The following is a 576,716-nucleotide window of genomic DNA, read 5'->3' on the forward strand; positions in this document are numbered from 1 at the left end:
CCCCCAGGGCATCTTTTCCAGTCCAGGGATTGAACCCATGTCTGTTGCATCTCCTGCATTGGCAGGCAGGTTCTTTACCACTAGCGTCACCTGGGGAGCCCCAACTATAGTATTTCTCTCATCGGTAGCAATTCATTGCATGTATAATCTGCTTTATTACTTCTATTAGATTCTACATTTGATCTTCTCAACAATTCTATGAAAGACTAGGGCAGAAACTATGAATCCTATTTTTATATAAGGAAACTGGGTCTCAGTAAGCTTAAGTGACTTGCAGAAGACCACACAACTCCTAAGTGGATGTGCTGGGACTTCTGACTCCAGACTGAGCGTACTGTTCTCTGCTTCTGTTGATTTGGGTCCCGATGGGAAGAGTGTCACCTGGTGCGGTCATAGAGGGAAGGTGACATTTTAGTGTGGGCAGAGGGGATCTGTGCAAAGAGCCTGTGGTCTGTAGAAAAGTCATTCCTCCAGCATTCCTCACTCCTGCTGTGCTAATCTGTCAGGAGGACAGAACAAAGTCCCATAGAGCCGGGGCTTCAACAACAGAAGTTCATGTTCTCCGAGCTCTGGAGGCTGGATGTCCGAGGTCAAGGTGTCAGCAGGTTAGGTTTCTCCTGAGGCCTCTCTCCTTGGCGTGCAGACAACTAGCTTCTCCCTGGGTCCTCACAGGGTTGTCTCTCTGTGTCTGTGTCCCCATCCTCTCTTCTCACAAGGACACCAGTCACAGCAGATCAGGGTCCGCTCCAGTGACCTCCTGTGACCTTAATCACCTCTCGAAAGGCTCTGTCTCTTACTACAGTCACATTCTGATGTCCTGGGGGCTAGAACCTCAGCATACGAATGTTGGGGGACACAGTTCAGCTCCCATCCTTGCCCCCTAGCAGGCACTCGTCGGCTTCTTTCTCCATGGGCTTGTGTTCTCCTTAGAGACACTCTGGATGCTATTCTGCCTCTTCAGATTTGCCAGAGATAAGGCTGCCTCCTGGAAGGGCAAGGTCTCAGGCTGTCAGTGACTAAGAGGGCAGAAAACCCCCAGAGACCCCTACAGACCTCTGCAGGCAGAGTAGCTCCATATACCATAACCACTTTGGCAACAAACTGAAAGCCCCTAGCAAGTAGCAGAGGACTTCCTGTCTGAGAGGAATGGCTTCAAACCAACACCTGTGAGAATTTTCTGGGCACATGGATGGAGCAGACCAGCACCCAGAGATCAATTTCAGACACTTAGAGACTCTCCAAATTTGCCCAAATTAACCTGCCACCTGAAATGCGTTCAGCTCATTTTGGGGTAAGTCTCTTCATGGCCCTGGTGCCCGAGTTTCTTAACCTGGAAAATGAAGCACAGGGACTAGATTCAATCATAAGACTTGAAAGGAGAGTTTGGGAGCCACGACTCACACCTACCAGTTGTGTGACCACGCTCAAGTTGCTTTAACCTCTCTGCAACTTTGTCCTCTTCTCATAAATACAATGGAGGATCAGGGAAGCTCTAATTCAGTGCCAGTTCTGAAATCATCTACTTAAAAAAAATCAAGCAATTATAAAATTACAGAAAAATAGAAAGTACAATTATATAAGAAAGCCTTTTCCTTCCTGCTCATTGGAGTGTAAGTTGCTGACCTGATTTTCTATCCATGTGTATGTGTCTACAAACAAGGACACTCTCCTCGACAACCAGGAGATGCATGCTGATATATCCATCCTTGGAATCCTCAGACCTCACTGAGGCTTTACCAACTGGCCTGATAATGTCTTTCAGAGCCAAAGGATCCATTTAGAATGACGCGCTATCCTGAATTGTCACTTCCTTTTGGTCTTCTTTTCCTGGGACAATTCCTCCATTTTTCTTTGATTTCCACAGCCTCAGTACTTCTGTAGATTTTGTTCCAGCTATTCTGTAGAATGTTCCTGGATGCCAGGCCCCCTGGCCAGGGACCCCTGGCTTGGACCCTGACTTCCTGTGTCACCTGTCCTGCCATACGGACATGCTGCCACCCCAGCCAGGCTCGGACCACCCTCCGCACCCCATGTGGGCTCCTACACCCCTCACCCAGCCCCCTTTCCCATGGGCCCTGCTGTCCCCACGCAGTCCTGAGACCCTCCTGTCCTTGAACTGAAGGCACAGCAGCGCTCTGCGCCACATCAGGGGTTTGGGGCTGAATTGCTCAGAACGAAACGGAAGAGAGGGGAAGTGCGGAGCTTGAGGCTTTAGTTGTGAGTCCATCCCAGAGTGGGGGTCGGTAGGAGCAACAGAAGGACCAACAGGGCCCGGGACTGAGGGAGGGACAGTCATGTGTCAAGAAAAGAAAAAGAAGGCAGTTGAGGACACTGAAGTCGGCTTTGCACACACATTCTATGGTTCTGGAAGAGCTGGTGGGGCCCCCCTTGGGGTCCACAAAGAGGCCCCACAGCAGCAGGAGGGGGATGGCTCTCACCCTGGAAGGCATCTCTCCTGGGAATGTGTTCTGCGTGACAAGATGTTGCCGATTGTAGAAGTATACTTAGGAGATGTGACAGGGAGCTAGGATATGCAGCTTACAGAAGCCAGGACTCCCTAAAGTCAGAAGAGTGGTCTTTGAGGGTGCCCACAACAGTCTGGGTGGCCCCCCAGGAGCCGCACCCAGTGCTGGGGTGAGACCCATGGGGAGTCAATGCAGCTCAGCCTGAGACCTTGTTCTCCAGGTCAAAGCTGTACATAGCTGAGGAGGCCTTCCTGTGGGGGGTGAATTCCCCGTCATGGGTGGCATTCAAGTTGAACAATACAGAGAACTTCAAGGAAACTCAAGTCCAGGCCAGGGAGGGGTGGGAGAAGGAGTGAGCACTCACCAAGCCCCCCCCAGCCCAGCCTGAGGTCTTGGCACTTAGCTTTGCCCCGTACAGGAGTTGGGTTTTCCTGAGTGTTGCCCACACCTGGCTTTGCATCACTCCCTCTGCGTCATCATGGCCTCGCATTGGCCTTGGCAGTGCTCGTGACAATCCCCCTGTCTCACAGACCAGGAACCTGGGGCAGAGGTGCTCATGTTCCTGGGGCTAAGCCCTGAGTCTCGGTCAGGGTAATTCTGGACCTGACCCTCCACGGCCATCAAGGCCAGCTCAGGACAGAGAACCCAGGCCTGCCTGCCTCCCTGGTGTGGGTGACACCAATCGGACTCTTCTCTTCCCACCCCAGAGGACCTTTCCCCTCCTCGACTGTGCCGGCAGCTGCTCACCCAGCACCTGAGTCCCTGGGTGATCCGGGGACAGCACTTTGGAAGGATGCTGCATACTTCCTGCACTTGAGCAGAGGCGCCAGGGACCAAAGACGGAAAACGGCCTCTTCCTGGGCCTGTTCTGATGTAAAACTGCAGAACTCAGAATTAAATAGCGGCTTTGCAGCACAGAGCAATGGTGCCCAATTAAGCTATTCTGGGGCCTGAGGGCACTTTGGCATTTTGTGAGTTTTTATTGCTCAAGACAATGAATAATACATAAGTCTGTAGAGTCTCAATTCAAATGATGACTCATGCATCACATTTCAATCTAACCCATATTTTAATGTGATCCTCCTAGACTTTAGAAAGTCAGAGGCCCCCTACTTCTTTTCTTTAAATTGTTTAAAATTTTATGTATTTATTTTTGGCTGCACTGGGTCTTCGTTGCTTTGCGTGGGCTTTCTCTAGTTGTGGCCAGTGGGCTTCTCATTGCAGTGGCCCTTTGAATTGAATTGAATTGAAAGTTGCTCAGCTGTGTCTGGAGAAGGCAATGGCACTCCACTCCAGTACTCTTGCCTGGAAAATCCCATGGACGGAGGAGCCTGGTAGGCTGCAGTCCATGAGGTCGCTAAGAGTCAGACATGACTGAGCGACTTCCCTTTCACTTTTCACTTTCATGCATTAGAGAAGGAAATGGCAACCCACTCCAGTGTTCTTGCCTGGAGAATGCCAGGGACAGAGGAGCCTGGTAGGAGGCCGTCTATGGGGTTGCACAGAGTCGGACACGACTGAAGTGACTTAGCAGCAGCAGCAGCAGCTGTGTCCAATTCTTTGCAACCCCATGGACTATGCAGTCTATGGAATTCTCCAGGCCAGAATACTGGAGTGGATTGCCATTTCCTTCTCCAAGGGATTTTCCCAACCCAGGGATTGAATCCGGGTCTCTTGCATTGCAGGCAGATTCTTTACCAGCTGAGCCACAAGGGAAGCCCTTTACCTCTCAGTAATTCAAGTCTGGATCTTTCGGGGAAATACTTCTCCAAGAGTGGAACACGGACCACCGTTGGTCAGCAAACAACTCGTTCCTGACCCAGGACAAGGTCAGAAATGGAGAGGAAATGTTTAGAAACCTTCAGAACTGTTTAACAGGGTGATTTTATGTGAGTTGCATCTAATACGAATAATACAAGTTTGAACTTGTATACGTTCATTTTGTGGTTCATTTTTCTAGTGATCAAATTGTCTTATATTGTATGTAAGTATTGGTTTGCAAGAAGTTAGAAATTTAAAACAAGAGCCCACAAGCTCTGTCCTTCCCCACAGATGGTCTGAGACTTGTATGTAGGTCCAAGGCCACAGCCCTTCCTGCTCCTCACTGCAGCCGTGTCTACCGAGCACAGAGATTAAGTCCACACAGGGCGCTTCATTCACTGCAGGGCTCTCCGTGCCTGCTGGGCTTCGGCTGTGTGACCCTTAGTGGGTGACCACGGCTGACCTCTGGGCCCATGGTGTCCCTCCCCGAGACTTGAGTGCCAGCGACCCAATCAGGCTGTCGGAACTCAAAACCTGACTTTGCCATGAAGCTGTTGGGGGACCTTGGGCAACTCACCTTCCTCTGTGGGTGTCAGGTTTTCCATCTTTTTAACAGCCCTTCCGGTTCTCTCATTATGGGACGTCAACCCTGGGAATCACTGAGATACTCATTTCACAGCAGTGAAGTCAAAGACAGATTTCTAATTTAGCTTTCATAGCATGTGGAAGGCAATTGTTTTTTCAAATTTTCACTGGCGTAGAGTTGCTTTACAATCTTGCGTTAGTTTCTGCTGTACAGCAGAGTGAATCAGCTCCACATACATTCCCTTCTCTTCTGGACTTCCTTCCCATTTAGGTCACCACAGAGCACTGAGTGGAGTTCCCTGTGCTTTACAGTAGGTTCTCATTAGTAATTTATTTTATGTGTAGTATCGAAAGTGTGCCGATGTCAGTCCCAATCTCCCAGTTCCTCCCACTTCCCCTTCCCCTGTTGCTATCCACACGCTTGTTTTCTATGCCTGTGTTGCTATGTTCATCTGTACTGTTTTTCTTTTTTTTCTCTTTTTATTTTTTAAATTATGAAAGTATGCTAATACATTTTACAGGAAGCTTGAAAAATGTAGAACAAAGTTACATGTAGTTTAGTTGCTTGTTACATGTAATTTGGTTGCTCAGTCGTGTCCAACGCTTTGTGACCCCATGGACTGTAGCCCGCCAGGCTCCTCTGTCCATGGGGATTCTTCAGGGAAGAGTACTGGAGTGGGTTGCCATGCCCTCCAGGGGATCTTCCCAACCCAGGTCTCCCACGTTGCAGGCAGATTCTTTACCATCTGAGCCACCAGGGAAGCGCAAGAATACTGGAGAGGGTAGCCTATCCCTTCTCCAGTGGGTCTTCCCAACCCAGGAATTGAACCGGGGTCTCCTGCATTGCAGGCAGATCCTTTACCAGCTGAGCAACCAGGGAAAGCCAGTTTCACTATATATTACAATCATTTTTTAAGAAGATAAATTAAGATTTTTAGTTGAAATTTCAATATTAAATTCTCAAAAATTAATAGAATGAATATTTAGAAAAGTAGAAGGACATAGTAGACCTGAAAAGCACCATGAACCAATTCAACATAATTAAGATTTGTTGTACCGTTTTCTAGATTCCACATTTATGTTCTTACCAGCACTATTTACAATAGGCAGGGAAGAGAAGAAGGTGGGGAAGGGCTTTTGCCCTTGGGAGAGGCAGGAGGGGGATAGGGAGGAAGACCAGGCAGGGTGGGAATTGGAAGATCAAGAGAGATGAAGCTGAGCAGCTGCTGTGAAATGTGCATTTGGGGAAAGAGGGCTGCTACCAGATAATTTGTGTCAAGTGTGGCTGTGAATCCAGTGTTCTCTCTTCTCCCCTTCAAGAAAACTTCCAGTGAAGACCTCCGACGTACCTCAAAGTTTCTGGAGTGAAATCTGTATTTATTCTGAATGCAGCAGTGGCTGAGGCTGGCCCCAAGACCGCCCTGTTTTGTCGGGCTGCACAAAGCTTTGATGGTCAGTCGCTCAGAAAGCTTGTCGGTCTTATTCTTTGTTTAGCAAGGGCCAGCCCTTCCTGTGTTCTCACCATCTCACGATCGTTGAATGTCATTGTTAAAAGCCTGTCGTCCTGTATCGTGTAGTGGGCTTGGGATGGGTGGAGGGGACCAGGTACCTCTAAAGGCGGCATGAGGCAACGGTCCCCAGGTCAGACCCCTGCCGTCTCCATCGTCATCTTTTCCGCGGGACCACACGCCCTTTCTTAGGTAGATCATCCTGTCCTCTCATGGTCTGCAGGTTCGTGTCCATCCCCAGTACTCTACGCACCCCAGCCACGCAAGCGGAGCATATCCATTGCTAGTCTTGCTCTCAGAGATGACTGCAGACTGCAAACAACGTTAAGCACAGGGCCTCCCTGAATCCCGGAGGAACTGTAGAATGTTGCAGACTCAGAGAACGGACTGAACTTGCGGACGCAGTGAGGGGAAGGAGAAGGTGGGATGAACTGAGAGAGCAGCATTGACAGACGCAGTGAGGGGAAGGAGAAGGTGGGATGAACTGAGAGAGCAGCATTGACAGACGCAGTGAGGGGAAGGAGAAGGTGGGATGAACTGAGAGAGCAGCATTGACAGACGCAGTGAGGGGAAGGAGAAGGTGGGATGAACTGAGAGAGCAGCATTGACAGATGCAGTGAGGGGAAGGAGAAGGTGGGATGAACTGAGAGAGCAGCACTGACATCCATACATTGCCTCTTGTAAAGTGAAAGTGAAAGTTGCTCAGTGGTGTCCAACTCTTTGCGACCCCATTGACTACACTGTCCAGTATAATCAATGGAGTGGGTGTTGCCTTCTCTAGGGGATCTTCCCAACCCAGGGATCGAACCCAGGTCTCCTGCATTGCAGGTGGGTTCTTTACCAGCTGAGCCCCCCCGGAAGCCCTGCCATGTGTAAAATATTTAGATAATGGGAAGCTGCTGTATAGTACAGGGAGCTCAGTTCGGTGCTTTGTGATGACCTAGAGGGGTGAGAGGGAGGCTGGAGAGGGAGAGGACACATGTATACACATAGCTGATTCAGGTTATTGTACACCAGAAACCAACACACCACTGTAAAGCAACTATACACCGACTAAATAAAAAGAAGGTTAGCAACATGGAACACTGGGCTTCCCTTTAGTGAGATTTGCCCCTCTGTCATTTCCTGTCCATTGCTGGCTTCCCTACCCCAGTGCAAGCTCCAAAGAGGCATTCACCATGTCTACCTTGATCAGAGTGATATGCCTGGACCTAGGGGCATGTGGGTGCCTAACACTGTGTGTTGACTGAGTGGTTTATTGACTGATGGCTTCCATGTTCCCGGTGGAAGAACCACAATCTGGAGAGGAAGCAGGAGCCTCCTTCACTGCCCTATTGCTCTTTCAGGATCCAGGATAAAGAGCTGACATACTGCCTTGACATTCTTTGCAAACGTGAAATCATGGGTTTTTACTCTCTAACCTTCTCTAGAAATCCCTTTGACCAAGGAGGACACAGGATTTGAACCAGCTGGATCCAATTCCTCAAAGAGTGAGGGATACCTGAACCCAGGTATCAGACCCATGGGTCCGTGTCCTTGTCTTGGACAGTGTCCAGAGGCAGGGTGGATCTTAGTTCTGCAACCAGGGATGGAACCCACACTCTCTGCATTGGAAGTGCAGAGTCTTGGCCACTGGATCACTAGGGAAGTCCCCTGAGGGGGATCTTAATACATGCTGCTGTTAAGTCACTTCAGTCGTGTCCGACTCTGTGCGACCCCAGAGACGGCAGCCCACCAGACTCCCCCGTCCCTGGGATTCTCCAGGCAAGAACACTGGAGTGGGTTGCAATTTCCTTCTCCAATGCATGAAAGTGAAAAGTGAAAGTGAAGTCGCTCAGTCGTGTCCGACCCTCAGCAACCCCATGGACTGCAACCTACCAGGCTTCTCCATCCATGGGATTTTCCAGGCAAGAGTACTGGAGTGGGGTGCCATTGCCTTCTCCTCTTAATACATAGAAGAGTATTTAAAAGTGTGGTTGGCATATAGGAGTTATTCTGCACACGGCAGACTTTAGTAACAAGCAGAGCTGCACAGTGTGTTTTCTGCCTGCTCAGAGTTGCTCAGCTGGGAGCCAGAAGGCTGTGGACTCTGAGCATTCCTGACTTCTGCAGCAAGGGAGCAGTGGAATTAGAACTCATGCCATGGTGGAGTGAGGGGCTCCTGGGGTGCCCTGGGGGCTCTAGCACGCCTCCCCCTAATGCTGGCTCTTAGCCCTCTTCACTTTCAGTGAACACCTTTTCTTCACTGAGCCTCAACTTCCTCATCTGAGCAGTGGAAGTGGTCCTCTCTCCCCTTTCACGTCAACAGGCAAAAGGGTTGGGGGAGAAGGTGCTTTTCAACAGGAAGAATAAAAGGTTCAGGCTTCCCAGGTGGCTCAGTGTTAAAGAATCTACCTGCCAATGCAGGAGACACAGGTTCGATCCCTGGGTGGGGAAGATCCCCTGGAGAAGGAAATGGCAACCCACTCCAGTATTCTTGCCTGGAGAATCACATGGACAGAGGAGCCTGGTGGGCTACAGTCCATGGGGTTGCAAAGGGTCGAACATGACACTGAGTGGACACTTTCCAAACAAGTGAGTTGTGTGTGTGTGTGTGTGTGGCAGGGAGGGGTGTGGGAGGTGGGAGAGGAGGCCAGAAGAGTTTTGAGTTGGAAATGCTCCTCCTGCAAGAAACTGCAGAGAATCTGTTTCTCAGGAAACCAGGCGACCTCGAGGGGAGGCCAGCCGTCCAGTTCGTGGGCTCCATCTGCGCTCACAGCGGGCGATGCCAGGGGCGGTGGCAGAGTGCCCGGGCCAGCGACACCAACACCCGGGCAGCCAGGAAGAGAGGCTGACATCTGTGTGGGGGCGGAAGCGGATGTGGCATTTTTAGTTGGAAAACAATATGCATTTGTCAGGGTTTGCTCTTTCTTTTCTAAATACAGAACATTTGGGGAGAGGACCAGAGGGAGGAATACTGATTTCCCCTCCAGGAGGGGATGATGGACAGCAGAGATGGCAGGAAACATGGCTCCTTCGCCCCCCACAGCCCTGCCATCCCACCCCTCACCACCCCACCTCCTTCTCCACCCACCTGCCCTGCTCTGCCTGTCACTCTCTCCCTCTCCTCCCTCGCGTCCAAAATGAAGTTGTTGCCCAGGTTAGGGTGAAAAGGGCTTTCCAGGTGGCTCAGTTGGTAAAGAATCCACCTGCTGAGGGTGAGGGTTCGATCCCTGAGTCTGGACGATCCCCCAGAAGAGGAAATCAGCAACCCACTCCGGTATTTTGCCTCTCAAGATAAGACTGAACAGCTCGGTGCTGCCTTTTGTGCCTCTTCCCTCTGGCTTTGGGCCCTATTGGGTGCCCTGGGCTCCGACTCAAGATACAATAGAAAAGCTTTGAAGGGAATCTTGGGCTTTTCCCGGACATACAGCATGGCTGATACTTCTGCAGAAAGAGGCTGCGAGAGAAAACACTTGCCAGATCTCCCTTGTCCCACTCTAACCCTGCTCCTCCAGTGGTCTGAAGGCAACGGTCTCTGGACGTCATTCCTTCAGGCGCTCCTGAGCGCCTGAGATTCGACTGTCCAAGAGGTAGGTCAGCCAGAAGGTCCAGTATCAAGGGCCATCTCCAGTACCCAGTCCCACTGATGTGTCCCCAGCACCCTGATTTCTGTGTGTCGGGGGGCACCACCCGTACTCACTATCAGGGCACACTGTTTTAGGTGGCTGGCCCTTTGCCGGCTCCTGTGGGCACGTGACTCAGGCCTAGCCTAGGAATGTGCCACAGCAATTGGAGCGGCAATGGGCATGGCCTCTGTATCAAGTAAGGGAGGCCAGGAGTTCTGCTGGAATTTTCAGGAACGTGGCTCTCTCTTTGGGAGCTGCTAAGCTGGTGGGATGCAAACCGAAGGTACTAGAGGCCATTGCAGCCATTTCTTGGAAGCCCTTTTGGAGAAACAGCCCCAGTCACATCTGCTGAGCTCCTGGGTCCAGCCATAAACCTGAAGGCAACACTCTTGTTCTTCGATTTTGTTTTTGTTTTTTTTTCTGTTATATACACCTATAAGCAACACTCTCTGGCTTTAGATGGTTTGAGCTTGGTAACTCATCTGCAATGAAAAGAGTCATGACTACTACAGGGACTCAAAGACCAGTCCCTAAACTCTCCAGCCCACCTGACTTCCGGTTTGCTGTCCGCAGCCTCAGTTCTAAGCCCTTAGCCTCTAACCTGTAGCCAGTCCCCCTGCTGGTGGCTCACATTCACACGTCCTCCTCGATTAAAGAATAGCATCTGTTTTATTATTAGTAGAAAAATAGCTTAGAACGTCACATAGGGCAGAAGGCAGAGGAGCAGCCAGAGTGTGGGGCTGCCTGGCTTCGGGAATTCTGAGGCACGAGAGACCTTTGCTTTTTGTTTGGAAGTCCCTACCATTTGCTCGGCTCTAAAGGGCCTTCCCTCTAACTCAGTCACCTTCTTAATCCAGGAGTGGTAGTTTTCTAACAAGGTGTATATTCCTGGAGTGTTCTTCAGGCCACAGGACCTTCCCCAGCTGATGATGCCCACATGGTACCACTTCTTGCCAGATTCTTGGGTACAGGCTAGAGGCCCCCCGCTGTCGCCCTGCGGACAGAGAACACAAATCAGCAGTGAGCCCCACTCTCCGCTGTCCGTCTGAGGCACAGCGCGGCTCACTCATGGAAGAGGGCTCATGAGCCTCCCAACTCCGAGCCACCAAGCGAAATCAAGTCACTGCCAGTCAGTGCCCCCCCCCCCCGCCCCCATCCCGGCTTCACAGCTGCGGCCGGTGGGGGTGGGGCGGGCGCCCTGCTCGGCCCACCTCCACGAATTGTGGTCTGCAGAGTTCAGGCGGTGACCAGACGGGACTCGGGAGGGAGGCAGAGAGGGAGGGCTGGCGAGAGACTAGCTCCATTCCACGTGCGACACCGAGACGGGGATCCGGAACACGGAGGATGTGTCGCCCAGGCTGAGGACGAGTAGGGACCTGTTTTGCGGGTCTTAAATCAGAAACGCTGGACAGAAGGGAAGGAAGGAAAACAGGCTGCGGTTGGGGCTGTGGATAGGAACTGGGTCTCCTTTGATGTTCTTCCAGAGGCCTGCGGGTGAAGTATGTCTCTTTTTAATCCTGTGGTGTGGGTGTTTGCAGGGGCCATGTGAGCTAAGCTTTTTTGAATGCGTGGCTCCTCCAGGGTGGAATCACATGGGTCTATGACTCAGAGAATTATCTATTTATATAGAAAATATGTATGCAGTCCGCACCATGTCCCGCACATGGATATGGCTTCCTTTTGTCCATATTAATACAGGGAAAATGAAGCTTAAGAAGGATGAAGGGCTTACTCAGGGTTACGTGGTGTTGGGGCCAAAGTTGGAACCAAACCTTCTTGATGCCAAGCACATGTTCTTTCCCTCCAGCGAGGGTGGTGGGTTGGTGGCTACAGTCACTCAAACCATCTTCCTTTCTTACCAGAGGGATGGCCTCCCATTCCATGATCATAAATGGGACTGGAATGAATGAGATCTTATATGAACTCTTAACGAGGAGGAAGAGGATAAGCACTTCCTGGACGTGATGTAAAAGGCCCTTGCCTACTGCAGTGGAAGTGCAGAGTCGTAACCACTGGACCCCCAGGGAAGTTCCAGCGTGCTTTTCTTTGTGTGAGTTCTAGTTCAAGGTCAAGGGACGAGAACCAAATCAATAGGATTTCCACTCAAACAGCTCCTTCCATAAGTGCTGTTTTTAATCATTTTTCTTCATGTTATGATGGTATCAATGATATTTAAAGACCTATTTAATATGCTGATTATTTCCTTACATAGCTGGGAGAGAACTATGCTTGGAAACGTAACTTCTAAGCCTGTTTCTGCATCGTTATAATGGAGATAGTACCAAGTATTTCCCAAAAGTGCTGGCAGTGAAATTTTAAAAATCTATAAATCACTCGGCATAGGGTAAATTCTACGTAGTAAATGCCCTAGAAATATGTTAGTATTTATTATTTTGGCCTCATGTATTACAAATACAGGCCCTTTACCACTAGGGCTCCCAGGTGGCCTTAGTGGTAATGAACCTGCCTGCCAGTGCAGGAGACGTAAGAGACTTGGGTTCAGTCCCTGGGTTGGAAAGATCCCCTGGAGGAGGCCATGGCAACCCACTCCAGTATTCTTGCCTGGAGAATCCCACGGACAGAGAAGCCTGGAGGGCTAGAGTTCACAGGGTCGCACAGAGTTGGACGTGACTCAAGTGACTTCCCATGCACACGTTACACATACTACTTGTGTATTTAGGAAGCAGAGAGTCCTTCTTCAGTTCAGTTCAGTCACTCAGTCGTGTCCGACTCTTTGTGACCCCATGAATCGCAGCACACCAGGCCTCCCTGTCCGTCACCAACTCCCGGAGTTCACTCAGACTCACGTCCATCGAGTCAGTGATGCCATCCAGCCATCTCATCCTCTGTCATCCCCTTCTCCTCCTGCCCCCAATCCCTCCCAGCATCAGAGTCTTTTCCAATGAGTCAACTCTTAGCATGAGGTGGCCAAAGTACTGGAGTTTCAGCTTTAGCATCATTCCTTCCAAAGAACATCCAGGGCTGATCTCCTTTAGAATGGACTGGTTGGATCTCCTTGCAGTCCAAGGGACTCTCAGGAGTCTTCTCCAACACCACAGTTCAAAAGCATCAATTCTCCGGCGCTCAGCTTTCTTCAGAGTCCAACTCTCACATCCATACATGACCACAGGAAAAACCATAGCCTTGACTAGATGGACCTTTGTTGGCAAAGTAATGTCTCTGCTTTTGAATATGCTATCTAGGTTGGACATAACTTTCCTTCCAAGGAGTAAGCGTCTTTTAATTTCATGGCTGCAGTCACCATCTGCAGTGATTTTGGAGCCCAAAAAAATAAAGTCTGACACTGTTTCCACTGTTTCCTCATCTCTTTTCCATGAAGTGATGGGACCAGATGCCATGATCTTAGTTTTCTGAATGTTGAGCTTTAAGCCAACTTTTTCACTCTCCACTTTCACTTTCATCAAGAGGCTTTTGAGTTCCTCTTCACTTTCTGCCATAAGGGTGGTGTCATCTGCATATCTGAGGTTAGTGATATTTCTCCCAGCAGTCTTGATCCCAGCTTGTGCTTCTTCCAGCCCAGCGTTTCTCATGATGTACTCTGCATAGAAGTTAAATAAGCAGGGTGACAATATACAGCCTTGACGTACTCCTTTCCTGTTTGGAACCAGTCTGTTGTTCCATGTCCAGTTCTAACTGTTGCTTCCTGACCTGCATACAGATTTCTCAAGAGGCAGGTCAGGTGGTCTCGTATTGCCATCTCTTTCAGAATTTTCCACAGTTTATTGTGATCCACACAGTCAAAGGCTTTGGCATAGTCAAGAAAGCAGAAATAGATGTTTTTCTGGAACTCTCTTGCTTTTTCCATGATCCAGCAGATGTTGGCCATTTGATCTCTGGTTCCTCTGCCCTTTCTAAAACCAGCTTGAACCTCTGGAAGTTCACAGTTCACATCTTGCTGAAGCCTGGCTTGGAGAATTTTGAGCATTACTTTACTAGCATGTGAGATGAGTGCAATTGTGTGGGAGTTTGAACATTCTTTGGCATTGCCTTTCTTTGGGATTAGAATGAAAACTGACCTTTTCCAGTCCTGTGGCCACTGCTGTGTTTTCAAAATCTGTTGGCATATTGAGTGCAGCACTTTCACAGCATCATCTTTCAGGATTTGAAATAGCTCCACTGGAATGCCATCACCTCCACTAGCTTTGTTCATAGTGATGCTTTCTAAGGCCCACTTGACTTCACGTTCCAGGATGTCTGGCTGTAGGTGAGTGATCACACCATCGTGATTATCTGGGTCGTGAAGATCTTTTTTGTACAGTTCTTCTGTGTATTCTTGCCACCTCTTCTTAATATCTTCTGCTTCTGTTAGGTCCATACCATTTCTGTCCTTTATCAAGCCCATGTTTGCATGAAATTTTCTCTTGGTATCTCTAACTTTCTTGAAGAGATCTCTAGTCTTTCCCATTCTGTTGTTTTCCTCTATTTCTTTGCATATGCTATCTAGGTTGGTCATAACTTTCCTTCCAAGGAGTAAGTGTCTTTTAATTTCATGGCTGCAATTACCATTTGCAGTGATTTTGGAGCCCAAAAAGTAAGGTCTAACACTGTTTCCCCATCTATTTCCCATGAAGTGATGGGACCAGATGCCATGATCTTAGTTTTCTGAATGTTGAGTTTTAAGCCAACTTTTACACTCTCCTCTTTCACTTTCATCAAGAGGCTTTTTAGTTCCTCTTCACTTTCTGCCATAAGGGTGGTGTCATCTTCATATCTGAGGTTATTGATATTTCTCCCGGCAGTCTTGATTCCAGCTTGTGCTTCTTCCAGCCCAGCATTTCTCATGATGTACTCTGCATGCTGGAATTTCAGAGGGACATCTGTAAATTCATGTTCTTTCATGCATAGAGCCTTCAATCTTTTTCTCTTTCTCTAGCAAAGGCAGGAAGGATTATCTCAGAGGAGGATCTGGCCTCAGCCAGCAAGGACCCAGGACTAATGACAGTCCACATTAATAGGAACTTTGTTTCGAGACTAAGGCTGGAAGCCAGAGACTGGTCTGGTTAGAAACATACTGACCACAGAACCTCCTAAGTTCATTGCCATGTTAATTACATCACATGATCACTCCTGTCTGTTTTGGGCGAGAAGCACATGACCTGGCTTCCAGCCTGGCCCCACTACCTCAGGCAAATCACTTAAATTCTGAAATTTCTATTTTCTCAGAGAGAGTGAGACTTTCCCACACCCATTTTACAGGGTAGTTGGAGAGAATGAAATTATTGAATACGTGTGAAAGAGCTGTGAAATTATCACACGGCTTCGGATCCATTCAGATAGTGAAGAGGATGATTGATGATTACAATAACCACGTTTTCTCATCTGTGAAACAGATCCAATTAAACATTTTTTTTTTACATGTCTTTCTGGCTCTAAAAGTCTAAAGCTCTATGGAGTGAAATAAGACTTTTATGCAAGTATCATGGGTGATGATGGGCTCATAACACCCTGACAAGTAGCCCAGGATGGTGAAAATACTCTGTGTGGTGCCATCCATTGTGGTGCATGTCATTATATGTTTAATCACAGACTGGGCAATACCAAGAATGAATGCTAATACAAACCACGGGCTTTGGGTGATTGTGATGTGTCAGTGTGGGTTCATCAGTTATAACACAGATACCTCTCTGATGGGGATGCTGATAACAGGGGAGATGATGCATGTGGGGAGGGGCAGGGGGTTAATGGAAAATCTCTATACCTTCCTCTCAATTTTGCTATGACCCTCAAACTGCTCAAAAAAAAATTTTTTTTTTAAAAAGATCTTTAAAGAGAGTTTTGGGTTGGTTCGTTCATAATAGCTTATAGGAAAAGCTGAACAAATTCTTTGGCCAACCCAATAGCTGAGGTTGACCTCCAACTCAGCTTGGCAGCCCCGTGACCACATTGCCTGACAGCCCAGTTGGCTGCCAGCTCTTAACCACTGTCCACCACGGTCTCTCTCTTGAATGTCCCCTCTGCTAAGATTACCATTATATTACAGGCAGTTTTCAGCTTCTTAGGAAGGTTCATCTCTTTGGCAGACATTTTCGTTGAGTATTTTCCATGCCAGGCACTGTTTGAGACACTGGCCAGCCATGAGTAAGACGCCATTTCCGCCGGGATTGAGGAGACGGACGAGAAAGCTACGCAGCACGGTGATGCCTGTTTCTCAGACGGCTGCTGGTCCTTCACAAAAACTACAGCGTAGCTAGCTGGGGACCTATTTGATTTTATATTTTGTGGCATTTTGCCACTCACTGATTTTTTTTTAAGTTGAATATTTTTAAATAGTGTAATTAATAGGGGATTACAAAGAGGAAACGTGCTGGAAAAGTAAACCACAAAATTCAGTTGATTCAATTTTAATTTGTATTTTAAGGATAGCATAATCTTGCTTGTTACTTTGGACATATTTCAATGTTTTCATAATCCAATTATAATTTCCCTTCATTATGTGATTACATTTTTTTTCAACTTTGCCAAGTTAAAAAGTGTGATTTTATTTTTAAGGGCAATTATTTTTAAACCCTAAGGGATTTTCTTTGGAGGGAATGATGCTGAAGCTGAAACTCCAGTACTTTGGCCACCTCATGCAAAGAGCTGACTCATTGGAAAAGACTGATGCTGGGAGGGATTGGGGGCAGGAGAAGAAGGGGACGACAGAGGATGAGATGGCTGGATGGCATCACTGACTCGATGGACGTGAGTCTGGGTGAACTCCGGGAGTTGGTGATGGACAGGGAGGCCTGGTGTGCTGCAATTCATGGGGTCGCAAAGAGTCAGACACGACTGAGCGACTGAACTGAACTGAAGGGATTTTCTTGTCTGGCTTATCTGGTTTTAAGTGATGATAATATTATATAATTTCAGAAAACTTTCCTTGCCCAGATCACTGTCAGCTGATTATCAGCAATAGAAAGCTTTCTAAACAGAGAACAAAACTTTTCACATCATGATTTTTTTTTAAAAAAAGGCTTAAAATGATAATAGCACATTTATTTATAGCACTCAAGTTATAGAAGTTTAATTTTAGAAGCTTTCATTAAAGTACATTTTGATAAGGGATGGATTTAAGCAAAAAATCCTCGACTCCAGATGGTAGGCACAGAAAACACCATCTTAACGCTTGTGTTGCCATTGTTGGCTTTGGCCATTTGAATATTGGATGGTGATAAATCAAAGAGATTGAAAAGATAGGTGTGCATACTGATGGGACTTGAGTCTTATATTCTTGGGTGAACAGCAGGGGCAAAAGCCTGGGTCAACCCCTAGTCTCCCCGCATGGCCGCCCAGCCCTGGTGACCTTGCTCTGCTTACCTCTCCACACTCACCCCGTAACCTCTGGCTTCTGAAATATTGAAAGTTCCCTGAACACACGATGCTGTTTCAAGCCTCTGTGACTTTCTCCCAGTTCTACTAAATGTTGTTTTCCTCCTTTTCTATTACTATTGGAATCCTTTATCTCTTACTGCAACATGAACTGGCTGCTCCCTAGGTCTGTGGCATGGCTAGGATCCAAGATTTTCTTTTAATCCTTGTTGCTGAGATGCAAGAGATGCAGGTTTGATCCCTGAGTCAAGAAGATCCCCTGGAGAAGGAAATGGCAATCTCTTCCAGTATTCCTACTGGGAAAATCCCATGGACAGAGGAGCCTGGTGGACTATAGTCCATGGGGTCAAAAAGAATTGGACATGACTGAGCATAGCACAGCACAGCAAACTGGGAAGAGTTGTCTTCTCTTTGTTATCTTATGTATAACTGTAGATTCACGTGCAGTTGAAAGAAACAATTTAGAGGGATCCGACATACCCTTTACAAGTTTCTCCCAATGAGACCATCTTGCAGAAATATGTATAATACAATAGCACCATCAGGGGTATTAACACTGATACAGTCAATATATAGAACTTGTCCATCAAGCAAAGGATCCCCCATGCTGCCCTTTTAAGGCCATCTCCACTTCCACTTCCTTCCAGCCCTAAACTCTCCTTAAATCCTGGCAACCACTAACCCATCTCCCTTTCTTTAGTTTTATCGTTTCAGGAGTGTTACGTAAACGGAGTCACACCGTGTGGGACCTTTGGGGTCAGCTTGTTGCACACAGCACAAATCTCTGGGCACATCCATGTCATTACTGTGTCACTAGTTTGATAGATTGCTTCTGTCGCAGCTGAGTGGTATTGCATGGCACAGACGCACCACGGCATATTCAGTTATCCATGTCTTGTAGGGTGTTTGCTTCCAATTTCAGGCTCTGATGAGTGGATCTGCTATAAGCACCCCTGCATGTTTTTTTATGTGAACACAAGCCTTCATTTCTCTGGAGTAAATGCCCAGGAATGGCATTTGCTGGGTTATAAGGCAAGAACACCTTCAGTTTTTTAAAAACTACAAAATTGGTTTTCAGAGTGATTAAATTATTTTAAACCTCACCCCATCCCCCACTCCCACCCCAGCAATGTATTCATGATCCAGTTTCTCTGCGTTCTTGTCAGCATCTGGTGTTACTTTTTTTTTTTTTTTTTTTAATTTTAACCATTCTGAGGTGTGTAGTAGTTTTAATTTGCATTTTCTTGATGACGAATGCCATTGAACATCTATTTTGTTTGCCATCTGTATATCCTCATCAACAAAATGTCTGTCCTTTTCTTTTGCCCATTTTTGCACTGGGCAGTTTGTCTTTCTGCTTTTGAGTTTGAGAGTGCTTTATATTTCTAAGCATAGTTCCTTTGTTGGATACTACCTCCCAATCAATTGCTTGTAATTTCATCCTCTTAATTTTAATTTATTATACATATATATTATTTGAGTATAATTGCTTTATGATGTTGTGTTAGTCTCTGCTGTACAATGAAGTGAATCAGCTATAGGTATATATATATATATATATATATATATATATATATATCCCCTCTCTCATTCCCTTTTTTAAAAATTATTTTTATTTGACTTCACCGGGTCTTAGTTGAAGCATGTGGGATCTAATTCCCCAACCAGGGATTGAACCCAGGCTACTGGCATTGGGAGCATGGAGTCTTAGCCACTGGACCGCCAGGGAAGTTCCTTCCTCATCCTCTTAATATGGTCTTTTCAAATTTTGATGAGGTCCAGTTGATCAATTTTTCTTCTTATGAGTTATGTTTTGGTGTTATGCTATGTCCCAAAGATTTATTTTGTCCTAAAAAATTTGTATAGTTTTATATTTAAGTGCATGATTCATTTCATGTTTTAATTGAATTTACTCCAGGAATTCATAGTTCTCAATTTTTCAAAAAAAATACTATTTTAGAGCAAGCTGCTTGGCTTTGTTTTTAATTTTTAGACATTTATTTGCTTAGATCTTAATTGCCCCATGAGGGATCTTTTGTTGGGCACGAAAACTCTTAGCTGTTGTGGCATGTGGGATCTAGTTCCCTGACCGGGGACTGAACCCAGGCTCCCTGCATTGGGAGTACAGAGTCTTAGCCGCTGGACTACCAGGGAAGTCCTCCCAAAAGGTTCTTTACTCAGATTTTTAGTTTTATTTTTCCTTATCTTGTGTGCTTTAATAAATGGAATCCACGTGTATTAATGAAACTCTCTATTCTATTACAGATAACGTCTTGAGCATTAGGTTATGGGATTCTGGTTCTCATATGAATCACCTGTTTTAACAGGCTTCTTATGAAACTGGAGTGTGGGAAGCCAACTCCTTTCCATTAACTTGGGGTAGAAGTCAAGACCCCCCACTCAGGCCAGCAACAACACTAAGGGAAGGAACAGGAGTGTGACTGCTGCTGGGTGGGAGCCCAAGTTCCTCAGGTGGCTTCCACGGACACTGAGGGGGACCGAGGATGGTTCGTTATGACTAGATAGTAAAGTCCTGCCTTTCCATTCAGCCTCCTCTGACACCACCATGGTGGGCAGAAGTGGGGAGGGCGAGGATGTCTGCTAGACCTTGCTTGCTGGGGTAGGAGTGCTATGGGGGTTTTTCCTGGTATATTGCTGGAATAGAAGGATTATTGTTAAATAGTTTCTGCCTTGCTAGATTGTCCTTTCTTTTTCTCCAAAGAGAGGAAGTTTTTCTTGTTTTGTTTTGTTAGTTTGTATCTATGACGATTGGCATTTTTCCCCCCAGGTAGTCCATGGGGTCGCTAAGAGTCAGACATGACTGAGTGACTTCACTTTGACTTTTCACTTTTATGCATTGGAGAAGGAAATGGCAACCCACTCCAGTGTTCTTGCCTGGAGAATCCCAGGGATGGGGCAGCCTGGTGGGCTGCCATCTATGGGGTCGCACAAAGTCGCACATGACTGAAGAGACTTACAGCAGCAGCAGCAGCAGCAGTCCTAGGAAATACAGTGCCCTTAAGTACTGTGATCCAGGCTGGGAGGTAAGAGGCGTAAAGAAAATCCAGGGAATTCACTGCTGTATCATGCCTTAAGTAGTAGGATATTTGTTTCCAATTTCATCTTCTCTCTCCCTTTCAGAGCCTTTACTTTTGTTTCACAGTGTAATGTCCAGGGCTTTCAGCTGTATTTAGAGAGAGGGATCAAGAGAAAGGTGTCTACTTCATCTTGTCCAGAACTAGAAGTTGCAATTATCTTGTTTTGTTTTGAAATGTTTTAAATTGTCCAGGATATGGGAAAAACACAAGGCTTGTGTGACACTGGTTCCGTCTCTCTCTGTGGTCCCCACAATGTTCACCACAGAGGGGGCACCTTCTGAGATGCCATTGCTGCTGGAGTCCACTCTTTGCTTCCTCACAGCCTTTGCACGAGACAGCCTTTTCGTCACTCGTAGAGCATCTAACATCCACACTTACAGTTTCACACCAGTGACCAGATCTGCTGCCCAGCTGATGAGCAGGACTAAGGGGGCTCCTCAAGTGAGCACTCCCAAGATGAATCTCTCCCATCCTTACAACCAGAGGAAGTTAGTTTATGAGGGTTTTCCCTCTATTTCTTTTCTAGTACCAATCAAAACTGTTTTTAAATGTTGTGTCCATTTTATTAAAGAGAAACTAAGGCACCAGACTTTTGTTCAGTGGAAGCTGCATACATTATCCGATATGTTATGGTAGTTTACCCAACTGCCTGCCCAGGACACAGTGGGCTCAGGAACCCGTGTCTCACCAGTGGTTTAGAACCTGGGACTTCCCTGGTGGTACAGTGGTTGAGAATCCACCTTCCAATGCAAAGGATGTGGGTTCCATCCCTGGTTGGGTAACTAAGATCCGGAGTCTCGAGTACTGAGCTTGCATGCCACAACTAGAGAGAAGCCCAAGTGTCAGAACCAAGATCTGACCCAGACAAAAAAAAAAAAGGAAAGAAAAAAAGTTTGGATCTCAGGGCTCAGTGCACTCAACAGAGGTAGCTAAAATTAATGAAGGAAAAGAATTTCTTGTATGGATTTCAAATCTTCTTCACCTTTTTTTTTTTAAACAAGTCTGAGATGGAAAAAGTCTTGAGGCCCTACCTGGAGAAGGCCAGAAATATTTATTCAGGGTTGCTGCTTACTGACTCACAGGACCTGACACCAAGTATTCCTGAATCCAGGTCCCCCTTCTCACAACTAAGCCCGATTCCTGCACTTTCCCCAAACTCTTACTGTCTGCTTCCCATGGACAGAGGGTGCCTTTGCACTGTACCACCCCAGGTACCCCCAAGTTACCTGGCAAGAATCGTAGCTCTCATTCTCATATCCAGCACACAGCATGTTTTTGGTAAGTTTGGGAAATTCCTTAAAACACTTATCCCAGTTCATTATGGTCATGGGTGCTTTCAGCAGCTCAGTTTCCATAGGCTGGTTGAGACCTGAACCATGGAGAAGGCCCATTACAATGGTCACTGGACTCCAGCCCCAGTGCTGCTAATGCAACCGAGTGGGCCCCAGGCCATCCTGCCCAGCATCCCACCAGCCACCCATCCACCCTTTTTTCACATTTTCACAGAACCTCATGCTCCACATCCTTCTAGTAATCCCTTGCAATTTACTCATTCCACCGGCCCAGGCTCTTCTAAACAAGTCCCCATCTATTTAAATTTTTCATTCCTCCCATTCAAAATCCTATTCCTGCCTCCAGGAAGACTTCCACCTTGGCTCCAGCAACCCCACCGATTTGACTTCTTAGAACTGGCTGTTGATCAGTTCTTACATAATCCTACCTCTTCAAGCCATGTTTGCCTATTGCCCCTCTATTATGTGAGTACGGCACTTCTGACGCAGTGCCACTGAAACTGGGTTTGTGCTTTCAGTGAGAAACTCTCAGGTCCCCCAGACAAAGGTAGGGTAGGTTGGTTGAGAGTCTTTTTTGTTTTCTAATTTAATGACTTTTCTATTGAAGGATAATTGCTTTACAAAATTTTGTTGTTTTCTGTCAGTGGTTGACAGGCTGGACAAGGGGTTTGCCAAGGCCCTTCCTGGACTGCCAGCTTCCAGGAATTTGTCTGGATTTGTCTCCATCTCATTAACTCTAACCACAAGGAGATTTCAAAGGTCTTATTCTTATTGCATATTCTTAATTTTGCAGGAACCCACCTGCCTCTTCCTCACTTCTAAATTTTGAGTCATGTCTGAAGCCCTCAATCAGTGTTAACACCAATTACCCTCCAGTCACTAAATTCCTGAAATACCTACCGTGTTTCAGACCCCAACTTGTTGCAAAGCGTCCCCCAAGGACCTGTAGTCTTGTTCAGGCCTGAGCTAGTGCTGTGCCGTTCCCACCCCTCCCACACCTATGTTATTGAGTTTTCTTTGGGGACAGTTCAGTGGGGGCTTTCATGATCCCTTTGTACCCTGGTCCAGCTCCTCCAGGAGGAGAGGCCAAGTGACAATGTATTGACAAGTAGCAAGAACAGATTCATTTCTAAGAATGGATGGGCAACCCTCCAGGACCATCTAAAGTCTAGGCCAGGGCAGGTGTCTTGAACGCCTGAAGGAATCAGGTGGAAAGCATACACGCATGAATCAGGGAGATGAGAGAGGACAGAGCAGGGAGCCCCTGGCAAGCTGGAGGTTTGCATTCAGTGAAGCCAACAGGATGGTTGTGCGCTGGCTCGCAAGGGAGGACCACACCCAGGGATGGCCCACACCTGGCATCCGAGCGCTGGGCCTTGGCGGGGGTTGGGGGGGCTGTTTCCTTGGTAACTTGGAAGAGGCTGAGATCAGGCCTCCCTGGGTTTCTAGTGTTCAGGGATTAGCTCTGAGGCAAGCCCTCCCCGCCCCCGCTTCCTCAGCTCGCTGTCTCTTTCGCCTTCTCCTCTAGGTTTACTGGCCCGTCCTCAGATGCCAGTGATGCGGCTCTTACCCTGGCTGCACCCAGGAGATGCTGAGCTGTGACGTACCGGATTTGACCTGCCCCCATCCTGCCACCCAGCATTTGTGCCACTGGGAGAGGCCGGGCTGCATGGGCAGGCAGATGGGTTCTTTGAGCTCGTTGAACGTGATGGGATTGTCCAGCATCAGCAGAGCGATGTCATTGTCCATGCTGACTCTTTGAAAGTCCTTGTGACGAATGATGGTTGTGACTCCCTTTATCTCCAGGGATGGGCTGGTTAGGCTATTGGTTCCCAGCACGACTCTCAGATCTGTGGGCCTGGTGGAGGTGGAGAACCAGAGAGGAAGGAAAGTCACAGGGGGCCCAGAATCTGCTACGGCTAAGACTTAAACCCCACATGGTCCTACTAGCCTTCTGGACTTGTCCTACTGGGGCTGTTGCTCAGAGGGTGTGAGCATTTGTAAAAGGTAGAGAAGGAAAGTGAAACAGCCCGTGTGGGACCACAGCCGCCTTGGTGCTCCAGCATCATCCCAGAGACCCGAATGAGACAGTCCTGCCTCACTGGGCAAAGGCAGGACTTAGCTTTGCCCCTCAAGCACCTGCCCAAAGAGCCCACAAAAGACCACTTAGCACAGATCGACACTGGCACACACAAACCAGCCCTCAGATAGGTAAAGGGTTATCATATCAACCTGTCTACCAGCAATTTAGAGACTCGGATTTTGTTTGTTTGCAGCATACACAACTGACCAAAGTTAAATATTCAGAATATATAAAGAGATTCTACAAATAAAAAACTGTCAAACTCAAAGAGTCATTATAGGAGAGAAAATATACCAATCAACTTGAAAATATCAATGTAGCAGTAGTAAGAAAAATACAAATTATGACCACAAAGATAATAGTCTTTCACACCCATCAGAAAAGCAAAAATTAAAAGTTCTGAAAAAGTAGCAAGTATCGGTGATGAATTTAACACTTATATACCACTGGGGGAAATTTAAATTGGTGCAACCACTTTGAAAAATCATTTGGTGTCTTCTAATAAACTTGAAGATGTACAGCCCTATGATTCTACAACTTATCTCTTAGAAATAAACTCTTGTACACATATATAGAAGGCCCATGCAAGAATCAAGAATGGAATTTAATCTAGACCTGCCATTGATGGGGCTTCCCAGGTGGCCTAGTGGTAAAGAACTCACCTGCCAATGCAAGAGACATAAGAGACTCACGTTTGATACCTGGGTTGAGATGACCTCCTGGAGGAGGGCATGGCAACCCACTTCAGTATTCTTGCCTGGAGAATCCCATGGACAGAGGAGCCTGGTGGCTACTGTCCTTAGGGCCACAAAGAGTCAGATATGACTGAAGCAACTTAGCATGCAAGACGCACTGCCACTGATGAAGCAGAAAGACTCTTCAGGAATTTCCTTCCAGGCAGAATGGCCAGGAATTTTCCAATCCCTAAGCATCCCATGAGAGCAGATGCAGCCAGTTTCCTTGGTTACCCCAGGGTGAAACTTGGCCTGTGGTTTTGATTAACCTTTTAAAGGTCATCTTTCGATGTATCTTCAATCTTTCATGAGATGGTGGAGCAGAAAAGTACAAGTGCTAGAAGTGGATTTAAATGCTATTTCTTGTCTGCTAGATGTGTACCTTGGGTGAATCACCCAGCCTTACTGGGCTTCAGCTTCCTGCTCTATAAGATAAAGATGTTCATTTTAGCTGCCCTAGGGTTGTTGTAAGATCGAAGGAGTGAAAAGGGAGCAATTCATTCTGCCTTCCTTGGGGTTGGTGTATATGGTTAAATCAGTTAATGCACATGGTTTCTTAGAACATGATTTGTAATCACTAAATCCTCTGTTTTCCACCAGTCTCCTGGAATGCAGAGAAAACTCTACACAGGGCAGGGAAGTCAGGTGTCAGATGGCCCAGGAACCGAGACCTCCAGAATTTGGAGAACTTCCACCTAAAAGGACTTGAATGTCACAGGAGAGGTGGACAGACCAATCCCCAGGGTGGAAGGCAGTAGGTGGTGGCCATTCATTTCTGATTCGGGATGCAGCAACTCCAGAACTCCCCTCAGCAATCAGGCTTGGCTGAGTGTGGGGTGCCCTGGGGGCGCGCACTGTCAGAAGAAATGGGATGAACTTGGTACTTACGGTAACTGCTCAGGGTAAAAGCAGTGAGCCGCCGTGATAATCCACCACTCGTTGAGGATGGCGCCACCACAGAAATGTTCATTTCTTGCCTGAATACTCACCTGCCATGGAAACTCACCCACCCCAGCCTCTATCCCTCCTGTGATTCTGGAATACTGAGCTCCTCTTGCAAACATGGGTCTTTCACCACATTCTGGTAGAATGAGAGAAAGGAAGGCAAAAGATGCAACACTTAGTCAATACCTATAGGAGAGCCATAAGTAGCTATCATACCCATTCTAGAGATGGGGAAACTGAGGCTGGCCCAGTGAAGCACCTTAGAAACACAAGTAAGCCAACAGAGGCTTCACATTTGTTTCCCAGAGCCTGGGACATGGTCAAAAGTGTTGGCTCTGTCTCCCTTCCAAATAAGCAACTCACTTTACTGTGCTAGTTTCTGCTTTCATCCAGGAGAAATCAGAGAGAATACCTGCCCAGACCAACCTGTAGTGCTTGGCAGAATAATGCCTCCCTCTAAAAAGATGTCCATGTCCTAATGGACCATGATTTGGAACTCGTGAATATGTTGCCTTATGAAGCAAAGGGGACTTTGAAGGTGGAATGAAAATTGCTAATCATCTGATCTTAAAATGGGGAGATTGTCTTGGATAATCTGAGTAAGCCCACTGTAGTCACACTGGCCCCTAAGGGTGGTGGAGGACAGCAGAAGGAGAGAGATGTGACTATAGGAGAAAGGCATGGAGAGGTGCAATATCACTGGCTTTGAAGATGAAGGAAGGGGCCACAAGCCAAGGGATACTGATGACCTCCAGAAGTCAGAAAACCCCAGTTAATACACTCCCTCTAAAGCTTCCAGTAGAAACACAGTCCTGCTGACACCCTGATCTTAGACCAGTGAGGCCCACGTAGAAGTCCTACAGAACTGTAAGATAAAGCATTTGTGGGACTTCCCAGGCATTCCCAATGCAGGGGGATTGGGGTTCAATCCCTGGTCGGGAAACTAGCTCCCACATACCACAACTAAGAGTTCTCAAGCTACAACTTGGGGCTGGCACAAGACAAGGAGCAAGGGAAGTGTTTTCCAGGAAGAGTGTGTGGGATATCAGAAGCCACTGCTCTTGTGAGCTGGCCTCTTAGTGGCCATTAACTTATTTGAGAGCTGCTCCTTGGGCTTCCCAGGTGGCTCAGTGGTAAAGAATCTGCCTGCAATGCAGGAGACTCAGGATTGATCCCTGTATAGGGAAGATCCCCTAGAGAAGGAAATGGCAACCCACTCCAGTATTCTTGCCTGGAGAATCCCATGGACAGAGGAGCCTGGTGGGCTACAGTCCAGGGGATCGCAGAGTCAGACACGACTGAGGGACCAAAGAACAATAAGAGCTGTCCCTTTGTCCCCTGGGCTCCTGGCAGGATGGAAGGGAGGGATCCAACCCCACTTGCAGAGTCATTCAGGCCCCCAGGCAGGTGTCCACATACCAAGGTGTGCATCCCTGGCCTGGGACATGAGCAGCAAAAGGGACCACAGGAACATGGCCCAGGGCGTGGCAGTTGGCCTGGAGGTGACGGAGGCCAGGGCTGAGGGAAATGACGCTGTCAAGGCCTCCCGGTCAGAGCCACCCCTCCAGTGATGTCACAATGGGCAGCGGGTCAGAGAACTCAGGCCAAGTCACGTGGGCTTCTCTTCTGGCCACTCTGCTTCTGAGATGAGCCTCATTCTAGATGCCTCCTTGCCTGAGCTTCCCTTCCTGACGTGGGCACAGCTCTCTCTTCACGCGTCCTTGGAGGGGGGTGGTGGGTGGCCCGTCACACCCAGCATTTTTTAAGGCACAGCAGCCTCCCCTTCCACAGTGACTGTGAGCAGAAGGCCTGCACCAGGGGCTGCCAGGCTGCACCCTTGGAAACAGGAGTCATTCAGGAAGGTGCCCAGGGAGACCCTGAGGTCTGTGTCGCCCAAACCCTGGGCAGTCCAGGTGCCCACGGAGTTCTCCACTCAGGCCCCTTGACCTGGGCCACCAGCATGGACCACGGGCTGGGTTCAGAGGCCCCAGCCTGCCCCACACTCAGCCCAGCAGGCAGCAGTCCCCCTTCCCACTCTCTCTGGCTTTATTCCATGTGGCCCCCAAACCTCCAGACAGGCCCCTATCCATTTCCAAGGATGGAAAGGTCAGACTCACAGGTGGAAGTGCCCAGCCCAAGCCTTTGCTCATGTTATTGGCTCAGCTGTATGATCTGGACCTTACTTTATTTTTTTTGACACTTTCAGTACACGGACTTGGATGGACTCTACCCAGGCACCCTCAGTAGCACTTTCCTGACCACTGGCCAGGCCTGATGTTTAGACGTGAATCATGTGCTAATTCAGGTCCCAAAGTGACCTCTGGTCATTTTCTAGACTTGCTGTGTCTACCCTGGGTTTTCCTCTCTGAAGAAGAGGAATACTGATGCTCAGACAGTAAAGTTGCTGTGAAGCTGTATAAACTATTATGTGTGCGTGTGTGCTAAGTATTTCAATTGTGTGTGATTCTTTGCGACGCTATAGACCATAGCCTGCTGGGCTCTTCTGTCCATGGGATTCTCCAGGCAAGAATATTGGAGTCGGTTGCCATTCCCTTCTCCAGGGGATCGAACTCGCGTCTTTTATGTTTCCTGCATCGGCAGGCAGTTTCTTTACCACTAGTGCCATATAAACTATGATCACTTGTCAAAAATAAGTAAATAAATAAATAAATTGTAACTAGAAGGTAAAATCATCATGTTGTCGTTAAATAGAAGAAACATTTTAATAAATGAAAACTCATTAAAAAAGTTGTTGTGAATCTTCAGATGAAATCATACGCCTTGGGTGGGGCACCTCTTTACTACACCAAGGCTGTGGCCCCAGCTACTCTGGGAGGAGAAATACCAGGACATGGGGCTTGCTCCTCCTCCACTATCAGGGCCCTCTGTGAGCAGCTGCTCTACAGAATCCAGGAGTCCATGCTGAAGGGAGGGCGGGGCCTGTAATATGGCTCTTTCCCCACCTGTGCTGAATAACACGTGCTAACTCGTCTACCTTGGCCTTGAACGAGGGCTAAGCCTTTGTTTCCTGGCACATGGATAAAGATTCCCAAAGCACACTGGGTCACTGGCTTGGGTCTGGCTCTGCGTCTTCCATCTGCTCTTCTTTTGGACTCAGAGCTCCCCCTCTGCAACCCCCGACCTGCCGGGGTCCAGCCCCGGTGGATCCAGGGAATTCGAAGCGGGGACGGCGTCGGCGAGGATCAGGAAACAATTGCTTAATTGAAGAAAGCCTGGCTTACTGCACCGACCCTGTACCCGCTACCCGCCTCCTGATTGCTCTGGTCCTGGAGGAAGGTGTGGAGGGAGGTGGAGCCTGGGCCCTCCCATCTGCTGGGAGACTGGAGGACCATGGCCGTCTCTGTCCTGGGAGGCCGGATGGGCACACCTGCCCTAAACTGAGCCCTATCTATTGCGAAACCCTCAATCGCTGCCCAGCAGTTTTTGGCCAAGCTTCTTCACAACACCAATGGCTCCCACCACATCTGAGTGAGTGGAGAGAGTGACCAGTGGGGCCAGAGATGCCGTGCACAGCTGCTACCCCAGAAGCCATCATTCCTGTAGACTCTGATGAGAATGTCTCCCCCCCTGGAATTGGGCAAACATGGCCTGCCCCATTGCGTATGGAGAGAAACTTAGGAATGTAAGGGATCTGTAGAAATCCCAAGAGGAAAGCAGGTACTTGCTGACATGGGCTGCCTGGTGGCCGCTCCAGAGTTGGTGCAAAGGCCTCACCAACATCCAGTAAAGACAACGGTCAGATGCCTTGGGGGATGTATTTGGTCTCCTCTTGTGTTCACGCAGAGCTTTCCTGGTGGCTCAATGGTAAGGAACCTGCCTGCCAATGCAAGAGACAAGAGTTCAATCTCCAGGTCAGGAAGATCCCCTGGAGAAGGAAATGGCAACCCACTCCAGAATTCTTGCCTGGAGAACCCCATGGACAGAGGAGTCTAGTGAGTCACAGTCCATGGGGTCACGAAGAGTCGGACACGACTGCGCACACACACCACACACGTTCATGAAGGGACGGGCTGCTCCTGGAAGGTGTCCTCCTGCTTATATTATGCTGCATTATTTAGGAAGCGGTCTGTGTGTGGATTCCAGAGTCAGATCAGATCAGTCGCTCAGTCGTGTCCGACTCTTTGCGACCCCATGAATCGAAGCACGCCAGGCCTCCCTGTCCATCACCAGCTCCCAGAGTTCACCCAGACTTACGTCCGTCGAGTCAGTGATGCCATCCAGCCATCTCATCCTCTGTCATCCCCTTCTCCTCCTGCCCCCAACCCCTCCCAGCATCAGAGTCTTTTCCAATGAAAAGACTAACCTCAAATCCTGTTTCCAACATCACACATCAATATTTTTTAAAAAATAGTGATGGCATTCATGCTTTAAGTCAACCTTGTGCAAGTTGCATTTTTATTTTTATTTATTTGTTGTGGCTGTGCGGGCTCTTCGTTGCTGCTCGAGGACTTTCTCTAGTTGTGGTACGTGGGGCAACTCTCTAGTTGTGGTGAGAGGATTTATTTGACCCATGGCATGTGGGATCTTAGTTTCCTGACTAGGGGTTGAACCTCCATCCCCTGCCTTGAAAAGCGGATTTTTAACCACTGGATCACCAGGAAAGTCCCTGATGTCACACTTCTCTAAAGGGCCTTGTGCTGTGCTTAAGTTGCTCAGTTGTGTCCGACTCTGTGGTCCCATGGACTGTAGCCCGCCAGGCTCCTCTGTCCATGGGATTCTCCAGGCAAGAACACGGGAGTGGGTTGCCATTTCCTTCTCCAAGGGATCTTCCCGACCCAAGGATGGAACCCAGGTCCCCCACATTGCAGGCAGATTCTTTGCCATCTGAGCCAGCAGGGAAGCCCCTAAAGGGCCCTAGACAAGCTGCTATCCTCTCAGAGTTTCCCTTGTCTCTACACAGGGGACATTACAACTATCGGAGTCGATATGAGGATTGGCTGGGGTGACAGTGTATCCTCGCTTTGGCTGCTACAACAGCATTGCTCAAGAACTGGGATATTGGAGTACATGAAGAAAAAAAAACTCTTGTTCTCACGAATGTTATAGTCTAGTAGAAGAGACTACCTCAGATGATCATAAGTGCTATGGAAAAAATTAAAGCAGGGAGAGGGCATAGGAAGTATGGTTGGAGAAAATCGCAGGTGTTTTTTTATATTTTTATTTTTAATTTACTTGGCTGCATCAGGACTTAGTTGTAGCTTGCAGGATCTTAGTTAAGGCATGTGGGATCTCATTCCCTGACCAGGGATCGAACCTGGCCCCCTGCACTGGAAACGTGCAGGCTTAGCCATTGCACCATCATGGAAGTTCCACAGGGGCTGTTTTCAGTAGAGTGAGAGGGAAGTCTCCTGGACAGGGTGACAGAAGAGACCAGAAGGAAAGAGGGAGCAAGGTTTGTAGATAACTGGGGACCCTCGAAGGTAACAAGGAAACTTGTGATATTTTGATATAAGAAGAAATATACGTTCTGATCTTTATTCAGACTTTTGACCAGAGCTCCTAAACCCTTTTTAATTTCCTAAGTGATCAGAACAATAGGAACATCTTTGTTTTAGTATTTACTCTATTTTTTTCCCCTGGCTTCTAAAACAGCTCTAAAGTGATAAAGGTGAAAAGACCATCCTTTGTTATTCATAATAGGCCCCTTTCAGCCCTACCTGAGTTTGCCTTAATGAGGTGATTATTTTTCTGTAATTTTGTTTTACTCATTGATCTATCATCATTAACCAATAATTTCTCAATAAATATTTAAGTCAGATCAGATCAGTCGCTCAGTCGTGTCCGACTCTTTGCGACCCCATGAATCGCAGCACGCAGGGCCTCCCTGTCCATTACCAACTCCTGGAGTTCACTCAGACTCACATCTATCGAGTCAGTGATGCCATCCAGCCATCTCATCCTCTGTTGTCCCCTTCTCCTCCTGCCCCGAATCCCTCCCAGCATCAGAGTCTTTTCCAATGAGTCAACTCTTCGCATGAGGTGGCCAAAGTACTGGAGTTTCAGCTTTAGCATCAGTCCTTCCAAAGAACATCCAGGGCTGATCTCCTTCTGAATGGACTGGTTGGATCTCCTTGCAGTCCAAGGGACTCTCAAGAGTCTTCTCCAACACCACAGTTCAAAAGCATCAATTCTTCGGCGCTCAGCCTTCTTCACAGTCCAACTCTCATATCCATACATAACCACTGGAAAAACCATAGCCTTGACTAGAAGGACCTTTGTTGGCAAAGTAATGTCTCTGCTTTTGAATATGCTATCTAGCTTGGTCATAACTTTCCTTCCAAGGAGTAAGCGTCTTTTGATTTCATGGCTGCAGTCACCATCTGCAGTGATTTTGGAGCCCAGAAATATAAAGTCTGACACTATTTCCACTGTTTCCCCATCTATTTCCCATGAAGTGGTGGGACCGGATGCCATGATCTTCGTTTTCTGAATGTTGAGCTTTCAGCCAACTTTTTCACTCTCCACTTTCACTTTCATCAAGAGGCTTTTGAGTTCCTCTTCACTTTCTGCCATAAGGGTGGTGTCATCTGCATATCTGAGGTTATTGATATTTCTCCCGGCAATCTTGATTCCAGTTTGTGTTTCTTCCAGTCCAGCGTTTCTCATGATGTACTCTGCATAGAAGTTAAATAAGCAGGGTGACAATATACAGCCTTGATGTACTCCTTTCCTATTTGGAACCAGTCTGTTGTTCCATGTCCAGTTCTAACTGTTGCTTCCTGACCTGCATACAGATTTCTCAAGAGGCAGGTCAGGTGGTCTGGTATTCCCATCTCTTTCAGAATTTCCCACAGTTTATTGTGATCCACACAGTCAAAGGCTTTGGCATAGTCAAGAAAGCAGAAATAGATGTTTTTCTGGAACTCTCTTGCTTTTTTCCATGATCCAGCGGATGTTGGCAATTTGATCTCTGGTTCCTCTGCCTTTTCTAAAACCAGCTTGAACATCAGGAAGTTCACAGTTCACATATTGCTGAAGCCTGGCTTGGAGAATTTTGAGCATTACTTTACTAGCGTGTGAGATGAGTGCAATTGTGTGGGAGTTTGAACATTCTTTGGCATTGCCTTTCTTTGGGATTAGAATGAAAACTGACCTTTTCCAGTCCTGTGGCCACTGCTGAGTTTTCCAAATTTGCTGGCATATTGAGTGCAGCACTTTCACAGCATCATCTTTCAGGATTTGGAATAGCTCCACTGGAATTCTATCACCTCCACTAGCTTTGTTCGTAGTGATGCTTTCTAAGGCCCACTTGACTTCACATTCCAGGATGTCTGGCTCTAGGTCAGTGATCACACCATCGTGATTATCTGGGTCGTGAAGATCTTTTTTGTACAGTTCTTCTGTGTATTCTTGCCATCTCTTCTTAATATCTTATGCTTCTGTTAGGTCCATACCATTTCTGTCCTTTATTGAGCTCATCTTTGCATGAAATGTTCCTTTGGTATCTCTGATTTTCTTGAAGAGATCCCTAGTCTTTCCCATTCTGTTGTTTTCCTCTATTTCTTTGCATTGATCGCTGAGGAAGGCTTTCTTATCTCTTGCTATTCTTTGGAACTCTGCATTCAGATGTTTATATCTTTCCTTTTCTCCTTTTCGCTTCTCTTCTTTTCACAGCTATTAGTAAGGCCTCCCCAGACAGCCATTTTGCTTTTTTGCATTTCTTTTCCATGGGAATGGTCTTGATCCCTGTCTCCTGTACAATGTCATGAACCTCATTCCATAGTTCATCAGGCACTCTATCTATCAGATCTAAGCCCTTAAATCTATTTCTCACTTCCACTGTATAATCATAAGGGATTTGATTTAGGTCATACCTGAATGGTCTAGTGGTTTTCCCTACTTTCTTCAATTTAAGTCTGAATTTGGCAATAAGGAGTTCATGGTCTGAGCCACAGTCAGCTCCTGGTCTTGTTTTTGCTGACTGTATAGAGCTTCTCCATCTTTGGCTGCAAAGAATATAATCAATCTGATTTTGGTGTTGACCATCTGGTGTGTCCATGTATAGAGTCTTCTCTTGTGTTGTTGGAAGAGGGTGTTTGTTATGACCAGTGCATTTTCTTGGCAAAACTCTATTAGTCTTTGCCCTGCTTCATTCCGTATTCCAAGGCCAAATTTGCCTGTTACTCCAGGTGTTTCTTGACTTCCTACTTTTGCATTCCAGTCCCCTATAATGAAAAGGACATCTTTTGGGGGTGTTAGTTCTAAAAGGTCTTGTAGGTCTTCATAGAACCGTTCAACTTCAGCTTCTTCAGCGTTACTCGTTGGGGCATAGACTTGGATTATTGTGATATTGAATGGTTTGCCTTGGAAACGAACAGACATCATTCTTTCGTTTTTGAGATTGCATCCAAGTACTGCATTTCAGACTCTTTTGTTGACCATGATGGCCACTCCATTTCTTCTAAGGGATTCCTGCTCGCAGTAGTAGATATAATGGTCATCTGAGTTGAATTCACCCATTCCAGTCCATTTCAGTTCGCTGATTCCTAGAATGTGGACATTCACTCTTGCCATTTCTTGTTTGACCACTTCCAATTTGCCTTGATTCATGGACCTGACATTCCAGGTTCCTATGCAGTATTGCTCTTTACAGCATTGGACCTAGCTTCTATCACCAGTCACATCCACAGCTGGGTATTGTTTTTGCTTTGGCTCCATCCCTTCATTCTTTCTGGAGTTATTTCTCCACTCTTCTCCAGTAGCATATTGGGCACCTACTCACCTGGGGAGTTTCTCTTTCAGTATCCTATCATTTTGCCTTTTCATACTGTTCATGGGGTTCTCAAGGCAAGAATATTGAAGTGGTTTGCCATTCCCTTCTCCAGTGGGCCACATTCTGTCAAATCTCTCCACCGTGACCCGCCCGTCTTGGGTTGCCCCACGGACATGGCTTAGTTTCATTGAGTTAGACAAGGCTGTGGTCCTAGTGTGATTAGATTGACTAGTTTTCTGTGAGTATGGTTTCAGTGTGTTTGCCCTCTGATGCCCTCTTGCAACACTTACCGTCTTACTTGGGTTTCTCTTACCTTGGGCATGGGAGACTAGCTTATATTACTCAGCCATTAAAAAGAATACATTTGAATCAGTTCTAATGAGGTGGATGAAACTGGAGCCTATTATACAGAGTGAAGTAAGCCAGAACGAAAAACACCGGTATAGTATACTAATGCATATATATGGAATTTAGAAAGATGGTAAAGATAACCCTGTATACGAGACAGCAAAAGAGACACAGATGTATAGAACAGTCTTATGGACTCTGTGGGAGAGGGAGAGGGTGGGATGATTTGGGAGAATGGCATTGAAACATGTATATTATTATACGTGAAATGAATCACCAGTCCAGGTTCGATGCATGAGACAGGGTGCTCGGGGCTGGTGCACTGGGATGACCCAGAGGGATAGGATGGAGAGGGAGGTGGGAGGGGGGTTCAGGATGGGGAACACGTGTACACCCGTGGTGGATTCATGTTGATGTATGGCAAAACCAATACAATATTGTAAAGTAATTAGCCTCCAATTAAAATAAATACATTTATATTAAAAAAAAAAGAGAGACTGGCTTACTAAAATGAGCATCAAACTCTTGTAATAGTGGTTACAACTCGGTATGAACCAATGATGTGCTGTGCTTAGTCGCTCAGTCGTGTCCGACTTTGTGACCAGGCTCCTCTGTTCATGGGGATTCTCCAGGCAAAAATACTGGAGAGGGTTGCCATGCCCTCCTGCAGAGGATCTTCCCAACCCAGGGATCGAACCCAAGTCTCCCGCACTGTAGGCGGATTCTTTACTCTCTGCACCAGCAGGGAAGCCCATGAACCGATGATACACGGTACATGTTGCATTTAGTATCTACTTTCACTGCTTACATGTCACAGCTTACGCTGAGGTATTTAAAAAGAAATTTCAAACTATGTTTACATTTCCCCTAAAGCCATAAAGTGGGTTCAAATGCACTTTTATTGCATCAGTTAGGTGACTTTTCAAAAGCCCCCAAGGATGGGGGCTGGTTGCCAGGCAGACCAGCCCCCTGGTTAGAGGTTTGGAACTTTCAACCCCAGCCCCGGACTTTTAGGGAGGGGAGAGGGGCTGGGGGTTGAGTTAATAACCAATAGCCAATGATGTAACCAATCATGCCTGTGTCAGGAAGCCACCATGAAAACCGTAACTGAAGGGATTCAAACAGTGTCTGGATTGTGAGCATATGGAGGTGCTGGGAGGGCATGGCAGCTCTTCACCCCTCTCCAGCACTGACTCAGGCATCTCTCCCATGTGGCTGTTCCTGAGTTGTACCTTTTAATAAGTTGATAATCATAAGTAAAGCACTTTCTTGAATTCTGTGAGCAATTCTAGCAAATTATCAAACCTGAGGAGGGGGTCATGGGAATCTGATTTGTAGCCAGTCGGTTGGAAGTAGAGGTGACAAGAGGTGAACCTGAAAAAAAAATTCAGAACCCAGAAGTTGAGAGCTACATTTTATTCCGTGGGGATTTTTAGTACTTCAAGCCCAGGAGGCAGCATCTCAAGTAACCTGAGAGAACTGCTCTGAGGAGATGAGGGGGGAGCCAGGATATAATAGTTTTGTAACAAAGGGTGGTAGTCTGAACATCAAAAGGTGGATGCTAATTAAAGATAAAGGACAGAAATGGTATGGACCTAACAGAAGCAGAGGATATTAAGAAGAGGTGGCAAGAATACACAGAAGAACTGTACAAAAAAGATCTTCATGACCCAGATAATCATGATGATGTGATCACTCACCTAGAGCCAGATATCCTGGAATGTGAAGTCAAGTGGGCCTTAGAAAGCATCACTACGAACAAAGCTAGTGGAGGTGATGGAATTCCAGTTGAGCTATTTCAAATCCTGAAAGATGATGCTGTGAAAGTGCTGCACTCAGTATGCCAGCAAATTTGGAAAACTCAGCAGTGGCCACAGGACTGGAAAAGGTCAGTTTTCATTCCAATCCCAAAGAAAGACAGTGCCAAAGAATGCTCAAACTACAGCACAATTACACTTATCTCACATGCTAGTCGGAGAAGGCAATGGCAACCCACTCTAGTACTCTTGCCTGGAAAATCCCATGGATGGAGGAGCCTGGTGGGCTGCAGTCCATAGGGTCACTTAGAGTCGGACACGACTGAGCAACTTCCCTTTCACTTTTCACTTTCATGCATTGGAGAAGGAAATGGCGGCCCACTCCAGTGTTCTTGCCTGGAGAATCCCAGGGACGGGGGAGCCTGGTGGGCTCGTCTATGGGGTCGCACAGAGTCGGACACTACTGAAGCGACTTAGCAGCAGCAGCAGCAGCAGCAGCACGTGCTAATAAAGTAATGCTCAAAATTCTCTAAGCCAGGCTTCAGCAATATGTGAACTGTGAACTTCCAGAGGTTCAAGCTGGTTTTAGAAAAGGAAGAGGAACCAGAGATCAAATTGCCAACATCTGCTGGATCATGGAAAAAAGCAAGAGAGTTCCAGAAAAACATCTATTTCTGCTTTCTTGACTATGCCAAAGCCTTTGACTGTGTGGATCACAATAAACTGTGGAAAATTCTGAAAGAGATGAGAATACCAGACCACCTGATCTGCTTCTTGAGAAACCTATATGCATGTCAGGAAGCAACAGTTAGAACTGGACATGGAACAACAGACTGGTTCCAAATAGGAAAAGGAGTACGTCAAGGCTGTATACTGTCACCCTGCTTATTTAACTTCTATGCAGAGTACATCATGAGAAACGCTGGGCTGGAAGAAGCACAAGCTGGAATCAAGATTGCCGGGAGAAATATTAATAACCTCAGATATGCAGATGACACCACCCTTACGGCAGAAAGTGAAGAGGAACTCAAAAGCCTCTTGATGAAAGTGAAAGTGGAGAGTGAAAAAGTTGGCTTAAAGCTCAACATTCAGAAAACGAAGATCATGGCATCCGGTCCCCTCACTTCATGGCAAATAGATGGGGAAACAGTGGAAACAGTGTCAGACTTTATTTTTTTGAGCTCCAAAATCACTACAGATGGTGACTGCAGCCATGAAATTAAAAGACACTTGCTCCTTGGAAGGAAAGTTATGACCAACCTAGACAGCATATTCAAAAGCAGAGACATTACTTTGCCAATAAAGGTCCATCTAGTCAAGGCTATGGTTTTTCCAGTGGTCATGTATGAATGTGAGAGTTGGACTGTAAAGAAAGCTGAGCGCAGGAGAACTGATGTTTTTGAACTGTGGTGTTGGAGAAGACTCTTGAGAGTCCCTTGGATTGCAAGGAGATCCAACCAGTCCATTCAGAAGGAGATCAGCCCTGGGTGTTCTTTGGAAGGAATGATGCTAAAGCTGAAACTCCAGTACTTTGGCCACCTCATGCGAAGACCTGACTCATTGGAAAAGGCTCTGATGCTGGGAGGGATTGGGCGCAGGAGGAGAAAGGGACAACAGAGGATGAGATGGCTGGACGGCATCACCAACTTGATGGATGTGAGTTTGAGTGAACTTTGGGAGTTGGTGATGGACAGGGAGGCCTGGCGTGCTGCACTTCATGGGGTTGCAAAGAGTCAGACACGACTGAGTAACTGAACTGAACTGAACTGAATTAAAGATAACCAGGTATCTCAAATTAAAGAATTTGGCACTTTTCTATATGGAAGATGCAAGAGTCTGGGCTCACTGTAATCACTCATTTCATATGCATCTCACCTACCGGGGGCTAGTATCCTGTGTTTTCTTATCCTAGATTTCCTCAGGGCTCAGTGTAGAGAGTGGCTGCAGCCTAATGGTTACTAGATGGCCAATATTCTTTTCCTTCCTGAGTTACCTCAAGGCTCACCAGCTCACCTTAGTCGGCTGTGGTTGCAGTCACTAATAACTGTGACATCCTTTGCTTACTGGTATGGCCGGGAAAATTCCATTTCTCACAACTTAGACTTGCAATTGGCATCTGAAGCGGGGGTGGTCTTGTGGGGTTGAGTCTCGCACCTGTGGGGTCTGCACTGACTCCAAGTACTGTCTGAATTGAGATAAACTGTATAGAATTTGTCCCTCATGCCTGGCTTTTTTTTTCTGTGGAAAAACTTTAGCCAAAGAATAAGTTTAATCAGCAAAGTGAGAACTTGCGGAAACAAAGGAAAATAGTCAAAGGAGATAAAATAATAATAATGTAGCAATTAAGCAAAGTCAAGGACCTCTCGTTCCCCCTCAAGGACTATGGTTGATATGCTGAACCATCTCCTGTGAGCTGTTGTATAGAAATTGAAACCCCTACCATGGGGAGAAGTTAACTACTGATGACCAGACTGTAGCCATGACAGAAGCTGCCACAGTTCTGAGAACTGGCCTTAGGGAAATGGGAGCAAACTGACCCCAGGACTAAAGAGTAACTGTGCGTAAAAACAGTCAAGATAATGCTGGTCAGACCTCTGATGGCCAATTTCAAGATGACTATCAGAGTTGACTGTGCTGTTTCTGCATGTAGCCCCCTCCGTCTGACTATAAAATCTCTTGCCCCCAGTGGTCTTGTGTGCATGTGTAGGGTAGGGGGAAGGTCAGCCTTTGGACAGATGTCTGCCCTCTCCCCAGGTTGCCAGCCTCCAAAATAAAGCAAACTTTCCTTTCCACCTACCTGGCCCCTTTATTGGCTTTTGAGTGGTGAGCAGCTAGACCTGGGTTTGGTCACAATAGCAGGCTTTGGGATCCGCTTCCAGAGAATATGAAAACTCACCCAAAGACCCAGAGCCTTTTAATGCTCAAGCAGACACTAGAACACACGCCTCCTCAAGAGACTCACAGTCGTGGGTGGGGGAGTGGGTGCAGACAAGTGTGCCTGATATGGTGTCCCCCTAGTCCCTGCTGCAGAGAGAAGGCAGACGGGCAGGGAGCGGGCTGTGTGGATGCTCCTGAGCCTGGCTGCCCCGTGGCCCCTGCTTCCTCCTGACCCCGGGCTTACTGTGACGTCACCCAGGACCAGCCCTGCCATGCGTTTGTGATGGCTGCCACTGAAGCAGCCACGGCTGGCATTTTGTCAGCTTTGGCTCGGGGCCCAGGTTGGGAAATTCTGGACTGGAATGAAAAGACGATGCTCCAGCTTCTAATTCCACTGCTCATGGCACTCAAGGGACGTGCCCAGAAAACTTCAGGTTTGTGCCAGGCTGAGCCAGAGCAAAGGGTGGGCGGATGCCTGCACCCTCTTACCTGGCTCCTGTAGAGCTGATTTAGAGGCCAGAGGGGGTGCAGAGCTGGAGCAATTGGCTCAGGAAATGAGATTACAGCGGATGAATCAAAGTAGATGGATTGGCCTCAGTGAATACACCAGTTAAAATGATCCTGCAGGGTCTGGACCCAGAGATCTGGAAGAATAGAGCCATTAAGAAGCTATGTCAAAGGGTGGGGGTGGCGGTGGGGGTGGAGAAGTTTCACAGGCTGGTTGACTCCAGCCTGTTCCAGCAGAGGTCAAGTGGCTCAAAAGAAGCAGCCCCCGTCTTCCCCTTCTCCTGCCTGGGCCACGGGCTTTTGTCCTTTGAGCTGTGGCTAGTGTGGGACTCCATAGGCTTTTTTTGTTTCCACTTTGTTTACAATGGTTTGCACTGTGAGGAACTCCAGAACAGGCTGTGTCTGTCATTTCTCAGTGTCTTCTTACACTCTGATACAACTATAACGCCATCGTCTGAAAATCCTCAAAGTTTGCTGCATGAGTTTCAGCTCTTCTCATTTAAGCATAACGATTTTTTTTTTCCTTTAAAAAATGTAGTTTGGCCAATGTCAGTGTACATCAGGGATGGGAGTGTATGTGCAGAGTGAGAGTGTGTGTGTAAGTGTATTTACAAGCCATCTTTCCTCCAACTCATTTTAAAGTTATTTGACGATTCCAACAAAGCAACAGGAATATCACATCTTAAAACTTAAACCACAAACCCAGTTTTATTTGGAACTGCTGTGTTTTATTGAAAATATCTAAATATATTAAGAAGAGTCTGAGTCATCTGGCAGAACGGTGGGGTAGCTGTGATAAATGAGTGTCTGTATAAGGGAACTGGAATATAGAGCATTCATCCAGGGCTTGAAAACAATTAGGGATGGGTTTCAGGCTGAAGTATCACAGGAGATGAACAGCCAATGGAAATCCTTGATGGCAAAGTCTCTGAGGATTGCATGCTCGTAAGGTAGTAGAGTACCAGTGAGTTCCCATGGAGTCTAGCCTAAGGAAGATATACAAAGTGTATATTAGAACAGAGCCTGCATCTTTTGGCACAAAGGGCTGTGTCCTGAGAAGCAACTCCGAAGGCCAGTTTCACTGCTTTCGGTGATTCTAGAATCAGAATGCCTGGTCCTAGCCCTTACTAGCTGTATGGCACTAGCACAGGGGTGTGGGTTTGATTCCTGGTCAGGGAGCCAAAATCCCACATGCCTTGTAACAACAAACTGAAATATAAAATGGAAGCAATCCTGTAATAAATTCAATAAAAACTTTAAAAAAGGTCCATGTCAATGAGAAATAATAATTTAAAAAAAGAACAAGAACAACTGACTTGAAGGGAAGTGTGATATTCTGACAGTGGCTGCTGCTGCTAAGTCGCTTCAGTTGTGTCTGACTCTGTGCCACCCCGTAGACGGCAGCCCACCAGGCTCCTCCGTCCATGGGATTCTCCAGGCAAGAAGAGTGGAGTGGGTTGCCATTGTCTTCTCCTCTGACAGTGGAGGAGGAGTTAAAAAAAAAAAAAGCGCCAGTTTCTGGAAAGTAACATCTCCAAAAATAAATATCTACTAGTTTATTGTCATAAACTCAGTTTACTCAGCAAACTATATTCATTTAGTTTTGAACACTTTGATAGCATTCAACATGAAGTGAATGATGATCATTTGTTCAAGTGCTCCTAGTTGTAGAGTTCTCATTAGTCTTTGACCGAAATATTAAATTAATTCAACCATTGCAACCACTGACCTGATCTGTTCTTAAACATGGTGGCAACAAACCAAGAAGATTTCATAGGTAAAATCTGAATGAAGGATTCAAGAAGTGGACTCTGGTTTAGTTTAAATCTCTTAAGAACAAACATTTGTCTCAAATGCTATATCTGAGGCAGCCAGAGTATCTAGAAGGATGCCTACTACTGAGTATCAACTTTAAGAAGCAAAACTGAAATAAGCATGGGGCATTGGCGAGAGCTGTGCTGAGATATTGCCACATATTCATGCTAAATGCCCTTTAGAGCACAAGGGGAGTATGCATCCAAATGTGTGTGCTCACCTGAGAGTTTAAGAAGTTCTCAGGAGGTTGAGGAGATGGTGGGAGGAGAAAAATGAGACCAAGAGCAGAGGTGAGAGGAAGGGACCCTTCACTCTCTGATTATTTTTATTTTTTGCAGTTTTTTAAAAAATTTATTGAAGTATAATTAATTTACAATGTGTTAGTTTCAGAAAGTGAAGAACTAAAGAGCCTCTTGATGAAAGTGAAAGAGGAGAGTGAAAAAGTTGGCTTAAAGCTCAACATTCAGAGAACGAAGATCATGGCATCCGGTCCCATCACTTCATGGGAAATAGATGGGGAAACAGTGGAAACAGTGTCAGACTTTATTTTTCTGGGCTCCAAAATCACTACAGATGGTGACTGCAGCCATGAAATTAAAAGATGCTTGCTCCTTGGAAGGAAAGTTATGACCAACCTAGATAGCATATTAGAAAGCAGAGACATTACTTTATCAACAAAGGTCCGTCTAGTCAAGGCTATGGTTTTTCCAGTAGTCATGTATGGATGTGAGAGTTGGACTGTAAAGAAAGCTGAGTGCTGAAGAATTGATGCTTTTGAACTGTGGTGTTGGAGAAGACTCTTGTGAGTCCCTTGGACTGCAAGGAGATCCAACCAGTCCATTCTGAAGGAAATCAGTCCTGGGTGTTCATTGGAAGGACTGATGTTGAAGCTGACACTTCAATATTTTGGCCACCTGATGTGAAGAGCTGACTCTTTTGAAAAGACCCTGATGTTGGGAAAGATTGAAGGTGGGAGGAAAAGGGGACGACAGAGGATGAGATGGTTAGATGGCATCACCAACTCATTGGACATGAGTTTGGGTAAACTCTGGGAGCTGGTGATGGACAGGGAGGCCTGGTGTGCTGCGGTTCATGGGGTCACAAAGAGTCGGACACAACTGAGCAACTGAACTGAACTGAGTTTCAGGTGTACAGAAAAGTCGATCAGTTACACATATACAAACATCCACTTTTTAAAAAAGATTCTATTGGTGGTAATTTCTGAGAAAGTTTCCCTGGTGGTTCAGATGGCAAAGGGTCTGCCTCCTGCAACGCAGGAGACCTGGGTTCAATCCCTGGGTCGGGAAGATCCTCTGAAGAAGGAAATGTCTACCCAGTCCAGTATTCTTGCCTGGAGAATCCCATGGACAGAAGAACCTGGCAGGCTACAGTCCATGGGGTCACAAGGAGTTGGACACAACTGAGCAACTAACACTCTTCCTATATAGGTCATTACAAAGTATTGAGCAGAGTTCCCTGTGCTATATACAATAGGTTCTTACTAGTCATCTATTTTGTATATAGTAGTGTGTGTATGTCAATCCCAGTCTCTCAATTTAGCCCTCTCTCCTCCTCTCCCCTGGTAATCATAAGTTTGCTTTCTACATCTGTGATTCTGTTTATTTTTTTTTGTAAATAAGTTCATTTTTACCCATTTTTAAAGATTTCACATATAAGCGATACTATATGATATTTGTCTCTCTGTGTCTGACTTACTTCACTCAGTATGCCAGTCTCTAGGACCATCTATGTTGCTGCATATGGCAATGATTTGTTCTTTTTTATGGCTGAGTAATAGTTCATGTCTGGATTCCAAAATTTGGGGGCAATATGAAAACTAGGGGCAAGAGATAAGAAATATTTGTCCTGAACCAACCAAAGATGACTCCTGGGTATTGATGAGAAGGATTAGAGCAAACGATACAGCTAAATTGGCTGAGGAGGGACTCCAGAGATTACTGTTCTTATGCCATGTAAAGGCAATCATGACAGATGGACATGGACAGACTCCTTAGAGAAAAGCTCCTTGATGCTGGGAAGGATTGAAGGCAAGAGGAGAAGTGGACGACAGAGGAAGGGATGGTTGGATGGCATCACCAACTCAACGGACATGAGTTTGAATAAACGCCGGAGTTTGTTGGACAGGGAGGCCTGGTGTGCTGCAGTCCATGGGGTCACAAAGAGTCAGACACAACTGAGTGACTGAACTGAGTAACTTTTTAGCAAAAGGAATGAATTTATAAGCACATAAGGGAAAAATCATACAGGAATAGTTTTGACTCAGCAACAAATTTTAATTTCCTGAACATCAAAGACAAAAGAAATGACAAATTGGGTTAAGTCCTTATAGTATTTTTTTCAGCTAAAGAATTATCATCTTTAATGTCTAAATAGCTTTTTTACAAAACGATATGTACATATCATACCTAAGCTCCTTCCACTTACCTGCCCCCCAACCAGCACTCCACCTGTACCCAGGAAGGGTGCCGTAGCCCAGCTGCTCTCTGGAGAGGTGTTTCCTGCGTGGAGAGCAATCAGTTCAGTGCTAAGCTTCATGTCTGACTCTTTGCAATCCCATGGACTGTAGGCTGCCAGGCTCCTCTGTCCATGGGATTCTCCAGGCAAGAATACTGGAGTGGGTAGCCATTTCCTACTCCAGGGGATCTTCCCGACCCAGGGATCGGACCTATGTCTCTTTCATCTCTGGCATTGGCAGGCAGATTCTTTACCTCTAGCACCACCTGGAAAGCATCTCTGGGTAGCAATGCAGACTGGCAAACCTCTCTCTTCCCTTGTGCGGCAAACCTATGTTCTCCAGTGAATTCTGAATCCCAGCCTGGGGGAGGGACTCCCTTGCCAAGTTTGGTCCTTCTTTTCTTCCCTAACCCTGGGGTATTCTTGGAGTCCTCTAGACTCTTTGTATTAAATAGTTACTCCTCTGTTATCCTTTATAACTCTTTTTTAAAAAGATTTTTTTTAATGTGGAACATTTTTAAAATCTTTATTGAATTTGTTACAGGAGTGTTTCTGTTTCATGTTTTGGTTTTTTGGCCATGAGATATGTGGGACCTTAGCTTCCCGATCAGGGGTCAAACCTGCTCCTTCCTGCGTTGGAAAATGGAGTCTTAACCAGGGGACTGCCAGGGAAGTCCCTCATCTATAATTCTTTCTTTTTAATTAATTAATTAATTTTAATTGGGGGCTAATTACTTACAATATTGTGGTGGTTTTTGCCACACACTGACATCAATCAGTCATGGGTGTACATGTGTCCCCCCATCCCAAAACCCCTCCCACCTCCCTCCCCATCCCATCCCTCAGGGTCGTTCCAGTGCACCAGCCCTGAGCGCCCTGTTTCATGCATCAAACTTGGACTGATCATCTATTTCACATATGGTAGTATACATGTTTCAATGCTATTCTCTCAAATCATCCCACCCTCACCTTCTCCCACAGAGTCCAAAAGTCTGTTCTTTACATCTGTGTCTCTTTTGCTGTCTTGCATATAGGATCGTCATTACCATCTTTCTAAATTCCATATATATGCATTAATATGCTGTATTCGTGTTTTTTCTTTCTAACTTACTTCACTCTGTGTAATAGGCTCCAGTTTCATCCACCTCATTAGAACTGACTCAAATGTAGTATTTTTAATAGCTGAGTAATATTCCATTGTGCATATGTACCACAACTTCCTTATCCATTCATCTGCAGATAGACATCTAAGTTGCTTCCATGTCCTGGCTATTATAAACAGTGCTGTGATGAACATTGGGGTACACGTGTCTCTTTCAATTCTGGTTTCCTCAGTATGTATGCCCAGAAATGAGATTGCTGGATCATAAGGCAGTTCTGTTTCCAGCTTTTTAAGGAATCTCCACACTGTTCTCCATAGTGGCTGTACTAGTTTGCATTCCCACCAACAGTGTAAGAGGGTTCTCTTTTGTCCACACCCTCTCTAGCGTTTATTGCTTGTAGACTTTTTGATGGCAGCCATTCTGACTGGCATGAGATGGTGCCTCATTGTGGCTCTGATTTGCGTTTCTCTGATCATGAGCGATGTAATTCTTGATAGTAAGCTTTTCCTGTCCCAGCCCTGCATAGTCTCTGTTTCCTGAATGGACCCTGCACATCTTTGCACTTCTCTGCTGCCATTCCAACAACTTGACAGCTCCTGCTGTATCGCCGCCCTGACCTTCCCAGATCTCACAGCTCCTCTTGAATGTGAGGGACAAAGAGTACAGGGGGTGTGTTTGACTGGAGTGGTCTGAGGTCTGTCCTCTCTGCACCAGCCCACTCCACTCAGTTCTATCCCAGCGGTCTCTGCTGGGAGCGTGTGATAAGGATTTCTTAGCGCTTCTCCTGGACCAAGCGTTCTTTCTTTTCCCTTTCAGATGAAGTTCACTGTGGCTACAGACCCAAGTTTTCAAACTCAACCGTGCTACAAGCTCACGAACTGTTGAACGTCCAGGATGGCGAGTTCCCATGGCAAGTGAGTATCCAGATCTCACAGAAACACCTCTGTGGAGGCTCAATCATACATCGGTGGTGGGTTCTGACCGCTGCACACTGCTTCCCAAGAACCTTGTAAGTTTCTGAGGCGTTGTCTTACCTTACGTCAGGTTTCCTCGATGTATTGCCTGGGCTGGGTAGCTTAGTGGGTTACTACATGACACATGTGAAGCCATGGGCTCTACCCCAAGTGTGTGTCCACTGGATTTGTACCGAAAGGTATCTGCTCTATACTTACTCTCTCAAGCTAACCAGATCCAGACATTGGCTGCTAGTTGTGACTATGCGCCCAGTATAGGAAAATCAGTACAAAGCTTCCCCTCCCCTGCCTGCCCTCTGTGTAGACAACCACTGTATTCACTCACTGTACACATACAGGCTACCACATGCTGTTTTAAGTGATGACAATACGGTAGTCCGCAAGACAGTCAAGTCTCCAGCTGTCAAGGAGTTCACAGTCCAGTTTCTTGGGTGGATTCACCCCACTGTCTTCTGTGGGAAAGTCTCCTTGAGCTGACTGTTCACTAGCCCAGAGTTTTGCCTGAGTTTAGACCCCTGACTTCTGCCACTCTGATCTCTAGCCTCTCTTCGGCCACTGTACACCCAATGCTTTGGACTTCTCAGTATTCAACTCTAAACTCTACTGTTTACAAAGTGTTAAAGTGTTAGTCACTCAGTTGTGTTCGACTCTTTGTGACCCCATGGACTGTAGCCCACCAGGCTCCTCCATCCATGGAATTCTCCAGGCAAGAATACTGGAGTGGATAGACATTTCCTTCTCCAGGGGAATCTTCCTGACCCAGAGGGATGGAACCTGGGTCTCCTGCATTGCAGGCAGATTCTTTACCGTCAGAGCAACCAGGTGTTAATAAATGTGCCTGTAAGTGAGAAATGCAATATGACTATTATTATATTGTAGTTTGTAGTTATTATATTCATTCTTTAGGTTAGAAATGACCTTGGAAAACATCACTGTGGTCATGGGATCCAGAACACTCAAGGACTCCCGCCTGGAGAGAAAGCAAGTGCAGAAGATAATTATTCACAAAGATTATGAACCACCTCACCTGGACAGCGACCTCTCCCTGTTGCTGCTTGCCACACCAGTACAATTCAATAACTTCAAAATGCCCATCTGCCTGCAGAAGAAGGAGAAGATCTGGGGCCGCTGCTGGATGACAGAGTGGGTGATGGCTCCTTCATATGGTATGTACCTTCCCTTCTGAACCCAGAAAATTTATGCCTAAATGTCTAGCCCCAGGCTAGACAGCATGATGCTTTGGAAGACTCAGGTCGGAATTTTGGCCTCACCACTGTCGCTTTGTGATTCCGACCTAGCTCCCCCAGATTATTTTCTTTCATGTTTTCTCATCTGTAGAATGACAAGACTGCAGCCTTCAAATACCCTGTGTGGATTAAATTAAGTGAGATTATACATGTAAGGGCCTTACCATCGATACAAGCCTGGAACATCAGTTCAGTTCAGTTCAGTCGTGTCCGACTTTTTGCGACCCCATGAATCACAGCACGCCAGGCCTCCCTGTCCATCACCAACTCCTGGAGTTTACTTAAACTCATGTCCATCGAGTCAGTGATGCCATCCAGCCATCTCATCCTCTGTCGTCCCCTTCTCCTCCTGCCCCCAATCCCTCCCAGCATCAGGGTCTTTTCCAATGAGTCAACTCTTCGCATGAGGTGGCCAAAGTACTGGAGTTTCAGCTTCAGCATCAGTCCCTCCAATGGAACATAGACGAACCTAAATGCACGGGAGTGATGGTGATTTCTTTCGGAGCCCAGAAGCACTGTAGAAAGAAAGCTTGGATTCTTCCCTCCTAGGTGGTTTTACAAGCACATCTCCCCAAATGTTTATCATCAGATGAAGCTCATGTAGACTTCCCTGGTGGCTCAGATGGTAAAGAACCCACCTGCCAATGCAGGGGACAAAGGAGATGCGGGTTTGGTCCCTGGGTAGGGAAGATCCCCTGGAGGAGGGCATGGCAACCCACTCCAGTATTCTTGCCTGAAGAATCCCATGCACAGAGGAGCCTGGTGGGCTCCACGCGGTTGCAAATAGTTGGACACGACGGAGTGGCAACACTTTCACTAGACCACCATCCTGAGACGACTCTGAGACAGTGATTCCCCAAGCAAGCACAGTCCTCCGCTACCTCCAGGCTGACTAGACAGGGATGCCGGAAGGCGATGAGCAGGATCCTCTTGGATCCGGGTTGTTTCTTTCCTTCGAGATGGCACCTTTAGGTATGCCATCCTCCTGGCCTCTCCACTGGCCTGGCAGAGGTGGGTACAGAAGTTAGGCTGTTATGAACCTCTGCACAAGGCAAACCTGGCTGTGAAGAGATGGTGGGGTCACTGAGAAAGCTCTTTCCATACTCACCTGGCAGAGGCTGGGGTGAGGGTTTGGTAGGCTGCTTCCAGAGGGAGTGAGCTTCCCAATGGGAAGCAGAGAAATAAGCAGAGATGGAGAAACCACTCCTGGGAGATGGTGGAGAGGAGATTGAGTGGGCATTGGGTTAGGTCACTCTAAGTCTGTGATGGTCTGAGTGTCTACATGCTTGCCAGGGCCTCCACCCTCGTCACTTGTGGGTCCATCCCTCTCCGTGGTGGAGCAGTGCTCATCCTTACTCTGCTGCTGCTGCTGCTAAGTCGCTTCAGTTGTCTGACTCTGTGCAACCCCAGAAACGGCAGCCCACCAGGCTCCCCCGTCCCTGGGATTCTCCAGGCAAGAACACTGGAGTGGGTTGCCATTTCCTTCAATGCAGGAAAGTGAAAAGTGAAAGTGAAGTCGCTCAGTCGTGTCTGACTCTTAGCAACCCCATGGACTGCAGCCTGCCAGGCTCCTCCGCCCATGGGATTTTCCAGGCAAGAGGACTGGAGTGGGGTGCCACTGCCTTCTCCGCATCCTCACTCTAGCTTCCTCATTTTGCTAGACCGAAAGGACAACTTCAACATGTACCTGCAGAAGCTGAGAGTGGTGCAGATTACCTGGAGAGACTGCAGCCAGAGGGTAGACCACCTCTCCAGGAACATGCTTTGCGCCTGGCAAGAACTGGGCACCAAAGGCAACTGCCAGGTACTCAGCCCCCATCTCAGCTCCAACCTCCACATGCCCCACCACGTTCTGGGTTCCCAGGAGGGAGACAAGGAGGGAAGCCCTAGCCCAGGGGTCCCCAACCTCTGGGCCATAGACAGGAGGTGAGCTGTGGGTGAGTGAGCCAAGCCCCATGTGTATTTACAGCTGCTCCCCATCACTCTTATTACTGCCTGAGCTCCGCCTCCTATCAGATCAGTGGCAGCATGATAAATGTAATGTGCTTGAATTATCACCAAACCACCCTCCAACTGGGTCCAGGGAAAAACTGTCTTCCACAAAACAGCTCCCTGGTGCCAAAAAGGTTGGATACCACTTCCCTGACCCATGCCACTAGGACCCTCTCACTCTGCACTCTAGTTAGAGGTGCTGTTGATTGCTCTAGACTGTTCCTTCTCTCTTTTCTCATTCTTAGGGAGACAGTGGGGCACCTATGGTCTGTACTATCCATGGAAGCCGGAGGCTCTTCCAAGTGGGTGTGTTCAGTTGGGGCATACGATCTGGCTTCAGGGGGAGGCCTGGTATGTTTGTGTCTGTGGCTCAATTTCTTCCATGGATCCAGGAAGAAACAGAAAAGGAGGGGAAAGCCTACACCTTCTCAGGAACTCAGAGAAGCAGCTCCCTGCATCGTGTTCTGTGGTACCCCATATGGTTTGGCTTGGGGGTCTCAAGTACAGCTTACCAGCATGTTTACTGGTGATAAATCAGGTCACTAAGCTTCAGATCCATATTATCTTCTCCTCCTTTCTCCCCACCCATCCTTACACAAGTACCTTTGAAGCATTCCAGGGTTTCTCTGTTAGACCCTGGAAGATAGACATGGAGTCTGTGATCCCAAATCTCACAGGAGCTATTGCTTGTGCTGCTTTGAGTTGGGATGTCAAGATCAGTGAATCCCACGGACATCAACACGTTGCCTTACTTCTGTTCTACTATAACCAATTGATCAGAAGTTGTGCCAAGTGGAAAACCATGTGAGGAATAACTAGTCATTTAGTGAGTTATGGGTGGTTAGGTGGCAGAAGCTTTGTGGGCAAGGCAGACACATCCATATACAGATTAATGTCTATTTCTATGATGAAAAATTACTGCCTACTCCAAAAGGGAAGAAGTCAAGTATGACTGACCTTCCACAAGATGGGTTACACGTCTGACCATCCTCAGCCTATGGATGATGGCCATAACAGGGTACCCTGAGGGTGCTGAGCCTCCGAATGGAGTTGTACTTTTCAATGCCTAATTTAACACCGTATCCTCGTGACTCAATTAAGGGATGGAGTTAGAGGATCAGTGAGCAGGTCACATTTAATAAATTCATCCTGACATTCCTACCCAAGATTTTGTACTCCTTCTTTTATATTTTACAAAGAATTCCATTTAATGTAGGCCATCTCTTATCCAGGGTTTTAGTCTGTCAACTAAACAAACAGAGCTACTTCTAGCTGTGCCAGGTTACTCATTAGAATACAGATTTTCTCTAAAGTGCTCTCAGACTGATACATTTGGTCCAATCATTTATTACTTTATCCTCTGCCTAATTCTTTTAGAGGGCTTTCCCGATGGCTCAGTGGTAAAGAATCCACCTGCTAATGCAAGAGACATGGGTTTGATTCCTGGGCAGGAAGATCCCCTAGGTAAGGAAACGGCAACCCATTCCAGTATTCTTGTCTGGAAAATCCCAAGGACAGAGGAGCCTGATGGACAGTCTGGGGTCACAAAAGAATTGGACATGACTGAGCATTTTAACAACTCCTTTAGAGTCTCTTCTCACACATAATCCTCAAGTGTCTACAAATATGCATCAGCGGAAGGTTGCAGGTCTGTTATTGTGGATAATATCTTCTCCTGGGTCAGATTTACCTGATCCCATATGAAGGATATTGGGATGACTTCACTTATGGTTCTGGCTGCCATAGGAGGTCGTAAGGATGGGTCTTGGGGGAGAACCCAGTATCGTGTATGTATATATGCTTAGTTGATCAGTTGTGTCCAGTTTTCTGCAGCCCCAAGGACTGTAGCCTGCCAGTCTCCTCTGCCCAGGAAATTTTCCAGGCAAGAATACTGGAGTGGGTTGCTGTTTGCTACTCCAGGGGATCTTCCCAACCCAGGGATGGTGAACCCATGTCTCCTGCATTGGCAGGAGCATTCTTTACCACCAGAGCCACCTGGGAAGTCCCCAGCATCTTCTGGGAAAGTAATTTCAGTTAAGTCATTACAAAGTCTTCATGGAGAGGAGACTAGCCTCCCAAGAATGGGGTAGAAGGACTGCTTCTAACAGGAATGGAAGTTCAGTGAGATTTTGAAGTATTTTATTTTTATTTTATTCTTTTTTGGCTGCACCACACAGCATTCAGGATCTTAGTTCCCCAACCAGAGATTGAGTCTGTACCCTCTGCCTTGGCATCAAGGAGTCTTTACCACTGGATAGCCAGGGAATTCCCAGATTTGAGGTTTTAAAGTACACTAACTCATTTTAATCCATCCAAACATTCCACTGTAATTTTCTTGGTCACCTTCTTCTCCAATTAATCACCATTTATGTATGGACCTAATGAAATTGTGAATTCAAGTTATGTTGTCATTCTGCCACCTGCAGGACCAACCCTGGGTCTAATTTTTGATGCAATAGATAAAGAGATTCCTTTAGGGCAGTTGTAGAAACTTCTCTGGTTGTTGGATAATGCCTTTGAGTTGACAATGTAAAACTCCAATATTATTGTTCTTTCTTTCCCTGTAAACTTGCCACCGTATTTGGTAATAGTAGCTCTTGTACTTATCTCTTCCACCAGAAAATTCTATTGCAAATGTCACTTGTTCTCCTCTAACAGGATTCTAAGAATGACAGGTAATAATTTGAGAAACTGTTTTGACATTGCATACCCTGGTCTCCCAGAATCCCATTTTCCATCAGCAAAGAGGTCATTATTCCCTTCAAATCAAATTAGGCCTGACAAGAAATCTTAGATTCCCATCTGTGCAGTTGTATTTCCTGAAACCACATTCAATACCAAATAACTATATCAGTCAGGATTCTATCAGGAAAATAGAAAATAACCTACATATCTCAAGCCGAAAGGGATTTAGTACATAGAGATGGATGCTTACAGAACCATTAAAAGGGCTTGAGTGCAAAGGCCAAGAAAAACAGTTGCTTGCTTTGTGAAGCTCAGTAGGCCTCAGGAATGATAACTCACTGCTAATCATCTTATGATTCTCTTCAGCATTAATGTAACAATTTGCGGAAGGACACCCAAACTTAAAGGCCAAACCTCCCAACTGTCTTCTGCTGAAATCTTCATGCCTGTGTACAGCTGCTAAGGAAAACTGTTTCTCCTGGTCTCCTGCCTTCTAAAACTCGCCTGAGGATCTAAATCTGAAGCCTGCTGGGACTCTGAGCAATGTGAGCAGCTTTCAGCATCTAAAATTCTTAGGAGAGTTTAGAAAGGCAGAGATGGAGCTGAGCATCAAGACACAATAGCTGGCACACTGATAAACTAAATGTGGAAAGTAGAAGAACAATTCCCTCCAGTGATTGCTATGAGGATTAAATGAGCGAACACCTGCAAAGTCCTAAGCACAGTATATTATACGTGCGTTAAGTGCTTGACATTTTAAGTTTTTGATTGCTGAATCATCCAGTTCAAAAGACATTCATCCTGAATACACATAATGTCAGCTGGACGGCTCAGCCATCAGCCAACCAACCAGATCAGGAATCAGGCTCGTGAAGGTCCCCATCTATGAAGGTCCTTTTTCCAGAAAGCCCTGGATAACCTATATAACTGCCTGAGTGACCTGCTTCTCCCTTCCTGCACCCCAATTCCTGGTCATATGCTTTAAGTTAGTCAATAAAGAATGAATCTGCGAGACCCTAGACACCCTACCCTCAATGCTAATGAAAGCGAGATCCCCAGGTCTGTTATATCTTTCTCTCTCTCCCTGCAACCTCAGGTGTGCTGTGTACACTCCAGGACTTGGAGTAATAAATCTTATTCCTCAAAGTTCCCTGTTGGGGTTCCCTGGTGGCTCATTGGTAAAGAATCTGCCTGCCAATGCAGAGACACGGGTTCAATCCCTGGTCTGGGAAGATGCCACATGCCTCAGAGCAACTAAGCCCACATGCCACAACGATTGAGCCTGTGCTCTAGAGCCCAGGAACCACAACGATGAGCCCATGTGCCACAACTACTGAAGCCCGTGTGCCTAGAGCCCGTGCTTCACAATGAGAGAAGCCATCATAATAAGAAGCCCTTGCATCACAACCAGAGATTAGCCCCTGCTTGCTGCAACTAGAGAAAAGCCCACGCCGCAATGAAGACCCAGCACAGCCACAAAAAAATAATTTTTTTTAAGTTCTCTGATGGTTTTTGCTGAAGCATATCCTGCCATCCTAATGAGAACCACAAAGGCTGATCCAGCCACTCACTGGAGGAGATGTCCATGGGGGCTGGCTGCAAGTAACACGGTCTGGACGAGTGCCACCCATATTCCTAGCTGACGGCATGGCTATCAATAGGCTGAGACCAACACAAAGCCATGAAAAGCCTTACTGGGTAGTTGGCTATCTTTATCCTCTCTGAAATAAGGATGGCTCACAGCTTTCAGTTCTGTTCTTTGGGAGGGAACACTGGGATGATACTGCAGTTATTTTCCATCTGTCCCCATTTCACCAGTACAAATCCACTGGCTGTCCTTCCCTGAGTCCCAGGAGGCTGACGCCTCCAGACTGGTCACCTGGGGAGGCGGGGGCGGTGTCCCTGAATGTCACATGGTTCGTCCTTGGCAGTGGGAGGCATGCACAGAGGCAGGAGGCAGGTAGGAGGAGATTGGGGGACTTCCTCGCTATCCCTTTCTGTTGGGGCCACTTGCTCCCAGGGGCAGGGTCCCTCCTTGACCTGGTTCCTGCCGGAATCTCCCCTCCACACCTGCCCTCCTCACTGGACTCCAACAACAAGGCTTCCTGTTCTTGTCCCGTGGCTGACGGCTACAGCTGGTCTCTGAAATGCCCTCCTTCATCAGGACACTTTATGATGCCCACAGCCTTCCACCCCGCCATGAAAGTAGCCTCACTTCAATTTTCTGAGTGGAATTTCCTTCTGGGACCTTCTTGAATTTTTCTGCTCAAGGTTATCTTCCTAAACACCCGGGCCTGAGGTTTTGGAGCCATCCCTTTGCTTACCCCTCAGCGGGCTAAAAGGAAATTCAGAAAGTCACAGCAGGGTTCATCAGATGGTCAGGCCATGGGTTCACACTGAATTCAAAGACTAGACCCACCGCCCTTCCTGGCGGACGTGAGGAATTCATCCCCAGGAGCCCAGAGGCTATCAGTAACAGCAGGTCCCTTAAGGAGACAAGAGTCCCAGGTCCCGCCTCCCACCATTGTCTAAAACGGAATGCATAAACCCAGGTCGCATCTCTGTGGCCTTGAGCTCAGAGACCCCGAGCAGCCTGTACCAAGAAAGAACTAGGGCACAGCTGAAATCCAGAAGGGAGAGGAAACAGGCGGAGATCCACGGGGAACAATGTCTATTTCTTAATCCGTCTCCTGCCCCAAATAGCTGGGCTCTCCTCCCCCACTGGTGTTTACTGTGTTCCTCTCCCTGGCAGCAGGTGCCACCAGGCCTTAAACTGGGTCACAGAGGGCGGCGAGGAGCCGACCAGGCCCTCAGGCCACATCCTCCCCTGACTTCACTCCCCAGGCTCCAGACTGCAGGGGCAGAGCCCAGACTCCAGGTGGCCCCTGCCCTCCAGGGCGTCCAGGCAGGGTCCCTGCTGCCCAGAGCCACAACCAGCGAGGGGGCCATGCTCTGCCCATCCCGTGCTGGGGCAGAGGGGCCACACTGCCCCCCCTCTCACTGCAGCCGCAGTGAGTCCCCTCAGGAACCCCTCCTCCCCAGGGCAGCCAGAACCCACACAAGGGCTCCCAACACCCTGGGGGCAGAGCTAGTGTAGAGCGTAGAGTATAAATTTCAGAATCAGAAAACAAACAAATTAAACCCCAGATTTGAAACCCCAGACCCCTGAGACACAGGGAGGGAGATGCTTGCTCAGGATAACGCAGCGGGGAAGTGGCCCAGCGCAGGCCCCAAGCACCACTGCTCACCCTCTCCACCTCTGCGGCCACGTGTCTGCCCCTTCTGTCCCGACCCCGCCCCTCCCGTCCCGACTCCGCCCCTCCCGTCCGACCCCACCCCTCCTCCTTCTCAGGATCCCCGGCATCTGGTCCTGATGGCCCCTTTCTCTTCACAGGTTCTGTCGGAGCATGGTTTTGGCCTGTTCACCACGGACATCCGGGAGGGATAGACCTTTAACTACGTGGAGGATTACCACGAGCAGTACCTAGACAAGAACCCCAATGGGTTCTGTGACCTCGGGGGCACCGGAGTGTCCTGTGCCCTGGGTATTTATTTTGGACCCAGAATTCACATGTTGGAACCCTCGGCCCCAGCATGGCCATGTTTTCTGATGGTGACATTGAGGAAAGAATGAGCTTCCCAAGTGGTGATAATGGTAAAGAAGTCACCTGCCAATGCAGGAGACATAAGAGACCTGGTTCCATCCCTGGGTCCGGAAGAGCCCCTGGAGGAGGGCATGGCAACCCACTCCAGTATTCTTGCCTGGAGACTCCCAGGGACAGAGGAGCCTGTGGGCTACAGTCCATACAGTTGCAGAGAGTCGATCACGACTGAAGCGAGTTAGCATGGTTAGCATGCATGCCAGGAAAGAATTATGGCTAAATGAGGTCACAAGGCAGGGTTGGGGGTGGGGGGTGGGGTCTCACTCACTACCTGAATCCACAGGGAGGCCATGTGGGTCAGGAGGAACTGGGTCGGCTGCCACCTGGATCTTGGACTTCCAGCCTCTAGCACTGTGAGAAGATAAATTTCTGTTGTGTAAGCCAGCAGTCTATGGCATTTCATTAGGGCAGCTCGGTTTGACCAAGCCAGAATGAAAAAGGAATCACTCCCTATGTGGTCGGCTCTTGAGGTCACAACAAAAACACTTGAAAGGAAGCAGGCAGTTGTTTTGTGGTTCACAGTGGCTTTTTGAAATGCACGAAAGCATTTTTTAAGTCTGGTCTTTGAGATATAATTTAGGAAATTACCTTTTTAAGACATATGGTTCCATGAATTCTGACAACTGCCATATGGTTGTGTAACCACCACCACAGTCAAGGCATAGCACTTTCCACCACCCCAGAAAGTTCTCTGGTGCCCCTGGGAACCCGCCCCTGCCCCAAATCGCAGCCTCTGGTGACAGTTGGTGTGCTCTCTCTGCCTGTCTGTGCAGCATATGGAAGGCAGTAGCTAGCCAGCCTCTTCAACTTAGCAGAAGGCCTTGGAGGTTTCTGTGGTCAGTGGCCTGTTCCTTTTCATTATTCATGGCTATTACTGTTGTCTGGACGGACCACTGATAGACAGGTAGGGTGCTGTTTTTAAGTCAGTCGTGTCCGATTGTTTTGTGACTGTATGGACTGTTGCCCACCAGGCTCCTCTGTCCATGGGATTCTCCAGGCAAGTATACTGGAGTGGGTTGCCATTTCCTTCTCCAGGGGATCTTCCCGACCCAGGGATCAAACCAGCATCTCCTGCATTTACAGGTGGATTCTTAACTGCTAAGCCACCAGGGAAACCCATGTAGGGTGCTAGTTTTTAGTAATTATTTATAAAAACACCATAAGCATTACGTACCACACCACACATATCTTAGTGTGGACATGTGTCTTCCTGCAATGGTGTTTTGATAAAAATGTGAATTCGTGCATACATGTGCTGGGATATTGGGAATTCTTGGGGATCTGAATGACAGTTGTGCACATGCTGTGTTCACCTGTTCAGAAGTTCAGGGCCAGCCATGGAAGCTATGTATATAAGCCAGGTGACCTTGGGAATCCTTTATTTATGCCCTGTTCCACCGTGTATGAACACATGCCCTCCAGGGCCCCCAAGTTTGCAAACACTTAAAGCTGCAATGAAATATTTCTCTCTGCTGAGCCCAAATTCATGTTGTTTTCCAAAGAACAGAGATAAGAGGCTGTGTCTCCCATTTCAGGCCCCCTCCTGGCAGAGAAAAGATTTGAGTTAGGTTGATGAATTCTAATGTAGGACTCTGAGCCTGTGCTCGCTCCACTGTGTCACCTGATTTGTTAGGATCAGCAGTCTTGGGTCCCTTCTGAAGAATACCTTCAGCTCTCTTTTTTCCTGCTGCATCAGTGAATCTGAGACGCCTTGATTTACAGGAGACCAGCTGGTGTGGAATCCTTCCACTCTGCTACCCGCCACCTCGCCAGTTCCACACTGACCTCTGCATCCCAGAGGACTGGCTCGTGGAATCATCAGCTTCCGGGCCAGGATGCCTCCTGGCTGTCTTGTCTGGACTGTGCTGGCTCCACCCAGTGCCCTATTGTGACCTGGGCAGCAGGCTGGGCTGTAAGACTGCAGGCACAGACAGCGAGGCCCTGAGGGGTCCCTCTGAAACTGCACGTGAGCAGTCCTACCTGAAGCCTCTCCATGGGCTTGAGTCAACGCCAGGGCCAATGACAAGATGGAGGGATGGAAGAGCCATGCTCCTGCTGCCGGTTGCCCTGCTGCTGCGCTGGCCACACAGCAGCCTGGAACGTAGGTCTCTGCCGGTGTTCGTAGTCTGCGCCTCTCCAGGGCTCTCGCTCCTTTGCCATCAGGTGTATCACCTGGGAGCTTGTTCAAAGGGTCAGGTTCTAGGATGCAGATTCTGTAGTTCTCGGTGGGATCCGTGGAACTGCCTCTCCAGTGAATCTGATGCCAGGGCCCCTGGACCAGACTTTCAGATCATTGCTCCCCACATACCCCCAACTGTGGAGAAGCCTGGTGTGTGTAACATCTATGTTAGGTACCAGTTTTCCAGAGTGAATGGCCAATGTTAGTAAATCCCTTGAGAAGGGTAACCAGCTGTCCATCTGAAGATGCTAACTAGCCCTGTCCTGCAGCTTTAAGGCCCCGTGTGATCCTTGAAAAGGAATTTCTCTGCTGTTTTCTCTTTGAAAACATTCTGAAGGATCATGTGGAGCCTAATTGGTCTAATGCAAAACATAAGTAATATAAGCTATAATGAAGGCAGTGTCTTAATACCTACTATGGATTCATCTCCCTGGGTCTGGAGAGCTTAGGGAGACTCGTGTTATATTTTCAATTTGTTGGTTGACAGTTAGCAAACCTCTATTACATGCTGGGAGCTGTTTATTTTTTTAAATTGGAGGATAATTGCTTTACAATGTTGTGTTGGTTTCTGGCATACAACAAATTGAATCCGCCTTAAGTGTACAACGTGCCCTCTCTGTTGAACCTCCCTCCCACCCCCATCCCACCCCTCTAGGTGGTCACAGAGCACCAGGCTGAGCTCCCCGTGTTATATAGCAACTTGGGAGCTGTTTTAGGAGAGAGATGTCTTTTGGTTTTGTCTTTGTTTTGGGTGTGTTGTGTGATCTTAGTTCCCTGACCAGGGATCAAACCCATGTTCCCTGTGGTGGAAGCGCAGAGGCTTAACCACTGGGCAAGCAGGGAAGTCCAGGAGAGAGATGTTTTATAGCAGAGAATGACATATTCAATTCCTACCCTTAAGGAGTTTTACTATCTAGTGTCTGGAGGGAAGTATTAATCTTAGAAATGAATAAATATAAGTTAATTCTGGTTCCTGTTAAATGGTATGAAACATATAAAACAGGCTAATGTGATGGGAGATCTGCAGGGGAGTGCTGAGACTGTCCTAGTAGGCAGTCATGGAAAGCTTTCCTGGGACGACAAGACTTGGGTGGAGACCCATCCTATGAGAAGGAAACCTATTTCCAAGCAGAAGTGACAGCAAGTGCAAAGGTCCTGAGCTGTGAATGAGTCCAGTGTGTTTTGGAGGCAGACAGGCCGGTTTAGTTGGAGCAGAGTGAATGGGGAGGGGTTGCTGGAGAAAGATGGGCTCATATAGGCACAGTGAGGACTTGGGGATTTTATTCCGGTGACAATGGGAAGCCATCAGAGAGTCTAACTGGGAGAGTGAAAAATGAGATGTGCTTGAGAAAGACATTCTGGCTGCTCCAGAGGATAGACTGTGGGGGTGCAAGAGTGGAAGTGGGGAGAAGCATTAGTGAGCAGGACAGGATAATAGCCAGGCTGGGTTTATAGCCACAGGGATGCAGAGGAGTGTCTGGCTTCTGTTTCAACATTGTTTGGTAATGTTGATGGAACTGGTTGCTGGGGAGTGAGAGAAAGAGAACTCAGGGATAACTCGAGCCTGATCTTCTTGCCTAAGCAAATAGATGGGTGTGGTACCATCCGTAGAACTGTGCCAGGCTCATGAGAAAGACATAGAAGTGAGGTTAGGCAAGTAGACGGTTCAGTTTGGGCTGCTTTAATTTGAGGCTCCTCTTAGATGTTCTTAGGAACTATGGAATAGGGCAGTTGTTAAAGAGGGGATGGAGAAGGCAATGGTACCCCACTCCAGTACTCTTGCCTGGAAAATCCCATGGATGGAGGAGCCTGGTGGGCTGCAGTCCATGGGGTCGCTAAGAGTCAGACATGACTGAGTGACTTCACTTTTACTTTTCACTTTCATGCATTGGAGGAGGAAATGGCAACCCACTCCAGTGTTCTTGCCTGGAGAATCCCAGAGACGGGGGAGCCTGGTGGGCTGCTGTCTGTGGGGTCACACAGAGTTGGACACGACTGAAGCGACTTAGCAGTAAAGAGGGGGAGCTCAGCGGAGAGGCCTGAGGGTAAGCATGAGAGCTTTGAGTCTGTATAATGGTGATACTTGAACTTGGGCTGGGCTGGGCATTTGGCATTTCAGCCAAAATGCATAGGGAATAAAGTGGTCTGAGGATTCAGCCTTGAGTTTTGGAAGAGGAGGTGGATTCAGGGAAGCAGTATGAGAAGGAATGGCCACTGATGTCGGAAGATGACCAGCAAGGACATCCTCCCAAGGAAACACTGCACAGAGATAACCCCAGGTTGAACCAAGAGTCTTGGGCTCAACTGAGACTCCCTGATCCAGACTTGAATGAAACCAAATGTCATCCCTTTAAATTGATGTGACATGAAAAAATAGGCAGCAGACTGTGTTAATACTTATCTTTGTATTGAAGACGAGAGGACAGAGGCTCAGAGAGGTTAAATCAGTGGCTGTAAGATACACAGCTAGCAAACAGTGGGGCCAACTCAGAACTTCTGACTTCAAACCCTACTTCTTTCCCTCTTCACAGGTTCCCTGCCAGGTAGGAACTTTCCACGCTAAAATCCAGTCATGTTTCTCTTTCTCATGGTGACATATACTGAAAGGGTCTTTTTGGGGAAAAAAGATTTTCTGGGACATCCTGATGGTGCAGGCAAAGAAAAAATAAGTAAAAACCTAAGATGAGACCTCCCTATCTTAATCTGTTTGGTCACATCTCTGGATCTGGATCAATTAGTCACCTGGGAAAAAATCTAGAGTCTGCAGTAATTTCATTTCAGTGGGATTTGCAAGGGAAGATCTCCAAATTCCCCCACCAGGAGTTTTGCTCTGTGGTGCTGGCAGACGCAAGGCTTCATTCAGTTTTCTATCTGTAGATTATAGAAACCCCTCAGGATCCCAGCATGTATGTGTATGTGTTAGTCACTCAGTCATGTCTGACCCTTTGTGACCGCATGGACTATAGCCTGCCAGGCTTCTCTGTCCATGGAATTCTCCAGGCAAGAATACTGGAGTGAGTTGCCATCTCATTCTCCAAGGGACTCTCTTAAAATTCACAACCATGTGTCTCCTATTTTCCAAGCCAGTCCCAACTCTCATTTTCCACAAAGTTGAGCCATTGAGCATGCAAAAATATAGAAGAACTTTTGTACTTGCACAAAATTTTTTGTGTAAATACATTCACATTTCAATTTGCATGACCACTGATGGTCGCACTTAAACTGCGGTACTTAAAATCACATACCTCTTAAACAAAAATTCAGAATAGGGAAGCTAAAGTTTGCTGCAGTGTTTACATATAAGACTCAGAATTTAAAAAGTTATGTTTTATATTAAATATAAAATAAATAACATAATATTTAATATATATAGAATATGATATAAAATAAGAGGATGGACCTTCAGATTTCTGCATGGTTTTCCTAAAGATGTGGCATCAGACTTGCTCAGCTCCAGTATCGAGGGGCGAAGACCATATGGCGGCATGAAGCCTTACACAAGTATACAAATTCTGCCATTTGTTGTACTCTGCTGTGTGATGCCCTGGGTCTCTCCTCCCTCTTCCTGCTTCCTGCTCTTAGTGCAATGTGGCCAAAAAATGAACACTTCTGAGAAGTCTGAAGTTTTGGAAATCATAGGTGGGGTGCCTGCAAACATCAGAGATTTCCCCTGGCAGATACGTATCCTTGAAAACGGGAGTCATCTCTGTGGAGGATCGATCCTCAGTGAGTGGTGGATTCTGACCGCAGCCCATTGCTTCAAAAGCAAAAATGCGTAAGTGTTGCAGATAGAATTTTTTTTTAAGCAATGTAGTAGAATATTTGCCCTGTGCTGTTGTTTAGTCTCTCGGTTGTGTCTGACTCTTTGTGTGTCTACCCCATGGACTGTAGCCCGCCAGGCTCCTCTGTCCTTGGGATTTCCCAGGCAAGAATACTAGAATGGGTTTCCACTTCCTTCTCCAGGGGATCTTCCTCACCCATGGATCAAACCCGAATCTCCTGCATTGGCAGGTGGATTCTTTACCACTGGGCCACCAGAGAAACCCATATTTGCCTCTGTGCTGTGTGCTGTGCTTAGTCTCTCAGTCATGTCCAACTCTTTGCGACTCCATGGACTGTAGCCCACCAGGCTCCTCTGTCCATGGGATTCTCCAGGCAGGAATACTGGAGTGGGTTGCCATGCCCTCCTCCAGGGTATCATCCCAACCCAGTGATCGAACCCAGGTCTCCGGCATTGCAGGCAGATTCTTTACCGTCTGAGGAAGGGAAGCCCAAGAATACTGGAGTGGGTAGCCTATCCCTTCTCTATGGGGAATCTTCCCAACCAAGGAATCAAACCAGGGTCTCCTGCATTGCAGGATTCTTTACCATATGAGCTACCGGGGAAGCCTTTTGACCCTACATGCCTATTATCTTTTTGTATTATTTATATATTTTACATTATTTAACTTTAAATTTTAAATTACATTAATTATATTTTATTTGTATATCTACATATTTAATCATTTTATTTTTATAATTATAATTTATTTTAATGATATTAAAATTTAATTTATATTTAATTTATTTTAGTATTTATATTATTTTATACTTTATATTATTTATATTTTTAACATTATTTTGCCCCTACGTGCCTATTATTCATTCATCAGGCATAAAATAAAATACAAGGAGGTAGATACTTGTGTGGTTAAATATGATGCTTTGCAGGTAGAAGGAAGCTGTTCTCCTAGGACGCTGCACAGCTTGTTGTGTGGGTTCTACACTGCGGAGCAAATGTTCCTTTGCTAAGGAAAGGAACAGCAGTTTGCTAAGTGCATGTAGTCCTGTGGAGGGTCCTTTCCTAAGGATTGGGCTGACCGTGACAGTGACCATGGAACTGGGGAATCCTAGAAGCAGTAGGCCCCGAGGGTAGGACACAGGCCTGGCTGCATGGCAGAAGGCATTGTCTGAGCGCCAGTCCACAAAATAGTATTTTTGCAAAACTTCTCATTTGTCTGTAATACAGCCAGTCCAGCTTTTCTTGCAAGTCAAGGTCAAGCCCCTCAATCACTTATGCCAGCAGTCTCCAACTTTTTGGCACCAGGGATGAAGTTTCATAAAAGACAATTTTTCCATGGACGGGGAGAGGGGATGGTTTGGGGATGATTCAAGTGCATCACATTTATTGTGCACTTTATTTCTATTATTATTACATCAGCTCCATCTCAGATCATCAGGCATTAGATTCCAGAGGTTGGAAACCCCTGACTTATGCATAGTATGGCTTCCTAGACATTTGTTGATGAAATCTACAGGTGAATTTTGCCCAAGTCTTGCCATTAGGTCAAGAGCTGGTTGGCTAGAAAGCAGGGCAGAGGAGTCAGGTCTGGCTCCTCCTCCTTGGCTATGAGCCAAGTGCAGAGCCCTAGCTGCCCGACCCCTCCTCCCCCCACCTCCATCCCCAGGATCACAGTCTCAGATAGGGGAGGTGGGGCAGTTATTTTCTCCTACGGTTCAGTTTTCATCTTCCCACCACTTACCTTTCTCCTCTTTCTTTTATTTTGGAATAAGATCTACCTTGGAGGTCACACATGGTGAAGAAAATCTTGACACCCAGAACTTGACGAAGATAAAAGTGGACAAGCTAATTATTCACAATTATTTTGACAGTTGGTTCTACCTTAATGACATCGCTTTGCTGTTGCTCAAATCCCCTCTGAGCTTGGGTGTCAGGAAGGTACCCATTTGCCTTTCAGAGGTCACTGCCATAGAGAGATGGAGGAACTGCTGGGTGAGCGGGTGGGGCACTACCGGTGAGTGATTGTGGCCCACCCCGGGGTGAGGGCTGGCACCCTGGCTGAGGATTGCAATGAGAAGCAGACTCTGGGGGCTCTGCTGGCCCTTGGAGGTCTACTTGGTGGACCTGGGCACTTCTGATTCTCAGTTAAGGTCCCACCATGAACCTTCTTGGTCTGCATGCCCATCCTTTCTGAGCACCCGTAGCAAGTTTCAGGTCCATATTGTGAGGTAGGAATCCCAAACAGGGCCTCAGGGAAAACCCAGGCAAACATATTCAGTGTCCTAAGGATGATCTGGAGGAATCTGGAGGGACATCCCAATAGGCAAAGGGGCTGGGCTCTGGGAAAAACACGCTGATGTCAGCCAGGGCAACTCTTACACAGTTGATGGAACCAGTTCTTCTCCCCTGTGGCTAAAATCTCAAACCACAGATCCAGGCCAAGATAGAGGAGATTCATTGAATATAAAATCATCCTTCTAGAGTCAACTCCTGCTGCTCGGTTCAGCCGACCCACACAGTGGTGTCCTCTTGTTTTCCTTCTTGGTTAATGCGACTTACCCCATAATCATCAGGGAAAGGAAAAACAGATTCCACTTGGTGCTGTTCTTGCAAGGGGGCACCCGAATGACTCTACATGGATCCCCACATGGTCCCAGAGCTCAGAGCTAGGTTAGATTCCTTCTTGGGAATTGCCCTTAGAAGCCTTTCAGTAGCTTCAAAAAAAAAAAAAAAAAAAGGCCACCTTCTTCATGTAGGGTTCCTCATGCTTCATTTACCTCATTTTCATTGAAACTCCTCTAGGATCCAGGCAGTGCTGTAGGCTCCAGGAGCTCAGCAACATACAAAGAGGAAAACATGCCCGTCTTTGAGAGTGGACATTCTAGGAGTTGGGCTCAGCTTGAGTGCATAGGCAGTGAACTCAGGGGCCCTGGCATGAAGTCCATCTTTTTGGGCCATGGGTCCCAGGACAGAATTTGTCACTGTGGGTTCTCTTTACATCCTCATGGATTTGAATCAAACACCTTTTTCGGATCCTAGCTGGAACCTGGCACCCTTGGCAGGACCAGAAGATGGCTCGCTGAGGCTGAAATCAATAGAAACCCAGTCCTTGGAGCTCTTGATTCACAGAGAGTGGGTTCAAGAGTCTCCTGGATAACCCACCTACTCCCTCCTTAGCCAATCCAAATTTGGGTTGTTCCCTGGGCCACGGAGCGGTTCCATGTTGTGGAGGTGAAAAGACATGATGTGGGTGGGCCCACCAAGGGGACCATGCAGTGCTCAGGGTCCTTTCCCCATCTGCTTCTTCTATGGGTCAGTTCCTCAGCGGAGTACGGAGACAGGGCTCCAGAAAGTCAACATCCAGCTGATCAAGTGGGAAACCTGCTTTGAGCTGATGCCGCTACTCACCAAGAGCATGCTGTGTGCCGGGGACCTTGAAGGTGGGAAGGATGCCTGCCAGGTAAAGCTGGGAGAGAGGCTGCCCCAGAAAGCTGGCTGAGAGGGTGGGATACCTGGCTTCCCTCTCTCTCCTCTGAATAGGAGGTGGATTAAAACAACAGAAACGTGTTGCTCTCACAGATACCAGAAGTCCCAAATCAGGGCATTGGCGGGGCTCTGCTCCCTCTCGAGGGTCTAGGGGAGGACCCTTCTTTGCCTTTTCTGGTTTCAGGTGGTTGCAGGCATCCCTGGGTTTTGCTTAGCCTGCAGGTGTATCCTTCTGCTCTCCGCATCCATCTTCAATAATGTAGGTGCATTATTCCAGTCTCTGCCTCTGTCTTAAAATGCCTTCTCTTCTGTGTCACTCTTTTCTTTTTTCTTATAAGGACACCACTCGTTGGATTTAGAACTCACCCTGAATCCAGAGTAATCATCCCCAAAGATCCTCAATTAGACCTGTAAAGACTCTCTTTCCAAACAAGGTCACAGTGATGGATACAAGGGGTTAGAACATATCTTTTGGGTGGACACTGTCAACCTGCTACAGATAAGAACGCGGGTCAGATGGCCTTCTCCCCGTGTGTCTCCTCTGATTCCTCTTCTTATAGGGTTGCCTAATAGTGTGGATTAGGGTCCACACTAATCCAGTGGGACTTCATCTTAAAGGAACTAATTACATCCACACAGATTCTATTTCCAAATAAGGTCAAATCCTGAGGTTCCAGGTGGACAAGAATTTGGGAGGGCTGCTCCGTGACCAAATGGGGGCTGTGCGGGGTAGTGGTTAGGTCCGCAGGCTGCCTAAGCTTCCCTTCTGGCTCCTCTACTCCCTGCCTGGGCTCCCCTCTGTGCCTTTTCAGATTTCCCTGTCTATAAAATGGGACAACTAAGGGTCTTTTGAGGACTTTCCAGGTGGTGCTAGTGGTAAAGAACTTGCCTGCCAGTGCAGGGGATGTAAGAGACACGGGTTTGATCTCTGGGTGGGGAAGATCCCCTGGAGGAGGGCACGGCAACCAACTCCAGTATTCTTGCCTGGAGAATCCTATTGGCAGAGGAGTCTGGCGGTCTATGGTCCATAGAATCACAAAGAGTCAGACAGGACTGAAGTGACTTAGCATGCACAAGAGTCTTCTTAGGATTGCTGTGAAGATAAAGTGAGTCATGTACGAAAGCATTTAGAAATGCACAGAGCAGAGGAGGGTCATGGTAGACAATACAAATACCGTCTTCTCCATCACCCTGTCTTACATCTGCTCAGTGCTCAACAACACACAGAGTACTTCCACAAATACACCTAAGGGTTGTGAACTAGCCCTGGGAAGCAGGCCTATTTCAGATGGGAAAAGGAAGACCAGGAAAGCTGACAGCCTTGCAGAGGACACACCAGGGAGATGTGGTGACAGACTCTGAGTTCTAACCAAGGCATGATGACCTCAGGGGGAAGAGCCATCTTTGGGGTTCCAATAGAAATGGGGCTCCAAAATGCAGCAGCTCCACAAAGATTCAACTGCTACAAAGATGCTGGGAGCTACTAGTGAGTGAGGCTTGCCATACATCACAGGGTGTGTTTTACAGGGGTCACTTCCTTCCCTTTACACAGCGGTCCTATGGGAGAGGTGCGATGATCACCAGCAAAAAAAATGAGCCTCAAAACATTGAAGGAAAAGTTCACATTCTCTCAACTAAGTATTCATCCTGGGGTATGAATCCAGGTCTGGCTCCAGAAATTTAAGTTCTTAACTACATCATTCAGCTTCCCAGGTGGCGCTGGTGGTAAAGAACTCACCTGCCAATGCAGGAAACCTAAGAGACATGGCTTTGATCCCTGGGTCAGGAAGATCCCCTGGAGAAGGAAATGGCAACCCACTCCAGTATTCTTGCTTGGAGAATCCCATGGACAGAGGAGCCTGGCGGGCTTCAGTTCATGGGGTTGCACAGAGTCAGACATGAATGAAGTGACTTCCCACACATACATCTTTCACATAGATGCCCTTCATCCCTAGAGAAGCGAGTATTATTCTTCATTTTAAAGAGAGATTATGGGAATTTCCAATGACGTCAAAGAATTAGGTAAAGAACAGTTTAGTTCAAATTAAGTTGATGGGCACAGCAATTTGTCCACAAAAACAATTTGGTTTTAAAAACTCCAACCCATATACTACTGGGGAGGTGGGGTTGTTTGTTTTGTATTTGGATTTTTGGCATGTCGTTTAAATGGTAATTCTTCTTGACTTTCCTGCGTGTCACTTAGTATTCTCAACAATAAATCTTTGTAAGCTGGGAGACGCTATGTGCTGCTGGATCCTCTTTCTGTAAAATAATAATGACGTGTCTGTGTATTTGCAAACAGGAGGATGCAGAAAGTTACACTGGACTAAGGAGCTGCCTCTTCGTGGCTGGAATTAGCAGTGTTGTTTATTTCACTTATTTATTTGAGCACACGTAAAGAAAATGCCAGGGGTAGAGGAAGGTGCGCAGTGAACAGGAAGTTTGCCTTTTATAATTGTTTTCCTTTTCACTCCCCAGAGAAATCACTGTCAACGTATTAACTATATCTTACCTTTCATACACAACTGTGTCCATTCTTATACATAAATTTACTTACTAATGTTATTATGAGTATTCTTTATGTTCTTTTTCCATATCTCAGTTTTCTGATTTTTTATCAAGATGCATGATTCTTTAATAGAAATTGTAAAATGGTGCAAAAGCTTTGGGGGCATGAAAGTTTGTGTGTTCCTTTGTTTTCATGTCAATGATGTCTGCTCCACCTGGGCTTTTGGGGGCAATCTCTTTCATGATGATTTGCTGCTGCTGCTGCTGCTAAGTCGCTTCAGTCGTGTCCAACTCTATGCAACCCCATAGACGGCAGCCCACCAGGCTCCCCCGTCCCTGGGATTCTCCAGGCAAGAACACTGGAGTGGGTTGCCATTTCCTTCTCCAATGCGTGACAGTGAAAAGTGAAAGTGAAGTCGCTCAGTCATGTATGACTCCTAGCGACCCCATGGACTGCAGCCCACCAGGCTCCTCCATCCATGGGATTTTCCAGGCAAGCGTACTGGAGTGGGGTGCCATTGCCTTCTCCATGATGCTTTAAGATTGGTAAATTGTTGAAAATTTGATGTCTTAAACCACAGTCTAACATTTTGACATGATTTTTGTACTTTCTGCCTTCTGAATATATAGTCTGTATGCCTGTTGTCTTAAACCAATGACCTATTGTAAAGCATAATGGGTTTTTGGTTTGGGTTTTTCCATTTTGCTATTGTGAACAACTCAGAGCAAAATGAAGCTTTTCCTGGGGAAACTGGAAGAATTCTGAAAAACAAAAAAGTGCTTAGAGGCAAAACAAATTTGGAAACCACTCCTTGGTACATCAAAATGAACGCATGTGACTGGACGATGATGCTGGATATTTACTTTTTTGACCAAATTGTCATTCATCGTCATTGCTTTTGACTAAATTGCTTGCTCCCTTTTCTGAGAGTTGAAGAGCTGGGAGCATAGTCATGGTTGGAGAGCCAAATCAAGATTAAAAACATCCACCCATCCAATGACACCGTGTGCTTTGTGCCAGATGCCACCCCTCAGTAGGCTGTAAGAGCAACCTGCTGCCACACCTTCCACATCCAAACAACTTTTCTCTCCTAGGGTGACAGTGGGGGGCCTCTGGTTTGCCAGAAAAAAACCAGGAAAAGCAAATGGTACCAACTGGGCATTGTCAGCTGGGGAGTGGGCTGTGGCCAGAAGAAACAGCCTGGAGTGTACACACAGGTGTCTAGTTACCTGTCATGGATTGAGACGAAGACCAAGCTGTCAAAAAGGCCCTACAAGCATGAGCCAGACTCTGGGTACAGTTTGCTTCTATCGCCCTGGGCCATCTTGGTACTGTATTTTCTGATGTTTCTATTGTCCCCGTGATTAAACATGCATTGGCTCAAAACCAAGTGTCCTTCTCAGCCTTTGAAGCAAGTTCAAGGGTGGGTTGTAGGTTGCCAGGATTCTGATACAATTAGCTGTGCCTGAAATAATCAGATACCTATCCGTGTGTGTTCATGCTCGGACACTCAGTCGTGTCTGGCTCTTTGTGACCCCGTGGACTGTAGCCCACCAGGCTCCTCTCTCCGTGGAATTTTCCAGGCAAGAATACGGGAGCCGGCTGCCATTTCCTCCTCCAGGGGATCTTCCTGACCCAGGGATCAAACTCGTGTCCCCTGCGCCTCCTGCATTGGCAGGGGGATTCTTTGCACCACCTGGGAAGCCCCGGTCATCTACCTATAGCAGTGCTTAAAATACAACCGGGGTGGGAGCTGGAGGCAGATTCCCGACTTGACCCTGAGGCCTCTCCAAGAGTTTGGATGGAGCATCTTTCCACGGGGAGTGGTCCGAGGATCTCTGAAATAGAAAGCCTGTTCTCTTTCTCTCTCACAATCAGGTCTCTTCTACAGCTTCTTTCATTTTCCATTTCTTTTGCTCCTGTGTGGAGAAATATTTCAACTCTGTGCTTCCTTCACTCATAGCTCATCCCTGAGACCTACGGACTTGGTCTCCAGAAAGGTCCCTGCCCTTTACCTTCCTTTGTCTCCACTTGGTTCGGAGCCCCAGTAAATGCTGCTGCTGGCTCTCAGAGACCACGAGTAACAACGCTGAGATTCAGGATCAGTGTGTCACTGACGCAGAAATGTCCTAGAGATGAGGTGGGAGAGAAACACACAGCTCATTGGGTTGTTTGCTTTTTTGTTATTGAGTTTCATGAGCTGTTTGGAAATTAAGCCCTTGTCGGTCCAATCATGGGTAGAAGACCTAAATAGATATTTCTTCAAAGATGACATACAGACGGCCAACAGGCACATGAAAAGATGTTTGACATCACTCATTAGTAGAGAAATGCAAATCAAAACTACGGTGAGGAATTGGTTTTAACCAGTCAGAATGGCCATTATTAAAATGTCTACAAATAGACATGCTGGAGAGGGTGTGGAGAAAAGGGAACTCTCCCACATTGTTGGTGGGAATTAAATTGGTGAAGCCACTATGGAGAATATTATGGAAGTTCCTGAAAAAAATTAAAAATAGAGTTACCATATGACCCAGTAATCCCACTCCTGGGCACATATCTGGAGAAATCTCTAAATTCAAAAAGATATATGCACCTGTATGTCTAGAACAGCACTATTTACAATAGCCAAGACATGGAAGCAACCTAAATGTCCCTGACAGAGGAATGGACACAGAAGATGTGGTGCATACATATACAACAGAATATCACTCAGCCACAAAAGAGAATGAAATAATGTTATTTGCAGCAACATGGATGGACCTGGGGATTATCGTACTAAGTAAAGTAAATCAGAGAGAGAAAGACAAATACCATATGATATCACTGCTATGTGGAATCTAAATGAACTTATTTACAAAATAGAAACGGACTCGCAGACATAGAAAACAAGTTTATGGTTACCAAAGGGGAAAGCGGGTAGGGGAAGGACGAATTAGAATACAATTTTTTAGTCTTCTTAACATGTCTTTAGAAGACTCAGCATGGTCTGGCTTTTCCTATTTCACTGGGATACTTCTCCCTAATATCGTCCCCATTCACAACCATTGCAGCCCCACTGGCTTCTTTGTTCTCAAACACCACAAATTTTCCCCCGCCTTGGGCCATGTATACTTCCTGGTCTTCCGGGTTCTATCCAAGGGGAACCGTGTTCTATTTCTTCATCCACCTCCTGACCCCAGAATGCCGTTCTCTGCCCCAACCTGTGAGTTCATTTCTCCTTTGCACCATTCAGAGTACTCAGTCCTCAACTTACATGGCACCACCTCCCCTGACCCGCCTAGCTAAAACAGTTCTAAACCCAGCTCAGCAGCCCCCAGGCCCAACTTACTAGCTTATCTGATTTGCCATCTCCCTATCATTTGTGAGGACCAGAAATTATCTTACTTTTTCATGGGTTTACCTGTTTATTGCATGTGTCCTCTGCCCCTTGTCCTCAATACAGACTCTTAAGGGCAGGGATTCCATGTGTCTATTCTCTGCCTGGACTAGCCCCTGATGTGATGACTATAATAGGCAGATGGAAAACAGCTATTATTACTAAAGTTGCAAGGAGCTAGAGCTATACATGTTTTCTAAAGATTGCAATCAGATTTCCCATCTGGGGGAAAATGATACTTAGCCTTTGAGAGCTCTAAAATTTACAACACTTACAAGTATCCTACCTAAACAAGCAAAAGACAGATGAGACATCAGTTCGTATTAGCAGACCTTTATTAGAATAAGCATATGCCATAGCTGTGAGCAAAGCGTTAAAATTTATCAAGCTAACTCACAGCTTCTCCCTGCCATGAGGAGGGCGAAAAAGAGAGAGAAAGCCCCTTATACATGTATAGGATCAGTTAAGCAAAGTATTTCAGTGAACGATTCATTGAGGCTATAAACATCTGCAAATTTTAAGGCACTGAAGGGCAGGAGGGCTTTTGAGGAGGGCCGGCTGTGGTGAAGGAAGCCCTGACCTCTCCCCTCCCAACACATATTCTCCCAGCTTGGTTCCCTGAAGTCCAGGGCAGGCACCCAAGCACAAAAAAGGTGAACACTAATTATTCATTAACCTCAGACATCAAATGATCCAAAAAATTTCACCGCGGGCTCCTCCCACCATAACTTATTAGAAGATAAATCACACGTTATCAACTTGCCATGGCACTTTATGTAAATTACCCCTTAATAAACCAGATTTTTATGAATGCCTTTGTGCACTTCAAAAAATCCCTGGCGTGAACCACAAAAGAATTCTCCGATTTGTTGGAAGCATTTTTGCTGTGACCTCGAGGGCTGACCACATGGGGAGAAATTACTTTTTAATACCCAGGGGACAAGACACTCCGGTGCCCCCGAGGCCGCAGTACCCGTCGGGGTCCTTGCTCAGGTACTGCTGGTGGTAATCTTCCGCATAGTAAAAGGTTTGTCCCTCCCGGATGTCCGTGGTGATCAGGCCGAAACCATGCTCCGACAGAACCTGTGGAGAAAAAAGAGCCATCAGGACCAGATGCCGGGGATCCTGGGAATGAGGAGGGGCGGGGTCGGACGGGAGGGGCAGACACGTGGCCACAGAGGGGAGGGGGTGAGCAGTGGTGCTTGGGGCATGCGCTGGACCACTTCCCGCTGCGTTATCCTGAGCAAGCATCTCCCTCCCTGTGTCTCAGGGGTCTGGGGTTTCAAATCTGGGGTTTAATTTGTTTGTTTTCTGATTCTGAAATTTATACTCTACGCTCTACACTAGCTCTGCCCTCAGGGTGTTGGGAGCCCTTGTGTGGGTTCTGGCTGCCCTGGGGAGGAGGGGTTCCTGAGGGGACTCACTGCGGCTGCAGTGGGGGGGGGGCAGTGTGGCCCCTCTGCCCCAGCACGGGATGGACAGAGCATGGCCCCCTCGCTGGTTGTGGCTCTGGGCAGCAGGGACCCCGCCAGGACGCCCTGGAGGGCAGGGGCCACCTGGAGTCTGGGCTCTGCCCCTGCAGTCTGGAGCCTGGGGAGTGAAGTCAGGGGAGGATGTGGCCAGAGGGCCTGGTCGGCTCCTCGCCGCCCTCTGTGACCCAGTTTAAGGCCTGGTGGCACCTGCTGCCAGGGAGAGGAACACAGTAAACACCAGTGGGGGAGGAGAGCCCAGCTATTTGGGGCAGGAGACGGATTAAGAAATAGACATTGTTCCCCGTGGATCTCTGCCTGTTTCCTCTCCCTTCTGGATTTCAGCTGTGCCCTAGTTCTTTCTTGGTACAGGCTGCTTGGGGTCTCTGAGCTCAAGGCCACAGTGACGCGACCTGGGTTCACACATTCCATTTTGGACAGGGGTGCAAGGCAGAATTCCAGCTTTTGTCTTTAAGAGGAGAGATCAGGATTTGACTGTTGTTGGTCCATTTAAGATGAAGTTGTCGAATTGGCCCAGCATGGGAAATCCAATTTAATTTTTGGCATGAGTCACTGAAGGGCTTCCCTGGTGGCTCAGACGGTAAAGAATCCTCCTGCAATGTAGGAGATGCAGGTTCGGCCCCTGGGTTGGGAAGATCCCCTGGAGGAGGGTATGGCAACACACTCGAGTATTCTTGCCTGGAGAATCCCATGGACAGAGGAGCCTGGTGGGTTATAGGCCATAGGGTCACCCAGAGTTGGACACAACTGAAGCGATGGTCAATACCGAAATCAGATTGATCATATTCTTTGCAACCAAAGATGGAGAAGCTCTATACAGTCAGCAAAAACAAGACCGGGAGCTGACTGTGGCTCAGATCATGAACTACTTATTGCCAAATTCAGACATAAATTGAAGAAAGTAGGGAAAACCACTAGACCATTCAGGTATGACCTAAATCAAATCCCTTATGATTATACAGTGGAAGTGAGAAATAGATTTAAGGGACTAGATCTGATAGAGTGCCTGATGAACTATGGATGGAGGTTCATGACATTGTACCGGAGACAGGGATCAAGACCATCCCCATGGAAAAGAAATGCAAAAAAGCAAAATGGCTGTCTGATGAGGCCTTACAAATAGCTGTGAAAAGAAGAGAAGCGAAAAGCAAAGGAGAAAAGGAAAGATATGAGCATCTGAATGCAGAGTTCCAAAGAATAGCCAGGAGTGATTTATAAAAAGCCTTCCTCAGCGATCAATAGAGGAAAACAACAGAATGGGAAAGACTAGAGATCTCTTCAAGAAAATTAGAGATACCAAGGGAACATTTCATGCAAAGATGGGCACAATTAAGGACAGAAATGGTATGGACCTAACAGAAGCAGAAGATATTAAGAAGAGGTGGCAAGAATACACAGAAGAACTGTATAAAAAAGATCTTTATGATCCAGAAATCATGATAGTGTGATCACTCACCTAGAGCCAGACATCCTGGAATGTGAAGTCAAGTGGGCCTTAGAAAGCATCACTACAAACAAAGCTAGTGCAGGTGATGGAATTCCAGTTGAGTTATTTCAGATCCTTAAAGATGATGCTGTGAAAGTGCTGCACTCAATATGCCAGCAAATTTGGAAAACTCAGCAGTGGTCACAGAACTGGAAAAGGTCAGTTTTCATCCCAATCCCTAAGAAAGGTAATGCCCAAGAATGCTCAAACTACCGCACAATTGCACTCATCTCACACACTAGTAAAGTAAGCTCAAAATTCTCTAAGCCAGGCTTCAGCAATACGTGAACCGTGAACTTCCTGATGTTCAAGTTGATTTTAGAAAAGGCAGAGGAACCAGAGATCAAATTGCCAACATCCGCTGGATCATCGAAAAAGCAAGAGAGTTCCAGAAACACATCTATTTCTGCTTTCTTGACTATGCCAAAGCCTTTGACTGTGTGGATCACAATAAACTGTGGAAAATTCTGAAAGAGATGGGAATACCAGACTCCCTGATCTGCCTCTTGAGAAACCTGTATGCAGGTCAGGAAGCAACAGTTAGAACTGGACGTGGAACAACAGACTGGTTCCAAATAGGAAAAGGAGTACATCAAGGCTGTATATTGTCACCCTGCTTATTTAACTTCTATGCAGAGTACATCATGAGAAACGCTGGGCTGGAAGAAGCACAAGCTGGGATCAAGATTGCCGGGAGAAATATCAATAACCTCATATACGCAGATGACACCACCCTTATGGTAGAAAGTGAAGAGGAACTAAAAAGCCTCTTGATGAAAGTGAAAGAGGAGAGTGAAAAAGTTGGCTTAAAGCTCAACATTCAGAAAACGAAGATCATGGCATCTGGTCCCCTCACTTCATGGCAAATAGATGGGGAAACAGTGGAAACAGTGTCAGACTTTATTTTGGGGGGCTCCAAAATCACTGCAGATGGTGACTGCAGCCATGAAATTAAAAGACGCTTACTCCTTGGAAGGAAAGTTATGTCCAACCTAGATAGCATATTCAAAAGCAGAGACATCACTTTGCCAACAAAGGTCTGTCTAGTCAAGGCTATGGTTTTTCCAGTAGTCATGTATGGATGTGGGAGTTGGACTGTGAAGAAAGCTGAGCACCAAAGAATTGATGCTTTTGCACTGTGGTGTTGGAGAAGACTCTTGAGAGTCCCGTGGACTGCAAGGAGATCCAACCAGTCCATCCTAAAGGATACCAGTTCTGGGTGTTCATTGGAAGGACAGATGCTGAGGCTGAAACTCCAATACTTTGACCACCTCATGGGAAGAGCTGACTCATTGTAAAAGACCCTGATGCTGGGAGGGATTAGGGGCAGGAGGAGAAGGGGACGACAGAGGATGAGATGGTTGGATGGCATCACCGACTTGATGCACATGAATTTGGGTGAACTCCAGGAGTTGGTGATGGACAGGGAGGCCTGGTGTGCTGCAATTCATGGGGTCGCAAAGAGTTGGACATGACCGAGCGCCTGAACTGAACTGAAGCAACTTAGCAAGGATGCATGAGTCACTGATCCATTCTTCCCTGAGAGCCTTCACCTTTCTGCTGGATCTCCTGCCAGTCCTCTGAGCCAGAATGAGGCCAACAGAGAATCTGATGCCGGGCAGGTGCAGGATTAATGAAAGGGGCCTCACCAAGGCTTGCGGTTTGGACACCACAGCTCAGACACAGGCAGTTTCCTTATAAGCATTAGAAAGGAAAATGGGGAGCCATTCTGACTTTGGGACAATCTTTTATAAACAAGCAATTATCAACGGTTTACCACGTGCCACACTCTGTGTTAATTTCAGCTTCACAATAGCATCTGAAGTAACAATAGTAACTATTACTATTGTCGGTATTTAAGTGTGTGTCCAGCACTGCGCTTTGGCCCCTGATGTCCTCAGCTTGCCCTGCTATTGCACAGGCTGCAAGCTGAAAGTGTTAGTTGCTCAGTCGTGTCTGACTCTTTGTGACCCTACGGACTGTACCCTGCCAGCCTCCTCTGTCCATGGGATCCTCCAGGCAAGAATACTGGAGTGGGTTGCCATTCCCTCCTCCAGGGATCTTCCCAACCCAGGAACTGAACTCAGGCCTCCTGTATTAGCATACAGATTCTTTACCGCCTGCGCCACCAGGGAAGCCATGGCTGCAAGTTGGGGAACTGCATTTCCCAGATCCTACCGCCAGCGCCCCAGTCTAGATCCCACCAGTGGCAGATGTGCACGCAACCCCTGGCAGGCAAATCCAAGGAGAAGCCGCCACCCGCCAGGTGTAGCTGTGAGCATGGGCACAGGAGCCGGCACAGAGCAGACCTGGGGCTCCGTCAGCTCCTCCTGAGAACCATGGGCTCTTGTGCTGAGGACAATCGCAGTCATCACAGTGATTCTAGCAATTTCTGTCACTTTTTGGTATCCCCAGATCCAGAGGTGCTGTTCCCTGACCTTCACTCCAACAGCCTTTCAGATCATTCTGGAGGCACCAAATTCTCTTTGTAAAACTACCCCCCCTTAAAATATCTCAAACATGTTCTGTTTCTGTGATGAACCTCAGCCAGTGAACATGGCCTTTGGTGCCAGAACTGTTTGCAGGAACCAAAACCTCCCTGCGCATCAAGACCAGGGTACTGGCTAACCATCCTGGTCAGACTTCAAGTCAAGAGTGGCCTCGTCATGAGTGCAGAGCACAGTGGCGCCCCGCCCTCCATGTGTGCTGCCAGGCATTCACTTCCAGGTCAGTAAGGTTTGCCTGTGAAGAAGGACCACTGACGGGCGGCTGGCTCTGCAACATGAGGTGGCTGTGGCCAGGGAACACTCTGGGGTGCGTGCTGTGCTCCGGGCACTACTTAAGAGCTTGTGAAAGAGGAAGATGTGGGGCTGGGACCTGACAAGCCTGGCCCAAGTTCAGAGAACCAGAGAGCTTCTCAGACTGACTTCAAATAGTGATACTAACGTCCTGTCTCTTGTAGCCAGAGCCAAGTACCAAATCAAAGGTTGGACTCTGAGGGTCTCAGACTTATGAGCAGAGTTCACACTCTCGCCAGTCTGCTGCTCAGCCACAATGGCCGGATTTTGACGCAGGGACCCTGGTCCCCACTCAGGAGACCCTAAGCTTTGACACGAGTCCCCATGTGCCAAGGTGACCTTAAATTCTGACCTGGCACCTTTCCCCGCCGAGGCCACGATGGAGCGCTCTGGATGAGAGTCAGCTTGCTCTGAGATTTGAGGATCTCAGACCAGGGCTGTCCCTGCTCACTCCCCACCCTGGCTCATCCTCTCTGTGGGTCACCTCCTCACTCAACACCCGCTCGGCATGGACCCCTCTCCCTCACAAACGGCCACCCTCCTGGGTCAAACAAGGACAACCTTCATAAGGCCCCGGAGCTCACAGCCGCCTTCTCCAGAAGCTTCTTTTCCCAGAGGCAGGGACCCGGCGGCAATGAGCGCTATTGCCCAGGCTCGGAGTGACCCTTACCCAGCACCACCCAAAGAGCAGAGGCCTTCAGGAGCTGCAGGGAGGAGGTATGGGGCGGGGGCCAGCACTACCAAGCTCTGCCACAAGATGGCAGACACCACACTCTCATTTGAGAGATGAGAGCCTGAGAATAAATGGCGATGAAAACCCACCGGAGACAGAACCGCATGCTGCCCTCCTGCACTTCCTGTTAGAGTAGGACATCCTGGACATGTCTGCTCTAGGGTGCAGGCCACCCCCGTGCACTGGGCCAGCGGCCTCTGGGCTGAAGCCTCGCTTAGCACAGGGCTATCCTCAACCTCCATCTGAAACTGAGGAGTGAGGACAAAATTGCACAAAAGATACTGGATGGAAAGACAGAGGAAGTAGGAAAACGAGAAACCCTGCCTCGTCCCTGGTTTCCCTCCTTCCCAGAGCCCTGGCCCTCTGCTTCCTCAGTTTCATCCTTAACAAGAGCAAGTCACTGCCCCCAGCCCCTCCCAGGGCCTGCCTCCTCTGGAGGGGTACACACACACAGAGACACGGGCACACACAGACACGGGCACACACACACCAGGGCCTGCCTCCTCTGCGGGGTACACACACACACACGTGTCATTGTCCCCTGCCCCTCCCAGGGGCTACCCTCCTCCAAGGGGTACACACTCACATGTACACACACACAGACACACACACACGTGCACACAGAGACACACACTGGAGAGGCATGCACACACACACACACACATACTGGAGGGGTGCACACACACGGACACATACACACACACAGACGCACACACAGATACACAAACGCACACAGGCACACACCAACACACAGACACACACACAGACACACACACACGCACGCACCCTAGAGCACTGTAGGTGTGCTCTGATGAGCATCCAAGGTCAGGCACAGACGGCACCTGGCACCCTGGCGCGTGCTGACTTCGTGGCAGGCCTGGCCCACTTTCCTGGGGAAAAGGAGCCCACCGTCTTGCCCGCGGTAGGCAGGCCTCCACCTCCACTCCCTCCCACGCACGCCCTACTTCTATGGCTGTGCCGCCGTCTCTGGGGGGCAGGAAAAAGAGGTTGTTGGGGGGTGTTCACAGAGCTGGGCAGAGCTCCCTGCCCCCAGCGGCTCTGGGGCGGCTCTGGCCCCAGCCTGCAGAGGAGGTGGCCGGGCGTTCCCTTACAGATGTTCTGCCTGTGGGAGTGTCCTGGGCCTGACCTATCTTTCCAGGGCTGCCGGCAGGAAGCCTTTAACAAAATGAGTGAACACAAGACCACTCTGCTTCTGCAACCTGCTAACGAGCTCACTGTCAGCTTTGATTCTCCCAGCGTCTGGGGCTACTCGGCCTACTGTGAGGGAAAAACAGACTCTGACGCCACCCTGAATGCCTGCCTGGAGGATCCACAGGCGGGGCCTGACGAGGACAGATACCGAGGCAGAGAAGCAGCCTCAGTCCCAAGTCTCTGTACTCAGTGTCTCCAAAGGGCTTCTCCACACACTCTAGCCCATGAAGAGGAAACAATTATTTCTATTATTTCTCAGTGGAGGATAGTGAAGCCCAGGGAGAGAGGAGGCTTGTCCACAGCCACTTACAGCTGAGCTCTGATGAGAACCTGTTGTTGTTCAGTCCGGAAGTTGGGTCTGACTCTTTGCGAGTCCGTGGACCACAGCACGCCAGGCTTCCCTGTCCCTCGCCATCTCTCGGAGTTTGCCCAAGTTCATATCCATTGAATCAGTGATGCCATCCAACCATCTCATTTTCTGTCTACCCCCTCTCCTCAAGCTTTTCCAGCATCAGGGTATTTTCCAGTGAGCCAGCTGTTTGAATCAGGTGGCCAAAGTATTGTAGCTTCAGCTTCAGCCGAAGTATTGCAGCTTCAGCTTCAGTATTTTGGAATATTCCTTCCAAAGAGTATTCATGGTTGATTCAGATGAGAACAGATTCAGATGAGAACCTGTCCCCTGACTATTTCCAGCACTGCTGCAAGAACACCTCAGCCAGATGAAGGTGCTACCCACAACCCCTTAGGAGTTATTTTAAAATCTCCAAAAGAGACCTAGGCGCCCATACTTCGATCACATCCCCCTACCCTGCTCACATCCCTGTGACTCAAAAACATGCAACATATTTCTTGGTCATCTCACTTATTTTTTTTTTAATTGTGGTAAAATCCACATAACTTCAAGTTCTCCAATGGAGAACTTAACCATTTTTAGGTGAATCTTAATTTCAATCACAGTTTAAAGACCCAGTGAAAAATGGCTCTGTTGCCAGTGAGAAAGTCACCAGGAAGCGAAGAAGGTGCCTGCAGTTCAAACCTCATCAGATGCATATGTTTAAAGCTGCCTGATCCAAGCAAACTCCACCTCCTCCACCCACCAAAGGAATTCAGCCATGTGTTCGGTTTTGATGTAATTATTTGGAACATGTAAGTGTGTTTCATGTTATGATCACTTTCAAAAGATATTTTCATGGGAAGAAATTAGTGTCCTAGAAGTGAAATCCAGTTTTTGATACAGAGCTCACAGGAAATGAGGGGCTGACTTTTAACAAATCAACCAGAGACTGCTGACTAAGGCCAGTCAGCTCTGCCTTAGAGAGAAAGGCTCCGGGCAGGAGAGGAGGAGGCCGGCCTGAATGCCGCCCTCTAGTGGCGGCAGGGAGCATGTAAAGGCACAGCCCCTCCTCAGTTCCTACTTTCCTTTTCTGAACGGAGAGCCCTTCAGTTTCTTCCAGATCTCATTCCATCGAATCCTGTGCTATGTTTTCATCGTGCACACACGTGCGCGCACACACACCATGCACGTTTAATAAGCTCAGTCAAAGCCAATGCCCAAGTCAGCAGTTTTATTCCACCGGCAGCTTCGGGCTGGCCAGATTGCCATCAATAAAAAACTTTGGGGGAAAGGATATAAAGTGACTGGCACGGCTTTTAAATAAAACTACTATGAAGAAAAACACCGTCTCTTCTGGGCTGAGCAGAGGCACGCGTGTTTGTGGTTCAGCACCGCACAAGCGCAGGTACACGTGGGGAGAAGTTGTGCCATTACCCACAGAGGTTCAGCTTCATCCACCAGGAGGAGGGGACAGGCTCACTGCCTCCAGCATCAGAGAGGACCCCGGAGTGACAGGGGCTCTAGGTCCTGGAACCACGGACACCCCCATCCACCAGTGACCGTCACCACTTGCAAGGGCAAGTGGAAGATCCTGGGACAGCAACGACGCGCCATGGACAAGTAGGATGCTCCAGGGCTGAAGCCTTCGTGAGACCTGGTCAGAGCTGCCCTGACCCTTCCGGGCTCCGAGAAACTAAGGGAGTCACAGGAGACCACGAAGTGACACAATTAGATCTAATTCGGCCCCTGAGCCAAACCTGCTTATGCAGATGGTGGCCTCTGGATGGAAGGACTCTGGCTTCTTAGAAGAGCTGCCCCACCCTCGTGCTCTCTCCTTCTCCAGACTTTGCGGTTGGGTCGCACCGTCTGTGGTTTCGTTATCTAGTCCTCTCTGCCCGCCTTGCCCTCGAGGTGAACCACGAGTGTCTTCTGTCTGGCAAGGAGGTTTTTCTTGGTTTGTGACACAAGCCGAGAGCGCTATGAGCTGAGTTCAGTCTCTGCAGAGGTGGGTGAGGGGAAGGAGTTCAGTTTCGCCAGGAAGGATTCAACGCTTTCCCCTTGGCCCTCAGAGTGTCGACAACGGTGAGACGTGCAGAATCCGGCCGCCTCCCCAGACCTACTGAATCAGGATCTGTCTTAAAATCCTCTCCAGGTGATCCACGCGCATAGACTTGAAAACGTCAACTCTAGAGGACAGGCTTGCAGACTGTGCTCATGCTCACCAATGTCACTTCTGATGTCAACTTGCCCACGTGACTTGCTCGGATCACTAGGGTGCAAGTGGAAGGGACCCTTGTCATTTGTGGGCACAAGCCCTCCAGCACTGGCGTGAGCTAGCGGGCATGGCAACCCACTCCAGTACTCTTGCCTGGAGAATCCCTTGGATGGTGGAGCCTGGCGGGCTACAGTCCATTGTGGTCCCAAAGAGTCGGACGCGAATGAGCGACTAACAGCTTCACTTTCACTCTGCCACAGCAGCCAGCACCGCTGCAGCTGGCCCTGCTGTGAGGGCAGTGACCACCTGGGGCAGAGTCCCCACAGAATATCTCATTTCCTCTATCACGGACCCTGCTCTTCCCTGGTCTGGGGGTGTGAGGCTGAGAGATCCAGGAAGACAGACACGCAAGCCCATCGTGTGACTTTCCCGCAAATAAAGTTTTTGAAACTCTCCAATTTCATTTAATAAACGAATTTCAGCGATCGTGGTGTGGTGGACTGTGCTAGACATTGGGAACAGAGAGGTGAAGAAGACAGTCTCTAGAGTGGGAATCATGACAGGCATGAGCGCAATTACACTCTTAAGTGCCCTGTATGTACGTAGTAGATGCTGGCGAGGCAGGACTGAGGAGGAAAAGGCTCCTGAGTTCAAGGAGCTTATGGTCTAAAGACAGGGACGAGGATGGGATGGCCTCGGGGGGTGGAGCAATGGTTAACGCCCCTCACAGTGACAAGGTGGGAGCCCCGCCCACAGGCTCCGGAGTGCGGAGCACCACCATCCACCATCGAGAGGGCAGGGTTCTGCTAGAGGGGACGGGTCATACACGCGTGTGAAGACAGAGGGAAGAACGTGCTGGAATACTAGAGGTGCAGAGTCTACTGTGGTCATGGAGGAGGGCAAAACCAACCCACTGTGAAAGGGTTCCTGAAGGAGTGGAGGCTGACGTGGGAATCTTATGACCACTGTTGAGACCACAGTGATGCGTCTGCTCCAAGTGCGTGGAGGAAGGGGTCATGAAGCCTATGTGAAGGGTGCTGGAGGGCCTGGCTGGGGTGGGAGGAATCTGAACGGGACTCAGCTGAACAGCAGGAAGAGACAAAAGCAGATTGGGGGGTGGTGGGGGAGGGATGTCCCCGGTGGCCCAGTGGCTAAGACTCTGCTCTTCCAATGCAGGGGCCTAGGTTCAATCCCTGGTCAGGGAACTAGATCTTGTATGTGACAATTAAAGATCCCACATGCGGCAACTGAGACCCCACACAGTCAAAAATCAATAAATATTTTCTAAAACTGTCTTTTAAAAAAGCAGACAGAGAAAGAGACCTTCAGAGCCATCGAGTTTATGGTCTACTTTTTTCCATTCACTCCCATTTAAGGTAACTCAGCCACATAATCTCTGTCCATCCACTGCCCTGTGATCACAGAGACATGCAGGAACACTCTGCAGGATGAAGGGATTCACGTGAACCCAGGCAAAGCTTCCAGATGCCTCTCAGGTTCACCTGCCTGGCTGCAGCCATGGCTTCAAAGGCAAAATGAGCCAAGGTGGGGAAGGAAGTGGCTATTCATTTTTCCATAACTCCATTGTCATCCTTCACCTCCCTGCACCTTGCAAACTCCAAGCACCATTTCCTGGCTCCTTCCTTCTTCTTTACTTTGTGCATTGAAAGGAGGAGCCACATAGCAGATTGGACTGGTAACAGCCCTGTCATGGAAAGGGAAGGCTGAGTTGAGCAGTCAGGCTGCAACCCCAGGGAGGAGCCCAGAGCTGTGTAGCTGAAATCTGCCCCCGCCCACTGGCTCTGCTTTCTGCAGTGCCTCCTCCACCCATGAGGTTGCTGTTCACTCGCTCAGTCGTGTCCGACTCTTTGCAACCCCAAGGACTGCAGCACATCAGGCTTCCCTGTCCTTCACCAACTCCCAGAGTCTGCTCAAACTCATGTCCATTGAGTCAGTGATGCCATCCAACCGTCTCATCCTCTGTCACCCTCTTCTCTTGCCTTCAATCTTTCCCAGCATCAGGGTGTTTTCTGATGAGTAGGCTCTTCGCATCAGGTGGCCAAAGGATTGGAGCTTCAGCTTCAACATCAGTCCTTTCAATGAATATTCAGGGTTGATTTCCTTTAGGATGGAGTGGTTTGATCTCCTTGCAGTCCAAGGGACTGTCAAGAGTCTTCTGCAGCACCACAGCTCGAAAGCATCAATTCTTTGGTGCTCAGCCTTCTTTATGGTCCAACTCTCACATCAGTACATGACTACTGGAAAAACCACAGCTTTGATTATATAAACCTTTGTCAGCAAAGTGATGTCTCTGCTTTTTAATATGCTGTCTAGGTTTGTCATAGTTTTTCTTCCAAGCAGCAAGCGTCTCTTAATTTCATGGCTGCAGTCACCGTCTGCAGTGATTTTGGAGCCCAAGAAAATAAAGTCTGTCACTGTTTCCATTGTTTCCCCCCCCGCTGCTTGCCATGAAGTGATGGGACCAGATGCCATGTTCTTAGTTTTTTGAATATTGAGTTTTAAGCCAGCTTTTTCACTCTCCTCTTTCACCTGTGAGGTCACTGACATCAATCACACATTCAAGGACTGCTGGTTTCTCTTTCCTTTTGAATCTGCTGGGTTCAAAAAGGAATTCAAGTGACTTTTCCTATATGAGTTTTCCTTTCATGGCTTTTCATTTTACAGGAAATGGATCTCTCTCCCTCTCCTTTCTGTCTCTCCTCTGAATCTCTCTCTCTCCCGAATATATCTTTAAGGGTTTTCATCTACTTTTTCATATCTGAACTCAATTAACGGCAACCTCTGTTTTTGTTATATCCTTAGTGTTTGGTTTACAAAAGCATCCACTTGTCACTTTTCAGGGAAGTCAAGGACACTGGCTTTTACCTTGTGGATGAAATGCAAATTTCATTAAAAGGAAAGATCCTTCATTCTGAAAGGTTGAATAGAAAAGAACTTAAAGCAAAATGCCAGCTGCTTAAGTTTAGAACATTGAGTTCAGCAAAGCAGAGGACTTTTCTGCATACCACCATTTCTCGTTTATGTATGAGCTTCAGGGGTTCAGAGTCACAGGAAAGAATATTCATCCCAGTTTGCACTGCAGACAGTGTAGCCAACCACCCTGATTTGCCCAGGACCAGGGGTGTCTGGGCTTCCCCGACGGCTCAGTGGTAAAGAAGCCACCTGTTAATGCAGGAGACGTGGGTTCCATCCCTGGGTCGGGAAGATCCCCAGGAGAAGGAAATGGCAACCCACTCCAGTATTCTTGTCTGGAGAATTCCATGGACAGAGGAGCCTGGCGGGCTACAGTCCATGGGGTTGCAAAGAGTCGGATACAACTTAGCAACTAACCAACCAACCAACCAACCAACCAGGGGCTCCTCAGACTGTGGGGTTGTTGGTGTTAAAACTAGAAAAGTCTAGGGTCAGCTGGGCTGGCTGGTCACTAGAATTGTAAAATGTGTAAAGAAATTTGTGTCGATTACACCGCAGGCACTGGGCAGCTTGTTTCATCCACCTGGGCCCCTGTTTCCCCAATTGTAAAGCAAGAGGATTTAACTAGGAGATTGTCCTCCAGTCACCGCCAGTCTGTCTTTGAATCGTGTGTTCCTGAGCCTTTTCTAAACTGTGCTTCCTGTTATTCATGTTGAAGTTGACATCTTAGTGGTTTTTAGCATAGTCTCAGAGCTGTGCAGCTATGACCAATATTTTTCAATTCTGTTCTTCAGACTGGACAATTCCAATTAACTTAGCTTCATTTGTTCATTCTCTCTTCTGCCAACTCAACCCCTTTAGTGATTTCTTCTTCTGCTTAAGTTATCATACCTCTGAATTTCTATTTAGTTCTTTTTTCAGTATAATTTCTATCTCCTTGTTAATATTCTTTATTTGATGAGCACTGGTCATATATTTTCCTTTCATCTTTTTTTTTTTCAAATTATATTTCTTTAGCTGTGGCTGTGCTGGGTCTTCATTGCCGTGTGGACTTTTCTCGTTGCAGTGAGCAGGGGGGCTAGTCTCTGGTAGTGATGTGCAGGCTTCTCACTGTGGTGGCTTCTCCTGAGCACAGGCTCAGTAGCCATGGCACCCAGGCTTAGTGGCTCCAAGGTATGTGGGATCTTCCTGGGTCAGGAACTGAACCCATGTCTTCTGCATTGGCAGGTGGATTCTTTACCACTGAGCCACCAGGGAGGTCCTCCTTTCATTCTTTAGTCACGGTCTCCTCAGGCCTTTGAGCATATTTATAATAGCTAATTTAAAGTATTCATCTAGTGAGTCTTACTTCCGTGTTACTTTGTCCCATAATTTTTTCCTGAAAACTAGCCATTTACATCAATATAGTGGTCACTGAAGATCAGATGACCCTCACTCTGGGTTTGTTGCTGCTGCTGCTGTTCATTTATTCACTGACTTCTTAGACTTAATGATTGGGCACAGGGTTCCTTACCTGTTGGGAAGCGACAAGACGTCTACCCTTCGGGCCTGCATGTGAGTTGGAGCAAACACAGCTTCAACATGACGGTGGTTTTAAGTTCTGCCTTTTTTCTCTCTCTCTCTCTCTCCTCTTGTAGGGCTTTGAGGTCAGCCAGAGGCGAGTGAGCAGGGAATTCTCAGATGTATACATACCACGATCTGGCCATCTATTCAACACTGAAGGACATCTGGGTTATTTTCAGTTCGGGGCTATCATAAATAATGCTGCTCCAAACATTCGAGCATAGTTTTTGTATTAACATAAGTCTGCATTCTCTTCAGTTCAGTTCAGTTCAGTTGCTCAGTCGTGTCCGACTCTTTGTGACCCCATGAATCACAGCATGCCAGGCCTCCCTGTCCATCACCAACTCCTGGAGTTCACTCAGACTCACATCCATCGAGTCAGTGATGCCATCCAGCCATCTCATCCTCTGTCGTCCCCTTCTCCTCCTGCCCCCAATCCCTCCCAGCATCAGAGTCTTTTCCAATGAGTCAACTCTTCGCATGAGGTGGCCAAAGTACTGAAGTTTCAGCTTTAGCATCATTCCTTCCAAAGAACACCCAGGGCTGATCTCCTTCAGAATGGACTGGTTGGATCTCCTTGCAGTCCAAGGGACTCTCAAGAGTCTTCTCCAACACCACAGTTCAAAAGCATCAATTCTTCGGTGCTCAGTTTTCTTCACACTCCAACTCTCGCATCCATACATGACCACAGGAAAAACCATAGCCTTGACTAAATGGACCTTTGTTGGCAAAGCAACGTCTCTGCTTTTGAATATGCTATCTAGGCTGGTCATAACTTTCCTTCCAAGGAGCGAGTGTCTTTTAATTTCATGGCTGCGGTGGGTGGGACTGCTGGGTCATGTGGCAAGTGCACAGTGAACTTGATGAGAAAGTCCCAAAGGGTTTTCCAGACTGGTCGTACCATTCCGCATTCCCACCAGCAATGTTTGAGAGGCCCTACTGTTCTGCATCTTGTCAGCACCTGGTACGGCCATTATTTTTTAATTTACCCATCCTGACTGGTGGGTAGCAGTCTTCCAGTGCAGTTGTAATTGGCATTTCCCTAATGACCAATAACATTAAGCATATTTTAATGATCTTATCTGCCTTCTGTATATCTTCTGTGGTGAAGTGTCTGTTCCAATCTTTTATCCATTTTTTAAACTGATTTATTTGTTCCTATTGTTGAGCTTTGAGGATTCTTTATATATTCCAAAGTTAAGTTTTGATTTCAAGTGCACAACCTCTGCCCTGAAACTCTGCTGTGCTCCCACTGAGCATCTTGGCTCTCTAGCTGTAAGGTGCTGTTTCATATTTTATTTGCATATGGTATCTATATCTCTATATAAATACATATCCACATATACACACACAGCTCCTCAGGCAATTTTCTTTTTCAATTTAGTGCAAGAAACATCCATTCTGTCCTTCTGAAGGCACTGTACAAGGTACCAGGGAACCACAACTGGCTCACATATGGTCCCAGCAACTGGTGAACCTTCATTTTTAAGAAATTTTTCTTAGGTTGGATTAAATTAAGAAATGCATAAAAATGACTGCATGTAATAAATCAGCTTTGTTTGTATAAAATTATTTGTTCAGACAAACAGTTGAAACATATTCATTATGACTTTATAAAAGCTACTAATTACCATCAGAAAATCTTTTCTTTATTCATAGTCAGAAATATTCCTCTATGGAGCCCCTTGCTAAAAGTAGCATATATTCTGAAAGGATGCAGTTCGCATTAAAAGATTTCTGCTGCAATTTTAAATGGATAGTCCTGGATCCTCAGCTCATGAAACGTGATGAAAGCCAAGTCATGTTCTCCTCAAAGACAAGTACACTCACTCTGCACACCTTAGCACACACCTTTTCCCTACTGAGGAGTGGCACCCATGCAAAAGCTTGGAAGAATGTTTCATATCACTGTGGTACAACTATCTATCTGCAGAACGACTGGTAGAATCTTCTCAAACACAGAGAAAATTAACTTTGCAACAGTAATTTAAAAAGCAATTGCAATTTCTTAAAATCCTCTTACATTGAGTTAAAAAAAAAATGAGACTTAGCAATTTTATTGTTTTTTTATTCACTGATTAAGACAATAAAAGTTGTGCTCATTTCAATATTAAGAAATTAAAACCTCCCTTGAGACTTTCTCTGCCCTGGAGTAGGTTACATCTGTCAACTGCAAACAGGCTGGCCAGCTTGCAAGCAGAAATTCTCCCCAGGGCTGCAATATGTATAACCTCGCACTGTATTGTCTAGGGCTAAGAATGAAATGATTGGGCTTTTTCTTTTTTATTATCAAAGGAAACTAAAAATAGGACTATGAAGTAAAATAAAAGCTCTAAGAGGAAATGCATTGAAGATATATTTTACTTTAATGCTTTTGCTTCCAGCCTCGCATGGCAGAGAATATATGATGATGCTAAAGAAAGAAAGAAAAGAAGCTTTTGTTGGTTTCCTCTAAGGCTTAAAGCTGACACAGTGCAAGTAAATGGGAAGATGGCCAACAAAAGGCTGTTCCCTGTGACACTGTCAGTGTGCAGTCCAGAAGCTGGAGGTGATGAGCCTGTGCGTCTCCTAGTTTCCGGCAACTGCATCTCAACCTCTAAGCTGCCATCATGGGAGGACCCTTGCCTCCGCAATGCTCCTAATTGCTAACACAATCACAAAGGAACAAATGACACCTGAGTGGAGATAAGATGGAGGGGTCTGGATTAATGAAGACTCTATTCAGGCTGTTTAAGCTTCTTAGCAATGAAGTACAGTCAGGGTTGTTTTTCTTTTTCTTTCTTTTTTTTTCAAAAGAAGAAAGGAAGGGAGAGAAGGAGAGAGAAAAGAAACAGAAACATAAAAAAAGAAGGAGTCCAAAATAGGCTATGGGTGTTCTTTGCCGAAGCATAATTTTAATTTTCTTTAAGGCTTAGAACCAGTGGGAGAACTGGAACTCCCTTGAGAGAAGATGGCAGGAACATAAGCTGGTTATACAACTTCAGTGCGGTAACGCCACCACAGATCACCTCTCACGCTTTCTGGTGAAGGTGATCTGAGCCCATGTTACCCAGAGGTGAGACGACAGGCTGCGTGTTTAAAGCAGCACTCTGTATCCCCGAGTATCAAAACATCTTGATAATATCTCAGGGGTTCTCAAGTAGATCACTTTATAGAGATGAGACAGACAAGAGGGGTCTGAATTCTATTCTTGGCTCAACCAAACCACGTGACCTTGAGGCCTGGCTGTCTCTTCTGCAAAATGGGGATGAAGTGATCTCCCTTTGAGGAATGGATAAGGTTACACATTCCATCCCAGCAGCACTGCTCATGTGCTGTGGGCTACTTTGAAGATGTTATGATCTTTTGAGGAGTGTGCTGCTGTCCATGGGGTTGCAAAGAGTCGGACACAACTTAGCGACTGAACAACAACCACATAATATTTTTTTGAGCCCTCAATATGTCCCACTGTGGAAAGTGGTAGGATTATGCCCAGAGAAGGTGGGAAAACCGGAGCCTACTAACTGAAGTCTCGTTTCACCCTTTCCTCGTCAGACACATCTGACGCGTGACTTCACATTTTACATGTCACACAGGTTTTTGGTACTTGGGAGGCAGCCCAGGAACCAGACTTCCTGCACCAGAGTGCTGGGGCTCCGCTGATGCACAAGCATTGAGCATTGCCGTGGGACAATGGCAGTGCCCCCTGGGGAGAACCTGGACACAGGTCTCGGGGGATAATCTCTTTCCCTTTGATTTTCTCGAAGAATAAGTATCTTGATGAAAGTCTATGAAGACTGTGTTTCTGGCAGGCAAGGAAGGGAATGTGGATGTAAGGAGCAGGGCAGAGATGACAAGGAGCTGAGAGCTGACATGCCTGGAGCCCTCACCCTGTGCAAGGCACCATCCTGCATGGATTACACACGCCATCCTCATAACAGCCTCTCAGACTCAGCACAGAGAAGAGGGAGGGACCAGGATTCAAACCCAGACAGTCCCACTCCCGAGTCCCTGCTCTTAACCACTCACTGTGGCTGCCCTCTTATGAACTAAAACGTATTTCAGGTCCATTGACAATATACCATGGTAGAATATGCATATTGTCTGTTCTCAACATGATGGAAGAAATCAACTTCATCTAAAAACCTGGTGCTGGAGAAGACTCTTGAGAGTCCCCTGGATAACAAGGAGACCAGTCAATCCTGAAGGAAATCAGTTCCAAAATTCATTGGAAAGACTGATGCTGAAGCTCTAATACTTTTGCCACCTGATGGGAAGAGCCGACTCATCTGAGAAAAGACCCTGATGCTGGGAAAGACTGAAGGCAAAAGAAGGGGGTGACAGAGGATGAGATGGTTGAATGGTATCACTGACTCAATGAACATGAGTTTGAGCAAACTCCAGGAGATGGTGAAGGACAGGGAAACCTGGTGTGCTGTAGTTCATGGAGTTGCAAAGAGTCAGACATGACTTACTGACTGAACAACAACAGCAGCAAAAAAAAGACACTTGGATTTTTAAAAATACATTCCCCTTTGAATATCAACATAAAGATGTAAGTTAGGGACTGGTCCAATGTATGTTGGATCTTCATGATCCTGAGAACCTTGGTTTTGATACTTTTCCTCCCAGAGATGTGCCCATTTATCTCTGGCTTTTGAGTCCTGTCATTAAACTAGTTCCCTGCCTGTGATAACACAGACTGTCTGCCACACTGCTCCTCTCATGATCACCCCTGAAACAGAGCTTGTCAGTATGTCCACTGCTTTGGAGAAAGAATTTTTGTTACCTATTGGCTCTTTTTTTTTTTACAATCATTAATCCACTCAAAGAACCTCTGCATGGCCAGAGTAGCTTAAAGATTTAAGGGATCCTTGGCAAAACTGCCAGAATCAATATCGGATCTGGATTCGGAAGGCAGTCACCACAGGAGACAGAAAAGGCATAAAATAGAAGTGCAAGGAGCATGCAAGAATTCTGACAGAAATGCAAAACCATCCTACACTCCAGGTGCTGTGCTGTGTAGACTGAGGACGACTCACTTGCCATACTTCGGGGGAGCCAGACCCTTCTTTTGCTTACTGAATTCTGCCACACACCCTCCCAGGGCTTCAGACAAACCACACCCCAAACTGGAGTCTTTCTTTTCTGTCTCCCAAGGTCGTTCGTCTTCTCCTGGTCGCTGTCTCTGAATTCCCGACAGAAGCAGCCACCTAGTCCCCAAACTACCTCTCACTGCCATTGCCAACTGTCTCCTTGCTGACGTCTCCCAGCAAGTCACACTCATCAAGCAAACCCCGACGGTCTGTCCTGAACGCAGCACGAGCCCACCCTGTCGTCATCAACGCTTCCCAGGCGGTGCCAGCGCCAACCTCTGCCTGGACTGTCACCATAGCACGCCCTCTGCCCCGCTTCCCCCGCCGCCCCAGGCCTGCTGACTCAGGCCATGATCCTCGACTCTATCCCCCACCCTGATCTGGAGCTGAGGGGAGCTGGTGAAAGGCTGGGGATGGCATGTCAACATTCACAGTGTGAAATACATGGCTCCGCTGCATTCACCAACCACACGAAGAAAATGTCACGTGTGGCAAGGTAGGACCCAAGGCAGGACTCAGCATGAATCCCACCTTGGTTCCTTGAACTGGATGTGTTTCAAGTTCTCAGCTGGCCATAAAAGTAGGTCCAAACAAGATGTTTCTAAGGGATAAAGAAAGCCCCTTTATGCTGCAAAAAAATCAAAGGAACGAGCGCAGAGCAGGGGAGACACGGCTCACATGAGGAAAAGAAATAACACATTCTTGTGTCTGGGAGTATGATATCAGCTTAACTGACGCCAAGAGGGAAAAGCGGGCGCCTTGAATATAAGTAAGCAACGTCTAGTGGCCAGTGTGGGGAGAGAGGGCCAACACACCCTGGGTTGTGCTGTCGGATCTGCTGTCTGGCCTTCCTGAGGTAAGTCCCAGCTTGCCTGCTCCTGGGCATCCCCACGCCACCTCTCCCCTTTCGGTCCTTTTACTTCCTATCAGGCTACCCTCACTTACCTGCACGACCTGGCCAGGTCCCTTATCCTGTCTGTGCCTCAATGTCCTCATCTCTAAGAATACAAAGGAGAATATCACCTCATAGAGGTGTCTGCTGGACATTCACAAATGTCTCTTTTCCAGATGGATGACAGAGGCTCAGAGAGGCTAAGGAACTTGCCCAAGGTCACATAGCTGACAAGCTACCATGACTGTTCGGTACCGTACTTGGCCTGCCAGCTGGACTTTCTCCAGCCACCCTGCCCGCCACAAATGGATGAATCTGGTTTCCAGGTTCAGCCTGGCCCACAGGCACCAGGCTGTTCCTGTCACTCCACAAAGAAGGGGATAGACTGAAAATTGTTAACGTTTCTCCTCCATACCGTGAAAAGGCAGGGAACAGGGCCCTCCATTCCATGGCAAACACTGTGGACGGCTGCCCTCTGTCACCCTCTGTCCCTTACGAGCCATCATGCATACGTGTGTGCTCACGTGTGTGTGCACATGTGCACTCAGTCGTATCCGACTCTGTGTGACCCCATGGACTGTGGCCTGCGGGGCTCCTCTGTCCATGGGATTCTCCAGGCAAGAATACTGCAGTGGGTTGCCATTTCCTCCTCCGGGGGATCTTTCTGACCCAGGGATTGAACCCACATCTCCTGTGTCTCCTTCACTGGCAGGCAGATTCTTTACCTTGCATTTCCCTCAGAATTCACCTTTAAATCTCCCCATGCCAGCCCCATTCACATCATTTACTCCAGCACTTTGATCCCCATCAGGTGGTAAGAATCTGCTCTAAATAGTTAATAGATATTGGGTCCTTGGCGCCCAAGTACCAGGGAAAGAAAAAGTGACAGCCGAGGTGTCAGGGTATAAAAAGAAGAAAAAATGTGGGGCATGGAACACACAGTTTTATTCTCTCTCTCTCTCTTTAAGAATCTGGCACAAAGAGCTCACCTCCTTCCTGCCAGGGATGGAACGGCAGTGACTTGGCAGCGGTCTCAAGCCAGATGTCACCTCATCTGGTTGCCTTGGCTGCTTAGCTGTTTAGAAAGAGCAGCCCAAACACAGTGCGGGGGGCTCCTGGAGGCCATGGGCAGGAACGCTGCGGGCTGGGGGTGGCCCTGCTCCTCTGGGGGGTGGCAGGACACGTTGTCAGCAGGCGGCTCTCCACTCAGGTGCAGAGGGGGCCTGGGAAGCGCCCGCCGCTCACTGCCCCGGCTCCCTCCTGACGGTGAGCTGTGTGTCTTGTTCCCAGCATCAGGGCACAGACGCGTCCTGCTATTTCACAAGGATGACACTCTGAGTGCATCTGGGGGTGTCCCCAGCCTATGTCCACAGGACTGCACTCTGGGATACAGACGGCAGGAGCATCTGGGGGCGAGGCCTCCGCTCTGAAGTCCTGTGATGCGGGCGCTGCAGTCTGGCCTCAATGGGTCTCATCAGGCTGGGCCCGAAACCTCGTGGGGCACCCTGGGGAGCACGCTGGGCAAACGCACCAGCAAGGACTCACTTGGCCGCCGAGTGTGGGAGGGAGAGTGGCGTCTGGGGGTGGTCCCGGGCCATTTCCAGTCTGGTGGCCAAACACCAAAGGTCTCAGGTGGAGGGGAAGGGCCCAGGGACCAAGGGTGTCCTCTGGAATGAGCCCTCTGGCGCCACCTGGACCCCCAGGCGGTCCTTTAGGATAAAGCCGCGCTCGGACATGTGTCTGTACACACATCAGCGTGTGGCGGAGGGCGGCGTGTGGTAGGCCCTGCCAAGCGGCCCATTTTGGTCACCATCTGCCGCGGAGAGCCCAAGCACCTGTCGGAAACAGCTGCAGACGGCAGATCAGAGGTGAGGAGGGGGAGCGGCCCCACCCCCGCGGCTGATCGCAGGGAGCATGGCCTGTCCCCGCAGAAGCGCCAGCTGCTCACTTTGAAGCCCATCCCAGTTCGGAGGGGATGTGATGGCACCCCACGCTGTCCATCGCTTCCTTGCGCGGGCAGGACAGAGGGAACACACGTGTCTTTCCTCCCCGGCACTGGCTGTGACTGTCGCTTGTCACGGGGGCCGGGGGAAAAACGCAATCAGGATTCCTGTTGGGAAGACAGAACTTCTGGGGGTGACTCTCCCCTGGGGCTGTGAGTGTGAGACTCCCACGCGAGGGTCTCTGCCTCTCTGCCTGCGAGGGAGAGCAGTGACACTCACTCTCCCGGCCCCGCTGTCAGGGAGACGTCCCCTCTATGTCAGGGGGGCTGCAGTGAGCCAAGAGCTGGGATGAGGACCATCAGACGGGGACACGGTCGGGGGCTGAGTCCTCTGAAGCATCTTCTTTCAGGTACAACAAGTGAACTTCAATAAGATGAAATGAAAACCTTTACTATGATCGCTTTTCACCAAAAAGCTTTCCAAAGTGAGCTATGCACTCCCCTGCCGACCATGCCTTTAAGTCTGTTGTGTCTTAGCTGATTCATTGCAAAAGAGGATGAGATGGTTGGATGGCATCACTGACTCAATGGACATGAACTTGGGCAAACTCTGGGAGATGGTGAAGGACAGAGGAGTCTGGTGTGCTACAGTCCATGGGGTTGCAAAGAGTCAGACATGACTGAACAACAACATGTCTTGGGTGCTGGTCACTTGCAGCTGCTGCTCAGTTGGTCTGCTGAACCCTGTGAGGCGCCGTCCCACTCTCTCATGGCAGGACTTGTTATTGGCCGGTCCACGTCCTTCTCCTGGGACGTCACACAGTGAGGAACCTTGCTTCTGGAATCATCACACCTGCTTGCCCTGGTCTTCCCCTGGTGTTGTTTTCCACTCAGGCTGCTTTCTTTCCACTCAAACTTCCAGAAACTTCACTGATGCCTTCAGAGGGCCATCCTCAATCCAATCCTGAGATGTCTGAGTCCGTGGCTTCTAACTTGTGGGGGTTGGTAAACAAGATTCTCCAGATTTCTGTGTACGGAGAACAAACCCCGGAGCCCTGCGGGATTGGGGGGCCCTGGCTCGAGTGCAAGGATTTGGTGACTTGTGGTCACTCAGAAGCTGTTTTCTCTTGTGGTTTTCAGATATTTGAACCCACTTCGTTACTTGGAAGGTACATGCTTCAGCCGTGGGCTCAGGGGCCAAGGACATGAAAGGTGTGGTCAGCTCTCTGCTTCTCAGAAACAAAGGGAGGAGGAACACACTCACCCCCCACCTCCCACCCTGCACCCCACCATTGTCAGGGCCAGGCAGGGCAGGGAAAACATAGCTCTGGGCTTAAACTCAAGTCTGGAAAATTCCCTACTGACTTTTCTTGCAAAGCAAAGTAACAAATTCCACCCCAAGGTAACACTGTGTTATCCGTTGTAAAACAGCTTGGCAATCCACCACGAGACCCTCTGTGGCAGGGTCTCCTTCCCGTTCTGCCCTTTGGCTTTTCACTTCGCTGATTGTGTCTTTGGAAGCATGAAAGGTTTAAATCTTGGTGAAGTCCAATTTATTTTTCTTTTGTTGCCTGTGTTTTTGTTGTGCCAGCCAAGAGATTATTGCCCAATCCAATGCAGATCTGCACTAAATCTACTGAAAAAGTTCCAATGAAGATTTTCCTCTCTGTTTTCTTCAAAGAGTTTATAGCTTTAGCTCTGAATACTAGGTCTTTAATCCATGTTGAGTTAATTTTTATATGCACTGTAAGGGAACTTCATTCTTTTGCCCTTACATTCAGCCACAGAACCGGATATCCGGTTTTCCCAGTGCCCTTTGTTGAAAAGACTGTCCTTTCCCCGTGGAATGGTCTTGACACTCTTTGTCAAAAATCAATTGACCAAACGTGTGACGGTCCAGCCTTCCTTTTCAATACCGTCGCATACCCTTTTCATTCTGCTGCCACAGCAGTATCGTGGCTGCCCCCAAAGGCTGACAACGGCCCATCCCCAACATCTTCCAACCAAATCACTTTTGCCTCCGGGCCACAGCCCCCCAGAAGCAGGTGCACTATTCAAAGTCAGCACAGGCACCCTCATTCTCTCTCTGTTCTCCCACATCTGTTCCCACTCCTGGCTTCCCTTTCTCAGTTCCAATGCCAGCCACACAAGGGAAAACCTTCCTGTCAGCCCCGGCTCCAGCTCTCATGCCCTCATCGTTTATCATCACTGCCCTCCACCCTCCACAGACAGAACAGGTCATGATTCTTCCCATCTTATCCCTGGTTTTTCCCCTTCAATCTATCCCCTCCTTTCTCTTCTCTGTACGGCTGCCTTAACCCAGGCTCTCTCTCATCACTTTTCACCCACCACCATCTCCTGCTCCCAGACCCCCGCAACCAGCCTAGCCCCGACACTTCCTCTGAAGGGATCGTGGAACAGGTCAGTCTGATGTGGTCTCTGCTGCTCAGAGTTCCTCAAAGATGCCCCATCTAGGAAGGCAGTCTATCACCTCTCCACCCGACACACACACACACACACACACACACACACACACACAGCCTCGGATACACCAGAACCCTAGTTCAGTTCAGTCACTCAGTTGTGTCCAGCTCTTTGCGACGCCAGGCCTCCCTGTCACACCGGAACCCCTGCTGTCCATAAATACCTTGTTTTCAGTTGAAATATTTATTTATCTGCCCCGGGTCTTAGTAGCAGCACACAGGCTCTCTGATCTTTAGTTGCGGTATGTGAGATCTAGTTCTCCGCCCAGAGATCAAGCCTAAGCCCACCCCCCGTCCCCTGCCCCCCACTGCATTGGGAGCGTGGAGTCTTAGCCACTGGACCACCAGGGAAGTCTCAAAATATCCTGTTTTATCCCTCCTGTCTTTGCATGTTACTCTCCTTTGGTCAGGAGAGTCTGTGCTCCCCACTGTCCGTCCACCTTATTGTTCCAAAACAGCTCAAATATCACCTCCTTTGTGACAAGTTCTGGATCATCCCCCCAAACCATCTGGGTGAAGCAGAAATCTCACCTTCATGCATAGGTGATTTATCAGCATGGTTTATTAGCTGCAACCACGATGATGATAACAATCTATGTTCCTCCACCACTACCAGCCCCATCTCCGCAGGGACATACTGCAGTCCTGCCTGTTCCAACACCAGGGGGATGCCTGTACACCACCTGTCCCAGGAAGGCCTTGCTGGCTTCTCTTGTCCCTTTCTTTCCTGGACAGTGAGAGACGTGAGCATGGGGACTGCCTTGTCTTCATCTCTGAAGTTACGGCACAGGGTCTGACACCCAGCAGATGCTAAGACTCATTTGCTTAAAAAAAAAAAAAGGGTTTTGCAGCCCGTGGAGAATTCCACTGTTGGGGCAGCGGCGTTCGTCCTCCGTGCAAACGGGCAGCTCACTAGTCCTGAGGCTGGCAGCGGGTCTGCTGAGCCGAGCTCAGTTCCCGGGCTTTCTCCCAGAGCCGGCTCTTCACTCGAGCGGGAGCCCGCCATGTCCTATGCCCTGTGCAGGGCTCCTGCCCCAGGATGTGGAGACGGTCCTGCAGCCCTACCCTTTCGAGGGCTATTTTAAAAGCAAATTCAGAAGCGGCGGCGGTGGTATTCTTTCCCCTGAAGAACAAGACAACTGCCTTGACATAATAAGGTTTAAAAAAAAAAAAGAGGAAAAAACCCATCCTGCCTTTCCTTTCAGTTGAACTAAAAAAAAAAAAAAAATTCCCAGTCTCCCCAGTCTCCAGCTGGCAGGCTGCTGGACTCTCAGCTTCTGAGAAGAAGGGGAGCGGAAAGATGAACCCTTGGCAGCTGAGAACTTATTTTTGGCAGAACAGCTGGTGGAGGACTTGGCAGCGGGTGGCATCTCCCCACCACAGAGGCAGAGGTGCCAGGGCCATCTTTCCAGCCTGGGCATCTGGCTCTGATCTTCCCAGGGACAGGTCAGACCTTCTGGGGGACCCTTAATGGAGATAAGGGTAGAGGCTCCAGGGGAACTTCACTGGTGCCCTCCAAGGAAGTTCCCTTTTAGAACAGGGGAGAAGACCAGCTCTGTCTGGTCTAAACCTGGGACCAGGATGGGCCGGTGGGACCCCATGAAGGCAGGATGCAGCCACTTCATTATAAGCAAGAAACCCCTCAGACAGAGGTCCCCGGTGGTGGAACGAGCTGTCTTAGACCTGATTAAATGGTGGCTGGTGGGCTTACCACTTGCCAGAAATTTTATAAGCAGGATCCTTGGATGGAGTAAAAGGGAGTTCATTTTTTAAAGCTGGGAAGGGCAGTGGAGACCACTTAGGGGTTGATGAAAATAATCACTGTGGACAGACCACTGGACACAGGACACCAAAATTTTAAGAGACTCCAGAGAGGATTTTTAGGCAAAACTAAACATTTGTTGATTTTTCTCTGATGAAAGCCACTGAGTAATAGCCAGACTTCTTGACTTTGTGCTGAATCCAGACTGCCTTTTGTCGTGTGGATGTGACAGCCCAAGTTCAAGGCTTTCCACATCGACGTGCAAGAGAACAGAGGGCCAGTGCCCACTTCTAGTCTTCGCCAAGTTGTCACAATGGGCTCACTTTACTTCTGCTTTTTTTTTTTTTTTCCCCACTTGTGATAATTTAGAACAACGGGAACAAAAAGTCCTGAAGACTGTGAGAAAACAAAATGTTCTTCAAAGAAAGATTCTGCATTGCTATTCAATCCAGCTATCTGGCACTCCAGAAACATCTTCACATTCAGTGTGGAATAACAGAAGTCTGAAGCAAGAGAACGTGAAGTCGCTAGAAGAAAAAATAATTCTCACTGGCAGAGAGCTCTCCAATTCAAACTGAGAGGTTACCTGTTACCTGCCAGCCCCTATATGAGCTACCACCAAAGGTGGGACCCTGCCCTTTGGGGATGTGGCATGTGCCCTCCAGGCTGTTCACCCCAGGGCACTGCCCACCTGGGCAGTTCTTACCTCTCCACACACCCTCCACCTAGCCCCATGGACTGTGCATGTCGACAGCTTTGTCCTCTTGTAGCTTGTATTTCAAAGAGAGCTCAGTTCAAGCAAAATTTGTTAACCCCCCACAAAAAGCGCTGAGGTCAATGTAATGGCCTTGGAGGAGGAGGTAAGTAGCTTCTAAACACGTGTCTCTTATTTGTTTGTATCTCCACTTGATTCCCCAAGCATTAGAGGTGGCTTGGGCTTCCCAGGTGGCCCAGTGGTGAAGAACTGGCCTGGCAATGCAGGAGACACAGGAGACGAGGGTTCGATCCCTGAGTTGGGAAGATCCTCTGGCAAAGGCAATGGAAACCCCAGCTCCAGTATTCTTGCCTGGAGAATCCCATGGACAGAGGAGCCTGGCAGGCTACCTTCCATGGAGTTGCAAAGAGTAGGACTGAACTAAGTGACTGAGCACACACACACACACACACATGCACAAATAAAACAGGAGCAGGGGAGGTCAGGGGCTTCCTTCATGGCTCAGATGGTAAAGAATCTGCCTGCAATGCAGGAGACACAGGTTCCACCCCTGGATTGGAAAGATCGCCTGGAGAAGGGAATGGCAACCCACTCCAGTGTTCTCGCCTGGAGAATTCCATAGATAGAGGAGCCTGGCGGGCTACAGTCTGTAGGATTACAAAGAGTTGGACACAACTGAGTGACTACACAGAGGGAAGGTCAAGCCAAGAGACAAAGGTAGATCCTGAATACCCCACACGGACATCATAGAGTCCTAGGTAGTCGGTAAGGTTTTGATAGAACCACAGATGTGACTCCATAGATGAACAGAACATAGTCTCCAAGCTGTCTGGGGATGGAAGAGCAGCCCTTGTATCAATTTCCTGGCACAAAAGCATAGAAGTGGATGCTCTAGACGGGTTCACAGTTTGGATGCCCACTGGGGCATCAGAACACAAGGTCATGCCTCAGAGCCTGACATCTGGCTGAATTACTTGGGCTGGGAGGGTCGGGGAAGGCTTTGCCCAGGGTTTCATCTCCGTTGGACGACTTTGATGGAAAGACTGCCCAAGTTTGCCAAGCCAGTCATTACTGTCGCCATTATGCTAGAATGGAAGTGGTACGATGAAGAAAAATGCCACACAGGTCCTCAAGTAATTGTGGCCCCACTGAACAGGGCGTGTTGGCAACAAGGTGTGCTGGAACCTCAGTTTCAGGGTCACACCTCAGATCTGCAATTCCCTAGGCTTGGGCGATTCTATTCACTTAACAACCTCAAAGTTCTACCTGGAGCTACCAGTCTTGGGACACTTCTAATGGTGGCTCCTTTGGGTAAAGAGACAAGGTCATTCAACAGTCAAAAACACACGTTATCATCTAGAAAGTTATAATCCCTAAATTATCTTCAACCCACACCTGAAGTCCTTCACTCCCGGCAATCTGAAATGACCAACAGTCATTCCCCAAAGGTTTAACAGCCAGGACACTCTTTCAGGGGATCACAACCTGAGTCCTCAATGCATAATCTTCAAAAACTAATCCCATTTTCGCTAGAACGCTTATCTGCTTTTCCTCCAAATAGTATTTTCCTTTAATGATACAGCCTCTTATCACACGGAAGCTCCAAATACAGGAACGTGAGAAGTTACTGAAATGTTGCATCTTCCCCCTCTGAAGCCAACCATCTTATTTCAGAGCCCTTGGCACTCAATGTGGAGAGAGAAAAGCAGGGAGGGGACTTCCCAGGTGGAGAACAGATGATTCTGAAGAACAGCAGCCCCAGCTGAGCGCATGCGTGCTCTCCCCAGGGAGGTCGGTCCTACCAAGGATGGAGACCCTCCATAAGAACACCCCCTACTTGTCCCCATAATCCAACTGGCCAAAGGTCCCAGTTGGCGAGCCGTAAAAGAGATTTCAGAGAAGCTGAAAAACACTCTCAGAATTAGGCAAGAATTGCCCTCTGCCCAAAGGTTACTTCTGTAGCCAGGCTGGACCCAGGGTTAGCTGATAGGCTTTGCAGCATTTTGTTACAAGTGGAGGGGTGGCGGCAAGGATGCCTCTCACCCCAGGCTGAGACGCTCGCCCTGCTAGGCCAGGACCTGCCAGACCCTTCACTCTGGCCTCAGCACCAACCTCTAGCGTCTGCCTCCTCTGCTCCCCTCCTCTCACCACTGTCAGAGCAGTTTTTCTCAAATACACCCTGGCCATGTCCTCCCCCTGCTCAAGAGTATGGCTAAATGTGTTTTCTGAATTTTGGCCTCAATCAAACTTTCCAATTTTGATCCCTCTACCTTCCATGGTCATTCTATGTGCATCACACTGCCCCAGTGAACACACTGCTGCCCAGAATCACACCCATGTAGGTTACTCTTCCTTGAAATGCATTGTCTCTCCCCATGGGTACATCATAGCCCTTTGAGAACATGTGTGTGTGTGCACACAGGTGCACGCATGCACGTGCACGTGTGCGCACACACACACGCACACACGCACACACACACACACTCTTCCATGTCTGGTTAAAAATCTCACTCATCTTTTGAGGCATATTCCTCTGGAGCATCCTCTGGACAGCCTTCCTATTTCCCAGGTTGGAATTCGACACTCCTTAGGCATGAGCACCCTGAAGTTCCTAGAGCATCAAGATAACCCGGATGACTCACTGATCACACTGCTCTAGGAGCCTCTGTGTGTGTGTGTGTGAGTTTCTGCCACCTGAATTAAGTCAGCTAGATGGCAGAGATGGAGCTGAAACCGTTCTTACCGGTCTCACCACCCTCCCTCCTATCCCAGGCCTAAAGGCAGTGTCTTCATGGTAGACACTCAGTTAGTGGCTAGACTGAATTGAGTCTGTAACTGCAAGTCATTGACTTACAGTCAGTAAGTATGGACAATATTGAAAGGACTCTGGATTCAATTCTGAACAAACAACCTCTCTAGTATTGGACAGAAATTTGGCAAGCCAATTCACATTTGTACTTCAGTACACATTATTTAGGTGGCACTAATCATAAAGAACCCACCTGTCAATGCAGGAGATGTAAGGGAGGCAAGTCTGATCCCTGGGTTGGGAAGATCCCCTGGATGAGGAAATGGCAACCCATTCCAGTATTCTTGCCTGGAGAATCCCCATGGACAGAGGAGCCTGGCAGGCTACAGTCCATGGGGTCATAAAGAGTCGGGCACGACCGAAGCAGCTGAGCATGCACACATGCACACACATGATTTAGAAAGTAACTGATGCCATTTGAAAGGAAGAGGTCCTGGTTCATTACTGAGAGCAGTGGGAGGTATGGAACATGAGCTGGCTGAGGAATCGGTCTGTCCCCCAGCAGCTGTGACTTTGGGTAAGTCCCACTGACCTTCTGAGCCTTGGTTCCCCCATCCCTAAAACGGATGCATGAATTCTGCCACTCAAGCAAGGCTGCTCAGAGAAGCGATGAGACGTTATTTATAAAAGGGATTTAAGAACTAAAAATATGCTATGCAAATAAGAAAACTTACATAATCATTCTGTGAATCCTACTATGATAAGCACATTTTTTTGTAATTAATATAACGCTAATCCCCTTTTCTGGCCTGAGTGAAGAAAGGATGGGCTAGGAAGAGTGGGGAGCTCTATTTATGGTTAATAGCCCTGCGTTGACTTCCCCTGATGCTGGGAAAGACTGGAGGCAGAAGAAGAGGGTGACTGAGGATGAGATGGTTGGATGGCATCACCGATTCGGTGGACATGAACTTGGCAAACTCTGGGAGACGGTGAGGGACAGGAGGCCTGGCATGCTGCAGTCCATGGGGTTACAAAGAGTTGGACATGACTTAGCGACTAAACAACAACAACCCCTGAGCTGGTATAGGGTCTGATACTCTGGGATAACTTCTCTGAAAATATAGACTATTATATTTGGGGACCACAGGTCCTCCTGGCTGCCAAAAATACAGATACCTAGTGTTAACATGTTTTTCTACAACACAAACACTGAGCAGTCTCCTTTGGGTTCGGAAAGGTCAATGAGAAAAACTCATTGTTACAAGGAAGATGAAGAAACTGGTAAAATATTTTTTGACCAAATTTTTATTGGAGCATAGTTGCTTTTCAATATTCTACCATACAGCAAAGTGACTCAGCTATATGTATACAAATATCTCCTCTCTTTCGGATTTCCTTCCCATTGAGGTCACTGCAGGGCACTGGGTGGTGTTTCCTGCTCTATACTGTAGGTTCCCATTATTTATTCTATATGTTGTATCAATAGTGTATATATGGGACAGATTGGTGTTGTTCTGTTGCTCAGTTGTGTCTGACTCTTTTTCGACCCCATGGGCTATCGCCCCCAGGCTCCTCTGTCCATGGGATCATCCAGGCAAGAACACTGGAGTGGGTTGCCATTTCCCCCTCCAGGGAATCCTCCTGACCCAGGGATCACACGTGAGTCTCCTGCACTGGCAAGTGGATTCTTTATCACTGAGCCATCAGGGAAGTCCATTAAGACTGGTGAAATATTTAAATGCTATTATAAATACACAAGACACAGATGCCATCTAGCTAACAGTTCACAGCAACTCCTTAGAAACCCAAAGCCAACCCTGTGCATGCAATCTTGGGGGTCTCTCCCATCTACTCTTGACCTCACCACTGATGGCAGGAAGCTTACAGCACACCAGAGCCCGGGGCCAGCCGTGTGGCCATGCGTACAGCACTCTGCCTGCAGACCACAAAACCAGCCAGGGGCCATCTTCATGCCTGCCCGATATATGTACACGCCTGAAGCCTCCATGGTGACCTGCAGAAAAGCACACCTGATACCCAGCGGCCAGTCCCCAAAGCGTCACAATTTGATACCAGCGTGCTCACCTGCCGGCCACATCACCGCATGTGCGTGAGAGCCACGGGTTTACCAGACACCTGGAGATTCACGCTGCCTGACGCAGGTCACCAGCCGTCCAGGAGGGCTGCATGCTAGCTGGTCCCAAACGCTATCATTCCCGTGCTGTAATCTACTGCACGGAGCATTTCCATATACGGTCTGTGCATGTATAACCATGCATCCCGTCTGGTCACAGCACTGTTCACACAGCACCCAGGAAGGCAGCATGTGCCACTCACAAAATTACTGTGCCTAGACCTTCTGCCAGACCACAAAGCCCATTTCACCAAAAGCCAAGAAATGCCTCTCATCTCTACAGCAGGATTTGCTGTCATGACTTTGGATTCAAGTCTGAAAACTCCATTATGGCAAGTTTGATGGAAAAATCAGGTAAAAACGTGCCCGACCAATGGGAAGGACATAAACCTCAGGCTGCTGTCGCACTGGCTCTAAAAGCAGGAGAGACTCCAATGCCTCCTCACATCTTAGATGGAAACCCTGGCAGGGGAGGGGGTAGGCTCTGCTTTCTGTCCCCCAGCCCCTCCTCCCGGGACTCGGGGGTAGCTACGGGCCTCTGAGGTCCGCTCGGTTCTCACAGTGTAACTCTGCTCAGCACCACGCTTCCTCAGCAGGGGAGCGTTCCCCTGAGGTTGGCTGACTGAGCCTCCTCACATCACAGATGAGCCGCTGGGGCTGGGGGCACAGTGATGGCTGCGGGCTGCACCCCCGATGGAAGGCTGACGTCTCTTCACAGTGACACACACAGCCAGCAGGTGAACTTTTAATTGTAACGTTTGCTTGGCTACTGAGCACATCTAAGAATAACAAAAAGAGCATCATGGCCAGCCCCAGAAGGAGGGAAGGCGTGGGAGATGAGGGCGGGACATGGGGCTCAGGACAGAGAGCAGGTTGGAGGTGTGAGGGTCCAGCTGGGAGGGACGCTGGGCTGGACTCGGTGGCCGGCACTGACCCCCTGACCAGCCGCGTGGTCTCAGGGAAGCCTCCTTCCCTCTCTGGCCGGCCACTTCTCGAGCTGTACATGGAAGAAGCCAGCCTCTGCGATCCCTTCATGCTTAAATTCAGAAGGATTCAGGAGGTATGAGCATCACTCATGGTGGAAGGAAGCCCTGGCGGGCAGACAGCTGAAACTCACGAGGGCCGGGGACACATGTTTGCCCACTCAGCTTGGGCCAGCCTAGGCAGGGTCCCTCAGCCTCTCCTTCATCATGAGGGACTTGAGCAACTGTGACCATCGTCCAGGAAGACCACCCTTGACCACTTTACCTGCACAGAGGTGAACCTTCTGCTGCAAAGCCAACGGGCAAGGTTGTGTCTTGTTGTCTGAACAATCTGCGTTCATGCAGTGTAAAGACAAAAGTCTGAAAACTGAGATTAAGGCACCAACCTTTAGAAATGTAGGGAAATGTTTCAGATGTTTCTATAGATCAGGACGTTTTCACGGCATGACCAGCAGCCCTGCGGCAAAACTAGGCCACCGACCCAAGGCCCTCGCAAGGGGAACACAGTATTTTAAAGCTGTTACCATCTGCCCGCTCACTGCTTCATCTGCTTCTTTGACGTGGGATAAATGAAGCCATGGACAAATGAGGCCATGAATTCCTCTTCCTGGACTCAAGGGCAGGGCAGGCTGGGACAGCGGGTGTCTGGCGTGGCGAGTGGAAGGAGAATGGGCTGCTGAGCCTGGCTCACCAGGACTCAGACTGCAGTGGTGCGACCCTGGGGATTGCCCACCTCTTCTGGCCCCAGCATCGTCAATCTCTGTCACGGCACTGCTGGCTTTATGGGACCTCGAGCATAAATCCCGAGTAAATCCTCTGGATTTACTGCTAATAAAATGTCCATAGAAGCCCAATGAGTGATGAAAGATATTTTTCTAGAGTTTTCATTAAAGATATGACTTTGGTTTAATCACCCAGAAAGTCATAGACACCTACCACCATCTGCTGGGTCCCAGGCTGTGCTCAAGACAGGCTAGAGTTTTCCCCCAGACAGGGCCAGTTTAAGGAACAATCCCCATTTTCAGATGAACACATGGGAACAGAAGATGCCGGAGCATCAAGCCTGCTCCGTGTCAGAGCAGGACTGGAACCCAGGGTCCCTGCTGCCACAGTGATGATGAATAAAGCTCTTTTCTAACTGGGTTAGGTTGGGTTGGGTTACAGATAGTGTAAAGGTTGGAGGGGGAAATAAAAAGGGGGAAATATTAATGTAAAATTAGGTTAATGTCTTTATAAACATTGACCCCTATGGAGTCAGAATATTGATAAGTAAGTTTGAGAACTATTTCCCTCTGTTTTTGTGTTTTGAAGGAGCTCCATTTAAGACTAGGTAGAATTCACTTTTAAAAACAGCCCCTCGCATTGTTTTTAAAACGTAATTTTGTATCCTTCATTTCTTCATCTTTAAAATGGAGTTGATATCCACACCTCTTGGGAATCTCAAGAAAGATAAATATACAAAAACAGTATGACAACCATAACTCACTACACAAGTGGAAGGTGGCATTTTATTGTTGTAATTATTACTTTGCCTAAATAAATATCTAAGAGGTTTCTCAAATCATCATGCCACCATGATCAGACGAATAAGGATGCAGTTTAACCACAAGTTTTCCTTTTGCCCTCTGTCTCATCACTAGTGCCCACTTGGATGCCCCTGGCCCCAGGGGTGGGTAGGGGAAGGATCCAGAGCTGTGCTGAGACACCCACAGGGCGAGGAGCCCTGACAGATGAGCCTGGTCAGAGCTGACAGCTCACCAGACTAGTTAGAGGCTCATCTGTCCTTGATGGACCATTAACCCGATAACTGCCCGGCCCCTGCCTTTGCACAAGGAAACACCAGGCTGCCAACGCACGACCACCCGAGGACCCCCTGCACTCAGTCTGGACATGCGCCCTCCCCACTGATCCCTCACGGCAAAACCCCAACTGGGCTAGACGCCCAACCCGGACGCAGAGCTTTAAGTCAGAAGGACTCTGGGAAAATCTGAAAGTGGTCCAGCTGGGAACCAAGGGACTACAAAAGCGAGAGGGACTGGGGTCTAAGCAGGGGACGCAGCAGATGTGGCAGGCCAGTTCAGCTGTGGGGGAGGACAAGGTGAGTAGAGCGTGGGAGGCCTGGGAGAGTCAGACACCCAGGCTGTTGTACGTGCACGGGTTCTGTAGTGAATTGCCTTGAACTTCGGGAAGAAGTTCAGTCTGGTTGTGGGCAACGGAAACACATCATCCTATAAAACCCTTTTCTTTCCTCCTTTGGTTATTAACATATGTTTCTTCTCTACCACCACCCTTCCCCATCCCAATTCCTTAGCTGCCTTCCCAAAGTCTAATCAGAGAAAAGTAACTGGTGCAAAAATCATGTGAGACGTTGGAACAGCCTGGAATCAGACAGATCTCGATTGCCTCTTTCACTTTGGGGAGTTATTTCACCTCTCTGAGCTCTGGCTTCTCCATCTGTAAACTGCAGATGATAATACTTATCTCACAGAAGACATGAGAATTAAAGGAAACTCAATATGTATTAGTTTCATAATTATTTTTAATAAATAGGCAGCGATACAGACAACGTACCCTTGAATGATACCTATGTTCTGAAATTTTAAGAACTGACGTGAGACAGCCCATCTCTCTCACCCTCATGAAATTCCCACAGGCGGGGCCCACTGAGGGAGGGGTGATGCCGAAGGGAGGGGCAGCATCCCTAAAATCGCCCCCAAGCCCTGGCTTCCATGATATCCCCTCTTTCTCCGCTGTCACTGCTCACTCTGGGTCTCCTCTGCAAATGCCTCTGCCTCTGCCGCCTCTGCAACTGCCCATGTTCAGCCCTTGACCTGATTTTACAGGACACCTCCCGCTGGGTGGGGGAGAAAATTCACAATTGACTCCTGCGGCTGCAGAACCCATCAACCATTCTTGACACGCTGACAACTCCTACTTTTGTATCTCCTCCGCCTGCACCTTTATTTCAGTGCCTCCTAGATGGTCCCATGAGGACCTCAGATAATCACATGCCCCACACTGAACAGGGTCCCTTGCTCTGAGAATCAGCACCCGTCCCCACCGATCTCCTGACCAGAGTATAATCATTTAGAATCACAGACCTGATCATCTCACTCCCCTGTCCCCACCCAACCCTAATCGTAAAGGTCAAACCCACCCATGTTGACTCACCCACCCTTCCCTCTGCCCTACACCCTAGGCACAGCCTCTGTGGCAACATTCCAACAAATTCCCTCCTAGACCAAGCTCCATTCAGGCTCCTTGGAACTCTCGCGGCCAAGTCTGACTTCAGGGACTCTGTGTTTGTCTCTGTAGTGTCCAGACGCAGCAAGAATCCTGCAAGGTCAGTTTAACCGGAACCCCCACCTCCACGTCCAATCGCCCTCACTAAGATGGGTCCCCCCGGTGATGTTTGATCACCCTGGCATTCAGCAAGAACCCTGTGAGGCTGGTTTACCCATGACGTACTTCTCCAACCCTCATCCCACCCTGCTCCGTGGCAAGAAGTCCCCACTCCTCCTGTTGTCTGCGGAGTTGAGCCCCGACTCTCTTCCCTACTGCAAAGCCCTACGGTAGTAAGCCCCTTGAATCATGTCTTTCTTCTAGTCTTTAACAAGCAACACACGGGTTTTTAACAGTTCCCCCCAAAAGACTGGGCTTCCCTGGTGGTTCAGATGGTAAAGAATCTGCCTGCAATGCAGGAGACCTGAGTTCGATCCCTGGGTGGGGAAGATCCCTTGGAGAAGGGAATGGCAACCTACTCGAGTATTCTTGCCTGGAGAACCCCATGGACAGAGGAGCCTGGCAGGCTACAGTCCATGGGATGGCAGAGAGTTGGAAATGGCTGAGTGACTAACATTTTCACTTTCTTTCACTTCGAGTAAGACTCAAATGTAAGTCCTTTTACCTGGTGGTGGTGGAACCCACTCTAGTATTCCTGTCTGGAGAACCCCATGGACAGAGTCCTTCTACATAGCATCTCTCAATCCTGGATGCATCCTGGAAACATCTGGAAGGTTCTTAAAAAAAAAACAAAAAACCTCCTCATGCTTGCCTCAAACATCAGAATGGGGCTGGGGGTTGGGTAGGTGGAGTTTTTAACTGCACAGGTGGCCCCAATGAGCAGCCAAGGTTGAGAATACTCTCTCCATTCCCACCTAGATGGAGAAAGCAGTTCCGCCCGGGCTGTCTGGAGGGACTCCATACTGACTGGCGTTAGGGTGATTCCCACACTGTACTGTCATCATTTGGAGGGGAGGAATTCTGGAGTTTTCGCTCTCTGGATGCCCAGCACTGGCAGCGTGCCCGTCAATGCTTCTGAACTGATTGGAAGGAGTCAGAGCAACCAGGTGGGGCAGAGGGAGAGACTTCAAGTTCAAGGCAGGCTCCCGCTACCTCGTCCCATCCATAAGGGCACAGTGTTCCCCTGGAGACACAGCCCTGTGTGTCAGGCATATTCCAACTTAAGGCACAAGCTCTGGACATGTTGCTGTCCTAAAACTGGCACGTAAAGGTCACAGCATTTTAATGTGTTGCCGCACAGTCAGAGATCTGGGGGTGAATCTCAGCTCTGCGAGCGTCAGTCACATGAATGTGGTCACATCTCCTGCCCTCCCTTGGGAGAAAAGTGGAGGTGAGCAGGTGAAGAAGGTCCCCAAAGTACTTTCCATCTCTAATATCCTACAGCACTCAGGCCGACACAATAGGAGTGCTTTGTCCTTAGCTGTGCGCCAGTGAAGCAGAAGTCACTAACATGAGGGTGACAGGAAGCCGGAAGGAAATTCATAAAGACGGCAAGGCTCACACGCAGTCTGCAATTTCACAACCCATCACTGGGCTCTGTCTGCAAAGACTGTTGAAAGAAGAGAGACAGGACTTGGAGTGGCCAGAAGAATAATTCCAATTGCGCTTCCCGGAATAATGTGTTTTATATTCCTTTTGACTTCAAGGCGTCTGTCATGCTTTCCAAAACATTTTTACAAATGTCAAGCTCACTGTCAACCCTAAACCACCTGGAAAAAAAAAAAAGTAACTGACAGGCAGCTAAATTAAGGAGCTATAATTTCACTGAAGTGTTTCAGGGACCTTTTAAGCCACAAGAACCAAATTGAAATGGCTTCACTTGAGCCCAGAAACTGCCTGAGTAAGAATAGACCACAAAACACGCCCCCCCACCCCCTCGCGTCCCCTCCTTCTTCCTTTCTCACAACGCGCACACACACACACTCACAGACTTTAAGACTGAGCCAAGTTGCTAAGAGGGTAGAACTTAAGGTTTTCCCCTATAAAGAAAAGTCGTAACCATCAGAAGAGAGAGATCGATTAGATTCAATATGGTGATTGTCTCACAGTGTATATCAAATCATCAAAGTATACAACTTAAATATGTACAATTCTTAATTATCTTAATATACTTCAATTTTTTTTTAATGGAACCAGTTGAGATGCACTGGAGCCTCTTCTTGTCACAGGACCTCCATCCCCCCACATGCCATCCTGAGCGCCCCGTGACCCATGGCTCACACGGGCAATCCCACTAAAGCCTGAACCCCTCCCCTCCGCCTCAGCCTTCCTGCCATCCAGATGGCAATGCCCTTCCCTGGACAGTCCTGAAGGTGCCGACAGCCAGTCCCACGTGTGCCTGCGTGCTAAGTCGCTTCAGTCGTGTCCAACTCTGTGCGACCCTACGGACTGTAGCCTGCCAGGCTCCTCTGTCCATGGGACTCTCCAGACAAGAATACTGGAGTGGGTTGCCATGGCCTCCTCCAGGGGATCTTCCCGACCCAGGGATCGAGCCCGAGTCTCTTACATCTCCTGCACTGGCAGGTAGATTCTTTACCACTAGCACCACCTGGGAAGCCCAGCCAGTCCCCTGAAAGTGAAAGTCGCTCAGTCGTGCCCGACTCTTTGCGACCCCATGGACTATACAGTCCATGGAATTCTCCAGGCCAGAATACTGGGGTGGGTAGCCTTTCCCTTTTCCAGGGCATCTTCCCAACCCAGGGATTGAACCCAGGTCTCCTGCATTGCAGGCAGGTTCTTTACCAGCTGAGCCACAGGGAAACCCCACCAGTCCCTGGACCTGAGCAAATCATCACCCTCGAATGTTCTGCTTTGAAGGTCAGGAGGCTGAACTGGTGTTTTTCTTTCATGGGCACTGTCCCAGCTCTAGGGAAAAGCGGTGAAGGTCCAGGAATTCTCTGGTCCCACCAGAACCCAGGAGAAGACGGGAGTTCTAAGGAGAAAATCACCCGTGGGAAGCTGATAGCCACGAGGGCGCAGCGTGTGAGGGAGGTGGTGCTCTAAGGTAGGTCAAGAGGGGCCGGCAATGGGCTGGAGCTGCCTGGGTGGCTCCGGTCTCATTGTCAGCTACTCGGAGGCAGAGCTGGGGCTCTTCCAATGGCCTTGTCCTTCCACAAGTGGGCTGGTATATCCCCTTGAAGGAAAGATGCCGTTCTGGCCGTTGAATGACCTTCAGCCCCACTGAGACCTCTGCCACCTGCCACGTCTGAAAGCAGAGCTGAGGTGTCTGCTACATGAAGCTGTAGCCAGTGGACCCTGAAGGCCTGCTGGCCAGATCTTCGTGAGATGCTCTGGCCAAGGCTTGTCCTGGCACCACCTTTACAGCTCTAGCTCAGGTCTCCAAAAGAGAGGCAGGTGTAGAATGACAGCCGCTGGTCATTTTGCAAATAGGGCACTCAAGGTGTGCCTCCCTCCCGGGGTGAGCTGAGCCTGTCCGCCAGCTGCTACCGACAGGGCTTGGCACAAAAAGCCATTCAAGGGCGACTCTGGTGTCAGGTGTCTCCTCAAAACCAGTGTGGGTTGAGGGATAACGATTAACCAGGTTCTGACCCTGGTCTGTCTTCCTAGAGACCGCAGTGAGAGGACCACAGTGAGAGGACCACAGTGGAGGGGGGAGGAGATGCCCACAGGCGCAGCCTCTCCAAGGTCAAAGGCTTCTGAGTGGCTGGAGAAGCCCCTGGAGGAGGGGAAGGAGGTGGCCCCACCTGCTGAGGTGAAGCTAAAGACCCACCACCAGGTAACACATGACAGTCCTGGCCCCAGTCCGGTGGGCACTGCAGGCCTCCTAACCCCACTTGGCCTGTCTCCTGGCTGAGATGGTAAAAACTCCGCTTGCCAATGCAGGAGACCTGGGTTCAATCCCTGAGTCACGAAGATCCCCTGGAGGAGGAAATGGCAATCCACTCCAGTAGTCTTGCTGGAGAATTCCATGGACAGAGAAGCCTGGTGGGCTACAGTCCATGAGGTTGCAAAGAGTCAGACATGACTGAGCAACTAAACACAGAGTGGACAGGAGGACCCCCCCCTGCACACACACACACAACACATAACACCTCGGCATCACTATTCTCCGGCCACATTCAACCTCTCCAGGTGCCTACTCTTGGTTTGTCCCCTGCAGATTGGCCCGTGGGGCACCTCTGGTCCTAGGATCACAACAGCGATGGTGCTGGAGGTAAGGCAGGGAGCAGACAAGGCTGGGGTGATTTTTCCAGCCACCAGGGATGGTTCTGACTTCAAGGGTCCCTGCCACAGTTCCTAGATCTCTAAGGAGAGGCAAGAGTCTCATCAGCTCCCTGAGAGGCTGCCCTGCCTCTGCTTTGACACTACGGCTGGGACGGAATCTAGCACCCCCACCATCACAGCAATCCAAGTCTATGCCCCGAGCAGTAATGCTGAAGAAGCTGAAGACCTACAAGACCTTCTAGAACTAACATCCAAAAAAGATGTTCTTTTCATTATAGGGGACTGGAACGCAAAAGTAGGAAGTCAAGAAACACCTGGAGTAACAGGCAAATTTGGCCTTGGGGAACAGAATGAAGCAGGGCAAAGGATAATGGAGTTTTGCCAAGAGAATGCCCTCGTCATAGCAAACACCCTCCTCCAATGACACAAGAGAAGACTCTACACATGGACATCACCAGATGGTCAATACTGAAATCAGACTGATTATATTCTTCGCATCCAAAGATGGAGAATTTCTATACAGTCAGTAAAAACAAGACCAGGAGCTGACTGTGGCTCAGATCATGAACTCCTTATTGCCAAATTCAGACTTATATTGAAGAAAGTAGGGAAAACCACTCGACCATTCAGGTATGACCTAAATCAAATCCCTTATGATTATACAGTGGGAGTGACAAATAGATTCAAGGGATTAGATCTGATAGACAGAGTGCCTGAAGAACTATGGATGGAGGTTTGTGACATTGTACAGAAGACCACGATCAAGACCATCCCCAAGAAAAAGAAATGCAAAAAAGCAAAATGGCTGTCTGAGGAGGCCTTACAAATAGCTGTGAAAAGCAGAGAAGAGAAAAGCAAAGGAGAAAAGGAAAGATATACCCATCTGAATGCAGAGTTCCAAAGAATAGCAAGGAGAGATGAGAAAGCCTTCCTCAGTGATCAGTGGAAAGAAATAGAGGAAAAAAATAGAATGGGAAAGACTAGAGCTCTCTTCAAGAAAATTAGAGATATCAAGGGAACACTTCATGTAAAGATGGGCACAATAAAGGACAGAAATGGTATGACCTTAACAGAAGCAGAAGATATTAAGAAGAGGTGGCAAGAATACACAGAAGAACTGTACAAAAAAGATCTTCACGATCCAGATAATCACGATGGTATGATCACTCACCTAGAGCCAGACATCCTGGAATGTGAAGTCAAGTGGGCCTTTGAAAGCATCACTATGAACAAAGCTAGTGGAGGTGATGGAATTCCAGTTCCAATTCAAATCCTAAAAGATGATGCTGTGAAAGTGCTGCACTCAATATGCCAGCAAATTTGGAAAACTCAGCAGTGGCCACAGGACTGGAAAGGGTAAATTTCAAAAAAAGGCAAAGCCAAAGAATGCTCAAACTACTGCACAATTACACTCATCTCACATGCTAGTAAAGTAATGCTCAAAATTCTCCAAGCCAGGCTTCAACAGTACGTGAACCGTGAACTTCCAGATGTTCAAGCTGGATTTAGAAAAGGCAGAGGAACCACAGATCAAATTTCCAACATCCATTGGGTCATCAGAAAAGCAAGAGAGTTCCAGAAAAACATCTATTTCTGCTTTATTGACTATGCCAAAGCCTTTGACTGTGTGGATCACAGCAAACTGTGGAAAATTCTTAAACAGATGGGAATACCAGACCACCTGACCTGGCTCTTGAGAAATCTATGCAGGTCAGGAAGCAACAGTTAGAACTGGACATGGAACAACAGACTGGTTCCAAATTGGGAAAGGAGTACGTCAAGGCTGTATACTGTCACCCTGCTTATTTAACTTTTACATCATGAGAAATGCTTGGCTGGAAGAAGCACCAGCTGGAATCGAGATTGCTGGGAGAAATATCAGTAACCTCAGATATGCAGATGACACCACCATGGCAGAAGGCAAAGAACTAAAGAGCCTCTTGATGAAAGTGAAAGAAGAGAGTGAAAAAGTTGGCTTAAAGCTCAACATTCAGAAAACTAAGATCATGGCATCTGGTCCCATCACTTCATGGCAAATAGATGGGGAAACAGTGGCTGACTTTATTTTTTTGGGCTCCAAAATCACTGCAGATGATGACTGCAGCCATGAAATTAAAAGACGCTTGCTCCTTGGAAGGAAAGTTATGACCAATCTAGACAGCATATTAAAAAGCAGAGACATTACTTGGCTAACAAAGGTCTGTCTAGTCAAAGCTATGGTTTTTCCAGTGGTTATGTATGGATGTGAGATTTGGCCTATAAAGAAAGCTAAGCACCGAAGAATTGATGCTTCTGAACTGTGATGTTGGAGAAGACTCTTGAGAGTCCCTTGGACTGCAAGGAGATCCAACCAGTCCATGCTAAAGGAGATCAGTCCTGGGTGTTCATTAAAAGGACTAATGCTGAAGCTTAAATTCCAATACTTTCGCCACCTGATGCGAAGAACTGACTCACTGGAAAAGACCCTGATGCTGGGAAAGATTGAAGGAGGGAGAAGGGGAGAATAGAGGATGAGATGGCTGGATGGCATCACCGACTCGATGGACATGAGTTTGAGTAAACTCTGGGAGTTGGTGATGGACAGGGAGGCCTCTCCATGGGATTGCAAACAGTCAGACACGACTGAGCGACTGAACTGAACTGCACCATCACAGGGCAGGTGTGGCACGTGGGCCCCTTGGTGGTTCAATCTAGAAACTTCAGAGAGATGACAGGAACCTAGAGTCTCCACCACAGGGGCTGGGTGCGTGCATGTTCCCCTCCCCACAGCCAGGCCCAGGAGAGGACCGAGGCCAAAGCGAAAGATGGTGGAAACTTCCCAGGAAGGGGCTAGCACAGGTGAGTAGAAGCTGAGAAGGAAGGAAGGAAGAGAGAGATCGGGAGGCTGAGAGGGAGAGGCTTGGCGGAGACCCACTGGAGAAGACAATGCTTAAGTGTTCTTTCAGGGGCCACAGGGCATTCAGATATAGAACATTCATCCATCCATCCTTCCATCCATTTATCCATCCATCCATCCATCTACCCACCCATCCATTCATCTACCCATACATCCAAAAAAAAAAAAAATTACCAAATACCTATTGTGTGCCAAGCAGCTTACTGATTTCTGAAGACAAAGAGATGAAAAAACAAAGTCCTTAGTCTAGAAAGGGGAAAGGAATGTAGCTGATGGTAACTGGATTTTCCTAAGGGCTTGTCACTAGTTCTGACCTACCCAGGAAAGGTGCAAAAGACAGATGCCCACACCATCCGTGTCCTTCACAGGTCCTTTGGGATATTCTTAAAGCAACTTCAAAACTGAATTGCAGAGATGCTCTCAAAGGGAAGTAAGAGCCAGCACCCCGTGGTCATCCCCTCAAGCAAAGTACAGGGAGCGCCCTCTCTGGCTCCCCACCCAGAGGCCAAGCCTCCTCCTAAGCCAGTAACCACTGGTCTGGGAAAGCTTCCTGTAGGAGGAGACCATTCTGACTGAGTCTTCAAGGGAAGAGACTTTCTAGCCAAGGAAACAGCTTGTGAAAAGGCCACAAGGCCCAACCAAACCCCGAGCAGGCAAGAGTGAGCTAGGTCCACTTGGGTGTGGCGGGAAAAGGCAGGAGACATGGGGTAGGTGACGCTAGAGAGAGGATGACAGCTGAGGTTGAAACGCACATCCTCTATCTTTTCTAGTTCCCTGGAGCTCTCTCCCCACTGCACAGGAGCGTGTCTCAGTTGGGAGTCCTTTGCACACAGCCCCTCTCCTTTCTGACTGTCTGCCCCAATCAACCGGCCTGCCTCCTCCAGGCATCTGAGCTCTTTTGTGATCCAAGAGCCAAATAAGGAAAAGCCTAGTTTGCCAGGCTGTGAAGAGCAACAAGGAGCCACGGACAGGGCATAAACACACGTCATCACTAACAGAAGGGACAGTGGATACAAGATGCCCTATGGATTACCCTCAGCCTGTATCTAGGGGGTTACCTTAACCAAATCATTTCAAAAGATACAGCATTGTGTATATGATCCAAGAATGGTCAGTGGTCTTGTCAAAACAAAGGGGCTACCACTAGGGGCCGTGCTGGTCAAGCTGTGTGTCTCGGGCTCCCCTCCCGCCCCCCCGCCAGGGTTGAGCCAGGCTGGGAGAAGGAAGGAGACAAGAGGCGCACAGGTGTGGGGGCGGGGAGGTGAGGGCGGTATGAGAAAGAAGGGGGGCCCTTCCTGCTGGGGACCAGGATGCTCAGGAAATGACCGACAGCAGGCCTGGCACAGGGCGAGGCCCCGGGCACCCAGCCCATCGGGGCGGGGGTGGGGGCGCTGCCCCCACGCCATGCCCCCCTCTGCCGACGCCACCTGTGAGCCAAATGAGAAGATGCTCGGTTAACAAAACTCGGCAGACGGGGGCATTTCAGTCACAGTGCATCACCGCGGATTCAGGGGTATTTTGGGTTTGTTTACTCTCTGCACTAAATAATCTATTTCAGACAGCCTCGGGTCATAGACTTACAGGAAGGTCAGACGTGGGGCTGACAGTGGGTCATATGGAACATCCCGGAAGCTGACCTCACCCTGGACGGACAGCGACTTCTCCAACAGTGGATAGCAGCAAGTCGCCAAATGTCTAGGGACAGGGCGGCCAAGCGTGTAAAGCCAGTCACGAGAGGGAAGTGTTTCACAGTCACTGAAAACGGTAAGTATGAAGGTGATGAGGCAACAGGGGAAATGCACTAATCATGCTTCAGTGCAAAAAAGTACAACGAAAGGAAGTCTCTATCCAATGGTGTCCTGTGTAAAAACCACGTGTCCAGGTGGACAAAGCCCAGAAGAGAGCCAGAAAGATGAAATCAGCGACTGGGATGGGGCAGAAGGGCTCTGGTAATTTTTTAAAAAGTATTGCTGTAACCTTGCTTTAATAACTAAAAATAGTTTTACACAAAAGAGAGAGAGAGAGACAATGGTTCTCAAACTACAGGCTTGGGCTGGTGCAGTGATTCTTAGACCTCCGTCTGCCTGGGACCACAGGCAGGGCTCGTTAAACAGATGGCTAAGCCCACCCCCAGGGTTTCTGAGTCAGTAGGTCTGGTGTGGGGGGGCGCCCAGGACTTTGCATTTTCAACCATTTCCCAGATGATGCTGGGGCCACTGGGCCCACACTTTGAGAACCACTGCACTGGTGCGTGGTCGCTACGAAGGTGGAGGTGGTGAGGAGGCTGTCAGGAACCTGTGCAGCGAGGCTCCAGCTGGCCCAGGAGATGACGCCAGACTACGTGCTGACGGATGCAGTGGGCCTGCTTGCCTTGGTTCATGGGCAGGGTCACCAAGTCAGCAAGGTCCCTGGTGTCAACATCCTCACTGGAAAGCTCCTCCTGGCTCACAAGAGACGAAGGGACTATTACTGCACCCAGATATTACAGCTACCAGGCCCCCTAGTCTTCAGAAGCTCTCACTGGGCCCTTGCTCTTCCATATCTGCCCATCCCTGTGGTCCCCTGGAATCCAGAACACAGTGGGAGGGCATCCCAGAGCCCCCTGAGTGACCTAACCCCACTCGCAGCTTTCAAATGTGAAGAAACAAAGCCTGGGGAGGGGGAGGGGGAGAGAAGCCACGCAACCAGCTCCTGGCAGAGTGGAGACCAGAACCCGGGGCTCACGGCTCCCAGCCCGTCCTCTCCCTCGACACTGTGCTCCCAAGCACAGCCCCTCTGCCAGCACGCAGTCACTGATAAAGACATCTGCCCCAGACACCCGGAGTCTCCCCCGGCCCCAAACGGGTGTTGCTGATGGAAGCGGCTGTTCCCTGGGCCAGCACCCCCAGCCTGGGGGTCACCCGCTCTCCGCCACCACCCAGGCTCACACGGAGACCCTCCTGGACTATGAGTGCCAGCACCACCAGGAAGCTTCACCCAGGAGGGGCGGGTGGGGGTGGGGTCTGTGCAAAGCAGGTGCCATCCGGCTGGTCCTGGGAGACCTAGGGCCCCTGGACACCCAGCACCTCCGAGTTCGTGACCCTCTTCTGAAAAGAATGTTTTGCCAGCAGGAGTTGGCCCTGTGAGCCTACCATAATTAAAGCCGTCCAGAGAGACCCAGCAGAGGGTCAGATCTGATTTCAGAGCCTGGAATCAGTCAGCTCAGTGTTCTGAAAGAAACACACGGCCTGCTGTCCCCGGCTCTGGTTCACAGGCTCCCAGCCGCCTCCGTGAGACGGTCTGGAGCTGCCGTCTTGCTGGGCAGATACAAAACCCAACGGTTGGAGGCACACAATGCATTTCCGGGTGAAAATACCGACACTCCTTGCCTCAGATGTCCCTTCTCACCCACCCTAAGGACATCGCTACAGAGAAGCTATGCCCTCTAACACAGCCTGTTGCTGCTCCGGTAAGAGACAAAGAATCGATATCTGCTAATGGGAAAAGATGGCCACCAGTAACACGAAAGGATCTGGCTCCTCACAGGTCAAACTGTGCTTCAAACCAGCGGCCCCACTGTGATACTGGCGGAGATCTCCGTAAGGGGCGTGCAGGCCGCCTTCAGGTTTGGGGTTTTTCCAGCCGAGAACGTCATATGTGATTAATGTAAAAGCAAGCAGGCAAACAGGCTTGGTTTTTACCCTCTGGCTGGGTCCACCTGTGACTCAGTCCCCCAGAAATCCTTGGGAACATCACTTTCAGTAGCATGGATTGCCATGGTCCTTCCACATAGCTGCATAACATAAGTTACCAGGAGCAGTTAGGATGTAACTTTGCAGCCCATTTTACAGATGAGTGGCTCACCCAAGGCCCATGATGAATGTATCTGGGTTTAGATTCAGTCCTCTTGAGCCTCAACACCCCTCCGCTTCTTTAAAAACAGTGTTTCCTTGGGGTTTGAGGAGCTTAATAACAGCTAATGTTTACTGACCACTTACTATGTATGAGGAGCTATTCTATGAGTCACATGGAATAACTTCTTACTATTTACCAAACCCTAGGAAGCAGGTTTGAGAATACATTGGCCACCTGATACAAACAGGTGACTCACTGGAAAAGACCCTGCTGCTGAGGAAGATTGAAGGCAGAAAGAGAAGCAGGTGACAGAGAATGAGATGGTTGGACAGCACCACTGATTCAATGGACATGAACTCGGCAAACTCTGAGAGATAGTGAGGGGCAGGGAGGTCTGGTGTGACGCAGTCAGTGGGGTCACAAACAGTCCCAAACTGGGACAACCATAGTTACAAAAATGGGAGTGACTATGACCCGGCATTTGTACCAAGTCCTGCAACTTGACTTTGCCCCCTCCCCCTCCCCCCAGATCTGTACTGGTCTTTGCAGGGTGCAGGCACCTGCAGAGAGTATGTACCTTGTGCGTCCCCCCGTTCCCATTAGTGATGTGGCCACCTGCAAGCAAAGGGACAGTCACGGGCTTGGTGCCTCATTTACCAATCGGGTGCCACTTTGGAAAGCCCACAGTGCAGGGACCCCTCTCCCATGAATCCTCGACTCCCTGCTGGTGCTTGGCCCATGAAGTCTTGCACCTGCCCTAGGTCCCTGCTTCTTCAGACACAGCCTGTTTCCACTGACACACCCACAGCACCACGGGCTCCACTGACGATCAGCCCCCTGCGGCATTCAGACAGAACCACCAGCATATGAATTCAGTTTTGCAGACACATGTGTTGTGGCAGCGCCCTGGCCGTGACTCTCTCCTCCACTTCAAAGGCCAACGAGCCACTCTGGGCATCCATCTGTGGTACCCAGTGCCGATAACTCCTGGGCAGCTTAAGTCGAACAGTAAGTCATGTTTCGATAGAGCGAGGGCTGACCTTAATTTTTCTAAGTGTATTGGGGATGGAGAAGAGGGAAGATGCCAGAAAAAGAGGAAAAAGGCAGGCAGAGGAGGAGCAGATAAAGTCTCTCATCTATTCAAAGGTTCGAGAGATTGCAAAAGCAAAATTGAGGGGAGACTGGACTCTAACTGGTTAACCTCACTGAATGTTTCCAAGCAAAGACCCAGCCGGCTCCGTGTGCGAGAGTGTTCTCCTCCGACATGCAGTGGGAAGGACGCAGAGCGACCCATACTGCACTTTCACTTGTCATTTGCTAGCTGGAAGCCCTGGGCAGATGAGACACGATTTCTGGGACTTAAATTTACTGATCTGTAAACGGGATTCAGGGCTTCCCAGGTGGCTCAGCGGTAAAGAGTCCACCTGCCAACGCAGGAGAAGCGGGTTCTATTATTGGGTCAAGAAGATTCCCCTGGAGAAGGGAATGACAACCCACTCCGGTATTCTTGCCTGGAGAATCCCATCGACAGAGGAGCCTGGAGGGCTACAGTCCATGGGGTTGCAAAGAGTCGGACACGACTGAGAGACTAAACAAAAGCAACAACAAATTGGACTCGGAACACCTTCCTCAGAGTTCTGTAAGACACACTTGTAGGCACCCAGCCTGGAGCCCGACACACAGGATCTGCATCATTGCTCATCTCTGACACAGCTCAGGGCCATGCAGGATCTGCCCACTCTCACTCAGGCAGCCAATGGACCCCAGCGCACAAGGCCCTGGATTTAGGAGAATCACCATTTCCCCCGATAGGATCTCTCCCTGTAATCCCCAAACTATATTGTGAGTTCATTTCTGTACTTTCTTATTCTAAACTCCACAGGCAAAGCATTCTGAGACCAGAAGGATCCTAGGAATTTGGCCTGGAGAACAAAAGCCCATCAGCTCAGCGCACTGAGCAGAAGGAGGCTTGACTCCTCCATCAATCAGCCTGATGGCAGGGGAACGAGTCTCTACGCGTGTCCCTGAGTTTGCATGTAAGCCAGGAATGGGGCTGTGCGGTGGCCAGGCGAGGGCAAGCCCCCACGAGGATGCTCACATAGCAGTGACTCAGGCACCTGCTTTCAGGCCAGGCCCATGGACTTCTCCTTGGTTCTGAAACCAGTGGCCGTGACATGGACCCTCACAGCCAAGGCTTTGCTTCAGAGGTCTTTACATACACACCCTTCTCGGGCCCTGCACCTGCTCAAAACCCTCCAGGCACTGCACGGCCTGCCCTGAGCCATGTCCAAGAGCCCCGATTGACTCTGAGGTCTCATCATAACCTGGCCCATCCTTACCACTTCCCACTCGATCCCCACTGCCCCCCACCCCTCCTGGCATCCCCAGAGTTTCAGAGACCTCATCTGTCCTGCCCCTGTGACTCAATAATAGCAATAATCTCCTGGGCTGGACGGAGAACGAAATAAGATCACGCTTGCAGACACTCAGCACAGGGCTTGGAATGGAGTTAAACCTTTATAGGAAATCCCATTTTTAACTTTATGGGAGTTTCTAAACCAGTTAGTTTAGTTATTGCTCCCTAAGTATACCAACCTTTTCTTGCCAATCCCTGTAGAGCCTGTGGTCTGATCCCCATCGTTCAGCTTTATTCACTGTGGTTTTCCTATCTTGTGCTATGTGTTCAAATGCTCAGTCGTGTCTGACTCTTCATGACCCCATGGACTGTAGCCCCCCAGGTCACTCTGTCCATGGGATTTTCTCAGCAAGAATACGAGAGCAGGTTGCCATTTCCTCCTCCAGGGGATCTTCCCAACTGAGGGAATGAACTTGAGTCTCTCACATCTCCTGCTTTGGCAGATGGTACCGCTAGTGCCACATAAGAAGCCCCTTTCCTATCTTGGCTTTGTCTAAGTGTGGACTTCCTGCCTTTGTTGACATCCCAGAGAGAGATTGAGGGAGAAGATGATCCATGTCACCTGGAACAGAGTGGCAGTATAAGTCAGATTCTCTGGGATTCAGTTGAGTTATCCAGAAACAGGGAAGAAAATACGTGCCCTACCTACCTCATAACATTCCTGTGGGGAGCAAAGGAGAAGAAAGTGTATGAAGAGGCCTCTTCTAAGGACAGAGCACTACAGAGGCATGAGGAATCTGTTGATCTGATTTGCAAGCATAGTGAAAACAGTCTCCATGGAATTCACTTGGAAAATTACTCTCAACACTTTCGGCTCAATGAAGCCTGTGATTGTAATAGTCTAGTTCTTAATTCTTAATTGGACCCCTCTGGCTCAGATGGCAGCCGCTGCCCAGCAGGGCCAGTGACACCTGGTGAGAGGACCCAGAGCAGAACTGGAGGTGAAGGGTGATGGGGCAAGAAGCTGAGAAACAACTCTGCCATTCCCAAAGTGCAGGGACCATCTGAGAAAGGCCCGTGTGAATCCTGAATTCACCACAGGAGGGTCAGGGAAACTGGGGAATGGGCGTGGGCCAGCTGAGGTGTGGGGGCTGGTGTCCAGCATGAAGAAGAGCCATGGAAGAGGCCTTCTTCTGTAACATACGCACTTCCCCATCTTCAATCTGCACCAGCTCTAATGGCTTGGATGGCAAATGACCTTTCTGACGCTGAAGCACCTCCTGGTATTTATCTCCTTCCTGGTCTTGTCCCCAAATAATACACCCCAAAATAAGCAATGAATTCAGTTGCTTATGACCTCTCATGACACAGAGAGCTCTGTGTTAAAACAGGGGTTGTAGAGAGGGTGCAGTAGGTAAGCATGGCTTGGCAATATCCCTAGGGGACTATGATATGCCCACGAGGATATGACCACACGGGATGGTGCAAAAGAAATCTTCATTTGTAGGAAGGACCAAAGTCAGGAAAGGAGTAGAATTACGGAGAGGAGACTTGGACCATACTTAAGACACATGTTTTAAGGACTAGCTGGTGTGTGCGCCCATGCATATGTGACAACATGCCTCAGAACAAAACACAGGTGCCTTTTTGCCTCCATGGCAACCCCGGTCCATCTGGCAGAACAGATCCAAGCACCAAACCACACAGGCTTGGTGACCTACAAGATTTGGCGAGTCTTAGGCATTTTTAATATGTTTTCCTCCTTGCTGCTGATCATGACAAGCAAGGACATTCCCCTGATAGTCCAGGGATGCAACACGGACAGGAGATGGCAGGTGAAGAGAAAGAGGGTTTGGGACAAAGGGGAGGTATTTACAGGTCACCATAATGTGGGACCCTCCAGGCCACGGGCCAGGCTGCCTGTCTCTCTGCTGACAGCGCAGGCGATACGGTTGCGACTCTTACAGTAATTACTGTTGAGTGAATACATGAGTTGATGAGAACTGACGTTTCATTAAAAGTATATTTAACTGGTCTAGTTCCAGGATCGGGGATCAAGACCAGACATTCTGCATTGAGAGCGTGGAATCTTAGCCACTGGACCACCAGGGAAGTCCCTGTAATTTAGTTTTGAAATTAGTGTCTGCTCATTTCTTTAGGCAGGCTTCCCTGGTGGCTCAGTGGTAAAGAATCCACCTGCAACACAGGAGACTCAAGTTTTATCCCTGGGTCGGTGGAGAAGGAAATGGTAACCCTCTCCAGTATTCTTGCCTGGGAAATCCCACAAACAGAGGAGTCTGGTGGACTACAGTCCATGGGGTCACGAAGAATCAGACAGGACTTGGCAACTAAACATTTTTTTAGGCACTCGGTCTGCAATTAAGGCAATCTACCATTAGGTGGCAGTAGTGTCATAATCATGCTGTGTTCAAGCAAGACTGTCTACAATAGAGTCTTAGCTGAGAGAATCTAATTTTCTCAAAAAAAAAAAAAATTACAAAAATACCTACATTTCAACAGCATTGAAAATACCACTATAGTTTTTAATATTTAAGATAAAAGGAGTATCAAACTACTCCTTCCCCAAGGAATCTTGAATTGGGTGGCAAAGAGTCAGACATGACTTGGTGACTGGACAAGTATTAAAACTATTACCATCTTTACATTAACTGTGCTGTGCTGTGCTGAGTCACTCAGCCGTGTCCATCTCTTTGTGACCCCCTGGACTGTAGCCCGCCAGGCTCCTCTGTCCATGGGATTCTCCAGGCGAGAATACTGGAGTGGATTGTCATTTCTTCCTCCAGGGGATCTTCCCAACCCAGGGACTGAAGCCAGGTCTCCCACATTGCAGGTCGATTCTTCACTGTCTGAGCCACCATGGCAGCCCAATTGTGTAGTCATTATTTAATATACCTGCTTCTCCTCCAGAACTGAATTCAGAGTTCATTTCAAACTCACTGAGAGTCCTGAATGTGGATTCTGACACTCGGCCTTTTCACTTTGAACTTCACGCCCATTGTCCCCACACACCTGTGGGATGAGATCCCTTGCATAGGGTTGGCATAGCTGTGTCCTATAACCACAAGAACTCTACTGTCTTACTGAGCTGCTCAGAGACAACTAGACGGGAAGCCACGCTCTGCTTTCCTGGCTGTCAGATCAGCGAGAAGACTCCATCTCCCAGACAGAGGAGAAAAGCAGCGACAGACAGGTACAAGCACCTGTGGGCAGCAAACACCATGAGTCCTTCCGCTACATGGGAGGAAGTCATGTTCTGTTCTTTCTTAGGGGAGAAACATGCTTCCTGCCCAAGGGAATCTTGAGATGTCGGCTCATTTAAATATAGGCTCTCTCTCTTTGTGGTTCCCTTAGTAACGACTCTAACTCGGGGTCAGATACAAACTGCCTCACAACTGCTTTAGAGAAGATCTCTTTTATCTTTTATCACAAAACAGTACGTCCTGCAAACAGCATTTGTGCAGACAGCTAGGCAGAGTTTTAAGCTCTAGTCCAGAAGCTTTCATGCCCAGAAGCCATTGCAGGCGAGGCCCTGTTTAGTGGCTTTGGCCTGAATCAGAACCCCTTCCCCACCCCCCAGCTCACACCCCAGCCCTGCTGAGCGGGACCTGCAGCCTTCTCCCCAGGACCCCTGCACACCAACACCTCCAGGGCCTGGAGGGGTCACTCCTTCACCTTCCGATTTTGGAAAGGAAAAACGCCTTTTTAGGAAATCAAATGACAGTGTTGCATTTAGGTTTTGTTTTTTACATTTCTAGTTTTTAAAAACTCGGGCTTCTGATTAGACTCTCAAAGCGAGGAACGGGGAGGAGGTCTTAAAATGACTCATTCTGGGAAAAGGAGTGACGACTATTTTAAGCTTTAGAAATGTGTCATCATGAGCACCATTGTTTTATGTACTAAACTAAGAACACAGAGCTGAGGGGCTTCGGAGTCGGAATGGACATTTTCAGGGAGCACTTGCACCAAGCTCCGGATCACGAGCTGACCTTTCTATGACATCCTGACAAAGGGTCATTCTGCAGCTGCCTGATCTTCCTGGGCAGGCTGTTCACCCCTTTGTGAGCAGGGAATTCCACTGATGGGCGGCTCCACTTGCCTGGGAATCCTTCCTGATGGGCTAACATCTGCCTCATTGCTCCCGAGCCCTGGAGCAAGTGCGCACACCCTTCCCCTCCAAGGACAGTCCGTCGTGGGAATCTTGCATGCAGCCTTCATATTTCTCACTTCAGTGTTTTCTTCCCAGGCTAAACGCTAAATGGAGCCACTTTCTCGAACTTTCCTCATGGGGACCCTCCCATCTTAGTTCTCCTCCCCAGGTGTGCAGCGGGTGTCAGGCGCTTCTGGCTGTCACCCGTATTGAACACTGGCCCTGACCAGGGCCAGATTCCGAGCAATGGGCTCACCTCACAGGAGCTCTTGGGCCCCTGGGTTAAAATCTGCCTCTGACACCTGCCTAAGGGGCATCTCATGGAAAACTAACACCTATTCAGCCTTGGTTGGCTGATCTCTGTAATGACCACAGGGGCTTCACAACGTATTGTTAATAAACTGAATTAAGTCAAAGTAGATAAGAATGGCTTCCCCTATGGCTCAGCGGTAAAAGAATCTGCCTGCAATGCAGGGCACTCAGGTTCAATCTCCAGGTCAGGAAGATCCCCTGGAGGAGGAAATGGCAACCCACTCCAGTATTCTTGCCTGGGAAATCCCATGGACAGAGGAGCCTGGTGGGCTACAATCCATGGGATCGCAAAGAGGCATCCATGCATGAGAGATAAGAACGTATGCAAGGTACCTTGGGCAGTGGCCCCTGAGCACTCTCAGTATCAACAGTGCTAACTGGAACACAACAAAATTGGAAGATTTTGGGTAAATCAAAAGTAGCTTTCATAGGAGAAATATTGTGTTAGCCAAAAACTTGGTTTGGATTTTTTCTGTTCCATCTTAAGGAAAAACCTGAAGGAACTTACTGGCCAGTTCAGTACTGTGGGACTGAGTCTTGTGATCAACACAACCAGTTAGGTTCTGCATTATCCCAGCAAAGTGCTGACTCACTCGCTAAATGAGCACGAGAGGCACATACCACTGGTGCATGTGCTGTGTGTGCTCAGTCGCTTCAGTCGTTCTGACTCTTTGCGACCTACGGACTGTAACCTTCATGGCTCCTCTGTCCATGGGATTTCCCAGGCAAGAATACTGGAGTGGGTTGTCATGCCCTCCTCCAGGGGATCTTCCCCACCCAGGGATTGAACCTGAGTGTCCTGCGTTGTAGGCGAATTCTTTAACCACTCACCAAAGGTGTTTGGAGAAGGAAATGGATTGGAGAAGGAAATGGCAACCCCCTCCAGTATCCTTGCCTGGAGAATCCCCATGGACAGAGAAGCCTGGCGGGCTACAGTCCATGCGGTCTCAAAAGAGTCAGACATGACTGAGCAACTCAACAACAATGGTGTTCGGGACCCCAAAGATGGGGGAGTTGGCCCCGCCTCACAGGAAGTAGAGCTTGTTCCAGCTACAGAGACAGCTTGCAGGGTGGGTAGGTCAGAGCCACAGGCAGGGGCCAGGGGAACACACAAGATGGGCCTTGGGTCTGGTCTGGGTTGGCATATGGCTTCCAGGAGGAGAACCAGCTGGCCCAGAAGCAAACCTACGCACAGCAGTTACCACAGTACCCACTCCTGACACCCACATCAGGACTGGACTGAGCTGGCAGCTCGCCTGGACCTACAATGCCCAAGGCTGGCCCCCGGAGATTTCCACGGGGTGCATCAGGCTGACTCGGGGTTCTTGCCCAGCCCAGGCTCAGGGACTAGCGCTCCTCGTCTGCAGGCCTGTGGCCTGGGGCGCCACGCTGTAGGCAGGTGGCTTTGGAATAAATTTAGAGCCCTCTGCTTCCTCTGCCCACTCATAACTTCACACTTTTCCCCAAGCTGCCTTCGCCTGGAACAGCTTCCCTAAAGGAAACATGAAACCTCTTTCATTTTTCTCTTGAGAAAAAAAAAAACTCCTTCAGGCCCATCTGCTCTGGAAAGTCACCCAGATTTCATGGCAGCTCTGCCGCAAGGCCACCATCACAGGTCACCAGGGGCTCCTGACCCTGCAGAAACCCCTTCTTTCCTGGGTTTCCTTGGTGACTCAGAGGTAAAGAATTTGCCTGCAATGCAGAAGACCTGGGTTCGATCCCTGGATTTGGAAGATCCCCTGGAGAAGGGAACAGCAATCCACTCCAGTACTCTTGCCTGGAGAATTCCATGGATAGAGAAGCCTGGCGGGCTACAGTCCATAGGGATGCAAAGAGTCTGACTCAACTTAGCAACTAAACAACTGTCCTGGAGCAGCAGGGGAATAAGGCACAGAAGGGTTGCTACAGTCGGGTAAGGGGAAATAAAGGCAGGGGTGGAGGGACTCCCACATCTGCATGGACACATCCAGGGGTGGGAAGACTGGCCTGGCAGTCCTGGGTTCACCATTAACTAGCGTATGGTAGTCCACCTTCACGCATCTTACCTGTGTCATCTGAGCAACCAGGAAGTCCTATTGAGAAGAGGCTACGGCAGCTCTTCCTCCCCTGCATCTGGGGAGGTTATAAAGACATCGCCCCTCCCTGAGATGCGGACAACAGCTCCAGCCTCAGGCGAGTAAAAAGTTAAGCCTCTCAGTCTATAAGTAGTTCCTGCTGTTGCAGATAAAATTAAATGGCATGGCTATTTTGGTGGAAAATCAGGTAAAAATGCTGAAAAATAAACTCTCTGTCAAATGCCAGCCACCCCCTCCCCAACCCCAACTCCCCACTATGTTCTTTTTTTATGCCCATTTGGTATTTGTTTTTAATTCTGGCTGATTGTCAACTTTAAAACCTGATGCACAGAGTGGCTTGCTATTCCGGAGGCGTTATTTTAAGATGAAACAATGTAAATTCTGACTTTGGATGGCAGATGGCTGGCAGTTCACTGTTTGGCAAACCAACTGGTATGGTATGTTGGAAATTCAGAGCAGCAGGTATGCAGTTCAATTTGAAACCACCACAGATGCTCGGAGGGAGCGGGGGAGGGGCGCAAGCTGGTCAGGAAATTAAGAACAGTACTCTGAGCTCAGAGGGGAAAAAAAGATGGTAATTAGCCGAAAGTTTGCTTCTTCCAGTCTCTACTTTTTCTTTTTTTTTCTTTCTTTCTTCTTTTTATGGTTGCTTCTTAGAAAACTAGGCGGGCCCTTAGAAGCTGGCCCAGCGAAAATCTTCTAATTTTGCTCCGTAACTGTCTGTTTGGCAAAGCTTAGCCCCCATGAGGAATCCCAGGGTGAGGGAAAAGCAGATAAAGAGAAGCTCAAACATATTCTTCAACAGAGAGACGCCAGGAACAATGTCACATAAGGAGCCTGTCTCCAAGACGGTTTTTAAGACAGGAACAATTAATGACATTTCAAGAAGGAGGGACTAGAATTCACGGTTAAGGAAAGACCTCCACACGTGAAATGGACAACCAGGTGTTTCTACATCCGGGGAACGTCCCCAAACAGAGTCAGAGGGAGGCACGCGCTCGATTAGATTCTGGGTGGTGTGTGACTCGTGGTGTGCCGGTCAGCAGGGCATCTGGACTCTGCCCAGATTTAGCCATCAGGAAGGTCTATTTAAAGCCAGGGAAGACACAGGGTCCTTTTACTGATGTATAGATCAGTCTTATGGACTCTGTGGGAGAGGGAGAGGGTGGGAAGATTTGGGAGAATGGCATTGAAACATGTATAATATCATGTATGAAACGAGTCACCAGTCCAGGTTCGATGCACGATACTGGATGCTTGGGGCTGGTGCACTGGGACGACCCAGAGGGATGGTATGGGGAGGGAGGAGGGAGGAGGGTTCAGGATGGGGAACACATGTATACCTGTGGCGGATTCATTTCGATATTTGGCAAAACTAACACAATATTGTAAAGTTTAAAAATAAAATAAAATTTAAAAAAAAAAAAAAGAAGGTTGCTCAGGCTGCAAACCTCAAATTTCAGATACTCGTCAAGTAGAATGTCCAAACAAGTCATTAGGACAAGAATTTTTGGTGTGTGTGTGTGTGGTGTGAAAACTGAACTTTCTCTGATTTCCTCTAAATTCATGTCATGGCTAGAAGGCAAGTAGAGGAGCACCTGTTAGGTGACCGGCGGTTCTCTCCAAGGTGCCCCACGTGTGCAGGAGGCCCAGGAAAGGAGCTGGGATGGAGATGTGCCAGGTGAGACTTGGAGATTAACAGTAGCCCTCAAACCACTCTTGTATGAGGGTCCTCTAGCTGAGGCAAGGCTTGAGGGCTGGCTCTGATGATCCCGAGACACAGCAGACCTCCCACTCTGGGTGTCTGTGGATGACAACCACTGAACCCAGAGCAAGATGGTCTGAGTGACTGTGAGAAACGCAGACGGGTGGGGATAATCTAGTCACTGTACTGCAATTAGGTATTTGGGGCCAGAACATCAGCTCATTACAATTCCAATTCATAACTTAATTGCTCATCTGGACCTTTAGTAATGAGTAGAGGGTCTCTGGGTTTTAAAATGATGCTCCGAGCCAGTGTGAGCCCTTTCTCCAGCAGAGTGTGGCAGTGAAGAAGCCTACGGAAGATGAGTCCCACTCCCCGTGTCCTCCTCACACAGGACGACGCTGCAGCCATGGGGCCACCTGCAAGGCCCCGTTCCAGGGCTGAGGGACAAGAACAGGAGACACATGGATCCTGCCCTCAGGACCTTTCCATCTAATGGGAATAATAAGGTGTGAATATACATCATCACGGATGGAGCATGGCGGGGCCTGGAAGACAGACAGATGAAGGACAAAGGGAACTCGAGTTTCCAGTTTCCTGCAGAAACGCACCGTTCCCTTCTGGAATTGAGGGCCTGACACAGGAGCCTGGCGGATTCCCCATGGGTCAAGGGGTGGGGCGGGGGGTGGTGGTGCAGTGTCTCATGCCTTCCCCTCCAGAGATGTAAGCCAGGCTTGACTGTGTTGGGAAACCCAGGTTTCCCAAGAGCCTGGTTCAAACCCCCGAGACGGGATCAGAATGGATCCCCGGCTTGAAAATAAATCGGGAACTGCAGTGCTTCAAGTACAGAATTAGCCGAGAGACAAAGAAATCTAAAGGAAGCAGGGTGAGGATGAGAGGAGCATGGACATTTCTGGGGGGAAAATGCTATGTGTGTTGTGTATCATCAGCCACCAAATGTGAACCACAGCAGTGAGAGAGGCTGGCGAGGGTCCCTGAATACATTTCTTGTGAGTTCTCTCAACACCAAATGGATTAAAAAAAAATTTTTTTTTCCTCCTGAGATGCCACAAAAATCAGCATGTCCTTCTGTTGTTTCAAAAATGACATTTAAGCAGCAGTGAGGCTGACTGTACTGGGGTGGGGGGAGGGGGCAGTGGCAGGGATGGATGAACAACAGAACTGGGGGTCAGGAGGGGTGGGGTGGATCAGGGACAGCTTAGCTTGGTGGAGGGACCTGAACAGGAGGGGAAGAGAAGGGCCAGGAGGCCGGGAGGGAAATCAGGACTGGCACGCATGAGTCTGATTTTCCAGCCTCTGAAGCAACTTTTTGCAAAAGGGCCCCCATCAGAGACCACCCTCCCCTTGGAACACAATGTGGGGGCAAGCTAGAGAGGGGGCTTCTCAGAGTCTATGGGGACTGCTTGGCTAGGAGTTGCGTCTATAAAAAGAGCCCATCACGTGTATGCAGAGAGAATAGTTGAGGCAAGAAAAACTCAGATGTGGGTATGGAGGTGAGAAATGGCAGGGTGACCCCTCCTCTCATATCCCACCCCCCACATTGTTAAAGATCCATACCCATGGGCTCGGTTTGGATTTCTTTGCTTATGAATCACTGTGAATGGTATCTCTGATTTGTTTTAGTGGCTGTAGATGTATTCGTATGGAGCAATACATCCTCAACAGCACAGAAGGAAAACAGGGATGAAGCCCCACCCAAGGGGGTCAGGGGGAGTGAGAACAGATATCACTAACTATTTTTCATAGGCAAGTGGTAACATTTTCATTGGCAGGTTGCTGTTATTCAGTCACTAAGTCTTGTCCAACTCTTTGTGACCCCACTGACTCCAGCAAGCCAGGCTTCCCGGTCCTTCACTATCTCGTGAAGTTTGCTCAAACTCATGTCCTTTGAGTCAATGATGCCAAGAGTTCCCAAGTAAGGATGATTATTTGTGCCAGATACCAAGTGCTTTACATATATTATTATAATTAATCCTGCAGCAATAAAGTGATGAAGGGATTTTCATACCCACTTTATTGGTGAATAAACTAAGACTCAAAGAGCTTAACTAGCTTGTTCAAGTCTCATAGCTGCTTAGGACAAAGCCAGATGGGAATGCTAGGCTCTCTCACTCCAAGTCCAAGATTTTTCCTTGTTTCCTCATAAACAAAAGATTTGAGAGCAGTGAAACAATGACATAGGAGGTGAGAGAAAGAGAAATCACCTATCTCACCTGAAGGAAACTACTTCCCTTCCCAGGGAGGCAATGGGAAGGGGAAAAAAAGAATAAAACACAGCTTTGCTTTGATAGATGACAGTGTGATATTAATAAGTTGTAAGTTTAAGACAGATAAATTAGGGAGACATTTTTCACATTGCCAAAGTTGCATTTACTTCACAAAGTGATTTTCTTAAGAGTTACTTTAGGTAAATGGCATCCAATGTACATTGTACATTTAAACTAAGTGACAAATAAAACTCTTTCACATGTAACTTTGGACAAAGACAGGCAGACTTCTGAGAAGACAGAAAAAAAATAAGTCCTTAAATGTGTCTCTCAGCAGTTTTGTTTGCATTCAGAGCTTCCAGTCTTCTAAGAATCCTGAAAGAAAGTGAAAGTGAAGTTGCTCAGTCGTGTCCGACTCTTTGCGACCCCATGGACTGTAGCCCTTTGTCCATGAGATTTTCCAGGCAAGAGTACTGGAGTGGGTTGCCATTTCCTTCTCCAGGGGATCTTCCCAACCCAGGGATCAAACCCGGGTCTCCAGAACTGCAGTCAGACGCTTTACTGTCTAAGCCACTACGGGCACAGCTGTGAAATAGCTAACTTTGCCTTTGAATCATCCATTAGGCTAACCAAATGCAAAAATAGGCTTATGTGCTCCCCATATCTAGAACATAATGTTCTTAAAAGTAATGGATGATTCAAAGGCGAAGTTAGCCATTTCACAGTTGTGCTCATAGCCACAACCACCAAACTGTAGTTACAGCTTGAAAAGCTGTAAGAAAAGACATAGAACCATAAGTTCCAAGTATAAGTCCCTCAGACAAAAGGTTAACGAACTTTAGATACCAACCCCAGAGCCTTTCAGCCAAGCAGAAGCACAGCATTATTAATAGGAGTCCTAACAGCTAAGGCAGTCACTGACCTGGGCTGGATCTTCCCCCAGCACGTTGCATTTCAAAAGGCCTGTTATCTCAGAGAAGGCTGCATTGTCTCTGTAATTATGTCTCCAAGAAACAATACTCTTCTCCTTGCATTTCAGAGAGTGGCCCTGCTAAAGGTATAGGAACTTAACCCTAAACCACAGAGCCTAAGCGGATGAAGGCAGAGGCCACAGGGGAGCTGTCCAACTCTCTTGGCTGGATGAGGGATGGGGATGTTTATTGGGTTGAAAATAGCTTTAATTAGGGACCTAAGCAAAGAAGCAGATAAGTCATAAATTGCTTCAATAGACAAAGGAACTGGGAGTCACAAGCTTGCCCAACTGATTCCCATCCTGGTTGTGGTTCAAAGTGGCAGGCTGTGAACTCCAAAAGCCAATTCAACATTTGCAACTCATTATCTCCATGTAACAGGCAGTAAAGAGACACTGTCCTCCCACCAGATGATGAACTCCTCTAGCACCAGACACAGACCCTGTGTTCCTGCTGTCCCAGTGAACACAAGTGTGTTTGGAAATAGGATGAGTTACCAAAAGCACCTCTGGATTAGAATCCCAAGGCAAAGGAATAAAAAAAAATATTAAAATGTATGATTCAAACAATTTTCCTGAATTAAAAAAAAAAAGATTTGAAAATACACATTGAAAGAGCTCACCTCATACTTGAAACTCTCAACCCAGAACTATCAACATCAAGACATGATGTGATAAAATTATAGGTCTTTGGGGTCGAAAAGAGTCAGACACAACTGAGTGACTGAACTGAACTGAACTGAAAGATAAAAATGTCTTTACAATACTTGTAAGGGAAACAAAATTAGACTATCATATGATTTTTGATAACAATATTTGTGCTAAAAGAAACTAGACTATTTTATTTTTAATACCTATATTTATGATATTTAAAGAAAAAAGTTGGTTACAGATTTTATACCCAGCAAAACTGACTTCACGTAGGAAGAGCACAAACTGTTATCAACACTTATGAACTCAGAGAATGTTGTTTCCATGAAATGAACACTGACTAAGGAATCTACCAAAGAATTAGTTTCAGACAAACAAAATTACTAAACTGGCATCAATAAGGGCACTGAATGTTAAGTAGAGATCTACCTATAGAACTAAAGCTAAATGAGGGTTAAAAGGAATAGACTGTAGTATATATTGACTATATGATTAATAATAAAAATATAACTAGAAAAACTGGGGGGATGGAAGAGAATTTGGAGCTTTACAAATTTAGCTATTTTCAGTAATCAAAGTTGATGGTGGTAGTATTGTTATTATTATTATTGTGAGAGTTTTGCAATAATTATGAGATGTTCTAATTCTAGTTCTGTGTTTTTAAGAATCAGGACTCTTGGTTCAAAATAAAGGAGATTCAAATGCAATATAAAAGTTAAGTAAAACATCTATAGTTTTGAATCTGAATCTGAAATGGTTTGAACTTATAGAATATTTGATCTCACTCATATTACACCAGAGAAGGCAATGGCACCCTACTCCAGTACTCTTGCCTGGAAAATCCCATGGATGGAGGAGCCTGGTAGGCTGCAGTCCATGGGGTCGCTAAGAGTTGGACACGACTGAGCGACTTCACTTTCACTTTTCTCTATTATGCATCGGAGAAGGAAATGGCAACCCACTCCAGTGTTCTTGCCTGGAGAATCCCAGGGACGGGGGAGCCTGGTGGGCTGCTGTCTATGGGATCGCACAGAGTTGGACATGACTGAATCGACTTAGCAGCAGCAGCAGCAGCATATTACACATGTGTAAGCTATGTCTGCTGAAAAGCTAGAAACAAGGACCAGCCCAGTTAGGAATGAGCATACAGAGTAACCAGATTGTGGTCTTGAAATACCTTTTCCTATTAACAGAAACCAGGCTTCTTGCAGAAAAGGTTGATTCCAAACTTGCGGCAGGAGATACACAACATGAGTCTGGAGCATATTCATATATCAGAGCATATTCATATATTCATATATATATCATATATCAGATAGTTAGAAAGATCAGAAACTTAGAAAGATCACAAACTTCCTGAGGTCATGTCAAAGGGGACCCAGGAACCAACTGAAGAAGCTCCAAATGCGAATGGACTGAAATCCATCACAAATGTATAAATCCGTAAGTTCACAATAGTATTTTAAAAGAACTAATTGGTTACATTTCAAGGTGTGTGCATGTGTGTGCATGCTCAGTTGCTTCAGTCACATCCAACCCTTCGCAACTCTATGGACTGTAGCCCACTAGGCTCCCTTGTCCATAGCATTCTCTGAGCAAGATACTGCAGTGAGTTGTCATTTCCTTCTCTAGGGGATCTTCCCAATCCACGGATCAAACCTGAATCTCCTGTGTTGCAAGTGGATTCTATACCCACTGAGGCACCTGGAAAGTCCCATTTTAAGCATGACAGGAAGCCAATGTGTTAGCTTGAAAACTGGATATATAAATGAACTGGATATTTATCCTGCCTTTCCTGTAAGAACTGTACTGTTGGGTGGCCAAGTGATAGAAAAATGGAAGCTTCTCCATTTGGAAGCATTAAAAAATTATCACAGCCAGTAAATGAAAACAAAATTATAGAGTGAGAATTACATCATTTTTCAGCCTTCAGGGAAGCGGTGGATCTAGACATTAAGCACCACTGAGTGCTAACATGAAAAAAGTAGAAACCACATGTTACACGCTTCCTGATGAAAAACATCATCACCGTGCTGAAGAGGCTGAAACTGAGTCTGGTCAAGTCTCTGGAAGCAGCTGCCAGGGTGCAGGAAACACAAAGGACAGGACACATTGAACCGTGCCACAAATATAGAAGCTTGTGTAACTCTAGAGATTGAAGATGCCTGAGTCCTTCCGCAGAAAAAGTATAAGGAAAGAAAGGGATGGAGGGGATGCCGCAGCTTTTAAGAGAAATTTCAAATACAATTTTTTTTTTTTTTAAACTGGCATACCTAAAAAACAGCAGTGAAATGCGGAAAACAGTGTGGAGGTTTCTCAAAACACTAAAAATAAGACTACCATGTGACTCAGCTGGGTGTATATCTGAAAAAAAAAAACCACTAATTTTTAAAGATACATGCACCCAATGTTCACAGCAGCATTATTTACAATAGCCAAGACGTGGAGGTAACCTAACGGTCCATCAACAGGTGAACGGATGAAGACGATGCGGCATATATGTGGGTATATTATATATGTACATACATATGTATATTTGTTGTTCAGTCGCTCAGTTGTGCCTGACTCTTTGTGACCCCATGGACTGCAGCACGCCACACTTAAACACATACATACATACCAAGGAATTCAGTTGTAAGAAAGAATGAAATTTTGTCATTTGCAACAACATGAATGGACCTGGAGGGTATTATGACACGAAATAAGTCAGACAGATAAAGACAAATACTGCATGACATCACTTATATGTGGAATCTAAAAGGTATAACAAACTAGTGAATGTAACGAAAAAGAAAGACACTCACAGATATAGAGAAGAAACTAGTGGTGACCAGTAGGTAGAGGAATCGGGGAAGGGTGATATAGGAGTAGGGGATTAAAGGTATAAACTATTATGTATAAAATAAGTTACAAGGATATATTATACTGTACAACAGAGGGAATATATATGTAATTTTATATGTAATATTATATTTATATATTTTATAATATATTTATATACTTTATACATTTTATAATAACTATAAAGGGAATATAATATTTAAAATTGTGAATCACTATACTATACATCTTAAAATTATATTGTATATCAACTATATTTCAATAAAAAAATATATATATACAGTAAAAAAATAGTGGGGAAGGCACACTAAAGTGAAAAATCTACAGATAAATGAAAGAGAGTGATTACCATGAAAGTTGAGAAGGGTAGAGAGGACTATAATTGTAATGGACAACGGAGGAGCTTCCAGGGTAGCTGGCCAAGTGTCATGGAACAAACATGTTTGCCTTACAAAAATTCACTAAGCTATGGATTTGTTTAGTATTGCCTTCTGTATCGGTTTTATTTCACAACATGAAGGTGAAAACAAATCTTGAAACATTCCAACAGCAATCAATTTTAAAGAATGTTCAGGATGCTTTAAACTCTTTATGGGAAAAAAAAACAAACAAGCGATCAGGTTGTCAACTAAAGAGTTAACAGTAGGGAATGTCCAGATTTCATGGCTGTAGCCACTCAACCTGCTGCGGCTGGGACCACTTAATTTTTTAGCTCATCAGATAAGGTAAGGGGCTTCTGGTCAACAGCTTGGCAGACTAGGCTGCTGGCCCCACCCTGACCATTGTGAACAAGCCTTTTTAAAATACCCAGTTCTAGCCTGGCTTACAAGATTTCTTGTTGCCACGAACCCAGTTTCAGTGAGAAAAGGACAGACTTTATCATCTCCAAATCTCTAAGAAATTGGTTTCCTGGGATTTCCCTGGTGGTCCAGTGGCTAAGACTCTAGGCTCCCAATGCACGGGGCCCAGGTTCAATCCTTGGTCAGGGAACTAGTATCCACATGCAGCCATGAAGACCCGGCACAGCCAAATAAATACATAAATAAATATAAAAAGAAAGAAATTGGGTTTCTGTGACTGTTGGGTCACCCTGATGCAGGTCATCTGCCTGGCTGAACCTCTATTACCCGCTTATGGAAGTCCTCCCCCAGGAACCAATCATCTACGTCCTGAAGGAGCCCGTCAGGAGTCTGAAGCTGGCCTCTATGTTGCCTCTTTCCAAGCCACCTTGAGAGCCCAGGGTATGACTGTCCTGCTGCAGCTCAGGCCCTTCTGCTGTCACTTATGCTCTGAGGACTTCATCCAGTAGATAAACCCCCCAGCTTCACTGCAGTATCTTCCTCACCCGAATCATGTCAGCTTTTTTCCAGCCCTCACACACGACTCACGGTCAAAGACTCATAAATCTGCAGATGTGAAATGCCATCGGACAGATCATCTTTTAAAAATTACCTCATTCACTTTTGTTAGGAAACTGAGCATCAAAGAACAGACGTCAGATTTGGCAGACCCCACATTTAATTGATAAGACTTGAACTAGGCCCAGGATTCTCTGACAATGACTTTCTCACCCCTCCATCTCTACCCATCCTTGGCCATGGCCTCTTTTTAAATGTGCATTAATACTCGGCGCTTCCATGCGAGTTGACATTACCTCCGTGCCAGGAATGATGCTGGGTGGGCAGAGGTGGCGCTGGGGGCCGGGAGGGTCTCTTGGTGCTACAGGAACACACAGCCCTGCCCTACCACTAATAAAGATTTACAGGAAGAGCAATAAACAAGAAGTTTATTACCAAACAGCATGCTAAATGCGGACACAGACTCTCTCATTGACCAGACTCTGAGCAGACTCCCCTGAACACTTGTCCAACCAGACCTGACTCTTGGATATCTGTGTTCATCTCTGCATCATCCAATTTTATTGAGACAGAATCCTGCTAAATCAGTTGAATAGACCCTCCCAACCCCACTATGTGATCACCCTTGACATCTGATCAGGCTCCTCATTACCCCCCATCCCACAGGTGATGCCTGAGCATCTGTCCTGCCTTCAGCAAGAATCTTGATAGCTTGGTTTAGGCAGAACCACCCCATTCACCCCTGATGTATCCTCTCAGTAATTTTCTATGCACTGATCCCCACGCTGTTCCCTGACTATAAATTCCCATTTGCTCATGCTGTATTTGGAATTGAGTCCAATCTCTACCCCACTGCAAGACCCCCACTGCAGTGGTCTCTATATCTCCACCATGGCCCCCTTGAATAAAGTTTTCCTTACCACCTTCAACAAATGCCATGGATAGACAGCTAGTGGGAAGTTGCTATATAACACAAGGAGCCCAGCTTGGTGCCCTGTGATGATCTAAAGGATGGGGGGAGGGGTGGAAGCGAGACTCAAGAGGGAGGGAATATATATGTAGTTATGACTGATTTGAGTGGTTGCATGGCAGAAACCAACACAACATTGTAACTCACTTATCCTTCAATTAAAAAATAATTTTAAAATGTCATGAATACTTCCTTCTGTAACAATACCAAGGCATAGAAACGACATGGTGTTGTGGGCATACACATATCAAAAGCTATGAAAGTATGTATGCCCATAGATGCAGCAATGCTTCTTCTAGGAACTTGTCCCAGTTAAATAATCATGGATGCATGAAAAGATTTCACTACAAGTATGCACACCACAGCAGTGTTTACAACTGTGAAATGTCCAACATACTGGATTGTTTAAATTAATTGTGGTATATCCATTCAGTGCAAACGATGTAGTCAGAAAATAATATAGGAAAATAACATGAAATGATATGAAAAGATACTCATGAAATACTGATCAGTGAAAACACATAAAATAGAATGCATACTAAGATTCAATCATTTGAGGTACTCACTCCCACAGAGAAAGGAACAGAACATATATACCAAATGCTTAAAAATATTATTATTAAAGGTAATTTTTATTCTCTTTGTGTTTTCCACAATAAACATACATCAGTGTGTAATAAACGATTAAAACAAAACTTTCTTCCTCTAGAAAACTTAGAAACTTGTCTGATTCTCTCACTCATTCTCACTTGTGCATCCTCAAATTTGTGCTCTATACTTGAATCTTGCAAACAGCGTGGATTTCACCAACTTCGAGATCAAGTCCAAAGCAAACACATTAGAATTCATGTCTTAACAGGACCTTGAGCTAGCTCTTCTGTGCAACTTAGAAGATAAGCTTTCCTAAGTACAAAAAAAAACTTTATTCAGGGTTTAAAAAAAAAAAAACAATAAATTTAAACTCAGGTGGCACCCCACTCCAGTACTCTTGCCTGGAAAATCCCATGGACGGAGGAGCCTGGTAGGCTGCAGTCCATGGGGTCACTAAGAGTCAGACACGACTGAGCGACTTCACTTTCACTTTTCACTTTCATGTATTGGAGAAGGAAATGGCAACCCACTCCAGTGCTCTTGCCTGGAGAATCCCAGGGACGGGGGAGTCTGGTGGGCTGCTGTCTATGGGGTCGCACAGAGTCGGACACGACTGAAGCGACTTAGCAGCAGCAGCAGCAGCAGCTAACCAAAGATATGCAAAACAAAATAAAATGCTGTTTTATGCTTCCCATATCAGCAAACATTAGAAACAATGATAACACTTGGGGCTGATAAGACTGTAATAAGAAGTATTGCAATGCACCACACTGAATAATACACACTTCTGAAAGTTAACCCATTTAAAAAAAGAAAAAGAATTAGTTTTAACATTCCTTATAGCACTTAGGGAAATTTTCTTAGACATAGGTTTCCTGCTTTCCATTAATAATAAAGTTGTCTGCATCCATCTTTAAAGTCCTTTGTCTCATCATTTTTCTTTATGATTTTTGAAATGCAGTTTGCTAAGACATGTCACAAGACAAGGGAAGATAGCTGCTTATTTATCTCTCATTACTCTCCTGCGTGGCACTCCAAAAATTTTCCAAATGGAACTGCCACCTGCTTGGCATCTTATAATGCAGAAGGGTTCTGACAGATGCAAAGACCTAGAGAGGAATAGTCACTAGTTCAGATCTTCAGTAGAGGGCAGCCCCTCGAAGTCTTAAAGAGAGTTGCAGAGCTGGAAAGGTTGTAATTAGGAAAGCATTAAAGAACAGACGTTACCCAGAAGATTGTCTCTGATCAAGGCAAAGTCATCCATGCGGCTCTGCAGGAGACACTGACCATTCGTTTTAATACACCGACCCACTGACCATTCGTTTTAATACACTGACCCTCTTCCAATATTGGGACCCTTCCATTCGTTTTAATACACTGACCTTTCCAATATTGGGAAACACGGTGGGGAGGAAAGGGTTCTCCAAATAACTCCATTCAGGGGTCTGGTGGCATCAGTAACAAATCAGCGAAGCGATTTATTTCCTTTATTGATATTTTGGTGAGCACGCCTAAACAGAAAGCTATCAGCAAGGGTACAGGAAGCACAGGGTCTCTCCTCCAGGAACGGGCTATTCGCAGACTACCTTGAGTACTGCTCTACTTCCGCATTCTTTGTCTGGTGGAGAGAGGCAGTGTGCCTGTGTGCGCATGCGCAGGCCCTGGTTCCGGCCCCACGTGGAGGGAGGGAGGCTAAGGCTCCTGCACACCCACGCAAAGGGAGGTGGGGACCATAACGACTTCAACTGCGGAAGCACCCCCCCCCCAAAGACAGCTCAGATGGGCAATGAAGAGGAGGCGATGTGGCTCTGATATTCTGCAGGGCGGAGCTGATTTTTAAAGTGAAAGAAAAAGAGAGTCGAATCCCTCTTCTCCCTCTAGTTGTTGACTCTCCAAAACACTGGGTCTGGCGCGGGTTCTGATCCCTGGAGTTTGATGCACGTTTGATTCACAGACTGCTGCGTGTCTGCACCAGATGGCCTCGAGTTAATGAACACAAACTCATCCCTTTTGCTCACCAGGGAAATGTGCAGCTCAATCTGATTTGTACTCTCCAACTAAAAATATTTGAGTATTTTTAGGGAGCATTTTACTGAGACAAAATGGCACTTCAGGAAAGCATTAAAAGAACAGAGACTAACCAGCAAATTGCAACTGCAGTCTCCTATACGTTGATAACCCAGCTCTCAGATCAGCCTTTAACCAAAATTAAAGTAATACACTATGAACTGCCCAGGAATGATAGCTCCATCCTGCCTTCCCACCCCATTTCTCTTTACCAACCCCCTGTGCTGCCCCAAGCTGAACTCGTGGTCCCAAAGCACAAGGTAGAATTCATTCCAAACACAAGATTTTCTTATTTGCATACTAGCAAAAACATTTGTCACAGGGTACACATAAACACACACACACAATCTTTTCACATGTTCTTTTAATCTATATGTTCTTACCTATAACAATAATTTTAGGATTTAGAAAAAAATTCATTAACTCTACAAGATCTCCATCTTGCCCAACTGGGATAGAACTTGGTTCAACTAAGTATTTTCCTGGTCGTCATCACCAGCAAACAAAATGGTGGGCTCCTAATAAAGAATCAGGGAACAGGAAGCTGTTCAGTATAGATCCCTTGCTCCCTTCTCTAAACTCCCCCACTTCCTGCTATCTGACTAAATCTTGGCAATTCAGCATACAAACATTAAAGTCATAGCTTCTAAAGTCAGCTTTATTCTGGTCTCTCTCCCAACAAAGCTGACAGCCACAAACCGAGTTCTTTTCTCTTGAACTGTGACCGTTGGTTCATCCAAGGTCCAGACAAACTCCTTATATCCTTGAAACTTGGGTCTCACGTGAGAGCTGGTTTAAAAATGCTCAATCTCAGGCCCCATCCCAAACCTTCTGAATCCACGTCTACATTCATTTTAACAAGATCCTCCAGTGATTCCTACATAGATGTAAGCTTGAAAAGCACAGCCTTATTGTCATCTAATCATGAATGTAAAAGTGAAAGTGTCAGTTGCTCAGTCGTGTCTGACTTTTTGCAACCCCATGGACTGTAGTTCACCAGGCTCCTCTGTCCATGGGATTTTCCAGGCAAGAATACTGCAGTGGGTTGCCATTCCCTTCTCCAGGGGATCTTCCTGACCCAGGAATTGAACCTAGGTCTCCTGCATTGCAGGCAGATTCTTTACCAGCTGAACTACCAAGGAAGCCCCTAATCATGTATAACAATGTTTGAATCCAGATCACAAGTGTTCTTATAGGTTGCACTGTCTTCGTGGGGAAGTAGTTTAGTTATCTAGAACTGTTCCTTCTAAAGATATTTTACAAGTACCAGGCTTGAACAAAAACCTTTGACTTTTTCAATAGTGATCATCTTTACAAAGTCTCCCTGCTGGTAAGAAGAAGAAGAAAAAAAAAATCATCGTTCATCACGAAGTATTCTTGGTATGGAGGGAGGAAAAGCATACTGGTTTTCACTTGAACGGATGAGCTTGAAAACAGGGTGTCACTACCAAGAGATAAACTTCCAGGGAAGGATCTCCGGCTTCCTTTGGCAAGATGTCTTCTGACTCACAGCCTTCTCCTGCTTGGGCAGCTTAAACGAGGTTCTCTTTGCAGCCAATTTCTGAAGCAGGTGCACAGAACTTACAGGAAATAACAGTTCTGTGAGCTGGTTTAAAAAACATACTCTTTGCCATCTTAGTTGGGAGCCACCGGCAGGAGGGGTTAGGGAGAAGGCCTCAGTGGACTTCAGAAGCTCCCACTTAACCCTTCCCTGCCCAGTTGACTGTAGCAAAGGGTTGAGAGAGTCTGAAATGACAGATCCAGAGGAGACGCACAAGAAGGAAGCTTGTTGCTGTGAAGGCAGGGGCCTCTGCAGGCACTGCTATGAGGAGTGAGCTTCCAGGGCTTGGTCTCCATGCTACTCAGCTTGGGGAGGGGGGCTGCCTGCTGCGTCACAGACCATCATGCCTGGGTCAGAACAAAGGAGGAACTAGTTACAAGCCCACTCAGCTCTGGGGCCAAAAACTCCAACCCTGCAAATATGAGAGGTGCTTTCTGGATCCCATTTCAACACTAGCTGCTGCTAAGGTCTAATTTGGTGAAACAACTTTGGGAGTTCTGGACTAATGTAACTCCGAAATTCACCCTGACCATAGAATGACAGGATGTCACAGCAGAAAGAACCTCGTATGAACCTCTCATCCAGGGGGTTCAGGTTCAAATGCCTCTAGAGGGCACCAAGAGCAGTAAATATGAGTTCCGTGAGGAGGATCTAGAAACTGGACGGCCCAGTTCTAAACCACTGGACACAGGTGGCAATTGAACACCTTGTATGTGGCTAGTTCAAAAGGACACGTGCTGTAAGTAGAAAATACAATGCTATTCCAAAGCACAGAAGAAGAAAGTAAGTAAATAGCTCGTTAATAAGTTTTATATTAATTTAATGAAAGTATATTGATATATTGGGTTAAAGAAATGATTAATTTCTCTGGTTTCTTTCTAATGTTTTTAATGTGGATGCTAGAAAACTTTAAATGATGTATGTGACTCGGTTTGTGATTCATATCATGTTTCTACGGGACAGTGCTGGTCTGGAGCAACGGGGAAGCATGGAGACTACAGCCAACCACAAAGCAGATGCCTTCTGAAAAGCATCAAAACTCAAGATTAAAGAAAACAAGAAAAAAAGAAGACTACACATCAAATTCCACTCACAAGTCACTGGTTTGTGACTTAAGGATTTTTTTTTAAAAGAGAGGAAGTGCCCCAATAGTTCTTTGGTTAACATAAAGTCTAAAATGAAAAGCCAGGTCTCCAATTTTCCTGTAGAGGCTTGTTTGCTGCTGCTGCTGCTAAGTCGCTTCAGTTGTGTCTGATTCTGTGCGACCCCACAGACGCCAGCCCACCAGGCTCCCCCGTCCCTGGGATTCTCCAGGCAAGAACACTGGAGTGGGTTGCCATTTCCTTCTCCATAGAGGCTTGTTTAACAAAGTCAAAAGTTTAAATAGCAACTTGAAGGGAACTTGTGACCTTCCATTAGTCCCTTCACCAGTCTGGTAGTTTGTGCCTGTAGACTGAGGCGTGCTTTGATCTGAATGTGCCCCGTCCCCAAAATCGTGTATTAGAAACCTAATCTTGAAGGCGATGGTGTTAGGAGGTGGGACTCTGGGAGTGATTAGGATGGTGATTGATTCTGTGTGTGTGTGTGTGCGTGCTGTCGCGTCTGACTATTTGAGACCCCATGGACAGTAGCCCACCAGGCTCCTCTGTCCATGGGATTTCCCAGGCAAGAAAATAGGAGTGGGTTACCATTTCCTTCTCCAGAGGATCTTCCTGACCCAGCGCTCAAACCCATGTCTCCCGCCCCTGCATTGCTGGCAGACTCTTTACCACTGAGACGCTGGGAAACCCAGGAGTAGCGTAATAGGAGTTTACAAAGGGAACAAGGTAAGGCCTCCTTATGGTCAAGAGTTTCAGGGAGAGAGACATGCATTCTCAAGGTATATCACCAAGGTCACGGGTGCAAATGTGCAAATGTTAGCAGATGAGCAGGAGGCAGTGTGGTTGCAGAGGAGAAGGCAACACCACAGGGAGTTAGGGGTGGCATCGCCGAAGAGTTGGGTTTTAAATAAATCTTGAAGAATGAAAAAAAATGGAGAAGGGATAAAGATATTCTAGGCAGTGGGAACAGTACGTATAAAAGCATATGACGGTGCAACCAAGGAGAATGGGGAGGAGCAGAGTGGATCAGGGAGACGTTTTATTGCATAAACTGTGCACGTTATTAAAAACCATTAGAAATAACTGCCTTGCAACTCGTGACAGCAAAGGTGAATTTGCCAGCGGTGTAAATGTTGATGCCACCAAAAGCATTATCTAAATATAAACTTTTGCAATTTAAGCAATAAATGCATTCTGGTTTACTGTAATTGTTTTTGTTGATGATGATCATGTACAATTTTCATTATCTAATCATGTTTTAAAATGAATAGATGTATTGCGTGTGATTGTTCAGATTGGGTAGGCATTCTTTTCTTTTTTTTTTGGCAGGCATTCTTTTCATTCCATTTTCTTAGGCCAGCATTCTACACTGTGCCGTTACTCTCTATGTTAGATACAGAAATCCAAGAACTAAAATACCAGGTAGGCAAGTTCTTTCAGATAGTACAAGCCACAGCTGGAAAACCTGGCTTAAAACTCAACATTCAAAAAATGAAGATCATGGCATCTGGTCCCATCACTTCATGGCAAATAGATGGGGAAACAATGGAAATAGTGAGAAACTTTATTTTCTTGGGCTCCAAAATCACTGCAGATGGTGACTGCAGCCATGAAATTAAAAGACACTTGCTCCTTGGAAGAAAAGCTATGACCAACCTAGGCAGCATATTAAAAAGCAGAGACATTACTTTGCTGACAAACATCCGTATAGTCAAAGCGATGGTTTTTCCAGTAGTCATGTATGGATGTGAGAGTTGGACTATAAAGAAAGTTGAGCACTGAAGAATTGATGCTTTTGAGCTGTGATGTTGTAGAAAACTCCTGAGAGTCCCTTGGATTGCAAGGAGATCAAACCAGTCAATCCTAAAGAGAATCAATCCTGAATATTCATTGGAAGGACTGATGCTGAAGCTCCGATACTTTGGCCACCTGATGTGAAGAGCTAACTCATTAGAAAAGACCTTGATGCTGGGAAAGACTGAAGGCAGGAGGAGAAGGGGACGACAGAGGACGAGATGGTTGGATGGCATCCCTGACTCGATGGACATGAGTTTGAGCAAGCTCTAGAAGTTGCTGGTGGACAGGGAAGCCTGGCATGCTGCAGTCCATGGGGTCACAAAGAGTCAGACATGACTGAGCAACTGAACTGAACTGAACAAGCCACAGCACCACCGTCTCCTTCTTTTCCACCACGCTGGCCTTTTGTCACGTGTTCCTCTGCTTCAGCAAACCTACTCTACCCTACTGCCTCCCAGATCCCAGCTATCTGCTGGTCCCAAATTCTAGCAGCCTTTCCCCCTTTCCAGGATAACATACAAGTGCCAACTGTTAATGAATAAGGAAATCACTCAGTCTTTGCCCGCCATATGAGAAATGCAGGGTCCATGGATGCCCTGGTCCCCTTAGGGACCTCTACAAGCTTGGGATGCTGAATGATGCTGGAGCTGCCCTAACACACACACATACACACGCATGAACACATAGAACCAAACACAACACCACAAAGCAAGCAAATAAACAAAACACGAGGAAGACAAGAAAAAAAGGCTGAATTATGATGCTGTGTCAGAGCAGCCTGTTAAATGGCTAGAATAAACCAAAACTTGAATTAGCTAAACACCTCCATTTTGAACAAAGGCTCCAGCCCAATGGTGGATTTAACCTTTTAGTCCCCGGCCCCCATTAAATTTAACTTCATACAAACATGCCTTGACTGGCCAAACTTCCATAGTGCGAACTTAAAACACCAGAAGAGTGTTTCAATGGACTCTGAATAAGGTGTTGCTTTTAATTCTGCTGTATTTTCATAGATAGGTTTATAATCTCATCACGCTATTTTTGAAAATACATTTACCAAATTCTCTACAAATAGTATCTGTAATAACAAATTACATTTGTATAGCTATCACTTTCAAGACAGTTCCAAGCACATTTGATTTCCACATTTTATGGAAGATGGAAAAGGGAGTGTGTGTATGTGTTCATTGGTGAGCCCCGGGATCATTTGGTCCAAGACTTTCCCTTTACTCTTGAGGAAAATGGAGCCTGTAATCATACACATACTTAGAAACAGACTGGATGTAAAAAGTATGTCTCTTGACTCCCAGGCTGGTCCTCTATGCAACACATTCCCATCCCACTGATCAAAAGACTGAGGCCAAGAGTAAAGGAGAGACTGTATACTAATAGCCTCAATGCCTCACACCTACTAATACACACATTCTTGGGCAAGCCCCTCCCATACCAACTTTGAGCTTGAACACGTGGTGCGCTTCAGCCAAAGGAGCATCAGCAAAGTCAGCAGAGGTGTGGTTAGCATTTGCACACCAGGGCATAGCATGCTGCCACCACCATCCCGTGAGGCAATCCAGCCTGCTCTAACCTTATGGAGGAGGAAAGTCCTTGTGAAGAGAAAGAGGTCCAGACCTCCCAGCTGCCCAGCTGAGCCCAGCCACCATCTAAATATAGTCACATGGACAAGAAACAGAAAATCATTTTTGCTTGCAACTAGTAAGCTTTGGTTGGAGAAGGAAATGGCAACCCACTCCAGTGTTCTTGCCTGGAGAATCCCAGGGATGGTAGAGCCTGGTGGGCTGCCGTCTATGGGGTCGCACAGAGTCGGATATGACTGAAGCGACTTAGCAACAGCAGCAGCAGTAAGCTTTGGGGTGGTTTGTTATGCAGTGACAGATAATTGATACACTAAGGAAAAAGAAATATGTCCACGCCAGTCATTCACAGACCCAAGACTGGATGCGAGGTCTTCGAAATCCACCACCTCACCCAGGAATAGAGAATATTTTGTTCAACTGAGCTTCCCTGTCTTGGAAACTTGAGAATCCAAGTTCCAGGTTCACTCAAAATCACTGAGATCAGCTCGTCCAGCAGCTTGATGCTTTCTGATTCTCATTTTTTGCAACTTCCTCCTCCCCTCAAGGGCATAGGGTGTGGCTGGTTTTGCATGCCCAAGGATGGAGGGAACCAGCCACCACTCTCTAGACCAGCATTAGAGGGGACAGCTGCTGAGACACCTTTGTACCCATGGGAAGAAGGACAACCAGAGAAACAGAGGCCCTGTCCTCCCTCCTGCAGCTGCGGGTACAAGGGACAGGGTGAGGACCCAGGTCTGTTCATCCAAAGCCAACATCTTTTAGAGGACACATGCTAAATCCTTAGTGAGAGGGAGAAGAAGCTCCAATCCCACTGCTCAGAGCTGATGATCCCATGTCAGTTCTGGGCATGATGCTGCCAGCTGGGGCTACAGGGTGTTATAGCTTCAAAGACCTTTGGGTGACCCACAGCCACAAGAGGTGGCTCCCAGAGAGACACTCAGCAAGAATGAGGATGAGTTAATTTCTTCATTCCTTACTGATACCCCCGTATATGCTGGACAGGGTCTGAGATGGCTTGTAGATTATCTCACGTGGTTGGATATGTCAAACTAGTTATTTACAGGACATCACTTTAAAACCCCAGTCTTTTGTTGTCTGTGTGTTAGTAAAGTCTTTAAATTCACCCATAGGGTTTAAAAACAATATTAACATTTTTTGCAACAGAAATCTGTTGACTTACATGTGAGGGCCACCAGGGGCTTCCCCACCACCCCCTGCAAGGAATGAGGCATTACATTTACATTTGTCAAATAAGGAAAACTGGGTCACCTACCATCGCTGAATTCTCCCATGACTTGATTAATAGACAATTAAAAAGAGGTTTGGGAATGCAATTTGCAACATGGAAGGTGCTACAGAAACACACATTCCACTTGGGGGGGAAGAAAAGTAAAAGACAAACATATGCTACAAACAAACTTTAATCATTATAAATCATGCTTCTGTTTATTCGAGTGTAATAATACTATGAGCTGGAGCATTAGGGGTTTCATACCACCTTGAAAACACCGATCAAGCCAGCATGATGTACAGCATGATTGTTGGGTCTGATGTGTAAACTCATCGCATCTGATTTTAGCTCTGCCTTCAGTCTGGTGGGAAGGCGGAGAGAGATGGCACTCGCCGTGCAGCCTGGAAACCCTGTGCTCTGCTCACTTGCTCAGCCAACCTGGGGGTTGGCAGAAAGAGGAGCAATGGTGACCAGGGCTGTGGAAAGCGGCAGTAATTTCCAGGAGTGATGGCGGCTACCTGTTATTAATACAAACATACACCTCTAAGAGGGCATGGCAACCCACTCCAGTATTCTTGCCTGGAGAATCCCATAGGCTGAGGAGCTGAGTGGGCTACAGTACATGGGGTCACAAAGAGTGGACACGACTGAAACGACTGAGCGTGCACACACACCTCCAAGATGTTTTTGAAGCTAACAGAGGAATATAAAAGGATTAACAAGCCAGGGGGTTCCATCAGAACGTAGTTATGGCTAATATTTACTGGATACTTCTGCAAGATCCTTGTTCCTTTCTAAACATTCTTATTTAATTTTCCTAGCAAGCCCACCAGGTGAGTATTTTTATGATCCACATTTCATATGTGAGGACACAGAGGCCAGAGAAGCTAAGAAACTTGCCCAGAGTCACCAGAAGCACAGCTGGGTTGGAACCCAGCTATCTTTCACTTGAGCCTGGGCCCTAAGCCATTAACCTGAGTGAACTCAGTTTGGCAACCAAGCTCTGAGGCCTTCTGGAAGAGATGCTCCCAGCTGTATGGGTGAATGGTTCAATGACCTCTGCTTTGATCTCTGTGCTTCTCTGGGACAGATCAACAGGGCAGGACATACTCTGAGGGATCATCAGCAATTCAGAGTGAAAAAGGGACCCCTGAGTGTCCCCAACACTTTTTCTAGGGTCCACAAGGCCAAAACTATTGTCAAAGTACTAAGACCTATTTCCTTCTTTCACTCTCATTTTCTCACCAGTGAAGGTGGGATTTTCCACCTTCAGGAAGCTACAGGAAGCCTGATGACATCATCACTCTGATGGCTAATGGAATGTGTGCTTGTGTCTTCAAAATCTCAGCCTTCATTCCTAATATGGTACTATCTATAGACACAGCCCCCCCAAAACAGATCACTGGGGTCCTCAATTATTTTTTGGAGATTTTAGAGGTCCAGGGATCAAAAAGTCAGAGAATTGCTGCTCAAGTCATGCCTAGAAGACCAATGGAAATGAAATCGCCTAAAATCTCAAAGCCTGGAGAGCAGAATTTAAGAACAAAAAGGACCATTAGCTTTGACACAGCTGATTACGAACGAGCCATTTTAACTCCTGGAGTGGAGCCGACCCAGCTGATTCACAGGCACAGAAGGAGAGTGGGACGGACAGCTGTGATGAACACCTCGTGGGGCAGAGAGCGCCTCGGGGGCGCAGCTGACGTCAGGGGAGGAAATGTACTGGTGCAAAGTGAGTTATCAACACACCTCAGTGAGCAAGTGCTCCAACCCAGCCCTTCCTCATCAACAGCTGAGTGTTCAGTGTCTCATTTGTCGAGCACATCATTTGCCGGGAAATGCCAACTGCTGATGTGACTCAAGATTTCAGTTTCTGCTGAGGACAAGGTGCCAAGATGCACCAAAGGGGGGAAGATGATTTCTACTGATCAAAGCTCTTCTGCAAACCAGGGGCTTGGAATATGCCATCTCATTTATTCTATACAGTACTCTCCCCAGGAACACATGATTAGATTAGATCCATGTTGGAGATTAGGAAATTGAAGTTAACTGGTTCAGGGAGTCATCCAGGCTCAAACCCCCAAGACTGAGTCCTAGGTCTGAGGACTAAGGACTAGGGACACCCAAGACTAAGGGCTCAGCCACTATGCTGAGCTTCCCAAACCTAGCTATGCATCAGAATCACTTGGAAAGTTTAAACCATTTCACGATTCTTGGCTCCACCCGTGAAGATTCTAATTCGGTAGGTCTGGGTGGGATTCCAGAATATAGAACCCTATAAACAAGTGAGCTTCTGGCTTGGCTTTTAAATAACTAGATCATTAGAGGGATAAGTCATTTCACATTTGAAAGTCTTTTCCACACCAGCACTATACTAGTTGGCTTTCTTCTCTGCCTTTTTTTACTGGAAGAAATGTTGTTTATTACCTCATGAGCATTGCTCTCTACCTGAAACGAACTGGAGGCTCAGCCAATAAACACAGGGAAATTGATGCAGAGTGTTCTTCCAAATGCTGAGCAGTCACGCTTTTTTTTTTTTTTTAATAATTTTTTTTTTTTTTAGTTTCTGTTTTTTCCATTTTTTGGCCGCACTCGTCATGGGGGATCTTAGTTCCCCGACCAGGGATCGACCCATGTCCACTACAGTGGAAGCATAGTGTCTTAACCACTGGACCCCCAGGGAAGTCCCAAGACAGGATTTTGTGTGTGTGTGTGTGTGTGTGTGTGAGGCCTGGGTGGGACAGGGCCTGAGGACACAATAAAAGGAGAGGCCACAAAAGTCCCCGCTTCTCCTAAGTTGTCAATCTGCAGTGAAAACCCCATTACTTATGGGAGAAAAAACCCCGCACAGATAGGTGTGGAGTTTATTTTGCTTGTGTTAAATATGCTGACCTCTAAACAGATCCCAATTTAAAAGTGGCCAGTTTAGAATCTGATTATAAATTACGGCAATTCATGATACACACTCAACTCTGATTTAAAGGATGGGTTGCCTTCTCAAGAAGCTATCTAGCCAATAAGTTACAGAAAAGCGCCTGCCTCCAAATTCAAAGAATGGGACAGCAATGAAAGAATTTCACAAAATCCGCTGGGATGGACATGTACACACTGCTATATTTAAAATGGATAACCAGTAAGGACCCTGTACAGCACAGGGAACTCTGCTCAATGTCATGTGGATGGGAGGGCCATTTGGGGGAGAATGGATACATGTATATGTATGTCCAAGTCCCTGAACAGTCCGCGGTTCATATGAAACTATCACAAAATTGTTAATTGCCTATGCTCTGATATAAAATAAAAATTAAAAAAAAAAAAAAGGATTTCACAAACACCAACTGAAACATGGGCCAGGAGTGTGGATCCATGAGCTATGGTGTTTCAAGCTAAAGCAAAGGGTGATAGCTGGTGATGCAGAGAAGATAAAACTTTTATATGGAAGCCACCCTCCACTTTCTCTTGGCAATCATGTCATCACTCTGCATAAGAACCAGTTAAGAACCCCGGTGAGTGAAAAAAAAATCAGAAAGAACAAAATGTCAGCTCTGCCATCAGATGGAAAATGCGGCCTGGCTTCCAGGACTGGGAACTGGGTTCTCTTCTGCCACAGCAACCGCAATCCAGCTCAGACCGGGCATCTACATTTTGAGTTGACAATGGTCTTCATGCCTGCATCTCCCTAGATCTTCCAGCCCCACAGTGTGAGCAAGTGGGCTGAGGATTATTAGCTCCACTGTGCAGAGGAGCAAATTACTTTTAAAAAGTCACATGCGTGGCTGCTGTTGTTCTTTAGTCGTGTCCGACTCTTTGCCACCCCATGGACTGTAGCCCACCAGGCTCCTCTCTCCATGGGGTTTCCCAAGCAAGAATACTGGAGCGGGTTGCCATTTCCTTCTCCAGGGGCTCTTCCCGACCCAGGCATCGAATCCACGTCTCCTGCATTGGCAGGCGGATTCTTTACCACTGAGCCACCTGGGAACCCATGAGTGGCTGAAGCACCACAAAAACCCATCAGGTGGTGGTAGAAACTTTCAGCACAGAGGCAGCGCTTCACACACATTTTTTGGTCTGTGTGATCTTTCCAGTGTTCTCTCAGTCTTAAAACACGCGTTTTTGTTTTTTTTTTCCTACCAAGAAAGCCTGATTCTGGCCCGGCTTTCATTTCCTGCTCTGCTTCTCTCCCCAGGTCTATGTTCCCAGGTGCCTTTTCCATAATGTACATACAGTGGCCTGCATTTTCTTCTTAGTCCCACCTGACCCCTCAACACACCCTCCTTGCCTTTACCTCCTACATAAGGATACTTTCTCTTCCACGACTCTTTGAGGATCCCTACTGTTCATTTGGGCGTCCCCGGTGGCTCAGTGGTAAAGAATCTGCCTGCAATGCAGGAGACACGGGTTTGATCCCTGGGTCGGGAAGACCCCCTGGAGGACGGCATGGCAACCCACTCCAGTATTCTTGCCTGGAGAATCCCATGGACAGAGGAGCCTGGTGGGCTCCTCGGGGTTGCAAAAGAGTCGGACGTGACTGAAGCGACTAGGTATGCCAAGCAGTGCTCATTTACTGCTTATCAACCCGCAGTCCTCAATATTCTAGGCTCCTAATTTACCCCTGCTTTCAAGTCCTGTTAGTCTTACATCAGAAACACAAAGCCGTGCTGTCATAACAAAGAACGTGTGTGTTTTTAGGACCACTTTACAAACTGATGTAGCAGAAAGAAGAGCACTTTGCTGAATACCATTTTCCTATCACAAGTGCTTGGGTGTTGTGCTCTGTGAATTCCTGAAACCATACCACACCCTTTGGGTGAATAAGTGTATAAACAATAAATTAGTGTTCATGGCACAAATAATGATATTCCTGAAACCAGGTTCCTTTTTCCTTCCACAAGGATTTTTCTTTCCTACTGAATCTTTCTATTTCGTAATAAAGTATCTACACTGGTAAATGTGTTTCTAAGCTTGGAAAGGAATCCTTGTGGCATGAGGGGTCTGATGCTTTCCTTAAGGAAATGAGAATGCCTAAATAAAACAAACATTCAAGCTATATTTGAAAGATACTGTACATTGTGTTTATTGCCCTGTAAGAAACTGATGCAAACAACACACGGTGTCAAGAGTTTAGTGTTTAGATCAAAAACAAGTGCTGTCATGTAGTCTCCTGGTATACAGTAGGTGCCCAATAAATCTACTGAGAGGATATCAAGCTCTAACCCAGTCCATATATATATATATATATATATATATGTATATATATATATATATACATATATATTTAAATCATCATTATGTTATCAGTTCCGTTCAGTTCAGTTGCTCAGTCGTGTCCAACTCTTTGTGACCCCGTGAACCGCAGCACGCCAGGCCTCCCTGTCCATTACCAACTCCGGGAGTTTACCCAAACCCATGTCCATTGAGTTGACAATGCCATCCAACCATCTCATCCTCTGTCGACCCCTTCTCCTCCTACCCTCGATCTTTCTCAGCATCAAGGTATTTTCCAATTAGTCAACTCTTCGCATCAGGTGGCCAAAGTATTGGAATTTCAGCTTCAGCATCAGTCCTTCCTATGAACACCCAGGACTGATCTTTAGGATGGACTGGTTGGATCTCCTTGCAGTCCAAGGGACTCTCAAGAGTCTTCTCCAACACCACAGTTCAAAAGCATCCATTCTTTGGTGCTCGGCTTTCTTTATAGTCCAATTCTCACATCCATTCATGACTACTGGAAAAACCATAGCCTTGACTAGACAGATCTTTGTTGACAAAGTGATATCTCTGCTTTTTAATATGCTGTCTAGGTTGGTCATAACTTTCAAGAAGTAAGCGTCTTTTAATTTCATGGCTGCAATCACCATCTGCAGTGATTTTGGAGCCCAAAAAATAAAGTCAGCCACTGTTTCCACTGTTTCCCCATCTATTTGCCATGAAGTGATGGGACCGGATGCCATGATCTTAGTTTTCTGAATGTTGAGCTTTAAGCCAACTTTTTCACTCTCCTCTTTCACTTTCATCAAGAGGCTCTTTAGTTCTTCTTCACTTCTGCCGTAAGGGTGGTGTCTTCTGCATATCTGAGGTTATTGATATTTCTCCAGGCAATCTTGATTCCAGCTTGTGCTTCTTCCAGCCCAGCGTTTCTCATGATGTACTCTGCATAGAAGTTAAATAAGCAGGGTGACAATATACAGCCTTGACGTGCTCCTTTTCCTATTTGGAACCAGTCTGTTGTTCCATGTCCAGTTCTAACTGCTGCTTCCTGACCTGCATACATAGGTTTCTCAAGAGGCAGGTCAGGTGGTTTGGTATTCCTATCTCTTTCAGAATTTTCCACAGTTTATTGTGATCTACACAGTCAAAGGCTTTGGCATAGTCAAGAAAGCAGAAATAGATGTTTTTCTGGAACTCTCTTGCTTTTTCCATGATCCAGCGGATGTTGGCAATTTGATCTCTGGTTCCTCTGCCTTTTCTAAAACCAGCTTGAACATCTGGAAGTTCACGGTTCATGTATTGCTGAAGCCTGGTTTGGAGAATTTTGAGTATTACTTTACTAGCGTGTGAGATGAGTGCAATTGTGCAGTAGTTTGAGCATTCTTTGGCACTGTCTTTCTTTGGGATTGGAATGAAAACCGACCTTTTCCAGTCCTGTGGCCACTGCTGAGTTTTCCAAATTTGCTGGCATATTGAGTGCAGCACTTTCACAGCATCATCTTTCAGGATTTGAAAGAGTTCAACTGGAATTCCAACACCTCCACTAGCTTTGTTTGTAGTGATGCTTCCTAAGGCCCACTTGACTTCACATTCCAGGATGTCTGGCTCTAGGTGAGTGATTATACCATCGTGATTATCTGGGTTGTGAAGATCTTTTTTGTATAGTTCTTCTGTGTATTCTTGCCACCTCTTCTTAATATCTTATGCTTCTGTTAGGTCCATACCATTTCTGTCCTTTATTGAGGCCATCTTTGCATGAAATGTTCCCTTGGTATCTCTAATTTTTGTTGAAGAGATCTCTAGTCTTTCCCATTCTATTGCTTTCCTCTATTTCTTTGCATTGATCACTGAGGAAGGCTTTCTTATCTCTCCTTGCTATTCTTTGGAACTCTGCATTCAAATGGGTATATCTTTCCTTTTCTCCTTTGCTTTTCACTTCTCTTCTTTTCACAGCGATTTGTAAGGCCTCCTCAGACAGCCATTTTGTTTTTTTGCTTTTCTTTTCCATGGGGATGGTCTTGCTCCCTGTCTCCTGTACAACGTCACGAACCTCTGTCCATAGTTCATCAGGCACTTTGTCTATCAGATCTAGTCCCTTAAATCTGTTTCTCACTTCCACTGTATAATTGTAAGTGATTTGATTTAGGTCATTCCTGAGTAGTCTATTGGTTTTCCCCACTTTCTTCAATTTAAGTCATTATGTTACACAATCTGAGAATTAGTGAGGACATCAAAGGTCATTTTGCTGCTGTGCTATGCTCAGTCGTGGCCAACTCTTTGTGACCCCCATGGACTGTAGCCCACCAGGCTCCTCTGTCCACGGGATTTCCCAGGACAGAATGCTGGAGTGGGTTGCCATTTCCTCCTCTAGGGATCTTCCTGACCCAGGAGTCAAACCTCCATTTATTGTGTCTCCTGCATTGGCAGGCGGATTCTTTACCACTGAGCCACCTTGGAAGCCCTAAAAGTCATGTTATACAACCATTAATCCACATCATGTGGCTAAATAATGTTGCATTAAATATCTTAGAGAAATTTCTCCAGATAGATGAGTCTAAACTTACAGATAAGAAAATGGGTTGTGGGGAGGAAAGAAACCTGGTTGTGCTTTCAGTGTGGAGTGGGCAGCAGGAGGAGTGACATCAGTGGTCTTAGCCCTGCGTCTCCAGGGAATCATGATGGCAGGCGGTGGAGGATTTCTTAGCAGTTCAGGGCGTTGACTGACTTCTCTTCCACGTGTTTAAACGGACACCAGGAACTTCCCTGGCTTTTGCTTGTTTAATTTTCTTTCTGGAAAACTCACTGTTAACCTGTTTCTCACTACATTTTTTTCTTATGGCCTCATAAAGACGGATCAAGGACAATAAAAAGAGCATTAGCAGTGAATGCTGGGGTGAGTGGAAAGTGTAATTAGAAGAACAGTTGTCTGTAGGTTTTTTAAGTGAAAACCTACTTTCTTATATCTTTACTGTACAGACTTGATCCTATCTTTTCGGGCAAAATGTGACTCATGGTAACTTCACCACTCGAGTTTTGATAAAAAGCATCATATGAGTTGCACTGTGAAATATTCTAGCATTCTTGCCACTGAAGCACATTCTTCTGAATGCTTGTTAAGGTCCTATTTCTAGAAATGCAAAGGCTCTCAATTTTGCTTAATTTTCCCTAAGTGGGTACTGTTCTCAGTGTAAGAGGGAGGAGAGGAACGCGATCAGTTTTGCTGGTAGGTTTAATAACCTCTAGTGACTCAGGATACTGGATTTGACAGCAAGCTTGTGGGGACTGCCTGCCTCCTTTCCAACCCATCCCACTGTTTGTCAACTTTCCTGACTGATCAGCACGTGGATACAAAGACTAGTACCTGGATCACTGGCAACTGTCTTGGTCCTGGTTTGGCCGAACTGCAGAAGCAGTCACTCTCTTATAATCATACAAAGACAGTAAGTGACATGACTTCTTTTTCTGTTCCTTAGTTCTTTCAAAGATTCAGGAGTAAACCCTCAAACTTCTAGATTCAGGCCAAAGGAATGAGCAAAGATGGCAGACAGGCAGACATTAATAACACAGACCTTCTCCAACATTCTTTTGTGGCACATTTCTTTTTTGGCGACTCCATGCTGCTTGCAGGATCTTAGTTCTCTGATCAGGACTCGAATCCCTGCTCCCTACAGTGGAAGTGCTGAGTGCTAACCACTGGACCATCAGGGAATCCCCCCACATTTCTATTCTGATACAGCCCAAACTATATGAACATAAATAAGGGGCCAAAATAAATAAGTCTGAGAGGATGAAGCAAAGGGGATGGTAATTTTCAACTTGGTCTCACTGGTTCTGACACAAATCCCCTCCTTGTCATCAGCCAGGAGCTATAAGCCAAGCAGCTGCCATAAGGAGCAAGAAAAATTCCTCAAGCCATTAGTCTCTGATCTCGACAAATTAAACACCAACGATACCTTCTCATCAAGTGTGAAACAGGCATGACAAAGCACGAGTAGAGCTGGGAGGAATGGTCTTCATCATAGGCTACCTTCCCCATAGATAAATCTGCGGGGGCCTTAGACATCCAGGGGCCCACTGCGGCTTCAGTGACGAATGCGAATAGAGTTTGGAAGCAAAGAACTGCAGTGTGCATTCCGAGCTCACCCATCTACAAGTGTGTGACCTTGGAGACCACCAGGTTCAGCCTCCTGTGAAGCAGGGACCACACACGGGAGGAACAGATGAGGAAATGTTCATGAACCTTCCTTCTCCAGCCTCAATTATGCTGAACTGGTGGTGTCAGTGTTTGCCCAAGGAGCCACCCAGCCAAATCCCAACCGGTGCCATGCTCTGGAGACTGAAGGCCCCGGGTGTGGCTGGTGCCAGGACACCCCATCACTCATCAGTGGGGACCTAAAACCCACCTGGAGAAGGGAGCCAAGAGAGGCAGCTGGGGTTCAGCAAATGAGGATTTCAAGGCTGCTCCTCCCTCTACCTGTCCATGTGCGCTATCAGGCCCTGGCGACAGAGATTCACTTGGCCAGGAGGTAAGAATGTGAGTGACCTATAGCTCTGACGCCATGACTACAAGACCCTAAAGCTATGATTCCAATCACATCATGAAATTCAGCGACGACTCCAACAAGAGGAAAACGATTTTAAAAACAATCAGGTTTTGGGTGTAGATTTTGAAATGGAACGCTGTCCTCTTTTGGTGTTAGAGTGACAGGGCAATGGTCAAGGTAAATGGAATCTGAGACAGGCTTTGATTTCGACAGCTTAACTGGAGCCCAGGGCCTCTCTCACTATGGGGAAGGCTGGGAGTAGGAAGGGTCATCCTAGGAATTTCAATCCAAACGCTACAGAAGAAAAGAGAGCTCAGAGTAGTTCAAGGTGAAGGAAAAGGCAGCCCACTCTTCTCCACAGGCTCTGCTTTTGTCCTTCACGCACTTCACACTTGAGGGAGAAACTAATGACATTGACCTCGGGGGCCCCCATCCCGCCCGGCGGTGCCCACAGCTGTGGCGGGTGGTCCCTGTGGGCCTCTGCCCGTTGTCTCGCGCTCCGCTAATGTGGCCCCGCCAGTAGCTGACTGAAAACAGTGGCAGGCGGGCCCTAGGCACACGACCTCTGACACTGTGGGCCTTTTTTCCTCCTCTCTGCTAGCAGCCAATGGGCGGGCTCTCTCCACTGGCTGCCATGGCAACGAGAAGACTTGCTCCGCAGTGCCCAGAACAGATGTCACATGAGCCAAGATGAATGTGGTGGGGGCGGGGAGCGTGTGCGGGGAGTGGTGGGGGATGGGGGAGGGGGACGCATTTGGAGTTAAACGGTCCCACCAGAGGGAGTCAGGCATATTTTGAAGTAAGTGCAAAGCGGTAACATCTATTTTCTTTTTCTCCTTGTCCTTTAAGTTCCAAACACACACACATGTCCTTTCATCTCCGCCACTGAGGTGCTTGCGGCTCTCTGGCTTTCACGGCCAACATGAAAGCTCTGACTTCTCGAAGCCTTAAATGAACATCGTCTCCATAGCAGACATGTAAGCGGGCGTTCTGCAGCCATTTAGGAAGAGAGTGGGAAGCTCCATGGAGGGCAAGCGGAGAAACTTCGAATCACACAGAGCTGAGACAAAATCCACAAGGATTTTAAAGGCAGACAACAACCCTGCTTCACTCCGTTTATCCCTGAACTACCAGGGCTCCTCCCCCCGCCCCGCCGCCAATCCCCACCCCGGGGTAGTTTCTCCCATCAGACCACTCCTAAGAAGACGGGAGTGTGTTTTTTACACAGATTAAGCTAGGGCAACGCTTATAAATCTACCTGCATGAGCAACAAAGGCTCCTCTGTCATCTCTAGAATAGACCCTATCCTACTGCAAAATACTGTTATTTAAAATGTTCCCATTGCCTTTCCTTTCTCTTCCGCTGAAATTAACAAGTAGAGCATGTGCACGCAGGCGCAGACCATAAACCTATATGTATATCAGTTGGTAAGATAAGAGAGAGATTAGCTCAGGCGGGCTCTAGACACTGCAGACCTTTCCTCCTCCCTGCCTGCAGCCCATGGGTAGGAACCTAACCCTATCAGACCACATGAATCAGGGAGACAGGAGGGACAATGGATAGGTCCTGTCCTCATCTGATAGATGCAAGACACTGACTGTCAAAGGACTGGCAAACGTCACTTAGAATTATTTTGCTCCTGTGCTTAACTCCTGCCACAAGCACGAGAAAAGAGCCTGCTTTGTGCAGGGTGCCAAGTGGAGTGCACTCCACAGGAGAGAGCCCACCTGTATTCAAGAGGGAGAAGAACATGGAAGCTTACAGTGGGCCTGATGAAGAACAGAATGAGCGTGGCAAGCACAGCAGGATTCAATCAGGGAGGAAAGCAGGCTCAGAGAAGTGTCTGAGTGTGGGGAGACAGGGGACCCTATTCTGAGACAGACACCTGACATGTGCACCGCACCTTTAAAAAGCTACAGCACCCTAAGAAAGAGCCATTACGATCCTATTCAACAAATCAGGACACCCAGGCTTATCGAGGTGAACACTCCAAGGTCACACCACACGCAAGAAGCTGAGCTGCTGCTGCTCCCAGTCATCCCCCCACCTCCATGTGCGCCTTGCCCCATCAACCAACAGCTCACCAACCCAGTGCTGCGTCGCTGCAGAGAGAGCCGCTGTGCGTGGGCACCATCTCCTGGTCAGCACCTACCTCCAGGAGGCCATGGGTATCAAACACTCCCTGCATTGTGCCTAAAACATGGTAAAATATTAACACATAACTATTAACATTGAAAACACTCATCTGGAGACATCCAAAGTCACTCTGGATACCACAGGGGTTACATATGTCGCACAAGGGGAGCCATTGCATCTTCTCACGCTGATCTGGAAAGATGAGAAAGAGTGTGGTCCGTGGAGAATCTGAATTCACTGGAATGTCACCCTACGTTGGTCAGAGTTATTTTGTGTGGATACGGGCTTTTTGATCATTATTCTGGCCACTGAGCAGAATCCTAGGGTGCTTGCAGTGCACCTGGATGAAGAGCAGTAAATGTGAAGCAAAGACTGATGGCCCGCAAAGCCCGGGGGTCTGCATGGCTCTCAGCCACCGCAGGCAGAGCTCCACCCGAGGGACCCGCTTACTTCCCTGCCACTGCAGCAACACACTGCAACCACCAGAGGGCAGTAACACAAACCAGATTTTTTTTTCCACTTGGACCCTAATGTGAACGCACACAGTTTAATAATATGTAAAGCCCATTATTACAAGCTTTTTCTCTCCCCACCTCCTATTAATGAACAAATACCCAAGGGTAATGCGGATATTTCTAAATACAGTCAAGAAAGAGCAATTCGTACTCATACACGAGGAGTCTAACACACAGTAATAAGTAGAAATGAAAATAATCACTCGGTGCAACTAAACCATTAAGGCCAAAGATTTATCTGTCTATATGGCTGCACACACAGAGATATAGACGCCTGCCTCCCAGAAATGGGCATTTTAAAAACATTCATTTCACACGTTCTTGTTTAGGGTTCATAATAATACCTGTGTAAGAGGAATTTCATCTTTATTGCTGGGCAGACAAAGGGATTTTTCTCTTGGACTAAGGTAAGTGAATGAATTATTCAGGGCTTTTCCATGGACATTTAAAAATCATAACTCCATGTGTGCTTTAAACAATAGCACAAGTTAAAAAAAAAAAAAAAGAGGAAGAGCTGGCTAATCCCCAAAACCATAAAATATCAACTGACATTTACCTATGTCTACTCAGGGTGCTTAGATGCAAATATTCATAAATGATTTTTGGTGTTGATGAAAGCAGAGTCTTTTAGTGCTGTTGCTGGTTTTCACATCAGAGCATAGAGAATGCAAGGGATCGAGAAGGGATATATCTAGAACACAACCTATCCATTTCTTTGTGAACAAAGAAACAGGAATCAGCCTGCCATTTTCTCTGTTCATGACAGGAAGGTTCTCTGATCCTAAATTTCTTCAATGGTTTGAAATCTGAGGGCCCCTGGAAAAACAGGATGAAGTTGTTGCCAATAGCCTTGTCTCTGGAGTCACCCCATTAAACCGTGATATTCATGAAATGCTTGACAGATTACCCAGTACAGTGTGTGAGGAAATCATATGGAATGCAGAGTCAGATGGCTTTCACTGACTATATGTATTCCCTGGGTCATCTTGGAAAGGTGAATGAAGCCATTTAAGCTTCCCTTTCTTTCTAAGGCAGGTAGGAGTGCAGATCCTGAATGACCTCCCTGTGTGGGGTGGGGTTACCACTCATATGACGTGGGACAAAGCACAAGAAACTGTTATGATTTATAAAAACTTTTGCTGTTCTTATCTTCCCACTTTATACACAAGGAAGTAGAGCTGTAAGGGCTCATCCAAGGTCAGAGTCAGTAAGGCAGAGCAGGACCCCAGCCAGGTGCCCTCACCCATCGCCGAGGTTCTCCCCGCCCTTTCCTGGCATCTCAGTAAGCTCTGGCTGCCACAACACATACTACAGACTGGGTGGGTTTAAAAAAAAAAAAAAAACAGTTATTTCTCCCAGTTCTGGAGGAAGGGAGGTGCCAGCAGGATAGGTTTCATTGTGAATATTATTTCAGGAGAAGGCAATGGCACCCCACTCCAGTACTCTTGCCTGGAAAATCCCATGGACAGAGGAGCCTGGTGGGCTGCAGTCCATGGGGTCGTGAAGAGTCGGACACGACTGAGCGACTTCACTTTCACTTTTCACTTTCATGCATTGGAGAAGGAAATGGCAACCCACTCCAGTGTTCTTGCCTGGAGAATCCCAGGGACAGCGGAGCCTGGTGGGCTGCCATCTGTGGGGTCGCACAGAGTCGGACACGACTGAAGTGACTTAGTAGTAGTAGTAGTAGAGATGACTACCGTCTCACTGTGTGCTCAGGTAACCTCTTCTCTGTGTGCTTGAGGGGAGAGAGAAAAAGAGGGAGAGGGTGCTCTCTGGTGTCTCTTTTTACAAGGACACTAATCCCACCATGAGGGCCCCACCCTCATGACCTCATCTAACTCTAATCATTCAAAGACCCCAGATCCTAATACTATCACATTGAGAGTTAGGGCTTCAAAATACAAATTTTTGGAGGACTCAACTATTCAGTCTGTAACAAGGAGTAAAGATGGTTCCTGACTCTGCTACATCTTTTCGGTTCAGGTCAACAAATATTTGCTGACAATCTGCTAGATTCGAAGAACAGAACCAGGTCTTGGGGGAAACAAGGATGAACCAGGAGCCCCCAGACAGCCCACTTAAAGTTAGGACAGTTCCCAGAGAATGGTCTACAGGGAAGAGCATTTGTGACACATGGGCTTCTGTGCTGCTGCGTAGCACAGTTTATTGAAAAGAAACCTTACGAGATCCTTCTTCTGATAGCTGTGTTTGAAACAACTGTAATGTGAGTCTGGCAACTAATCAGTATATAATTAATAGCTGATAAGGTAATTAATGTATTATTTACTGGGGAAGGTACAGAAGGAAAGACATTTTCAAATTTTCAGGCTATCGATGCATATAAGGAAACACAAAGGATCTGAACCTTCTGGTAGGGAATTATCAGGTCCAGTTATATTATTATGATTATAGCATAACTGGATATTTATTGAGTATATTTAGTTTCTCTCAATTGACTATTTCTTGACTGGAAGACTGAAGGGGCTTAGCTTCATTGAATGAATATTGGGTGGGTACAACATGCTAGCTATATTATAGTATGTGCGTGTGTGTGTGTATACATACATACATACATACACATATATGTCCATAACAAGAGGTATTTTTACATATATAGAATTTTTAATGTATTTTTACATATATAGAAAATATTATTTAATTCTTATAACAAATCTATGAGGAAATTATGCTATCCACACTCAGATAATTTTAAAATGAAGACAAGAAATAGAAGTCAGGGATCCACAGGTAGTAAGTGACTAAGACAGCACTAGCACATCCTCTCCAATCATTCAAACATTATTTTGATTATACACACACATGCACACACGCGTGCATGTGTGCACACACACACACACACACACACACATAGTTTTCTCCTCCAAATCTAGTTCTCAGGATTTTTTCCCTGTTGTTATTTTTAGTATGCTACTTTATTTTGGTAAGCAGGATGGGGATAAAGCTGGATCTTTTTTGAAGGTAGAGATGTTTGAAAGAGGATAAGCTGATACAAATTTGTATCTCTGTTCAAAACTAGACAAGGTTCCCTAGAGAAAGGAGAGCAAGCTCCATCCTCTCTGGGGTACCAAGTGTGATCTGTGTGGCCCTGGGGCTCAGAAGAAGCCAGATGTGTGCCCACTGGGTGAGCAGCCCAGGAAAAAAGAACTCCCAGTTTCAGCCTCCAAAGGCTACCACTGTCACATGAGTCATGGCATGCGACAATTGCAGGATGGAATCCAGGCCTGAGGACTGTAGTAGGCTCAATACTGCTGCCGGCCAAACGTCCGTGCCCTAATCCCCAGAACGTGTAAAAGTTACTTTATACGGCAAAGACATCCCAGCTGTGATTAAATTAAGGATCTCGTGATGGGGAGATTATTCTGGCTTATCCAGTGGGCCCTACATGTGATCACATGTGTCCTTTAAGAGAGAAGGAGGGGGAGACTGGACACACAGGAGTGGAGAAGGCCACTTGGCCACCTACTTAGAGACTGGGAGGATGTGGCCACATGCCAAGGACCATTGGCAGCCACTGATCAAACTAAATAATCAAAGTGAAAGTGAAAAACACTCAGTCATGTCTGACTCTGTGACCCCATGGACTATACAATCCATGGAATTCTCCAGGCCAGAATACTGGAGTGGGTAGCCTTTCCCTTCTCCAGAGGATCTTCCCAACCCAGAGATCAAACCCCAGTCTCTCACATCGCAGGCAGATTCTTTACCAGCTAAGCCACAAGGGAAGCCCAAGAATATTGAATGGGTAGCCTATCCCTTCTCCAGTGGATCTTCCCAACCCAGAAACTGGACTGGGGTCTCCTGCATTGCAGGCAGATTCTTTATCAACTGAGCCATCAGGGAAGTTGAAGCAATGCCGAGAAATACTTGTTGCTTTTTACCTTTCATTTTGGGTACTTTGCTTTATAATGACACTGTGTACGGTACAGTAACAGATTGCTAGATAATTGAAATTAAAGATAAAACATGATAAACACTTGGAGACTATAGCTATGCTGAAGATATGGATGGATGGATGGATAGGTGGGTGGGTGGATAAACAAACATGCTGGGAGACAGAGACATTAAGGCCCTGTTTCATATTTGACACATGGTGAGTAATTTAACATTCATCCAAAAAGACTGTCCAGAGGAAAGCTTGTGCTTACTGTTCATGAAGCTCTGAGGCATTGGGAAGGAAGTAGGTCATGTGGCCAGAACAGTCTTTTGATTTATTAATTCTTCAGCAAATTTCAGGGAACATAATCTATTACTGATCAAAAGATCCAGTTCCTAAATGAGGAAGAGTTGGATTTTCAGGACATAAAAATCACATGTGAACAACCCCCCTCCCTGCCAGAAGCTATGAGTCAGTTTAGAATATTAGAAAACATCATCACGGGCTCACTTGAGAGGGAAACTGTCTACATCTGGTGATCCAAAAACAAGATACATCCAATTATCTCCTCCAATGAATACCATAAGCAGATGATTCCACTATGAAACTCTGGCAAAAAAAAAAATATGAAAATGCTATTAATGAAAGATTATGAAGTCTTTGGCTTCCCTGGTGGCTCAGTGGTAAAGAATCCACCTGCAGTGCAGGAGACCTGGGTTTGATCTCTGGGTGGGGAAGATCCCCTGGAGAAGGGAATGACAACCCCCTCCAGTACTCTTGCCTGGGAAATCCCATGGACAGAGGAGCCTGGAGGGCTACAGTCCATGGGGTCACAAAAGTCTGATACAACTTACTGACTACACCACCACCACCATGAAGACTTTGTCCAAAGGCAAGAAGATCCCACATTTGTGCCAAGGCTGCAGCTCACCGAAGATATGAAGCAGCTGTCAAATTCTGTAGACAGAAACCTGCCCTTTCAAGGTCAAGGAACTCGGTGTGAAGTTGAGGTTCCTCTCAGTCCTCTCCTGTGAGATTCTCCAGCCTGCCCTCATCTGAATGGAAATTAGCAAATGTCTTCAGCCTTTCTTCCTCTTCAAGGATTGTTGGTGCGCCTGGTGTCTACAACCCAGTCAACTCTGCAGAAAACCATGGCTTAGATGGAAAAATCACTTTGGGTTTCTGGCTCATCAGCAGTACTGCACATCTAATTAGCTCAACAATTGGTCCCTGTGATAAAATCAGCTAGTTTTATGTTCAAATGGCTGCTGGGTGGTAAGCAGTACTGTCACTCTCAACTTTGCACGGCATAAAGAAGTAGCTGAAGAAGCTGGTTATTAGGGGGTCACTGGGGGCAAACTAGTGAAGACTATTAAATTAGTAATCTGAGTCAACAATGTTATAATTAGTGCAGAGGGGTCCCGCCAGGGTTCAGATAAGATGATCCCCCCTAGATGCGGTGACAGAGCCACCAGCAATGCCAACTCTTACAGGAGAAAACAGTACATGTAAAATGACGGAAATCCATCTTCAGAACCTCCCCATTCTCAGAAGTAAACCCCAAAGTTCGTGATGAGATAGATTACAGACTCCTAGACCCTCATCCAGTATTGTTAAGGATAACTCTCCCAGATTAAAGACCCCTACTGCTTCAGGGATCTGTCCAAGGGTTACCCTGGAGAGGAAACCCTGGAAGCCAAGCCTCTGCTCCTTCACTGACCTGTGAGGAGGCAACTCGTGGTATCTGAGTCTCTCTCCCTACTTAGTGGACCTAATAAAAACCACATTATTCTTTAAGGTAAACATAAAAGCACAGATCAACCTCTTTACGGTGTAAAAGCTAATTACACCCGCCTCTCACTGCACTGTGATTACTGATTTTTCTTTTCTCTTTTTCTGTGTGTCTTTATCAATTATATCAATTAAATGGACAGTTGGAAAATGATACAAGTCTTCAAAATTAGAAACAAGAGTCATGGGTGCATACAATTTTATATAAAGATACAGAGAGATATATTCATACCTATATCTAAACATGTCCATTAGATCCATTATATCTATACATCCATTATATCTATGTATGTTTATAGATAGAGTCACAGATATAGAAATGGTTCCCTTTATACAAAATGCTTAAAACAGTAATTATCATGTAGTAAGTAGTCAGTACTATGGTTGCTGTTCTATTATCAATATCATATATACACATAGACATATCAACCATCAGTTCACTTGCGTTGCTCAGCTGTGTCCAACTCTTTGCGACCCCATGAATCGAAGCACACCAGGCCTCCCTGTCCATCACCAACTCCCAGAGTTTACCCAAACTCATGTGCATCAAGTCGGTGATGCCATCCAACCATCTCATCCTCTGTTGTCCCCTTCTCCTCCCGCCTTCAATCTTTCCCAGCATCAGGGTCTTTTCCAATGAGTCAGCTCTTCACATGAGGTGGCCAAAGTACTGGAGTTTCAATTTCAACATCAGTCCTTCCAATGAACACCCAGGACTGATCTCCTTTAGAATGGACTGGCTGGATCTCCTTGAAATCCAAGGGACTCTCAAGAGACTTCTCCAACACCACAGTGCAAAAGCATCAATTCTTCAGCACTCAGCCTTCTTCACAGTCCAACTCTCACATCCATATATGACCATAGGAAAAACCATAGCCTTGACTAGACGGACCTTTGTTGGCAAAGTAATGTCTCTGCTTTTGAATATGCTATCTAGGTTGGTCATAACTTTCCTTCCAAGGAGCAAGCGTCTTTTAATTTCATGGCTGCAATGACCATCTGCAGTGATTGTGGAGCCCTCCAAAATAAAGTCTGACACTGTTTCCACTGTTTCCCCATCTATTTCCCATGAAGTGATGGGACCAGATGCCATGATCTTACTTTTCTGAATGTTGAGCCTTAAGCCAACTTTTTCACTCTCCTCTTTCACTTTCTTCAAGAGGCTTTTTAGTTTCTCTTCATTTTCTGCCATAGGGTGGTGTCATCTGCATATCTGAGGTTATTGATATTTCTCCTGGCAATCTTGATTCCAGCTTGTGCTTTTTCCAGCCCAGCAATTCTCATGATGTTCTCTGCATATAAGTTAAATAAGCAGGGTTGACTTATATGACTTAAATAAACAGCCTTTGCGAACTCCTTTTCCTATTTGGAACCAGTCTGTTGTTCCATGTCCAGTTCTAACTGTTGCTTCCTGACCTGCATATAGGGTTCTCAAGAGGTCAGGTGGTCTGGTATTGCCATCTCTTTCAGAATTTTCCACAGTTTATTGTGATCCACACAGTCAAAGGCTTTGGCATAGTCAATAAAGCAGAAATAGATGTTTTTCTGGACCTCTCTTGCTTTTCCCATGATCCAGCGGATGTTGGCCATTTGATCTCTGGTTCCTCTGCCTTTTCTAAAACCAGCTTGAACATCTGGAAGTTCACAGTTCAAGTATTGCTGAAGCCTGGCTTGGAGAATTTTGAGCATTACTTTACAGGCGTGTGAGATGAGTGCAATTATGCGGTAGTTTGAGCATTCTTTGGCATTGCCTTTCTTCAGGATTGAAATGAAAACTGACCTTTTCCAGTCCTGTGGCCACTGGTGAGTTGTCCAAATTTGCTGGCATATTGAGTGCAGCACTTTCACAGCATCATCTTTCAGGATTTGAAATAGCTCAACTGAAATTCCATCACCTCCACTAGCTTTGTTTGTAGTGATGCTTCCTAAGGCCCACTTGACTTCACATTCCAGGATGTCTGGCTCTAGGTGAGTGATCACACCATCGTGATTATCTTGGTCATGAAGATCTTTTTTGTACAGTTCTTCTGTGTATTCCTGCCATCTCTTCTTAATATCTTATGCTTCTGGTTATTGATATTTCTCCCGGCAATCTTGATTACAGCTTGTGCTTCTTCCAGCCCAGCGTTTCTCATGATGTAGTCTGCTCTCTATATCTCTGCACATTACATAACTCAACAATGGTACCAGGATGCCTGCTAAAACTAGACTTGTTTGCTCTAACAGAGGAGCCAAAAAGCCACTAAGTCATAGAAAATCATCCTGGAGACTGCAGTCAGCTGCCTGGCGTGGACCAGGCGGGGGCAGGTGAAGGACCCTTTGCATATTGTCACACCAGCCACCTCTCGTGCACCAACTCAGATGCCCTTGGCCTCACCTCTCTCTTCCCCACAGTATCCGGACACTGCAGGGCAGACCACTGCTGTTGGGCAGAGGGTTGTACGGCGGCACTGGTCTAGAGTCACGACTCTCTGGAGTTAGTTTGCCAGGAGAAAAGTACTGGACTTTCTACTCATCTGTCAGTATAATTCAGAGCCAGTTTTTATTTATGTATAAAACTAAAAGAGACATGACATTATTTGTTCTCTGAGTTGGTGATCAAGCAATTCTACGTGGGTACATGAACCACAATGGATATCTGGATGTTGGGGGCACAGAAGAGCCCAATTTTTATTTTTGAAATAGACCTTACTTTTAAAAGCCAAGGCTGTGATCCATGAAGGGGATATACGTATATATAGGAATGTATTTAATTCCCATGTCCCTAGGTACAGAACATCCAAAGAGCACTAGGTTAGAACAACTGTCAAGATTATTCATTGATTAACACTGAACAAGATTGTTTAAGATTAACATTCCCCCAATCTACAAAAGTAACGGAGAAATTATTGAAACAAGTAACACTTAATATCTAAATTTTACTTCATATGTCTATCAGTTATCTAAGGTCAATGGTCAATGTGGGTTCTACTCAAAGCTAAAGATAGAAACTATACTGGGGTAGAAACCAGACTATTAGGTGTAAGTTAGCCTCTTCGTCCTCATGTGGGAGGCACTAACCTTTTGACCTTAACCTCTTCAAGGTGAACACAAGAAGATCAACTCATTTTGAGATGGTCTGGAGGGAAATTAATATTCTTCTGGAGTTTTTAAGAGAGACTGTGAATCATTACATTAGGAAATCAATATATAGCACTAATTATATGTTACTTTTAGTATTAATAACATAACCTTTATAATTAAATATAGTGAGATTAAACCAAACAGAATGAACTGTGAAGTTTTTGCTTGGCGCTGGTCCTCTGTTGAACCTGCCACCATGTCTCGTCTGCCCTAGGCACTTCTCTAACCCATCTCTCAAGTGCTACTGTTCTTCCGGCCCTAAGCCTCCTCTCTCGTCATGCATTACTTTTCTCAAGTGATGGTATCAGCAACCAAGGCTTCATCTCCCAAACTGAAGCTGAAATCCCAACAGTGATATGGGCTACCATCTGTTGAGCACTTTGCTACGCTCTATGCTTCACAAACATCAACCCAGTTAACAGTCATAATTATGTGTCCCCCAAAAAGATACGCGGAAATCCCAACTACCAGGACCTCAGCATGTGACATCCCCTGGAGACATTAACAGAGGTGATGGAGTTAAATATAGTCATTAGCTAAGGCCTTGACCTAACGTGACTGGAGTTGTCATAAATGGTATTAATTTGGACCCAGAAACAGACGCACAAAGAGCCGATGATGAGAAGACAGGGAGAAGACAGTCAGCTACAAGCCCAGGAGAGAGTCCCCAAGCAGATTCAGTCCTGCCAACACCATGACTTTAAACACCCTGTGATTCAACAGGGCTGTGAGACCACAGATTTCTGCTGCTTAAGCATCCCATCTGTAGTGCTTTGTCATGGCAGCCCAAGCAGATTAATACAGAAAGAAGAAAAAAAAGAGACTCAGAGAGAGAGAGAGAAATTTGATGTTAAGTTGTATGTTCATCTGGATGAGCTGAGTTTAGGAGACATTCATAAGAGCACGTTCTTCTATGGAGCAAAAGGGCTCTATTCCACGAGGCTGACAGAAATTTCCCAGAACATGCAAACGGAACGCAGGGCCAGGTGCCAAGAACCAGACTCTTCCTCCACAGGTGGCCTGGGAGGGAGATGGGACCTACCTTCTGGTAGTCCTCCTTGGACTTCAGGGCTGCCCCCACGTGCTCGGCAGAGGTCGGGTAGATGGCTGAGCGGTACTGAGAGCCGTGGTCATTGCCTTGGCGCATGCCTGGGGAAGTGGAAAGCGTAGGGTTACTGGGGTGGCCTGGGCCATGAGGCCAGTGTCACACGTCCTTCAGGACTCACGTCCTGCTAAGTGCTCGTTTCAGTTTCATCCTGACACAACTCTCCTTGAACAAGCAGGCAATGTATCTGTTTTGCTTTGCCTGTTTTAATTATAACGTATCTGCGTTTTAGGAAAATTTATCTCAAGTCTCGCATCATAGTAGATGCTCTACAAACATGCATTCTTCCATGCAGATATTGAAGTCATAACCATTTTTTGATTGTGAAGCTCTGTGATAACACACTGTTTCTATGGATTCTGATGAGAGACTGTGTGGCAGGTGGTACCATCCCTTGCTTGGCAGATAAGGAAATGGAATAATATGCGGAGAAGTGCCTGGCGTGGTGCCCTACACAGAGGAGACGCCTAATAAATGACAAAGTGACTGATGCTCAACGGGTTTAAAGAGTTTGCCTAAGGTCACACACCCAGTCAAAGGAAAACCTGGCATTTTCAAGTCAGCCCAGGGCACTTTCCCAGTCACAGCAGCTCGAGTGTAGAGCTAACAGTAGCTCAAGGTCAACTTCTAACTGAATGGTGGGGTCCCCATCATACACTGCCACCGGCCTGTCAGAGATCCCCTACAGATCCCCATGCTGCTGAGGAAAGAACTTCACACACATTTACTGCGTCACTAAAGCATCGGTTTCAGTTTAACAAGTACCCGCAAACTCCCCCCATAAAAGATGCAACCTTCCTAAAGCAACAGATCCAAGTTCCCCAGCCCGCAGTGTAGGTGCTGCTGCTGTTGCTGTTGGGTTGCTCGGTCCTGTCCAACTCTGTGACCCCGTGGAGAAAAGCCCCCAGGATCCTCTGTCTCTGCCCATGGGATTCTCCAGGCAAGAACACTGGAACGATTGCCATGCCCTCCTCCAGCCAGCTTAGGTGACTTCTAGAAATCCCATTCTCTCACCTGTGGAACCCCCTCCTCTCCTCCATATACAAAGGTCCAAGGGGGATCAGGAACTCATTATTAAAAAGCCAATATCAATAATGACATTGAAATATTAATATTGTATCCTAAAGATTAACCATCCCATACCTCCAATAAGCACTGAGTAATATCAAATTGGGATATCTATTTCATTTCTTTGTAAGTTATATATTCATTTAAGTATTATAGTGGTGGTACTATAGTGTAGATACATATTAGTAGGAGCTTCCAAGGTGGTGTTAATGGTAAAGAATCCACCAGCTAATAGGAGACAGACACTGCTTTGATCCCTGGGTCGGGAAGATCCCTTGGAGGAGGGCATGGCAACCCACTCAAGTATTCTTGCCTGGAGAATCCCACGGACAGAGGAGCCTGGCAGGCTACAGTCCATAGGGTCGCAGAGTCAGACACGACTGAAGCGACTTAGCACGCACCAATGCATATATTATATTAAGTATTATTTATAGTATATGATATGTATGTATTCTTGTAAATGTTACTTAAGAGACTGTGTAAGAGAGTGGATAAATATACATTCCAGACTGTTCTCTGTCTTCTTCAGTTTTCCCTCCTTCTCTTACAAGTAGGGCTCCTCCGGTGTGACTATATCCCACCCTTTTGTCCTAACATCTATTTGCATAAGGGCAGGAGGGTAGCATCACAGTTCCTTCTGAAATATTCCTGTGAAGAAAAAGCACTGCCAGATCACTGATCTTTACATCAAGTCGCATCCCTCTCCATTTGGCACAAGATGCAGAAAACCAGGTTCTCCACGTGGCAGTCAGTCAGTTCAGTCACTCAGTCGTGTCTGACTCTTTGCAACCCATTGACTGCAGCACACCAGGCCTCTGTCCACCACCAACTCCCAGAGATTGCCCAAACTCATGTCCATCGAGTCGATGATAGCATCCAATCATCTCTTCCTCTGTCGTCCCCTTCTTTTCCCACCTTCAATCTTTCCCAGCATCAGGGTCTTTTTAAATGACTCAGTTCTTTGCATCAGGTGGCCAAAGTGCTGGAGTTTCAGCTTCAGCATCAGTCCTTCCAATGAATATTCAGGACTGATTTTCTTTAGGATTGACTGGTTTGATCTTCTTGCAGTCTAAGGGACTCTCAAGAGTATTCTCCGACATCACAGTTCAAAAGCATCAATTCTTTGGTGCTCAGCTTTCTTTATAGTCCAACTCTCACATCCATACATGACTACTGGAAAAACTATAGCTTTGACTAGACAGACTTTTGTTGGCAAAGTAATGTATCTGCTTTTTAATATGCCGTCTAGGTTGGTCATAGCTTTTCTTCCAAGGAGCAAGCATCTCTTAATTTCATGGCTGCAGTCACCATCTGCAGTGATTTTGGAGCCCCCAAAAATAAAGTCTGACACTGTTTCCATTGTTTTGATCTTTATTTTTTTTTGAATGTTGAGTTTTAAGCCAGCTTTTTCACTCTCCTCTTTCATTTTTATCAAGAGGCTCTTCAGTTCCTCTTCACTTTCTGCCATAAGGGTGGCAGAGTCATCTGAGGTTATTGTGTATCTGAGGTTATTGATATTCCTCTCAGCAATCTTGATTCCAGCTTGTGCTTCATCCAGCCTGGCATTTCACATGATGTGCTCTGCATAGAAGTTAAATAAGCAAGGTGACAACATGCAGCCTTGACGTATTCCTTCCCCAATTTGGAACCAGTTTGTTGTTCCATGTCCAGTTCTAACTGCTGCTTCTTGACCTGCATAAGATTTCTCAGGAGGCAGGCAAGGTGGTCTGCTATTACCATCTCTTGAAGAATTTTCCACAGTTTGTTGTGACCAACACAGTCAAAAGCTTTGGTGTAATCAATAAAGCAGAAGTAGATGTTTTTCTGGAATCCTCTTGCTTTTTCTATGATCCAACAGATGTTGGCAATTTGATCTCTGGTTCCTCTGCCTTTTCTAAATCCAGCTTGAACATCTGGAAGTTCACCGATCACATACTGCTGAAACCTCACTTGGAGAATTTTGAGCATTACTTTGCTAGTATATGAGATAAGTCCAATTGTGCAGTAGTTTGAACAGTCTTTGGCATTGCCCTTCTTTGGGATTGGAATGAAAACTGACCTTTTCCAGTCCTGTGGCCACTGCTGAGTTTTCCAAATTTGCTGGCATATTGAGTGCAGCACTTTCACAGCATCACCTATTAGGATTTGAAATAGCTCAGCTAGAATTCCATCGCCTCTACTAGTTTTGTGCATAGTGATGCTTCCTAAAGCTCACTTGACTTCACATTCCAGGATGTCTGGCTCTAGGTGAGTGACCACACCATTATGTTTATCAGGGTCATGAAGATCTTTTTTGTATAGTTCTTCTCTGTATTCTTGCTACCTCTTCTTAATATCCTCTGCTTCTGTTAGGTCCATACCATTTCTGTTCTTTATTGTGCCCATTTTTGCATGAAATGTTCCCTTGGTATCTCTAATTTTCTTGAAGAGATATCTAGTCTTTCCCATTCTATTGTTTTCCTCTATTTCTTTGCATTGATCACTGAGGAAGGCTTTCTTATCTCTCCTTGGTATTCTTTGGAACTCTGCATTCAAATGGGTATATCTTTCCTTTTCTCCTTTGCCTTTTGCTTCTCTTCTTTTCACAGCTATTTTGTAAGGCCTCCCCAGGCAGCCATTTTGCTTTTTTGCATTTCTTTTCCATGGGGATGGTCTTGATCCCTGCCTCCTTACAGTGTCACGAACCTCCGTCCATAGTTCGTCAGGCACTGTGTCTAGCAGATCTGATCCCTTGTCGTAAGGGATTTGATTAGGTCATGCCTGAATGGGCTAGTGGTTTTCCCTACTTTCTTCAATATAAGTCTGAATTTGGCAATAAGGAGTTCATGATCTGAGCCACAGTCAGCTCCCGGTCTTGTTTTTGCTGACTGTATAGAGCTTCTCCATCTTTGGCTGCAAAGAACATAATCAATCTGATTTCGGTGTTGACCATCTGGTAATGTCCATGGGTAGAGTCTTCTGTTGTGTTGTTGGAAGAGGGTGTTTGCTATGACGAGTGCATTCTCTTGGCAAAACTCTGTTAGCCTTTGCCTTGCTTCATTTTGGCCAAATTTGCCTGTTACTCCAGGTATCCTGACTACTTACTTTTGCAACTCCATGTGCAGTTGTTTAAATCTTTTTTTTTTTTTAAGAGAAATAGCATGTGAGGAAAAGAGAGCCTGCAGATGGTTATATTATTTAACAAGTTTGAGTAAGATTACATACATCTTGTACACAGAAGACAATAATTATCTGTGTGTGTATCTGGAGGTCTCTAAATTATCATAAGATTATGGAAAATTGTGGCTTATGGATAAAGACCTGCTTTTGAGAAAACAGAGTGAGAATAATGAAGAATCCCTCCCAGGATATGGTTTACAGTGGACTCTTGCACTGGTGATATTTTCACAGATTATCTGGCAGAAGGATGACACAGTGAAACCCTTAAGTCTACCTCCATGTCTAGAGCTCCTCTTGTAGTGACATGACAACCTAAGGGGTAGAAACACCTGGGAGATTTCACAACATTGTGTGGCTGGGCGGAAAAGAGGCACACGGCTGTCATCCTGGGCAAGCATGAAAGGTAACTGTTGCTGTCTAGTCACTCAGTTGTGTCCGACTCCTTCTGACCCCGTGGACTGTAGCCCACCAGGTTCCTCTCTCCACGGGATTTCCCAGGCAAGAATACTGGAGTGGGTTGCTATTTCCTCCTCCAGGGGATCTTCCCGACCCAAGGGTGAAACTGGCGGCTCCTACATTGGCAGGTGGATTCTTTACTGCCAATCCACCAGACAAGCCCATGTATGGGGATGGATTTTTATAAAAAATAATTCATGGATTTATTTATACAATGAAGAGTTCATACTACTACTGCACTCTGGGACAGGAATTTCTGGACTCTTCCTTGAATCATGACCCCTTGACTCTACATTCTAACTTGATCATTGTAACATTGATCACTGTAACACTGTCATACTGATATGGCTCCTGCCACTGCTGTCCCTGTCTTCCTGTGCAGATTTGGGCTGTCCCCAACACACTGTGCACAGAGGCGTAACTTTAAAGAGGGTTGACTTGAGGACCTCCCTGGTGGTCCAGTGGGTAAGAATCTGCCTTCCAATGCAGAGGCTGCTGGTTCAATCCCTGGTCAGGGAGCTAAGATCCCATAAGCCTCGTGGCCAAAAAGCAAAACATAAAACAGAAACAATATTGTAACAAATTCAACAAAGACTTTAAAAATGGTCCACATTTTTAAAAAAAAATCTTTTTTTTTTTTTTTTTACAAAGAGAGGAATAATTTTATGGGCATTACCCATAGCTCTACATCAGACTCACTGAACCTGTTACCTTTTGTACAAACCCAGACTACACATCAGTTGGACAGATGGAAGTTATTCACACAGTTACAGCCACATCTGTGGGCAGAAATCTTTCCAATTTTAATTTACAGCCTGGACCTCCTGATCACGTCCGTTATTGGATGTTCTAATAAAACTAAAAGCTCCTCCTGTCAGAAACAATACACTCTCTTCCTGGTCACTCTGGCTAAACCCCTGACTGACCAGAAAGCATGACAAGAGAGTGTTAAAGAGATGTAGTAGTGGATGGAGAGAAAACATCAAAACCTTTGTTCAGATTTCTGTAAGTCTTGAGTGATACTAGACTAGGAGTTAACTCTCCATTGTACTCAAGGATAAGGTTATTTTGATTATATTTTCCCATCAGAGTTCATCCTCAGGAAGAGGTGTAATATCTTAAACTCAAACCATACATCCATATCCACACACACGTGTGTGTATTTGGTCACCTGCAATCCATGTACTTTCCTTTAACTAATGAAGGCACTTATTAAATGGATGTGTGTGTGTGTGTGTGTGTGTGTGTGTGTGTGTGTGTGTGTGTGTTCCGTCATGTCTGATGCTTTGAGACCCCATGGACTGAAGATTGCCAGGCTCCCCTATACATAGAGTTTTCCAGACAAGAATACTGGAGTGGGTTGTCATTTCCTACTCCAGTATTAAATGGGTAGAAGCTTCAAATCTGAAAGCAGATGGTTCACTAGGATATATGATCTGATGCTCAACAGATTGAGAAACATATAGAACTCTGGCTTTTCTGTTCTTATTACTTTTAATACATTGCATTTGTAGATGTTTAGCATCATTAAACTTTCCACCATTTCTTTCAGCCTCCATTGGTTTATATAATGAATGCAAAACAGTAATTCAGATGTGAGGAAAACCTGTTTACTAAATCTCGTGTAAGAAGTCTAAGACTTAGAGCTGCAAGAGATTGTTTTCAAGTTTGTCTCTACCACTGACACATTTTACATTTTATGCAAATTTCCTAATCTTTCTGAGTTTCAAACCTCTTCTGTAGAACAAGGATTATAAGGGCCTAACCTATCGATTTGTTTGAGAAGTAAATGAGAGGAAATTTAAAACAGATCGTCAAATACAAAAAAATTGTTAAATCATTTTATTTTTAAAAATTTTCTTAATCTTAGAAAAGCTCCTAATAACTAGTTTGAAATAAAAATAACAAATGACATCACACAAGATACTCTAGTGCTTAGTCGCTCAGTTGTGTCTGACTCTTTGTGACCCCATGGACTGTAGCCCATCAGGCTCCTCTGTCCATGGGATTTCCCAGGCAAAAATACTGGGGTGGGTACTCAAGGAGTAATCCTTTTTCCCCAGAAAAGCATTATTTAAATTAATACCTCAGATACTCAAACAGCAGGGGTCACACAGGTAAATGATCATGATTCATTTTACATGTGTAGAAATGTATTATTCTGTTTTTTTTTTAATTTATTTTTTAACATTTTATTTTATTTTTTACCTTTACAATATTGTATTGGTTTTGCCATATATCGAAATGAATTCGCCACTGGTATACACGTGTTCCCCATCCTGAACCCTCCTCCCTCCTAACTCCCCATACCCTCCCTCTGGGTCGTCCCAGTGCACCAGCCCCAAGCATCCTGTATCGTGCATCGAACCTGGACTGGCAATTCGTTTCATATATGATATTATACATATTTCAATGCCATTCTCCCAAGTAAGCCAGAAAGAAAAACACCAATACAGTATACTAACGCATATATATGGAATTTAGAAAGATGGTAACAAAAACCCTGTATTATTCTGTTTTTAACTAGTTTATTACTTTTTTAAAAACTAGAATTACCTTCCCAGTTATATTTTAACTTTGTTAATCTCCATCCCAGCTCCTCATTTCAACAGATCCAAACCTAAGAAAAGGGAAAAACTCTTTGAGTGAATTCTCCCTCCCCTGCTCCTACCCATGAAGAGCTTTCAAATGCAGTGTCCTCACTCTTGGTCTCTAATTTGAAATTAGGAAAAATCTGGCCTGTTAATATTATCTTGTCTCTCTCAAGCTCACACCCACTGGGTTACCAAAAAGGGAGAAAGAAAGACTTGCAGAGTGGGTGGTAGGAAGAAACAAAACAATTAAAAATTATTTTTAAAAAACGCAATTTTGAAAGGCCTTCTTTCTGATTTCCTGGCTTCTTTACTTCCTTCCACTCATTCATCCATTTTCCCCTGAATCAGGCAAGGTACTAGGTCCTGGGATTCAGAAATAAGACAGTCTCATTTTCCAATGAGGTCCCCCTCCTAGTACAGGGAATGCCATCCGAGGATTTAAACCTACATGTCCCTGACGCGCTTTCTCTTTCCAAGACTGATACACAAGAAGTGGGAGCAAACCGACGGAAGACAGCAGGACAAAGTGTGTGTGCATGGTGCAACTGGTGGCGGGCGGAGAATCCCAGCCCGAGACCCAGGAACAAGGACGAGCTTGGTCTACGCTGAGGGCTGTGAGGAGACAAGACTGGGTTCCGCCAAGTGTCCTGCAAGGAAGTGAAGTCAGTCGCTTGTGTGTGAGACCACACAGGTATTTTGAAAGGACACACAGGAGACCAGAGATGCATGGAAAGATCCATTTCGAGGGAGCCACAGATTCCGGTGGGACCCTGAGTGAGCATAATCATCAAAAATCCAGAGCTCTCTTTCACACTGATTCAATGAGTGTTGCAAAGTTCATTGTGCCTTCCACTTGGCTTTGGGAAAACAAAGATAAATTATTGACATTAGCTGGCTGTCTTCACATCCCAGGAAAGTAAACAATGGACTTGCTGCAGGGAGTGAGGAGAGAATAACTGGCTCAGAAACAACATTCTGTACTTAAAATTCTTCCAGAACCCTCTCTGCACTGACTAATGGGGACTGGGCTTTGGGGCATTCTTGGAAAGAACTCACCTCTTGGCATCCACAACTGTTTGAGGTTTCGCCATCTACCTTCTCCAAATAAGATCTGAAAGGACAAGCTATCCTGAGACTGCTCTTAGATTTCCCTCTCTCTCAGCAGGGTCAGAGAAAGTGCTGGAAAAAAGAGAAATGCTTAGTCTATAATGAAGCAAAAAGACTGAGCAGATGACTTCTCATCTACCCAGTAGCCCTCTAAACTTTAGCTCCTCATTGGGTGCTAGCCCTTTTTTACATATTCAGACTTGAGAGATGAGAAATGTGTGTGAACGTGGGAATTTTAAAGGGAAGTTCACACTATGAGTTGTTGAGAGGTAATTATTTTAAGAAATTTTAGGAGTCACCAGCTGATAGTGAACAACAGGGCAAGGAAGGACACATTCCTAAGGGTCTGGGGTTACTGACTGTGTTGAGAACTTAAAAGGGGCAACTTCACTAGAGGACTACCCATGTTGGATGCAGAAACAGGGTGACACCCACCAGGATAAATCTGTATTCTCTTCTACAGACTGTTGCTAGGGAGAAAAACAGATCTCGAGCCACGTCTGCTGAATGAAGCAGAGAAACTGGCATGAGTTTTGTCAAGAGATGGTTCTGTTTCTAATTCCACCTCTGTGCAATTATTAACTGGGCAACCTCAGGCAAGGGACTAGACCCATCTAAGCTTCAGTGACTTTATTTGGGAAGATGGGGATGGTGACGTGTACTTCACAGGGTTGTAAGGTGTCTTACATAGAAGCTCAATAAACACATCTCCCCTGTCCCCTTGTGACTTCTAATGCAGAAATTCAAGGAGGAGAAGTTTTCAACCTAGTACTTAACAAATTTTAAAATTCTGTCAAGAAAAAGAGTCACTGGGCATCTAGCTGAGTCCAGTAAACTTGTAAGAGCTTTAGCTATAACAGACCATTGAGCCTGATCTCAGTTTCCAGAAATGTATGTAATGTATCAACAGAGAACTGTCTACAATGTAACAACAAACAGATACAAATGAAGAGAAGCAAGCTGTGATCACTAGGATGAACATGGATCCACCTAGAATCCACACACTTTAACCTCTCTGGCCTCAATTCATCATTTACAGTAAGGATTTCGGTTCAGTTCAGTTCAGTTCAGTCCCTCAGTTGTGTCCAGCTCTTTGCGACCCCATGAATCGCAGCACGCCAGGCCTCCCTGTCCATCACCAACTCCCGGAGTTCACTCAAACTCACGTCCATCGAGTCAGTGATGCCATTCAGCCATCTCATCCTCTGTCATCCCCTTCTCCTCCTGCCCCCAATCCCTTCCAGCATCAGAGTCTTTTCCAATGAGTCAACTCTTTACGTGAGGTGGCCAAAGTACTGGAGTTTCCGCTTTAGCATCATTCCTTCCAAAGAACACCCAGGGCTGATCTCCTTCAGAATGGACTGGGTGGATCTCCTTGCAGTCCAAGGGACTCTCAAGAGTCTCCTCCAACACCACAGTGCAAAAGCATCAATTCTTAGGTGCTCAGTCTTCTTCACAGTCCAACTCTCACATGCATACATGACCACTGGAAAAACCAAAGCCTTGACTAGACGGACCTTTGTTGGCAAAGTAATGTCTCTGCTTTTCAATATGCTATCTAGGTTGGTCATAACTTTCCTTCCAAGGAGTAAGCGTCTTTTAATTTCATGGCTGCAGTCACCATCTGCTCTGATTTTGGAGCCCAGAAAAATAAATTCTGACACTGTTTCCACTGTTTGCCCATCTATTTCCCATGAAGTGATGGGACCAGATGCCATGATCTTAGTTTTCTGAATGTTGAGGGTTAAGCCAACTTTTTCACCGTCCACTTTCACTTTCATCAAGAGGCTCTTTAGTTCCTCTTCACTTTCTGCCATAAGGGGGGTGTCATCTGCATACCTAAAGTTATTGATATTTCTCCTGGCAACCTTGATTCCAGCTTGTGCTTCTTCCAGCCCAGCATTTCTCATGATGTACTCTGCATATAAGTTAAATAAGCAGGGTGACAATATACAGCCTTGACATACTCCTTTTCCTATTTGGAACCAGTCTGCTGTTCCATGTGCAGTTCTAACTGTTGCTTCCTGACCTGCATATAGGTTTCTCAAGAGGCAGGTCAGGTGGTCTGGTATTCCCATCTCTTTCAGAATTTTCCACAGTTTATTGTGATCCACACAGTCAAAGGCTTTGGCATAGTCAATAAAGCAGAAATAGATGTTTTTCTGCAATCTCTTGCTTTTTCCATGATCCAGCAGATGTTGGCAATTTGATCTCTGGTTCTTCTGCCGTTTCTAAAACCAGCTTGAACATCTCAAAGTTCATGGTTCATGTATTGCTGAAGCCTGGCTTAGAGAATTTTGAGCATTATTTTACTAGTGTGTGAGATGAGTGCAATTGTGTGGTAGTTTGAGCATTCTTTGGCATTGCCTTATCTTAAGATTGAAATGAAAACTGACCTTTTCCAGTCCTGTGGCCACTGCTGAGTTTTCCAAATTTGCTGGCCCATTGAGTGCAGCACTTTCACAGCATCATCTTTCAGGATTTGAAATAGCTCCACTGGAATTCCATCACCTCCACTAGCTTTGTTCGTAGTGATGCTTTCTAAGGCCCACTTGACTTCACATTCCAGGATGTCTGGCTCTAGGTGAGTGATCACACCGTCGTGATTATCTGGGTCATGAAGATCTTTTTTGTACTGTTCTTCTGTGTATTCTTGCCACCTCTTCTTAATATCTTATGCTTCTTTTAGGTCCATACCATATCTGTCCTTTATCGAGCCCATCTTTGCATGAAATGTTCCCTTGGTATCTCTAATTTTCTTGAAGAGATCTCTAGTCTTTCCCATTCTGTTGTTTTCTTTCTTTTTTTTTTGTTTCTTATATGATATTATACATGTTTTAATGCCATTCTCTCAAGTCGTCCCCCCTCTTCCATCTCCCACAGAGTCCAAAAGACTGTTCTATACATCTGTGTCTCTTTTGCTGTCTCACATACAGGGTTGTCATTACCATCTTTCTAAATTCCATATATATGCATTAGTATACTGTATTGGTGTTTTTCTTTCTGGCTTACTTCACTCTGTATAATAGGCTCCATTTTCATCCACCTCATTAGAACTGATTCAAATGTATTCTTTTTAATGGCTGAGTAATACTCCATTGTGTATATGTACCACAGCTGTCTTATCCATTCATCTGCTGATGGACATCTAGGTTTCTTCCATGTCCTGGCTATTATAAACAGTGCTGCGATGAACATTGGGGTACACGTGCCTCTTTCAATTCTGGTTTCCTTGGTGTGTATGCCCAGCAGTGGGATCGCTGGGTTGTATGGGCAAATCAATCAATGTAATACACCACATTAACAAATTGAAAAATAAAAGCCATATGATTATCTCAATAGATGCAGAGAAAGCCTTTGACAAAATTCAACATCCATTTATGATAAAAACTCTCCAGAAAGCAGGAATAGAAGGAACATACCTCAACATAATAAAAGCTACATATGACAGACCCACAGCAAACATTATCCTCAATGGTGAAAAATTGAAAGCATTTCCCCTAAAGTCAGGAACAAGACAAGGGTGCCCACTCCCACCACTACTATTCAACATAGTTTTGGAAGTTTTGGCCACAGCAATCAGAGCAGAAAAAGAAATAAAAGGAATCCAGATTGGAAAAGAAGAAGTAAAATTCTCACTGTTTGCAGATGACATGATCCTCTACACAGAAAACCCTAAAGACTCCACCATAAGATTATTAGAGCTAATCAATGAATATAGTAAAGTTGCAGGATATAAAATCAACACACAGAAATCCCTTGCATTCCTATACACTAATATTGAGAAAATAGAAAGAGAAATTAAGGAAACAATTCCATTCACCATTGCAATGAAAAGAATAAAATACTTAGCAATATATCTACCTAAAGAAACTAAAGATCTATATATAGAAAACTATAAAACACTGGTGAAAGAAATCAAAGAAGACACTAACAGATGGAGAAATATACCATGTTCATGGATCAAAAGAATCAGTATAGTGAAAATGAGTATACTACCCAAAGCAATCTATAGATTCAATGCAATCCCTATCAAGCTACTAACGGTATTTTTCACAGAGCTATAACAAATAATTTCACAATTTGTATGGAAATACAAAAAAACGTCGAATAGCCAAAGCAATCTTGAGAAAAAAGAATGGAACTGGAGGAATCAACCTGCCTGACTTCAGGCTCTACTACAAAGCCACAGTCATCAAGACAGTATGGTACTGGCACAAAGACAGAAATATAGATAAATGTTGTTTTCCTCTATTTCTTTGCATTGATTACTGAGGAAGGCTTTCTTATCTCTTCTTGCTATTCTTTGGAATTCGGCATTCAGATGCTCATATCTTTCCTTTTCTCCTTTGCTTTTCGCTTCTCTTCTTTTCACAGCTATTTGTAAGGCCTCCTCAGACAGCCATTTTACTTTTTTGCATTTCTTTTCCATGGGGATGGTCTTGATCCCTGTCTCCTGTACAATGTCACGAACCTCCGTCCATAGTTCATCAGGCACTCTATCAGATCTAGTTCCTTAAATCTATTTCTCACTTCTATTGTATAATCATAAGGGATTTGATTTAGGTCATACCTGAATAGTCTAGTGGTTTTCCCTACTTTCTTCAATTTAAATCTGAATTTGGCAATAAGGAGTTCATGATCCAAGTCACAGTCAGCTCCTGGTCTTGGACTGGAATGGGTGAATTTAACTCCAATGACCATTATATCTACTACTGCAGGCAGGAATCTCTTAGAAGAAATGGAGTAGCCTTCATGGTCAACAAAAGAGTCCGAAATGCAGTACTTGGATGCAGTCTCAAAAACAACAGAATGATCTCTGTTCGTTTCCAAGGCAAACCATTCAATATCACAGTAATCCAAGTCTATGCCCCCAACCAGTAACACTGAAGAAGCTGAAGTTGAACGGTTCTATGAAGACTTACAAGACCTTTTAGAACTAACACCCAAAAAAGATATCCTTTTCATTATAGGGGACTGGAATGCAAAAGTAGGAAGTCAAGAAACACCTGGAGTAACAGGCAAATTTGGCCCTGGAATATGGAATGAAGCAGGGCAAAGACTAATAGAGTTTTGCCAAGAAAATGCACTGGTCATAGCAAACACCCTCTTCCAGCAACAAAAGAGAAGACTCTACACATGGACATCACCAGATGGTCAACACTGAAATCAGATTGATTATATTCTTTGCAGCCAAAGATGGATTTAGGTTAGATCCTTTAAAACCAGCTTTATTGAGGTATAATCAACATATCGTAAATCGTATATATTTAAACTGTACAATTTGATCAATTTTGACATATGCATAAGCCATGAAATCACCCTCACCACAGTCAAGATAATGAACACTTCTAAAAGTTTCCTCATATCTCCTTTCCTTTGTTTTTTGGCTGCAGGTGGGACTTTAGTTCCCCAACCAGGGATGGAAGCCATGTACCCTGCATTGGAAGTGTGGAATCTTAGCCACTGTATGAGTATGTACCCACTGTATGAGTATGAGTCAAGTGCCCCTCATACCCCTTTCAGATCTCCCCTTCTCACCACTCCCAGCCCCCACCCTAAAGCCCAAGGCAAACACTGATCTAAATTCTGTCATTATAGACTCATCTGTATTTTTTTAGAATTTTATACAATTGGAATCATATATAATATGTACACTTTTTTTTCTCTAACTCAACTATGTTGTTGTATCGGAGAAGGCAATGGCACCCCACTCCAGTACTCTTGCCTGGAAAATCCCATGGATGGAGGAGCCTGGTGGGCCGCAGTCCAAGGGGTCGATAAGAGTCGGACAAGACTCAGCAACTTCACTTTCACTTTTCACTTTCCTACATTGGAGAAGGCAATGGCACCCACTCCGGTGTTCTTGCCTGGAGAATCCCAGGGATGGGGGAGCCTCGTGGGCTGCCGTCTATGGGGTCGCACAGAGTCGGACACGACTGAAGCAACTTAGCAGCAGCAGCATGTTGTTGCCTGTTGCTTTCTTTTATTGCTGAGCAGTGTTCCATTGATTAAATGTAAGTCACTCAGTTGTGTCCGACTCTATGAGATCCCATGGATTGTAACCCACCAGACTCCTCTGTCCATAGGATTCTCCAGGCAAGAATACTGGAGTGGGTAGCCATTCCCTTCTCCAGAGGATCTTCCCGACCCAGGGACTGAACCCAGGTCCCCCGCATTGTGGGCAGATTCTTCACCATCTGAGCCACAGGGAATTTCCATTGATTGGCTATGCCAAATATGTCCATTAGTCATTGACATACTAATGGACATTTGGGTTCTCTGCAGCCTTTGGCTATAAAAATATAGCTACTGTGATCATTCATGTACTGGTTTTGTATATATGCTTTCATTTTGTATATATGCTTTCACTTCTCCTGGATAAATACCTGGGAGTGGAATGGCTGGTACATTTGTATTTTTTTTTTTAAGAAACCGAAAAAGTTTTCCCCGAGTGGTTATAACATTTTCTGTTACCTACCAGCAATGTATGAAGGCTCCAGTCATCTTATATCTACTTAAATACTTGGCATGATCAGTCATTTTTAATTTTAGCCAGTGTCAAATATGTATAATAGTATCTCACTGTGGTTTCAAAATAATCTGGAGACAAGTTCTCACTGGGCCCTAAAGTCTCCCAGCAGGTAGATGAAGTAGCATCCCCCACAGCAAGAGATGGCACCTCTTATTATCACCCATGTGACCATTCCTGACACACCTGGACGTTAATTCAGGTGTTTGAGACAAGTCTTATTCATGTGGAATTATCTCACTTTACCTGACTGAAAATTAATTCTGTCCATTTTAAATGACATCTCATTTTATTTATTTTTTTTCTTTAATAGAAAATTATTTAATTAGTATACATGTGTTCCCCATCCTGAAGACATCTCATTTTAAAGTTAAAATACTAAGTTAACACTCAGAGAAAGGTTGAGGGCCTGCCCAACGCCAGTGCTGATCGGAAACTAGCTAACTACAAAATCATGCTCTTAATCAGTACTGTCTCACTCTGGGATATAGTGAGAGGCAAGGAGCCCTGGCGTGCTGCAGTCCATGGGGTCGCAGTGACTCGGACATGACTTAGCAACTGAACAAACACACCAACCTCAACTTGTACATTATGTATCACTTAAGTAAAAAAAAAATGAAGTAGCACATAGTGGACTATGAAAGATATCACGTGGCTCCCTTCTAAAAGGAAATACTCCGTGTTCCCTATCATTTCCCAATATTCTATTTTTTTAACGCAACGTATCTCAAGAGATAAAAGAAAATTGCTATGTAACAGAGGTGTCAAATATTCACTCTGTGCCTAAAAAGAAGGATTTGATTTTCAGTAATGAAAAAACACTACTTCCGTAACCATAAATAAATTAGTTTGAAAAGATGTGGTGATTTCTTCCTAAAAAGCAAAAAAAAAAGAAATCATTTTAATATAGCTTTGCTTTTATGAAAGGGAAATTCTATTTGTGATGGCAAGGGAACTATTTTAAACTATTATATCTTTTTAAAGAATGTCTGGGACTCCATATCCACTTGTACTACAAACTCCCAATTTTGACCAATGATTGAATCTTGAAATATTCAGACTATCATCAAAATGTATGAAAATTTCCAGAATGTTAAAACTTCTATGTCACTGTTTCTTATCCAAATCTTAAAGTTTTGTAGCAATAAGTCAGCCAAAGTATTTCCTTACAGAACATTAGGCATGAAATTAGATTTATAAGATGTTTACATTTGAGTCAATACCAAGAACGTATGTGCACATACATTCACAAAGCTAGTCTTTCATCATGGGCATTGTTCATATTATTCACAAAAGTAGCAATCGACAAGTTACTCAGGTGGCTCAGTGGTAGAGAATCCACCTTCCAATGCAGGAGACACAGGAGACCCCGGTTCGATCTCTGGGTCAGGAAGATCCCCTGGAGATGGAAATGGCAACTCCAGTATTCTTGCCTGGAGAATTCCATGGACAGGGGGGCCTGGTGGGCTACAGTCCACGGGGTCGCAAAGAGTCGGACACAACTGAGCACAAGCACCAGGAATCAATATTGCAATGCTTTATAATTTCTAGATCTGAATACAGAAAGGTACATACATGTACAAAACTACATAAAACATAAATGCAGTTTATTAAAGTATTCACATTAATATTCTCATACTATATATGGCAAGATATATTACTATACATTTTTATGATAAAGTGAAAACATAACCACCACTTATGTCAAAAAACAGAGCATTATCAGCAACCTGACAACCCACCATGTGTCCCTACTGATGACAGTCCCTTCCCTTTTTCAGTACTAACCATACCTGATTTTTATAACAGTCATCACCTTTTTTAAAAAAAATTTACATCAGTGAAGTTATACTGTGGTTTTAATATTTCACTAACTGTTATGTTCATGAGATTGTTTTATTTTCTTCATTTTCACTGCTTTGAAATATCCCTTTGTATGAATAGATCATAATTTGTTTATCCATTCTACTGCTGATTAACATTACCAGCTTGGGGCTGCTAAGACCTGCATTGTTATATATGTATGAATTTCACTTGAGTACATACCTAGAAATAAAATTCTTGGCTTGTTGGATTTGCATGTTCTCATCTTAACTAGATGTTGAACCATTTTCCAGAGTAGGTGTACCAATTAATAAACCTACATCAATGCATGAGAGTGCTCAGAGCTCTAAATGTTTACCAATTCATTCAAGTCTGTTAATGTCAGACTTTTTACTTTTTGTCAGTATGCTTGCTGTGGAAAATTCTGAAAGATATGGAAAACCAGACCACCTGACCTGCATCTTGAGAAATCTGTATGCAGGTCAGGAAGCATTAGAACTGGACATGGAAAAACAGACTGGTTCCAAATAGGAAAAGGAGTACGTCAAGGCTGTATATTGTCACCCTGCTTATTTAACTTATATGCAGAGTACATCATGAGAAACACTGGGCTGGAGGAAGCACAAGCTGGAATCAAGATTGCCAGGAGAAATATCAATAACCTCAGATATGCAGATGACACCACCCTTATGGCAGAAAGTGAAGAAGAACTAAAGAGCCTCTTGATGAAAGTGAAAGAGGAGACTGAAAAAGTTGGTCAAAGCTAAACATTCAGAAAACTAAGATCATGGCATCTGGTCCCATCACTTCATGGAAAATAGATGGGGAAACAGTGGAAACAGTGGCTGACTTTATTTGGGGGGGCTCCAAAATCACTGCAGATGGTGACTGCAGCCATGAAATTAAAAGACGCTTACTCCTTGGAAGGAAAGTTATGACCAACCTAGATAGCATATTGAAAAGCAGAGACATTACTTTGCCCACAAAGGTCCGTCTAGTCAAGGCTATGATTTTTCCAGTAATCATGTATGGATGTGATTGTTGGACTATAAAAAAAGCTGAGTGCAGAAGAATTGATGCTTTTGTCTTTTTTTTTTAAATTTTATTTTATTTTTAAACTTTACATAATTGTATTAGTTTTGCCAAATATCAAAATGAATCCACCACAGGTATACATGTGTTTTTGAACTGTGGTGTTGGAGAAGATTCTTGAGAGTCCCTTGGACTGCAAGGAGATTCAATCAGTCCATCTTAAAGGAGATTAGTCCTGGGTGTTCATTGAAAGGACTGATGTTGAAGGTGAAACTCCAATACTTTGGCCACCTGATGCGACGAGGTGATTCATTTGAAAAGCCCTGGATGCTAGGGAAGATTGAGGGCAGGAGGAGAAGGGGACGACAGAGGATGAGATGGTTGGATGGCATCACCGACTCAATGGACATGAGTTTGAGTAAACTCCGGGAGTTGGTGATGGACAGGGAGGCCTGGTGTGCTGCAGTCCCTGGGGTTAAAAAGAGTTGGACATGACTGAGGGACTGAACTGAACTGAACTCGCTGTCTAATGAAATCTCACTTGATCTTAATTTGCATTTCCTTGGTTAATAATGGCATAGATTATCATTTCATGTTTCCTCACCACTACAAGTCCTTTGCCGATTTTTCTAGTCAGTGGCCTGCATTTTAAAAAATCTATTGCAGATATTTTTAAAATCTACTTTTTATATGTCTTGGATATTAATATGTTGGCAAATATAATCTACTCTTACATCTTTTTATGATGTTTTTTGATGAACCGAAGTTCTGATTTTAATATTGTTAAATTTATCAAATAGCTTCCCTTATGGCTAGTGCTTTTTATATCTTGTTTAAGAAACACTTCTCAAACCAAAGATCATAATAATACTATCTATGTGAAGTTTTGTAGTTTTGTTTTCACATTTAGGTCTGTAAAATATTTAGAATTTATTTTTTCACTCCTCTTACAGTATTTTAGATTTTCTTTTTAACTTATTTTTATTGAAGAATAATTTATTTGTATTATATTCATTTCAGGTGTACCACATGGTGAGTCCATATTTTTATGGATTATACTTCGTTTTTAGACTATACTTCATTTAAACCACTGTATACAAAATGGATAACTAATAAGGACCTACTCGATAGCACAAGAAGTCTACTCAGTACTCTGCAACGACCTATATAGGAAAAGCCTCTGAAAAAGAGTGGACATGTGTACAGAATAGCTGAATCAGCTTGCTGTACACCTGAAACTAACCCAGCCTACATGTTTACTCAGTCGTGTCCGACTCTTTGCAATCCCATGGACTGTGGCCCTCCATACTCCTCTGCCCAAATGAATTTTCCAAGCAAGAATACTGAAGTGGGTTGCCATTTCCTACTCCAGGGGATCTTACTAACCCAAGGATAGAACTCGCATCTCCTGCGTTGGTAGGCGATTCTTTCCCACTGAGCCACCTGCGAAGCCCACACCTGAGCTAAGACAACGTTGTAAATCAACTAGACTCGAATAAAAATTTTAAAAGTGAAATACCAACTTTCTAAAGTAAAAAATAAAGTTATTACAAAATAATGATCATATTTCCTTGTGTTGTACAACATATCCTTAATGCTTAAAACTATGTATTTTTTATTGAAGGATAATTGCTTTACAGAATTCTGTTTTTTTCTGTCAAAGCTCAACATTAATCAGCCATAGGTATACATATATCCCCTCCCTTTTGAAACTCCCTCCCCATCCCACCCCTTTAGGTTGATACAAAGCCCCTGTTTGAGTTTCCTGAGCCATATAGCAAATTCCCACTGGCTATCTATTTTACATATGGTAATGTAAGTTTCCATGTTACTCTCTCCATACATCTCACCCTCTCCTCCCCTCTCCCCAGGTCCATAAGTCTATTCTCTCTATCTGTTTCTCCATTGTGGCCCTGTAAATAAATTCTTCAGTACCATTTTTCTAGATTCCATATATATGCATTAGAATACAATATGTATCTTTCTCTTTCTGACTTACTTCACTCTGTATAATAGGTTCTAGGTTCATCTACCTCATCAGAACTGACTCCAAGGCATTCCTTTTTATGGCTGAGTAATATTCCATTGTGTATATGTACCACAACTTCTTTATCTATTCATCTGTCAATGGACATCTTCCATGTTCTAGCTTGCTAAAACATCTACGTTGCTTCCGTATCTAGCTATTGTAAATAGTGCCATAATGAACAACAGGATACTTGTGTCTTTTTCAATTTTGGTTTCCTCAAGGTATATGCCTAGGAGTGGGATTTCTGAGTAATATGGTGACCTTATTCCTAGTTTTTAAAGGAATTTCCTTACCATCTTCCATAGTGGCTGTACCAATTTACAATCCCACCAACAGTGCATGAGCTTTCCCTTATCTCCACACCCTCTCTGGTGTTTATTGTTTGTAGACTTTTTGATGATGGCTATTCTGACCAGTGTGAGGTGATATCTCATTGTGGTATTGATTTGGATTTCTCCAAACCTATAAACAGTAGAAGGCAATGTCATCCCACTGCAGTACTCTTGCCTGGAAAATCCCATGGACGGACGAGCCTGGTAGGCTGCAGTCCATGGGGTTGCTGGGAGTCAGACACGACTGAGTGACTTCACTTTCACTTTTCACTTTCATGCATTGGAGAAGGAAATGGCAACCCATGCCAGTATTCTTGCCTGGAGAATCCCAGGGACAGGGGAGCCTGGTGGGCTGCCATCTCTGGGGTTGCACAGAGTCGGACACGACTGAAGCGACTTAGCAGCAGCAGCAAACCTATAAACAAGACGAGGAGCTGACTGTGGCTCTGATCATGAACTCCTTATTGCCAAATTCAGACTTTTTGAAGAAAGTAGGGAAAACCACTAGACCATTCAGGTATGACCTAAATCAAATCCCTTATGATTATACAGTGGAAGTGAGAAATAGATTTAAGGGACTACCTCTAATAGATAGAGTGCTTGATGAACTATGGAATGAGGTTCGTGACATTGTATAGGAGACAGGGATCCAGACCATCCCCATGGAAAAGAAATGCAAAAAAGCAAAATGACTGTCTGAGGAGGCCTTACAAATAGCTGTGAAAAGAAGAGAAGCGAAAAGCAAAGGAGAAAAGGAAAGATATAAGCATCTGAATGCAGAATTCCAAAGAATAGCAAGAAGAGATAAGAAAGCCTTCCTCAGTGATCAGTGCAAAGAAATAGAGGAAAACAACAGAATGGGAAAGACTAGAGATCTCTTCAAGAAAATTAGAGATACCAAGGGAATATTTCATCCAAAGATGGGCTCGATAAAGGACAGAAATGGTATGGACCTAACAGAAGCAGAAGATATTAAGAAGAGGTGGCAGGAATACACAGAAGAACTATACAAAAAAGATCTTCATGACCCAGATAATCACAATGGTGTGATAATCACCTAGAGCCAGACATCCTAGAATGTGAAGTCAAGTGGGCCTTAGAAAGCATCACTACGAACAAAGCTAGTGGAGGTGATGGAATTCCAGTGGAGCTATTTCAAATCCTGAAAGATGATGCTGTGAAAGTGCTGCACTCAGTATGCCAGCAAATTTGGAAAACTCAGCAGTGGCCACAGGACTGGAAAAGGTCAGTTTTCATTTCAATCCCAAAGAAAGGCAATGCCAAAGAATGCTCAAACTACTGCACAGTTGCACTCATCTCACACGCTAGTAAAGTAATGCTCAAAATTCTCCAAGCCAGGCTTCAGCAATACATGAACCGTGAACTTCCAGATGTTCAAGCTGGTTTTAGAAAAGGCAGAGGAACCAGAGACCAAATTGCCAACATCCGCTGGATCATGGAAAAAGCAAGAGAGTTCCAGAAAAACATCTATTTCTGCTTTATTGACTATGCCAAAGCCTTTGACTGTGTGGATCACAGCAAACTGTGGAAAATTCTGAAAGAGATGGGAATACCAGAACACCTGACCTGCCTCTTGAGAAACCTATGTATGCAGGTCAGGAAGCAACAGTTAGAACTGGACATGGAACAACAGACTGGTTCCAAATAGGAAAAGGAGTACGTCAAGGCTGTATATTGTCACCCTGCTTATTTAACTTATATGCAGAGTACATCATGAAAAACGCTGGGTTGGAAGAAGCACAAGCTGGAATCAAGAATTCTGGGAGAAATATCAATAACCTCAGATATGCAGATGACACCACCCTTATGGCAGAAAGTGAAAAGGAACTAAAAAGCCTGTTGATAAAAGTGAAAGAGGAGAGTGAAAAAGTTGGCTTAAAGCTCAACATTCAGAAAACTAAGATCATGGCATCTGGTCCCCTCAGTTCAGTTCAGTTCAGTTCAGTCGCTCATTCATGTCCGACTCTTTGGGACCCCATGAATCGCAGCACCCCAGGCCTCCCTGTCCATCACCAACTCCCGAAGTTCACTCAGACTCACATCCATCAGTCAGTGATGCCATCCAGCCATCTCATCCTCTGTCATCCCCTTCTCCTCCTGCCCCCGATCCCTCCCAGCATCAGAGTCTTTTCCAATGAGTCAACTCTTAGCATGAGGTGGCCAAAGTACTGCAGTTTCAGCTTTAGCATCAGTCCTTCCAAAGAAATCCCAGGGCTGATCTCCTTCAGAATGGACTAGTTGGATCTCCTTGCAGTCCAAGGGACTCTAAAGGGTCTTCTCCAACATCACAGTTCAAAAGCATCAATTCTTTGGCGCTCAGCTTTCTACACAGTCCAACTCTCACATCCATACATGACCACTGGAAAAATCATAGCCTTGACTAGACGGACCTTTGTTGGCAAAGTAATGTCTCTGCTTTTCAATATGCTATCTAGGTTGGTCATAACTTTCCTTCCAAGGAGTAAGCGTCCTTTAATTTCATGGCTGCAGTCACCATCTGCAGTGATTTTGGAGCCCCAAAAAATAAAGTCTGACACTGTTTCCACTATTTCCTCATCTATTTCCCATGAAGTGATGGGACCAGATGCCATGATCTTTGTTTTCTGAATGTTGAGTTTTAAGCCAACTTCTTCACTCTCCCTCTTTCACCTTCATCAAGAGGCTTTTTAGTTCCTCTTCACTTTCTGCCATAAGGGTTGTGTCATCTCATATCTGAGGTTATTGATATTTCTCCCAGAATTCTTGATTCCAGCTTGTGCTTCTTCCAGCCCAGTGTTTCTCATGATGTACTCTGCATATAAGTTAAATAAGCAGGGTGACAATATACAGCCTTGACATACTCCATTTCCTATTTGGAACCAGTCTGTTATTCCATGTCCAGTTCTAACTGTTGCTTCCTGACCTGCATACATAGGTTTCTCAAGAGGCAGGTCAGGTGGTCTGGTATTCCCATCTCTTTCAGAATTTTCCACAGTTTGCTGTGATCCACACAGTCAAAGGCTTTGGCATAGTCAATAAAGCAGAAATAGATGTTTTTCTGGAACTCTCTTGCTTTTTCCATGATCCAGCGGATGGTGGCAATTTGGTCTCTGGTTCCTCTGCTTTTTCTAAAACCAGCTTGAACATCTGGAAGTTCACGGTTCATGTATTGCTGAAGCCTGGCTTGGAGAATTTTGAGCACTACTTTACTAGCGTGTGAGATGAGTGCAATTGTGTAGTAGTTTGAGCATTCTTTGGCATTGCCTTTCTTTGGGATTGAAATGAAAACTGACCTTTTCCAGTCCTGTGGCCACTGCTGAGTTTTCCAAATTTGCTGGCATACTGAGTGCAGCACTTTCACAGCATCATCTTTCAGGATTTGAAATAGCTCAACTGGAATTCCATCACCTCCACTAGCTTTGTTCGTAGTGATGCTTTCTAAGGCCCACTTGACTTCACATTCCAGGATGTCTGGCTCTAGGTGATTATCACACCATCTTGATTATCTGGGTCTTGAAGATCTTTTTTGTACAGTTCTTCTGTGTATTCTTGCCACGTCTTCTTAGTATCTTCTGCTTCTGTGGCAAATAGATGGGGAAACAGTGGAAACAGTGTCACACTTTATTTTTGGGGGTTCCAAAATCACTGCAGATGATGATTGTAGCCATGAAATTAAAAGACGCTTACTCTTTGGAAGGAAAGTTATGACCAACCTAGATAGCATATTCAAAAGCAGAGACAATACTTTGCTAACAAAGGTCCATCTAGTCAAGGCTATGGTTTTTCCAGTGGTCATGTATGGATGTGACAATTGGACTGTGAAGAAAGCTGAGCCCCAAAGCACTGATGCTTTTGAACTGTGGTGTTGGAGAAGACTCTTGAGAGTCCCTTGGACTGCAAGGAGATCCAACCAGTCCATTCTAAAGTAGATCAGTCCTGGGTGTTCTTTGGAAGGAATGATGCTAAAGCTGAAACTCCAGTACTTTGGCCACCTCATACGAAGAGTTGACTCATTGGAAAAGACTCTGTTGCTGGAAGGGATTGGGGGCAGGAGAAGAAGGGGACGACAGAGGTGAGATGGCTGGATGGCATCACCGACTGGATGGACATGAGTTTGAGTGAACTCCGGGAGTTGGTGATGGACAGGGAGGCCTGGCATGCTGTAATTCATGGGGTGGAAAAGAGCTGGACACGACTGATCGACTGAACTGAACTGAACTGAATAATGAGCGATGTTAAGCATCTTTTCATGTGTTTGTTAGCCATGTGTATGTATTCTTTGGAGAAATGTCTGTTTAGTTCTTTGGCCCATTTTTTGATTGGGTCGTTTATTTTTCTGGAATTGAGCTGCAGGAGTTGCTTGTATTTTTTTGAGATTAGTTCTTTGTCAGTTGCTTCATTTGCTATTATTTTCTCCCATTCTGAAGGCTGTCTTTTCACCTTGCTTATAGTTTCCTTTGTTGTGCAGAAGATTTTAATTTAATTAGGTCCCATTTTTTTTTTTTCCTTTTATTTCCAATATTCTGGGAGGCGGGTCATAGAGGATGCTGCTGTGATTTATGTCGGAGAGAGTTTTGTCTATGTTCTCCTCTAGGAGTTTTATAGTTTCTGGTCTTACGTTTAGATCTTTAATCCATTTGAGTTTATTTTTGTGTATGTTGTTAGAAAGTGTCCTAGTTTCATTCTTTTACAAGTGGTTGACCAGTTTTCCCAGCACCACTTGTTAAAGAGATTGTCTTTTCTCCATTGCATATTCTTGCCTCCTTTGTCAAAGATAAGGTGTCCATAGGTGCATGCATTTATCTCTAGGCTTTCTATTTTGTTCCATTGATCTATATTTCTGTCTTTGTACCAGTACCATACTGTCTTGATGACTATGGCTTTGTAGTACAGCCTGAAGTCAGGCAAGTTGGTACCTCCAGTTCCATTCTTCTTTTTCAAGACTGCTTTGGCTATTCAGGGTTTTTTGTATTTCCATACAAATTGTGAAATTATTTGTTCTAGCTCTGTGAAAAATACCGTTAGTAGCTTGATAGGGATTGCATTGAAAATATAGATTGCTTTGGATAGTATACTCATTTTCACTATATTGATTCTTCTGATCCATGAACACAGTATATCTCTCCATGTATTAGTGTCCTCTTTCATTTCTTTCACCAGTGTTTTATAGTTTTCTATATATAGGTCTTTTGTTTCTTTAGGTAGATATATTGCTAAGTATTTTATTCTTTTCGTTGCAATGGTGAATGGAATTGTTTCCTTAATTTCTCTTTCTATTTTCTCATTATTAGTGTATAGGAATGCAAGGGATTTCTGTGTGTTGATTTTATATCCTGCAACTTTACTATATTCATTGATTAGCTCTAGTAATTTTATGGTGGAGTCTTTAGGGTTTTCTATGTAGAGGATCATGTCATCTGCAAACAGTGAGAGTTTTACTTCTTCTTTTCCAATCTAGATTCCTTTTATTTCTTTTTCTGCTCTGATTGCTGTGGCCAAAACTTCCAAAACTATGTTGAATAGTAGTGGTGAAAGTGGGCACCCTTGTCTTGTTCCTGACTTTAGGGGAAATGCTTTCCATTGTTCACCATTGAGGATAATGATCATCAGTGTCTTACAATTTTCTGTGTACAGTTCTTTTGTCTCCTTAGGTAAGTTTATTCCTATATATTTAATTGCTTTTGTTGCAATGGTGAATGGGATTGATTCCTTAATTTCTCTTTCTGATTTTTCATTGTTAGTATATAGAAATGTTCTTTTTTTTTTCCCCAGTTGTTTTAGGTGTAAAGTTGGTTTGTCTATTTGACATTTTTCTTGTTTCTTGAGGTAGGATTGTATGGCTATAAACTTCCCTCTTAGAACTGATTTTGCTGCATCTCATAGGTTTTGAGTTGTTGTGTTTTCACTGCTATTTGTTTCTAGAAAATTTTTTATTTCCCTTTTGATTTCTTCAGTAACCTATTGGTTATTTAGAAACATGTTGTTTAATCTCCATGTGTTTGTGTTTCTTCCAGTTTTTTTTCTTGTAATTGATATCTAGTCTCATAGCATTGTGGTTGGAGAAGATGCTTGATACAATTTCAATTTTCTTAAATTTACTGAGGTTTGATTTGTGACCTTAGATGTGGTCTAGCCTGGAGAATGTTCCATGTGCACTTGAGAAGAAGGTGTATTCTTTTGCATTTGGATGGAATGTCCTGAAGATATCAATGAGGTCCATCTCATCTAATGTGTCAGTTAAGACTTGTGTTTCCTTATTAATTTTCTGCTCTGATGTTCTGTCCATTGGTGTGAGTGGGGTGTTAAAGTCTCCTACTATTATTGTGTTCCTGTCAATTTCTCCTTTTATGTCTGTTAGTGTTTGTCTTGTGTATTGAGGTGCTCCTATGTTGGGTGCATTGATATTTACAGTTGTTATGTCTTCCTCTTGGATTGACCCCTTGATCATTATGTAGTATCCTTCCTTATCTATTATAATCTTCTTTAAGATCTATTTTGTCTGATATGAAGATTTCTACGCTAGCTTTCTTTAGCTTCCCATTTGCATGGAATATATTTTTCCGGCCTCTCACTTTCAATCTGTATGTGTCTTGAGGTCTGAAGTGGGTTTCTTGTAGACAGCATATATATGTGTCTTGTTTTGGTATCCATTCAGCCAGTCTGTGTCTTTTGGTTGGAGTATTTAATCCATTTACATTTAAAGTAATTATTGATATATATGTTCCTATTGCCATTTTCTTAATTGGTTGGGGTTGATTTTGTAGATCTTTTTTCTTCTCCTGTATTTCTTGACTATATAAATCCCTTTAACATTTGTTGTAAAGCTGGTTTGATGGTACTGAATTCTCTTAACTTTTGCTTGTCTGAAAAGCTTTTTATTTCTCCATCAATTTTAAATGGGATCCTTGCCAGGTACAGTAATCTTGGTTGTAGATTTTTCCCTTTCAATATTTTAAATATATCCTGCCATTCCCTTCTGGCCTGCAGAGTTTCTGCTGAAAGATCAGCTGTTAAGCATACAGGGTTTCCCTTGTATGTTACTTGTTGCTTCTCCTTGGTGTTTTTAATATTCTTTCTTTGTGTTTAGTGTTTGTTAGTTTGATTAGTATGTGTCTTGGTGTGTTTCTCCTTTGGCTTATCCTGTATGGGACTCTTTGTGCCTCTTGGACTTGATTGACTATTTCCTTTTCCATGTTGGGGAAATTTTCAACTATAATCTCTTCAAAATTTTTTTCATACGCTTTCTTTTTCTTTTCTTCTTCTGGGACCCCTATAATTCGAATTTTGGTGCATTTGATATGGTCCCAGAGGTCTCTGAGACTATCCTCAGTCTTTTCACTCTTTTTACTTTATTCTGCTCTTCAGAAATTATTTCCACCATTTTATCTTCCAGCTCACTGATTCATTCTTCTGCTTCAGATATTCTGCTATTGATTCCTTCTAGAGTATTTTTAATTTCAGTAATTGTGTTGTTTGTTTGTTTATTCTTTAATTCTTCTAGGTCTTTGTTAATTGATTCTTGCATTTTCTCCATTTTGTTTTCAAGGTTTTTGATTATCTTTACTATCATTATTCTGAATTCTTTTTCAGGTAGTTTGCCTATTTCTTCTTCATTTATTTGGACTTCTGTGTTTCTAGTTTGTTCCTTCACCTGTGTAGTATTTCTCTGCCTTTTTGCTATTTTTTTAACTTATTGTGTTTGAGGTCTCCTTTTCCCAGGCTTCAAGGAAAGTTGACTTATTTCCTTGCAGAAGGTTGAATTCTTTTTTCCTTTCTGTTTTGTGTAAGCTTTATATAGTGTGAGATTTCTGCTGAGTTTTTGTTTGTTTGTTTTTCCTCTGATGGGCAAGAGTGAGTGAGATGGTAATCCTGTCTGCTGATGATTGGGTTTGCATTTTTGTTTTGATTTTTGCTTAGATGAGACATTCTGCCCAGGGTGCTACTGATGGTTGGGTGATGCTGGGTCTTGTATTCAAGTGGTTTCGTTTGTGTGAGTTCTCACTATTTGATACTCCCTAGGGTTATGGCACCCCACTCCAGTACTTTTGCCTGGAAAATCCCATGGATGGAAGAGCCTGGTGGGCTGCAGTCCATGGGGTCGCGAAGAGTCAGACACGACTGAGCGACTTCCTTTCACTTTTCACTTTCATGCATTGGAGAAGGAAATGGCAGCCCACTCCAGTGTTCTTGCCTGGAGAATCCCAGGAACAGGGGAGCCTGGTGGGCTGCCATCTATAGGGTCGCACAGAGTTGGACACAACTGAAGCAACTTAACAGTAGCAGCAGCAGGGTTACTTCTCTGGTAGTCTAGGGTCTTGGAGTCAGTGCTCCTACTTCAAAGGCTCAGGGCTTGATCTTAAGCTGAGCAAAAGTATTTCTCTTCAAGAGGGCACCAACCAAGCAGAAGCCATTCCCATCTTTACCTCCTAGATAAGCCACACGCTACTTTAGTTCTTTGCATAACTTCAAGGATGTTGCAACCTTTTAGGACTCAGTTCTCCATCTGAAGACAATTGATTATAGACAGGCAGGGGTCCAGATATGGAAAGAACTTGTTAAGTGTATAATTGCAGTCGCTTCTGCTCTCAAACTCAGTAACGAGGCTTACTGTGGTTTTTCAGTTCCCTGTGTTTGCGTACTGAGGTTCACTCTTATTTTTCTGAAAGTACTTCTGGAAGCTCCCGTCGTGGCTTCTACACTGCCACCTGTGTGCAGGGTCGCCGTTGGTGGCCAGTGCACCCACCGGCTGCCCGATCTCTATGGTGTCTGCTGCTGGAGGAGATAGTGGTGGCCTGACCCTTGGCCTCCAGGTGTCTCCTCACTCCTTGGCAGCAGCGGTCCCCACTTCCCTTCTTCATGGAGGGTGAGCTTCCCACCTAGCCCACAGGTTCTGCCACCATCCCTCTGCCAGCCCTGGTGTTTACTTCTTAACACAAGGAAGTTGTCCTGCAGTCATACATTATTATCCATGGACATTGTATTTAAAAGACTCTGATACTGGGGAAGACTGAAGGAGAAGAGGGCAGCAGAGGATGAGATGGTTAAATAGCACCACAGACTCAATGGACATGAATTTGAGCAAACTCCAGGAAGTAGTGGAGGACAGAGGAGCCTCCACTCCTCCACTTGTAGTGCAGTCCATAGGATCACAGAATCAGACACAACTTAGCTACTTAGGGTGTTTGTACTTGCTCTTGCTTCTGCAAAAGTTAGCTGACTCTTTCTCACTGTGTTTCAACTACTGACCTTGAGTCAAAGCCAGAGCACGGGGGTGAGTGACCTGGACAGTGTGGTGGGGACTAGGAGGTAGAAAATACATTCATTTCACACGGAATTTCAGGACAAATTTGCCTGTAGTTCTTGGCAAGGAAGCTGGCAGGTTTTATTATTTACAGCCTACATGTTAAGCTCACCTTGGGGCTTTGCTTGGTTTTCAGAAACTTCATTCAAAGGCCAGGCTAGGTGGCCCACGAAGTTGAGATTGGGGGTTTTAGATGACCTGCACTTATTTATTTTATACCTAGTAGTTTGTACTTATTGGAGAAGGAAATGGCAGCCCACTCCAGTGTTCTTGCCTGGAGAATCCCAGGGATGGCGGAGCCTGGTGGGTTGCCGGAGCCTGGTGGGTTGCCGTCTATGGGGTCGCACACGACTGTAGCAACTTAGCAGCAGCAGCAGCAGCAGTTTGTACTTTAATTTTCTACGTTGCCCCTCTCCTCCGTCTCCCCACTAGTAAGCACTAATTTGTTCTCTACATTAGCATGTCTGTTTCTGTTTCGTTACACACATTTGTTTGTGTTATTTCTTAGATTCTACATATAAATGACAACATAGAGCATTTGTCTTTCTCTGATTTATTTGACTAAACATAATACGCTCTAGGTCCATCCACACTGTTGCAAATGGTAGCATGTAATTTTTATGACTGAGTAATATTCCATCATACACCCACACACCCCACAACTTCTCTTTCCATTCATCTGTTAATGAACACTTGGGTTACTTCCATATCTTGGCTACTGTAAATAATGCTGCTATGGAAACTGGGTGCATGTATCTTTTCAAGTTAATGTTTTCAATTTTCTTTTTGGAGGGGATATATATACAGGAGTGGAATTGCTAGATCATATGGCAGGTCTATTTTTAGTTTTTTGAGGAACTTGCATACTGTTTTCCTGAGTGACTGCCCCAATTTACATTCCTACCAAGAGTGAACAAGGGTTTCCTTTTCTCCAAATCCTAGCCAACATTTGTTATTTGTAGACTTTCTGATGTTAGCTATTCTGACAGGTGTGAGGGGGCATCTCATTGTACTTTGATTAATAAGGCCTTCAAGACTCAACTCTTCTGGAACTGGCAAACTTCCTAGAGCAAAAGGGTTTTAGCCCCCTGTTTACCTTTCTAGATTCCTGTGTTCCCTTCAATTTTAACATGGTAATTCATAATCATTTCATCAGTATTTTGATGTGATGCTTTTAATATGTTTTTTATATCTTATCCAACATGTTGAGTGGCTTTTCATGAGATAGCTGATACAAGTAGCTAGTCTGCCATTTAAGAACCTGGAAATTCTAGTTTCTGCCAATGTTATCATTTCTAATTTTTCCTCTTATCTAATTTAATATTCTTTTATGTGAATTAATTCTTCTGACTTCATTTCTTCTTACTGATTTTACATGATTTCAGGAACTCATCAGCAAAGTTTAAATGACCTAACCACTCCAATCTAAGATATGTGGAATTCTTCCTGGCTGAAAGTCTGCAAAAGTCTATTTGAATTCACTGATCCAATCACATCTTTCAAGGGAAATTCTCAGATACGTGCCCTTTGTATAGGCTGACAAAAGATAGTAGCATTCCTAAACTCTTCTGGGGCTTCCCCAGTGGTGTCAGTGGTAAAGAACCCACTGCCAATGCAGGAGACTCAAGAGACATGGGTTTGATTCCTGGGTCAGGAAGATCCTCTGGAGAAGAAAATGGCAACCCACTCCACTCCAGTATTCTTGCCTGGGAAATCCCATGGACAGAGGAGCTGGAGGGCTACAGTCCATGGGGCTACAAAGAATCAGACATGACTGAGCGAGTGTGCACACACACACACACACACTGCTACCACACTATCCCTTACAAACAAATTTTGATTTATAGTATAAAAAAAGTCTACTTGAACTTTTTCACACTGAAAATCCTTAAAAGGATTACAAAATTGTAACAGCTATTACAAGGTGCTCATGAGGACAGATACTCTTCATTGGATACTTTGCTGCTGTTGTAGGTTAGGGTGCAGCTGTGTATTCTGTCAGTCCATAGCATCTTGTGTCAATGCAGGACCACATACCATACAATGGAAGTAACACAAGGTTTGAAATTGAACTGGTAGGTCCAAATCCCAGCTCTGACAATAACGTACCAACTGGCTCATAGCAAATCATTTCACCTCCCTGGGCCCATCTGTTCATCTGTAAAATGGGTCTAAGACTGCCTACTCTTGCGTTGCTTTAAGGATCAGATGGGATCACATGCTCATTAAGAACCTAGCACTACGCCCAGCCCAGAGTAAACACCCAGGAGGAGTCTGTCATTGAGTCTGTAGGCACCAAACCCTTAAAGCACTAGAAAGGCACAGGAAAAATGTTAAATATAAGCTTTATAGTATTATATGAGAGAGGGATTTGAAAGTGCAAATAGCACATTTGCAAGTAGCAAAGATGCTATGTCCATGTGTGATAATGTTATGCAAGGAAAAGTACGACTGAAAGAACAATTAATAAAAGTATCAGTTAAATTCTTTTTTTTTTCCTGTTTCTGAAATTCTTAAAAGAATGCAATCCCTTTCAGAATTCATAATGCTGGGTTTGGGTCGTTTTTGCATTTTGTATGTGTGCAGCTGTTCCTCCACTATAAGTATGCACATCTGCTCATTAGCAATACAATATAATTCCCACTGTCTAATTATTTGCAGATGATAGATTCCTTGTACGTGGGCTAAAAAAGGGATAGTCCTTCAAAACCGGAGACTTATTTTGAAAAAACTAACTTAAAAGGGTCAGCACAATGAAGTTCAGATATTAATTTGGCAAGTTCAAATATATAAGCACCAGCACTTAAATGGCAACTTATTGAGAAAACACAAGAGGATTTTTTTTTTCCTCTCCAATTAACATTGTTCAGTAGACAGCACAGGGCACTGGCTTCTCTACGATGCACCTGGAGAGAGGCTATGAAGCAAATCTGCTAAAGATGGAGTGGACCAGTCCCACTCCTGACCTTCTGGGGACCTCCTGGGAACCATGCACCTTGAACAATGCTGCACAGGGAGTGTGGGAGTAGGCTGGGAGCGGGGAACGTGTGGTCCATGGGCACCGAGTAGAGAAGAGTCCTTGGGGTCTCTAGTTCCAACCACAAGCTAAGAAACCACATTAATCCCCTACTGTTGGCTCTGAGGGGAAGGGAGCAAGCTAGGGTATGTGGTCCTAGGGCTCCATGAAACCAACACCAGAGACATGAGGGCAGACAGATGAAGCTACTGAGCACAACTGGGAGCTCCCTGTGGGAGGGTGGAGGGTGGGCATGGGAGGAAAAGGAATGTTGATTGAGGATAAAGGGTATAAACCAAATGTAAGGGATGATCAAGGGTATTCAGAACATGAGATGGGGGAAATGAGAAAGAAAAAAATCGAGAAGTACTGGGGTACAAGAGAAAGCAAGGCAGATGGATGGGAGCCGGTGAAATGGCTCTTTAGGACATGGGCAGGATGAGGATGGCGGCTATTATATACAATGTCGTTATTCTGTACCCAGCGCTGGGCTCTGCATAACAGACTATATTCCTTAGTACATCCTGACACCACTGAAGGGAGAACAACCATTGTACAGATGGGAAAACTGAGGTTCATTCATCCAGTTGTTCAGTGAAAAATTATTTAATATGAAGCTTACTTTCCAAAAGGGTTAGTTGCTCAGTCGTGTCAAACTCTTTGGGAGCCCATGGACTGTAGCCCACCAGGCTCCCCTGTCTATGGGATTCTCCAGGCAAGAATACTGGTGTGGGTTGCCATGTTCTCTTCCATGGGATCTTCCAGACCGAGGGATCAAACCTGCAGCTTCTGCATTACAGGCGGATTCTTTGCCACTGAGGTACCAGGGAAGTCTGAAGAGTGTGTATATCATCACAAAGAAAAGTCAGGAGAGGGATGTAGTTCCCTTTTGTGCTTCTGACAGGTCACTATGGGTACTAGATCAGGAAAGGTTAAGGCCAGGTGGAGGCTGGCGTGGCAGCCAGATGAGAGCAATTAGAGCTGGGACCTGGTGGTCAGGCACAGAGAAAAGAGGCGGTGAGTGACTGTTAACTTGCCCGGGCCACACAGACAGCACGTGGCAGGACTGGTTAAAGCCATATCCTCTAACCCTAGAGTCCATACTCTTAAGAGATTTGATTAAAGACGTTTTAATTAAGAAACATTTTAATTAAGATCTTCAGAGGAGTGACTGGGAGTTCATCACCAGCTTATATTGAAAGCTATTTTAGTAAGGATTAGCACAACTGTTGTAGGAGAAGAAAAAGAAGAAAAAAAAAAAAGGCCTAAAATGAACCAAAATAACAGTAGCTTAGAGAAGACAGTTCTTACATAAAGAGTCCAGCCTGGGGTACTGACTCTAGAAACTTCTATCTTGTAGGTCCTCAATTACAAGGGTGAGGCCCCCATCCCTGTAGTCCAAGACAGTCATCACTGCAACCGCAGGCAGTATGTGAGAGGGGAGAAAGAAGAAGAGAACGGCCTTTCCTCTGTGTGCACTGGACCCAGAAGCTGACGTCATCTGCCCTTCCTCTAAGCACACCAGACTGGGAAGCGGACGTCATCTGCCCTCCCCCTAAGTGCACTTAACCCGGAAGTTCACACTGTCACTTGCACTCATGCTCTTCTAGTCTGGTTTTGGACACGTGGCTATACTTAGTCACTCAGAGTCTGGGAAATTTCATTTTTATTGGTGGCTGCACATCCAGCTGAAATTCCAATCCTTTAGAAATGGGGAAACTGATATTGGGTTCAGTTCAGTCTCATCCAGAAGGCCTCTGCAGAAAGGCCACTGCTCCCTTGGTAGTACACTGGAGAAATTCCCCATCTGTGCCCTAGTCCCTGGGAAGGTCCAGAGCTACTACCAGAGGTCCATACATCCAACTGGGCAGCAGGTGTGGCCTAGTGACTGTTGAGCACATTATGCATGGGAGCATCTCCATTTTGCAGAGTTAAGTGACATGGTGCTGGTTAATAAAAGGGGCATTCAATTTACAGCATGATTAAATTTGTAGTAGCATCCTCATATATTTGCTTTAAAAAGGTTGTTAGGGGCACAGCTATATTACATTGGGGATCCTGAACAATGCTATCCTTAGAAGAGGTCTTCCTCATCAGGAAGCATGGGTCCTTCCAGTGTAGAGGAAAGAAAATAGATTTGGGCTTTGGTCAGAGCTGTGTTCAACTACTGCCAACACCATCAAGCAAGACTGTCAGTATTCTGGAATCTCATTTCTCCTCTTCTGTTAAGTGAAGACAGTAAACCCCAGTTCATCAGGTTATGGTAGGGGTTAAATGAAATTATAGGTATAACACATCTACCACTGAGACTGGGCCATAAGGGGTACTTCATAAATGTGTTGTCCTTTCCCTCAGGATCGAGGAGAGTGTAACGGGTTGGAATAGAAAAGTCAGGTTTATGCAATCAAGTAAGGCAAAGCTGAGTCTCCACATTGTACACTTGTGTGTTTGTGGTTTGGCCCAAGGTTCAGGGTCTGGGACCTGCATTCCTATGCAGAAACAGGAGGACCAAAATGATGGAATTCATGCACAGAGCATACGAGGTACAGGGATGCAGAGCACGCATGAGAGGCTGGGACTTTATCTGGTTCTTCTGAGGACTGTATCAGAAGTAAAGATAAGGAGCTTTCTGTCTATCAACCTCATGACTATCACCGCCAGCAGTTACATCACCAAATGAGAACACAAGCAATGCGGAAATCTTTCCAACTAGCAGGAAGTACAGAAGAGCTTTCGCGGCAGAAAACCCACACTGTAGTAGGCAGACGGTAAATAGTTCCCCACAGAAATCAAGGAAACAAAAATAACTAAATAACTCTGGTGACCCTGTATTGTGCTGAGAAGGACACAGCTATAATGCCACCACCTGCAGGGTTCTTGACCCTGGTTTTTGACCATGGTTCTTTCAAGTGATTTTCACATGGCTTCATTTCATTCCTATGACAACCCAAGAAGTGGGCAGGATAGACATTATTATCCCCTCTCTGTAGATGAGAAAACAGAGTTTCAGATTAAGTGTCTTGGCCAAGGTTTCGAGGTTGGGAAGAGGCCCAACTGGGGCCAGAACCCAGATCTAAATGTCAGGCTCTGCTATGGTATCTGGAGACTGGGGAATTTGGGGGACCACATGGTCAGGTGCTCTGTGTGGGTTATTCCCCTGGCACCCATAGCCAAGTGACAACATACAATACCCCCAGGGAAAGACTCTAGTTGGTTCTGCTGGAGTCACACGCCTGTTGTTTGGATTGAACATTGATAACAACAGGAAAAGATACTGTGACTGATCAGGCCTAGATCATTCCACTGGCCCTATTTCCAGAAGGGTCATAGGTAACCCTACAAGGTAGAAAAAGATTCTTACCATGACCCATTACACTGAACTATCTAAAAAATAATTCTAATAATAATGTGGGAAGATCAGATACCTTGGGATTTAATGCATGACTGTGTATATTGCATGAAGCACTACTCTAAGCAGAAACAAGTATACACAAGGGTAGAAAAACTCTCCTCCTACATGTATAATTTGCCCAAAATATTAGTGTAAGAATAGGTCACTCAATACTCCAATCCCATTGTCTGTGACCCCCACCATGAGCAATTTCATCTTCTGACTCATAGAATTGAAGCTGAGGTTGGAACAGATGATCAGTCTCTTTCAGTCTATAAGCCTATGAACACCCTGTCAGAAAAAAGGTACCTCTGAAAAACCAGCACATCAACCTATTAAATATTACATTATCAGACAGTGCTGTGGGCTAAAGTGCATCCCACCTCCTCTCATAGTTTACATGTTGAAGCTCTAATCTCCAGTCCTGAGTGTAACTGAATCTGGAGACAGAGTCTTTAATGATTAAGATTAAATGAGGCCATCTGGGTGGGCCCTAATCCAATCTGACTCATGATCTTATACAAAGAGATTAGGACACAGACACACACAGAGGGAAGGCTACATGAGAAGACAGCCATGGGCAAGCCAACATGAAGCCAACCCTGCCAATGCCTTCAACTTTGGCCCCTCGCCTCCAGGACTGTAAGAAAATTCATTTCTGTTGGTTAAGCCACCCAGTCTGTGATACTTTATGATGGCAGCCCTAGCAAATTCATATCGATAGCCAACCAAGAATTTCCAAAGTTGAGACCAATCTGATCCATGAGATGGGGAGAACAAGAGATTCTAATAAAATGCTTTTGCAGGTGGAATTCCCCTGAGAATCAGGGTCAAGAACTAGTGACCTGAGGCGCACTAGTAAAGATATGATAAAATGGGTGGGGACTTCCTTGGCGGTCCAGTGGTTAAGACTTCACCTTCCAATTCAGGGGGTGCGGGTTCAATCCCTGGTCTGGGAGCCAAGATCCCACATGCCTCGGGGCCAAAAAACCCAAACATATAATGGACACAATATAGTAACAAATTCAATAAAGACCATTAAAAATGGTTCACATTCCCGTCCCCTGAAAATGATAAAATGGGTAAGACATTAAGAGGAGTAAGGAGAGAGAAGTAGATGGCAGACTTCACCTTCTTTAAAATGTTGCGGAGGCCAAGAACAAGGTGGTTCTATCAGGACATGGGTGGCCAGGCCAAGGCCACATACCCAGCCTTGTGGGCCCGAATAGAGCCTGTCTGCTCCATGACTTCAGGCTCACCTGGGCTCCTGATAGGTGTCTCCACTTAGAACTCTGGAGCCCCCAGCATCCTGCCTTGACCCTCGGCTCTGAGCAAGAGGCTGCTGCCTCTGAATCAAAGGCTCTTCAGAATGACCCTGGCCATCACCCCCTTCTTTATGGAGCTCACCAATCAGTTTCTCGTTGAGGCACGGATGTCTAAGCCATCAGGCCTGCCATGCTTATATGACATGGCAGTGCGGCAGTCCAAGCCAGGGTGGCATCTGAACCTTCTGATGACAGTACTCTTGCCCTTAACAGTCCTATACCTCCCCTGCACCCCATCTCACTGCTTCCCCGCCAGGGACTCATGCCCCCACGTCAACCAGACTTGACGGTCATGGAGAACCTGCTCCTGGCTTCATTCCCACCTTCAGTCACCCTGCTGGATCAGCCTGCATCCTGGACCTGCCTGACCCTGGCTCCTCTGCTGACCATGTTGCTGTTCTTGCCTTAGCTCTGACCGCTGCCTTCTGGGAAATCACCCTAGACTCAGGTGTAACCAGGACTCAGGACTGACCAACTGGCGCTGGGGTTGCTGGGATCTTGGAAAGGTTCCACCCCAAAACACAATGCATGTTTGGAAGAACACATCCATTCATCAGGAAAGAGCCAACACCACTCACCCACTCCCACAAGACCTGACACCAAAGGGAAAAAGATTTTTATTAAATAGACCAATTGCTATCTTTTGCAACCCCATGGATGGTAGCCTGCCAGGTTCCTCTGTCCATGGGATTTTCTAGGCAAGAATACTGGAGTGACTCACCATTTCCTTCTCCAGGGTATTTTCCTAACCAGGAACTGAACCTACGTCTCTTGCATCTCTTGCATTGGCAGTCAAGTTCTTTCACCTCTGTGCCAGCTGGGAAGCCCAAATATTTTGTTAAAGCCAACAGAATTCTCAGCCTAGTTAGATGTAGGTTATGAATCCTCCAGGCAAGAATACTGGAGTGGATAGCCATTTCCGACCCAGGGATCGAACCCCAGTCTCCTGCATTGCAGGCAGATTCATTACCGTCGGAGCCGCCAGGGAAGCCTGCTAAATGAACAGGGTTTGTGAAAATCATATCGTACATATAGGACTTTTCAGTTCATAAGACTCATAATACCAGATCATCACACTGGCAAAGCAGTGCTTGTAAGGCTGTTAAGTTGAAATCTGGAAACTGCTCCTTTATTGGATATTACAATGATATTTGCCAGCATGAGATATTCACTTGTGTGTGCATTCAAATAAAATTCCTGACCACCATTGTTTACAGCCCAAATATATTAATATCTCCATACAATAAATTCCAAAGAAGACAAAATAAATATTTAAATAACCCAAACATTGTGAACCCACTGCATACTGCATTTTACCTTTATTTTTTTTTTATCACCCTCAGACATTTAAAGGGGGAAAAAAAAAAAGGCTGATAACATCAAAAGATGAGAAAGGCTAAATTCAGGGAAATAAAGGAACCATAAATCAGGAAAACTTTGGAGCTGCTAGAAAGACACTTTAATTTTGTAGACAAAAGACTGCATTAAGGAGGAATAATGCAATAATCAAAGGTGAACGAAACTCTATTGTCTGGCGTCTTTCTCTGTGGGAATTTTCCCACCCGTGACAGCTGTAAAGGAGGGAGGGGCGCAGATGGGGGGCTGTGCCTTTATTCTCTCGCCCTCTTTTCCCCAGCCCCTCCCCTTCTCCGTCAATAAATGTCTGCAATCATATTCTTGAGCTCCTGTGTGATTTCAAGGTTCATCTCTTCCGTGCAGCTCAAACACTAATTATCCCAGCTGTAATTAGTAAGATAATTAAATACTGGCTCACTCATCTACCTTGGGTCGGGTCATGATTCTCCCAGAAGACCTTGAGCAGTTCCTCAAAGCTGATGTGTTCTGGCTGGAACACCACCCGGACTACTTCTGCGTGGCCAGTTTTTCCTTGAAAGAGACAGAACATACAACGCCAATTTACTGACAACACCGATTTACGACAAGTTATCTGTTTCCCCAAAACCACCAGACAAAGGCTGAAATTCTTCCCTCTGAAGGCAATTGTGCCTGAACACTTTCATTCTGAGTCTCTGTCGCTGGTCCTTTTCCCATAAAAGCATGCGGTTGTCCTCGAGCAAGTTTTCTGAGGAGGATCTTTCTCTTCATTGTGCTCTAATTTTTTTTTTTTTTTAAATTTCATGAGAAAATAAACTTGGGCTTTCCTTCTTCTAATCTCATTCTTATGAAACCTTATGGATCCAACCTGACATGGTGCTAGAGATTTGAATCTCTGCAAAGGGAAAGGAGCCAGCTTATTTTTATCATCTCCCCCTCCCTGTATGTAGCAAGCTTAGCTGCACTACAGAGGGAGATGGTGCCAGATAAAGGAACCTGTGAAAAAACAGGCTTATAACTGGCTCACATTAGATACATTTGGTAACAGAGAGACATATTTGCTGTGCTGCTAACACTGAGAAGAGGGTCAGGTTCCTATACCCGGTGGACCGGTAAGTGGTTCCCCAGCCTAATTCATCTCTGCGGTAAATAAGGACCATAGCAAATGTCTCTCTGCAGCACCCGTTAGCACATTCCCTTCTCAAAGGTGGTCCCCAAGGTTCTGTGGGTCAGCGGAGAATGTATTTGCATTGCCACTTGTACCTGTGGAAATCCTATCCTCTCTTACTTCAGTGTTATAACCTAGTAAATAATAGCGTGCTAAGTTGCTTCAGTCCTTTGTGACCCCATGGACTGTAGCCCGCCAGGCTCCTCTGTCCATTGGATTCTCTAGGCAAGAACACTGGAGTGGGTTGTCATGTCCTCCTCCAGGGGATCTTCCTGACCCAGGGATCGAACCTGCGTCTCTTACGTCTCCTGCCTTGGCAGAGGGGTTCTCTACCACTAGCACCACCTGGGAAGCCAGTAAATAATAGAGCCCTCCACAAATTTGTTTTCCATCTCTTTTTGGTCACATACTGAAGTGGGTTGCCATTTCCTACTCCAGGAGATCTTCCCAACCCAGGGACGGAACCCTCAACTCTTGTATCTCCTGCACTGGCAAGTGGATTCTTTACTACTTGCACCGCTGGGAAGTCCTAGTAAGGACTTTAGCCCGGTCCAAAATGAAATTAAAAGACGCTTACTCCTTGGAAGGAAAGTTATGACCAACCTAGATAGCATATTCAAAAGCAGAGACATTACTTTGTCAACAAAGGTCTGTCTAGTCAAGGCTGTGGTTTTTCCAGTAGTCATGTATGGATATGAGAGTTCGACTATAAAGAAAGCTGAGCTCTGAACAATTTATGCTTTTGAACTGTGGTGTTGGAGAAGACTCTTGAGAGTTCCTTGGACTGCAAGGAGATCCAATCAGTCCATCCTAAAGGAGATCAGTTCTGGGTGTTCATTGGAAGAACTGATGGTGAAGCTGAAACTCTAATACTTTGGCCACCTGACGCGAAGAGCTAACTCATTTGAAAAGACCCTGATGCTGGGAAAGATTGAGGGCAGGAGGAGAAGGGGATGACAGAGGATGAGATGGTTGGATGGCATCACTGACTCAATGGACATGAGTTTGGGTAAACTCCAGGAGTTGGTGATGGACAGGGAGGCCTGGTGTGCTGCGGTTCATGGGGTCACAAAGAGTCAGACACTACTGAGCAACTGAACTGAACTGAAAACAGGTAGCTGGTCTTTGCCTTGACTCTTGTAGGTAATCTAGGTCATACCTGATAGGAGTGTCTTTATTTACAGAGGGGCCGCCACACTGGTGCTCTTAGGGTGGAGATTTGCCACACTAAATCTTAGGGTAGGGTTAGGGTAGGGGCTGCTATGCTAACAGTCTTAGGGTAGGGGCTGTCATGCCAGAAAGGCCAACCATGTGACTGAGGGAGGGGACTTTGGGTAACATGGTATCGGTTGACCTAGAACCTGAGTTCAACCATGCAGGCAATCGATCAATCATACCTATGTACTGAAGCCCCAGTAAAAACTCTGGACACCAAAGTTTGGGACACCACCAGGTTCCTGGGTGGCAATGCTCTGCATAGTGTCACACACAGAGGCCAAGAAGGAGATGACACAGGGGCTCTGCCCTGAGCCCTTCCAGACTCTGCCCTGTGTGACTTTTCCTTTAGCTGACTTTGATCTCTATCCTTTTCCTGTAACCAACTGTAACTGTGGGGATAACAGCTTTTGAGTTCTAAGAAATTATCAAACCTCACAGCGGTTTCAGGAATCCTTTGCATCTTGGTTTGCAAAGTTTTTTCATCTATGTTGGTATTTTCACCTGAATTCTTACAATCCTCCAATGGTACACACAGGGAAGGTAGAAATCCCCATTTTACAAGTTAAGGTGCCTCAGTGATAAAGAATCTGCCTGCCAATGTAGGAGACACAGGAAATGTGGGTTTGATTCCTGGGTCAGGAAGATCCTCCAGAGAAGGAAACGGCAACCCACTGCAGTATTCTTGCTGGAAAATCCCACGGACAGAGGAACCTGGCAGGCTACAGCCCATGGGGTCTCAAAGAGTCAGAAACAACTTAGCAACTAAACAACATCAACAGCACATACAAGTCAGATTTGCCCAATGTCATATACCTAGTAAATTTCTGGACCATAACCTGAAAAAACACCTTCTGACTCCTTGTCCAGGATTCTGTTCAATGCATTAAAGCAATGAGAGCAAAGCGAACACGAATCCAGTAAAGGAGAGAGATTTACTCATCATCTTTAGTCTTCCTTAACAGTAAAATATATTTCTGATTGTAGAAACAATGATTTGTAGATAAAATGAAGCTCAGAACATGTGCAGAAATATAAAAAAGAAAATAAAAATCATCCATACTCCTACCAGATAAGCACTTTCAGTATTTTTTATGCATTTCTTTCTAGATATGCATGAGACACACACACACAAAACATACACACATGCACAGCAGGACACACAGCTTATTTTACTATAATCACTGCATCATGCTTCTTCCACTTAAAAGCACATTGTGAGTGTTTTCCCCACCACTGAAATTTTTAGTAAACACCATTTATACATACATAATAAATACTTAACACTCCAAAGATGACTGTGTTATTACTTATTCAATTATTCTCTGTCATTGGGCATTTGTACGGAATCCTCTTTTTATCTATGAATGTAAATATTTTTTCTCCATTTTTGAGGCTGCCTCTAGCCTCAGCTATATAAGTGAATTTTCTAAATCAGTGTTTATAAACATTTTTAAGTTTCTTGCTAATCATTAAAGTTGAGCCAATCTTCTCTCCCCTTTGGCAGCATATCTGAGGGTCAGTCTCAGTTACCTTCAGAGTGTTTTTTATCCCTACTAATTTATGGATGGAAGATATTAATAGTAGCCTGTGATTTTATTTTAATGAATTTTATTATTAGTGAGGTAAAATGTCATGCTTATTAATAATTTTAATCATTTATTTTCTCTAATTTTGTTATGTCTTCTTTATGTTGGGTTATTAATATTTTATTCTTAATTGGTCAGTCTACATAATTTTAATTCAAATACTATAGTCATGTAAATTAACATCTAAACAGATGTTATGCTAATAGACAAGAAAAGTATGACAGGGGGATTATGTGAAGAAGATTCATTAAGTATAATAACCATGTTATTGTAAAGCCATTTTAAATCTACTTTAAAAATCGTACTATTTTGTGTTTTGAAATGTTTGAATGATGATTTAACTACATAACTAGTAAAACTGAATATTAAAAATGACATGTTACAAACGTGGCAAAATATACTAGATGAGAAAAACATTGAAATAGATAACTGACAAGAACCTACTGCACAGCACAGGGAACTCTACTCAATGCTCCGTAGTGACCTAAAAGAGAAGGAACTCCAGAAAGAGGGGATATATGTAAACTTAAGGGGCTTTCCTGGTGGCTCAGATGGTAAAGAGTCTGCCTGCAAAATGCAGTAGATCTGGGTTCTCTCTCTGGGTCGAGAAGATCCCCTGGCGAAGGGAATGGCTACCCACTGCAGCGCTCTTACCTGGAGAATTCCATGGACAGAGGAGACTGGCAGGCTACAGTCCAAGTCCATGGGGTCACAAGGAGTCGGACACGACTGAGCAACTAACCAAACACATGTAAACATATAGCTCTACAGAGCAGAAATGAACACAACATTGTAAAACAACTATAATCCAATAAAATTTAAAAATAAATTAAAATTATTTTAAAAAAGAAAAGCACTGAAACCACACTAGAAATACAGGCAAAAGATGTAAACAGGCAATACACATTGAAAAAAATAAATGCAGATCAAGACATGAAAAGTTCTCAACAGTTTCAGTGATCAGATAAAAGCAAATGAATGCATCTTAAACATTAAAATACCATCTCCTACTCATGTCACTTTGTAAAACTGCTTAAAATCACGCCTAGTGCTGATGAGGACACTGTGAGGCGTCCGGTGTCCTTGGGTGGAGACAGTGAAGATGACAGGACCCTTCTGAAACCCCATGGGCATAGGAAGCAAGAGCCTCAAAGATGAATTCACCCTGATTAACAGTGACCCGGGAAATTAACCTCAGAGATATAAACCCAAAGAAAAGAAAAGGCAGACACAAACACAAAAGCTCGTTCCGTCATTGCTATTAATACAGTGGTGAAGTACCATAAGAAATCCAGAAGTCAAACAGAAAGAAACCAACCATGGCACGGCCACATGAGGCGATATCACGGAATCATGCATTACAACTCTGAATCCTACTAAAAGCTGTTACTATTTACTGAACCCTGATAATATGGGAGGCACCTTACCTACTGGATGTTGTTCAATGCTCATACTTTTTTCCCCCAGTTTTTCTCTATTGAGATAAAAACACACACACACACACACACTTTCCAAAATTTACTATCTTAACTATTTTTAAGTATACAATTCAGTGGCATTAAGTAGAGTCATATCGTTGAGCTACCATCACCATCATTTATCTCCAGAATTTTTTTAATCCTGCAAAACTGAAACTTTATATCCATTAAACACTAACTTCCCAATTTCCTCTTCTCCCAGTCCCAGGTGACTGCCATTCTACTTCTGTCTCGGTCCTCTAAACCCCATGTCAGTGGAATCATATTTTATTTTCCCTCTCGTGATTGGCTTATTTCACTCAGCAGAATGTCCTCAAGATTCATCCAGGTTGAAGCCTGTGTCAGAATGTCCTTTTTAAAGGCTGAATAAGATCTCATTGCACAGACGTGCCACATTTGTTTATCCATCTATCTGTCAATGGACGCTTGGGCTGCTTCCACTTTTAGGCTTTCGTGAATAGTGCTTCTATGAATACGGGTGCACAGATGTTGCTCCCAACAATTTCACAACAGGGATGTCGTCCCCATTTTACAGATGAGGAAACCAAGGCCTCACCACAAGTTTTCTCACATAACATCCTGCAGCCAGTAAACGGCAGGATCCAGTGAGGAGCCAATCACGTTTCAACTGAAGGTAGAAAATCTGGCTCATTCTATGACTCCAAGCCGGCTCCTGAATGTCACCGGAAGTCATCAATGACAGCAAATGTCACACAGCAAGTGGCCCACAGCTGTGGGGATAACTGACACCCAGGTGGTCAAGACTATTTTCCAGGATAGGGTCTTCTTTCGTGGTTGCAATACAGGGTCAGGAAAGATTTCCCCTCACCAGCAAACACTTTCAGACATAATCTGAGCACTGACACTATTTGTAGAGAGGTTTAAAGAGCCTTGGTTGTTTAAAAGAAGGTACTGCTATTAAAATTCAGGATCTATCTGCATTGACAAACAGTGTGGAGAAGCCCTTGTCAAACTCACCTTTAAGTTTCTTTATTTTATTTCTCCAAAGTACAAGAGCTTGTATAAAAATACACAGTGCAAATGATCAAAAGGATTAAGGGGGCCAGCAACCACTTACAGAAATGCCCATGCCTCTAAGAACTCACCGATGTGCTAGGCTAATTTGATTCCCAAGACCAATCTGCAAATAGTTTCTGGTGCTTCCAAAGATGAAAGGCTATATCTTTAAAATACTTTGAGTCATTTCTTCACATAACATCGTGCAAATAGCATGACAGATGTGATGTGCAAATGTGCTTGTTAACAATTCACAGTAGTATTATAGGTGCTTTAATGTTGTCGTTCAAAGTACCTTGAGAGGAAACATGCAAAGGACAAATGTCTTTCTGAGCGTGTCCCCTTGCTGCTTTACCTCGTGACTCCAAAGGGAGGTGAAGGAACACCAAGGGGTAGACTACGGACAGTTATTCCTTACGAGACAAAAAACATCGCAGAAGATACACGCGGGAGTGCTCCAGGAGCAGAAAAACCACACACCTGGAGTCAGCCAGAGCTCTGTGGAAGCCAAGTCATGCACAGAACCAGGTGTGTTTAAAGAGAACCCCAAGACAAATCAGCCAGTTCTGAAAGTCTTCTGTGACTGCTTTCCACCCCACAGGGAAAACACTGTCTTCAGCTCTTCCAGGTCTGCCCCATGAACTGTCACTACTGGTGGCTGGTGAGGAGAGAGAAAGCAGCGAGGTGGCCTCTCCAGAAGACGAGACCGGAAAAGAGGCGGGAAGCTGGTGAGACACAGAGGAGGCAGGGGTGGTAGCAAGGGGACAGCATTGTGCTCTGCTGACAGGCACACTGCTCCCTGGCCACTGTGTGCCCCGGGAGGGAGGAGAAAGGGGGCTCCAACCCCAGTCCCCACCACACCCACTATCGAAGGCCCTTTATCTACTTCGCCACTCACTGCCTCAGTTTCTCATCTGCAAAATGGGGAGTCAGAATAGCACCTGGCACACAAGACTCTAAGTCTCTATGTCTTACTAGAAGCTGAACTCTTAAACTGAAAATCAAAGCCACAAGCAGTAACTTAAACCACAGTTTTCACAAGCAGTTCAACACTCAGGACTGTGATCCCGGGTCTCTTAGCATTTTCAGTTCAGTTCAATTCAGTTGCTCAGTCGTGTCCGACTCTTTGCGACGCCATGAATCGTAGCACGCCAGGCCTCCATGTCCATCACCAACTCCCGGAGTTCACTCAGACTCACGTCCATCCAGGCAGTGATGCCATCCAGCCATCTCATCCTCTGTCGTCCCCTTCTCCTCCTGCCCCCAATCCCTCCCAGCATCAGAGTCTTTTCCAATGAGTCAACTCTTCGCACGAGGTGGCCAAAGTACTGGAGTTTCAGCTTTAGTATCATTCCGTCCAAAGAAATCCCAGGGCTGATCTCCTTTAGAATGGACTAGTTGGATCTCCTTGCCCAAGGGACTCTCAGGAGTCTTCTCCAACACCACAGTTCAAAAGCATCAATTCTCCGGCGCTCAGCTTTCTTCAGAGTCCAACTCTCACATCCATACATGACCACAGGAAAAACCATAGCCTTGACTAGATGGACCTTTGTTGGCAAAGTAATATCTCTGCTTTTGAATATGTTATCTAGGTTGGTCATAATTTTCCTTCCAAGGAGTAAGCGTCTTTTAATTTCATGGCTGCAATCACCATCTGCAGTGATTTTGGAGCCCAAAAAATAAAGTCTGACACTGTTTCCACTGTTTCCCCATCTATTTCCCATGAAGTGATGGGACCGGATGCCATGATCTTTGTTTTCTGAATGTTCAGCTTTAAGCCAACTTTTTCACTCTCCACTTTCACTTTCATCAAGAGGCTCTTTAGTTCTTCTTCACTTTCTGCCATAAGGGTGGTGTCATCTGCATATCTGTGGTTATTGATATTTCTCCGGGCAATCTTGATTCCAGCTTGTGCTTCTTCCAGCCCAGAGTTTCTCCTGATGTACTCTGCATAGAAGTTAAATGGGAAGGGTGACAATATACAGCCTTGACGTGCTCCTTTTCCTATTTGGAACCAGTCTGTTGTTTCATGTCCAGTTCTATTGCTTCCTGACCTGCATATATAGATTTCTCAAGAGGCAGATCAGGTGGTCTGGTATTGCCATCTCTTTCAGAATTTTCCACAGTTTATTGTGATCCACACAGTCAAAGGCTTTGGCATAGTCAAGAAAGCAGAAATAGATGTTTTTCTGGAACTCTCTTGCTTTTTCCATGATCCGGTGGATGTTGGCAATTTGATCTCTGGTTCCTTTGCCTTTTCTAAAGCCAGCTTGAACATCTGGAAGTTCATGGTTCACATATTGCCGAAGCCTGGCTTGGAGAATTTTGAGCATTACTTTACTAGCGTGTGAGACGAGTGCAATTGTGCGGTAGTTTGAGCATTCTTTGGCATTGCCTTTCTTTGAGATTCTCTGGTAGCTCAGCGGTTAAAGCATCTGCCTGCAATGCTGGAGACCCGGGTTTGATCCCTGGGTTGGGAAGATCCCCTGGAGAAGGAAATGGCACCCCACTTCAGTATTCTTGCCTGGAGAATCCCGTGGATGGAGGAGCCTGGTGGGCTCCAGTCCACAGGGTTGCAAAGAGTCGGACATGACTGAGAGACTTCACTCACTTCTTTGGGATTGGAATGAAAACTGTCCTTTTCCAGTCCTGTGGCCACTGGTGAGTTGTCCAAAGTTGCTGGCATACTGAGTGCAGCATTTTCACAGCATCATCTTTCACGATTTGAAATAGCTCAACTGAAATTCCATCACCTCCACTAGCTTTGTTTGTAGTGATGCTTCCTAAGGCCCACTTGACTTCACATCCCAGGATGTCTGGCTCTAGGTGAGTGATCACACCATCATGATTATCTTGGTCGTGAAGATCTTTTTTGTACAGTTCTTCTGTGTATTCCTGCCACCTCTTCTTAATATCTTCTGCTTCTGTTAGGTCCATACCATTTCGGTCCTTTATGGAGCCAATCTTTGCATGAAATGTTCCCTTGGTATCTCTAATTTTCTTGAAGAGATCTCTAGTGTTTCCCATTCTGTTGTTTTCCTCTATTTCTTTGCATTGATCACTGAGGAAGGCTTTCTTATCTCTTGTTATTCTTTGGAACTCTGCATTCAGATGCTTATATCTTTCCTTTTCTCCTTTGCTTTTTGCTTCTCTTCTTTTCACAGCTATTTGTAAGGCTTCCTCAGGTTTTAGATGAGAATAAATATAGTCTCTGTGACAGAAGAGTCATAAAGACTGAACGAGGTCAGATGTAGGGACGTTCTGGGGAAGAGGCCAGCTCTCTATACATAGACAGGAGGCATCTCTGCAGGTGGATAATTCTTATTTTATTTATCCATTAAACTAACAGAAACATCGGTCAAGTGTCTACAACCAGGTGTTGAGATGCAGTCCCAGCTGGCACATTCTGGCCCTGATGGGGATGGAGATCCGGCGTTTTTCTACACTATGAAGAACCCAGATGCTCACTCTTTTGATCGTGTGTAGGGTGGTGGAGGAAGACTGTGATTTTCAAGTTTGATTCCCCACTTTAGAATCAGGAATAAAATGACAGTAAAAGAGTGGTCAATTTGGGTAAAAAGAAACCTCTCGAAGCAGGGCTCTAGGAGCACAAGCTGAGGCTGTGATCTCGTCTTCCTGGAGGAGCTGTGTCCTACCATACTGCCAACTGTGGCACTGGAGAAGACTCTTGAGAGTCTCTTGGACAGCAAGGAGATCAAACCAGTCAATCCTAAAGGAAATCAACCCTCAATATTCATCGGAAGGACTGATGCTGAAGCTCCAATACTTTGGCCACTTGATACAAAGAGCCGACTCATTGGAAAATACTGATGATGGGAAAGATTGAAGGCAGAAGGACAAGGGGATGACAGAGGATGAGATGGTTGCATGGCATCACCAACTCAATGGACATGGGTTTGAGAAGATTTGGGGAGATGACGAAGAACAGGGAAGCCTGGTGTGCTGCAGTCCATGGGGCTGCAAAGAGTAGGACACGACTTAGCAACTGAACAACAACAACACAGCCATGCTACGGTTGTGACAATTTCCTTCCTATAAGAGCCTCTGTCCATCACAGTTGGTGCAGGCAGGAGACAGCACAGAGCTGCCTGAACAGAGATGAGCAGAAGCCCCTTGGACCCTGGGCTGGGAGCATGGGAGGCCCCTCTCTCTGGCCAGAGCCATGTGCCTGCAGGTTGGTGGGCAGCAGTGATGAGTGGTCACACAGTTAGCACTGGGCTTGCCTCCAGGCCACTGACCAGAATGTGGCCAGGGCACAAGGCACCCCCTTCCTGCTGCCTCCCCCACAGCTGTCCTCTGCCCTCCCGAGCCCCACCTGGTCACCAGGTCTCTTTCTCCATAGCTGGGGGTATGCTAACTTCATTTCCCCATGCCATTTTCCTGACCCAGGCATTCCACACCCCACCTCCACCCCCAGATCCTGCTGCCCCCATGTGAAGCCCACAGTGCACTCCCTCCAGTTATCTGCAATCCAAGTCCTCTCCTATTCTCAAGGTCCTCTTAGGTGCTGCTTCCTCCATAAAGCCCTCCCTGAGTATGAGACCTTGAGAAGAGGCATGATGCCCAGGACAAAGCATAGTAGGTAAGATGAGTTTGAGCAAACTCTGGGAAATGGTGATGGACAGGGGAGCCTGGCGTGCTGCAGTCCTTGGGGCTGCAAAGACTCGGACAAGACTGAGTGGCTGAATAACAACACTTCCTGGAGAAAGTGATCAGACACCATGAATGCAAGTGAATACCTTGCTGTTTGGGTCAACACAGTGCTTCGTTTACTCATTAATTAATAAATATTTCCTGAATACTAAGTTCCAGTACTGTACCAAGCACTAGGGATTCAATAGTGGCAAATGTTAATTCAGTGACAACTAAAGACTCTTGCAGTACCGGTACTGCTTATCGTCTGAGTCCAGGTAAAGAATTGCTATTTGGAGGAAAAAGACTCGATCCGTTCTATTTATCCTACAGGCAAGATGGAGGGGAGAAGTGAGCTACAGTCATTTTTTCATTAAATAATAACGGTTCTTCAATTCCCCTCATCTTTCCCAGCCAACAAGACCAATCCAAACCGTCAAACCAAATCAAAGAGCACAGAAAAAGATCCAGGTGGTTGAAGGGGAAAGGGGAGCAGTGGATGACTAATACCTCCCTTTACCATACAAGATTCAAACCACTACTTTCCTCTTGCTAATTAACTACAAAAGAGGTAAGATGTCAGCTCAGTTTCATCTCTAGCTCCTGCAGATACAAAATGTGATTTCCAACAATGTACTCATTATATAAAAAAATCCCTAATACATCAAAATTGGATGCCCTGTGGAGTTCATTACAGGACTTGAGGAGTGTCTCTACTGTCATTTTATCTTGGCTTTTTTTTTCCTTTTGTCTCATCAGTCACTTAAAGTGTCCAAAGAGAAATGTAAGCTTTAAAAAGCATCCTATTGATTGAAAAGTAGAAAAAAAATACTGTTAGAGCAATTGTAATTTTTTCCTGGCCCACCATGGGGAGACATGGTGGGAGGTGTGTAATCCTTCAGCAATCATTCTCTCAGAGCACTGCTCTAAACACTGTTGAGTACTTTATCAGGAAAATTCCTCAGGAAGACAATAAGCTATAACCATTAGTTTTTCATGCTACGTAAGGTTTCTTAATGCTACAAAGCTAACTAGGAGGTAACGAGTCTAGGAGTGAGTGGCTCACTAGTTTCCGTATCCAACCTGCTGATCATAGGAGCTTCCCTGGTGGCTCAGGTGGTAAAGAATCTGCTTGCAATGCAGGAGACCACGGTTCGATGCCTGGATTGGGAAGAGCCCCTGGAGAAAGGAATGACTACCCATTCCAGTATTCTTGCCTGGAGAATTCCATGGACAGAGGATCCTGGTGGGCTACAGTCCTTGGGATCACAAACAGTCAAACACAACTGAGTGATAAACACTTTTGCTGATTGTAGAGGCTGGCCTTCACCCTCTTTGAACTGTTTGTTTTTGTTTTTGTTTTTTTTTCCCCATAACAGGAAGCTTATGGAAAGCCCTATGTGATTGAGTTGATCAATGTCTATTTCCTAGACTGGTACCAACTCCCACCCACCCCGGAGACAAGCAGGCATTATGAGATGTCAGCAAAGCTAACCTGACAAGTGGAGATCACGGTATCCTTGCAGCCAAGAGAAAACACAGTGCTATTCAATGGCTTGATTAATACTAAAAATGGTATTGAATGCTGAGAAACTGATTCCTTGAAGCTGCTAAATTCCACCCAAAAGTACAAAGTGAGGCCTTCCTGTATCTTGTTATTAGTGGGCTACTCAGAAGAGTGGTTCACAGCCCTATACCTTAGAATCACATAGAACTTTTGGAAAAATACTCTTACACCCCACACTCCACATTTCACCCACGCTGGAATTCTGATACAGGAGGTCTGGGGTCAGGCCTGGGCATATGTATGTACCCTCACACAGCCTGACAGGTACTTTTGATGGAAAGCTGGGAAAGGGAACCATGAAATTGAGCGTTTGATATATGTGGCTACAACAAGGGAGAGGAAACCAGACAGGTGATTTTAACAAAGTCTTAGAATTGCAAGGTACACAAAAGGTCACCTAGCCTAATGCAATATTGTGTTCTACCCCATTGCAACATCCAAATGACTGTTTCAAGAGATAGGGTATATGCAATTTCACAAAATAATCCGTGCCATTGCTGGAATATCCTGTCGTTATTGAGTCAGACCTACCTCCCTCTACTCACAGGTCCAGGCTGTGCCTTTTGGGGTCTACTCATTCCTCCACAACGACTGTTGAGAAGGCTTAAGGTTTAGGATATTGCGGAGTAGTGAACTGGGCACTGATTCTGAAATCAGAAGACCTGAATTTGAAGGCATCGCCTGCCAGAGAAGCTGGTTAATCTCTTCTAGTCACAAGTTTCTCATCGTAAAATGGGGGAAATAACACCTGTCCCATCAATCTGGGAGTGTGGCTGAAAGCACTAAATAACAGACATAAAAGGGGGAAGCACTCTGGGAACTGACTGTAGTAATCAAATCTATGGTATCATTACTAGTCTTTCCGTATCCATATACTACGGTAATAGGGACGAAAAAATGTGACACCATATTAGCTCTGTTTCTTTCATTTTAATCTTTGTATTCTATTGCTTTTGCTGCAAGCTAAGATGGTTGCCTATAGCCTGAAATATACAGCTCATTCTCAAGGCTCTGACCTTTAAAGGTGTAACCCGTTTCTGTTCATATAGAGACAAAAAGTTGCAGATAATGTCTTCTTAGAAGTTTGCAGGAACATTGCAACCTGACCTATATGGTCAGCTGCAAGAAAAAGGATTCCAACACCAAGAAGTTTGTTTGCAACAACTAGTCATGTCTCCCACTACTTTGCCTTTAAAAATGCTTTGCTGAAACCCTTTGGGGAGTTCAGGGTTTGGGAGGCATGAGCTACCCATTCTCCTTGCATGGCTCTGCAATAAATCTTTCTCTGCTCCAAACTTTGATGTTTCAGTTTTTTGGCCTTACTATGTGTCAGGCTCATTGACTCATTGGAAAAGACCCTGATGCTGGGAGGGACTGGGGGCAGGAGGAGAAGGGGATGACAGAGGATGAGATGGCTGGATGGCATCACCTACTCGATGGACACGAGTTTGGGTAAACTCCGGGAGTTGGTGATGGACAGGGAGGCCTGGCGTGCTGCGATTCATGGGGTCACAAAGAGTTGGACACGATTCAGCGATTGAACTGAGCTGAACTGAATGTGTCAGGCACACAAACTCACGTTGGGTAGCACTAAGAATGAGACATGTCAAAATAGAACTTCACTACGCAGAAAACTAAGATCATGGCATCCGGTCCCATCACTTCATGGGAAACAGATGGGGAAACAGTGGGGACAGTGTCAGACTTTATTTTTGGGGCTCCAAAATCACTGCAGATAGTGATTGCAGCCATGAAATTAAAAGACGCTTACTCCTTGGAAGAAAAGTTATGACCAACCTAGATAGCATATTCAAAAGCAGAGACATTACTTTGCCAACAAAGGTCCATCTAGTCAAGGCTATGGTTTTTCCTGTGGTCATGTATGGATGTGAGAGTTGGACTGTGAGGAAGGCTGAGCGCCGAAGAATTGATGCTTTTGAAATGTGGTGTTGGAGAAGACTCTTGAGAGTCCCTTGGACTGCAAGGAGATCCAACCAGTGCATTCTGAAGGAGATCAGCCCTGAGATTTCTTTGGAGGGAATGATGCTGAAGCTGAAACTCCAGTACTTTGGCCACCTCACGCGAAGAATTGACTCATTGGAAAAGACTCTGATGCTGGGAGAGATTGGGGGCAGGAGGAGAAGGGGACGACAGAGGATGAGATGGCTGGATGGCATCACTGCCTGGATGGACGTGAGTCTAAGTGAACTCCGGGAGTTTGTGATGGACAAGGAGGCCTGGCATGCTGCGATTCATGGGGTTGCAAAGAGTCGGACACGACTGAGCAACTGAACTGAACTGAATGCAAAGCCAGAAGCTTTCAAACATTCAGGATCTGAGTTAATACAAACAGAACAATATGGACTACTCTCCAAGAAAAGATAGGCTTCTTTGGATAAACTGCCTAGGGCAGATTTAAATCAGAGTGAAAAGACAGCTAGAGAACCTCTGAAATCATGATAACAGAAGGGGTCGTTAAAATCAAGTCAGGTATTTTTTTCATATTCTAAAACTGCTCTCACTCATAATAACATGGATGAGAAAAGGCACCCTTATTTGAAGCTCAACATTGCTAGCTCCCACCATATATGCAGAATTTCCAGAAGAGGTACTTTAAATCATCCAAAGATAATAACTGCCTATTCATTTTGCATACAAACCACATTATAGTTGCTTTTTTTCCTCAGACTGAAGGGCATGAGACATACACTTTGGTATTTATATTGAAACTGATTATATTGAAACCTGCCTGAAAGTACTGCTTTCCCTGAGCACTCACTCTCCTGCTTTTCTTCACTTTCTCACCAAGCACTAGATCTGTACTGCATAACGTTCTCCTTTAGAATGAACAAACATAAAAATACTTTCAATAAATTGTCAATCATGTTCAATGATTTTTCCTTCAATTGCTTTAAATATTGTCTCATGTCTCTCTTCATTTGGTATCACTATTAGAAAGCATCATAATTGGTTACTAGAACGTTTTAGAAATGTTGTTGTTTAGTTGCTAAGTTGTGTCTGACTCTTTGCAACCTCATGAACTGTAGCCCGCCAGGCTCCTCTGTCCATGGGATTTTCCAGGCAAGAATACTGAAGTGTGTTGCTCTTTCCTACTCCAGAGGATCTTCCTGCCCTAGGGATCGAACCCACATCTCCTGCATCTCCTGCACTGGAGGCAGACTCTTAACCATTGAGCCACCAGGTTTTTTTCTTTTTCTTGCCTTCACTCATTTCTCTCACATCCCACCCCCGCCTCAGGCAGCCACTACCATTCTATTCTCTATATCTATGAGCTTATTTTGTTTTGTTTTGGTTTTTTTTTCGTGGCTTTAAGATTCCACATATAAGTGAGATCATGTGGCATTTGTCTTTCTGACTTACTTCACTTAGCATAATGCCCTCAAGGTCTATCCAAGGTAGAAGTGTTGTAAATAGCAAGACTTCATTCTTTTTAAAAACAGAATAATATTCTACTGTATATTATACCACATTTTCTTTATCCATTCATCCATCAATGGACACTGAGGTTGTTCCTACTGAAAATAATGCTGCAACAAATATGAGGGTGCATGTTTCTTTCTGAACTCGTATTTTCATTTTCTTCAGATAACAGACAGGAGTGGAATTCTGAACCATATGGTAGGGCTACCTTTAATTTTTTGAGGAAACTTCATACTGCTTTTCATAGTAGATGCACAATTTACATCCCCACCAACAGCCTCATTTCCATTTCTGGATGGGACTTGAAATAGGACCACCAGAGATGGAATTCATTCAACAAGTATTTATGGAGAGTTAGCATGGGCTTGCCAATCTGATCACACGGACCACAGCCTTGTCTAACTCAATGAAACTAAGCCATGCCATGTGGGGCCACCCAAGACAGGAGGGTCATGGTGGAGAGGTCTGACAGCAAAATTGGAAAACTCAGCAGTGACCACAGGACTGGAAAAGGTCAGTTTTCATTCCAATCCCAAAGAAAGGCAATGCCAAAGAATGTTCAAACTACCGCACAATTGCACTCATCTCACACGCTAGTAAAGTAATGCTCAAAATTCCCCAAGCCAGGCTTCAGCAATATGTGAATCGTGAACTTCCAGATGTTCAAGCTGGTTTTAGAAAAGGCAGAGGAACCAGAGATCAAATTGCCAACATCCGCTGGATCATGGAAAAGCAAGAGAGTCCCAGAAAAACATCTATTTCTGCTTTCTTGACTATGCCAAAGCCTTTGACTGTGTGGATCACAATAAACTGTGGAAAATTCTAAAAGAGATGGGAATACCAGACCACCTGACCTGCCTCTTGAGACATCTGTATGCAGGTCAGGAAGCAACAGTTAGAACTGGACATGGAACAACAGACTGGTTCCAAATAGGAAAAGGAGTACGTCAAGGCTATATATTGTCACCCTTCTTATTTAACTTATATGCAGAGTACATCATGAGAAACGCTGGGCTGGAAGAAGCACAAGCTGGAATCAAGATTGCCAGGAGAAATATCAATAACCACAGATATGCATATGACAGCTCCTTTATGGCAGAAAGTGAAGAAGAACTAAAGAGCCTCTTGATGAAAGTGAAAGTGGAGAGTGAAAAAGTTGGCTTAAAGCTGAACATTCAGAAAACAAAGATCATGGCATCTGGTCCCATCACTTCATGGCAAATAGATGGGGAAACAGTGGAAACAGTGTCAGACTTTATTTTTTGGGCTCCAAAATCATTGCAGATGGTGACTGCAGCCATGAAATTAAAAGACGCTTACTCCTTGAAAGGAAAGTTATGACCAACCTAGACAGCATATTGAAAAGCAGAGATATTACTTTGCCAACAAAGGTCCATCTAGTCAAGGCTATGGTTTTTCCAGTGGTCATGTATGGATGTGAGAGTTGGACTGTGAAGAAGGCTGAGCGCCGAAGAATTGATGCTTTTGAACTGTGGTGTTGGAGAAGACTCTTGAGAGTCCCTTGGACTGCAAGGACATCCAACTAGTCCATCCTAAAGGAGATCAGTCCTGGGTGTTCATTGGAAGGACTAATGCTGAAGCTGAAACTCCAATACTTTGGCCACCTCATGCGAAGAGTTGACTCAGTGGAAAAGACTCTGACACTGGGAGGGATTGGGGGCAGGAGGCGAAGGGGACGACAGAGGATGAGATGGCTGGATGGCATCACCAACTCGATGGACATGAGTCTGAGTGAACTCCGGGATTTGGTGATGGACAGGGAGGCCTGGTGTGCTGCGACTCATGGGGTTGCAAAGAGTCGGACACGACTGAGTGACTGAACTGAACTGAACTTGCATGGGCTCTGGGCGCTCTTTGGGGTGCAGCTGAAATAACAACGAATAACACGGGTCCTGGCCTAGAGGAGTACACAGTCCAGGAGGGCAGAGGAACATGTAAATGGGAGTGTACAGGGTGAAGCCACTACCGCTAGGATCAGGCTGTGCTCAGGTCTACAGGAGCACACGGGAGGAGCACCAAAGCCAGCCTCAAAGACTCAGGGAAGACGCCAGTACTCTTAACACTAAGCTCTAACACAGCCTCCCAGGACCTTGAGGCCTCTCTCATTCTTGGCAACTTCACGTGTCAGCCATCCTGGTGACACAAAACAAACATGGGGAGCATTTATCTAGACTACCTTTGCCTCAAGTTATTTTAACCTATTATGGGAAACAAGGCCTTGGGAAAAAAATTCATGAATCCTGTACACTAATACCAAACATATCACATTAAAAGGGTGTATGTCCCACAGGGATTCCTATGGTGACTAACACCAGAGGCCCAATCTGGGACTTGAGGGAGCTTGTTCCACATTAACCCAAACTCTGCCCTGGACTTTTTATACCTTCAGGTGAATGGTTCCTCAGAAAGTGCGGGAGATGATGGCAATAGTTTTATAGATCATGAAACACTAGGAAGTCTCCACAGTAACTCCATGTTTCATTCCGTCCACTTTACAAATGAGAAAACTGAGACTCTGTGAGGTCAAATTATGTGCTGAATGAAGGTCACCCAGCAGGTGGCAGAGCACAGTAGGTTTGAGTCCAGGATCCCTGACCTCACGCTCTTTCCCATAAACACGGGGCTCATGGTAACCCCTACATGACAGCTGCCAATGGCTACCTATACATTCAGATTCAGCTGGAATCTGATTGATGCTGGGAATCTTTTAGTCTTGATTAGCAGGTCTTTGGTGACAGCCAGTAATTAACTTAGGAGCCCAGAAACATGCCTCAAGGGAAAAAAGAGTCTCAGCAGTGAAGCACCGAGACACTGCCGACGGCACGGACAGTGCAGTCAGACTATCTGATTGGAATGAATCACACAACTTCTCTGAGTCGCAGCTTCCTTGCCTTAAAAATAGTTCAGTTGGTAAATTTTACGTATATTTTATCGTAATTAAAGAGAAAAAGAAGATTGAGGAGGAAAGCATTAAAATCCAGGTAAATGCTGTGCTCAGATGGCTCCCACTTGTCCTTAAGTTCTCATTTGATTTGAAAGAAGGCAACATCAGAAATCACTAATAATAATAATAATAATGGTGGACACTTAGAGCTTACTCGGTATGAGGCATGGTTCACATACATTAACTTATCTAACCCTCCCGGAAGCCCATAAAGGAGGTACTATTAATATACCCATTTTAAAGATGAGAACAATGAGGCACAGAGCAGTTAAAGGGCACAACCAAGATCACAAACCAGTAATGGGCAGAGTCACAATACAGAGTAAGGAGTTTAGCCCCAGTCTAGTGTGCACTCTTTCCCACCCCCACTGTCCTAGGAAAAGGAGACAGGCAGGCAGTTCTGGGAGAGGACCCACGACTGAAGGGAAGACAGGGACCCCAACTCTAAAGGCTGGCACAAGATACATTTAGCTAAGAAAAAATGTAAGGTTTCTGTAAACCTTTTTGGAAAAAAAAAAAAAATGATTCACCCTCTCTTTAACCAATTTTCCTTAATAAGTAATCATCATCCAAGAAAAGCAGTGGATAAGACACTTCTACTATATTAATTCTAACTGGAACCTAGGGTCCTACTGCAACCTGGGAAACATGCTGTCCGCCCACTCGGGTGGTCCACACGAAGGGGCGGCTTCAGCAGTCCAAGCACCACAGCATCCTAGGAATCCTGACAAACACGGAGCGGGGCTCTCTAGTCAGCAGTGCTGATGTGCGTCTTTATATGACGGAATGTAAGATGCCCTGTGTGGCACTGGACCCTAAGAGAATGCCTGGATGCATCTCACATGGTACATGATTGGAACAGAAACTCCCATAAGAAGCCTTTACCGAGCAAAGAGAAAGCAGTGTTTGTGTGTGTGTGCATGCGAGCATAAGCTTTTGTGCAGTACATAAGGTGAACATACATGCATACCAGCTGTCTGCATCTGCCATTTGAATTGACTGAGCTTTCAAGGAAGTCCTCTGGGCTAGCTTTAAGGAAGTTCCTGGGACTGAGCACGGAACTTTCCCTCATTTTGTCTACAAAAGCAGCACACAAGTTCTATGAGGTCAGCTCTGACCTCAGTTTTGCATGTGGGGGGTCAGCAGGGGTGGGACGTTAATCAAATTATATCCAAGTCTTCTCCTCAACAAACGATAGAGAGGAGGTGAGAGAGATGGCAGCAAGGTGCTTTTGTATATTTTTTAATGGAGAGGTCTGAATTCAAGGACCACGAGTACAAATTTTGTGACAAGACAAAGTGAGTTGCTAAGGCTGTGTTATTTTAAGATTAACTTTACAGCCCTGTGTGGCGTGTTTTGGTGGTAATATAGTCTGGAGGCAGAGACAGTGATTAAAAGGACTCTTCTGGGCTTACCCTCATCTGCCTTCCCCATCACTCAGTGATCAGAGAACAGATTAGAAGGCTTTGCATCAGGTGATGCCACCACGACTGCCTCAGGACATGAAGACACACACCTGGGCTCCAGAGACGATTGAGCTGGATGCCAGTGGGGCACAGAGTGGACACTCGTCTCCCAAGTGGCTGCAAAGTACGAGCTCCTCTACGTTTTTTAATATGAAAAACATCTGGATACATGAACTTTATAAGTTTTCAGCTTGGTAGATACCCATTATGTAGCTCAGGATAAATTATATTCCCTGAGCACTGAAATAACAAATGAAAATAAGTTCAAAGTGACTTTCAAAATATAAATTTTGAGCTGAAGATACATCAATAACTATTTCTGCACTATGTTCTCTATCCTGGCCCTTCTGCAAATTAGGGATAATTGTACTTGCAAGACACTTACTTCAGAGGTTGGTGAGAGGATAATGTTTGCAAAGCTTGTTGGTTTTTTGTGGATGAAAGGTTTTTGATTAGTACAAATTATAAATTATGACTATTCATTAGAAAGAACAAATGAATTACTTCATCCCCTAATGCATCTCTGACATCGACGTGCTATTGTACACAAGAGGACAGTCTTGGAGGACACACCCCGTTCGCAGCACTGCTGTTAAACAAAACTACATCCCTCTACTTTAAAAAGGAACACTTCAGAGCAGCCTGAAAACCCTGAAAAGTCAGTCTCAGATTTCTTTGTCCCTTTATCTAAAAGCAGGAAAGAATATAATTAGAAACGTGGATAAGAAGCCTTGGCCATTGTACTCGGTTATAAGCTTCAGATGTTTGGCTCCCAGCTCGATAATGGCCACCTTCTTGATCAGTGCCCCTTTACAAAGCAAGTTCCTACTTCACAGGCAGGGTGGGGTCAGGGTTTCTGGAACACAGAATAAAGTGAAATCCTCCCCAAAGGAGCCACTCCATGCAATCCATCATTGTGGAGATCTGATACCATTCTCCCCTGTGGCACATGCCAGACATCATCTCTTAAGGATCATTTCTCATCTATGGCATTTTTCTAATGTGTTACATACAGCCTACTTGCTCCTATGGTTACTGTGCTTGTATTGTTTTAAGATTCTGCTTACTCAGAATCATACAGTCTACGCTCTTTGTGCTAAGTGGTCAATACCATCAGATTCTCAAGGTTGCACCGTCTCTGTCTCTCAGTATACGATTATCTATAGGGGTCACAAGAGAAGACTCTATACATGGACATCACCAGATGGTCAACACCGAAATCAGATTGACTATATTTTTTGCAGCCAAAGATGGAGAAGCTCTATACAGTCAGCAAAAACAAGACCAGGAGCTGACTGTGGCTCAGACCATGAATTCCTTATTGCCAAATTCAGACTTAAATTGAAGAAAGTAGGGAAAACCACTAGACCATTCAGGTATGACCTAAATCAAATCCCTTATGATTATACAGTGGAAGTGAGAAATAGATTTAAGGGACTAGATCTGATAGATAGAGTGCCTGATGAACTATGGACAGAGGTTCGTGACATTGTACAGTAGACAGGGATCAAGACCATCCCACGGAAAAGAAATGCAAAAAAGCAAAATGGCTGTCTGGGAAGGCCTTACAAATAGCTGTGAAAAGAATAGAAATGAAAAGCAAAGGAGAAAAGGAAAGATATAAGCATCTGAATGCAGAGTTCCAAAGAATAGCAAGAAGAGATAAGAAAGCCTTCTTCAGCGATCAATGCAAAGAAATAGAGGAAAACAACAGAATGGGAAACACTAGAGATCTCTTCAATAAAATCAGAGATACAAAAGGAACATTTCATGCAAAGATGAGCTCGATAAAGGACAGAAATGGTATGGACCTAACAGAAGCAGGAGATATTAAGAACAGATGGAAAGAATACACAGAAGAACTGTACAAAAAAGATCTTCACAACCCAGATAATCACGATGGTGTGATCACTCACCTAGAGCCAGACATCCTGGAATGTGAAGTCAAGTGGGCCTTAGAAAGCATCACTACGAACAAAGCTAGTGGAGGTGATGGAATTCCAGTTGAGCTATTCCAAATCCTGAAAGATGATGCTGTGAAAGTGCTGCACTCAATATGCCAGCAAATTTGGAAAACTCAGCAGTGGCCACAGGACTGGAAGAGGTCAGTTTTCATTCCAATCCCAAATAAAGGCAATGCCAAAGAGTGCTCAAACTACTGCACAATTGCACTCATCTCACACGCTAGTAAAGTAATGCTCAAAATTCTCCAAGCCAGGCTTCAGCAATACGTGAACCATGAACTTCCTGATGTTCAAGCTGGTTTTAGAAAAGGCAGAGGAACCAGAGATCAAATTGCCACCATCCGCTGGATCATGGAAAAAGCAAGAGAGTTCCAGAAAAACATCTATTTCTGCTTTATTGACTATGCCAAAGCCTTTGACTGTGTGGATCACAATAAACTGTGGAAAATTCTAAAAGAGATGGGAATACCAGACCACCTGACCTGCCTCTTGAGACATCTGTATGCAGGTCAGGAAGCAACAGTTAGAACTGGACATGGAACAACAGACTGGTTCCAAATAGGAAAAGGAGTTCGTCAAGGCTGTATATTGTCACCCTGCTCATTTAACTTATATGCAGAGTATATCATGAGAAACACTGGACTGGAAGAAACACAAGCTGGAATCAAGATTGCTGGGAGAAATATCAATCACCTCAGATATGCAGATGACACCACCCTTATGGCAGAAAGTGAAGAGGAACTCAAAAGCCTCTTGATGAAAGTGAAAGTGGAGAGTGAAAAAGTTGGCTTAAACTCAACATTCAGAAAACGAAGATCATGGCATCCGGTCCCACCACTTCATGGGAAATAGATGGGGAAACAGTGTTAGACTTTATTTTCTGGGCTCCAAAATCAGAGCAGATGGTGACTGCAGCCATGAAATTAAAAGACGCTTACTTCTTGGAAGGAAAGTTATGACCAACCTAGATAGCATATTCAAAAGCAGAGACATTACTTTGCCAACAAAGGTTCATCTAGTCAAGGCTATGGTTTTTCCAGTGGTCATGTATGGATGTGACAATTGGACTGTGAAGAAAGCTGAGCACCAAAGAATTGATGCTTTTGAACTGTGGTGTTGGAGAAGACTCTTGAGAGTCCCTTGGACTGCAAGGACATCCAACCAGTCCATCCTGAAGGAGATCAGCCCGGGATTTCTTTGGAAGGACTGATGCTAAAGCTGAAACTCCAGTACTTTGGCCACTTGATGCAAAGAGTTGACTCACTGGAAAAGACTCTGATGCTGGGAGGGATTGGGGGCAGGAGGAGAAGGGAACAACAGAGGATGAGATGGCTGGATGGCATCACTGCCTGGATGGACGTGAGTCTGAGTGAACTCCGGGATTTGGTGATGGACAGGGAGGCCTGGCGTGCTGCGATTCATGGGGTCTCAAAGAGTCGGACACGACTGAGCGACTGATCTGATCTGATCTGGTCTGATAGGGGTGTAAACTGGAAAATTGTGTTCATATCAGTGTTCCCCATTAATTTTCACTAAGTTGATCCTTTTTGATAAATAAGTCAACATTTCCAATGAGAGAAAGGAAGAGGAGGAAGAAAAAGAAGGGGGAGAGAGGGAGGGAGAGGAGAGAGAATGAGAACTGACATATACAAATGTAAACTAAGTGAAAAGTGGAAATCGCTCAGGCATTCTCACTCTTTGTGACCCCGTGGACTATACAGTCCATGGAATTCTCCAGGCCAGAATACTGGAGTGGGTAACCTTTCCCTTCTCCAGGGGATCTTCCTAACCCAGGGATTGAACCTAGGTCTCCCACATTGCAGGGGGATTCTTTACCAGCTGAGCCACCAGAGAAGCCCTTTAGGACTATTATAATTTATTGGTGATTTCAGTAGAAAGTGCTGTTTTCTTTGGTAGCAGTTTTATTGAGATGAAAATCCACATACTACACAATTCAGCTAGGTAAAGTGTACAGTTCAATGTGTTTTAGTAAATTCACAGAGTTGGGCATCCATCACCACAATCAATTTGAAAGCATCTTCATGACTCCAAACAGAAACTCCACATCTTCTAACTCTTATCCTCCCAAACCTCCATCCCCTCCAGTCCTAGGCAACCAATGATCTGTCTATTTCTGCCTCTCTAGATTTCTATATTCTGGACATTTCAAATACATGGAGCCATACACTATGTTTTCTTCTGAGACTAGTTTCTTTCACTTGGAATAACATTTCCAAAGTCAGTCATGTTGTTAAATGTATCAGTATTGTATTCTTTTTTATTGCCAAATAATATTCCATTATATGTATGGATCACATTTTATTTATGCCTTCACTGACTGATGGGCATTTGAGCTGTTTCCAGGTTTTTGCTACTATAAATAGCCAAATATTGCTTCCATGAGCATTCATGCATAAACTTTTGTGGGAACATACATTGGCATTTCTCTTGAGTATAGATCCAGGGGCAAGACTGCTAGATTATATAGTAACTCTATGTTTAATCTTTTGAGAAACTGCCAGACTGTATTCAAAAGGGACTGTACCTTCCCTCCAGCAATGTATGAGGGTTACAAAGGCTTTTCTGACTCAATACTAACAGAAATCAGTATCAAAAAGTAATTTTAAAAATACATAATCCACAATTAAAAATTTTAAATACTTAAAACCAAAGTACAAAGAAAACACTACTATCAGAACTATTAGGAGGCATCAAAAGTGGTTCTTTGATGGATATTTATAACTTTAACTCAATTATATTATGCTGCTGCTGCTAAGTCGCTTCAGTCGTGTCCGACTCTGTGCGACCCCATAGACGGCAGCCCACCAGGCTCTGCCATCCCTGGGATTCTGAGGAAGGAGCAAAAGGTAAAACTATCAATTAACAAAGGAACAAGTCAGAAAAAGAACTACAGAATAACACAGATATTTGAAGAAAGGAGGTCAAAGAGAGAAGCATAAGCTAATGAAACATGAAAAAAAAAAGAAAGCACATATAAATTCTATTACAAATAAAATGAGACCCTATCTACTGATGAAGCAAACACTTAAAAGACGAGAAAAACATTGTAATAACCTCATATTCATAAATTTCTTAGAAAATGTAACTTTCCAAAACTGACCCCCAAAGAAAGAGAAAGACTGAATTCTCTTCTGTAACGGTTTAAAAACAGGATTGTTAGTTTAAAAAAAAAAATCTTATCAAAAGGGAAACATAAGGCCTGAAAGAGCTTTAAAGGCAAATGCTATCGAACAGTCAAGAAACAGATTATCCAAATCTTTTACAAATTCTTAATAGAAAAAAGGTGAACACTTCCTAACACATATTGTGAGGCGGGTATAACTTGATACTAAAATTAGACAAAGACAACAGAAAATTATAGGCTAATCTCATGCATGAATCAAGATACAAACTCCAAACCAAAATTAACATCAAGGTGAACCTAGCAATATATTTAAAAACTAAAACGTCATGGCTAACTTGGGTTTTTCACAAAATGTAATCAAAAACATGACCAGGAATTTTTCATGAAAATTCAGCAAAGGGCTAAGAATAGTGAAACTCTACTCGAAATCTAGCTGAAAAGATTGGTCTTATCAATTTTGTAATTAATAATTAAGATAGTTCATTGGTACAATGATAGGTAAATACAGCTAAGGAATGAAGCAATGAGCCTAGAAAGAGACCTTCGCGAGGATGAAAACCTACTATATGACAGAGGTTACACTATATCACTAGATCCCTGGAACGCTGGATTATTTATAAAAACAAAAATAAAGTCAGATGCTTATGTAACAAACAAAAACCAATTCTATTTACATTAAAGCTTTTAATGTAAAAGGCAAAACTCCTTTATTGTTTTTATTGCCAACAGAGAGGAAGATAATTAGTGATCCTGGATTAATCTACATAAGATACAAAATGAACAAACCATAAAGAAAAAGTTTAATAAATTCAACCATATTAAAACTTAAAACTTCTCACCAAAAGAAACAATAAAGAATTTTTTAAAAGCCATCAAAGGCAAGAAAAACATTTGTTATACATATAACTGTCAAAGGATTAGCATCCAAAATATATCAAGAATTCCTTAAAATCAGGAAGGAAAAAAACAAAAGTCTCAATAGGATAATTAGCAAAAGATCTAAATAGGCATTTCACAGATGAGAAATACAAACAGTCAACAAACATATGAAAATTACTCCTATCGCATTAGTAATCAAGAAAATGCAAATTAAAATCACAAGATGCCATTTCATACTTACAGAATTGGCAAAAAATGTATACCTTGAAATAGGCCCATACTGCTTTGAAATCAAAAACTACAGTTCTCTTCAAAATTCCAGAAGGCGCCTAGAGAGGCTCTTACACACAGGTATCCAGAGACATGCAAGGATGTGCAAAGCAGCACTGTTTACGACAGGAAAATAATGTCAACAATCCAATGCTCAGCTACAGAAAAATGAAAAAAAAATACATGGCCACACAATGCCATACCACTGGCAGAACAGCAGTGCTGACCTACAGCTGTGTGGCTCAACACAGATGAATCTCAGGAACACACTGTTGACTGAGAAAAATAATTCCTGCAAGAATCCATACAGTATGAAACCACTTATAAAATGGTCTAAACAGGACCTATTGCTTCAGGACACACAAGCATGTGGCAAAACTACCCCAAAAAGCAAAGGAATAATAAACACCATTGTTCACATAGTACACAATGCTGAAAAGAAGGCCTAGGAATGCAATGGGGGAGAGGGGAAGCATGCCAAGGGCACCCACATAATTGGTAAAGCTCTAGTTCTTAAACTGAGTGGTGGGCTCCTTTTATTCTTAGGTTTTATAATTTAAATTTATTTTATATAACCCCTTTCATGGGTCATATATTTCTTTTAAAAAAAGAACATTTATAATGTCTCTAGAACATCAGTGTTATACCTGGTTTTATTAAAAGAGACTATGGGTGTTCTTTGGAAGGACTGATGCTAAAGCTGAAACTCCAGTACTTTGGCCACCTCATGCGAAGAGTTGACTCATTGGAAAAGACCCTGATGCTGGGAGGAGGAGAGAGGATGAGATCGCTGGATGGCATCACCAACTCAATGGACATGGGTTTGGGTGAACTCCGGGAGTTCGTGATGGACAGGGAGGCCTGGCGTGCTGTGATTCATGGGGTCACAAAGAGTCGGACACGACTGAGCGACTGAACTGACTGACTGATGGATACTAACTTTTATTTTTCATTTAAGACCAAGTTATTCCAAACACCTCTCCTAGGCATTTAATTATACATACATATATACAAGTTAATCACCAGTCTACTACATTTTTTTAAGTTATACTGTGTCAATCTAGAACTGAAAATAATCATTTTCATTACAGAGGCCATGATTCAAACCTCTTTCTCCCTATTCTGTTAAAAGCTACTCTTCAGAAGCCTTGCTAATAATAAAACCCAAAGGTTGTTCAACGAGTCCTAGAGGGTCTCTGCTAGGAAGTTAAACATGATAGCCTTTTGTTGTTTATACCACACAGATAACGGATTTTATTATGGTGGCCCTAGGAAATTAATGTGTCTGCTACAAGAGTTACCTCTGTATGTGGTTCAGTTCAGTTCAGTCGCTCAGTCGTGTCAGACTCTTTGCAACCCCATGAATCGCAGCACACCAGGCCTCCCTGTCCATTACCAACTCCCGAAGTTCACTCAGACTCACGTCCATCGAGTCAGTGATGCCATCCAGCCATCTCATCCTCTGGCGTCCCCTTCTCCTCCTGCCCCCAATCCCTCCCAGCATCAGAGTCTTTTCCAATGAGTCAACTCTTCGCATGAGGTGGCCAAAGTACTGGAGTTTCAGCTTTAGCATCATTCCTTCCAAAGAAATCCCAGGGCTGATCTCCTTCAGAATGGACTGGTTGGATCTCCTTGCAGTCCGAGGGACTCTCAAGAGTCTTCTCCAACACCACAGTTCAAAAGCATCAATTCTTCGGCACTCAGCCTTCTTCACAGTCCAACTCTCACATCCATATGTGACCACAGGAAAAACCATAGCCTTGACTAGACAGACTTTGTTGGCAAAGTCTCTGCTTTTGAATATGCTATCTAGGTTGGTCATAACTTTCCTTCCAAGGAGTAAGTGTCTTTTAATTTCATGGCTGTAGTCACCATCTGCAGTGATTTGGGAGCCCAGAAAAATAAAGTCTGACACTGTTTCCACTGTTTCCCCATCTATTTCCCATGAAGTGGTGGGACCGGATGCCATGATCTTTGTTTTCTGAATGTTGAGCTTTAAGCCAACTTTTTCACTCTCCACTTTCACTTTCATCAAGAGGCTTTTGAGTTCCTCTTCACTTTCTGCCATAAGGGTGGTGTCATCTGCATATCTGAGGTTATTGATATTTCTCCGGGCAATCTTGATTCCAGCTTGTGTTTCTTCGAGTCCAGTGTTTCTCATGATATACTCTGCATATAAGTTAAATGAGCAGGGTGACAATATACAGCCTTGACGAACTCCTTTTCCTATTTGGAACCAGTCTGTTGTTCCATGTCCAGTTCTAACTGCTGCTTCCTGACCTGCATACAGATGTCTCAAGAGGCAGGTCAGGTGGTCTGGTATTCCCATCTCTTTTAGAATTTTCCACAGTTTATTGTGATCCACACAGTCAAAGGCTTTGGCATAGTCAATAAAGCAGAAATAGATGTTTTTCTGGAACTCTCTTGCTTTTTCCATGATCCAGCGGATGTTGGCAATTTGATCTCTGGTTCCTCTGCCTTTTCTAAAACCAGCTTGAACATCAGGAAGTTCATGGTTCACGTATTGCTGAAGCCTGGCTTGGAGAATTTTGAGCATTACTTTACTAGCATGTGAGATGAGTGCAATTGTGCGGTAATTTGAACATTCTTTGGCATTGCCTTTCTTTGGGATTGGAATGAAAACTGACCTTTTCCAGTCCTGTGGCCACTGCTGAGTTTTCCAAATTTGCTGGCATGTTGAGTGCAGCACTTTCACAGCATCATCTTTCAGGATTTGAAATAGCTCCACTGGAATTCCATCGCCTCCACTAGCTTTGTTCGTCGTGATGCTTTCTAAGGCCCACTTGACTTCACATTCCCGGATGTCTGGCTCTAGGTGAGTGACCACACCATTGTGATTATCTGGGTCGTGATCTTTTTTGTACAGTTCTTCCGTGCATTCTTGCCACCTCTTCTTAATATCTTCTGCTTCTGTTAGGTCCATACCATTTCTGTCCTTTATCAAGCCCATCTTTGCATGAAATGTTCCCTTGGTATCTCTAATTTTCTTGAAGAGAGCTCTAGTCTTTCCCATTCTGTTGTATTCCTCTATTTCTTTGCACTGATCACTGAGGAAGGCTTTCTTATCTCTTCTTGCTATTCTTTGGAACTCTGCATTCAGATGCTTATATCTTTCCTTTTCTCCTTTGCTTTCGCTTCTCTTCTTTTCACAGCTATTTGTAAGGCCTTCCCAGGCAGCCATTTTGCTTTTTTGCACTTCTTTTCCTTGGGGATGTTTTTGATCTTTGTCTCCGGTTCAATGTCACGAACCTCCATCCATAGTTCCAGGCACTCTATCTATCAGATCTAGGCCCTTAAATCTATTTCTCACTTCCATTGTATAATCATAAGGGACTTGATTTAGGTCATACCTGAATGGTCTAGTGGTTTTCCCTACTTTCTTCAATTTAAGTCTGAATTTGGTAATAAGGAGTTCATGATCTGAGCCACAGTCAGCTCCTGGTCTTGTTTTTGTTGACTGTATAGAGCTTCTCCATCTTTGGCTACAGTATGTGGTAGGTGGGTAATTAAATCTCACTGCGTAATTCTGGGAGACCCTGCCTTTGAGGATCTCTGGCCACTGTTCTCTGGAGGTGGGGAGGGCCTCTCCCCATCTGCTCCAGCTGGTTACTTACTACTAACTGCCCTCCCTGTTCCCCAACCCCTAGGCTTCCAGTAATCCTCCCTATAGATTTTCTCTGTGGGAGTCCCTTGGCCCCTCCACATGGTTCTCATGGGAGAGGTACTCTGTGAAAGATCCCAGGCTGCTCCTTAGCATGGGGCCCAAATGAGGACAGCACACACTTTTGCCCCACAATGGAGGAAGCCTCAGTAGACTCCAGGCTGGCTGTGTCTTCCTTCCTTCGTCAGCCAGGCAGCTCCTGCCACATCCGTATTAGCCTTTAAAACTACACAGGCAGGAATTACACACCAGTCCTTACACTTTCCAGATTCCAGGAGCAGGTGTTAAATTCTCTAGGCGCTCTCCATGATTTTCCCTCAATGTTCCTTTCCTGCCAGCCTTTCCCTCCACTTCTCCTCCAAGGCCACCCTGTCCTAACACTGTCCTCAAACACACACTCAGGGGCATCAATCTGGACTCACCTTCCTTCCTGGCTCTTTCATCTGCCCAGGGTCAGAAGCTCCTACATGACACCATTCTGAGTCCCAGCTAGAAATTCCTTCTTGCTCCTCTGAGTTCTCAGAGCTCCCTACCTGGATCAGTCCTGGGGCCCTGAGCACTTACCAACTTGGATTAGAATTATCTTCTCTGCCCTACTGGATGATGAGTGACAGTCACTTAGTCGTGTCCGACTCCTTGCAAGCCCATGGACCATAGCCCACCAGGCAGCTCTGTCCCTGGGATTCTCCAGGCAAGAATACTGGAGTGGGTTGCCATTCCCTTCTCCAGCTGGATGACAAGCTTCTTGGATTACAACACAGTTATGTCCTAAGGTTTCCCTGGTGACTCAGCTGGTAAAGAATCTGCCTGCAGTGCAGGAGACCCTGGTTTGATTCCTGGGTCAGGAAGATCCACTGGAGAAGGGATAGGCTACCCATTCCAGTATTCTTGGGCTTCCCTTGTGGCCCAGCTGGTAAAGAATCTGCCTCTAAGGCAGGAGACCTGGGTTCGATCCCTGTGTTGGGAAGATCCCCTGGAGAAGGGAAAGGCTACCCACTCCAGTATTCTGGCCTGGAGAATTCCATGGACTATACAATCCGTGGGGTCGCAAAAAGTTGGACACGACTAAGCGACTTTCACTTTCACTTATGTCCTGAGGACCTCTGTACCACTCACAGCACCCACACTGACAAGTACCATAGAAAGGCACTCAAGTGCTGAAAGAATTTTTGTATAACATGCGTGTGTTGTAACAATGCACGTAATTTATTCTTTGGTGATGGGAACAACTGACAAAGAGAGCTAACACGCATGAGTTACAGGTTTGATTATAGGTGTGGCTTTATCAATTTTTTCTTTTTACAGTAAAACAAAATCATGATTTTTTAAATGGATTCTTTTTCCTTCAGAAAGTAAAATATGCATAGAAAAACTTAGAAACATTTTTCTAAAATCTATTCCCCTATTAGCCAATCATATCTTATATCAAGTTCACAATAATGAGTAAGAGAAATCTGATCATCTTACAGCAACACTTTCTCTTATAAGTCCAGCCTTAAAGATGACAAAGGTTTTATATTGTTTCTATTTTATGCTCACTTTTGTATGGTAATTGAATGGAATGTCTAAACATCTATACAGCCACTTGTTTATTCTTATTGCAAAGCCCCAGAGAGCACATGTTTTATCCAAATGGATGTCCCTGAGTATTAAAATCCTGCTGCATTCTTAAAGTTCTATTTTTATAGAGATTATTTTTAGACATAGACCTTCAAATGAAACAGGATTAAGGAACAAGAACTTTGATTTATGTGTGTATGAAATGAAAACCACAGGAAAAGAACACATCTGGAGTTTTAAATACACACCCAGTTGGGGGCTTCCCAGGTAGCGCAATGGCAAAGAACCTGTCTGCTAAAGCAGGAGACATGGGTTCAATCTCTGGGTCGGGAAGACCCCCGGAGAAGGAAATGGCAACCCATTCCAGTATTCTTGCCTGGAAAATTTCATGGACAGAGGAGTCTGGCAGGCTACAGTCCATGGAGTCGCAAGGAGTCGGACACGATAGAGCATACACGCAAGGTGGTAATGAGCCACCTAGTTAAATATTATAACCCTAAGCTTGCACTTGGCATATTTTACTGGTAGCCAAGCATTGGTCCATGGTATTGCACACACTGCTGGCTGTCTCTCTGAAAACCATCTGCCTCTCACTTTTTCCTTACTTGTCGAATAACCAAGTCACCTGAGGAGTCAGGTGGTCAGGCAACTGCCGGCATGCTGGGTCCCCCAGACTTACCAGGTGTACGTTTAGACTATTCAGACTCTCTGTGGCCATCGTGTTCCTCTTTCCAGTGACTGGTCTATGCACAGGCATGTGAAGCAATTCCAGCTAAAGAGATTTAAAGGGATGGCTTCTGTCTTCACATGTCATCTGAAGCACTTCTAGGAAACTCCTCTTCTTACAAAAAGGACAGAAAAATGGAGCATGAACCCCCTTTTCCTGTCAGTGAATCCTGAAATTGAGGACTTAATGCATGAAATTGTGGCAGTCATCCAGAACCAATGAGGGATGTTTCCAAAGCTGAGAATGGCAGAGTAGAAAGACAGGAAGAACCTGAATTCTTGATTTTTTTTTTTTTTTTTGAGCCACTGAATTAATTACCCTGGAACCTTCTGACTTCTAATTATGAGAAAGAATACATGCTCCTATTTTTTTAAGCCAATTTTAGTTGAGATTTCTGTTACTTGCCCCTAAAATTCTCCTAAATAATCTGCATATTGGATCTCATTAAATCCTTACAACAATGGTGTGAAACAGGCATTTTACAAGTGAAGCAAATGAAACAGCAAATAGTTAAACTTCTGTGCCAAGGTCACACATCTATAAATGGTATAAGTGGATCTGAAACCCGGTCTGATTCCAAATTTGGTGTTTCTTCCCATGAAACCTGATGACACACACACACACACAAAGCCTAGAGCAAGAAAACACTGTCAAATCATCCTGACATTCTTAACGAGCCTAAGGCAACCATGCCATCATGGAAATAGACTAGCCACAGAGTGCAAATACTAATTCTGTCAAAGACTCCAGGGTTATGGCTAAATCACTTAACATTTCTCAATTAGGAGTCATAAAGACCATAATTTAAATCAAGCAACTTCAAGACAAATCTAAAAATATTAAGAGACAACCATTCATCCACAACTATTTGGTATTGTGAGTGATACACAACAAACCAAATGCTAGCTTGTCCTTAAGGAAAGGAACCTGTTCACCTGAAAATCTGAGTCATTATAGTATGTGAAATAGCTAAAGAAACACACTAAGGATTATACCCTCGGTTCAGTTCAGTCGCTCAGTCGTGTCCGACTCTTTGTGACCCCATAGACTACAGCACACCAGGCTTCCCTGTCCATCACCAACTCCCAGAGCTTGCTCAAACTCATGTCCATCGAGTCGGTCATGCCATCCAACCATCTCATCCTCTGTTGTCCCCTTCTTCTTCTGCCTTCAATCTTTCCCAGCATCAGGGTCTCTTCCAATGAGTCAGTTCTTCACATCAAGTGGCCAAAGCACTGGAGTTTCAGCTTCAGCATCAGTCCTTCCAATGAACATTCAGGACTGATTTCCTTTAGGATAGACTGGTTGGATCTCCTTGCAGTCCAAGAGCTCTCAAGAGTCTTTTCCAATGCCACAGTTCAAAAGCATCATTTCTTCAGTGCTCAGCTTTCATTATAGTCCAACTCTCACATCCATACACGACTACTGGAAAAACCATATCCCATATTAGCCTAAATATAGCATGAGACTCCAGGTAGTATGGATCTCCCATCCAGGTGTCACACATCACTCAACAGCCAACAAAATATCTCATGCCTCCCATGTATTGGCTTCAAACATATGAAATTGCTAATAGCTAATCCTCTGGGGGGAGGCTTCCCTGGTGGCTCGGTGGCAAAGAATTCTCCTGTCAATGCAGAAGATGCAGGTTCGATCCCTGGGTCAGGAAGATCCCCTGGAGAAGGATATGGCAACCCACCCCAGTATTCTTGTCTGGGAAATCCAATGGACAGAGGAGCCTAGTGGGCTACAGTCCACGGGGTGACATAGAGTTGGGCATGACTTAACGACTAAATAACAACAAATCTTTTTTTTTTAACTAAAAATGGCAATTTTGTGTGTTTCAACCTAGCTAGACCCAGATGCAGTAGAAAATAGAAAGCATGATGTAGTGAGAGAGTCAGAGAGGTTCAGAGAAGTAGATCTCAGTAACGATACAGTGGACAAGTGCTTGGCAGGAGGGCATGTATGGGGTGGAATAAGGGCTTGTGGGCAGGGGAACACAGAGCCTAAACTGGTGGAGTCAGGGAAGGCTGCCCCAAAGAGGAGTTAAACTGACTTAAACTCAGTTAAACTGAGTTCTCAGTGGGAAGCAGTTTTCATATGACTGATTTCTTAAACCTCTGAAGATCTGTATTTCTAAATGAATGCTCATACTCCTTTCTATTTTTACCCATCACGCACGTCTGGAAAGCCAGCTGTTGTATATTAATTAATTCTTTTAACAGAGTTACAGTGAGTGGTTTATACAGAAGACATGTACAAATGCACTCTTTAATTATCACCCATCCATTAAGGTGAGAATTAGTATCCCCACTTTTACTAATGAAGTTACAGAGGCTCAAACAGATACCCAAGAACATGTAGCCATTTAGTAGCTGAGTCTGGAAAAAATTATGGTAGGAAATAAGATGAAAAACAATAGCAGGATTCCCATATAATCAATGGCTTACATGCCCTATGTTGAAAAATACAAAAATCTCAACCACCAAAGGAAAAAACGTGTTTAATTCTGTGTTAGTTGCTCAGTCATAGCCAACTCTTTGTGACCCCATGGACTGTAGCCCACCAGGCTCCTCTGTCCATGGGATTCTCCAGGCAAGAATACTGGAATGGGTTGCCATTTCTTTCTCCAGGGGATCTTCCTGACTCAGGGATTGAATCCATGTCTCCCGCCTCGCAGGCAGATTCTTGACCATCTGAGCTACAAGGGAAGCCCTGTTTAATTCTGCTGCTGCTGCTGCTGCTGCTAAGTCGCTTCAGTCGTGTCCGACTCTGGGCAACCCCATAGATGGCAGCCCACCAGGCTCCCCGTCCCTGGGATTCTCCAGGCAAGAACACTGGAGTGGGTTGCCATTTCCTTCTCCAATACATGAAAGTGAAAAGTGAAAGTGAAGTTGCTCAGTCATGTCCGACTCTTAGCGACTCCATGGACTGCAGCCCACCAGGCTCCTCCGTCCATGGGATTTTCCATGTGCCATTGCCTTCTCCAAGGCAAAAATCTATTCTGGTTGCTAAGCACGCTCAACGAGGCCACCATAATGTTACCCAAATGGTGCCAGTAAGAGTCAGAGCTCCAATAACGTTCAAAGACTAAGCCAGAAATCAAACAAGTCAGAAGCGGGGTCTGGAGAAGCTTATTAGGTCCTTTGAAATCAACTTAAAAAAAACACCCAAGATGTCTAGGTCTCCACAAAGAGCTGCACTCTCAAATGATAACCATTCCAGCACCTTCTTCCAGGAGTTCCTAAAAAACTGCAGAAGGTAGAGCTGAAAGCAACTCACAGACTGCAGTAGATCCTGCAGGCTCTTCACCAGAAACAAAAGCAGCCCCTCATCTTCAGAAGCCCACCTCTACTGGGTTTCCTGGCTTTCCTGGCAGGCAGTGTGGCCACATGACTCAGTGAGGCCCAGAGAGGTTGAGTCACTTTCCCAACATAACATAGCTTTTTTGTGAGAGAGAAAAAAAAAAAAAGGAATGACTCCAGGTTTTGACTCCCAGACCTGAGTTCCTTGGCTCTGACAGCATAGAAGGAAAATCAAACTTAACCTCAGAAAAATACTTGAACTGTACTTTCAACTAGCTAAATTATACTATGAGGACAGAGATGTGACCTAGAATTTGGACTGTCTTAAGTGGGCCAGGATACATTTCATAAGAATAATTTCATTGAGCTTAAAAAAATTATTAAAGACATTTTTAAAACACTGCCCTTAATTTCTTCTTCTATCACCCACTATTGTTGTTATAAAAATCTAGGTCTCAAGTAATGAGGGATACACTTTGTTATTCAGCAAAGCTAACAGATTATTTTTAATCATCGTACTAGTTATACACTTTCAATTACAGAGAGGAAAAAAAATCAAATCCCTTTTAATTCTACTTTCCTTAACCCTGAAGGAGATTTCTTCCAGATTTCACCAGCTGATACAATTCAAATGAAAAAAAGATCCTTCCTTTATTACTTAAAGGGAGCTGTAAATCAAATGTCGACCTCAGGGGCATGAGGACAAAGGGAGAGAGGGAGGGAGGGCTCATTTGCTTATTAAGTTTCCATAAAAAATTAAGAATAACAAGCAGATATAAATCTGCCCACAACTGAAGTCTCGTATCAGTTGCTACTGAAACATGAAAGACTGTTCTTTACAGACAAACTGCAATCAACCTAACTTTCTGTTGTCTCGCGTACGTACGTGCTGCTCCAACTGATGAGATGTTATTAATAAAGGAAGAGATGGCTACCAATTAAAGCAAGCCCGACTTAATCACATTAATCCAGAGCAAGTCAAAGGCTTCAATTTTCAAAATAATTTTGGGCTTAATGCCTTCGAGATGGGCAGACTGCTCCATTGAGGCAGCAGCTGGTCCAATTTAAGCTGCATTGTGAGGCCAGAATTGTCAAGTCCTTACAGAAACAAGGAAGCTTGACAGTTTTCAGGATGCAACCAAAACTGCTGAGACAAAGGAAACTGCAAGAAATTGAAAGGGCCCGGAACAGTCACAAGGCGGCCCACTGTTAGCGGCCTCTATGTGATTAGCCAGCTCTCTCTGTCGGGATGGGGTGGCATGCACTCACTGCCACTGAGCCCCCAGCAGCTGCTGCAGGAAGCAGTCAGGAGCCACTCCTTCGGGCGATTAGAAAAAGGCTGGTCCCTAAGCACCACGGTGGACAGCATCCTATACACGCTCCTCCACAGACATGGGGGCTGCGCTGACCCAGACATGGACAGCGGGGCTGGACAGGCACCCACAGAGAAAGACTGCTGGAACATCTGACGGCCAGAAGGGGCTAAACTCTTGAGAACGGGTCTGCCGCTGGGGGATTTGATTTTCCTGAGCAATTTATCTGAACGATTTTCTGTGCAACTAACTGAAAAAGTAGTTCAAAAACAAACAAACAAAACCCAGGTTCTAGGCTGTGAATTAAGAGGTCTACTTTCTAATCCCAGATGTGCAACTCTGCCTGTGTGATGCTGGGCAACTCACTTTACTCACTGGACCCTACTTTCTTCATGAATCGAACCAAGTCCCAGTCCAGTGTTACATGGTTTGCAAACAGCAGAGCTGACCGACTCCAAATGTCCCTCACACATACACATTTTCCATCGAATCAGGAGATGCCACTGCACAGTAGGAGCTGGGATTCTGGGACCAGTATGCCTGGGTTTGAAAATTAGTTCTGTCCCTCACAAGCTTCCCAGGTGGCTCAGATGGTAAAGAGTCTGCCTGCAATGCAAAAGACCTGGGTTTGACCCCTGGGTTTGGAAGATCCCCAGGAGAAGGGAACAGCAACCCACTCCAGTATTCTTGCCTGGAGAAGCCCATGGACAGAGGAGCCTGGCCAGCTACAGTCCATGGGGTCGCAAAGAGTCAGACACGATTGAGTGACTAACACTTTCACTTTCTATCCCTCACTCCTATTACTATCGTTATTACTACTTGTTTCGCTACTGAACAAAGAAGAGCCTCTACCAAGGAACAGTTTTTCATGATTGCATTTGTTGTAGCTCTCCAACTTTTTACAAGTCCCATATGTTGGAAAGGAAAACACATCCGATTTCAAACAGTAAAATCACGAGACCAGGCCTGAACTAAGAAAAAGACGCCCTCAGGGACAACAGTGAGCTCGGTCCTGATCCCAGCTCCTCTGCTTAGACAGTTGTAGGTGCCATTTCTAAAACTTTGGTGTGGAATTACCTTAGAATCACTTGGTTTATTGTACAATGCATGCATGCATGCTAAGTCGCTTCACTCATGTCTGACTCTTTGAGACCCCATGGGCTGTAGCCCGCCAGGCTCCTCTCTCCATGGGTTCCCCAGCCAAGAATACTGGAGTGGGTTGCCATGCCCTCCTCCATGGGATCTTCCCAACCCAGGGATCGAACCTGTGTCTCTTATGTCTCCTGCATTGGCAGGTGGGTTCTTTACCACAAGTGCTACCTGGGAAGCCCTTATGGTACAATATGTTGTGTTTTCTCATCTTAGTGCTTTGGGTATATGTGCTTTTATTCTGATGACAGTAATATTCTGCTGATATTACTCCTGCTTTTTGGTGTATTACAAGAAATTTTTAGAAAAAAGGGCATTTGGAATAGAAAAGACAGCAATTAAAATTTATTCTAATAGTTAAACCAAATGGAAATAACATATTTATATGTACTGTCAATTAATTCCAATATTATTGTAATAGCCCTAGGAAGCAAACCAATAAATGTTGGTCCAAATAATATGAGTTTTAATTGAGTGAAATAACTTCATTGAGTTTTAAAGCAACTCAGAAGAGATGGATGGATTGCCAGATAGATAGATAGTGCGCCAATAGGTAAATAAGTGGGGGTATGTGTGGGCAGACACAATACCACACAATAGCTAGCACACCTCACACAACACACACACTTCAGGTCCTGAAAAGCTCATGGCTTCTCCAGATTGGAGCAGTCCTTGGAGATGGTCTGGCTCCACCCACTATCCTGGGTGAACTCCAACTTCACCGAGGATCACCCTAGCCTGTGTTTCATCCTTCTCAGTAACAAGATAACTGTAACATTTGGAGATAAGCATCTGAGTTCCTCAGGGAATCTGCCAAAATCTGCCTCCCTGTCCCTTTCACTAGTCTTACTCCCTTTGAGCAACATGCAATAATGACTTTGTACTTCATGTGGCAGGTCTTTATTTGAAAACAACATGCTCCCATCCCCCACCACACACACCCAGGCCTCTGCCTGAGCATTTGGAATTTAACCACAATAGTATGTTGGAAGGCTTCTGGATTTGATACAAGTAGCAGTTAGTAAGCCATTGCCGCTTAGCTCCAAAGTCACCCTTCCCTCCCACTTTGTGACAATGGAGGTATAAATACCCTTCTTTGCCAGATGCCATGATTTTAAACCTTGCCACCCCGGAGTATGGAAGAGACACTTACAGAACAATTACAATAGTAACATCAAAGATCATTGATCACAGATCATCACAGCAAATATAATAATAATGATGATGATGAAGAAGAAAAAGTTTCAAATAATGCACAGCTTCCTCTCACAAGGCTCATGAGGGTGCATCCATAGACAGGAAGCCACTAAATCCAACTGGCCCTGGCTCCAGGCTCATACCGTCAGCCCCCAATTCTCTTTATCAGGTTGTGCTTCAAGTAATTCCAGTTACTTGGCCTAGTTTCAATATTGTGTGTCTCAGAGAACAGGGAAGTCCAAGGAGGGGGAGAGAGATAGGGACTGGTTGATTGGTGAAGCATTCAGAACACACACAACATTTATTAAGTTTGCCATCTTGGATGGGCATGGTTCATGGTGCCCCAGATCAATTGTAACGTCAAAGATCACAGATCACCTTAGCAAATATTATTACGGTGATGATGATGATGATGAAAATGTCTGAAATAATGCAAGAACTACCAAAATGTGACACAGAGACACAAAGTGAGCAAAAGCTGTTGGGAAAAATGGCACCAACAGGCTAGCTTGCCATGGGACTGCCACAAACGTTCTGTCTGCAGGAAATGCAGTATCTGCAAAGCACAATAAAGCAAACTGCAGGAAAGCAAGGCTTGAGTGTATAAGTTACTATCTTAATCTACAGAGTAGAAGAAACAGCCGAAATAAGGTACAGACTCCTGGGGAGTGGGATTTAAGGTAGACCAGAATAAGGAAAAGGAACATTTCTTTGATTTTTGATTTATTTTCCTTTTATTTTGCTTTTTAACCATATTCATATAAAATTTGGTAAAATAACTCACCATAACTGAGACTAAAACAACAGACAAACAGATTCTGTTGACTAATAACTTGGTCATATCTGTAATCTCAAATCTGTACACAAATTGTCTTTAAGAATGACTTTGAGGACTTCCCTGACGGTCCAGTATTTAAGACTCCACATTCCCAGTGCAGAGGGCCAGGGTTTCCCTGGTTGGGGAACTAAGATCCTACATGCTGAGGGCGCAGCCAAAAAAAAAAAAAGGAATGAATTTGATAATTTTGCTATTATTTAATTTACTGTTGAATAGGCCATCATCCTTCATGGTTACTTATATCAATCCTAAAACCCATTCTCTGACTAGAGTCATATTTAAATTTAGAACATTAAAATTTGGTACTTTCTAACTTGTGGAGTTTCTCCCAAATCTACTGCAGAGCACAAGCAATCACTCCGGCATTAATTCACTCAGCAGACATTTATTGGATATCTGTTTCACGCCAGTTTCTAGATTAGTCTCTAGTGACTGGGAGACGAGTGAGACATAACCTCTGGGTTAAGGTGCTTAACAGCTTAGACTAAAACACAGGCTTAGAAATCTACGTAAAATAGACATGTGGAGGCTTTACTATAGAATCTGTGTTTGAGCTAGGTCTTAAAGCATGAATCTGTTGCGCGACAGCCTTCAAACTGCCAGTCTTTAATCAGCAAAACTCTCTTTATCATTTTTTCTAATTAAACTTGGGTTAAAATTTCCATTACATGGATAAGGCAATGGGTAGGTTATACATTATTTTTTCTATGTGTTTTCTTTAAAAAAAGAGAGAGAGAGAGACATACTTGTTATTACTTGTTATCTTTCTATGGAAAACAAATAGAAACATGGTCCTCTACCAAAGGATATCGGGTGCCTTTTATTTCGAATTTTGCAACTCAGTGAATCACCTTAAAGCAAAAATAGTTATTGATAGGCGGATGTTTATTTTAGAATCTGCTATACAAGTAAAACTTCCAAAGATATATACGTAACAAACCATTTTTTTTTTCTGATAATGTCAAATTTAAGGAAGACCAGGGAATTCCCTGGCAGTTCAGTGGTTAAGATACCGCCCTTCCACTGCATCGGGCATAGGTTCAACCCCTGGTTGGGGAACTATTAATAAGATTCCACATTCTGTGAGGTACAGCCAAAAAATAGAAAAAGAAAAGAAAGACCAAACCTCCAATGTGAAGCTTGAATGTCAAGTTTTCCAGTTCACAGGAGAACAAATATAGTATATTAAAACATATATATCAGAGAAGGCAACGGCACCCCACTCCAGTACTCTTGCCTGGAAAATCCCATGGATGGAGGAGCCTGGTAGGCTGCAGTCCATGGGGTCACTAAGAGTCGGACACGACTGAGCAACTTGACTTTCACTTTTCACTTTCCTGCATTGGAGAAGGAAATGGCAACCCACTCCAGTGTTCTTGCCTGGAGAATCCCAGGGACAGGGGAGCCTGGTGGGCTGCTGTCTATGGGGTCGCACAGAGTCGGACACGACTGAAGTGACTTAGCAATGGAGATGCTGACACAGAGCACAGACTTATGGACGCGGGGATGGGGGAGGAAGGAGAGGGCAAGACAAATGGAGAGTAGCACGCAAGCATATACACTAACATATGTACATAGACAGCCAATGAAAACTTGCTGTTGGACTTAAGGAACTCAAACAGGGGCTCTGCAACTGCCTAGAGGGGCGGAAAAGGGTGGGAGGGAGGTTCAAGAGGGAAGGGACATATGTATACCTACGGCTAATTCACTTTGATGTACGACAGAAACCAAACCAATATTGTAAAGCGGTTATTCTTCAATAAAAAACAGATTTTTTAAAAAAGAATATATTACTTCGATAGTAACAAAAAAATCTCCCTCCTCCACTGTTTAAACAATACTCTACACATGAGCGTCGTCTTCTTTGAAACTCATAACAAACCCACAAGGTAGCTGTAAAGACAATCTTTCCATGACCACATAGAGAGCAAGCGGGAGAGGCAAAGCAGATGGCCACGTCTTTTGCCTCAAATCCCATGCTTTTTGTCACTGTGCCCTTGCTTCCCCACAGGTAACACTTTCCTGCGGTCCACACTAGTCCATGCCTGAAGCATCCAGCCAACAAGAATTAACAATGCTGTTCCAACTTTAGAAAAGTGATCCCGTCATCGGTAACATGCTTCTTTTTTTCATAAATGGTTATATAACCTGACGTAGTCCTGATTCTGCTCAAAGTTCTGTTTCTTTAAGAAAAGAAATTCCTTTGAGCCTTTATTTTCCCACTGGAAAATAGTTGACAAAGGGCTGTCTTACAATGAAACCATTTAAATGATTCAGAAAAACCAAGCATGGCTCACTCTGTGGTATCACTGCTTTGAACACAATTGTTTGAGCACAATTGTTTGGATGAATTCTACTCTCTTCCATTATCTGAACACAACGTGTGACAGCAAATTGCATTTTGTGGTAACAATGCATCTACATTGGCTAGAACTCTATTTTCAGCTGCCAATAAAGACGCTGGAGAAGCATTCAAACCTGGAGACAAATGAACGCGCGGAAACACAGAGCACCTGCGGGAGCGTGCGGGGTTTGCCGTCCCTGCCTGTGCCGTGGCGTTTAAAGCTGCACCTTCTCCAGAAAGCTAAAGACAAAGGTCCCCAGAGGTGGGGAAGGGTTTCTGCTACATAGTTGTGTGATAACGTAAAGAAGTTCAATTGTACCTGGATTCCAGGAGGAAGACAGGAAATATTTCTCCTCAATAGGTCAGCTCAGCATGGTATCTGGAGATCCATTAAATGGTTTACTGTGACCTGTGGAGAAGATCAGCCCATGGTCCTGCTCAGAGGAAATCCTGGGTCACAGAGCCATATTGAAAGCCCATGACTGGTAGAAAAGGAGTCATGGCCTACAATTGTTGACATCAGGGTTGGTTTTTTTGTTGTTTGTTTTTTTCAATTCTTTATGGTGCAGAATATTTTTGCACGTGTACTCAATTACTCAACAGCAATGGGAGAGTTTACTATTTGAACTAGGCTCAGTAGTAAAGAGGGCTTCCCAGGTGGCTCAGTGGGTAAAGAACCCGCCTGCAGAGCAGGAGATGAAGGCAGATGTGAGTTCGAACCTCGGATGGGGAAGATCCCCTGGAGGAGGGCATGGCAACCCACTCCAGTATTCTTGCCTGGAGAATCCCATGGACAGAGGAGTCTTGTGAGCTACACCCCATAGGGCTGCAAAGAGTCAGACACGACTGAAGCGACTGAGCACGCACACACGGTGGTAAAGAACCTGCCTGTAATGCAGGAGACGCAGGTTCGGTCCCTGGGTCAGAAAGATCCACTGGAGAAGGAAACAGCAACCCAGCCCAGGATTCTTGCCTGGGAAATCCCATGGACGGAGGAGGCTGGTGGGCTACAGCCCATGAGATCTCGGAAGAGTCAGACACGACTTAATGACTAAACAACAACAACAAAAAGATGACAAGGCTAGAGCAGTGAACAATACAGCTGCCGAGGCACACGGTAAACAAATAATTTGTCAGAAAAGAGAGTCACAGTGTTGTGAGAATATACAAGGGGTTGGAGGCAGGGGCTAACCCAACCTAGGGAGTGGAGAGGGAGGCGCCACAGACATAAGAGACGTACAGACTGGAATGAAAGAGGAATGTCTCCCTTTCTCTCTTCTACTCTTTTTAGAAACCATTTCTCAGTTACATACTGTCCACCCAAATGTCTTGAGTGTCAACAGAAGCTATTTTGTCAGATGAGAATGAAGTGGTCCCATTTTGTTTAAAAATAAATCAATGAACTGCTGCTGTAGTCCGAACAGTGGGCGGCAAGCACTCATATACACGTCCAACTCCTGCGTTAGGCAGTGAGTTCCTTTAACGCCGGAATGTCCTGCTCACCTCTGTATTTACCTATTTAGCTGCTGATTCAACAAACATTTACTAAATGGCACTGAGGTTATAAAGATAAGTTAGAGATCATGGCCCTTAAAGAAACGCCTACTCCAGGCAGGGAGAAAAGCCATCACTGTGATAGGGTATGAGCAACAGGGAAACAAAGGGGAACGGGCGGTGGAGGGTGAGCTGGCCTAGCCTCAGGGCCTGGGTGTAGGGGTGAGGGGACAGGAGAGAAGACTGGTTCCCACGGTGCCTCCAAAACAAAAGTGCAAGTAATTTTTTTTCTGTAGGAAAAGATCAAAGTACACACATGGCCCCTACCTACTCACAGGAATACAGTACAGGTGGAGAGCACATTCTCCCAGCATGCCCACGAGGACACTAAAAGGTCCTCTTCTCCTTGTTTGGCAGAGAAGGTATTAGGAGAGTCGTACCTGACTTATCCCTGGTCCCCCAGCAGATGTAGGGGTCTCTCAGAACACAAACACCTTCCATCTGCCAACCTCGAATCCAACAGCCCCTTTGGTATTTCTCTACTGCTTTTCAGAAAGGAACTACATCCCAGGGGCTAGGAGCACATATCTGAAAGGCAGAATATGAGGGCCCAAGAAGAATCCCCAGGGATGAAATGATCAGCTCCAGTCCTGTGCTGTGGAACCTGAGTCATACACTATGGTCAATGGGATGGTGCTAATTACTCCTATAATTAGCAGACAAGCACAACAAAACCCTTGATATCCCCACATGGCCCCATTCAGTCTCCAAATCAACTGCTTCCATCTCCAAGCTGCTCTCTTCCGCCACAGCAGCCTCTCCTCCCACTGGATATCCACAATAAGAACCCAAACAAACTTCTCTTTGCGCTGTTCCTGTGAACGGCAGCAAGAGCACCCACGCTATTTGGGACACAATTACGTGATTGAGCACTGCGTCCTCTCCAGGAATTCTCAAGTGCCATAATCACTGCAACAGGAGGGGGACAGATAAACAATGTGTAATCAATGCTGTTGTCAAGGTTTTAAACTTGAGTCCAGGACAATGTTGGTCCCCAGTAAGAGGGACAAGGCTTACTTCTTACACCAGCTATGTTCATATCAAGATATACAACTAACTATAATCAAGGACATAATCAAGAATATAACAAAACACTGATTGCCCTCAATGACCTTATTATTCTTTCGTCAAATGTATTATGAAAGCTGGGCAATGTGTTTCAGTGGGGTGTTTTTCGAATGATGTACATATTTAATGTATGGCTAACCTTTGCATTGAAACATGATGGCATTGGTAGAAAATTCTTATAACCACATATGGATAATGAGACCACATGCCTTTTATTATATTGCACACTTGTCAAGACTGTGGGGTTCTTGCAACATAAACAAAAATTTATTCAAAAGGAATCACAGACCTAAATGTACATGTCAAAGTATACAACTTCTAGAATAAAAATAGGGGAAAATCTTTGTGAATGTGGATTAGGCAAAGACGTCTTAGATACACTGTCATATCTAAGAGGAAAATCCATCAAATAATAAATTGATACACCGGCCCCTCATCAAAATTTAAAACTTCTAATCTTTGAAAGATACTGTTAAAAGAATGCAAAGACAAGCCACTGACTCAGAGTAAAATATCTATAAATCATATATCTGATAAAGTACTCATAATCATAATATACAAAGAACTCTCAAAACTCTAAAATTAGAAAATAATCCAATAAAAATATATGAAAGATATGAACAGATAATTTTATGAAAGACATACAGATTGCAAGTAAGCACCTTAAAAAATACTCAATACCATTTAGTCTTTAGAGAAATGCATGTGAAAAGCACAAAGCTGTATCACTGCACACCTATTAGAAGGACTCAAGTTGAAAAGACTGACCACGCCAAGTGCTGGTGAAAATGTGGAGGAGCTGGAACTCTCACACACAACCAGAAGGAATGTAAAATGGCACAACCATTTAGGAAAACATCCTGGCAATGTCTTAAGAAGTGAAATATACACCTATCCCACCCCATGGACAGAGGAACCTGGTGGGCTACAGTCCACGGGGTCTCAAAGAGTCGGACACAACTGAGTGACTGTGCCACGTGCACACACACAGCTTGTGACTGAGTCACCCCATTTCTAGGTATTTATCCAAAAGAAATAGAGGGATATGTCCACACAAAGACTTGGAATGAACGTTCACGGCAGTGTTATCTGTAACAGGCTAACTGAAACAAATATTAACCAACAGGTGAACTCATGGTATATCTACACAATGGAATACTATTCAACAATACAAAGGAACAAACTATTGAGGAAAAAAAAAAGACACAATGAATCTCAGAACAGTTATGTTGAATGAAGGAAGCCAGACGTATGATAATCGTATGCATATGATTCCATATAGAACTTCACAAAATGCAAATTTATCTAGAAATCTGAGAAAGCAGATCAGAGGTTGCCTGGGCATGGGGAGTTGGAGTCCTGGTGGTTGGGTGGCAGGGGCAAGGGGGCACAGAGAAGGCAGGAAAGGAGAATTACAAAGGTCCATGGGGAAACTTTGAGGGTGAAGGATACGTTCAATGTGGTGATGGTTTTATGGTGTCTACAAATGTTAAAACTTACCAAACTGTATACTTTAAATATGTGTATTTTACTATACGTCAATTATATAAAAACAAAAGGCTCCGGTCCTGACCAAGTCAGTGCTGTACACTGTACAATGTCAATGTTAATGACAGTAGCCTTCTTGAGTTTTCACTTCCCACTGTGTGAAAAGAGATGATTCCACAAGCCCTTCATGTTCTGTCAGCTTGGTTGCACCAGGGGTCACTCATTCCAGCAGTCGTAAGTTTGTGATGATCTCAGGCCCTTCCAATCAGCCTAAAGACCTGGAAGACAGGGAAGGCCCCGAGCTGACAGCCACTCAGAAGGCCCCAGTGATATCCCTGTCCGAATCACCATCCAGTGTACCCCACAGCCAGGAATCAACCTTGGCTCTGTGTGGCTGCCCCAGACCAGCCTGTGCCCTTTGCCTCCTTCTTCTCTCTGCACCAGCTGGTGTTTGGTCAAGCTCTCCTTCATCAGCCACTTGGCACCTGAGCAGCAGGTCTGATTCTGGACTATGGTTTGGCCTCTCAGACAGGCAGGACTTCACTGGGAAAACACCAGCAGGACATTCAGACTTTCCCTCCAAACAGCCACAGGTGAAACGTAAGCACTGGTGCTCCATGCTCTAGGTTTCCTGAATCAAAGGCAAAACCCTCAGTCTGCCATGACCTGATCCCAGCAGCCAACCCTGACTCACTCAATCCCCGCACCAGTGGAAGCATACTCTCAGAGCTGGGTTTAAAGATTCCTCTTCCTCTGAGGACTGGCCTGACCCCCATTTCCACATTTGGCTCTTACTTCAATCTCTTCAATACATCAGCCCATCTCTCTATTTAACTGAGTTCCTGGGACCCTCTCCTTTGGCCTCTCACATTATTCCCATTTTATTTACTTGGGCTGGATACCAGAGACAGTACCCCTGGCCCATCCATCAAGGCTTCCCTGTATGTGTACCTTCATGAAAACAAAAACTAATCTCTCCTGCCTCCCACTGTATCTGACACAAGAACTTTCACAGAGTAGGTGATGAACATCTAAAGGCCTTCAACGGAGACCAGAGGAACCAGAGATCAAATAGCCAACATCTGCTGGATCATCGGAAAAGCAAGAGAGTTCCAGAAAAACATCTTTTTTTTGTCTTTATTGACTATACCAAAGCCTTTGACTGTGTGGATCACAATAAACTGTGGAAAATTCTGAAAGAGATGGGAATACCAGACCACCTGACCTGCCTCTTGAGAAATTTTTATGCAGGTCAGGAAGCAACAGTTAGAACTGGACATGGAACAACAGACTGGTTCCAAATAGGAAAAGGAGTACATCAAGGCTGTATATTATCACCCCGCTTATTTAACTTATATGCAGAGTACATCATGAGAAATGCTGGGCTGGAAGAAGCACCAGCTGGAATCAAGATTGCCGAGAGAAATATCAATAACCTCAGCTATGCAGATGACACCACCGTTATGGCAGAAAGTGAAGAAGAACTAAAGAGCTTCTTGATGAAAGTGAAAAAGGAGAGTGAAAAAGTTGGCTTAAAGATGGTTCTCAACATTCAGAAAAGTAAGATCATGGCATCTGGTCCCATCACTTCATGGGAAATAGATGGGGAAACAGTGGAAACAATGGCTGACTTTAATTTTGGGGGCTCCAAAATCACTGCAGATGGTGATTTCAGCCATGAAATTAAAAGAAGCTTGCTCCTTGGAAGGAAAGTTATGATCAAACTAGACAGTATATTAAAAAGCAGAGATATTACTTTGTCAACAAAGGTCCATCTAGTCAAGGCTATGGTTCTTCCGTAGTCATGTATGGATGTGAGAGTTGGACTATAGAGAAAGCTGGGCACAGAAGAATTGATGTTTTTGAACTGTGGTGTTGGAGAAGACTCTTGAGAGTCCCTTGGACTGCAAGGAGATCCAACCAGTCCATCCTAAGGAGATCACTCCTGGGTGTCCATTGGAAGGACTGATGTTGAAGCTGAAACTCCAATACTTTGGCCACCTGATGGGAAGAGCTGACTCATTTGAAAAGACCCTGATGCTGGGAGGGATTGGGGGCAGGAGGAAAGGGGGACAACAGAGGATGAGATGGTTGGATGGCATCACAGACTCGATGGACATGGGTTTGGTGGACTTCGGGAGTTGGTGATGGACAGGGAGGCCTGGCGTTCTGTGGTTCATGGGGTCACAAAGAGTCGGACACGACTGAGTGACTGAACTAAACGGAGACCCCAACATGAATGCGTACACTTACTAAGTGTATATAAAAAGGCTGAGTATGTAGCAGCTTAGAAACATGCCATTTCATTCATTTTTATCATCAAATGGAAAAGTTATCAGTACCATCAGAGCTGACTATAGCTACTGTGACACCCTATTAAAGTGACTTATGAGGAGTCACATAGAATTATTTTTGTTTTAATTTAATATTGTTTGGTTTTTAAAGGCTTCATCTTTTCTATATCTTATACTGTATTTTGAAAACTGAACCACATTCTATCATTCTTTTCAAGAAACTAATTTTTCAGTTTGTGCTTAGAGTAAAAATTCAATATTAAGAAAGTTTATTTCAAATATACTGTGCATATATATCAAATACCCAAATATTATTTCCCCTTCCAGTGCTCTGAATATGATATGATCACAACATTCAGAAGTGACATAATAAGCCCAGGTCTTGTAAAGATAAATGAAAGACAGTCAGTGCTCTTACAAAGAACACTTTTTAAACACGCATGCCGATGATGGGTTTTCCTTTATTCTTACTGAATTTCGCTTTTCTCCCCACCAGTGCACAGGGCTATTCACTTCCCTTTTAGACCACGAGCACCTGAGTTCTACCTCTGCCCAGGTATGGTGTCACTGGGTCAACCAGCTGCATCCTTGGATTTCCCAACAGGCACTGCGGTTCCTGGGTATCCAATTTATGTGATGCATTGTCCATCAGTTGCCCTAACTCCAGGCTACGTGACCAGCCCACCTGTGCCCGTCCACATTAGGAGCTGCCTCACTTACAAACCCGTGCTGCTAGTGCTGTGAGGTGTTCTCCCTCTCCCCCATCCCCTCCTCCCCGCTCCGCTCCCCTCCCCTAAGAAGCCAAGGAAATGTTGCCAGTTCTCTATTCCATGGATCTTGGGCTATATGCAACTTACTTCACTTTCATCACTAAGTGGAATTCTGTGCCCTGTACACCTGGCCCGGGCATGGAGGCACTAAGTAGCTTTTGCTCGTTGGTCACATGCAATTCTTCACTTACAAGTAGAGCTTTTATTCTGCTGCAACCGGTCCAAATCACAGAGTGTGCCCCATTCACCAATGACTCACACACAGCCGCTGACTGCTCCCATTTCTTTGCCATTTATTCTGGTAGATCCTATGGTGTCCACTTTGTATCAGCAGTGTTTGTGTCCAATCCATATATGTAAACAAGCCGAAGTAAGGAGGTTGTCTTTTTCTTTACTTGAACCTCCAAATCTTACAGAATCTCAGGGAAACAGGTCTAGCCCCACCCCTGCCACTGCCTTCTGAAGCTTCTGTGTGGAGGTTATCTGAGTATAACAAAGCAGAACCATGAGCAACAGAGCCACCCATCCATGCACGAGGTAAGGGCGAGGCAGGCAGAGCCTGAAGCACCAATGTCAGGAACACCAAGGAGCAGAGCAAAGCTACAAACCCAAAGAGAAAAACCCAGGAGAGCAGCAGCCACAATTTGCAAAGTCGGAGAATGGAAGATAAGAATTACTCTGTGTTACACTACAATGGTGGATACAAGTGTACCTCTGTCCAAACTCACAGCATGGACAACACCAAGAGTAAGCCCTAATGTAAACTGGGGCCTCTGGGTAACAGGGACGTGTCACTGTAGGGTCCTCAACTGTGACAAATGCACCATATGGAGGGGGTGGGAACAAGGGGAAGTCGTGGGGTGGAAGCAGAGTGTATATGGGTACCTTCCTCTTAATTTTGCTGTGAACCTAAAAGTTCTCTAAAAAATAAAGTTTATTAATTAAAAACTGTTAGAGCCAAAAAAGCCAAAAACAGATAGCTTTTTCCCATGCCGACCTCACCTGCAAGTAAGTGGCTTAACCCGTTTATAACCTGATTCTCCAAGGTGGACAGATGGTTTTCCCTGGAGCAGTTTCAAGTCACCAGACACAAACCAACAAGCCTTAAACAAGCGGACAGAGTTTTCTTTTTCTTGTGCGCAAAGATGCACAAGTTCAGGCGCCTATGACTTTTTGTCAACCTCCCCTTCAGCAGCCAGGCAGCTGCGCAGACCGCGGACTGGGTACAACAGCAGCCAACGGTTTCTTACCTCCAAGAAGGAGAAGGGGAGGGAAGGCTTTAAAATCAACATGCTCAGGGCGCCAGAGCTGAAACTGAAAATGGACACAAACAAATGCCTAGAAGAAACTGGAGGCTCTGGGCCTCTGCCTCAAGACTCAGAACGCACACAACAATGTCTACTCTTAAGGCTCCTGGGGACATCTCAGCACCTAACTACACTTCTGAGAAGGCAGAGGATACCAGGCCCCATTTGAACATGTTCCAGTACTTTATCTCTGGATGGTCTCCCTGACAATCCCAGGAACTCTGTAACTTCTAGTGTGTAGCCTTAAAGCAGGCATGAGTGTATACTGTGGTCAGAAAGGGGAGCTCCCTCTCATGTGTGATGTGGTCAAGAGGTCTTCTTCCCTAGTGCATAAAGTATCAGGAGGTCTTCTCCTCTAGTGTATAATGTGGTTGGGAGGTCTTCGCCTTTTCAGTGTATGTTTCAGCCCAGAGTGAAGCTGTCCCTGTTCCTCAACTTCTTTCCAACTTGGCCCCAAGGAAGCATCTTCTTGACTTAAAGAACAAGGACAGTGTTGAGGGAGCATGTGTTCTCAGTTGCTCAGTCATGTCCAACACTCTGTAGCCCCAAGGACTGTAGCCTGCCAGGCTCCTCTGTCCATGGGATTTCCATGCAAGAATACTGGAGTGGGTTGCCATTTCCTTCTCCAGGGAATCTTCCTGACCCAGGGATTGAACTCACATCTCCTGCATTGGCAGGCAGGTTCTTTATACCACTGAGTCACCTGGGAAACCCTTGTGTAGAGGGAGCCCACCCCTCCCCCACTAATCAGAGTATTTATCTTGGACATCGTGTTTTAATAATAGACCTCTATGCAAAATCTTCAACAGAAGAAAATATTTGAATGCTTATCAAAAGCCCTACCAGTCACTGAAACAGATGACCTCTAAGATATGCTCAATGAAAAGAAAAAGAAATCCATGTTTATATAGGTCACCTAAATAGTTTCAGACTATCAGAAATTTTTAAATATACCATTTGCTAAACTCTAGTTTATTCCTACAAGAACTTCCTCACTTAATATATTCTGAAGTATCCTAAAATTCTCAAGAAAGGTGTGTGAAAATGCATTTATTGGAAATGGATAAAGAAAAAGCTTAGAAGGAGATGGTCTGAAAAATAAACTCTGTTTTCTTCAAAGGAAATGCCATCAGAAGAGATGGCAGGACCTCTATCTAGTGGGTGACTCTATGAGTAACTATCTGCTCCAGAGGGCTTTGCACATTTACAGGCAGGAGCGACAATGCTACCCCATTCACAGACCTGTAACAAAGCTCAGTCACTGGAAATGCTTCACAGATTGTATAAACCAGGAATAATATAAGCACCATTATAATAATATTTTGGCCACCTGATGCAAAGAGCCGACTCATTGGAAAAGACCCTGATGCTGGGAAAGATTGAAGGCAGGAGGAGAAGGGGACGACAGAGGATGAGATGGTTGGATGGCATCGCTGACTCAATGAACATGAGTTTGAGCAAGCTCCGGGAGATGGTGAAGGACAGGGAAGCCTGGCGTGCTGCAGTCCATGGGGTCGCAAAAAGTCGGACGCGACTGAGCGACTGAACAACAACAATTATAATAATATCTGTTGAGAATTTTATGTTATAAACTGTCCTAAACCTAAGATGGGCACCATATACATTACTAGTTCTTGTGACTTTTTTTAGGACTATTGTAACATTAATAGTACTGGAGTAAAAAAAAGCATCCTATCATTAACTAGAGGGAAGAAAGAGAAAAACAAGGGAGGGAAGGAGAAGTAGGGAGAGAATACGATGAGAAGAAGAGGAAGGAGACAACTACAGATAAGAGGGTCCGACCCTGCTGCGGGTGAGCATTCTCCCCAGAAAGCCTTGGCCGCAGAGCCAGGGGGCTGGCTCCCGTGTGCAGACTGAAGAGCCTGAGGTCAGCCCTGCCTCTCAGCACCCTCAGAGGACCCTGCAGTTCCATGCATCAGAGAGCAGGGGTTATTAAGCAGGGCCTGGCCCACGGCTGAGGGGACTCAGTGACCTGTGACTGACTCTCATGCTGACGAGGCCCCAGCAAGTTCGAGGCTGGCCTGGCACAGAGCAGTGGCCTCTCCGAAGCTGCCCTGTTTCTACCAGGCGAGTCGCTTGCACCATGGGCACCCGTGTTTTCATGAGAGTCCCTTGCAGTTTTACCTTGGCAGATGGGGCAACAACTGACCCAGATATTTATTTCTGATGTCACTTAGACGAAAAAAAAAAAAAAATGAAAGAAAGAAACCTCATTCTCAAGTTTTAAAAATTGTTAGTCATTATGAAGTAATTAAGACCCAAAGTATTACATAAAACTCCTCGAACAGCTCAACCCCCCTCTAAGGGTTTTTTCCTCATATTACATTACGACTCCATTAGATGTGATTTGAAAATAACGATGCGGGCATATTCATCAATTGCTTTTGCAATTGTTTCAAGAACTGCTTGCTATAGCAAACTCCTCTTCATCTCCCTCCTAAATCTCTGAGAATATAATCCCAAAATAATGAAAGAACAACCTATTTCTAGTGCTGGATGAGTATAATGTTTTTACTATTGTTCCTTCTCATTTATTCTCCATTTAAATGGCCTATTCAAATTTTACATCAGATATGCCGAAATACTGACACATGTAACTACTTGGAGTCTGTCGGTCTATTGACCTTTGACCACCACACCTGTTCCCAACTGTGAATTAAGCTGCTCAAGGAGAGAGGTGATGGAAAAGTCAAACAAGCTAGAGAAAATGAAAACATCAAGGACATAAGAAGAATATACTGAACATACAATATCTTCAGAGACTCTATAAAGCATCAAAATTCATTCATCAACTCTCCTCGTAAATGACAAACAACAGAAAATAATACAGAGGTGTCCTCGGCCACTAAACACAGCAAGGAGGGAAGGTTATGAGCCTGAGGAGCCGAGGTCTTGTGTTGCCTCCTGTTTTGGTGCTTGCCAGCTGTCAGCTCTTTGAAGCTATAGAAATATCTTTCTCCTCCTCTGTGATGCTTAATTGCTGGATTGAATTATTGTAGCAAACTCGAAATATCTCTAGCAAAGGGTGCTCAAGTCTACCGTGTTCCAACCCTGGGAACTCTGGACAGCCTGTTAGCATGGTGGCTCCATGGCTGTGTGAGTGCGAGAGACCACGTGACTTTGTCAAGCCTCTGCCCAGGTACAGGCGCTCTGGTTCTGGAAGCCAGGGGTGAAGAGCATACTGTGAGGACCAAAAGCTTCTCTGAGTTCAGTAAGAGTGCACGAATGTGTCATTCATCTTCACAATGTCATCTCTCTTACAGACTGAAGATCAGGAGTAGACGTGAGAGAGAGGGTTCGTCGGGCCTTCGGGACTGGTTGGTGGACAAAATCAATTTGCAGACAGTTCCCAACTCCACAGGCCCTGCAGGTCCACAGCCCAGACTGGAAACCAGACCTAGGGAAGCTCTGAAAGAGGGCGAGGCAGTAACACCCACTGGTCGGATGATTTCCCTTTTTGTTCCGAGGCTGAGGGAAATGAGAGATGCCAGCATACAGGTTAACAGGAGAGGCTCTGGTGGGCTTTGCTGTCACACCCTCAGCTCTGCTCCTGGCTGCTCCTAGACTCAGCCCTGAGAGCATCCAGGTCTCAGAACATACGAACTGACTGGTAAAAAAATCCCAGCGCTCGATTTTTTTAAAAAACAAAATCTAGCTTCACTGAAATGATAACCAGGACTTAGCTGACAAAAAATAATGATCTCTCGAAATCTTAACATTTTCAAACTCAACAGCCACATCCATTCTGAAATCTTGATTCCCATCCTCACTTAAAAGGCCATGATGAATGGACAGCCTGTATTTGGTCCTAGGGGTTATAACTAGGAATCACAGGACCCCAACCTCAGGGTTTGCTTTCTGCCTGGTGGTTTGAGAGAGGTAAGCATTTTCATCCTGCCTACTACAAGTTCAAGGTTAATATTACGTCTAATATAAAAGGAGCAGAAAGTGATCAAATTGCTTATAGCAAGAACTTGAAGAGCAGAATTCTTGCATTTTCAGGGACATGTCAATAACTTAGTAATTTACCTTGACTGACACTGAAAAGAGTACAATAAGACTTAACTATGCACTAAAGAGAGCTTTAATGTAGTCTGCAAGGAATTAAGAAAGAGTTTTATGTTGCTTGGTAAAATCTGCTAATAACAGAACTCATTACTACTTTGGAAAAGAATGGGGTCATTAATCTCACGCAAGATACACAGACATGTACATCCACCCAAACACTTCAGAAATCAAGTCGAACTAAAAAAGCATATTGAGTTTCTTCTATTAGTGGGAAAATTACTCAGTGCTTTGTTAGAGCTCTTAAGCATGGAGGAAACTAGGATTTGCATGTGGAGAGGGGGTTGGATATGACCTCCTGAGAACACAGAAGAGGAAAAGAAAACATCGGCTTTTGTTTGTTGTGTCATGAGCACATTCCGTGTGCTGAGCCCATGACCCTGCCAAGCGACGCTTCCTGACCCACTGCTTTTATCTTTAATATGCCCAAGAGCTGAAGTCACAGAAAGCATATGTCCTGGATTTGCTACTCCCAATATGACATGATTTGATTTTCAAATAAGAACCTCACCATAACTCTATGGGCTTCATAGATCAGCAATACCCCCCATTTTATAAGAAAGGCAACTCTTTGAGGATAAAGAGTAATATGGCCTTGGCATGGACATCGCAGTGGGAGTTGACAGGACCCTCCCAATCTCTGCTCCTCCCAAGCCCTGGCACCTGCTCAAGACTTCTACCAAATGCACCGCGTGAAAATCCACCAGAGTCTTCTGATGATAAAGAAAAATGTCTGGGCCTTTGAGTTTCCGTGGTGACTGTGTAGATCTCCCTTATGAGAGAAAGTTGTACAGCCTCTTTCATGCTTCTGGGTTTGGTGCCACTTGGCTGTGCAGATTTCTAAAAGCTTTTGAATAGACTAATGAACATGGAATTGTTCTGAACATCTGTAAGCAAAATACGAAAAGATATTACCCAGTGAATGAACATCCTGGGTTTTCTTGCCAGAAATGGGGTTATTTGTGTATTAGGCTAATGCACTGAAATTAACCCAGAATGCTTATCCATGGCAGAATGTCTTTTCATATTTTCATCTGTGTCGTCGTGATTATAAAATGTAAGGATAATTCTCTATCAGGGTATTCAAGACACTGAATGGCTCAATTACTTCTAAAATCAACGTAGGAAAGCAACAGCATGCCAGTTAATCAGTTGGTTTGCATAACAAGTGTGCGATCTGTGTGAGTATGCATGTGTGTATTTGTGTATGTGTGTGTGTCTACAACCAGGGTCAGCACAACTCTTTAAATGTGAAAGATCAAGCTTTCATCTGACTACAGAGAAAGAATTCTGGCAGACAGGTACTAGCATTTTTCAACTCTGTTTCACATACAATGATACAGAGTACCTAATACAATGTCTTGCATATATGGTACATTCCCAATGAATGGTGAATTTAATTCATACAAGAAAGCCTACATGAAATTGAGGCTCCTCCTGGCTGTGCCCTCCCAGGCTTTTACGGGTTCTCCAGTGCCAGGCATATAGTCAGCTGTTAAGGAACACCATGTGAATGAATGAATCCTTGGAAATCATTTTAGGAACAGAAGGATGGGGACCAGACAAATGAGCAAGAGCAGCCTAACAGTGGCTGTGAGCAATGCTACCCTGCATCCCAGCTGAGACTGGATTCTTGGTGCAGGAGCTGGTGGTGGCCAGCTCGCAGAGGACTCAGAATTCAGGCTTAAAATACCCAGCAAGGACTTCCTTGGTGTACAGTGGCTAAGACTCTACACTTCCAATTCTGGGGAGCAGGGTTCGATCCCTAGTCAGGGAACTGAACTCCCACATGCCACAACTAAAGATCCTGAGGGGCACAACTAAGACCTCGTGCAGCCAAATAAAGACAAATAAAACAAATAAATACAGATTAAAAAAAAAACCACCTGGCAGATGCAAGTTTCTCAGTCTCTGAGCTCCAGCGCCAACTGATGAATCTGAGAAAGGGAAGTTTAAGTGCCTATTACAGGAGGGTGGTCACTCTTAAATCAGGTTGAAATGAAATGATGGACACGTGTGAGGGACAGGGGATCTGTAAGGAAATGCAAAGACCACAGCCTTTGGAAAATCATGGTGACCAGGCTCCCGACTCTCAGCTTCGAAGGCCAAATTCCATTTCTACACTGAATTTAACAAGGTTAATCCAACACAGAGAGAATGACCTGTGTAGACTAAACTCACAACCGACTGACACATACGTCTCAGGATAGCATCTTACTGAATTGGAAATGAGCGTTAGAACTATCTGGCTGGCCTTGTCTCCTTGCTCTTTCTTCCTGTAAATAACCTCCCTAGGAGGACAAAAGATGAGAAGTTTCTACAGAGTGCTGATCAGATCAAGTGCAGTTAGTGATAGAACTTAAAAGTGTCATGGCCTCAGGCTCTGGGAACCTGCTGCTGTTAAGTTGCTTCAGTCGTGTCCGACTCTGTGCGACCCCATAGACGGCAGCCCACCAGGCTCCCCCGTCCCTGGGATTCTCCAGGCAAGAACACTGGAGTGGGTTGCCATTTCCTTCAGCCAAACCTTACGGAGCAACCTATGTGGGGTGGGAGGCAGCAGGACCTCCCCTTTTCCAGGTTACTCGGAGGTCCTGAAGAGCCAGAAGCCGAGCTCTCTTCTAAGAGACTGCCTATCTCAGCTCTGATGCGTTACAGGTTTATTTCATTCCTAAAAGGCAACTTTGCAAACGCCCAAGGAACTGTTTTCCCCAAGGATCTTCTACGTGTGTCAGGCTTTAGATGCACACACATCACCCAACACGTAACAGACCCGCTGGGGAATCATTAATGAATGGCCTCATGGGGGCCGCCTCCTCTCCTGGCTCTTACTAGAAGGCACAGGTCTTTTCCACATGCCGAGGCACAACTCCAGTTCAGGTTTCTGAATTGCTGGCCCATCAATAACCACATAGAAATCCACTGGTCAGACATTAATAGACAGCCTGTCTGGGTACATACTTGCTTTCACACTCACATGCATACCCACTAGCAAGTGGGCATGACCAACTTCATAAAGTGGTTCTGGTTCCATGGTTTGTGATCACTGATCTGTTCATCAAGACAATACTCGTGGAAGCTCGGACACAAGCTCTCACTGCTGGAAGCACCTCCAAGGTGATCGTTCATGGCAGAAGGGAATAAGAGCTAATTTCATGGGTTTTGAGAACCCCTTCCTGAGTGTGAGCCCTGTAATTCTGGAACCTGCCCCAAGAAATCCAATGGCAACTCAGACTCAGGTGTCCTTCTCTGTGAGGGAAGGAGGTTGGCAAACAATCCAGGTCCTTAGGCTTCTTTTCTGGAAGGAAAGAAGAAAGAGAGGGAGGAAGGAAGGAAGGAATATCTTTAAAAAGACTCCTGGTTGTGACCAATGTCTTCCAAGCCTAACTGCAAACACAAGAGTAAGCAATTTGAAATAAATGCAAATACCAAAGCACAGACTAGTATTTCTCTCACATGAAACCTCAGCAATGATTATACATCTTATCAGAGCCTGGGGTTTTCTCTCCTGCAAGGCAGACCCACCCAGGGCTGACTTGTTCAACAAGGCTTTGAGCACCCTAGGCCCCAGTAGGGAGGCCCAACCACTACAGCTTGTTCTCTGTTTCCCCCATCCCTCTCCTTGGTCAAAAACCTTTAATTAGCTGGTTACCATAATTATGCTAGCTGGGGACCTTGCTTGTTCTCCTTCCCTGCTATTCCCACAAATCTGAAGGCTCCATCACTTCTGGGCCAGACGGACCTTTCCATCACAGCCTCTCTATGCATTTTTGTTTTTCTCTTTCATGATCAGAACAACAACAACAGCAACAACAACAACAAAAAGCCTGGGGAAAGAAATCATCTCTCCCTCTGTGTCTGGAAAAAACCCTATAACTATCTTTGCCCAATCAGGAGCAAGTTTCTATGACAACCATGCTTCCGAATGCCACCACTAACTTAGCAGGTAGTGTTCACATCAAATAGAGAGTTCTTTACCAACCTCCGTGATTTCTGTATTTCACCATTGCTACAGGCCTCTGTAACATGCCAGATGTCGGCATGAACTATATCTTAAAAGGGATTTTTTTCCTTTTTCCTTGCAAACATCACCAAGACCCAGAAGACTGCTTGCTATTTTCCTTACAGTAATCATGAAAAAGCATACCAAAAGGTTCAAAAGTATACATGAAAGAAAACGTGGGAAGAAGGGAAGCATGAATAGGTGAATGGGAAATGGCTGGGCCATGATGACAGCTGGGTGACTTACACCATGGTCAATGGCATCAGTTTTGAGCTGAGACCTAAAGGTTGGGAGTTATGACCCTGGCTAAGTCACTTATTTTCTCTGAGCCTCAACACTCCCTTCGTGAAAAACAGAAACTGAGACCCTTCATGGGGCTGTTTGAAAGACTGGATGGAAAAAAAAGCAAAGATGAAAAAAGCTCTTGTACAATGTTTGGCCAGTAGCTCAAGGGTAAAGAACCTGCCTGCCATGCAGGAGACTCAGGAGATACGGGTTCAATCCTGGGTCGGGAAGACCCCTGGAGAAGGAAATGGCAGCCCACTCCAGGATTCTTGCCTGGGAAATCCCATGGACAGAGGACCCTAGAGGGGTACAGTCCATGGGGTCACAAGGAGTTGGATATGACTGAGCACAAGCTACTTAATGGTGTCTGGCACACAGTAGGAACTCAACAAAGGGCAATTATCATGTTGTTCTTCTTATGGTGAAGAACTTAATTGGAGAGAGTCTGAGCAAACAGCAACCACAATATTCTAACTGATGATTAACATTTTGCTGGTAGAGAGTAACAATATAAGCAGAAGATATCTGGATGTTATCTTAGCAACCTTTTCTCTTAAGCTATTAAGTTGTGTCTGCAATTATAGGAAGGAATATATTCATTTCCATTCCTAAGACTTAAGAGGATACACCTGGGCAATCTCCAGGGTTCATCTGAATCTCTCTATTTATAGTTCTGCATAAGCTGTTTCATTTTGAAACAGAAGCAAAGGGAAAAAGAAGATTAACCATTAACAAATTTGTCTGATATACTATATTCTCAACATCAATCAGAATATTTCACTTCTTCTCCAGAAGGAAGAAAAATAAGAATAGGAATATTTTTATGATAATTTCATAGTTGCACAGTTCAAATCTCACATCAAAACCAGAATTCATATTGTAGCAAACACATCAACATGCTCATTATTGAACAAATTCCTACACTCCAGTTCCTCCCTGACTCATCCTCAGTGCCCTTAAAGAGCTGAGAGGGCCCTCCACAGATAACACCAATGTGAACCTTTATTTTTAAACAATAAAACTATTTACATATTTTTAAAAATCCTACTTCTGTCAATGTGATGGACTATATGCTAGATAAACTCTCTCTATTAAGAACTGTTTAAGATAGTAAATAAAATATTCTTTTAAAAAATGTGTTTCACAGTATAGATGTGCCTCAAAAAATTCAAAACAGAACTATTATATGATTCAATGACCTCTCTTCTTGGTATATATACAAAGATAGAGAAATCCACGTCTTAAAGAGACATCTGGGTTCCCATGCTCACTGCAGCATTATTTGAAATGGACAAGGTATGGAAACAATCTTAAGTATTTGTCAGTGAAGGGAAAAAGAAGACATGCCACATACACAATGGAACATAATTCAGCCTAAAAATGAAGGAAATCCTGCCATGTGCAATAACATGGATGAACCTGCAGGACATTATGCTAAGCAAAATAAGCTAGACACAGAAAAAAATACTATACGATTTCACTCAGAAGTGGAATCTAAAAAAAACTGAACTCACAGAAGCAGAGTAGAATGGTGGTTACCAGGGAAATGGGGAGATGTTGGTCAAAGCGTACAAACTTTCCTTCATGTAAAACAAATTAGTTCTAGAGATGCAATGTACAGTGTGGTGACTGTACTTAATACAGTGTTATATACTTGGAATCGTCTAAGAGAATAGATCAAAGGTGCTTTCATCACACATTAAAAAAAGTTTGTGAGGAGATGGGTATGTTAATTAGCTTGATTATTAGAATAACTTCACTACGTATACCAAAGTATCACATTTTACATCTTAAATATATACTACTTTTATTTTAAAAATGAAAAATAAAGTTTTAAAATAGAAAAATAATACGTTTTAAATGCTCCTGGAGCTGGCAGAAAGACAAAAAATCTTCAAAGGCCAGAAACAATAAAACAAAACAAATTCCAGAAAGACGATTTGGTAATTGAGATAGAGGATGTCATGGAAGCATCTGCCTATCCAGGTCAGCAAATATTTTTCTGTAAAGGTCCAGATCATAAACATTTTAGGTTTCAGAGGACATACAGTCTCAGAGGCATCCACTCAACTCTGAGACTGTGGCATGAAAACATTCACAGATAACATAAACAAAGAGCAAACGACTGTGTTTCAAAAAGATTTTACTTATATAAACAGACAGCAGGCAGAATTTAGCCTCCAAGCCACAGTTTGCCTTTCCCTCAGTATAGCCTGATTTTTCATGTTTTTCCCTCAAGAAAGAAGTCTGGTAGATGACATTCTTGTCCCAGGTGATAGAATGATGCGGTAACGGTCCCAATTTCTTCACATCACCCTGTAAACACACAGACTCCAGGCTAGACCATGTGACCTGCTGTGGTCAATGGGACCATAGTAAATGTGATACAGAAACTTGAAAAGTACTAGCAGAATGGCGCTTGTTCTCTCTTACTCTGCATCCACTATCGCGTGAATTTACCCAGGCCAGGGTGCTGAAGATATACTCATCATCCTCATTACCCTAGGCAAGAAGAGGTGATGGCAGCAGAAATTGCCCAATATATGATGAAGCCACTGATGACCAATCAGCACCCAGGGAACCCAACAGTCGACTGCAGTCCCATGAATGAACCCAGATGAAATCAGCAGAAGAACCATCCAGCTGAACGTAGTCTAAATTGCTGACCCACAGAATCATAAGGTAACAAATGATCATTTTAGAGATTACGTTTCAGGGTGATTCTTCTGCAAGAAAAGCTACATGGCACGTTCTGTAGGAAGTCTATTGTTTTCTGAATATAAAAAGTGAAAGGTCAGCAACTATATTTATAGAAATGGGCAAGAGAAAACTGAAAAAAACACACAAAAAATTTATTTCCATTTTGTTTTTTGTTTTTTTTATCTTTTTTTAAAAATTTTATTTTTAAACTTTACATAATTGTATTAGTTTTGCCAAATATATTTCCATTTTGAAGATCCTGTCACCTGCCAGCAGGGACAAGTCCGGAAAGTCTTCCTACCTGAGCAGACTTCTTTATAAGTAGGATTGGGAGTATAGCCTCCTGCAAAACCAACTTGAGTTGAATATACACCTTTCAGGGTCCAGAATTTCCTTTCAGCTCCCCAGAAACAGCCCATTCCTAAGAAAAACATGATACTGGTTAGTCCTTTATTAAAAACAAGGCAGTCATTGCATATCAGGAGTTCTGTCACACTAGGAAAACGTTCTTCTTGTTATCTGGTAATCAAACATGAGTAAGATTTTATCTTTTAAAGAAGTAGAGTTTTTAACGTCTATAAAGAATTTAATTTAAGGTTGTTTTCACAGAATGTCTCTTTGCTTTTGTTAGTGTTGTTCAGTCATTATGTCTCACTCTTTTTGACCCCATGCACTGCAGCATGCCGGGCTCCTCTGTCCTCCACTATCTCCCCAGGTCTGTTCAAATTCATGTCCATTGAGTCAGTGATGCTTTCTAATCATCTCATCCTCTTTGCTTTAGTTGTGTAAAAACTTTTAAAAAAACCTCAAATTTTAATAGTTTGTAAAGTTATACCTTTTGAAATAATATAGCAAAAGGATAACTGGATTTGATGAATGATTTCCACACTCCATTCATTATGGACTTGTCAAAACATAATAAGTTGTAGGAACAGTAGAAATTTATTTAATGATCAGTATCCTGGTCAGGCTTTCTTTAAAAATTCTAACAAAGGAAGGTAACACTAAATTACTGATTTAAATGGGAAAACATCCCCCAGATCAAAACAGATTGACACAGTATTTGATTAACAATTTCACACATGTGTTCAGTTTGAAATTTTTTTTAATTCATTAGAAATTTTCATGTGATAAATCACTGCTCACCAAAAAGAACATTTTTCTGAGTTCAATTACTGAATATGATAAAGAAAGAAAGAGACAGAGGAAGGCAGGGAAAGAGAGTAACAAATAAAGGCACAAAAGTTGTTTTCCATTCAATTAGCACACATGTGCTCACACCAGTGGTTAGGTATTAGATTCCTTTGAATATATGATGAAAACTAAGACCTACCTCCCAAGAATGCACATACTTACACTCATCTAAAATGTTGTATTACATTTCCTTGTCTCCAGATAAAGAACCTTCCTTTTTCTACCATGAATTTCTAAACTTCCACAACTATTCTGTGGTCAATTTCTAGACGTAAACAAGATTACTGCCTTACTCAAGTTTACCTGGCTTTATTAAGTCATATATAATTAAAATATTGGGTAGAACAACAGTTATCAAATTAATATATGCCTCCTGCTTTAACAATCACTAGATCTGTTAGATTTGATGACAGAGCTAAAAGAAAAATTAGAAGTTTAGTGAAATTCTTGACACTTGTTAATATTCTACTTTAAGAATTCAGAGCAACAACAACCAAAACCAAATGTGCATGATGTTATACATTATACAAAAATACACTTGCTCAAATGTGATGGGAAACATACTAACCGAAAATAGGCTAAGTTAAAAAATATGATAGAGCCAAATGATGAAATTTAATGCAGTAAAAAGTTACTGTTGTGGTAACAATGCAATATGGAAATATGTATATAACTGCATCATAATTAACCCAAAGCTAAATTTAAAAGGGAATAAGACAATTATAGGCGTGTTCTTATTATAACTATGAAAAAATATTCATACCAAAATAGACTAGAAAGAAATACATAAAATCATAATCATGATTATATTACAGTGGTGAGAATACACAATTTTTTTTCAAGTTCTTATATAATAGGTTCACATTACTTTAAAAACAAAAATACATACCTTTTAAAAAGGAAAGCAAACAATTCAAAGAAAAAATAAGCATCTGCATTGTTCGAGTTACATGCCACTAAATATCATTTTTTTCTGTTTACAAGTGAATTGTTTGCTACTAGTGAATGTAACTGGGCTTCCTTGGTGGTTCAGATGGTAAAGAATCTGCCTACAATGCAGGAGTGAATATGACTAGGTATTTACTGAGTATTCCTAAAAACTGACCATCCTCAAGTCTCTGGAACAAGAATTCACTATTAATTTTATTTCATTGCATTTCTGAGATGAGGGGACTATATTAGTCAGAGTTTTCTGAAGAAACAGAACCAACAGGATTTAAACAGATCTATATAGAGAGATTCATTATGAGGAATTTGATCCTAAGTTATGGAGGCAAGGACGTCCCATGAGCTACAGTCTGCAAGCTGGAGGCCCAGGAAAGGCATAATCTTAGTCCAAACCTGAAAGTCTGAGAGTCAGGGAATCCAATGATGTGAATCCCAGTCTAAGTTTGAAGGCTGATAACCAGAGCACTGATGTTTGAGGGCAGGAGGAGATGGGTGTCCCAGCTCAGACAGAGTGAATTCACCCTCCGTCTCCTGCTTTGTTCTATGCAGCCCCTCAATGGACTGGATGATGCCCACTCACGCTGGTGAGGTTGATCTATTCCATGTACTGACTCAAATGCTAAGCTCTTGCAGAAACTCTCATGGACACATCCAGAAATGACGCTTCACAGGTTTTCTGGGCATCCCAGAGCCAGGTCAAGTTGACACATAAAATGATCGGTCACGGGAATGACGACAGGGAATCTCTGGAGAAAGACGGGTGAAAAAGGAGCTGGGCAGTACCACTGCACAGAAAAGGCCACAGAGCCATCCAGGAGATGGGCAGTGTGCAAGCTGAAGGCACCTGAGCCTCCGAAGTTTCGTAGTCTGTAGGAGTTGCTGAAGAAAATATTTCTGTGTCTCACAGTGACTAAGCGTGATGGTACGAAAGAGTACTGCACGCCTTCAGTATTCTCCACACACGGTATGGTGCTGGTGTCTAGTCGCTAGGTCGTGTCCAGCTCTTTGGTGACCCCACGGACTGTAGCCCTCCAGGCTCCATGGGGTTCTCCAGGCAAGAATACTGGAGTGGGTTGCCATTCCCTTCTCCAGGAAATCTTCCCGGAACAGGGATCGAACCCATGTCTCCCACACTGTGGGCGGATTCTTTACCACTGAGCCACCAGGGAAGCCCACACAGGGTCTATAACAGGTTGTTTTAGCAGCCAGCTTACCCTGATCGTCGTCTACAGTCCTACTGTCTATGCCCCCAGAGTCTAAATCTCCTATGTCTTCACTACATCCTCATGATATAGATTCATAAAACTTAAAACGACCAAACAAAAATCTACTGAAGGTAGAGAAATATTTACCCACCCCCCTTTTCGTTTACTGGGGATCAAGAAAAGAACTCTGATAGCAAGGAGAATGAACTAGCTCCATCTGGGAAAAGGTCTCCAAGAGGGGCGTGGCTGAAATAATGTCCCAGGGTATATAACCAAGGTTGATATTTCTGTAAAGGTATTTAACTTAGGATGGGGGTGGCTGTAAGAATAAAACTCCTTGAAGCAATCAGATGTTTTATCTAGTGGCTTCCAGTATAACCTAAGCATTCTTTTATTTGCCTTTGAGTATGTATGTGTTTAAACAAAGAGAGGTTTATTTATGGCAGAATGTCTCAGAATTTATGGGTCTAGTAAGCAACACGAATATCATCTAAAATATGTTTTATTTAAAATATTTTATATTTTAACCTTTTATTATAAATAAACCAGATACAGAAAACCCACATGCAACATATGCACAACTCAGTGTGTTATTATACTCGAACAGTCTAGTAACCACCACCCAGCTCAAAATTTAGAATTTGCCATCCACCCCAGGAAACCTTCCTTACATCACACCCCAATCACAACTCTCTTTCTTCCCCCAAGGCTAACCACTGTCTGAATTTTATAGTGTTTACTTATTGATGCTTCTTTTATCATTTTATCATTCTAGGTATCCATCCTGATACTACAGTTTGGTCCTACTCATTTAAAAAATCTGATTATGTCTTTAAAATTCTTTCAGTGGACAGGCTCCCAGTCCATTCTAATCCTTTATCCACTGAAGAAAACTCAAGCCACTTGACCTGCAGAATTTCCCACAGTGTAGATTTTGCCAATTGCATTCTCCTGGTGCAAGTCAACCTGTTCCTCTATCCTTAATATTTCCTGCAAATTTGCTGCTGGATCCAGAGGTGTGATCCACACTCAGATTTCATCCTTTGGCAAAACTATGGGTGGTACTATGGTATGTTTTTAACTTTTTAAAAGTTTTTCCAGCTTTATTGGTATATGATTGACATATGACATGTAAGTTTACTGTAAAGAATGTCATCACGTACTTGACACACAAACATACTGTGAAATAATTAAAGCAATAAGGTTAGTTAACGCATTTATCACCTCACACGATTCCAATTTTTTGTAGTGAGAATATGTAAAACTTACTCTCTTAGCAACTTTCAATTATATAGTATTATTAGCTATAGTCACCATGGGGAATATTAGATCCCCAGAATTTACTCATCACTAGAATTTTTTATCCCCCACACACAGACTCTGGAAACCACCATTCTACTCTGTGTTCCGATGAATGTGGCGGTTTCTTTAGATTCCAATGTAAGTGAAATGATACAGTATCTGTCTTCCTCTGTACGACTTATTTCATTTAGGATAATGCCTGAAAGTTCTAGCGTGTTGTCACAAATGGCAGAATTCCTGTTTTTAGTGGCTTTTTATGGTTTTTATCATTATTATTATAGTAATTATTCCATTATGTGTGTGTATATATTTACACACACATCAATAACACGCCTGGAGAATCCCAGGGACGGGGGAGCCTGGTGGGCTGCCGTCTGTGGGGTCACACAGAGTCAGACACGACTGAAGTGACTTAGCACCAGCAGCAACAACACACCATTTTATCCATTAATCTGTTGATAGCCACTTAGGTTGTCTCCATCTGTTGGCTACCATGGATAATGCTGAAATGAACATGGGAGTAGAGATATCTCTTTAAGACAGTGATTTCGTTTTCTTCAGATATATAACTCAGAAGTGGGACTAGTTGATTATATGGTAGTTCTAGTTCTAATTTCTGAGGAACTTCCACACTGCTTTCCATAATGGCTATACCAATTTATATTCCCACCAACAGTGCCCTAGGGTTCCCTTTTCTCCATACCTATGGTATCAGTTGTAATGTCTCCTCTTTCATTTAGAGTTTTGTTTATTTGAACCCTCTCTCCTTTATTCTTGGTTAGTCTAGCTAAAGGTTTGTCAATTTTCTTTTCTCTTTCAAGAAACCAACCCTTTGTTTCAATTATTTTTTTCTGTTGTCTTTCTACTCTCGATTTCATTTACTTCTGCTCTGATCTTTATTATTTCCTTCCTTCTGATAACTTTGGTCTTAGAGTATTCTTTTTCTAAATCCTTAAGGTGTAAAGTAAGGCTGTTTACTTGAGATCTCTCTTTTCCTTCAATGTAGGCACTCATCACTATACACTTCCCTCTTGGAACTGCATCCATCTATATGGATAACCAAGTATCCAAAATAAATTATTATTTATTAAATAATCTATTATTTCCTCATTTATCTCTAATCTCATCTCTATCCTATATCATTTTGAGTGATCCTGTTCTGGGCTATATATTATGTTCCACTCATTTGTCTATTAGGAGAAGGCATGAGCAACCCACTCCACTACTCTTGCCTGGAAAATCCCATGGATGGAGGAGCCTGGTAGGCGGCAGTCCATGGGGTCGCTGAGGGTCGAACACGACTGAGCAACTTCACTTTCAGTTTTCACTTTCATGCATTGGAGAAGGGAACGGCAACCCACTCCAGTATTCTCGCCTGGAGAATCCCAGGGACACAGGAGCCTGGTGGGCTGCCGTCTATGGGGTTGCACAGAGTTGGACACGACCGACTCTGTACAAATAACACACTGGTCTTCGTTCATGTATTCAACAAATATTTATTCATTGCCCACCAGGTGTCAAGAAGTACTCTAGGCACTTGGAGTACATGAATGAATAAAACAAAGAGCCTAACTTTTACAGTGCTTATACTCTGGTGGCAAAAGACAGATAATATACAGTATAAATAATAAATAAGCATGTGATATGGCAAGTTAGAGGTAAGGAGCTATTTTTTTAAAAAAAGAAAAGTTGAACAGGGTCAGATGGATCAGGAATGCTGGAGAAGGTGCAATGTTAAATAAGGTTTTGGGGTGAACCTCAAAGAGGTAGTAACTGCAACAAAGACTTGAATGCAGTGAAGAGGTCACCCATTCAGTTTTCTGGGCCATAGGAATATGTTCTTGGACATATTCCAAGAACATGTTCTCCCATGTTCTTGGAATAGAAAAGCATCACCACAAAGGCACTAAGAACATGCCTGCAATGTCTGAAGTGGCAGGAAAGACGCCAGGATGATGGGTGGAGTTGGCAGAAGCAGTGAGATACACAGCAGTAAGCTGGATCACACAGGGTCTTGGGGGCTACTGTAAGGACTTTGGACTTTACTTTGAATGAAATGGATAACCATGGCTAAGTTTTGAGCAGGAGAGGGAAATTATATAACTCATGTTTCACGAGGTTCACTCTGGCTGTTCTCTGCTGAGAACAGACTGGAGTGGACCAAGCAGAGAAGCAGGGAGGAAACCACTGCTGTGATCCAAGTGAGAGATGATGGTGGATTACACCAGAGAGCAGTCACGTGTCATGATCAGATGTGGGATACATCTTGTAGAACCAAAAGGATTTCCCGACAGCAGGGTTTGAGAGAAACAGAGAGGCAAGGATGGTTCTAAGATTATTGGTTTGAGTGGAGAACAGTGTGGGTGGGGATGGTTTGTAGGGAAAGATCAGGGGTTGCAATCACTTGAATTTTAATGAGGCATACTAATTTGGTAGAGCAAGTCTTCTTATCTCACACGTCTTCAAAATTTTCTTTTTTTCTTTTCTTTTCTTTCTTTTTAGGCATTAGGAAAAACTTTAAAAAGAAAGAAAAGAAAATTTAAAAAAAGCTATTCTTGACTCTTTCTGTCGATGAACATAATACAGCTATCCATTTATTCAGGTCTTCTTGGCTGTCCTTCAATACCATCTTATTGTTTTCTCCATAAAGGTCTTATATATTTTTATTACATACAGTTCTGTGTATCTTACGATTTGTGTCACTGCTATAAACTTTCTATTATACCTTTTTATTGGTTAGAGCTGGGATATATAAAACCCGCTGATCTTAGTTTGCTTTTCATACACTCAGAAAACTTAAAGAATTCTCTTCCTAGTTCTAATGGTTTTACTCCATGTTCTCTTTGATTTTCTATATAATACTTCATACAAATGACAATTTTGTATCTCCCTGTCCAATCATTATTGTCCTTCTTTTATCTCATCCTATTGCATTGGCTAGGACCTTCCACACAAGGCTGAATAATGGGGGTGACAGGAGAAAGCCTTGTTTCATCCTAATGCTAGTGAGAATGCTCCAATAAGGATGAGGTTTGCTGCAGGTTTTCGGCAAATATCCTTTTTCAGGTTAGGAACATTTCCTTCCATTCCGAGTTGTAAAGAGCTTTATGCCGTGAATAAGTTTTGAGTTTTAACAATGCTTGCATCCTTTTGAGAAGATCATAGAGATTCCAAACCTTTTAATCTCTCAAAGTAATATATCACATTTATAAGTTTTTCTGAACCATCCTTCAATAAACCTTACCTACTCATAATGCTTTTTAATATGAAAGAAATACTTTTATGAATATTTTACTTCAATGTTTTCATTTATGTTTGTAAGGAAAATATGTCATAATTTTATTTCCTTGTACGACCTTGTCCACAATTAGAATCAAGGTTATATTGGCCTCATAAAATGGATTGTTAACATTTTTTTCTTTTTTCTCCTATTTAACGCTGCATTAGAAAAATTTATTTGGTCCTTGGAGTTATAATAAACCTTTCTGAACCCCCTAGACCTTGTGTCTTTGGAGAGGAGAGGGGAGGCATTAGGAAAAACTTTGATTGCTTCACTGCCATGAGTTTATTCAAGTGGTCCTATTTCTATTTCTGTTTTTAGACATTCTCATCACAAAACAAAATTTGGCTTTCAGTGATTCCTCCCCTTTTTTTTAGTTTTCTACATCTGCTCTTTCTTTACAATTATCTTGTTATACAGTTTACTTTTAGTCTGTTCCTTCCCTAGTTTCTTGATATGAATACTTAGGCTGTTTATTTTCAAGTGTTCTTATTTTCTGATAAACAACTTTAAAGCTTTAGATACATCCCACATACTTAAATATGTGGTACTTTCCTCGTCGCTCTTTTCTAGATATTTTATAATTTCCAAGTTACTTCCTTCTAACGCAGGATTACTTAAGGGTATAAAATTTAGCTTTCAAACATATGGCCTGTTTCTTACACTGTATCTTCATTTTTTGCTTTGCACTTAGAGAACATGGTCTTTATTGTGTTCTTTTGAAATCTGTTGAGACAGGTGAACCTTGGATACTTGGAGCATAAGAGGTGTCATTTACAGAATATAACAAAATGACTCTTTAAACAATATTTTATCTTTGGGACTTCCCTGGTGACCCAGGGGTAAAGAATCCACCTGCCGATGCAGGGACACGGGTTCAATCCCTGGTCTGGGAAGATCCCACGTGCTGTGCAGCAAGTAAGCCTGCGCGTTGCAACTGCTGATCCTGAGGGCCACAAGTAGAGAGTCCAAGCACCGCAGCGAAAGATCCTGCGTGCCGTAACTAAGACCTGATGCAGCCAAGTAAACACACAGAAATTATGTCTCTTAAAAAATAGTACATGTGTTGTGATCCATATTTCTTTCACATTTTATCCAAATGCTTCCTCTCTTCCAGCTCTTTGCCCTACCGTTAGACATTACTCAGAACACAGCCATGTTCCCAGTCATTTCCAGAGCTACCTCCATGAGAGGGATCTCAGAAAGTCAGACAGGACAGCAAGAGAGACACAGCCTTCCTACTCCTGAGATCACAGGCTCCCCATCTTCCTCAGCTCCTTTGCAGTTTGACAGCTCAAGCTCACAAAGTCACTTTGCCTGTTTTTAACTTGCTGTAAGGTCCACATTTACACTTGCCTTTTTATGCCTTTAAAGCAGGCTTTTTCTATACGGTTCAAACCACATATCATCTATTTGGAAATGGCTCTGAACCCATAGGTCTAACCCCGGACCACCCAGCTAAGAAAGCTTTAGAAAGATGCATTTCCAACTCCCTCCTGCGTTATCTCCACCTGGAAGGCCCCCTGACATCCTGAATTCAAAACATCTAACACTTAATTGACCAAGCAAGCCAGCATCGTTTCGATGTCTCTGTTTTAATGCTACTGGCATTTTCCTAGACCCTTCATAGGAAATCTGGGAGTCTCTGCTATTCTTCCCTTTCACTTGCCTCAGCCTCAGCAGTTTCCTGGGGTCCAGCCCCTCACCCTCACCCCTTTGCCCCCACCATCCTAGTCCCGATCAGCTGCTGCCTCTTCAATTGTCCTCGTACCTCAGCCCCGCTCCCTCACCCCACCCACTGCTTTCAAGTCAATTTCCATCACAGACACTTTCAAATTTGCTCTTTGTCTTCTTTAAAATCATGAGTAGGTAACATGTAAGAATCTTGGGACTTGCCAGATGGTGCAGCGGAAAAGAATCTGCCTGCAATGCAGGAGCCACAGGTTCAATCCTTGGATTGGGAAGGGCCTGATAGCTTACGGTGAATGGTCTTCAAAGAAGATTTAACTTCGGGACCAGGGACCAGGCTTGATCACTCATGAGCTTTCGTATAGCAGAGTTTTATTAAAGCATAAAAAGGGACAGAGAAAACTTCTGACATAGACATCAGAAGCGGGGTGGACAGTGCCCCCTGCTAGTTTTAGCAAGCTGTTTTATGTCTGTTAAAAAGTTATTAATCAGATAAGAGAGACACCTCAAGGCTGAGGGAGTTTCACCAGGCCCCTCTCCCACAATATGCATTTTTGAGATAGGAAGGCATGAGGTGTGTCATCCCCCGGCCATAAAACAATTGATATGAATACTGGTTTGTTGAGCTATTATCAGCCAAAAGTTAGCCTTAGGTGGAACCATTTTGAAGAAAGGCAAATTCCAAAGCAAATACATAGTTTCATTAACACAGCTTAAAAAAAAACTTCCGTAAGAAAAATGTATTGGTTAGCTCAAGGTTTGAGAAAGGTTAAGTTCAGGTGGAACCAGGTGTCATCATAGCAACAAAGAATTTTAAGAGACACTTGCAGCCTATTTCCTCCCTTTGGAGACCCCTGGCCTTCCTGCCTGTTAACTTCTCAATCCCCTGGAGGAGGGCATGGCAACCCACTCCAGTATTCTTGCCTGGAGAATCCCATGGACAGAGGAGCCTGGCTGGCTACAGTCCTTGAGGTCACAAAGAGTTGGACTCAACTGAGAGACTGAACGCACACACACACACACACACACACATCATATTAAATAATTCAGTAAGATGCTTTACGTATCACAACTTTTACTTGAAAACTATACAATTTTAACACAAGAAACCATACAGCAATCAGAATCTGATTGATATTATCAGTGTTTGGTAACAGTTAATTACCTTCTGTCCACGTCATTCCTAATACTGCTTTAGTTTTATTAAGTATTCTTTGCAGTCTCTTCCCACATTTAAAACATGTCCATATAGACACATTGTGCTGCTGTTCCATGATGAATGCAGCTCCCAGGTCTTTCTACACGTTGCTGTGTTTCACCCTCTACCCTGGGAATAGCCTCTGAAGAGCAGTAGATCTTTATTCACCAAGAGGATTCAAGAATGAGAATTCCAAGGTTGTAAGGGACCTGATCTCTCAAGTAGCTTAAAGGCCCTGCTGGTATTTTTTTTTAAGATTTTTTTTTAACGCAGACTATTTTTAAAGTCTTCACTGAATCTTTTACAATACTGCTTCTGTTTTATGTTGTGTTTTTTTTTAGCCCCAGGACATGTGGGCTCTTAGGTCCCTGACCAGGGATAGAACCTGCAACCCCTGCATTGGAAAGCGAAGTCTCAACCACTGGACCACCAGGGAAGTCCCAAGACCCTGCTATTAATATTATTAACACATTCCTCAGCATCATGGCAAACAGTTGAACTGCCATTAACCTTGAAGCAGTCCAGTCCACCCCTGTAGATCTAACGACATTTAGGAAGCTCTTTCCTCCACTGAGCCAAAACCCTAGAGTGCTCCCTCCTTCGCTCTGATGCTCTCCTGTGAGGTCATACAGGACAAATTTAGCCCCTCTTCCTCAGGACAACTTTTCAACCCTTTGGCCATCTGCAGGCTCTGGTAACTCCATGAACCTCCTCTTGCAAGCTGATTACAAGCATCTTCATCTTTTCCTCACTACACAGATTTCTGAATCTGCTCACCATGTGCTTTCCTCAGAGTGTGCACAGTGTGTCTGGGCCCCTTCAAGGACAGTGGAGCCACAACCACTCCCCAGGAATGGGCTGATGAGGCAGTGGTGCCCTGGACAGGATGACCCTGGCCATGTCAGCACTGGAAAGCCTATAGGCTTCACAAACCAGCTCATTGGAAGCATCATGGTCCTCCCAGCTGCTGGAAAGCAAGTGGTTGCTAGCTGGACTAGAGGAAAATCGATGACAGATGGACAGCTGCACCGATTCAGGAGAAACACGCTCTTCCTGTGAAGGTGAACACAAGGCTGGAGACCAAGCCAGGTTAGAGTGAGCAGTCCATTTTATCAGGGCCTGACAAATATGTTCAACAGCTCGCCGGGGCAAAGAAAAGAAAGCCTTAAGAAAAAAAAAATAGTATTCAGTTTTCCTAGGAAGCATCCTTTAGTATTACTCTATTTCCTAGATATGTCTGTTCATGGGCCATGCCTTCTCTAGGCACTTGCAAATTTGTTTTCCCTTCTACAGTGGGTGAGAGATTGATGGAATTTCTGTGAACAAATGAACATGACATTTGCCAGTGGGTGCTGATTAACACAGCAGAAGGCCTTCAGTTCTAGCTGAATCCTAAGAGAAAATGTAGGACACGTGGAGGCGGAAAAGAAACTCCAGATAAAGGAATTTTCCTGAAAGGCCGCCCAGATAATCTGCAACCACGAAGTACAATCGGACCGTCTTCTTATCTTTCCTGAGAAACAGAAAAACATTAAAGGGAGGCTCAGGTCAGCCTGGATCATTCCACTTCGTCAAGAAGGAACGGTATGGTACAGTTGGTGGGAGGACAGTTGGTGAAAAGCATCTCTATGGTTCTTGTTGCCCTTAAGATAAAGCACAATTTCCTTAACCTGGCTAACTGGGTGGGTAGTGATGCCAGCTAACCACAATGAGGATTCAGTTTAGCAGAAGAAAGAAATTATTATTTGTTGAGTGCCTACGATGATATGGCCATTGTGACTCTATAAAATGCACGTAGTCTATACCATTGAGACCTGCCCTGTGAAAAAGTTATCATTATTTTCATTTAATAAATGATGATTCCAGGATGCAGATTGCAATGATTTCCTAGTGAGAAGGAGAGCTAGGATCTGAACCCAAGTCTGAGTCCATCTCAACATCACCATGGAACCAGAGAAGGGGGAACAACGCCTTCTAGAAGGAGTTAAGAGAGTGAAAATGGGGAAACGGGTGGCCTTTGAGAAAAACAGATCCTCCCCACTATATATGCATCCATGTTTATTAATCTTTGCTGTTGTTGCTGTTCCATCACTAAGTCTTTATGCCCACGCAAAACTTTATTCCTTGGTCCTGATTTGAGCCTTGCGTTTGACTCTCCAGTTTTGGCATTTATCTTGACTACCTCCCAATAATATTTCATCAAATTTATGGCTATTATTTCCTCAAACATGTATTTCTGCCCCAGTATCTCTCTCTGGGCTCCTTCTGACACTCCAATTACACATACATTAGACCAACTGACATGGTCTCATAATTACCAAGGCTCTCTTCATTTTTTTAAATTATTTTTTCTCTCTGTCCTTTTGTGTAGATAATTTCTATTGACTTGTCTTCAAGTTTACTGATCACTTCTAATGTAAAGTCCAATCTCCTGTGAAGATAATCCAGTAATAGCTCTTTAAATTTCAGATGCTGTGTTTTTCAGTCCTAGAAATTCTATTTCATTATTTTATAGTTTACATTTCTCTGTTGATATTACTCTATTACCCCACCCTGTCCATCTTTTTCCTGTAAATTGCTTCATGTATTTATAATATCTATTTTTGATCCTCGTCTGCTAATTTAAACATCGGACTCACCTCTTGGTCTGCTTCTATTGACTTTTTTCCTTTAACTATTAATCTCTTTTGTTTGTTTCTTTCTATTACTCCTTCCTTATGGAATGTTTCCCAGTGACTTACCGGTACTCTAGCCGCCCTTAGACTCTGCCCCTTCAGCCTAGTAAGGGAGACACTTTCTATTCGCCTGCTTGCTCTTACTCTTTTAAATAAGCAACTGTGAACTTTTGGAAGTGCCCTCAGGGAAAAGGCTGGTTCAGTGTGGTGCTTACCAAGTTTGTTTCCCTTATTTCAAGAACTGTGTTCCCTCCAGGTTCTGCCCAGAGCCATACCTGGATGCCCTTCAGTGGCTCAGATGGTAAAGAGTCTGCCTGCAATGCAGAAAACCTGGGTTCGATTCCTGGGTCGGGAAGATCCCCTGAAGAAGGGAATGGTTACCCACTCCAGTATTCTTGCCTGGAGAATTCCATGGACAGGGGAGCCCAGCAGGCTACAATCCATAGGGTCACAAAGAGTTGGACATGACTGAACGACTAACACACACACATGATGGTTTAATAATATTGTGTTAGTTACTGCTGTATGACAACATGAATCAGCTGTGCGACCCCATAGACAGCAGCCCACCAGGCTCCCCATCCCTGGGATTCTCCAGGCAAGAACACTGGAGTGGGTTGCCATTTCCTTCTCCAATGCATGAAAGTGAAAAGTGAAAGTGAAGTCGCTCAGTCATGTCCGACCCTCAGCGACCCCATGGACTGCAGCCTTCCAGGCTCCTCTGTCCATGGGATTTTCCAGGCAAGAGTTCTGGAGTGGGGTGCCATTGCCTTCTCCGATACATATATACATATGTATATATACATACACACCCTCTTGGACCTCCCTCCCACCCACCTCCCGTCCCACCCTTCTAGGTCATCACAGAGTACTGGCTAAGCTCCCTGTGCTATATTTCCTTGCCCTTAAAAAAACAAAACAAACAAACAAACAAAAACTGTTGCATTGGGCATAAGAAATTTCATTCATAGGAATTACTTTACTTTTATTTACTTTACTTATACACAGCATTATTCCAAAAGAAGAATTTGAGACAACTTACCAAAAAAACATATTAAATAATAAATAATAAAAATAAAATGAGACCAAAAATGAGTCAGTAAATAGCTTCCCTTCTTGAATTTCAAAATATTTGGCAGTGAGAATCACAGACGGTTTTACCTACTCTGTCTGTAAAAACTGGAAAGCAGAGAAAACGCACCCTGATAAATATGTCTCCTGTTACCTCTAACACAGTCACAATATTAAGCCAAAAACATAAAAAAGAGCTCCAGGTGAGAGAGCCCAGCTGTTAGTCTTTGCAGTGGGCAGCATTCCTGGGAAGGCTTTGTCACTGCTTGGATCCTCATACATTGTCATCATTTTGATATTCTGAAAGCATGTCACCTCTAGAAGCCAGCCAGCCTCGAGCCCTTAGGCCCTCTCTGGAGTTGCTTTTACACCCTGGGCTGTGGAAGTTCAGGACTGGGACATGCCCAGGAGCATCTGGTCACAAGATCTGGGGCGAGAACTAGAGAGAAGATGGTGGCCCCTCAGATCCAGCTTTGCTTCTGCCACCTGACTGTGCGCCTGCTTCTTTGTTTTACCCAAATCTGTTGAGGCAATCTGTCTACTGTGATTATATTTTCAAATGTTTGACCAAATGGTTACAAGTTTTAATAGGTTGATTAAATGCCCAAGTGAAAATGGTCATTCAGTCCAATTAAAGAGGTTTCCATCACTTGTTAAATCACTTTTGACTTAAGCAACTATACTTATACATGCTTCTGACTCATGAATATACATTTAATCCATATTCAGATACATGGAGCAAAACAGTAAACATAGGGAAAAAAACGAAGTTGCTTTCCTAATCAACCGGAGGTCAAGGTAACCAAATTGTTGATAAAGGGAAGTTTCTTTTTTTAGAAATATTGTAGGCCATAAATAAAGGGGAATGCAAGAATTTAAATACCACCATCTTGCAGCTTCTAATAAAATAACAGATTAAGACAATGATCATTAGGGGCTGCTGACTTCACCAAAAGAGAGAGAACCAGTTATTCAATGTCTCCTGGATGCTTACACACCCCACCTATGGATTCTGATCAGTCTTCTAATTTCCAATTTGCAGAAAATACAGAGGCTTTACAAGCATGTTCATGCAATCCAGGCTGAAGGAGACAGTACCAGAATAAATGATCTAGTTTTTTAAACAAATAAATTATAAGGAAAAATAGATAGAAGGGTGAATTTATAGACCAAAAGAGACTAAATCAATTGCAGTATATGGACTCTATTTGGATCTTGATTCAAAGGGATGGTTTGAAAAAACATTTATAAGACAAGAGTAGAAATACGCACTCATGGGATATTTGATGATATTATGGAACTATTTTTTGAGGTATGATAATGGCATTGTGGTACGTTTTCTTAAAATCTGCTCTTAGAAAGAGATACGTGCCTAACTATTCCTGGGATGAAATGATATGATACCTGAGATTTGCTGTGAAACAACCTGGGATGGAGAAGAGAGTGTGAGTAGGAACAGAGATGAAGCACATAATCCCTGAGTGACAACTGCTGAAGCTGAGTTACTGAAGCTTCACTATATTAGTCTACTTTTACACATGGTTGAGATTTTTCATAATAAAGAATGAAAAATTAAGCATTTTTTAAAACTCCACTGAAAGAAATAACAGGGCTCATGCTCAGTCACTCAGTCGTGTCCGACTCTTTGTGACCCCATGGACTGTAGCCTGCCAGGCTCCTCTGTCTGTGGGATTCTCCAGGCACAAATACTGGAGTGGGTTGCCATTCCCTGCTCCAGGGGATCTTCCCCACCCAGGCATCGAACCCAGGTCTCCTGCATTGCAGGCAGATTCTTGACCGTCTGAGCTATTGGGGAAGCCCATCACCTAACTCCAAAGATGTCTGTGAATTCTGAGTTCTTCAGGGACCCTGCAACTTTTGGTGGGAGGGTGTGCTTACTTTCTGGTTCTTACAAGTGTTCCACGTGGTTGGGGTTGATGGATACGTGATCTCCAGACCAATCAAGGGTTACTTTATCAGACACTACTTGACCCACTGCTTCCTACCAAGGGTGCAGTTGCTTTCTCCAGACACAGAAATCCCCACCAACCTCCAGCTGCCATGCTCTCACCCTCCCCACCCCAGGACGGGCATCTCCAACACCATGCCTGTGCCTTCTGGACCAGGACCAGGGCCAGGACAATCCTGGGCAGTGCCACACACAACAAAAGGAATTTTCAACATGGCACTTTGAAAAGTCTCTCCCCGCCTTGCCCCTGTTATTTGACCTTTCCACACTCAAAAAGGAAATGAAAGCTGAGATCATTACACACATGCAAAAGACACATAAAATAAAATGTGTCTTAAAGCATGTCTCCACATGACCAGCTACATGTCCCTTAAAGGTGTCTCAGATTACCCTGAGAAAGGCCTATTTTGGCTTCCCCAAGTGCCTCCTCACTTCAGAAGTTCGCACCAGTGAGCAGCCTGCTGTTCTAACCATCTTGTGAATTTAGATTGTTTGGTTAATTATAAACACATTTCAAAGTCATTCTTTCTGGCCTTTTCCTTGGAATGAGTGACTGCCGCTCCACAGCTCACAGAATAGTCTTCCATAGTTTTCAGTCAAGGTTCAGGGAGAAATATGCCACACCGGGATTTGATTATTTACCAACATAATGTTGGATCCTGGCCAACGAGACACCAATATATTTTTCCTTTGAAGTCTGACATATTGTCTGCTGCTTTCAATGCTGTGTTCTTGGCCAGGAGACAAAATAACTGTGGCTGTTTCAAAAATCACCTCTGATTCAATTCGGGGTGGGGAGGGGGGTGCAGATATCTTATGATTGGTTCATCTTACAGACAATGAGCCCTTCTCCTACAGAAGGTGTGTCCCCTGAGGTGGGGCATGTCTATGGGCCTCTGACAGCCACTGGCCCCTGCTCTGGGATCAGTCCTCCCACACAGCTAGTTGGGAAAGAGTTTAGCAAATTCTTGGCTCTGTGGCTAGAAACAGAGAAGTGTAACAAGATCACAGTACATTCTCATGATGTCTTGGGTTGTCTTTTGCTTCCTCTTGTTTGAAGAGCCCAAAAGACTAGGACACAGAAAACAGGTTTTGTAGTAGTTTGAGTTTCCAGAGCTATCCCTGCCAGGATCAGTTCAGTTCAGTCGCTCAGTCGTATCCAACTCTTTGTGACCCCATGGACTGAAGCATGCCAGGCTTCCCTGTCCGTCACCAACTCCCGGAGCTTACTCAAACTCATGTCCACCGAGTTGCTGATGCCATCCAACCATCTCATCCTCTGTCATCCCCTTCTCCTTCCACCTTCAATCTTTTCCAGCATCAGGGTCTTTTCAAATGAGTCAATTCTTCGCATCAGGTGACCAAAGTATTGGAGTTTCGGCTTCAGCATCAGTCCTTCCAATTAATATTCAGGATTGATTTCCTTTAGGATGGACTGCTTGGATCTCCTTGCAGTCCAAGGGACTCTCAAGAGTCTCCTCCAACACCACAGTTCAAAAGCATCAATTCTTCAGCGCTCAGGTTTCTTTATAGTCCAACTCTCACATCCATACATGACCACTGGAAAAACCATAGCTTTGGCTAGACAGGCCTTTGTTGGCAAAGTAATGTCTCTGCTTTTTAATATGCTGTCTAGGTTGGTCATATCTTTTCTTCCAACGAGCAAGTATCTTCTAATTTCATGGCTGCAGTCACCATCTGCAGTGATTTTGGAGCCCCCCAAAATAAAGTCTGTCACTGCTTCCCCATCTATTTGCCATGAACTGATGGGACCAGATGCCATGATCTTCGTTTTCTGAATGTTGATCTGCCAGGCTGGGGGGAGCCTAAAACCCAGAATAACCTTAAGAATTCCCTGAGCTACTTCTGCTGTTGTTGTTTGTCATCTATCATTTCCTGACCACTGCAGCCTCTCACTGCAGAATTTTTACCTCTCACCAAACTGCCTAGATGGGGGTTTCTAAACGACAGCACCAAAGAATTTACAGTTAGAAGTAATTTTTTACAAAATGGTTTAACACTCTGAAACAAAGACAATTCTCATTAATTGAGAAGAAAACCTCTTAAAAGTTATTTACTTCCACTTCCCAACTAGGTAGAATTGATTTCCCATTTGAATACCTCTACTGATGAAGAGTTCATTGCCCTACAGCACTGGACAGTGTGTGTTAGTTGCTCAGTTGTGTACGACTCTGTGCAACACCATGGACTGTAGCCCACCAGGCTCCTCTGTCCATGGGATTCTCTAAGCAAGAATACTGGAGTGGGTTGCCATGTCCTCCTCCAGGAGATCTTCCTGACCCAGGGTTCAAACCTGCGTGTCCTATATCTCCTGCATTGCAGACGGATTCTTTATCCACTGAGCTACCAGGGAAGCCCCATTGGACGGTACTAGTACAATATTAGAATTGCAAAGGTATAATCAGATAATTCCCCATCTCTTACTTAAGTGCTATAAGCCAGGTATAAATATGAATTAACTGTTCATTTCAAGGCATTTAGAAAGAATATAACAACAGCCAGGTATACTGAGTAAAATCTTGGAAGTTAATGTAACTACTGGTATTGACTCTGTGGTACATAAGGGAAGGCTACTGTGTTGGAATTTTTATTTCCTTTTATATCTCTAAGTTCATTATTTTTCAATGCAACTTTACTCAATGTATTTATTATTCTTGGCACAATAGCTTACAATACACACTCTCATTAGGATTCTTATGTGTGAGTACGTGTATGTGTGTATAGCACAGGGAACTCTACTCACTGCGTCATGGTGACCTAAATGGGAAGGAAATCCAAAAGAGAGGGGATACACGTGTGGCTGATTCACTTTGCTGTGCAGCAGAAAGTAACACAATATTATAAAGCAACTACATTCCAATAAAAATTTTTAAATACATAACATTTTTTAACAGCACCCTTTTCACTCCTAAAAGTATCTGAGTTTGGATAATAAGTGTTATGATCAAGTATTGAACTCGAAAGTTTTAAAACTCTGTATCTCACTTTTTCAGATTGCACTAAAACTCTTCACATATTAAGGCTGGCGCCCCACACACCCCTGATTTCTCTGCACTCTTCTCAATGAACAAATTCCTATCTTATTTGGAAATGATAACTCTTCCTGACGATGGAGTACCTTTAGTAAACTGAATAGCTGTTCCATACTTGAGAATGACCACTACAGAGGCAGGGGCTCATGCTCTTTGCCTGGGTGGAGGGGTCCTCTGTTCACTTTCACTAAGATACGGAGAGCTGGAGAGGACCCTTCAAAGTCAGGCACAGCATGTGGGCAACTGTCACAGGGATGTCCTTGTGCCAGAGGAAGCACTCCCTTTACTTGACCAGATCTCTTTCATCTTTGGGTGCCTCAGTTTTTCCGTCTCTAAAAGCGCCCAGTGATGCCCACTTCACAGGGCTGTGGTGTGATCAAAGGGCTGGCTGCCATTGGGCACTCAGCCGCCAGGAACAAAGACACTCAGTAATTGCAAAATGTTCGGGTCCACTTCCCCAGCCTGTGAAAAAGGGGCTCCCACTGACTTGAAAGAGAGCAACACGCACAGACGAGGAGAAGCCCACCGGGAGAGCAGGCCTATTACCTTCATTATCATTGTCCTAAAGTGCGGAGGGAAGAAAAGAGCCATGAAAAGTTAAAGAACAGTGATCACAGAAAAACAAGACAAGGGTAAAACTAACTGGGCCACAAAAGAGAGCCTGAAAAAAATGAACGTCTTGTCTTAAAAATAATCTTTGAAGACTGCATGCCAGAAACAGCTTTTAAGGAACTGTCCATACATTATCTGGCCACTTGACATAATAACACATTCATACATTTCTTAGAATGAAACCTGCCCTTGACCCTCACTGTACCCTTCCTTACATCACCCATCCTAAGCTAAATGCTAATGGGAGTGCATTTTCAGAGTGGATTAAATTTAAAAGTTTATATTTAGACAGCATTCCATAAGGTCCATTCAAATGATTAACTGACAGATAATGAAACAGGAATAGCTGATACTCTGTTGGCATAAAATACTAAAGCCTTCCCAGGCTAAAGAATGAGTTTGGACGAGTACACAATGCCACTGTTGCTTTGGTGACCTCGCAGGGAAGTTGATGTAAGACATTCTCCTGCATGTTAATGCTTGCTACTAAGATCAGATGGGGGGAAATGATAAATAGTAGGAGATGTCACTCCAAGCAGTGTTTTCCCGGCAAAAGCTGTATCTCAAGAGTCCTTCAGAGCACTCTGGAAATGCACAGAAATTCACAAATCAATTTGCTAAATTGACTTGGCTGGAAATCATGCTTTTGTGCATGGATGATCTAGCCGAAAGGCAATTCTGACTCTACCAGACTGTCCCAGGACTCCTGTAACCAGAGCCAAGTGTCCGGGGACATGAGGAAAAGAGTGTGGACTTCCGGTCAGTTAGACCTAGGCTCACATTTGAGCTCCATCATCTCTATGGCTGAGGGACTTGTGATAAATCATATGAGCTCTCTGAGAAGGGGATTATGTACTCCGACCAGCTTTACAAGGTACTGTGAGGACTAAATGCCCAAGACGTGTCAAGAAGCTGCAGTTAGTCTTACTTTTTCAGTACAACTATAAACAACTTGAATGACGGAACCCCACCCCAAAACCCATCCACTCCCCAGCACAGACCAGGTGGACAAGCTATATCAAGAGAGGATGGTTTTGAAAGCACAAATATCAAATGTTTGCGTGCAGTTAACCAAAGCAGAGGCCTTCATTTAAGCACCTGGAAGAGGCAAACTGCAGTTCTAATAAAGCAAAACTCCTCAGATGTCAGGGGATGTTATTCTGGTTTACGATCTGTATATTTCTGCACTGGTAGAGGTTAGGTACACAATTTGTTTCTTTTAAAAGCACACCCCTTGGCCATTCACAGTGGGCTTCCCAGGGTAGCCTGCAGCCAGATGAGCCTACAGCCTGGAGTACGGAAGATGCAGAAGCCAAGGGGAGAGTCTCAGAGGAACCCCATCAGCCTCCCCACTCCATGGCTAAGAAAACTGAGGCTGGGAGAGGGGGAGCTGCTTGCCCAGTCAAACAATGAAGGCCTTGGGTTAGGATTTTTAGGGAAGTCACTCTAAAGCAAACCTTTCACAAACTTATAGTAATAATAATCCCGCTACAGAGCTTTATGCACTGATATTTTCAATTATGTGGCCAACAACATTATTAGTCCTTTGGGAAAGAGTCTTTCCTAAAATATCAGGACAGGAGGAAATCTATGACCAGTCAGTCTCATTTCACATTTCCCAGTATGACATGGAACCTAGTTTCTAACCTAGTTTCTGGGGGTTCACAAAGCTAAAAGACACCGAAAGAACCCTTTGTACAATTACATGACTCTTTTCGTGCCCTGGTAACAGACACTCAGCTTGGCCTATGACTTGAGTAAAAATGCTGTCATTGAATGTAATTTCTCAGAGGAAACTTAACAAATCAAACAGTGAGCACACATCTTATAGTAATAACTAATGCAAGGAGATCAAATCAGTCAATCCTAAAGAAAATCGACCCTGAATATTCATAGGAAGGACTGATACTGAAGTTAAACCTCCAATATTTTTGCCACCCAACACAAAGAGCCGACTCACTGGAGCCGACTTTTTCCCTTCTTCTGGGAAGACTGAAGGCAAAAGGAGAAGGGGGCGATAGAGGATGAAATGGTTAGACAGCATCACCGACTCAGTAGACGTGAATTTGAGCAAACTCCAGGAGACAGTGAAGGACAGGGAAGCCTGGCATGCTCCAGTCCACGTGGTTGAAAAGAGTCAGACACAACTTAGTGACTGAACAACAACAAATGCTTTTTTCTACAAAAACCAGATACTGCGTTTAAATTTCTGGGCATTAGAACTTCTAATTACTGACCAGTATATTTTAAAAGGTGACAGCCCACACACAGCAAGATTTACAAACACCTGGGCAGAAGTGGGTCCCTGTTTCATAACTCTCCAGGGTTAATCATCAGTGATGACTAACTCTGGGATTAGGGAAACATTTTATCCTGAATATGCTAATTTAGAGACACTGTTGTCAGAAGGCTAATTTCTGGCTAAAGCAATTTTACATCAAAAGCCCTTGCAGGAGACTTCCATCAGGACCAAAGGGGAGATGGAAGCTGGAGGGGGTGTGAAGTCAGGGGAATTGAGGGCTTTAGGATGAAAGAGATCAGAGAATGTGTCTAAAGGCTAAGGGGAAGGAACCAGAGAAACAAACAAACAAAAAACAGGAATATGCTCAGTTCATAATGGAGGAGAAAGAGACTGTTCAATTAGATTGATCTCTGTGGAATAACATCTCAAAGCTATTTGAACCCCAGCTTTTATGCATATACACATGTATGTATAGTACATGTATGTATACATATAGGCTTCCCCGGTGGCTCAGACAGTAAAGAATCTGTTTGCAATGTAGAGGACCTAGGTTCAGGAAGACCCCCTGGAGAAGAGAATGACAACCCACTCCGGTATTCCTGCCTGGAGAATCCCATGGACAGAAGAGCCTGGCAGGCTACAGTCCACGGGGTCGCAAAGAGTCGGACACGACTGAAGAGACTGAGCATGCACATATATATGTATATGTGTATACGGAAAAAATCTTTCCTAGGGAAGAAAAACTCAACTCCTAAATTATCAGGTTAATTCAGAGTGTGGACATAAGAATAGTAAATATACAGTTTGATATTTGACTTGCAAAGTGAGGAAGGAAAGCATACTAAATTCTATAGAATAAGCTTTTCTGATCCCTGAAATTCTAAGAACTCGATAATTTTTTGGCTGCAACAACTTGTAAATATCTAGAAGAGCCCAGATTTTGAAGCCCTGAGGACACTTGCTAAAACTCAGAAATTTGGCACGAGTCTTTGCACACAATTTGGGTTTTCTTTCAGAATTGATATCTTACCAAATACAGCCATCTGTGTTCCCTCTGGGAAAGGTTCAACTGTTCTGTTGCCATTGACATGATGTTTGGCTAGAAAAAAAGAAAGAAAGAAAGAAAATCAAGTTAAGTGTAAAGTTCTACACACATACTAACACATGTCATTAAATGTGTCAGAGAGCCTATTTCTCATTTTTAGTTAGAAACAGCACTAAAGTTCACCCTCTTAAGAGAGTTTCAATTATTATTTTTTTTAAATCTCAGTTACAAAAAAGCCCAGAGATGGCCTCATTCGGGCATGGCATTTCACCAGTGAGCACTCCCAGGCCCGAGTATGTGCAGAGCCGTGCAGCTGGGGGTGGCAAAGCCAGCCGGCCTGGAAGCTCCTGACTCCCGGCCAGAGGGTCCCTCTGTGCCAGGACATGCCCTGGAGAACAAAGGGAGCGTGGGGCTCGGGGTGAACTGCGGTGGCTCTCCCTGAGGATTGCTGATGATCAGAAGTAAGCTGTAAAGACTACAGGGTAGGGACTTCCTTAGTGGTTCAGTGGTTAAGAATTTGCCTTGCCAAGCAGGGGATGCAGGTGAGAACCCTGGTTGCAGAACTAGGATCCCACATGCTGAGGAGCAATGCAGCCTGTGTGCCACAACTAGAGAGTCTGTGCACTACAACAAACGATCCCGCATGGCACAACAAAGATCTGCTGCAGCTAAAACCCAACGCAACCAAAGAAATAAACGCATAAGTATTAAAATAACCATAATAAAAAGACAACAGGGTAACACTGCAGACAGCATCATTTCGCAAGTCAAGCACCATTTCAGGGGCCAATGACACTTGCCTTCTTAAAGACCAGACAGACCTTCATTTCACTGCTTCCTACTACCCTTCATCCAGCCTCATCACATCTGCCAGTCACCCTTCCACCTGAATGCATATCAAGGACTTAGAAATTAAAAGTGACCGGCTTATGGTTTTCCAGCCTTAACTTACTCTCATAGCTCCCAAACCAAAACCAGGTAAGAGAAGATCTGAGTATGGCCCATCTATGAGTAGCCTAAGCAATTTGGGAACATGGACATTTACATCGAAAACACTTCGACACTGCATCATGGTGCATGGATATTTTGATCTAATGGGTCACATTAGATTTACTGAGCTCTGGCACAGGGCTCAGCACTAAAGCTAGGTACTGAGGGCTTTGGCAGAGTTGGGTGGAGACTGACATGATTCTTGCCTTTATGAGGAGTGTACAATTATCTTCAAGAGGTAAAATTTCAAAAGCAAGTTTACAATGATGTGCTAAGTCCTGGAGTGGGGACTAAAGGTACTGGAAGGGTTTGCAGCAGAGGGACAGTCAGCTGCAAGGTGGAGCCAGGGACCTGGGGAAATTACAGTTAGTGTCGAGTCTAAAAGGAGGACTAGGACTCAGAAAAGCAGAGGGTGAGGGAGCAACTCGAGTGAGAGCCAGAAGTCGATGCAGCCAAGACACTGTCCTGGGCCAGAGGACAGACTAGTCCAGGCAAGTAAAGGTGATGTGTTGAGAAGCAGCGGCACTTAAGGATAGATTGGTAGGCAGGCACCTGATCATAAAAGGTCTTGAGATTCCCATCCAAACCCACAAGACCCTAGGCAGCCGCCGGAGCACCACAGCTACACCACAGCCGCCGTGGCACCACACCACAGACCACAGGTCTTTTAGAGCCTGGAGGCTGATAAGGTTCAGTCTAGGTTAGTCGATTCCTTCCTCTCTTCCATCATTTCAGGGGCCTCCACAGGTTCCTAAGCAACGGTGTACTGTTTGAGGAACAGAAGAACTGGGTGAAGGGGAGGAACCAGGCTGAACCTGGCTCACGAGCCTTACAGTCTCAAGGCACTAACTGGCCCCTCCAGCAGATGCAGGAGGTAAGGTCACAGGTGGCCGTGGTACCTTGGACAGTGTTCAGACAATGGTAGGATCATTGGTTACTGAATCCAAAGGAAGGTGGTGAGGCTCCACGAGGAACTCACAGCTCTATTCTATAGTTAGGACCCCAGAGCCCCTGTCAGAGGTATTAAAACATATATCAAAGAGCTATAATCCCATTCAAAGGCTAACCCACTAAGCTCACTCATGAGAATTTAAAGAAAAATGCGAGAGAAAAAAAAAAAAGGTGGTAGACATAATATTTACTCATGTACTACTGGTAATAAATCTTTATATCAACTAAATATCCAAAAACAGAGAAACATTATCATTATCAAACATTATCAAAACATAGAAAATTATCATTCATAATTTATCACAAGCATGGAATATCATGTAACATTTTAAACACAGTATTTGAGAGAGAAATAGAAATGTGAAAAAATATTTGGGATAATAGTAAGTGAAAACAATGCTATTACATACTGAATGCAGACTATAATGACGGCTAACAAAAATATGAATGCTTGTGGGAAAAGACTGGCAGAGAAATATGCAAAACCAAAAATAACTATGAATATTATGCAAGATATTTATCACTATCAGTTGTCTTTGTCATTGTTAGATTCTTACTTCCCAGATGAAAATGTTTGTTTGAATTTTTCGAAGTCAACAAAGCTGTAGATTTCTAAAATTTGTTCTGCAGCACTTAGTGTCCCAGGACAGTCCATCAGGACATATGTATAGCCAGCCAAACCACTACATGGCTTCCATAAACATTGTGGCTTATTTGACATCTCCTCGGGCACAGCTCAAAAGCACTTCCAATGCAGGATGACCTTCCTCACCAAACCGGACCCTCTTCCAGCATCCCTACCCCTGGGAATAGGACCACATACTCCTACTTTCGGGGCATCCTTGCCCATTCTCTCTCCCTTGCTACGCATACCTAATCCATCACCAGATCTGGCTAATTTTGCCTTTCAGATAGCTTTAGAATCCTTTCACTTCTTCCCTTCACCACCCAAACCACCCTCGTCCCAACTCTTATGGTCTCTGCCCTGGACCCTTACAAGCACCTCCAGCTCTTCCATATCCCCTCTCCAATTCATTCTTCCCATTATCATCACAATTATCTTTTAACTGATTATATAACACCAAGTCCCTGGTCCTCTCCCCCACTTTCCATGGCTTCCCACTGCTCATACGCAGAAATCAGAACTCTTCAATGCAGCTTCAAAAACCCATGTGGTCTGGCCACCTCCGCCCCTCATTCCCTCGACTACAGTCAGAGCTGCACCCTACACTTAGTCATTATTTCAGCGAGTAGACTACAAGCTCAGAGAAGGCAGGGCTCATATGGGTTCATGGTTCCCACAGTTTCCGCACATTGTAAGACCCAACATAGGTGTTTAATGAATAGCTGCTAAATTAATGACGAGAAACAAACTACTAAGGTACTAAAAAGTCCCTCTTTAGCCATTATGAAAGATTATTATTTGATACACTGATGTATCTCTACATACACACGCATGTGTCCCTTATACATAAATGATCATTGAAAAAGGCCACTCAGAAAGTCTCCCCAGTCGGATGGCCTGGAGACCAAGGAACTCCTCTGTTCCAGTCCCTAAACACCATTCCTCTTCCCTTCCAAACCACCTTCTCCCGTCTGAGAAGGTAGAAGTGGAAAGACTGGACATGCTACCCAGAGAGGAAGGAGGAAGTTCATAAGCAACTCCCTCCTCACTGCCCAGGCTCTCCGGGACTCTGTCTTATCTTTCATTCTGCAGCCTGAGGCCCAAAGATAACAAGGCTCTAAACTTGATCTTGCATCTTTTTCTGAACCACAGCTGAGCCTTACATCACTCCCTGGAGAGCAAAGACACAGCATTAGCCAAGGATAAAGAGTGCAGAATCTAGGGCTAAGGACCTGGCCTCTGCGATAAAACTGTCTGACCCTGAATCTCAGCTCTCCCGCTGCCTAGTCGTATGACCTTGGCTCAGCAACGCAGCCTCTCTGTGCTTCCATTTCCTCATCCATACCTACCTCACGGGTTGCTCTGAGAATCAAAGGAGTTAATATACGTAAGGCACTGAGAAGAGTGCCTGGCGCACAATACACACAACTGTCAGGCTTGTATCAGCATCTACATGTGGACTTGCTTCACCCAAGATCTGAGTCAGGACTGGCAAATACACGGCACACATGTACCTCTCCTCCGCGTCCACGTCCATGGCAGACATCATTAATCAATCCCAGCACACTTTCACAATTCCCCGACTATGACCACAAAATCTCGTCTGGACTTAGCACCCCACAGAGTCTCTTATTCCTCAGGAAAGGCATGTGTGATGAAATCATTCTGCTATTCCTGGTCTCAGTGAATAAACCATAAAGATGGTACAAAGAAAGAAGCCATTTTTCCTTCTCATTTCTACATCACCCATTGCAATTTTTTAAAAAGACTCTTTGAAAGCCTCCAGACTCTATACGGCTTTATGGATAAGAGAATAGATACTGTGTGCTACTTTCCATTCCAGAAGGAGCGAACAGGGGAGGTGTTAAAAACCAAGCAAGGGCAGTTCTAGTCCTGCAGACCAAGGGCAGCTTCCCATTGACACTCTGCTCAGGCAAGTACTCGGGGGCCAAAGAACCTGAGACTGCTGAAGCATATTCTAAAGGTCAGATGAGACTGGAGGGTGAGGAGCATTTATAATTTATAATTAAAAATATTTTTTAAAAAGCATTTATAATTTTTTTTTCAAAAGTGGTGGCACATTTCACCACAGAAACAATCAAACTGACTAAACAGAGCCATCTCTCATTGACTGGGCACTGAGAGTATTGATCACCAGCAGAGCAGGAGACAGGAGGGGTCTGTCCGTCTGACAAGGACATCTGCTGCCCGGCCCAGCAGGCGGGTGCCTCCCGTCTGGCTGGCTGGGCGCTGTGGGCACACGTTCCAAAGTGCCGCACTCCAGGGGGACGACCTGGGCTGATGGCCGTGACGTGTCCTCAGTCAAGGGCGTGTGAGGACGAGGAATAGATTTCCATTTATCTTGAAAGCCCAGTGCTTGAGGAGCAGGGAGGTTAATTAGAGCAAGACTGGGTCAAAGTCAACTCTCGGAGAGATTCTGAAGGGGATTTGGTGCGGGGCTCGGAGGAACACGTTCAAAAGCTTTACAAGATGATACTGACGCTGCTTCTTGTTTTGTTTTATGAATGTCTAATGCACTTCAGACTTTATTACTGTCTTCTTCCTTGACAAAAACACAGTAAAACTCTTCAACCATGTACTTGCAACAATGCAAATACAGACACAAACTACCTGGCGATTAGTGCTGTGTCCTGTGCTCAAGTTGAGAGCTAAAATTTCTATCTTCTGGGTGGGGAGGGCATGGATTTATAAGGTAAATGGCAAAGTATTTCGTCGGGGGCTGGAGAGTGGGCCCCCACGTTCTCCTAAAGGGTCAAGCCTCTCCAGGCAGGTCATATTGGCGACACCAGCTAACTGAAGAGTCTTGTAACTGCTGCCACTGTCCTGGGAGTCCAGGCCCACTGCTGGGCCCAGAACCATCCCTGGACTGGACTAAAGCCTCAGGGCTGCAGACCACCCGGTGGTGTGAGCCCCCACCATCACGTTATTCACCCCACACATCACAACCAACTTAAACATGTCCTGAGTTGTTGCTGTTGCTGTTCAGCCACCAAGTTGTGTCCTATGTTACTCTCAGTCATTTGAGCTGTGACAAACCTCACAAGTGAATTATTTCTACCTTAGGGAATCATCAGAACTGAGGCAAAGGTTTCCAAACAAGGGCTTCTCTGGTGACTCAGTGGGAAAGAACTCACCTGCCAATGCAGGAGACATGGGTCCGACCTCTGGGTCGGGAAGATCCCCTGGAGGAGGGAATGGCAACCCACTCCAGTATTCTTGCCTAGAGAATCCCATGGACAGAGGAGCCTGGTGGGGTACAGTCCATGGGGTCTCAAAGAGTCAGACACGACTGAGCAACTAAACAACACAAATTACAGCAGAACTGATTATAAGAATGAAAAACCATTACTTGGCTCACCAAAAGGGAGACAATGAAGTAAACTGTGACACAGCCTCAGATGGAATAATACATAGCAATTTAAAAAGTATGACCATTAGTAGTTTTTTTTTTTTTTATCATGACATCAGAAAATAGTAATATATATAAACATTAAAGTGGGGAAACAGTAAAATAAAAGAAGAAATCTAGATCTTACCTAGATTTTCAAGTTGTGCAAATCTAAACATTTTCCTTTGAACCCTGTTCCTCTGTTTTCTTTGAGGAGGAGAAAGAGCAAGAGAAACGAGAGAAACTCTTAACTGAGAATAACCAATGAGTAGATTGCTTACTGCTTGATCACGTAAGGATCCTTTTCTTTCCAGGGTTCCAGAGTACCTGGAACTCTTGCCTGTCCCTGAGCCCACGGCCCCTGCATGTTGAGTGCCACTGGGGATGCTCAGGGACTTCAGGACCAACCCAGCCCAGAAACACGGCTGCCCTATTACACCCCCTCTGATGTGCAGGGCTCTGGGGCTTATGGACCCAGGAAGGCAGGCGTGCAGGGGCTGGAGGAGGGAAGGCTGATGGAGGGACTCGGGGGACATATCTGCTCCACCAAGTCAAGGCACAGGGATCTATATTCTGTCCAAATAAAATTACAGTTCAGAAAACAATGACTGAACACAGCTTATGTGCCAGGCACCGGGTTTGCTGTCAGTGTTACTACAGGGTAGACAGTGCCTGCCTTCTATTCATTCTTCACTGACCAGCAACGACTCTGCCCCACTTGTTAGGGCTGCAGACCAGGTACGTCTACACACATCTCCTGTGTTAGCAGCACTGCCTACAGCTCCTAATGCATCCTGTTACCACACAATTCTCAGACAAGCATGAGTTCCCAATTCATGCTACTTTATCCCAAGAAAAGCATTCCATCATTGTTCATTTCATTTTTAGGACTCCATTTCACTCATGTAATACTGTTATTAATTACCACATGTAAGAACCATGTCAACTTAGGCATCTATGCTAAGCATGTGATATTAATCGACGGAAAAATCTCCACCTGATTTTTGTGAAATCTCCCTGCCCCCTCTAAACACAAGTAATTCCTAATGACCACCCAAATTAGACAATCTTGAGATGAGAAATTCCATTTAAAATAAGCTTACTTGAAGGGTTAAGATCTATATGTCAGTTTGATGAATGTGACCTCTTCATGAATAACAGTGCTGAAAACAGTTGTATTGAAAAATGTGGCTGTACACCAAAATGATTTCTAAGGGATGCTTGTTATTGATCCTAAAACATACTTTAGATTTCAAAGATGGATGTCAAATGTACCTATAGAGGATCTCACAGAGATCATACTTTTTAGTATTGTTTTTTAAAATGTTGCCCTTCACAGGCTGGATTGGAGGGGAGTTTGGGGGAGGATGGATATATGTATATGTAAGAATGAGTTCCTTCGCTGCTTACCTGAAACTATCACAACCTTTGTTTGTTAATCGGCTATGCTGCTGCTGCTGCTGCTAAGTCCGACTCTGTGCGACCCCATAGACGGCAGCCCACCAGGCTCCCCTGTCCCTGGGATTCTCCAGGCAAGAACACTGGAGTGGGTTTAATCGGCTATACCCCAATACAAAATAAAAAGCTTAAAAAAAATTGCCCTTCAGAGACTTGGTGCCCCCAGCTTGCGTTTACCAGTGTCAGTTCCCCGTGTGAAAATAACCAGCGTGGTACAGAGCATCCGAGTCCTGGGAATGGAATTAAAGCATGAGCCCCACAGAGGTACGTTCTCATCTCATCAGCAGCATCTAGCATCACTTAGGACGCTCCGTGTCTGCCACTGAGACTGCTGAATCGGCTCTTACGTGCAGCTGTACACACCACCCTGAGAAGAGGCCGTGCCTGTCTGGAGCAAAGAGCCCTAGTAATCAGCGGTCGGCTTCCTCCTTTCCTGTGACCCTGGCAGCAGCCTCGAGCAGGACATGCGTTGCCCCTGGGTGGCACAGCATCTGCTGTCAGGCCGCTGATGGGCCGACTGGTCCAGTGACGCCTCTATCCCCACCCCCACCTCCACCCCCTGTGACAGTGATAAATGCCCGGGCCCTTTGCTCAGCTGAGCCTGACGGGACGGACCTCCCCTTGCAATCTGTTTCAGCCCATCACCAATCTTTCCCCCGCAAAGCCTCCCTGAGCACGCCAAGCGAGCCTGCACCGGGGTAAGGCCAGACCAATCTGCTTTCTGTGACTGTTGTTTCAGGAAAACGAATTAGAACTTCATTTTTAGTGGAAGCTGCTAATCAAAAAAATGGAATATGTTGTTACAAGCCTTACAGGGAACTTTTCTCGACTATCCTTTGACATTAAAAATGAAGAAGATACAGCTAAATCTGGGAGTTTAATTAGAAACAAAGAGGAATGGTCATGGATAGAAACATTGGCTTCCACTGAAATCAATACATTTTCAATCTATTAAATGATTACTGATGTCAGAGGTAAGGAGAAAGAGATAAAATAGTCTGAGGGGAATCAAACATTGATAAGGAGATGTGACATCAACGCTGACCGTTAACCAGATTCATCACCCATTAGCTCCTATAATACATTTCGCTCATGTACAGACAGTTGTTTCAGGATTGTGTGTAAGAGACTGGCACTAACCTTTTACACAAAATAGTCCAGAATGGGGAATAATATGCACCCATTATAAAGAATGAAGTAATTCTATAGATTAAGACACTAAATTATCCATAAGAGGCATCATTAACTGGGGGGGAAACCAATAGGTAAGATAATGTGCATAATATGCCCAAATTTATTTTTTTAATACCCTATTTTTACCTTCTGAATTTTGCTCCATGGGATGCATTACTTGCTTGAAAACAGAAACAAAGGACATTTTAAATGTCCCCAGCCTTTGCTACCCTGTGATGACCCCTGCAGCCTGGGAGCTTCTTCCCAGGCAGGGCTGAGGGCACGCCGGAGACGCGAGAACAGCCAGTGGTGAGCAAGCAGCCCCTGAAATCAGATCAGCTCAGCCCCACGTTTACATTTTATCCAGGCTCAGGACAAATGCCAGAGGTGATTCCACTTGTTTCCATCTGCCTTCTCCAAAGCAGTGGGTTGATTATCCTCCTTTCAAAAGGAAAAGAATTTTAAGAGGATCAACCACTATAAATTTTAGATGGGATTAAAATATCATTTATCTTAAAATAATAAGTATTTCTAGGTTTGTGTGTGTGTGTGTGTGTGTGTGTGCTTAGTCATCTCCAACTCTTTGTGACCCCATGGACTGCATGGAGCCCGCCAAGCTCCCTCTGTCCATGGGGATTCTCCAAGCAAGAAGACTGCAGTGGGTTGCCATTTCCACTTCCACAGGATCTTCCCGACCCAGGGATCAAACGCCTCCTGCATTAGCAGGCGGATTCTTTACCAATGTGCCATCTGGGAAGCCCTATTTCTAGGTTTACCTTTTCTTTATATTATGGGAAAGAAGAAAGTGGGAGGGAGGAAGGGAAGAAAGGAAGGAGGAAAGGAAGAAAACAGACTGGTATATCAGTAGTACTTTGCCATTCTGGAATTTTATATAATATATATATCTTAAATACATATTAAAATAATATAATATACACATATATTATTTCTCTGCCCCCTCTCCCTCCTCTCTCTCATCCTGTCTGTTTCTCTCATCCTTGTAATTTTTCTCTAAAAAAGAAGAAAAGACTATTTTAAAATCTATTTTAGATTGACTGAATAGAGATTAAGCTCATCATTCATAATTTTAAAACTGATGGAAATGTTCTATATTTCCCTCAAAAGAAAGATAAATCAAATTTTTACTATGAAGGTCTCCACTGGTTTCCCAAAAGCAGTGAAAAAAAAATGTTTTAATCCAGCTCTTCTTAGAGCAATAGCACAGTAGCTCATCCGCTTTGAAGACCCTTGTCCTGAGAGAGCAGGCTTGGTTACATGACTAAGGGATGCCTGATGACCTAGTGCATATTCACATTAGGGAATATGGCAGATAAAATCTTCAACTACAATTCTACAAATGATACAGAATTTATGGTGTTTTTGTATACTTGTCTACCATGAAAGAGTGACCAAAACCTGAACCTCTAATTCAGGGAAGTTGAGTGGGGACAGGAGTGGTTCTTCAGACATGCTTCTGGTCCCCTGACTTAATGAAGGGACAGAGAGCACAGGTGGCACAGCAAAGCCTACTGGGTTATCTTCCTTGAATATGTGCTCAAGCAGACCCTTGGATATTTAAGCGATGGGTTGATTCTGGGATGAATTCTCTAACAACTGGCTGGAGCATTGCTGAATTAAATGAGTGTTGTGTTTGAAAATATCAAGCACGTGCATGGCCAAGGCAAGCAGCCTTCCACTGAGCCCTCCCAGGGCCCAAATGATGGTCTCTGCCAGCTGGAAGGCCATCAGTTTCCACAGAGACACGAGCTGGGAGTAGAGGGATATAAGGCAGAACAAGAGTATTTCTCATTTTGGTACATTCTCATATACTAAATCTATTGAGTGATTTTGGAAATACCTGATTAAGACTCTAGAATTCTACAAAAGGAGATGAATGTGACCCAGTAAAACTCAACCATAAAGGGACTTCAATGCAGGCCCAACAGAAAGTCTGATTTTGAATAAAATTATGCCTTGATAGGCCTGCCAGGCTCTTAGTGCTAGGAGTAAATTATAGTCATCTCTATTTTCTGTCACTTTATCTTCCCAAAAGGCTGATAGCTCAAAATGTAAACTACTGTGAGGAAAGTAGCTGGAGAGGAGCTAATGAAATACAGGCAAGTCCCCAACTTTAAAATGAGTCACATTTCAAAAGCATGTTTAAGAGATGGACATCTGGGACACAGAATCCATTTTCTCATGAACATGCTGTTATAAATGGTGGTAAGCTAGCCCACAAGAGCCTGCTCAACCTGTAATAGTTTCAAATATAACTCTTTCTAGGATTCTAACCACCATGCATGAGATACTGTCACAACACGAAAAAATACTCTAAGTTCTACCCTACGACACCAAGAACACACCCTTTCACACCAGCCAAGTTGGCTATAAGCTACAGCTAGAGAACAGAATACATTTCCCTACCTTTTCAACCTGACCAGCTACTAACTTCACAGTAGAAAGAAATCTCCACTTTATTCATCACTGTAGAAAGCAGATTTCTTCCCCCAAAGAGGAAGAAATTCGCCATTCAAATGCCAAGTACATTTTAAATTCAGTGGCCTCACTGCAGGTGAGACTGTAAAGCTGGGTAGTTCTGGTTCAGGGTCTCCTACAAGCTGGGGTCAAGATGCTGCCTAGGGCTGCAGTCTCATCTGATGACTTGACCGGGAAAGGACTGCTCTCAAGCTCATTTGATGGCAGGCCTCAGTGAGCTAGAGCAGGGGTCCCCAGTCCTTGGGCCACAGACGGATACTAGTCCCTGGCCAGTTAAGAACCAGGCCACATAGCAGGAGGTGAGCAGTGGGCAAGCAAGCAAAGCTTCATCTGTAATTACAACCAATTGCCATCATTTGCATTAATGCCTAAGCTCCACCTTCTGTCAGATCAGCAGTGGCATTAGATTCTCATAGGAGCGCAAACCCTATGAACTGCTCATGCGAGGGATCTAGGTTACACGCTCCTCATGAGAATCATCCCAAAACCACACATCCCACCACCGCCCCAATCCATGGAAAATTGTCTCCCACAAAACCAGTCCCTGGTGCCCAAAAGGTTGAGCCTGCTGAACTGTAGCATAGATCCTCCCCACAAAGAGCCTTCAGAAGACGCAGCACAGCTCACATCTCGATTCTAGCCTCATGAGACCTGGATCCAGGGCCACCCAGCTAAGCTACACCCAGATTTCCTAACCACCTCCCATCCAAAAAAAATATGAGATCATATATGATTTTTCTTTTAAGCTGCTACATTTGGAGATAATTGGTTATACAGCAATAGATAACCATTAACATATCTAATAAAGGGGAAATAATATAGTTTTGAGCAAAGGACAACTACTGACATTTGGCAGGAGCTCAAACCATCTTTTATAAAGCTGTATGGAACTTACAGCAACTGAGCACTCATGCACACAGAGAACTTAGAGTATATTCTACAAAGGAAAAAGGTATTTCCAGTCTGACTTACAAGTCAACCGCTGGCAAATGATCCATTTCTAACTGAAGACTACCCCTATGTAATTTTATTTTTCCACCAACTTCTTCTCTAGTGTGCTGGGATTGCTAAAACAGGCATTCCTGAACTACTGAAGTCTAGGAATAGTGTATAAAATACCAGAGTAAGGCTTTCAGCATTTCTGCAATAATTCTGGCAATTTTTATTCATTTGCATCATCCAGAGGACTATTAGTTGCTTTTCCTGCTGCTTTGTTTGGGGAATTTATATCTTTGCCTCATAGGGCTTACAAAAACAATGAAGAAAAATGTTTTTCCAAAATTCCCAGGGAAGCTAAATTTAAATTCATGCCAAAGGCCTTAACAGCAATGGAGAAAATCTTCTCTATTTGAATGGTGTTTTGTTTGGTTGATTGGTTGTTTAGTTGAGTTGGGGGCTTTCCTCTTTGACTAGATGGAAGCAAAAAGACAATTGGATTATTTTTATCTATAGTGGTACCTATAAGAAATACGGTTTTCCCCCTTTTCTATGAGAATCAAAATACAAGCTAAAAGTCAAAATTGTTGCTGATATTAAACTTGGTTTTTCTACAAGTCTTGGACACTTCATCCACAGCAGCTTAAGGCTACTCTAAGCAGCCAAATAGCAGGATCCTATTATATCCTGTGTTTACCATGTGCTAAGAAATTCCAAACAACTCTGCTAACTACCATAAGACACTAGAAGGGTTAAGCTTGAGCTGGTCATTGCAGTGATATAGGAAACCATGTTCCTGGCTCACTGTTCACCAAATTTCAGTTCTTACAAAAATATCACTCACCACACTCTTGGTATGCCCTGTCACTTTAGTTAAATCTCAGATTAAAGCCCAAGGGGAGTGGGGTGAGTGAGGGAAGGAGGAAAAATACCAGTTGAATACATGGCAATGTTTCCTACCCTTCTCGACATGAGGACAACACCCACAGATCACTAAAGTCTCAACCCAAATAGTGCTCATAAGAAATCCCTGTGGAGCAGTCTGGTCCAATCAAGGAGATGGAAACCACATAGTAGGTCAGACAGCAGAAGTCTAACATAGAGAATATTAACCATAATTTTAGAAGTAACTATATAATCTAAGGAAACTCTATGCTATCTGTGGACTGAGGGTACCTAAAGAAGGACAGACTTAGAAGGATTCAAACCTCCTTAGAGAAGGTGCAGTTAAGCTACGGGATAGTACAGTTCACTGGCTTGTAGGCTACAGCTAATCTGGAGATGCTGGGCAAACAATAGGCTATCTTCCAGAATGCAGGTGATCAAAACCAGAGGTGTGAGTGCACAGTGGGATCCAGGCACACGGGAGATTGTGAGCATCTGCAGGGACTCTAAGACTCAGACTGAATCTGGCTTCCTTGTCAAGAGGGCTGCAGAAAAGTTACCACCAGGCCAAGGCTGTACGGTCACAGAACTGAGTTCTGGGCGGTGGGTGGGGCAGGCTCCTCTGGAGGTATCCACACCACCACCACCAGCCACAACCGAAACAGCAAGAGACTCCTCGCACAAAGTCTCCCCAGCGCCCTCTACTGAAACAACACCATGCTCACAGCACAGGAAAAACACTAGAGAAACTCCTTTATCATGGAGCCTATTCAGAATGATGAATTCAGAGCTGAGAAGCAATAAATTAGTAACAAATTTTGAAAACTATACAATTACCAAAACCATAATAGAAATGGAAAAATCTGAAATAAAACTCCAGACTCATAGCTTCATTGGGAAATTCTAGATACATTTAAGGAAGAGACAATACCAATCCTACATAAATTCCTTCAAAAACAGAGAAGACACACCTGAAACTAAAACAAGATTGTGAATTAACTATGCTTCCACTTTAAAAAAGTGGTTACAAAAGAAGAAACAGAGGAGAAGGGAAGTTTCACAGATGATTTTATGAGTTTAGCATTACCATGGTAACAAAACCAGACAAAGACACCGAAAACTACAGGCAAATCACCCTTTATGAGCACAGGCTCAAAAATAATAAATATTTTTAATAAACATTAAGTTCAGGAATATATTTTAAAAGTACAATAATCATGGCCAAATGAGATTCATCTAGGGAACTGAAAGTTCTTTTAACAATCAAAAATGCAATGTAATTTATCATACTAACAGGGGAAAAAATGATCATCTCAACAGAAGCTAAAAAAGCATCTGACATAATTCAGTACCTATTCATGATTTCTTAAATTTCTCAGTAAATCAGGAAAACAGTTTGATAAAGAATATCTACAAGAAACCTATACCTAGCATGCCAAAAGGAAAAAAGAAGAAAAAACTATCTGTATATGTCAATGATGTGATTGTGTAAATTAAAAACCCCAAGGAATATATCAAGAAACTTTTTTGTAAGTTTTATCAAGATCACAGAGTACTAGGGCAATATCAAAAATAAACTCTTCCTATAAAGTGCAAGTCCTGAAAGACGATGCCGTGAGAGTGCTGCACTCAATATGCCAGCATATTTGGAAAACACAGCAGTGGCCACAGGACTGAAAAAGGTCAGTTTTCATTCCAATCCCAAAGAAGGGCAATGCCAAAGAATGCTCACATTACAGCACAATTACACTCATCTCACACGCTAGTAACGTATTGTTCAAAATTCTCCAAAACACGCTTCAACAGTACATGAACTGTGAACTTCCAGATGTTCAAGCTGGATTCAGAAAAGGTGGAGAAAACAGAGATCAAATTGCCAACATCTGTTGGATCATCGAAAATGCAAGAGAGTTCCAGAAAAACATCTATTTCTGCTTTATTGACTATGCCAAAGCCTTTGACTGTGTGGATCACAATAAACTGTGGAAAATTCTGAAAGAGATGGGAATACCAGCCACCTGACCTGCCTCCTGAGAAATCTGTATGCAGGTCAGAAAGCAACAGTTAGAACTGGACATGGAACAACAGACTGGTTCCAAGTTGGGAAAGGAGTACGTAAAGGCTGTATAATGTCACCCTGCTTATTTAATTTTTATGCAGAGTATATCATGAGAAACACTGGGCTGCAGGAAGCACAAGCTGGAATCAAGATTTCTGGAGAAATATCACTAACCTCAGATATGCAGATGACACCACCCTTATGGCAGAAAGTGAAGAAGAACTAAAGAGCCTCTTGATGAATGTGAAAGGGGAAAGTGAAAAAGATGGCTTAAAGCTCAACATTCAGAAAATAAAGATCATGGCATCCAGTCCCATCACTTCATGGCAAATAGATGGAGAGACAGTGGAAACAGTGGCTGACTTTATTTTTTTGGGCTCCAAAATCACTGTAGATGGTGACTGCAGCCATGAAATTAAAAGACACTTACTCCTTGGAAGGAAAGTTATAACCAACCTAGACAGCATATTAAAAAGTAGAGCCATTACTTTGCCAAAAAAGGTCTGTCTAGTCAAAGCTATAGTTTTTCCAGTAGTCATGTATGGATGTGAGAGTTGGACCATAAAGAAAGCTGAGCACTGAAGAATTGATGCTTTTGAACTGTGGTGTTGGAGAAGACTCTTGAGAGTCCCTTGGACTGCAAGGAGATCCAACCAGTCCATTCTAAAGGAAATCAGTCCTGGATACTCATAGGAAGGACTGATGCTGAAGCTGAAACTCCAATACTTTGGCCACCTGATGCGAAGTACTGACTCATTGGAAAAGACCCTGATGCTGGGAAAAAATTGAAGGTGAGAGGAGAAGGGGATGGACAACAGAGGATGAAATGGCTGGATGGCATCACTGACTCAATGGACATGAGTCTGAATAAATTCCAGGAGTTGGTGATGGACAGGGAGACCTGGCATGCTGCAGTCCATGGGGTTGCAAAGAGTCGGACACAACTGAGCAACTGAACTGATACAGTTGCAACAAATAAATAGAATGAGAAAAGTAATATCATTTACAATAGCATCAAATAGAATGAAATACTTAGGGAGATTTTTAACAAAATAGATATAAAACTTGTACCATGAAACACTGAGAAAATTCAAGAATATCTAAATAAATGGAGAAACAGAATACGTTTGTGGATTGAAATTCTAGATACATTTAAGGAAGAGACAATACCAATCCTACGTAAATTCCTTCAAAAACAGAGAAGATACACATGAAACTAAAACAATATTGTAAATTAACTATGCTTCCATTTTTAGAAAATGGTTACAAGAAAAGAAACAGAGGAGAAGCAAAGTTTCACAGCTGATTTTATGAGTTTAGTATTACCATGAAAACAAAACCAGACAAAGACACAGAAAGTTACAGACAAATCACCCTTTATGAGCACAGGCTCAAAAATAATAAATATTTTTAATAATCATTAAGATGTCAATTTTCCCCAAATTAATCTACAGTTCAACAAATGTTGATGAACACCTCAGGAAGCTTTTGTAGAAGTTGACGAGTTAATTCTAAAATTTATATGGCAAGTCAAAAGACTTAAAATAACCAAAACAAAACCCATGCACTAAAAACTTTAAAACACTGATGAAAGAAAAGGAAGAAGACATAAATAAATGGAAAGATATTCCATGATCATGGAATGGAAGAATTAATATTGTTGAAATGTCCATACTACCAAAAGCAATCTACAGAGTCAATGCAACCCTCTCAAAATTCTAAAGGCATTTTTCACAGAAATAGAATAAATAATCCTAAAATTTTAGTGGAAACCACCAAAACCCTAAATGGCCCAGGCAATCTTGAATAAAAACAAAAAAGCTGGAGGCATTACATGTCCTGATTTAAAACTATATTACAAAGCTATAATAATCAAAATTGTATGATATTGGCATAAAAACAGACACATAGGTCAATGGAACAGGAAAGAGAGGTTAGAAATAAACTCACACATGTGTGGTCAAATAATTCATAGCAAAGGAGTCAAGAATATATACTAAGCAAAGGATAGCTTCAATAAATGTTACTGGGGAAACTGGACATAGTCATATGCAAAAGAATGATACAGGATCCTTATTTTATGCCAAACATAAAAATCAACTCAAAATGCATTAACGATCTGAATGTAAGACCTGAAATCATAAAACTCCTAGAGGAAGCCATTTAACATTGCTCTTACTGATCATTTTTTTTATTTTGACACCAAAAGGATTCCAAAGCACTCCTCTGTAGCATAACTGGCAATTGCTCATCTTACAAATCCAGTTGAGATGAAAAACATAGCTAAAGTTGAAATTCAATGCAAGTTCCCTACTGAAACAAACACTTACTGAAACTGTTCAGAAACAAAAGCAATCCTTCCACCAGCACTAAAAAGCATGAATTTACAAGATCAACAATTACAATGGCTGATAACAGCTCACACAAAAAGATCTAAGCCTGGTATTTATACAAAAACCAAAGCAAAATCTTTTCCTCTATACAAAACTCAAATAACATTTAGGATTTAAATCTAACATTTTCACTGAGTAGACAAGAGGACCAAAGCAGGACTGACCTTATTTTACGTGGAGGAATCTATGCCCTGGCATCACCTCTCCCAGTCCACCACCATCATAGCCACAGCTGCCCAAAATCCTTTCAGGAGGTGACAAAGCCTTTTACCTGATGCTAAAGGCTTACACTGTCAGTGCTTCCGGAAGAAATGACACAGTGACAATTTTACTGAAATACGAATGACTGCTACCCAATTAGTTCTAGAACAAGAGCTGGCAAACTAAAGCCCACCAACCAATCTATTTCTGGGTGATCCATGGGCTTCCCTGGTGGCTCAGAGGGTAAAGATTCTTCCTGCAATGCAGGAGACCCAGGTTGAACCCTGGGTCAGGAAGATCCCTTGGAGAAGGGAAAATCAATCCTCTCTAGTATTCTTGCCTAGAGAATTCCATGGACAGAGCAGCCTGGCAGGCTACAGTCCATGGAGTTGCAAAGAGTCGGACACAACTGAGTGACTAACACTTTCACTTTCATGAGCCAAGTGTAGCTTTTTTTTTTTTTAAAGATTGAAAAAAACCAAGAAGAAAAAAATTTTGTGACACATGCAAATTACTGACATGAAATTCAAAACTGAGTGTCATTAAATAAAGTTTTATTGGCACACAGCCGCACTCATTCATTGTTTTGTTGTCTATGGCTGCTTTCGCTCTGCAATGGAAGAGAGGTGTAGTTGTGACAGAGACTGTATGGCCTGCAGACCCTATAATATTTACCATTCACACCTCCGTAGAAAAGTTTTCCAACCTTTGTCCTAGTGCAAAGCTCTAAGAGGCAGAGCATCTGAGGACCAGATGTGAGGTCACGGTCTTACCCTTCCTTAACGAAGAGGTAGATACACAGGGAAAGGGCTACATGACAAAGAGCCGGGAAAACAGAACTCAAACGTGGCTGACCTCACCACCGAGTCAGGGCCAGCAGAGAATTATATCATGAGGAAGGGGAGCACCAGTAAGACACTCGTGCAGTATTATGCGGAAAAGCCGTGGCCAGAGGACTCCACTCCTCACCAGAACCATGCCTTTGAGCAAGTCACATAAGACCTCGGAGCTTCAGTTTCCTTATCTTAAAAAAAAAAAAAAGTGAATGGAAATCATGTTTCGACTTGTGAGGGGATGATCCACATGAAAGCACCTGGCCTGCTGGGCCTGAGCCTTGAAAGATTAGGAGGTGTCCGCAAGTGGAAAGTGGGAGAAGAAAGGGAATGTCTGAAATTGAAAGAACACAGGGTTCAAAGGTCCAGAGGAGTAAGTGAATGGTCAGTTCGGGCCATCACCTAGGATTCAGTGAAAAGTGTCAGAGCAGCTGAGACAGAAGAGGCAATCAGAGGGCAGATTTTGATGGAAAAGCTAGCATGTACAACTCTTTTCACTCCCCCTTTGTTTACTTCTCTCCCTTCTCTGTTCCCTCTCTCCAATCACCCTCAAAGACACACTGGAGTGTTCCCTGGTTCATCAGAGGCCAAAAACTAAACTGTGTCCACAACTCTAATTCCCTCCATGGCATCTGCTGGCTCAGTGGTAAAGCATCTGCCTGCCAATGCAGGAAACGTTAACTTCAATCCCTGGGTCAAGAAGATCTCCTGGAGAAGGAAATGGCAGCCCACTCCGGTATTCTTTCCTGGAGAATCCCATGGACAGAGGAGCCTGGTGGGCTACACAGTCCATGGGTTCACAAAGAGTTGGAAACAAAACTGAGCGACTAAACAACAAAAACATGGCATCTGCAGAGCATCTATTCCAAGGTAGAAACAGGCTTTCCTGTTGACCCCCGTCCAGTCAGCATCAGTTCATTTGACCTATTTGCCCCCCATGCTTAGGTGAAGTCCTTAGGGGATACCCTAGAGCCACAGCTGGTAGCCTGTTCCAGCTGCTGAGTAAGAACTAAATGAGATTCCTGGGATTCTGAGTAATTTATAATGAATTCTAATAACTGGCAGGACTTGATCACGATGCATACTGATGAACCAGCCCTTGTAGCCAGCTGTCCCCCCTCAATCACCAATTGTCCACAGGGGGATTCCCATTCGCTAAGGGCACAGACAGTCTCCAGAGATGAAAGAGAAGCAAGGGCCATGCAGATGAGAACAGCAGCCTGCAGGTAGAGGATATCACGGTAAATGTCGGGAATATTTACAAAAAGCAGACGGCACCAGCAAAGAACACTCAAAAAGCAGGTCTTAGTCCTGCAATAAGAATCATGAGGCTACATATGCAAACTATTAGCCTCATGTTTTATTCAGCACCATTTACCGTCTCTCCCTTGGCTCACCCTTGCTTTCTCTTCTTTCACAAGCTGGGTGATAAAATCTGGCTATTTTCCATGTGATTTGAGTACAGGATTTGGAAGGGGAAGGCCCGGGTAGGAATCCTGGCTGCCTATGATTTTGAGCTGTATGGCCTACAGCTATGTATGTCCTTTGACATATCACCTGCCTTTTCTGAATCTAGAGCTCTTCAGCCATCACATTTGGACCATGCCTGCTCTACTTGCCTGCTAAGCTTGTTAAGTGGGTCAAGTGAAAACGGAGGGGAGATGGGTGTGGTAAGTTAAAGCATCAGACAAACCTAAGGGTCCCAGTGTTTCTTTACACAGATCTTCATTTTCAATGATTCTTGCCAGTTTCTTAAAGAATTGGCATGGGAAAAGAAGTATTAAAAAAAAAAAACCTAGAATCCAATGTAAACCAAGCCATTTAATCCCAGCCTGAAGGAGAAGAGGGCTTTTCTGCTATTTTCACTAAATATAACATAGTAAGCAAATCTTCCACATCTAGAGGGCATGTAGTTATCAAGGTGTTCTGTTTCCAGGGACAGGAAACTGACTCTTTCTACATCATGGAAAGAGGTTTGGAGTCTATAAATCTCTAAGGAGGGAGTGGTGGGGTCTAGAAGATGGGAAGGATTTCAGAGCAGTGAGGGAACTGAAACTCCACCAGCACCAGCAATACCAGTGTTACCACCATCACACCTCCACCATCTCCCCCACCACCGGCAACACCTCCACCAGCATCACTGCCACCACCAGCACCACCACCACCACCGGCAACACCTCCACCACCAGCATCACTGCCACCACCATCACCACCACCATCACCACCACCATCTCCCCCACCACCGGCAACACCTCCACCAGCATCACTGCCACCACCATCACCACCACCATCACCACCACCATCTCCCCCACCACTGGCAACACCTCCACCAGCATCACTGCCACCACCAGCACCACCACCACCAGCATCACTGCCACCACCATCTCTACCACTACTGGCAACACCTCCACCACCATCATCACCACCACCACCATCACCACCACCATCACCACCACCTCCCCCACCAACAACACCACCACCATCACTGCCACCACCATCACCACCACATCACCACCAGCAACACCTCCACCACCACCATCACCACCAGCAACAACACCTCCACCACCACCATCACCACTACCACCACCACCACCAGCAACAATACCTCCACCACCATCACCACCATTAATACCTCAACCAACACCAACATCACCAATACCACCAGCACCACAACACCACTACCAACTTCAAAAGCACCAGGCTCAGCTTTGCCTCCTCTGATGCTATACCTTCTCCATTTAGCATGAAAAAATACAAGGCCTCTACATCTATGTCTGAGCTTCCACTGAAGAATAAAAATTAAAGAAAAGGGGACAAAATCTTGGGGACAAAATTAGAGAATGAACTGGTCTGGCTCTTGCTGGCATTGTTATTTTACTATTTTATTGAACTTTTATATTTTAAACTCTTTCTGCCTTGATTGCTACTGTGTCACTCCCAGATTTTTGGTCTGAGGTGACTAATGCTTCAAAAGACTCCCAGGCACTGTTCTGACTTCTTCACTGGAGGATCCTGGCTCTCAAGAGTAGATCCCAGGGAGCACCACAGCCATTTTCTGAATGTCCCACTGTCTGACCACTGTCACTCACATTTGGCCCTGGAAGTTCCAGGTGACACGCCTCAGGTCTGTCTCATGCAATCCGAGTCCTGAGCATAACTAACATGCCTCCATTGCCTCCTACATCCTCCTGTGACAACAGCCTAAAATAACACACAGCCAAGAAAAAGGGGCCAACATAATGCCAAGTCTAGAGAGCAAGCAGCCTCAAGAGTTAAGAGTAAGCACAGAGTTAAGATTCAAGATAAACTATACTTACAGGCAGAGCACATCATGAGAAATGCTGGGCTGGAAGAAGCACCAGCTGGAATCAAGATTGCTGAAAGAAATATCAATAACCTCAGATATGCAGATGACACCACCCTTATGGCAGAAAGTGAAGAGGAACTAAAAAGCCTCTTGATGAAAGTGAAAGAGGAGAGTGAAAAGGTTGGCTTAAAGCTCAACATTCAGAAAACTAAGATCATGGCATCTGGTCCCATCACTTCATGGGAAATAGATGGGGAAACAGTGGAAACAGTGTCAGACTTTATTTTGGGGGGCTCCAAAATCATTGCAGATGGTGACTGCAGCCATGAAATTAAAAGATGCTTACTCCTTGGAAGGAAAGTTATGACCAGCCTAGACAGTATATTAAAAATCAGAGACATTACTTTGCCAAAAAAGGTCCGTCTAGTCAAGGCTATGGTTTTTCCTGTGGTCATGTATGGATGTGAGAGTTGGACTATAAAGAAAGCTGAGCACCAAAGAATTGATGCTTTTGAACTATGGTGTTGGAGAAGACTCTTGAGAGTCCCTTGGACTGCAAGGAGATCCAACCAGTCCATACTAAAGGAGATCAGCCCTGGGTGTCCATTGGAAGGACTGATGCTAAAGCTGAAACTCCAATACTTTGGCCACCTGATGCGAAGAGCTGACTCATTTGAAAAGACTGTGATGCTGGGAAAGATTGAGGGCAGGAGGAGAAGAGGACGACAGAGGATGAGATGGTTGGATGGCATCACTGACTCAATGGACATGGGTTTGGGTAGACCCTGGGAGTTGGTGACGGACAGGGAGGCCTGGCGTTCATGGGGTCACACAGTCGAACACGACTGAGCGACTGAACTGAACTGAACTGATAGAACTGAGGGTTCTTAACATGGTGGTCTATAGCATTACATGAGATTATGAGGGAAATGTTAAAAACAGGTGAGACAGCTAATTGCATCATGGTGCATGTTGTTTTAAAGACATGATGATGTAAAGGGGAGATAAAACATAGAAAGCATAGAATTTAAGCTGGATATGCTTAGGCAAAGCCTCTATGCCCTGGGTCTCAAACAAAGCCCAAGGCGCGCCATTTACACCCACTCAGAGTCTGGCCTGGGGCCAACACGTGTGGCAGTGCACATACGCAGAAGAATAAAGCTCCTTGAGGCTGAAACTGCAAACTGAACAACCGCTACCTGCCAGCCTAGGAGGTTAAGTACAGCCCACTTACAGTTCACTGGGATGCAAGTCAGAAGTGCCAGCTCTACCTGAGAGTAGTTATGGCCCTGAGTAAATCACTTCACTATCCTTGCCTATAAAAATGAGGCCAGGTTGTGTAGGGCAGAAACCAACACTATTCTGAAAAGCAATTATCCTCCGATTAAAAATAAATAAATATTTAAAAAGGAAAAATAATGAGGAGAGTCTAGGATGATCACTAAGGTCCTTTCTGCTCTAATATACTGAATGAAGCCATGATATACAGCTGTGGCAGGCAACTTCTAGGATGGCCCCAAAGAGCCTCACCTCTTGGCATTCATGGCTTTGTGTAATCCCTTCTCTCTGAGTAACTTGCTTCTGCCCAACAGAATATGGCACCATTGAGGAGATGACACTTCTGTGATTAAGTTACAAAAGACTGTGACTTCCATCTGGCTAGACTCTCTATTGCATGTTCTAGTGAAGCAAGCTGCCAGGCTGGAGAGACCAACCCAGCAAGAGTGCTGAGGGCAGCTTCCAGGCAAATCAAGCAAGGCACTGAGGCCCTGAGTCCAACAACCCTTGAGGAACTGCCAACCACCGCATCAGTGAGTTTGAAGGCAGATCCTTCCCCAGTTGAGCCTTCGGACAAGATCTCAATCTTGGCCAATATCTTGAGTGCAGCCTTGGAAGAGAAGCTGAAGTAGAAGACGCAGCAAAGCTGTGCTACATTCCTGACTCAAAAAACCTGTGTGACAATAGATGTATGTTGCTCTGAGCCACTAAGCTTTGTAATAATTTATTATACAACCATAAGTAACTAATACACATAGCACTGTTTGTATCCGTGGCCTTGATGGGCTGCATCTCTGCCTCTCGCTTTGGATGTTCTTATGGAATTCTGTATATCTATGAAGGATCACCTGGAATTGAGGCCAGCAACCAGGAAATCTAATTTAGGTGCCATAGCAGGAAAGTCATGAAAGCCTCTCAATCACCTCCATGTCCATGCCTCAGTCTCAAGAAGTCTGAGGGCAGGAGAAAAGAGCTGTGAAGTTGTAGATGGAATCATGTGCCAAGAGAACAGCAACTCCTCTCCCCTCCTCCTTGTATTTCACCTACGTATCCATATTTTGAGAAGAGAAAGTAGTTTCTTATGTTAATCTCCCTTCCACACATGCATGCATGTTAAGTCGTTTCAGTCCTGTCTGACTCTTTGTAACCCATGGACTGCAGCATATTGGAGTGGGTTGCCACACCCTCCTCGAGGGGATCTTCTCAACCCAAGGATCGACCTGAACCTGTGTCTTTTACTTCTCCTGCATTGGCAGGAGTTCTTTACTCCTGGTGGGTTCTTTACCACTAGCGCCACCTGGGAAGCCCCTTAATCTCCCCTCACCCACCCCTCACACAAATTGCACGCCAATCACATTGTCAGGCCAATACAGATGGGAAAAGACAAAAGGCTATTCCCATGGAGAAGCATGACCCACAGGACAGAAGCAAGGCCCCTAGTGCACTGAGCATGTAGAGAGACGAACTCTACCTGATGTCAAGAAGTCCCACTGACTTAATAACCACATCTCACCAGCTCCATCACTACTCAACTAGTTCAGCTAATTACCTCTGCTAGAAAAACGCCTGGAGGTTCCCCCACCCCCAGTCTATTCTCTACTGAGCAACCTGTGAGTTGTTATAGACAACTTTGTGTCTATACAACAAATTTGTATGTTTCCCCTCAATTTCACATGTTGAAGCCTTAATCCCCAGTGCAATGGTATTTGGAGGTGGGAGCTTTGGGAAGTAAATAGGTTTAGATGAGATCACAAGGGTGAGGGCCCCATGGTGGAATTAGTATCCTTATAACAGGAGGGGAAAAGGTTGAGCGCTTACTCTCTTCCACGAGATAGCACAATGAGAAGGTGGCTGTCTGTAAGCCAAGCAGAGATCCTCACCGGGATCCCAGTCTGCCAGCACCTGATCTTGGACTTCCCCGCCTCCAGAGCTATGAGAATAAATGCCTTTTATTTAATGTACTCCATCTATGGTATTTTGTTACAGCAGCCCAACCTGATAAGACAGTCATTGTCTTAAATATAAATACAATCTTCATATCATTTTATGTGGAATCTAAAAGAGCGGAACCATAAAAACAGAGAATAGAACCAGTGATATACAACTTAATGTTTCATATTTCTGCACAGAGGAACCTTTACTTGGGAGAAGGGGAATAGAGAATGAGGCAGGCATGGGCAGGAACCCGGCTCTGTGCCAAGCAAGGGCTTTACCCTCAATATCTCACATCAACCCACAAAGTCAACATCACCTCCATTTCACATATGAGAAAACTAGCCCAACTGGGATTTAGAACCAGGACTTAAATTCAGGTGTGTTCAACTCCAGAGCCCATTTTAATGACGTGTCTCATCAGCTGGGTGATGTATTCAGGCCTGGACTAGAAACCAGGAATGTCTACAGAGAAGAAAGCGAGACAGGAGCATGCCAGAACCAGGCAGTGGCCATCCATTAAATAAAAATAGATGTACCATTTGAAGACAAAGCCTTCTTTCTTTTCAGAAGGACTGAAATGCACAGATGCAGCAAGCATTATAATTATAAATGAGAGCTTGTACGAGCTGAAGGTAACCATAGACACCACTCAGTCCTATCCCTGTACCAGAAAGGGGAAGAGATCACCTCCCAGAACCAAGAGTCCCACAGTTAGAGAAGTGAAACCCCTGGGCTTCTGCCCTTGCTATCTATTCAGTATACAGCGTATATATATATCTGCAGCTCCTACAATAAATTTGATTGATTCAAACTTGAAAATGTTGCTACATTTTAAAAAATAAAGATCTTTCTTATCACCACACCACACACAGGCAAAAATAATAGTCATTTTATACAAATAAAAATACTATGGAGGCCAAAATAATAATTTTTTCTCACTTTATCCAACGATACTGCTCATTTGGGCGGCAGCCATGACCAAGGCAGGGTGGGGGGTGGGGAGGAAGACCCACTACAGTCATCAGACTGAACCAGGTATGGCCAAGGGGGAACTTGGGATGGAAAAGGGGTTTTAGTTCTTTCTAAAGTCCCTGTAGGGCTCTTCAGGTGGCTCAACAGTAAAAGAATCCACCTGTAATGCAAGAGACAGAGATTTGATCCCTGGGTCAGGAAGATTCCCTGGAGCAGGAAATAGCAATCGACTCCAGTATTCTCACCTGGGAAATCCCATGGACAGAGAAGCCTGGCAGGCTACGGTCCATAGGATTGCAAAGAGTCGGACATGACTGAACAACAGCAATAACAATACCCCTGAATCAACAGGACACCCAGAAATTTGAAACCAGGTGTAAGTATAATTAATAAGAGATACATCCTTCCAGTAAAAACAGAAAACAGAAATACCAGGAAATAAAAGCCTTTGTGGAGGACTCTCTTTACTGGGCAGCAAGCATGTCTGGGCGGCGGGTCTTCTCAAATCACAGATGGCAGTCATCTCCCCTGTCTCTTTATCTAGTAAAACATCCCACAGTATCTCATCTTAGTTCTAATCCTTGATAAAATCAAGAGCTTCCAATCCTTCAACATAATAGCCATCTTTTCCACCTGGGTTACTTTGAATTTCAACTGAAGAAATAAAACCTAGGTTTACAAAAATGACCACTATTGTCATCGATGCCGATGCAAAGTGAGTATCTGCTTTTTTCATTTTTCTTAGACAAAATATGTCTATCGTAACTTCACAGCTATACTGACAACTCTGGTAGTTCCTGTGATACCAAATTAGCAATAATACAGTTAACAGGTTTTTAAAATTACTTTCCCGGTTGGAATGTTACTGTCGTTGAACAGCTAAGATTTGTTTTTACTGTCAGAGTGTGCTAAACTAAGTGAAATCTATCAGGAAGTGTATACACCCCTGAGTCTTCTGACTTCATACTCTTAGCTCAAGGACAATGCAGACATTTAAAATGTCATGGATAATTAGCCAGCCTCTTTACAAATAAGATTGCCTGCTGATAGAATCACAAAGTTTGCCAGTCTCGGGAATAGATGTACTCATTAGAAGGTGATCGGATGTAAAATAATTGTTTATTTTTCTGGAATAAAAGAAGCGGGTGGTGTGGTGGAAAGAATGCAGGTCGAGAGGTGAGAAGACCCAGGTTCTCTAGTTCTAAGCGATTCTGGAGAAGTCGCTTTGCCTCTTTACTTCTATTTTCTCAACTGGGGACCCAGAAGACTCCTTTCAGTTCTTAAAAACCCTCATGGACCTCACCCATAGACAGACATCCTCAAATGAGGAAGATACTATACAAGTAACTTGGACTTTCAATAGGCATCCAAGGATTCCATAGCTTGTCTTCTTTACAAGAACGTTTTTAAGAAATTTCAGGGCTGTTCATAGAATACTGCTGTTGTTCATCAACAAATATCAGATACAAGCTGAGAATTTTGTTCCCAAAAAGTCCTCAAATTTCCCTACTTTTTCCACATTGTGTTACCAAAACATGTGGCAAATACATATGAGCAACTTTTAAGTCAATGACAATATATCACATAATACGGTTTTAAAGTTATTGGGGAAAGTACTAAAACGTGACTATTTTCTCCCAAAGTAGGAGTTGCTAAAATCCATAAAGCAATATGCACCTAGCAAGGGCTTCTCTGGTGGCTCAATGGTAAAGAATCCATCTGCAATGTGGGAGACCCCAATTTGATCCCTGGGTCCAGAAGATCTTCTGGAGAAGGGAATGGCTACCCACTCCAGTATTCTTGCCAGGAGAATCCCATGGACAGAGGAGCCTGGCAGGCTAGAGTTCATGGGGTCGCAAAGAGTCGGACAAGACTGAGCGACTAACACTTTCATTCCACTTTTCATGCACCTAGCAAGCTCATTGAACTCAAAAAGCTTACCAACAAGAAAGTATCAAGATTCAAGAGTAAAAAGAAAAGAGACTTCCCCAGTGGTCCCATGGTTAAGAATCCGCCCTTCAATGCAGGAGATGCAGGTTCGATCCCTTGTTGGGGAACTAAGATCCCATATGCTGTGGAGCAACTAGGCCTGTTTCCCACAACTAGAGAGAAGCCTGCAAGCTGCAATGAAGATCCTGAATGCAGCAACCAAGACCAGATGCAGCCAAAAATAAGTATCTCAAAAAGAAAGAAAGATAAATACACAAATAAATATATTGATAGTATATACAAGCACGCTGAGTCCAGAGAATCCTCGGATTTTTTATCCCCCACAACATCCATCAGAGTACCTTGCCAGTTATATCAGGCCTATCAAGTTGATGATATATATAATAGAGTCATAGGAGCCAAGGCAATCTCTAGCTAGAGAATTAGCATCAGCCTGTCTTTCACAGGAAAGCTGTGACATTTTCAAAATCGCAAGAGGTAGATGCTTGGTGCAATTGACCAGCACCAAGCTCTCCAACAGTATAATGACACCACTCAGGACATTTACTGTTTGCAAAGAAGCATGAGACTCACTGAACCAAAGAGAAAAGCTGCATCTGAGTCTGCAGAACCATTTCTCACTCATAAGACCTCTGCTGAGAAACAAGAGATCTTTCAAGACCCTGCTTCATTTATAAAATTCAGTGAGTTACAGCTCCTATTAATAAGTCTCCAGACAAGACTCTATTCTAAGACAGGAAGCTAAATTATGTAGGCCATTTCCCAGTCAAGAAGAAGGATATGGTTTAGTGGAAATAACTTGAAAACACAGCGGCTGGGCTGGTCCAAAGACCCTGTAGGAACATACTCCTAAAAGTGATGGTGGGACCCCTGAGTGAGCGCTCAATTCTGCCTCCATCCCTACTGCAGCGCTCATGATACGGGCCCGTGAGTGAGCTATTAAAGTTCCTTGATCTGGTCTTCAGGTCCGCACAATGAGGAGGGTGGATCATGATTACTAAGCACCAGTCACAGCAGTTTCTTGAGTCAGATTTCTTCTAACTTTCTTCCTCTTGTGACAAGGAGAAAGAAGAAATCAGGCAGGACTGGTGGAAATGCTAAAGTTTGCCACAGCTGAAACAAGAGACCGCCTAATGACTCAAGGGTGAGCATTCAGATGTGGTGCCCATCTTGACCTCTGAGCTTAAAGAACCCTCGACTTGGGTTCATCTGCTGAAGTCCAGCCTTATGCATCTAGGAAGGCCCCCAGGGACCCCCAGGGGTCTCCACACCTGCTTCCCCTCTACCCTGCCTATTCCTGGGTCCTGGTGAAACAGGCCGTCTGCTTCCTGGAAGCACCCCCTTTTGGGGTACTGCACAGACAGCGCTGCCTCTCCGTGGAGGCTTGATGTGAGATGAACAAATGCTTCTGATTTTAGAAAGGACAGATTTGAGAACTTTTCCACAGTTTCTTCTGAAACTTCAGTTCTCATCCTGAATTTTAAAACCATAATGTGACATTTTAACATATGGCAAAGAGAGATGAATTTGAGATCGTTTCAAACTGCTTAAAAGATCTGCATTAAACACAGATTTCCATTATTACAGATCTAATAAGTCCTATTCTCATCTGGGCTATCAGCAACAGAGTAAGTAATTACCGTTCAACTTGGGCCGTTCCAGTCCATCAGCCCAATACTGATGACTAAGGCAAAGCTATACGTGAATAACAAAATGCTGATAAGAGTTTAAAAGGGATGGAAGAAATGCTGCTGCCTTATCCCATTCTGCTCCATCAGTTGTAAGGGATGAATCAAATATCAATAAACTTGATAGAGTGATAAGTCCAGACGTGAATATTAAAAATGTAAAACAGAGTCGTGTCTACCTAGATTAAAGGAGAAAGCAAAATGCCTCCTTGAATCCATGACTGGTTTGAAGGCCCTCCAAGCATGAGCTGCAGTGCTTGCCTAAGTAGAGGACTGAATCTGAACCAAACATCTTCAACATGAAAAGCTGAAACAGATACTCATTGAACAGCTTTTTCAATCAGTAAGGTTTCAGGCTAGGTGCTGGGGATACAAACGTTAATGAAACACCAGAAGCTTTAGGACTGTTAGGGAGATAAGTCAGTCCCCCAACTACTGTAACATAACATGGTACCTGTTTGACAGAAATGTATACACAGGGTGAAACTGGACCACATCAGGGTGTTACTGTTGCAGCTAACCCAGAGTAGATGGAGCCATGCAAGAATTCTAGGAGAAATGACTGCCAGAGATGAGTCTCCAAAGGGACAGGCGTTAAGCCAGGTGAAGAAAGGGACTACCCACGTTCCAGGCAGAGGGTGCCGAGTGCGCACAGCAATGAAACCACAGTGGAGGGTGGATCATCGACAAGCATGGCTGGGCCAGAAGTTGGGTTAGGTTGGGTCCGAGAAAGTGGGCAGGCAGGAGCCAGATCATGGAAGGTTTCAAATATCATAACAGAGAGCTAGACTGTATCTCGTCAACATTTGGTTTTTAAGCAGGGGAGTAACTTAAGTACTGGAAACATATTCTAATTTGAGTGGGAAGGACATGAGATTGATGACAAAGACACCCACTGGCATTGGCAGGAAGACGGGAGAAACACAGGAGGGAAAGGGGAAGAGGGATTCAAGATAGTCACCTTAACCATCCGCAAATGGAGGAGGGTATATCTGACCAGACTTCCCACCTGGAGTTTAAAGCTCATTAAACTAAAATTTTCCTTCAATCCAGACTCTCAGTGATCAATTATTGACTAACCCCTATTTGTTGAGCCTACTTCACATTCTTGGCATTAGGGAGGAAGACAAGAAAAACATTCGACCATTGTGATTTGATAACAGTGTATGTTCAAGTTGGAGAAAATACTTGAAAAAGAAAACACTAAACGTATATGGTTAGTGTTAAATTGTGTAGCAGAAATGATCTGTTCTAGAAGAATAAAGGAAAAAACAGGATGATCAATATAGGCTGGGAAGGTTTGCATCCTGGCATCTTGAATGCAGAGCTTCTAGAGTGTGGAAGGCGCTCTGGTGTGGCTGGAGAATAGCCAGGTAAGGGCAAAAAAAGCTGGAGAATGAAGGGCTAAATAGGAGAGAAGTCCCAGTCGCATGACTGATGGAAGCAGTGTTGATGGGTGCTGAGGCTGACAGGGTGGGTCACAGAAGATCAGGTGAGTCAGAGGTCAGGTGTTTAGGAACAAACTCAGAAGCGGTGGTGACCACGTGGACCCAAGGGGAAGAGCTTGATGCAAGATCAACAAGGCAGTGAAGAGAGAGGTAACACCAGAAATAGCTGAAGTCTACCTGGAAACAGAAGAAAATGCTATTTAAAGAGGTGAAGATGGTGAGTTTGTCTTTTTCCATAAGCCACAGGAATTCAGAGCTGGAAGAGACCTTAGCGGTCACTTAATTGGACTCCTCCAAGAAGAGGAGGAGTACACATCCTCTGAGTACACGACACTGAGTCGGAGATGACAGTGGGACAGCCACTGGACATGTCCAAGAGGCAATGCAAATGGGGAACAGGATCAAATGAGAGGTCCAGGATGCAGACAAAGATTTGGGCATGTGTGGCCACAGAGGTAATAATTAAAGCTAGGAGGATGGGTGAGCTCCTGAAGGGGAAGCTGAACTTCGGGCTGGGGTCTGAGTCCAAAAAAGAGGGCAATGGGTTGAAGTGAGCTGGTAAGGTGTCTGGAGAAGAAGCAATCATTGGGGACGAGGAGAATGATAACAAGGTCATCAGCTCCAAGAAGGAAGAGCCACGGGAAGGAATGGCTGCAAACATACCGGCTGCTACTGGTCAGTCTGGGTTTCTGCCATCCAGAGGCCATGCCTAGTCATCTCTCCTCCCACCCACATGCCCCAGGCACTACTTGGGACTACTTGGCCTGCTTTCCCTTTTCTAGTTGCTACCATAAGCTCCACCATCTGCATTCCCTCACACCCTCTCCCCTCCTACAGGGCTGGGCACAAGCTCCCTACTTCCACCCCACCACACACCCTCACCAACGCATCCATTAACAACATCCATATCCCCTTTAGTAATATGCAGAGGGCTCTGGCTGCTCCCAGTTCCCTTCCCCGAAAACCTCTTGTAGATGACCATAGGGCTGGGAGTGCCTGTCTTAAAAAATCTGCCCAGACCGATCTGCTACGGTTTGGATGTGGAGCCCCGACGACCACACCCATGACCCCCGCGGGCAGACGAGCCCGGGTGCTTCGGTTTTCTGTGTGGTCCAGGTGTTTCTTTCTGCAGTCTACACAAGCTGCCTCCTGCGCGTTAAATGGAAATGTAGCCATTTGCAAATGCAAATGTCTAAGATGAGACAGACTACGAACACAGATGACTGCAGGAAAAACTAAAAGAGTGACAAGAAAACAGCGACAAAGAAGGGGCTGCAGACCGAGTTAATCAAGGCAGGATTTGGAAGACAGCATCTTGAAAAGTTGAGCCTGGCTGCAAGCCCAGAAGAGAGACAAGCGGAAAGATTCCTGGGCGTGGGGCCTAAGAAGGGCTCAGTTTCAAGTGTCAGGGAGATGCTGGAGAGCTGCTGTGGCCTCCAAGTGTGGGCAATGCCTGGAACCAGCCAGAAGGGGCTGATTCTTTCAAGTTTAGGGACAGAGACAGAGTACTCGGCAGGAGAAGAAAGGAGACAACAGCTACTGAAAATGACCCCTGTCTTTACTGGACCAAGTTAAACCTGACAGTGGCCATTTCAACTAGTCTAGTCTACACTCTCAGATTCTTCACCAGAGTGACTTCTTGATTTCAAACTAACTTTGGGTGAGATTGCTGGTACCATGTTTAATGTCTCACAGAGCAGAGAACACAGATTACAAACAGTCAAGCACGGAGAACCTTAAGCTCAATAGGTGCCCTGGCCTTAAATTGCCTTTTCTCTGCAAAGCTAGAAACCACACACATGAACAAAAGTTACTAATATTTTAAATTAAACAGTCTGTACCAATGAAGACAAAAAGAGCTCATGAGGGACAGAGTTTGCTGAGAGAAAGAAGTAACTCTCCCTCCATGCTCATTTATTTCTGAAAGTGCTATTTGCTCTTTCGCCTTCCCAGGCGGCTCAGTGGTAAAGAATCTGCCTACCAATGTAGGACACTCAGGTTCGATCCCTGGGTTGGGAAGATCCCCAGAAGAAGGAAATGGCAACCCATTTCTTGCCTGGGAAACCCAGGTATTCTTGCCTGGGAAATCCCATGGACAGAGAAGCCTGGCAGGCTACCGTCCATGCAGTCACAAGAGTCGGATACGAATGAGAAACTGAGCACATACACACAGTATGTGCTTTTAAGAGGTCCTTCTACACACTTTATTCATGCCTGGAATGTTTTTTCCCCTTCCTCTCTCCCCTTCACCTTCCAAACCCTTTAGAGACCCAACTCAAATGTCACTTCCCTTTACTCCTTTCTTTGTTGGGGTAATTTCCACTTCGTATTCTATTTGTAATTAACTATTCAGTCTGTCCCCTTCTCACACATAACCTGGAGACTCTTTTAATCCTCTTGGTACCACAGCAACTATGCCTGGAACAAGAGATAGGTACTTTTCATGTATGGCCTGGTTAATGAGCAAAGAGATCAGTGTTTGATATATATGGCCTGATGAATGAGCAAAAGATTCCATCCACTTAAGGAGCAGGTGAGTACAGGCATCCAGAGTCTTTTGCCGCTTGGAATAGAACATAACTCCATTCCTCCAAGGCTCCCTGGTGTCCCCTCTCTGGTGAACCACTTCTTCTTGTCAAGATATACCCTGGCCCTAGCTTCTCTTCTAGAAGTTCATTCTAATGTCCATTCCCAATACCAATTTGGCTATTTCTTTTGTCTGCTTAGCCTGAGTTTTAGTCCATCCTCTATTCCCTCTACCAGTCCAATTAAGTTCCGTCACTCAGTCGTGTCCAACTCTTTGCAACCCCATGGACTGTAGCATGCCAGGCTTCCCTATCCATCACCAACTCCCGAAGCTTGCTCAAACTCATGTCCATCGAGTTGGTGATGCCATCATCCTCTGTCATCCCCTTCTCCTCCCACCTTCAATCTTTCCCAGCATCAGGGTCTTTTCCAATGAGTCAGCTCTTCACATTAGGTGGCCAAAGTATTGGAGCTTCAGATTCAGCATCAGTCCTTCCAATGAATATTCAGTACTGATTTTCCTTAGGATTGACTGGTTTTGATCTCCTTGCAGTCCAAGAGACCCTCAAGAGTCTTCCCCAACACCACAGTTCAAAAGCATCAATTTTTCGGCGCTCAGCTTCCTTTATAGTCCAACTCTCACATCCGTACATGACTACTGGAAAAACCATAGCTTTGACTAGAGGGACATTTGTCGGCAAAGTAACGTTTCTGCTTTTTAATATGCTGTCTAGGTTGGTCATAACTTTCCTTCCAAGGAGTAAGCGTCTTTTAATTTCATGGCTGTAGTAACCATCTGCAGTGATTTTGGAGCCCCCAAAAATAAAGTCTGTCACTGTTTCCATTGTTTTTCCATCTATTTGCCATGGAGTGATGTGACTAGATGCCATGATCTTAGTTTTTTGAATGTTTAGTTTTAAGCCAGCTTTTTCACTCTCCTCTTTCACTTTCACCAAGAGGCTCTTTAGTTCCTCTTCACTTTCTGCCATCAGGGTGGTGTCATCTGCCTATCTGAGGTTATTGATATTTCTTCTGGAAATCTTGATTCCAGCTTGTGTTTCATCTAGCCCGGCACTTCACATGATGTATTCTGCATACAAGTTAAATAAGCAGGGTGACAATACACAGCCTTGAGGTACTCCTTTTCCAACTTGGAACCAGTCTGTTGTTCCCATGTCCAGTTCTAACTGTTGCTTCCTGACCTGCATACAGATGTCTCAGGAGGCAGGTCAGGTGGTCTGGTATTCCCATCTCTTGAAGAATTTTCCAGTTTGTTGTGATCTACACAGTCAAAGGCTTTGGCATAATCAGTAAAGCAGAAGTAGATGTTTTTCTGGAATTCTCTTGCTTTTTCGATGATCCAACAGATGTTGGCAATTTGATCTCTGGTTCCTCTGCTTTTTCTAAATTCAGCTTGAACATCTGGAAGTTCAAGGTTCACATATTGTTGAAGCCTGGCTTGGAGAATTTTGAGCATTACTTTGCTAGCGTGTGAGATGAGTGCAATTGTGTGGCAGTTTGAACATTCTTTGCCATTGTCCTTCTTTGGGATTGGAATGAAAACTGACCCTTTCCAGTTCTGTGGCCACTGGTGAATTTTCCAAATTTGCCAACATATTGAGTGCATATTGACTTTGCATTCAAGTGCGCCTTAATTCCTTCTACCAACTGGTTCCTTAATTGGCACATTTCCTAACCCCTGTCTCTCAATTAATACCTTACCAGCCAACCAGTGGGCCAAGCTACGAGTTTCATGTCATTCTTTTCTTTTCCCTCTTTCCCCATCTCCCCTCCCCTGTCAAATGACCAGAATTGAACTCTCTGCCTCAGGCGTCAGAGTCCACCTCATTCTTGCTTATTTTGTTCCTCTAACCTCAGCCAGTACTTTCTGAGCACTCCTAAAACTCATTCCTTGGCTCTTCTGAAACCCATGAGCTCCTTTAGTAGTCTAGCATCATCTCCCATGCAAGGAGACTGTCACTCCAGCCACCCTTCCTCCCCAAGTCCCACTGACTTTTACCCTGTCACCTCCTTCTCAGACACTAGCGTGGAAGAAATGTATGTCTCTAAATCTGACCCCACCCACTTTGGAGGGTACTCCCTAGTCCAGAGAGAAATCGGGGAAGGAGTTTCTCAGCTTTATTATTATTTTTATTACTACTACTGCTGCTACTGTCATTATATTTAGGACATCATCTATATACCCCCAGCCCAGAACTTAAATTTCTCTGATTCCATTGCCTACTTCAGACTTCAGATACGGTGTTGTCTCTTCTAAGAAGAATCACATCAACACCTTATAACATTATAAAATTATGTTGATGTATGGCAAAACCAATACAATATTGTAAAGTAATTAGCCTCTAATTAAAATAAATAAGTTTAAATTAAAAAAATAAATAAAATAAATAAATTTAAATTTAAAAAAAAGAAAACAAAAATAAAAAAATAAAGCCACCTTTCTATTTCCTCCAAAAAAAAAAAAAGAAATGCTTTGGCAAAATCTAAACAACAGGTAAAATAAACACTTTCTGATTTCAAGTAGTTGCTAACAGAACTATAATGCTATTATAATGATTGGTACTTTGCACAAATTCTACTACAAGCTAAACAAATTGCAAAGACATTTTTAACATGATTTTAAAAGTGTTTTCACATGGTTGAGCTGATGATTTAGCTTTTTCCAGTAATATAATCTTTATTTAATTAACTGGATGATTCCGTATCGGTAGTTTGCTATTGCTGCCAGTGCTGTCAAATGTGCAGCAATTTAGTCACTGGGGAAAGAACAGTGCTGACAAATTAAAAAGTAAATTTCTTCTTACAGTTTTATTCATTGATATCAGTTACTTGGTGTCTTATCAACAAAAATATAAGGTGCTTGTTTTCTCTCACAGAAACCAGAGGGTTAAAAGCTGATATGAATTCTTGTCACAAATACAAGGAAATGTAGAGCACTATTCATTTTCTTAAAGTTCTATTTTCAAAAACTAAGGTTTAAATTGTAGTAACACACATAAAATGTTAGCTCTTGAGGTCTTTTTCAGGTCCAGGGAGAAGAAAGAGAAAAAAACAAGGACACCCTGGAAAGAATATGCCTGCACTGGTCTACAGGAGAGCAAGATCAAATATTTCTAAAATAAATTAAAACTGACTCCCAAATAGAAGGTTTTTCTAATTAGACTACATCTGGTCCAGCCTTTCCTTTCACTACCTATCAGAAGACTGTTAAAGATTCAGGAGAAAGTCACTTAAGAAGCTTCAACATCTCTATTGAAATGCCTAAGTGAAAGTATTTGGCAGAAAACCTAACTAGATGCTAGCAAGCAAACAGCCAGCATCATTCTTAATGGTAAATAATTTTCCCCTAAAATCTTGAACAAGGTGAGGCTATCCACTCTACCATTCCTACTTAACATCATCCTGGAGGTCCTAGCCAGTGTGATAAGGTAAGAAAAAGAAATAAAATGCATTCAGACTGGCAAAGAAGAAATCGTTATTCACAGAAGACAGGATGGACTATGTGGAAAACACCAAGAAATAGGCAAAAAAGTTACCAGAATTAATAAGTGAGTTTAACAGGCCTCCAAGATACAAAGTCAACAGAAAAAAATCAAGTTAATTTTATGTACTAACAACGAGCAGTTAGAAACTGAAAAACATTTTAAGGTATCATTTAAAACAGCACCAGACAAAATGAAGAGATTAGGAATAAATATATGCAAGATTTGTCTTTTCATTTTCTTAATTTCTTTTGAAGAACATATTTTTTAAAAATTTCAGTCTTCTGGACTCTGTGGGAGAGGGAGAGGGTGGGATGATTTGGGAGAACGGCACTGAAACATGTATAATATCATATATGAAACGAGTCCCCAGTCCAGGTTCGATGCATGATACTGGATGCTTGAGGCTGGTGCACTGGGACGACCCAGAGGGATGGTATGGGGAGGGAGGAGGGAGGAGGGTTCAGAATGGGGAACACATGTATATCTGTGGCAGATTCATGTTGATATATGGCAAAACCAATACAATATTGTAAAGTTAAAAAATAAAATAAAATTGCCTCAAAAGGAATGAAATATTTCAGAATAAACATAACCAAGAAGGCAAAAGATCTGTACACTGAAAACTATAAGACACTAACAAAAGAAATTGAGAAAGACATGTAAATGATAGAAAGATATTCCATGCTCATGGATTAGAAGAGTTAATATTGTTAAAATGTTCATACTACCCAAACCAATCTATTATTTCAATGCAATTCCTATTAAAATACCAATGGCATATTTCCTGGAACTAGAAGAAATAATTCTAAAATTGGTATAGAACCACAAAAAGTCAAGTCCAAAGAAAATGAACAAACAAAATAAAATTTAAAAAAAAAAACCCTCATAGATACAGAGAACAGATTAGTGGTTACCAGAGAGGAAGGGAATTGGGGGTGGGTGAAATTGGTAACTATATGGTAGATGGTATCTAGACTTGTGGTGGAGATAATTCTGTAATGAATGGATATGTTGAACTATAATATTAGACACCTGAAACTTATGTAATAAAAATAAACAAAAGCATTATACTATGTGTAGCACTCTAAAAAAAAAAATTTCTATGAAGTCCAATTTGGCCTTTGGGTGTTTTTTTTATAGTTTGTGATTTTTGTGTCTTATCTAAGAATTATTTGCCTAACTCAAGGTCACACAAGTTTTCTTCAATGTTTTCTTCAAGAAACCTGATGGTTTTAAGTTTCATATTTAGGTTCCTCCTCCATTTTGAGTTATTCTCATAGAGTGTATTTCTGAATTAAGCAAACTCTCATAAACTAAAGTGGCACTAACACAGGAAACTGAAAAATCGATGAAAATCAGAGGGTACACACACAGCTAAATCAATCTTTCTGCTAACTTCCTTTGTTGAAGCAAAGAGATGCAATTAATATAGCAATGCCAGTTGATGAGTATGATAAAGTTTTTGCCAGTTTTCCTGTTGTATAAGTTCTTCTGTTGAGCAGTTAGAATAATAAAGAAGTGAGGGAATAAATATACTGGTCTCCAATAACAGCCAAACAGACTCAGAATTCCACCACTGTCTTCTCTAATATCACTCTGAAGCCCTAGTAGGTTGCTATGGCTTATGTCTCAATTTAGCATCTGGGTAAGAGAGATAACTCTTACCATCACTAGAGAAGGTTATGAAAAAAATTATAAAAATGCCAAGTACATTTACAACATTCTCTTTATTCACTTCTACCTTACATCCTGCCCATACCACATAGTGATTAATAAGTTACTTTGTGCTTTTTTTGATCATGAATATCTAGCTATACATGACTTAAAGTCAATTAGCCTTTCCTGTGACAGGAAGCAATAAATCAGGTGTACTGATACATACTTGGCATAATGTCGTGCTCTTCTAAATTTATGATTTATTCAAGCAAAACCTGGGTTATCGCTTTGCAGGTACATGGAAGAAAGTACTCCTGCATGGGTGGGAGGTTGAACTGAATGAGCTTAAGGTCCCTTAAGTCTTTGAAAACATGCATGTCGAATCCCTGCTGAACCACTTCCTAGCTATGTGATAATAGCAAGTTGCTTCACTTCTCTGTATTTCATTTTCCTAATTGTAAAATGAACTAAAAGTACCTTATCTTACAGAGATCTTTTTTTTTCTCTCCAGGGTTAAATAGCACTGTTTAGATATTCAATCAACATCTAGTTGTCTCCTCCCTATTTCCCAACAATCACATTCATGCTCTAGAATTCTCTTAAACATTATAGTTGTGCCCAGCTGCAATTTTCTACATGGGAGTGAAGGGAGAAACAAAGTATATGCCTGAGACCTACCCAGTGACACCTGACCTGGCTTGGGATGACCTCACCTTGGTGATGTAGATGGACCAGAATAACACAGAAATCTGATGCATTGATATTATTTGCCAGACTGACAATTCCCATAGAATTATACAAATATATAGAACCAAGACGATTAATAAAATTAGGAACAACAGTAGCTATAATATATATAGGCACCTGACACTGTTCTGAGCATTTTACATGTATTAACACACGTGATCCTCACAACAATTCCATGAAACAGATACTTTCATTATCTGCAATTTTACAGATGGGAAAACTAAGGCACAGGGAGCATGAGGGTCTTGCTCAAGGTCACAGAGATGAGATTCCAACCCATCGCTGGGTTCCAGACTTCCTACTGCCTCCTAAAGACTTTCTAAAGCAAAAGAAAGGAGCTATCTTTTGGTCAAGAAGTGGCATTGCCAAGTCCTAACAGTTTTTCCATTCATGGCCACCTATGTGCCTGTTCCAGGAGCCCAGCTTTCTTAAACAACATGAGGGGCATACGGGGCTCTTCTAGAGCACTGGCAACATTCTGTTTCTTGGGGGATGGGGTAGCTCCATGGGTATCCATAATCACTCGTTAAATTTCATGTACTTTTCTGTTGGTATGTCTCACAATAAGACAAGGTGGACTGGCACCTGGGCAAGTTTCCAGCTGTGCAGCCTTGTGACTTTGCCATGTTCAGCCGTTGCTGACACACACCCAGGAGACAACATGAAGGCTGGGGGGCAGACAAGTGGAGGGTGCTGCCTGCGCCTCCCTCGCCGGCTCTGCATTGTCCGCATTTGCATGCAGGAATCACTGGAGCAGGAGCTCAGCTAATCTCCTGGCTGCGTGATTGTTATTATCATGCAGCGCACACATGCATATTCATCCAGATTTAAAGGGAAAAAATAAGCCTTCCTCATGGTACTGCTGATAAACAACCCCCAAAACCTTCCTTCCTATACTCAAATGAAACACATTTTGAAGCCCTGTCATACTTAAAAGTGATTTGCCCGTAAGTCTTTTATATGTTAATAACATTGTACGTTGAATATTTCATTCCCAAGATTATTATTTGATGGGTTTCCACGTGCTGTTGGGCACAATGGAAATGGACATAACGATATCAGGTGCCTTTGGACACCAATCTCCATGTTAAAGCTGGCGTTGCCGGCATCTAAATACGCTGAACACAGCTGCGGCAGGAGCCCCGGCCATGTTTGTCAAGTCTGCTTATTTCCAGACAAAACATTTTAATTCCTTGCCTGAGAGAGGGGGGCTTACAGGCAAGGGCGATGCTGGAAGAGGATGGTGCGGAGAGAAGGAGAAAGGGGAGAGTGGGTAAGGCCTAAGAACCAGGAGCTGAGGGATTTGGCCCTGCCACTCCTCTACAGCTATTGTAAGACGGGCTTCTCTGCGTCACCCTGTCCTCTTCCCATGTGTGCGTGCACTCAGTTGCTCAGTCATGTCTGACTCTTTTGTGACCCCATGGACTCTAGCCTGTCAGGCTCCTCTATCCATGGGCTTTACCAGGCAAGAATACTGGAGTGAGTTACCATTTCCTCCTCCACGGAATCTTCCCGACCCAGGGATTGAACCTGTGTCTCCTGCATTGCAGTAGGATTCTTTACCACTGAGCCACTGGGGGGAAGCCTGGGTATTATTATATCCAAGAAAAAATAGAGATTCCCCAGGAGAAGTTAAATAACCGGTAAAGATCCACCCTAGGTTCTTAGCACATAAGGCACCGTGTCACTCTCGAACTCTCACAACACACATCTCAGTCATGGTTAAGAGAGAGAAAGCTCAGATCAGAGTGCCTGCCTTTGAGTCCTGGTTTCTAACCTGTGAGCCCTTGAGCAAGTCACTGTACGTCTCTGAGCCTCACTTTTCCCATTTACAAACGGGAACGATGTTAGTACCTACCCACAGAGAGCTGTGAGAAGTCAATGAGGCGGTGTATATAAAGTACTTAGAACAAAGGCTGAAACACAGAATTCGGTCAATATGTACCAGCCACTCTTGCTGTTATTACTACCTTCACTCGGTGGGGGCATCTGTGCTGTCACAGAGGTTCCCAGCCAGGCCCACTGGAGACCGTCCCTGCCCCTCGTGCTTCTACCATCTGCAAGTGGCCTTGACTGAGGAGGCTACCGAATTCTGCATTCCTTCTTTCTTGTTCTTCAGGAGCCCCTGACCTCCAGGTCATTGCCTTCCGTCTTCCTCCTCTTCCCCGAGGTCTCTCGGGAAACAAGGGCAGGGTGCAGCCATGGAAATGACGGGAACATTCTGCAGCCAATGACGTGGCAGCACCGCCAAGAGACCCCGCTTCCTGGAGTGGCAGAAGCCTCGGGGCTAGGAATGGGTAATTCACATGATGGAATATACCTTGCGTTCTCAACCCACAGGGGAGATTAAGGCTACTGGGCCCAGGCCTGAGGGTATAAAAGAAGACTGTTTTCTTGGTCTGTCTTTTCTTGGTCCTTCAGGCCAAGCATCTTCGCCACAGACTTCTCCTCCAGATTGCCCCTTTGCCACAATTGGACAAGGCCTTCAAGAAAAGCCCCTCTGCCCAACTTCAAGGGAACTGGCTGGTCCCTCCAACCGGCACGTGGCCAGCCCCAAAGCAAGCGCCTCACAGCAGAACTCAGAAAGCAAACTACCTATGAATTATAGGAGAGGCAATGTTGACACCCCTGGGTGTTGCCGCTGCTGCTGAGTCACTCATTCATGTCTGACTCTGCCACCCCATGGATGCAGCCCGCCAGGCTCCTCTATCCATGGGACTTCCCAGGCAAGAATACTGGAGCAGGTTCCCATTCCCTACTCCAGGGGATCTTCCTGACTCAGGGATCGAACCCATGTCTCTCCTGGCATCTCCTGCATTGGCAAGCAGATCGTCAAATACCCACTAATGATAGCAGGATGCACTCACGATCACACATCACAGCCCCAAAGCCTCAGTTCTGCCAGCGCCCTTTCTGAAAATGAACCGGAGCTTGGGCTCAGAGCTATAGGAAGAATGAGGACCCTGTTCCACGGCCGACCACTCCTCTGTCTGGAGGCTGGGCGACGAAGTGACCTGTAACGAGCGGCGTGTCCCCATTTTTAGGATGCAGAACGTGCGGCTTAGGGAGACTAGGTGACCTTCCCGGGAGCTGGGTTCTTGGATGGAAGGAGCCTTGGAGAGCTGCCAATCCAGTTCCCCAGCTTCCCGAGACCCAAAAATCTGTGCCTCGTGTCAGCAGTGCCCCCAGACTCAGAGCCCAGGCCCCCTGTGTTCTTCTCAGGAGAACACCATGCTCTTCATTCACCTTTTCTTTATCAAAAAGCATTTTCAACATCAGCAGTTCGGTGTTATCATGTAAAAGGAAGTTCTCCCAGGAGACCAAAATACATCCCCAAATTTTTTCCTAAAAGAAAAACTTGATTTTTTTTTCTCTTCTTCAAACACACCAGTGTAAAGGCTGCATAAAACCTGCCCTACTTAGAGCTTCCAAGAGAGATTCAGCTTTCGAATGCGGTAAATCAAGTTCAGCTTCACTCAGGGACTCATCACCCCAAGTAGCTAATGAAGATAATCCATCAGAGCTGTGGCCATTCCTGCACAAGGAAACAGCAAAAGGAAAAAAAAAGCCGGTGGCAGGGAGAAGAAAAGCCACCAGGAATTAAATGGGGAAACAGACGATATTTAACTAGATAAATATTCTCAGCAATGCTCCGAGGAATGGAATTATTGGCTTACTGGGCAGCGCCTCACTGAACCAGGCAGCAGAGAAAATTTATACCGTGGAATTCATGTTTTCATTAGAATTCACACAGCCTGTGTTTAGAAAGTAGGTGTCTGGAAGCTTAATGATATTTCGCGTTCATCATCTGACGCTGTGACACAGCGGTGTAAAAAAGAGAAGGGAGGCACCTCTCTTATTCATTTGATATTTACATTTTATGAGTGTTATTATTTGACATAATTGCATACAAAGAATTAGCAATGTTAATTAATGCTGCACTAATGCAGTCATAATTACTTCCATTTATTCTAGGATGTAAGTGAATTTATAAATTCATTTATTTGGAATTCAAGTGACTTCTTGGATTCACACTTTTAATAGCTAAAATCTATTTGCCCATCCTTTCTAACTAACCCTGCACAGAAAGAAAGATAGTCTAGGGTTTTAGCTAAAAAGGACCTTCCCTGGATGAATTCATGAAATGGAAAAACAAAGCCATTTTAAGGATGAGCCGTGGATTCGCTACAACTATATTTCTAGTCACCTATTGGGCTTGTTTGATATTATTCTCATCCCACTTCCTCCGTGATGAAGTTGAATTAAGTGGCCCAACGAGAATTTCAAATGGACTTCTTTGCACATCAACTGACAAATGGCAAAGAAAGAAAACAAAAGTAGTTGATTTCAACATGCCACTCAGAATTATAGTAACTCATGTTTTGAAAGGATTTTGAAAGATTTCAAGTTATAAAGGTGCGTTCCTGTGGAAAAACCAAGGGAAACTTTATGATTTAACGAATTTAAATTATAAGATGTCTGTTAACAATTAATGTCCTTCACATGAAGAATGTATCTCCTGAAAAAACTTTTTAAAAAGTATTCAGAGGCAGTTCTCATCAGTGCACCTCTTCTTGAAATATTGTCCACCCATCATCAGTTAAATCCAAACAGCATGTTAACAAGATTTTTTTTCTGGAAATAATGCTGCAAGAGGTAATGCCAATCAAATTCTGCCTACAAGAGACCTCTCTCCCATCTCCCCACTGGCGTAACACACACACAAGTCTACTCACTAGAAAACTTGGGCAGAGATGTCATCCCGGAACAGATTTCAGTGAACTGAAGGAAAAGTGGTTCTCTCACCACCTTCTGTACTGAGTAGACTAGCACTTCTATGCATCTTTAGAAGGGAAAGCAACTGGACTCTAGAAATGCATCAAGGTCCCTCCACATAGCCCCCAGGACAGAAAGTTCGGAGCTCTTTCCCCGATGCTTGCATGTAAGCCCTGGAAGGGATGTAGAGGTCATCTCACCTGGACTGACCGCATGCCAGCCTAAACTGCCTCTGGCCTGGTGACGAGGGAGGAGGAAAGGGACCAGAGAGCTGGCCCTGTCATCTTCCTCGCACTCATTCCCTGTAGGGAGTGTGTCCCACGTGGCACTGACACAGCTCCCCACCCGCAGGGGTGGGAATGTGCCCCTATCTACGGGTCAGATCTGCCCTTGAACTCCTTGTCCCCATGGGCTGACTTCTCAGAGCACACCCCTACTCCCCATCTTGAATTACTTCTGATAGACAATAATCCTCGAGTGCAATAATCCTGGACTTCTCTCCTGATCTGCCCTCCTGACAATAACCACCATCACCTCCGAAAGCGAAAGTGTTAGAAACTCAGTTGTGTCCAACTCTTTGTGACCCCAAGAACTGTAGCCCACCAGGCTCCTCTGTCCATGGAATTCTCCAGGCAAGAAAACTATAGTGGGTAGCCATTCCCTTCTCCAGGGGATCTTTCCGACCCCAGGACTGAACCTGTGTCTCCTGCATTGCAGGCAGATTCTCTACCACTGCGTCACCAAGGAAGCCCATTGCCTCAAACTCAAATATAAACATACTCCCCTCTCTGCAAGGCTCTGTCCAAGACATCAGTGAATGCCATCACACTCCACCCCATTGCCCAGGCAAGAAATCCAGTTGCAAGCATTCCCCACCCACTACATCCAGTCACTCCCAAATTCCTGTATCTCTTAGCCCTGGAATCCATCTCCTTCTCACCTTCCTCACTCCCACTAGCTTGGTCTGTCCCCAGGCTTATTTCACCTGTTTATCTCCTATACACCCCTCACCCATCCTCTATGACACAGTAAGAATGAGCTTCTAGTTTACATCTCAGAGACTGCCATTCTACCAGGTAAAACCTTCTGAGGAACCATCAGGGAAATGCAAATCAAAATTACAGCAAGCCGTCACTGCTGCTGCTAGTCGCTTCAGTCGTGTCCAACTCTGTGCGACCCCATAGACGGCAGCCCACCAGGCTCCCCCGTCCCTGGGATTCTCCAGGCAAGAACACTGGAGTGGGTTGCCATTTCCTTCTCCAATGCATGAAAGTGAAAAGTGAAAGGGAAGTCGCTCAGTCATGTCTGACCCTTAGCGACCCCATGGACTGCAGCCTACCAGGCTCCTCCATCCATGGGATTTTCCAGGCAAGAGTACTGGAGTGGGGTGCCATTGCCTTCTCCACCACACCCACTAGACAGCTTTAAAAAAGACAGATGTGGACTTCCTCGCTGGTCTGGTGGTTAAGAAACCATGCTTCCACTGCAGTGGGTGCAGGTTTGATCCCTGGTCTGGGAAGATTCTCCATGTTGTGTGGCATGGCCAAAAAAAAAAACAAAAAGAGAGAGAGAGAAAGATAACAAATGTTGGGGAGGATGTGGAGAAATTGAACCCCTCTGCTGACAGAATACACTGCTGGTAGGATTGTAAAATGGTGTAGGGAAATAGTCTAGCAAAAGGTAAATAAACAGAAAGTCACCACATGACCCAGAAATCCCATTCCAAGATACTCACCCAAGAGAAATTAAAACAACTTTAAGACATGAAAACTTATACACAAGTGACTGCAGCAGCATTATTCATTATAGATGAAAAATAGAAACAACCCAAATGGCCATCAGCTGAGGAATGAATAAATAAAATGTAATGCATCCATACAATGGAGTATTACTCAGCAATGAGAAGGAGAGAGGCACTGATAGATGCTGCAACATGGACAAGCCCTGAAAATGTATGCTAAAGCGAAAGGAGCCAAAAGACCACATATGATTTCATTTATGTGAAATGTCCATAGCAAACAAATCCACAGCGACAGAAAGTAGACCTGGGTTTGCCTAGGGCTAGGAGAGGTTTGAGAAGAAATGAGGAACGACTGCTGACAGGGACACTGGGTGATGGGAAATGTTCTGAAACTGACCGTGGTGATGCTTGTACAACTGTGTGACTGTACTAAAAACCGCTGCATTGCACACTTGAAATAGGTGAACTGTATGGTACATGAATTATATCTCAACAGATCTGTTATTAAAAGGGAGGGAGAGAGAAAGTAACCAATTGCAATGTATGAACCTTCTTCAGATCCTGATTTGAACAAACTATAAACGAGGGAAAATTGACACCGACTCTAATATTTGATGACATTAGAGAACGGCTATTAAATTTTTGAAGTGAAAAAGCAAAACCCTACAAGAACTTTCGCTTGCCCTTGTAATTTAGCTGAAACTTCTGAGATGGCTCACAGAACCTGAATAAGCTAGCCCTGCCTCTCTCTGCAGTCAGACTCTCCCATCACTTTCCTCCCAAGCCCTCCTTCTCATCTCTACCCCTAAACCTTATCTCTACCACGCTGACCTTTTTAAAACTTCTTTGAAAGTGTCATGATGCTATCTTAATTCCTTGAACCTATTGAGATATCAATCAGACAAACCAATGATTATATTCAAGAAGACTAAGGCCCACCCCGGGGCACATCGTTAGTAACAGAACTAGAACTGGTGCCAGGACTTTACTCCCAGTAAAAGTCCTTCACCATCTCTGTTTACTAACATTTAAATATCACGCATTCAGAGAAATATTAACTTGATCTTTACTACGTGAATGTCCTCAAAAAAAAACGGCATGACTTTGGAAACCATTCGAAGTCATCTATTTTCAGGTATAGACAACATGACGTAAGATGAATATGTAAAAAACCAGAGTCAGAAACAGTTGGGTTTAAACCCGAACTCTCTAACTTATTTATCACGTGACCTTGTGAAAGGTGCTGAACACCCTGAGCCTGTTTCCTAACAGATAATACAAGATAATGAAGAATGGAAACAAGTGAAGTGAAAAAAAAAAATAGCACATTTCCAAGCACATAGCAGTTGTTCAATAAATGATAGATGAGCATTATTACTAGTTCCCGTGTTACCTTACTAACCATAATTCACTGGGGGAAACGTAAAAAATCCGCTTTGAACTAACATATAAAGAATCATCTAATTTATAAGAAACTAAGTTTATTGATAGACAGCCCAAAGAAATCAAGGACAACTGAATCACTAGAAAATTCCACCCCATTACCACTGCTCAAATGTGAATGCAGTAGCAATCACATTTCCACGGTGGGAGTAGTGGAGAAAAATTATACTTGTCTTATTGCAAATCATTGCCCAGGGACTACTCTGCTACCAGAGCTTCCCAGGTGGCACTAGCTGTAAAGAACCCATCTGTCAGTGTAGGAGGCATAAGAGACATGAGTTCAATCCCTGGGTTGGGGAGGTCCCTTAAAGGAGGACATGGGAAAAACCCACTCCAGTATTCTTGCCTGGAGAATCCCATGGACAGAGGAGCCTGGCAGAGCTACAGTCCATGGGGTCACAAAGAGTCGGACAAAGACTAAAGTAATTTAGCACACGCACTCCACTACCAAATCTTTGCTTCTATAAGGAAAAACGTATATATATACACCTATATATATATAGTACAGTATATCTATATACCTATATAAAAAGTATATATATAAATAAATATATATAAATGCTTCTATATATATATAAACAGTATCCTTTTTCATTTGTTTTTAATTAATTTTTTTATTTTGAAAACTTTCAAGCCTACAGAAATGCTAAACCGACAGTACACTAAACATTCACGTGCTCCTCATCCAGATTCATCAGCTGTTCACGTTCTGACAGTCCTCCTCTCCCCCCGGCCTCTCTCTCCGTCTCTCTAGGTCTCTGGCTGTCTTCCTCTGATATGAATATATATATATATATATATATATATCAGAGAAGGAAATGGCAACCCACTCCAGTACTCTTGTCTAGAAAATCCCATGGATGGAGAAGCCTGGTGCAGGCTACTGTCCATGGGGTCGCAAAGAGTGGGACAAGACTGAGCGACTTCACTTCACTCACTTATATATATATATGTATATGTTTTCCTTTTGCTAAACTTTCCAAAACTGAGCTTAAGACATCATGAAATTTCACCCTGTTTACCTCACTATTTCACCCTTCAGGAACAAGGACTTTCTCCCACCTAAACACAACTTTAAGAAACTGAACGTTACTATGATCATCCAATATTTCCCCCATTGTCTCAAAAATGACCCTTAGATCTATTTGGCTTCTTTTGATTCAGAATCCAACTAAGTTTCACTCACTTCAGTTGGCTGTTATTTCCCTTCAGTCTCCCTAAATCTAATACAGCTTCTCCATTTCCCTCTGTCCTTCAGGACATTAAACAGTTAATGGGGTGCAGACCAATCCTGCGGAAACTGTGTGCCCCCACTCCAACACATCAGGGTCTCAGGATCTGTGATGTCAAGCCTGACTGTTTGGTTAAGGTGCTGACCACCAATCTCTCCACGTCAAAGGCACGTTGTTCTCTTAAGGACTCCGTGGAGGACATGAGAACACTCTGTTCTTCAACATCAACCTTTGTCCCAACAGTGTTAGCATCCATCCTGAGTCAGTGATGACACTGGTGTTACAAAACAATGATTGTTTTCAATTCTATAATTCCTTCTATATTTATCAGCTAACCTTCCTCTAAGTAGAGCATCTGCCAACTCCCACCTTCCTGTACCCCTCTCATCATTGCTAACTCGTGATTTCTAGAAAAATGTAATGTGTTATAATCCATGGCCATCAAAACATTTTTGAATACTGAGATGTTCCCAAGGTTTGGGTCCTCAGAGTCCCTTTCAGCTGGTCCCTTGACATGACCTCACTAGGCCTTCAGCACTTCCTTGCTTCTGACACAACCAAATAGCTCAGTGAATTCTTTTAGTGGAATATAAAATTTAGAAACCAATACCCAGGCACTGAGTTGCTCATTACTACTGGCATGACGTGACTTCTAGGCTCTCTCAGTAGCTACAGTCGTGTGGGGGGTGGGGTGTGGGGGGTGTCTGTCTGTCTGTCTAACATGAGTTCATACTGATACTTTCAACTCAAATCCAATACCTTGAGAGCCTCCTTTACATTTCCTCTTCTCCATATGTGTGTTACTCCCTCATCTGCAGCACAATTTCTGGTTTCCAACACACCAATACCTTTACTTATTTGCTCTCTCTTAAATAGACACATGTTTTCAGAATTTCATCACCAGTATCTCTATCAACAGAAGTCCTTTTGCCATTAAACTATGTCTAGTATGGACAGAATTCTTTAAATATTGGACTGTCTGGCAAGCTTAGAATAAAAAGATCTCTTCAGTGAGTCTGCTAATCATAAAATTAGTCTGTTCTCTCAACATGCAAATTCAAGATAATACCAATACATATATACACATAATAATCAAACTATGAAAATTAGCTTTCACATTAAGTTTTAGAGGACCTGTGATATTTAAATAGATAATGTTAAGCTAGTCAACATTACAGAGCTTTTAAGAACCATGGTTCCAATTTCCATCGAAATACATCACTATTTCCAAGAAAAAAATTAAAATTTTTTCAATATGTAAGTAATTTTCTTAAGATGACCTTCAAACAATTAATAAGTCTGATTCATGCTTTAACATTCTTTCACAAGAAATAAATGAAACTGTTCTATTTAAAATGGAAATCTCTTGTTCCTATAAAACACAAATATGGCCTTGAGGTTTATATCATACTGAAGCAGATTTTGGTAGCACCTCAGTAACCAGTGCTTTTAATTGCATAGTCACATCTACTGTGACCGTGGTAAGACAGCTACTCCTCTGCAAGGCTGGAAAGCAGGTGTCCCCACCATGCACGTTTAGTCAATGGCTCGGTTCCTCAAGATCAGGTCTTATCCCTTCTTGTGTTCTATTTTCAACAAATAAAACCTATGATATCTGTTGAGGATCCCAGATTATTACTTCCTCTTCTCCATGACTATCTCTGAAAGTACAGAACTCTTAGGACAAAACCATAGCTGTTGTTTAGGTACTAAGTCTTGTCCGACTCTTTTGCCACCCCATGGTCTGTAGCCCTCCAGGCTCCTCTGTCCATGGGATTTCCCAGGCAAGAATACTGGAATGGGTTGCCATTTTCTCCTCCAGGGTATATTCCTGACCCAGGGATCACACCTGCATCTCCTGCATTAGCAGGCAGATTCTTTACCACTGAGCCATCAGTGCCCACAGGCATTGACTACCTGCATGTAAATGGTCAAAACACCACTGCTGTGTTCCTTCTGTGTGGTGTTAACATAATTTTTAATTAATGATACCAACAAGAACATCCTAAAACCCTGATCCTAAATAAAATGAATTTTATTTAGATTGAGAATATAAGACTCAAAAACCAATTGCATGCCCTTTCTCAAACTTTTTTTCTAAGTCTGTTTCACTTGCTTCTTCCAGAAGCAGATTTATTTAGCAACAATAACACACTCTTCAGCGAGGAAAAGCAGCCAATGCATGTCATGTGCTTCTGACAGCGGGCAATGTCCTCACTGGAGGTGGTACCGGCTGCTGTCGCCTTGGGAAGTGACCAACATCAAAACCCTAATGCTCAGCCAAAAAAAATCATCACTACATGTCTACCCAACTTTGAGTCTTGTGCCTTAAAAAGCGAAAAAAGAGCCTAGAAGGCTGATGCAGAAGAAAGATACTTATGTGAGTGTTCTCCGAGGATGTAGAAGAGACTAAAGATGAGGGAGTCAAGACTGATGGGTAAATGAAGAGGTGAAAGCTGGGATGCATTACTAGGCGGGCTGGAAATGAAGGTGGAAAACGTGGTGGAAAGAATTATTTTACTGGAAGAAAGACCCAGTGCTTCTTTCCACACCTAGTGGCTTATGGGCATTTCCATCCCAGACAACAGTCTAGACACGCCACCTTCTCGGGCTTCTGCTTTCTCAGGTCCTGAATAAAACGTCCTGCTGATTTTTCAAACTGCGATAAAACACACAGAACATAAAATGTACCATCCTGACCATTTTTTAAGTTTGCAGTGCAGTGGCACTCAGTACATTCGCACTGTTGTGCAACCGTCTCCACCACCAATCTCCAAAACGTTCTCATCTTTACAGCTGAAACTCTGTCCCCAGTGAACACGCATCCCCCATTCCTCCTTTCTCCCGGCCGCTGGTAAGCCTCTTTCCATTTTCTGTCTCTGTGGATTTGACTCTTCTGGGTACTCCACAGAAAAGTAGAATCATCCAGTATTTGTCCTTTCAGTTCAGTTCAGTTGCTCAGTCGTGTCCGACTCTTTGCAACCCCATGAATTGCAGCATGCCAGGCCTCCCTGTCCATCACCAACTCCCAGAGTTCACCCAAACTCATGAGCACTGAGTCGGTGATGCCATCCAGCCATCTCATCCTCTGTCGTCCCCTTCTCCTCCTGCCCCCAATCCCTCCCAGCATCAGGGTCTTTTCCAATGAGTCAACTCTTCACATGAGGTGGCCAAAGTACTGGAGTTTCAGCCTCAGCATCAGTCCTTCCAATGAACACCCAGGACTGATCTCCTTCAGGATGGACTGGTTGGATCTCCTTGCAGTCCAAGGGACTCTCAAGAGTCTTCTCCAACACCACAGTTCAAAAGCATCAATTCTTTGGCGCTCAGCTGGCTTATTTCACTGAGCACAAGGTCCTCGAAGTTCATCCATGCTGTAGTCTACCTCAATATGTCCTTCCTTTTCAAGACTGAATAATATACTCCCGTATGTACAGACCACATTTTGTTTATCCGTCCACCTGTTCAACAGACACCTGATCATTTCCACCGTTTGGCCACAGTGAATAATGCTGCAATGAACATGGGTATTCACGCTCCTCCAGTCATTTTTAACAACCTCCTTTAGAATGTACAGACAGCATGATCTGTCTATTAATTTTTTTAAAGATCCTTCTGTACTCAGCAGGATATCCACAGAATCTGAACAACTGAAGAGGAGTATTTGTTTTGATGATTCCCCAATCCACTCAGATATCCAGCCGCTGACTTTGCTGATGTTTCTAAATATTCAGCCTGAAATAAGTTCGCCCCAGCATCCTTTACAGCCTTATGATTCAAATCCAGTGACTCGTCTTCCTGTCAAAAGATGAGGAACTGAACACAAAGAAACTGACACATACTAGTTCCTGGTCTTAAAAATACTTCTTTATTACACCTCCCTTCTGAGTCATAAAAACAAACTCCTTTCCTAATAGATTTTATATTTGACATATTTATACTTTTATGACTCAATCCAATTTTATTTATTTACATACACATACTGATGCACATGTGTTTATATATGTGTATGTATATATTAATATATGAATATATAACATTTTATACATACACATATACACATTTATTTACACACAGTGAGTTCTATTCTTCATCTGTCCTATTCAAGCTAAAGTCCAGTTTGCTGAATTTCCAAGGGGATTTTCCACTTCAATACATAAAAAATACGCTCACAATTTATAGCACATAATAAAATTGCCAGTGCAGTTAAGTGAGCCATGTTTCAGAGTAGAAGTATGTTCAAGCTAAAATAAAGAAGTATTTTAGAAGCACCTCCAGTTTTCTTTTGAATCAACTATCAGATCAGATCAGATCAGTCACTCAGTCGTGTGCGACTCTTTGCAACCCCATGAATCGCAGCACGCCAGGCCTCCCTGTCCATCACCAACTCCCGGAGTTCACCCAGACTCCTGTCCATCGAGTCAGTGATGCCATCCAGCCATCTCATCCTCTTGTCGTCCCCTTCTCATCTTGCCCCCAATCCCTCCCAGCATCAGAGTCTTTTCCAATGAGTCAACTCTTCACATGAGGTGGCCAAAGTATAGTCTCACAATAAACTGGCCATAAGAAACCAAGGATACAAGGGTCAGGTGATGGAACATAGATGCTATGTGGTTGTGAAACATTTTAAGTCAGATGAGAAGGTCAGGTAGCCTTTTAAATGACCTCATCCTTGACCTCAGGCCTTCTTATCAAGTAGCATATGTAGAAAAAGAAATAAGACAGATATATTTGGCTATTTCTTTGGCGGTCCAGGGGCTAAGACTCTGCATTCCCAACACAGGGGGCCCAGGTTCAATTCCTGGTCAGGGAACTAGATCCCACATGCTGCAACTAAGAGGTTCATATGCCACAGCTAAAGACCCCAGGTGCTGCAACAAAGATCGAAGACCCCATGTGAACAGCCAAGACCTGGCACAGCCAAGTTAAAAAAATGTTTAAAAATAAATAAATAAATAAAGATTGATATATTCATCCTCCCAGGTGAACTTATCACTGTTTTTCTTCCAATGACTCTAAGTTCTAGTCAAACTTGTATTCTGACCCAACTCTTCTGCTAGAATGTTCTTCACCCCCAATGTCTATATCCTTTCCATCCACTAAGTCTCCTCCCTGAGGCCCTTCTTGACACTCAGCAGGCATGCCTGAGTTCTCCCTCCTCTAATCTTGCTCAAGATGGTTCCCAATGGGAACAAAGAGCAAGTGATGAATTCCTGCCATGTCTCATCCCCGTGGCCCTGCAACCTCATGTGTGAACACACCAGCCAGGGCTCTCTGACAGCCCCTGTCAGTTCAGTTTAGTTCAGTAGCTCAGTCATGTCCGACTCTTTGCGACCACTTCCTGCACGCTAGGCCTCCCTGTCCATCACCAACTCCTGGAGTTTACTCACACTCATGTCCACTGAGTTGGTGATACTATCCAACCATCTCATCCTCTGTCGTCCCCTTCTCCTCCCACCCTCAATCTTTCCCAGCATCAAGGTCTTATCAAATGAATCAGTTCTTCGCATCACATGGCCAAAGTATTGGAGTTTCAGCTTCAACATCAGTCCCTCCAATGAACACCCAGGACTGGTCTCCTTTAGGATGGACTGGTTGGATCTCCTTGCAGTCCAGGGGACTCTCAAGAGTCTTCTCCAACACCACAGTTCAAAAGCATCAATTCTTCAGCACTCAGCTTTTTTTATAGTCCAACTCTCATAACCATACATGACTATTGGAAAACCCATAGCTTTGACTAGATGGACCTTTATTGGCAAAGTAATGTCTATGCTTTTTAATATGCTGTCTAGGTTGGTCATAGCTTTTCTTCCAAGGAGCAAGCACCTTTCAATTTCATGGCTGCAGTCACTATCTGCAGTGAATTCGGAGCCCCCAAAATTAAAGTATAGCACTGTTTCCATTGTTTCCCCATCTATTTGCCATGAAGTGATGGGAAAAGATTTATGATCTTAGTTTTCTGAATGTTGAGTTTTAAGTCAGTCTTTCCACTCTCCTTTTTCACTTTCATCAAGAGGCTCTTTAGTTCTTCACTTTCTGCCATAAGTGTGGTGTCATCTGCATATCTGAGGTTAGTGATATTTCTTCTGGCAATCTCGATTCCAGCTTGTGGTTCACCCAGTCCAGCATTTTTCATGATGTGCTCTGCATATAAGTTAAATAAGCAGGGTGACAATACACAGCCTTGATGTACTCCTTTTCCTATTTGGAACCAGTCTGTTGTTCCATGTCCAGTTCTAACTGTTGCTTCTTGACCTGCATACAGATTTCTCAGGAGGCAGGTCAGTTGGTCTGGTATTCCCATCACTTGAAGAATTTTCCACAGCTTGTTGTGATCCACACAGTCAAAGGCTTTGGTGTAATCAATAAAGCAGATGTTTTTCTGGAACTCTCTTGCTTTTTCGATGATCCAGCAGATGTTGGCAATTTGATCTCTGGTTCCTCTGCCTTTTATAAAACCAGCTTGAACATCTGGAAGGTCACAGTTCACGTACTGCTGAAGCCTGGCTTGGAGAATTTTGAGCATTGCTTTACTAGCGTGTGAGATGAGTGCAATTGTGCTGTAGTTTGAGCATTCTTTGGCATTGCCTTTCTTTGGGATTGGAATGAAAACTGACCTTTTCCAGTCCTGTGGCCACTGCTGAGTTTTGCAAATTTGCTGGCATATTGAGTGCAGCACTTTCACAACATCATCTTTCAGGATTTGAAATAGCTCCACTGGAATTCCATCGCCTCCACTAGCTTTGTTCATAGTGATGCTTTCTAAGGCCCACTTGACTTCACATTCCAGGATGTCTGGCTCTAGATGAGTGATCACACCATCGTGATTATCTGGGTCATGAAGATCTTTTTTGTACAGTTCTTCTGTGTATTCTTGCCACCTCTTCTTAATATCTTCTGCTTCTGTTAGGTCCATACCATTTCTGTCCTTTATTGAGCCCATCTTTGCATGACATGTTCCCTTGGTATATCTAATTTTCTTGAAAAGATCTCTACTCTTTCCCATTCTATTGTTTTCCTCTATTTCTTTGCATTGATTACTGAGGAAGGCTTTCTTATCTCTCCTTGCAATTCTTTGGAACTCTGCATTCAAATGGGTATATCTTTCCTTTTCTCCTTTGCCTTTCACTTCTTTTCACAACTATTTGTAAGGCCTTTGCAGAGCTTTTTATACTGTACTCCAAGGCCATATTTGCCTGTGACTCCAGCTATCTCTTGACTTTTTATTTTTGCACTCCAATCCCCTATAATGAAAAGGACATCTTTTTGGGGTGTTAGTTCTAGAAGGTCTTGTAGCTCTTCATAGAACCATTCAGCTTCAGCTTCTTCAGCGTTACTGGTCAGGGCATAGACTGAGGAGGCCCTCAGACAGCCCTACACCAGCACTTTCAGGCAGCAGCATGAACCTGTCCATTCCTCACCTTGCTGTCCAGTCGCTCAGTCGTGTCCAAGTCTTTTGCAACCCAATGAATTGTAGCCCACCAGGTTCCTCTGTCCATTGGATTTCCCAGGCAAAAATACTAACTGCTGCTGCTGCTGAGTTGCTTCAGTCGCGTCCGACTCTGTGCCATCCCACCTACTAAAGCGGGTTGCTATTTCCTTCTCCCGTGAATCTTCCCAGCTCGGGGATCGAACCTGAGTCTCCTGCATTGGCAGGTGGGTTCTTTCACCACTTTGCCGCCAGGGACGCCCCATTCCTCACCTTACCCATCTGCAAAATGAAGAGATCACAGCCTGTGCTAGCCCCTCTGTGGGTTCGTGGAGCAGCTGAAACCAGGCTCGAAAGAGACACAACAGACGGTACAGCGCAGGAAGGCAGGACGCAGACGCTGAAGAGAAGAGAGTTGCGTTTTCAGACCTTGCGAGCTTTTTATGCAGCGGTTTCAGAACAGAGAAGAGAAGAAGCCGGCTTTTTTGATATACGTCAAATTACCAAACCAGACGCAAAAACAAATTCACAGATAACTGTCAATCAAACAAGACTGTAATTGCTATGTGAGGCTGCTTTTTTTGTTGTTTGTTTCTGGAGATCTAAGGTCATATATTAACACATTAATTGAAATTTTGGTCATAATTAACATGTATTAAGATGTTGATTACATGGTTGCATTTTGAAATTTTTAATTGGTTTGTTTCAATTGATAAAAGGTAATTTGTTTGGGGATGATGCTTAGAATTCTGTATTTAATTATCATTGAATAGATAATTAATATAGTGTAGCAATAGTAAACAATGACTATGGCAATTATCATTGAAGTGCACATATTTGTATAAATATGACAGACTGATTTTCTCTCTAAAGTTGCTTTGGTCTTTGCTCCGAGCTGGTTGCGCTGTTTCACTTTCTTCACAGATGTAATTAGCAACATCTCTGTGTCATCCACATGCTTGGGTTTGAAAAGAGCTTAGAGAAGCCATGGACATCCTAAAAGCCACATCGAGCTCCACTTTTCTCTCTTTGACAATCAGTCACTCAGAAAGCTTCTCTTTCTGCATTTCAGCTAGCTCTCAACATTCCCACAGTATCAACTGCATTAAAGCCTTCCTGTATCATTAGGCTGCTGTTTCCCCAGCCTAGCAGACTATCACAATCCGAGCGCGGGAAAGCCTTCCATATTGGTTTAACTACTTTTGGTAGAAAAACACAGCACTTACCAATGGGCTGAGTAAAATGGCAGATGAAGGTGGCAAAAACCTCAGAGTGTTTTTTTTAACTGCTCTCCTTAACAAAATAAATAAATAAGTGAAATCCCTGATTCATGAGAAACAATCATGAATCTTATGGGCTCAGTTTTAACATCCTCCCTGTCTGTCCATCAACAAAATCGCTGTTACAGACTGAGGTCTCCTATGAGACCCTGCCTGTCACCTTTATCCACTGGGTTCCAGAAATATCTGCTAGGGCCCAGAAACGTGGTGGTGTAGGCACAACGCCTTCTCCCTCCCCACCCCGAACCCCGCCAACTCCTGAGCACTGAAGAGGCTTTAGTCCTTTGTCTCCTGAAGGGCAGCCAGATGCTACCAGAGAAACTGCCCCGACCCTGCCCCCAGGGCCGCCTCGCCCCACCCGGTGCAGAGGGCGCAAAGGCAGCTGTGCTGGAAAAAAGGAGTGACTCCGTTAACGGTGCCGACCCCTGCTTAGTGTTCCCCTCCACAAAGCAGAGGGAGGGCGGCCTGCCCGGTCATCAGCCATGGCACCCCAGCGTGCACACACACGTTCCAGCAACACCCCAGTCCTGGACTCAGCGCTTCTCCAACATAAAAATAAATGAGCAAGCAGGAGTAAATTCCTAGTTTAAGTTCCTCGTTTAATAAAGTTAAAGATTGCAGGGGTTGGGGGACGGCGGGGGGGTGGAGTGGGGGGAGACACGGACTGACCTGGAAGGTGAACTACAGGGAAAGCCAGGAGCTGAGGGGAGGAAGAGACTAACTCTTTCTTAATTGACATGAAAAGGAGTGAGGTCTGAAGATCAATAATACCATCTGAAAATCAAGATAACAAAACTAAAATATGGCTATATGTACTTTAGATTTAGATTTTAGATCTAAGATGTATCTTTTAATATTTTCCAAGTTCTCTAATAAAAATATAGGTTATTCTAATAGCCATCTTGCATACACGATAAAAGAACAAGTTTAACAGAGGGGCATTTTACCAGCCTGAAGTGATCTAAGCTACACAAACGTTCCTTCATTTGTGCCTCAGAATAGTCCTAAACACCATTTTAGAGATGCAGGAAGTGAAGCTGAATGATCTGTCAGCTCCACACACCCAAGATGTGATGACACCAACCCCGGCACTTCCTACAGAGCGCCATTCCCCACAACATGGACATACCGCAACGCGTCACGCTGCAACTGACCTCTGAGTTCCCCCAAATCCATATGTTGAAGACCCAACCCCCCTGTGTGATGGCGTTAGTTTGCAAGGCCTTTGGGGGGTGATTCGGTTGAGATGCAGTCCTGAGCATGGGGCCCCCATGATGGGCTGAGTGTCTTTACAGAAGGCGGGAGAACAGAGCTCATTCTAGAACTGTGTGAGGACGCAGTGAGAAGGTGGCCATCTGCACACCAAAAAAGAGCCCTCACCAGGAAGCAGACCACGACGGCTCCCTGACCTTGGACTTCCCAATGTCCAGAGCTGTGGGGAGTCAGTGTCTGTCATGGAAGCCTCCCAGTCCACATTATTTTGCTGTGGCAGCCGGAGACACCTGGGACAACCTGTCTGTGACTCGATGAATGACGCCAAACTGACGTGCTCTAAGGTGGTGCTTCCTAAATTTCAGTCATTTCACTACCACCCTCACGATTTCTGTCCACTGTAATATTATCTGATATCCTTCACATGAACCACTTCCGAGATGTATATGCATTTACTTTCCAGAGAGAAAATGCCACACCAACGCCAGAAATGGAAGCCCCGTCTCACTGACCACAGAAAATATAGTAATTCCATCATAAATACAATGAAAACCAATGTCACTAAAGTGTTAGCCAACCCAAGGCTTCTGAGCCCTCCTCTCTCTTCATTAAAAAAAAAAAAAAAAAGGAAATCAGTGAGTACTAGAGAGGTGTTGATGAGGTAGTGAAGGTGAGACCTCCTTTCATTAAGCAGGGGGATCCAAGGGGACCTGGGGGTCTAGGAGGGCAGGCCGGACAGGGATGATGTAAACAACTTACCCTGGACGAATGCACCCCTGGACACCACTCCCCACTCCCGGCCCCCAACTCGTCACTGCGCTAAGTCCCTTCTCTCTGAAACCCACTCTTATCTGTCTCCCTTCTCCATTTAGAACTCATTACTTTTTTAAATACAAATAAATTCCTATCCTTCATTTCAAAAACAACATTTCTCATTTCTAAATAGAAGCAAACTCTTCAGCTCTGATGCCAAAATTAAAACAGGGTGAATTTCACTGGGGGATAAATGTTCATATACTTTTTAACAGATCAGAGGCCATGCCATTTAAGAGGGCTCATCTCATTCCTGTGTCCCCAGAAATCAATCAGTCACCCTTATTCGAAAAAGACTTCCCCTTTCTAGCTTCATGGGATGAAATCGAGTATGCTGCGGAGCTGGGAAGATTCACTCTGTCCACTCTCACCCTGGTTCACTGGGCTCAGATGTGATGTCAGCCTGAGATCATTCATGCAGCCCTTCCTGGCAGCTGCAATGATGGTGTTTCTAACAGGAGTCACTTTTTTTTTTCTTTAGTTGCTCAGTGGTGTCCAACTCTTTGTGACCCCATGGACTGTAGCCCGCCAGGCTCCTCTGTCCATGGGATTCTCCAGGCAAGAACACTGGAGTCGGCTGCCATTCCTTCCTCCAGGGGATCTTCCTGACCCTGGGATCGAACCCGTGTCTCCCGCATTGCAGACAGATTCTTTACTGTCTGAGGCACGAGGCAGTCACTTTCAATGTGACAAAACAGACCAGTAGGCAGCGATACTTCAGATGATGGAAAAACTTATCAATACTGCCTTTTCTTATTTCTCCAAAGTTATTTTTCCTCTCATCAGAGCTGTGCATCACAGCTGGGCATTGGGGACAACCCCAACCCGCTGGCCCTCCAGATATGGGGGACACTAAACTTCCAGGTGTGACAGACAGGCCCATGTTCATTTTCCTTTCCTGCCTCTGCACACAGGGGTGCCCCTAGGCAGCGTAGGCGTCCCTGCAGTGAGCTTGTAGCTGCCTGACACCTGAGCGCGCTTCCCATCACACACTTTTCAGTGTCAGTGTCAACACTGTTCCTTTGACCACTGCCAGCACCGTGCTGGGAATCAGGGTGTGGGAGCCAGGCCAGGAGAGCCCCTAGTGGCCCCTGGTTCACACCTCCTGGGGTCCCTCTGACCCTTCATTACAGCTGGTCTGTGTGAACAAAAGCATCCTGCAGAAATGATGGAGTGTCACTCTAAGACCAGGTCGCTAAAAGCACTGACTGACTTCTACCTCAGCTTGCTTAATCTCAGGTCACTCACTCTGCGGGGAGCCAGCGGCTGTCTTGGGAGGACAGCAGGCAGCCCACGTGGTGAGGAGCTGGGTCCTCCTGCCCACGGTCAGGTGAGTGAGCCACTAGGGAAGCAGGTGGCATGAGGCCCCGGGCTGCAGACTCCCGGCTGTCTGTGATCAGCCTCTTCTCTGGGCCCACAGCCACATGCCCCACCCAGTGCAGAGCACTGCTTGTGGATGGATCATGGGTCCCTCGAGCCCAGCCTATGCAAAGCTCTGCGTGTCTTCTCTTTCCAGCCTGCCCCTCCCTGCACCTCCACCTCCTTGTCCGGCCTCTCTTCCAAGTCCCTCCAGAAACACAGCCCCCCCACCTTATCCCCCTCATCCAGGCAGCCAGCAGGCCCAGCAAGAGCTCTGTTCTTGCCGTGTCTCTCCTATTGTCTCTTCCTCTTCATCCTTGCTGCCCACCCCCACCTGCACTGGCTGAGGGCCACTGTGCATCTACGATGTCAAGCTAAAACAGCCTCAGCTGGCTCTCGTCTTCCAGAATCCATCCTTCACACACCTATGCATGCATGCTAAGCTGCTTCAGTGGTATCCAACTCTTTACGACCCCACGGACCATAGCCCACCAGGCTCTTCTGTCCATGGGATTCTCCAGGCAAGAATACTGGAGTGGGTTACCGTGTCCTCCTCCAGGGGATCTTCCCAACCCAGGGATCGAACCCACGTCGCTTACGTCTACTTGCATTGGCAGGTGGGTTCTTTACCACTAGCCCCACCTGGGAAGCGCCCATACACCTATGAGTGGCTTCTTAAAGAACACTAATGTCACCAAGGCCCTACTTTAAAGCCACCAACGGTTCCCTTTGGCTGGTATAAGCACAAAACTTTAAGCAGGACCTGCGCCGAGGCTCTCTGAGATGAAGCCCACCCAACCTTCCAGCCGGCACCCCTGTGGCTCCTCGGTCCACCCTGAGTGGTAGCGGCAGGGGGACCTGATGTCACACAGTCACCTGAGGACCTGCCACTCCCGAGTTTCTCATCTCATTGGTCTGGCATGGGCACCAGACTGCAGTCATTTTTTATAGCAACTTCAAGGAGCTCTAATTCACATACTATATGACTGATCTATTTAAAGTACACAACTCAGAGTTTTTTAGTACATCTACAGATTTGTGTATGCATCACCATGCTCAAATTGAGGACATTTTCATCACCCTGACAAGACCCACTACCCATCAGTAATCACTCCCTTTCTCCACCAGTTCACTCTGCCCTAGGCATCTTCTAATCTGCTTTCTGTCTCTGTACATTTCAGGCAGCAGTCAGTTTTTAAAATACATACATACATATCCTTTTTCAGATTCTTTTCCATTGTAGGTGATAGCGTGCATGCGTGCCAAGTCGCTTCAGTCATGTCCAACTCTTGGTGACCCTATAGACTGCAGCCTGCCAGGCTCCTCTGTCCATGGGATTCTCCAGGCAAGAATACTGGAGTGGGCTGCCAAGCCCTCTTCCAGGGGATCTTCGCAACCCAGGGATCAAATCTGTGTCTCTTAAGTCTACCTGCATTGGCAGGCGGGTTCTTTACCAATAGTGCCACCTGGGAAGCCCATTACAGGTTATTACGAGACATGAAATAGGATTCCCTGTGCTATACAGCAGGTTCTAGTTGTCTGTCTGTTTTACATATAGTAGTGTGTATCTGTTCATCCCAAATTCCCAGTTTTTCCCTGCCCCACCTTTCCTTTCCTGGTCTATAACCCTAAATGTCTCTATCTCTGTGAGTCTATTTCTGTGTTGTAAATAAGTTCATTTGTATCAGATTTTAGATTCCCCGTATAAGTGATATCACATGGTATTTGTCTTTGTCTTACTAGTATAATCTTAGTATGTTTCATTTAGTATGATCACTTCTAGACCCATCCATGTTCAGGCATGATTACTAGTTCTCCAGGAATGCAAAAGCATAACCAGGGTGGGGACCTCTAGCCAAACCAGACCGGTCACCAGTTTACAAGTTGCACTCTGCTTGGGAGGTTTTTGTTCCATTTCTCTGTATAAAATTCCCTCCTGCACTTCTATTAAACCTTCAGTGATTCCTCCTCTTTCTCCATTTACTTTGGCATCGCCTAGAGAGCAAGTAGCAAAGTAAACCCCGGTTCTTTGCCTCCAGCCCCACTATTCTTGGCTCCACTAGAATTTGGTGGGCAAAGTGTGCTCTTCCTGTGTAGACCACACGTTCTGGAACTGCAGGAACCATTTCTAATCCACCTCTGAAGCCCCACAGTAATAATTACAGTGCAGGGTCTTGCACTTGACAGGTACTTAAAATATGTATTCCAAATAAATAAAAATATGGTCTGTCCACACATTTTCTCCACTGTCACAAGATTTCAAACTGAAGAACACTCTCTTCTCTCTCTCATCCACACTAAATGTCCATTTCTTTCCCTTTAATAAAAGCAATAATGAAACAGTGGTGTGGAACAGCCTTTCTAGTTACTTACAATGCCAAAATCTTTCTACGCACACACACATATGCTCAGGTACATGCACGCACAACCATGCAGTGAATGTGTGTGTGTGATTCTTAAATTTGTACCACATGAGGCACCAGTCCTTCAAACAAGTCAAGGAAACCACATGCAAAGAACTTTTCTTTAAATAAAGGGTTTTGCAAATGAACAAGTTGTGCATTCACATCATCAGAATGGATAAACAGCAGAAGTACCGCCCAGGCACTCGCCCTGCAGATACAGGAATCACAAGCATTCATTGCCTGGAAAATCCCATGGACGGAGGAGCCTGGACAGCTGCAGTCCATGGGGTAGCGAAGAGTCGGACACGACTGAGCAACTTCACTTTCACTTTTCACTTTCATGCATTGGAGAAGGAAATGGCAACCCACTCCAGTGTTCTTGCCTGGAGAATCCCAGGGACGGGGGAGCCTGATGGGCTGCTATCTATGGGGTCGCACAGAGTCAGACACGACTGAAGCGACTTAGCAGCAGTAGCAGCAGCAGCATGTTCAGAGAATGCGTGCATGGGGAAAGGGGCAGGAGGAAATGAATTATGCGAGCAGCAAGCAAAGCGAAAAATCAAGACAGTACATTCTTCAGCTAAAACACAGGCTGACTTGCACATCTCAACTCTGCCTTAACGTGGATTAAATACACGTGAAAATCACACAGGGTAACTTCACAGAGGACCTTATCCAACCCCAACGTCTTATTTCATCCTTGATCAGTCAGCCTTTCTTTTCCAATGAGATATGTTTCGTATCAACTATTTTGTGTTTATTGTTTGGTTCGATAAGGAGAAGCGCCACTCCCCCCAACCCCTGCCGCCACCCCCATGTGAAACAAGGGGCTCAGACGGGACCCTTTTTCCCTCACACTGTCTGCCAGGCCTCTGTCACTGGAGTTTTGACTCAGCTCCGTCAGTGAAAAATTAGACTTCATTTCAGTATGCTAATAGCAATGTCTCCAAAACAATGTAATCAAGGCCTCATGTGCACCTATAATTTCATCCTTGACATAAGCCTGACAGCTATTTATTGTCTGAAAGGGAGGGGGGAGGGGAAGAGGGGAGGGGAGGTCTCCAGGCCCCCCTCCCCCAAAACAAACCCAGCAGCTTTATGTTTGAAGGCAGAGTCTTTGCAAAGTCCAAACAAATGGCAATAATCATGGGGTTTACATATGTCTTGTCTTAAGCAATCAAGGCAGAGGGTTAACAGAGAAGCGTATTCAGATGCGCCAATTCCCAAACTGCCCACCTCTGATGAGCCAGCTGTGAGCCGCAATTGTCACATTATAATTTAGGCTAAGGGAAAAAAAAAGGCATCAGAATACACACTGGATCAACATAATTATTCACAGCAGGATGCTACAGAATTAATTTAGCCAATCAGAATTATACTAGGGGGCTGGGCACATTGCAGAGATGAAGGAGAGAAAGCAGGGGCAGGGAAGAGGAGCGGATGACTGCAGGGGGGAGGGGAGCGCTGTTTTCCATACCTTACTAATATCTGGATAATCTGATCTGGAATATATTTTGAATACACGTAAGCATGATGTTTCTTTTCTATTTATGTGCAAACAAACACCTATTCAGCACTCGTGAGGTGCCAGTCGCTAGTCTGAGCATCTTACAAACACTGGTTTATTTCTTCCTCATGACCATGGGGTAGGTGCTATTATTAACCTCATTTTACATAGGAAGTTCAGAGAGGTTAAACAGCTTGCCAAGACCACACAGCTAGTAAGTGGGAGGGTTATAAATGGAACCCTGGCAGACTGAATCCGGAGGCTGCACGGGAACCAGCAGAGTTTAAAGATTCTTGCTCTCAAATCAGCTAGCAATCAGAAGGCACACGGAGGCTGGTGAGGGCCCTGAAGCCGAAACAAGGCCTGGTTCAGGCTCTGTCATTCCCATATTCCTGCAAGCTGGCTTTCCCAGAGGCGGGGGCCAAGTCCGGTAGTCCGGGGTTGTGAACATCTCCGTCCAGATAAGGTCCTCATCCAACTCTCCAAAATGGGAAGGGCAGAGGGCACTCGGCAGCCCCACAGGGCTCTCTGGGGTATACCACTGAACAGCCAGAGCCCCACAGGGCTCTCAAGTGTGTACCACTGAACTGGGATCCCCACCCTGATAGTCTTCCTAGGGCAAGGCCGCAGCTAGAACTCCAGAAAACCCACGGCAAGGAAAGGGCAAGCGTGCTGCTCCTTAGAGTTCAGGGAAATGCCTGACGAAGTGCAAACACAGGAACAGGACTGAAGAAGTCAGTGGTTGCCCTGAAACAACTTCTTGCCCAGGTCTGCACCCACAGATGCAAGTTTGGGAAGACATGAGACGATGCTCGCCTTTCCCGTGGTCACAGGGTGGGTCTACATGAAAGTGGCCCTCTTCCTCAGCTCCCCGGCATTCTGTCATGAGGGCAGATAGCAGAAGAGCTGAGAAGAGCCTTGATTTCCTAGTAAAAGTTAAGACTTCAGCTGGCATGCACAGCTCTTAGTGATGGGAGGAAATGACAGGGAGCAGCCCCGGGTTTTATGTGTGGCAATAATGTTTGATCTATGCCATTGTCAATGAGAACTGTGATTTAATCCATAAGGATATAGAGCCTTGTGATGAAAGGGGAATAACGACAAATCCTGATTAACAGTCACTGCTACACTAAAGCAGGTTTCCATAGTAACAGGGCTGAAATTATACAACAAACTGTGATGCCACACCAGGCAAATTACTCCATGAAGGGGCCCTTTTCTGAAAGCATTTGGCCTTCTGTGTTCTCTTAAAATTAAGATGCAAGCATCTTACTTTAAACATGTATTAGCTTTCCTCTCTTTCTTTCTAAACACTCCCTCTTCAGCTGGTCTCAGATAATATGAGAGATAAATATGTACGTGCAGGAGATACAGCCAAAAAATTCAGCACATTTCAGCCCCTCTCTCTCCTGAAAGAAGAGGACAAAACAAAATTATGGCAAAGGGAATCTTCCTTTCATATCATTCTTTTGAGGAAATAATGCTTAATTCTTTGATTTAGGGAGTGGGAGGAGTTGAAGCCTGTCCCAGTACAATATTCACCTCTCACTCCAAATAACAAAGTTCTCTGAATTTATAGGGAGAGGAACAAATAGAGGAGCAGAGTGGGGGTTGGGAAAGAAGATATTTCCTTTGTCCCCATGATGCTTAATTTTCAATTAAGATTGCTTTTTTTAAGATTTTTTTTGACATGGACCATTTTTAAAATCTTCACTGAATTTGTTCCAATACTACTTCTGATTTATGGTTTGGTTTTGGTTTTGGAGCCCCGGGTTTTGTGGGATCCCCGAGCAAGGATTGAACCTGCACCCCCCTGCGTTGGAAGGCGGGGTCTTAACCACTGAACTGCCAGGGAAGTCTCTCCATTTAAGATTTTGAAGAATAAGAACAGAGTTTTAAAATAATGGTACTTTCCAAAAGCTACTTGAAATTATTTCAGAATTGTGCGATAGAAAAATTTGCATTGGTCCCTATCTCTTTAAAATTCTTGTGGCTATTATTGCAATTGACTTCGGTGGTGAACCTTTTATAAAACAGATTTTATCAAACAGCCTTGGAAAAAATCTTCAGCATTAAAATATACTCGATGCTCTCTTTCAATTGCAGAGGAATAAAAAAATGAGACATTAAAAATAAACAGAGAAATCATCCTCGCAAACATCCTCTTAAAAGGGGTTAAAGGTTGAAAGGGGGTCATGGACATTTAAATACTGCAGATATTTAATATTCCTCTTTTCAAGACAGGGGGAAAAAATCAGAGCTTCACATTTTTCAGAAATGTTGCAACTCTAAAATAAAACACAGTTTCCTCAAGATTTATCCATGGCTTTCAATTTAAATCATGGAAGGGTAGTAGGGTCTCATGAAAGAACATGGATTTAGAGGCAGAGCCCTCGGGTTCCAGATGGATCACTTGCCATCTGTGAGCCCTGGTCAAGTCCCTTGGCCCCAAGGGTCTTGGTTTCCTCATCTGTAAAATGCGAATAACAACACCTACCTTGCTTAACTCAAGAAGTTTCTGCCATAATTAGCAAATACTGTGCATAAATACTGGAGAAGGAAATGGCAACCCACTCTGGTACTCTTGCCTGGAAAATTTCATGGACAGAGACTGTAGCCTGCCGGGCTACAGTCCATGGGGTCGCAAAGAGCTGGTCACGACTGAGCACACAGGCACACACACACGTACATACAACCTGAAAAGAGCAATGGTGTCTGTTGTCAAAGAACTGCTTAACATTGTGATTTGAATATTCAACACTTACTGAGCGTATACCACATGCTGGACACAACACAGCCATGACAGTCCTTCTAAAATGCCATTTTCTTCTACCAAAAAAAAATGGTGTCAAGTTTTTATTGTCTCTAACAGATTCAGTCACTTTAAGTTTCCACCACATCAAAACAGGCAAACAAATAAAACACGCTTTGTTTCATTTAAAAAGAAGGCATTTGCTGGGAGTGACTCCTTTATCCTGGCCCCATTTATTTATACACCTTTAGTAGGTAGACAACAGTGTTGGTCACTTTAAGTTGGCATTTTTAAGCAATAAAGTGTTTTTAATTACGGTAAAACAAACATGATACAAATTATGCACACAGCAAAAGTCAGAAGCTTGGGAGGTTATCCCATGAGAGCCTAGCTCAGACTCCTGCATGTTCTCCAAGATGCCTTCTCTGTCTCTGCCATTTTCAAGTCTGCATGTCTATGAGGCAGGTGAAGGGACAGGGCTGATGGCTGGGCCTAGGTGTCAGTGCCAGTCTCTGTGTGGATTTTCCTTTGTGCACAAAGCCCTTTCTGCAGCCCAACTTCTTGGGTACAAACTTTAGCTCCTCCGAGGACCAGTTATGAAGGTCCCATAACCTCTTTGTGTCTCAGCTTCCTCACCAGTGAAATGGGAATAACGGCAGTAGCATGTGCCTCCAAGGATGTTAGGAGGATTATGGTTATTAAAAGTAAGGCACACGGAACGCGGCCTGGCACAGAGTAGGCCCTCAGTAAATGTTAGCTCTCATTCCTGTGGGTGTTCATAAGCCAGGGGTCTAACTTGGTGGCCAGCAGATAATAGGATGTCCTAGTGTTATGGGGTTTTTTTTTGGGATTTGAGTGTCTTCAGCCAGGACAGGCACGCCACAATTTCCACATTTGCCCACCTCTCATGACGTGACTCCGTGGTAAAGAACCCACCTGCAATGCAGGAGAAACACGACATGTCGTGGGTTCCATCCCTGGGTCGGGGAGATCCACTGGAGAAGGAAGTGGCAACCCACTCCAGTATTCTTGCTGGGAAAATCCCATGGACAGAGGAGCCTGGCAGGTTACAGTCCATGGGGTGGCAAAGAGTCAGACACGACTTAGCGACTAAACCACCACATTATGTGACATCACTGCCTGACTGGCCTCCATGAAAGATTCCATGTTGCCAGCCTTGCGGAGGTCCCTGGACATTCATCTTTCGGTGTCTGTTCCATTTTGTGTCCAATTCTCACTCTAGGTCTTTTCACCTTTGTGTGTTTATGTGTGCGTGTGTGTGTGTGTGTGTGTGTGTGTGTCTGTGTGTGTTCCCAGGTCTTCATTTTTACCTACATGTGTATATGTGTGTGTGTGTTTCTATGATCTCTTTCCTATTTTCATCCTCAATCTCTCTTAATTTTTATCTCTAGCATTTATTAAAATAGAGTTTTATGTTTCCTGCTCTTATTTTTTAAGGCAGAGAAATAGAATGCATTTCTCTCTTAAAGAAATTAAGTTTCTCTTTACTTAGTAGAGCTTGATTCATTCTTCCCATGGATCAGTGACTTAGGGTAGAAAAAGTGCTCTCTACCTCTGCTGCAAGAAAATTCAGGGTATAAAATAGATAAATTGAAAAATTATGTGTATCACAAAGGAGTTCATTTAGAGGCTTTTGTTCTTTTTACTGTTGTTTACGATATTGTGCCCTTATGACATTGAAAAAATGAATTTATTACAGACCATTAAGGACTAATAGTGATAAAGAAAGGTAAAACTAAGCATTGGGGGAAAATACCTGAAATCTGAAAATGAATCAAAAATAAAAATAGAAAATCTTTGAAAACTTAGGCAAATAATAGAAAATATGGGGAATTTACACAACTTTCAGCACCCCCTCTCTACTATCTACTATGAGGACACATTTGTCAACACCACTGTCATTCCAAGACTTGTAAAAAATAGTATTTTTAAAAGAAAAAGTATGTAGTCTATTGTTTTATCATCCAATATTCAGGTGACTTTTTTTTTTAACTCACAGATTATATGCTCTTAAAATACATTAGCAAACCTGGTCCAATTAATATCATAATGTTCTCAGATTCTTTCTGATAAAAATTTCAAAAGTGAGAAATTCATGAAACATAAGTAACTTAAGCCTAAGTATTCTTCAGCATCATGTACTCAAATGCAAGAAAGTCAAAGCACTCTTTCTGAAGTGATGTGAGTGCTCAGTTGCTCAGTCGTGTCCAGCTCTTTCCGACCCCCATGGGCTGTAGCCCATCAGGCTCCTCCATTCATGGGATTTCCCAGGCAACGGTACTGGAGTGGGTTGCCATTTCCTCCTCCAGGGGCTCTTCCCGACCCAGGGTCAAACCCACATCTCCAGCACTGCAGGCGGATTCTTTATCTGCTGAGCCACTGGGGAAGCCCTATGAAGTGATAAGTGCAATCAAATAATAAAACAATAGAATCTTGGGCCTCAAAAGACCCGAGCGGTCTAATGCATCACTGATGCGGAGCTGGCAGTGCATGTCTCCAGGGATGGGGAGATGGGACCACAAGCCCACCTACTCCTGGTGACTAGCTCTGCTGCTGTGACCTTGCTGCTGCTGCTGTCAGGTTGAACCAAAACCTTTCTCACTAAATTTTCCACCCTTTGGGCTGAATTCTATGCTAGCATCGTTGCATTCGGGTACGTGTGTTTTCGGCAAAGTGGCTTTTACCCAGATAGTATTATGAAATAGATCAGGGGCGAGCAAATTCTTTTTCCAAAAATGATTCAGGAGGGGAAAATGTTTTTGGAGCCTTTTATTCCATTCAAGATGCAAATAGCTTAATTTAGTCCCAGGGGGAACTATACAATATTCTTACAATTCAGATTACCTACTATATTGAGTGAAAGGCTGTCATTGAAAAAATTGACATATTTGAGAAGTAGAAACATGAAAGCAGCCTTTAAATTTTACCCTGAAAAAAGGGGACAAAGGCTGTATTTTAAATACTGGTGGGCTGCATGTGTTCCCTCAGCCAGGAATGCTCATCTCTGAAGCTGCAGAAGTGTCAACTTAGCTCTCTCTCCCTTCTCTTCTCTCTCTCCCTTCGCTGTGACTTTCATACCCTGTCCTGAGGCTCCAGAGCCTTTAGGCCTCAAGCCCCTCATTACCAAGCATCTTGTGCATTTACAAAATCAGGCCATATCAGTGAATGAACTCTAAAAGACAGGTCCATTTTCAAAATCTTTTCCTTTTACCTACAATGAGAAGCACTGTAGTCCAGTTGCCCCAGCTTGAACATCCTCTGTTGACCATCCACCACAGAATAAAACAAGAGTTTAAGCAAACTCCAGGAGACAGTGAAGGACAGGGAACCCTGGCATGCTGCAGTCCATGGGGTGGCAAGGAGTTGGATACAGTTGAGCGACGGAACGACAAGAATAGAACAAAACATTCTAGAAGGAGGTTCACCAGCTCAAAGAAGCCTGGATTTTTATTTCATCCATAGACAACCCTATGATTCAGTGAAATGAACCCTAAACTGAGAGTCGGAAGAACTATACTCCAAACCCTGCTGCTTGACATATTAGCTGTGCAGCATTGGATCTGTTACTAACCTCTCTGATCCTCAATTTCCTTGGATGAAAAATAAGGACAATGGGGTAAGGCTTTGTTGTCTATTCTCCAGAGTCATATAAAGTGATGTATAAAAACATGCCTGGAAAATGACAACACTTATGCTCACTTAAAGGATTACTGTATGTAGGTAATGTATGCCTTAGCATAACGGTTTTCAAGGTTCTGAGAAGGAGACCAGCGAGAGAGGAGAGGTGCAGAGCAGGCTCTACTGCCCAGACTCTGGGATCCTTCCACCTCCCAACCACCACTCAGCTTCTGTCTGTTTTAAGCACAGGGTTTCAAGATTTCCATTGAGAAAAGAACTTTCCCACTTTATGCTGTGTTGCATTCTGTGCTCAGTCGCTTCAGTCATGTCTGACTCTTTGTGACCCCATGGACTGCAGCCAGGCTCCTCTGTCCATGGGATTTTCCAGGCAAGAATACTGGAGTGAGTTGCCATTTCCTTCTCCAGAGGATCTTCCCAACTCAGGGATCAAACATTGTGTTTCCTGCATTGCAGGTGGATTCTTTACCATTGAGCCACTAGGAAAGTCCTTCCCACTTTAAAAAAGACTGAAAACCACTGCATTAACTGTTATTGTTAGCTCCAGCATTACATGAATGATTCCTATTAAGCTGATGGTCAGTTTGCTCTAATGGCTTAACTCATTTATAATGAGATGAGTTTTACTGAATTTATTTCCTAAGTTCAGTTCAGTTCAGTCACTCAGTCCTATCTGACTCTTTGCAACCCCATGGACTGCAGCATGCCAGGCCTTCCTGTCTACCACCCACTCCAGAGCTTGCCCAAATTCACATCCATCAAGTCGGTGATGCCATCCAACCAACTCATCCTCTGTCATTCCCTTCTCCTCCCGCCTTCAAGTACCTTTCCCAGCATAAGGGACTTTTCCAAGGAGTCAGTTCTTTGCATCAGGTGGCCAAAGTGTTGAAGCTTCAGCTTTAGCATCAGTCCTTCTAATGAATATTCAGGACTGATTTCCTTTAGGATTTCCTGGTTTGATCTCCTTGCAGTCCAACAGACTCTCAAAAGTATTCTCTAACACCACAGTTCAAAAGTATCAATTCTTCGGTGCTTAGCTTTCTTTATGGTCCAACTCTCACATCCACACATGACTACTGGAAAAACTATAACTTTGACTAGACGGACCTGTGTCAGCAAAGTAACGTCTGTGCTTTTTAATATGTTGTCTAGGTTGGTCACAGCTTTTCTTCCAAGGAGCAAGCCTCTTTTAATTTCATGGCTGCAGTCACCATCTGCAGTGATTTTGGAGCCCCCAAAAAGAAAGTCTGTCACTGTTTTCATTGTTTCCCCATCTATTTGCCATGAAGTGATGAGACCAGATGCCATGATCTTAGTTTTCTGAATGTTGAGTTTTAAGCCAGTTTTTTCACTCTCCTCTTTCACTTTCATCAAGAGGTTCTTTAGTTCCTCTTCGCTTTCTGCCATAAGTGTGGTGTCATCTGCATATCTGAGGTTATTGATATTTCTTCTGGCAATCTTGATTCCAGCTTGTGCTTCATCCAGTCCAGCATTTCACATGATGTACTCTGCATAGAAGTTAAATAAGCAGGGTGACAATATACAGCCTTGATGTACTCCTTTCCCTATTTGGAACCAGTCTGTTGTTCCATGTCCAATTCTAACTGTTGCTTCTTGACCTGCATACAGATGTCTCAGGAGGCAGGTCAGGTGCTCTGGTATTCCCATCTCTTGAACAGTTTTCTACACTGCATACAGATTTCTCAAGAGGCAGGTCAGGTGGTCTGGTATTCCCATCTCTTGAACAGTTTTCTACAGTTTGTTGTGATCCACCTAGTCAAAGGCTTTGGGGCAGTCAATAAAGCAGAAGTGGATGTTTTTCTGGAACTCTCTTGCTTTTTCGATGATCCAGCAGATATTGGCTATTTGATCTCTGGTTCCTCTGCCTTTTCTAAATCCAGCTTGACCAACTGGAACTTCACAGTTCACATACTATTGAAGCCTGTCTTGGAGAATTTTGAGCATTACTTTGCTAGAGTGAGGGATGAGTGCAATTGTGCGGCAGTTTGAACATTCTTTGGCATTGCCTTTCTTTCGGATTGGAATGAAAACTGACCTTTCCCAGTCCTGTGGCCACTGCTGAGTTTTCCAAATATGCTGGCATATTGAGTGCAGCACTTTCAGAGCATCATCTTTTAGGACTTGAAAAGAGCTCAAATGGAATTCCATCACCTCCACTAGCTTTGTTCGTAGTGATGCTTCCTAAGGCCCACTTGACTTCTCATTCCAGGATGTCTAGCTCTAGGTGAGTGATTACACCATTGTGGTTATCTAGGTCATAGAGATCCTTTTTGTATAGTTCTTCAGTGTATTCTTGCCACCTCTTCTTAATATCTTCTACTTCTGTTAGGTCCATACCATTTCTGTCTTTTCTATTGTGCCCATACCTTCATACCTTTCTATTGTGCCCATCTTTGCATGAAATGTTCCCTTGGTAGCTCTAGTTTTCTTGAAGAGATCTCTAGTCTTTCCCATTCTATTATTTTCCTATATTTCTTTGCATTGACCACTGAGGAATTCATTTCTTAGTATATCACAATCCTTTTATGATGAAACAGGCATGGATTTCTGTTTTTAATGCTGATTCCAAGTGTGTATTTTTTGGCTTTCAAAGAAGGCAGTTAACTTCTGAATGTCAAAAGGATCTTTCAAATGACTGCCATGAAAAATGGCAGGCACTTCAAAGTTCCTGAATTAAAGTGTGTGAAAGTGTTAGTCACTCAGTCGTGTCCAACTCTTTGCGACCCCACAGACTGTAGCCTGCTCAGCTCCTCTGTCCGTGGAATTCTCCAGGCAAGAATACTGGAGTGAGTTGCCATTCCCTTTTCCAGGGTCGATCCCTTGCCGACCCAGGGATCGAACCTGAGATTCCTGCTTTGCTGGCACATTCTTTACCATCTGAGCCACCAGTTCAGTTCAGTCTCTCCGCCATGTCTGACTCTTTGTGACCCCATGAACTGCAGCATGCCAGGCCTCCCTGTCCATCACCAACTCCCAGAGCTTGCCCAAACTCATGTCCATCGAGTCAGTGATGCCATCCAACCATCTCATCCTCTGTCATCCCCTTCTCCTCCTGCCTTCAATCTTTCCCAGCATCAAGGTCTTGTCCAATGAATCAGTTCTTCACATCAGGTAGCCAAAGTTTTGGAGCATCAGCTTCAGCATCAGTCCTTCCAATGAATATTCAGGATTGATTTCCTTTAGGATTGATTGGTTTGATCTCCTTGCAGTCCAAGGGACTCTCAAGAGTCTTCTTTAATACCACAGTTCAAAAACATCAATTCTTTGGTGCTTAGCTTTCTTTATGGTCCAACTCTCACATCCACACACGACTACTGGAAAAACCATAGATTTGACTAGACAGACTTTTGTCGGCAAAGTAATGTCTCTGCTTTTTAATATGTTGTCTAGTTTTGTCATAGTTTTTCTTCCAAGGAGCAAACATATTTTAATTTCATGGCTGTAGTCACCCTCTGCAGTGATTCTGGAGCCCAAGAGCCACCAGGGAAGCCCCCAAAATTAAACAAAACCATAAAACAATTTCTTTATACACAAATACAGAAAACCAATTTTTTAAAAATAAACTTTTGGATAAAAATGAGAAATAGAGGCAGAAATGCTATTTCCTGTAGCTGGGGTCACAATGAAGAAGCCACCACTGATGAGTTCCTGAGCCACTCGAAGTCACAGTGAACAAGACACGTCTTGTTTGTTAAGCGTATAACCCTCAGTATTTAACAGGGATTTGAAATGGAAGTGGATTTCCTCTCAGGCCAACATGCATCATCATGAGTGACTTATCTGCCCACGGTCCATCTCACTGACCCCCCAGAAGGGTTCTGCTCCGAGTTGGCTGCCCCCTCCTCACCTGACCATCAGCTGACACCCTCCGTCGCCTCCACACAGGACGTCGACCTCCCTCCCCATCCCTGTCTCGGCATTACAGGACTGCCTACTGCCGACTATTCTGTGCCGGGTACAGTCAAGCTCAGGGAGCTGACATCTAAGTTGGAGATGTCATCTGCGGCGTTACCTTTGATGCCCTGTAATTGACAGTCAGTAGTGGAAGGCCAAGCAGGTGTTACAGACGGAGCACGGGCTTGTGTCCCCACCTCACACTTGGTCCCAATGCACCCATGAGAGTGGACGGGCATGTCTCCTCACCTCCCAGGGACCTGCTTCTCTAAAACCAGGCCGGCCCACCACATAAACCCTGGGAATTTTCTGGGTCTTCAGATCTGTGATTATTAGAAAGAACCTTTAACAGTTTTTCTTTCCTGTGGGGCTAGTTGTACATTTGTGGGAAATTCCACATGTTTTCATGCCTGTGAAACGTCAGATATATCCCCAAGGAAATTTGAGACCTGTGTCTGCCAGGTGGGGATACACAAACACCAACCCATGCTGTGTGGAACCACGTGAAACTGCCCATATTTGACTCTTTCTGCTCACAAAACAGCGATTTCATATGGTTCACTCTAAATATTTTTAGCATAGGGGCACACGCTGATGCTGAGAACATTGCTGTCATCTCATATTCAGCTGCTGTGCATTTTACATGCTTGGGATAATGAACCACATCTCTGTCTTATCACAGTATACATTTAAGTGCAATAATGCAATTAAATTCCTAATACAGTAAGCAGCACAGGTTTGCATTGTGCAGGTCCCCTTATACATGGACTTTTTCCACTAAACAGAGCTACAGTACTACATGCTCCATGGGTGCTTGGTTGATTCCACAGACGTGGAACTGCAGGTATGGAGTACTGACCGTACAATAATACATGGACATTCAACTGCTCAGGGGTCTGAACCCCTGAGCCCTGAGTTACCCAAGGGTCAACTGGATGATACTCAGCATGAATCATATCTCAATATTACTAATGTAATCATTAGTATTGCTGCTGCTGCTCAGCTGCTCAGTTGTGTTTGACTCTTTCTGGCCCTATGGACTGTAGCCTGCCAGGCTGCTTGTCCATGGGATTCTCCAGGCAAGAATACTGGAGTGGGTTGCCTTGCCCTCTGCCAGGGGATCTTCCCAACCCAGGGATCAAACCCACATTGTCTTATGTCTCCTACTCCCTGGAAAGAGTCTGATCAGTCTTCAGCACAAAAAAATTACTTCTTTCTATCCAGTATTTTAAGAGTCCAAAAAAGCATTTTAGGTAGAATGGAACTGACAAAAAAAAAAAAATCACATCAAGTAAATGGTGGAATTTCTTCTGTCACTCTAGCAATGTTGGCGTCAATGGTAAAAACACAGGAGAACTACTTCTTCATCACTGTGCCTTTCTCTGAAGGTAAGCCACCCCCAGCCATGGGAACTCCCTTCACTGAGGACTTGGCCTGAAAGGCAGGGCGCCTCTGCAGGTATAGTGTACCTGGGACCTTTGTAAGAAGAAAACCAGAATTGCTTATTGTAAAATATAAACACTAATGGTAGACAATCTTTTTAAAAAAAAATATGATGGTGGCCACCTCATGAGTCTTTGTTATAATTTCTACTTTGTTTTCCTCTTCACCTCAAAGTAAAGCTTGGGTCAGATGTTCCATGAAATTTAAATATAATAGCGAGATTTATACATTTAAATTCCTCCGCTGGTTTCCTTGGCAACAGCTCTAACTTTTATAGCCCTGGATACAGAATATTCCACCAAGAGTTCTTGGGAATTGATTTCTTAGAAAGCCTCCATTGTAGTCAGAACACAGCTTGTAAAACATTTGAACAGAACATGTAATGACATTTTTAAACAAAAGTTAAAGCGGGTTCATCGCAGACATATTTCAACCAAGCACTTGGTTTTGTTGCTCTCTTCTGTCGCGGGAAAAGCCTATCCTTCTCAACACTTCTCTCTGAAACAGCAGGCTGGTTCTGGACCACCGGCTTCAGAGCTCGGACCCACTGTGCAGGGAATGGCCATGGGCCACGGGGTAAACTTAGACCAGAGACTGTGCCCAAAACTGAGCCTCTTAGAAAAGGGTCCTTGAGCCGAACAAGCCCTGACAGTGACTTGAGTGTGTGACACAGACATAGATACGTCACTCTCACCTGTACTCGAGAGCAAGAGTGGCAAATAAAATTCCCTTTTTGAGAGAAGCAGACTCACAGACAGAGAGAGCAGACTAGTGGTTATCAGTGGGGAGGGGAGGTCCAGCTAGGGGTGGGAACGGAGGTACCAAGCACTGGGTGTAAGACAGGCCCAAGGATGTATTATACAATGCAAGGACCACAGCCGATATATGTACTATAAGTGGAAAGTAATCTTTCAAAACTGTATAAAATTTTTTTAGTTCCCTTTTTGTACCAACTAGTTGGGCGTGAAACTAATTTATCTCCAATTTGAATGCAGACTACACAGGAGCTCAACACTGAAAAGTGCTGTGTTGGGCTTTCTAACTGGTGACCACCAGGAAGTGGTAAGCTCCTCTAGCTCTGGTTTTCTTGTCGGGCAACAGATTTGCACCTGGGCTTCTGAGAAGCTCACCTGTAGCTGAACAATGGGAAGGTAGAGAGAGGGGAAGAGTGAACGTGGGAAACCAGATGGCATGGAAAAGACATTTTATAATTTACCATCACATACGTTCTTTTCAGACGGAATCCAAAGAGGTGGATTTGTGGGAGAGGATATGTATTCTCAGCCTCAAGGAATCACAGTGACAACGGCCATCACCATTTCTTGAGCACTCACCATGTGCCAGACTGTATGCTTCCTACTTTGCATCAATTTTCTCACTGAAGCCCAGTGATGATCCTATAACTTAGGTACTTTTTCCTCCTTTAGGGACAATAAAACAAAGGTCTGGCTAGGCTCAAGGCTGACTGGTTAGTACACAGTGAAGCCCAGGTCTGAACCTGGGCTAGCTGACCCTAGCACGGTGTGTCTTTAACACATCTTTTCTGAGAGTCAGAGGGGAGAACCCCAGGACTCGGTCATGCCCATGGCTAGGATCTTGGCACTCAAGTGTCAACACAAGCAGAGCAGGGTCTGGCTGTGGGCCCAGAGCCTCCCTGAGCGGGGAGTCCCAGTGCCTGGGCTCGTTTCTAAAACACATCTATACTAAGAACCTCACCGCGTGGTCTGAGGCCACACTGAGCCAGAACAGAATGTACAGCACTTAGCCCCTGGCAGCTGGTGTTCAGTCCATCCACAGAAACTCCCTCCCCTCCAACCACCCTCACTGCCTCCCCGCACAGTTCATGAAAAACAGGATTCAATATGTAGGTCTGGCTGATGCAGACCAGGGACCAGGCACATCTTCCCAGAACATCACAGCCAGCCTGGCTTTGCCTCCCTGAGACCAGACCATGCTACAATGTGTGTGAGGCCAGGCCTGGTATGGAGACCTCCAGCATTCTCGCCCACGTGACAGAGAGTAAATGGCTGAGACCTTGTTCCCCTAAGAGGGATCCATCCAGACGGAAAAGTCTAAAGACACACCTGAGTGGACTGACTCCGCCACCTGTTGACTTTCTGAGCTCGGGGAAGCCATTTAACCTTTCCGACCTGAGCTCAGTCTCAGAAAAACAGGCACTCAGTAAAGAACAAGCATGCTTACTGCATTTACACACTCACGACTATGGTGGGGGCTTTCAATGCACAGAGAAGTGTCAGGGCTGGGACGGCTGGACCAGGCTGGGAAGCAGGGAACTTCTAAGTCAAGCTGTTAGAACAGCAGCCCTCGGTGTTTCGGACAAGAATGTGTGGCTTACTGATTGTCAGAACGCTCTTCATACTCAGGCAGGTTACGCAACATACACCACATCCTAGGCTTAGGGGTGGGGTGGGAGGCTCAACTCGGGTCAAGGACCCCATAGGGAGGGAGCCTGCTGACAAACCCAGACAGTGGCCTGGGAGGACTGCTGTGGTGCATCGCCGGTCATCAGATGCTGTGCATCAGACAAAGCAGAAAACCCAGCTTTCTTTGAGGAGAGGACTTTACTTCCTCAGCTAACACTGTCTATTTACACAACGATCAGGACCAATGTCACTTCACTGAAAACCACTGCTTGGATAAATTAAAAACAGCAATCAACCTGGAGAATTTTATTGGCAGGGTGGGAATAATTTCACTCTCTCTGAACCCTGACAGAACATAACACATGCCCGTCTTCCCCATCTTCCCTTTATTCATCAATTAGGAGACCAAAAACCTCAATAAAAAAATCATATAAAAGGCTTATAGACATCATTCAGATCTTCTTTACCAGTCATTTGGTTTCATTTAGTATAACTGGTTTTTCCATTAAAAGAAAATTAAATAAAATATGAGATGTTATTGTAGTTGCTTAAGAGGAGATTGGGGGATCGTACTTCTTAGAAAAGTAATTTCCATTTCCCTCCTGCTCTGGTGTTTCAGCATCGCGTCCCAGCTCCTCAGTGACACATACAAACATGCACAGCAGACACTCCGGCAGCTGGCTGTGGAGTCCACACTGGCCATGGCCACGGGGACCACGGGACCCATGGGATCTTCTAAATGGAGACGTACAGAGGGGGTCCCGGGCACTGGAATTTTTAACAAGCTCCATCTGGGGCTTCCCTGGTAGCTCAGACAGTCAAGAATCTGTCTGCAATGCAGGAGACTCGGGTTTGTTCCCTGCATCGGGAAGATCCCCTGGAGATGGAAGGAGAAGGAAATGGCAACCCGCTCCAGTATCCTTGCCTGGAGAATGCCATGGACAGAGGAGCCTGGCAGGCTACAGTCCATGGAGTGGCAGAGTCAGACACGACTGAGCGACTAACACACGCAGAGGAATTTCTAAGGCACATCAGAACGTGAGGGCCAGGACTCCAAATCATTCTCTAATAACAGCAAATGAAGGCTCTTCTGAACGGTCCGTAGGACCCAGGCCAGGACCCCCTCTACTCCTGAGCTGCCCCTCATTTCACACTACTCCTGTTTAACCTCTTCAGGGCTCTTCCACCCATTGGGACACCCTCCCTTACCAACACCCTCTTCTTTCTCCCCGCAAGCTAATTGCTACCTGCCCAAATCCTACATGTGCTTGAAAACAGTTAAATACCATTTCCACTCTTTCTTCCCTGTCACTTTCTTTGATCCTATCAGCTAGAAGTAATTTCTTCTGTGGCTACATTTCCATTTAATTTGTGCTTTATTTGCATCATTACCACCTTCCACCTTCCCTTGTAGATATTAACACACACGTTTCTCCTACATTAGATGGCAAGCCTCTGGAGAGACGAATCCACGTTGTCTTCACCTTTGTGTCTACGGCCCCCAGCACATATAGGCGCTCTGTTACTATATAGAGAAAGAAACAAATGAGAACAAAGAACAAAGGAAGGAAGGAGAAGGAGTGCCCTTTCGGATAACTTTTATAGTTCTGTAGTTTGCAAAAACAAGCTGAGTTTGCTGCACAGACCATTAACATTTCCATATACACACTCAGCCTGCTAATAAAAGCACACTGAGGATTCTTAAAGGCCCTATAAGAGGGGTTTTATATCCTGGCTTTAGCATCGCTGGCATCTGTGGCGTCTAAAACCTGAGAGTGCTATTCCTCTGAGGTGTCATTAGCTTTCTGTGTGCCTTCAAAGGCTCAAAGACAATTTCCTGGACTCCTGTAAGAATGCCCGTTTCTTTCCAGCCACTGCAAAATATATCTTAGCTGCTGCTGGAATTGGCGCTTGCTTTCTATGCCTTCAAAAGCACTGTGCGAGATAGAGCCCCGTGCTATTACTGGCACTGTCGGGTTCCCTGTGTCATATCAAAAGAGCCCTCCAAAGTTTCTTTGTGCTTGCTGTCTCTGTGTGTGTGTGCGGTGACGCTAAAGATTATTTTTCTGGTCAAATGTCTTGTCTACAAAGCCTACCCAATTTTTATCTAATGTCTTCCCAATGAAAGAATGTCTAGGGGGAGAAAAATCTACACAGTAACAACCCTTATTTCACCCCTTTCTATATTAAGAGAACAGTGAGAGCAGGGCCCTAAAATCTGAAATAATACTCCCATGTAGGTCAGAATATAACATCTCTAGAATTTCACAACAGGCATCAAGATGCAGTGTTATCACCAAGTAATACATTGGTCAAGGCACAGGCTCTCTCACTTCCTCTGAAAACTTGTCCTCTTTTGTGATAGAATTATAAACAGTTTCTGGGTCATCAAGTGGCTGAGGATTCTTCCCACACCATAAACGCAGTGTTTTTCAAAGGGCCTGCTGCCACACTTGGGGCAGGATGGTCTTCAATGGGGGGAGGGTTGGGCGGGGGGCTTTCCTGACCTCTGCTGAAGGTCCTGCATCCCTCATAATGTCAGTAGCCATCCCTAATCATTTTGACTCCCAGAAATGCACCCCCAAATTCCCAGCCATCCGGCTTCTCTTGAGGAAGGTGAGGGCTTCTGGGTGTGGACCGACGGGGACACACACATTCTACAATCCACATTGTGACTACATATTCTATGGGTTAGATAAACATAAGGATCACTAGCGAGATAAGGCAGTAAAGTAAGGGGAGATGTGGAGAGTGGAGGGACGTTGGTCACTGCCCACTGTGAGCTAGCCAGGTGTGCGCTGCCTTCACAGGTAAGGGCAGGTTTGGACAGATTCAACTCGGCCATTTACAAATACAGAGGGTCTTTATTTTCTCCTAATAACTGTTATCTTTACTGTTTTGAGCTTCCTGGGACTCAAAGATGGCAGGACGGGGAGAGAAAACCTAAAACCTCCCATTAATAGCATTTCTTCCCTTGCTGACGTGCACAGACAGTCCCACTCAGTGAATTCTGTGTTCTAATTTTGTTATTAAAATCTAAAGTGGTCTTTCTCCTTCTTTTCCTCAAAGTTTTGCTTCTTGGTGTGTTCATGGTTCCCCTAGACCCAAAACAGTGGGGCTGGGGGGCGGGTATCAGCTTGAGGGCAAATGAAGGAAATTGTTGTTTTGAGTTATTGCACCAGCAGTTATATATATTACTTCATTTAATTTTCTCAGCAACTGTGAAACAGGTGTGTATTTTCATTCATTTAAGGCCAAATACGTTTTCTAAGGGAGCAGATGGGAAACCTGTTTGCTCCAAAACTGCACTGGCTTCTCTTTACCTCTCTGCCTCCACGATGTCACACTAAGCCACCATCACCACTAATAATAATGATGAGAGTAACAATAACGCCAAGGAGTGTCCACAGCAAGAGAGAACCGGCAGCAAATTCATGTCTGACTGCAGTTACAGTCTTGGGCAGCCAGAATCTAGAGGCACAAGATGGAACAAGATAGGGTTGATGAAACCTATCAGTTAGTCACAAAGCCCCTCTGGTAGCTCATAAGAGTCGGGATGTTATGATACAGTCTTCTCCCCTTGGGGGTGGGGGAGCTTGCAAAGCAGTGAGAAAATTCAGACTTAGAAAAAGCACATGTTATACATTGCTTCATATTTCGTTTGTTTACCAAGGAGACCTGAATGTCTTCCTTGATTCCTATCCTGGAAAAAAATACACTAAGTATAATTAACAAGCTTCTGATATGATTCATTACAGCATGTCAATGTTGGGTGAATGAATGAATGAGGTGATGAACAGTACCTCTGATGAAAAGGAAGAGCTGGAGAGCAAAGATCTTTACAGTAGGTCTTTAGCACTGTCTAAAGGCAAAAGATAATGATACCGTAATCCCTTCCCATTCTGGAGACTGGCCTAAATTTGGAATATCACCAGGGGTAGGATTCCCCTCATAAAATACACTTGTACAGATAACAAAGCCAAGCTGAGAGGTGAATGCTGAGTAGCTGGTTTTCGAAGCTCAGCTACTAGCAAAGGGAGCCACACCAGCCTGAAGAGCTATGCGCTGTAAGAATTATAAATTAATATGAATCACACAGATGGATATACTAAAAGATAGTAAAAATGAGAAATGGCAATTCCGGTAATGCCACATGATCCTGAATATGTTTCTGTGAAGGTTTTACTCTCGTTGGAATTCAGATAGAAATTTCTTAAAGATCTCCTGAATAATGCATCCACAGGGGTATATATCTGCTTTCCTCCTCTTTCCCACCATGGAAAGGTTGATGACTCACCCTAGTTTAAGAAACACTGCCCTGGGTGAAGGGTTTCTCAGGTGGCACCAGAGTTAAAGAACCCACCTGCCAATGCAGGAGACGACCCATCCCTGGGTCGCGAAGATCCCCTGGAAGAGATACATCTCCCTCTGTCCATTCCTTCCAGCTGACGTCTAGTAACGTCTCTTGTGAAACAAATTTACCCTGTAAAAGTACCACTAAGCATAAGCATGAACCCTAAACCGAATTCAAAAAGTGGATTGATTATCCAGTGAAATGTGGTATATGCACACAAAGGAACATTATTCAGCCTTACAAAGGAATAAAATTCTAATACACCCTGCAACATGGGTTGAACCTTCAAGACATTATGCTAAATGAAATAAATGTCAGACCTTAAAGGACAAACACAATCACTGATTCCACCTAGAACAGATAAAGTCATAGAGACAGAGGCAACACAGAGGGCACCAGGGGCTCAGGGGAGAAGGATATGGGGAATTATTGTTTCATGGTTACAGCTTCTACTTGATCTACTTTGATCCCTGTCTCCCTGCTACTGGTTCCAACCCACCATATCACCCTATGTAACCCCGTGAGGAACTCCCAAGCTATGTTCAACCGGAGGTCCCAGTATCCTGGACTACACACAGAGGAAGCACATGGCAAATGTGTTTGAACGAATGAATGAAGTCATTAACTAACGACTTTGTTTTAAGAAGAATGGGCTCCCATGGTCAGCAGCACCAGATTGAGATCGCAGAAGGCCAGCTCTCTATATGCATCAGGAGTCAGTCCAGGGGCCAAACTGCATGCTCCCCTCTGGCAAAGATGTAAAATATAACCAGCAGAGGAGAGGTGCTCAGCCTGTGCCTTGGGAAGCAGGATGAAGGAGGGGCACATCGCCCATACAGTCAAGGGTCTGAGGACCCAGCCCCAGAAGACAGACCTAACCAGAAAGGTGTGCTCTGCTCTTCAAAGGAAATAGGCAGCCTTTACACTCCCTAGAATGTTCTGGCACAATAACTGGACTTATCCTCAATGGATAAGATGGAGGCTGATTTTCTGAAATCACTGACAACTAATACACAGCAACTGGTGGTTCGTCAAGTAGATGGAAGTGGTGACTTGCATCAAGGCCTTAGTCGAATTTTACACTCTCTTTCAATCTTACAATTTAATATCTCTATTTAATCATAAAGTGAATTATCTCCCAAACTAATAAATGTTCACTACCTTTCTAAATAATAAAATACATTTTCCCAGCACATAAACCAAGAGCTTTACTTTTATGCTGTAACTGATGTGAAATTACATGTCATGAATTATTCATGCCATCCAATTTAATTCAATTATTTTTACTGAATTCATATCTAATCCATAAAAATGTTTAACTCAACCAAAAAAAAAAAATCATCTCTGCACCCTTGAATAATAGATTTCTCACAAAATTTCAGGAATGATAAGTAGATATTTGGTTTGAAATGGCAAGACATATTATAATTGTAATGATGAAAGTAATTTTAATTATTTAACCATACATTCTGTTCTATTTACTTACTGATGTCTTCTAAAGGAAAACTTATTTAATGTCGAAGTAGAATCATAGAGGGGGAAGAAGTGAGTCTCAGTTTCCAATATGGCATGAAAGTTACTTTTAGATTTTCTGTAAGATTCATACATATATCAGAGCAGATGCCTGCTCAAAGTGGGGTAGATACCTTGCCCAATTACAAGCACAAATTTTGCACTTATATTGTAGAAGAAGAGCTCTGACTTGTCACTTTGAAATTAGAATTGTGAAGCCATCATTCCCTCCTTAGTGAAAACCCTTCAGGGGGACTTCCTTGGTGGCCCAGTGGTTAAGAATCCACTTTCCAATGAAGGGGATACAGGTTTGATTTCTGGTCAAGGAACTAAGATCCCGCATGTATCCGGGCAACTAATCCCTTGCCACAACTAGAGAAGCCCACTCACCACAAAGAAGACCCAGCTCAGCCAAAAATAAATAAATAAAAGTTTTTAAAAATTAATTAATTGGAGTGCTTCCCTGAAGCAGCAGTAAAGAAACCACCTGCAAGGCAGGAGACACAGAAGATGCGGGTAATACAATTTAAAACCCTTTGGCATTCATGCCTCTTACCTACGGACCTCCTTGGAACTGCTTCCTATGGTCAATAACTTTGTCAACTGTTTCCCCGTCCACCTCTCCATGCCAGATCCTGACATCATTTGAGGTGCTCTCAATGTCTGCAAAGAATGCATTGAAACTCCCTTGCCTCTTAGTTTCTAGATGACTTCAGTTCCACCGACCATCACTGCCACTTCACTTATATACCCGCGTCACCCACGCCACACCCAGACCAGAAATCCCTCCATCTCGGCAACCCCAAATGCCAGAACTTCCCCTCTCATCACACGTGCTCGCTAACCTCATCAAGCCTTCCATCCCCTTGGCCCCACCATGTCCTCTGGAGCCAGTTCATTCCTCATCAGATTGTACATCACAATTCATCATTTAGATCACATTTTTAAATGACCAGAAGTCTTTTTAAATGCATATCTATCATGCCAGGCATTCATGGGGGGCAGGTTCCAGCAGCTCAGGCTCTTCCCCATCAGTTCTCACAGACCATGCTTCTCTGGACAGAGGAGGTTGGTGCTTCAGCTGAACTCTGGTTTCCTCCTTTTTCTGGTCATTGTCCTTCAAGCATCTCATGACGCTCGCTTGGCTCTCAGGACACTTACTATGCTCAACGTGTATATTAACATCTTGGCAATAACCTTGCCTTTAAGGTGTCTCTTTACACCAATGCTGCGTGGTGGGTACGCCACAGCCTCTCCTGGTTTTTCCATGGTAACAGCTGTGGGCCAGTCCTTTTTGAAGAGCAGTCATTCCACTTCCTGACACATATGTGTACTGCCAAGTGGGCAACTCCAGTTTTCTGAAAAGCCTGGAGGACACAGGGCAGGTGCCCCTCCTTTTTCCCTTTGCATTTGTCATTTTTGAGAGTTACTGGAAAATGGCAGCTCCCAAAAAAAGCTTACATCACTGTTTGCCTCAACGTCCACCCCTCTTTTCCCTTGAAACTTCTGACATGACTGCTCCACAAAATCCCACACCTGGATAGCTATAAGCATCTATTTCTCCACTTCGAAATCAGTTCCTGGGGACTGCTAGAGGAGGTCATGTGGTCATTCAGGTTGGTGCCCTGACAAAGTGATGGTCTCCAGCCTCAGGAAGACCATCGCTACAATCTTTCCATATGCCTCCAAAGAGCTGCTTCTGTCCCAGTCCACATAATCCATTTCAAGGCTTCTTCACTCTCCTCAAGCCCCCATGCCCTCATCTCACTGCCCGCTCCTACCTCACATAAAAATCTAGAAACCCCAAAAGGTACTATCTTAACTGTGCCCACTATCAACACATTTATCTTTGTCAAGATCATCCTCGCTGCCAAGTTCAGGAGATGAGGTGCTGTCTTATCCATATGTATTCCAACAGTATTTTTTTCAAGTGACTAATATTTGTTAAGTTTATCCAAAATTTTTGACTTAATTTAATGCAAATTAAAGGCTTTTTTGCATCTATATTTTGCTGACTTGCCTAATAAGTAATTAAATTACATAAATGTAGTAACAAGCCCAAGTGACATAAAAAAGTTTGGGATCAAACACAGTAGACCCTTCGTAAAGCACACAAATTAGTGAAGTGCACAGATACATGAAGATATTGGCTACCAGCTGAAAGCATTTGTCTAGCAATACTTCAGTCACAATACTTTAAGAGAAAATAAGGCTTATGAATGAATACAGTGAGTCTCTTAAGTAGATATCAGTCAAGTTTCTTCTGTCCTGTTTCATATTTATCATGCTTTATTTATACAATTTGTTTACATTATCATCTCCCCTCCTGTAGTCTGACTCCTTGAGGAAAGGTGCTATGCCTTCTCCTAAGCAGATCTAGCATGGTTTGAAGGAAATCAGAGATGTTGAGCAAATGTTCCAAATTGAATTGAATTAAACTGACACATACTGAACCGAGGTGGTGGTTGTTGTTCAGGCACTCAGGTGTGTCTAACCCTCTGCAACCCCCTGGACTGCAGCAAGCCAGGCTTCCCTGTCCTTCACTATCTCCCGGACTTTGCTCAAAGTCATGTCCATAGAGTCGATGATGCCATCCAACCATCTCATCCTCTGTCACTCCCTTCTCCTCCTGCCTTCCATCTTTCCCAGCATCAGGGTCTTTTCCAGTGAGTCAGCTCTTCACATCAGGTGGCCAAAGGATTAGAGCTTCAGCATCAGTCCTTCTAGTGAATATTCAGGGCTGATTTCCTTTAGGATTGACTGGTTTGATCTCTTTGCTATCCAAGGGACTCTTAAGAGTCCTCTTCAGCACCACAGTTTGAAAGCATGAATTCTTTGGCGCTCAGCCTTCTTTATTCAAAAAGTTATAGATGCATTTCTGGTGTGACTGAGCTATGAATAAAAAGGTGGGTCCTAAACCTGGTGTCACTACCCCTCTGTACATATTTCATGGTGCTAGGGTCAGAAATCAACTGGCAGACTCGAGGTCTTAGTGTGGCATCTCTTCCAGGTGACAAGAGAGCTCTCCGTGCTCACCCACTGCAATGCCCATCTCCTTCCTCTTTACAGTCTGTACAATTACAGATTCTTTGTGTCAATTGTGAGCAGAGCCTCAGTGTTGCTGAATATTATGTTCATGTATGTCAAATAAGTTCCTCTGCCAGATAGTCTGCTTGCTTTTCCAGAACAGTTCTCCACTCTTCTCTGCCCTGTTCATGTCCTGCACTGACTATGTATCAATAGGCTCCCTTGATCTCTAGCTTCTAGTTGAGTTTGGCCAATGGGAGACACCACTGGGAGGTTGGACAGCACAGAGATTGGCTGACAGTGTATTCCCCTGGCTCTCCCTGCCAGGCCAGAATTTGGCAGTGGTTGTATTCCCCTTCTGAAGGCCACATTCCTGTAGGGTAACCTGTCCAACAACCCCAGTTGCATTCTCTTCATTGCTCCCTCCTCTTGCCCCTTTGGGTCTAGAAGTGGTAAAGTTGTTGCTAGTTCCTGGGCACTCCACCAGCCCTTGTTGGTTTCTTTTAATCATCCTGCCTACAAACGGGTAAATGGTACCCTTATTCAGCTTTCTCCAGTTATCTGCCGTGAGTGTATTTATACCAGGACTCTGATCAAGACAGTCCTTTTGCCCACTATGCACAGAGCTCACTGCAAGAATCTACTGTTATTGGTATTCTACTCAAGGCCAAAATTCTGGGAAATCCTCCCCTCAACCACATCTCCTGTCTTACGCCTAAGACTAATCTTCACTGACAGCCTGGAACTTGCCAAGAATCAAGCACAAGATTCTATGAGAGCACTCAACACTTTTTCACTCATTTCTTTGAATGAGTTTCTCTACAAAAGGGCAAGGCTATGCATTAAATTATCTCAGTAACCTAAGTGCTTATCAGAAACCCAAATACATATGAAAATACCTTGCCATGCCTGCTTTTCTATGCTAGAGTAACTCCACACTTCAATCGTTCAGCCTCCTGCAAACCACTCCCAAGTGTAGGATGAATCACCATTCTCCAAGGCTGCAACAGAAAAGCACATTAGCCAAATGGCCTTCACTCCCTCCTCAAGAAGCAAAGGATGGTGACCAATGAGAACTTAAATAAAAGGCTCCAGGAGTGTCCTGCCACCATCCTGATCATCAGAAATCTTTTTCCTTCAACAGACACCCATTCATAATTTTATTATGAAAACATGTATTTTGTGGACAAATTATATAGCAATATTAAAACACACCTAAAACAATATCCAGGGTAATGGATCTGCATGGAGTTAATGGCTGTAATGCCGACGCATATGTACGAGAGCTAAGAGGCATACTCTAGGTCTTCCACACCCTCAGAAGGTTCCAGGGGTCTCTGTAACAGGATATTCTCCTCAAGGGTCTCCAGAATCTGCCTTCATAGAGACTGTGATTCTCTTCAAAGGAGGGCAAATCAGCCTGGGCTGAGCCAGGAAAGCTGAGGATGGCTGCCTTCCAATATTCTGGGCACCAAAGACTTCTACCTAACGTGGTCCTACATCCCACACGTTCTAGAGACAAGCCCAGTGACCAAGTCTGCCATGGGAGGGAGAGAAGGAAATTAGACAGAAGTTTCACAAAAGAGGAACAGAGGATATGGTTTTAAAGAATGTGTGGAAGTTTACCAGCTAGTGAAAATAAAAAAGGGTAGTCTAAGCAATGAAAGTAGAAGGTTCAGAGACACAGGGGTAGGGAAGATCATGGAATCTGGGGGAAGGGTGGAAAGACCAAGCACAGGGTAGGGAGAAGCTCGGGAGGAAGACAGCATATCAAGACGGCTGGGGGTGAGATCGTAGAGAACTGGAAGGACTCATCAGAAGAGTCTGGACTTGATCATGGGGAAAACGGAGAGCCACTGAGGGTCTCTGAAAAGAGATGGTAAGGCCTCTGGTATTTCCTTAGTGAGATTAGAAACCACTTGAGGTAAATCTATGCCTTCTGTGATTATTTGTCATCCAGGGTCCTTTACACACTGTTGGACCCATGATTCACATACTTCTGTTTCTTCTTACCATTCCCCATAGTTCACTACACATGGTTTATACTCAGTCTGCTTTTTCACTGAATGAATGAACAAAAGAGTCATTATTTCTGAAGTCTTTCGAATAATCAAGGATAGACAGCAGTGACAGATTATCAAGTATAGACAGCAGTAACAGATTATACCTGCCAAGGCTACACAGACAAAGAAATAAAACCCTGCCTCCAACGCAGGAGTGAGGGATAAGAAAAGCTAGAGTTAAAGCTCAAATGTGCCAACCAACTTAGCCTGGGGTGACACTTAAAACCCAGTAAAAATAAAATCACCAGAAACTTCTACTAAAACACTGTAAGCACCTTTGATTTGGTGTCTGTGTCTTTCCTGACTGATGAAAATTAAACTTCTCCTCTAAGTGATGAAGTGCTCACATGTTTTTGTTTATGTTCAGCCTTTGGTATCTCCTGATCAAGATGGAATGTCACATTTGTGTGAATTCAAGCAAGGAAGTCAGGACCTGAGATTTTTCTTCATCACAGCAATCAGAGATTCATTCACGACTAAAAATGAAAGGAAATTTAGGTTTTCTCTGACAACATTTCTAACTGGTTCATCAGACCAAAGGGAGTCCAAGGTATCAAAATTTCAAATATTTTAATACTAGCAAGTAACAGTCACAGCCATCACCAAAAAGCCTGAAACATATTTGCTCGATCTGAAGATAACAGGCCAAGTACAGGTGTTGATTTTATTCACAATGGCACTATTTGACTATCCATACATACAAGACACTCTACTGGATTAATAAAAGACATGGTCCCAATAACTAAGATTCATTATAATACCCAGAATATAGAAACTCACACTTACAAAAGCCAGTCTCTTTCTCCTGGCTGAGAAGAGAAGAAAGAGAAGAGAAGAAAGAGAAGAGGCATGAGCTTACACTTACTCACAGGATAGGGCAGCCCACGCTCCCCCTTCTATGTGCACGGCAGCTGTCCAGGGTGCTGGAAAAGAAGGCCGGGCCAAGCCAGCCTAAGGGGAGGCAGTGGATTTTGCAGACTCTCTTTGGGGCCCCTTCCAGGCACTCCCCTCTCTTCCCTGGCAGTCCTTAAATCCTTCAATGCCCAGTGCTCTCTCTGGGCCCAGGGAGCATCCCCTCTCTAGGCTTACCCAGTGTTCCATCCTTCATCATTGGCTCTTCCCTTCAAAACCAATCTGGGAAATCAATTCCCAACCAAGCAGGAATGCCTAGTTAGAATGCCTCACAAAGTCCTAGAGAAGAATCTGCATTCTGAAAGAGGCCTCCTGGAAAGTACAAGATGAAGAAATAACTGTCCAAGGTACAATTTTACAATTTGAGGCATTATGCAGCCAGAGCTTTGGTGGGGGTGGGAAGAGGGCAAGTGTGTGTTTTCAGCACCCCTCATGTTATTCCATGAGGTAAATGGACCAATCACGTTGCCAGTGGCCAAGCCTTTCCCTCATATACAGTCCAAATAGAACTTAATCTCTTCTGAACTCTAAGATGCCTAGTTGTACCTTGGCACAGGCTTAATAACAATATTATAATCCCAGGCTTATAACACTGACATGTTATCACACTGGATCAAAATTATGTGTTTACTTGTCTGACCTCTAGTCCTCCAAATCCTGTAGATGCCTTAAGAGCAGGGACTATAGTTTTGATCTCTGTACCCTAGAGCCCAGCACATTACTCAGAAGATAGTGAGTGCTCAGTAACGCTTGTCAACTGAATACGTTTTTACTCAATATGTGAAATCAGTGAACTATTCTTTGGTACATTAAGACTGTAATCTAACTTAGGTTTTGATGGTTCTTTCCTTCTCGGACACAGCTTCAAGCCATGTGTCCTACAGCAGAGAACCAGGCTACTACTTCAGCAGCACTGGGTCACAGCAGGGGCTCTAGGTCTGAAGTGACACCTCCTTCTCTTGTCACTGGTGGTTACACAATAAAGAAGCATGCAGGATCTACAGGAACTACAGCTATTCTGGCCCTGCTGCCCCCCACAGCCTCATTTTTAATCAAATCAGTGTCTTCGTTGCTTTAAAAATGGACACATTGTACTTTGGCATATCTTCCATTTATTAATTCATTCATTAAAGAGTCACTGAGTGTCAGCTACATTCTGTTCTAACTGTTCTAAAGGCTGGGGAAACAGTGGTGACTAAGACAAAGTTCCTGCCCCTCTGGGGCCAGTCCAGACTCTTGAGATTCATCATGTGGATCTGTGAGGCCGCCTTAACCATGAAATCGTACTTCTTATCTATCCGAGGACTGAATAATCAAACACAGCTTCTGGTACTAATCTTTTCGAAAACTCAGTAATGTTTCTGACTACTCCCTCTGTCAAATCAAATCTGATTCATCACTGTATTCATTTCCTAGGGCTGCATTAACAAATTACCACAAATTTGGGGGCTGAAACAAATTCATTCCCTCATAGTTCTGGAGGCCTGAAGTTTACAATTAGGGTACAGCAGGGCCATGCTCCTCCTGCAGGCTGTAGGCAAGGGTTCTTCCTTGGTGACTCCTGGCAACCCTTGGTGCTCCCCAGTATGTAGCGGCATCACATCAATGTCTACCTCCATCTCTGCATGGCCTCCTTCTCCAGGCGTCTCCACATGGCCTCCTTCTAGCATGACCGATCTTCCCTGAGTGTCCTCACATGGCCTTCTTCCCTGTATCACTGGTCTCCCCACCATCCCACAAAATCGAGCCCACACCCAACTGCCAAAGTTTCTCTTCTAATGTTCTATGAACATGTTTTTCCTCATAAATTTTAACCTACCTCAAACTGATTTGGCTATAAGGTTTGAGGCAGGGGCATAACTTTACTTTTTTAATATAGTTGCCCCAACACCATTTATGAAGTCAACCATCCTTTCACTTCTGATGATGCAATGTCATCTTTGTCTTACAATAAATCCCCACAGGAACTTGGGTTGCCTCTTCTCTTCCATCTATCCACTGGCTTATTCCATTGCTAAAACCACACTGCTCACTAACTTTATAACATGCTTTAATAACTGGTATATAAGTTTTCATCATTATTGTTCTTTTGTCCCCAAATATATATTTTTTTCTCCAAACATACCTTGGGTATTTTCATGCATGTATTATTTCCACTTGAACTTCATATCTATTTTAGTGAATCCTTCAAAGAGTTTTAATTGGGAGTTTGGCTGGAGTTATGTTTCATCTACATATGAGATGGTAAATGCTCAAAAAAGAATCTATTGAGGAACATTATTTGTCATAAATTAAGTATGGCTGAATCTACATGAGGCAACTGTTTGTCTGCGAGCAAGATGGCTTCACCTAAGACAGCCTGGGGATTTGACATATCAGTAGAGATTCGAGAGACCCTTATCCTAGAGCCCACCAAGTATGGTCACCAGCTGAAGACGTATCAGGATTTCCTCATTTCTGAAAGAGGAAATTCTGCTGCTCTTGTGGCACAACAGCTTCTGAAACAATGGTGGCCACAGGATGGCCACCTGCCTCATTCATTCATTTAACAAACACATACTGAATGCCTGTCATGTGCCAGGGACTTCTGGAGAGACTGAACATTCCTACATTCAGACACTCTCAACCCAATCACACAGCTGTCCCCTTTGGAAACTAGGCATGATACATCAATGCTATGAAGAAAACAATCCCCTCAAAACCTGTCTGATGGTCCCTCCTGGTGACAAGTCTACTCACTACAAGAGAAAAGGCAGACAAATCAATCACAGAGTTCATCTGGGGATTGAATTTACATACTTTGAGAGCCTAGCATCCTGCTGTTTGGGCTTTTACAACGTCTCTAAAAGGAGATGAGATTTGAGGTCCTATGGGAGGGAGACAGACAGTGGAGTGGCCCTCTAAAGAGGGTAGGAGCTGGGGGTAGGAGAGAGTCACTTTCACAGGCCACATCGGCATTCCAGACAGCCCCAAATTTGTCATTCAGTGCCCATGTGATACTGTCCACCATGCATTCACACACCACAAACACACAGCCACATAGGGGGCACCCAAGAGTGATGGTAAGCGAGGCCCAGACGATTAGAGTGAATCTATCACAGTCCAGAAACATCCCACCTGGTGTTGCATACAGCAGAAACCCTGCTGTCCTGCTGAGGGATACAAGGCTCTGTTCAGTCCAACCAAGCAAACAGGAAGCCACCAGACTCGCTTAACCTCTAAATAGCACAGTGATGGCCCAGACTTCTTGGCACTTGTCACACTGCACCTGGATGAGATGGCGCTCTCCTGAGGCCACTCCATAATAAAGAGGTAGCTGACAGCTGAACCGGAGCAGGTGAGAGGAAAGCCATGTAACTACATCATGTCACGTATAAATGGTACATACAGAGGGGCATTTTCCAAAGATGTGAAAGGCTGCCACGTGTTGGGATTCAATTCTGTTCTGTATGACCCCAAGAGGCAGAAGGAGGATCAGCAGATGAAAGTACAGGAAGAAAAGATCACAGCAGCACAGCTCAGTAGAATAACCCAAGATCACATGGGTCAGCCAGGCTGGGAGAAAGCAAGATCGCTATTGTGAAACCAAGACAGTCATTCAGGTTCTGCAAAGAATGTGGAAGGATCAGGGAAGTGATTTTGCCAGATAACATTTCAATCGTCTCCCAAATATGAGCTCCTATTAAAAGAACCACAGGGAATCTTCAGATGCACTCATCAGAATGACAGACGAGAAGTGGTGGCTCTTGTTCCTATAGCTTCTCCTAACTAAACTCCTCACCCCACTTCTAGACAGCAGTGAGAATGACTCATCTGAATCTCTTTTCAGCTCCGGACATCGCCAATACAAACCTGTGCTGTGGAGTCGCTCAGTCATGTCCCCACGGACTGTAGCCTGCCAGGCTCCCCTGTCCATGGGATATTCCAGGCAAGAACACTGGAGTGGGTTGCCATGCCCTCCATCAGGGGATCTTTCAAACTCAGGGATTGAACCCAAGTCTCTTGCATCTCCTGCACTGCAGGTGGGGTCTTTACCACAGTCTTAATAGGCAGTAAAAAGGGAGAGAAGCTAGAGAAGGAGCCACACATCTGGATACTGCATATCCTTGAAACACTCACCCAGAAATAATTAAGAAGTGAGTAAGGAACTTTCCTAGTGTCCAGTGGTTAACACTCTGTGCTTCCAAAGCCAGGGGCATGGGTTCAATCCCTGGTCAGGGAGCTAAGATCCCTATCATGAAATAATAGGTCAAGTCTTGCTTGCTTTACCCCAGATTCCAATGGATAGTAACGAAATAATTTTGATGGTGCTCAGGGAGCAAAACAAGGCCGACAAAGGGCCTCACTGGAGGCCATGTCAGAGCCCTGGGCAGGAGCTCAGTAAAGTCTGTTGAACAAGGCAGTCAGTCCAGCCTCATATCTGAGAGCCAGGGATAAACTGAAATCTGGGATCTTGGGAACAAAAGAGCATACAACCTGCTGGGGGCAAGCATAGTAAGTAGAAAGGACCTACATATAAAGCCAGAAACTGTGGCAACCTATCTTTCACAGGTTGGTGACAGTAAAACCCAGAGCCAGGTAGGGTCACCATGCAAACTGGTTGAGACTGTAGGCTAGCATGAAATCACGATCCTGGACAAGTCAGCTGACAATGAAACAAGGTATCAAAAGAGCGTCCTGAAATCAGCTTCTTCAGCTTCTCATTAAAATTCTCTCTAATATCCACTGAACTATCAGAGACAAACTGTTGCCTCAAAAACAGTGTATTTTTAAATGGGTTAATTTCAAAGGCTAAAGGTACATCATAAGCAAAAAGACAGCATTTATACTCCAGCATTTTAGCATTCCATCTATTAATTTAAAGAATGATAAAATTGAACAGTAGGTAAGAAACTGGTTAAAACTGGTTTTTCATCTAATGTCCAATGTGGTCCTTCTGTTAAATAATTTGTGTTAAAGGCAGGCACTATATTTGTTTTACCTCTTGGTCTTAATGTGTATTTGCAATGCTCAACAACTTTAATGCCAGGAGGAAGAAACTAAGTAAGGAAGAGGGTGCACTGGTCTGAACCTGGAGAGTTTATCTAATTGAACTGAAAAAATTAAAACCCTTCTCCATCTGCTCAGTACACCTGCTGATGGTGCACTAGCACAGGTAGGGAGGAAATCTACCAGAGACCAGTTATAGAGATATTTTTATTTCATGTGCTACAAGCCTGGCAGCTGAAGTGGGAGGCTGCCTACACCGGCAGTCAGGCAAAGGCCAGAAGCCGCTTTTATGTTTGGGTAGAAGGGGCAAGGAGACAGAAACCTCAAACAACAAAATGAAGGCAGCTTCCCAGTAACTCATTTGGCAACCAACCAACAGTTGGTTGCCAAATCTGTTTAAAACATGTCAGGCATTTCTGTTGAGTGCTGGGGGGATGTGAATCAATCTCACTTCCTCGTAAGGATCATACAGAATCTGATGGGAAGGACATCTTCACTCATTGCTTACAGGGCAAAGTTTCTATGTTCCAACTTCCCTTGCAGCATCTACAACACTGAATCAGGAGATTTCCCTGACAGTCCAGTGATTAGGACTCCAAGCTTCCAGTGCAAGGGGCAAGGGTTCAATCCCTGATGGGGGAACTAAGATCTCCATGCTACACAGCAGAGCCATAAAATTAAAAAATTTTTTTAATTTAAACTAAAAAATAAACAAAACAAAACTGAATCAAGAAGGAGGAGAGCACCAGTAACCAGATAATGCCAACTTCACTGATGTACCATATTGTCCTGAGGATGAAGTCAATGGAAATCCAAAATGGACCAAAACAGCAATCAGAAGGAAACATTTTTGTGGAAAGAGAAACCAGCAGGCACAATCCATAGACTATGAGAAAGAACAGGAGGGGCAAGAAACATTCTGGTCCCTCCTTCTAGGTGTGAGTCAAAGAACCAATGAATGGGACTATTCTGACCAGACACTTAAGAGCAAAATGTCAGAGATCATACTTCCAAATAGGACCCTGGAGGAGGGGGAGACGGGCAGGGGGAACAGGAGTGTTTATTTCATTGGGAGAAGTGCAGGCTTAGGGGAAATGCCCTGATGCCTTTCAAGAACATTAAGGATACTATCAAGAAGATAATGACCTGCTATTCTGTCACTACCAAGGACAACAAGAGAAATGGGACTGAACTGTGGCAAGGGAAAACTGGGTTAAATACGAGGAGGATGTTCTTGACAGCTCAAGTTATTAAACACAGAAAAGGGAAACTAGAGGCGATTAGGGATGCTCTCTGGAGGTCTTTAAAAAAGTAGAATAGCTTGGCAACTATCTGGGGGTAATTTAGGTGCAGCTCTGCCTGCTCCTCTGGCCTTTATCAGTGCTCTAATTCATCCCCTGGCCCGGACAGGACACATCCACCACGGTAAACTACTGTCACACTCTGTTCAATAATAAGCTCTCTGAAGAAGAATAAGCATTAAGGAAATGGCAAAAGCTCTCCTGGAAGTAAAACACATTTTTCTTTATTTAAACTGCAAGTTGGGTTTTTGTGTCGTTTTATTTTTTTTCCTTTTCCTAACACACATCCAGAAATAGCCAAACAAAGGTCACTTGCACCAGTTTGTGATTCCAATGCATTAAAAGGAATCTGGATAGACGATTAAGTGAGGAGAAGGTTCTGAGCCAGAGACACATAAAACAATTCATCATGCACTTCTCTGCTAGGTGCTGTTTAGCACAGAAACTACCACCCAGAGACTCTAAGATTTGCTTCTTAGGAGGCTAAGAAAGGCGATTCCCATTGCTCTGGCCACAAGGAGGCAGATTTACTGACCTCCAGGATTCTAAAATTCTGGAGTCTTTGTTCATTTTATGGATTTATATTCAATGTCATATTTTAAAAATGCAAAAGAGTCTTACAGTCAAACAGCTCCATGTTCTTTAAAGTACATGGATATTAATGATTCTCCCTTTATTTGAAGAGGGAAAGAAGACTTTTTAAACAGGCCTTTCTTTACCTGGCATACCTGACATTACATTTGATTGAACTGACTTTTTTGTGGTCTTTTCTCTACCGCTTTACTACAGGCTCCATGAGGGCAGAGATTGCTTATGTTCTATCCACTACAGCATCCTCAATACTTAGCTCTAATAGACACTCAGATAGTAAATGAATGATGAATTGAGTGTCTGAATGAATAAATGAAGAGCAGAGGATTAACCTCAGTACACAGTTTCAAGGGGAAGAGCTAATATAAAAGTAGCAACTTACTCTCCTCCTAGTGACCCCATCACAGAGTGAACAAAAATCAAGCAATGGAATGAATACGATATTCTAGAGGCAGAAGACTTGAAAGAGCCCTGGTGGTGGTTTAGTCGCTAAGTCGTGTCCGACTCTTGCAACCCTATGGACTGTAGCCCGCCAGGTTCCTCTGTCCATGGGATTCTCCAGGCAAGAATACTGGAGTAGGTTGCCATTTCCTTCTGCAGGGGATCTTCCCAACCCAGGAATCGAACCCAGGTCTCCTGCACTGCAGGCAGACTCTTTACCGACTGAGCTACAAGGGAAGCAGTGTTGTCATTAACTAGGTCAGGTACTTCACCTCTCTGTGCTTCAATTTGCTCACCTTGAAGTGTGTATGCTGTATGTATCGTGTGTGTGTGCCTCACGCTGTTGCAATCACTTAGGCTGCAGATACAGAGAAAACAAGGTTTGTGACTAAACAAAGGGTAATCATAATTTTCACACTTTCTTTATTAAACTTTTCCCAAAACTTCTAAACAGTGGAGGGGTGATACAGGGATGGTGACTCTCCCTGCCAGCTGATTCTAGGGAAGAATTCAATAAATGGAAGAAAGAAGAAATGTACAAGCACAGCCAAGGAGAGGACACTCAGCTGGCTTCCTTCTGTGCTGTCAGGACCCTCATTCACTGCACTAAGCAGCCAACAAGTACAATAAGGCAGCTCAGATGGTAAAGAATCTGCCTGCAAAGCAGAAGACCTGGGCTCGATCCCTGGGTTGGGAAGATATCCTGAAGAAGGGAATGGCTACCCACTCCAGTATTCTTGCCTGGAGAATTCCATGGACAAAGGAGCCTGGCAGGCTACAGTCCATGGGGTCGCAAAGTGCTGGACATGACTGAATGACTAACACTTTCATTATAATAAGGCAAACATGCATTGAGCAAAGCATGTGGCCACTGCCCTTAAGAAAGGCGAGTCTGGTGGTGATAAATTTAAAATGTATAGAAATGGGACTTCTCTGGCAGCCCAGTGGGTAAGACTTTGCCTTCCAATGCCAGGGGTATGGGTTCAATCCCTGGTTGGGGAACTCACATCCCACATATCTAGTGGCCAAAAAACTCAAAAACATAAACCAGAAGCAATACTGTAACAAATTCAATAAAAATTTTGAAAATAGTCCACATCAAAAAAAATATTTAAAAAAATAAAGAAAATGCATAGATATAGCAAATCACTATGTTGTACACCAGGAACTAACACAGTCTTGTAGGTCGATTATAAAAACAATCAATCAATCATAGAAAAAGAGAATAGATTTGTGGGTATGGATGGGTAGGTGATTGGGGAAGGGGGGCTGGATGAAAGCAGTCAAAAGTACAAGCTTCCAGTTATAAGTCCTGGGGATGTGATATACAACATGCGAAATATAATTAACACCATTGTATGTTACATATGGTATGTAACATATGTATATTACATATGTTACAAAAGAGAAAAGGAAAGATATACCCATTTGAATGCAGAGTTCCAAAGAATACCAAGGAGAGATAAGAAAGCCTTCCTCAGTGATAAGTGCAAAGAAATAGAGGAAAACAGTAGAATGGGAAAGACTAGAGATCTCTTCAAGAAAATTAGAGATACCAAGGAAACATGTCATGCAAAGATGGGCACAATAAAGGACAGAAATGGTATGGACCTAAGAAAAGCAGAATATATTAAGAAGAGGTGGCAAGAATACACAGAAGAACTGTACAAAAAAGAGCTTCACGACCCAGACAACCACGATGGTATGATCACTCACCTAGAGCCAGATATCCTGGAATGTGAAGTCAAATGAGCCTTAGGAAGCATCACTACAAACAAAGCTAGTGGAGGTGATGGAACTCCAGTTGAGCTATTTCAAATCCTAAAAGATGATGCTGTGAAGGTTCTGCACGCAATACGCCAGCAAATTTGGAAAACTCACCAGTGGCCACAGGACTGGAAAAGGCCAATTTTCATTCCATTCCCTAAGGAAGGCAAAGCCAAAGAATGTTCAAACTGCCACACAATTGCACTCATCTCACATGCTAGCAAAGTAATCCTCAAAATTCTCCAAGTCAGGTTTCAATAGTATGTGAACCGTGAACTTCCAGATGTTCAAGCTGGTTTTAGAAAAGGCAGAGGAACCAGAGATCAAATTGCCAACATCCGCTGGATCATCAAAAAAGCAAGAGAGTTCCAGAAAACCATCTGCTTTATTGACTATGTCAAAGCCTTTGACGGTGTGGATCACAACAAGCTGTGGAAAATTCTTCAAGTGATAGGAATACCAGACCACCTGACCTGCCTCCTGAGAAATCTGTATGCAGGTCAGGAGGCAATAGTTAGAACCAGACATGGAACAACAGACTGGCTCCAAATAAGAAAAGGAGTACGTCAAGGCTGTATATTGTCACCCTGCTTATTTAACTTCTATGCAGAGTACATCATGAGAAACGCTGGGCTGGATGAAGTACAAGCTGGAATCAAGACTGCTGGGAGAAATATCTATAACCTCAGATATGCAGATGACACCACCCCTATGGCAGAAAGTGAAGAAGAACTAAAGAGCCTGTTGATGAAAGTGAAAGAAGAGAGTGAAAAAGTTGGCTTAAAGCTCAACATTTAGAAAACAAAGATCATGACATCCGGTCCCATCACATCATGGCAAATAGATGGGAGAAACAGAGGAAACAGTGTCAGACTTTATTTTGGGGGGCTCCAAAATCACTGCAGATGATGATTGCAGTCATGAAATTAAAAGACGCTTACTCTTTGGAAGGAAAGTTATGACCAACCTAGACAGTATATTTAAAAGAAGAGACATTACTTTGTCAACAAAGGTCCGTCTAGTCAAGGCTATGGTTTTCCCAATAGTCATGTATGGATGTGAGAGTTGGACTATAAAGAAAGCTGAGCACTGAAGAATTGATGCTTTTAAACTGTGTTGCTGGAGAAGACTCTTGAGAGTCCCTTGGACTGCAAGGACATCCAACCAGTCCATCCTAAAGGAGATCAGTCCTGGGTGTTCATTGGAAGGACTGATGCTGAAGCTGAAACTCCAATACTTTGGCCACCTGATGAGAAGAGCTGACTCATTTGAAAAGACTCTGATGCTGGGAAAGACTGAAGGCGAGAGGAAAAGGGGACAACAGAGGATGAGATGGTTGGATGGCATTACTGACTCAATGGACATGAGTTTGGGTAAATTCTGGGAGTTGGTGATGGACAGGGAGGCCTGGCATACTGCAGTCCATGGGGTCGCAAAGAGATACGACTGAGCGACTGAACTGAACTGATGTTACATACGGGCTTCCCTAGTGGCTCAGACCATAAATAATCCGCCTGCAATGAGGGAGACGTGGGTTTGATCCCTGGTTTGGGAGGATCCCTTGAAGGAGGGCATGACAACCCACTCCAGTATTCTTGCCTGGAGAATTCCCATGGACAGAGGAGCCTGGTGGGATACAGTTCACAGGGTCGCAAAGAGTCAGACATGGCTGAGCAACTAAGCCTCAGCCAATGTCATATATGAAAGTTGTTCAGAGAGTAAATCCTAAGAGTTCTTATCACAAGGAAAAACTTTTTTTCTCTTTCATGTTGTATCTGTATGAGGTTGCAGGTGTTCACTAAACTTACTGTAGTCATCATTTCATGATATTTGTATGTCAAATCATTATGCTGTACACCTTAAACTGATGCAGTGCTATGTGTCAATTATATCTCAAGAAAACTGAAAGAAAGGAAAAAAAAAAAAAAAGCAAGGATGCCAAGTGCAGGCCACGAGTCTTGCCTGAAGGTTTGGAACTGCAAGTCCACTCTTCTAGCAGTTGTTAATTTCTATCTAGAGCATTACCCTTGGTTATGTGCAAGCTAGCATCCAACAGACAGCAGTGCCCAATGGTCTGAACATTCAAGTTTTCTCTGGGAGCACATATACACACGCAGATTTTAAAACACACACAATCGCCAGTCAGTTCCACTTAAATTGCAAGGAGCTGGGAAAGGAGAGGGCGTGCCTCACACACAACACCCAGCAACCGCCCCCAGTCTTCTGGGTTCGGGACCTTCTGTGTGTTCTTTTGTTTTGCAAAGTGATTTGGGAGATTAGGTGGGTTTTGTTTAGGCGGGATGGCTGCGGAAAGTCGGGGAATAAGTGCTACTTGATTGCACCACAAAAGATTCACAAGAAGCCTCTGCCACAACTCAATCCCCCTTGCCCCAACAGTTTGAATTTCTCAATTAAGTTATTTTGTTAGCAAGAGGACTGGTGAGGGAAAGGAGAAAGTGCTTATTGCACCGAGATTATTCACTGTATAGAAATCAGTGTAAGCAGATCAACAGAACATTCTTGCTAAGAGTCTGAGAGCCCGTCTCTGGTGAAGCTGCTGATTCAATAGCAACATGCCTTATTGGTGGGCTTAGGAGGCTCTGCAAACAGCAAAATAACACTTCCCAACAGTCATAAGGTGGCTCAGTGGTGAAGAATCCGCCTGCCAATACAGGAGACATGGGTTCGATCCCCGGGTCAGGAAGACCCCTGGAGAAGGAAATGGCAACCCACTCCAGTATTCTTCCCTAGAGAATCCCATGAACAGAGGAGCCTGGTGGACTACGGTCCATAGGGTCACAAGGAGTCAGACACGACTGAAGTGACATGGCACACACATACATATATATAGCCATAAACAATGTATCTGTTGTTTTACATAATTTAAAATGTATATAAATGATTTTATCCTTTCTTCTGTTTATCTTTTCTTCTGTTGATGGACATTTAAATTTTTTGTCTTGTGCTGACTGTGCTATCATGGCTAACTTGAACTTGCCTTCTACACATATTTGTGATCTCTAGGGGAATTACCTAGAAATGAGGCTGTGTTGCCAAATATGTCAAATTACTCACTACAAGTATAAGTGTTAGTCACTCAGTCGTGTCTGATTCTTTGTGACCCCATGGACTGTAGTGGCCCACCAGGCTCCTCTGTCTGTGAGATTTTCTAGGCAAGAATACTGGAGTGGGTGGCCATTTCCTCCTCCAGGGGATCTTTTCAAACCAGGGATTGAACCCTGGTCTCCCACATTGCAGGAAGACTCTTTTCTGACTGAGCCAGCAGGGACACCCAAATTACTCAATATTGCCAGGTTATTCATCAAAGCACATGTCCCAGTTAACATTCCTGCATGAGGGCATCAAAGTTCTCATATGTCTGTATCTTCTACATCTTCACCAATACTTTCAATATGCTTTCGGTCATATTGCCTCAATTAATGTTCTTAACAATCTTTTGATTTGATATTATGACATCTGCTTTTCCGAGAGGAAAAGTCAACCTTAAGATTTCTGGAGATTTTCTCAAGATCACCTAGTTAGTAAGCGATCTAGTCCTGGGATTCAGTATTGTCATTACTATACTTCAGATGACCATTAAGAACTCTGAAAATCAATTACTCTAAAGACATACACATCATCATCAAGATCTGTGCTATTGACCTGAAACCACAGGTGTTAGTAAGTAAATGAAATGAAATATTTTTATCACTGAAATTTTTAAAGCCACCCAGTCAGACCCTTTTATTCTATTTCTAATATACTGACCTCTTCTAAAAATAAGTACAAAAGTCTGATAAAATCTAGCATGTTATTAATAGGAAAATTGGAAACCTTGCACCAGCAGGCTTTTCTTCTTCTTTTAAAAATAAATGTTCAGCGCTTCCCTCGTGGCTCAGTGGTAAATTGGCCAATGCAGTTTGGCCAGAGACTCAGGTTCAATCCCTGATCCAGGAAGATCCCACATGCCATGGAGCAACTAAACCCATGCACCACAACTATTGAGTCTGTGTCTAGAGCCTGGGAGCCACAGCTACTGAGCCCACAGGCTGCAACCACTGAAGCCTGCATTTCTCAGAGCCCGTGCTCTGCAATAAGAGAAGCCACGGCAATGAGAAGCCCAGGCAACGCAACTGGAGAGCAGTCCCAGCTCACCTCAGCTAGAGAAAGCCCACGTAGTAACTAAGACCCAGCACAGGTGAATAAATAAACAGAATTATTTCTAATAAATGTTCAAAGTTAATCAACTAGAAATTATAATCTTGTTTCTTCACTTAAAATCTTTCATTCAATGTGCTCATGGTAAACACATACCAATCTTAAGAAAGCTAGTGATTAGACAGGACCTTGTTCCTAATTTGAGAATTTAAATATCATTAAATAAGTTATCAAACATAAGTACCACCAACAATATAAGCTAAAATTTTAAGCAAGATACAGCTCCAGTTCTGTTCAGGTTATTTTACCACATATAAAACAAACAACGTGAATAACAGTATCACCTAGGGGAACCTGAACTTCACCCCCACCTGCAGTCGCAAGGCACCCTTCCCATCCAAGCTGCAAAGGAAGGCTAGTGAGGAGCCTGGACTTCCACCCCCACCTCCTAGTAGTGAGGAAGTGTCTCCTCTTCCCTGCAGCCAGGGGGGTCAGAGGAGTTGTATTAAAACAGAGATTTAAGTAAGATCCACATTCTCATAACATAATACCCCAAACACCCGAGATACAATCACAACCACTCATCATACTAAGAACAAGAAAAATCTCAACCCAAACGAGAAAAGAAAGTGAACTGATGCTGACACCAAATTGACACATATGCTGGAATTATCTCTGACAAGGATTTTAAAGCAGTTATCATAAAACTGTTTCAATAAGCACACTGAACACATGAAAAAAAAAAAAAAGTCTCAGCAAAGAATGGCAGATAAAAATGCAAATTAAAACTCACTGGGTAGCCTCAACTGCAGAATGAGGGTAACAGAGGAAAGAATCAGTGAACCCGGAGATAGGAACAACAGAAATTACCCAATATGAACAATAAAGACAGAACAGGCTTTAAAAAAGACATGATTGGTGTCAAGCACCTGGAAGACCATAACAACAACAAAATCTATCATTCATATCATTCAAGTTCTGGAAGAAAACGAGAAAGAGGAAAGGCCTAAAAATAGACTCAAAGAAATTATGACTGCAAACCTTACAAATCTGGCAAAAAACCAAAAACAAAAACATAAACCCCCATATTTAAGAAGATGAGTGAACACTGGGATAAATCCAAAAAAATCCATGCCAAGACACATCATAATCAAACTCTTTGAAAACTAGACAAAGCAAAAGATTGTGAAAGTCAGGAGAAAGAAACATCTTACAGAGAGTAGAAAACAATTGGAATGACAGCAGTTTCTCATCAGAAACCACAGAGGCAGAAGGCAGTGGTACACTGTTCAAGTCCTGACAGAGGGGAAAGTTACTGGCCCAGAAATCTATACCCAGCAAAACTGTCCTTCAGGGAAAAAAAAAGGGGGGGGGGTATCAAGACATTTTCAGATAAAGGAAAATTAAGAGATTTGTTGCCAGCAGACCTTCCCTAAAAGAATGGCCAAAGGAAAATACCTAAACAGAGATGGTAAGAATGCAACAGGTTCCTTCTGTATAGCACAGGGACCTCAGTCAGTATCTTGTAACAACCTATAATGGAAAATAACCTTAAAAAGAAGATATATACACACACACATACACACATACAAACTGAATCACAATGCTGTATACCAAAAACTAATACAACATTGTAAATCAACTGTATTGAAATTAAAAAAGAAAAAAAGAAATGGCAAGAATGCAAAGAAACCACTTAGGTTAAGAAAGAAATAGGACTATCCCATGATAATGTACAAATACTATTTTATGTGGTGATTACAGTATTGCCCTGATTAACACACCAGGCAACATTTTACACATAAAATAATTTACAGATGATGAATGTGGTGTTTGGGTTATTTCCACAAAATCTAGACATCATGAGCCCTTAGTCAAGTCTATAACTTTCTTTTTACTTCACCATTATCTATGCTGGAAAGTCTAATTCAACTTACAGCTTTCAGCTTACAATGAGCTCTTCAAAAACACAACCTGCTGTGAGAGTTCATACTGCCTTCTGACCAGCAATTCCACTTCTGGGCATACACCAAAAGAATTGAAAGAAGAGATTCATACAGATATCGGGTTGGCCAAAAAATGGATTTGGGTTTTCCCATGTTATGAAAACACTCGAGAAAACTTTCTGGGCAACCCAATATTTGTACACCCACACTCAAAGCAGCATTATTTATAATAGCCAAAGGTGGAAACAACCCAAGTGTCCACTGACCGACGAACAGGTAGGTAGAATGTGCTGTATACATATACAATGCAATATTATTCAGCCTTAAAAACAAAGGACATTCTGACATGTGCTACAGCATGCATGAACCTTGAGGACATTATGCTAAGTGAAATATCCAGTCACAAATACAGTCTGATACCACTTACATGCAGTACCTACAGTAGTCAAATTCATAGAGACAGAAAGTAAAATGGGGGCTGCCGGGGAACTAGGAGGAGGGGAAATGGGAAGTTGTTATTTAATAGGGACAGAGTTTTAGTTTTGTAAGATGAAAATATTTCTGAGGATGGATCATGGTGATGACAGCACAAAAAAACCAAATGAATATACTAAATGCCACCAAATGAACACTTAAAGATAGTTAAGTTGGTAAAGTAAGTTGGTAAAGTTTATGTTATGAATTTTTATAATAATTTGAAAAAACCATATCTGGCATTCATTGAGCACTTTTTATGTACCAAACACTATGCTAAGAGCTTTGTATATATTTCCCTAAATCTCCTCCCAACAATCTTTGAGGAAGGTATCATGATCCCTGTTTTATACAAGAAGAAACTAAGTTTATATAACTTGACCAAAGTTCAACAAGTGAAAAATGGAGTTAAAATTCAACTGGACACTGGTGAGACTCTGAAGCCCATTCTCTCTAACCTAAGATGGTAAAGGGCTGTTTTCAAAGGCACTGGGATAAAGCAGTCCTGAGTGTCAGAGAGCAACCTGATCTTCTCAAGTTGGGGAAAGTCACTTAGAGTGTCTAATGGAAAAGATACAAATGGCTTTGACATATGAGATGAAAAGGATGACATCACTACAGAGGGGCTAATTCTTCAAAACCCAAACTCTAATACCAAAGTATGTCCCACAAAACCTCAACATCCATACTTCATGGGTATTCTGATTATATAGGACCAAGAGATTCCTAACTGCAAAACAGAAGAGAGAATTTAAACTCTTACAACATTGTGGAAATTAGGTAACCTTTTTCCTTTTCTACACTTGCTTTGCAAGAAATAAAAAAAGTGAAAGAGAAAGTCATCTCCAACTCTTTGCAACCCCATGGAATACTTCATGGACTTCTCCAGGCCAGAATACTGGAGTGGGTAGCCTTTCCCTTCTCCAGGAGATCCTCCCAACCCAGGGATCGAACCCAGGTCTCCCACACTGCAGGTAGATTCTTTACCAGCTGAGCCACCAGGGAATTCCAAGAACACTGGAGTGGGTAGCCTATCCCTTCTCCAGTGGATCTTCCCAACCTAGGAATCGAATTAGGGTCTCCTGCATAGCGGGTGAATTCTTGACCAGTTGAGCTAGCAGGGAAGCTTTAAAGAAATAAAATGGCCTTAAAACAACCAATGACCAAACTAAGAGATTTGTTTGGCTGGGGCAATTTGCAGTTGGGGCTATTATTATTCACAGCCTGCTGGGTTTCAGAATAACTGCTAACTTCAGTATTCTCCAAACCTTTTCTTTCACTTTACCACAAGAATTTCTAGATACTCATCTCTCATTGTTTTCAACTGTGTTCTCTGGAACTCTTCTAATCACATCTCCTACCACACCCGGAGAAAGAAATGGCACCCCACTCCAGTACTCTTGCCTGGAAAATCCCATGGACAGAGGAGCCTGGCGGGCTACAGTCCATGGGGTCGCAAAGATTCAGATCATGTGTATGTGAGCCACACACACACATACATACACACATACACCCCACCTGGACCCCTAAATCAAATACTGGAATGCTTCCCTCCCCACCCCAGACCCTCAGACCTTCTTCCTTTCCTGAAATTCCAATTCCAAGCCTCAACCCAGGCCCTCTCTCTCTCCAGGGCCACTGCTCACACCCGGAGTGACTTTGTACCTTCCTTTAGCCGACCAAGGCACAGGGCTTGGGGAGGAAAGGGCAGGCTGAATTTCAGCACCCCCACCCCTGAGGCCCCTGCAGTACACAATAGTTCACAATGGTCCTGACCTGCCCCTCCCTCTCCTGAGCCTCAAAACAGCCCTGGAGAAAGACCTAGAAAGATGCTGGTCAACATGAACTAGCCTCAGCAACCCTTCGTCATTGTCACCCTCAAAGCGAGCTCTTTCTGATATTCCAGTCTAACCCCAAGACCCCACTTGCACCCTCATTCTCCTGGTAAAGTTACCGTCAGACTGAAGCCAACCACTGAGCACTGCCCTCAGCTCTCCATGTGCTCCCTCATCGCACTCTCTCTCTCAGTCCCCTCAGCTTTCTTCCCAGGCTCATCAGAGAGGCTTAAGTTTGTTAGACAACTGCTGGTCTCCTCCATGCTGAGGCCACACCACCAAGGCATAAGGTACAGTTATGGGATCCTTCAGGGAGACTGCTGCTGCTGCTGCTAAGTCCGACTCTGTGCGACCCCATAGACGGCAATCCACCAGGCTCCCCTGTCCCTGGGATTCTCCAGGCAAGAACTCTGGAGTGGATTGCCATTTCCTTCTCCAATGCATGAAAGTGAAAAGTGAAAGTGAAGTCACTCAGTCGTGTCTGACTCTCAGTGACCCCATGGACTGCAGCCCACCAGGCTCCTCCATCCATGGGATTTTCCAGACAAAAGAGTACTGGAGTGGGGTGCCATTGGCTTCTCCCTCGGGGAGATTAGGAGTGACAGAATGAGACGATGGAGGGTCGGCTGGAGGGAAGAGCTGGTCAGGGCCACTGTGAAATCGATCAAATCCTTGTTCTGTGTTGTCTCTGACGGCAGACTCAGGGGTTGTAATGTGGTCACAAGAATGTGGCCCTACACTTCACCCTCTCTAAAACCATAACTAGCAACAAAGGCTCAGGACAAAAGCAACCATGAGGGAGAAAAACTATCTTAATTAAATAAGACTGAAGAAGATAATTAACTGGTTCACAACTTGGTTTGTTCCTTCAAGGAATCCTTATTGGGTGGCCATTATGAACCAGCTCCTGTGCCAGGCATTGCCACTGGAATTAAAGGCAATAGGTGACAGCCTTTGGTAAACTGTGATGACCTATACAATTGCCAGTTATTCTGATCCTCCCTTTCCCCACAACTAGACCCTGAATCCCTTCTGGGCAGAAATTCTATCTTCGTATCCCCTACATTCCACATGGTGCCTGGCGCAGAGCACCTTTGAGAATATTCACTTGAAGGACTCAGTGGCGCACGCCTGCAGCTGAAACATTTCTCGTCTCCATTCCATCGGCTACCAGCCCAGACAGAGGCCACTGCTGCCACAAATGCCTCCAAGCTCTGTTCTCTGGGTCCTGTGACTTTTACCTCCTTTCAGAAAATGAACCTATGCCAGGTTCTCTTTATAGTAGAGACCAACTGCATGGCAGAAAGTTAAGCCACTAAGTTAAATGCTCCTCTATGTCTAGATGTATTATGCCCAAGAGTCTTTATGTTGGTGAACAAAGCTAAGGGAAACACTGAGACAAAAGGAAACAGAGAGAACGCAGAGCTTGAACAGATTGGTCCATTTAAAGTACACCGCCCTCCAGCACACTTATTCCTAAGGACGATGCTGGCTTACAGATGTGGGCTTGGCCTCCTCTTCTTCCTCTTTCTCACAAAAGAAAACAAAGGAAAGGAAAAATATTCCCTCGTAAAGAAGCCACTGTTTTTTACACTGCAGCCACATCTTTGAAGGCTCAGTGACACCTGCTTGGACATACACAAAATTCTAGCCTGTGAGTGGTGGTTCCATCCTCCCTATTTAATTTCCGCCTCTTAATATTTGAATTGCTTATTTCAGATGTCCATCAGAAGACTTGAGCAGCTGAAGACTTTTGGTCAATAAGATGTAGAAACCTAAATAATGGTAAAACAAAACCCTCAGAGCTATCCATACGACCTACTACTAATCTCCTGATTGTTTTGAAACAAACGCAACAATACCGTACAGCAAAAGTTAACAAAACTGTAACTTATTGAAATAAATCTCATTACAGTAGTGCTCCTTTCTCTTTAGAATCCTGTAGTTCTATTTTAAATCTTTTCCCTCTTCCAATCATGTATGTGGCTTCCTTCCCTGTTACCCCAGATCAATAAGGTATTAGCATACTAGAGCGGGTACTCAATAAACATTTGTTCAATAAATGAATAAATGAGTGAATAATTATAAAATGTTGGACTAAAGCCCCCAGGAGGTTTGTATTAGTACTATTACAGCATTTTGCATTTGTATGTTCAGGTATATCTAAACAGGACTTAATAACAGGCATCAAGAAGCAGTTAAATATTAATCTATTTCTGCCTTAATAAATCTACTTCAAAATATGACACAATACAACTACAATGAGTAAATGCTGAGATAAAGTTCATTTACAATCATATCGCTTGTATTTACACACTTTAAGATTTGAAATATTAACACTACTGTGGAAATTTATAAACTAAATGCCAATGTGTTTGTAAAATAAAAGGTCTGAAAGAAAAGAAGAATGCACTACGTTAAATCTAGATAAGTGTATTTGGCAATGTAACCAACACTTCTTAAACACATCTTTGAAAAAAAAAAAAAAAGGCTGTACAAAAAGTCTCTATTATATCCCATTAAGAAGGATCAACTTAATACAGAAATTTTTTCAAGATAAGTAACAAGTAGGCCAGAGAGAATATACTAGTAAGAAACTTTATTAGCTATAACAGCTTATGTTTATTACCAAATCTTAAGTCTAATAAACACTATAACATGTAACTTTACCACTATCGAAAAATTCATTATTATTATAGGTATGTTCTGTTATCTTTGTTTTTCAATTCACTTATTTTTTATTATACTGTTAGAAAATAGCTGGATAAAATAGTCTGGATGTAAGTTTGTTCTTACTGAGTTCGCCGCAAAGAAATTATGAAATAACCTAGCAAATAATTATTCTACCTTAAAGGGAAATAAATAAAAGAATAAAAGTCTTCAATAAATAAGAGAAGTTATACATCTAGCAGATCTAAATGACAAGAGGTTATGTCAAACGTTTAAGAAGTAAATGAAAGTAAATATAAATCGGTAATAAGACGGTCGGTCACTATTAAAATGTAGCTCTAATTTGAACTTATTTACTGAACTTTGCTTTTGTTTCCTATATGGTTGGTTTTTAGTGGAGGCATGAATGATCCTGTGATCATTTCAAAAGGGAAGACGGTAGCCAGGCAAACATCCCTTCCAGTGCCTATCAGCACGTCTTTTATGTCTTGGCGTCCATTTTAGAGCATCAGCGAGGTGGTGTATAAAGAAGCTTAGAAAACAAAGGTTGTCATTTTGGCAACCCACATGAACATCGAGTGATTTCAATAAAATGAAGATCAAAATGTTGATGAGTGAAAAAAAAAAAAAGTTGAGGGAACTATTTAAGCTGGACTATGCAAAACACCTGTATTAGATTTCACATATTTTTAAATTGTATTTGTGTACTCCATGTCATCCTCACAACTGCTGATGTGTCATGATAATACCATAAAAACCAATTAAAACAATTGATTATCTAAGGCGCACAATAATATCAAGCTACAAACAAAAAAGAAATTTTTTTTTTTTTGTCAAAGGATTCACAGATCCATGATGACAAACTCAAAACAAAAGCATGGCTCATGGAGCAATCTCTTAAACTGCCCAAAATGATTACTACTTATGTGAATATACATGAATTTCCTGTATTCTTTTAGTACACAAAATGTAAAAGAAAATATATTATTACAGGAAGTCAGAACCTAATTCTACCACTCAAACTCTCTTCTTTAGAAATCGAATACTCACTGACAATGAGGGTGGTCGACAAAAATACGTGCCTTACAGGGCACCTCTCCTATAATAATGCTGATTTTTAAAAGCAGAACTATCACAATCCAACCATACCCAGGCCTAATAGGAAGTATTTATTGTTAAGAAATTAGATATAAAGCATATATATATCTAAGTAGAATACCAGGTAGTATTGGAAAGGAAATCGATGAACTTTCTAGATTTTCCTTCCACTTAAAAACATTTTGAGAGAGGCAGGCTATAGTCATCGTTTAATTATACAATCTAATCAACTAAACACAATAGAATTTTTCTCCAAGTATCTCAAGCACAGCTCACTACTTCTTATCCAAAAGATTTAAATTGCCTATTCTCTGCCATTCCCAGCCATTTCTGCCAACATCATAAAAATTACCTTTTATCATTTCCTTCTCACAATGAGAATTCCCTAATCGCACACATCTTTTAGACAGAGACACCTCCCCACCCACCTCCCCACCCACCTCCAAAAACTGGTTCAGACCAAAGACACACACAAAAATAATGACCAAGCTCACATTTCTTGTTTGCCCTTCAAGCGAAGTCTGGTGTCTTCAGCTTGCCTTTCTGGTCTTCAGTGTTGTCACTCATTGCTGGGGGATGTAGTTTAGGACAGCATGAAGCAGCAGAAATAAAAGCTGTTGCTTTAAGAAAACGTTTTCTTAAACACATGGATAAAACAACTTCTACTCTGACTTCCTGGCTGGGTTGCATAAAATCTTAGAAACACTCCTTGACAAGTGAATGTCTACAAATGGGAAAAAATAAAATAAGATAAAATCTAAAAACTTACGTTCTGAACACATTCCGAAGGAGGTCTGATTTGATTTGAAAGCAGGTTTGTATTGATGAACAAAGTTTATTTTGTAGAAAATTAATAGTCTCTCTAATTAGATTTTTGCCTTGCCATCTTCTACACTGTCAATCCTGTCTCTCATAGTATAATCATACATGCAAAAAAAAAAAAATCAAATACAGTATTTCCCAAATGCATGGACACTGTGGAAGCTTCATTTTGAAAAAGGCTTTTATTTCCCTTAATACTGGTGCCTAAACGTCATTGTATGTACCAACACTTTCAAATAGCCCAAGAGACTTAAAAAGCCTTCTAAGTTTGAAAACCAAAAAGTTCTGAGTTTTCTGTACCCCAGGACGGTTTTCTTTCCTGAAGCTCAAGCCGAGAAAGCAGACAAAAGAAGCTGATTTGACTGAGCTGTGCCAAGTCTTGCCTTTTTTTCTTTCCTCAGCTCTCCCTCTGCCTCTCTCTCTCCCTTCCCTCTCTCTCTCTCTTTCTCTCTCTCACTCTTTTGCTCCCAGTATGGCAACCTTCCGAGCAGTCTTGGCGGAGGTCCAGCCTGTGCCAGCCTGTCTGAATTCTTGTCTCCAAAAGATGTCCTTTGCGGATCAATTAATACATCTGAAAACAGGAAAACTGTGGTACGGTACCCCAATCCTGGCACCAACAGCATCGACTTCTGCCAAATCACCTTACAGATTTCATGGTATCCTACCTTTCATCATCATTACTAACATGTTCCCGGAGCAATAATGGAGTACTAGAAGCCATTCACTGTTCAGCGATAAGGAATCTGTTCCCTAGAAATGTCCATATGCGACATATGCACAACCTGCAGTAAATCAAAATTCTCCTGTGAGAAGAGATGTATGTAACTTTAATAAGCACCACATACTGTATTTCTTTTTATAAGGCTTGCTTTCCCTTGCCCTGATGCAAAGAATCATGGGAGAATAGAGAAGGAGGCATGCAGATTAAAATTAAAACTGTATGCCCAAATAAGTCATGCTTTATCCTAAAGGAAAAGAACAGAGTTCTGATTGATCAGCAATTCCTATGTTCAAGGAAACTCTATTATTAACTGTACCCATCCAAAGTGTTACTGGACATGAAAGGCAGAAAATTTTCTTTTCAAAACACAAATATCATTAAAAGGGGAAAAAAAGAGTGGACAGAGTAAAATTAAGCATCTTTTGATATTCTGAACTTCAAGTATCAACACAGCCACTTGTTTACTAAATTCATACCACCTAATAAGTATAAATAAATGCTGTTTATTTTTATTTGCAGCATGCACAGCTTTTGAAGCGAAACAGCCAGTCTGTGTTTCACACACATACCTGTCCTTTGTGGATCAGGTAATACATTTAAAAACAGGAAACTGTGGGTATGGTATTCAAATTCCAGCACCAAGAGCATCGCGGTCTACAAAATCATATTTCATTTAAGAAATCATTTTTACCTCTGGTGTTTGAAAATACAGAATACTCTAGACGTGGTTTCATAGAAAGAACCCAGAACAGTAGCCTCTAGTCTTTGGCTCAGTCCTTCTAACTTATGTAACCTCAGGGTTTTCAACTGCTTAATCCATATAATACTTAGTTTGCTTTTCTATCAAATATAAAAATCAGTGATTTCCTCCTCTGTGCTCCCAAAACACTCTGTTTATATTCAGTATACCTCCATTCTAAATGTATAATAATTGGTTGAGTATGTGTCCTCTACCAACCAAATGTGTCATCCTCATAGAGAGGACCATTTGTCACTTACCTAAGAAACCTGAAAGTCTTGCAAGGAGTCTTGCATATGCAGGAGCTCAACAAATCTATTGTGAATGAATTATGGGGATCAATCATATAAACATCACTCTGAAGTTCTATAAAACTATGAAATATAGCACTGAAAAACCAAACAACATCCTACTAAACCATACAGTTGACAGATGAGAGAAATGCTACAGAGATACCTTGAGGGACAAACTAAAGCAGTAACCAAAAGGTTCCATATTACCCTTTCAAATAAGGACTGACAGGCAGTGTGACAGTGGATTTGCAATTTCTAATCAAAGTGTTGAAACCAAAGACAAAGAGAAAATCTTGAAAGTAGCAAGAACTGACTCTTCAGGTATAGTAAGTTCCCTACATATGAACCTTCAAGATGCAAACTTTCAAAGATGTGAACGTGTGTTTACCTGTCCAATTACATAAGTCAGTTCACATGTCTGGCATACATTGTTACACGCATGCATCTTCTACAAGCGGTTGAGCTTTTAAGTACTTAACTGTACAGTACTTTACTGTACTCCATTACTGTACTAAAGCAGTAGAATATCTTTATTTCAAGTCCAGGAGGTACAAAAGCAAGTGTTAAAGCAGCAGTGATGTAGCTGGTCCTGCTAAGAAGTGCCAGGCGATAACAATGGAAACTAAAGTGAAAATAATTTAGAGAGTGGAGCAAGGTTTATAGGATATAAACCTACACAGTACAGTACAGTACTATACAGCCAATAGTGTTAGTCGGGTACCGAGGCTAACTTTGTTGGACTTACAAACAAATTGGGCTTATGAATGTGCTCTGGGGATGGAATGTGTTCGTATACAGGGGACTTACTGAACAAAGAAGGCTTCAAGAGATTAACAGCTGACTGATCAGTGAAAACCATGGAGGCCAGAAGGAGGTGGTATGACACACCAAAAGCCCTGAAAGGAAAACATCACCCACCAGGAATTCTGTCAGCAAAACTCTCCTTCACAATTCAAGCAGATATTAAGACACTCCCAGATAAACAAAAACAAGAGTTTATTGTTAGCAGATCTGCCCTATAAGAAACACTAAAGGAATTTTCCTTCAGGCTGCAATGAAAGGAGACTAGATAGCAACTCAAATCCACATGAAGAAATAAAAAGCACAGGTAAACCCACAGAAGCAAATGTTAAAAACAGTAGAAATATATGTTTTGTTTGTAATTCTTTTTCTTTTATTTGATTTCAAAGACAAAAGCATAAAGCAGAATTATAAAATATTGTTGATAGGCACATAATGTATGAAGATTTGCAACAATAGACTAAAGGAAGGATCAACCAGCTATATAGGAAAAAGCTTCTGTGTACCACTAAAGTTAAGTGGGTATTAATCTTAATTGCATCACTATAAATTAAGATGTTAACTATAATTACCACAGCAATCACTAAGAAAACAACAATGGAATTAAAATGTTACCATAGAAAAATATTTATTTAAAACAAAAGAAGGTGGTAATGAAAGGACAAAGACATAAAAAGACAGATACATAGAAAATAACAAAATGGCAAAAGTAAATCCAACCTTACCAGTATTTAATAAAATGTAAATAAACTAAAGGCTCCAATTAAAAGACACAGATAGGCAGGATGAGTAAAAATAAATGACCCAACTCCATTCTCTCTATAAGAGATACATTTTGGGTCCAAAGAAACAAATAGGTTGAAAGAAAAGAATAAAAAAACCTACACCACCCAAACAGCAACCAAAAGAAAGCTGGAGTGATTTACTACTATAAGATAGAATAAACATTAAGACAAAAATTATTATTAGAAGAAAATAAGGACAATTTCTAATGATAAAAGGGTCAGTTAATCAAGAAGATACAACCATTATAAACATATACATGCAAAACAAAAAAGTTCAAAATGCATAAAGCAAAACATGAAATAAATGAAGGAATAGACAATGCAACAAATAAACAATTCAATAATGGTCACAGACTTCAGTAAACAACTTTCAATAATGGATAAAACAACTAGATAGACGTTAGCATGAAAATAGAAGATTCGAACACCATTGGTAAGTAACTAGGCCTAACAGACATTTATAGAATACTGCCCTCAAGAGCAGCAGAATGCACATTCTTCTCAGGGGCACAAGGAACATCTTCAGGACAACATTTTAGGCCATAAAACAAGCTCCAATAAATTTAAAGGATTTGAAACCATACTAAGTATATCTTCAACCACAATGGTATAAATGTAGGAATCAGTAATAGGGAAAAAGATTAGGAAAGTCACAAATATATCAAAATTAAATAATGCTCCTGAATAACCAATTAAAAAATATAAAGACTAGAGTGGAATGTTTAGCAAGAAAATAGAAGATTTGAACAACACTGTCAAAAGTAGGAAATCAAGAGATACCTGGAAGAACAGGCAAGTTTGGCCCTGGCGTACAAAATGAAGCAGGGCAAAGACTAACAGAGTATTGCCAAGAGAACGCACTGGTCATAGCAAACACCCTCTTCCAACAACACAAGAGAAGACTCTACACATGGACATCACCAGATGGTCAACACCAAAATCAGACTGATTATATTCTTTGCAGCCAAAGAGGGAGAAGCTCTATACAGCCAGCAAAAACAAGACCAGGAGCTGACTGTGGCTCAGATCATGAACTCCTTACTGCAAAATTCAGACTTAATTGAAGAAAGTAGGGAAAACCACTAGGACATTCAGGTGTGACCTAAATCAAATCCCTTATGATTATACAGTGGAAGCGACAAATAGATTCAAGGGATTAGATCTGATAGAGTGCCTGAAGAACTATGGATAGACGTTCATAACATTGTATAGGAGGTGGTGATCAAAACCATCCCCAAGAAAAAAAAGCAAAAAGGCAAAGTGGTTGTCTGAGGAGGCCTTACAAATAGGTGAGAAAAGAAGAGAAGTGAAAAGCAAAGGAGAAAAGGAAAGATATATCAATTTGAATGAAGAGTTCCAAATAATAGCAAGGAGAGATGATGAAGCCTTAGGAGAGATGATGAAGCCTTCGTAAGTGATCAGTGCAAAGAAAGAGAGGAAAACAATAGAATGGGAAAGACTAGAGATCTCTTCAAGAATATTAGAGACACCAAGGGAACATTTCATGCAAAAATGGGCTCAATAAAGGACAGAAATGGTATGGACCTAACAGAAGCAGAAGATATTAAGAAGAGGTGGCAAGAATACACAGAAGAACTGTACAAAAAAGATCTTCACGACCCAGATAATCACGATGGTGTGATCACTCACCTACAGCCAGACATGCTGGAATGTGAAGTCAAGTGGGCCTTGGGAAGCATCACTACGAACAAAGCTAGTGGAGGCGATGGAATTCAAGCTGACCTATTTCAAATCCTGAAAGATGATGCTGTGAAAGTGCTGTGCTCAATATGCCAGCAAATACAGAAAACTCAGCAGTGGCCACACGACTGGAAAAAGTCAGTTTTCATTCCAATCCTAAAGAAAGGCAATGCCAAAGAATACTCAAACTATCGCACAGTTGCACTCATCTCACACACTAACAAAGTAAGGCTCAAAATTCTCCAAGCTAGGCTTCAACAGTACATGAACCAAGAACTTCCAGATGTTCAGGCTGGATTTAGAAAATGCAGAGGAACCAGAGATCGAATTGTCAACATCCGCTGGATCATCGAAAAAGCAAGAGTTCCAGAAAAACATCTACTTCTTCATTGACTATGCTAAAGCCTTTTTGACTGTGTGGATCACAACAAACTGTGGAAAATTCTTCAAGAGATGGGAATACCAGACCTCCTTACCTGCCTCCTGAGAAATCTGTGTGCAGGTCAAGAAGCAACAGTTAGAACCAGACATGGAATAACAGACTGGTTCCAAATTGGGAAAGGAGTATGTCAAGGCTGTATATTGTCACTTTCTTTATTTAACGTCTATGCAGAGTACATCATGTGAAATTCTGGGCTAGATGAAGCACAAGCTGGAATCAAGATTTCCAGGAGAAATATCAATAACCTCAGATACACCCCCTTATGGCAGAAAGTGAAGAGGAAATGAAGAGCCTCTTGATGAAAGTGAAAGAGGAGAGTGAAAAGCCTAGTTTAAAACTCAATGTTCAAAAAACTAAGATCATAGTATCTGGTCCCATCACTTCATGGCAAGTAGATGGAGAAACAATGGAAACAGTGACAGACTTTATTTTCTTGGGCTCCAAAATCACTGCAGATGGTGACTACAGCCATGAAATTAAAAGATGCTTGCTCCTTGGAAGAAAAATTATGACAACCTAGACAGCTTATTAAAAAGTAGAGACATGACTTTGCCAACAAGGGTCCTTATAGTCAAAGTTATGGTTTTCCCAATAGTTATGTATGGATGTGAGAGTTGGACCACAAAGAAAGCTGAGCACTGAAGTATTGTTGCTTTTGAACTGTAGTGTTGGAGAAGACTCTTGAGAGTCCCTTGGACTGCAAGGAGATCAAACCAATCAATTCTACAGGAAATAAGTCCTAAATATTTGAATAATTGGAAGGACCTATGCTAAAGCTGAAGCTCCAACTTTGGCCACCTCATGCAAGTGCTGACTCATTGGAAAAGACCCTGATGGTGAGAAAGATTGAAGGCAGGAGAAGAAGGGGACGAGAGAGGACAGTATGGCTGGATGGCATCACCAATTCAATGGACATGAGTTTGAGCAAGCTCATGGAGTTGGTGATGGACAGGAAACCCTGGCATGCTGCAGTCCATGGGGTTGCAAAGAGTCAGTCATGAGCGACTGAACTGAGCTGAGAGTGGAACTAAATGAAATAGAGAATAGAAATTGACACAGAAAATCAAAGATACTGTAAGAAAACCACACACCAATATCCCTTATGATTATCCCTGTAAAATTTCTGAACAAAACATTAACAAACTGAATGTAGCAACAAATAAAAAGGATCATAAACCTTGACCAAGTGGGAATTAGACCAGGAATGCAAGATTGGTTCAACACAGAAAAATCAATGAAATATACTATATTAATAAAGGATAAAAACCACTTGCATCAAAAGACAGAAAAAGCATCTGACAAACCAAATACCTTTCATGATTAGAAATCTACGTCTTCAGAAAGAAAGGAAAAGCACTGAAGGAATAAATGAAGGTAAAAACTTTTATTGTTCTTATTTTTAATTGATCGAACAGATAACAGTTGCTCAAAATGATAGCAATAATGTATTCAGTTATATATGCTTAGGCATATACATACATGTGGGAGCTTCCCTGACAGCAATAAAGAACCTGCTTGCAACCAAGAGACTCAGGTTCAATCCCTGGGTCGGGAAGATCCCCTGGAGAAGGAAATGACAACCCACTCCAGAATTCTTGCCTGGGAAACCGCATGGACAAAGAAGCCTGGCAGAGCTACAGTTCATGGGGTTACAAGAGAGTAGGATATGACTTAGCAACTAAAAAAAAAAAAAAAATACATATATGTATATATGCTGATGTACAGTTACATATAAGCAAAATGAATGACAGCAATGATACAAGAGTCAAGAAGGATTAACTAGGATTATTTTGTTATTATAAGGCACTCATGCTACCCATGAAGGAGTATAACATTATTTGAAACTGGATTTGGATTAGTTGTATAACTGATATACTGATAAAGGCAAGAAAACTGAATCATACGAAATGCTCAATTAAAACCACAAAAGGCAGGGGAAAAATACAAGACAAAAACAGATATAAAACAAGGCAACAAATAGAAAAGAGAAACAAACATGGTAGATATTTATCCAAGTATATCAATTTTCACCTTGAACACCAATACTCTACATGCATCAATACAAGACAAGAGATTGTCACTGTGGATCAAAAACATATTTCTACACAAAAAAAACTGTACACAAATGTTCATAACAGCATTATTCATAATAGCCAAAAAGTGAAAACAATCCAAATGTCCATCAACTGTTGAACAGGTAAACAAAATGTGTTTTCTCCATACTGTGGAATATTATTCAGCAATAAAAAGGGATGAAACCGCAATGCATGCCACAATATGGATGGCCTTTGAAAAATGTATGCTAAGTAAAAGAAGCCAGACACAAAGTCCACATACTATATGTTTCTATGTATTGAAAGGTCCAGAACAGGCAAGTGTACAGACACAAGACTAGCGGTTCCAGGGGCTGGGCAGCAAGAACAACAGGGAGTGGCTGCTCCTGGGTACGAGGTTTCCCCTTGGAGTGAAGAACGTGCTATGGAATTAGTGGTGATGGCTGCACAACACAGTCAGTATACTAAGACCCACTGGACTCTATACTACAGAATGGTGGGGTTTACAGCCTGGGAAGTGAAAAGTGAAAGTGTTAGTCACTCTGCCATGTCTGACTTTGAGACCCCATGGACTATAGCCCGCTAGGCTCCTCTGTCCATGAAATTCTTTTCAGGCAAGAATAATGAAGTGGGTAGCCATTCCCTTCTCCAGGGGATCTTCCCAACCCAGGGACTAAACCTGGGTTTCCTGCATTGCAGGCCAGATTCTTTACCATCTGAGCCACCAGGGAAGCTAAAACCCACTGGATTGTATACCACAGAATGGTGGATTTTACGGTATGTCAATTATATCTCAATAAAGAAAAGAGTTGCAGTCCATCTCTCCAGTATTTCTAAGTGTTATAAATGATTATACCCCTGGGTAAACCCTCAAAAACCCTTCAAGCCTCTTTCTTAAAGGAAATACTACACATTAGCTCTTCCCATGCAGTCCAATGACAGTGGGCTTACCAAGACCTTCTCGGTGCAAACCCATGTTCTGACTCAACCTTTTAATCTCGGCCTTTCTCCACCTCTCTGTGTTCCCCCGCTCCCAGCTCCCCACTTCAGTGGGACACTACTCCCCGTACCCACACAGGATACTGACCAGGAGACCCCAAATTCATAAACATGGGACATTTCTTTCCACTGTGTACTGTTTATCTGATTCACTGGTGGCCTCAAAACCTTCTATTGATTCAAACTCTCCGAGAGAAAGTACACTCAGAAGGCATTGATTCTCAGAAGTTTTATCTAACCCACAAGTTAGTGGTTTCAGATAGGAGCTTGGTCTTTCTACAGACAGCCAAAGTGTATTGAGGGCAGCAGAAGAAATACAGGGTCAAAATGCAAGACTTCCTCTAAACCTGTGGTTTTTCAAACTTCCTTGCACGGATCCTTGGAGATGCTGCAGGGCCTTCACAGAGGTGAAAGAAAAGATAAGCAGGCAGTGTTCTAGGGCAAAAGCCCTGCATTGACCAGAGTAGTTCTGCTTTTATGATGTGTATGTTTGGGGTTCACACAAGATTCTATTTGGCCAAAAAAAGAAAAAAAGGTTTTCTTTAAAAAAAAAAAAAGTTTAATTTCCTTTGTATGTATATATACGTGCTTAGTCGTGTCTGACTCTTTGTGACCTTATGGTCTATAGTCCACCAGGCTCCTCTGTCCATGGGATTTTGCAGGCAAGAATAGTGGAGTGGGTTACCATTTCCTTCTCCACTGGATCTTGCCAACCCAGGGATCAAACCCGCATCTCTTGCGTTGCAGGCGGATTCTTTACCACCAGTCCTTTACTTTAAGCCAATTCAGGAAAACACTCCCTAACGAGCTAACTTGACAATGACTTCTAAGACTGCAGCCCTCTCAGAATGTTTACAATATGAGCTAATGTTGTCATCTGAGATTTAAGATAGTCATGGGGAGCTACTCCCTAACATATTGAGATTATATCTACCTCATCCACAAGATAGAAAATAGAGTTACTGGACCATTTACCTACTGTCTTTTGCTCCCTAGATTTATATCTTTAGAGTTATAATCTGAAACCCCAAAGAGCATGAATCTGATCTTCTTTCCCAGCTACGCATTAAGTCTTGAATACAGTTACGCGCTCAGGAATAACTCTCAAGCACTATCTGAATGACGACTTTGTGCCAGGTGTGTGCAAGGACATGAAGCCCCTGCCATCACAGGGCAGATATGTCAACAGGTAATTACAATTCCAGGTCATCTGTCAGCTATGAGAGAAGCATGTCCACAACATCCTACGGACATAGGAAAGAAATAAGCTGCTGAAGAGTCATCTACCCACCAACTAAAAGTCAAACACATGTCATTCTAGTTAGAATGAATAGAGAAGTTTAAAAAGTGTACTCAAATCATTTTATACACATTTGTTGTGTTCATATTACACTTAAGTTAATGCTCTGGGGGATCCAGAGGCACATCAGAAATCACCCCAGCCCTCAAGAAGCTGAAAGTCTAGTACGAAGATAAGATACCTACAAAATACTCCACTTTATGTGATAGATGTTATTATTTAAATATCTCCCCATATAGGTATATGTATGGCTGATTCATTTTGCTGTACAGCAGAAACTAACACAGCATTGTAAAGCAACTATACTCCATCAAAAATTAATTTTAAAAAGTAAATAAGTAAATAAAAATATCTCCCCAAATCCAAATGTTCCCATGTTCCTTCCTGGAGTACACAATATAAAAATAAATTGCCTGTCTACAAAGCTTGAGTGTGAAATTGTGACGGCCATCCTTCCTAAAGCCAATCCAAATTATATCCACTCTCTCTTTCCTCTCTCCTCCCCTCTCTCTTTCTCCTTCTTTCTTACTTCTCTTCTTTCTCCCTTCTCTAACATCATGCATTTAGTTGTTACCTGCATTCATTAAGTCACTATTTACTGAGCACTTGCTTATGTACAAAATATAGGGTCAGAAGCCACAATGGACACAAAAATGAAATAAAATTCATATATTAGTAATAATAATCATGATAATAAGCACTTTCACATTCACTAATGCATTCACTCCTCATCCAGCCTTTGGAGGAAGACAGGTCTTACTTTATAGAGGAAACTGACATCAAAGGAAGTTACATGACTTGTCCAGGGCATCAGACACCTATCTAGAGTACAGAAAACTGAAGCAACTATTCCAGGTTTCATTACTTGAGGAAGTTAAGAAGATGCAATGAACACAAGCAGCCTCATACATCCCTTTACCTACTGAACAATCCCTCTGGGTGGTAAACTCTGAGTGGCACCTCAAAGCCAACTTGGCCAAACCAGAAATCTTGATTTCTCTTAGAAAAGTTCTTTCCTCCCTCAGCCTCCATTAAACGAGAGTCCAAGAGTCATCCCGGATTCATCTTCCATCAGCCACTAGAAAGGCTAAAAGGAAAAAGATTAACACCAGGAGCTGGTAAGGATGCTGGAAACTGGAACCTCTTACACTGTGATGGGAATGTAACACGGTAAACACCTTGGCAGTTTCTTTAAAAGTTCAATTTATACTCATTGAAGGAGCCAATGATGTCCACCCCTAAGTCTACCTGTGAGAACACATGTCCACACAAAGACCTGGGCAGGAACATTCACTGGAGAATTACTCCTAATAGACAAAGACTGGAAACTACCCACAGTCCACCGGGTGAGGAATGGACAACAAAATGTGGTCTACCTTTCACTACTACATGGTGAAAAGGTACAAATTACTAACAAATTCAACAACGTGGATGAAGCTCAGAAACACTGTACTAAAGGGGAAAAGGCAGACAGACGGGACTACATGTTGCACAATCCAATGCCTATAAAATACACTTAAAAAGATAAAACTGCAGAAACAGAAAGCAGATCATTTGTGGTGTGGGGCTGGGGTAGGAGAAAGGATTGACAGCAAACAAGCAAGAGAGAACTTTGCAGGGTGAGGGAAGTGTTTTCAATTGAACTGCACTGCTCATTTCAAGACTTCAATTTATTAAAAGTCATCAAACCATACACTCAGGACAGGTGAACAGTTGAAGTGTTTAGCAATAATTTACTTCATCCAAGACACTGTATTAGGCCCCAAAGGAGGGACTAAGACACTGTCCCCACCCTGAAGGAGCTCCCAGCCCCCTTCTTCCAATTGCAGAAAGAGAACATGGACATCACAGACATCACACACCAAAAAATGACCGCCCAATAAATGGAACAGGCAGTGAATGTGACAAAGACCAGAGCAATGGGGAGCAAGGTGTTGGGGAGGCCTTACAGAGGAGGTTAGGTTTAACTAACCTCTGAAGGATGGATGATCATCAGAAAAGTGGGATCTGGAGGGCCGTCCTGAGGAAAGACCCAGGGCAGGAATGAGCAATTAGTGGGGCAGGCTGGCCGAAACAGAGGCCACGGAGAGAGCAGAAAGGGGCCCAGCAACCGTGGAAGCATGAAGCCTGGGCCTTCTCATGCGGCTTCCTCAGACCTCAGGCATCTGAGCACCACGTTTATGATTTTTGCCATATTTAAAATTATAGTATGATTTATGTATTATTGGCTTAACATAATTCTCACTTATTTTACCTAGATTCATTTCTAAAGGAGACTATAATACAACTAGACGATGAAAACTAGCATCTTTGCCAAAAACAGAAAATACTATAAATACGGGTGTATTAAATTGTCAAAGCCTGAAGCCATCTCTAAGCCAGAGGCCTATCTCTATTAAAAAGAAAGACTTAACAAGTGAGGGAGAAGGCTTAAAAACACTCAACATTCAAGCACCAAACTGGTACTTTCCTTGATATAATCGGAAGAGCTAAAGACAATTGAAAAAATGAATAGCTTTCTCTCTGTGGTTTAGTCTCATTTATGCCATAGCTTTGAACTGTCTAATATCACCCTGTATTAGGAGTTCCACATTGTGGAAAATGCTGGAGTACAGTAAATCCTGGGGGCGGGGGAGCGGGACAGAAGGGATAATTAATATTTATTTAGCATTTACTACGTGCCAGTCACTGTTCTAAACATTTCTCATGTAATCCTCATAGTAACAATACCTACCTCAAAAGGGTACTGTCAACCTATTTTCAGATTAAGAAACTGAGGCATACAGAGTTTAACTAACTTGTCCAAGGTCATACAACTTGCCCAAGGTCACACAGTTAATAAATGGCAGAGCTGGGACTGAACCCAGGCAGCCTGTCTCCAGTCTATGAACTTAACCATTGCAACTGAGCAGATTCTCATGTGAAATGACATTTCTGGAAGATTCATCTGGCTATGATTTGCTTGCTGAACTAAAGGAAAGAGAGGCCAGAAGACTACTGCAATGACCCAGGCAACTACGGATCCCTTGGGCAGCTGGGCTGGAAGGGTTTATTGCCATTTGCTGTGGACAGCAGAGGGCAGTAGAGGGCTGTGGAGCAATAGCTGGGCCCCCCGCCCAGACTTCCAGCCAGGGACTTCCGATGCAGAAGGGAAACAGGCCTAAGACTCAAGTCAGAGATGCACAGCCTACACCAGAAACAGAAGGGCTAGGGACACCACCGTCCTTAGGGACCAGGAGAAGTCAACCCTGGACGTGGGGATGAGCCCAGAGCGAGCAAAGAGGTGCTAGCGGAGCAGCGTCTCAGAGCGGCCAGGTGGCTGAGACACCAGGCCCTGGGCTGCCCCTAAAGACCTCCTACACTCTGACACTAAGCTCTTCCATATTTCACTTCCAAAAGTAACAGCAACACCATGACCTCTTTTTTTTTTTTTTTAATGGATTTCAGGTCTTTCAAAAGCAGGAAATATGGATGTATCTTGGCCTAAACCTCCTTTAAATTCAAAATACACACTTAGGGCTAGTATCCAGTTCTCAGACAGAGTGTTTTAAAATTAAAATTAAGATACACATTTAAATGGCATTTCCAAGCTTCTGACAGGTCTGAAATATCTTGAATACCGACACCATTCATCCACAGACATAAAAATTGCTTTATTACCTTAAATCTTCCAAAATCATTGTTTGAAAAAAAAAAATAAGATAGCAGATAAAACTGTCAGAAAACCTCCTCAAAGAAAACGCTCTATGCATGGAAAAAGAAAGACTCAAAAAATTAAGAACAAGAATAACTTATCTGGACTGCCTGGTTTGATGCTAAACTCAGGCTTTGTTAAAAAGGTAGAAAAATTCAACTTTGTAAGTTGGGAAAATGTGATTTCTTATTTCCCAGGAGAAAAGCTTTAAGAGCATCAATAGATTTCTCTGGATATCAAGTATTTCTCCATTATTGTGAGTAAATTATATTTAGATCAAAATCAGACGGATTAAATTTCCCTTAAAATACCCAAGAGATTTTAAAAATACAAGGAAACATGTCACATATCCAAAAACAATATTTTATCCTAATACCTCTGTGGAAATATCTCCCCATTAGAATAATTAGCCAGAAAACAAAATTAACCGGAGTTTTAGATATACTAAGTTCAGTATTCTTGCCTTGAGAACCTCATGAACAGTATGAAAAGGCAAAAAGATAGGACACTGAAAGATGAACTCCCCAGGTCAGTAGGTGCCCAATATGCTACTGGAGATCAGTGGAGAAATAACTCCAGAAAGAACGAAGGGATGGAGCCAAAGCAAAAACAACAACCAGTTGTGAATGGGACTGGTGATAGAAGCAAGATTCGATACTGTAAAGAGCAATACTGCATAGGAACCCGGAATGTTAGGTCCATGAATTAAGGCAAATTGGAAGTGGTCAAACAGGAGATGACAAGAGTGAACATTGACATTCCAGGAATCAGTGAACTAAGATGGACTGGAATGGGTGAATTTAACTCAGATGACCATTATATCTGCTACTGTGGGCAGGAATCCCTTAGAAAAAATGGAGTAGCCATCATGGTCAACAAAAGAGTCCAAAATCCAGTACTTGGATGCAGTCTCAAAAACGACAGAATGACCTCTGTTCGTTTCCATGGCAAACCATTCAATATCACGGTGATTCAAGTCTATGCCCCAACCAGTAACACCAAAGAAGCTGAAGTTGAACAGTTCTGTGAAGACCTACAAGACCTTCTAGAACTAACACCCCAAAAAGATGTCCTTTTCATTATAGGGGACTGGAATGCAAAAGTAGGAAGTCAAGAAACACCTGGACTAACGGGCAAATTTGGCCTTGGAGTACAGAATGAAGCAAGGTAAAGGTTAATAGACTTCTGCCAAGAGAATACACTGGTCATAGCAAATACCCTCTTCCAACAACACAAGAGAAGACTCTACACATGGACATCACCAGATGGTTGACACTGAAATCAGACTGATTATATTCTTTGCAGCCAAAGATGGAGACGCTCTATACGGTCAGCAAAAACAAGACTGGGAGCTGCCTGTGGCTCAGATCATGAACTCCTTATTGCCAAATTCAGACTGAAATCAAAAAAGTGGAGAAAACCACTAAACCATTCAGGTATGACCTAAATCAAATCCCTTATGACTATACAGTGGAAGTGAGAAATAGATTTAAGGGACTAGATCTGATAGACAGAGTGCCTGATGAACTATGGATGGAGGTCCATGACATTGTATGGGAGACAGGAATCAAGACTATCCCCAAGAAAAAGAAATGCAAAAAAAAAGCAAAATGGGTGTCTGAGAAGGCCTTACAAATAGCTGTGAAAAGACAGGAAGTGAAAAGCAGAGGAGAAAAGGAAAGATATACCCATTTGAATGCAGAGTTCCAAAGAATACCAAGGAGAGATAAGAAAGCCTTCCTCAGTGATAAGTGCAAAGAAATATAGGAGAACAATAGAATGGGAAAGACTAGAGATCTCTTTAAGAAAATTAGATATACCAAGGGAACATTTCATGCAAAGATGGGCTCAATAAAGGACAGAAATGGTAGGGACCTAACAGAAGCAGAAGATATTAAGACGAGGTGGCAAGAATACACAGAACTGTACAAATAAGATCTGCATGACCCAGATAATCACAATGGTGTGATCACTCACCTAGAGCCAGACATCCTGGAATGTGAAGTCAAATGGGCCTTAGGAAGCATCACTACAAACAAAGCTAGTGGAGGGATGGAATTCAAGTTGAGCTATTTCAAATCCTGAAAGATGATGCTGTGAAAGTGCTGCACTCAATATGCCAGCAAATTTGGAAAACTCAGCAGTGGCCACAGGACTGGAAAGGGTCAGTTTTCATTCCAATCCCAAAGAAAGGCAATGCCAAAGAATGCTCAAACTACCACACAATTGCACTCATCTCACACGCCAGTTTAGTTCAGTTCAGTTCAGTTGCTCAGTCGTGTCCAACCCTTTGCAACCCCATGAACCGCAGCACACCAGGCCTCCCTGTCCATCACCAACTCCCGGAGTCCACACAAACCCATGTCCATCAAGTCGATGATGCCATCCAACCATCTCATCCTCTGTCATCCCCTTCTCCTCCTGCCCTCAATCTTTCCCGGCATCAGGGTCTTTTCCAATGAGTCAGCTCTTCGCATCAGGTGGCCAAAGTATTGGAGTTTCAGCCTCAACATCAATCCTTCCAATGAGCAACCAGGACTGATCTCCTTTAGGATGGACTGGTTGGATTTCCTTGCAGTCCAAGGGACTCTCAAGAGTCCTCTCCAACACCACAGTGCAAAAGCATCAATTCTTCAGCGCTCAGCTTTCTTTAGTAATGCTTAAAATTCCCCAAGCCAGGCTTCAGCAATACGTGAACCATGAACTTTCAGATGTTCAAGCTGGTTTTAGAAAAGGCAGAGGAACCACAGATCAAATTGCCAACATCTGCCAGATCATCAAAAAAGCAAGAGAGGTCCAGAAAAACATCTATTTCTGCTTTATTGACTATGCCAAAGCCTTTGCCTGTGTGGATCACAATAAACTGTGGAAAATTCTGAAAGAGATGGGAATACCAGACCACCTGACCTGCCTCTTGAGAAACCTGTATGCAGGTCAGGAAGCAACAGTTAGAACTGGACACGGAACAACAGACTGGTTCCAAATAAGAAAAGGAGTACGTCAAGGCTGTATATTGTCACCCTGCTTATTTAACTTATATGTAGAGTACATCATGAGAAAAGCTGGGCTGTATGAAGTACAGCTGGAATCAAGACTGCTGGGAGAAATATCAATAAACTCAGATATGCAGATGACACCACCCTTATGGCAGAAAGTGAAGAAGAACTAAAGAGCCTCTTGATGAAAGTGAAAGGGGAAAGTGAAAAAGTTGGCTTAAAGCTCAATATTCAGAAAACTAAGATCATGGCATCCGGTCCCATCACTTCATGGCAGATAGATGGGGAAACAGTGGAAACAGTGTCAGACTTTATTTTGGGGGGCTCCAAAATCACTGCAGATGGTGATTGCAGCCACGAAATTAAAAGACCCTTACTTCTTGGAAGGAAAGTTATGACCAACCTAGACAGCATACTAAAAAGCAGAGACATCACTTTGCAACAAAGGTCTATCTAGTCAAGGCTATGGTTTTTCCAGTGGTCATATACGGATGTGAGAGTTGGACTATAAAGAAAGCTGAGCAGCAAAGAATTGATGCTTTTGAACTGTGGTGTTGGAGAAGACTCTTGAGAGTCCCTTGGACTGCAAGGAGATCCAACCAGTCCATCCTAAAGGAGATCAGTCCTGGTTGTTTATTGGAAGGACTGACGTTGAAGCTGAAACTCCAATACTTTGGCCACCTGATGCGAAGAGCTGACTCATTGGAAAAGACCCTCATGCTGAGAAAGATTGAGGGCAGGAGAAGAAGGGGACGACAGAGGAGGAGATGGTTGGATGGCATCATCAACTCGATGGACATGGGTTTGTGTGGACTCCGGGAGTTGGTGATGGACAGGGAAGCCTGGTGTGCTGCGGTTCATGGGGTTGCAAAGCGTCGAACACGACTGAACTGAACCGAACTCAAGTTCAAAATAACTTATTAAAACTCAATTGTCATTTGCTGATACTAAGATGAAATGCATAGTCTTTGATGTACCCTTTAAATCCCTGGAAATATGTCTTTACATTTCTGCTTTTAATCTGGAAAAAATGTATCTGATTTAGTGACAAGCTGGATAGAAGTCTGAACTTTATTTAAATACTACTACATACACAACAAAGACTGTAAATAACAGTACATGCTTCCAAATTCTTGATAAATTCAACCCGCATCAGTGTCACAAGGTTCATGGCTGAACTACTCTTATCTATATTATTTTTGTCTTCTTGACTGAACTACAAATTCCTTAAGGGATTATTAATTTTTAAACTGTTCCATTAGCACCACACTGACCCATCTATTTGCTCAGTAAATATTTACTGAATACCTACTATGTTAAAAGGCACCTTGGTAAGTGCTACAGGGATAAACTATTTAATGAAGCTGAAACAGTCTTTGCCTTCGAAGATGCTACTGTCCAGAGGGAGAAGTGGGGAGGCTGATGCATATAACATGCATATAAGAGTAGAGGTTTGCAAATATCCCTCAGGGGAGAGAAGGGCCTTCTAAACCCAATCGCTCTTTACCATCCCCTCTTCCCGGTCTGAAACCTATTTAGTTTGCCATCCAGTTCAAGTTCCTATATTACAAAATTTAATCCTAGGTCAACGCAGGAAAAGTCTTTGGTCTTTGAGAAAACAACTTGATATGTTTTTGAAACATTAGACAAGACCCTTAGAACTGGATATTAGCTGGAACTCAAGGCATAGAGAGGGGCTTCCCCAATGTCTCAGCAGGTAAAGAATCCATTTGCGATGCAGAAGACAGGTAATGTGAATTCGATCCCTGGGTTCAGAAGATCCCGTGGAGGAGGAAATGGTAACCCACTCCAGTATTCTTGCCTGGTAAATCCCATGGACAGAGGAGCCTAACGGGCTACAGTCCGTGGAGTCGCAAAAAGTCGGACATGACTGAGCACGCAGGCAAGTCATAGAGAAGTGCTAGGTCTGTTTCATGTGAGAAGATTTACATTTTCTTGGAAAGAGGCTGAAATAAGTGAGGAATCAGGGGGTGGGAGCTGAGAGGATACAGAGGGGGCAGGCTTGGCCCACATTGGGGAGGGCCAGGGAGGAGGCCGCTGGGCCAAAGGCGCAGGGGAGCCGGATGGGCACAGGCTCTGCTCTGCGCAGTCAACCCCCCTCCAGCACTCCTGGCCCAACCTTCAGTCCAGCCTGTGACGTGCTCCCTTCTGCTATGTAGGGTCTGGGAGATAAAGGCTAACAGGGCCAATTCAGTGTGATAAAGAGAGAATACCTGGGGATGCAGGAACAGGGAGGCAGTGGTAATCAAGACAATACAAGCATCCCACACACATACTCCAGAATTCAGAGGAATCTTAAGGATGGCTTGGGACTTTCACGGTTAGGAACTGGGGTTTGAGTCAAGAGCAGGAGGTCCCCACGGGCAAGTGAGTTACACAGTCAGCTAGGCGGGGTTCAGAGCATGAAGGGGTGCCAGTAGCTTCAGAGGCGGTCCCCTACACCTGGTCTCATCCAGACTGGTCCTGATGATGCCTCCTGACCACCCCCTCCTGATGGTGACCGGCACATAACCCTAACCGGGGCTGCCACCTCCCGCTGTGTTGACTGCCCCTATCCAGCCCCAGTCCACTTCTGCTTCTACCTGTGTGTGACACCTCCCCCAAGCATTTCCCCAGCACACAACCGCAACTGTCTCTGCAGCCCATTAACTACTTCTCTTTTCACACTGAGAGCTCACAGGACAAGGGCTGGCCACACAGGCACTGCAGAAGACCTGGGCACCATGATTAGGAGGAGACTAGACTTCAGATGGAAAAGCTGTAGACAAATTCCACGTTTAGGAGACAGAATTACAGGTGGGAACTGGACCGAGTCTGCAAAGAACAAGGTCCACGTGTAGTCTGTGTGGGAAGAACTTTGCTCAGTGAAAAAAAAAACCACAGTGTGGGTTTGCTTCTACTGTACTTTGGAATATTCATGTATAGTGGGGAAAAGTTGATCTCCAAGAATGTCCAAAAGAAAACCATACACAACAAAGAATGCAAATAATAATAAGTGCTTCCAAATTCTTGATAAATTTACCTTCTCGTCAGTGCCACAAGGTTCATGGCTTAACTATTCTCACTTTATTATTTTTATCTTCCTGAATGAACTATAAACTCCTTAAGAGATCATTAACTTTTTAAATCATCCATTAGCACTACTATGACCCATCTATTTACTCAGTAAATATTTACTGAATACCTACTATGTTCAAGGCTCCTCGGTATACGGTACAGGACAAAGCAATAAAGTAGAAACAGTTCTTGTCTTTAAAGATATTACTGTCCAGAGGGGGAGTGAGGAGGCTGATAAAATGCATATAAAGACTAAGCTGTCCCATTAAAATGAAATAAGGAGGGATAAAGAAGGCTGAGCGCCAAAGAATTGATGATTTTGAACTGTGGTCCTGGAGAAGACTCTTGAGAGTCCCTTGGAAAGCAAGGAGATCAAACCAGTCAATCTCAAAGGAAGTCAACCCTGAATACTCTTTGCAATGACTGATGCTGAAGCTGAAGCTCCAATACTTTGGCCACCTGATGCAAAGAGCTGACTCATTGGAAAAAACCCTAATGCTAGGAAAGATTAAAGGCAGGAGGAGAAAGGGACAACAGAGGATGAGATGGTTGGATGGCATCATCAATTCAATGGGCATGAATTTGGGCAAACTCCAGGAGATAGTGAAGGACAGGAAAGCCTGGTGTGCTGTAGCCCATGGTATAGAGAAGATTCAGACACAACTTGACCACTGAACAACAAAGTTAGTTCGGCAGCAGAGAGATGAATTCACAGTTGCCAAAGTAACTTCCTCCAGATTGAGAAACAAGCTATCAGGAAATATTGTAACCATAAGCACAACCACCTTGCATGCCTCCACTTTCTTTCCCTTTCTCTGCCTTTTCCTCAAGGGGAGAAAAGAACAGAAAAGAAGAGGGAGAAGAAAGCAAGTACAACCATGCAAGAAAGATGCAGGCTTTAGAGCTGGAGTTAATAAGCTTCTAAGGAAGGAGATTAATTCTGAAGGGAAAAGAGAAAATCATAAGTATAATATAAAGAAAGCACTTTAAGTCACTGTAGGAATGGAAAAGGCAATGGCACCCCACTCCAGTACTCTTGCCTGGAAAATCCCATGGACAGAGGAGCCTGGTGGGCTACAGTCCATGAGGTCGAACAGAAGAACAGAAAGGAAGTTTCAAAACTGCAGATGCCTCCTCATTGCACTCACTTCTCCCCCTCCAACAAACACAATTACAAAACACTCATTGGAAAGCAGTAACTAAGTTTTCCCACATGGGCTTTGTATCAGTTCTAAAACCAAAAAAAAAAAAAAAATTATTTTGTGTGTTTCATTTCCTGTGCCACTGCTCTTGACAAAAGCTGGTTGGGCTTGCATCTGAAAACCTACAGAGAATTAAGCATGAAAAACTTAGAAATGGCACAGGGCAAATACAGTGCCCTGAGATGTGGCTTGACATATAACAAATCAGGCAGTAAACAATGTAAAGAGCGTTAGGAAGGATTAGTTTATAGCTGAAGACAGATGACTGGGACCAATAGACAATATGAGTTTCTTCCTAAAAGGTTAATAAGAAGTCATCATACCCAGAACTCTTGTCGTACTCGTGATATCCAAAGGGACAGGACTGTAAGACATCAATTAATAGACAAGTTGTCAGAAATCTCATACTGGGGGACTTCCCTGGCAGTTCAGTGGCTAACACTCGTGGCACATGGGTTCCATCACTGGTTGGGGAGCTAAGATCCCATATACTGTGTAGTGTGGCCAAAAAAAAGGAGGGAGGAAGAAAAGAAATCTCAAAAGGAGAGAGAGGAGGAGAAGAAAGGAGGGAGAGAGAGTGAAGGAAGCAGTGATGAAGGGAAGTTACCAGAAGGAAAATGAAGCAGGAAAATAATCATGAATTAGAAAAACAAACGAGGACTGGTAGTCAGGAAGAGAAGAACCCACCCGTAAAATGACCAAAAGCAGGGCAAATTTAAATGAACCTCTTTTCTATAACATCCTCCCATATCTTCCTCCTTCAGAATATATACATTCTTGAGTCACTCCCATCTTTTTTAAAAACTATCTCCCTTTTGAACTTAACTATTGCCCTATTTGCTTTCCACTCCAACCAACTTTGTTGAAAGAGAAGATGGAATCCATTCTTTTCTCCACTTCCTCACCAGCCAACCCTGGCCACCAGTTTCTGCCCTCCTGTCCCCATGCCCACCAAAGCAAGTGGTTCTGGCTGACTGTCCCCATCTTTCCCGCTTGCTCTCCCCTTGGTTTCCTGAGTGCTCCTTTCTCTTTTCTGACTGCCTCTTCTGTGCATCCACAATGGCTCATCCTCCTTCGCTCTTAAGTTTTGGGATTCTACCACACCCCATCCCAAGACTCTCTTCTCTCTCCTTTTGACGCTGTATACTTCATGGGAGCAGAGAGCCATGGGTCCAGGCTCTGGACTCTAGAAAAGGAACCCAGAGCTGAGGGGCACCCTCATGGCAACAACTGCAGCCTCTACTGTCAACCAGGGCTCTGCAAACTTCTCAGTAAGGAATCACTCGTGCTGACACAAAAACTAACACATTGTAAATCAATCATACTGCAATTAAAAAAAAAAAAAAAGAATCACCCAGGCTTTGCTTGAACTCTTCTAGTGACAGTGTTAGGGTTAGGGTTAGGATCAGGGTTAGTTAGGATCAGGGTGGGCTTCCCTGGTGACTCAGATGGTAAAGAGCCTGCCTGAAATGCAGGAGATCCAGCTTCCATTCCTGGGTCGGGAAGATCCCCTGGAGGAGGAAATGGCAACCCGGTGCAGTATTTCTGCCTGGAGAATCCCATGGGCTGAGGAGCCTGGCGGGTGACTAACGCAGTTAACACTAGGATCAGGGTTAGGGTTAGGGTGAGGGTTAGGGTCAGAGTTAAGCTCACTGACCACAAAGCAGTTCAGCCATGAGAGAATGGAGTGGGCAGTCAAGAAGGACCCATCTCCAGGGAGCGGTAGGACAGAGGCTAAGTACACGCACACCCCTTGCTGTCCACCTAAAGTCCTCTGAGAGGTGTACGGTATAAGTAATGTTGGACCTCCCTGTGCCACAGGTGGATCCAGGGTCAATCCTTCTGAAAGGAAAGCTAGCCTAGAAAAGGAAATGAAGTGAGTCTGAGGTCACGATGAGCCTGTGTCCGGGTCACTTTGTTGACCTGTCCCGCAGCTCTTGGTGAGCACGCTCATAAGACAACCGCCAACCAGAGTCACAGGACAGAGGCAACGACTCGGGGGGAAGCCGTTCCCTCAGCCTCTCCACTGGGACATCACACTGCAAAAGCAACATTCCGTGCATCTGCCAACAGCCAGGTGTCACACTGGGTCTTTCGGTTCTTTCCCTGTGATCTCAGCTGTTTCCAGAAACATCCATTTGAGGAAGGTGCCACCGTGTCCGTTTTACAAATGAGAAAACCGAGGCCAATCTATTCATGCTCACGCAGCTGGTAAGCACACAAAACGAAGTTCAGAGTCACTGTCCGAAGGTTATGTGCCTGTGCTTTCCACCCTCCCAACTCACCGCTCACTGAAGAATACATTTCTGAACACCGCCTATCGATTGTGAGGTGGCAAACGTCCACCTATGGTCGTGACAGGTCCTGCAGAGTGAGATAACAGGCGTTCATCTCCCAGCACCGTACACTGCAGTGTAAACGAGTTTCCATATCTTGGTATTAAGTCAAGAGGGGAAAGTGGAAATCCTCAGGAGAAAATTATGAATGATGCCACAGGAACACAACAAACTCAATAAATCCAGAGACTAATATTATTATGTGATCTCTGTAGTAGTTATGCTGGTGATGATAACCTTACAAACGTTCTTAGTGGAAAGTGTTAAATCATAAAATCATCTCTTGATTCTGGAACATAAAACAATGTCTTTTTATGTAAACACAACCTTGGGGAAACAAGGATAACTACGGATCTTTTTTAAGATATTTTCTTCTGTCACAGTGGGAGCCATTTCCTTCACTCATCAATATTTTTACATATTTGTAGAAAGACTTCTCTCCCATAAATATGAAACACAAATTACAATGTAACAGCTAAGGGCTCAGATCTCCTCTAACAACTATTTGGAAAGTCAGCCATTGGGTTCAAACAAGCAGTCATAATCAAATTTCTAAAGATGGATAGCTCATGCTGCTGGAAGATAAATTTAAAAGTGAACACCCATTTATTGAGATTCAATTAATATTACTATGTATTGACCTGCATCATACTAAAAAGACTTTATTGAACAGACAACTTCCAAACTTAATACTACACAGAATATTAGCTCAATCATTCTTTCATTCACTTAACTAATAATTACTATGTAACATAAACACACACAGGCATAGAATTATACAAATGGGTAAACTACTTATACAAATTTGTATATTACTCGATATGAATAAGTAAATAAGCCATCACTAAAAAGGCAGTTATAGAGAAATATGTACATATATTAAAGCTAAATTGTTATTATAAAGTTAAACAATGGTAAGACAACAATATAAGACATCTTCAGAGAATAAGATTGTACATTCAATGAATGGTAAAGAAAATATGCTAAATGTTCTAAGAGACAAGATCAAATGGCTTGGAGTGTAAGGGAAGACATCGCTGAGGATGGAGGTGGTAAACGTGAAAAGGAAGTTAGGTGAAGAGAAAAAAAAGAGATGCATTTTTGGTCAAAGCATGTTCTGGAGAGAGTAGATCAAGCAAGTTTAAACAAAATGTATCTGCAGAGATGCAGGACGTAATATCTCTACCAATTAATAATCTATAAGCACAAACCTACAATGGTTTACCTTTCAGTGATCCAAGGAATATATTCGTTTATTTCCTAACTTAAGGGCCATCATTCATCCAGGTCCTCATTTTCAACCAAAGCAACACACCTGCCAAAATTCTAAAACCGCTTAGAAAAACAAAACACAACACAACAAATATGTATCTATAGTGTAAAGAGTCACTGAGTGTGGAGCACCACACACCACTGGACCTTTTCAGGTCAGTTCAGTGGCTCGGTCATGTCGGACTCTTTGCGACCCCATGGACTGCAGAACAGTATTCAGCCAGTACTCTCTGTTCATCATCAACTGCCAGAGCTTGCCCAAACTCATTAGTCAGTGATGCCATCCAACCATCTCATCCTCTGTCGTCCCCTTCTCCTCCTGCTTTCAATCTTTGCCAGCATCAGGGTCTTTTCCAATGAGTCAGTTCTCATCAGGTGGCCAAAGTATTAGAGCTTCAGCATCAGTCCTTCCAACGAATATTCAGAACTGCTTTCCTTTAGGATTGACTGGTTTGATCTCCTTGCAGTCCAAAGGACTCTCAAGAGTCTGGACCCTTTAGAGATCACTAAAATCATGAGTCATCCCATCATGTAAACATTCTGAAACACAGCAGTGCAGATGATGTACAGTAAGAGTCCAGGAATTTGGGCAGGAAACAAGGGCCAGTGTAATGCAAGTAATTTGTTCAGGTGGATGGTCAAGGTAAGAAGTTAACAGTAGTTACTGGCCAAGAACTCCGCAAAATACTACCACTGATATTAACAGAAATACAGACATGTTTACAGTAAAGAAGGCCTTGGGAAGTCAGCCAGATATTCACACATCCCTTCCCATACCACATTTCAAGGTGGGAACTGCCAACAACTCAGGGTATAAGTCTTGGACAACTGAAGATGCACATGTAGAGTGATTAAGAGTTTGTAACCATCTTACAATATCAAGAAATAGGAGGAATTCTGATGGGGAAAGGAAAAAAAAAAAGGTGACCAAAATGAAGACTATGAACCACAGTAGCAGTCAGAAAACCTTTTCTATGAAAGGCTAGATAATAAATATTTCAGGCTTTGTGGGTCACAAGATCCGTGTCCAACTCTCACATCCATACATGACTACTGGAAAAACCATAGCTTCGACTAGACGGACCTTTGTCGGCAAAGTAAAGCCTCTGCTTTTTCATATGCTGTCTAGGTTTGTCATAGCTTTTCTTCCAAGGACCCTGGAGAAGGAAATGGAAACCCACTCCAGTATTACTGCCTGGAAAATCCCATGGACAGAGGAGCCTGGCAAACTACAGTCCATGGGCTCACGAAGAGTTGGGCATGACTGAGCAACTTCACTTTTCTTCCAAGGAGCAAGCGTCTTTTTAATTTCATGGCTGCAGTCACTATCTGCAGTGATTTTGGAGCCCAAGAAAATAGTGTCTCACCATTTCCACTGTTTCCCCATTTATTTGTCATGAAGTGATGGGACCAGATGCCATAATCTTCATTTTTTGAATTTTGAGTTTTAAGCCAGCTTTTTCACTCTCCTCTTTCACTTTCATCAAGAGGCTCTTCAGTCCCTCTTTGATTTCTGCCATAAGGGTGATGCCATCTGCATATCTGAGGTTATTGATATTTCTCCCAGCAATCTTGATTCCAGCTTGTGCTTCATCCAGCCCAGCATTTCACATGATGTACTCGGCATAGAAGTTAAATAACCAGGATGACAATATACCAACCTTAACGTACTCCTTTCCCAACTTGGAACCAGTCCATTGTTCCATGTCCAGTTCTAACTTGACCTGCATACAGATTTCTCAGGAGGCAGGTAAGGTGGTCTGGTATTCCCATCTCTTTTAGAATTTTCCACAGTTTGTTGTGATCCACACAGTCAAAGGCTTTGGCATATCCACTGAAGCAGAAGTAGATGTTTTTCTGGAACACGCTTGCTTTTTCTCTGATCCAACAGATGTTGGCAATTTGATATCTGGTTCCTCTGCCTTTTCTAAATCCAGCTTGAACATCTGGAATTTCTTGGTTCACATACTGTTGAAGTCTCACTTGGAGACTTTTGAGCATTACTTTGCTAGCCTGTGTGATGAGTGCAATTGTGTGGTAGTTTGAACATTCTTTGGCATTGCCTTTCTTTGGGATTGGAATGAAAATTGATTGATGCTGTTGAACTGTGGTGTTGGAGAAGGCTCTTGAGAGTCCCTTGGACTGCAAGGAGATCCAACCAGTCAATTCTAAAGGAAATCAGTCCTGAATATTCATTGGAAGGACTGATGCTGAAGCTGAAACTCCAGTACTTAGGCCACCTGATGCAAAGAACTGACTCACTGGAAAAGATTCTGATGCTGGGAAAAATTGATGGCAGAAGGAGAAGGGGACAACAGAGGATGAGATGGTTAGATGGCATAACTGACTCAATGGACATGAGTTTGAGCAAGCTCTAGGAGTTGGGTGATGGACAGGGAAGCCTGGCGTGCTGCAGTCCATGGAGTCGCAAAGAGTCAGACACGACTGAGTGATTGAACTGAACTGTACAGATCCCTGTCACAAGTACTCAGTTCTGGTGTTGTACTGTCAAAATAGACAGAGATAGTAGACAAACCAATAAGCATACCTGTGTTCCAATAAAACTTTATTTACAAAAACAGGTGGTAGAAGACTCTTTCATGATAAAAGTCTCAGCAAGTTAGGAATACAGTGGGATTACGTCACTTCTATAAAGAAGATCTGCAAAAACTCTACAGCTACCATCACACTTAACAACGAAAGACTGAATGCTTTCCCCCTAATGTTTGGAACATGCTGCTGCTGCTGCTGCTAAGTCGCTTCAGTCATGTCTGACTCTGTGCGACCCCATAGATGGCAGCCCACCAGGCTCCCCTGTCCCTGGGATTCTCCAGGCAAGAACACTGGAGTGGGTTGCCATTTCCTTCTCCAATACATGAAAGTGAAAAGTGAAAGTGAAGTCGCTCAGTCATGTCTGACTCTCCACAACCCCATGGACTGCAGCCTACCAGGCTCCTCTGTCCATGGGATTTTCCAGGCAAGAGTAGTGGAGTGGGGTGCCATTGCTTTGGAACATGAGATTTCAACAAATGGTTCTTCAGCAACTGGATATCCATAGGGCAAAAAAAGAGAGAAGAACCTCAAACTAAATCTCAAACTTTAAACAAAAAATAACTCAAAATGGATCACAGACTCAAATGTAAAATGTAAAACTACAAAACTTTTACCAAAAAAAAAAAAAATAGGAGAGAGTCTCTGAGATCAAGGTTAGGCAGAGTTCTTAGGCTTAACACAAAAAGCATAATCCATAAAAGGAAGAAATGATAAACTGGAACTCATCAAAATTGAAAATTTTTACCTGCAAAGCCTCTAATAAGAAAATTAAAAAAAAAAAAACAAGTTACAGGATAGGAGAAAATATTTGCAAGCCACGTATCTGACAGAGAACTGATATTTAGAACATATATAAGAACTTACAAAAATGAGCAGTATAAAGGCATATAATCCAAATAGAAATGTCTAACGTTTTACCAAAGATATTTCACGGAAGAGGATATACAAATGACATGACAGCCCATGAAAAGGTGTTCAACATCCTTAGCCATGAGGGAAGTGAAAATTTAAACCAATGAGACATCACTACACACCTATCAGAATGGCTAAAATAAAAAATAATGGGGACTTCTCCATTGGTTAAGTCCAGTGGTTAACACTCTGTGCTTCTAATGCAAGGAGCACAGGTTCAGTCCCTGTTCAGGGAACTAAGATCCCATAAGCTGTACAGTGCAGTCAAAAAAAAAAACCAAAAAATGATAACATCAAATGCTGGCGAGGATGCAGAGCCTGAAATCACTCAGACATTGCTGGTGGGAACACGAAATGGTACAAGCACTCTGGAAAATACTTCAGCACTTTCCTATAAAACTAAACACGGGACTACGCTATGATCCAGCAGTTGCACTCATGGGCCCTGACCCCCAGAGAAAAAAAACTATGTTCACATAAACACTTGAACATTCTGAAGGCTGGCCGGTTTCAGACACAGATATAAAGAACAGACTCTTAGACTCTGTGTGAGAAGGCAAAGGTGGGATGATTTGAGAGAATAACAATGAAACGTGTATATTACCATATGTGAAATAGATGACCAGTCCAAGTTCGATGCATGAAACAGGGCACTCAAAGCCAGAGGGATGGGATGGGGAGAGAGTGTGGGAGGGGGTTCAATGGGAGGACCACATGTGCATCCGTGGCTGATTCATGTCAATGTATGGTAAAAACCACCACGATATTGTAATTAGCCTACAATTAAAATAAATAAATTTTTAAAAACTGTACGCAAATGGTCATAACAGATATATTTATAATAGCCAAAAACTGGAAATACTCCATATGTCTTTCAGTGGGTAAATGGTTACACAAACTGTGGTACATTCATACCGTAGCATGGGATACTGCTGCTGCTGCTGCTAAGTCGCTTTGGTCGTGTCTGACTCTGTGCGACCCCATAGACGGCAGCCCACCAGGCTCCCCCATCCCTGGGATTCTCCAGGCAAGAACACAGGAGCGGGTTGCCATTTCCTTCTCCAATGCATGAAAGTGAAAAGTGAAAGGGAAGTCACTCAGTCGTGTCTGACTCTTAGCGACCCCATGGACTGCAGCCCACCAGGCTCCTCCGTCCATGGGGTTTTCCAGGCGAGAGTACTGGAGTGGGTGCCATACTATTCCACAATCAAAGGGAACAAAGTGTTGACACTGACACACGCAGCAACTTTGCTGAATCCCCAGGGAATTACACGAACTGAAGAAAGCCAACCTGAAAAGTTACATGCTGTATGATTCCATTTATATAACACTCTTGATTTGATAAAATTAGAAATGGAGATGAGTGGTTGCCAAGTGCTGGGGACAGGGGTGTGAGGAAGGAGGTGGGGGTGGGTGCCGCCTTCTATAGGTGCCCTGTAACGGGGCCACTCAGGGGATCCTTGCGACAGAACTGTTCTGGAAATTGACTCAGCCCCTGTCAGCATCCTAACTGTGTACAACAGATTTCCTAGATGCAACTTTTGGGGAAACTGGGCAAAAGAAAAATACAGAATCTCTCTGTATTATTGTTTTACAACTGTGTGTGAATCTATAATTATCTCAGAATAAAAAGTTTAATTTTTAAAAAACCAGACCATAGTATAGGCCAAATATGACGCACAGACCATATTCTGCCAACCCCTAGTGCACAGTAAAGGTACTGAAACTGTGTAGTCCAATTCATTACATGTAACCAGGTTATAACTCCAGATGTAAACTGACCTGTTAGTTCCCAGAATAAATAATTCCATAACCTGGTTGCAAAGCTGTATCCAGAAACCAATCCAAACAGTACCAGCAAGCATCCACGACCCACAGGACGTTTATACTTCGTGGACAGAGGGCAAACCTCTGCACACCTGAACCTCTGGCTTTCCCTCGTACGCATCATCAGAGAACCTACATTCTGCCCATTTTCTATTCTGATCCAAACCCCTTATTTAGGTTGGCTTCGAGGCATTGCACAACCTGGCACCAACTTTACCTCCTTTGACTGGATTTACCAGGAAGGTATTCATACGTGCTTACAGTATGTGCACAACAGACCATGATTAATAAACATAGCTACAGCACTACTGGAGCCAAACACATAATAACTGATCAAGAGTTCAACTTTGCTTATTTTAATAAACTATAGTTTAATATGGGCTACATACATACAGTCCATTCTAAAGGAGATCAGTCCTGGGATTTCTTTGGAAGCACTGATGCTAAAGCTGAAACTCCAGTACTTTGGCCACCTCATGTGAAGAGCTGACTCATTGGAAAAGACTCTGATGCTCGGAAGGATTGGGGGCAAGAGGAGAAGGGGACGACAGAGGATGAAATGGCTGGATGGCATCACTGACTCGATGGACATGAGTTTGAATGAACTCTGGGAGTTGGTGATGGACAGGGAGGCCTGGCATGCTGCGATTCATGGGGTCGCAAAGAGTCGGACACAACTGAGCAACTGAACTGAACTGAACATACATACAGAGGGCTATTATGCAACCATTTAAAACACCATATTGAATTTCAGCAAACTAGGAATGGGGGGAACTTCCTCAACCTGATAAAGAACATGTACAAAAAAAAAGCCTAAGCTAACATGATAACTAATGGTGAGAAACCAGATGCTTTACCACTAAGATCAGGAATAAGGCAAGGATGCCATAGGGTCACCAAGAGTTGGACACAACTGAAGTGACTTGGCGCACATACACACATGTCCCCTCTCACCACTACTACTCAACATCATACTGGAAGTTCTAGCTAATGCAATAAGAAAAGGAAATAAAAGGTATACAGATGGGGAAAAAGAAATTAAGATGCCTTTGTTTGCAGATGACATGATTGTCTAAATCCCAATGAATCAACAAAAACAAAAAGATTACAGGATATAATTTTACTAAAGCAAAATGTTTTCTTATATGCCAACCATGAATAATTGGGATTTGAAATTTTAAAAATACCTTTTACATTAGCACTAAAAAAGTTAAATACTGAGGTATACATCTAACAAAATATGTACAAGATCTATATAGGGAAAACTATAAAATTCTGATGAAAGAAATCAAAGAATATCTAAATAAATGCAGAGATATTTCATGCACATGGATAGGAAGACTCATTACTATCAAGATGTAAAGTCTTCCCAACTTGATCTATAGATTCAACACTATCAAAATCCCAACAAGTTATTTTGCCAGTCAGTTCAGTCGCTCAGTCATGCCTGACTCTTTGCAACACCATGGACTGCAGCAAGCCAGGCTTCCCTGTCCATCAACAATTCCTGGAGCTTACTCAAACTCAGGTCCATCGCATCGGTGATGCCATCCAACCATCTGATCCTCTGTCGTCCCCTTCTCCTCCCACCTTCAATCTTTTCCAGCATCAGGGTCTTTTCCAATGAGTCGGTTCTTATCAGGTGGCCAAAGAAAGTACTGGAGCTTTAGCTTCAGCATCAGTCCTTCCAATGAATATTTAGGACTGATTTCCTTTAGGATTGACTGGTTTGATCTCCTTGCAGTCCAAGAGACTCTCAAGAGTCTTCTCCAACACCACAGTTCAAAAGCATCAATTCTTCGGCGCTCAGCTTTCTTTATAGTCCAACTCTCACATCCATACATGACTACTGGTAAAACCATAGCTTTGACTAGAGAGACCTTTGATGGCAAAGTAATGTCTCTGCTTTTTAATATGCTGTCTAGGTTGGTCATCTGGAGAAGGAAATGGCAACCCACTCTGGTGTTCTTGCCTGGAGAATTCCATGGACAGAGGAGCCTGGTGGGCTACAGTCAAAGGGGTGGCAGAGAGTTGGACACAACTGAGCTACTGAACAACAACAACAAGGTTGGTCACAGCTTTTCTTCTAAGGACCAAGTGTCTTTTGATTTCATGGCTGCAGTCACCATCTGCAGTGATTCTTCATACGGAGAGGGGAAAGAGCCAAAGCTGACAACATGATATGGAAGAAAACAAAGACAGAGAGCTGATGCCACCCAACTTCAAGACTCACCATAAAATACCATAATCAAGACAGTGTGGTATTGGTGAAAGAATAGACAAATGGCTCAACAGAATAGAATAAAGAGCCCAGAAATAGACACACACAAATACAGTCAACTGATGTTTGGAAAGGGAAGAAAGCCAATGCAATGGAATGAAGATAGTCTTTCGAAATGGTGCTTAACAACTGGACATTCACAAGAAAAAAAAAATTTTTAATCTAGACCTAGATATTACATCTTTGACAAAAATTAACTCAAAATTTAAAATGCAAATCTATAAAGCTTCTAGAAAGTACCTGTGACTTTAGATTTGGCAATGATTTTTGAGATACTAAGTATTACCTGTGAAAGAAAAAATCGATGTTGGGCTTCATTAAAATTAAAAATGTCTGCTCAGCAAAAGATATTGTCAAGAGTATAAGAAGACAGGCCACAATCCAGGAGAAAATATTTGCAAAATACATATCTGATAAAGAACTGCTATCCAAAGTATAAGAAGAATTCTTAAAAATTCAACAATAAGAAAATCTTGAAATCGAATTAAAAAGTGGACAAAGGACATAAACGGACATTTCATCAAAGAAGATATACAGATGGTAAATAAGAATGTGAAAAGATGTCCGTCATATGTCATTCAGTTCAGTTCAGTTCAGTTCAGTCACTCAGTCTGTCCGACTCTTTGTGACCCCATGAATCGCAGCACACCAGGCCTCCCTGTCCATCACCAACTCCCAGAGTTCACTCAAACTCACGTCCATTGAGTCAGTGATGCCATCCAGCCATCTCATCCTCTGTCGTCCCCTTCTCCTCCTGCCCCCAATCCCTCCCAGCATCAGAGTCTTTTCCAATGAGTCAACTCTTCGCATGAGGTGGCCAAATTAGGGAACTGCAAATTAAAACAACAATGAAATACCACTTCATACCTTTAGAATGGCTAAAATCTAAAACACTGACTAAACCAAATAGTGACAAGGATGCGAATCACCGGGAACCTCATTCATTGCTGATGAGGATTTGAAATGGTACAATCAACTTGGAACACAGTTTGGCAGTTTCTTACAAAACTAAACATATTCTTATGGTAATAAGATCTAGCAATTGTGCTCCATGGTATTTATCCCAAAGGAGCTGAACACTTACATTCACACAAAAACTTTCATAAGAATGTTTACCGTAATGTATTCATAACTGTCAAAACCTGGAAGCAACCAAGATGCTCTTCAACAGGTGAATGGATAAACAAACTGTGATAAATCCATACAATGGAATATTACTCAGCACTAAAAAGAAATGAGCTATCCAGATACAGAGAAACCCTAAATGCTTCTAACTAAGTGAAAGAAGTCAATCTGAAAAGGCTGCATACTGTATGATTCCAACTAAATGATATTTTCAAAAAGGCAAAATTGTGGAGACAGTAAAAAGATGAGTGGTTGCCAGCAGTGCATCAGGGAGGAACTGAAGAGTAGGTGGAAGGCAGAGGTTTTTAGGGCAGTGAAACTATCCTGCATGATGCTGTAACAGTAGATACCTGTCATTTTGTAAGCCCACAGCATGTACAAACACAAAGAATGAACTCTGATATAAAGTATGGACTTCAGATAATAATAACATATTGCTATGACTTGTCTATTTTAACATGTACCACAGTAAAGCAAAATATTAATAATAGGGGGAGTTGGGTGGAGGGACAGGTGTATATGGGAACTCGTGTTTTTCACTCGATTTTGCTATAAACCTAAAACTTCTCCAAAAAATTAAATCTATTAATATTGTTAAAATGAATTACATTAAGATATACCAGCTGACAAGGAAATGTTTCCATAATGCACTGTTAAGCGAGAAAAGTGAGATGCAGAGAATGCAAACTGATCCACTTTTATAAAATAGCAACAATAAATAATGTGAGTGTTTAGGTAGGACTTTATGGATATGAAGAAAGGCACTAAAGAATGCCCCCTTGGTTCTGGACAGTGGTTACTTGGAAAGCTGAGAGAAGAGGATAAAACTGATTTGCTGTTGTTATTGTTCAGTCACTCAGTTGAAGAGTCTTCTTCAACACCACAGTTCAAAAGCATCAATTCTTCAGCTCTCAGCCTCCTTTATGGCCCAAATCTCATATCTGTACACGACCACTAGAAAAACCATAGCTTTGACTAGACATACCTTTGTTGGCAAAGTAATATCTTTGCTTTTTAATATGCTGTCTAAGTTTGTCATAGCTTTTCTTCCAAGGAGCAAGCGCCTGTTTAATTTCATGGCTGCAGTCACCATCTGCAGCGATTTTGGAGCCCAAGAAAATAAAAATGATTAAAAACTTCCAAACTTTGAGCAAAAATATGGATAAAAATTTAAGGTTTAATAAAGGCCCTGAAGCAAAGAGAAGCCATCTCAGCACAGGCTGGGCAGAACAGTGAGAAGAGGCTATGTTCAGACTTCCTGGGAAGAAAACCCAGAGACTGAGAGCAAAAACACCTTGGTTCCTTTCTAAGAGAGCAAACAATAGAGAATCCTCATTTTTAAAATTATATCAATTTCGTTTGTCAACCACCCAATAAGTTGCAAAGCAAACATATACAGAAAAAGAAGCCTAGGCTTCCAGTCTTTAATCAATCTCGTTTTTCTGAGAAAAATAATGGTTGGGTTTCTATTTAACTGAAACAGCTAAGGCTTAAGCTCCATCATACTCACAGAAATCCCTTGGTTCATATTTTGTCCCTGGAAATTCCTATGTACATTTATATAGCTTATTCCTGTATGTTTACCGCCCCCCAAAATACTGCAGCAAACAGCTATATTATCTCACTCATCCGACCCCTAATTTTTACAAGAAAATAATTATTCCCATTTACTCTACTTATCAAAATAAATCCACAGAGCTTCTTAGGATGAGCATAATCCTGAAGAAGAGAAAAAAAAATTGTTTTTTTAAATTTCTGAAAATAAAGTTATCTGCAAAGGGCCTCCTCCAGCCGCTTTTATTTGCAGAGGCAGTTGGGTGCAGAGTCTCCTCTGGGGGGCGGAGGGGGGGTGCGGTTTCCTGGCAACCTGCCTCCAGTTGTCAGGGAGAGGAGCTGGTGAGCAGGGCTGTTATCTGGCGAGGTGCAGCCTAGGTTGGTGGGGGGCGGGGGGGGGGGCGCGGGTGGAGCGGACAGCTCCATGCAGCTGCTTCGTGCCAGTGCACACAGCTTGGTGTGCGAGGAATGCTAAGTGGTGGGCCAGGAACCCCAGGGACCAGCAGGACTTGCTACATTGGGCTTCCTGCTGGATGACGTCGTTCTTCATGAATTGGTTCTTAGGAAGAGTAAGGAAATGGAGATTTGCAGCCATGCAGTGTTTTCTCCGGGGCTCTATTTGCAAGCTGGCTGCTCTATTCGGCCAGCCCTAACGTGGTTTCCTTTTCATCTGCTAACTACGGTACATTCGGGATTTTTTTTTTTTTCTTGAGGTTTCATTTGCTCCAGCTGGAAAGCTCTGAATTCCGTTGCAGTATTTCATTTTCATGGCTCTCGCCTTCTGGGTAAAATCTGTTAAAATATCAAATTTTCTTCAGCTGGCCAAAGAATAATTTTGGGCCTCCTGGGAACAATGCTTTTTAATTTTTCACACTGTGTTTGACCTAAGCAAACTATAAATTGCCTAAGAGTAAACTACAAGTTTAAAAAAAATTAAAGGTAAAATATGAAAAAGTTCCAGAGGAAAATTCAACACTAATGTTATTACCTTACCATGGTAACATTTTCAAAAGAATTCATTTTATATACACGCTCTGGGAAGACAGTCAGTGTTTCTGAATTTTATTCTTCATTTTTAAAAAATGTAATGATAATATATTCATCAAAACATATTGTAATGCTGCATTTCCTCCAGTTTCACTACTAGCAGTCTTTGCTGTATTATAATGCAAATTTAACACACTTATTCAGCAAGCTAGTGGATCAGAAATATACCCTGCTGAGAAACTTTGTAGATATGCCCATGTGAAATGTTACGAAAGTTCTACAGAAATGTAAGGGACCATCTTTTTCTCTGTCAAGGGCAGTAGCCTTAGTCAACCTTTTATAAGAGACCTAGCTTACAGAAGAGATCCCAGCTGGTTCAAAGGGTATGGCAGTCTCTGGTCAAGGCAAAACCAAGCATTTGGTGGTTTTTAAAAACAAACAAACCAAAAATAGGCCTCAAATAGAGTCACTTATGCTAAGCCTCATGGCTTCCCAGGTGGCTCAGTGGTAAAGAATCTACCTGTCAATGCAAGAAATGCAGGAGATGTGGATTTGATCCCTGGGTCGGGAATGGCAATTCACTCCAGTCTTTTTGCCTAGGAAATCCCATGGACAGAGGAGCCTGGCAGACTACAGTCCACGGGGTCCCAAACAGTTGAACACGACTCAGCAACTGAGCACATGCTAAGCCCCATGACACCAAATCAAGATTTACCTTGGCTATCTATGGTTTTGGCTCTCCCCAAAATGGGAGAGAAATGGTTTAAGAACGAGTCAATCAGGAATCTCCTGACGGGCACTAGCTGGGTAATCTATGTGGCAGACATCCTGCCATGCTGGGAGGAAAGTAACCTTACTATAACCACCCTGCCTAGCACAACTTCTTTGTTTCTGCTCCCTTCTGGCTCTAAGAATCTTTCACTTTGTACAGCTCCTCAGAGCTCCTTTCTATCAGCGAGATTGGATGCAGCCCAATTCAAATGAATTTTTGCTCAAATAAACTCCTTAAAAGCTTATAAGTTTTAATATAAGTTTATGCTAACAGCATCATGCTCAAAGTAGTCAAATGTCTTGCCAAAAGGGAAGAACATTCCAACAGGACTCCCAGAGAGGATGTTACCAGAAGACCAAGCGGCCTGGTCCTTGCAATCCCCGAGCTCTGGTCATGTAACCAGGCGAGAAGTTAAGGAAACACAAGGGAGAAAAGTGGCAATCTCTGAGCTCCAAAGACATTGAAGGAACTCAACTCCACCACCCTGAAGGAGACACACTGGAATAAAAGTGTCAAACAGGGCCTCAAAGCTCTAGCTCCGCGTCCAACTCTAAGAGCAATCGATGCTGAAACAGTCCCCCAAAGGCAGCACGGAAGGGGCAGAACTGAGAGTGGCCTTGAAAGGCCCGGGAAGGTTGAAATGGGCTGTGATGAAGAAAGTCAACTTCCTGGAGGAAGTTACTAAGAGCAGGAGTCAGGCTCAGGGGCCAAAGCAGAAATGAAGAACACTGGGATTAGCAGCAAGTGAAAGAAGGCTTCTAACCCCAGGATGAACAGTCATTGCCAGATCACACAGAGTTATCTTTATTTTCTTAGAAGTGACAGAAAGAAATCTGAGGTTTAAACAGATGCCTGATAGTGGTGCTCATGACAGACTGAGAAGACTTAAAGCAGTAACCAAGAAAAGTACGATGGTTACTTTCCTCTGCCAAGCTGACTGGGCTAAAGGATGCCCAGTGTATGTTGTGTATGTTGTGAAGGTACTTCCAGAAGAGATTAACATTTGAATTATACACTGAGTAAAGAAGGTGATCCCACCAACATGGTGCGGGGAGGCAGAGGAGGGCAGGTGTGCATCTCATCCAGTCCCATCAGACCGGAACAAAAGGTGGAAGAAGGGTAAATTCACTTTCCTTGTCTGATCTGGAACATCCATCTCCTTCGGCCCTCAGATGCTCCTGGTTCTCGGGCTTTAGGATTCAGACTGGAACCATTGGCTCCCCTGGTTCTCAGCTTTCAGGGTTGGGCTGAATTACATCACCAGCTTACAGACAGCAGATCTTGAACTCCTCAGCCTCCATTATCATGTGAGCCAATCCCTCCTAATAAATCTCTTTACACACCACACACACACACACCACACACACACACACACACACACACACCCCCCACACACACACCCCCCCCACACACACACACATATACAATTGGTTCTGTTTCTCTGGAAAACCCTGACTAATACAGAAGGCAAGGAACAATCAAGATTTGTTGGAGAAGGGCCAGTTTAAATACAGAGGCAAGGGTTGAAGATGCATGTGGCTAAGGTTTGGGGGACTTGAGAGCATAGGAGTAATGTCACCAACAGAAATGGGGAAATTAAAATATGCATCCAATGTTTTGAAGGGAAAATGGTTTGGTTTTAGAACTGAGTTTGGGGTTATGGCACGATATACAATCCTCTAGGGCTTTCCTGGTGGCTCAGTCAGTAAAGAATCCACCTACAACGTGGGAGACCGAGTTTCAATCCCTGGGTTGGGAAGATCCCCTGAAGGAGAGCATGGCAACCCACTCCAGTTTTCTTGCTTGGAGAATCCCCATGGACAGAGGAGCCTGGCAGGCTACAGTGTACAGGGTCGCAAAGAGTCGGACACGAATGAATACAAGAATTTGGAAATGGGAGGCAGATGAGTTTATGGGAGAAATTATATTCAAGCAGGGAAAGTTTTGAGGAAGAACAGGATAAGGCTATATGGAAAACACAATATTTCACCCAAGCAAGCATTTAGCAAACATTTAACAAAGGTGACTGAATGAAAAGATTTGAGTGTGGATCCCACTTGGACTTTTCCAGAGGCAAAACACTGAACCACATGCTAACCAGAAGATGGGGTTCTAGAGCAGTGGTCCCCAACCTTTCTGGCACCAGGGTCCAGTTTCATGGAAGACAACTTTTCCACAGATGGGGGCAGGGTGGTGGGTGGGTCCACGGGGAGTCAAGAACGTTACATTGACTGTGCACTTAATTTCTATTATTATAACATCAGCTCCACCTCAGATCATCAGATATTAGGTCCAGAAGGTTGGGGACCCCTGTTCTACAGGGGGCACAGTGGGAAGAAAAGCTGGGAAGGTGAGGGTTAGATTGTGGGAGCTCTGGAATCCCCTTATCCCAGGGACTTCAGAGAAGTACTGCAGATTCTGAAATAGAGGGGAAAATAAAGAGCTTTAGACGGGATGCAGAGAGGAAAGATAATAGTCCTGTGTCCTACAATTTAGAAATTAATCGCACACTGGGGAAAATTTTTTCTAAAAGGAAAATTGTTTTCTATCATTTTCTTCTAAAAAGTCTATGTACATCACTCAAAATAAAAGAAATACACATAATTCCTTCTACATAATAGTGGAATAAATCTGTCCCCAAAGATCTTTTCTTTGTATAAATGATGCCACCACAATTGACACTTCAATAAAAATGAATATTTATGAAATGTAAAATGACTTGGATTAACTTATTCCAATTTCACCCTCTAAATTTAGATTTTTAAATCACGCCAAAATGTGGATTTTGATTACAAAAGCAAGTTGGGGCAGAAAAAAAGAACTTGACATGAAAAAGAGCAAAATTTAAAAAGAAGGAAAAAAAACAGAACTTGAAATAGGGATGACAAAAGATGATAGAAAGGTGGTCAATTAGACTAAAAATATCAGAAGGAGATCATCTGCAAAGCGGAGTTGTTTAATTCAGTAATGCAGTCAGATTTACAAGAATCAAAAGTTTTTTAAAAAGCACAGAGTCAGGTCTCCTGGCTGTGTCCCCCTCCACCACCAGCATATCCGTAGCCATTACTTTCTGAGCTATCCTTCCAAAGCTTCAAAGTTTCTATTATTATTTTCCTCCCTGTTCACACAAAAGTTAATATATAACACTGCTCTGACCTTGCACTTCCCACCTAACACTGTACCTTGGCAATCTCTCTGTATCTATTCACATAGATATTCCATGTTCTTTTTTACAGCTGCATTTTCCATTGTGAGGAGGAACCATAATTTATTTAACTAGCCCCTATTGATGGGCGTTTGGGTTGTTTCCAATCGTCGATGACTGCAAACAAAGCTGCAGTGAATAACCTGGTACAGTCATCATTTGGCACGAATGCGAGTATATCTGTAGGATAAATTCCCAAAAATTACATTCCTGGGTCAAAAGGTATATGCATTTAAATTTTGGGTAGATGTTGCCAAATTGCCTTCCATAAGAGTTGGGCCAATCTACATTCTTGCCAGCGAAGGAGGAGGGTGTCTTTTTCCTTAAGGATTACCAACAAACTGTATCATCAGAGTTCTGGGTTTTTGCCAATCTGAAAAATGAAAAATGGTACTTACACTCTCCTCATTATGAAAGAAGTTGAGCATCTTTTTATATGTATAAGAGCAAATTATACTTCCTTTTCTGTGAACTGCTCTAACCTCTATTTTTCTAATGGATGTTGTTTTCTTATTATCTTCTAGAAGTTTCCTATATATTAGGGAGATTAGTCCTTCACCTATGATATGAATTGCAAGTATTCACCCCAGTTTGTCTTTTGAATTTGCTTACAGTAATTTTTGCCTGCAGAAAATTTTCATTCTGTCGTGATCTAATTTATCCATCTTTTTTGTCTTCTGATTTTCAAGTTGTGGTTAGAAAGGCTTTGCTTTCTAAAAGAATTCTCCCTTGCTCATTCTTAAATTATTTCATTCTTTACATTTAACTAAATGAAAAAACAGTACATCTAGTACTGTTAAGATCACAAACTCTAGAGGCAAACTGCCTACATTCATATCCCAGATCTACCACTTATTAGCCAAGTGACCTTGCATAAGTCACCTAAAACTCCATAGGCTTCAGTTTCCACTCCAACAAGTGAGGGTAAAACAGTTACACCTCCTGGGGTGTTATGGTGAAGAATAAATGCATTAGTCAGACATGACTTAGCAACTAAACAACAACAAATGTAAATCAATTACTACCGTGTCTGGCATATAGTTAAGCACTCACTATGCATGAGCTATTATCAACATATATCTTTTGGAACTTACCCTGGTTTAAGAATGTGAAGTATAGATCCAACTTTGGAGGGTTTTCTGGTTTTGTTTCTTCCATATGGCTACACAGTTGTACCATAACCATTTATTGAATATTTCATTTTTCCTCACTGATTTAAGATGTCACCTGTATCATATACTATATTTTCACACATAGTTAAGAATTTCTGATCTTTCTATTCTGTATATTGACTTATCTGTTCATGAACAGTCCCATGTTGTTTAAATTATTAAGCTTTGCATTTACTATCTGTAAGAGCCAACTGTTCCTCTTTGTTCTTATTTTACAGTTACCATAACTATTCCTGTTTATTTTTCCAAACGAATTTTTTAAATGAATGCATCCATTTCTAAAATGAGTACTCTTGCCTGGAAAATCCCATGGATGGAGGAGCCTGGTAGGCTGCAGTCCATGGGGTCGCTAAGAGTCAGACATGACTGAGCGACTTCACTTTCACTTCTCACTTCCATGCACTGGAGAAGGAAATGGCAACCCACTCCAGTATTCTTGCCTGGAGAATCCCAGGGGCAGGGGAGCCTATTGGGCTGCCGTCTATGGGGTCGCACAGAGTCGGACACGACTGAAGCGACTTAGCAGTAGCAGCATTTCTAAAACAAAATAAAAATATCATTAGTATTTTTCTTCAAATCATGTTACCTTTATAAATTGACTTTAAGGACAACTGATATATGTTTCCTGCTTAGTCCTCGAATCCAATAAACTGGTATGTTCTTCCACTTGTTAAAGTTTTCTTTTTGTGCTCCTCTGTATGTCTTCTTCACAAAGATTGGACATATTTCTTGCCAAGTTTATTCTTAAATTTTAACTTTTTTGGTTGCTATTACAAAAGGGGTGTTTTTTTCCATTATATTTTCCAACAGGTTGTTTAGAGTAAAGCTATTGGTTTCCGTCTAGTAAGTATATAAATCGATACCTTATTAAACTCTCTTGGATTTTCCAGTTATACAATCTTATCATCTGCAAATGGCATTAGTTTTACCTTCTCTTTTCCAATATGAACATCTCTAATTGCCTTGTCTTCTCTGACTGTATTGACTAGCACCTACAACACAACGGTAATAATAAACAGTCATCCAAAGTGGGCCAAGTCGTAACTTGATACAACACAGGCAGCCCTGGAAAAACTAAGCAGTAAAGAAACTTGAAGGTTTGACTCTTAACTTCTTGCAGCGTAGTCATCTACCAGGCCACAGTTCATAAAAGGATGGAGATTTTTTAAGAACACAAAAAAGGTAAGATTAAAGCCAAGATGATGGCCCTTAAGAACAAAATTCAGTAACCGTGCACACCTGCCACCAGGCAAAGCAAGCATTAACCACCTCCACGTACTTTCTTGACTGGGACTTAAATGGAAATCTCTAATATCTCTTTATTAAGCATGATGCTGGCCGATATGCTTTATCACATTAAGAAGTAGCCATCTCTGAATGTTACCAAGAATGGTTGTTAAATATGGTCAAATAACTTCACAGCATCTAGGGAAATAGTTATATCATTTTTCTCCCTAGACTAACTAAATGATGAATTATATTAATAAGGGCTTCCCAGGTGGCACGGTGGTAAAGAATCCACCTGCCAATGAAGGAAAGGCAAGAAATATGGGTTCAATCCCTGGGTGGGGAATATCCCCTGGAGTAGGAAATGGCAAGCTACTCCAGAATTCTTGCCTGGAAAATTCCATGGACAGAGGAGCCTTGCAGGCTATAGTCCGTGGGGTCACAAAGAGTCCAATATAACTGAGCCACACACAACGAACTATATTAATAAATTTCCTAATATTGACAAGTCCTTGCATTCTTAGACTAAATCCCATTGCTAGATTCTGCTTACTAATATTTATTTAGCAGTTTTGTATCTACATTCATAAGTGAGAATGGTTTGTTTTTTTCTCAGTGCAGTATTTATCAGGTTTGGTTTCAATATTATACTTGTTTCATAAAAAGAATTTGACAATCCTTTCAGTTTAAATATACTATTGGAATTATACGTTCTTTAACTATTTAGACGTCACCTGTAAAACTGACTGGACATAATGCTTTGAGAGGAGGCAATCTCTGACAACTTTATTTCTTCTAGAAAAATCAATCTGTTAAGATTTTCTCTTTCTGGGGTCAGTTTAGGTCAGTTATATTTTCCTAAAAGTTATCTATTTCATCCAAGTTTTCAAATTTATTTTAAAAGAAATGAGTAAATAGTCCCTTATGATTCTTCAACTTTTTTTTTCTGCCTAAAATGAGTCTTTATTCATCTGTTTTATTTATTTTTATTTTATTTTATTTTTAAACTTTACATAATTGTATTAGTTTTGCCAAATATCATAAAGAATCCGCCACATTCACTCTTTCAGTTCTTATTTCATGTATTTGTACTTTATTCCTTTTCTCCTTTATTAGATAGCTAATAGTCACAGTACAATTGTTTTTTTCAAAGAGCCACCTTTGAACAATTACTCACATTGTTCTGTTTTTCTGCTTATATTTATAGTTCTTAGAAGAGCAAACCTTTAGCAGGTGTTCTACACCTCTTCCTCTCCCCAAAGAGACATCACAGTAATAAATACAGCAAACACTACCTACGGATATACAGGCAAGAAAGCAAAGATTAGACGGGAGCTGCCAACATTCTCTTGGATGAAATACCCAAATCGCAAACACCTGATCAAAAAATAGATTAGCCACATTTTCAATATGGCTGGGAAAAAATGAGCCATATAAATAAAAAGCTGGGCTTTCACAATAATTAATTCATTAAAAATATTATCAGTTCCTCTTTTTCTATTGATTGCTTTTTTATATTTTTAAAAAATTTTTATTGAAATATAGTTGAATTACAAAGCTGTATAAGTTTCAGATGTATAGCAAAGTGATTCAGATATATATATTCAAATATAGATACATTCTTTCTCTGATTCTTTTCCATTATAGGCGGCTATTGTAAGCTATTTAGAATAGTTTCCTGTGCTGTACCTTAGGTCCTTGTTGGTTACTTATCTTACTTATAGTAGTGTGTATATTTTAATCCTAAACTCCTAATTTATCCCTCCCATGAAGATCAGTTCTAACTATAATAAACTTAGATTTTAATAACACAGGAGGCACTCTGAGGTTTTAATTATAAGCTTTCTGCCTCCTGCCTATCTCTAGCAATTGACTGACCACCAATTCAGTCCAGCAAGCATGAATTCCCCTTTTCCCCGAGTCCCAAAGTTCTCTGAATATTGCTCTGTAGGCAGGTACTGAAACAAAGAGACCACCACTACATAAAAAGACCAGCAAGTTCCTGCATGCCCTGCCAGTCAGTGGTGCCCAGAGCCTACCCCTGATCTAAACAGAGTGTGCTTCAGATGAGGCAGTCTAGGCCAGGTTTAGTTCTAACCAGCCACCCAAAGTAGGCCTCCTCATGTTTTGATCCACTTTAGGTAGCCTGGGAGAAATTAAAGAAGTCTGAAGGGTTGAATCTCAACTTCTTGCAAAGTAGAAATCTACTACTAGACTGTAGTTTATGAAAGGGTGTACATTTCCAGAAGAATACCCAAAAAAGGTAGGGTTAAAGCTAAGATGATAACCTTCACCCCAAACGTATTTGGTAATAGTGCACACCTGGTACTAGGCTGAGCCAAAAACACTGAGCCAAAGACACTAAACAGATAGGCTTTGTCTTCTAAAATCAAAAGGTGATGCTTTTGCCACAGAATTTTTCAGAGAGTAGGGGTGCGAATAACAACAGATATAGACAGAGGTAATATAGAGAGGTGAAGAGCTGTTAAACAGATTGGAGGTTAGAGCAGAGATGAATTTAACTTCCAAAGCAATAGTATTAAGTCTGTAGGCTTCAATCTTAAGCCACTGAAAACACACCTGAGAAGTAACGCTGCCCATTTCTGAGGCCAATCAGAACCTTTGACAACCTGTCAAGGCAGCAGTCCCAGGGTAGAGACAGGAAAGCCACTATCTAAAATTTAAGTATTGGGGGGGGGGGGGGGAGGGGGCGGGGTTACAGCAGCTGAACACAAAGGACGTGCATTATAGGCTTAGCCCTACACCAAAAAAAAAAAAATTGGTTTATTGGTCCAGCAATGTATGCATGGCTATACAGAAAGACAGAAGAGTTAGGTCTTGAGGTTTTGCAGTCAGAATTAGTAGATGGATAGAGAAAAGGGAAAAAAAAAAAAGAAAAAAAAACCTGTTGGCTCATTTCTGTCATGCTAGCTAATCTTTTACCAAAAGTGTCATCTATATACTAAATAACTGACTGGGAAGACTTTGGTTAAGATAAAGAACTAAATTCAGAAAAATTTTAATCTTCAACCAGTTTGGGGATCTGATCAGGCTTGTTTGTTTTGTCTGGGAGGACACACCAAAGATACTAGTGTATAAAAATGAAGCTTCATACAAGTTGGGGAAGTTCAGCATTGAGAAGCATTGCCTTTAAATATCCATTTATGAATTCTTGTTTGTTAAAGGAGAATTCACTTTCAAGATAAATAAAATTTAGATAATAGGGTTATATAGTTTAGAAATAATCTGGATTTTTTTTTTTGAAACTTATTCTCTGAATTTGAGTCTAAAATAAGCTTTTTAAGGCTCTTGATGAGTTGGGAGTGAAGTGATGGGGGACATAGGATATAAAGCTGCTGATGTAGGTGAATGAGAAACAGGTCACACACCGTCAGTTCCCAAACTACCTCAAACGCAAAGACCTCTACCTTGTCCATTCTCGTACTGAGTAGGGTGTATGCTACACAGAACAATCTTCTCCTGTGTATACTCAACAAATCTTTAAGGAAAAGAAAAATGAGAATCCCTAAGAAATTGTAAAAGTATAATTTATCTTGGCATCGAACCATACGTGAAAGATTTATCACCACTTAACCCTCCAACAGCTCTGCTTCTGCTAAGTCGCTTCAGTCGTGTCCGCCTCTGTGCGACCCCATAGACGGCAGCCCACCAGGCTGCCCCGTCCCTGGGATTCTCCAGGCAAGAACACTGGAGTGGGCTGCCATTTCCTTCTCCAGCAGCTCTAAGGCAGCGGTTTTCAACTATTGAATGCATTAGTATCACTGGAAGGGCTTGTTTAAAAGATAACACTTTGAGAAGCAATGCACCAAGGTAATCCTTTTCAAAGCATGATCCTCACGTTGGTGGCAGGAGGAAAAGGGGACAAGAGGACGAGATGGCTGGATGGCATCACTGACTCAAGGAACTAGGAGTTTAAGCAAGCTCCGAGATATGGTGAAGGACAAGGAAGCCCAGCGTACTGCAGTTCATGCGGTCGCAAACAGTCAAGATACGACTGAGTGACTAAACAACCGGTTGGTGGACTTGTGCTGTCTGCGGCCTTCTACGGTGCTGAAAGAAATTTACAGAGTGAAGCTTTCAAAACTTTTAGAGCAGTTTCCAGAACTTCATATTTCTTCCTTCATTTTATTCACTTTATTTCGTTTTCCTAGCATCTCACTGTTATTACATTTTACATATTCTACTAGAGTCGCCAAAAGTATTGGTATACGATTGGGAAATTATTTTTAAGTTGGCAAGTACAGCTCTTCTGCATGACTGATACACAAGTGCAGAATCGGGAGCACGGGGCCAGGGGAAGCTCCTGACAAGTCGGGGAAATCGGGCAGTTCTGGAGGATAAGGGCAGCGTGAGGCTAACTCCTGCAACCAGAACACTGGCGTGAAAAACAATTTCAAAACCTCAGTATATACACCGTTCTGTATTATTCCATAGCTCCCGTGACAACACAAACCCGCACCACCTCTGCTGCTGCTGCTACTGCTGCCAAGTGGCCCGAATCCCAGCCGCCGAAGCAGAAAAGAAAGGAAAGTGGATGCACACCCGTGAGAAAGGGCGGAAGTTTGAAGCCGCCGAGGGGTATTTACAGTCTAGGTGGGCCGTATCAACGTACTAGATCCCTTCAGTGTGTTTTCCGTTGTTCTAGTGGATGAAAACCTAAACAAAGAAAAACGATCAATCCCTCGTCCCCTCCACTCCCAGCGCCCTCCGCGCCTGCGCAGACCCCCAGCTGCCGACCCGGCCAGGCCGGCCCCCGGCTCCCTTCCGGCGGCCGGAGCATGCGCGTGCGCAGAGGCGAGGACCGCGCCCTCGGTGCGTGGTCGCGTCCTTACCCGCTACGACGAGGGGCTCCTTCCGGCCCGGCAAGGCTTCCTGGGGGCTGACGATCTTGGCGGCGGAGTCACCCATTCTCGGGATGGGGAAGAGGCTGTGAAAGAGCTGGAGGGCCCTCCTGGTGGCCGAGAGCATGGACGGGCCGCTGGCCAAGGGGCCGCCGGGCGGTCGGGAGCGGAGGCGCCGCTGCGGAGTGGGCGGCTGGCGCGGCGCGGCGGGAGCTGCGTGCACTGGACGCGGGGTCGGCGGGCGGGTCAGCGACGACACGTGTGCCGCTGGTTGTGCCGCTGCCGCCGCCCCGGAACCGAGGTTATTACTTCAGCCTCGGGCCGGGATAGCCAAGACAGAGGGCGTGTTCTCGCCCTGAGCAGGGCCTGTGCAGGGAGGCACCTGCGAGTTCTGGCTCCCCTTCCGTACAAAGTTCCCGGGCAGAGAACGAGTGTCCTAATGGCAGTGCAGTGCAAAGTACGTGAAGCGGAAGAGGCCAAAATAATAATAATACTCCGCTGCTTTGACTTTAAAGTCACTACGGTTTTCACAGCTTCCTTACCAATTGCTGGGTATGCCCAGTAAGCTGTACGACGACCTGACTTTCAAACTAGCATCTATGTCTGTTTCCACTGGAGCCAATATGATGATAAATAATTCAAAAGATGGATTATTTATCGAAAGTGAAAACCACAATTTTCAAAAAGAATAGGGAAGATAATGTTTTATATATAACACATATACACACATATAAATAATACATTGATGATTATCATAATAATGTATTTCCCCCATTTTGCAAGGGGGAAGAAAAGAGCGAGATACTAATACTTTGTTAACGCAGTCCAGGTGAACTTAAGGGTGCCATTGGATCATTCTTGCCTTTCAAATCACGGGGCATAACGTTTGTTCTGTGACAAATTTTCGAAGCAAAAAATAAGGTGGGTGGAGGCAGATGGGTGACTTGGGAGTTCCATATGTGAAATGTTGGTTTTCCGCAAATGTTATGCCAAAATGGGCAGATAGTCTCATGAAGAAAGGAACTTCAGATTAGCACCCACAGAGATGAGAAGGCTTTGACCCAACCTTCCACACCGGTTCAGTTTCCTTGCTTTCTTCATGTGGTCTGTAACATGAGGATAGGAGGATTAGCGCTCCTGTGTTGTATGTAGGATATGGCCTGACAGGAAATATTAAAATTGAAAGTGTTTATTTTGTAATACGGATTCTGTCTGGGCAGTGTGCCTCGGTTTTTACTTCTTATTTATTTGGTTTTGCTATGAGATTACAGGAAGTAGTTTCTGTAGGCCTTTCCTGAAAACCCTCCAAGGTGTCCATTCTGGGTGGTAAGATCATTCTTCTGTCAAAGGAAATAGTCTGTTTTCTTTTTCATTTCTGCATTTTGATACATCCTGATTTGCTTTTTCTGTTTTTTGTGATTGATTGTATAAAATTAAGAGCTGAAGAATTTTTCATGTCAAGAAGTACTTAAAATTGTGTTAAGCAAGAAGGCACAACAAAGCTACAGAGTGTCTATGTGTAGTATGTAGTGTCTGTTCAGTTCAGTCGCTCAGTCCTGTCCGACTGTTTGCGACCCCATGAATCGCAGCACACCAGGCCTCCCTGTCCATCACCAACTCCCGGAGTTCACTCAGACTCATGTCCATCGAGTGGTGATGCCATCCAGCCATCTCATCCTCTGTCGTCCCCTTCTCCTCCTGCCCCCAATCCCTCCCAGCATCAGAGTCTTTTCCAATGAGTCAACTCTTCGCATGAGGTGGCCAAAGTACTGGAGTTTCAGCTTTAGCATCATTCCTTCCAATGAACACTCAGGGCTGATCTCCTTCAGAATGGACTGGTTGGATCTCCTTGCTGTCCAAGGGACTCTCAAGAGTCTTCTCCAACACCACAGTTCAAAAGCATCAATTCTTCGACATTATAATAAATGCATACACCTCTCCTTAGGCACCCACTGAAGAAAGGCTAGAAAAAATTAAAATGATGTTTGCAGTTGTGTTGTTGATCATGGTAATGGCTGACTAGTTTTCTCTTGCTTTAAACTTCTGGGTTGAAATAGTTACATTTTTACAGTGTTCTCAGATGTTCCAATAGCTGTGTTACTTTTATTATTATTTTTAAAAATAAACCTTTTAAAAGAGAAAAATACCTGATTTCATAAAACAGGAGTTTCTTACCTCATTTACCAGAATAGATGACAGAAAAGTTGAATTGAGATTGGTTTGTTGAATGACTGTTGTTGCCTTCAATGATGCCATTTTCATCATTAGAGTTTCCTTTTCTTCAAACTGCTCCTAATCCCTTCTGAGCTTCTCCACACTGAGAGTCTTTTTTTGTCCATATTCCCCATTGGGCACACACTGCTTTGATGTGTTATTTTTGTGATTATGCTCTGCTTTTCCAACGAATTCTAACAATGTATGTTCTTTAGGATTCAGTCTAACCATCTTCTTTGGTACAATAAAGAGCCAAAATACAGCAGTGTAGACAAAATAAGTTTATTTCTTCTATTATGTAACGATCCAGAAATAGGTGGTTCAGCACTGAGCCAGACCATGTCTGTTCTTTACAAAGTTTGAAAGCCGTGTTCTAAAAAGACTATAAATTCTCAGAAGGCCCTTACTTTCCGCAGGGCATGCACTCCAGTGCCTGTGCACAGGGGGAGCGGTGACTAAGGGCAGGGCCAAAGCCAGGGACCAGAGGACAGCCTCACAGGTACTTGCACCAGCAGGTTCAGTGTGCAGAAAGCAGAAGAGCGTGGCCAGGTCTCCCAAGGTGCATGGGGATGTGGCAGGACTGAGAGAACCCATGACCCAGATAAAGCCTGGAGTTAGAATAAGGAGCCCCCAGTGCTGAGACCATGTGACCAGATGGAACTGCAAAGCCCTCACTCATCTGGAGCAGGAGCCTGCCTGATGCCCAAAGGACATCCAGGAACAACTGTGTCTCAGCCTGGCAGGAGCCCAGTGACCAGGAGTCCATACCACATCGACACACATGCTTAGGACGGGGGCCAAAGCCGAGAGACACCTTAGTGGGACACCACGAGACCAGGAGCATGTGAAGCTCTCCAAGAACCCAGATATTGTCTTGAAAGGAATAAGGAAAGCCTTGGAGAGAACCTCAAAAGATTGAACATGGGAGTCCATGCCCCAGGGCTGAAAAAAGAGCTGTCACAGGTGTGGAAGATGAACTCAAGGACAAATGGTACAAAGTGAAAGAAAGTGAAAGTCACTCAGTCGTGTCTGACTCTTTGAGATCCCATGAACTATACAATCCATGGAATTCTCCAGGCCAGAACACTAGCCTTTCCCTTCTCCAAGGGATCTTCCAAACCCAGGGATCAAAGCCAGGTCTCCCGCACCCAGGTCTCTCCCCCATCGCAGGCGGCTTCTTTACCAGCTGAGCCACAAGGGAAGCCCAAGATTACTGGAGTGGGTAGCCTATCCCTTCTCCAGTGGATCTTCCCGACCCAGGAATCGAAACCGGTGTCTCCTGCAATGCAGGTGGATTATTTACCAACTGAGCTAAATGGTGCAAAGGGTGAGCTTTGTCCCCTCCAAGAGGCATTTCAGCTCTGCCCCTGTTCTTTATTAAACCATGAATAACTGCAGGGGGCACCTGGTGGACTCAAACTGATACAAGGCTTTTTTTGGTCTTTTTAGAGAAATCCACTTCAGCAGGCAAGAGACACCCTTGTAAGTGAATAAACAGAAAGCTTACTCTGACACTTGATGTTTGCATACTTAAAACCCTGTGCCTTATTTATGGTCTGTCTGTAGAAGATTCAGAGCTATCTTAAGCATGTTAATTCATTGCTTAGATTATTTTACTGTGTTTTAAGAGGAGAAAAATCACAATAATAATATAGTTATTTGAAGTTTCTCTTGCCAGGGTTTCAGTTTCCTGAAGTCAATCTCAGTCTGAAAATATTTAATGGAAAATTCCAGAAATAAATAATGTAAAAGTTTTCATTTTTGTGCCGTACTGAGCAGTGTGATGAACTCTTGCTGTCCCTCTCCATCTCCCCCCGCAACACTCCCCGCCCCCAGCCCCACATGAATCATCACTTTGTTCTGCATATCCCATCCATTAGTTACTTAGTAGCTTACTCCACTATCAGAGCAACTTTCAGGTGTCTCAGGAGTTTAAGTAAACCTTATTTTACTTAATAATGGCCCCAAAGGGCAAGATTGGTGAAACTGGAAATTGGGATGTGCCAAAGATGGCACCCCACTCCAGTACTCTTGCCTGGAAAATCCCATGGACGGAGGAGCCTGGAAGGCTGTAGTCCACGGGGTCTCGAAGAGTCGGACACGACTGAGTGACTTCACTTTCACTTTCACTTTTCACTTTCATGCATTGGAGAAGGAAATGGCAACCCACTCCAGTGTTCTTGCCTGGAGAGTCCCAGGGACGGGGAAGCCTGGTGGGCTGCCGTCTATGGGGTCGCACAGAGTCGGACACAACTGAAGCGACTTAGTAGTAGTAGTCAAGAGCAGCCATAAAGCACTTCCTTTCATCGAGACTTCCCTGGCGGTCCAGTGGTTGAGACTTTGCCTTCCAGTGCAGGGTGGACGGATTCAGTCCCTGGTCAGGGAGCTGAGATCCACCTGCCTCGGGACCAAAAAGCCAAAACATAAAACAGAAACAGTATTGTAATAAATTCGATAATGACTTAAAAAATGGTCCACATCAAAAAAAAAAAATCTTTGAAAAGATAGAGGAAAAAAATCATATGCTGAGGTTGTGAAGATCTTCGGTAAGAACAAATCTATCTGTGAAAGTGTGAAGAAGGAAAGAGAAATTCGTGCTAGTTTTGCTGTCACACCTCAGGCCAAAAAAGTTAACAGCCACAGTGAGTGATAAGTGGGTAGTTAAGACGGAAAAGACATTAAATCTGTATAATATTTTGAGAACAAAAGCTCCACCATATTCACATAAATTGTATTACAGTGCATTGTTTTAATTGTTCTATTTTATTATTAGTTATTGTTGTTCATCTCTTTCTATGCCTAATCTATAAATTAAGCTTGATCATAGAATGTATGTACAGAAAAAAGCACAGCACAGAGATAGGGTTCCATGCTTGCCGTGTTTCAGGCATCTACTGGGTAGCTTGGGCAATATCCTCAAAGATACAGAGGAATGACTCTAGTTACTGGTTGTTAAGCACCTATTAGCCACCCTGTCGTGGGCTTCCCAGACGGCACTAGTGATGACCCTCCCACCAACGTGGGAGACATAAGAGACATAGGTTTTATACCTGGGTTGGGAAAATCTCCTGGAGGACGGCACGGCGACCCACTCCAGTATTCTTGCCTGGAGAATTCCATTAACAGAGAAGCCCCACCTTGCCACAACAGATGCCACTCTCATGCTGCCACCATCAGAGCATCTGACACTGCCAACCCTATGTGGCTGCCACTCCCTAGGGTTCAGGGGTCACCTTGTTTTAATTAGAGAATTCCTTGGGATTGCAAAGAGAGACAACTGAGCGACTTCCATTTTCACTTTCACTTCACTGCCACCTTGGAAGGCAGGACAGCCAGTGACAATCTTTTCTCAGTCTCCTTGGGGTATGCCCCCAAGCCAGGTTAGTTTCCCTAAGGAATGATCTCATATCATATGAACCATTCCTTCGTAGCTCGTATCAGAAAAATAATTGCGGATAGTAAGAGTAGCACCTAACTCAGATTTTTTATTTTGGTTGTTTTTTTTCTTGGTGATGATTGCATAAGTCAATACAAGAAAAGTGCCTGAAATCATGTCTGACACATAGGAAGCCCTCAGTAAATATTAGCTATAATTATTTTAAACATTTATTTGTGTGATTGTTGGAAATCTGTCTCATCCACTAGACCATGAACTCTAGGAATAGACGTTATGTTATGTCCTTTTTTTTTTTTCCGTTTTATCCCAACTGCCTACTCAGTGTCAAGGTCACAGTAAGCATTCAGCCAATATTGGTCAAATGAACGCATGAATCAATCATAGCGGCTCTGGAACCAACTGGACAAATCGTTCCAAAAGTTCCTTCTTTCTACTTCTCCTCAATGTCTGATGGGTCCTGATGCAAGTAGGACTGACTGATCTCTTATTTTGCCTCTAAGTGTTCTCTAGTTAGTATATAAGTTAAGCTCCATACACACACACAGACACATGCACGTCAGCGTCCCCCGAAGGATGCAAGGAGAGTTTTCTTTATTTTAACAGCTTTATCAAGATGAATCATTGATATCCAAAAGCTGCACATATTTAACAGATAAATTTGGTTGGTTTGGACACAGGCAAACACCTCTGAAACCAGCACCACAATCATGGTGACAGATATTTCCATCATCTCCAAAATTCTCGTCTCCCTTTGTTTTGTTTTGATTTGGTTTCATGTGGTAAGATCACTTAACAAGAGATCTACCCTCTTAATAAATCTTTAAATGCACAATACAGTATTGTTCACCACAGGCATTATGTTGTACAGCAGATTTCTAGAACTCATTACTATTTTGTAACTGAAAGTTTATACCTGTTGAATAACATCTCACTTGCCCCACCTCTCAATCCCTGGAACCACCATTCTGTTCTTTGTTTCTATGAGTTTGACTATTTTAGGTACCTCTTATAAGTGGAATCATGCAGTATTTGTCCTGCTATGACTGACTTATTTAACTTAGCATAATGTCCTTCAGGCTCATCCATGGTACCGCAAATGAAAGAATTTCTCTCTTTTCAAAGGCTGGATAATATTTCATTGTGTGTATATGGCCTATTTTCATCCATTGATGGACACTTTGGTTGTTTCCATGTTCTCGCTATTATAAATAGCCAGAAGATCTCTTTAGGATGTTTTATAAGACAATTTTTAAAGGGCATATTTAGGTTTACAACAAAATTAAGAGAGAGGTACAAAGATTTCCCACTAACCTCTGTTTCCTCACAAGCATAGACTACTGCCCCAATGATCAACATCACTCTCTAGAATGGTATATTTCCTTACCAAAGATTTTTACATTAGCGCATCATAATCACACAAACGCCATAGTTTACCTTAGGGTTCACTCTTGGTATTGTGCATTCTATGGATTTGGACAGATGTAGAATGACATATCCTGGAGGAGGGCATAGCAAACTACTCCAGTATTCTTGCCTGGAGAATTCCATGGACAAAGGAGCCTGGCAGGCTACAGTCCATGGGGTCACATAGAGTCGGACACGACTGAAGAGACTTAGCACAGATGCATAATGACATATATCTGTGACTATAATACCATACATATAATATCATATAATATATGGTATTTTCACTGTCCTAAAAATCCTCTGTGCTCTGCCTATTTACTTCCCCTACCGGGACTCTCCAGAAAGTTTATTAAGAATATTGTAGTTTTTAAGGTTAACTTAATACATGTTCCACAACAGATTGTACCTTCTTCTTTTTACCCTGTGCTTCACAGTAGGTTCTCATTAGTTATCTATTTTATACATAGTCTCAGTTGTGTGTATATGTCATTCCCAACCTCCCAACTCACCCCACCCCCTTTCCCCTCCTTGTCGTCCGTATGTTTGTTCTCTACGTCTGTGTCTCTATTTCTCCTTTGCAAATAGGTTCCTCAGTACCATTTTCTAGATTCCACATATACACATCAATATGTTTGTTTTTCTGTCTGACTTTACTCTGTGTGACAGTCTCTAGGTCCACTTATACAAGGTACCCAGAACAGTCAAATTCATAGTGTCAGAAAGTACACTGGTAGATGCAAGGGTTGGAGTGGGGAGTGGGCAGGGAGACTGAGAACTTAATGAGGACAGAGTTTCAGTTTAGGAAGGTGAAAAATTTGGGTGATAGAGGATGGTGAGAGTTGCACAACTGTGTGAATGTACTTACTGCCACTGAACTCTACAGTTAAATATGGTTAAAATAGTATATTTTTTAATATGTGACTTTTACCACCATAAAAATAGTTTTAAAAAAGAATGCTGTAATTTGTCAGCATTATTTTTTCTGCTCTAAGTGCTTGCTGAGATTATATAACCATTAAACAAGATAATCCAAGCGAGAATTCTTAATATAGTCCCTAATGCCTGGTGGCTCAGACGGTAAAGCGTCTGCCTGCAATGCAGGAGACCCAGGTTCAATCCCTGGAGACCCAGGTTCAATCCCTGGGTCGGGAAGATCCCCTGGAGAAGGAAATGGCCCCCCACTCCAGTATTCTTGCCTGGTGAATCCCATGGACGGAGGAGCCTGGCGCGCTACAGTCCATGGGGTCACAAAGAGTCGGAACAACTGAGCGATTTCACTTTCACTAATGCCTAATAGCTATTGTTATTATTATTTTGTCTTTGTTATGGAAAATGACGAGCCCAGAGGCCTGGACCGCCTTTGGAGGGACAATAGACATTTGAAGATTAAATGAATAAATGGCAAAGCGAATGAGTACAAAAAAGGAGTGAGTGCTGATTTACAATACTCATTTTGGATTAACTAGTTCTGTGGTCTTCCCCTAGTTATATGTCTCTTAGTTTCTGTCATTGTAAAGTTGAAGCAAGAGGAGAGAGAAGTCACAACTTCTCTAAATGCACTGAGTCGCCAACTTTTTAACCTGAGAGAGCATTTGGCAGAACCCTGCGCTGGTTCATCGGGTTCACCCAGAGTCCGAAAGTGATATTGTCCAGTTGTTCAGGCTTGAAAAACAAGACTGTCTGGTTCTTAGCCCAGAAAACGCCTCTAGCCACACAGAAAGTCTCAGTAACTATGTGCTGAATAAACAGTGAACAATCCAGTGTTATCTAATTTAAAGCTGATTTAGATAGGCTTTTTAAAGCTTAATTATCAAACAACGTATTTATTTGACTATTGGTTATCAACAATAATTCTTAAATTTTGGGTCTTCTTTGGGTCTTCTTCAACTCCAGAGAAAAAAGTGAGATTTCCCTCAGCATCCAGTGACATATATGTCATATTTAAAATCAGAGGGAAAAGAACAAAATAAAATACAATCATACCTCATATGGGGCTTCCCTGGTGGTTCACACAGTAAAGAATCCACCTGCAAAGTGGGAAACCTGGGTTCGATCCCTAGGTCAGGAAGATCCCCTGGAGAAGGAAATGGCAACCCACTCCAGTATTCTCACCTGGAGAATTCCGTGCACACAGGAGCCTGGCGGCTATAGTCCATGGGCTCACACAGAGTTGGACATGATTGAGCAACTAACTTTCACTTTCACCTCATTTTACCATGTTCCACTTTGTTGTATTTGGCAGATATGGCATTTTTTATAAATTGAAGGCTTGTGACAATCCTGTGTCCAACAGCACATGCTCCACTTAGTATCTCTGTGTCCCAACTTGGTGATTCTTGCAGTACTTGAAAATTTTTCATTATTATTATGTTGCTTCTGGTGATCTGTGTATCAGTGATCTTCTGTTGTAATTGTTTTGGGGCACCACAAACCACACCCATATAAGAAGGCAACTTAATTATTGAAAGGATGACAAAAGATTTAGAATAGGACATAAATTCAGTTGATAAGCAGGGTTGGAGAAGACTGGCTTCAGTCTCGAAGGAAGTGCCACTGTGGGTAAAACGCTGTCAGCACTGCAGGCTGCAGAGAAGTCATTCATGAGAGAGTCAGTGGATATGGCAGACTCCTCGTTGTCTTATTTTAAGAAGTTGCCACAGCCACCCAGCCTTCAGCAGTCACCACCCTGATCAGTCAGCAGTCTTCAACATCCAGACAACACCCTCCACCAGCAAAGAGCTATCTATTCACTAAAGGCTCAGATAATGTGTAGCATTTTTTAGCAATATTTTTAATTAAGATACAAACATTGCTTTTTTTAGACATAACACTATTGCACATTCAGTAGACTGCAGTATTATATAAATATAACTTTTATATGCACTGGGAATCCAAAACATTCATGTGATTCATTTTAGTGCAATATGTGCTTTATTGGGTGGTCTGGAACCCCACCCACAATATCTCTGAGGTGATCCTGTAACCCAAATGCTGACAGTGGTTTTCTCTTTATAATGGGACTGTGGTTAATTTTTATTTTTTTCATTATACTTTTCTATTTTTGAATTTTCTACAGTATATATGTATCACTTTTGTAATCAGAACATAGTTTATTTCAACAAAAAATGATTATTGCAAAGATGAATTATAGATTAGTAAAAAAAAAAAAAAAAGTAAACTGTCTTAACAAGTTCAATTTTTCTCTTAACTTCAAATACCGGACTATCTCATTAACTTAAATTTTTATCTCCTTTGGTTTATTCATAACCTGAATAGGAGGATAAAACTGCTTTATCAGCAAAAGAAAATATTCTTTCTGCACCTTCAGAAGAAACCAGTGCTTTCAACAGTTAATTGTCCAATTTTAGGTTATGTTTGAAAAGGGAATGGTTCCCTATTTATTGATCTTCTTTTATTCAATTCTCATTAGCAAATAAATATTTAAAAATTGCTAACCAATAATTATAAGATGCATGTGCCCTCAGAAATATTTGCTGAATTCCTTTATACCTACTTCAGATTTGTTCAGTAGTTTAATGATCTGATATTGAGTATTAAAAAGAGGCTTTTTAATGCATGTTTTAAAAAGCAGCATTTAAAATATTTTGAAGTATATTATTTATTTAAATATATTAACATATTTAAAAGTAGGCATTGAAGATTGACATAATTTTTAAATAATCTCGAAAGGTTTTTTTTTGTTGTTGTTCTCAATTATGAATTTCATTAAAAATTAAATTGTAAATACTTGTGTTAGGAGGACTTCAAATTAGTTTAGACTTCCAGTTTGCCAGAATCAGAACCAGATATAAATATCTTCAACTGAAAGGTCAACTATCTCAATGTGAGTATAAATAGAAATTAAGATCTCTAATTCAAGACTATCTTCAAGTTCTGCTTCCCTCACGGTGGCTACCCCTTAGTATATTTGACAAATAAATGAATGAAATTCTCTTTAACTAGGTTTATATGTCATTCTTTACACTCCAAAATTATAAATAAACATGTGCTTGTTCCAAAAACATCACACAGTACAGAACATCCAGAGATAAAGCAGCCACTTGAACATATTCTATCATTGGCATACATCCTCTCAGATCTTTTTAAATATAGATTTATTTTTAAATTGCTTCATTAAAACATTTTTTAATCTGGTCTGAAATTTCAATTCTGGTTCTCATAGACAAACACCATATAAAATACATTTTGATTTAGAAATAATGTGGTCTTCTCAAGTTTTGCTTTGCTTTCTTTTGTTTTGTCTTTTACCTACTCTGCCTGAAGATAAGATGCAAAAATTTTCTAGCTCACCATTATTTTCCACCAGCATCTCTCCTTGAAACTATAACCAGCAGCAGGGCACACAAAGAGGAAAAACGCATCCATTTTTACCTCCAGTCTCGTGCACATTTTCCATCTTGAGTGAGCTGTGTTCATGTGTCATGTGCTTCAATCAGGCTCCCAGAAGGTCTAATTGGGACTTAGGCACTTAATAAATATTTGTGGGATTAAATTGAATTTCAGTAATTATTCTGTAATTTTTAAAGCATGTAGATGTTGGGAGGAGGATGCATACTTCGGTGTTTTTCACTTCAGAGCCTCTACACACCCATTCCTGAAATCAGGTGACATTGGTAAGTGAGGGGTTTGTGAGTTATTTGGGGTTCACCACAGAGAGTATTTTGAACGCCTTCAATCATGCTTTACTTCTTGATCCTAGATTTCTCAGCTAACATCTCAATTGGAAATAAACTCATTTCCTTAAGCCATCTGGTGGCTTTCACTTGTAACTACAACATCAGCAAATGGCCAAACAGCACTTATCTACACCCCTCAACACAGGCAAGCTCGGTCATTTTTTTCTTAATGTCTCTTATGAGATGTTATGATGACATGATGTTATGATGACATGATACCTAAGTAATGTGTAGGTGTTAAAAACCCAAGAGAAGTAGTCATGATTTTCACCTCGGGAACACATGAATATCAAGGGCAACATGATGGAGGCTATGGGTGATGGACTCAGAGAAATTATATTATTTTATTACAGTTATATAATAAGATAAGGTTTATGAAGTACCCACCATGTGCCAGGCAGAGTGCATAGGTTAGAAAAACCAATGCAGTTCCCATATTTTCAGGGAATAGGGGCAAATTGATATGTGAACAGAGTCTAAGTGTTATTTAATATAATAGCCATGCTGAAGTGGAGACAGGAAGACCTTCACTGGGCTCGTTTATCTCCCACTGGACACCAGGAAATGAGCACTATTCCCTCCAAGAATACAAGACACCAGAAAATAATATCAAAGTTCCACCAAAATTTCACAACCTCTCAGGAACCTTCTCGAACCTTTCAACTCAGAAAGTGTTCCAATAACATTTTTTTGTTCAAGGGTAATGAGATACAGCCTTACCAAAATATTGTGGTATCCGCTTTGGAAGAGATGTGTTAAATACATTTCAAATGAATAAACCTGTATTCTTATATACACCTGATTATTTACAGAACACCCAGCAGGTTGAATAGGAGGAAGTCAGCCTGGCTTTTTCTGCAGACTACTGCCTGGAAATGACATTGGAGTCAAGTAGGGGGAGACCTGGAGGGAAGTGAAGATCTGGGTTCATGAAGATGTTGTGGATAATTCTAAAAATAAATTTTCCACCAAGTATATGTCCAGCTGCATTAATATCCTATCTGTCTGCCTGTCTGCTCAGTCATGTATGACTCTTTCACCCCCATGGACTATAGCCTGCCAGGCTCCTCTGTCCATGGGATTTGTCCTCTGTCCAAATCCCTCTTGTCTGGGATTCTGCAGGCAAGAATACTGGAATGGGTTATCGATTCCTCCTCCAAGGGATCTTCCCAACCCAGGGATCGATCCCACATCTCTTATGTCTCCTGCATTGGCGGGCAAATTCTTTACCATACTGGAAGTCAAAGTGCTAAGTCACAGTCACACTTACCCACAGGAGGCTATCACTGCTTATCTTCAGCCTTGTTTGGAGCATTAAACCCTGGACCCAACCAGCATGGTGAAATGGAAAGTGAGGAGAGATGAGAGCGGCCAGTATGGAGCTATGAAAAATGCACCTCTATCTTTTTCTGGCCATCTCACACTGGGGGCAAATGGCAATCAAGGTCACTCTGAAGAAATATCAACACTATTCATTTACTGGAACTTTAAATTTAAAAGCTACCTAATTCTTTAGGGGGTGGGGATTATTTTCCTTCTATCAATAAATCAACTTTCCTCTCTCATCTTCCATCCTATTATATTTTAAAAGAAACGCATTCTAGTTAATACAAAAATGAGTATCCAGAAATTATGAAGGATGCTTGTGGACACAGCTCTTGTGATTCACCAAGTCTGTCTGTTAATCTGGGTATCAACAACACACTTGGTTTTCAATCATTTAAATGCTCTCAGTATCCATCTGCTCTTGAAACCAATCAGAACATCCTCACATTATTTTATAAGGGATGCACTAATGGAAAGATACTAAGCCCTTTTATTAATATTAAGAGCTCCCTGTCACTCTTAGGCAATCAGCAAGATATTCTAAAGGAAGAGATGTCCATACAAGGATAGTATTGGAATGAATTTGAACCTCGTGGAAAGAACCCTCACTTCCCTTATTGAAATGTTCAAAAGTAAAAAACGTATACATACTTCACCACATTTCTGCTCTAATATTTATTATTGTCTTTATTAACATGGTCAGATAAACAGAATAGTTTCCTCAATAAGATCAAGCACTTTTTATAAAATATTTTGACATTTAATAAGGTAAGTATTCCCTTGTTAGTATTTTTTTCAAACTACTTTGGTCCTTCTCCCTATTCATTTTTGTGGATAGATTTTTAATAAGTTTGTCAGTGGCTCCCCCAAATTCTTTGGGGTTTTGATTGAAATCTTTTCATTTTTATGTCATAAATTGGAGAAAACAGACATCTTCAGTTTTCACATCCATAAGAGTGATAGATCGCTCCATTTCTTCCTTCTTTTCCTGCCTCAGTGAATTACAGCATTTTCTTTATGTGGGCCTACCTATTAAGTTTATTCATTGTTATTTTGCAACCGTTTTGCTGCACTTAAAATATGTGCAAAAGTGCAAGCTAGAGTGACACTTGAAGAACTGAAGTATTTCTAGTATGGTATTTTAAGAAATCACGGAAAATAGAGAAAAATGTAGGAGTTCATCTTTTTTTATGAAGAAATGGCTTGTTTTATAAATTACATTTTGGTTGCTTTATGGAAATACCTACAAAATTACAGTGTGACTGCAGGAAATGTGGTTTTTGAAGAGCACACAATGTCAGATAGATCTGTTTTCTTTTTGATCAAGATAGCTGACTTTTAGATAGGAGTGAAGAATTACATGTGAAGCACTTGGATTTCAGGAAGTGTTTATTTTTAATGAAAATGGTTCTGTCACAAAAGAATACTCTGGTGCTGACTCCTTTGTTGGAGAGTTTCTATGTGAGAAGGGGCTGTTTAACTCTATGTTTATTTATTAAATTAAAAGGCAATAGCCATATGACAAACATACATTATTCTTACAGGACAACCCAAATAACTTTTCCCAAAGTTTCTGTTGATCACAGTCACCTGGGGTGTTGGGGATGGGGGATAAATTGGAAGATTGAGATTAATATATACCCACTACTGGGCTTCCCAGGTAGCTCAGTGGTAAAGACTCTACCTGCCAATGCAGGAGACACAGGTTTGATCCCTGGGTCAGGAAAATCCCCTAATGAAGGAAATGGCAACCCACTCCAGTATTCTTCCCTGGAAAATCTCATCGACAGAGGAGCCTGGCTGCTACAGTCCATGGGGTTGCAAAAGAGTCAGACACGACTTAGTAACTAAACAACAGCAACAAATACCCACTACTATATAAAACAGATAACTAGTAAGGACCTCCTGTAGCACAGGGAATGCTACTCAATACTCTGTGGCTTGTATGGGAAAAGAAAAGTATGGATACTGCTCTACCTCTGAAATTAACACAACATTGTAAATCAACTCTACTTCAATAAAAGCTAAAAATAAAATAAAATTGTATTAAATGGAATTTTTTTTTTAAAAAAAGCAATGTAATTCTCTTGGTCTACTTCTTTAGAAAATATTCCTGTGCTTAAATTCCCGGTGTACGGCTATTAATATTAGACTACATAACAATGTCAGCTTGAGAACAAAGAGAGGACCATAAATGTAAAACTCCATGATTCTGTGAATTCTACTATTCCTATCCCACCAGTTTATTTAGTGTTTTATTAAGTCATGGAAGCCCGAGTCCAAAGGAGACAGAGAGGGTGGGGGTTATCACGGATAAGCATTAAGACCCTTACAACATACTAATGCCTTCTCTAGATTTACAGGTTTGAAGAGACGACTATGGTAGAAAGCAGCAGGAGCTGATAAAGGTACAGAGCAACTGGAAATCTCGTGATTTGTCACTGGGGTGCAAAGTGGTACAACTGCTCAAGACAGCAAGGCAGAACATCAAACCGAGCACACAGCCCTTCTGAGGGCCAAGGCCCATTGCTCCCACTCGTGAAGTCGCCCTGTATTTACCCAGCAGAAGTGAAAATGTATGCTCACACAAAGACACGTACATAAGTGTATGTGTCTCATTACTCATAGCAGCCCCCAAATTGGAAGCAACCCAAATATCCACCAACTGATACATGAGTTACATATGCTATAAAATGAACTATTACTTAGAAATAAAAGGGAAATATTGTATTAAATCATACAACATGGTCAAGTCTCAAAAAGTGTCTATTAAGTAAAATAAATGAGACACTAAAACTAAAAACAGTATAATTCTAACGATATAAAATTCTAGGAGAGATAAATTATTGTAACAGAAAGCAGATCATGGTTGCCTTGGGCCAAGGATTGGGGAATGGGCTTGATTACAAAGTAGCAGAAGAACTATTTTTGGGTGATGAAAATGCTTTATATTTTGAGGAACTATTGTTATATGTATATTATACTTCAAAGAACCTAGGAAGAAAAATTGAATAGCAACAGAAAGCTGAGTTTATATAGACTTAAGTATACATCACATTAATCCAAAAATTTTTTTAATATATAAGTAGAAAAAAAAACCTGACTAAAGAGGTAAAAGACCTGTACTTATAGTTTTCTGAAAAACTATAAGACACTGATGAAATAAGCTGAAAATTACACAAACAGATGGAAAGATACATAGTGTTCCTGGGTTGGAAGAATTAGCATTGTTAAAATGACCATACTACCCAAGGCAATTTACAGATTCAATGAAACCCCTACCAAAATACCAAGGGCATTTTTAACCTAACTGGAATAAATAATTTTAAAATTGTTTAGAAACACCACAGACTCCGAATGGCCAAAATAGTCTTGAAAAAAAAAGAGCTAGGGAAACCACACTTCCTGACTTCTGACTATACTACAAAACTACAGTAATCTAAAGAGTAGACTACTGGCACAAAAGCAGAAATATAGATCAACAGAACAGAATAGAGAGCCCAGAAATAAACCCATGTACTTACGGTCAATTAACCTATAACAAAGGAGCCAAGACTATAAAACAGAGAAAAGACAGCCTCTTCAATAAGTGGTGCTGGAAAACTAGACAGCTTTATATAAAAGGATGAAATTAAAACATTCTCTAAGACCCTATACAAAATAAATTCAAAATGGATTAAAGACCTAAATGCAAGAACAGAAACCATAAAACTCCTAGAGAAAAACATAATCGGAACACTCTTTGATGTAAATTATAGCAATATTTTTCTGGATCTGTCTCCTAAACCAAAAGAAATAAAAGCAAAAATAAGCACATGGGACCTAACTAAACTTAAAAGCTTCTGCATAGTGAAAGAAATTGACAAAACAAAAAGACAACCTTACGAATGGGAGAAAATAATTTGCAAATGACATGACTGGTAAGGGGTTAATATCTAACCTATATAAACAGTTCATACAACTCAACATCATAAAACAAACAACCTGATTAAAAAATAAAGGAGAAGATAAGAGTAGACATTTTTTCCCAAGGAAGACATCCAAATGACCACAGGCACACAAAAAGGTGCTTAACATTGTTAATCCCCAGAGAAATGAGATATCATCTCACACCGATCAGAATGACACAAATAACATGTTGGTGAAGATGTGGAGAAAAGGAACTCTTATACACTGTTGGTGAGATGGTGCAACCAACTATGGAAACAGTACGGCCGTGTCTCCAAGAACTAAAAAGAGCTCTACCATATGACCCAGTGAGTCCACTCCTGGGTATGTATTTGTAAAAAAACAAAAACACCACTTCAGAAAAATACATGCACCTCAATGTTCATAGCAGCATTATTTACAGTTGTCAGAATATGGAAGGATCTATCAACAGATGAATAGATAAAGCATTGTGGTATATATAAATATATACACAAATAGTATAATGGAATACTACTCAGTTGTTAAAAAGAACACACTTTGCCATTTGCAACAACGTGGATAGACCTGGAGGTATTATGCTCACAGAAATAACTCAGACGGAGAAAGAAAAATACTGTATGTTATCACTTATATGTGGAATCTAAAAAAATCTAAAAAAACAAACATAACAGACTAGTGAATATAACAAAAGAAGCAGACCCACAGATATAAAGAACAAACCAGTGGCTACCAGTGGGGAGAGGCAAGGGGAGAGAGGTCACATAGTAGAGGGTGATGCGAGACACAGGCCCCAGAGGTAAGCAGTGTTATTTTTTCCATTGGAGTATAATTGCTTTACAATGTTGCATTACTTTCTGCTGTATGGCAAAGTCAATCAACCACATGTATACATATATTTTCTCCCTCCCAAAGAGGGAAGGGGGAAGCGGGGCGCTGGAGGAGTGCTGATACACAGTCACACTTGTGGGTTCACCTTCACTCCCTGTTAAAGGTTGAATTGTGGGCCCCAAAGGGTTTGTTGGAGGTCCTAACCCCCAGAATCTCAGAAAGTGACTGTCTTTGGAAATAGGGTTATTGCAGATGTGATCAGTTAAGATGAAGTGATACTGGAGTAAGGTGGGCTCTTTATCTAATAGGACTAGTGTTCTAATAGGAAGATGGTGGGACGACCCAGGGTAGAAAGCCATTATTGCAGATGTGATCAGTTAAGATGAAGTCATACTGGGGTAAGGTGGGCTCTTTATCTAATAGGACTAGTGTTCTAATAGGAAGATGTGGGACGACCCAGAGGAGATGCCATGGAATGATGGAGACAGGCTGGAGTGATGGAGCTCAAGCCAAGGAACACCAAGGATTGCTGCCCCCACTGGACGCTAAGAAGGGCCAAGAAGGATCACCCCAGAGTCTAAGAGGGATCATAGCCCTGCAGACACATTGTTTGGACTTTCAGCCTTTGCAGTTGTGAGGGAATACATTTCCGTGCTTTTAAGTCATCCAGCTTATAATTTGTCATGGCAGCTGTATGGAACTAGCCCACCCCACTAGGCTACAAGCTTCTGGAAGGCAGGTCATGCCCTGTTCACTTTTCCCCTTCAGAGTGTGTCTCATAGCAGGTGTGACAGAGAAACGCACTCATTCTCCTCAGATCCCCAAAGCTGAGGCCTCGCCCTGGGTTGGCTGAGCAGCTACCACTGTTTTGTTAATCTATTTATTTTTATTTTTGGCTGGGCTGGGTCTTTGTTGCTGCACACAGGCTTTCTTTAGTGGTGACAAATGGAAGCTACACTCGAGTTGTGGTGCATAGACTGCTCATGGCAGTGGCTTCCCTTGTTGCAGAGAAGGCTCAGGCTTCAGTAGCTGTGGCACACGGGCTTAGTTGTCCCGTGGCATGTGGGATCTTCCTGAACCAGGGATCAAACCCATGTTCCCTGCATTGGCAGGTGGATTCTTAAAACACTGGACCACCAGGGTAGTCCTGAGCAGCTCCTTTGACACTCATGTGGGAGGTGGCTATGGGGATGGGGCTAACACTCTGGAGGAATTAGGACCCTTTTCTCCCCATGTGATGTCTGCGTTATGTTCTTGAAGCCCACTTGGGAGTTTCCGGAGAAGGCAATGGCACCCCACTCCAGTACTTTTGCCTGGAAAATCCCATGGATGGAGGAGCCTGGTAGGCTGCAATCCATGGGGTCGCTAAGAGTCAGACATGACTGAGCGACTTCGCTTTCACTTTTCATTTTCATGCATTGGAGAAGGAGATGGCAACCCACTCCAGTGTTCTTGCCTGGAGAATCCCAGGGACGGGTGAGCCTGGTGGCTGCCGTCTATGGGGTCGCACAGAGTCGGACACAACTGAAGTGACTTAGCATATGGGAGCTTCATTGAGGTTCATATTGCTGTTGATAGCATCGATCAGCCTCACTCTTCGTATGTGAATCAGTTAAACATCTCTCCGCTGGACTCCTAGCTCATCCTGGTAAATCTTCTATCCTTGCTCTGCCACAGACAATTAAAAGGGTCTATGTGTGCCTTTCTCACCGCCCCCTCCCCGATCGAGGATTCTGTTGGGGGAGGTGGGCTTACTTATTTCTGAACCTTTCATACTCAGTGCCTGGTGCATAATAGAATTCCTGTGCAAGTGCTGAACTGAACAGACCTGCCTTTTACAGTTTAGCTGCAGATTCAAGCAAATTTCTGGATGATCTGGAGCATGCGACTCCTCACTCACAGTGACACTGTGTCTTAAAGAAGACCCTGCGTGTCCGTGGCGTTTTACAGGCACATCGTGCTCCTGGAGGGGCTGGAAAGCTGGCCTGACTCATTTCCTCACAGTTTATTATGTGGAAAAACATAAGCCTTCTGTTTTCTTGGGCTGTTAACTTGGCACCTCATTTCATATATATATATAACTTGCGTTGAAAGACACTACCTCTGTGATTTAATCAGCCATAGAGGATCAAAACTACTTTATGGGAGGAGGAACTCTCCGTGCTTGTGCTCCATGGAAAATGATTCCCTAGGCCAGGCACAAGAGACTGGGTGCCCAAATATTAACCCTCAAAACAACGTAATGAAGCTGAGGTACGACTTGCTTCAAAGGTGGCGGAATTGAGCCTCAGAACGGGTGAATGACAATCCCAAGATCACACAGGTGCTAAGGGACAGGGTCTAATGTCTCTGACTCAAAATGTCTCTGGATTATTGTTTCTTTTTAAATATATATATATTTACTGTTAAATCACCCCTCTAGGTAGTCACAGAGCCCGGGTTTGAGCTCCCAGAGTCATACAGCAAATTCCCACAGGCTATCTACTGTATGGGAGAAGGCGATGGCACCCCACTCCAGTACTCTTGCCTGGAAAATCCCATGGACGGAGGAGCCTGGTAGGCTGCAGTCCATGGGGTCGCTAGGAGTCGGACACAACTGAGCGACTTCACTTTCACTTCTCACTTCCATGCACTGGAGAAGGAAGTGGCAACCCACTCCAGTATTCTTGCCTGGAGAATCCCAGGGACAGGGGAGCCTATTGGGCTGCCATCTATGGGGTCGCACAGAGTCGGACACGACTGAAGCGACTTAGCAGCAGCAGCAGCAGCATCTACTGTATATGTGGTAGTATATGTGTTTCCGGGCTTCCCTTGCAGCTCAGTTGGCAAAGAATCCGCGTGCAGTGCAGGAGACCTGGGTTTGATCCCTGAGTTGAGAAGATCCCCTGGAAAAGGGAAAGGCTACCCACTCCAGTATTCTGTCCTAGAGAATCCCACGGACTGTATAGTCCATGGGGTTGCAAAGAGTCGGACACGACTGAGCGACTTTCATTTCACTTCACTTCACATGCTTCCATGCTGCTCTCTCCATTCACCCCACCCTCTCCTACCCAACCTTGGGGCCCACAAGTCTGTGCTCTGGGTCTGCATCTCCATTGCTGCCCTGCAAATTGGTTCATCAGGACCATCTTTCTAGATTCCATACATATAAAGCTGTGGATTTTCTAAAACCTCCATTCAGACTCTCAAAGTAACAGAATCAAAGAGGGGAATTTTTTTTTTTAATGGAAGTGTGGCTGCTTTACAAGATCATGTTAGTTTCAGGTGACAGAATTTTAAAGAAAACAATGCATTGTCTTTCACAAGAAGACTTGGAATTATTCAAATACATAATGCCCTTCACAGCTATTTCTTAGCAGGTTAAACAGCAGTTCTGATGATTAGCTGTTCTTTGTTTCATTTGGGGGACACTTCAAAGATTCAGGTCTTCAGAACCTGATGTACATTGTGGGGGTGGGGGAGGTGCAGAGCTGCACCATGTGACTTGCAGTATCTTAGTTCCCTGACCAGAGGTGAAACCCATGCTCCCTGCAATGGAAGCTCAGAGCCCTAACCTCTGAACCACCGGGGAAGTCCCCTGATGTACATTCTATTATTTATTACCCGGAAGTGGCAAATCTTCAACTCTGAAGGCTTTCTGAGCAGAACACGGAGAACATAGCAGGTGATTAAACTGAGCACTCATATTTTAGATCAAACATGGTTGACTATAAAGATATAGGATAGATTTTCAGTATAGATCTAGAAACAGCTTGACCAAGTTCCTGCACTTGATTTGAAGCCAGGAAGAAAGAAAGGGTCTGAAATCTGTTTTGCCGCTTACTATTTGACCTTGAGTAAGTGGCTTAATGTCTATGGGGTCGCACAGAGTTGGACACGACTGAAGCGACTTAGCAGCCACAGCAGCAGCAAGTGGCTTAATGGTCCTCCCAGGGGTAAAGAACCCAGCTGCAAATGCAGGAGACGAAAGAGACTTGGGTTTGATCCCTGGGTTGGGAACATCCCCTGGAAGAGGGCATGGCAACCCACTCCAGTATTCTTGAGAATCCCTTGGACAGAGGAACCTGGCGGGTGGCAAAGGGACCCTAGGAGCCCCTAGGGTCGCAAAGAGTAGGACGTGACTAAAACAACTGAGCACACATGCACGCAAGTGGCTTAACCTCTCCAAGCCTGTCTCCTCAGTAAAAGCAGATCATCCCTAATCTTAAAGGACTGTTAAAAAGAAACAAAGCATTCACATGAATCAGCCATGGGTGTACATGTGAATACATTGTTTCTTTTTAACCATCCTTTAAGATTAGTGATGATCTGATTTTCATGTGAATGTATGGCAAAAACCACCACAATATTGTAAAGTAATTAGCCTCCAATTAAAATGAAAAAAAAAAAAGAAACAATGCATATAGAGCAGTCACAGAGGCATGGTGCTTACCAGATGACTGCCATTGTTATGGATCAAAAAAGACTTCTCCAAAAAGGCTTTGATTAATAACATCATCAAACATACATCTTCAAGAGCATTCATTAAGTGTTTAAGTTCTGGTGCTTGTTCCATAAGTCCAGGAGCAGGACAAGCCATTCAAAGCGAGAGCTCTGGTGGTTTATGTCTTCCCATGGGTTAAATGCAACCCATACTCTGCAGTGAGGTTGGCCCTTACAATAATTGAAGCAATAAAATAATGCCATATTCATGGTCTGATCATTCCTTATCTGCTTATTACTGTTCTATAGCACAAGTTTCCAGGGGAAAAAAAAAAAAAAGAAGTGGACTTCTATCAAAATTTTTTAAAATTGGTCTTTAAAAACTGGTAGGTAACCAAGCATCCTGGAGGAAGAAAGGGCAAGTCACTCCAGTATTCTTGCCTGGGAAATCCCATGGATGGAGGATCCTGGTGGCTACAATCCATGGGGTTGCAAAAAGTCGGACACAACTGAGCGACTAAGCATATATAGGTATTAATAACTGAGCTTGGGCTCCTTCCCTGAAGACAGCTGACTCTGCACCTGAACTGATTGGTTAAATATTTATTGCAGAGTTTTATGAGGTCAACTGGCTGACTGGGATTCATATCCTAAAAGAATTTTTTTCATACAACATATATTTCTTTTTCATTTCACTAGAAATATATGTTCCTTATAGAAAGACTAGAAATTGTTGACAAGCAGAAATAATGCTTAAATCATACATAATTCTGCCACCCAGAGATAAATACTGTTAATATTTTGGTGAACGTTCATTCAAGTGTCACTTATATTTATCTATTTTTTACACAAATGAGACTGCATTATACATGCACTATTACAACATGGTTTATTAACTAAGCAATACCATAAACATCTCTCATTGTCAACAGACGTACTTTCACAGTGCAGTTTTTACCAAATGGTGCAGAGTATTCCACCTAAAGAATAACCTATATTTATCTAATGTTGTACTGTTGAACCCTTGAGTTGTTTTAGAATCATGTTCTTGCTATTCGAAATGGTGCTGTGTGTTACGGTTCCTGGAGGGAAGGGTAGGGGGAAGGGGTAGTTAGGGAGTTTGGGACGGACAGGGACACTGCTAGATTTAAAATGGATAACCAACAAGGACTTACTGTATAGCACAGGAAACTCTGCTCAATGTTAATGGCGCCTCTGTCCATGGGATTCTCCAGGCAAGAATACTGGAGTGGGTTGCCATGCCCTTCTCCAGGTGATCTTTCCAACCCAGGGATTGAACTCAGGTCTCCCTCATTGCAGGAAGATTCTTTACTATCTGAGCCACCAGGGAAGCCCCCCAGAATTACTTCACTTCAATTTTAAAAAATAAATTTAAAAAAGAAAGAAAATGAACAATGGATATCTTGTCACTTCGCTCCTAAATGCTCTGAAAGAATAAAGAAAGGACATTTTCAAACATAACTCCAATACCATTCATACTTTTTAAATTAACAGTAATTCCACAGTATCACTCAATATTCATGCCATAGTCAAATGTTCCCACTTGTCCCAAACACGTCTTTTACATTTTTACCCAGCAGAAGATTCAGGCACTGTGTGTGGTTTTAATGTCAGCTCAATCACTTTTAAAAACAATCTGGTATCATTTTATAGAAATTCTTGCAAAAATGTACCAGGAAATACGTATAAAATGTCCATAGCAATATAATTCTTAAGAGAAAAAAAAAAAAAAACTAGAAATAACTCATTTGAAGGCAAGAGGAGGAAATTGAAGGAAGCAGTAGTGAGTCGGGGTCTGGTTTGGGCGTCTGGGGGACAAAGGTGTCTTGCTGCCTGCTTTTCCCGCAGGTCTCATAATAGTCCATTTGCTTTCTGGTTTCAAAGTTCTCCTAGGTGCCATCCACAGTTGCTCAAAACTCACTCTACCAGCTTTGAGCATCAAAAATATTAAAAGCATTTTTACTGCTCTTGTGATGTCTTTCCTTGTTTGCCTTTCACAAAACTAAGAAATGTAGAAAATGCTGTGGATGTGATTCCCCTCCAACGCTGAATGACTCTACACCCGGCCTTCACCCTGCGCATCCTCTGCATGTCCTTAGATGATGTAATGGCCTTTAATTCCAAGTACAGCCTGAAACACTCCCCCACCACACAGCAGCCATTTTTTCCTAAGATTATGCCCTGCCTCCACCATGAAACTCCCCACCCTCTTCACCCCACCCTCTTCCCTCACTGCAACTGGAATTTAAAGCAGACACCCACTGCCCCATGGAGTTTAACTGCTTTCCTCTCTCATGCCTTCTGCAGTGTGTGGCTTACATATGTATGCAGTGGTGAAATGTCTGCTTAAGACTTAGATCTATGTGCTTGTCTGCAGTAATATGAATACGAATGGCTTGGGTCATTGACTATTGAATACTCTGGCTTATAATATGTCACCTCCATAGGTCATTTTCTCTTCAGGCTGATGCAGTCTGAAGGATTAATGGGGAGGGGAAATATTGAAGAATGCCTATGAGACACTGCTTAGGGAAATTAAATCATACACAAGATTTCAACATGACTACTCATACATTTCCTTATATGAGGTGATCATGCTATCATTCCTGAAAATGGTTCTTCATCATCTTGCTTAAACTATGCACAGCATCTCTGTTAGCAGTTATAATGAAGTCAGAAGGTACAGACTATGCCTTATGCTCTGAAACAGACTCAAAGGTAAAACATGGTAGACTGTGTGGCAGAATCCTTGATGGGCCTCAACTCTTTTAAAGAACTTAAATCAAAATTTCAGTCAACTAAATGGGAAGGAAATCCAAATCCAGCTGTATATGTATAGCTGATTCACTTTGTTGTACAGTAGAAACTAATACAGCATTATAAAATAACCATACTCCAAAAAAATGAAAAACAAAGCAAACTTTGATCAAATATCCCCAGGCATTTTTCAGTGCCTCCCAGAAGTCTTTCAAGATTATCATAGACTTCTTGTAAAGACTCAAAGGGCTGCTAGTCTCATCTTAAGCCTTTGAAGAAAGCAGTGGTTGATCCGTTTCTGGCTGTGCAAAGAAGCATGAATGGCCTTTTCCAGCATTTCTATACCCAGCACACATGATAGCACAGAGATGGGCAGCCGTTTGCTGATTACAGTCTTACAGTCTTTTGTTAGCAAAAGTATAGGAGAGCTCTGTATGCCAAGGGTCATGCTGCTGCTGCTGCTGCTAAGTCACTTCAGTCATGTCCGACTCTGTGTGACCCCATAGATGGCAACCTACCAGGCTCCCCCATCCCTGGGATTCTCCAGGCAAGAACACTGGAGTGGGTTGCCATTTCCTTCTCCAATGCATCAAAGGGAAAAGTGAAAGTGAAGTCACTCTGTCATGTCCGCCTCTTAGCAACCCCATGGACTGCAGCCTACCAGGCTCCTTCATCCATAGGATTTTCCAGGCAAGAGTACTGGAGTGGGGTGCCATTGCCTTCTCCGATGCCAAGGGTCAAGGTCATTTATTATGCAGGGTTTTGTTCTTTTCAGGTTCCCAAGTCACACATTGCTATGATGATACCAGGAGTGATCAGTGATCATACTCACAGTCATATTTCTCTCACCCTCTATTATAAAACTTCCATTGCCTCGGAAAACCTCCTTCGTGGGACTTCTCTGGTGGTCCAGTGGTTCAATACAGGGGGTACAGTTTCAATCCCTGGTTGGGGGAAAAAGAAAGCCTCCTTAGTTATTTCTTGGAATTTCCAGGTGTCTTTGACAGTGCTAGTGGGCTTCCCTGGTGGCTCAGAGGGTAAAGCATCTACCTGCAATGCAGGAGACCCGGGTTCCATCCCTGGGTGGGGAAGATCCCCGGGAGAAGGAAATGGCAATCCACTCCATATTCTTGCCTGGAGAATCCCATGGACAGAGGAGCCTGGTGGGCTACAGTCCACGGGGTCGCAAAGAGTCGGACACAACTGAGTGACTTCACTTTCACTTTTGACAATGCTAGTGAACAAATTATCCTGATACCAATAGGATAGCTACCATTTTCATGCTTTTCTGTCCCAATAGAGACACTTGCCTTTCACACCTAGCTACTCACAAGCCCACATGAAGCTCTCCCTTCTGCCTCTACCCCTGGGGCTCACTAAGAGAGTCTGAATGTCAGTACTGCGTGTTCTGTCTCCTTATGCCCATAAAATACCAGCCCCACCTCCCACCGCAGTTCCTACAGTGTTCTAGAACATATTATGCTGCAGAGCCTACAGCGAAGACATTCCCCTGTGTTCTGGCTTCGGCCCCTTCTTTCCACGGAACTCAGAGTCCAGAGGAGCTGCCCTAGAAGACCACTCCCAAGGGAGATTCCAACTGTGCTCAGAAGCATCCCAGTGCTCTGAACACTAAGGCGTCGTTTTAAGGTCCAACCAGTGTGCCTGCCTTCCTTTAGGAAGGGCTCCTTCTGGAGAGTAGTATATTAGGCCCCTTTTTCTGAATCCTAAGAAGTGAAAATGTTAGTCGCTCAGTCGTGTCCGACTCTTTGTGACCCCATTGACTGTAGCCTGCGAGGCTCCTCAGTCCATGGGATTCTCCAGGCAAGAATATTGGAGTGCGTTGCCATTTCCTTCTCCAGGGGATATTCCCAACCCAGGGATCAAACCTGGGTCTCCTGCACTGTAGGCAGACTCTTTAAAAAAATCAAGAAAATGGAATTTCTCTTGTGAGAATTAATGCTTAACAATCATCAGACAGACAGAGTTTGAAGCAACCCATTGACACCAAGTTAAAAGCAAGGGCAGCTAGGCTTGACCACAGTCAGTTATGATGTTTCTGGGAACCAGGATAGGACATGCAGAAGGAAGGAGGTCACATGTGTCATGAGTGGGTCTGCTTGTGGGTGCCCTGTGGTAAGTGTGTCTCCTGGGCTACTCTGCTATTAACGGTAAACTATGCCTGCGAACAAAATGAATAGTATTAAGTTTGAATGCATAGAATACATTATGTAAGTTCAATGAGTGATATTCTAAGAAATAAGTTTTGGAAACAAATGAATCCTTCACTTGGCAATGCTAGGACTTCCTGGTGGTCCAGTGGTTAAGACTCTGCTCTTCCACTGCAGGGGGCAAGGGTTCCACTCCTGGTCAGGGAACTAAGATCCCACGTGGCACATGGAGCAGCCATAACAAAAAAACAATAACAAATGAAAATATGATCATCAGTAGGTAAAAAATAATGGCAATGCCAACACATGATTCTGTGAAGTACTTACTAGGATATCCAAATATTACATTATTTGAATATTACTCAGTGATGTTCAGTGGTGTTTTCCAGTATTTGATTATTCTCTATAGACTATAGTTTTTTTTTTAATCTTACCATAAAAAAATTAAAAGAGAATAGGATGTAAAAAATGTCAGAAAGAATGGGTCATCTTAATTTTTTTAATTAAAATGAGAGACTCCAATAAAGTATTTGATGTTTTTGCTAGGAGAATGCAGCAATACATTAAATAGGCACTAGATGTTTCAATGAATAATTTATGTATGTCACTGGTATTAGTTCTACAATTATCTTACTACCACTTGCTGGGATATGGCAACAATTATTCACATACTAGTGTACTGATTATTGAGATTGTGGAGCAGCTTCAATCAAGTCAATATAAGAAGTGAAAAAATAATAGAAGTTATCATGTGCTTTACCAAAATAAGTAAATAAATAAACTAGATTTGATAGAACCCACAGTAAACAAACTAGAAACTACAAAAAACAAACTAGAAAAGCAAAACTGGTTGAAATACCAAACATTTGCATGGCTGTGATGAACATCAGCTTTATACAAGTATTGCTTTCTTCAGTTCAGATGCTTTGAGGATTAAAAAAAAGTCATGTGAATCAAAAAAACACATTTAAAATGATCAAAGATTCAAAGATGGGAGGTCAGGGGAATTTACTGTGTAGCAGTGAGCAAGAAAATAGCAAACCCAACCATTGTTTTATTTATATGTTTTATCAGAGGATTTACTAGAGCCCCACAAAATCTATTTAATTAAACTCGCTTATGTGATAGCAAGATAAATAAGTATTGTTTTATGCTGTTTCACGTTATAGCTTCTTCTGCTTTCTCTGTCTTTTGGTGGGCTCTCCTTCTGGAAAGTCCTGAGCTATTTTTTTCATGTCTCATGTTTTACATCCTCTTGTGCTAAGTTGTTCAGTTGTGTTCAACTCTTTGTGACCCCATGGATTGTAGCCCACCAGGCTCCTCCATCCATGGGATTCTCCAGGCAAGAATACTGAAGTGGGTTGCCATTTCCTTCTCCAGTACATCCTCTTAATTGCATTTAATTATTTCTCTATTTGGGCAAGCTGTTTTAAAACCTATCACCTTTCACTGAATTACCTTTGTAGGAGGCACTGAGTTAGTGGGGAGGAGGAGGGTAAACAAAGCTAGTCCCTGTCCTCGAGATATTTACTATCTAGAATGAGTAAGCACTTAGAGGATGCTACCAAATCTATTTTGCTTGCTTACGATTCCTGCTAATCAGGTACTGGTGCACAGTAGTAAAGGTGAAGTCACGTGACCCCTCTTCCCAAGCCTTCTCATCACCACCACCCCCACATAAAGCTGCCTTTCAACAGCAAAAAGGATAAATAAATTGTGGTATAGTCATACAATGGAAAACCACAAATAATGAGAATGAACATCTACACCAACACTCAATAATCCGATGAATCCTACACACGAACTGTTGGATGATAGCAGGTAGACGTTGAAGGATGTGTGCCATATAATTCTTATATATAATGCGAAAAAGCAGGCCAAACCAAGCTATGTCGTTAGACATCAGGAAAGCGGGTGTCCGGGCATAAGCTGGTGGGGATCAAAGACTGATTAGCAACATGTGAGTATTCTGGGATGCTGGTGATATTCTCTCAGTCTGAGTACTGGTTAAAACAAGTGTGTTCAATTTGTAAAAATGCACTGACCTGTGTGCTCATGATACATGCCCTTTTCTCTATGTATATTACATTTCAACACAAAGTTTTTAAAAAATATGATCAAACTGCAGTTTTTTAATATTGATAATAGTTTAGCTCTATGTTTTCCTCATTTTTTTATAGAAACAGATAAGAGTAATACTTCTTCAAGACAAATCTCAGAAAGAAGAATTACTTTGTTCAAAGATGCTTAAACGGCTCTTCATATCAAAGTTCTCTTCACATACAGGCTGAAGGAAGAATTCATGCCACATAATTGATCAGGTTTTTGTAGTCTTTGCCCATTCCAACTGATAGGCTAAAAGTTACAGGAAATTAGGATAAAATAATAAGAACAATCAACTCCTTTTTAAAGGCAGAGGAGAACATGGAGACTAACAAGAACCCCAGGTAGGGTACTAGCTGAGTGAAATAAATGTGCCTTTAAATTATTTCTATTTCATGGTAGAGAAAAATGCTCTTTAAAGAACACTTACGTATTGTATGCTAGCACCCAAAAAGCAAAAGAGATCTAATAGAAGCACCAGTAAGTGGGTAATGAACAACTTGTAAATGCAAAACAGACAGTGCAGTACCTTGTTTAACTCATCTACACAAACGAAATATACATGGAGTCAACTGGACCAGATGAGCTTTTTAAAAAAACAAGAGTCCCCTTAAGGAATTTCACAAGGAAAAGGGGAATCAATTGCATTTTACAAGACAGAAGAGTGTATTCTATGGTTTAAGATCTATATTTAATTGGTAGGATTGAAAATCTTTGCACTTTCCTTTCACATGTATCTACTGTATTTAGTATATTAGCATATTTTATCTAAAAACAATTCCATGCATTCAAATTGCAAAAACACAAGAAGCATGTTGAATTCTATCAACCCAAAGTAAGCATCTGAAAACCTGATTAGATACATAAGAAATCATGGCATGACAGATAGAAAATGAATCCACAGTCTATCCTTGATTTCAAACAAGGACTTAGGAAAATGGTTCAGAATATAAAATTATGGAAAACATTACAGCACATCAAAGCCAAGCAAGTTTAATTAGGCTTAGTTTGATAATTGCTGAAAACAAAGACCCTGCCTCTCAGCATGGCTGGTGTAAAATCCAGCAGTTAAGTCCAGATGATCCAAATTAAAACTGCACTATCTACCATTCCACATGAATCCTTTTATCTGAAGTCTACAGAGAACAAAGAATTACAATTCAGCTCAGAATTACAGAGGGCTGGTCGTTTTTTCCATCAGGGTTAGCTTTGGCTAAAACCTGACTATGTATGTTTCATTTCCCTGTTTTAAAAGTGTAACATGGAAGGGCTTTAAAGTCAAAGCCAAGAGACTAACCAATACTAGCAAAAGCCAGTAGCAGATCAATGTATTTCTTCAGCTTGTTTGGACCTACAGAATCCTTTTCCACTTTTCCAGTGCAGGAGTCATGTGTGCTGTGCTGCTATGCTGTGCTAAGATGCTTCGGTCGTGTCCAACTCTGTGCAACTCTATGAACTATAGCCTGCCAGGTTCCTCTGACCATGGGATTTTCCAGGCAAGAATACTGGAGTGGGTTGCCACTCACTCCTCCAGGGGATCTTCCCGACCCAGGGATCAAACCCGCATCTCTTACAGTCTCTTGCATTGGCAGGCAGGTTCTTTACCACTAGTGCCAAGTCACAGGGGGACATAATTCATCATCTTGCAGTCAAATTCCTTTCTGAGTTATTGATTCTGTAGATGGGAAGTGAAGAAATGGACCTCTCAGGAGAAGTATAAAATCTCCCCAAATTTAAATAGATTGGGAGCATCATGAGATTGGACGGATCATGGTGGAGAGTTCTGACAAAATGTGGTCCACTGGAGAAGGGAATGGCAACCCACTTGAGAATTCTTGCCTTGAGAACCCCATGAACAGTATGAAAAGACAAAAAGACATGATACTGAAAGATGAACTCCCCAGGTTGGTAGATGCCCAATATGCTACTGGAGAAGAGTGGAGAAATAGCTCCAGAAGGAATGAAGCAGCTGAGCCAACGGGGAAACAACACCCAGGTGTGGATGTGTCTGGTGGTGAAAGTAAAGTCCGAAGCTGAAAGAACAATATGGCTAGGAACCTCCTGGAATGTTAGGTTCATGAATCAAGGTAAATTGGAAGTGGTCAAAGAGGAGATGGCAAGAGTGAACATAGACATTTTAGAAATCAGTTCACAGAATGGGTGAACTTAATTCAGATGACCATTATATCTACTACTGTGGGTTGGAATCCCTTAGAAGAAATGAAGTAGCCCTCATTGTCACCAAAAGAGTCTGAAATGCAGTACTTGGGTGCAATCTCAAAAACAACAAAATGATCTCTGCTTGTTTCCAAGGCTAACCATTCAGTATCACAGTAATCCAAGTCTATGCCCTAATCACTAATGCCAAAGAAGCTGAAGTCAAATGGTACTATGATGACCTACAAGAACTTCTAGAACTAACACCCAAAAAAGATGTTCTTTTCATCACTGGGGACTGGAATGCAAAAATAGGAATTCAAGAGGCACCTGGAGTAAAAGGCAAGTTTGGACTTGGAGTACAAACTGAAGCAGGGCAAAGGCCCACAAAGTTTTACCAAGAGAATGCACTGGTCATAGCAAACACCCTCTTCCAACAACACAAGAGATGACTCTACATGTGGACATCACCAGATGGTCAACACCAAAAGAAGAAACCAGATTAATTACAAATTTGCAGCCAAAGATTGAGAAGCTCTATACGGTCAGCAAAAACAAGACTGGGAGCTGACTATAGCTCAGATCATGAACACCTTATGACCAAATTCAGACTTAAGTTGAAGAAAGTAGAGAAAACCACTACACTATTCAGGTATGACCTAAATCAAATCCTTATGATATACAGTGGAAATGACAGATAGACTCAAGAGATTGGATCTTATGGACAGAATACCTGAAGAACTATGGATGGAGGTTCATAACATTGTTCAGAAGGTGGTGATCTAAACCATCCCCAAGAAAAAGAAATGCAAAAAGGCAAAATGGTTGTCTGAGGAGGCTTTATAAATAATTGAGAAAAGAAGAGAAGCAAAAGGCAAAGGAGAAAAGATATACCTATCTGAATGCAGAGTTCCAAAAAAGACCAAGGAGGGATAAGAAAGCCTGCCTAAGTGATCAATGCAAAGAAATAGAGGAAAACAACAGAATGGGAAAGACTATAGATCTCTTCAAGAAAATTAGAGATACCAAGGGAACATTTAATGCAAAGATGGAAACAGTATGGACCTAACAGAAGTAGATGATATTAAGAAGAGGTGGTAAGAATACACAGAAGAACTATACAAAAGAGATCTTAATAACCCTGACAACCTTGATAGTGTGATCATTCACCTAGAGCCAAACATCCTGGAGTGTGAAGTCAAATGAGCCTTAGGAAGCACCACTACGAACAAAGCTAGTGGAGGTGATGGAATTCTAGCTGAGCTATTTCAAATCCTAAAAGATGATGCTGTGAAAATGCTGCACTCAATATGCTAGCAAATTTGGAAAACTCAGCAGTGGCCATAGAATTGTAAAAGGTCAGTTTTCATTTCAATTCCAAAGAAAGACAATGCCAAAGAATGTTCAAACTACCACATAATTGCACTCATCTCATACGCTATCAAAGTAATGCTCAAAATTCTCCAACCTGGCTTCAGCAATATATGAACCGAGAACTTCCAGATGTTCAAGCTGGATTTAGAAAAGGCAGAGAAACCAGAGATCAAATTGCCAACATCCACTGGATCATAGAAAAAACAAGGGAATTCCAGAAAAACATCTACTTCTGCTTCAATGGATACACCAAAGCCTTTGACTGTGTGGATCACAACAGGCTGTTGAAAATTCTTCAAGAGATGGGAATACCAGACCACCTGACCTGCCTCTTGAGAAACCTGTAGGCAGCTCAAGAAGCAACAGTTAGAACCAGACATGCAACAACAGATGGTTTCAAACTGGGAAAGGAGTATGTCAAGGCTGTATATTGTCACCCTGCTTATTTAACGTCTATAGCAGAGTACATCATGCAAAATGCCAAGCTAGACGAAGCGCAAGCTGGAATCAAGATTGCTGGGGGAAATATCAATAACCTCAGGTATGCAGATGACACCACCCTTATGGCAGAAAGCAAAGAGGAACTAAAGAGCCTCTTGATGAAGGTGAAAGAGGAGAGTAAAAAAGCTGGCTTAAAACTCAACATTCAAAAAATGAAGATCATGGCATCTGGTCCCATCACTTCATGGCAAACAGATGGGAAAACAATGGAAACAGTGACAGACTTTATTTTATTAGACTCCAAAATCACTGCAGATTTTGACTGCAGCCATGAAATTAAAAGACACTTGCTCTTTGGAAGAAAAGCTATGACCAACCTAGACAGCATATTGAAAAGCAGAGACATTTTTTCAGCCAACAAAGGTCTGTATAGTCAGAGCTATGGTTTTTCCAGTAGTCATATATGGATGTGAGAGTAGGACCATAAAGAAGGCTGAGTGCCAAAGAATTGATGCTTTTGAACTGTGGTGGTAGAGAAGACTCTTGAGAGTCCCTTGGACTGCAAGGAGATCAAACCAGTCAATCCTAAAGGAAATCAATCCTGAATATTCATTGAAAGGACTGATGCTGAAGCTGAAGCTCTGATACTCTGTCCACCTGATGTGAAGAGCCGACTCATTAAAAAGACCCTGATTATGGGAAAGATTGAAGGTAGGAGGAAAAGGGGATGACAGAGGATGAGATGGTTGGATGGCATCACCGACTTAATGGACACGAGTCTGAGTAAGCTCCAGGAGTTGGTGAAGGACAAGGAAGCCTGGCGTACTGAGGTCCATGCGGTTAGTCATGAGTCACAGTCAGACATGACTGAGTGACTGAACAACACCATTGCTACTCTCCTAGTTTTTCAAAGTGGAAAATGTATTAATAATGGGGACTCAGGAACCCTGAAAATTCAGAAGTGGAGCCGGAATGCTGTCAGGTCTCTGGATTCCCCACCTGGTTTAGGCCTTCATCATCTAGCAGCAGCCCACCACTGAGTTCTCCTTTGGCATTCCTGACCTCAGGCTCCTCCAGCCACCACCCATTTGCAACACTCCCACCCACATTACAGTTCTAAAACATAAATGTGATCATGCTTTCTGCCCACTTACAGAATTCCATGGAAATTTTAAAAATTCAATCGTCATATGAAGAGTATTCAACCTTACAAATAATAAAAATGCTAATTAAAACAGCCATTTAATATCTTTTTGATTATCAAATGGGGACAGATGTCAAACAAAGACAGGATGGGTGTTGGCAAGAGAGTTAAGGAAGAGGCATTTCTATAAATACTTCTAGTGGAAGCATCAATTAGTATAACCCTTCTGAAAATCAATTTGGCTGTATAAAATCATAAGCATTAAGAAAATGGCCACATGCTTTAACCCTACCTCTAAGATTTCATCCTAAGAAGTAAAGAAAGTTATGAACAAAGATTTGTGTAGAAGAACAATGGGGGCAGATTAAAATTACTAACCTTGGTGGGATGAATCGGGAGATTGGATTGATGTGTGTACAGTACTATGTATAAAATAGGTAACTAACGAGAACCTACCATGTAGTACAGAGAACTCTACCCAATGCTCTTTGATGACCTAAATGGGAAGGATTTTTTGGATTCAGAAAAGAGGGGACATATGAATACGTATAGCTGATTCACTTTGCTGTACAGAAGAAACTAACACAACATTATGAAACAACTATACTCCAATAATAATTAATTTTTAAAAAAATCACCAACTTCATCAAAAACAATGTAAAACTCCAAGATTAGGAAAATGACATCTAGAAGTCCAGCTCAAGCCAGACCAGACACCTGCCTCCATCCATTCAGGCTGCTATAACAAAAATACTGCAGACTGGGTGGCCTGTAAACAACAGATGTTTATTTCTCACAGTTCTGGAGGGTGGGAAGTCCAAGATCAAGGTGCCGGCAGATTCAGTGTCTGGTAAGAGCCCACTTCCTGGCTCACAGCCACTCATCTTCTCACTGTATCCTCACATGATGGAGGGAGCTAGGGATTGCTCTGGGGTGGCTTTTACAAAAGGTGTTAATTCCATTTATGAGGGTGGCACTCTAGTGACCTAGTCACCTCCCCAAATCCACAGCTAGTAACACCATCACACCAAATGTTAGGATTTTAACATATGAATTTCCAGATCACATTCTGTCGATATAGCACACTGCAGGGCAGAACTCTGAGGATATGAAATTCTACAGCTATAATTAGCTTGCATATATTGACTAGTTTCTGGAGTAAGAAAAGAAGTGAAGCTGAGGGTTAAGTCTATGAATAAAGGAGTAGATGAAGAGGGGGAAATTGTCTCAATAAGGAATGCCCTGCAAAGTTGCTGATACTGCATTTTTAAATGATTTTTTCAAAATAGTACATACAAGTAACAAGGAATTCAAATAACATGGAATACACAAAGCTAAATTTTAACCCAAACACCACGACGTGAAATAAATTGTTATAAATACCAAAATGCATATCATTCCAGGAGCTCTCCATCATATATAAACTACATAGAAGAAACCCTTTCATAAAAATAGGATCATAATATAGCTTTTATTTTTATTAAAAAGTATTACATTTAATTTTGCTATAATTTTATAGAAAGAAGAGAAAATAAAGTAAAACTTAAAGGAATTGCTGAAGCCTAGATAAATATTTTTCTAGACCCCTCCAGTTCAGATCAGTTCAGTTCAGTTACTCAGTTGTATCTGACTCTACAGCCCCATGGACTGCAGCATGCCAGGCTTCCCTGTGCATCACCAACTCCTGGAGCTTGCTCAAACTCATGTCCATTAGTTGGTGATACCATCCAACCATCTCATCCTCTGTCGTCCCCTTCTCCTCCTGCCTTCAATCTTTTCCATAATCAGGGTCTTTTCTAACAATTCGGTCTTTGCATCACATGGCTAATGTATTGCAGCTTCAGCTTTAGCATCAGTCCTTTCAATGAATATTCAGGACTGATTTCCTTTAGGATGGACTGGTTGGATATCCTTGCAGTCCAAGGGACTCTCAAGAGTCTTCTCCAACACCACAGTTCAAAAGCATCAATTCTTCGGCACTCAGCCTTCTTCACAGTCCAACTCTCACATGCATACATGACCACAGGAAAAACCATAGCCTTGACTAGACGGACCTTTGTTGGCAAAGTAATGTCTCTGCTTTTAAATATGCTATCTAGGTTGGTCATAACTTTCCTTCCAAGGAGTAAGCGTCTTTTAATTTCATGGCTGCAGTCACCATCTGCAGTGATTTTGGAGCCCCCCAAAATAAAGCCTGACACTGTTTCCATTGTTTTCCCGTCTATTTGCCATGAAGTGATAGGACCAGATGCCATCATCTTCATTTTTCAAATGTTGAGTTTTAAGCCAACTTTTTCACTCTCCTCCTTCATTTTCATCAAGAGGCTCTTTCATTCTTCACTTTCTGCCATAAGGGTGGTGTCATCTGCATATCTGAGGTTATTGATATTTCTCCCGGCAATCTTGATTCCAGCGTGTGCTTCATCTAACCCAGCATTTCACATGATGTACTCTGCTATAGAAGTTAAATAAGCAGGGTGACAATATATAGCTTTGACATACTCCTTTCCCAATTTGGAACCAGTCCATTGTTCCATGTCTGGTTCTAACTGTTGTTTCCTGACCTGCATACAGATTTCTCAGGAGGCAGGAAAGGTGGTCTGGTATTCCTATCTCTTGAAGAATTTTCCACAGTTTGTTGTGATCCACACAGTCAAAGGCTTTGGCATATCCATTGAAGCAGAAGTAGATGTTTTTCTGGATTCTCTTGCTTTTTCAATGATCCAGTAGATGTTGGCAATTTGATCTCTAGTTTCTCTGCCTTTTCTAAATCTAGCTTGAACATCTGGAAATTCTCAGTTCACGTACTGTTGAAGTCTCGCTTGGAAAATTTTGAGCTTTACTTTGATAGCATGTGAGATGAGTGCAATTGTGCAGTAGTTTGAATATTCTGTGGCACTGCCTTTCTTTGGGATAGGAATGAACAGTGACTTTTTCCAGTCCTGTGACCACTGCTGAGTGTTCCAAATTTGCTGGCATTTCGAGTGCAGCACTTTCACAGCATTATCTTTTAGGATTTGAAGTAGCTCAGCTGGAATTCCATCACCTCCACTAGCTTTGTTCGTAGTGATGCTTCCTAAGGCCCACTTGACTTCGCACTCCAGGATGTCCGGCTCTAGGTAAGTGATCACACCATGGTGGTTATCTGCGTCATCAAGGTCTCTTTTGTATACTTCTTTTGTGTATTCTCGCCACCTCTTCTTAATATCTTCTGCTTCTGTTAGGTCCGTACTGTTTCTGTCCTTTATTGTGCTTGTCTTTGCATGAAATATTCCCTTGGTATCATTTTATGAAATTAAAGTAAAAAAGGTTTAAGGAAAAAACAGATTGGAGTCATTTAAGATCTGTACATGTTTTTGTACACACTGCTATTTTTTAAAGGATAACCATCAAGGACCAACTGTATAGCACATGGATCTCTCCTCAATGATATTTGGCAGCCTGGATGGGAGGGGAGCTTGGGGAAGAGTGGTACATGTATATGTATGACTGAGTTGCTCCACCGTGCACCCGAAACTTACAACATTGGTAATTGGTTTGCTCCCATGTAAAATTAGAAGTTAAAAATAAAAGATCTGTATATGTTTTCATTTTAGACAAAAATTAAAAAATTATAGACAAAAATACTGTCTCTAATGAAAGATAAGGAAATGGCATTTCTCATATTTCCTTTCCTAGTCTTAGTTTTTCAGTTATATTATTCTTTCTTCCAGTGAAAATGTATATAATAATACCTATTTTCTGTTCTATCACCATAGTCTCATAGTTGTTTGACCTTAATTCTACAACTTCTGGGGTTTTTTAAGTAAAGGGAAGGTAAACAGAAAATTCAAGAGACTTGCCTTCTGTTTGGGGAGGTAAGGGGGTTGAATGAAGGGGCGACAGACAGAGAACTTCAGTCATGTGGGTTCTGTGTTCATGATCATTTTTGTGTTTACTCCTAGTCCATTTACAAAATTGATATGATATGCATCATATCACAGTCAAAGTTTGATACTATTTTCAAAGTTCTGAAGGAAAAGTAACTGTCAGTTGAGGACTATAAGCCCAGAAAAACTATCTTTCAGAAATGAAAGCGGAAAAAAGAAACGAAAGCAAAATAATGACATTGTCAAATAAATAGAAGTATGATACTCTATCGCAGCATTGCTTTACTAAAGGGGCTCCTAAAATGTGTATTCTAGGAAGAAAGAAAATACTACTATAAGGAGGTCTGTGATGCAAGAAGGAAATGAAAACAAGAAAACTGACAAACGCGAGGGTAAATCCAAGCTAACAATTTCTGTGAAAAATGAGGGAACACTTTCCATGAGGGCTAGTATGACTTTGGGGGTATTAAAAGGAAAATGACTGGCCCCACTCACTCAAGAAAATAGATTCAAACATTCTGAAAAAAATTGCCAAACTAAATTTAGTTTATATTAACAAGTCACATATCATGATCAAATTTAGCTTAGCCCTGGCAGGTAAAGCTTCCCTGGTAGCTCAGACTCTAAAGAATCTGCCTTCCACACGGGAGACCTGGATTCGATCCCTGAATCAGGAAGATTCCCTGGAGAAGGGAATAGCTACCCACCCCAGTATTCTTACCTGGAGAATCCCATGGACAGAGGAGCCTGGCGGGCTACAACCCATGGGGTTGCAGAGTTGGACATGAGCGACTAACCCATTCACTTTCACTTTCAGGAAGGTGACAACATTTAACATAGACAAATATAAAACATAATTTTCTACATTAAGAAATCAAAGGAGAAAAAAAAATCACATAATCATGTCACAGGTGCAAAAAAGGAATTGGATAAAATTTAACACTTTTATCCCTTGGCTTATAACCTCTCTAACTCTGTTTCCTGCTACGCTTTCCCTGGCTCATTCAGTTTCAGGTATGCTGGTCTCCTTGCTGTTTCTTTTCTTTTCTGTTTCCATGGCTTGGGTCTCTCCCTTTTATTAATTTATTTATTTGGCTGCCTCAGGTCTTGGTTGTAGCATGTAGCATCGTTGTTGAAGCATGCAGGATCATTCATTCTGGCTCCACATGGGCGCCAGAATCAGGGATCAAACCCATGTCCCCTGCATTGCAAGGTGGATTCTTAACCACTGAACCACCAGGAAAGTACCCTGCTTGCTGTTTCTTAAACAAGCCATCCAGCCTCTGACCTCAGTCTTTTGCGCCTGCTACTCCCTCTGCCTGGAATGCATTCCGTGTAATTATTTGCATAGCTCACTTTCTTTTCTACTTTCAGGATTCACTCAGACATCACCTGGTCCTTGCAGCCTTCCCTCATCCCTGTATTGAAAATTGCATCCCTCATCCCACATCCTGTTATCCCCTTCCTGGCCATCCCTTTCCTTGCCTTGTCATCTTCTAGCACACCATATAATATTTATTTGCTGTGTTTTCCTCCTCCACACTGCAAGCTCCATGAGAACAGAACATATTGCCTGTTTTGTTTTGAGATGTATCCCTAACAGTTAGACTGAGTGAGCCTTTTTTGCTCACTTCCTCTCTCTCTCCATTTCCCTGATCCCAGTAACAGTATAAAGATGTCCCCTCAATTTGATCGTCTCCATCCGGATTTGAGCATGTTTCAATTTATAGCATCACTTTCAGGAGGATGTATAGAGTAACCCATTGGTATCTGTGTGAAAGTGTTAGTAGCTCAGTCATACCCGACTCTTTAAGATCCCATGGACTATAGCCCTGCCAAGCTCCTCTGTCCAAGGGATTTCCAGACAAGAATACTGGTTAGTTATTACCTTCTCCAGGGGATCTTCCCAAGCCAGGGATTGAACCCCGGTCTCCTGCACTGCAGGAGGATTCTTCACAATCTGAGCCACCATCTGTGGGGATTCCAGAACCCCCACAGACACCGCAATCCCAGGAAGCTCAAATCCCTTGTGTTAAATGGCACAGTATTTGGCTATAACCTATAAACATCCTCTTGTAAACTTTGCATCATTTGTGGATTACTTAGAATACCTAATGCACTATAATATTTTTGTTCTGTTTTTACTATATTTTACAATGGCTCTTAAGGATCATTATTTACAGTCCTTCCTTGATCTGACCCAACTTCAAGTGTCCTGGTGTTATAAGCATCTGGAATTAGAAGATCTTAATCAGTCAGTGTTTACTGACTACCTACTATGTGCTCCACCCTGCACCCAGAGCTATGGAGATGAATAAAAAGTAACCGTCTCTGCCTTCCCAGAATTTACCAGTTCAGGAGATAAGATGTATTCCTCCAAAACAGTTCAAGACAGGTGATAAGCGCTCCGCTCTGTGCTCCAGCTCAGCCTAAAGGTTTGCTAAGATGGATTACATCCATGGGGTAGAGCCCAAGAGATCATTTTGTCCAGCTTCTCAATACTGAAGTACTCGTCGTAAATGCCTGTTTGTGAGCAGCCATTACTGGTCATTTACTGAAAACTGCAAGTGGCACTTATAAAGACTGCAATGTCTTATACACCTCCTCTGAATAAGGGATATCACCAACAAAGAAAGCTGAATCATGAAGCAAAGAAGGGAGGTACTGCAGCAAAAACTACCGGCCAGAACATCACCTGACCGCACCCGTTCACCCCACGATTTAGGTTCTGATTTTCACTCTTCATTGCTCACCTGCATGGGTGTGTGCACACAAACACCATCTGTGTGTGCCCCTTCCTACCCACACAAATCTGTACACCCCCATCTCTGAACTCAGTCTTTCCCTCCTCATTCTTTCTGCCCCACTGGTATCAGGGAAGGGGCACCACCAGTGTCAGAAGTGTCAGAACCACCAGTGTCCCATCTCCAAGGGTCTGATCTCCAGAGGTAATTTCACCCAACAATGCATTTTCCTGATTTAACTTCCCTTGTCACATTCTCTATCATGATTCTAAATTGCCCTCAATGATGTTAACCCAGGCCAAGAATTTTAGGTGGAAGATCATATAGAATGGAATGCAATGTAAGAAGAGGTGTCAATGATCGAAGACTTGTTCTTCTTTTTCCCATCATGGTGGCATTTGAAATTTTTCTATTACTCATTTGGATTCCAATCTCTGAGACTCCCTCTCTTTCTCCTAGCTTCTAAGTCAAACAGATTTTTTTCTCAGAAAAATAACCCTTCAGCTACTACCAGGGACAGACTGGTATGTGGGCTACAACAGATGTACGAGACAAGTTCTACAGGCATGTGAAAGGGTTCATTGTCAAGACAATTTTTCTAATGCAGCTTTTCCTCTTAAGTGCCATTTATCATCTTTCAGATGTGGAACTCCTTATAAAAATATTAGATTCTCTTTTTTCACAAGTCCTATTTGTTATTTTACCCTTGATTCAGGACAGGCTTCGAAATTAGATTGACTCGTTTCATTTCTGCTTGCTAATTCCCTTTCTTGACTTCCACTTCTAATTTTTTCCCTTTGCCTTGAAATTCAAATTATATTCCAACACTTTGAAAAACAACGTCAATTAGAATTTGGCACTTCTCAGGGAGGTAGGGGAAGGATTGGGGGAAGGGATAGGTAGGGAGTTTGGGATGGACAGGTATACACCACTATATTTAAAATAGAGAACCAGCAAGGACCTACTGTATAGCACAGGGAACTCTGCTCAATCTTATATGGCAGCCTGGATAGGAGGGGATTTGCGGGGAGAAAGGATACATGTGTATTTGTGGCTGAGTCCCTTTGCTGTCCACCTGAAACTATCACAACATTGTTAATCGCCTATAATCCTATATAAAATAAGGGTTTTTTTATGCAAAAAAAAAAAAAAAAAAGAATTTGGCCATTTTGTGGAAGCTGTTTGTTCCCAAAATGCCTTTAAGCACATCCACATTGATGTTTTGGTGGACCCACACCCAAAGGAAACTGAGGGTGACTACAAAGTCACCTGGTGTGTGTCTTAGGAATGACAATGTCTCTGATGTCGTGAAGCCTTTGCTGCAAAGAGGAAAGAGACCCAGTTGTTTTAAAATTATTACATCCAGGAACTTCCCTGGTCATCCGGTGGTTAAGACTCCCAACTTCCATTGCAGGGGGTGCAGGTTTGATCACTGGTCGGGAAACTAAGACTCCCATGCATTATTTGGTGAAGCCAAAAAGTAAAACTTGGGAAAAATAACTCTGAGAACAAAGTTATTAAGTCCAATGACGATAGACTGTTAGAGCACAGAGCTGTCGCATGCCCCCTACTATTTGGTGAAGCCAAAAAGTAAAAACTGGGAAAAATAACTCTGAGAACAAAGTTATTAAGTCCAATGATGATAGACTGTTAGAGCACAGAGCTGTCCACGCCCCCTGATTTACGGAGGTGTGATAGGGAAAGGAGCATTAGTCACAGAGCATTATCTGAGAGTTATCCTCAGGTCCTGACCCACAGAGGATGCCAGGTCATGTCACAAGAGCATGTCTGAAGAGGTTGGCAAAGCCAGGGTTTCCTGACATAAGAATCAGAAATACAAATGCATAACCAATCGGTTCACTTCAGTTCAGTCACTCAGTTGTGTCTGACTCTTTGTGACCCCATGAACTGCAGCAAGCCAGGCCTCCCTGTCCATCATCAACTCCTGGAGTTTACTCAAACTCATGTCCATTGAGTCAGTGATCAACTATCTCATCCTCTGTCGTCCCCTTCTCCTCCTGCCCTCAATCTTTCCCAGCATCAGGGTCTTTTCAAATGAGTCAGTTCTTAGCATTAGGTGGCCAAAGTATTGGAGTTTCAGCTTCAGCATCAGTCCTTCCAAGGAACACCCAGGACTGATCTCCTTTAGGAAGAACTGGTTGGATCTCCTTGCAGTCCAAGGGATTCTCAAGAGTCTTCTCCAACACCACAGTTCAAAAGCATCAATTCTTCTGTGCTCAGCTTTCTTTATAGTCCAACTCTCACATCCATACATGACTACTGGAAAAACCATAGCCTTGACTAGATGGACCTTTGTTGGCAAAGTAATGTCTCTGCTTTTGAATATGCTGTCTGTTGCTGCTACTGCTAAGTCGCTTCAGTCGTGTCCCACTCTGTGTGACCCCATAGACGGCAGCCCACTGGGCTCCCCCATCCCTGGGATTCTCCAGGCAAGAATACTGGAGTGAAAAGTCTACAAGCAATAAATGCTGGAGAGGGTGTGGAGAAAAGGGAACCCTCGTACACTGTTGGTGGGAATGCAAACTAGTACAGCCACTATGGAGAACAGTGTGGAGATTCCTTAAAAAACTGGAAATAGAACTGCCTTATGACCCAGCAATCCCACTGCTGGGCCTACACACTGAGGAAACCAGAATTGAAAGAGACACGTGTACCCCAGTGTTCATCACAGCACTGTTTATAATAGCCAGGACATGGAAGCAACCTAGATGTCCATCAGCAGATGAATGGATAAGAAAGCTGTGGTACATATACACAATGGAGTATTATTCAGCCATTAAAAAGAATACATTTGAATCAGTTCTAATGAGGTGGATGAAACTGGAGCCTATTATACAGAGTGAAGTAAGCCAGAAAGAAAAACACCAATACAGTATACTAATGCATATATATGGAATTTAGAAAGATGGTAACAATAACCCTGTATACGAGACAGCAAAAGAGACACTGATGTATAGAACAGTCTTTTGGACTCTGTGGGAGAGGGAGAGGGTGGGATGATTTGCGAGAATGGCATTGAAACATGTATAATATCATATATGAAACGAGTCGCCAGTCCAGGTTCGATGTACGATACTGGATGCTTGGGGCTGGTGCACTGGGAAGACCTAGAGGGATGGTATGGGGAGGGAGGAGGGTTCAGGATGGGGAACACATGTATACCTGTGGCGGATTCATTTTGATGTATGGCAAAACCAATACAACATTGTAAAGTTAAAAAATAAAATTAAAAAAAATTTTTTAATAAAATAAAAATAAAAAAAAGAATACTGGAGTGGTTTGCCATTTCCTTCTCCAGTGCATGAAAGTGGAAAGTGAAAGTGAAGTCACTCAGCTGTGTCCGACTCTTAGTGACCCCATGGACTGCAGCCTACCAGGCTCCTCAGTCCATTTTCCAGGCAAGAGTACTGGAGTGGGGTGCCATTGCCTTCTCTGAATATGCTGTCTAGGTTGGTCATAACTTTCCTTCCAAGGAGTAAGTGTCTTTTAATTTCATGGCTGCAAACACCATCTGCAGTGATTTTGGAACCCAAAAAAATAAAGTCTGACACTGTTTCCACTATTTCCCCATCTATTTGTCATGAAGGGATGGGGCCAGATGCCATGATCTTAGTTTTCTGAACGTTGAGCTTTAAGCCAACTTTTTCACTCTCCTCTTTCACTTTCATCAAGAGGCTCCTTAGTTCTTCTTCACTTTCTGCCATAACGGTGGTATCATCTGCATATATGAGGTTATTGATATTTCTCCCAGCAATCTTGATTCCAGCTTGTGTTTCTTCCAGTCCAGCATTTTTCATGATGTGCTCTGCATATAAGTTAAATTAGCAGGGTGACAATATACAGCCTTGACATACTCGTTTTCCTATTTGGAACTAGTCTGTTGTTCCATGTTCAGTTCTAACTGTTGCTTCCTGACCTGCATATAGGTTTCTCAAGAGGCAGGTCAGGTGGTCTGGTATTCCCATGTCTTTCAGAATTTTCCACAGTTTATTGTGATACACACAGGCTATGCTTTGGCATAGTCAATAAAGCAGAAATAGATGTTTTTCTGGAACTCTCTTGCTTTTTTGATGATCCAGCAGATGTTGGCCATTTGATCTCTGATTCCTCTGCCTTTTCTAAAACCAGCTTGAACATCTGGAAGTTCACAGTTCACATATTGCTGAAGCCTGGCTTGGAGAATTTTGAGCATTACTTTACTAGCGTGTGAGATGAGTGCAATTGTGTGGTAGTTTGAGCATTCTTTGGCATTGCCTTTCTTTGGGATTGGAATGAAAACTGACCTTTTCCAGTCCTGTGGCCACTGCTGAGTTTTCCAAATTTGACATATTGAGTGCAGCACTTTCACAGCATCATTTTTTAGGCATAACCGATAGATATCAGAAATCAGGAAAAGCTGCTCTAGGTGTGCGGTGGACCAGAAAAGAAAACTAGATGTTGGAGGCAAATTCTGGAAATGGGCTAGTGTCCTTTGCCACTTTCCTTCTTTTTGTAAGGGCTCGAGAAGGGCAGGGGCTTCCCCAGGTGGCTCATTGGTTAAGAATCTGCCTGCAATTCAGGAGACGCTGGAGATATGGGTTCAATTTCTGGGTTGGGAAGATCCCCTGGAGAAGGGCACAGCAACCCATTCCAGTATTCTTGCCTGGAGAATCCCATCCACAAAGGAGCCTGGCAGGCTACAGACTATAGGGTTGCAAAGAGTCGGACATAACTGAAGTGACTTAGCACATGGAAGGGGCAGAGTTCAGGAACTTCTGGCCCAACAGCTGTGCTGAATGAGGCTCACCAACAGGCAGCTCCACGTGGTTTTCCCAACTGAAATTAATCACTGGCTCCCCAGACTCCCACAGCCCTTCGTTACCTCATTTATAGCCCTTGAAATAATAGATGTGGAAGTGCTTTGTAAACTGAAAAGCACTGTACAAATGTCAGATGTTGGTGGCTTAGCAGGGGAGCAATAGATAATGCATTTCTTCCATTCCTGAGTCAGAAACCAGTGGAGACAGAGACACATGGGGAGTCAGCCAGATTGCAGATCAACTCATCAGACTTACTACAGATAACAGCTGGTACAGATTCAGGGCCACAGTGAACTTCCTCACATTTCGCCCCAGAATTAAACTTATCCACCCAGGTCTGATTGCCTGCAAAACAGGTAGACCAAGGAACTGATCAGAGTTCCTTGGCTCATCAGATGAGTCAAAATAGGCTAATCAGAGGCATCAACCTCCTCCCCTAGGAAGTGTGAGGTAAGGAGCAGGGTAAGGGGAAGCCAGAGTGTTACTCTAAGTCAGTGGTCCCCAACCTTTTTTGGCACCAGGGGCTAATTTGTGGAAGACAATTTTTCCATGGACTAGGAGGTTGGTTTTGGAATTATTAAAGCATATTATATTTATTATGCACCTTGTTTTTATTATTATTATTACTACATCAGCTCCACCTCAGATCATCAGGCATTAGATCCCAGAGGTTGGGGACTCCTGTTCTAAGTCCCTCATATTGAAACACAAAGAGAAGTATAAACCATCCATTCCTCATAAAGGACTTTCTGTGCTTCATGCTTCAGTCCCTCATGCGTATATACCCTGCAGGCTCTATGTTAGATGCTGGAAATGTAGAAATCAAGGAGACCTCAAAGCATTTATAATCTAGCAGAAACTATTAACAATCCAAGGATTTTCCAGGTGGCTCAGTGGTGAAGAATCTGCCTGCCAATGCAGGAGACTTGGGAGACGTGGGTTCAATATCTGGGCTGGGAAGATTCCCTGGAAGAGGAAATGGCCACCCACTCCAGTATTCTTGCCTGCGAAATCCCATGGACAGAGGCTGGCAGGCTATAGTTAAGGGGGTCGCAAAGAGTAGGACACGACTGAGCAAGCACATACTCATTAACAATCCAATGTGATAGCCATACATTAGGAAGCCGTGCATTCAGAAGGGCAGAGTTCATTCTCCTTGGGTGAACTGGGAAGGTTTCATAGAGCAGGTGATAAGTCATTTGGCTCTTGGATTTTGTGTAGGCATTTACCAGATGGAGAAGCAAAGGAAGGGAATTATTCCCAGTAAGGGAAGCATCAGAGCAAAGAGGAAAGGTGAAACTATGAAATGAAATGAGGCACAAATAAACACACACAAAAAGGCCTCAAGAGTACAAAGCTATATACTATCATATCTTACTTTTCTACACACCAAGGTTAAAGGCAAAATTCGGATGAAAATCTGTGCTTTTCTTGGGAGGCGGGTGGGAGGAAGGGCCATGAGGGATGACATCTATGTATACTTATAGCAAAGGAGGAAAGGAAAGATATACCCATCCAAATGCAGAGTTCCAAAGAATAGCAAGGAGAGATAAGAAAGCCTTCCTAAGTGATCAGTACAAAGAAATAGAGGAAAACAATAGAATGAGAAAGACTAGAGATCTCTTCAAGAAAATTAGAGATACCAAGGGAACATTTCATGCAAAGATGGGCACAATAAAGGACAGAAATGGTATGGCCCTAACAGAAGTAGATGATATTAAGAAGAGGTGGCGAGAATACACAGAAGGACTATACAAAGGAGATCTTAATAATCCAGATAACCATGATGGTATGATCACTCACCTAGAGCCAGACATCCTGGATATGACGTCAAGTGGGCTTTGGGAATCATCACTATGAACAAAGCTAGTGGAGGTGATGGAATTCCAGAAGAGTTACTTCAAATCCTAAAAGACAATGCTGTGAAAGTGTGCACTCAAAATGCCAGCAAATTTGGAACACTCAGCATTGGCCACAGGACATTCCTATCCCAAAGAAAGGCAATGTCACAGAATGTTCAAACTACTGCACAATTGCACTCATCTCTCACATGCTAGCAAATAATGCTCAAAATTCTCCAAGCAAGGCTTCAACAGTATATGAACCAAAAACTTTCAGATGTTCAAGCTGGATTTAGAAAAGGCAGAGGAACCAGAGATCAAATTGCCAACATTCATTGGATCATCGAAAAAGCAAGAGAATTCCAGAAAAACATCTACTTCTGCTTCAGTGGATATGCCAAAGCCTTTGACTGTGTGGATCACAACAAACTGGAAAATTCTTCAAGAGATGGGAATACCAGACCACCTTTCCTGCCTCCTGAGAAAACTGTATGCAGGTCAGGAAGCAAGTTAGAACCAGACATGGAACAATGGACTGGTTCCAAATTGGGAAAGGAGTATGTCAAGGCTATATGTTATCACCCTGTTTATTTAACTTCTATGAAGAGTACATCATGTGAAATGCTGGGCTAGATGAAGCACACACTAGAATCAAGATTACTGGGAGAAATATCAATAACCTTAGATATACAGATGACACCACCCTTATGGCAGAAAGCAAAGAGGAACTAAAGAGCCTCTCGATGAAAGTGAAAGAGGAGAGTGAAAAAGCTGGCTTAAAACTCAACATTCAAAAAATGAAGATCATGGCATCTGGGCCCATCACTTTATGGCAAGTAGATGGAGAAACAATGGAAATAGTGACAGACTTTATTTTCTTGGACTCCAAAAGCACTGCAGATAATGACTGCAGCCATGAAATTAAAAGATGCTTGCTCCTTGGAAGAAAAGCTATGACCAACCTAGTTAGCATATTAAAAAGCAGAGACATTACTTTGCCGACAAAGGTCCATATAGTGAAAGTTATGGTTTTTCCAATAATTATTTATGGATGTGAGAGTTGGACCATAAAGAAAGCTGAGCACTAAAGTATTGATGCTTTTGAACTGTGGTGTTGGAGAAGACTCTTGAGAGTCCCTTGCACTGCAAGGAAATCAAACCAGTCAATCCCAAAGGAAATCAGTCCTGAATATTCATTGGAAGGACTAATGCTGAAGCTGAAGAAGCTCCAGTACATTAAATGTGATGTGAAGAACTGATTCATTGGAAAAGACCCTGATGCTGGGAAAGATTGAAGGCAGGAGGAGAAAGGAACAACAGAAGAGACAGTTGGATGGCATGACCCACTCAATGGACATGAGTGTGAGCAAGCTCCGGGAGTTGACCGTGGACAGGGAAGCCTGGCGGGCTGCAGTCCACGGGGTCACAGAGAGTCGGACACAACTAAGCGACTGAAATAAACTGATGGCTAATTCACTTTGTTGTACAACATTGTAAAGCAACCATACCCTAATAAATAAATAAATTTTACAAAAAGATTTTTAAAAAGAAATAATTGTAAACATAGAAAAAAATCGTTCTGAAATAAAATTAATCTCAGTAGAAGCTCAGTGAGAGCTTCAATCTCACAGGTGGCTCAGTGGTAAAGAATCTACCTGCCAAGGGGGAGATGAGGGTTCGATCCCCGGTAGGGAAGATACCCTGAAGGAGGAAAGGACAATCCACTCCAGAATTCTCGCCTAGAAAGTTCCACGGATAGAGGAGCCTGGTGGGCTACAGTTCATGAGGTAGCAAAGAGCTGGACATGCCTTAGCGACTAAACAACAACAAAAATCCATGCTTTTAATCTCAAGATAAAACAGTAATTTTTCTCTCTAATCCTATTAACATATGTAACGAGAAATTGTGGAATTTGCTTTTGTTTCTTTTTCTAAAAATAAGTCCCTAAAACATCTTAAAGAAGACACAACCTTTATGAACTGCAGCACAAGCAGTTCAGTTTTGGAGTTCTTTACCAAAAGGTACAGTTCGACAGACAATAAAAAACAAAAGGGGATACCACTATTAACGCACTTCTATTGAAACATTAAAGGAAATTTACATAGGCTACAGCAACATTTAGTGAATTCCCCCCCCTTTTTTTTTTTGAGAAGATCTTTTATTTGTTACATCTGATGTGTCTGTCTATCTCACAAATTAGTTAGATGCCATTTGAACAAATATTTTTTCTTAAATCAACTTGATACTAACATTTATACATTCAGTTCAGTTCAGTCCCTCAGTCGTGTCTGACTCTGAGACCCTATGGACTGCAGCATGCCAGGCCTCCCTGTCCATCATCAACTCCTGGAGCTTACCCAAACTCTCCTCTTTCACTTTCATCAAGAGGCTCTTTAGTTCTTCTTCCCTTTCTGCCATAAGGGTGGTGTCATCTGCATATCTGAGGTTGTTGATATAAATGGGGAAAAATCCAAGAGCAGGTACCACTGAATAGCCAGCATATCACAGGATACTAGAGGTCTTCAAAATAAGTTCACTTCAAAAAGTGTATTTAAAAATAATCAATGAATTATGGTTACTATTTGTTGATAATACAACTTTTTTTTAACACTATGGTAGACACTTGGCTAGCAGCTCATTCATTCTTCCCAAGAATATGTAAAAAGTGAATTATTAGCCTTATTTTCAGAGATGTAGCTCAGAGAGCTTACCCTTTACTAGTATCATATGGCCACAAACACAGGGATTGGCATCTGAATTGAGGTCTGTCTGAAGCTCAGATCATGTTGGATGTGCTTAGCGCTTTCTGAAATAACTATTACTGATTAATTTACATAATCTCACCTCTGTAAACACAGTCTAGTAACTTTCTGTAAAATCCCCTTTCTTATCCTGTCTACTTCAAACCTAGTCAGAAACTCTCTCCTCAGTAGCTCTCTTCAAGACAAATAAAGCCTTCTTCAGATAAGGGAATACCCTCCCCTTAATCATTTATGTTTTCTGTTCTTAACATATATATTTGCAATATGTATGAGCTATGTGATAGTTACAAGCTATGTAGGTGAGAATACAAGTTCCCATTCAATGTGTAGAGAATTCACTTGTCATTCCAGAATAAAATCCCTATTCAAACACATTTCCCACTGTTCTCCATACATTGAAAAGCAAAATATTTTGGCTCTTTTCTACAAGTTTAAATTTTTAGGATCCTCCTGTATGCAGTTGTCATAATTTTGTTTTTGAGCAGCTTTCCTTCATCCTAGGGAATGAAATTGCATCCATCTGTCATCTGAACTTTTTCAAAGAAGCTTTCTCCAAAATCTGAGGACAGTCCTTGCCTATAAAGTCAAAGATATCAGAGTCACTTTCTCCAACTGTTCCCATCACATCCATTCACCAGATACTTTTTTCGGATTTTAAAGGCACCCCAGAGCCTGTGCCCTTCATCCCCCTCTGTCTTGTTCCCAGCCCCCACCTGACCCTGTTAATCTGCTTGGGGGTTACCTTTGACCCCTGATGACTCATCTGGGCTTCACAACAGCATCCTCAACAAACACCAGTCAGAACTCTTGACAGAATATTTCCAAATGTCAGTTTGTCCCCACCTTCTGCGTGGCAGTGCTTCTGTTTCCAGGGGCCCATTGTTTTGTCATGGTTATGACTATGACATAGTTAAGAGTACTGAATTAGAGGAAAAACTTTCCAACAAAATAACAAGGAGTAAGTATATTTAATATAGAAAAAGATGACACAAAAATTAAGGTCTTCAATTAACAAGTGAATAAAGAAACAATTCACCAAAATTAAACACGATTAATAAACTCAGATGAAATTTTCACCTTCTCAAGTAATCAAAGTAATACAAATTGAAACAATGAAAAAATAAAGTTTGGTAATAAAAATATTTAAAAGATGATATCCAATGTTGCAAAGGTTTAGGAAGACAGATACTCTGGTCAATGGGTAAAATTTTTGATGAAAGAAATATCAGGGTGTTTACTTTCAACTTGAAGATTTTCTCATAAGGATAAAATGGATAAAATATTTACACAAAATACTCAGCACTTTTTGTATACTCAGCAGTATTGGTAATAGCAACAAAATTAGAAGTATCCTTGGGCTTCCCTGGTGGCCCGGTGGTTAAGACTGTGCTTCCACTGCAGGGGACACAGTTTCAATCTCTGGTTGTGGAACTAAGATCCCACATGCCAAGCAGCATGGCCAAATTAAATAAATAGTAAAAATTTAAAAGCCCTTCTTCTTTAAAAAAGAAGTATCCTTAATGTCTATTTTTAGACAAATAGTTTTATGATGCTAATAAAGACTTTAATGCATATGAAAATATGTATGTATGTATAATTATGGAAATACAAGCAGATATGCATAAAAAAGACAAAAGGAATTAGCGACTATTGAACTTAAATGATGGAACTATGAGTAATCTTTAATCTCACCCAACTTTTCTATGTTACTGAATTTTTTTAAAATCATAATATATCTATAATAAGGGGGAAAACTTTTAAAAAGGCACTTGAATTGATAATCAAGAGACCTCTGTCTAGTCTAAGTTCTACCACTAAAAAATTATTGTGCTTTGAATAATTCACATCATCTTTCTGAGCAGAATTGTAGATCTGGGAGTGTGGTGGCTTTGTAGTGTGTCATCTTGACAAAACAAAACTGGTTCTTAAAATTCCTTTCCCTATGAGTTCCCAGTGGGGTTGCAGAAGACTCAGACATTACTAAGCTACTAAACAACAACAATGTTATCATATCACTATATGTCTTAGAGACTATAAAAGTGACTAACTAAAAGAACCCAAAACAGGAATGGTTGAAAAAAGTGATTGTCCTAGGGAATGAGCCTCGAAGTGAGAACAATGTCTCCTTGGAACCCTGAGGCTCCTTGAGCGGAGGGATTGGCTCAGAGTGAAGGCTGCATAGGTGACCAGGATCTGGAGACAGAGAGAATAATTCAGGTCTGATGACTTGTTAGACTCTCTCAGTCAAGCTGAGTGCAGAACTGGACTTTTAATTATGCAGGCTATCTGAGTACCTTTGGGCTGCTTTAACAAAATACCACAAACTGGGAGGCTTATAAACAATAGAAATTCATTTCCCACAGATCTAGACACTGGAAAGTTCAAGATCAAGGTGCTGGCAGATTTGATGTCCCCCGAAAATCAGCCTCCTCAGAGTCTTCTCACTGTGTCCTCGTGAGAAGGACGAGGGAGCTCTCTCATAAGGGCATCAATCCCATTCATGAAGATTCTATTCTCATTACCTCATCACTTCCAAAGGCCCTACCTCCAAAAACCATCACCAGGTTGGTTAGGATTGCAACATATGAAGGCAGGGGCCACACATTCAGACCATAGCATAAGCCAGCAAGTCTGATTTTGAATTGGCTCTCTGGATTTTGTCTTAAAAATGACCAACATAGGAAGGTGCCTGGTGGTCCAGTGGCTAAGATCCCATGCTCCCAATGCAGGGGGCCCAATGCATGCTCCCAGTTAGGTTCAGTCCCTGGTCTGGGAACTAAGATCCCCACTAAGACCTAGCGCAGTCAAAGAAATTTGCTAAATACGTAAAAAGAATGTTTTAAGAAGGCCCCATACACACCAACAGCCTCTACTCCCTCCCCGCCTCCAGTGGACGACCTTGCCTTCCTGTCTTTGCAAACCTGTGTGTGTTGGATGCCAAGTACTGTGTATCTGCCTAGCAAGTTGAAAGTTCCTTGCTTTATGAATTAATAATAGAATTCTATTTTAAGTGGTAAGTCCAAGTTTATCTAGCAATGCTGTCTTTAAATCTAAGGAGGTCCCGCTGATTTGATTAGGGTGGGTGACTCAATTGAATTTCTGGGTTTGAGACCTCTCTGCTCACCTCAACCAGAGTATTCTATGTTGTTCAGCCACTCAGTTTTGTCTGACCCTTTGTGACCCCATAGGCTGCAGCCCACCAGGCTCTTCCGTCCATGGAATTCTCCAGGCAAGAACACTGGAGTGGGTAGCCATTCACTTCTCCAGGGGATCTTCCCAACCCAGGGGAGATTCTCCTGTACTGAAGGCAGATTCTTTACCATCTGAGCCACCAGGGAAGCCCAGAGAACACAGATGGGGGTACAAAGGAGCCTCAATGGCAGTAACTGATCACTGAGCCTGCCCAGGTCTCCCTGCCCAGTCCTTTCCCAAACTAGGCCATTCCAGAAAATTCTGAGGCCCTTCTGAATCTGAGATCCTGGACCTGAGAGGCTGGGCACCTGGGGCAAGGAAATCCTTTCTGCAGTCTGTAGGTGTATTAAGCCCAGGCAAGGGCACTCCTTCACTGAGGCCAGCGGGAGGGGTTGCTCTGCTGGGTTTTAAACTCTTTGTAGAGAAACATTTTTTTCAAATTAAATCACTAGTAAATCTTAGTCTTGTACAAAAGTTAAAAAATAGCATTCAAGGATCACCTAAGGGAGAAAAAAAACAGCCACGCATCTCACTGTTCCCACTCAATGCTTATTCTCTCCTGGCTCTAGTCCATGTGAACACATAATTTTGTTTGGTTGTAATCAGAAGGAGCGCACAATTTTGTATTAAAGCAATAAAGTTTTAATGATATATGGATATAGAAGGCAAAAGGCTATAAAGCAAAATTTATGTAGGTTTGGAGGGAAAAATCCATTTTAAAGGGGAGAATATAGGCTAATTGCACATATTAGAGCAGTACGCTCGGGACCATGTTTATAAAGATTTTAATAAAATTCCTTCTCTTTCCTTTTGATACCATTCCTTAACCAAGTCATTTTGAAATAAATATTATATATGTTCAGTCTATATTTGTACCATTTGATTTTTAAAACAATCATGGTAGTTAAGAAGGAAAAAAATTCCATAGCTCTTAGTGCTAGAAGGGACCTTAGAAATATTACTTCCAACCCAGAAAGAGGCAAATTGTTCGTGGCATTTGGAGTTACATAAGCGAGGCTGTCTTGCCATGCAAATCCAGCTCACCTCAAATTATAAGTTGACAAGCATTTCTCTATGACTCACCATGAGTCTGGTGCTAGGGTTATTAGGGGTCACAAAATGGTAGACCTTTTTCCCACAAGGTTCTTACAAATTTCTTTTAAAAATTGGGGCAAGCATCTACTAAACCATTAGTGAATTGACCTGACATATTACACATTTAGGGCTTCCCTGGTGGCTCAGCCAGTAAAGAACCCGCCTGCCAGCGCAGGAGACCTGCGTTTGATCCCTGGATAGGGAAGATCCTCTAGAGAAGGGAATGGCTACCCACTCCAGTATTCTTGCCTGGAGAACCTCCTGGACAGAGGAGTCTAGTGGGTCATAGTCCATTGGGTCACATATTTCATCGTCCCTTTGTTTTCTGTCTGTAATCCGCTATTAGAAGGCAAGCCCCAGGCAAGAACTTTGTCGGGCTCACTGCTGTAGCTCTGGAGGCTGGGAAGTGCAAGGTCAAGGTGCCAGCAGATCTGATGTCTGGGGAGAACCTTCTTCCTGGCTTGTAGATGACCGCCCTCTCACTGAGTATTCATGTGGCATAGAATGAACTCTGGTCTCTTAATTCCCTTATAAGGGCCCCAATCCTGGTCTGAGGGCTCCATTGATGATCTCTTCCAAATCCAAGTACCTCCCAAAGGCTGTCTCCAAAATCCACATTGTTGGAATTAGGACTTCAGTATCTGAGTCTGGGGGTACACACACATTCAGTACACACTGTGAATTCAGACCTCCTACAATGTCTGACTATTGTGTCTCCCAATGAGTCAACTGACTCCTACTTTCTGTTACTTTCTTATTAGATTTACAGCCCCATAGCCTCCTACTAGCTTTCCTGCTTCCTCTCCAGTTCCAGATTGCAAGGTAACTGGATTTAAAAAAAAAAAACAAAAAACACTTTATCTCAAATAACATGTAAGATTTTATTATTTGAGAAGATGGGCAGTCTGTTTCTCTCATAACCAGTCCATGTGGGATAATTAGTGAGAAAGCAAATTGACTCACATGAACTCTACCTTCCCTAAAGTTTAGGCATCTGTCCCTGGAGACCCAGGAGACACAGCTTTGATCCCTGGGTCAGGAAGATCTCCTGGCGGAGGAAATGGCAACCCACTCCTGGAAAATTCCATGGACAGAGGAGCCTGCCTGGCTATACAGTCCATGGAGTAACAAAGGAACGACCACAAACATGCATGCATGCACCCTGCAAAAGTGTACTAATCAAGATAAGTTGCCAATAACACAATCCACTCTCCCTGATTCAAACAGAAGGAGATTCGCAAGGAATTGTACTCACGGTTCACAGTATCAGAGGCAGAGGGCTTTGGAGAGAGATCTGCCCTGACCTTCTAAAACAGCTTTCAAACACACACCACAGAACTAGACTGCCAGGTTTCTGGCCACAATCAGGAACTTCCTGGTCAAATCCCAAAGCTGTCAATACACCATTGAATCCAGAACCACACATCTGCTGCAATGCAGCCTCCTGCCCCTCCCACCTCCAAAGGTGCCTTTCCCACCAGTGTAACCGGTTGGTAGGATCTAAATCACACCAGGAGATTTCTCTGGTGGTCCGGTGGCTGAGGCTCCACGCTCCCAATGCAAGGGGCCTGGGTTCAATCCCTGGTCCGGGAACTGGATCCCACATGCTGCAACTTAGATGGAAGATCCCTCAAGCTACAGCTAAGACCCAGCACAGCCAAACAAATAATAAATAAATAAGATAAACCTTTTAAAAAATAAAATAAATCACATCAGAAGTGGAACTGCAAGGGAGTCTAGGGAGGGGATGCTTGGCTTTTCAGACTCTATAATTAGCAGCCCTTTAGAGAGAAGGAGGTTGAAATACAGGCTGAGGAATCCCAGCCACACTGTCTTCTAGACTGAGAGGAAGGGAAACACACCAAATTCAACGGGGCGGTCTTTGTATGCTGCCTTTGCAAACTCATTTCAGAGTCATTCGTTTTCTAAATCAACAAATTGTTTTCAGATTCATTGAGATATAATTGACATACAACATTTTACAAGTTTAAGGCAGAGAGCACAGTGATTGGACATTTGTATATACTGTGAAATATCCACCACGTTACGTCTAGTTAACACCCATCACCTCACTCAGTTACCAGTGTTTTTCCTTATGATGAGACCCCTGAGGAACCCTTGGGTCAAAGATGAATTCCCCCATCAGCACCCAATCCCTGCTCATCTCTTCCCCTCCGTATGTTGTGTGTTTTCACAGAAGACAGAAATGGATGTTTTCCATCTCTGATCAACAGTACATGACATCTGACCTGAGAGTAGTGGTCAGGAAAAAAAGAAGGAGGGAGGGAAGGAGAGAGACAGGGAGGAAGGGAGTTTACAGGATGGAAGGAAGAGAGGAAGGGAGGGAAGGAGGATAGGAGGCAAGAAGAAGGAAAGGAAGGGAAGAGAGAGGGAAAGAAGGGAAGGGCAGAGGCAAGGAGGAAGTCAGCCTTATATAGCACAAGTAGACAATTAGCAAGTAGTAATAGAACTGATCTAATTAGCTGCTGGGTAAAACAAACACGATCTATGCCTGGAGTGAAGAGCTACTCTCCGCCCTATCTCAACATCTCCTTGGTCCAAACCAGCTTCTCTCCTGACCCTAGGCTCCCAGCCCCTGAGGATGAAGGACTATGGTTTGACCTCCATAAAGCCCTTTTTTTCTACCCAGATGCCCAATCTGTGGTACTGTGGACAGAGCACTAGCCTGTCAGCTGTGAGACCTGCAATCCTGTTGAAGCTCTGCTTATCTGAATGACCTTGGGCAAGTCGTTTAACCTCTCTGAGGCCTCATCTTAAGGGTGCTCGTACAGTAAAGGACACACCACATGATCTCTAAGAATTCCTCCTGCTCCAGAATCCTGTGATACTGGGTCACGCTGGCCAGCTCCATCCACCAGCTTTGCATTTTGTTTGTGGCTGCAGCCCTGGCCCTTCCCCTTCCCCTCAGCTTCCTCCTTGGGCTGGTCACCTACTCACAGTCTACATATAGGTCTCCATCTTGAGGAAAATAGCTTCCCCACCACGGACAGGCAAGATCTATAAACAGGGCCTAATACTGTACGTGTTCATCTCAGGCAAGCACTGAACCTCAGGCTAGACACAGAGGTCAGCTCAAAGGCTGCTCTTGCAAGGTTTTGCCCAATCTGATTAAGTCCAGGCGATCCCAGGTGCCTTTCTCCATCAAGGATGCTTCTAGCTCTGCACAGGCACCAGCAGATCCTTGTGGGGTTTCTGTATCTACTCAGGAAGTCTGCTCCTCAACACAGCCCAGTTTCTATTTTCTGTGCTGCTCCTTCTCAGCCCTGGTCCCTGGTTTCTCCTCCTTTTCTTTTTTTGATAAGAAAGCCACATGCATAAAGTCCTCTCCAGGGAGGCAAAGTGGCCTCTTGTGTTTATCCATCACGTGGACACCTTAGCTGTCATCTATTAAGGAACGCTCTAGATCCACCCACATCTTCAGCTCCCAAGGGCACAGGAGAATAGCATAGGTTTACTGCTTTCTCTGAGGCTGAAGAAGGAAAAGAAGATGGGTGCAGATGAAGGTATTGCCCTGAGGGAAAAGTAGGGCAGAAAATCCACTAATATTAATGGTCCAAGCACTGAGGTGAGTCTGAGTCCGGATCCACGGGATGCAGGTGTCCCACCCCTCTCCTAAAGGGCTCCTAAAGGGAGACAGTTGACTGAATTGTAATTCGCATAAAGAATCCTGGGAGAAAATATCAAAGCCAGCCTACTGAGAGAGTCCCCAGAAAGGAGTCATCAGTTCTGTCTTGGGGAACATCAAGATAGATATTCACAGGGAAGAAAATATTGAAGACTTTCTAGATTTTTCAGTTTTATTAAATAGTGGTAACAGTGGGCTTCCCTGGTGGCTCAGATGGTAAAGCATCTGCCTGCAATGCGGGAGACCTGGAGTTCGATCCCTGGGTTGGGAAGATCCCCTGGAGAAGGAAATGGCAACCCACTCCAGTATTCTTGCCTGGAAAATCCCATGGACAGAGGACCCTGGTAGGCTACAGTTCATGGGGTTGCAAAGAGCTGGACACGACTGAGTGACTTCACTTTCAACAGTGCTTTCCACCTGGGGACTTCCCTGATGGTCCAGTGGCTAAGACTCCATGCTTCCAGTGGAGGGGGCCCAAGTTCAATGCCTGGTCAGGGAACTAGATCCCGCATGCCACAATGAAGATCAAAGAACCCACACAGCCGAATAAGTAAATAAAATAAATAATGATGCTTTCCATCTTTGCTGCACTGTCTGGTTTACGAAACGTCTCCTGGACTTTATTCTCTCTGATGTGTTCAGGCATGTATTCCCTCACTTAGTGACTGAGCGCCGCGTGTGCCTGGCAAAGCTCTAAAGATGAAACCCACACAGCCCTGGTCCTCTAAGGGTTCACCTCTGGTAGGACCAGAAGGCAAGTAAAGAAGTGATAGCGAGGCAAAGTTTCTGTCCCCACGTGGAAGTTAATGTGGTGGCCCAAAGGGGCGTGAATTTTATTTTAACCATGGGTTGAGGGGGAAAGAAGATTTGGGGACAGAGTGAAGAAGAGAACATTCGGGGATGCTAGGTGTGAGCAGGAGGATCTCGGGTGTGACAGAAGGTTGGTATGGAAAAGAACATTCTGGAACAACACCAGCAAAGGCAGAGACTGAATATAGTCAGAATATAGGGAAGAATTTGGGCAGAAGTACAAAGACTCGTGAGAGTCCCTTGGACTGCAAGGAGATCCAACCAGTCCATTCTGAAGGAGATCAGCCCTGGGATTTCTTTGGAAGGAAGGATGCTAAAGCTGAAACTCCAGTACTTTGGCCACCTCATGAGAAGTGTTGACTCACTGGAAAAGACTGTGATGCTGGGAGGGATTGGGGGCAGGAGGAGAAGGGGATGACAGAGGATGAGATGGCTGGATGGCATCACTGACTCGATGGACGTGAGTCTGAGTGAACTCTGGGAGTTGGTGATGGACAGGGAGGCCTGGCATGCTGCAATTCATGGGGTCGCAAAGAGTCGGACATGACTGAGCAACTGAACTGAACTGAACTGAACTGAACAAAAGACACAAGAAGATGCAGGATCTCCTTTGAGGGTGATCCTGGGGTGAGAAATGCAGATGGAGAGGGGCATCAGAATTACTTGAGAAACTTCTTCAGAATACACACATCACCGTCTCCCCCATTCCAGTATTCCTGGGGAGGAAAGAAAGAAAAGAAAGTGTTAGTCGCTCAGTCATGTTCAACTCTTTGTGATCCCACAGAATATAGCCCACAAGGCTCCCCTGACCAAGGGATTTCCCAGGCAATAATATTGGAGTGGGTTGCCATTTCCACCTCCAGGGGATCTTCCCTACCCAGGGATTGAACCCACATCTCCCGTATTACAGGCAGATTCTTTACCACTGAGCCACCTGGGAAACCCATCCATTGGAATGGCTACCATCAAAAAAACCAGAAAATACCAAGTGTTGGCAAGGATGTAGAGAAAATGAAACCCTTGTGCACTGTTGGTGGGATTGTAAAATGATGCAGTCAGATGGAAAACAGCATAGTTTCGTTAAAAATCAAAAATAGAACTATTTTTAGATTCAGCAATTCCACTTTGGGGAATTCATCCAAAACACTCAAAACAAGATCTAGAAGAGATATTTACACACTCATGTTAATAACAGCATTATTCGCAAAAGCCAAGTGGTAGAAGCAACCCAAATGTCCATCGATGAATAAACAGATAAACTAAATGTGGTAATGTATACACACAGTGGGATGCTCTTCAGCCTTAACAAGGAGGGAAACTCTATCATGTGCTACAACATGGACGAGTCCTGAGATGTCACGCTAAACGAAATAAACCAGTCACAAAAAGACAAACCCTGGGCTCCGGTTCTGCATCCCTATCACCCATTGGCTCTGTTCTCCTGGAGGAATGGTCTGTATTGAAGAGGTAAAGTTAAAGTTTTACGTAACCTCCTGCTCCTTCTGCCTCTGTAACTCAGCTTACTGGATCACGTAGGTCACATGGTCTCAGAAAGCAGGGATTTACAAAACTAGGAACTGGAGCTTATCTCACTCACCCTGGTCCTGCTCTTTGCAATTGCCCAGCCCCTGGAAACCTGCTTAATCATGCCTGTCCGTGTAAAGGTCAGGCATCCCCCTCCTCATCTTGACTGCTGTTCCCACATGTGTGAAACCACTTGGTTTAAACCAGCCTATTAGCAGTTGTGGTACCCACTATAGTAGGTTTATAAAAACTCTGTGACCCCTTTGTGTGGGGCTCAGAGCTCTGGGCCTGCCGAGGTAATAAACCTGAATTCTCCAACTCCCCGAGGGTGGTGCTTGGTTTCTCTATTACTGGTTTCTGCAACTGTATCGGCTTGCTGACCTTCGTGGTAGAAAAATGGGCTCCGCCTTCCAGACCTCATATTTGCATACCACCTCATTCAAAGGAAAAAAAACAAACAGATATTCCTTCCTCCAGCTCTCATACAGAAGTCCTGCATTTATTCCATGTGGATCAAACGGAACCAAACTCTGGAGTAAAGAAGTGCCCATACAGGGAAGAGCTTGGACCTCTGAGCCGATCTCTGTGACATGAGACAGAATTTTGCTGACTGAGTCTAATCAGGAGCCCACCCCTTGGGTGAAGGGCAGGGTAAAGTCTACCCAAACCGCATAGCAATACAAAGTAAGGAAGTGATTCTTCAAAGGAAATCTGCAGGCTGTGAGCAATGGGAGAGGGAAGGAATGGATGCTAGGTAAGAAGCCAACTCTTGGATTTCCCTGGTTGTGCAGTGGATAAGAATCCGCCTGCCAATGCAGGGGACATGGGTTCAATCCCTGATGATCCCAAATGCCTCGGAGCAACTAAGCACATGTCCCACAACTACTGGGCCTGGCTCTAGAGCCCTCGAACCTCAACTATCAGGCCTGCGTGCTGCAACTTCTGAAGCCTGAACACCCTAGAACCCACATGCCCCAGATACTGAGCCCAAGTGCCTAGAGCCATGCTCCACGGCAAGAGAAAGCAATGCCATGAGAAGCTTGCCACCACAATGAAGATAGCCACCACTCACTGCTTTCACTTTCTTTCACTAAAGAAAGCCCATGCACAGCAGTGAAGACCCAGTGCAGCCATAAATAAATACATAGTAAATAAATAATTTTAAAAAGAAGTCAACTCTGGTCCATGATAGAGTAAAAGGAACAAGGGGTCATCAAAGATGGCCCCAAGATTTCTGGCGTGGCTAGCTGAGGACATAGATGCTCTTAACAAAGACCAGAAATATAAGAGGAGAAGCACTTTTGAGGGTGGCACAGAGAGGTAAGGGGCACACATGAATTTGTTGTTGGAAAGAACTAAGAGACATATCCTATGGACAGAGGAACCCGGCAGGCTATAGTCCATGGGGGTCACAAAACAGTCAGGTATGACTTAGTGGCTAAACAACAACGAAAGACATATAGTTCTTTGATGCTTGATGGTCAGTTCTGGCTCTTTCCAGTAGCCCCACACAAGTGAAACCACACCTAAATGATCCCACCATTTTCCATTACACTATGCCATGTCTCTTTAGAGCTCTGAAATACTCCATTATTGATTTGCCGTTAGTGATTCCCTCTGACCCTGATAAGTATTTCCTCTTCCTCTTTAGTACTACAACTTACGATGATTCTCTGGAAATGGGGGTTGAGCAGGTGCAGATCTGAAGACAAAACATTCCTCTTCATGTGAGAAATTAATCTGTAGCTCTAATTGCCTCAAACTCTAAATGAAAAAAAAAATCTGCCTTCTCCCAGCATTCAAAATAGAACACAGGCTTTATCTGAATAAAGAAAATAATCTGTCAGGGGGAAAAAAAGGACTTAAGCTGCTAAAATGTCAATCTTACCACATTGTTAAGAAAAGCAACTTTAATTACATTCACATCTACATAGAATGATTTCTTTTGAGTGGTGCACCCAGGAGCCTAAAGGTCTAAGATTTGAGAATTGTGAGGTACTTTAAACAAAGGCAATGGGGAAAGAGCAAGGTATAATGGGGAAGGGGCATGCTTTCAGAATTGGAGACTTTGTGTCCTAGAGGCAGCCAGCCATGGAGTCCTTTAGGACCTCTGTCACGTCCTGCACTGTAGTTCTGTCACATGTGATAGAAGGTGGTTGTTTTAGTCACCAAGTCCTGTCTGATTCTTTTGCAACCCCATGAACTGCAGCTCACCAGGCTCCTCTGTCCATGGGATGTCCCAGGCAAGAATGCTGGAATGGGTTGCCATTTCCTTCTCCAGGGCATCTTCCCATCTGAGGGATCAAACCCAGATCTACTGCATTACAGACAGATTCTTTACTGCTGACCCACCAGGGAAGCCCCGTGATGGAAGGTGCCGAGGTGTAAATGTTCTCAAGTTGCCTTTCGCATCTATGAAAACATGACAGAAAGTTGAGTCTGGACTCTTCCCCCACCCCAATACTTCTTTTATCGTGTAGAACAGTCTTACTGGGTTTTCTATATCCCTAAGAACTATACAGAAAAGTGACCTGGAATTTTCCAATTTACAGATATCTAAACAGAGGCTAAGGAAGATGTCCCACCTGAGATGATCCAGAAAATCAATGGTGACTCAGAACTTGATGGACGAATACCATATTTTGCCCCAGAAGCCAGGCCAAAGAACAACTAACTAAAAATAAAAAGCAGCAGAACTTGCCTGGTGGTCCAGTGGCTAAGACTCTAGGCTCCCAATGCAGGGGGCCTGGGTTCAATCCCTGGTCAGGGAACTAGATCCCAAATGCTGCAACTAAAAATCCCGAATGCTGCCACTAAGACTCAGTAGAGCCAAATAAATGAATAAGTATTAAAGATTAACAAGTAACAGGCAGCTTGTTCTTACTTCAGGGAAAATGAGCCTACCCTCATCCATCTTCATGTTTCCCACCCTTCGTCCTCCCCAGAAAAAATTGGGGGAGAAACATAAGTCAAGTGCCTCCATACAGGGAAGCCACCAAGGATGCTGGCTTCTGAGGCAGTCACACAGGGGAACATGGTCTGGTACAGGGCAGCCCTTAGCCAAGCAATTGCTCTGTACCAGGGTGTGTAAACAAGCACTGGGAGGGAAGATTTAGCAACTCAAAAGACTGATTGCTTTAATAAGCTTCAAGGGTTGTACCTCAAGAGCCAGCAGCTGACAGGCAGCCAGATGTAGACGTTCTCTGCTCAAGTTTAGGCTGCTGCATCATCATTGCATTGAGTTTACCTGGTGGCTCAGATGGTAAAGAATCCACCTGCAATGTGGGAGACCTGGGTTTGATCCCCGGGACAGGAAGATCCGTTGGAAGAGGGCATGGCAACCAACTCCAGTATTCTTGCCTGGAGAATCCCCATGGACGGAGGAACCTAGTAGGCTACAGTCCCTGTGGTCGCAAAGAGTTGGACATGACTGAGCAACTAAGCACAGCATATATCCCTTCTCCAGTGGATCTTCCCGACCCAGGAACTGAATCAGGGTCTCCTACATTGCAGCAGATTCTTTACCAACTGAGATATCAGGGAGGCCTATATATATATATAATCATTGCAGAAGGCTCTAGCCACTTCCCAGTGTCAGTCTGATTACTTACCTACTGGCCTTTTCTCTTCTTACTTTCTATTCAAGAGCAAAACCATTTGAGGAACTCTGTCCTTGATCAGTATATGTCTCCCCACTCCTGCATTCATCTCTGGAGATGTTTAGGAGCATTAAGAAATAGCTGGAGAAAACAAAAAGGCTGGTGGGCCCCAGAAATCTATTGAGGCAGCTCTAAAGAAGACATACAAATGGCCAGTAGGCACAGGAAAAGATGCTCAGCATCACTAATTATTAAACAAAAGCAAATGAAAACTACAATGAGGTACCACCTCACACCAGTCAGAATGGCCATCAATAAAAAGTCTACAAATAACAAATCCTAGAAAAGCTGTGAAGTAAAGGCAACCCTCCTACACTGTTGGCAGGAATGTAAATTTGTGCAGCCACTATGGAAAACAGTATGGAGGTTTCTCAGAAAACTAAAAATTGAATTACCGTATGATGCAGCAATTCCACTCCTGGAAATATACCTGGACAAAACTATAATTCAATAAGATACATGCACCTCTATGTTCGTTAGCAGCACTTTTCAGAATAGCCAAGACATGGGAACGACCTAAATGTCCATCAGCAGATGAATGGATAAAGAAGATGTGGTGCCTATATACAAATGGAATAAGACTCAGCCATAAAAAGATGTTGCAGCAACATGGGTACAGCCAGAGTATGTGAAGTCAGAAAGAGAACGACAAATACCATATGATATCATTTACATGTGGAATCTAACACAAATGAACTCAAAGACAAAACAGAGACAGACTCATAGAGGGAGAGAACAGACTCTCTGGATCGGGAGTTACGAACAGACTATTACATTTAGAATGGATAAACAGCAAAGTCCTACCGTACAAGGATTTTAATAACAGGGAATTATCACTCAGCATTCTCTGATAAACCATAACGGAAAAGAATATTAAAAAAGAATGTATATATGTGTACAACTGAGTCTCTTTGCTATACAGAAGAGATTGGCAAAACACTGTAAATCAACAACTTTTTAAAAAAAAGGAATCCATCAAGGCAGGAAATTGCAAGTAAATTGCCATTTTTTAAACAGTGGTCTGGGGAGGTGCAGCACACTCAGACAGGAATACTCCAGGCTAAGTCCAACTTCCATGAGGACCATGCTTGGACCAGAATTTCATGTGCAGAAGTCAGAAGGTTCCACTGGTCCACAAATCAGTGTACAAGGACACCTGAAGTGGCTGTCTCACTCGGGGCATTAATGAAGACAACAAAAAGTTGAATGGGGTCCGACCCATGGAATAAGAGCTGCAGAGTTTCCTGTACAGTTAACTTAAATATAATTATACAAGGGACAACGATAAGAAGTGTACAGCAGGGTTCTGATGCTCACTTCCAATCTCCCCTCATTGGAGAATGGGTGAAAAGCCTTCTTCAAAGGTGACGGGAACTGCCTCTGTCTGGTCCTGTGGGGATTTTCTTCTCGTGTGATCCCGGTTCGGCCGATCCTCTGCATCTCAGGCTGTTCTTGTTCCAGGCCATTCTGTGCCGGAATGGTTATTTCCTGATATCAGCATCATTACCACTAATTTCAGAAAATGTCTGTCTCTTAGCCTCAGGTTTTCTAAAGAGTCTTCATGTATTGTACTTACAGAAGAGTGCTTGCTTTTCTCCCAGGGCTCTCTGTTGAATGCCTATTTGCCAGCCATTTATCACCATGGGACTGGCCTTTTCTCCTCCATGACTGTGGCTTTCTGTCTCTCCCTGAATACCCGTCTGAAACCTCTGGGTTGCCCCCAAAAAAATCCTCAAGAAAGATAGGACATTTAGAAGCTTGCTCCTTTTGATAGGAATAATAACTTTTGCAAATCCATATAGAAATGTTTCTCTTCCCCACCTCTGCAAAATCATTACTGGCTTGCTACTTCTGGCACACCCTCTCTGCCAACAGTAGCCCTAGATTTGATTCTTTTTTAAAAAAATTTAAATGTTATGTATTCATTTCCTATTCGGTCGTGCTGGGTCTTCGTTGCTGAGTGGGTTTTCTCTAGTTGTGGCGGGTGGGGTTACTCCCTAGTTGCGGTGCACGGTCTTATCATGGCGGTGGCTTCTCTTGTTGCAGAGCACAGGCTCTAGGGTGCTCAGGCTCAGTAGTTTGGGTGCATAGGCTTAGTTGCCCCACAGCACGTGGAATCTTCATAGACCAGGGATCAGACCTGTGTTCCTTGCATTAGCAGGTGGATTCTTAACCACTGGACCACCAGGGAAGTCCGCTAGATTTGATTCTTTGACCATTTCACATTCTCTGTTGTGTGAGAACAAATTTACCAGATTTGCCCCCAACCAAACTGGATTCTCCTTGCATTCTGACCATAGTAAAACACTGCTATTGTATCAAGAACTCAATTAAGAACTGAAACATTTCAAGGATACATGAGCTTTAAAAAACGAATCATATTTTTTTGCCTTTATAGACTTTCACTTTCTAAGGATTGGTTGAGGGTGGGTTACCATAGGCGGAAACTGTATTTAACGATCAAATATATGTAAATAAAAGAATATTTTCCCCCTGATTTGGTTTAGATCTCAATCTGAGCAACCTTGTTATAATCCTACAGGAAAGTTTGGACCCTGAGTCTATAAAACAGTATTTGTATTAAAATACACATGATGGGGATTTCCCTGGAAGTTCAGTGGTTAAGATTCTGTGCTGCCAAGGCAAGGGGGGTAGATCCTATCCCTGGTCAGGGAACTAAGATCCCATATGCTATGTGATGTGGCCAAAAAATATTTTTAAAAAAGAGAAAAACAAAATACATCTGATGGTCCCATAAAAAGGTGAAAGTGTTGGTCGTTCAGTTGTGTCCGGCTCTTTGCAACCCCATGGACTGTAGCCCACCAGTCTCCTCTGTCCATGGAATTCTCCAGGCAAGAATACTGGGATGGGTGCCATTCCCTTCTCCAGGGGATCTTCCCCACCCAGGGATCAAACCCATGTCTCCTGCATTGGCAGGAGGCTTCTTTACCACTGAGATGATAATAGAGGCATCAAGCCTGTTAACAAAGATTAGAAATTGTGGGGACTTCCCTGGCAGTCCAGTGGTTAAGACTTTGCCTTCCAATGCGGGAGGTGAGGGTTCATTCCCTGGTCAGGTATCCTGCATGCCTTGTGGCCAGAAAACCAAAGCATAAAACAGAAACGATGTTGTAACAAGTACCTAAAGACTTTGAAAATGATCCCTATCAAGAAATTTAAAAAAAAAAATTATGTTTGACTAGCATTTGAAGCAGTCTGACACAGAGTAGGTGCTCATTAAATGATCCAGCTACCACGATGTCTGCATCCCTTATCATGCACCAATACCATCACAAAGCTCCATCGCACCTCCCTCATCGTTCCTTGGTAAAAGGTGTTCTGCTCATTGTCACCAGTAAACACTGCATTTGGAAGCTCTCTGCCTGTGCAGGGGCAAACTGGATTGAGAGCTGGGGGCAACAAAACCAGTTCAGAGCTTCCTGCCATTGCATGAGTGAGCAATCATGAAGGCCAGACTGGCCTAGGTAGGAGACACTTCCGAGATAAAGTCACTAGAAAGGACAGTTGGTTGGATATAAGAGTCAGGAGCGAGGACAAAGATGCCTCTAATTTTTCAAGCCTGTTAGACTGTGAAAAGGTGCCATTAGAAGAACTGGCTGTACAGTAGGTCCTTATTAGTTATCTATTTTACATATATATATATATATATAGTAGTATGTATATGTCAATAGGGGTTTCCCTGGTGGCTCAGACGGTAAAGAATCTGCCTGCAATGCAGGAGACCTGGGTTCATTCCTGGGTCGGGAAGATCCCCTGGTGAAGGGAATTGCAACCCACTGCAGTATTCTTGCTTAGAGAATTCCACCGACAGAGGAGCCTGGTGGGCTCCAGCCTATGGGGTCGCAAAGAGTCGTACATGACTAAGTGACTAACACATACACACATATGTCAACAGCATTTCCCCACTGGCTCAGCTGGTAAAGAACCCTCCTGCCAACACAGGTGATGCAAGAAACGCAAGTTCAATCCCTGGGTTGGGAAGATCCCCTGGAGAAAGAAATGGCAACCCACTCCAATATTCTTGCCTTGAAGATTTCATGAAGAGAGGAGCCTGGCAGACTATAGTCCCTGGGGTTGCAAAAAGTCGAACTTGACTGACTGCTCACAGACATATGTCAATAGCACAGGGAACTCTGCTCAGTACTCTGCAATGATCTACATGAGGAAAGAATCTAAAAAAAAAGTGGATATATGTGTGTATATACATATATATATGATTCACTTTGGTGTGCAGCAGAAACTAACACATTATAAATCAACTGTAGTCCAATAAATTAAAAAAAAACCAAACAAACAGAAAAAGAACTGGCTCTCAGAAAGGAAAGGAAATAATCAAAATGGACAGGGCTTGCCAACCACGGAATAGTTCAGCTTCTCTCTTTGGAATATCCAGGGAAGTCTTACACATCCCAGAGAGAGGAGCTGACTTGCCCACAGGTTCCCACAGAAAACTAGGGATGAGCCCCATCGTGCCTCAAGGGCAAACACCCAGAAGACACATAGCCCCAAAATACAAACCAGCTGCAAGGAAATAGTACTTCAGATGGTGAGGTCTAATTACCCAAAGTCTGAGGCAAGTGGTCAAGATCATTCTTCCAAATAAAAAAATGTTTTCTCTCTCCAGGCTTAGCCTTTCTGAGGACACGGGCTGGCAGCACAACCATCAGCCAGAATGCTGTCTGATGAGATACTCAACGAATGTTCACTGAGGACCTACCAGATTGGCGTTCGCCTAGAGAGGTGACATTACTGGCTCCCTTCAGGATTCATCCGGCTTAAGCACACAGATGGGTCACTGACACCACTGTTTGTTCTCCAGAGTAAGTTCATTTCTTTCTCCCGGACTGATCCACAAACACTGGCTTCTCGCAGTGATGAGCAGGGCCTCCGTGCTCCATGACCCAGGCTGGACGCACTTGGCTCCACACTCAGAGAGCTCTCATAGAAAGATCTTCAGTGCCAGTCTTCTTTCTCCCTCTGTTTGCCCCTGGATCACCAGAAAAGGCAGATGGTGCACTGCAAACGCATCCACAAACTAGGCAAATGTGAACCGTGTTGATAGTGGAAATCCGGCATCGGGCACACTAGCCCGTGGGGACTGCTGGGTGGGAATGGGAGGCCAGCTTCAGGTCCACACGAAGAACATCCTCAGCAGTGACAAGGATGCCCCGCAGAGCCAGCCTCCCCCAGCAGCACCAGCTGTGAAAACTCTCCATGCCTCAATCTCCACATCTTTAAAAATAAATGATGCTTGCTGCCTCCTAAGTTGGAGAGGAGCATAAAGAAATGCTACATGGATGTTTTAGCACAGTGCTTGCCACACAGTGGGCTTCCTGGATGGCTCTGTGGTAAACAATCTGCCTGCCAATGCAGGAGACGTGGGTTCGATGCCTGGGTCGGAAAGATCCCCTGGAGAAGGAAATGGCAACCCACGCCAGTGTTCTTGCCTGGAGAATCCCATGGACAGAGGAGCCTGACAGGCTACAGTCCATGGGATCTCAAAGAGTTGGACACGACTGAGTGACTAAGCAGCAGCAGCTGCAGTCAATAATGTGGCAGAGGAGATTTCAGTGTGGGTGGGGGGTAGACTCAATTTTACTGACTCCAAAGCCACATTCCCTGCAGGGACTCTGAAATATGGAGGCTAGCTATATCACTTCTTTATGGGCATCTGCATCACCCCAAGTCCACTCAGCCAACGTTCACGGGACATCAACCATGTCCAAAGCATTGGGCACTAAGTGTCAACAGTGGGGAATTTTAACCACAAAGGCTGGGCAAGTTTGTTTACACCCAGCCAGTGTGGCTGAGGTGCTAATGACCCCGGGATGGGGGACGCAGAACAGCCTACACGCACTGATCAAACGAAGACTTGTTTTCTGTTTCTGCCTTTGGGGGTTATCTAAGGGATTGGCAGGTCTTTAAATCACTCCAAGCTGCTTGACCATGACGCCAGACCTGCTACTGAAAACACTCTGCCAAGCGTGATGCTTGTTTATCCAAACAAGGTTTAAAAAAATCTTTCCTTCAATTTCCACTCTATTTCCTAATCGAGAAATGCATAATCCCAGGAGAAAGCCAGCTCTCATTTCTCTTTTTCTGTCTCTCTCCCCCCACCCACCCACTCTGTCTCCTTCTGTCTCCCTTGATCTCCTCCCTCCCTCCTTCCCTCTCCCCACACCCCCTCCAGCTTTTATCATTTTAAGCTGTATGCATGCCATTCTTCAGGGGATTAAAGTCAAATTTAGTCTCCTGCAATTGTTATTACCTACCCCTTGGCTTATGAGATGCATTTGCCTGCATTTGTAATGCATCAATAACTTCCACTCTCCTCCACTTGTAAACAATGCATTATATTAAATAGCCTGTGTCTAGCCTTGTACTGAAACAGACGATAAATTAGGACTTCCAGTTCTTGGTTTTTACTGATTCCTAAACCTGCCAGTTACATGCCTGTCCGCCCCACTGAACATTCTCTCTAAAGCTGAGAATGCACAAAGCCCTTGTTCATCGTTCTCCTGTCTCCATCACTGCTGCGGGCTGTCAGTTTCACACCACCAAGCAGATTGTAATTGGCAGGATGAGGTGCAGAAATAGGGAATGGTTCGAATATGTGGTTCTCACCACACACACACACACACACACACACAGTCTTTCTGGCTTATGATATTCTGCAAATTTAGGGACGGATATGTGAAGATTCTAATCAGAACCCACGAGGACTGCCCTCATTCGTTAGCCCATGGGTTGGAAGCAGAGAATGGGAACACGGTGTAATCAACACCTATGCCATCCTAAGCGAGGATGCAGAGCAGAGCAAGGCCTGCCGGATGCGGATCCCGGATGGATGCTGCTCTGGGAATATGCCCCGCTGGGAGCCAAGCTCTGGTGCTTTGTTGGGCGGCTGCCCTGGGATCTGAAATCTGCAAGCTTCCTGAGAGGCGTAACTGTCTTGCTCATCCTTGAGTGAGATCCAGGAGCAAGGAGCAGAATCTAGCTTCAGAGAATGTTAGGTAGTTTTTGAGGATCTTTTCCTTCCAGGAAATGAAAAGTCAACATCAATCATCTCCTGAGGTATATTCCAACGTCCACCACTTTTATACAAATCCAAGTCTTGCCCAGTTGGATCACTTAGAGCAGGGTTTCTCTGGACTTCCCTGGCAGTCCAGTGCTTGGGACCTTGCCTCCTAGTGCAGCAGGGGTGGGTTCAGATCCAAAAAAATCAAAACCTAGAAACAGAAGCAATATTATAATAAGTTCAATAAAGACTTTAAAAATGGTCCACATCAAAAAAAAAATCTTTGAAAGAGCCTCGGCTTTTTCCAGTGATATTCTAAACAAGATAATTCTTTGTAGTGAGGACTGTCCTGGGCATTTTCAAATGTTGAACAGCATCTCAGGCATCTACTTACTAGAGGCAGGGAGCAACACATCCTGATTCCAAGACAATCAAAAATGTTTCTAGACCTTGCCGAATGGCCCCTGCAGGCAGAATCAGCTTTGGTTGAGAACTGAGACAACTTACATTTAGTCCTGACTTCTGTCCAAAGTTGAAATTTTTCAGACCTAATAAAAACAAGAGCGTTCCTCTACTCCTCTGATTCTTAAAGTGTGGTGCTCCTGACCAGCATCAGCTAGAAACTTGTTAAAAATGCAAATTAGGGAGCCCCACCCAGATTGAGTCAAAAACCCTAGGATGAGGCCCAAGCATTCTGTTTTAATAAGCCTTCCAGGTGATTCGGACTAGAGTTAAATGTCGTGGCAGTCTGAACATGAGCTGGAAAAGAATTCCCAGACATGGAGTATTGCAGAAAGGAGTGAGTTTACTAAGAACAGAGAGCAGAGATAATTTGGGCGCTGAGAGCCCAGTGGGTCGAACTCCTGAGAGATCAGGGAGAGTCAACAGGACACTGTTAGGACAGCGGGTGGCTCATGGAAGAGCCGACACTTTTCATGGGTTAGTAGCCAGGAAATGGCAACCCACTCCAGTATTCTTACCTGGGATTCTCCAGGAGAATCCTGGTGGGGAGGAGGAGCCTGGTGGGGTGCCGTCTATGGTGTCACAGAGTTGGACACGACTGGAGTGACTTAGCAGCAGCCAGTTTTTATAGCCTCAAGACAGAGAAAATTCCAGCTGAAAGAGTGGCCTTAGGTGACAGGTTAGGATGCTATAGGGTGAGTACTGGGGGCAGGCATTTTTGACTAATATGGGATCAGGAAACCTGCTGGTGATAATCAGGGGGGCTTTTGGCAACAGTTACAAAGGGGTTGTCAGTTCCGGAGATGACCTCCTTTCTGGGCTCAGCTTCTGTGGCCCTAGAGCAAGGCCTCACACTTGTGGCCTTGGCTCAGTCACTTCACTCATATCCAGCTCTTTTCGACTCCATGGACTCTAGCTCCTCTGCCCATGGGATTCTCCAGGCAGGAATACTGAAGTGGGTTGCCATTTTCTTCTCCAGGGGATCTTCTTGACCCAGGGATCGAACCTCTTACATCTCCTGCGTTGGCAGGCGGGTTCTTTACCACTAGCACCACCTGGGAAGCCCCAGCCTCCGGACAGGACTCCACGTTAAAGTTTGAGAACTGCTGTGCTATTTCAACACTCACCCTGTACAGATAGAAACACTGAGACACGGAGAGGTGACGTTACCGCCCCAAAGTCACGCACTGTAGATTCAGATTCAGATCTACTATAGATTCAGATCTGCTGCTGCCCAGACCTTTACTTACGCCATTTGAGAGATTGCCTATTGATTAAGCTGAGATTGGATTCCACTGCTTTTCTGTCGCGACTCCCTTGCAGCTAGCAGTAGGGGTCTGTGGCAGCGCCCATGGTGTGAGTGTGGGTCTGTGTAGGTTTGCAGGTGATCTCTATGTTTGTGTCTACATGTGTGCCAGCCCTGTGTGTATGCAGAAGTCCACAAAGGAGACAGGGTAAGGTTCCCATCAAGTGGCCCGGCTAGGGCTCTCAGGCCCCCGTCTCTGAGCACAGGATCAGTAACCTGTGACAGCCTCTGGCAGCTTGTCCTGCAGTTTGAGGGCCAGTGGCAGGCGTGAATTTTCTAAGGCAGACTTCAGCAGGCAGAAACTGATATGTCCCTTCTTTCAAATGGGATGACAATGAAAATTCATCTCTTGGCCTTCCAGGAAACACATATGTTAATCCAGGGTCAATAGATTGACTACTTTTGACTGAAATTCAAACAGCCTTTGTGATTTTTTTCCCTCACAGAACTGATCAATTGCTAGAATGAAAAACAGTTATTTTTACATTGGGTGGACAGAGACCCTGGCCCCTAGTCTTGTGTGAACATTAATAGTTTGAAAATAAAAATCAGATTTGGGGCATGGGCCACCAGTTCTCCTTGCTTGGCCCTGCAATAAACCTTTCTCTACTCCAAAAATTATATGTATCAGTTTTTCTAGGTCAGAAGAAGCGCTGAACCATTGTCCAATTTAAATCCTGATTTCAGTCAAGCATAGATGTATTGGGGCAGAGGGGCTTCCCTGGTGGCTCAGTGGTAAAGAACCCACCTGCCAGTGCGGGAGATGTGGATTCTGTTCCTGGGTTGGGAAGATCCCCTGGAAAGGGAAATGATAACCCACTCCAGTACTCTTGCCTGGGAAATCCTATGGACAGAGGAGCATGGTGGGCTACAGTCTATGAGGTCGCAAAGAGTGGGACATGACTTAGAGAATAAGCAACAACAACAGATGTATTGGGGTGGCCGTAGAAGTGTATTCAGGACAAAGGATGGCTCGGGCTGCAAATTCACAACAGTGCTTGAGAGAGAAACTGGACCCCTGGCTGTAATAAACACGGTTACCTACTTACATTCAAAGAATCTCTCTTTGACCAAATTTAACCAGGTTTCCCTGAGCCCTCTGCTCAGCTAGGCCCAAACTTGGGCTTCCATCTCTGTCCTTATAGATCCAGTTTTAGCAGGAATCCTGCTCCATCAGTTTAGAGTGAATCCCTACCTTCAATATCTGATCAAATTTCCTTGTCCCCACCAAGCCCCTGAGTGATATCCCCTTACCCCGGCCTGCCTTCAGCAATGACCCTGTGAGGTCAGTTTAGCAAGAACCCAGCTCTTCCTGATGTTTTCTTTTAGTAATTTTCCTTCCACTGACCTCCCCCATCAACCCTCCTCCTTGGTTAGAAATCCCTACTTCTCCTTCTTGTTTTCAGAGCTGAACCCAGTCTCTCTCTCATCCTGCAAAACCCCACTGTTAATCAGCTGTACCACAATACAAAATGTTTTGGGGGTTAAAAAATAAATATATAAATGGAATTTAAAAAAAAACCCACTGTAATAACCCCTTTGAATAAAGGCTTCCTTATCGTCACCAACAAGTGTCATGAATAATTTTTCTTTAACAGTTCACATGTCGGTCATGATTTATCCATTGTGAATGAAACAGGCTCTTCCTTGATGGATACCTGGGGTGGGGAGGAGGGCTGGCCCTTGGACTTAGGTTCTGGTAACAACTATGAAAAGCTTGGCTGTGGAGATAAGATGAGGCCACGCTTCTCTACCCAGGCTTCCCTGGTGGCTCAGTGGTAAAGCATCTGCCTGCCAATGCAGGAGATGCAAGGGATGTGGGTTTGATCCCTGGGTCAGGAAGATCCCCTGAAGTAAAAAATGGCAACCCACTCCAGTATTCTTGCCTGGAAAATTCCATGGACAGAGGAGCCTGGTGGGCTACAGTCCATGGGGCCACAAAGAGTTAGACATGGCTGAGCACACACAGACACAAACACACACACACTTCCCTATCTAGGACTCGAGACTTCTCTGAGCCCCTCGAAATGGAAAGATTCCATTTCTGGGAAAGGATCACTCAACAGATCTGCTGGGAGAGGCCCGAGAAGAAATGGGTCAGATCTGGAAAACTAAATGGTACATTGCTGCTAAGTTGCTTCAGTCGTGTCCGACTCTGTGCGACCCCATAGATGGCAGCCCATTAGGCTCCTCTGTCCCCAGGATTCTCCAGGCAAGAATACTGGAGTAGGTTGCCATTTCCTTCTCCAATGCATGAAAGTGAAAAATGAAAGTGAAGTCGCTCAGTCGTGCCCGACTCTTAGCGACCCCCTGGACTGCAGCCTACCAGGCTCCTCCGTCCATTGAATTTTCCAGGCAAGAGTACTGGAGTGGGGTGCCATTGCCTTCTCCGAAATGGTACATTGGACCATATGAAATGACCTTATAATAAAAAATGGTAGAAAGTTGGCAAGTTCCTGGGTTCAACGTCATAGCTGTCTTGAGTCTCTCAATAGCTCATTGTGAATACACACTGGGTTTTCAAGGACTCAAGGCATGTCTTAGGAGAGGGAAGGAAGAGGACACAGATGGTGTCAAAGGGCTTAAAATCAAATTCAGGGCTCAGAAAACTGAGTTTGCTCTTGCCTTACTCCTCAGTTAGAAAACTCAGAATGCAGATCTATATTTCCCCTATAGCTGCTGATTTTACAGGGAAGTTTTCTTAACACTAGAAGTTATATCTTGATTTAAGTAAAGAAGAAAATGGTGGTGTCTAGTGATAATTTTCACTTATTAAGTATGTTTGTTTATTTTTTAAATCATTTCTATTTCTGGCAGGTGAAAGCCATCTATAAGAAAAACAATGGAAGGGATAAATGAGGAATTGGAGATTAATAGATACATGACACTATATGTGCAATAAACAACAAGGACCTACCTCCTGTTAGAGCACAGGGAACTATATTCAATATCTAGTAATAACTTATAATGAAAATAATCGGAAAAAAGAATAGACATGTTTATATGTATAACTGAATCACTTTGCTCACACCTGAAACATTTTAATAAATCAACTATACTTCAATTTAAAAAATACAAATGAAAAATAATACAAGGAAGAAAGAAAGAATTGGGCTTCCCAGGTGGCTCAGTGGTAAAGAATCCACCTGCCAATGCAGGAGACACGAGTTTGATCCCTGACTGAGGGATCACACATGCTGAGGAGCAGCTAAGCCCATTGCTGTTGTGGTGGTAGTTTAGTTGCTAAGTCGTGTCCGATTCTTTGAGACCTCATGGACGTAGCCCACCAGGCAAGATTTCCCAGGCAAGAATACTAGAGTGGTTGCACTTTTCCTCTCCAGAGGATCTTCCCAATCCAGGGATCAAAGCCACATCTCCTGAACATATATATTATATATTTTATATATTTATATAAATATATATATTTTAAGGAATAACTACAGCGGTCAACCAGCTGTATCCAGCTGTCGCTGGAGAGGATGAGCGCCCCCTAACGGAGCAAACAATTACAGATATTCCCCTCCATCAGGCACAGGGCAGGTGGGAGGTCAGAAAAGGATTCCAGAGTTTCCTTCCATTGCTCCAAGTCTCAGATTCTTCCTTAAGTCATATTCTAGAACTTGCAGGAAAGAAGAAGCTCACATTACCTGAGAATCTGGACCAACACCTTAACGAAGTGATGCAGGATAAATATTTAAGGCTGATGGAAATGCCACACTTGGAGCATATGAACAAGAGCCCAGTTTACAGTGGTGGAGGAACTTGATATATTCCAAGAGCTTTCACTCATTGTATGTGAATTATACATTAATACTGATGTGAGTGAGGTGGGGTGGGCCGCGTCAGTAAACAGGTGAAGCTAGTTGCCTCATAGGAGACTGAGGTGAAATGGATTTGTGTTATACAAGAACTCCCCTTGATGCGTAGAGGGCTTAATGTTGCTACGGAAAGTCTGGACTCATGAGGTTTGAACCATTCAAGGTGTCCTGACAAGCGTCACATGAGACAAAGATGAGGATACCTACTCACCAAGAGAGCTGGGTTGTCGTGCCAAACAACTCAAAAAGCTTGTGACTGAGATGCTAAAGACGAGTGGGTCTGACACCAAATCAGCTGAACCTGAATCTCATGGGAATCAAGCCCAGAAATCTGAATTTCCACAAATCACCTTCCCCACCCCATGACACTAGTTGAGATATTCCTAGGGCCATTTAAGATATACCAGGCAGGACTTCCCTGGATTTCCAGTGGTTAAGACATCACCCTTCCAATGCCCAGTGCGGGGACGCACAGGACTGATGAGGTTGGGGTACTAAGATCCCATGTGCCACACAGTGAGGCCAAAAACTAATAAGTGCTCAGAAATTTTAGCTGTAATTATTTACTATCATTTATGGGAATCAGTAATATACAAAGCAAAGTGGGGAAGGGTGAAAAAAAGAACAGGGAAAAGAACAAAATAGGCCCCTACTTTCAAGCAAATTACATCTAGTGAGGTTACATTTCAATTTTTCCTATAAACTGCTCAGGAAAAAAATCTCAACTTTCTTTCTGGGGTCATGAAGGTGCTACCAGCCTGAGTCAAAACCACATCAAAACCCTTGTTCAGAAGTCACCTTTATAAGCCAGAGGTGGGAAATCTTCTTGGAATATATATGAGCCCAAAAGCTAACTCTCCTTTGAACCAGACTAGGTAAAATGAGTGACTTTAAACCAGGCTAGGTAAAATGAGTGACTTTAAACCAGGCTAGGTAAAATGAGTGACTTTAAACCAGACTAGGTAAAATGAGTGACTTTAAACTGCCAAGTGTTGGCCAAGAGTTTACCAGCCTTTGTCCTACCCCTCACACTGAGCTTTTGCACCAATGTGTTTGATATCTGAAAGTATTACAGCCTTACGAAACATACAAGGGTGCTCTTGGCTACTGTTTATGGATGGCCTTCAAATTCCCCTTTATGGGATGGTGGCTCCCAGGACCCTGTATATATGCCAACTATAGGAGAGCAGGGGTAAAGAGGACCTTCTCAGACCAGGCCCCATCAAAACCCATCCCCTTGGGACTTCCCTGGGGATCCAATAGTTAAGATTCCCCGCTTCCAATGCAGGGATGCAGGGGGCACGGGGTGCAATCCCTGGTCAGGAAACTAAGATCCCTCACGCTGTGCGGTGTGGCCAAAAAACAAAACAAAAAAAGAACAGAAACAAAAACCCCATCCCCTCTGAAGAAAAAAGGATCTTCCCAACGCAGGGATCAAATCCAGGTCTCCTGCGTTGCAGGTGAATTCTTTACCATCTGAGCCATCAAGGAAGCCCACCCACTATAAAAGCACCTCTGATTCTATAAGGTTTCTTATTCATTCTCTGTGCCAAGGGAGGAATATCATGAGCAGCTGTTTTTCAGAATTATAGCTGATTCCAAAGTCATATCTTGGGGCTCCAACTGCACAATGCCTCAGAGAAATCACTCCATCCAAACTAAGCCAGGGAAAACTTAAAAGCTTTACCCCTGCCCTCAGCTGAACTTCTCCTTTACCTGTGTCCATTCTAGAGATAAGCAGAGAATACTTCCATAGTTGATATAAAACATCCCAAAACCAATTTCCCCTCTTTCTGATTCGAAGTCAATTGGAGTTGATGAGCAAGAGTTTTCATTCAAAAGTCCTCTTAGTAAGATTACAGACTTCATAGAGCATAACTGTAAGTGACAGCTACTGAATAAGCTGAAATAAGAACTTAATCACCTTTGCTAACTATGTCGAGAAGAAATTTACGTCAAGAGTTTCTAAGGAGGAACAAGGGGCTTCCCTGGTGGCTCAGTAGTAAAGAATCCGCCTGCTAATGCAGGAGACATAGGTTTGAACCCTGGTCCAGAAAGATCCCCTGGAGAAGGAAATGGCAACCCACTCCAGTATTCTTGCCTGGAGAACCCCATGGAGTCTAGCATGCAGTCTAACTACAGTCCATGGAGTCACAAAGAGTTGGAAGCAACTTAGTGACTGAACAACTACAAGGAGGGAGAACAATGGTTGGATAATCCATCAGATAAGTGGCAACTCTTTTAGAGGAGAGTTATAGCAGTGCTCTGTGGTGACCTAAATGGGAAGGAAATCCACAAAAGAGGAATATATGTATGTGTGACTGATTCACTTTGCTGTATAGCAAAAGCTAACACAATTTTGTAAAGCAAATATACTCCAATACAAAAATTTTTTTAAAAAGAGAAGAGTTATGATGCCTAATTTGGTACAGTGATTTTTACGGGTAGTTCTTTAAATTATTGATGCCACACCTTACCTCCAGGCCAATTAAATCAGAATTCCTAGGGGCTGGGCCAAGGCAACAGTGTTTTTTAAAAGATTCCCAAGTGGTTCCAGTGGGCAGCCTGGGTTGAGACCTCCCGCCTTAGTTAACAGAAGTCACTTACCTGAGGTAAATGCTGCTTTTAAAAGTTTGACTTTTTCCCTTGAGCACCAGACAAATCATGTTGATTAATTAGCATTTTCCAAGCAACAGCAATGACTTAAACTGCTGCTAATGTTCAGACCATGGAATTAGACATGACTTGTAAGGCATCAGATTCATCTCCCCAGAGAGAGGGTTGAACACGGATTTCCGAGACCTAGAGCTTGGCAGACAAGAACCAGAGACAGGCTGACCTTGGCTGAGCAAGTACCATGAAAGAAACAAGACGGAACTACAAACTCATGTCTACCTTCACTCAAGTATTTATTAAATGTGCCCAACACTATGCTGGGGTAGAGAGAGTCTGAGATTAAGAGAATAGAAAATGATGCCCCTATAGGAACTGACAGGCTAACAGGAAGGAAGAATTGGAGACAAAACTTTGCTGGCATACAAAATGTAACTGAAGTTCACAGTCAGTGCCTGGGGAGCATTGAGGAGCAAAGAAGCCTTGAGGTAACAGATGAGGACTCCTAGAACAGGTAAGCATGAGATGACTCTAAAAGGGTGGGTGGACGTCTGCTAGATCAGTGGGGTCCACGAGCTGTGCCCAAGTGAGGAGGTGCATGACCATTTCTGGAAACAGCAAGAATGATAAATAAAGCTGGAAAGATAGGCAAGGAGCAGAAGATAAAGACCTGTATGTCATCTAAGGATTTGGGGTTTAACTTTGGAAGTGATGGAGTTTATGGATGGATTTCAAGTAGGAAAGTGACAGGATCAGGTTCACAGTTAGAATGTTCATCCAGCAGTTTATAGAGCCTTACCCCTCAAAGCGTGGTCCACAGGTCAGGTTGACATCAAGATCACATGGGAGCTTGTTAGAAGTTAAAAAAAAAAAATTCCATTCCCATCCCAAATGTACTAAATCAGAATCTGCATTTTAACAAGCTCCGCAGATGATTCATACACAAATTAAAGTTGGAGATGCATAGCTAAAAGGAGAAATTTTCGTGAAAAAGAAAGGTAAAATTTTAGAAAGACCAGTTAGGAGGCTTTGGTAATGATTCGTTATACCACCCTTTGAAACAGTTCTTTAACAAACACCTACAGATAGACCCTCATCCGAAACATCCAGTCAGTAATGAAACACTCAAGCAACACTTGTATAGACAATCTGAATTTTTTTTTCATTTCTCACCAGATTAGTCAGAATCCTAAAGACACTACTATAGCATGAGAACCACAGGTTGTATACACTGGAATATGCAGTGCTGCTCATTGTGGAATTTCAGGTAAAGTTTCAGCAGAAGGGAAGAAAAGTTCCTTTAATCTAGTTTTGACAATAGGTGTAGCAATGAGACCGTAGCCTTTCTCTCTTTATTTCAAACACCATGTGTAAGGTGAACACTATCTCGGTAGTGGGGAATCAGAGACCTAGATGAAAATCAGTTGTGAACTTTAAAATTGCTGCTTGGCTATGCTGAGAGATATATAAAGAGAGACAGAGACAGAGAATCTGAAAAGAGATATGAGAGGCTGCGGGTCTTGACGAGGTGGCCTTTGATAGAGATAACTTCCTCTCTTTCATTATAGGAAGTAGTGACAACGGGACTAAGCTGGGTCTTCCCCAAGGCACTCCTTTTCATCGGAAAATAGCCTTCCCGCAGAAGTGAATCTTAAAGAATTTGAAAGAAGAAGTGTGCTCTACTAGGTAAGAAGTAGGGGGGTCAGAAGGACAAACAAGCAATTAGTCTATATATAAACACAAGTGTACCTTATCCTTAACAATCAGTGTGTTATTGAATGGGGTATACCTTTGGACTGGGGTTAAATTAACCTATTTCAAATCCACTCTGGGAATTTGCTATTTAAAGGAATCCTTTGTAAAGTAGATAATCACTCACTAATGAAGCTTTTGTTCAATCTGGAGTTCTATGAAGGTGAAGTTCCCAAACACACCGTGATTGGAAAATCACCCCCACAGACGTCCAGTGGAGGACAGCTTGTCTGTATGCCACAGAAATGAATTCTATAAAGAAAGCCTAGGGAACCCACCCTTGAAAGGAGAGGAGAGTACTATCCCCGAGGCAAGTGGATCTGTAGATATAATAACACATAACTTGGTGACTAGAAGAAAATCTAAGACTCGAGGGTCAAGCGAAGTAGGTGGAAGACTGATAAGAGCAGATGGATTAGTAGACAGTATATTGGAGGCAACAGAAGAAAGGATGAGTGAACACAAAAAGTCTGGGGGTTGTACCTAAATTATGATTAAATATTTCTTTTACTCATCTCAAGATTTATAGTGCTGGTATCTAGAACGTTTCAAAATTCTCTTAACACGACTAACTGAGGAGTATCTGTGAATTCCTAATTAGCTAGAGAGACATTCTGGGTGAGAGCAGTGTAATACAGAAGCAATTTTATCAAGTGATCTCGCATATCCTGAGTCTAAGGGATGAAAGGAGATGTTCTTCTGTATTAGACTTCTTGGAATGTCTTCACAGAAGGAACTTGAATGACAAATTGAAAGATAGGCAAAAAATAAAAGGTGGGCAAAGTTTGGTAATTTGATAATAGGAAAAATGAAACAGAATTAAATGTATAGTTCTTTAAAACTCTCTTTAAGTTATCAAGCATAAGTCATGAACTCCCAAATAGAAAGATATATCCATTTATAAGCATGGTATAGGACTCCAAGACAGAGCCCAGGATGAGCAGATAAGAACCAAGTACACTCCTCTTCCCAAAAGTCATCTAGGATCAACCTCAGAACCTCACACTTTCTATAAAGTAGAATGCCCCCTTCCTATAGGCGAAGGCTGAATCAGCAGGAGGTTGGGAGATACAGAAGCACCAGTCCAGTGAATCAAAAAAGAATTCCTGGGATGAAAAAGAAATTCAAGAGATGGGCCAGTGAAAGGGTCAGAAAGGGGTTAAGTGGCGTCAAAAGAAGTTCCATTTAGATTTCAACCAAGATCAGTACCAGCTATTTCTCAAAAGCTTTTAAGACTTCGTGTAACTTAGCAACTGACCTATGTTTGTTTTTTGTTTTGTTTTTATCCAAGTCAGTTTCTCTGTAGTTAATATCAGAAAAAAAAAAAAAAAAAGGTGTTTAGGATTGTCCATTTACTGAGGGATGAGAGGTAAGGGGAAAAAATATGTGACAAGACAGGAGAGCAAAAAAGTTGAGTAAAAGGTCTAATTCTTGGAGTCCTGAAAAGAAAAATCAAAGCCTGGAGGCATCTCTGACATCCAGATGTGCTCTCAGGTGAACTGCCCCAGAAGACCCTTGGTGGGACAGTTCCTTGGGATACTTCAGAATTTTATTCCTCACTTACCTGAAAGAGCAGAACCAAATCACGTGATCAGTCTTCCTAGATCCCCTGTGGTGTCCCACATTGAACCAAGTGGACTGGAAAATAAGTTAAGCTCTCTCACAGTTGATCTGGGGTCCCACAAGAATTCTTAGCCTTCCATCCCCACCAGATTCCTGTTCTCCCTTCTTAGCAAAGAATATTTGGAAATGTCATGGCCAGTGAGTTCTCCCACTGTCAGGCATAAATTACTGGAATGGTACACACACACACACACACACCCCCCTTGTCCTCTCTTTTTGCTGCTGCCATGCTGTGGCAGTTGCAGGCACAGCACCCAGGTTTCTCACTAGCTCAGCTGCATAACATGAAGTATCAGCACCACCCTGGTGGACAGCTCACAGCAGGTCCCTCTGTGGAGCTTGTTTTAGTAATACATTCAAAATTCCCAATAAGGCAAAGAAAGCAAATGTCCTCATATGCTCAGCTGCCCCTTTCTGTCTGCCCTGAGACAGAGCCAAGAAGTTCTGTGATCCCCTCTTGGCTTAAGGAGGGCTCTTGCAACTCCCTCCAAGATGTCCACAGAGCTCTTCATTTTAGAGTTAGACACCTGGAGGTAGGTAGTTATTTTTCTACTGGGTTAGACTTCAGTGATGCCACCAGCAATTCTGAGTCCATCTTTCCATTCTGCCATCCTTAGCTTGTTGGGTTTTTGTCATCTAACAGTCTCAGGATAACTGCACCTGCTCCAGGCATCACATCTGCATTCCAGAAAGACAGAAGGGAGAAGGGATGTGACTCCAGTTCACTTTATTAGGAAAACAGGGTTTTCCTTGAAGCATTTAGAGATTCTCATTTAGGTTGATCAGTACTGTCAGATGACACTTCTAGCTGCAGAGGAGTCTGGGAGAATGAGTATTTAGCTTTCTCACCCTTTTATAGTCAAAGGAGGCAAGACAGAAGTTAACATGTCTGCTGTAAGCAAAAAACATAATCATATAAGGCAACTTCCTCACCTATAAAATGGAATAATTCTAACACCTATTTCATAGAGATAGTATGAAGCTATATGGCATGGTTCCCACAGAATACAGGACAAACAGACACAGCCCATTCCAGGACAGGCACTAGATATTTCACAGTCATCATAGGAGGCATGCAAGCAAAACTCTGGGTTACTAAGGGACGCTGATGTCTATAAAGAACTTTTAAGACAAGAAAGGTACACATCTTCCCTGGTGGTCTCACTCCAGTATTCTTGAGTTACTCACTCCAGTAATCTTAGGCTTCCCTGGTGGCTCAGACAGTAAAGAATCCACCAGCAATGCAGGAGACCTGGGTTTGGCCCCTGGGTTGGGAAGATCCCCTGGAGAAGGACATGGCAACCCATTCCAGTATTCTTGCCTGGAGAATCTCCATGAACAGAGGAGCCTGGTGGGCTGCAGTCCTTTGGGTTGTAAAGAGTTGGACATGGCTGAGTGACTAAGCACACACTGGTGGTCAAGTGATTAAGAATCCGCCTTCCAATCCAGGGGACGTGGGTTCACTCCCTGATCTGGGAAGGTCCATGTGCTTCAGGACAATTAAGCCCAGGCACCACAACTCCTGAGCCCATGCACCTAGAGCCTGTGCTCCAAAAAAGTAGGTCCCTCTTGCTGCAACTAGAGAAAGCCCTCAGGCAGCAATGAAGACCAATGCAGACAAAAATAAAAATATCAACAAATAAAACTTTTTTAAAAAAACAGATGTTCTTTAAAGACAAAACCCCCATTTAAAAAAAGTAATAGGGAGCTTGAATCTTCAGGCCTCAGAGTACAAAACAATTTCTTTTTCAAAAGGTTGATAAATTTGACTACAATAAAATTAACATTATCCCTAATTTGCAGAGGAGAATCTCAAAGAGGTTAAGTAACTTGCCCAAGATTACATAATTAACAATATTCATGACAATAGTAGCTATCACGCATGGAATACCTAGGGCATGCATGCTCAGTCGCACAGTCATGACTGACACTTTGCAAGCCCATGAACTGAAGCCTGCCAGTCTCCTCTGTCTATGGCATTTCCCAGGCAAAAATATTGGAGTGGGTAGCCATTTCCTTCTCCAATGGAATACCTAGTATATACATACATTACATGTAATCACACAACAATAACCCCTCAAGACTGCTGTCATTATCCCTACTAAGCTAATCTGGCTGGTAGGTCAGGAGAGCCAGACTGGGAACCAAGGGCTGTCTGGTTTCAAGCTCTTCCTGTCCCACTTTAATGTGGTCTATACAGGGGACTTCTACTTCTAGAGATGGGACTTGAGGAATGATCAAAAATAATGTTCAACCAGGTCAGTTTTGGGACTTGCACTTTCAATAAACAGATCAAACTAGTGCAGCTGAGCCAAGAGGGCTATTCAGCCTAAATTATGATGAGGAAAAACTTTTATACACCCTTGCCTAGGTTAGTTAGTAAAGAATCCACCCACAATGCAGGAGACCCTGGTTTGATTCCTGGGTCAGGAAGATCCACTGGAGAAGGGTTAGGCTACCCACTCCAGTATTCTTGGGCTTCCCTTGTGGCTTAGCTGGTAAAGAATCCACCTGCAATGCAGGAGCCCTGGGTTCAATCCCTGGGTTGGGAAGATTCCCTGGAGAAGGGAAAGGCTACCCACTCCAGTATTCTGGCCTGGAGAATTCCATGGACTGTATAGTTCATGGGGTTGCAAAGAGTCGGAAACGACTGAGCAACTTTCACTTTCACTTGTCTGGTAGCCCACTGACAAACGAGCCGGGCTTTCAAATCTGGAGCCCATCCACCCACCACCGATGCTTAGCCAACTTCCCAAGTGTCCTGCAGCTTCTTCTCACCCCTCAGGAAGAATCCTCCTACTTAAAAGACACCCCCTCCTGCCACGGTCCAACCTAGTGTAGCACCTGAGATACCCCATAGAGGGGACCTTGAAAAGTGGCCATGTCTCTGGGGGATGTCATTTATGCTGAGTTCATTAGAAATTAATTTGATTCATTCCCTTTTTAAGAAATGATCATCTAAGAACACAAAGAAATGGAACCTTTCATGGGTTGCATATTTTTAAAAGAAGAGGGGCACTAGCTTAAGTAAAATCGGAAGAGCACTGGGTGGAGAGTCCAAAGCCCTGGGTTCTGATTGCAGCTGTGCTTCTCTGTGGATTACTTTTCTCAGCTGCATGAGCTTCAGGTTTTTTATATCTCAGGTCCTGGAGTGGCAATGTTGCAGGAAGGGGGACCTCTTACAGGGCCCAAGAGTGGGCTCTTATCTAACACTCAGAAATTAACTGTCCAAGGAGACACATGTACTGACAAAGGCAGAGACTTTGTTGGGAAGGACTGTCCACGGGGAGAGCAGGAGGATAAATGGATCCAGCAGGACTGCTCTGCCATGTGGCTTGCAGTTTCAGGTTTTTATGGTGATGGGATTAGTTTTCAGGTTGTCTCTGGCCAATCATTCTGACTCAGGGTCCTTCCTGGTGACACAGGCATTGCTCAACCAAGATGGATTCCAGCGAGGAGGATTCTGGGAGGGCAGGACATGTGGTATCTCCTTTTGACCTTTCCCGAATTCTTCTGGTTGGTGGTGGCTTGTTGGTTTCATGTTCCTTACGAGGACCTCCTGTTGTAAAATAACTAATGCAGATGGTTACTATAGTACCTGGCCAGAGTGGGTCATTTCAGTGTTTCCGGTAACAGCAGGAAGCAGATCTAGAAAGGCAGCTTTCTGAAAAAAGGGGGGTCAGGACCTTGCTTAGCCACGAGGTATTATGAGGTCTCTGAGTGAAATTTTTTGAAAGTGAAAGTGAAGTTGCTCAGTCCTGTCTGACTCTTTGCAACCCCATGGACTGTAGCCTACTAGGCTCCTCCATCCATGAGATTCTCCAGGCAAGAATACTGGAGTGGGTTGCCATTTCCTTCTCCAGGAGATCTTCCTGACCCAGGGATTGAACCTGGGTCTCCCACATTGTAGGCATTTTACCATCTGAGCCACCAGGAAAGTCCTAAGTGAAAGTCCTGAGTCCTAAGTGAAATTTTTTAGGGCAGCCAATTAGGGGTAGAAGTAAGTGGATGAATATGTAATGCAGGGAGCAACTATCAACACCCCCTGAGAAATTCAGGAAGACTAAACTCACGTGGCTTCCCCCTCACCTGTGAGGGAAGAGGGCTGTCCTTATCTTTGCAGACATCCAGCCCCGCTACCCTTGCATGCGGTGATGTGAGTGGCCATGGTTTCCCTTCCTCGACAAACAGTGCTCTTAACTGAGAAACATTTTTGAACAGCTTGCTTGCTGGTTAAGTCAAATAGAATGAAGTATCTCTATTCAGTCAAGAGATTGAATGCAGCATCAGCTTCCTGCAAGGCACTGTGAGTGATACAGAGAAGCCTGAAGGAAGACACATACAGAGAAGAAAACTTTCCTTGAGCACCAATTCATGTCAAGTCCAATGCTAGGAAGTTTGCATCCATTCTCTCACCATTACAAAGTGGCAAGAAACAAATTGCCATGAGAGATGCAAATGACCATGATGATAATAATAGTCATTATAGACATAATATGCTATGGAAAAGTCTCTTCATTCCCCTCTCCACCTTGCTTAGTTTTCCCCTAACCATCCTGGCTTCTGTTTCCTGAGCTTCCTTCCTGCTGTGCAGGGCCTCTGAGCCTGTCTTTGGTCTTAGTCATAAAATGATTCTGGGAAAGAGAAGAGACTGGTCTCAATAGGCTGAGATCCCCAGTGTGACCTTGACCCAAATGGAGACTTCCATGGAGAAGAGCAGGAAAGAACAGTTCCCGGAGGATGGTGCATTAAGGAAAGGGCATCCCCAGGAAGTGATTCATCACTCGTGACATTTAAAATGAATCTGGGAAGAGCCAGCGGACAGGGACCCACAGAAAGGAGTTCCCTGACTAATGCCCAGAAGAATGAACTAGATGTGTCCCTTCCAGGACTCATCCATCTCTCCCCAGCGTCTACCCTGCAGTGGCACCGCCTAAGGACTCCAGGTTTTAATCCCAATTAGATTCTCCATTTACTGCTTGACCTTTGATCTCTTAAGTAGTATCTACACAACCCCAAAACATCTTATCAGTTGAATCAGAAGATTTTGCCAGTCATTTACCTAGAGCTCTGGGCTCCAAATTTCTGGACCAGCTTGAAAGGATGCTTTTATTGAATTGATTAAATTGGCCACATGTTTCCCCTTCATTCTGGCATGGCCTCAGGTCCATATCTGGTTACAGCACTAGAGCCTACAGGAAGGATGAATGAGAAACGAATGTGCATTCTTTTCTTAAACCCACAGTTTTGCTGACTGCACTTTGCTGGAAGAAAGTAGAGTGGGTATACTAGGTTTCCATGAGCCAAATCTATGGAAAGGGCCCCCTCCCTGTTTGATGGCCCTTCTTTAGTAACAGTTATAATTCACAGGGCATTTGACAGTTTATGAAACACTGCCACATTATCATTTCACTGACACTTGATGCAAAATAAGATATTATTTTTCTTATTTCACAATCAAGAATCAATGTTCTCTCACCTGCCTCAGGTATAATAACCTAAATAAAATTTAGCCTTCTTGCGCCTGTTATCAGACTCAACTCTTGGGATCTGAGATTTGGGGATCATTCATACCCAAAAGGAGCACATCTGACTCCAAAAAAGACTTGGATTCAAAATGATGCAATAAGTTCAAAATCTGGTGGACCTTTCTGCTCCATCTATATAGTGTTAATAGATAACATGATCTTAGGGGGAAAATTCAAATGGATAGCTTGACTCAGAAGTCAACAAATATTCCCATGTACTATAGATGGAACAGAAAAATGAGGGCAAGTGTGAGCAGGATTGAAGCCGCAGCTGCTGGTTCCAGTGTCCAGGGTCGGGAAACTCAGCTCCAGTAGACATTGGTCCAATTGTGAGTGAGACAGAGGACCATATCTGGGATTATTCTAGAAGCCACAAGCAGCATGGTGCTCCTTTACTTCCCCAACCCCTTCCACTTTGCTCTTAAAAAGAGGTTTTAAAAAACACTGCTGAACAAAGATTTTTAGGGCACCAAAAGTACTGTGTGGTGGCTACCTGTCCTTAGACATTTTTCCAAAGTCACAGAATATACAACGCCAAGAAAAATCCCTAGTGAACCTTAACATAACTCACCGGACTTTGAGGCATAATGATGTGTCCGTGTACCTTCATCAGTTATAACAAGTGCGCCCCTCTGGAATGGGGTGTTGATAATAGGGGAGGCATGCCTGGGGGTGGAGGCAGGGAGTCTGTGGGAAACTTCGGTTTCTGAGTTCTGAAGTCTGAGCTTCTGCTCAGTTTGCTGTGAACCTAAGACTGCTCCAAAAAAAAAAAAAGCCTATGTAAAAAAAAGAAACAATACCTGAGGCTGAGAACTCCCTTGTGCCATGCTTAGTCACTCAGTCATGTCCGACTCTTTGCCACCCCATGGACTGTAGCCCACCAGGCTCCTCAGTATTCTCCAGGCAAGAATACTGGAGTGGGTTGCCATGCCCTCCTCCAGGGATCTTCCTAGCCCAGGGATCAAAACCAGGTCTCCCACACTGCAGGCAAATTCTTTACCATCTGAACTCCCAGAGAAGCCCGAGAACTCCCTTATTCTGTGCTTATCCTCATCTGGAGGTCTGGGAGCCTGGAGCCGCTGTGAGGACCCACAGGCAGTCTCATAAGCAGGGATTAACCAGGTCAACCACTGGTCTGCTGGGTAAAACGTTGCTTAGGGACAAATAAGATGGGACTTCTCTGTCTTCTGTGCTGGCAGCTCCACCTCTTCCTAATCACTAAAATTGGAGTGCCCAGGAGGCTTTTAGCCTCTTTGGACTCTATCTATACTCACTCCCCTAAAGCAAGGATCCCCAGCCTCCAGGATCTAATGGCTGATGATTTGAAGTGGACCTGATGTAATAATAAAAGAAATAAAGTGTACTATAAATGCAATGCACTTGAATCATCTCCAAACCACCCCCTTGCCATATCTGTGGGAAAATTGTCTTCCACGAAATTGGTCCCTGTGCCAAAAAAGTTAAGGACCACTGCCGAAAAGTGTTTCTATTGCTTGATGCGTCCCAAATTTATGCGTGTAGCCTTAAACTCCCACTCTGAGTTCTAAGCTCATATAAATAAATGCCGTGAGGACAGAGACTGTCTTCATTCAACTGTCCATCATCCCTCATGGTACCTGCGGCAATACTGAGGCAGCCGGTGTGGGTGAGAGATGCTGCACGACATTCTCTGCTTCCCAAATAGAGGTGAGATTGGTCATGCAGCCTGGACAGTCCAGTCCTCGTGGCTCAGGCCCGTGGTTCCACTGTCAGGACGCTTGAGGGTGACTTGTCCCTGTGGCATTCCAGGGGTCTGTCCATCTTCACTCCTACATGAACGCCACACTTCTCCCAGGCTTGACCAAAATACCAACACCAACACAGATTTTTCAGCTCCCACACAACTGGAGACGAAAACAGCAGAAATTATTCAGCCCAATCAGAAAAATTTCCAGAATAAACCCAAGAGGCTCCTGGAATAAGACAGAAGGGAATTTCTCTGAGACTCAGCAGAGACAGTTGATGTAAGTTACCACTGGAATAGTATACCCATGTGGTTGGTAGGTAGCCTCTAAAATAACCCCCAAGCATCCCCACCCTCGGTATTCACACGTTTGTGTAATCCCCTCCCTTTGAATGTGGGCTGTATATATTGACTCACTTCAAATGAATAGAATATGGCAGAAATAATGGTACACCACTTCCAAGATTTAGCTATAAAAAGACTATGGCTTCCTTTGGAGGCTGTTTCTGCTCTCTTCAAAGAAGGCAGCTGCCACGCTCGAGGCAGCCCCACAAAAAGGCACACGTGGAGAGGACCTGAGGCCAGCCAATAGCCGCGTGAGTGAGCGTGAAGGCAGAGTCTCCGCCAGTTGAACCTGGAGCCCCAGCTGACAACCTGACTGCATCGTCAGGGAGCTTGAGCCATAACTGCTGTTTAAGCTGCTCCCAGATTCCTGACCCACTTAGAACTGTCAGATAATAAACATTCGCTGTTCTCAGCTGCTGTACATGTATTAGAAAGCAGAGACATCACTTTGCTGACCAAGGTTCATCTAGTCAAAGCTATGGTTTTTCCTGTAGTCATGTATGGATGTGAAAGTTGGACCATAAAGAAGGCTGAGCACTGAAGAACTGATGCTTTCAAACTGTGGTGCTGGAGAAGACTCTTGAGAGTTCCTTGGACTGCAAAGAGATCAAGCCAGTCAGTCCTAAAGGAAATCAACCCTGAATATTCATTAGAAGGACTGTTGCTGAAACTTAAGCTCCAATCCTTTGACCACCTGATACGAAGAGCTGGCTCATTAGAAAAGACCCTAATGCTGGGAAAGGTTGAGGGCAAGAGGAGAAGGGGTGGCAGAGGATGAGACGGTCAGATAGCCTCACTGACTCAGTAGACGTAAATTTGAGCAAACTCTGGCAGACAGTTGAGAACAGATGAGCCTGGTGTGCTGCAGTCCACGGGGTCACAAAGTGTCAGACAAAGCTTAGCAACTGAACAACAATGTTTTGGGGTGACTTATAACACAGCGATAGATGAGAACTAATGCACCAACTTTAACAAGGATGGACCCCACAGCTATGGACACCAATCTAGCCGTTTCCCACTGTTGTTTGAATGTTAACACTCACATTCAGTTGTGACACATATGTCCAGCTCAGTTGTTAGGTACATGTTGGTATTTCATTTCTTTCATTTCATATATTTGGATGCTAAACACAGCACTGAAATACAAAATATTCATTTCAATGCATAGAAAAGCTCTCGGATACTGCGTTACCTTGGTGGGTCTCCAAGAGAAAGCCCTCTGAAGCAGATCTTAGGTGCCAACATGTTACCAGCAGTGCAATCTCAGGACCACCAGGGTTAGGTAGGGGAGGGAAAAGATGAGGGAAAGGATGGAGACGAATGCAAGGTGGTAATTACCAAGCTGGCTTCGACTTCATCAGACAACACAGCCAGCCACTCATTCACACCGGAAGTCTCCAGAAAGACCATATGGAGTCAGGGCACCTGGAACGGTCTAGGAGGGGGAGAAAAAGGGAGTCATTTATTTGTTGGTTCCTTCCTGTCTCTCCCTGTGGTCAAACTTCATCCAATGGGACATTATAACCTCCCTAAACCTGCAAGTTATGTTAGCCAGCTCCTCTGGGGAAACCAAGTCGCTTGCAGGGACCTGGGGCTTCCCCTGAAACCAAAGCCTCTATAGGTGCATCTGGTCACCCTTGGGCACCAGATCTGTGGTGGCTACAACCACGGCAGATGCAATGAGGCTTTGCCAAAGTCTGGCCTTCACTCTGGGGAGCTGGGACAGATGGCAGTGTTAGGAGACGAGGTGACAGAGGAAGCAGCTGGGGTTCTTCGTTGATCAGGCAGCCAAGAACTGGACAGTAGGTGAGGCTGAGCAAATCAGGCAGGAATATAAACTGGGTTTGGAACAGATGTACACACAGATGAACACCTACTCATGAAGATGCTACTTTTATATCTGAACTGTGTATATATATATAATATATACATTATATAGAATGTGCATATACATTACATAATATACACATGCTATATAAAATATATAGTATATATAGTATGTATACATTATATAATATGTACATGCTATATAAAATATATACATTTTATATATAATATATGTACATACATTCAAGTGTTACCTGTATTGACTCAGATGTTATTATTTGTCCCTGAGGAAGAGCCCACCCTATACAGGAGGCTTAGGGGAAAGGTTGCGGGTGTGTGTGAGCGCACACGCGCTGTGTGCTGCGTGCTCAGTAGCATCTGACTCTTTCCAACCCCGTGGACCATGGCCCACCAGGCTCCTCTGTCCATGGGATTTCCCAGACAAGAATACTGGAGTGGGTTGCCATTTCCTCCTCCAGGGGATCTTCCTGACCCAGGGATCAAACCCACATCTCTTGCATCTCCTACACTGGCAGGTGGGTTCTTTACCACTAGCGCCACCTGGGAGAAAGAGGTTACACATTATATATATATATATGTATATATTTATATATAAAACACATAATACACATATATGTATATATACACATTAAATATATCTAATGTATATGTAGACATACACATTCAGGTATTATCTTATTGACTCAGACTTTATTTGTCCCCAGGAAAGAGCCACCCCATATAGGAGGCTTAGGAGGAGCTCCTGTGGCTCTGAGCAGTTTCATTTCATGGAGACATCCTTATTCCTCTGGAGAATTCCACTTTCCTGGAAACTTAATATTATGTAATTCCATTGTCTGGTTTCATATCATGATGTCACCAAGAACACAGGAAGATGGGAGCTGACCCAGGATGAGATTGCAACTAAAACCCAAATCAATCCTACACAGAGCTCTGGAGCTAAGACGGCCCTGCAGAGTTGCCCCAGTGTGAAGACAAGGGCCCAGCCTTTGTGTCCCTACATTAGCGAGGCATGGAGCAGATCACTCCTTGAGGGGATTGGAACCTTGGACACCTGCTGCCAGAGCCAACAGCAACAAGAGACACAATCTTGAACCCTTCAAGGCCAGTGTTGCTGGTGACCAGGGTTGGGAATTTCAGCCCCCAAAAGGAGCTCTAGGGACTTCTCTAGAGGTCCAGTGGTTAAGACTTCACCTTTCAATGGGTTCAACCTCTGGTCGGGAAGCTAAGATCCCGCATGCCTCGAGGTGGATCCAAGATGCCTCGAGGCAAAAAAAAAAAAAACAGAAACAATACTGTAACAAATTCACTACAGGCTTTAAAAATGGCCCACATCAAAAAAAAAATCTTAAAAAGGGGGGTGGTATCTAGGTGGGATGCCAGCATATCCATGAGAGTTGGCTACTGTCTTGACTAACCTTCACATGATAAGAATTACAACTTAGCCATCTCTGGTTTTCCTCCCAAAATGAGCACACTGATTCACCTTAGACTTTTCTCAGGAGTCAAAAAGGCTTCCCATTAGTTGTCATAAGATATTCTCAAGACGTGTTGAGAATGACCACGTGATGTTTCTTTCCAGCATCAGATGATTCCTGGATTCATCAGAGTGACAGGGACAGGAGCCAGGCCACAGGTAACCCCAAATTCCAGGAAGATTTGCCTTTGCAAATACTCTGAAATACAAATGTACCTTTCTTCATCACCATGCCGAGACTTCCTTGTCCCTCCTGACCAAAGGATAAACCCAGATATGCACTCCAGACGAAGAAACCACTGTCCTTTTGCCTCCTTAGACTCAAAGAAACTAGTAAAATAAAATAGAAACTCACTCCTAGCTCAGAAATCTCATAACCCTCCCCCACCGCAGGTATAGCCAACCTTTCAATTCTCCATGACCTACCCCCATGCTCCTCCTTCAGTCCCTGCTGCCACAAAGATTGCGGGGTCCTGTCGCTGTGCCCGGGTCCTCAACCTTCACTTACTCCACCAGCCTCCAGAACCCCGTGGTTCCCCAAGGCCACTACTTCTCAAAGTGCAGACTGAATGCTTTGGGGTCTGACACAGCAGGAAATGGACCCCTCCCCTGACTTTTTTCAGAGCAGCTGCTTTGTTTTTTATTTTGTTGTTGTTGTTGCTTTTAATCTGTCTTACACACTGATCTTTATGTAAGATGTTTTCTGAAGAAAGGTCAAGAAAATCAATTTGAAAGTCTCTTTTCTTGTTCAACCTTGAAATGTTTAGCATCAATGACATCAAATTGAACATCAAGCTGACCTCTGTTTCAGTGATCAGGCTTCCTCTTTCTGAGCCCAGACTCCCATCTCTCTGACACTTGCAAATTTCCCACTTTAGCTGAGAAGTTGTGGGCTAGAGCCCTTAGCTGTATCTAGCTGGCATTGCATAACCTTTTTTCTTTCCTCCGTCATGTTCCCTCTACAGTTGCCTTCTATTGTGGCAATATTTACTTCTCCATTTCTGGCATAAGGTTTTCATTTTTCAATAAATACATTTCAGGTCTCCAAGTGAATAAATTTAAAGAAAATGATGAAGTAAATAATACAGCAGACTCACACAGTTATGGCCAAGAACATGAAGGTGGTCCAGGGATGAATACCATCCTCCATGGAACCTCTTGCTGGGCATCCCATCTGTGGTCCATCACCAACATCATCCAAATGCAGCCCAGCAAGAGTTCTCCACCTGATTCTGCATAAGAACCAGAGACTCTAATTCAGTACATTGGAGGTGGAGCCCAGGAATCTGAATTCATAATTGGCTCCTCAGCTTACTCTCAGCTTATTCACCAGGACTTCCCTGATGGCTCAGATGGTAAAGAATCTGCCTCCAATGTGGGAGACCTGGGTTTGATCCGTGGGTTGGGAAGATCCCCTGGAGGAGGGCATGGCAACCCACTTCAGTATTCTTTCCTGGAGAATCCCCATGGACAGAGGAGCCTGGCAGGCTACAGTCCATGGGGTCACAAAGAGTCGGATATGACTGAGCGACTAAGAACAGCACACAGCTTGTTCTGGCGCCTGATGATCCCCTCTCTGGCATATTAATTCTCTAGGTCCACCAGACCAGGAGTTCTTCAAGGTAAAAAAAAAAAATCATCTCTCTCTTACACTTAGCTGGGCTTAAGACATAGTCCACAAATAAATGTTTGGAGAACAAAGTCTGACAGGTAGGGCAGAAATGACAGGAAATCAGAAAGTGTCAAGCTGGGAAAGGTCTTTCCATTATATTGGGTTGGCCAAAAAGTTCATTTGGATTTTTCCATGACATTGTATAGAAAAGCCTGAACAGACTTTTTGGCCAACCCAATACCACCAGCTGATGAAACTCACAGAAGCTGAATTCCTTGTGCACAGCCCTTGGCCACAGAGAAGGCCAAATACAAGGTCTAGGCTCCAGCCCACAGTTTTGGCCCACTGCCTCTTGAGTTGGCCAACTTCCGGGAATGGACTAGAAGTTGACAAAAACTTAGAAGATCACAGGTACGTAATTCAGTTAGTTTCACTCACTCTGTTCCACTGTATAATCGAAGCTCTGAAGTTTTGCAAAAGCATAATGGATACTATGTAAAAGAGCCTGGAAAGATCTGCAGACTGCAAGGAAAAGAACAAGCAAATGTACTCTAAGGAATCTGTAGCAACTTCTTCAAATGCAGATGTGAGCCATTAAAGCAGCCCTGGAGCCAAATGAATGAAATGCCTTAGTGACATCAGAAAGTTGAGCCCTCCCTCCATGTCGAGAACGTGAGATCTTGTGTGACCATCTTTGTCCATCCCTGTGTCCTGACTGTGTTGTCTGGATATACGACCCCATTAAAGACCTCTCTGGAGTCAGTTTAGTGCAGTAGTTAGAACATCTGGGCTTTAGAACCAGATTCCTGGGTTCAAATCGTGACTCTGATTTTTTGTTTTTAATCTCTATGATCTTAGTCAATTTACTTAATATTCTCTGTACCTCCATTCTCTCAACTATAAAACTGGAGTAGTAGTACCTCTTCCTTCACAGAGCTTTTGCCCGCATCAATAGTCAGGACAGTGCTGCCTAACAGGTAGTAAATATTTGGTAAGTGTTAGCAACTATTTTTGGCTTCCCTGGTGGCTCAATGGTAAAGAATCCGCCTGCCAATGCAAGAGACTTGGGTTCAATCCCTGGTTCAGAAAGATCCCCTGGAGAGGGGAATGGCAACCCACTCCTGTATTCTTGCCTGGGAAATCCCATGGACAGAGGAGCCCGGCAGCCTACAGTACATGGGGTTGCAAAGAATCAGACATGACTTAATGACTAAACAACAAGAGCAACTACTCGACATTTTTCAATAATCACCAATCGAAAGTACCTATGTTAAGCACCATGAAAAATACAGAGTTGCCCTAGAGGTATGTTCTGGACTGAATGTTTGTGTCCCTCCAAAATTCATATGTTGAAACCTACCCCTCAGCCTGATGGTCTTAGGGGGTGGAGTTTTGGAGAGGTGATTAGGTCATGAAGGTGGAACCCTCATGAGTAGGATTAGTGTCCTTATAAGAGACTCCAGAGAACTCCCTCTCCCTTTCTGCCTTGTAAAGACATACATAGCAAGAAGATGGCCATCTGTGAACCAGAAAGTGGGCTCTCATCAGACACTGAGTCTTCTGATAAAACTTGGTTTTGAGCTTCTTAGGCTCTAGAACAGTGAGAAATAATTTCCTTTTTTTATATTAGCCACCCAGTCGATGGTATTCTGTTGTAGCAGCTCAAAGGGTTTAAGACAAGGTACATGCAATCTGATAGAGGAGATGCAAAGTGTACTGTTACCCAAGGAGAGACCATAGAGTCATAGGGTTATGTACAAAATCAGATACCATGTGGGAAGCATCTACCTGGGGCTCCCAACAGTGATCAGGTAAGATGGAGCAGTCAGATGCAGGAGGCTGAAATGGCAAAGGGTTCCTGGGGCTCTAGAACAATCTGCAGGAAGATTTGAGGACTCCAGCGGCCAGGAGAGATGATGGAATGGGCCAGCTGGTCTAGGTGCCTGTTTGTTCATCCAGGTTCACAGAATCAACCTGATAGAGTAGGTCAGCCAAGTGGAATTTTACATGTATTTGACTTCTGTATCAACCAGAGTCCTGGCAGGATACAGATGGCAACTCAAGCCAAGTAAAAGAGGAGAGACAATAATAAGAGACTATTTATAATGGAGTGGTCGGGATAAGAAGAAACTAACCAGAGATGGCGTGGTACCCCAGGGCTAGCAACACTGGGAGCCCATTACCATTCCTGGACCCAAAAGGAGAAGAAGTATAATACTGCTGCCTCCAGGACAGTAACTATATAAAGAGATGCTCCCTAATAGGAGCTGTGGCCTTTGGTACAGGGACACAGCCATCTGTAGCAAGGCAGCAAGGAGGAAGCCAGGGAAATAGATGCCCCGCCACTCCTCCAGGTGGTGCATCCTGAAGCCAGAGGGCAAGGGTGGTCCTGAGGCCCAAAGCAGAGTGAAGGATGGAGAGTGGATCAGGATGGGGGACAAGGGGTGGGGGCAAATGTAACAAGTTAATTTCACACGCCTCCCAAAAGTATTCTCACCCTTCCTCCTACTTTCTACTTGCGTGGACCATATCGAAGGCTTCCCATGATCTCGGGCTTCTAGCTGGGGTAACCATTGGCAAAGACAAGGATGTGAACACAGCATTTATTTTTCTGGTCATCTCAGGCTAAGTGTGTCCCTCCACAAAGGGAGGCTGACTCTACACAGCTTTCCCTTCAGGCTCCGGTAACGCTCTCTCCAGTTGTCCTTTCTGATTATGTCACTGTCTCCTGTGGCCACCCTACAGCCCCACACCTTTGTAAAGAGCTTTTTCTTTTTTTTTTATGTCCCTTTGACTTACCCAATTCTAGTGTGTTGCCTCTTTCCTGTTGGGACCCTGACGAATTCACTTTATAAGGATGATCTTTCTAAGGTGGGATTTTTCTATAGTCATACAGCTCCAATTTTTTTAATAGAAAGTAATGAGAAATTTGAATTTATTTACCAGAAATCCATTTTTACATTTTACAAACCCTTTCAGAGTGTATACATCCCACTACTTACGGGATACCTGGACAAGGAAGAGTTCAATAGAATTATTTTCTTATACAAGTGGGGAGCATAAGATAGGAGGACTTTCCTTTCCTCCATGACCTTGAGACTCTGCTACTGCTGGTTCTGAACTTCAGCATAAGAAAATCTCTCCCCATGCTAACATGAAAAGCAAACTGACCATTTAGCTTAACTATTCAGCAAAATGTGGGCTTCCTGGGTGGTGCTAGTGGTAAAGAACCTACCTGCCAACGCATGAGACTTAAGAGACACGGGTTTGATCCCTGGTTCTGGAAGATCCTCTGAAGAAGGAAATGGCAACCCACTCCAGAATTCTTGAGGAGAGAACCCCATGGACAGAGGACCTTGGCAGGCTACAGTCCATAGGGTTGCACAAAGTCGGACACGACTGAAGCAATTAGCACACACACACACATTCAGCAAAATATGGATTGAGGAGCTGTTAATCTGAAGAGCTGGAATTCCAATTGTGTCTTTCCTGCCTTAAAAAAAAAAATTAAACCATAATGGTTAAAAAAAATGTATAGTATATGTATAACTAAACCACTTTTTGTACAGCAGAAATTAACACAACACTGTAAAACAACCATATTTCAATAAAAAAAAATTACATGGCTCTCCATTGTGTATAGAATGAAATAAAGCCCAAGGCATATGCTCCAAAGCCCCCGAGATCCACCCCCAAACTGTTCTCTTCTCACCTTGCTCTCCAAGTGAATATCCTTCATGCCATCTACCCCAGACAGCTACAACCCTGTTCCCTGTCCACCTCTTGCCTTTGCTTCTCTGTGACCTTTTGTCTGAAATATATTTTCACCTCCAGCTGTCAAAACCTACTTGAAATGCAAAGACTTATACATAAATCTTCACAGAAGCTCAACTTTTAATAGCCACAAACTGGAAACAATCCAAATGTCCATCAACAGGTGAATGGATACACAAACTGTGGTATATCCATACAATGGACTCTACTCAGCAACAAAGAACACACTCTTGACCCAAGCAGCAACAGGGGTGAATCTTCAAATCATTACACTGAGTGAAAGAAGCCAGATGAAAAAGAGCATATACTGTATAATTTCATTTATATAAAATTCTAGCAATTGTAAATTAATTTATAGTGGCAGAAAGGGGATCAAGAGGCTGCCTGGGGATGAAGACAGAGAAATAAGGGGTTACCAAGGGCCTCGAGAACTCTTTGACAATGAAAGTGTAGTCGCTCAGTCGTGTCCTACTCTTTTTAACCCCATGGACTGTAACCCACCAGGATCCTCTGTCCATGGAATTCTCCAGGCAAGAATACCAAAGTAGGTTGCCATTCCCTTCTCCAGGGGATCTTCCTTTTCCAGGGATCAAACCCAGTCTTCTCGCATTGCAGGCAGATTTTTTACTGGCTTCCCTTGTGGCTCAGCTGGTAAAGAATCCGCCTGCAATGAGGGAGACATGGATTCGATCCCCGGGTTGGGAAGATCCCCTGGAGAAGGGAACGGCTACCCACTCTAGTATTCTGGCCTGGAGAATTCCATGGACTATACAGTCATGAGGTCTCAAAGAGTCAGACATGACTGAACCACCTTCACTTTGGTTTTCATTTTCTTCACTATCTGAGCCGCTAGGGAAGTCTGAAAACTCTTTGAAGGGTGAATAAAATGCATGTTAATCTGATTATGATGATGGCTTCACTGGTTTATACCACTGGTATAACCAGTTTATACCACCGGTTTATACCAGTTTTGAAATACTATTTCAAACAAAATTGAACATTTTAACTATGTGCACTTTATTGTACACAACTATACCCCCTAAAGGTATAAGAAAAAAAAATACGACAAACAAACTTGAAAAATTATTGGCAGCAAGTCAGAAAAAGAGTATTAGTCATAATATATTAAAAGCCCCAACAAAGAAAAAATATACAAAAAATAAAACAATGGAAAATGGGTACAGAGCACAAGTAGGTGATTCAGAAACAAAAACAAATGACAAACATGCTTGCCTCTAAGTGTTTTGCTGGAACAGAATGTAAAAATACACGCAGTTCACCAAGGAGTCTGAAGGACCAGCATCTATAAAGATCATCAGTGAGGCGTGAACCTTCTGGTAGGGAAAGGGCTTCTTTCCAGCATGGTAACAACATTCTCAGCCCTTTTGCCTTCATCACACCAGACTCAGCATCCTGAGCGATACCCAGCACGTCAGGTCACCAAATTCCTTATGTGAAACTGAGACCCATCCCATATTTAAACGTGTCCTTCAATTGTACCTTTTCAATCCAAGTCATCATTGGAATGTGAACATACAGTGGTCACAGTTACATATACTCCAGTGCAATACCTAGAGGGGTGGTCACTAGTCCTCCAGCCAGGACAGACCCTCTCCTTGGCTTTAAAACAGCCTGCATTCTGCCACAGGGAGTGGCACGCCTCCCCGCTCCTCCCCCATGGGGAAACACAAACTCCTGGACGTCATAAGGTGGTGTCGTCATCGCCCTTCCCCTGGGAACCCAGCACAGAGCCGCCTGCTCGGCCTCGGGAAGAATCTCTTGAGATTTAGCACAGCACCTACCAAAGCCCTGTCTTCTACTTTTAAAACTGATCTCTCACAAGAAGCCTGAGCTAGTATGATGACTAGCCTAGCATCATTACCCTTATTCTCAATCTGAAGAAGCAGGGGTTCGCCGTGGAGCGCCTATGCTCCAGGTGGCCCTCTTCCTCGGAAAGGAGAGGAGATCATCATCGTTCCGCCCCACCCTCCCCGCTCAACTGCAGTACGGTCAGTCCCCAGCGCCCCAGCCACTTCCAAAACGCGAGCCGAAGGAACTTCCGCCCAAGCCGCGGCGGAGGATCTCGCTATGCGATCTGGCTGCTCGAAGGCTTGCCCTTCCTCTTCTCCCCCATCCACCAGCTTGTTCCACTCGGTTTGCCCTCATCGGACTGAAACTGACAGGCTGGCCAGAGAGCTAGAGCAGAGCGGGATGGGGGGAGGCGGGTGGAGGAGGGGCGAGGCCGGAGGAAGATTCGAGATGGAAAAAGCCCAGGTGACCAGGCAAGAAACAAGAACATCCATAAGAGGAGGGAGACAAAGAGAATAAAAGTTGGACAGCCGGGGACACCCCAGAGCTGTGGAAGACTTTATGAAAGAAAAAATCGGATGAACGGAGGATGGCTCATTTATTAATTATTAACAAGTAGCACTAATGAATATCATTATTAAAAAGCATTTTGTGAATATTAAATGTAGTTATATTCTAAATATTGTCCTCCCCTTGGCCAGCCTGTATCAATCTTCCTTCAGAAGTCAACTATTTTAATTATTACCACTGCCCTCTATCAAAACCCCACAGTCACAACCTTGATTCCGTATCTCTTCTAGTCTTTATAGCCAAGAAAATATTGTTAAGATATGATTTTCTACCTTTATTTTTTACTGTCTGTCTCCCTGCACTAGAGCATATGCTTTACAAAGACATGGATTTGTGTGTTTTGTACACTGATGTGAACAAGTACTGAGTTCATCATAGGTGCTCAATAAATATTTATTGAGAAAAAACAGTAGTACTAAACGAGAAAGGGAGAGGGGGTCCCCTTCAATGCACCACGCCTGCTTCCTGAAGAATTCCTCTCCCCATCAGCTCTTTCTCTCCTCCATGGCTTGTAAGAGAGGAGAAGAAAACCACACAAGAGGCAAAGAAAACCTCAGTTCAAGCCATGACCTTTGCCTTTCCCTTTGAGCAGGCTTCCAGCAGCGGAGAAGCTAGAACTGAGAGCCCCACCTTGGAGTTCCTGGCTGCTGGCCCCTGGCCCTTGGAACCCAGGCAGCATCCTCCCATGTAAGTGCATTATCAGAGCAGCAGAGTTGAAAGGATCAAACCCTCTCATTTTACAGATGCGGACTCTGGGACCCAGTGAGATGGAGCGACCTGCCCAAATGCATGCAGTGAGCTTCTGAGTCCCTCTAGCCTCTCTCCTGATTCACGGGGATTTGTTGGTAGGTGACCAATGGCCCAGCTGTTGACAAAATGCCCGAGGCAGAGGATGCAACGGCATCTAGCAGCTTTGGTTTTCTATGTACTCGTCCCTCCTCACCCCTGCCCGCGGCTGTCCTTTCCTAACTTTTCCAGAGCTGTGGAGAGATGGTGATTCAACTAGAGATTGCACTTGGCCTGGCAGACAACACCCAGCTTGGATTAGCCCAGGGAGAAGGCTCGGGCAATAGGTTACAGGCCTCAGGAACCCATGTGACAGAGCAGATGTTCAAAGCCAGTGAGAGGAAATGACTGGCCCAGAGTGTCTGTGTGTGCCGAGGCTGGAGGAATCCAGATTTTCTGGTTCCTGGTTCTCTGCCTGCAAATGTCTCTCCCCTCCATCATCATCACTACTTGAGCAGAGAAGAGCCGGGTGTACAAGGAGAATGTCAGGCAGGTTTTTCCTGATCCTCCCAGATCTAAGTAAGCCTGACATAGAGGAGCTTGATTTTACCCATATGCTTCCGAATGGATGGAACCACATCTTTAGAGACAGCCAGCAGAGCACGTGGAACAAGAGCTAAGAAACTAACACTTAAAATAGGCCACAAGGACTCCTAATTATTGAGCATCTAATAAGTGCCAAGCACCCAATGATTTATCCTCTGATACAATCCACACAACAGTCCTACAGCACAGGCTCAGAGAGGTTAATCAGCCTGCCAGCTGTCGCACAGCCGTGTGACAGAGCTGGCATATCAGAGCTGGCATTCAGACTGAGGTTTGCATGACACCAGAACCAGTCAACGTTTGTGCCTAAAATCTTAGCCACAGAGGACAATGTCAGGATGAAGCAAAGAACCAGCTTCCTATCCACCTTCAGGATAAGGACTCTCTGGTCCCTCAGAGGCTGCCTTCTCCACAGGGTCCTTTCCATCCCACGATTTCAGGTTCAGTTTTCCACATCTCCTGTTGCCATGGCAGTAGGGGCTCTCAACACCATTCAAAAACCCAGAAGAGGAAAAGAAGAGGACTCAACTCTTTGATTCAAGAGCTGACCAGTTCTTTCAAAAGATAAACTCAATCAGGTCCTTGAATCAGGATTCGAAATGGAAGCCAGATAATGGCACTTGTGGGCATTGGAGTTATTTAGCTTCTTGCTCCAAGAAGCTTAGTTCCCTTTTCAGACATGATCTCATTCTTCTCTGCAGGACCTCAGAAAAGAAACCAGAGAATTGACCGGGGCAGTTCTCTGCGGGGTGAGACTAGAGGAAGGCTCACGGCCCCCGCCCATGTGTCTGAACTTGCTCCTCTTCATTTTTTTCCTACCAGCATGGAAAATAAAGATGTCACACCATTGGCAATGTTACATGAAAGTGGGAATTTATGTGAGGCCCGTGGTTTGCCCCATCAAGTTTAAAAGATGAAGAAATAAATATGCTGCGAGGTGTGGAGACTATTAGAGATGAGAGGGACTTTACTGTTCTGAGCCCCATTCTGACCTCCCCGCCTCTCCATAACCTACCTCGCATCTTCCAGAGGTGCAAACAGAAGCCCAGAGAGATGAAACAAACTGAAAGGAGCAAACTTCAGCTCCTCACCTTCAAAATAGCCTCTGGAGATTGGGACTACCTTTCCTGTGGCCAGGAGAGAAGCAGTTTCTACCCCTTCCAGGATGCTCAGAGTATGTTTTGTTCATCACTCATTCTTCTGGGTCTTTGGTTTTCCTTCCTGACTACTTGCTCTTAGCACATTGGTATAGTGGAAAGAGGGCTTCCCTGGTGACTCAGACAGTAAAGAATCTGCCTGCAATGGAGGAGGCCCAGGTTCGATCCCTGGGTCTGGAAGATTCCCTGGAGAAGGGAATGGCAACACACGCCAGTATTCTTTCCAGGAGAATTCCATGGACAGAGGAACCTGGTGGGCTACAGTCAGTGGGGTTGCAAAGAGTCAGACACAACTGAGTGACTAACACTTTCGTAGTGGAAAGAACATGCATTTTGGAATCAGACAGACTTGGGTTTAAAGCTCAGCTCTTTCTCCACTGAAAAACTGTGATTTTAGACAAGTTACTTAATATTCTTTCCATCTCAGGGCCAAAAACAGTCTGGACGGGCCCATTTGAAGTCCAACACTCTGATTCCCTGTTCTAGGTTACTCAAATAAGATATCAGAAGAGTCCAGATCCTCATATGTATACATAGCTGATTCATGTTGATGTGTGGCAGAAACCAACACAATGCTGTTGTTGTGTTGTGTGCTCAGTAATGTCTGACTCTTTGCAAACCCATGGGCTGTAACCCATCAGACTCCTCTGCCCATGGAATTCTCCAGGCAAGAATACTGGAATGTGTTACCATTTCCTCATCCAGGGGATCGTCCTGACCCAGGGATCAAACCCACATCTCTTGCATCTCCTGCATTAGCAGACAGATTCTTTACCACTGCACCATGTGGGAAGTCCAACCAATACAATATTGTAAAGCAATTATCCTCCAATCAAAAATAAATAAATTTTTAAAATAAATGAAAGTCCATTCTAAGATTAAAAAAACAGCAGGAACAGGAGAACTTCTAGGAGCCACTGTTTCTAGAAACAAGAATATATTCTCTTTACTCATCTTATATTGCATCTGACAATACAGAGACTTCCCTGAGAGCTGCTGGTAAAGAATCCACCTGCAATGCAGGAGACCCTGGTTTGATTCCTGGCTCGGGAAGATCCACTGGAGAAGGGAAAGGCTACCCACTCCAGTATTCTTGGGCTCCCCTGGTGGCTCACCTGGTATAGAATCCACCCACAATGCGGAAGACCTGGGTCCAATCCCTGGGTTGGGAAGATCCCCTGGGGAAGGGAAAGGCTACCCACTCCAGTATGCTGGCCTAGAGAATTTCATGGACAGAGGAGCCTGGTGGGCTACAATGGGGTCGCAAAGAGTCTGCAAAAGACAGAATACTCAGAGAGGTTTTTTTAAGTGCAATGAAACGAAATAAAATGTTAAAGCCCTTAAACTAAAAGAAAAAAGAGTCCAGGTCCTTGCTTAATATTTCAGCATCCTAGTCCTTGCAGTTCAGATATTTTAACATTCAGTTCTGGAGTCCATGTCTCAGCCCTCCAGGATTTTATACTTACACACTATGCTTTAAGTTTTGTTGACCCGTTCTCCTACAGAGCGATCTGTTGGGAGTTCAGAACTCCCGACAGATCAATTTCTAACTTGGTTAGAGATTTCCAACTTGGTTAAACCACTCAGGGATGAGAGAAGAGACAGAGCCCTTGCCTTCATAAAGCATGCTATTCAGTAACCAATTTCCTTGCTTGAAGGTAAGGCCAAGGGTGTTAAGCACTGTTTGTTTAGTCATCTATGAATCATCTTTCTCAGCTCTCAGCCCACACTGCCAAGGAAATTTTATTTGAAATTTCCAACAGTCTCAGCCTTGGGCAGCACATAAACATAGAAGAGAGAAATGGACAAAAATGCAGTTCTAGAACTTCCAATATCTCAGTACATTGGAAAATCGAACCCTCTAGGCACTATTTAGAAAACATTCATTCAGGAATTCATCCTCATATTTAAACTGAACTATCTACTTCCTTGTCTTGTCAGAATTAGTCTCAAAGTTAGTAGGACTTGGGAGGCCAAGTAATATTCTATTCATGCCAGAGTTGCAAGCATTAACAAATCCTTCAGTGCCCAATAGGCCTGAGTTCAAAATCCTTAAGCAAGAGACTTCACTGGTAGTCTATTGACTAAAGTTCCATGCTGCCAATGCAGGGGGTTGTGGGTTCGATCCCTGGTTGGGGAGCTAAGATACCACATGATTCCCGATTAAGGATCTAAGATCCCATATGCCATGGGGTGTGGCCAAAAGATTTTTTTTTTTAATCCTTAAGCAAAAGTCTCAGGAATCTGGGGAGAATGGGCTTGTGGTTTCTTTTTGCAGTGATGAAAATGTTCAAAAATTGTGGTGATGATTGCATTATGGTGAGTATTCTAAAAAGCATTGAATTGTATACTTTAAATGAGTGAATTGTATGGAAAGTGAACTACACCTCAATGAAACTTTCTTAAAATTCCTAGGCATCTAATTCCCAGTTTCATTATTACAAAATGAGGACAATACCTTAAAATGCTAATGCAGACACTAAGTGATTATAGTGAAATGCCAAGTATCGCCGTACAGTAGATGCTCAAGTTACAGAATATCTTATTGTCGGAGCAGCAGTAGTCATAGTGATTATGATAGGGATGATATTGAAAGTATTCTCATATCCTTCATAGTTTCTTAGTCATTGTAGCCCAAAATTCCCTTTCTTCTCAATTGATATCTATACACTTCATTTGGAAAAATTGAAAAATTAGTGATCTATCTTTTTGTGATGGCTCTGTTGTCCAGAACAATTGTTCCTATTTTCTTTTTTTTTTTAATTCCTATTTTCTATTCAGCTAGTTTTACAGCTAAAAGTAACTTTTTGCTTGTTTATATCATCTTTCAGCTAGACTATGAAACCCCAAGGATAGAGAAAGTATCTCAGTGCTCTCTCTCAACAACACTTGCACTTCGGAGGCCCTCAATATGATTTTTTGACCGGGTTATATTATGGCATCTGTTGGGAGGACGAAACTAGTTTCCTTACAGCTTCCTGTGTCCCCCTGTTTCCCCATTTGTCTTTCTTTTCTGATTTCCATCTAGTGGCTCATCAGTCATCTATCTATGAGTGTAAAGAATCAGTCTTTAAAAATGGCTTCCTCCAGGACTTCCGTGGTGATCCAGTGGTTAGGACTCTGCACTTCCAATGCAGGGGATGTAGGTTCGATCCCTGGTCAGGGAACTAGGATCCCTCATGCTGCAAGGCATGGCCAAAAAAAAAATTTTTTTTTAATGGCTTCCTCCACTTTCTACCACCCCCGTGAGTCAGACAATACACAGAGCTGAGAGGAAGAAATCATTATTGTAACTGACAGATTGTCAGCTGAAGAGTCTTGCCTAGAAGGGTGGGCATGATACCCTCTTAATATGGTCCTTCAAGGAAGATTAACAAATATGGCCTCCAGAAACCCTTTATATATAGAATCTTGGGCTCCCAAACTGGCTTCTAAGGAGAAAAGAGTCTTGCTGCTTGACAAATATCTCCTACCCTGGTAGGCTTCTTGTTCTGTGTAACCAGAGGATATCTCTCCTACCCAAACAAAAAAAAACTATGTACATCAAGCAATTGAGTTAGAAGATGAGGATTGGCATCCAGAAGAAATAGAATCAGCTATGATTAAGAACAAATCTGAGTATCTAAGAAAACAGAATCCATAAACGCAGAATATGTCTCCTAACAACTGCCAGCTTACATCATTGGAAACATGTGGCTGAGATTGGCAGGAGTAAGTGAAATGCTGTTGGTTTAAGCTCAGTAAATTCATCTGGAGTACTGTTTGTGGAGCTCAACAGCAGGTCAAGTGTGCACTGTATCTTTTACAAATGACCTAGACTCATCTCCTGACCAGCAACTGAGTGTATTAGAAAAGAATGCTTTTAGCTGCAAGTAACAGAAACCCCTGCTCAATCAACACGGAACTTGACTATCTCACAAAACTGGAAGGCCAGAAGAAATGCAGGCTTCAGAATTGATTGATTTGGTAGCATAGCAATGTGACCAAGAACCTAGGTTCTTTTCACTTCTCTGTCATCCACGCTGTTGGCTTTAATATTAGGCCAGTAGCAGTTTGGCAGCAACAGTTCTCAGCATCTCATCCAGACATGTCACCGTCTCTTAGAGGTAAGGAAGCCTTTTCCAGAGACCTCACAGCACTAACCACTGGCACAGGGGAGACGACAGAGGCTTACTCTGGAGCTGGGGGACAAGGTCAGCTTTCTGCAGGTACATGGCTACGTGGGGAATGGAGGATACATGAACCCAGTTGCAGCTCTGTTAGAAAAGAAGGGGAAGTGGAGTCGGTGTAGATAACCAAGCATGATCATTGTACAGACCACCCTAGGACTGGCAAAGCCTGAACGCCTCTGTGAGCATAGAGGCAGGAATTGCATTGTCCACAGCCTTAGGGCTTACCCTCTCTTAGAGAAAACACAAAGTAGTCTTTCTTAGGAACTCCATGCTGCTGCTGCTAAGTCGCTTCAGTCGTGTGATGGCAGCCCACCAGGCTCCCCTGTCCCTGGGATTCTCTAGGCAAGAACACTGGAGTGGGTTGTCATTTCCTTCTCCAGTGCATGAAAGTGAAAAGTGAAAGTGAATTTGCTCAGTTGTGTCCGACTCGTAGCAACCCCATGGACTGCAGCCTACCAGGCTCCTCCGTCCATGGGATTTTCCAGGCAAGAGTATTGGAGTGGGGTGCCATTGCCTTCTCCCTAGGAACTCCATAGGAAGGTCAAATTATCTAAAAGATGTGGCAGCAATGAGTGGAAGTGACATGAAGGTAGCCGAGGGGTGGATGAGAGCATGTGGGCAATGACAAATAAAAACCCATAGGTTTCTGCAAGATTCTGGGATGTATAACTGCCAGTGGGAAGTGAGGTGGAGGCAGGGATGTGTCACTAGCTGTTTCCAGCAGCACTGTGACTGTCTGATAAATCAAGGGTGTCAGTGTGAGTGTCCCTGGCTTATTAAGTTAATGAAAGAAAAAAAATTCAGATACAGAAGGGACTAAAGCCAAGCTCAGAGACAATGGCCAACTCAAGGTAGGATGACAAGTGTCCTTTTGAATTGTCCTGGCATCACTATCTGTGTCTCTCTGACAGGCATTGTTTGACCCTCTCACAGCCCACATTGGGGTTTGGAAACCAGAAATGCCAATATCTTCCTATCAGTGGTTTTGCAGGGACTGTTATTATTAATTATTGGGTAGTACTCTGCAGTCAACAACAGGATTTCTCATGAATGATCCCATTAATTTTTACTCAAGATGGGTTTTTGTTGTTACCCTCTTTTTATAGTTGAGGAAACTGAGGCTCCAGGAAGTTAAGTGACCTGTTCTAATCTTCACAGTTGGTGAAGAATTAGAACTATAACCAGGGCAGCCTCTTGTAGAGGTAGAATATCAATGTGCCTTTTATTGCATGCTTTGTGGCATCTCTGAGGCCCTGAAGATTCTTGGAGACTATCTTCTACCGTGGCCTGAAATTGAACCTGAAATTCCTACTAGTGGGAGAATATCCATTGATCTAAGGCGCTGCAAAATGTCCATGTACCACCTGGGAAAGTGGAAAAGAAATAGGCATTCTGCTGTCTTGTCAGTTATACCTTAGTGCCTATCCATACTTTCCCCAAAATCCAGGGTAGTTTAGACAACTCTTGCATGGAAAACAGCAAGGGGTCCAAGGAAAAAAAGAGCATACTTAGACCAGAAGGAACCAGATTAGTTATGGGGATGGGGAAAGAGATGCCATAGGACTCTATCTTCTTTCTTTCTGATAGAATGGGGAAGAAAAGATTAGATAAATGCCTCAAGCAGCTGGAAAAAAGAGAGCCCAAAGAATGTACTTTAAGGGAATCTGGGTTAGTTCCTAGGATTCTGAGCCTTCCCCAGGTCCCGATCTTCAGCACAGCTTGCCAAGAACACTGAATCAAACAGACAGAAGTCCCCAATGTAAACAGCCACAGAGTCCCAGCTCAGAGTCAAGGGGCTCCCGAGGCGCTGTCTTCGGTGCTGAAGTAGCACAGCCTGGCGCAGGGAACTCGCAGAGGCAGCAAGGGTGACAGCCCAGGCTGTGCGTCTGATTTCACTCTGGAGTCATGCGGCCCTTGAATTGCCTGTTTCAGATCTGGGCCAGAGTGCCTTAAATGCCCACCTTTACTTTTACTCTCACCACTCAAGCCAGCTTCTCGCAAGCCCAGAAAAGGGCTTTTTGAAGTTTTAAGACTAGTACCAGGCAAACAGCCAGGTCAGATCATGCACCTCCTGAGTGCATGAGTCCACTTTTCATGTCCTCATTCTCTCTTTCTGTGGTTCTCCCTCACCCTGTCTCAAGTGCAGCTCTTCCACAAACTGCTTCCCAGGCCTGATCTTGAAAGAGAGTCTGGGAGAAATCTTTCACAAAGTAGTGAATTCACATCTGTGCGGGACTTAATTTGAAATCTTACATGCCTTGAAATGAAAGTTTACACTACCACTTAAGAAAGGTATTTTGGGGACTTCCCCAGTGGTCCAGTGGTTAAGAATCCACCTGCCATGCAAGGGACATGGGTTTGATTCCTTGTCTGGGGAGATTTTACATGCACTGGGGCAACTAAGCCCGTGCACCACAACCCCTAAAGCCTGCATGCTACAACTACCGAAGCTTCTACTGCTCTCTGGAGCCCGTGCTCCCCAACAAAAGAGGCCACCACAGAGAGAAGCTGGCACGCCGCCACAAAGCATAGCTCCCGCTCGCCGCAACTAGAGAGAGCCCGCATGCAGCAACAAAGACCCATGACAGCCGAATTTTTTTCTTTTAATCATGAAGAAAGGTATTTGGGAGGCAGTAAGAAAAGGGGAGTCCTCCAGGTTTTCACACCCAAAAGCAACTTCTTACTATCTCAACAGATAGCCGGTCCTGGTTACTATTATCATGACACAATGTGAAGGGTTTTGGTGCTATAGAAGAAAACACACTTAACTTATAAACCAGACTTATTTAGTCATAAGGATGGCTGAGAAACAGACTCTATTCTCAATGCATTTCCAATCCAGTTGGGAGGATGGGTGGCATATTACAAACCAATCATTTATACACCAACACATGAGCCAAGTTTCATGGGTGCTCAGAGTCCTGCCTGAAGGATCTAGGCATGGATCTAGAGAAGATATTTATTAGATTAATGAAAGGGAAAAGGAAAAAAGTGTAGATTTCATGGTTAGAAGATGTGGATTCCAGCCCTAATTCTGCCCATTATGATGTTTTCTTAGGAGAATCACCTGTCACAGGAGAAGAAAAATACCAGACTTACTGAGCTATTTTATTCTATTTTAGCCTGGCCATGTGGCAAGAGGGATCTTAGTTCCCTGACCAGGGAGCAAACCCTTGCCCCCTGCATTGGAAACAGTCCTTTTTAAATTTTTTAAAAAAATTTTAATTGGAGGATAATTGCTTTGCAAGAGTGTGTTGTTTTCTGCCTTACAATAATGTGAATCAGCCATAAATATACATTTACATATACATGTATGTATATACACATATATACATATACATATAATTACACATATATATAAATATATATCCCCTCCCTCTTGAGCCTCCCTCTGACCTCCCCCAATCCCCCATCCCACCCCTCTGGCTTGTCACAGAATACCGGGGCTGAACTCCCTGTGTTATACAGCAGCTTCCCGCTAGCCATCTATTTTACACATGGTAGTGTATATTTCTCAAGGCTAGTCTCTCGATTCATCCCACCCTTATCTTCTCCCACTGTGTCCACAAGTCTGCTCTCTACGTCTGAAGTGCAGAGTCTTACCCGCTGGACTGGCAGGGGGTCTCTTACTGAGTTATTTTAGAGATGAATTGAGTTACCATAAAAACACACTTCCTAGACTTCAAAGCACCGTGAAATAAAAAGCTTAACCATTTTCTAATTGAGTGGCAGTACCTAAGCTTGCATGTAAGTGCCATGAAGGCAAGGCCGGGTCCTTCTTGCCGAATACAGTGCCTAGCACAGATTCACATTCCCAGAGGGAGTTATCAAGAGCATCCTGATTCCAAAAGAGCTCTGACTTGGGGAAGAAAAAGTACAGTGTTTGTCCTTAGTGGCCAGTTCTGCCCAAACCACCCCTGGGGTGCAGGGCAGAGAGGCGCAACAGAAAAAAAGACAGCTCTCACAGGGGGAGCTGGCCTAAAACATTAGCTCCAGATGGAATTTCAGCTGGAAGCATACAGCAGCAGCTAAGCTCAAAGAAATGACTGAGGTTTTCTGGACCTACTCTCTGGCTGGTGGATGAGATGAATCAGGAAGGAAGAGAGGACAGGTGGTGTGGGCAGAAGGGAAAGGAGGAGAAGCAAAACAGAGGTCATGGTGGAGGTCACATTCCAAATCTTTTGCTTGGGTGGAAATTTTCATCGAATACAACCTCCACTGGATATCGCTAGAGCTTCATAAAGAGATACTTTTAAGAAAGAAGATAACACAGATTATTAATGTTGGAATAAACCTTTAAAATGATCATGATCTAATCCAACACTTTCATTTTACAGATAAGATTAGGGTCAAGAAAGGTGAAGTTCAAAGTAAAAAAAAAAAAAAGAGAGAGCTCCTGAAAAAAAAAAATAATAATAAGATTCAGGTCTTCTAGTTCTCAGGTCAGGTTTTGTTTCTCACTGCTCAATGAGATTGGGCTTCCCAGGTGGCGCAGTGGTAAAGAATCCACCTGCCAACACAAGAGATGCTAGTTTGATCCCTGGGTAGGAAATATCAACCTGCTCCAGTATTCTTGCCTGGAAAATCCCATGGACAGAGAAGTCTGACAGGCTACAATCTATGAGGGTGCAAAGAGTCAGATACAGCTGAGCACACGTACACACGAGCAGTAATTGAATTAAGGTTAGCTTTGCGGTGCTGCGACAAATAAACCCAACACTGCTTAAAGGCTTAAAGAATATAATCCTATAGCCACCCTAAACTTCCTTCTTCCAGAGCATTCTTTTTTTTTTTCATTTATGAAATATTTTTAAAATTTATTTTTAATTGGAGAATAATTTACAATGTTATGTTGATTTCTGCCATATATCAACATGAATCAGCCACATACCCTCCCTTTGAACCTCCACCCCATGCCCCACCTCACCCCTCTAGGTCATCACAGAGCACCCAGCTGAGCTCCCCATATTGTAACAGCAACTTCCCACTGGCTAGTTTACGTATGGTAATGTGTATATTTCAATGCTACTCTGTCAGCTCCCACCCTCTCCTTTCCCTGTTGTGTCCACAAGTCAATTCCGAGCGTTCTCTTAGGTCTCTAGTCCAACGAATAAGGAATTGGGATCTCTGCTAAGGTGCTTCTGTGCAGGAAGCATAGCTGAGGTCAAGAAGATCCGGGTGTGTCTGTTCTCACTGGTGAGCACCAGTGGGTTCATCCTTCTTGGAATAGTGTTCAGAAATCCTTAGGGCTTTAGGTAACAACAGTTCTACCTATGGAGACACTCTTCCCTGAGAATGCCTCCTCACTGCTGCTTTCAGGTAGTCTGTTCTTGGCAGCTTACAAGGCACATTTACATCCATGAACTCAGGAATTTCCAAACAAGGATACAAATAGGTACACCGGGGGCTACAGACAAGGCTGAAGTAACTGAGCAGCACGCAGGAGACACGCAGAGCCATTCACTGAAGTGCAGGAGAAAGAATATTGTTGTAGCCACACGTTCCGGGAAACAACTCACTCAGGACAATGCAGATAGTGGAGTGCAGTTTATTACACCGGCGGGCCCAAGGCAGAGTCTCCTCTTAGCCAAGGACCCCGACCAGCATTTGTGAAAATCTTTTATACCCCATGAGTACGTGTCTGAACCCACCACTCCAAATTCCTTGAGACTTACCTAAACCAAGGAAAATACAATCCCAATAACCCCATCATTCATGTGCTATGTGCTTATGTGCTCAAACAGTCAAACAATTAGCCAATAATCAATAAACCCGAGGTTACACTCCAATAGATACAGAAAAATTTATGGCCTGTCTGGAGGAAGGGATGATTAGTGTATGTTTTCTCTTAGGCGATGAGTAACCTAGGTACGATCTTCAAGGTTCCCCTGTCGGGAGGGGGTCTTATCCTTCTGTTGTTGTTTTCATAGGCACTAAACACAGAGTTCAGAGTCCATTGGAAAGGTGGCTGAGCATGGTCAGCATGAACAGGCCTAAGATGGAGTCCAGGCCCTATGAATTCCTTCTTCAATATGAGAACGTCTATTTTGTCTTAAATGTCAGAAAGAAGTTAAAAGTAAAGCAAAGTGAAAGTTGCTCAGTCGTGTCTGACTCTGCAACCCCATGGACTGTATAGAGTCCATGAGAGTGAGAGTTCCATATGTAGAAGAGTTAAGTGGAGTTGCAGAGCAAACCATTTTAGTTGTTTTGTTTTTGAAAACTTTTTATTTTATATTGGTGGATAGCCAATTTAAAATGTCATGATAGTTTCAGGGGAATAGCAAAGCGCTCCATCGTACACATACATGTATCCATTCTCCCCCTAAACTCCCTTCCCATCCATGTTATCAAATAACCTTGAGCAGAGTTCCTTGGGGCCTCCCTGGCGGCTTAGATAGTAAAGACTCCGCCTGCAATGCAGGAGACCTGGGTTCAATCCCTGGGTTGAGAAGATCCCCCTGGAGAAGGAAATGGCAACCCCCTCCAGTATCCTTGCCTGGAGAATCCCTTGGACAGAGGAGCCTGGCAGAACACAGAGTTCCTTGTGCTGTACAGTAGGGCCTTGTTGGCTACCCAAACCATCTTAGTTTTAAACTAACCCCACACACATACAGTGGATGCTTGGTTTAGAAATATGCCCATGAAGAAATCCCAAATGGAGATGAATACTAACAACACAAGCAATGAGAAAAGGTGAAGCTGACACCTTCAGTCCTAGTAAGAGATCAACCATGCTACAACCATATTCATAACCAGAATATAAGATCAAAATAATGGTGACTTATCCAGGTCCAAAAGAGAAGTTGGCCAAGGTTTTTTGAAATTATCACAAGCATTTGAAATACCATTTAACATCCACTACCATTAGTAATGAACGTCATCTTTAGTGTATATTTTGACTTGAGGTGTTAGCTAATGGCATGTGTGTTATATAATTTACAAATACATAAACATACCTACACTGGGGGTACACTCGCAAATAAATTTTTACTGATGGAGAGCACACTCAAGATTTGGAGACCATTGCCATAAATCATGTAAATTCTTCCTGATCACCCTGTGGGTGGTGTTATTTTGCAGATGAGAAGACTGAAATTCAGGATGACAAAAACTCCCAGAGCCCATCAGCTACAGAATGTATGGGGAAGCAAAAACTAGTCACCATTAACAACGATGAATCTATTTGTAGGGCAGCCATACAGACACAGACATTGAGAACAGACTTGTGAACACAGCAGGGGAAGGAGGGAGTGGGACGAACAGAGAGAGTAGCATGGAAACATATACATTACCATATATAAAATAGATAGCCAGTGGGAATTTGCTGTGTGAGGCAGGGAGTTCCATTTGGTGCTCTGTGACAACCAGGATGGGTGGGATGGGGTGGGGGTGGGAGGGAGGCTCAAGAGAAAGGCGACAGATATAGATCCATGGCTGATCCATGTTGATGTGTGGCAAAAACCAACACAGCATCGTAAAGCAATTATCCTCCAGTTAAAAATAAACAAAATTTTTTTGAAAAAGACTAGCCACCAGTGAAACTTGCACCCCAAAAGCTGAGTGAGGAATTCAGGGAGACATCTGTGGAAATTAATAAGCAAACTCCACCCCCAGAGCGAATGAGTTCCAGGCTCTGCCCTGTTCTGTTCCCAAAAGATTATGCCAAGAAAGCCTGCACCACAAAGCATATCTCATCCTATCAGACTGAATGAGGTCTCCTGGAACCCTGGAAGCCCACAGAAATATTACCCTTTTAGAAAAAAAGCCAGGCATTTCCCCTAGCATTTAAGGATGCTTAAAGACCCTGTCACCATCCTCGTCCACAAACACCAAGATCTCTAAGTCTAAGTCTGGGGCAGGAAGCAAGATCACAATCTCCTGATGACTGAATCTGACTCCACAAGGGAGGCTTGATCTTAGCAAAAGCCAAGGTTTTTCACAGTCATCCCTTTGAGGAGTGCAAGGTTTAAAAGTAAATATCCTCCCACCACCAAAACTCACTGGGTAGAAATAGCCCTTGGAGGAATGGCAACCCAGTTTCCTCTGCAGCAACCCAGTCCGCCTCCCAATGCTGAGAAATGTGCTGTGCTCAGCATTTCTGTGCTGATGCTGCATCCATGGTCGAAAAGGCGGGCGGCTGCAGCAGCCACAGCAGCAGTTGCTCTAGGGGTTAGAAATCAGATCGCAGCATTTCTACCTCATTTGGCAGCAGAAGTACCGGGTCACAAGGAAGATGAGGTTCTAGTCCAGAAGCTGCTGGGCTTTGTCACTCTGAAGGTGGTGAGTAACATGGCTATTCACTGGGCAGTTAGGTTTTTGCTCTGTTTCCCTAGGTGACGATTCTGGATGCAAGAGGATGTGTATGTGTGTGTGTGTGTGTGTGTGTGTGTGTGTGTGTGTGACTGTACACATGTATGGACATTCATATTTTCAGTGAGCAGCAATACTTGGAAAGCTGTGAGTAGAATAAATAAATAGAATGTAGTGTGGTCAAGATGGAGAGAGACACAGAAATCATGTACTCCAAGCCCCTTGGTTCACAGAAGAGGAGCCTGAGGTTCAGAGAGGTGAAGCCCTTTGCCTGAGGTCACAGAGCTAGTAAGCGGCCAGGTCTAGAAGCCAGCATCCTGGCTCCCAAGACAGGAGTCTTCCCACCGCTCTGTCTGGGTATAAGAGGACTCCCCTCTATGCCAAGTGACCTCTGTCCCTGAGAATGGACTGAAAACCTACAGGCACAGCCTTCAAGTCCCGGAAACCCTTCTGGATGTTTCCAGGAAACATGGGAAGCAGTTTCCGACTAACTGCAGCCTGGGGCAGAAAAGCAAAAACCCAGCACTTGTTTGCTACAAATTGCTTCAGTCCTAATGGCTACCTCCTCCCCTCTAGGTTGTTCTTTGGGTCACACTGCAAACAAAGTGTCTACAGCACCAGCAAATCTTCCCAGCAGGGTCAAGTGGGCTGCTGATAGGAATGGAGGGTATGCTTCATCAATAATACCTCCCTTTGCTTGGAACAAATATTTGCTGAACAGCATCCATATGCCAGGCACTGCAAAAGCGACCGTGACATTCTTTATCTCATTTAATTCTCACTGCTGCGTCTCTGGTATTATTATTTATACCTGACAAGTAAAGCTGAGGCTGGATGAGATGAAAATGTGCAGGCTATTTTTGGGTCTTTTAAAAATTCCTAGCTCTTCCAAGAATTACGGTTTTAAAAATAGTTATTTTCTGTGGTCTTCCTTACCAGAATGACCATGGCCCCTGAAATGGTAGGAAATGTTCTCCCCTGAACAAAAAGCAATTATCTGCAACATTCTGGATCAGATATGTAGTCAGAGCAGGAAAATGTCACCGAACATTTGGAGACTTTGCCTCTAAAATTAGGCATTGCCTGGACCTTTCGGGTTTTCTCAGGTTTTCCTCCTATTTTTCTGGGTTCTGGTTCAAGTTAAGATTACACCATATGCTTAGGAACTTTGGCTTTTTTTTTTTTTTTAACGCAGCTCTCCCCCAAACTGTGTGATCTGGAAACAAGTCACTTTACTTTTCTGAGCCTCAGTCTTCTGATTTATAACCTGACAACTAAGACTAAGCGAGTTCTACTTCCCAGGGAGCAGTGAAATGTTTGCCTATGTTTCATTCATTCACTTGCGCGTTTCTTGAGGTCCCGCGACACTCCAGGTGCGACGCTGGTGGAAGGAGTTTTGGAGATAACCTCCTCTAGTCCCGCAGCTTTGAGACTGGAGAGGGTACTTGTGTGATTCTAGAGCAGCCCCATCAAGACCTTGTCCAGCATGCTTTCCTGAACTATGCTTACCTCAAGCCACCCTCCCAGCTCTTGAGGACGTGACTTTCCTCTCCCCTTGCTCTTTTCTATAATAACATTTGTTGACTGCTTACCCAATGAAACACAGTGCCAGGCACTGTGCTGAGCAGTTTTCATGCATTACATCATTTAATCCAGACAATATCCTATTCAATAGATAATATGATTAGCCCTGATTCTCAGATGAAGAAACTAGCAAAATTGCACAGTTAAAAAGGAATGGGGATGAAGTTTCTGTTTGAGATCATTATTGGAAAAGTTCTGGAAATACGTAACAGTGGCAGTTGCACAGCATTATGAATGTACTTAATGCCACTGAATGGTACAGTTTAACATGGCCAAAGGGATAAGTTTTATATGGATATCTAATCATCATAATAAAAGTAAAGGGGAACTTAAAGCTAAGTAGCATCCAACTCTAAAACATTCTACACCTAATCACTCATTCATCCCCACCACAGACAGGAATCAGAAAGGTATATATTCCTTCCCCAATGGAGAGTTTAGTAATTTTTTTCCAAGTTTCTTAAGAAGACTTAAAATCATGCCCAGGCATCAGAAAATTTCTTTCTGTGCTGAAAGTCATCAGTAGCCTATTCTGAATATGATCAGATTCCCAAGTCTGAACGAATCAGAAATCACTCCACCTTCCTCCTTCCATTTCTCTTCCAGCCTATAAGCTAATGCTCTCTCTACAAATTCAATACAACTTCAAACACATTTAAATATCAGGTGGCTCCTTTTCACAAATCCTAGCTTACAGGCTGTGGAGGAGCAGAGTTGAGAAAGATCTAGTTTCAGCCTCAAAGAGTTTATAATCCAGCCAAGAGAGTAAATAAATAACTCCAAAGGAAAAGTCATCAAATAGAATTCTGAGCACCTATGCTAGACATAAAGCCTACAGAGATGAACAAAACATGATTTTAGTCCCTCCATTGCAAAGATGGTGCAGATTCAGTGGGAAGGGTCTTTGTGGGGAGAGAGATTATATGATCCTAAAAGGGATAGGTATTTTCAATGGAATGATGTTTCTCGACCATAAAGTAACCATGGACCTATTCCAGATGTCATCAGAGTCTGAATCTCATCACCTTTTCCTCCATTATTTTTTTTTTCTTCTCCTTTCTTTGGTCTTACTCTGTTTTTCTTCCTTTTTTTTCACCTCCTCCACTTGACATAGATCATTAATTTTGGTGTTTTTTCTTTACTAATATAAGCATTTTCAGCCTATGTGTTATCCTTTACTTATTTCTGTGATTGAAAGACATGAAATCTTGATAAGTAGAATTTTAATTCATTAATTAACTATCATATGATTTCTTCTTGAACCAGTGAGTAATTTAGAAATGCCTTTCCCCTCGCTCCCAAATGTATGAAGAGAAGCAGGTGGATTTTTTTTTTTTTTGCCAAGATCTCTCACTACATGATACTGTGGTCAAATAATACAATCTGTATGACATTATATCACAGCATTTGTTGGGACTTCATTTCTGAGCTAGTACATGATCAGATTTTCTAAGTGTCCCACATATGCACAAAAAGAATGTGATTTTTCTAATTATTAATAAGGGGTTTCCAACCATATCCATTAAAGCAAGCTTGAGAATGTTTTGTTCACACCTTCTAGATGATCCTTTCTGTTTTTATCAGTTATGGAGAAAGGTGCATTAAAGTATCTTACTATTACTTCCACTGGAAGAGGAAATGGCAACCCACGCCAGTATTCTTACCTGGAAAATTCCATGGACAGTGGAGCCTGGCGGGCTGCAGTCCTTGGGGTCGCAGAGACAGGCATGACTAAGCAAGCTTTCATATCATTTCCAATTCATCACTTTCTCCCTGAAATTGCTTCACTTTTTGTTTTTATATTTTGAAGCATGTTTCTAGGGGCATACAATGTTAGAACTATTCTTCTACTTAATTGTCCTTTTTAAATTGTTCATCATGTGAAGACCATCTTTATCACTAGTAATATCTGTCTTCAAGTCTATTTTATATTACATTAATAAACTACGTCTGTTTTCTTTTGGTTATTAGTTACCTACTATTTCTTTTCTCATCTTTCTCCTTTTAGCTTTTTGTTTCATGTTTTGGATGCAACTGTTATGAATAATATATAGCTAGATTTTATCTCTTGGAGAAGGAAATGGCAACCCACTCCAGTGTTCTTGCCTGGAGAATCCCAGGGACCAGGGAGCCTGGTGGGCTGCTGTCTATGGGGTCGCACAGAGTCGGACACGACTGAAGCGACTTAGCAGCAGCAGCAGCGGATTTTATCTCTGGTCCAGTTGTATTTATTTCCTTCAAACTCTACTAGGCAATTAAAAGAATATTCATATATCTTATCTAAGATTTTTAGGTGCTAATTTTCATGAAGTTTTCAGGTTTCTTATTGCCAGAAATTAAGGGTCTAGGACCCTGCTATGTAAGAAGATGTCTTTTTACAACGCCGCCCTTAGGATGTTAAAAATTGACTCTTTCTCTCACTCAGTCTGTGCTGTTCCATCACACCAAACAAGTCCTGAATTTTATCTTGTGTCTCTCATATATCCCCAAAGAACTTCACATCCACAGCTAAAGTCTTCCAAGTCTCCTTGTGTTCCTGCTAATAGACAGTACTACAAGTGAAATGATGACAGAGTAGATACTGTAGGCCTCTCTATTTCTTGAAAACAGACCTTAACTTTAAGAGTCAGGTCTCCGAAAGAAAGAGGGTCACTTAGACCCTTGGAAAATGGAGTTACAATTGGCCTTCTCTGCCATTAATGGTGATGTCATTACCACGGGCAGTTGGGGAACTTCCCTGGCTTTTTCACTAAGAAGAAAGCCGATAACCTAAGAGTCTTCCTTGGTGAATAGCAACATGGCTGCCTTTCTTTCTTGTTTTTTAGTTAAAAAAAATGTCTTCAGCTAATATGATTGAGCACGTACTCTGACGAGGCGTTGTGTTAAGCGTCTGTCATACACTGTGCCGTTTTATCCTGATTACCACTCTCTGAGGTAGGAATAGCTGTAACCCACCTGAAAGAGACCCTCAGAAGCTTGCAGTTCTGCCAGAGGTGTGCTCAGGCCCAGGGCGGAAACAAGTCCCCAGCTCTCCACATCACCTCCGCCCTGCCCCCTGCATAGAATTCTACTCTTCTCATCTGTACCCTCCTCTGCCCCTTCCCACACTTGTGCAGCCCTGTCCCCTTTGATTCCAGTCACCTAATGGTAACTAGGGAGCCAAGGGAAGGTGCTTCACTCCTCCAGCTCTGAATTTCTCTTCCATCTCTGACCACTCCACACAAAATGGGGGTGGGGGCCAAGATGGCTGGTCATCTCAAGAAGGCAATGACCCCCACCTGCTCCAGCTCCACTCACGTGGCAGCTTCTGAGACCCTCAGGATTCCAAAACGTTCCCACCAGGATTCAGGAGGAGTTCATAGCTGTATTTCTCCCTATTTCATAATGTGCTGTTTTCAAATTGCTTGTTCAGTGAGAGCATGGTGGATCAACTACAGAATGTGAGTCGTGAACTCAACCCTCCCCAGGTCCGCCTTCTGCTCAGACTGGGGCCAGCCACGGACCTCATAGCACAGGCCATGGCATTTTTCCCTGCCCACGTCCCTGCATCCTCTTTTACTGGGGAGGCACAGGGGGTGACAGGAGCGGAGATCATCACTGGCCCCCTCCTGTCGTTTAGAGAGAACACAGAAAGTGAAGTCTAAAACTGGCATTTACAGGATGTTCTCTCAATGAACACTAGCCCTGTGAGGTCTGCCTTATCATCATTCCCATATTCCATGTGAAAAACTAGCCAAAGTAACAGAGCAAGTAGGTGGTGGAGCTGGTATGTGGTCTTGTATCTGTCTGGACCCCCAGACTCCTGCTTGTTCTCCGAGAGAGAGTCCACCCTCTATGGTGGAGGAAGACAAGGACCCATGCAAAGCCGGTACAATTTCAGAAATGCCAGTA

The 576,716-nt window shown here is 43.9% G+C and overlaps 4 protein-coding genes, 3 long non-coding RNA genes and 1 other non-coding gene across 18 annotated transcripts; 3 read left to right on the forward strand and 5 right to left on the reverse strand.

The window, feature by feature from the left end:
- Nucleotides 1-10,577: 10,577 nt before the first annotated feature.
- PRSS55 (serine protease 55) lies at nucleotides 10,578-26,986 on the reverse strand. Its single transcript, XM_024996048.1, has 5 exons — nucleotides 26,828-26,986; nucleotides 25,352-25,544; nucleotides 23,254-23,504; nucleotides 21,581-21,723; nucleotides 10,578-10,921 (listed from the first exon to the last, which is right to left on the reverse strand). The coding sequence occupies exons 1-5, from the start codon at nucleotides 26,880-26,882 to the stop codon at nucleotides 10,619-10,621; spliced, it is 945 nt and encodes a 314-aa protein (XP_024851816.1). The 5' UTR covers nucleotides 26,883-26,986; the 3' UTR covers nucleotides 10,578-10,618.
- A 21-nt stretch (nucleotides 26,987-27,007) lies between these two features.
- Nucleotides 27,008-27,830, forward strand: LOC132345918 (uncharacterized). The gene is made up of 2 exons (XR_009495504.1): nucleotides 27,008-27,290; nucleotides 27,615-27,830. It is a non-coding gene; the product is annotated as an uncharacterized lncRNA (long non-coding RNA).
- Nucleotides 27,831-39,048: 11,218 nt separating this feature from the next.
- On the forward strand, nucleotides 39,049-50,385 carry PRSS51 (serine protease 51). Its single transcript, XM_024996389.2, is given in 6 exon segments — nucleotides 39,049-39,558; nucleotides 45,841-45,938; nucleotides 46,905-47,164; nucleotides 48,907-49,049; nucleotides 49,483-49,719; nucleotides 49,721-50,385. Coding segments are annotated over 5 exon segments (723 nt in total). The 5' UTR covers nucleotides 39,049-39,558; nucleotides 45,841-45,918; the 3' UTR covers nucleotides 49,784-50,385.
- LOC132345919 (uncharacterized) lies at nucleotides 40,315-57,292 on the reverse strand. The gene is made up of 4 exons (XR_009495505.1): nucleotides 57,206-57,292; nucleotides 55,856-57,127; nucleotides 43,892-43,965; nucleotides 40,315-40,617 (listed from the first exon to the last, which is right to left on the reverse strand). It is a non-coding gene; the product is annotated as an uncharacterized lncRNA (long non-coding RNA).
- Nucleotides 57,293-57,492: 200 nt separating this feature from the next.
- LOC112447768 (serine protease 52-like) lies at nucleotides 57,493-68,925 on the forward strand. Of its 7 annotated transcripts, none has more exons than XM_059889337.1 (6): nucleotides 57,493-57,685; nucleotides 61,346-61,538; nucleotides 63,502-63,536; nucleotides 64,862-65,004; nucleotides 65,215-65,289; nucleotides 68,634-68,925. In XM_059889337.1, the coding sequence occupies exons 1-6, from the start codon at nucleotides 57,604-57,606 to the stop codon at nucleotides 68,901-68,903; spliced, it is 798 nt and encodes a 265-aa protein (XP_059745320.1). In that variant the 5' UTR covers nucleotides 57,493-57,603; the 3' UTR covers nucleotides 68,904-68,925. The 7 variants fall into 7 exon arrangements, with proteins under 7 accessions (XP_059745320.1, XP_059745319.1, XP_024851818.1 ...); XM_059889336.1 differs by having other exon boundaries at nucleotides 57,504-57,685; nucleotides 61,441-61,538; nucleotides 63,317-63,558; XM_059889335.1 differs by having other exon boundaries at nucleotides 57,511-57,685; nucleotides 63,317-63,558.
- A 2,310-nt stretch (nucleotides 68,926-71,235) lies between these two features.
- On the reverse strand, nucleotides 71,236-455,040 carry MSRA (methionine sulfoxide reductase A). 4 transcript variants are annotated; one of them, NM_174114.2, is given in 6 exon segments: nucleotides 71,236-72,001; nucleotides 170,470-170,576; nucleotides 209,481-209,585; nucleotides 271,822-271,941; nucleotides 294,989-295,057; nucleotides 454,615-454,814. In NM_174114.2, coding segments are annotated over 6 exon segments (702 nt in total). In that variant the 5' UTR covers nucleotides 454,751-454,814; the 3' UTR covers nucleotides 71,236-71,836.
- On the reverse strand, nucleotides 453,580-453,645 carry MIR8548 (microRNA mir-8548). Its single transcript, NR_162188.1, has one exon. It is a non-coding gene; the product is annotated as a microRNA mir-8548 (primary transcript).
- A 71,012-nt stretch (nucleotides 455,041-526,052) lies between the features above and the next one.
- On the reverse strand, nucleotides 526,053-556,434 carry LOC132345920 (uncharacterized). 2 transcript variants are annotated; one of them, XR_009495506.1, is made up of 5 exons: nucleotides 555,392-556,434; nucleotides 546,519-546,615; nucleotides 546,224-546,316; nucleotides 544,729-544,995; nucleotides 526,053-526,221 (listed from the first exon to the last, which is right to left on the reverse strand). It is a non-coding gene; the product is annotated as an uncharacterized lncRNA (long non-coding RNA). The 2 variants fall into 2 exon arrangements; XR_009495507.1 differs by lacking the exon at nucleotides 555,392-556,434 and adding an exon at nucleotides 548,515-548,712.
- Between the last annotated feature and the right edge of the window lie 20,282 nt (nucleotides 556,435-576,716).

This window comes from Bos taurus, chromosome 8, assembly GCF_002263795.3.
Source record: "Bos taurus isolate L1 Dominette 01449 registration number 42190680 breed Hereford chromosome 8, ARS-UCD2.0, whole genome shotgun sequence".
Lineage (NCBI taxonomy): Eukaryota > Metazoa > Chordata > Mammalia > Artiodactyla > Bovidae > Bos > Bos taurus.

What these genes read in the sequence shown, in the direction of transcription:
- PRSS55 (XM_024996048.1), bottom strand. Translation starts at nt 26,882, where the DNA reads ATGTTCCTGTGGTCCCTTTTGCTGCTCATGTCCCAGGCCAGGGATGCA. An exon ending in TTTTACCCTGAGCAGTTACC is followed by an intron (nt 23,505 to 25,351) that starts GTAAGTACCAAG and finishes CACCTCCACCAG; the next exon opens with GCCCACAGATCTGAGAGTCG. An exon ending in AGAGCTACGATTCTTGCCAG is followed by an intron (nt 10,922 to 21,580) that starts GTAACTTGGGGG and finishes CTCTGTCCGCAG; the next exon opens with GGCGACAGCGGGGGGCCTCT.
- LOC112447768 (XM_059889335.1), top strand. Translation starts at nt 57,604, where the DNA reads ATGACAAGATGGAGGGATGGAAGAGCCATGCTCCTGCTGCCGGTTGCC. An exon ending in TGCTTCAAAAGCAAAAATGC is followed by an intron (nt 61,539 to 63,316) that starts GTAAGTGTTGCA and finishes TTTTGGAATAAG; the next exon opens with ATCTACCTTGGAGGTCACAC. An exon ending in CCGCATCCATCTTCAATAAT is followed by an intron (nt 65,290 to 68,633) that starts GTAGGTGCATTA and finishes TTTCTCTCCTAG; the next exon opens with GGTGACAGTGGGGGGCCTCT.
- MSRA (XM_024995440.1), bottom strand. Translation starts at nt 454,750, where the DNA reads ATGCTCTCGGCCACCAGGAGGGCCCTCCAGCTCTTTCACAGCCTCTTC. An exon ending in AACACAGATGGCTGTATTTG is followed by an intron (nt 271,942 to 294,988) that starts GTAAGATATCAA and finishes TGTTTTTCTTAG; the next exon opens with GAATGGGCTGTTTCTGGGGA. An exon ending in GAATCATGACCCGACCCAAG is followed by an intron (nt 72,002 to 209,480) that starts GTAGATGAGTGA and finishes TTTTCTCCACAG; the next exon opens with GTTCTGTCGGAGCATGGTTT.